At 42.3% G+C, this 529,379-nt stretch overlaps 2 protein-coding genes across 7 annotated transcripts; one reads left to right on the forward strand and one right to left on the reverse strand.

Moving 5' to 3' along the window:
• The first annotated feature begins 80,972 nt into the window (after positions 1-80,972).
• rbm47 (RNA binding motif protein 47) lies at positions 80,973-333,831 on the forward strand. 6 transcript variants are annotated; one of them, XM_060824626.1, is made up of 6 exons: positions 80,973-81,082; positions 163,586-163,748; positions 304,349-305,496; positions 321,142-321,348; positions 328,037-328,212; positions 329,480-333,831. In XM_060824626.1, exons 3-6 carry the CDS (start codon positions 304,380-304,382, stop codon positions 329,726-329,728), a joined length of 1,749 nt encoding a protein of 582 aa, XP_060680609.1. In that variant the 5' UTR covers positions 80,973-81,082; positions 163,586-163,748; positions 304,349-304,379; the 3' UTR covers positions 329,729-333,831. The 6 variants fall into 6 exon arrangements, with proteins under 6 accessions (XP_060680609.1, XP_060680600.1, XP_060680628.1 ...); XM_060824617.1 differs by lacking the exon at positions 80,973-81,082 and having other exon boundaries at positions 163,546-163,748; XM_060824645.1 differs by lacking the exons at positions 80,973-81,082; positions 163,586-163,748 and adding an exon at positions 163,759-163,859.
• A 52,728-nt stretch (positions 333,832-386,559) lies between these two features.
• On the reverse strand, positions 386,560-417,974 carry chrna9a (cholinergic receptor, nicotinic, alpha 9a). The gene is made up of 6 exons (XM_060825312.1): positions 417,887-417,974; positions 409,496-409,641; positions 394,558-394,712; positions 390,932-391,464; positions 386,934-387,203; positions 386,560-386,834 (listed from the first exon to the last, which is right to left on the reverse strand). The coding sequence occupies exons 1-6, from the start codon at positions 417,972-417,974 to the stop codon at positions 386,560-386,562; spliced, it is 1,467 nt and encodes a 488-aa protein (XP_060681295.1).
• Between the last annotated feature and the right edge of the window lie 111,405 nt (positions 417,975-529,379).

The raw sequence follows: 529,379 nt of genomic DNA on the forward strand, positions 1-529,379 counted from the left end.
GAGTCAAAGCCCTCCGCTTCTTCCTTTCCCGCCGTACCAACCAGTATCCTTCCACTGACACCCTCCTTCGACTGACTGAACTGGTCCTCACCCTGAACAACTTCTCTTTCCAATCCTCCCACTTCCTCCAAACCAAAGGAGTAGCCATGGGCACTTGCATGGGCCCCCAGCTATGCCTGCCTTTTCTTAGGATATGTGGAACAGTCCATCTTCCGCAACTACACTGGCACCACCCCCCACCTTTTCCTCCGCTACATCGATGACTGTATCGGCGCTGCCTCGTGCTCCCACGAGGAGGTTGAACAGTTCATCCACTTTACCAACACCTTCCACCCCGACCTCAAATTCACCTGGACCTTCTCAGACGCCTCCCTCCCCTTCCTAGACCTTTCCAATTCTATCTTGGGCGACGGAATCAACACAGACATTTACTATAAACCGACTGACTCCCACAGCTACCTAGACTACACCTCTTCCCACCCTGCCCCCTGTAAAATCGGCATCCCAGATTCCCAATTCCTTCGTCTCCGCCGCATCTGCTCCCAGGAGGACCAGTTCCAATACCGTACAACCCAGATGGCCTCCTTCTTCAAAGACAGCAATTTCCCCCCAGACGTGATCGACGATGCCCTCCACTGCATCTCCTCCACTTCCTGCACCTCCGCCCTTGAGCCCCGCCCCTCCAACCGCCACCAGGACAGAACCCCACTGGTTCTCACCTAACACCCCACCAACCTCCATATTCAGCATATCATCTGCCGTCATTTCCGCCACCTCCAAACAGACCCCACCACCAGGGATATATTTCCCTCCCCTCCCCTATCAGCCTTCCGAAAAGAGAACTATCTCCGTGACTCCCTCGTCAGGTCCACACCTCCCACCAACCCAACCTTCGCTCCTGGCACCTTCCCCTGCAACCGCAAGAAATGCAAAACCTGCGCCCACACCTCCTCCCTTACTTCTCTCCAAGGTCCCAAGGGATCCTTCCATATCCTCCACAAATTCACCTGCACCTCCACACACATCATCTATTGCATCCACTGCACCCGATGTGGCCTCCTCTATATTGGGGAGACAGGCCGCCTACTTGCGGAACATTTCAGAGAACATCTCTGGGACACCCGGACCAACCAACCCAACCACCCTGTGGGTCAACACTTCAACTCCCCCTTCCACTCCACCAAGGACATGCAGGTCCTTGGACTCCTTCATCGCCAGACTATAACAACACGATGGTTGGACGAAGAGCGCCTCATCTTCCGCTTAGGAACCCTCCAACCACAAGGGATGAACTCAGATTTCTCCAGTTTCCACATTTCCCCTCCCCCCACCTTGTCTCAGTCAAATCTCTTGAACTCAGCACCGCCTTCCTAACCTGCAATCTTCTTCCTGACCTCTCCGCCCCCACCCCACTCCAGCCTATCACCCTCACCTTCACTTCCTTCCACCTATCGCATCTCCAACACCCCTCCCCCAAGTCCCTCCTCCCTACCTTTTATCTTAGCCTACTGGACACACTTTCCTCATTCCTGAAGAAGGGCTTATGCCCGAAACATCGATTCTCCTGTTCCTTGGATGCTGCCTGACCTGCTGCGCTTTTCCAGCAATACATTTTCACCTCAATTTCTTTAGTCATCCAGTATTCCCTATACCTATCAGCCTTCCCTTTCACCCTGACAGGAATATACTTTCTCTGGATTCTTGTTATGTCATTTCTGAAGGCTTCCCATTTTCCAGCCATCCCTTTTACCTGCGAACATCTGCCTCCAATCAGCTTTCAAAAGTTCTTGTCTAATACCGTCAAAATTGGCCTTTCTCCAATTTAGAACTTCAACTTTTAGATCTGGTCTATCCTTTTCCATCACTATTTTAATATGAATAGAATTATGGTCGCTGGCCCCAAAGTGCTCCCCCACTGACACCTCAGTCACCTGCCCTGCCTTATTTCCCAAGAGTAGGTCAAGCTTTACACCTCCTCTAGTAGGTACATTCACATACTGAATCAGAAAACTGTCTTGTACGCACTTAAGAAATTCCTCTCCATCTAAACCTTTAACACTATGGTAGTCCCAGTCTATGTTTGGAAAGTTAAAATCCCCTACCATAACCACCCTTAATTCTTACAGATAGCTGAGATCTCCTTACAAGTTTGTTTCTCAATTTCCCTCTGACTATTAGGGGGTCTATAATACAATCCCAATAAGGTGATCATCCCTTTCTTATTTCTCAGTTCCACCCAAATAACCTCCCTGGATGTATTTCCAGGAATATCCTCCCTCAGCACAGCTGTAATGCTATCCCTTATCAAAAATGCCACAAAGTCTTTTCCCTGGGGTGGGGCAGCCCAGAACTAGAGGGCATTGGTTTAGGGTGAGAGGGGAAAGATATAAAAGAGACCTAAGGGGTAATTTTTTCACGCAGAGGGTGGTACGTGTATGGAATGTGCTGCCTGAGGAAGTGGTAGAGGCTGGCACAATTGCAACATTTAAAAGACATTTGGATGGTTATATAAACAGGAAAGTTTGGAGGGATATGGGCCGGGTGCTGGCAGGTGGGACTAGATTGGGTTGGGATATCTGGTCGGCGTGGACGGGTTGGACCGAAGGGTCTGTTTCCATGCTGTACATCTCTATGACTCTCTGACTCTTTATAAAAGCGACCTAAGGGGCAACATTTTCATACAGAGGGTGGTGCGTGTCTGGAATGAGCTGCCAGAGGAAGTGGTGGAGAATTACAGCATTTAAAAGCATCTGGATGGGTATATGAATAGGGAGGGCTTAGAGTGTGCAAGTGTTGGCAAATGGGAATAGATTAGGCATCAACGAATTGGATCAAAAGGTCTATTTCCATGCTGTACGTCTCAATGACTCTACATCACCAGCTCACAAAGATTGCCCTTTAAAACTAGTGAAAAGAACAAAATCATATGGTGACAAATATATCAATCAAACTGTACAGTCATATAACTTAATCACTGTAACCAAACTATATAGCAAACCGGCTGAATTAGATAACTGTGAGTTGCACTGACTCACTTGAGAGTAAACTGCACTGTGAGCTGAAATTATTCACTCTCTAGACAGATTTATTGTTGTAACAGAATTAATGACAGGCAGGAAAAGGCTTGGTTTCTGCCATATTAAATTTCTGGATAATTACCTGTTGAATATATGTAATATTACCTCAGCCAAAGCAGTGGGTCTATTAATAAACCAACTGACACATTTTCAACTTAGTTTCTCACTTGATAAATGGAAGTCAGGCAATTGAAAATAGATGGGTAGGGCCTGTGAAGGGAAGAACGATCAAGACTCATCTGCTCCATTTTTAATGCAGACCTGTACATTGACAAGCACACTCTGCCTGAAATGGACAGAAAATTCCTTAAGTATAGTCATTAAGTACACTGTTCAGCATACCCCATTTGTAATTCATTTGCTTTTCAGCTCCTTCTAGGTTAGTGTAAGGGTCAACTGCAATATCAGTTAATATATCATTCATAGACATATTGAACAATTGACTTAGTGTGCACAACACTTTTTTTTCTCTCTCCACTGAATTATAATAGCAGCTGACAAATTATACCATACTGCAGTCTTTCCCAAAATAGAGTTGGTAACTCATTGTATTAGGTCAGTGCTAATCACCTCCTCCATTTTTTGCCCAGCAGAAATGTATGGGGGGAGTTTAGGTCCGGCTGAGTAACAAGATCATGCTGTTGTCATCTTCTGACATCTTCACTAACTTTCAATTTTGTCAAGACTTTGCATGCAGCAAGTGAGAGCCTAACTCTAAAGGTCATGGCCCATCATTGGTACAACATTGTGATTTTCAAGATTAGTCAGCAATAAGTGTTAGAAGTCTGTGTGCCAAAGAAGTTAATCCAAGTGTTCCTCAACTGGAAACCGTAGGTGAATCACAAGATCCACTCCCTACTGAAGTCCAGGTCTGAACCATTCAAGTCGAGTCTCCTTGGCCGAAACAAGACTTTTAGGTATGATCTTTGCAAGGCCATCAGGGATGCCAAGAGACAATACTAGACAAAACTAGAATCCCAGACTAACCACACAAACACATGTCAACCGTGGGAAGGGGCTTCCACGATATAACGGGCTACAAAGCAAAGTTGGTTAGAACCACTGACAACAATGCATCCCGCCCCGATGAACTCAATGTGTTCTTTGCTCATTTTGAATAGAAGATCAGTTAAATGATGTCACCTGCCCTGAAAGCCTCAGGGGCACCTGTACCCACGGTCACCACCACAGATGTCAAATTGGCCCTCTTGAGGGTGATCCCAAGGAAAGCAACTGGCCCAGATGGAGTCCCCAGCTGTGCGCTCAGATTCTGCACAGACCAGCTGGCAGGAGTAATTAAGACATTTTTAACCTCTCCTTACGACGATGTAAGGTTCCTACCTGTTTCAAGAAACCTTTATCATCCCAGTATCAAAGAAAAATCAGGCAACGTGCCTTAATGATGACCACCAGGTGGCTCTGACATCCATCATTATGAAGTGCTTTGAAAGGTTAGTCACAGCACATGTCAAATCCAGCCTCAGAGATTACTTTGATCCATTACAATTTGCTGGCCATCACAAAAGGTCCATGGTAGTCATCATCTCCCTGGCCCTACACCCATCCCTAGAACATCTGACTAATAGGGTCACCTATGTCAGACTCCTACTTATTGACTTCAGCTCTGCCATCAACACCATAATGCCAACAAAATTCATCTCCAAATTCTGAGAGCTAAGACTCTGTTCCCACCTCTGCAATTGGATCTTCAACTTCCTGACCCACAGACCACAATCAATAATGACATAGAATCCAGAACAATACAGCACAGTACAGGCCCTTCGGCCCACGATGTTATGCCGAACATTTGTCCTAGCTTAAGCAGCTATCCATGTACCTATCCAATTGCCGCTTAAAGGTCACCAGTGATTCTGACTCTGCCACTCCCACAGGCAGCGCATTCCATGCCCACACCACTCTCTGGGTAATGAACCTACCCCTGACATCCGTCCTATACCTTCCACCCTTCACCTTAAATTTATGTCCCCTTGTAACACCCTGTTGTACCCAGGGAAAAAGTCTCTGACTGTCTATTCTATCTATTCCCCGAACATCTTATAAACCTCTATCAAGTCACCCCTCATCCTTCTCTCCAATGAGAAAAGGCCTAGCACTCTCAACCTATACTCGTACGACCTATTCTCCATTCCAGGCAACATCCTGGTAAATCTCCTCTGCATCCTCTCCAAAGCTTCCGCATCTTTCCTAAAATGAGGTGACCAGAACTGCACACAGTACTCCAAATGTGGCCTTACCAAGGTCCTATACAGCTGCAACATCACCTCACGACTCTTGAATTCAATCCCTCTGGTAATGAACGCTAATACACCATAGGCCTTCTTACAAGCTCTATCCACCTGAGTGGCAACTTTCAAAGATCTATGAACATAGACCCCATGATTCCTCTGCTTCTCACCTCACTAAGAACCCTACCGTTAACCCTGTATTCCGCATTCTTATTTGTCCTTCCAAAATGGACAACCTCACACTTGACAGGGTTGAACTCCATCTGCCACTCCTCAGCCCAGCTCTGCATCATATCTAAGTCCCTTTGCAGCCAACAACAGCCCTCCTCACTATCCACAACTCCTCCCTACATTCTTGGACATCCTGAAAATCAGCTAACCTACTTGCTGGACTACAAGTCCGGATCCCATCCCCCTGCCAAATTAGTTTAAACCCCCCCGAAGAGTGCTAGCAAACCTATCTCCCAGGGTATTGGTGCCCTTCTGGTTCAGGTGCAACCCATCCTGCTTGTACAGGTCCCACCTTCCCCAGAATGCAGTCTGATTGTCCAAATACCTGAAGCCCTCCCTTCTACACCATCCTTGCAACCACGTGTTCAACTGCACTCTCTCCTTATTCTTTGCCTCACTGTCACGTGGCACCGGCCACAACCCCGAGATGACAACTCTGTCCGTCCTAGCTTTTAGCTTCCAGCCTAACTCCCTGAGCTCCTGAATGACCACCCCACCCCTCTTCCTACCTATGCCATTGGTGCCAATGTGCACCACGACTTCTGGCTGCACACCTTTCCCCTTAAGAATTCTGAAGACACGGTCCGAGATGTCTCGGCCCTGGCACCCGGGAAGCAACAAACCATCCGAGAGTCTCGCCATGTCCACAGAACCGCCTGTCTGTCCCTCTAACTATAGAGACTCCTATAACTAGTGCTCTCCTCCTCTCTCCCTTTCCCTTCTGAGCCTCAGAGCCGGAACTCGTGCCAGAGACCCGGTCACTGCAGCTTACCCCTGCTAGGCCATCGCCCCCAACAGTATCCAAAGCAGTATACTTATTGTTGAGGAGAACGACCACAGGGGATCCCTGCACTACCTACTTCCTCCCCTTCCCACCTCTAACTGTTACCCAGCTATCTCTGTTCTCTGGCATAACTATGTCCCTGTGGCTTCTATCTGTCTCGCTCTCAGCCTCTCAAATAATCCTCGGTTCATCCAACTCCAGCTCCAGTTCCCTAACGCAGTCTGTGAGGAGCTGGAGCTGGCTGCACTTCCTGCAGGTGACAGGCAACAACACCTTCATCACAATAATCCTCAACACTGGTGTCCAGCAAGGCAATATACTCAGCCTCTTGCTATACTTCTTATGCACCATAACTGCGGCCAAATTCAGCAATCATAAATTTGCTGATTACACCACAGTAGTGAGGTGGATCTCAAATGATGAGACAAAGTACACGAAAGAAATGGTGAGCTTAGTGGTTTGGTCCCTGAATGTCAGCAGAGGAGAACATGTCACTGTCTGTATCAATGGTCCTGAAGTTGATGTGGTCAATAGCTTCAAGCTTCCAGGAGTAAATATCACCAACAATCTATCCTGCTCCACCCAAGTCGATGCCACAGTCATGAAAGAACACTAATGCCTCTCCTTCCTCAGAAGGTGAAAGAAATTTGACATGTCCGCAATGACTCTTACCAATATTTATAGATGCAGCACAGAAAACATCTTATCTGGATGTTTCACCACTTAGTATGGCAACTGCTCTGCCTAAGACCATAAAAAATTACAGAGTTGTGAACACAATCCAGTCCATCATGAAAACCAACTTTCCATCTATTGACTCTGTCTATGCTTCATGCTGCCTTGGGAAAGCAACCAACATAATCAAAGATCCCTCCCACCCCAGTTATAACTCTCTTCCACCCTCTTGCATCAGGCAGAAGATACAAAAGTTTGAAAACATGTGCCAACAGACACAAAATCAGCTTCTTCCCCACTGTTATCAGGCTTATGAACAGATCCCTATCAGATCTTTCCCTACACCTTCTCCGTGGCTGTAACACTATATTCTGCATTCTGTTCTATTACCTTGGTTTTCTGGTTAGCATGCAAAACAATACTTCGCACTGTATCTGGTACGTATGACAATAATAAATTAAATCAAATCAAATCAGGATTATTCAGGAGGAAGCTCAACCACTGTCAAAGCCACAACACAAATCTGGAAGTTCCAATAGGGTGACCAGAAATGTCCAAAGCAAGTAATATCCTAATAAGACAATGAACAACAGATCCCGCTGGAGATCTGAAACAAGGACAGAAATTGCTAGCGAAACTCAGCAACTGTGGGGAGAAAGCAGAGTTAATGTTTTGAATGATGAGTCACTGGACTCAAAATGTTAACTCTGTTTATTCCTCACAGATGCTGTTCAATCTGAGTTTCACCAGTTTATATAACACCATAGGTATTCAGAGAAACAGGATAAACTATCAGAGATTTTTTTGCTGTAGCCTCTCCTTTCCCTCCATTATATAAATATATGTTTGGGAATCAGCCTGCTTCCCATTTAACTATAGCGGAGCACATTCCCCACTGCAAGGTCCCACTGCAACTGCTGCTTCTTACTGCAATATACTTAGCAGTACTGGCCAAACTCAAATGGACTTCAGTGAAAATCTATTGAAATGACCTTGACCATTAAGATTGGCTGTATCACCACATCCCTGAATATGGCTCTTTAAATGCCACCCCTAAATTTAGGATACTAGGGGTGTGTTGAAGGTGCAAATACTAATTAATTGTATCAATAAAGAAAGAAATACTTGATGTTTTAATGTGTCTTGTTACATCAAGCATCACAACAAGCAATTTGTATTTACATTGAAACTTTGAAGTAATAATATTGTGTTTTGTGCCACTACCATCATGCTAAATAGAGCAGATTCAGAACAGAATTATCATAACAAATCTGAACATCCATGAGGTGCTGTAGGCTATCAGTCACAGCACAATTGTATCCCACCATCATCCATAACCTTAAGACCAGGCACATTCACCCCTCTACCATTACCAGCAAGCAAAAGGCCAACCCTAGTTTATTGAGTTATGCAGAAAAACATGCCAGGGGCAGCACAGAGTGTACCCAACGAGGTGCCAACACGGTGAAACCACGAAACTACATGCATATTGAACAGTGGAAATGGCCTTTTATAGACAGAGCTAAATGTTCCCAGAACCAAAAAAATTAGATCAAAGCTCTGTAGAACTGCCATATCCAATCATTAGTGGTGATCAATTAAAGCTTTACTGGAAGGAGGACATCTCATGAACAATACCCATCCTCAGTGTGGCAGAGTCTAGCCTGTAAGTGTAAATGAGAAGGCTGAAGTGGTGCCATCCAATTTCAGCCAGAAGGGCTGAGTATACAATCCATTTCACGTCTGACTGAGATTTTCGTGATTACAACAGCCAGACTTGAGCCAATATGAAATACTCCTTGTGATATAAAGGAAAAGCTGAGCAGTAGTGTTAAAAACATGTGCTCCAGACCCAGCTGTACCTTTACCTGTTCAAATGCGTCTGAAACACTGACATCTGCCCACAGAGTGGAAAATTGCTCAGGTATCTCCTGTTCACAATATGTGGACAAAACCAATCCGGTCAATTACTGTCACATCAATCTAGTGATCAGCAAAGCAATGGAAGGAGATGTCAACAGATCAATCAAGTAGCAACTACTGAGTAACAATCTCACTGATGCTCAGCTTGAGTTCCATTAAGGTCACTTTGTTCCTCATTACAGGCTATCTAACACAGAGAAAAGAGTTGAATTCATAAGTGAGAGTGACTGTCTGAAATCAGTGGGATTCGGGAGCAATTTCAGTGACTAGAGACATACCTAGCACAAAGGAAGATATTCATGTTAGTTTTCCAGCTATTCGGTTTGATTTATTGCAGTCACGTGTACCGAAATACAGTGAAAAGTTTTGTTTTGCGAGCAGTACTGGCAGATCATAATATATAAGGATGTTCAGGGTGTTTAGACAGAGCGAGGAATACAAGGATATGGCTGCACAGGAGATGCACAAAGGCAAGATCAACCATAGATTTGAAATTAGAGAGGTCCATTCAGCATTCTAATAACAGCAGGAAAGAAGAAATACTTCAACCTGTTGGTACATGTGTATAAGCTTCTATATTTACTGCCTGATAGAAGAAATTGGAAAAGACTATTACTGTGGGGGGGGGGTCTTTGATGATGTTGACAGCCATTCCATGACAACGAGAAGTGTAAATGGAATCCATTGATGGGAGGTTGGCTTTCATGATAGTCTGGGCCATGTACACAACTTTCTGTAATTTCTTAAGGTCCGGGACAGACTAGTTGTAGTGCACCAAGATAGAATGCTTTCTATGGTGCATCTGTAAAAGTTGGTGAGGGCCCTTATGAACATGCCAAATTTCCCAAGCAGTCTGAGGAAGAAGAGGCATTTTTGTGCCTTGACTGTCGCATCGAAATGGGATGTCCAGGACAGATTATTGATTATTTTCACTCCTTAGAACTTGATGCTGTCAACCTTCTCCACCTCAGCTCCATTGATGACGTCAATGATCAGTTCTTTAGTTTTTCTGGCATTGAGGGAGAGATTGTTATCATTGCACCATGACACCAAGCAGTCTATCTCCTTCCTGTAATCCGACTCATCATAGTTACTATCTTATAAATATGCAGTGCCATTTGTAAGGATTTGCGTAGGTAAACTCCATGTTCTCTTTGCTCATTTACACTTTTCAATAGCATACCATTCACTGTATATTGACCATTCATCTATTTATCTATTTGTCTTTTCCAATTCACCTTGTAGTGATTGATTCAACTCTTGTCTCTCCAAAACCTACCCACCATCATCAAGGCACAAGTCAGGAATATGATGGCATATTCTCCACTTTCTTGGATAAGTACAGCTCCAACAACATTCAAGAAGCTCAACACCATCCAGGGCAAAGCTTGATTGGCACCACCTCTACAAACACTCACTCCCTCTGCCACTGATGCTCGATAGTAGCAGTGCATTCTATCTACAAGATGCACAGTGGAAATTCACTAGGGTTCCTTAGACTGACCTTCAAAACCCATGACCATTACCATCTAGAAGGACAAGGGCAACAGACATTGGGAATATTGCCACTTGCAGGTTCCCCTCCAGGCCACTCATCATCCAGGCTTAGAAATGTATCGCTATTCCTTCAGCATCACTGAGTCAAAATCATGGATCTCCCTCCCTACTGGCACTGTGAATATACCAATACCAAATGGGTCACAGTGGTCAAGAAAGCAGATCACCACCAACTTTTCAAGGGTACCTAGGGATGGGCAATAAATAACTGTCCACCCAGTAATACCCACATCCCATGAATGAATTTTAAAAATTCTCCATTTTGAACCTTATCCAAGATGCTATTCATTTACCATCTGAAACTGAAGCATTCTATGATTTATCATTTTGGCCAGGACTTGTGTCAGCTGCAAGCTTTATAATGCTGCTTCTTATATCTGAGTCCAGATTGTTTATAAAAATGGCTGAGTATTGTACCCAAATCTAATGGTCAGGGTACACCATTGGAAAACAGTTCTAATCTGAGAAACATACCACTACCATATTTTGCATCTGAACCACACTTTTCCATTTCCATAGGCTTCACTGATGATTTTGCCTTCAACAAAAAATCAGAATTGGAGATATTTGCTGGTGATTACAATGTTAAATTCCATTCACAAATTCTCAATATGAAACAGCCCATACCTACAGACAGGAAGACTTGGACAATAGTCAGGCTCAGACTGATAAGTGGTAGTGAACATTTATGGTACTGATGTTCCAAGCAATGATGGTCTCCAACAAAAGAATTCTCACAACCTCTGCTTAACTTTCAATGATATTACCACCATCAAATTCCCCACCCATAACATCCTGGGGGATCATCATTGATCAGAAATATAACCATTCAAAACCTTAAAAAGCATTTACTATTTTCACCACCAATGTACTACAGTTACAATGTGTGAACTATACTGGAGCAACATACCAAGGGTTTTTTTGACAGCATCTTCCAATTCTGCAAGTACTTCCATCTTGAAGGGAGAGGTCATCGTGGGAATTCCGCGTGCTTCAATTAAACACCAAGCTGACTTGAAATATATTTCCATTGTTTTCATTGTGCTGTGTCAAAATTCTGGAACCCCTGTCTAACAGCACTATTGGAGTATCTTCAACAAACAGGTTGTAGCAGTCCAAAGAGGGATCTCACTACCACCATTTGAAAAGAACCCTAATGATGTACAATAAATGCTGATCTTACAAGAAATGCCCCAAATGCATGAAATAATTTTTTAAAAAGTCTAGATTAAATAAGTCAAAGATGAAAGTTTCGGTAGCTCAAACAGCCCACAAGATACATGATGAGAAATTGGGCTTGTTAGTGCTCTTTGACATCACATTGTCTATGTTGTGTAGAGAGCCATATCTGCCCAGAGTGTTTTCAGGAAAATTCTTCTACCTGGACTGAAGAACAACGTGTGAGATCACAGAAACACAGATGGCTTTGGTGCAGAAGTAGTCCATCATGTCTGCACTTGGTCTTCAAATGGAGTATCGTTATTTCTTACAATTTCCTGGTTTTTCCCCATATCCTTGCAAATTATTCTATCCAAATATAATCAGTAATATCCTCTTCAGTGTTTCAATTGAACTGTCTCTGCCACATTTCCAAGCATTCCATGATCTAACTGTTCACTGTGTGAAGTAAAAGAGTTCACATTTGCTCCTTTTTCAGGTCACTTTAAATCTATTCTCTTCTATTCTTGTACCTTTTGCAAACAGGAACAGGATCTCCCTATCCATTCCATCCAGCCTGTTCATGATTTTGAAAAGTTCTACCAGATCTCCTCTTAGCTTTTTTTCTTTCCAAACAGAATTGTTCCAAATTCTTCAAACTATCCTCATAACTTAAACTCCTTATCCCTGGAACCATTCTTGTTAATCACATATGCACTCTGTCCATTTCATTTACATCCTTCCTATAATTTGGCACCCAAACTGCACACACATTACTCCACCTGAAGTGCCTTATACAAGTCAAAGGTAACCCATTATTCAGTTGCAGTTTCTTGCCAATCTCTCATTCTAGTCTTTCCTATTCAGCTCTCTTCTTGCCCCATTGAAGTTGTCTCTCCATCTTGCTCTTAATTAATAATGTCATTCTCCACCACCATTCTGGACCTCATGAAGCAACAATCACTTTTCTTAGATGTTGCCCCATTGACACTTGGTCCACACAGGTGGAGGTGGGTGCTGCAGATGCTGGAAATTAGAGTCAAGCTTAGAGTGGTGCTGGAAAAGCACAGTAGGTCAGGCAGCATCCGAGGAGCAGAAAAATTGACATTTCAGGCAAAAGCTGCATTCCTGATGAAGGGTTTTTGCCCGAAACGTCGATTTTCCTGCTCTTCGGATGCTGACCTGCTGTGCTTTTCCAGCACCACTCTAATCTTGACTTGGTCCACACAGCCCACCTTATTTCCAAGATCCAGGTCCAACTGAACAGCTGAAAAGGCCAAATCCAACCATCCTTTCTTATTGGACTGAGCACATAGTGCTGTCAGAAAGGACATATTCACTGAAATCTGCCATCTGAAATTGCAACAGAACAAGGTCGAGATTGCCAATGAACATGAAGGTGACTGTGGCAATTAAGTTTTTCCATTTGGCTCCTTCCAGTCTGGATTTAGGGCTTTTGCACTATTTCAGTTTGCCATTCACTGTTGTACAGGGGAAATCATTGATATATCCTATTCATCGAGAACGAATTATACTTTATTGTGTCTTACAGAGACAAGCAGATAGAGCAAGAATGCAGCTTTGCTAAGTTTTCAGGCATCCCGTGGTATAGATTGCCATTGACTGCGTGCATACCACTTTGCAGACATTCTGTGTCAACCCTTCCATATGTTAGAATTGAAAAGGATACGACATCCTGTCAGTAATCATGTTTTCTTCTTTCTACAACAGTCCACTGTACATTTGCGTGAACACAGGAACTCAATGGTACTCACTGAGTGACAAAGACTATCCACTGTTGACATGGTGAGGATTCCAGTGTGTAACCCATACACATACATGTGCAAGGTGAATACTATGTTATCTCCAAAAATGAGACAGAGCAGAGCATTGGCATGATGCAACAGAATTTCTGTTGTATGGAGTGCTGTGGAGGAACAATGGTGCATTTGGTATGAAGAATAGGTATGAAGTTTCAAGGTGACCTGTTGCATGATGCACAAATTCATTATCATGTGGGGCTAACACTTCTTCCTGTCTTATGGTGAGTGACTCCAGAATAAAGGTAAAGAAAAAAGGAGGAGGCAACTTAGACAATTCCTTTCTGCTTGGATTATCCATGAATGGATAAATGAATAATTTATTGTCACATATACCTAGGGAAATACAGTAAAAAGTCTTCTGTCATCACAACCCAGTGCCATTTTGAGGAACAAAAGAATAAAAAGTAAGTACTTAAACAGAGTTCATCTTTGTAGGTAGAGTCCCAAACATGGCTCCAGAATTTCTGCAAGCTTACAGCTCCAGGCCTACCATAGACCCTGCTCAAGGCACTGACACCATTGCAGTTGTCAACCACTGCCTAAAGAGTCCACGGCCTCATTCCTGATGAAGGGCTTATGCCCGAAACGTCGAATTTCCTGTTCCTTGGATGCTGCCTAACCTGCTGTGCTTTAACCAGCAACACATTTTCAACCAGGTGTACTCAAGCCAAGATTCTCTGCTCTGCAATTGCTGCAGCCAATGTCCTACTGCCATTCCAGGAGTCCACACATTGGGCCTATGAACCAAAAGTCCCTGCTGCCAACCTGACTCTCCAGGGAAACATCCATGAAAAAAAGAAATAACACATCAACAACGTATTCAAGTACTACGCCAGGAACTTCAGGTGGAATTTTCCCTTCCTGAAGTGGTGTGAGTAATTGAAAGAAAGATGTAAGTAATTGAAGCATGATGCAAGTGAAAAAAATCAGATTCTTAAATTTCCCTTCAAGGCTTAAATGCTGACTTAAGAATCTTGCCATTGAATGGTAGCTACCATATTTCTATGCATTTGCATATTATTAAAATCTCTTTAAAATCCCAACTCACCTTATTTGCCACTTACATTTCTCCTCTCCTCCAAGAAGAAGCTAAATGGCACAAATTCCAACAAGTAACTCAAAGTGGCATTGTCCTGGCCATCATGCAACATCATCCAAGGTTTTTTGCACCAAACAGGGATGGTTTCCAAACATGGCTCACAAAACACTCAAGCAGAAGCAGAATGAAAGTATAACACTACTCACACTTCAACCAGGCCCATAGTGGAACAAGCCACAGGATTAGGTTTGATAGCAAGACTGCGCTGATTGGGTGACTGCAACATTATGGCATAACTGCAGCTGGCAAAAGAGAAATGTCCTGTGTGTAGATGAAGTGGAGAATGACAGATAGTCTAAGGATGATGATGATGATGATGATCAAAATAAAGAGACTGGCAGAACAATGCATCGCAGGGCCTGTGAGGCAAGAGATTACCTAATTGAAAGTCATTTCCAGGGGGAATAAGCAGCTTTAGATTTACTTTCATTGTTTACAATTCCATTGCGAATCTGGCAAGACACCTCTGCTTCGTGCAAGGACCTTATTTATGTGCTTCAAAACAAATACTTTGATAACCCTATTCTTGTACTTTAATAACTCCCATGATCCTACTTTAATCATCTTTCTACATCACTGGACATCCCTTTGCATCCAAGATGTAACAATTCATATCCAGGCTGGCTGTGCCCTGTGGTGTGCCCTTCTGAAGCAGTTCACTGCACCCCATGCACCAATACCTCCATTAGAGAGCTAGCTTGTGTTTCTTCTGGGCCATGTCTTCCAAGAAGAAGGACTTATGCCCGAAACATTGATTCTCCTGCTCCTTAGATGCTGCATGACCTGCTGCGCTTTTCCAGCAACACATTTTTCAGCTCTGATCTCCAGCATCTGCAGTCCTCACTGTCTCCTAGTTGATTTTAACCTACTGCGAATCCTCTTGCAAGGATGCCTTCCTTGAAGAAACTCTCTTCCTCCCTCTATAAGGATTTCAGTGATTCCCTCTCTCACTGCACCCCCCATGTCAAATTCCTGAAGAAGGGTTTATGCCCGAAATGTCAATTCTCCTGCTCCTTGGATGCTGCCTGACCTTATGCGCTTTTCCAGCAACACATTTTGCAGCTCTGATCTCCAACATCCGCAGTTCTCACTTTCTCCTTCCAAGGTAATGATTGAGCTCCAGTGTGAGGGACATTTTCTGGCTTGCAGTGTTTGAACTGAAATACAGCTGGGCTTTAAACACAGCACCATAATGTGAATACAGGAAAATCCTGGCAGTGGAAAGCACTTCCACCTTTCTAGTCACCTTTCTGATTCCCTGGGAAAGGCAACCAAGAGCCCAATTGCATAATTAAGAAGGTGAAGAATGGAATAGCATGACAAAAATTGCTCCAGACCAAATACTTTAAATGCAAATGGAAAAATTCTGTGTCCACTTTTCCCTCCATTCACCTACTTGCCTTATGTTGCCATTCATCATAATGTCTGATTGACTGTAATGGTCAAATGAAAGCCACCACAAACTAAACCAAATTCATGCATATTCCACATAAAATACAATTAATCATCCTATAAGTTAATTAAGTGCCTGACTTCTCTATGCCTTTGCCTGTCCCAGTGTTTCTAAACAAGTGCTACTCAGGTGGTGGATTATTGCTAATGGAGACTGCTGACTTTTATTCAAACGGACCACAGAGAAGGGCCTTGAGGAGTTCTGACCACACAAGTCTCAGTTATAAACTGCCACATTCAGCAAGGGCAGCAGTACTTGGCCAAACTGACTAACAGACAATGTTAGGGACAAAAAAGCTGCATATACCGGAATCCAAAGTAGACAAGCAGGAGGCTGCAAGCCAGGCAGCACCAGCAGGTGGAGAAGTCAACATTTCAGGACTGAGGGTGGATGTAAAGGGAGCTACAGATAAAGGAGGTGGGGGTGGGGAGGGGGGTTGGTGCTGATGGTGAGATGGGGTTAGGTGAAGACATATAGAGAGTATGACCTGGTTGGTCGATGGGAGGAATGAATCCAAATGGTAGCTGGAGGGAAGGGTCAATGAGAGGAATGGAAGGGAGGGGGTGGGATAGGGAAGTGAATCAGCTGCATGGTCCATGCCAACCAGATATCCCAACCCAATCTAGTCCCACTTGCCAGCACCCAGCCCATATCCCTCCAAACCCTTCCTATTCATATACCCATCCAAATGCCTTTTAAATGTTGCAATTGTACCAGCCTCCACCACTTCCTTTGGCAGCTCATTCCATACATGCACCACCCTCTGCGTGAAAAAGTTGTCCCTTAGTTCTCTTTTATATCTTTCCCCTCTCACCCTGAACCTTCGCCCTCTAGTTCTGGACTCCCCGACCCCAGGGAAAAGACTTTGTCTATTTATCCTATCCATGCCCCTCATCATTTTGTAAACCTCCATAAGGTCACCCCTCAGCCTCTGATGCTCCAGGGAAAACAGCCCCAGCCTGTTCAGCTTCTCCCTATAGCTCAAATTCTCTAACCTTGGCAACATCCTTGTAAATCCTTTCTGAATCCTTTCAAGTTTCACAACATCTTTCCGATAGGAAGGAGACCAGAATTGCACGCGATATTCCAACAGTGGTCTAACCAATATCCTGTACGGCCGAAACATGACCTCCCAACTCCCGTACTCAATACTCCCGATAAAGGAAAACATACTACATGCCTTCTTCATTATCTTATCTACCTGCGACTCCACTTTCAAGGAGCTATGAACCTGCACTCCAAGGTTTCTTTGTTCAGCAACACTCCCTAGAACCTTACCGTTAAGTGTATAAGTCCTGCTAAGATTTGATTTCCCAAAGTGCACATTTATCTGAATTAAACTCCATCTGCCACTTCTCAGCCCATTGGCCCATCTGATCAAGATCCTGTTGTAATCTGAGGTAACCTTCTGGATGACAGAGAGGGGACAAAGCACATTGTTCAAAATACATAGACATCTGGGATGCTTGGGACTGGAATGTCTCCTCATCCGAGGACATGCAGGTCCTGGGCCTCCTCCATCGCCACTCCCTTACCACCCGATACCTGAAGGAAGAATACCACATCTTCTGCCTCGGGACTCTCCAATCCCATGGCATCCATGTGGATTTCACCAGTTTACTCATTTCCCCTCCCTCCATCTTATCCCAGTTCCAACCTTTTAGCTCAGCACCGTCCTCATGACCTGTCCCACCTGTCAATCTTCCTTCCCACCTATCCACTCCACCCTCCCCTCTGACCTATCACCTTTACTCCCACCTCCATCCACATATCGCATTCTCAGCTACCTCCCCCCAGCCCTACCTCCTTCCCATTTATCTCTCCGCCACAGAGGCTCCCAGCCTCATTCCTGAAGGGCTTTTGACCGAAACATCAATTTTTCCTGATGCTTGGATGCTGCCTGACTGGCTGTGTTTTTCCAGCACCACACTCTCGACTCTAATCTCCAGCATCTGCAGTCCTCACTTTCTCCTTCAGAATGCCCACATATGCCTTCTGTAGCAAACCCAGTCTCATCCTCAGGCAAGTCGGTATCTACACTACCCTGACTGCAGTTTATTCATGCCAAGTGACCCATCACATGGAAACAATGTCTCTAACCTTTCCTCTATCAGATGGACAGTGTAAATGCCTAAATTGGTGGTTGCATGGTGAAATCTATTGCATCTTCTTGGTGCTTGTCCGGTGCTTCCTTCCAGGAAATTGGCTATACTATGAGCAGAGGAAAATGTTGCACTCTTGTAAATTGGAAGAGACTGGGAGTTGAGAGAAAAGTGGAATGTGAGAAGTTAGTCTTTGACAATGCATTTGGGATAGTCAGATGCTGTGCACCACTTTAATGATGGCTCCCTTGATGTACTGCTGAAGGCAGTGGGGAGCAGAAATTCACTAAAGCTCCTTAGACAACGTTTTCCAAATGTAAGAAGTAGGGTAAGGTAGGTGAACGCAATCATACTTATAGATTGCAATTCCATTGCTGGCCACAGATATAGCATTGGCCAGTAAAACAGAAGGACTAAACATGCTGGTGATCAGAGTTGAAAAGTGTGGCACTGGAAAAGCACAGCAGGTCAGAAAGCATCCGAGAACCAGGACTCTCCTGCTCCTTAGATGCTACCTGACCTGCTATGCTTTTCCAGCACCACACTCTCGACTCTAATCCCCAGCATCTGCAGTCCTCACTTTCTCCTTCACCAATGGCCACCCAAATAATGACCAACACTATTTCCCTATGGTTATTTCCTACTGCCTCTGGTTAAACCCCAAGGATTATTGGCCCAAATTACTCAATATCCCCTTGGAGAACAATCCCCTCATCCCAAGTACTGTTTTGATGAACATTCATTGCACTCCTTCAGGGCAAGCATGTCACTCAGTACTCCAGGTATGTCCTCACTAATGCTTTGCATAACTAAAGACTTCTTTATTCCTATATTCCAACTACTCAAAAATAAACCCGATGTTTGGAGATCATTTCCCCACCTTAACATCTCTCTTAGAGGTTAGAGAACATCATAGTTTCCTTTTCACTATCTTAAAATAAAAAGCAGAACAACCATTCCATGGCAATTTTATCCAGCAACACATCCAGCACCCCCTGCAATACTCAACTAATCCCTTGTTTGCTTTTACCTGAGTGCCTGTCTTGTGAGTGCCTTTATTTGGTGCTTACACCAGAACTGCACCAGTGGCTGGTAGAATGCTGCTCACTTTCACTGGGCAGGTTGCAGGAGGCATTAAGCAGCAAATTTAGAAACTATCCAATTTAGCTCCCATACACTCCCAAGAAGCTTTAAAACACATATTAATAACTTGCCAATGAAAAGCTTGCAAATAATTATAAACTATTTGACACATTTTCTTTTGCTGATTTGAATTAAGAACGATATATTTTACAATATGGAGCTCAGTGTTCTCATTTCTTTATCTAATATCTCAAATGTGGAATTTTGTTTACAACATGTTACTATGCTACAAAAGGATCACAAGAAGAATGACATACAGCACAAGCCACAACTATTTCATGGTTTAAATGGTCTCAAGCTATCAAACAGGTAAATTATTTCTCAGAGGTCAGCATGACCAGAATAATACTTGTTATACTTTTTTGAAGTTGCCCTCGGGAAACTGCTGTGAAAATTGGATATAGATTTTCTCACGACAGAATTGTTCACAATTTGGTAGTTTAATGATGACATGCAGTGTCTGCTATAGTACTGGACCATATAGACTGGGAAGAGCCAATTTCTCTTGGTGGGATAGGCAGAGTTATTTCTCTCAGTGAGGACAGCGGTGAAGTTGTGAAGGATAATGAAATGGTCACCTAATGTTAATAACAGGTGAAGGATGGGTTTAACTATTGGAGTCATCTGCACAAATCAATGCGGATAAAATGATGATAACATTTTATTCAACAAGCAAATGATTTTCAAATGATAATTTTGGTCAGTCCAAAGTAAACTAGAATTTCCTTTGTGGAAGGTTATAACCAAAATTGGAGCCATCATATGTGGTGCAAGATTTCTTGATGACAGAAGGTAGAGAACTGGCAGCAGGTTTGGTTCTTGCATAGAATTAGGATGGAATCCATGATATAGAAGTACAAAGGCCTCCAAGTATAAGTGACTACATGTAACCCCACAGCAGAAAAATGGGGACCTGATAAGAACAGAAAGATATATCGAAAACAGGGATGTGGAGGACACAATATGATGTGGGTGGAAAGCTGGATGGAGTTCAATGCATCTGTCTAGGGCATTTAGTCCAAAACCTCAGACAGTTTTACTGCCATGTTTTTCATTGACGTTCAGGAGAGGTCAAGATGGGGCCACTTATTTCCAGTATTTAAAGGACCAATTGAAAACTGCAATGGGAGGGTTGGAAAAAAGAAAGGAAGGAATTTGACAGTGGATTTGGAATGGGCAGATGCTGTGCACCATTTTAATGATGCCTTCCTTGATGTACTGCTGAAGGCATTCAGGAGTAGAAATTCACCAAAGTATCTTAAACAGCATCTTTCAAAATTACAACCATTTCCACCTAGAAGGTCAAAGGTAACATATATATGAATGCCACCATGATATGGTTCAAGCTCCTCACCATCTTGACGTGGAAGTACTGTACATAATCGTGTGTAGTTCAAGTTTTGAAGACTTATATAAAGCTGAAATTAGGAGTCAACTTATGCACAATGTATTGTTTTCAGGGGGATGAAATTCATGCTTGGCATGAGTCAAAAATATGGAGAAACAAGAGCCAGATCTCTATATAAAATAATGAACACCAATAGGAAGACGAATTATGGCCATTATTGAATATTTATCTACAAAATAACAGTGTCCATTCGGCTTGCTACAGTAGAAGGTACTGTTGTACCGTATTCCAGTTACCAGTACTGTAAAGTGCATATAGGTCTGCACATATGTCCAAAAGTTAATAGGCATACCAACAGGTACCAGCAGGCCATCTACCGGGCGTATTTGTGCAACCCACAATTCATGGTCAGGAAGAGACCCCTGAAAAACTAGGGTCGATTTATACATGAGGTATATGGAAAATACCATATTTGCTTGGACAAAAATAAGGGGTTAAGATCAACCTGTACATGAGTATATATGGGTTATCACCATTTCTTCATTAATGCTGAGTTAAAAATCCTGGAATTCCCTCCCTCACAGCCCTATGGGTCTACCAACAGCATGTGGGCTGCAGTGCTTCAAGAACGCAGCTCACAACCACCTTTTCAAGGGCAACTAGGGATGCCCACAATCATGAATGAATAAAAGCAAAATGGAAGAAAAATAACTGCCCAGACAAGGCATAATTGGACGTGACTACATAGCAGAGAAACGGGGACCACCAAGATATAGGGATGTGGAGGAGGTGTAGGGGGCAAAATAATATGGGTGGAAAGCTGGAAGGAAGTTCAATGCATCTGTAGTGGGCATTTTAGTGCAAACTCTCAATATAACTTTGCTGCCATGGTTTGCATTGATGCACTGTAGTGATCGTGATGGGGCCATACATGATAACCTCTCAATTCCTATATTTAAAGGACCAACTGAAAGATTTAATGCAGGAAAGTCACTCCATACAGGCGTTTACTTTGTAAGTGCATTCATCTTTCTCTTTCCTACTCCCACCCACCATTGCCACTCACCTTAATCCTGTCAAAATTCCATGCCTCTCCTTGATTGGCACTCTCATCCAGTGGGCAAACAGATGCTGCCACTCATAAGTCGACTCTTTCTCCTGTTGTAAGAGAGAACATAAATACAAGGGAGAGGTCTGGACATCAGCTTCCACAGAACTTACAACTGACTACTACAGAGGAAGAAGCTTTGGATCAGAGATATTTTAACATTCTTGGCCATCAGAAATGGTAAAAACAATGACTGCAGATGCTGGAAACCAGATTCTGGAAGAGTGGTGCTGGAAGAGCACAGCAGTTCAGGCAGCATCCGAGGAGCGGTAAAATCGATGTTTCAGGCAAAAGCTGTTCATCAGGAATAAAGGCAGAGAGACTGCAAGGTGGAGAGATAAGCTAGAGGAGGGTGGGGGTGGGGAGAAAGTAGCATAGGGTACAATAGGTGAGTGGGGGAGGGGATGAAGGTGATAGGTCGGGGCAGGGGGAGGGTGGAGTGGATAGGTGGCATGGTTGAAGAGCTTCAGGGCAGAGAAAATGACCTGGGAGTTGCAGTGGGAGAGGGACTCCCTGAGATTCTTGTAGAGAGAGGAGGAAAACTTCTTCAAGGCAGGTATCCTTGCAAGAGGATTCGCAGTAGGGTTAAAATCAACAAGGTAAAAACAATGACTGCAGATGCTGGAAACCAAATTCTGGAGTAGTGGTGCTGGAAGAGCACAGAGGTTCAGGCAGCATCCAAGGAGCAGTAAAATCGATGTTTCACGCAAAAGCCCTTCATCAGGACTAAAGGATGGTGACCTACTAGCTACCTGGTGATAAAATGAAATATGTTATTGTGGGAGAAGGGAAAACTATTTTGATTTCGGAAGCCATTTTCCCTAACTAAGAGGGGACATGCTCACAATATCAGTGTTGACTCAAGCTACACACAGGAATTGGCTAAAAACATGCCATTTCCTAATCGGAGGAAACACGTTAACTAAATGATCTGCTCATGAGATTCTCTCAGTGACAATGACACTTCACCTCTGCATCATTGGCAGGAGCCCTGAGGGCTTTCTCTCTGTATGGGGAACCCTGACTACAACAATGCTCCGCAGACAAGATGTTTCCAAACTACTTAATATTTGTGGCCACAGACCATGAGCCACGATGCACAGGATGCGACTGATAATTTTACTAATCAAGGTAGTCAGACCAGATGTATTAGGAGAAAGTGAGAACTGCAGATACTGGATATCAGAGTTGAGAGTGGGGTGCTGGAAAAGCACAGCAGGTCAGGCAGCATCCGAGGAGCAGGGGAATCACGTTTCGGGCAAGAGCCCCTCATCAGGAAGAGCTCTTGCCCGAAACGTCAATTCTCCTGCTCCTCGGATGCAGACCAGTTGTATTGTTAGTTCTTTTTAATATTGTTAAACTATCCATTGTAGCTGGACCTGTATTGATCTGTAATCAACTAACAACCAGTTGTAATCCTTTATGAACTGCATATGCCGGTAACTGAGCGGTGAGGTTATGACTCAACAATGGGGAGCAGCCGTTCTGTAGCTGAGTGGTCATTGGCCTCTCCCCACCATATCGTGAAATAAACAAGCGTGTCAATTTCACAAGGGCTGCGTGCCAGTTCTATTTGAAATTGGATAATTCTCTGATAGTCATACAACAATCACAGTGGCTCGACTTAAACAGTGAGTATAATGTGATTGTTTTTCTAATAAGTTACAATGTTATTATTATTATTACAATGTTATTATTTATTATATAAGGGAAATATACTGACTTCAGATGGTACAGCAAAAGTTCATTGGATTAGTCCTTAGCATCAGAGGACCATTCTATGTTGAGAAATTGAGTTAATTGGGCTTGTGTTTTTGCAGTTTTAGAATAATGAAAATTGATCTTATTTAAATTTCAAGGTTGCAAAGGATAGATACTGAGATGCTATTGGCTTCAGAATCCAGAAAATAGTGCACAATTTCAAGATATTGGTTGACCATTTAGTAATAATTTTTGAATGTTGAGCAACCCCCCCCCCCCCCACTTTGTCATTTAACCTGCCAACCCAATCCAACTCCCAGTGAAAATTTCCTGCATTAATATAGTTATGATGCAACACTTGCATGAGGATGAGTCAAGCCACTGAACAAGTATCACACTTAAAAATAGCTCAAACTGAAAGAATTGCAGAGAAAAGCCAGAGTATAATAGACTAATCTGAGAATTGGATATTTTTAAGGCAGAGCAAGCTCAAAGGGCTGAATAGCCTCTCTGGCTCCTAATTTGCATGTTTATAGGAAAACCTTTACGATAACTCTTTCTAATTATTTGATGGTGCCTTCGATGATGAAAAGGAAAACATGGATGAGTTATTCATTCTACAGCTTCAAGATGCCATCCACTTGGCATCCTATCTCTAATGTTGCCCCACTCCACCTTAGAATCTGCCTTATTCTGTGCTTCTTCTATCTTCCCTAACATCATTTCTAAATTAATTTAATCCACGAGACCTAACTCCTTCTCCTTTGGTCCAATTTCCATTAAATTTTCATCCTGGTTTTTACTTTAGTTTATATTGTTAATAGTTCTTCTTCCTCAGGTCCTGTCTCATCTCTCCTTCACATCTTTCAACCCCTCTGCTGTCTCTCAATTGTCAGATCGCTCAAGTGACATCCATTACCAGGGGAGCATTCAGTTGCTCCAACTAAATATTGGGGAGGCTGAAGTCACTGTGTTTGATTCCTACCAAAAACTATGTGCCTTAGTCATCCACACTACCCCTTTCTCTGGCAACCATCCAAGGCTGAATCAATAATTCGGTGTCATATTTGGCCTTGAAAAGAGCTTCTGCATACTGAGCATGCTATTCCTAAGACCAACACGTTGTAGCATCATTGTCCAACTTCACCTCTGCCTCAGCTCATAGAGTCATAGAGTCATAGAGATGTACAGCATGGAATCAGAATGTTCGGTCCAACCCGTCCATGCCGACCAGATATCCCAACCCAATCTAGTTACACCTGCCAGCACCCGGCCCATATCGCTCCAAACCCTTCCTATTCATATACCCATCCAAGTACCTCTTAAATGTTGCAATTGTACCAGCCTCTACCACATCCTCTGGCAGCTCATTCCATACACGTACCACCCTCTGCATGAAAAAGTTGCCCCTTAGGTCTCTTTTATATCTTTCCCCTCTCACCCTAAACCTATGCCCTCTAGTTCTGGACTCCCCGACCCCAGGGAAAAGACTTTGTCTATTTATCCTATCCATGCTTCTCATCATTTTGTAAACCTCTGTACGGTCACCCCTCAGCTTCCGACCCTCCAGGGAAAACAGCCCCAGCCTGTTCAGCCTCTCCCTGTAGCTCAGATCCTCCAACCCTGGCAACATCCTTGTAAATCTTTTCTGAACCCTTTCAAATTTCACAACATCTTTCCGATAGGAAGGAGACCAGAATTGCACGCAATATTCCAACAGTGGTCTAACCAATGTCCTGTACAGCTGCAAACATGACCCCCCAACTCCTGTACTCAATACTCTGACCAATAAATGAAAGCATACCAAACGCCTTCTTCACTATCCTATCTACCTGCGACTCCACTTTCAAGGAGATATGAACCTGCGCTCCAAGGTCTCTTTGTTCAGCAACACTCCCTAGGACCTTACCATTAAGGAGATTTGCTTTCCAAAAATGCAGCACCTCACATTTATCTGAATTAAACTTCATCTGCCACTTCTCAGCCCATTGGCCCATCTGGTCCAGATCATGTTGTAATCTGAGGTAACCCTCTTCGCTGTCCACTACACCTCCAATTTTGGTGTCATCTGCAAATTTACTAACTGTACCTCTTATGCTCGCATCCAAATCATTTATGTAAATGACAAAAAGTAGAGGACCCAGCACCGATCCTTGTGGCACTCCACTGGTCAAGGCCTCCAGTCTGAAAAACAACCCTCCACTACCACCCTCTGTCTTCTACCTTTGAGCCAGTTCTGTATCCAAATGGCTAGTTCTCCCTGTATTCCATGAGATCTAACCTTGCTAATCAGTTTCCCATGGGGAACCTTGTCGAACACCTTACTGAAGTCTATATAGATCACATCTACTGCTCTACCCTCATCAATCTTATTTGTTACTTCTTCAAAAAACTCAATCAAGTTTTTGAGGCATGATTTCCCACGCACAAAGCCATGTGGACTATCCTGAATCAGTCCTTGCTTTTCCAAATACATGTACATCCTGTCCCTCAGGATTCCCTCCAACAACTTGCCCACCACCGATGTCAGGCTCACCAGTCTATAGTTCCCTGGCTTGTCTTTACCGCCCTTCTTAAACAGTTTGAACTCTAATCCATACTGTTGCTACCTTTACATTTGACCAAATCAACGCTCTTCTAACCAATCTCCCATTCTTTATTGTCCCCTAAATTTGAGACCCCTTAAAACTCTATTGCCCAAGTACTTGCTACTGTTCTGCCATCAGTAAAGTACATGCTATTTTGCACTGGCAAATAGTAAAGCAATGCCTTTATGTTAAAATTTTCACCTTACTTTCAAATCCTTCCATGGCCTTTACTTTCTCTGTTTTTGTAATCTGCTCAAGCCATGCACCTATCCAAAGTATCCTCAACTTCTTATGTCTCGAACATCACCGCATTTACTCACTCCACCGTTAATGATCATTTCTTCAGTAGCAAAGGTTCCAAGCTCTGGAATTTCCTCCCTGAATATGTGCAGCTCTTGACCTCTTGGCTTTTCTCCCGGAGTATCGGAGGCTGAGGGGTTATCTTATATATGTTTATAAAGCCATGATGATGAATAGCCAAGGTCTTTTTTCTAGGGAGGGGCAGTCCAAAACGAGAGGGCGTAGGTTTAAGATGAGATGGGAATGATTTTAAAAAGACCCGAGGGGTGACTGTTTCACGCAGAGGTTGGTGCGTGGATGGATTGAGCTGCCAGAGAGAGTGGTGGAGGCTGGTACAATTACACTTCAAAGCATCTGGATGGGTATATGAATAAGAAGGGTTTAGAAGGAAATGGGACAAATGCTGGTAAACAGAACTAGGTCAGGTTGGGATGTCTGGTCAGCATGGATGAGTACATATGTCTGTTCAGCATGGATGAGTACATTTCCAGACTATATGACTGTATGACTAGAACATACACTGGATAACAAAGGAATGGGCCCTTCGGTCTACAATGTTGGGCTGAACATGACAACAAATTAAATTAATTCCTTCTGCCTGCCCTTGGTTAATTCCTTGCATATTCATATGCTTATCTAAAAGTCCCTTAAATGCCCCAATCATATCTGCCTCCACCACCCAGTCCCATGGCAGCACTATTGAGACTCCTCTCACAGTCTGTATAAAAAACCTGCCCCTCATATCTCCTTTGAACTTTCCCCCTCTCATCATTATGGCTCTAATTTTCTCCTTTAAAATTCCTCATGAAATTTTTCTCTTTGGACAAGTTTTAAATCATCTGCATCAATGTATTTTTATGTGGTTCAGTATCAAACGTTGTGTTATACACTCTTGTGAGTCATCTTGGGGCATTTTATTAGAGATGCTGAATAAGTACAAGTTCTTGTTATGACTCAAACAACTTGTATAGTTCTTCTGAAGGAAGCAGCAATAATGGATACATGCAGTTACTTAAAAATATTCATCCATGAAGTTGCTTAATTGTGTTTTACCATTCCTATGTTTTACTTAGCTTCAGTTACTAGAGTTGCTGAGGAATTATATAATGGGGAATGGCAGTAATTCTGTGATGTGTGAACTTTGGACCCCTATCAGAACGATAGCATTTGTACGCCCACGCCTACCATTCAACCAGTGCTGTTGTCTGTCAGAAAGCCAAGTAAAACATAGGAATGGAGCCCAAAAATTGTTCACAATCTGAAATTTCTTGAAATGGTGAAACTGAAAAGTTATGCCAATATTTACTGTGATTCTCACTAAAACTTGGTGTAAGACAAATGGAAGTCAATGTAAACAGTTTAAATAATTCAGGAATGTGAGGGAAAAAGTCAAAACTTTATGATCTGTTTACAAAATGGCAGAGCCATTCGCTTTAAGAAGAGAACTGCCTTTTTGGAAAAAGTAAATTGATAGCTATACTTTGTGATATTTTTCATTGCTTATGAAACAATCAGGGGGTTGTAAGTTCAGAAAACGGAAACGTATTATTTTTCAGAAATGTGACTTGCTTTATTCGTTCATAACTGGTATCGAATGACTTTTTATGCTCGGAAGGTATATTTCCATTCAGGATATTTTGCATGAATCATCCAAAGGCATAATCATCATTCAGTGAAATTTGAACAACCAATTACTGAATACATTGAGCACTCCAAATTCTGAATTCCTAGGGAAGAGAAGTTGTATGTTTAGTGAAATAAGAATTACTACATTATCACAGGAAAATTCCTGCTAAGTCACAATTGTCATACGATTACGATCAGCTAGTTGTAGCCAAACGTTATAGAGGAAATATGAAGTTACATTTTGGTGGTTTGGGACCCCACTGGTCTTCCACTGGAATTATAGAAAGCAGGTCCATTGTTTGCCATCCTGGCATAACTTCAATGTTCCATCAAGTTATGGGGACCTCTAGTGTTCTTCTCTTGAACATAACCGCGTGTTTCATCTATTCTGTAATTATCTATTTTCTTATCAATGTCTGTGTGTATTTGAAGGGGATGAGAGTGTATGGAGAGAAAATAGTGAGAGGTACTATATATTCTGGAACCTAATGTCTTAATGTTGCAGAGAAGGTCACTGAGATCATGAATCTATGTTTGTCAGCTTAGAATGATGCCATCGTGCTCAACAAGACGTGAAGGTCTCACTGCAGTGAAGCAATCTCTAGTAAGTTACTAGAGTTGCTGAGGAATTACATCATGGGGAATGGCAGTAATTCTGTGATGTGTGAACTTTTGGACCCCTATCAGAATGACAGCATTTGTATGCCCATGCCTACCATTCAACCAGTGCTGTTGTCTGTCAGAAAGCCAACCCAGACTGCTGCCTACACATGCTGAGGTGATGTAAAATCACATTGGGCCTTTAATATCTTTCAGATAGTCTGCTTCAGTTAATAGTTACCCAGGAAATGTTAGAAGATTAAAACTCTTATCTAACTTCTGAGTAGCTATGAAACTGACCATAAGCCATATTTCATCTTCCTTTAACCCCTTACATCCCTACTCTCTGATCTGACCGCTCCCTCTATCTCCCCCAGTACCTGATAGTCCTCTTCTGCTGGGACACAAACACTATTCTGTAATACAAGGGACCTGATAGATTCCAGTGATCAGAGAGCGGCACGGTGGCTCAGTGGTTACCACTGCTGCCTCACAGCATCAGGGACCTGGGTTTCATTCCCACCTTGGGGTGACTGTCTGTGTGGAGTTTGCACATTCACCCCGTGTCTGCGTAGGTTTCCTCTGGATGCTCCGGTTTCCTCCCGCAATCCAAAGATGTGCAGGTCAGGTGAATTGCCCATAGTGTTAGGTATATTAGTCAGGGGTAAATATAGGGTAGGGGAATTGGTCTGGGTGGGTTACTCTTCAGAGGATTGGTGTAAACTTGTTGGGCCGAATGGCCTGTTTCCATACTGTAGGGAATCGAAAGAATCTCATGTAGAAATGCAGAGCTCTTTCTTAACTTCAAAAAGTAAAAGTGGAATGGTAATTTGACTTTGATTGCCACTCATGGGAAAATCCAACCCAATGTTATTGCATAATGCAAGGACTAAGAGATCAAGAATGGCTTCTAGATTTAGTACAGAGTAGGGAATGAAACTGCAGTTCTCAAGCATTTTGTGGTCAGTTTAGCTTTGGCATAGAGGTGACTGAGATTAAAGAATTTTCCATCAAGGAGGCATTTAATACTGACCCCAGAGGGCAGTTGGTCCTAGATGAGGTGAATAGCTGCTATTGTAAGTAGTTTGGGGGCTGCCACACATCTTTTCCTTACCCCAGACCAGATGTCAAAGGTGACTTTCGGATCTCATACTCAAGACTGCTGCAGTTAAATCATCATGAAGCAATTGCAGAATTGTATTGAAGCGTCTTCGATATTCAAACCCCTGAAGCACAAACTCAGAGCCTTCTGATTTACTGAATTAAATGTGTTGGTTCCTTCAGTAAGTACAATGAAGAGTTTCTGGTCATGATCTCAACATTTACCTAGGATTTGCCTGGCAACAAAGACCGTATCAGAAGTTCTGGCTGGTTAAAGCCACATGAAGTAGATGATTCAGCAGAATAACCATTTGAATTTTCTCACCTATGGACAAGAGGGAAATACCTTGATAGTTTCCACAACGTGATGTATCTCCCTTTTTACAGTTAGTTGCTATTGTCACATTCATAAGTTGTTTGGGGTGGGGGGGATCTTTTTTTCCTCTAAGTCCATGACGTTCTGATGGATCAAAATATTGCCAGCTTTGAAGACATCAGCTGGAATACCATTGGGCTCATAGAATTTGTTGTTTTCTATCCATTTGACTGAATGTTGCAGCTCTCCCATCAATGGTGGTTCACCCACAAGATTCTGAGGGTAAGCTTGGAGACAATCAACAGCCACTTTGGGGAGTTACTGAAAATATTCTTTCCAGTGTTGTTGTACAGCATTGTAATCCTTAAGATGAATGTGAATGAAGGGTCTTTGTCCATTCATCCTTGATCTATAGATGCCTTTAAAAAAAAACCCATGTCATACGATTTCTTGGCCTTTCTGTTCTCTCTAAAAGTCTTTCATCTTCTGGATTTGTTTTTGAGGATCAGCCTTGCTACCTGTTTGATTTGTGATTTTAGATTGTGCTTCCAGGCAGTATCCCATCACCAAATCATGCTTTATTGTATGTAGAAAGACCTCGACACTGTTCCGTCAGAGGCAGCTCTCAGGGTGTCAGAATGTTTAGATTCTCTGCAGTGTGGAATCAGGCCCTTCAGCCCAACAAGTCCACACCGAACCTCCGAAGAGTAACCCACCCAGACCCATTTCCCTCTGACTAATGTACCTAACACTATGGGCAATTTAGCATGGCCAATTCACCTGACCAGCACATCTTTGGACTGTGGGAGGAAACCGGAGTCCCCGGAGGAAACCCACGCAGACACGGGGAGAACGTGCAAACTCCACACAGTCAGTCACCCGAGACTGGAATCGAACCTGGGATCCTGGTGCTGTGGGGCAGCATTGCTAACCACTGAGCCACCGTGCTGCCCACCTGTCTGACACTCTTGTTCTTTTTTTTCGGTTTTTTTTTGTTTTTGAGAAAACCAAAAAGGGAGTAAGACTCCTGTTTATTTTTTTTATTTTTTTATACACAGGTGGGACTTGAACCTAAGCCACTTGGTCCAGAGGTAGGGATACTACCACTGCACCACAAGGACACTCCTGTTCGTATGTGTTAGCCAGAGCTCCCTGATTAGACCAGGCTAACAGCCCGAAACAAGGAACTCATGTTTTGTGAGGTCCACCTAGCTGACCTCATTACAATCACTACATCTCTCCTCCTCTCAGTCAAGGGATAGAAGCTGGTCCTTTACCTTGCGAAACCTCCTGGGGCATTTTAGCACCACATCAGGTTCCTTCAACTCTGCATCGGATACAGGCAGCATGTGATGCACAGGAGTTCACCGCTTGTGTCAGGAGCACCTTGGGAGAAATTCATTCTTCTTACAGCAGCAAAGGTGTTGATGCACTGAGATCCACTGTGTCCATCTCAGATGCAGAGGTGTCTTCAACACTGAACAGAGAGGGAGAAACCACAGGTTCTGACAGCCTTTCTGACTGTTTTGCAGAGCAGGGTATAGTTTGTTCCCACACAATTTGCAAGTTTACAGCTTTTATATTCTCCATGTTCTTGTTCAGGACCGTTGCTCCTACCCAAACTTTGTATATCACTGGTCCTGACCTTGCATCAACCGTGCTCTTACCCATGCAGGGACAGTTCTGTGGGGCCTACAACAAATTTCGTCCCTTGTAGTAAACTGTCTCTCTTGCCTAGCAGAATTTGGCATCTGGCACTGACGTTCCTGATGCTGTTTTGTCTCCCTCCCCCAGGTATGATGGAACCTGGTATGCAGTCTACTCCTCATTAGCAACTCTGCTGGAGCTCTCCCTCTATCTGCAGGAGGGATAGTCCTATAATTAAGTAGGAACTGGGACAGTTAGGTATCTATCAAAACTGTAGGCTGTTTCTTTAAGCCTTCCTTCAAAGTTTGGATTGCTCTTTCCACACCATGATGGAATGTGGAACTGTCACAGAGACACCTGGACCAACCAACCCAACCACCCATAACTTCAGGCCTCATTCAGTGGTGGGTTCTAATCCCAAGTGCATATGATTACTATCTGGAAGGCCAAGTAGTGAATGTAGATGCATTCCCAACCCAACCCAACCACCCCATGGCTCAACACTTCAACTCCCCTCCCAGTCCAGACATGCAGGTCCTTGGACTCCTCCATCGCCAGACCATAGCAACATGACTGGAGGAAGAGCACCTCATCTTCTGCCTAGGAACCCTCCAATCACAAGGGATGAACTCAGATTTCTCCAGTTTCCTCATTTCCCCTCCCCCCACCTTGTCTCAGTCACAACCCTCGAACTCAGCACCACCTTCCTAACCTGCAATCTTCTTCCTGACCTCTCCGCCCTCACCTCCACTCCGGCCTATCACCCTCACCTTAACCTCCTTCCACCTATCGCATTTCCAACGCCCCTCCCCCAAGTCCTTCCTCCCTACCTTTTATCTTAGCCTGCTTGGCACACTCTCCTCATTCCTGAAGAAGGGCTCATGCCCGAAACGTCAATTCTCCTGTTCTTTGGATGCTGCCTGACCTGCTACGCTTTTCCAGCAACACATTTTCAGCTCTGATCTCCAGCATCTGCAGTCCTCACTTACTCTGGATACTGCCCAAGCCATACAGCTATGTCTGTCTCTATGCGTGGCGACCAGACATAACTTCATGCCAACATCATCTTCATCCTGGAGATTCCTGGAAGACTCTGGTGGAGTTCAGCCACATACTTCCAATGATGGTGTATCTGCCAGTGAGAGGCAGCTCAATGCATCTACATTCACTACTTGGCCTTCCAGATAGTAATCATATGCACTTGGGATTAGAACCCACCACTGAATGAGGCCTGAAGTTATGGGTGGTACTGACCTGTCTTCTTTAAGTAAACCTAGTAGGTTATGGATGTAAGTTTGCTCGCTGAACTGGAAAGTTTGTTTCATCACCATACTAGGTAACATCATCAGTGAGCCTCTGGTGAAACACTGGTGGTATAGCCTGCTTTTTATTTATTTAGGTTTCCTTGGGTTGGTGATGTCATGTCCTGTGATGATGTGATTCCCAGTTCTTTTTCTCATTGTGTGGTAAATGGGATCCAAGTCAATGTGCTTGTTGATAGAGTTCCGGTTGGAACACTAAACATATAAATAAAAAGCGGGCCATACCACCAGTGCTTCACCAGAGGCTCATTGATGATGTTACATAGTATGGTGACGCAACATCTGAAAATGAACCTTCCAGCTCAGCAAGCAAACTTATATCCAAAACCTCAATCTGAGCGACAAATCTTCTCAAAACTCACTAAGACCTAATAGGAACTTCAGGAACTCCAAATATGACTGCCAAACCTTCCTTCTCTATCTGGGCTTATTTGCAATCTACATTAGCCAAAGTCCAGGATACATACACAATTAGGTGTTCCTCATGATTGGGTCACCTATGAGTTAATATTACCCCAATGCCCAATATGGGGAGGCATTGCAGTTCAATACCAGATCTCGCTTAGGATCATAATGTGCCAACACTCAACCAAATAAACCTTTTGGACTATAATCTGGTGTTGTGCGATTTTTAACTTTGTCCACCCCAATACCTCCACATCTGAACACCTTAGAGGATAATAGGCACTTCTTGTTTTAGGAGTTGATGCAAAGGTGTTAGGATGGAAGCCAGGTTATGTACAAACTTTCTGTATTAATTCACCAAACCAAGGAAAGACCTAAACTCCAGTACAGAAATGAGAGTCAGGGCACCTTTGATTGCCCTCATTTTATCTTCAAATGGGTATAACCCAATCTTGTTGATGCTGTAGCCCATTTTTCCCCTCTTAGGCATATGCCACTTGGGAGCAACAGCTAAGGACTTTGTCCAAGTTCTCTAAGTGCTCCTTATTGATCTTCCCTGTTATTAGCCTATCATTTAGACAATTGGTGACCTGGGGTAGATGTTGCGAATTTTACTCTGTCATCCACTGAAAAATGGCACAGGCTGACAATATCAGAAACAGTAGGATTATATATTGGTACAAACCCTTATGGGTAATAATTGCAGCATAATTCTGATAATCCTCATCTTACTGCAATTACAAGTACACATGGCTCGCATCCGGCTTTGTGAAGGTCAGCCCCCTGCTAGCTTTGCATATAAATCCTCTGTGTGAGGGATTGGGTATTTATCCAGTTGGGAAAAGTGGTTTGCCATTTGGTTCAAATCCCTACAAGGAAGAACCGATCATTGGGCTACAACCAGTGCTGCAAACTGGGCTGGTTTGATGATTGTTTCGCTTTCCAGTCTTCTGATTTTTTTGCCTCGACTTTTGCCCATAAGACAACTGATACTGAGTGGGCCTTGCAGAATCGTGAAATTGATTCCTCGTCAACATGCAAGGTGACCTTGGTTCCTTTCATAGACCCTAGCCCTTCTTGAAAAACTGCTGGGCATTTAATTAGGACTTTACTCAGGCAACCATTTTCTAAACAAAAAATGGTGAGCCAATCTGGTCAAAAGTTCAAAAGGCACTGTTTTAGAGGTGTGATTCGCATTTGGGCACAAATAGGCATGAATGGCCTGCAGCCAGAAATGGGAGATAGGGTAACTCAGGAGCCAGCTCAACGGAGAACCTGGAAGGGCAGTATAGCGGACAATGCAGATAGATGTGCAGTCAGAAATGCTTGAGGTAAGCCTGGTTGAAAACCTGCACTCACTGCCACTGAACACACTGGAGTCTGGCATCAACTTTGCACATGATATCCAGTCAAGCATGAAGCCCATCCTTTCCAGTGCAGAAGTGGTTGCCAACTCAATTTGTGAGGATGTGGACTCAACCATGATGGCCATTCTGCTGTAGTATTGTTGCAGCACAAGCAGAAGCCCATCCAATGTCTGAGTGCAGGAGTGGAAGCTCAGGCTGAAGTCACACAGCACAGTTTCTTGCCAAGACTCCAGCTTCCTGCCACACAAGCTCAGGCTGCTGCCATTATAGAGAAAGGTTAATAAAAATACACGCAGAGTCTTGTCTCCAGCAGATTAGCAGGATAGCCATGGTATAACACTCTCTGCTTATGCCCATGGTGCTGGCTGTCAGAAAGCCTATTGCTGCTGCCCTGTCGAGATATGCTTTTCAAAGGCAGGTCTTGGAATTCTCCAGAGCTTCTTGCAAGACCATCTGCAGTCTCCTGCATTAAAAGTCAGCAGCCAATTAACTGTCATGCTGCTCTACCGGGACAAAGATACCCACAAGATAGGGGCTAGGAGAATGGGCAAGGGGAATCGATATTTGGAATTTTGAATGATTTCTTTGAGAAAGTTGCTTCAGAATGTTTGTTTTGTGGTGGCTTTACTTCAGTGTTGTGCAAAGAGATTGCTGTGATTCTCCAATGAGAGGATAAGGTTTGCAGATGTTGGTGAATGGGGAATTGATGTCATGTTCATTGGTATTTTTGTAAGATGCAACATTCTCAGACAACCAGAAGACGGAGATGTTGCATGCATCCTTCTCCATTCCCTCTGAGGCCTTCTCACCCACTTTCTCTTCAGCTTTTCACAATATATCTGTAAAAAAGAGCTTTATAAATTTTTTCTTCTATGAGTTGTTGGTGTCACAGACAAGATCAGGGGTTTTTGCCCATTCCTAATTGTCCCTTGAAGTGAATGGCTTGTATAACAATTGTAACAAGCTGTTACGAATCAACCACATTGTTTTCACAAGAGTCACAAGTAGGTCAGGGTCCGCAGATTACCTTCCCTAAATAAAGAAGCAAGTGTGGTTTTTATCACAATTAATAAGAGTTGTTATGATCACCATTACTGAACTGAGCTATCAGTTCCAGAATTGATTAATTAAATGTTAAATTCTGGGAGCTGCTATGATGAGACTTGAACCTGTGTCCTCTGGATAAGCACTATATCACCATCTTCCCCATGACATTGAAGCTGCATGGGCTCTCTAAAGATCCTGGATGGATAGGCCTCCTGCTGATCACCATCTTTCTCATCCCTTGTCAAGCAACATGTCCTCCTGTCACTCCTTCTTGTTTTCCCTGTCATATACTGATGGCTCAGGGAAAGAGTTTGGAGAACAGTTTACCATGTTCTGGAAAGTACCAGGGAGCTTACACAGAGTGGTCTTGCTAGCAGAAACATTGCTTATGCACTACAGTGCTGCCCAATGATTTTCCAAGTAGAATTGCTAGTGTCCATGTAAGTTGCACATTAGGACCAGAAGACATGTGGATGGATAGTTCTTATTGTCAGTATCCATTCTGTGGTTTCCTGTGATGACTCAAATGCTTATGTTACTGTGACTGGTGCAGAGTAAAGGACTATTACTAGGGATTGGCCTGTATGATTTGCTGAGCATAGTTACATACCAGCTGCTCAATGAGGGAAAAATCCTCTTTGCAGTTGAGGTGCAATTCAAAATTTAGATGCAGCACAATAGAAAACCTGCATTCCTGGCTAAGCACAGTTCTTCTGCAAAGGACAACAGATGGCAGTGCATTCCTACGTCCTCACTTACAGTTTGTGAGTCTTCGCCCTTTTACAACAGTGGACATGAACTAGGAAATGTTTGAGATGTTCATTGCTTCAGCCTGGAGGCAGTACCAACATGAACGAGCTTGCAGCCAGGGTCACCTTCACAGCCAGTGCCATCCACTATAGGCCTACTTAGAACATGTGACAAATATCAGTGAGCATCTCATCACTGAAACTAGCACATCAAATGCACTGTACATTGCTGAGGCTCAGGATAAAGAATCTCTCCCTCAAGTCCCCAGATGGGATATCTTCCTGCTAGGATCCATTCTCTCCTGCTCTCTACATCTTTGTTGAGCAGTTCAGTATGTTTAATATATGTAGATTCACAAGTAATGCAATTAAGAGCCTTAGCAAAACCTCACAGAACACTTCAGTGGTCAACGACATTCAGTCTTGGATCTTTGGGTGACCGTCCTCGAAGGTGGACTTCGGGATACACAACACAGAGTCGTTAAGCAGAGGTTGATAGTTATGTTTGGTATTCATGAGGATGGCATCAACTGGGATCTTGGGTTCATGTCACACTACAGGTTACCCCACTACACTATACACACACATATACACTATCACACTCACAAACTCATGCAGACCCTCTCTCATACACAGGCTCTCTCTCAGACTCAGACACACACACATGTTCATGTGCACACCCTCTCACAGGCATTTACTCTGTCACAATTGTGCACACACAGACACTCTCCCCACACACACACACACACACTCACCCTCACACGCATATAAGTCTATGGGGTGAATTTGGATTTGCAGATAAATTCTATTGTGTTCAACACAATCTATAGATTAGATTGCCCACAGTATAGAAATAGGCCCTTCAGCCCAACAGTTCCACGCCGACCCTCCAAAGAGTAACCCATCCCCTCTGAAAATGCACCTAACACTGGGCAATTTAACATGGCCAATTCACCTGACCTGCACATCTTTTGGATTTTGGGAGGAAACCCATACAGACACAGGGAGAATGTACAAACTCCACACAGACAGTCACCTGAGGTGGGACTCGAACCCAGGGGTTTGGCATTGTGAGGCAGTAGTGCTAATCACTGAACCATCGTGCCACCCCTGTCTGTAGGCAGTCAGTCCCTGTGACATTTTATAAGTTTCTATTTTGGAAATAGAACTGGTCTGACTCAAGAATGAAATACAGACAGATTCTAACCTCATGCCTTTAATGCATTACCTGAGCTGAGATGTCACCTTTATTTATAAAACCTTAAGTTATCTCGGGAATGTGACTTGAAAGAAGTTCTGGGATTTACATATTAATGAATCAAAACCTGCAACATTCTAAGTGATTAAAGACTTGACAGCATCCAGGTTTGTTCAATACATCGCAATAGTTGCATGACACTGTGATCTTTTACTATAAATTCTGTGTCCTTTGATCCTGCCCCACTAGCTACCTGATGAAAGAGCAGTGCTCTAAAAGCTTGTACTTCCAAATAAACCTGTTGGACTATAACATGGTGTTGTGTGATTTTTAATTTTGCCCACCCCAGTCAACAGCAGCACCTCCACAGCATATGCAAATACAGTGGCTACAACAGCAAATCAGAGGCGAGCAATACTAAAAGAGTAACTTACCACCTGGCAGTCTGTCAACCATTTACAAGGCAGATTGTAATCATTGATTCCCTCCCCCACAGCAGCAGTGTGTACAATCCAAAGGGTGTATTTCAGGCATTCACCAAAGATCCTACGACAGAACCTCCCAAACCCACAACCATTTCCACCTAGAAGGACAAGGGCAGCAGATACATGGGAACACCACCATCCTCAAGATTTCTCATGGTGGCTCAGTGGTTAGCACTGCTGCCTCACAGCACCAGGGTCTCAGGTTTGATTCCAGACTCGGGCAACTGTCTGTGTGGAGTTTGCACATTCTCTCCGTGTCTGCGTGGGTTTCCTCCAGGTGCTCCGGTTTCCTCCACAATCTAACAATGTGCAGGTCAGGTGAATTGGCCATGCTAAGTTGCCCATAGTATTAGGTGCATTAGTCAGAGGGAAATGGGTCTGGGTGGGTTACTCTTTGGAGGGCCAGTGTGGACTTGATGGGTTGAAGGGCCTGTTTCCACACTGTAGGTAATTTAATCTAAAAAAAAGTATAGATATAAATAAAACAAAGAGTCTAGACAAAGATATGTACCTCACATTGTACATGTACATCTGCACTGCACAGGATTGGAAATGTCAATTAGACATATTCTGATATGTAAAGGAAGGGAAAATATCTCTGGATTTGATCCAGATTTCAGTCACACCTCATAGAGATTCAAGTTTAGACTGGACTGTTGTGACTCATAGTTTGCAGAATAAAGGCAGCTCAAGTGAGATGGAGAATAGAGCTCCACAGAATGTGACCCTGCACTGTCCAATAAAGGGTAGTGGAGGGGTAAGGGAAGCATTGTAGGACAATTGCATGGATTCAATAATTAGAAGGACAGATAGCATCTACCGTATTCATGAACAAGAGTCTCAAATGATATATGAAAGACATCTTTAACTAGCTTGAAAGCTGAGGGAGAGGGAAGATCTGATCATTATGATATATGTTGGGTCTAATGGTTTAAGGAAGAATAGGGCAAGAAATTGCATTTGTAAGGTAACAGGAACTAGGAACTAAATTAAGTTATAGGGCCTGAAGAATTATAATCTCTGAATTATTTTCTGAGTCAAGTGATATTGTGGAAGCACATTAGAGAGGTGAACACATGGTTGAATGAAGGATGTGGGAAAGAACAGTTCCATTTGATAGGACACTGAAACTGTACCGAGACAAGAAGATACTACACTCTTCAGCTTGACCCAAATCACCATGCCTTCCTGCCATATGAACTGCACTTTGACCAGAATCCTAATGGAAAGAAATTAGGATGGCCACAAAAAATATCAGGTTATAAACAATTATGCTTCAAACTGTGTATTTACTTCATGGGTGAAATAGAGATAGAGACTCAAGGATGACTATTCAGCAGTTATATCTCAATATAAGGCCCATATGATTCAGGTTGTTATGGATATAGAACAAAAAATAAATTGCTGGAGAACCTCAGCAGGTCTGGCAGCATCTGTGGAGAGAAAGCAAAGTAAATGTTTCAAGTCTAGTTACCCTTCTTCCTGTGCTTACTTTGGCTATGGCCTTTGAGAGGGGAAGATATTCTTTAAAACTCATATACAGGAGAGGTCTGGCAGGATACATGAGACGGTGAGCAGCTACGGGCAGCAAAACCTTACAGTCTGACATGCAGAAATGGTCATTTAAACGTGACGCAATAATATATAATGTTGTGCTCATGTTGAAAGGTTGAATCAGTGAGATAAAACAAGGCAGGAAGATTTACCTAGCTTGTGTTAGAGGAAGAATTTCTGAAGAAAGTACTCGCTCTGAAAGACTGTTCTGAGTTTAACACTGAAAATGTGTTGCTGGAAAAGCGCAGCAGGTCAGGCAGCATCCAAGGAGCAGGAGAATCAACGTTTCGGGCATATGCCCTTCTTCATTCCTGAAGAAGGGCTTATGCCCGAAACGTCGATTCTCCTGCTCCTTGGATGCTGCCTGACCTGCTGCGCTTTTCCAGCAACACATTTTCAGCTCTGATCTGCAGACCTCACTTTCTCCTGAGTTTAACACTCCCAAGAATGAGAAAGGAAAAGGACAAGAATAAACCCTCTGGAGCTGAGAATCACCTTGGAGTGGTTCCAGGAGAACTAACAATCTCTTTTAAGAGTAGGCTAAAATATATCTGTTCAGCATGCTTTCAGTTGTGCTAATAGAAAAGGGAGAATGTTCTGTTCTGTGGTTAAAAGTATAGACTTCAAAGACAATGTTTAGTGAACAGAGCTTTTACTAATTTGTCACAGGCTAAGTTTTAAAATGTGAAATCTTATGTTACCCTTTCATCTATCAAAAGGAGTCTGAATTCAGTTTTTACAAGCTATCAGTTTCAACAGTGATGAAATCGTTATCACAGTTATGAAAGTGTGTACTGGCTTTCATAGCTTATGCACAGACTTCTCATGCTGTATCGAATCGGCTGGGGTTAATGAGGCTAAAATACGGTGACGGTTACAATTTCATTGAAACGAACAGCTTGGGAAGCCTTCACAAAAAGCAAAACCTAAGGACTTCGTCATTACAAGATGAGAAGCTACTATTTACAGCATTTCTACTGAAAGTGTGTTGCTACTGTTTGGCAAGTGATTTCCAATCTCTTTGAAGTTAGTTAACTGGTCTTCGATTTCACTGACCTTGATCTGTACTTCCCTGCTTGATCACTGCTGTATTCAGGCAGCCTACTCAGCTCTAACTCACACAAAGCTGGATGGCAGGGTGAACTGTGAGGAGGATGTTAGGAGAATACAGGGTGACCTGGACAGGTTAGGTGAGTGGACGGATGCATGGCAGATGCAGTTTAGTGTGGACAAATGTGTGGTTATCCACCTTGGTGGCAAGAACAGGAAGGCAGATTACTACCTAAATGGAGTCAAGTTAGGTAAAGGGGCAGTACAATGAGATCTAGGTGTTCTTGTACATCAGTCAATGAAACCAAGCATGCAGGTACAGCAGGCAGTGATGGAAGCTAATAGCATGCTGGCCTTCATAACAAGATGGATTGAGTATAGAAGCAAAGAGGTCCTTCCGCAACTGTACAGGGCCCTTGTGAGACTGCATCTGGAATATTGTGCGCAGTTTTGGTCTCCAAATTTGAGGGAAGACATTCTGACTATTGAGGGAGTGCAGCGTAGGTTCACGAGGTCAATTCCCAGAATAGTGGGACTATCTTACGCTGAATAATTGGAGTGACTGGGCTTGTATACGCTTGAGTTTAGAAAACTGAGAGGAGATCTGATTGAGACGTATAAGATTATGAAAGGATTGGACACTCTGGAGGCAGGAAGCATGTTTCCGCTGATGGGTGAGTCCTGAACCAGAGGACACAGTTTAAAAATAAGGGGTAGGCCACTTAGAACAGAGTTGAGGAAAAACGTCTTCAACCAGAGAGTGGTGGGTGTATGGAATGCTCTGTCCCAGAAGGCAGTGGAGGTCAAGTCTCTGGATACTTTCAAGAAAGAGTTGGATAGAGCTGTTAAGGATAGTGGAATCGAGGGTTGTGGGGATAAGGCAGGAACAGGATATTGTTTGAGGATGATCAGCCATGGTCATAATGAATGGTGGTGCTGGCTCGAAGGGCAGAATGGCCTACTCCTGCACCTATTGTCTATTGTTATAGTCTAACAGGTTTATTTGGAAGCACTAGCTTTCAGTGCGCTGCTTCTTTATCAGGTGTTGTGAAGGAGCAGCGCTCCGAAAGCTAGTGCTTCCAAATTAACCTGTTGGACTATAATCTGGTATTGTGTGATTTTTGACTTTGTACACCCCAGTCCAACACCGGCATTCCCAAATCATGACTACTCAGCTCTATTTGGACCTCTAATGAAAATATGAGGAGCAGCAACCCCAACCCTACCAACAGTAACAAAATCTGTCTTCTTCTCAGTCGGACCACAGAATACAGAGGATGGTCACAGAGCTCTGGCTTGAAGAAGGCAAGACCTAAAAGCAAACTTGAAAGGAAAAGTATCATTTCTCTCAATACATGTAAATTCCAGTATGCAAATTATTACTGATGCCTGCAATCTTCTGAGACAAAATATCATTTCCAATGCCAGAGGTGGACATTCATTATCACTGGTTTTCAGCTGACTATCACAAATCACTACACCACCCCCCATCCCTCTGGGATTCTGCATATACTAAGAGTTTTGACCCCTTTCCCTTGCAAGAAAAGGAAGCAGGGCATTTTTAAGTGTGAAGAGAAGTGTGTGGATTTTGTGAAGAGGAAGGGAAGACAATGATTGTGGAGATTAATTGTGAGTTATGAGTGTGAGATGGTGCAAAGATTAGGGTGAAAGTGTTGGTGTTCAGGTAGGAATGTGAGGAAAAGCCTATGAGAGAATGAAATGAGTCATACTGCAAAGTTGCATTCAACTAAAGAGTGTTGTACAGGAGAATGCTGAGAAAGCCAGGATGAGTGTCTAGGAGTAAAGAGAATTATTTAAGTATGATATATTAGGAAGCATAGATATACAAAAAGACCTGAGATCCTTGTACATTAGTTAATGAAAGTAGTCAGGCAGGTGCAAGAAACAATGGTAGAACTGGTTAAAATTGCAAAAAAAAAGGAAAATTGTTGAGTCATTTAGAACGAAAGTTCATAGAGTCCTGGAGTCATAAAAATGTACAGCATGGAAACAGACTCTTCAGTCCAACTCGGCCATGCCGACCAGCTATTCCAAATTAAGCCATTTTCCAGCATTTGGCTAAACCCCTCTAAAAGCTTCACATTCATATACCCATCCAGATGCCAGCTTCCACCACTTCCTTTAGCAGCTCATTCCATACACACATCACCCTCTGCATGAAAATGTTGCCATTTAGGACCTTGCAAATCTTTCCTCTCTCACCTTAAACCTATGCCCTCTAGTTTTGGAATCCCCTACCATGGGGAAAAGACCATGACTATTCACCCTATCCATGCCCCTCATGATTTATAAATTTTTATAAGGTCCTCCCTCAGTCTCTGATGCTCCAGAGAAAATAGCTCCAGCCTATTCAGCCTCTCCCTATAACCCTCCAACCCTGGCAACATCCTTGTACTGGAAATCTTTTTCTGAACTCTTTCAACTTCCACAACATCTTTCCTATAGCGGGAAGATCAGAAATGAATGCAGTATTCCAAAAGTGGTCTAACCAATGTCCTGTACAACCTCAACATGACTTCCCAACTTCCATAGTCAATGCACTGACCAATGAAGGCAAACGTACCAAATGCCTTCTTCACTACCCTGTTTACCTGTGACTCCGCTTTCAAGGAACTATGAACTTGCACTCCAAGTTCTCATTGTTCAGCAACACTCAGCAGGACCTTACTATTAAGTACATATGTCCTGTCCTGATTTGCCTTAACAAAATGCAGCACCTCACATTTATCTAAATTAAACTCCGTCTGCCACCCCTTAGCTCAATTGTCCATTTGATCAAAGTCTCATTATACAGTGAGGAAACCTTGGCTGTCCACCACATCTCCAATTTTGGTGTCATCTGCAAACTTACTAACCATACCTTCTATATTCACATCCAAGTATTAATTGTGAAAGCATTAAAAAAGGAATTATATAACTGGAATCTACTAAAAGTATTACTGGGCTGAGACCGAAGTTATATCAGGATTTAAGATGAGTTTGGATATATGGAGGAAAGAATAGGTGATAAATTGAGAACCAGGAGGGGGATTAATTTTTCACTTGGATAATAACCATTAAAAGGGGACAAATGACCTGTTTCTGATTGTAATCTCTACGTATTTCTTGATCGTACAATCCTTTCACTCTGGAACCCATCCCTCAGCCTTTTTCCAAAGGGCAAAAGATACAAAAATTTGAAAACACATACCAACAGATTGAAGAGCAGCTTCTCCTCCGCTGTGACCAGACCTACGAATGGATCTCTCAGAGTTGAATTTTCTCTGCACCTTCTCAGTAGCTGTGACACTATATTCTGCAATCTGTTGTATAACCCTGATATACCTGTGTAAGGTATGATTTGTCTGAGGGAATTCAAAGTAATACTTTTCACTATATCTCAGTACATGTGACAATAATAAATGAAATGAAATCAGATAAGACATGTGTGGAGTGGAATATTAGAATGCAGTAACTGGAAATTGGTTAAATTATGGTATCAGATCATTTACCGATGATTTTCATGTATCCTTCCAAATGAAAACTGCTGGAAGTGTCAGAAGCTGTTCGGGAGCTGGTGGAACAGTAACCCACCATACTTTCACATCTGATACATCTCCAAATTGGCAAGGAAAATGAGGAACCTGGACTCTTGGCAAGGGGGCCTTCCAGCCCGGTGTGGCAGACCCTCAGCCTGGTGTGGTGAACTCTCAGCCTGGCATGGTGGACCCTCAGCCTGGTATGGCAGACCCTTAACCTGGTGTGGTGAACTCTCAGCCGGGTGTGGTGGAACCTCAGCCTGCTGTGGCGGGCCCTCAGCCTGGTGCGGTGAACTCTCAGCCTGGCATGGCGGACCTTCACCTTGGTGTGGCAGACCCTCACCCTGGTGTGGTGGACCCTAACCCTGGCATGGCAGACCCTCACCCTGGTGTGGCAGACCCTAAACTTGGTGTTGCAGACCCTCAGCCTGGTGTGGCAGACCCTCACCCTCGTGTGGCGGAGCCTCAGCCTGATGTGGTGAACTCTCTGAGTAAAAAATGAGGTCTGCAGATGCTGGAGATCACAGCTGCAAATGTGTTGCTGGTCAAAGCACAGCAGGCCAGGCAGCATCTCAGGAATAGAGAATTCGACGTTTCGAGCATAAGCCCTTCATCAGGAATAAGAGAGAGAGAGAGCCAAGCAGGCTAAGATAAAGGGTAGGGAGGAGGGACTAGGGGGAGGGGCGATGGAGGTGGGATAGGTGGAAGGAGGTCAAGGTGAGGGTGATAGGCCGGAGTGGGGTGGGGGCGGAGAGGTCAGGAAGAGGATTGCAGGTTAGGAGGGCGGTGCTGAGTTGAGGGAACCGACTGAGACAAGGTGGGGGGAGGGGAAATGAGGAAACTGGAGAAATCTGAATTCATACCTTGTGGTTGGAGGGTTCCCAGGCGGAAGATGCCAAATTTTGTTGGTTGGAATGTAGTTCAGAGTCCGTGTGGGATCAGTCGGTTCCTTAGGCAGCTGCTGAGGAAGGAGATGTGGCTGTGGTAACGAGTCTGTTTGAGAACATGGTGTGGCAGACCCTCAGCCTGGTGTGGCAGACCCTAACCCTGGCATGGCTGACCCTCACCCTAGTGTGGCTGACCCTCACCCTGGTGTGGTGAATTCTCAGCCTGGTGCAGCAGACCCTCACCCTGGCGTGGCGGATCCTTACCCTGCTGTGGCAGACCCTCAGCCTGGTGTGGCGGACCCTCACCCTGGTGTGGCAGACCCTCAGCCTGGTGTGACGGACCCTCAGCCTGGTGTGACAGACCCTCAACCTGGTGTGGCAGACCCTCACCCTGGTGTGGCGGAGCCTCAGCCTGATGTGGTGAACTCTCAGCTGGTGTGGCAGACCCTCACCCTGGCATGGCAGACCCTCACCCTGGTGCGGCAGACCCTCACCCTGGCATGGCAGGCCCTCACCCTGGTGCGGCAGACCCTCACCCTGGCATGGCAGACCCTCACTCTGGTGCGGCAGACACTCACCCTGGCATGGCAGACCCTCACCCTGGTGTGGAGGAGCCTCAGCCTGATGTGGTGAACTCTTAGCTGGTGTGGCAGACCCTCACCCTGGCATGGCAGACCCTCACCCTGATGCAGCAGACCCTCACCCTGGCATGGCAGACCCTCACCCTGGAGTGGTGGACCCTCACCGTGGTGTGGCAGACCCTCACCCTGGTGTGGTGAGCTCTCAGCGTGGTGTGGCGGACCCTAACCCAGGCATGGCGGACCCTCACCCTGCTGTGGTGGACCCTCACCCTGGCATGGTGGACCCTCAGCCTGGTGTGGCAGACTCTAACCCTGGCATGGCGGGACCTCATCCTGGTGTGGCCGACCCTCCTCCTGGTGTGGCAGACACTAACCCTGGCATGGCAGACCCTCACCCTGGTGCCGCAGACCCTCACCCTGGCATGGCGGATCCTTACCCTGGTGCGGTGAACTCTCAGCCTGGTGTGGTGAACTCTCAGCTAGTGTGGCGGACCCTCACCCTGGTGTGGTGAACTCTCACCCTGGTATGGCGGACCCTCAGCCTGGTGTGGCGGGCCCTCTGCGTGGTGTGGCGGACCCTAACCCTGGCATGGCGGATCCTCACCCTGGCATGGCGGACCCTCAGCCTGGTATGGCAGACACTAACCCTGGCATGGCGGGAACTCATCCTGGTGTGGCCGACCCTCCTCCTGGTGTGGCAGACACTAACCCTGGCATGGCAGACCCTCACAGTGGTGCCGCAGACCCTCACCCTGGTGTGGCAGACTCACCCTGGTGTGGTGAAATCTCAGCCTGGTGTGGCAGACCCTCAGCCTGGCATGGCAGACCTTCACCCTGGTGTGGTGAACTCTCAGCTAGTGTGGCGGACCCTCAGCCTGGTGTGGTGAACTCTCAACCTGGTGTGGCGGACGCTCAGCCTGGTGTGGTGAACTCTCAGCCTGGCATGGCAGACCTTCACACTGGTGTGGCAGACCCACACGCTGGTGTGGCTTACCCTCACCCTGGTGTGGAGAACTCTCAGCCTGGTGTGGCTTACCCTCACCATGGAGTGGAGAACTCTCAGCCTGGTGTGGCTTACCCTCACCCTGGTGTGGAGAACTCTCAGCCTGGTGTGGCTTACCCTCACCCTGGTGTGGAGAACTCTCAGCCTGGTGTGGCTTAAACTCACCCTGGTGTGGAGAACTCTCAGCCTGGTGTGGCTTACCCTCACCATGGAGTGGAGAACTCTCAGCATGACATGGCGGACCCTCACCCTGGTGTGGCAGATCTTCAGCCTGGTGTGGCAGATCTTCAGCCTGGTGTGGCGGACACTCAGCCTGGTGTGGCGGACACTCAGCCTGCTGTGGCGGACCCTAATCCTGGCATGGCGGATCCTTACCCTGGTGTGGCAGACCCTCACCCTGGTGTGGCAGATCCTCACCGTGGTGTGGCAGACCCGCAGCCTGATGTGGCGGACCCTCACCCTGGCATGGCAGACTCGCACCCTGGTGTGGCAGACCCTCACCCTGGTGTGGTGGACCCTCAGTCTGGTGGGGCGAACGCTCAGCTGGTGTGGTGAACTCTCAGCCTGTTTTGGCGCACTCTCATCCTGGCATGGCGGACCTCACCCCGGTATGTATAACTCAGCTGGTGTGGCAGCCCCTCACCCAGGTGTGGTGAACTCTCAGCTGGTGTGGCAGCCCCTCACCCTGGTATTGAGAACTCTCAGCTGGTGTGGCAGACCCTCAGCCTGGCATGGCAGACCTTCACCCTGGTGTGGTGAACTCTCAGCTAGTGTGGCGGACCCTCAGCCTGGTGTGGTGAACTCTCAACCAGGTGTGGCGGACCCTCAGCCTGCTGTGATGAACTCTCAGCCTGGCATGGCAGACCTTCACACTGGTGTGGCAGACCCACACGCTGGTGTGGCTTACCCTCACCCTGGTGTGGAGAACTCTCAGCCTGGTGTGGCGGACCCTCACCCTGGTGTGGAGAACTCTCAGCCTAGTGTGGCGGACCCTCACCCTGGTGTGGAGAACTCTCAGCCGGGTGTGGCTTACCCTCACCATGGAGTGGAGAACTCTCAGCCTGGTGTGGCTTACCCTCACCATGGAGTGGAGAACTCTCAGCCTGGTGTGGCTTACCCTCACCATGGAGTGGAGAACTCTCAGCATGACATGGCAGACCCTCACCCTGGTGTGGCAGATCTTCGGCCTGGTGTGGCAGATCTTCAGCCTGGTGTGGCGGACACTCAGCCTGGTGTGGCGGACCCTAATCCTGGCATGGCGGATCCTTACCCTGGTGTGGCAGACCCTCACCCTGGTGTGGCAGATCCTCACCGTGGTGTGGCGGACCCGCAGCCTGATGTGGCGGACCCTCACCCTGGCATGGCAGACCCTCACCCTGGTGTGGCAGACCCTCACCCTGGTGTGGTGGACCCTCAGTCTGGTGGGGCGAACGCTCAGCTGGTGTGGTGAACTCTCAGCCTGTTTTGGCGCACTCTCATCCTGGCATGGCGGACCTCACCCCAGTATGTATAACTCAGCTGGTGTGGCAGCCCCTCACCCAGGTGTGGTGAACTCTCAGCTGGTGTGGCAGCCCCTCACCCTGGTATTGAGAACTCTCAGCTGGTGTGGCAGACCCTCACCCTGGTGCGGCAGACCCTCACCCTGGCGTGGCGGATCCTCAGCCTGGTGTGGCAGTCCTTCAGCCTGGTGTGGCAGACCCTCACCATGGTGTGGAGAACTCTCAGCCTGGTGTGGCTTACCCTCACCCTGGTGTGGAGAACTCTCAGCCTGGTGTGGCTTACCCTCACCATGGAGTGGAGAACTCTCAGCATGACATGGCGGACCCTCACCCTGGTGTAGCAGATCTTCAGCCTGGTGTGGCGGACACTCAGCCTGGTGTGGCGGACACTCAGCCTGGTGTGGCGGACCCTAATCCTGGCATGGCGGATCCTTACCCTGGTGTGGCAGACCCTCACCCTGGTGTGGCAGATCCTCACCGTGGTGTGGCGGACCCGCAGCCTGATGTGGCGGACCCTCACCCTGGCATGGCAGACCCTCACCCTGGTGTGGCAGACCCTCACCCTGGTGTGGTGGACCCTCAGTCTGGTGGGGCGAACGCTCAGCTGGTGTGGTGAACTCTCAGCCTGTTTTGGCGCACTCTCATCCTGGCATGGCGGACCTCACCCCAGTATGTATAACTCAGCTGGTGTGGCAGCCCCTCACCCAGGTGTGGTGAACTCTCAGCTGGTGTGGCAGCCCCTCACCCTGGTATTGAGAACTCTCAGCTGGTGTGGCAGACCCTCACCCTGGTGCGGCAGACCCTCACCCTGGCGTGGCGGATCCTCAGCCTGGTGTGGCAGTCCTTCAGCCTGGTGTGGCAGACCCTCACCATGGTGTGGCAGACCCTCACCCTGGTGTGGTGGACCCTCAGCCTGGTGTGGAGAACTCTCAGCCTTGCGTGGCAGTTCCTCACCCAGGTGTGGTAGACCCTCAGGCTGGTATGCAGACCCTTATCCTGGCATGGTGGACCCTCAGCCTGGCATGGCGGACCCTCACTCTGGTGTGGCGAACTTTCAGCCTGGCATGGCGGACCTTCAACCTGGTGTGGTAAACTCAGCCTGGTGTGGCGGACCCTAACCCGGGCATGGCGGTCCCACACCCAGGCATGGCGGACCCTCACCTGCTGTGGTGGACCCTCACCCTGGCATGGCGGACCCTCACCCTGGCGTGGCAGATCCTCACCCTGGTGTGGCGAACGCTCAGCTGGTGTGGTGAACTCTCAGCCTGTTGTGGCGCACCCTCATCCTGGCATGGCGAACCTCACCCCGGTATGTATAACTCAGCTGGTGTGGCAGCCCCTCACCCTGGTATTGAGAACTCTCAGCTGGTGTGGCAGACTCTCACCCTGGTGCGGCAGACCCTCACCCTGGCGTGGCGGATTCTCAGACTGGTGTGGCGGACCCTCTCCGTGGTGTGGCAGACCCTCACCCTGGTGTGGTGGACCGTCAGTCTGGTGTGGAGAACTCTCAGCCGGTGTGTCAGACCCTCACCTGGTGTGGCAGACCTTCAGCCTGGTGTGGCGGACCCTCAGCCTGGTGTGGCGGACCCTAATTCTGGCATGGCGGATCCTTACCCTGGTGTGGCAGACCCTCACCCTGGTGTGGCAGATCCTCACCGTGGTGTGGCAGACCCGCAGCCTGATGTGGCGGACCCTCACCCTGGCATGGCAGACCCTCACCCTGGTGTGGTGGACCCTCAGTCTGGTGGGGCGAACGCTCAGCTGGTGTGGTGAACTCTCAGCCTGTTTTGGCGCACTCTCATCCTGGCATGGCGGACCTCACCCCGGTATGTATAACTCAGCTGGTGTGGCAGCCCCTCACCCAGGTGTGGTGAACTCTCAGCTGGTGTGGCAGCCCCTCACCCTGGTGCGGCAGACCCTCACCCTGGTGTGGCAGACACTCAGCCTGGTGTGGCAGACCCTCACCCTGGTGTGGCAGACACTCAGCCTGGTGTGGCAGACCCTCAGCCTAGTGTGGCAGACCCTCAGCCTGCTGTGATGAACTCACAGCCTGGTGTGGCAGACCCTCAGCATTGTGTGGCAGACCCTCACCCTGGTGTGATGGACCCTCACCCTGGTGTGGCAGACCCTCACCGTGGTGTGGTGAACTCTCAGCCTGGTGTGGCAGACCCTCAGCCTGGTGTGGCAGACACTCACCCTGGTGTGGCAGACCCTCACCGTGGTGTGGTGAACTCTCAGCCTGGTGTGGCAGACCCTCAGCCTGCTGTGGCAGATCCTCACCCTGGTATGGAGAACTTTCAGCCGGTGTGTCAGACCCTCACCCTAGTGTGGCAGACCCTCACCCTGGCATAGCGGACCCTCAGCCTGGAGTGGCGGACCCTCACCCTGGTATGGAGAATTCTCAGCTGCATGGCTGACCCTCACCCTGCTGCGGTAGACCTTCACCCTGGCATGGCGGACCCTCAGCCTGGTGTGGCGGACCCTCAGCCTGGTGTGGCAGACCCTCAACCTGGAGTGGTGGACCCTCGGCCTGGTGTGGAAGACCCTTAGCCTGGTATGGTGAACTCTCTGCCTGGTGTGGCGAACCCTCAGCTGGTGTGGCAGACCCTCAGCCTGGTGTGGCAGACCCTCACCCTGCTGTGGCGGACGCTCACTCTGGCATGGCGGACCCTCTGCCTGGTGAGGTGGACCCTCAGCCTGGTATGACAGACCCTCAGCCTGGTGTGGAGAACTCTCACCCTGGCATAGTGGACCTTCACATTGGTGTGGCAGACCCTCACCCTGGTGTGGTGGACCCTCAGCCTGGTGTGGTGAACGCTCAGAGGTGTGGTGGACCCTCAGCCTGGTGTGGTGGACCCTTAGCCTGGTGTGGTGAACGCTCAGAGGAAAAAGTGAGGTCTGCAGATGCTGGAGATCAGAGCTGAAAATGTGTTGTTGGTTAAAGTGCAGCAGGTCAGGTAGCATCCAAGGAACAGGAAATTCGACGTTTCGGGCATAAGCCCTTCATCAGGAATGAGTAAAGTGTGTCCAGCAGACTAGGATAAAAGGTAGGAAGGAGGGACTTGGGGGAGGGACGATGGAGATGTGATAGGTGGAAGGTGAGGGTGATAGGCCGGAGTGGGGTGGGGGCGGAGTGGTCAGGAAGAAGATTGAACTCTCAGCCTGGCATTGCGTACCTTCATCCTGGTGTGGTGGACCCTCAGCCTGGTGTGGTGGACCCTCAGCCTGATGTGGCAGATCCTCACCCTGGAATGGAGAACTCTCAGCTGCTTGGCTGACCCTCACCCTGGTGTGGCGGATCCTTACCCTGGTGTGGCGGACCCTCAGCCTGGCTTGGTGGACCCTCAGCCTGGCTTGGTGGACCCTCAGCCTGGTGTGGCAGACACTCAGCCTGGGATGGCAGACCCTCACCCTGGTGTGGCGAACTCTCAGCCTGGTGTGGCATCCCTCACCCTGGTGTGGAGAACTCTCAGCCTGGTTTGGCAGACCCTCACCCTGGCGTGGCAGACCTTCAGCCTGGTGTGGTACACTCTCAGCGTGGTGTGGTGGACCCTCAGCCTGGTGTGGCACTCACTCAGCCTGGTGTGGTGGTCCCTCAGCCTGGTGTGGTGAACTCTCACCCTGGTATGGAGAACTCTCAGCTGGTGTGGCAGACCCTCACCCTGCTGTGGTGGACGCTCACTCTGGCATGGTGGACCCTCACCCTGGTGTGGTGAACTCTCAGCCTGGTGCGGTGGACCCTCAGGCTTGTGTGGCAGACCCTCACCCTGATCTGGTGAACTCTCAGCCTGGCATGGCAGACCCTCACCCTGCTGTGGCGGACCCTCAGCCTGGTATGGCAGACACTAACCCTGGCATGGCGGGAACTCATCCTGGTGTGGCCGACCCTCCTCCTGGCATGGCAGACCCTCACCCTGGTGCTGCAGACCCTCACCCTGGTGTGGCAGACTCACCCTGGTGTGGGGAACTCTCAGTCTGGCATGGTAGACCCTCAGCCTGGCATGGCAGACCTTCACCCTGGTGTGGTGAACTCTCAGCTAGTGTGGCGGACCCTCAGCCTGCTGTGATGAACTCTCAGCCTGGCATGGCAGACCTTCACACTGGTGTGGCAGACCCACACGCTGGTGTGGCTTACCCTCACCCTGGTGTGGAGAACTCTCAGCCTGGTGTGGCTTACCCTCACCATGGAGTGGAGAACTCTCAGCCTGGTGTGGCTTACCCTCACCATGGAGTGGAGAACTCTCAGCCTGGTTTGGCAGACCCTCACCCTGGTGTGGAGAACTCTCAGCCTGGTGTGGCTTACCCTCACCATGGAGTGGAGAACTCTCAGCCTGGTTTGGCTTACCCTCACCCTGGTGTGGAGAACTCTCAGCCTGGTGTGGCTTACCCTCACCATGGAGTGGAGAACTCTCAGCATGACATGGCGGACCCTCACCCTGGTGTGGCAGATCTTCAGCCTGGTGTGGCAGACCCTCAGCCTGGTGTGGCAGACCCTCAGCCTGGTGTGGCGGACACTCAGCCTGGTGTGGCGGACCCTAATCCTGGCATGGTGGATTCTTACCCTGGTGTGGCAGATCCTCGCCGTGGTGTGGCAGACCCGCAGCCTGGTGTGGCAGACCCGCAGCCTGGTGTGGCGGACCCTCAGTCTGGTGTGGCAGACCCTCACCCTGGCGTGGCAGATCCTCACCCTGGTGTGGCGAACGCTCAGCTGGTGTGGTGAACTCTCAGCCTGTTGTGGCGCACCCTCATCCTGGCATGGCGGACCTCACCCCGGTATGTATAACTCAGCTGGTGTGGCAGCCCCTCACCCTGGTATTGAGAACTCTCAGCTGGTGTGGCAGACTCTCACCCTGGTGCGGCAGACCCTCACCCTGGCGTGGCGGATCCTCAGACTGGTGTGGCGGACCCTCTCCGTGGTGTGGCAGACCCTCACCCTGGTGTGGTGGACCGTCAGTCTGGTGTGGAGAACTCTCAGCCGGAGTGTCAGACCCTCACCCAGGTGTGGCAGACCTTCAGCCTGGTGTGGCGGACCCTCAGCCTGGTGTGGCGGACCCTAATTCTGGCATGGCGGATCCTTACCCTGGTGTGGCAGACCCTCACCCTGGTGTGGCAGATCCTCACCGTGGTGTGGCAGACCCGCAGCCTGATGTGGCGGACCCTCACCCTGGCATGGCAGACCCTCACCCTGGTGTGGCAGACCCTCACCCTGGTGTGGTGGACCCTCAGTCTGGTGTGGCGAACGCTCAGCTGGTGTGGTGAACTCTCAGCCTGTTTTGGCGCACTCTCATCCTGGCATGGCGGACCTCACCCCGGTATGTATAACTCAGCTGGTGTGGCAGCCCCTCACCCAGGTGTGGTGAACTCTCAGCTGGTGTGGCAGCCCCTCACCCTGGTATTGAGAACTCTCAGCTGGTGTGGCAGACCCTCACACTGGTGCGGCAGACCCTCACCCTGGCGTGGCGGATCCTCAGCCTGGTGTGGCAGTCCTTCAGCCTGGTGTGGCAGACCCTTACCATGGTGTGGCAGACCCTCACCCTGGTGTGGTGGACCCTCAGCCTGGTGTGGAGAACTCTCAGCCTTGCGTGGCAGTTCCTCACCCAGGTGTGGCAGACCCTCAGGCTGGTATGCAGACCCTTATCCTGGCATGGTGGACCCTCAGCCTGGCATGGCGGACCCTCACTCTGGTGTGGCGAACTTTCAGCCTGGCATGGCGGACCTTCACCCTGGTGTGGTAAACTCAGCCTGGTGTGGCAGACCCTCACCCTGGTGTGGCAGACACTCAGCCTGGAGTGGCGGACCCTCACCCTGGTATGGAGAATTCTCAGCTGCATGGCTGACCCTCACCCTGCTGCGGTAGACCTTCACCCTGGCATGGCGGACCCTCAGCCTGGTGTGGCAGACCCTCAACCTGGAGTGGTGGACCCTCAGCCTGGTGTGGAAGACCCTTAGCCTGGTATGGTGAACTCTCTGCCTGGTGTGGCGAACCCTCAGCTGGTGTGGTGGACACTCACCCTGGTGTGGCAGACCCTCAGCCTGGTGTGGCAGACCCTCACCCTGCTGTGGCGGATGCTCACTCTGGCATGGCGGACCCTCTGCCTGGTGTGGTGGACCCTCAGCCTGGTGTGGTGAACTTTCACCCTGGCATGGTATGACAGACCCTCAGCCTGGTGTGGTGAACTCTCACCCTGGCATAGCGGACCTTCACATTGGTGTGGCAGACCCTCACCCTGGTGTGGTGGACCCTCAGCCTGGTGTGGTGAATGCTCAGAGGTGTGGTGGACCCTCAGCCTGGTGTGGTGAACGCTCAGAGGAAAAAGTGAGGTCTGCAGATGCTGGAGATCAGAGCTGAAAATGTGTTGTTGGTTAAAGTGCAGCAGGTCAGGCAGCATCCAAGGAACAGGAAATTCGACGTTTTGGGCATAAGCCCTTCATCAGGAATGAGGAAAGTGTGTCCAGCAGACTAAGATAAAAGGTAGGGAGGAGGGACTTGGGGGAGGGGCGATGGAGATGTGATAGGTGGAAGGAGGTTAAGGTGAGGGTGATAGGCCGGAGTGGGGTGGAGGCAGAGTGGTCAGGAAGAAGATTGAACTCTCAGCCTGGCATTGCGTACCTTCATCCTGGTGTGGTGGACACTCACCCTGGTGTGGTGGACCCTCAGCCTGGTGTGGTGGACCCTCAGCCTGATGTGGCAGATCCTCACCCTGGAATGGAGAACTCTCAGCTGCTTGGCTGACCCTCACCCTGATGTGGTAGACCCTCACCCTGGTGTGGCGGATCCTTACCCTGTGTGGTGGACCCTCAGCCTGGCTTGGTGGACCCTCAGCCTGGTGTGGCAGACACTCAGCCTGGTATGGCAGACCCTCACCCTGGTGTGGCGAACTCTCAGCCTGGTGTGGCATCCCTCACCCTGGTGTGGAGAACTCTCAGCCTGGTGTGGCAGACCCTCACCCTGGCGTGGCAGACCTTCAGCCTGGTGTGGTACACTCTCAGCGTGGTGTGGTGGACCCTCAGCCTGGTGTGGCACTCACTCAGGCTGGTGTGGTGGTCCCTCAGCCTGGTGTGGTGAACTCTCACCCTGGTATGGAGAACTCTCAGCTGGTGTGGCAGACCCTCACCCTGCTGTGGTGGACGCTCACTCTGGTGTGGTGAACTCTCAGCCTGGTGTGGTGGACCCTCAGCCTGGTGTGGTGGACCCTCAGGCTTGTGTGGCAGACCCTCACCCTGATCTGGTGAACTCTCAGCCTGGCATGGCAGACCCTCACCCTGCTGTGGTGGACCTTCAGCCTGGTGTGGTGGACCCTCAGCATTGCATGGCAGACCCTCAGCCTGGTGTGGTGGACACTCACTCTGGTGTGGCGGACCCTCACCCTGGTGTGGTGGGCACTCAGCCTGGTGTGGCGGACCCTCACCCTGGCATGGTGGTCCCTCAGCCTGGTGTCGTAGACACTCACCCTGGTGTGGTGGATCCTCACCCTGGTGTGGTGAACTCTCAGCTGGTGTGGTGCACCCTCACGCTGGCATGGCAGACCCTCAGCCAGGTGTGGTGAACTCTCTGTCTGGTGTGGTGCACCCTCACCCTGGCATGGCGGACCCTCAGCCAGGTGTGGTGAACTCTCTGTCTGGTGTGGCGCACCCTCACCCTGGCATGGCAGATCCTCAGCCTGGTGTGGTGAACTCTCTGCCTGGTGTGTCGGACCCTCAGCATTGCGTGGCAGACCCTCACCATGGTGTGGTGGACCCTCAGCTTGGTGTGGCGGAACCTCAGCCTGGTGTGGCAGACCCTCACCCTAGTGTGGTGGACTCTCAGCCTGGTGTGGCAGATCCTCAGCCTGGAGTGGCGGACCCTCACCCTGGTGTGGCAGACCCTCACCCTGGTATGTAGAACTCTCAGCTGGTGTGGTGCACCCTCATGCTGGCATGGCGGACCCTCACCCTGGTGTGGTGAACTCTCAGCCTGGTGTGGCAGACCCTCACCCTCGTGTGGGGAACCCTCAGCCTGGTGTGGTGGACCCTCAGCCTGGTGTGGCAGACCCTCACCCTGGTGTGGCCGGCCCTCAGCCTGGTATGGTGAACTCTCAGCCTGGCATGGCGGACTTTCACCCTTGTGAGGCAGGCCCTCACCCTGGTGTGGCGGACGCTCAGCCTGGTGTGGCGGACCCTCACCCTGACATGGCGGACCCTCAGCCTGGTGTGGCAAACCTTCAGCCTGGTATGGTGGACCCTCAGCCTGGCATGGCAGACCCTCACCCTGGTGTGGAGAACTCTCAGCTGGTGTGGCAGACCCTCACCCTGCTGTGGTGAACTCTTAACTGGCATGGCAGACCCTCACTGTGGTGCGACGGACCCTCGCCCTGGTGTGGCGGATCCTTTCCCTGGTGTGGCAGACCCTCATCCTGGGGTGGCGAACTTTCAACCTGGTGTTGTGGACCCTCAGCCTGGTGTGGCAGACCCTCAGCCTTGCATGGCAGACCCTCAGCCTGGTGTGGTGTACTCTCAGGCTGGTGTGGCGTACCCTCGGCCTGGTGTGGCAGACCCTCACCCTGGTGTGGTGAATTCTCAGCCTGGTGTGGTGGACCCTCAACCTGGTGTGGCAGACCCTCAGCCTGGTGTGGTGGACCCTCAGCCTGGTTTTAGGGGTTTAGATAGGGTTGACAATGAGAACCTTTTTCCACCTATGGAGTCAGCTATTACGAGGGGGCATAGCTTTAAATTAAGGGGTGGTAGGTATAGGACAGATGTTAGGGGTAGATTCTTTACTCAGTGAGTCGTGAGTTCATGGAATGCCCTGCCAGTAGCAGTGGTGGACTCTCCCTCTTTATGGGCATTTAAACGGGCATTGGATAGGCATGTGGAGGATAGTGGGCTAGTGTAGGTTAGGTGGGCTTGGATCGGCGCAACATCGAGGGCCAAAGGGCCTGTACTGCGCTGTATTTTTCTATGTTCTGTGATGTGGCAGACCCTCAGCCTGGTGTGGCGGACCCTCTGCCTGGTGTGGCAGACCCTCAGCCTGATGTGGCGGACCCTCAGCCTGGTGTGGTGGACCCTCAGCCTGGTGTGGTGAACTCTCAGCCTGGGTGTAGTGAACCCTCACCCTGGTGTGGAGAACTCTCACCCTGGTGTGGCGGACACTCACCCTGGTGTGGCAGACCCTCACCCTGGTGTGGTGGACCCTCAGCCTGGTGTGGTGGATCCTCAGCCAGCATGGCTTTAGCATGGACTTCTGGTTTCAAGGTGGTTCCTCGAAGTCCCCTCCCATTGTGGCTCAGCACTTGAGAAAGAATGTAATGTTTTAACTTTCGGCTTTATTTCTTTATTTTGTATTTAACACTATGAAGGTGTCACTGTTTTATGATTATTGCAACTTTTCACTTTTGGCTTTGTTCTTTCCTTCTACCTTGTTCTTAAGATTCTGTACCCCGGTACCTGTACCTACATTGGTACCTTGTGCAGCGATATTATACACTTTTCATTTTACTTCTGCACTATTGTACCTGAGGAGTCGTGACAATGAACTTAAAATCAAAACAAGTTTTGAACCTCTATGATTCCGATTCTCATAAATGCAATATTCACCATCTCTTCAGCTTCTGATGATTTAAATCATGTTAATCCTATTGTGAGTTATGGGTGTCTGCCCATAAAGGCACAGAGTCTTCCTGGAAACTAAATGTATCCCACATCAGATAGACCATCATTTTAATTCATTGTGCTTAACACTCACTATTGGGTGGGGTAAATTATGAAATCTCTATCCTGAAAGAATTTGAGTCATGATAAATCCTTAATGTTTGTACAAATAGTTTGGAAATAATTACTCACCTAATAGATTCCTATCTTTTTGGGAGTGTTGCTATGTTGTTCTTCTTCCTCCTCATCCTACATGCGTAAATATTTTTCTGCTGACTTCACCATTTAACTTTGAAAGCCACCAAACTAGGTTATTGCAGATGTTTAAACTAACTTTTGTTGCTGTTGCAGTCTTCAGCAACAAATTAGAATTATCCATCTTTTATAATTATTGCATCATTGAAATGGAAGAATATAACATTAGGGGGCAGTTACATACAGGATCGTACTGTAAACAAATTCAGAGATTGGGACTATTAGCATGTGCCAGCTTCTGTGCTGATACCTGGCAGCTGAGCAGCTTGGTTGGTCTTATTGAAGGGCAGCTAATTAATGATGGCATGCAGGACATGTACCCAGTTGGCCAGTGGGAGCATTCACAGCAATGTGCCTGTTGACATGCCACTGGGAGAGGTGGGCACTGCTGTCTGAGAAATTACAAATTTGATTTACATTGGTTTACATCTGAGACAATTACAAGGCACCTTGCAACAAGTGATACCGTCAGTAGAGCAAGCATTTACCACAACTGCCAAGCTTATGGTACCCCTCCACATCCACAAAAAGGCCTGTGGCCCCCAGTGACTAGTGTGGCTGCAGCTCCATGGGGAAAGTGGGGGAGGAGTGTGGGTGGTTAATTAGAGGAGGCTCATGCTCCTCATTTTCACCTGTTGTTGAGGCCACTTCCCAAGATTTGCCAGCCTCTGCCCGCAGTGTGGGGTGTGCCTGCTGTAAGATCTGAGAGGTGACCCCAGTATGGCCTCGCTTAGCTAGTTAATTTGCACCAATTGCTAGCTGACACCGCTAAACCTCCAGGCAATCTCTGACAAGATCAACCGTGGGTGGGAGCATGTCATGTGGTCAAACCAATGCACTACTCTCAAAGCTCCCTATAGCTTGCCACCAAAGCCACCTATGTACAAATAGGAAGATTTCATCTAATTTGTCAAACTAAAAAAAAGCTTACTGCGTGATTTGGTTAACCAGTAATGTGGTATTAAGACTATGTTGTGGGAAAATGCTGAAACATTCAGTTCAACACATATTTGTTACTAATTAAGTTCGGTTTCACCCTTCCCCCACCCGTACTCCTCCTCCACAGAATACTTCACACTGAACATTGTAATTATTATTCAAAGAAGGGGAGAAGGATAAATCTGCTGCAATTACAGGATTGTTAGTTTAATTTTATTGGTGGGGATACCTTTAGAAAAAACAACCTGGATTCTGAGGTAACAATGACAGTGAAGTTACCAATGTTTGCCTTCATTACTCAAATGAAACTGGCAGTAAATTCTGAGGTCAACACAATTGCATTTAAATGTGAAGGTCTAGGTATAGCTAACAGTGATTTCATGCATTTCCATAGAATGTTCCCACTCTGCATTCAGTTGGAAATCACTGATGAGAAATTGTCCTTTTATATTATCATTTTCACTGCAAAAATCCTTGAAAAAGTTACACTTTGTTAAATGAACTGTAATGGAGTTCTCAACAGCATATCATGTTTATAATTAATGCTGGACCTCTTCACTGGCCCTGAAAACCTAACTTTATATTTGTGGAATGCCAAATGTTACACTGTGATAGAAAGATCCTCAGTTTTACTGGAAACTATTTTTAAAAGGTAAGCCTGTTTACGATATTTCATTTTCTTATTTCAGTAATTTAATCACATCGTATGTCCTTATCTTTATTTAAATCTTTGTAAAATTTTATTAAAAAGTGAAGGATAATAGGTTTTTTTCAAGTTCCTGGATTGCTGCGTAATTGGCTGGTTACACTTTTCATGACATCATGAGTTGATGTGAAGTTTCATGGCATCAGATCAAACAGGGGCAAGGAAACCTCCAGCTGATTAACAAGGACTGCCTTTCCTTGGCGAATGAATCGTTATTCCTCCATGTTGAACAATACTTAGAAGAGGGACTGAGGATGGCAAGGACACAGAATGTACTCTGAGTGGGGGATATCAATGTTCACACCAGGAGTGGCTCAACAGCAGCACTGTTGGCCGAGCTGGTCAAGTCCTGAAGGCATTGACAAGATCTACAGGCAGGTGGTGAGGCAATCAACAAGAGGAAAAAACATATTTGTTCTAGTCACCATCAATCTGTCTGCCACAAATGCATCTGTACATGATGGTATGGTTGAGTCTTTGTGGAGGCAGAGTTCTGACTTCACAGTGATAATACCTTACGATATATTTTCTGGCACTATCACATGTTAAATGGCTTTGAACATATCTTACAATTTAAGACTGGACACCCATGAGGTACTTAGAATGTCATGTGCCACTTGTCAGCCTAAACCTAGATATTGTCCAGGATTTTCTGCATTTGGACATTGATAACATCAGTATAGGCAAAATCATGAATAGTGCTGAGCAATGTGTAATCGACTTCTGACCTTATGATGGAGAGATGATAACTGATGAAGAAGTTGAAGATGATTGGGTCGAGGTCACTACCCTGAGGAACTCCTGCAGCAATGTCCTGAAGTAGAGATGACTGATCTCCAATCCTTACAGTTAACTTCCTTCTAATGTTGCAAGACAACAGCACCATGGAGGTCATAAATAATCCCACCAAGGATTAGAACACCAACAAATACATTGACAAAAGGCTGGTATTCTCACATTTTAATTCCCCAAAATATTTTGTCAGTTCCTTCCCCTTTGCCTCCGTCTCATTGTAAACCAGATTCACAGTTAACATTTTCTAAAAATGATATTGTACTTTTTTGTACTGACATCTGCATGTGCGGCTAGTAAAACATTAATAAAAACAGAAAATGTTCAAAACCCTCAACAGGTCAGGCAGTGTCTGTGAAATGAAAAACAGGCTTAATGTTTCAGGTCAATGACTCTTCATCAGAATACCAACTCAGAAACCATCTGCCTTACAATTTGCGAAAAACTATAAACACAATCTTCAGAGTTGACAATTATTCAATGTATCTATTGTTTCCCAAGCTATGCAATCGGATCGCCTTTAACAAGAATTTCATCTTCATGGTTTACTATTTTAATAGCAGAAGACATGCTGCATCCACCTGTAATGATGACATCATTGCCTTTAGATTGAAATATGCAAAAGAGGATTCAAATGGAATGAGAATGTTTTCATGAGATGTCTTGATTCTGAACATCTATAGTTAATAAGGATTTAATATTTAAGCTCTTTTAATTAGTAAAAGATGATACCTCCAACCTACACATAGCTTCCCAAATGCATCTACTTTCATAATTTATGAAATGACTTTGAAATGTATGATTAAGAATGAATTTGATTAAATAAAAGTTTGATTGGAGTATGGTAACTAAATATTAGTGTGGCTTATTGATTGTCTCAAGGATACCTTATCCTGAATATTCCTCTAACCACAAGTTACATAACGTGAATACTTTGAAATGGTATCATTATATAAATTTCAAAATTGGAGCCTCATGTTGGAACCATGTTTCACTGCTGGGTGGGTACACAGACTATATGCTGTGTGAGTAAAACTTACAGCGTTGTCCTCATTGGGTTACTGACTATAACATGATTCTGCAGGTGGTAGTTATTTTGAAATGCATCAACTAACTGACCATTATGTAATTATGAGCCTTTACAAGAGTCCAAGCCAGATTAAATACTGATATCCATCCATACAGCTTCCACCAGAGGTCACTGTTTAGCAATAAGAAGCTGACCTGATTTAACTCTTTCTATACCCATGGCACTCACTCATCATCGGACAATCATGCCGCCACCACAAACCTGCGATCTCAAACTCAATGCATGCCAGAAGCCACCTGGTCTGCTTAATTTGAAGAATTTTCATCTTCACCGCATGATTTTAATGCAATGGAAAACGAATGGATTCTACAAAAGGCAGTCAATTTCCCATGCCTGATTGCCATTGAGAATTAAGATAATGTTGAGTTGTCTTCTTGAACAACTGCTGGTGTTAATACACTTGAGCTGTTCCAGAATTTTGATCTAGTGACAGTGAAATAATGGATAGTGTAACCTGAAGGGGAACTTGCAGCTTGTGATGTCTGCTGCTCTGAAGAAGAGTCACTGGACCTGAAACATTAACTCTGATTTCTCTCCCCAGATATTGCCAGATCTGCTGAGATTTTCCAGCAATTTCTGTTTTTGTTTCAGATTTCCAGCATCCAGAGCTCTATTTTCTTTGCCTGCTGTTCTTGTTGTCCTAAGGGGTATTGGTTGCAGTGGTGACAATCAGAGTCTCATGTCTCTATCTCAAGAGCATCAGAGAGTCTGTGTTTTATTTAATATCAAATTTAATATCAAACATATGTGTTTGATATTAAATTAAATTAAAATTCAATCATGTTTGTAAAATTGGAGGCTTGTCCAAGGCACTATATACAGATGTAGTGGGCACATGACTGATCCCAGACTCCCTGATGCTCTTGAGATAGAGACATGAGGAACACTTTGATTGTCACCACTGCAACCAATACCCCTTAGGCCAACAAGAAATAATTAAAAGTTGTGGTTGAATCAGAAACTTAGTGAGAAGAGAATAATACAGGGAAATTTGATGACTGGAGAAATAAGCAATCCCTGTACCTGAACTTTGTTCACAATTGCAACATAGGAATGAGTTGCATCAACAAGCAGTCAGTGTGTCTAAGCAATGTAAGATAAGTTTCTACTGGTTACAGAGTGGAACATTAATGACGCAAACAACATGAATCACCCTAATTTTCGAGCTAAAAACTACATGTTGAAGTGATTACTTAGATCACTGATTTTGTGCTATTTGAAATAGTGCTGAGACATACCAGCAAACACTTAGACATTGAGAAAAACAACTCAGTTGGTATCTCCATCTGATGAAGGACCAGCACTCTGAAAGCTTGTGATTTTAAAATCAAACTATTGGACCATGATCTGGTGTCGTATGACTTTTGATTTTGTCCACCCCAGTCCAACACCAGCATCTCCACATCACATCTTTTTACTCTTAGTGCTTTTTTTTCACATTGTCTTCCATTCTCTTCTGAAGATGCTGAATCCAGCTGGAGTACAGTTTCACGGGTGCAAAAAACATCTGCTGTTGCACCCACATGTCGTTTATAAGTCATGTCTGACTTTAAAGGTCTGATTTTTTTCAATGGATGCTCTTAATGATGATCACTAATGGAAACTCCTAAGAAGTGCCTATTTTAAAAAAGTAGGATCGTAACACTCAAACATTAATTCTTTCAGCTTGCAATAAAATTTAAGACAGTAGTGGTACTTTCTTTTCCATTCTTTGCTGACGAATACTAATTACAACATGAACACAACTCAGCACAGAGTGAAGAAACCTTCTAGTCCTGACATGTCTTTAATATACTGGAAATTCATTCACCCACTACTGTAGATCCCCCACTAATTTAGATCCTCCACTAATGTATGTGTTATCCATGAATATATATCATTGTTAAGTAATTATTTTTGGATCTGAATTGGCCACACTATTAAGGAAACTCGATTCAAACATATAAAGAAAGGTGTGAATAGATAAGTATTTTATTTTCAGATGTAATCCCCTCAAAGTGCATTGCAGTAGATTTCATATGTTTCAGTTGTTTATGTTGTTTCTTGCAATGGTTAATCAGAGGTGAACGCTAACAGCATTTGAACTGGCTTGATTTTTGCTCTTCCATAAATGGGTGTTAAACAACTCAACGTGGATCATTTTGAATTAAACAATGAAAAATGCTTTGTAAGTGCATTTCTGATCCTCTATTATGGCAATAACTTGTCACATATTAACTTTTGGCAGTCTAATTGTTCAACTGATTGTCCTGCAACGGAAAAAAATACTTAAGTTCGTATCAATGAATATTTGTTTAACAGCAAATGCTAGGAAACAATTTTTATCATAAAACTTTTGTCTGAAATAAAACTTACATTGCTTAATGAAGCTGATTAAGACCTCTATAAAGAATGGAAAAGATCTTTTGGAATTTAAAGTTCAGTTTTGATAGTAAAGGAAGTTATTGCATATTTAGAAATTCTGATTGGAAAATCAAATCTATTCTTTGTTCCCAGGAAAAATAGTTATTGCTCAATGTTTATTTCCTTCCCCTCCCTCTTTCTGTTTTAATTTCCCTGTTCCCCCTCACTCCTGAATAGCGGGAAGTCTTTCATTTATGCTGCACCTGTCATGAGCTCAGAGCATCCCAAGGTTCTTTAAGCCAACAAAGGACTTTTGCACCATAGTGACTGCTGTAATGTTGAAATGTAGTAGCCAGTTTACAAACAAATTGCCATAAAGAAACAATGTTAATGACCAGATAACCTGCTGTAGTGATGTTATTTGAGAGATAAATACTGGTCTTGACACCAATGGTAAACTCACCCATTTTTCTTTGAAATAGTTTCACACAAACATTTTATGTGCATCTGAGAGAGGAGTTGGGATCTCTCTTTATTGTCCCATCTGAAGGACAGCTCCTTTAAGAGTGGTGCAATCCATCAAACCTGCATTGGCATGTCAACCAAGACTTTTGTCCTTATGGGCTGAATTGTTTTACTCAGGGGTAAGTCGGGGAAGGCAGACCATGGGTATTGTACCATTGCCATGGTGCCCAATTTTATGCCTTCCTCCACTGCTAACACACACTGGTGAGAATGTAAAATTCCTACCCATGTTTCTGGAGTGGGACTTGAGTGGATCTTTGAATTCATAGCACTACCAGCTGAGCCATGGCTTATTGTACTTCTACCAAACCCTTGCACAGATGGCCACTTACGATATGGGAAAGTACCTCAAGGCTACAGGTTATTCACCTGCAGATGGCAGCACCTATATTCCAAGCCTTTTTGTCATTCAACATTTAGTTATGCAATGACACCAGCCACTGGTTCCCCAACTAATTCAGTACAGCTCAAGGAAGTAATCTGAGTAATTCCTCATCTGCATCATGTTGTGTATATTGTGCGTGACATTTACAACCGAAGTATCCAAGAAGCTTGTGTGTTTTTTTTTCTTTTTAAAGTAAGTCTCTCTGCCTTATATTTTGTTTTTTTTGTTCTGGCGATCCTACTGGTCAAGTAGACAAATTGCTCTATGAACTACTACCAATAATCTTTGAAAAGTGTTGGCCTTCTTGTTTATATTGTATTTACAGAACAGAGACCGGTATTTCTGAATAACAGGTCTGTGCCATGACTAAACTCTGTATGAGCCTCCTCACATCCTACTGACACATCCTTCTATTTTCTTTCCCCCTTCATGTGTTTATCTAGCTTCCTCTTAACTGTATCTATGATCACCTCAAATGCTACTTATATGTTCAGCAGTCTGAGATATTTTCTAAAATAAAATCTTCCTCATCTTGGTCTTAAATTGGTGACCTCTTAACCTGAGATTGTGCCTCTGGTCTTAGATTCTCCCACAAGGAAAAATAACCCCTCGGCATCCACCCTGTCAACCACATAAGAAACTTATTTGTTTCAATGAGGTCACCTCTCATTCTTCTAAACTTCAATGAGCACAAGCCCAATCTGCTCAACTCTTGTGATAAGAAAATCCCTCCATACTCAGAATCAACCTGGTGAACATTGTTTGGACTGTCTCCAACGCCAATATATCTTCCCACAGATAAAGAACCCAAATGGTTCACAATACTCCAGGTGTAATCTGACTAGTACCTGAATAGTTTTAGAAAGATTTCCCTATTTTTATAGGCCATTCCCTTTGAATTAAAGGCCAACATTCCATTTGCCTTCTCTAATATCTGATGAACTTGAATGCTAATGTTTTGTGATTCATGCGAGGGAACTCCCCAGACCCTTTGTTCTGCAGTTTTTGCAGTCTTTTTTTCATTTAAATAATCAACTCCTCTACAAATTCTGAAAAAGTGCAATGTAGTGATTGTAACCAGGTCAGCCAGGTGGACATCATAGAATATGAGTTCCCTGATTAGGGCTGTTAACCTGGTCCAATCAGGGAGCCATAGCTGACAGATACAAACAGTAGTGTCAGAGCTTCTGTTCACTCTGACAGCCGTCTCTGAGGAAACTGGATCAGTGTCAGGTGCTGTGCACGTGTAAATAAAGGGTAACTTGGTGATGGGATATCAGCCTCTGAGGAGTCATTTCAGTAGCGACTAAAGTGGGATTAATGATGTAACCATGCAAAGTGCCTACTAGCTGAAGCCCAATTGGACTTCAAACAGGCACTGCAATTGGCTTTATCATTAGAAAATATGGCAAGTGGAGCATATGAGTTACAGGGTAGGCCAATGGATGTGAACACCGTCAACAGTCCAACTGAGCTTGGGGGACGCCACTTGAGTGAAAGCAGTTGCATAGCCTCACTCACGATATATCCTGAACAGGGGGACTGTAGATCAGCCCATGGCAAAATCCCAAAAACAAAGCTAAGCTTTGACCAAATGGTTTACATTTTCTTCAGGATCTGGGCTGGCATGCCATTATAGTTACTGCCAGTATGTGAATTGAGACAGCAAAAGAATCCCATTGGGCTGAATCGAGAAACAGAACTCATAGGCTGGTATCCAAGAGAGTGCACACCTAGGAAAGTCCACCTACATCTGGTTTGGAGCAGTTAAATTGCTTAGCAATATCCAAACCAGAACCAATCAAAATAAACGTCTGGTTAAATGGTCACCCGGTTCTAACTGAGGTTGTTCCTGGCACAGCTGTATCAGTGATTGCAGAACCACTCTTGAACAAAATTCAGCCTGGACTCCAGCCCTTAGGTTCATGTAAGACCTTGGCTCGATTGAAAACGTATATCAGGGAATGTTTACAGATTAAGAGTACAACTTCAGTTCTGGTCTCATACAAGAAGCAGCTGATTCAGTTACCACTGATGGTAATTAAAGGCTTAGGCCCAAGCCTGATGGGGTGAAATTGGTTGAGAAAGATTCACCTTGTTTGGCTCCACATTTTCTTGATTAGAAAATGGCTGCCTTAGTGAAGTCCTAATTAAATACCCAGACATTTTTTTCAGAAAGGTCTAGGGGCTATCAAAAGAGCCAAGCCCACCTTACTTGTTGATCAGGAAGTAATTCCATGATTCTGCAAGGCCTGCCAAGTATTATTTGGCTTTCGGGCAAAAGTAGAGGCAGAATTCAGAGGCTGGAAAGCAAAGCAATCACCAAACCAGTCTAGTTTCGTACTGTGGTAGTTTGGTAATTTTCCACTTTGCTGGGGAAGTGCCTGTGTTGTAGCAGGACAGGAACAGCTTGGCTAAGAGTGTGGTAGTGGATGGGAATAATTATGAACCCTTTTCCTCCAGTGAATTGTTTAACCATCCAGCAACATTCACAGGTGGATGGGGCAGGGCTGACCAGCTGGAATCCATCCTCTCACATTTTATGTGCCCTCTGCTAATTGATACATGGCTCAGGTAACAATCAAAAAATGTGGGGTGGGAAAAATAGAGCAGGCCAGGCAGCATCCGAGGAGCAGGAGAATCGATGTTTCGGGCATAAGCCCTTCTTCAAGATTGAGACTGGTGTGCCAAGCGGGCTGAAATAAAAGGTAGGGGGGAGAGAATTTGGGGGAAGGGCACTGGGAATACGATAGGTGGAAGGAGGTGAGGGTGAGGGTGATAGGCCGGAGAGGGGGTGGGGTGGTGAGGTCAGAAAGAAGATTGCAGGTCAAGAGAGCATGTTGAATCCGAGGGTTGGGACTGAGATAAGGTGGGGGGAGGGAAATTGTGGAAGCTGGAGAAGTCTACATTCATCCCGTGTGGTTGGAGGGTTCCTAGGCAGAAGATGAGGCGCTCTTCCTCCAGGCAATGTGTGGTCAGGATCTGGTGATGGAGGAGGCCAAGGACCTACATATCCTTGGCAGAGTGGGAGGGGGAGTTAAAGTGTTCAGCCACGGGACAGTTGGGTTGGTTGGTGCGGGTGTCCCAGGGGTGTTCTCTGAAACGTTCCGCAAGTAGGCAGCCTGTCTCCCCAATGTAGAGGAGACCACATCGGGTGATGTGTGTGGAGGTGCAGGTTAATTTGCGATGCATATGGAAGGATCCATTGGGGCCTTGGAGGGAGGTGAGGGGGTAGGTGTGGGTGCAAGGTTTGCACTTCTTGCAGTTGCAAGGGAAGGTGCCAGGAGTGGAGGTTGGGTTGGTGGGGGGTTGTGGGACAAGGGAGTCACAGAGGGAGTGGTCTCTCCGGAACACTGATAGGGGTGGAGAGGGAAATATATCCCTGGTGGTGGGGTCTGTTTGGAGGTGGCGGAAATGATAGAGGATTGATATGATGTATCTGGAGGTTGGTGGGGTGGAAGGTAAGGACCATTGGGATTCTGTCCTGGTGGCGATTGGAGGGGTGGGGTTCAAGGGCAGAGGTGCGGGAAGTGGAGGAGATGCGGTGGAGAGCATCACCAACCTCGTCGAGGGGGAAATTGCGGTCCTTGAAGAAGGAGGCCATTTGGGCTGTTCGGTAGTGGAATTGTCCTCCTGGCAGCAGATGCGGCGAAGGAATTGGGAATATGGGATGGCGTTTTTACAGTGGCCAGGGTAGGAGGAGGTGTAATCTGGGTAGCTGTGGGAGTCAGTCCGTTTATAATATACGTCCGTGTTGAGTTGGTCATCTGAGATAAAAATGGAAAGGTCTAGGAAGGGGAGGGAGGAGTCTGAGACGGTCCAGGTACATTTGAGGTCGGGGTGGAAGGTGTTGGTAATGTGGATGAACTGTTCAACCTCCGCGTGGGAGCACGAGGCAGCGCCGATACAGTCATCGATGTAGCAGAGGAAAAGGTGGGGGGTGGTGCCAATGTAGCTGCGGAAGATGGACTGTTTCACATATCCGACGAAGAGGCAGGCATAGCTGGGGCCCATGCGGGTGCTCAGGGCTAATCCTTTGGTTTGGAGGAAGTGGGAGGATTGGAAGGAGAAGTTGTTAAGAGTGAGGACTAGTTCAGTCAGTCAAAGGAGGGTGTCAGTGGAAGGGTACTGGTTGGGTCGGCGGGAGAGGAAGAAGCGGAAGGCTTGGAGGCCTTCGTGATGGGGGATGGAAGTGTATAGGGACTGGATGTCCATCGTGAAGATAAGGCGTTGGGGGCCAGGGAAGCGAAAATCATGGAGGAGGTGGAGGGCGTGGGTGGTGTCCCGAACGTAGGTGGGGAGTTCTTGGACCAAGGGGGACAGGACCGTGTCGAGGTATGCAGAGATGAGGTCAGTGGGGCAGGAGCAGGCTGAGACAATGGGTCGGCCGGGGCAGTTAGGTTTGTGGATTTTGGGCAGGAGGTAGAAATGGGCAATGCGGGTTGTGGGACTATGAGCTTGGAGCCAGTGGATGGGAGATCCCCTGAGCTGATGAGGTAATGGATGGTCTGGGAGATGATGGTTTGGTGGTGGGAGGTGGGGTCATGGTCAAGGGGGCAGAAGGAGGAGTTGTCCGCAAGTTGGTGTCTAGCTTCAGTGGTGTAAAAATCGGTGCACCAAACTAACGCTGCGTCTCCCTTGTCTGCCGGTTTGATGGTGAGGGTGGGGTTGGAGCGTAGGGAGTGGAGGGATGTGCGTTGTGAGGGTGAGAGGTTGGAGTGGGTGAGAGGGGTGGAGAGGTTGAGGTGATCAATGTCGCGGCAGCAGTTGGATATGAAGGGATCGCGGGCGGGTAAGAGGCTAGCACGTGGTTTCCAGGTGGATGGGGTATGTTGGAGGTGGGAGAAGGGTCTTCAGAGGGTGGGCGAGAATCCTGGTTGAAGAAGTAGGCACGGAGGCGAAGGCAGCGGAAGAAATGCTCGATGTCTAGCTGCGTGTCGAATTCATTGATCCAGGAGCGTAGGGGGATGAAGGTGAGGCCTCTGCTGAGGTATCATCCTCTGTCATTTCCGCCACCTCCAAACAGACCCCACCACCAAGGGGATATATTTCCCTCCCCTCCCCTATCAGCGTTCTGGAGAGACCACTCCCTCCGCGACTCCTTCGTCAGCTCCACACCCCCCACCAACCCAACCTCCACTCCTGGCACCTTCCCCTGCAACCGCAAGAAATGCAAAACTTGCGCCTACATGTTCCCCCCTCACCTCCCTCCAAGGCCCCAATGGATCCTTCCATATCTGTCGCAAATGCACCTGCACCTCCACACACATCATTTACTGTATCCGCTGCACCCGATGTGGTCTCCTCTACATTGGGGAGACAGGCCGCCTACTTGTGGAACATTTAAGGGAGCACCTCTGAAACACAGCCATCAACCAACCCAATCACCCCATGGTTGAACACTTTAACTCCCCCTCTCATTCCACCAAGGACATGCAGGTTCTTGGCCTCCTCCATCGCCAGATCCTGACCACACGACACCTGGAGGAAGAGCGCCTCATCTTCCACCTAGGAACCCTCCAACCACACGGGATGAATGTAGACTTCTCCAGCTTCCTCATTTCCCCGCCCCCCCACCTTATCTCAGTCCCAACCCCCGGATTCATCACCGCCCTCTTGACCTGCAATCTTCTTCCCGACCTCTCCGCCCCCACCCCCTCTCCGGCCTATCACCCTCACCCTCACCTCCTTCCACTTATCGTATTCCCAGCGCCCCTCCCCCAAATTCCCCACCCCCCTTACCTTTTATCTCAGCCCGCTTAGCACACCAGCCTCATTCCTGAAGAAGGGCTTATGCCCGAAACGTCGATTCTCCTGCTCCTCATATGCTGCCTGGCCTGCTGTGTTTTTCCAGCACATTTTTCAACTCTGCTGTCCAGCATCTGCAGTCCTCACTTTCTCTCAGGTAACAGTCAGGAGGTTCTTATCCGAGAGATTTTGCTGTCCAACATAATGTCTATCCTTGCATGCTGTCTAAACAGAATGCCTATCCTAATGCTGCCTATGTCATTGGTGCTTACATGGACAATGGTAACTGGAGTCTCTCTGTCCAACCCTGAACAGATGCCCCAACCCCAGCACCAAGTAAGCAAGATAGCTTTCTGGACTCAAGCTCTTGGCTGCACAGAACGGTGTCTATGTCCCTCACTGTACTATCCCCTACTATCAGTCCATTCCTCTTGTTTTCCTTGCATGAATGGTTTCCTGTACCACATTGTAGTGGTCAATTTTTTTCATCCACCTTGCACCCTTCACTCTCATTCAAACAAGAAGGAGGAACCCAAAACTTCTACAAATTGTAAAGGCAGATGTTCCCATATTCTTGCCTTCCGAGTTCCCTTACTTGACTTGCTCTAAATTACTCCCTCCTTTCCCTGACTATTGACCAAACAAGAAAACCCCATCATAAGGGAAAAGATATATTACAAAACAGTTGGGCAGAAAGAGTGAAAAGGTCTGAGTATTGTTATAAAAAGTGAGGGAAAGACAGTAATTTGAATGCATGGTAACCAATCTGTTCAGGTGCATTCCTCAAGGTTAACTATCAATGAATTCACACTGACAGAATGTGAACAAGACACAGAAAGTGATGAGACACTGCACCCTGAATCTGTACTGTATACCCCACTCAAACCTTGAATTTATCCTGTCACCTTCATTGTAACCACTTCAACACATGCCTCTGGCTTTCCTGCTGAGCCACCTCCTTATTGGCAATGAGACCCCATATTCTCCTGCAGACCCACCCTTCCCACACTCTCCGAAGCAATCAACACATTGATTCCCAGGATTGTATTGACTTCAGATCCTGGCAGCGTTCAACCAACAGCCCTTAGACATGGCTGACCAGAGCTTTGACCACTATCTTTGCAGCTCCCCAGTCAGAGTTATGTGATTGCCCTAATAGCTTGTGATGCCCAACAGGACTAACCATCAACTACTCTCTGGACTGTGCTCAGATATATCCCCACACATGACCAGTGCAAAATACAAATGACCATAGCCAAGCCCCCGGACTGTGTGCAGACTGTGCCCTTGACTGATGGGACCAGGCCCCTGAGGGACAACAGTCCCCCTCCTTGGCTGTAGTGAGGACTAGCTCCCAATCACTTTCATTTTTTTTGAAGAAGTCGAATGTATTTGCCATGCAGGCAATTGGCATATGCTGCAGGTTTCTGATTGACATCTTGGTGTGCCTCCACATCACAACCCACAATGGACAGATGACTCCTGTCAAGTAGCCTGTCTGTGTGTCTACATGAAAAAGTATGTCAAGGTGGCAGTGCTAAAAACCTTTAGGGTCTGCCTGAAGTGGCAGTGTGCTACCAGGCACAGAAGCTACATGCATGCAGGTGATACTAAGTGAGTGAGCTTGATGAGAGCCATGAAACAGCCCTAAAATACAACCTGTGAGCTGGCTCCCTGCACTGCACATAATGTGTCCTTCAGCAGCCTTTCAGTGTTAAATGGCAGTGCATCTGTGACGCAGGTCTCTCGGTGTACACTTCCTATACCTACTGCAAGTGGAATTGGATAGGTGCCATAACTTGAGAAGTTGACAAGTATCGGGTGACAAAGTCCATAGGTGAGGTTTATGTGCAGTTAATAAGGTCATTAATAATCAGTAATCCCCCTTCATGATCAACTCACTGCTCTCTAGCTAGAATCTCATGTTTATGCTTGGAATTTAATTACAGATGGAGTGCGCAGCCCATGACATCAAGATAGGCCTCACTGGACTTACCTGCATGATTCTTTCACATTTCTCTTCAAAGACCAGGTCACTCCAGCACTTTTAAGATTCCAAACATAGAATTAGATAGCAGACAATATAAATCAGAAACAAAAACAGAATTTGCTGGGAAAGCTCAGCAGGCCTGCTGGCATCTGTGAAGAAAAATCTGAGTTAACATTTTGGGTCCAGTGACCCTTCCTCAGGGTGGCTTTTGACCAACTGTTGCACCTGAAAAGTGTAATTTACATCCTGGTAGATTGGCCTGAGAGCTCTTGTGGTGCTTGTCTTTTACCAGGAGCTGAGCGATGTCTGAAACATAGCCACTTCACCTTGGATCTTTCCACTGCCAGTAGTTGTGGTTATCCTTCAGCGATCTGCTGCTCAGGAATCCACACCTCCATCATCGTAGATTCAAGTGGCCAGTGGAGGAGAGGGTTGAGGCCCGGAGGTGACCAGAGCCAGGGAGGTGCTGGATGGGAGAGGCCTTGTCTGGATATTGCCACAGGAATTGGCAAGCTTAGGCAGCAGTGGGCATTCAGATCGTGGGTGATGCCATCTGTTACTAGCTCGGGACACTAGTACGAAGATGTTCAGGTATGCGGTGGGATCCTGTCTGTGCATATCCGTTCTCGGGTCTAAATTCCAATCTCCCTCAGGAGCCTGCACCCTGCAACCTGAGTTACCTCATGGAAATGCCCTTTGTGTTATTCCACCTGGCACCAAAATCCTTTTTGTGTGGGTTCCTGCTTCTACCTCTTTATCCGCTGCCTGGACTCATGGTTGGGGTTGCTAAGCTGAAGTTTTCCCATTTTCCACCAGGGTTCTGCGGTAGAGGGTATTGCACGTGGCAATCATAACCATAAATGGTTCACAGACTCCCAGCCGAACTGTTTATTTTGTGGATTCCATGGACCATGCATATATTGGTGTGAGTAATTGCACCCTCTTTTAGTTACTTTAAAAATCTTTTGCTGTGCTTCTGGTTGCACTTCCACCCCTCACTCCTGATCTTTGGGCATCCAAAGATGCAGACAGATGTAGGCAAGTTGGAAGATCTCCTTGTGGGTCTGCTCCTATTAACTGGTCCAGACAGTGGAATGTGGAGGGGGTCATCTCTACCAACCCTCTGCCCCTCTTCCACAGCTACGTTTGTGGTTGGGTATCCTTGGAGAGGGAGCACGTGGTGTTCACCAATGCTCTCGCTGCCATTAGAGAGGTGTGCACTGCAGGGAGTGTGTTATCTCTCCTTTCAACTACAGTTTGATTTAGCCAGTCATCTTTCCCTTCCCTAGCCTCATCTTTGACACTCTGAATTGCCCTTAGTGGGCTTCACATGCAAAATAATCAATTGGACAGCACGGGTGATTAATTGGTGGTGATTGAGAGGTGGCAAAATACTATGGGTGATTTTGGTGATGGGAGAAAAGAACATTCAGTTGTGAGTTAGAGCACTGCTGTATATCAAAAAAGGAAACAAAAGGAAGAAGAAGAAGGAAAAATAAAAATAAATACATTTGGGCAAAGGGCTCTTGTGGTGTAGTGGTAGTTCAAGCCTTATCTGCTGCAGACGTGTGTAATAGTATTTCTGAACGGCTTGATGAGGAAATATCTGGATTAAGTGAGGAGAAATTGCTCAGCAGGATTGGTAATGAGAGGACATAGATTTTAAAATGAATAGCAAAATAAGCATGGGAGGAGATAAGGCAATTATTTGTCAGACAAATAGCAATAATGTTGTTGGACTAGTAGTCTCAAAAGTGACCTGATTGTCTGGGGGACATGGGTTTAAATCCCACCACAACAACTGGTGGGATTTCACTTCCCCTTCTGTTTCTCTGCATAATTGGTCAGCATCATCTGACTGTTAATTGGTGGTTTGAAAACTGCGTTGTTTTCACCAAATCAGCATTCATTGTCACACACTTCCTGGCTGTCATTGACTCTTGACAAGAGATTACCCTCAATATAGTGCTGAATCTACTGGTGTCAAATGACTCACAAATAAGAACCGTAAGAAATAGCAACGTGAGTCAGCTGTTCAGCCCTTTGAACCTGCTCTGTCATTCAATAGGATCGTGACTAATCTGACATCCCTCAAGTTCACTTTCCTGCTTTTTCTCCATAAAACTTTATTCTCCCTACTGTTCAAGAACCCAGCTGTCTCAGCCTTAAGTATACACAAGGACTCTGTCCAGATAGCTCTCATTGACAAGGAGTTCCAAAGACTCACAACCCCCTGAGAGAAGAAATTCCTCCTCATCTCAGATGGCACCCCTTAATTCTGGTAATATGTCCTCTGTTCCTAAACTCTCGCATGTGGGCAAACATTTACCCTGTCAAGCCTTTTAAGAATCCTATATGTTTCAATAAGATCACCTCTAATTTGTCTAATCTCTCACGAGTGAAGTCCCAACCTGTTTAAACTTTGCTCAAAAGACAATCACTTCATACCTAGTGGACCTTCTTTGAATTGCCTCCAATGAAGTACTATCTTTCCTTAAAAAGGGGGACTGAAACTGCTCATTGTTCTCCAGATGTGGTCTCGCCAGCACCTTGGACAGTTGCAGTCAGCTTTCCCTACTCTTATACTCTAACCCTCTTGAAATAAGGGCTAATATTCCATTGGCTCTTCTGTCTACCTGCTTCACTTGTGGGCTAGCTTTTTGTGTTTCATGCACAAGCACCCCTGAGCCCCTTTGTGATATAGTACTTTGCAGTTTTTCTCCATTTAAATAATACTCTGTTCTTTTGTTCATCCTTGCCAAATGACAAATTTCACATTTTCTCACATTTGCCAAATGTTTGCCCACTTACTAACCTATCAATATCTGTCTTTCAACTGTTTGTATCCCTCTCACAATTTGCTTTCCACATATTTTTGTGTCTTCTGTAAATTTGGCGCACTCACTTCCTTTTTCCAAGTCATTAATATATATTGTAAACAGTTGTAGTCGCAGCACTAACTCCTGTGGAACACTGCTGGTCAAAGGTCGCCAATCTGAAAGGAATTCCATATCCCCATTCCAATTCTTTATCCATGCCAATATACCACCTTCAACACCAGAACTCTTATCTCATGCCTTGACCCTTTGTGAGGTATCTTGTTGAAAACCTTCTGGAATTCCAACTACAACACATTCTACCAGTTGCCCTCTGTCCATTCAAATTGAGCTTTCCGCAAAAAATGTTAGTCCAATACACTTTCCCTGTCATGAAGCCATGCTGGTTTTGTTTAATTAGATTCTGATATTCTAAATGTGCGGCTGTTACTTAATAATTGATTCAAACACTTTTCCAACTATGGATGTTAGATTAATCAGACTATAGTTACGCACGTTTGGCCTTCCTTTTTAAATAGAGGGGTCACAGGGGCAGTATTTCAGTCCTCCAGTATTTCTGCACAATCAAGAACTTTTGGAAAATTGCTATCAATCCATCCACTCTGTAGCTAGAATTCAAGCCATCAGGATGAGTGCACTTACCTGCCATTAAGCCCATTAGTTTGTTTAATGCTACTTCTCTAGGATAGTGATGGTACTAATTTCTTCCCCATATTCCTTAGTATTAATGAGAGGCTCAAACTATCTTCCAATGTAACCACTAATACAAAATATCTATCTAATTCCTCTGCCATTTCCTTGTTTCCCATAACCATCTCCCCAGATTCATTTTCTAAGGGACCTATGTTCACTTTGATCTCTCTTTTTCTTTATATTTATTTGAAGAAGTTCCTATTGTCAGATATTTTTGCTCTTTTCTCATATACCCTCGTAAATTATTTCATCTCTTTCTTATCTTTTTAATCCTCATTTCTGAATTTATCTCAGTCTTCGGGGCATTGACTGATTTTTGCCTCCTTATATGACTTTTCTTTCAACTTTATATTCTCATTAATTTCCTTGGTTAGCGATTGATCATTCTTAGAATCTTTCCTCATTGCTGGGACATATTGTTGCCGAGAGTTAGGCATTATCTCCTTAAATGTCTACCACTGCTTGTTTGTTGGATTTCCTACCAAAGTATCGGCCTAGTTCATGTAAGTTAACTCTATCCTCATTTCATTATAATTCCCTTTATTTAAATTAGATACAGATGTTCCCAACCAAACTCAAGGAGTAAATATCACCAAGGTGATAGCTGGCCTGGTCCATCCACATCCATGTTATGGTCAAGAAAGCACACACCAATGTCTCTACTTCCTCAGAAGGCTGAGGAAATTTGGCATATCCACAGTGACTCCTAGAATTTTATAAACTACTGCTACCAATATTCTTTTTCCCCTTCTCTTTTTTACCTCCACCCAAATGGCTGGCAATAAATTGTGTCTTTTACCAATTGATAAGATGTGGAATCCTGCAAGAGTCTGTTTTGGGTTTCAGCTTTTTCACAATTTATATCAGTGACTTACATGAGAGAAGCAATGGAATGGTAACAAAGTGTGCAAAGGACACAAAGGCATGGCGGAAAGTATACTGTGAAAAGGACTGAAAGGGGATGCTAGATTAGAGTGGTGCTGGAAAGAACAGCAGTTCAGGCAGCATCCGAGGAGCAGGAAAAATCGACGTTTCGGGCAAAAGCCCTTCATCAGGAATAGAGGCAGAGTGCCTGCAGGGTGGAGAGATAAATGAGAGGATGGTGGGATTGGGGAGAAAGTAGCATAGAGTACAATAGGTGAATGGGGGTGGAGATGGAGGTGATAGTTCAGGGAGGAGGGTGGGGGAAGGTGGCAAAGAGTACACTGGGTGAATGCGGGTGGGGATGAAGGTGATAGGTCAGAGAGGAGGGTGGAGTGGAGAGGTGGAAAGACCCCCAACACCTCATCTTCACCATGGATATCCAATCCCACTACACCTCCATCCGCCATGACCAGGGCCTCCAAGCCCTTCATTTCTTCCTCTCCCGATGTCCCCAATAGTACCCTTCCACCCACACTCTCATTCGTTTGGCTGAACTGGTCCTCACCCTTAACAATTTCTCCTTCGAATCCTCTCACTTCCTCCAAACCAAAGGGGTAGCCATGGGCACCCGTATGGGCCCCAGCTATGCCTGTCTCTTTGTTGGCTATGTAGAACAGTCCATCTTCTGCAGTTACACCAGCACCACTCCCCATCTCTTCCTCCGCTACATTAATGACTGCATTGGTGCCACCTTGTGCTCCCGCGCGGAGGTTGAGCAATTCATCAACTTCACCAACACATTCCAACGTGACCTTAAATTTACCTGGACCATCTCTGACACCTCCAGCCCCCTCCTGGACCTCTCCATCTCCATTAATGATGACCAACTTGACACCGACAGTTTTTACAAACCCACCGACTCCCACAGCTACCTGCATTACACCTCTTCCCACCCCAACTCCTGCAAAAATGCCATCCCATATTCCCAATTCCTCCGCCTCTGCCGTATCTGCTCCCAGGAGGACCAGTTCCATCACAGAACACACCAGATGGCCTCCTTCTTTAGAAACCACAATTTCACTTCCAACATGGTTAAAGATGCCCTCCAACACATCTCGTCCACATCACGCACCTCCGCCCGCAGACCCCACCCCTCCAACCGTAACAAGGACAGAATACCCCTGATGCTCACTTTCCACCCTACCAACCTTAACATAAACCAAATCATCCGCCGACATTTCCGTCACCTCCAAACGGAACGCACCACCAGGGATATATTTCCCTCCCCACCCATTTCTGCCTTCCGCAAAGACTGTTCCCTCTGTGACTACCTGGTCAGGTCCATGCCCCCCAAACAACCCAGCCTCCTGTCATTGCACCTTCCCTTGCCACCGCAGGAATTGCAAAACCTGCGCCCACACCTCCCCCCTCACCTCCATCCAAGGCCCTACAGGAGCCTTCCACATCCATCAAAGTTTTACCTGCACATCCACCAATGTCATTTATTGTATCTGTCGCTCCCGAAGCGGTCTCCTCTACATTGGGGAGACTGGGCGCCTCCTAGCAGAGCGCTTGAGGGAACATCTCCGGGACACCCGCACCAATCAACCACACCGCCCTGTGGCTCAACATTTCAACTCCCCCTCCCACTCAGCCAAGGATATGGTCACCACTGCTCCCTCACCACCCGATGCCTAGAGGAATACTTCTGCCTTGGAACACTTCAACCCCAGGGCATCAATGTGGATTTCATCAGTTTCCTCATTTCCCCTTCCCCCACCTCACCCCCGTTCCAAACTTCCAGCTCAGCACTGTGCCCATGACTTGTCCTACCTGCCTATCTTCCTTTTCATCTATCCACTCCACCCTCCTCGCTGACCTACACCTTCATCCCAACCCTCATTCACCCCAGTCTAGTCTTTGCTACCTTCCCCCACCCCCATTCACCTATTGTACTCTATACTTTCTCCCCACCCCCACCCTCCTCTCATTTATCTCTCCACCCTGCAGGCACTCTGTCTCTATTCCTGATGAAGGGCTTTTGCCCAAAATGTCGATTTTCCTGCTCCTTGGATGTTGCCTAAACTGCTGTGCTTTTCCAGCACCACTCTAATCTAAAATCTGGTTTCCAGTATCTGCAGTCATTGTTTTTACCTGAATGGGGATGCTGACAGAAATAGGTGAATGTATGGTCAAAATCTGACAGATGGTGAATGTGGGAAATTTTTAATATATTCACTTCAGTGGTAAGAACAAAAAGAAAGCAACATTTAATGGAGAATGCCTGCAGAATTCTAAGGTGCAGCATGACCTAGGTATTCCAGTGCCTAAATCACAAAATGTATGCAAGTAGTCAAAGTAATTAATGGATAATTAAAGCTAATGGAATGCTATCCTATATATTAGAAAAATTGAACAAAAAAGCAAGGATAATATGCCTTGATTAAACAGAGCATTGCTAAGTTCACATCTCAGTAAGGTATGATTAGTCTAGATAGCATGCAATTCAATACTTTTCACTTTACATGTGACAATAATAAATCAAATTACTTTTGATCTCCTTATTTAAGGAAGGCATTTGAAGGCAAGTCAGAGAATGTTTACTGAGGAGAAAAAGTTATTTCCACTGAAGTTTGGTAGATTTTTGGGATGACTTGATTGAAATATATAACATCCTGAATGGTTTTGTAGTACTGTTTGTGGGAGAGATGTTTCCTCTTGTAAATAGTCCAGAACTATGGGGAACTATTTAAAAATTAGGGATCATCATTTTAGGACATAATTGAAGGAGTTTTATTTTCTCTTAGGGAGTTCTGTGACTTTGAAACATTGTACTTCAGAAGGTGAAGTCATTTAATATTTTTACAGTGCAAGTTGCTAGATTGCTGTTAGGCGAGGGACTCAATGGTTATTTATGCAGATAGAAATGTGGAATGTAAAATACAAATAAATCAACCATGAGAATATTGAATGTGGAGCGGGCTTAAGAGGTCAAAGGGCCCACTTCTGCTCTAATTTGTATGCTTGCATGAGATAGCAGAAATATAAAGGGCAATATTAATACCAGGTTAATTCTGACTTTTTTTAAAAAAGAGCATTAAAATCTCATGGAGTAAGACAAGAGGATGCAGGTTGACATTTGATTGCAGCAGCACTTTCATTTCTGGGACTTGATTAATTTTCGAGAATCATAGACATGCAAAAGCATAAAGGAGGCCATTTGGCCCATCATGCCTGTGCTGGCACTCTGGAAAAGTAATTCACCTCGTGCTGCTCCCTTGTCTTTTCGCTACAACTAACAATATTTTAGATAATAATCTAATTCTCCTTTGAATGTCATTATTGAATCTGTTTCCTCCTTGGAGAAAGGTTGGGCAGTGGAATATTTACAATCGGCGTACAAGTTACTCTGCAGCACAGGGACTTTAATGTCAGCCTTCACTTTAACTACAGCAACTTGTCCTTCCAGTTTGTAACATGCCCACACAGAAACTGATAACCAGAAACAAAGGACTCACGGACTCCTGTGTGGGCGTGGCTGATGCGATATTTACAGGTTCACCATCGAAGATCCTGAGAATATGTGCGGGACTAAGTTCCTGTTAAGAGTTGACGCTGCCCCCAGTGCAGGGCGCGGCCAAACTGGTCTGGCAGGGGACTTGCTTTATCCAGGCGGTCAGTCATGGTTTCTCAGAGTGACCGGTCTCACCGCTGATGTTACCACATTTATATATAAACACAATCACCCAAATTGTGCCTTTTGTTTCTTGTTTCGATCTTCAAACGTCATTGCCAGATGGAAGTAGGTTATTGAAATTCAGAAAGCCATTTGTTTTGGGGAAGTGCATTGTATCATGCAGCACATATCTACGGCACGTAGCAACTTTGTTTTTTTTAAATCTTTACAGCATTGGGTTCTGATTTGAGTTCTTTCCCATGTTATGACGACTTAGTAACTCCAGTTCATTTCGTTGCTCGAACTGCCTTTTCCAGATGGTAAGGTGTTTTACATAACCACATTCAAAACTGAGCGAGACTTTTCTTATGGGACGGGGAGGGCTTCTCCGCCCATTACATTTTTACACGTAGGCAGTGGATCTAAAACAATGTTTGGCCATTTCAACGCCTTTATTTTATTTAATAATTAAGTAATTGTTTTGATTATTTTACAATTGGCGCTTCCCAATTCACTGAGATTGCGATGGACTTCCTCGTTTGCGGGACTGGTTTGATTCCAACGCCATCGTGCAACGTTACAGTTTGCATCTAACTTATTTTGGAAAGGTGTATGACCAATGTGTGGGACCCCTCTCCAACCGCTCACCCACGCTGCTTCCTGGGTGAGAGATAGCAGATACAGGTCTTACAGTTTCTGTGAACTGACTCGTGTTAGTGCTCGTACCAGCTTCAACTCCAGTATCCGGCAGGGTGACTGAGTTTGGAACTGTACATCCGCCACCTCCATAGATTATTCAAAAAAATGTTTTTGTTTCTTCTTTGATCCGGCCAGTGATTGACTATGCTGTCCTGTAAATACTAAAATGGTCTGTTAGTTGATCACAGTTTCCGAATCATGCAGGGCTCTTTAATAAAGTGTAGAGACTTATCATTTTTGATTTTAAGAATTTCGTTCTTAAATAACTGCCGTTATATTTAGCTTGTCGGTAAGTGACTATGGTCGTTAAAATACGTTAAAAAGCCAGGTATAATATTGCACTGTGTTTCCACTGTATTGTTTTGCCATTCAGATTAATGAGACGTTGAATGTTAGTAAATTGAAGGGTGCTGGTAGTGACACGTTGAAATCACCATGGCACAGATAATCGTTCATAAACAGCTTGCCCTGGTCTGAACAAGGTTCTTATAATGTTTCCTTCATTGTTTACTTCGATTGAGATCAAAAGCTCCAGAAGGGGCACGTGATTGGATGCGATCTATTCGTAACACTTTTCACACTCGTCCATTGACAATAATCTAGGCAAAAATTCTGAGGACAGTTGTGTGTGTATACATACGCTACCTGTTGTAGCAACGAAATGTAACTGATATGGCTTCGTGCCCACAGACATTGATTTTAAAAGCCCAAATAGGAATTAAATTAAATTCTGATTTTTTTTTGTATTGGTATGGCATTATTTTAAGTAATGAATAGAGTGAATGATCTAAGGAAACTAAACCAACAGAACTTCTCAACGCCATCAAATTTAGAGTTGATGATGGGCTAGACTCACCAATGTGCAATTAAAAATAGAGGATAGAAGCAATTGTATAGGCGTCAGTCCACAGTACACAGAACTCAACAATAATCTGAGGTTGAAATGTTGCAGCTTTGTTGCTATCACAGCCCAGGAGCATCGCTCCAAAAGCTAGTGTGCTTCCAATTAAACCTGTTGGACTATAACCTGGTGTTGTGTGATTTTTAACTATGTAATTCCTAGGTGTTGCTGGTGAGGTCTAGGGAGTGGTGTTATGTAAAGCTGGTCTAGCCTTCACCTTTGCATAATTCCAAGCCAATGTAATGTTACAATTCATGTGAGAAGGTGGAAAGATAATGTGGCTGTGACTTAACTAAGGACAAGTATCAGAAAGAGGAATGCAGCTGTGGTAGTTCAAAGAGCTTGGCCATCTGCTGTCGGATGATTGAGCAGCCTCCCTTCCATCTTACAGAAGATCTCGGCTCTGTGTCCTATACAAACTTCTGCAAACCCAGATTGAGTCCATACAATATTTCCCATCGTCTATTGTGTTGGAAAAGGGTTTAGGCAAATAGTGAGGATAACTTGAATATCTCATTTAATTAAGCTGTTGAGTAACACAGTTATTTGAAGCCAAGAATACTGTGGGCTGCTTACCAGAACTGGAGAATCGTTTGCAGTGGTCATTGAGGTGCAATGGGGTTTCAAAACGATGGGTTAGATTTTTGTATTGAGAAAACACTAACAAGCATGTATAGAGGAAAAGATCTGTTATATTCCATTATAAATGATGGCAATATGCATAAATAAGCACTGATATTTCACTTTACTCATTAAGTATTTGATTGAAAACAATTAGGCCATTTTACCAAGTGTAAAACACAGGCATGGGAGTGTGAATTGCTACTGTTTTGCTCTTGCTAAAAGTTTCATTTTCATTAGAAAAAATATTTCAACTTGATTCTGATTGGTAATCATACACTTGATATCAGAATTATTGTGCTGGGTGTTCTTTTGATCTGTTGTTTGGTGGGATTAGAAAAGTCCAAAATAATTATTACAGAGATCAAAAGGAAGTATTAATATCTCTCAATATAGACATAGTTACATAGAAAGTACATTTTAATGCATTCTTTTTGAAGCTCAGAGGATTTTATTGCCTGTACTATTTCCAAGTAAATGTGTAACTTATGACTTGCTGTGTGCATTTCTAACTAAAAGCCAGAAAAGTTCAGAAGGATGAGAAATATGTTGTGGATAGATCCAAGGTTCAAATGTGTACACTGTCATTAGCTTTGTTACATTGTTTTCAATGTTTCACAAAAGTCACAAGTTAGTTCATTATTTTCAGAATGCACTATTTTGTTAAAGAACAGTGCGTCTTGGACAGTAAGTAAAGATGTACTTATTGAATGGGTAACTATTTTTCCAAAAACATATGTACTTGACTTCAAGATAATGTGTAAATTTTAAAAAATCTACATGATAGAACCAATGGTGGAAAGTGCAACATAAGTTTGATTGAATATATACCTATATCTTTCTATTATATGTTAGTTGTGCTGCTGTGCATTGTTAACATTTTGCCCTTATTTTAAATACATTGATTTACTGAGTCAAAATGAATACAGAAATGGTTAACTTATTGAAAATCCATTATCATGTTCACTGTTACCTGCTGACACCAACATTGAACTAAAAGTTGTTTCAGAGAGGGATGACAACAGAGGCACATTTCTTTGCAGTTTTCTTTGCTGTTGGTGTGCACTGTTATCAAGGAGTCAATGTGCTCCTATTCGAGCTGTTAAATTTGGAAATCAAATGTATAATTCTTGGCTCTGAGTCAGAAAGTTATGGACTGAAGTCCAACTTCAAGCTTGAGCACAAAAATCTAGGCTAACACCCACGATTGTACAGTAGTGAAAGAATGCTGCACTGTTGACAATACCACCTGTTGGTTAAAATATTAAACCAAGACCCAATCAGCACTTTCGGGGTAGATATTAAAAGATCTATGACACTAGTTTAGGGCAGAACAGGAAGTTATCTCCAGATTTTTGGACAATGTTTATCCGTAAATCAACATCACAAGAAGAAATCATCTGATCATTATCACATAGCATGGGATTTTATTAGAGCCATTTATTAAATGTCAAATTATTATAGTTCTTTGAGAAAGTAACAAGCAAGATAGGTAAATTGGACTTGTAGATGTTAAGTATTTAGATTTATAAAAGGTACTTGATAAGATATCACATGAAAGCTAGACAAAATAAGTGCTCATGATGAAGGATGTAACATATTAGTATGAGTGGAGGATTGTTTAATTATTTTGAAGCAGAGAGTAGTGATCATTTTTGGTTCAGCAAACAATAACCCGTGGAATGCCACATGGCATCATTTACAACCTACAGCAATCACTTGGATGAAGGCAATGAATTTTTGCAGCTTTGTGGTAGCTACATCTGTTGATGATACAAGGATAGCTAGGAAAGTATCAAGAGAATACCCTATCTCTTTGTGTGAATGGGCATAGATTTAGTCAATGGAGTATAATGTCAGAAAATGCAAACTTTTCCACTTTGGCAGGAAGAATAGAAAGACAGCAATAAAGGAAGCAAAAGTAGTAGGAACAAAACTCTCTAAGTTATAGAGGCATCTGGTATCATGGTATAGGAAATGCAAAAAGTTAGTGTGCAGGCACAGCAAGTGATTAGAAAGGGAAATGGAATATTGATTTTTAATGCAAGCGGAGTCGAGTTTAAAATTAGGGAAGTGTTGTATAGCTGTATAGAACCTTGGTGAGATGGTATCCGACCACAGTGCATAAATTTGATCTCTGTACTTAAGAAACGATAAAATTGCATTTGGAACAGTTGAGAGAAGGCTTACTCAACTGATTCTAGGAATGTAGGACTAAACATATGAGGAAAGTTTGGGCCTATATCCATTTGAGTTCAGAAGCATGAGATGGGACTTTTCTTTTATCCATGCAGAGATGATAAGCATTCTGGATGGTACTTATTGCCCTTAGCTAAATGCCCTTGAGAAGGTGATGATGAGGTGCCTCCCTGAACTGCTGTAGTCCATTTGGTACAAACATATTCACAATATTGGGTAACACCAAGGTCTGCAAATGCAGGAAACCCGAGTCTAGATTAGAGAGGTGCTAGAAAAGCACAGCAGGTCAGGCAGCATCCGAGGAACAGGAAAATTGACGTTTCGGGCAAAAGCCCTTCGTCAGGAATCTAGACATTCACAATATTGTTAGGGAGGGAATTCCAGGATTTTGACCCAGCAATAGTGAAGGAAAAATGACATGTTTCCAAACCAGAATGGTGTGTGACCTAGAGGACAACATGTTAGAGTCAGTGTCATCAAGTATCTGCTTTTCTTAAATTTCAAAATATACTTAACTTTCAAACACAGTTCAGCTCTGTATAGTAGCATATCAAGGAAACAAACACGCATTGGAGTTTGACTTTATCCAACAAACCAAAGACATCTCTCACTTAACCCAGAATATATTTACATACATTTGAGGCACCAGCATAGTCGGATCACTGAACAAACCCCATTCTGCTGCTGTTACTTGTCTGCATGGTGGAAATCGCAAGTCTCAAAGGTGCTGTCATAAAAGACTTGGTGAATGTTGCAGTGCATCTTTTTGATAGTACATACTGCTGCCATTGTGCATCAGTGCTGTGGGAAGTGAATGTGATAGTGAAGCACCCTGCTCTGTCCTGAATGATGTTGAGCTTCTCAGATGTCATTGGAGCTTGGCTATCGAGGTACTAGCCATTCATGATATACATTGTCATATTCTTATCCAGCCAATTAGCAGAGCAGCTGATGCTGACTGAGCACTGCAATCATTGAAATGAGCAGGCAATATAGAAAAACGGAAAACAGGAGCAAGAACAGGTCATTCAGCCCTTCGAGCCTGTTCCGCCATTCACTTTGATGATGGCTGATCATACAAATTGTTGTAATGCTTCCTTTTCACTCAGTACATTTGGTTACCTAGATATCATGATTTCCAGTTTAGAGGTATATTGAATTCACACACAGATCCTGGATGCCATGTAGAAGGCACAATATTTTTTCTCAACTATAACAGTCAAGAATTTCACTGCAAAAGCACTAAAAACTCTACAAGCATTCATGTGCCAATATTCTCAAAATTCAGACCCTTGAGTTATCAATAGTAGTCCCAGGAGTATTCCACTTTCAAATAATCTACTATCTGTTTTCCTATCAATGAATCGATACCTTTAGTCCTGTCTATCTCTACAGCTTGTATTTTTGATGAATCATAGCTTTTGATAACTTTCCCATACTTTACAGAGGAAGGAAAACAGGAAGTTTGGTTAATTACTTAGTCTAAGAAACATTTGATTCAACACTTGCAGTTTTATGTCCCCAGTTAAGTTGAATGCTATGTTTGAACCATTTGTGGGATAGTTCCAATAACTCAAAGATTCAACCACCTGCCTGTATGGATGGTAATCTACTCTTCTTTTTAGTCCCTGTATCCTGAAAAATTAATACTGACCTTTCCATGATAACATGTACGGATCAATCAAAAATAGTCAACATGACTTTGTGATGTGGAGATCAAGTCTGACCAGCTTGTTCGAATTTTTTGAAGAGGTGATCACATGTGTAGATGAGGGCAATGACCTCTAATGCGGTCTACTTAGAATTCAGCAAAACCTTTGATAAGGTCCTCTATGGAAGACTGATAGCAAAAGTGAGAGCCGTGGTAACCAAGGAAGTCATGCTAATTGGATCCAGAATTAGCTGAGTAGCAGGAAGCAGAGTGCGATTGTTGAATAGGGTTTGTATGACTACTGGTTACACAGGGATCAATGTTTAGCCCTTCCTGTTTGAGGTTTATATGAACAATTTATACTTGAATGTGCGAGGGTTGATTAGTAAGTTTTTTAATACGTATGTAAATTGGTGAGGTGCTAAATGGTGAGGAGGATAGCTTTAGATTACAGAAGGATTTAGATGGGCTGGTCAGAATGGGTTGATTGGTGGTAAATGGAAATCAGTCCTGATAAATTTGAGGAGGTGCTCTTGGGAGGACAAGCAAGGCAAGGGAATACATGATAAATGGCAGGACCCTAGAAAGCACTAAGGATCAGAGGCACCTTGATGTCCATGTCCACTTGTCCTTTAAGGTAGAGGGACAGGTAGATAAAGTGATGAAGAAAGTATATGGGCTGCTTCCTTTATTAGCTGAGATATAGGGTTTAAGAACCAGCTGGCTATGTTGGAACTGTATAAAATGTTAGCTAAGCTCCAACTAGAGTGTTTTGTGTGGTTCTGCAGTATTTAATATAGGAGGGATGTGGTTGCACTGGAAATGTGCAAGGGAGATTTACCAGGATATTGTCTGGCTTGGAGTGAATTGCTTGTGAAAAGAGATTGAATAGACTGGGGTTGTTTTCCTGGGAGCTGAGGAGACAGTGGAGGTACATGATTGAGATGTACTGAAGTATGAGGGGCATAGACAAGGTAGACAGAAAGGAAATTTTTCACTTGATAGAGGGTTCAATATTCGGGGCCATGGATTTAAGGTAAGTGTTAGGAGGTGTAGAGGGGATAAGAGGGAAACTGTTTTCACCCAAACGGTTGTGGGGATCTCAAACTCACTGCGTGCAAAAGTAGTAGAGGCAGGAGCCTGCATAATATTTAAGAAGTATTTAGGTGTATACTTGTGATGCCAATGCATACAAGGCTATGGGGCACGTGCAAGAAAATGGGATTAGAATAGTTAGATGGTTGTTTTTGACCAATGTAGACTCGATGGGCTGAGGACCTGTATGACTATATGACTTTAGATCCAGGGCCACCTCTTTGTTTTTCTACCTCAGATTGTGTTTGTTTGCTCCTTGGTTCAGTTGTCGAGCTCTTCCTCCTGACTCAGAAAGTTGTGAGTTCAAGCCCCATCCAAAGATTTGAACATATAATCTGGGAGAGAAATACACTGCAAGAAGTGCCACTTTCTGAGTGAGGTTTTAAATGGAGACTAAGGACCAGATTTTCTAGCTTGAGCTGAGAGTTATGGATTGGGAAATTTCCTGACATTGCAGTTTGGCAGGGTTCACTTCACATATTATAGACAATAGACAATAGGAGCAGGAGTAGGCCATTCTGCCCTTCGAGCCAGCACCACTATTCATTATAATTGTGGCTGATCATCCTTAATCAGTATCCTGTTCCTGCTTTTTCCCCGTAACCCTTGATTCCACTATCCTTAAGAGCTATTCTATTTTTGTGGTGGAATGAAGGTGTGAAGGTTCCAAAGCCAGCAGGTTAGAAGGATGGTTCTGTTTGCTGAGATTTTGCCTCAGTCCTGTATAAAATATAAGGCACCCTAGAACACAGTCCTTAAACCATATTCATCCCACTTAACTCCTCACACCTCTCCATACCTGATCCAATCACTGGACTGTTTCATATTCTCTACAGTACATTTCTACCCTATATAATCCACATCCCCATGCATCCCAATCACTCATGTCTATTCACTTAATCTCTAGAAGAACATATATATCCTGTAATAGCTTTGTAAGTCTTTGAGATGTTCATCAGACTGTCAAAGAAAACAAACTGCCAATCAAAAAAGCACGTCAAAGATCATAGGTTTCTTGGAAGCTCAACTCTAGTGAATACAGGTGTAGGAGCAAGTGAGGACTGCGGATGCTGGAGATAAGAGTCGAGAGTCCGGTGCTGGAAAAGCACAGCAGGTCAGGCAGCACCTAAGGAGTAGGAGAATTGATGTTTCGGGCAATCCAGCTCATTCCTGATGAAGGGCTCATGCCTGAAATGTTGATTCTCCTGCTCCTCGGATGCTGTCTGACCTGCTGTGCTTTTCCAGCACCACACTCTTGACTCTGAATACAGGCCTAGTTGAACCAATCTCTCCTCATAATATAATGACATGCCTGAGAAGCCTCTTGTAGATTCACTGCTGCCTGTTCTTCTTATTAGCAATAATCTAAACTACTGATGCCAAGTAGGGAAGATGTTCACAACATTAGCAGAAAATGAGCTCAATTTAGATGAGCTTGTTTACTGCAGAGTGACATGAAGGAGGATTTCCCAAACCAGCAGTTGCAGGCTATATTACAGAATCACTTCTTCAAATGGTTTTATCAGGCAGAGGATTAAAAGGGAAGGAAAACCTAAGTAAAGCAAGTTATTAACATTTTAGTTCACCTTTTGATGATATTGCAATATCACAGAATTGCTATGATGTTACAGTGGATAATAAAATGCTTTGATAGCCTTATATATCTGAATTTATTTGAAAATAACATGGTTTAGAATGGAGATGGGTGTGAGGCTATCTTACTGTTAGAACAAGACAGTACAATTGCTCACATTCTCTTTGCTGGCAGTTTTCTCTGTCTTTTGCCTAAAAGAGCCCTGTGTGAAATGAGTGTGGACAGTCTGAGTTCAATCCTTACTGGCTATACTGCAGAAAACTGGACATTTGAATTGATAATTTCATCAAATTAGCACCTGACTGCAAACAGCTCCAGGAATGGAAAATGGAAATAAATAAAAGAGTGGCACCTTCTGAGGTTGTGGCTGAGGTATAGTGTTGGTGAATAATAATGTTAGCCTTTCTCTGTATGTTAAATTTAGTCACATAGTGCTTGTCCCTAACAATGGGAGCTCTTCTTTGCTGTTCCAACACACGAACAAAGTGCATTGGGCAGAGTTTAAAAATGGTAGTTAAGCCCCTATCCTAGGATTCCTGTCCCAGTGGCATTGGCAGTTTCCATTGGTGCAGGAAAGGGCTGGGTTGGGAGTCCTCATGCTGCTGTCTTATTGGTGTTAGAACCATTGTGGAAGAGATCTTCTGAAAACTTGTGCAATTTTAGGAAACCCAGGAGGAAAGTATCATAAATTATTGTGAATCACAGTTTGGATGTAGGAATAATATAATAAGTCATTCCAAACTGTTTTGGCTTTCTACTGTTGTCTAAGTTGCATCTGCAATGAGTGATGATGCTGTGATTTGAAAAAGTGACCTTTAAATAATCTAGGCTAGATTGGCCAGATGTCAAGGGAAGAACAACTGTGTAAAAGTGGAAATGTCTTTGGATACAATAGAGGAGATTATCCCTGAATGAAATGTGATTCTGGATATACAGGATAAAGGAGGGAGAACTTCAACTAGAAAAACTAGGGCCATCAAGGTTTAGAATGCAAATAACTGAAACTATGTGTTATGGCTGAGATAGGAGGTGTGTCTTTCTCTAGTTTTTAAAAAAATTATTTGTTCATAGGATGTGGGTCACTGGCTAGGCCAGCATTTCTTGCCCATCTCTATTTCTGGACAGAGTAGGTAATGCTGCAGGTCTCAAGTCAAATATAGGCCAAACCAGCCAAAACCTGCATATTTTCTTCCCTAAAGTGCATTAGTGAACCATGTTTTTTTTTACAATTGATAGTGGTTACATAGTCTGGATTAGTGGTGCTGGAAGAGCACAGCAGTTCAGGCAGCATCCAACAAGCAGCGAAATCGATGTTTCAGGAAAAAGTCCTTCATCAGGAATGAAGGCAGTGAGCCGGAAACAGTCACTATTGGACCAGCTGTTTTTTTTAATTGAATTCAAATTTCACTATCTGCCATGATGGGATTCAAACCTCTGGATTACTCATCCAGTGACATTACTGCCTACCCTGTACTAGAAGTTCTACTATTCCATGAGTACTGTTCCTGTACCTTCTGGTTTTATTCTGCAATGTACAATATTGAAAGGCTAACCATTCTGAAATGCAGAGCTGAGAGTGTGAATTGTCTTCATTGCTTTCGTTTATTGACTGAAATCCAGCTCAGTCGTCCTTTGGCCATTTCAAAACTTTGACAGATGTCTACATTTTCAGTAAAGCTTTAAAATTCAACTCTGCCAATTATTTGGCTGTTTCAAAGCATGAACCGATGTCTAAACTTCCTGCTGTCTTCAAAAACATGAATCGATTTTTTCGGCATACTTTGTTTGCACAGTTAGAGGAAGTGAGCTGCCTACTTAACCACTCAGGGATTTTGCTCAGTAGAGTTTGTTTATAAAGCTGTCCAGGGAAATGAACGGAAGTTTTATTAGCTTCTGTGTGGTGACGACACATGGGGAGTCAGAAGCTGGACTGCTCTGCCTGTGGGGTTATGGCTGTCAGGTCTGGGGCGAGGGCTGGTTGTTTTGGGGTAAACAGGAATGGCTAGGGGGAGACTGCATCTGGTGGTGGGGGTTTGGGGTGACTGTGGGTGGGGTGAAAGTAGGGGTTCAGTGTTGAGTTGGTGTGGTTGAGTTGGTTTAACAGTTCCTAGTTGTTGAGTCTAACAGTTGCCCAATTGTTAAACTTTTAATTCTTCTAGCTTATCCTGGCTTAAGATAAGTTGCTCAAAACCTTCAAAAATTCTGTGACTCTAACTCCAAGTTGGGGACTCCTTCGGAGGGTATCGCATGCTGCATGACTGAGTATTGGAAGTTTCAATTCCTGTCTCTGCTTCTACAGTGACTATCTTCCCTTGAAAAATCTGGGCCATTTTATTAATCACTAAAATATACCTTATAACAAATGTATTGGACACCTCATCATCTTCTGTATCAGTAGAATTGGTTGCAAGTACATTGTTAAGTTGGCATGCCCTGGGAGTCCCGACTCTGGGATCCATTAAGTTTCATGGTCTTATGTCAAATATCAGCATAGAGAACTATGCTGAACAACCTAGGTTGATGAACCACTACTTTTCAGTTTTCTCTATATTGAAAAACACTCAGAAGAGGCACTGAAGGCAGCAAAGGCACAGAACCCAGTCTAGGTGGGAGCTTCAGTCTCCATTAGCAATGGCACATCATATTTTAGTACCTGAACTAAAGTCCCCAAAAACTCTTCTGTTCCAGCAAAGAAAGCACCAGCCTATCCAATCCTTCTCCATTCTGGAACATCTTTGTTGATCTCCTCTTATGAGCTCTGATCAGATTACATCCTTCTTGCAATGCACTGACCATAACTGGACGCAGTGCTCTAGCCATTGTCAACTATTGTTTTATACAAAAAAAAACAAAGAACTGCATGTGCTGGAAATCAGAAACAAAATCAGAAATTGCTGGAAAAACTCAGCAGGTCTGGCAGCATCTGTGAAGAGAAAGCAGAGTTAACGTTTCAGGTCCAGTAACCCTTCTTCAGTCTCAACCTGCAGGGAAACGGTATTCTGTCCTGGAAATAAATTTGGCTTTGAGTAGATTCATACGTCATTTTTCTGATTTGTAAACACACATTAATGCCCAGTGCACTTTAAACACAGAAACACTTTGGCTTTCCATTGAAGTCATCATGTCTTTGAATTATATTTGAATAGCTGCCTGCACTTTGACAGAGTGGGTCCCGTCATCTCCTTCCAGTGGGTCTTCAGTGAGATCCAGTTGATGGAACTACTCTCACCTGATTTCATTCTTAGCTAATTGTAGTCAAAGGCTCACTTCCAGTGGCATCTCTTTGTTCTCCAGCACTATTACTGCTAGTGTTAGCCAAGGATCTGTTTTTGGCTCCTCCTGTTTCTCAGCTTCGTGTGCTCCTGAAAGCACAGTGTTAATTTTCACATGGACAATAATGATGTCCAGCTCTACTTACCCAACAAACCCCAATGCCACAACACCCTCCCACTCTCTTGACAATTACATTTTTTCTAAGTTATCAGACTGGTTGTTTTGACAACCAGAACTGGATCAGAAATGTCCTCCAGTTCATTACAGTGAAGGCTGAAGCTGTTGTTTTTAGAGCCTATTACCAGTCTATTCACAACCTCAGTATTACTTTTGATCATGAGGTGAGCTTCCAACCTCATTTCCATTTATATCATCTCTAAAACTGCATATTTCTATCTATGTAACACCACCCAGCCTCATTCTTGTCTCAGCTCATCTGCTGCTGAAACTATCACTCATGTCTTTGTTACTTCTGAACTCGACTCTCCTAATGCACTCCTTGCTTGTCTCCCACATTCTATTCTCCATAAACTTCAGGTTATTCAAAACACTACTCCCCATATCTTAATTCTCACTAAGTCCTGTTCCCCTGTCTCACTCCTGTGCTTATTGATCCACACTGGTTCCCAGTCAAGCAGTGTCAGAGTCATAGAGGTGTACAATGCAGAAACATATACCCATCCAAATGCCTTTTAAATGCTGTAGTTGTACCAGACTCCACTACTTCCTCTGGCAGCTTATTTCATACACGTACCACCCTCTGCATGAAAACATTGCTGTTAGGTCTCTTTTATATTTTTCCCCTCTCACCCTAAACCTATGCCCTCTAGTTCTGGACTCCCCCACCCAGGGAAAAGACTTTGCCTATTTATCCTATCCATGCCCCTCATGATTTTATAAACCTCTATAAGGTCACACCTCAGCCTCTGACACTCCACAAAAAACAGACCTAACCTATTCAACCTCTCCCTGTAGCTCAAATCCTCTAACCCTGGCAACATCCTTTTAAATCTTTTCTGAATCCTTTCAAGTTTCACAACATCCTTCCAATAGGAAGGAGACCAGAATTGCACGCAGTGTTCCAAAAGTAGCCTCACCAATGGATAAATTCCCAGGACTTGATCAGACCTTACAGATAACACCCCAGACACCACCATTACCATTCCTGGATATGCCCTGTTTCACTGGCAGCCAAACCCAACAGAGGTGGCAGCACAGTGGAATACAGGCAGGAGGGAGTTGCCCTGGGAGTCCTTGACATTGACTCTAGACCCCAAAAAGTCTCATGGCTTCAAGGTTAAGTGCAAGGAAACCTCTTACTGGTTGCCACGTACTGCTCTCCTTCGGCTGATGAATCACTACTCCTCCATGTTGAACAACACTTCAAGGAAGTACTGGGAGTGGCAAGGGCATAAAAATGCACTTTGCGTGGAGGATTTCAATGTCCACAACCCAGAGTGGCTCGGCAGCAGCATTACTGATTAAGCTGGTCGGTTCGTAAAGGATATAATTGCTAGACTGGGTCTGCGGCAGGTGGTGAAGGAGCCAACAAGAGGAAAATACATACTTCACCTCATTCTTACTAATCTGCTGGCTGCAGAAGCATCTGTCCATGACAGTACAGGTAAAAGTGACCATTGCACTGTCCTTGTGGAGATGAATTTCCGCCTTCACATTGAGAATACCCTCCATTGTGTTGATTGGCACTAAATGGGAGAGACTTCAAACTGATCTGGCAGCTGAAGCTGAAGCAGAACTGTACTCCAGCACAATCTGCGACCTCATGGCCCAGCATATCCCCCACTCCACCATTACCTTCAAGCCAGGAAATCAACCCGCCCTCAATGGAGATGCAGGAAGGCATGCCAGGAGCAGCATCAAGCATACCTGAAAATGAGGTATCAACCTGGTGAAGCTACCACAGGACTACTTATGTGCCAAACGCCATAAACAACAAGTGATAGTCAGAGCTAAGCAATCCCACTACTAATGGATCGGATCTAAGCTCTGCAGTTCTTCTACATCCAGTCGTGAATGATGGTGGTGGACAGTCAAAAAAAAATTGTGGAGGAAGAGGTTCTACAAATATCCTCATCCTGAATGATGGAGGAGCCCAGCACATCAGTGCAAAAGACAAGGCTGATGCATTCACAACAATCTTCAGTCAGAAATGCCAGTGAGAAGATTCATTTTGAGCTCCTCCAGTGGCCCCCAGCATCACAGATACCAGTCTCCAGCCAATTCTATTCACTCCACGTGATATCAAGAAACAGCTGGAGTCACTGGATACTGAAAAGGCAATGGGTCCTGATAACATTTCAGCAATAGTACTGAGGATGTGTGCACCCCTAGCCAAGCTCTTCCAGTAGTTACAACTCTGGCATCTACCCAACAATGTCGAAAAATGCCCAGGTATGTCCTGTACACAAAAAGCAGGACAAATTCAACCTGGCCAATTACAGTCCAATCAGTCTACTCTCCATTATCAGTAAAGAGATGGAAGGGGTCATCAACAGCTATCAAGAAACACCTGCTCAGCAGCAACATGCTCAGTGATGCCCAGTTTGGGTTTCACCAGGGTCACTCAGTTCCTGACCCTATTACAGCCTTGGTTCAAACATGGACAAAAGAGCTGAATTCCAGGGCTGGGGTGAGAGTGACAGCCTTTGACATCAAGGCCACATTTGATGGAGTATAGCATCAAGGAGCTCTGGCTAAACTGGAATCAATGGGCATCAGGGGCAAACACTTTGCTGGTTAGAGTCATACCTGGCACAAAGGAACATAGTTGTGGTTGGGGAGGGTCAGTATCTCACCTCCAGGACATCTCTGCAGGAGTCCCTCAGGGTAGTGTCCTAGGCTTAACAATCTTCAGCTGCTTCATCAATGACCTTCCCTCTGTCATAAGGTAAGAAGTGGGTATGTTCATGGATGATTGCAGAGTGTTCAGTACCATCTGTAACTCCTCAGATACTGAAGCAAGGTAAAAACAATGACTGCAGATGCTGGAAACCAGATTCTGGATCAGTGGTGCTGGAAGAGCACAGCAGTTCAGGCAGCATCCAACGAGCAGCGAAGTCGACGTTTCGGGCAAAAGCCTTTCATCATTCCTGATCCAGATACTGAAGCAGTCTATTCTCAAATGCAACAAGATCTGGACACTATCCAGGCTTGGGCTGACAACTGGTAAGTGACATTCGTACCACCCAAATGCCAGGCAATGACCATCACCAATAAGAGACACTCTAACCATCATCTCTTGATATTCAATGGTATTACCATCACTGAATCCCCCACTATCAACATCTTTGGGGTTACTATTGACCAGAAACTCAACTGGACTCACCACATAAACACAGTGGCTACAAGAGTAGGTCAGAGACTAGGGATACCGTGGTGAATAATTCACCTTCTGACACCCCAATGTCTGTCCACCATCTACAAGGCACAAGTCAGGAGTGTGATGGAATACTCCCCACTTGCCTGGATGGGCACAGCTGCAGTAACACTCAAGAAGTTTGATACTATCCAGGACAAAGCAACTCGCTTGACTGGCACCACATCTACAAACAATCAATCCCTCCGTCATCGGCACTCAGTAGCAGCAATGTGTACTATCTACAATATACACTGTAGAAATTCACCAATGATCCTTAGATAGGACCTTCCAAACCCACGACCACTTCCATCTAGAAGATCAAGGGCAGCAGGTACTTGGGAAATCCACAACCCGCAAGTTCCCCTCCAAGCCACTCACCACCTTTTCTTGGAAATATACTGCTGTTCCTTCACAGTCGTTGGGAAAATATCCTTGCGTTCCTTCCCTACCGGCATTGTGGGTCAACCCATAGCAAGTGAACTGCAGCAATTCAAGAAGGCAGCTCACCATCACCTTCTCAAGGGCAAATAGGAATGGGCCAGGCAGCGATGCCAAAGTCCCACAAATGAATTTAAAAAGAGGTGTATCCTAGAACACTGTGGGAAGCTAGGAAAGTGATTGCTGGGCCTCTTGCTGAGATACTTGTATCATCAATAGTCACAGGTGAGGTGCCGGAAGACTGGAGATGGCTAATGTGCCACTATTTAAGAAAAATGATAAGGAAAAGCCGGGGAATTATAGACCAGTGAGCCTGACATCGATGGTGGGCAAGTTGTTGGAGGGGATCCTGAGGAACGGGATTTACATGTATTTGGAAAGGCAAGGGCTGATTAGGGATAGTCAGCATGGCTTTGTGCGTGGGAAATCATGTCTCATGAACTTTATTGAGTTTTTTGAAGAAGTAACAAAGAGGATTGATGAGGGCAGAGTGGTGAATGTGATCTATATGGACTTCAGTAAGGCGTTCGACAAGGCTCCCCATGGGAGACTGGTTAGCAAGGTTAGATTAGATTACTTACAGTGTGGAAACAGGCCCTTCGCCCCAACAAGTCCACACCGACCCGCCAAAGCGCACCTAGACCCATTCCCCTACATTTACCCCTGCACCTAACACTATGGGCAATTTAGCATGGCCAATTCACCTAACCTGCACATTTTTGGACTGTGGGAGGAAACCGGAGCACCCGGAGGAAACCCATGCAGACACGGGGAGAATGTGCCAACTCCACACAGTCAGTCATCTGAGACAGGAATTGAACCCAGGTCTCTGGCGCTGTGAGGCAGCAGTGCTAACCACTGTGCCACCGTGCCGCCCCACGGAATATAGGGAGAACTCGCCATTTGGATACGGAACTGGCTCAAAGGTAGAAGACGGTGGGTGGTGGTGGAGGGTTACTTTTCAGATTGGAGGCCTGTGACCAACTGTGTACCATAAGAATTGGTGCTGGGTCCACTGCTTTTCGTCATTTGTATAAATGATTTGGATGCAAACATAAGAGATATAGGTAGTAAGTTTGCAGATGATACCAAAATTGGAGGAGTAGTGGACAGCAAAGAAGAGTACCTCAGATTACAATGGGATCTTTATCAGATGGGCCAATGGGTTGAGGAGTGGCAAATGGAGTTTAATTTAGATAAATGTGAGGTACTGCATTTTGGAAAAGCAAATCAGAGCAGGACTTATATATCTAATGGTAAGGGCCTATGAGTGTTGCTGAACAAAGAGACCTTGGAGTGCAGGTTCATATTTCCTTGAAGGTAGAGCCACAGGTAGATAGGATAGTGAAGAAGGCATTTGGTATGCTTTCCATTATTGGTCAGTGCATTGGGTATAGGAGTTGGGATTCCATGTTGCATGTCCTGATTGAAGAACACCCACTCTTGTTTTCAAATCTCTTCATGGCCTCACCGCTACTTATCTTTGTAATCTCCTCCAGCTCACAGCCCTTCAAGATACCTGCTCTGCTCTATTCCTGGCCTCTTGTGCATCCCAAATTTCAATTGTTACAGACTGGCAGCTCTACCTTTAGCTGCTGAGGCTGAAAGCTCTGGAATTCTCCCTCAGTGCCCCACTCATGTATTGAGAGTGTGAGCTTCCCTGTGTGAGACTGTGCCGCAATGGTCAGACTGATTCTGATCTAAAAAACGGATTTACATGGATTCATGAAGTTTTTGAGAAAAGTAACTTCAATACCTTCAATACATTATCTGGGCCAACATGACACCAATTGTTAAAGTTCACTTGAGAATGTAAATTTTGAAAAAGTTTTGCGATTTACATATGAAAGAACTGAAACCAACATGGAGGAACGGTTGGGCAAAGTTCACAGCACAGAATCAGAGAAGTTAATTGTTGTTTTCAGTCTATCCAATAGAAAGGCTGCAATAGTGGGTACAGTGGATTCTTTCTTGATTATATGTTTTTGGAGATAAGTCTCTTGATAAAACTTAAAATATAAGCCATAGCTATTCATTTAACCTGGGGCAGTGTTTGTAGAGGAATAAGACGGTATTATTTTCTGGGTCTGTAGACTGTGAAGGTGCAAAAATGGCCTTTGCAGTGATATGTATGTCTTGTCAGATGTGGGAGTTTAAAGAGAGTTTAAGGGTTACTGCGGATTATATCTGCCATAAATGCTGTTGGATGCAAATCTTATCAGATCGAGTAGATCAGTTGGAGAGACAGATAGAAGCGATGAGGAATTTGCAACAGCAACAGTATGTGATGGATGGCAGTTATAGGAAGGGGGGAAAGTCTCAGATACAGTCACATTGATGGGTTAACTCCAGGAAAGGTAAGAGAGGTAGGCAACTAGAGCAGAAGTCTTTTGTGGATATACCCATTTCAAACAGGTATGCTGTTTTGGAAAATGTAGGGGGTGATGGATTCTCAGGGGAACGTAGCACAAACAGCCAAGTTTCTGGTATTGAGACTGGCTCTAATGCAATGAGGGGTACGTCGGCTTCCAAGAGATCAATTGTATTAGGGGATTCTGTAGTCCGAGGTACAGACAGATATTTCTGTGGCCAGCAGCGAAAAAGCAGAATGATGTGTTGTTTCCCTGGTGCCAGGATCAAGAGAGGGTGCAGAATGTTCTCGCCGGGGAAGAGGGGCCAGCAGGAGGTCATTGTTCACATTGGAACCAATGACATTGGAAGGGAAAAGGTTGAGACTCTGAAGGGAGATTACAGAGAGTTAGGTAGAATTTTAAAAAGGAGGTCCTGAAGGGTAGTAATATCTGGATTACTCCCAGTGCTATGAGCTAATGAGGGCAGGAATAGGAGGATACAGCAGATGAATGCATGGCTGAGGAGTTGGTGTATGGGAGAAGGATTCACATTTTTGGATCATGGAATCTTTTTTGGGGTAGAAGTAACCTGTACAAGAAGGGCAGATTGCATCTAAATTGGAAGGGGACTAATATACTGGCAGGGAAATTTGCTAGAACTGCTTGGGAGGATTTAAACTATTAAGGTGAGGGGGTGGGACCCAGGGAGAACGTGAGGAAAGAGATCGATCTGAGACGGGTACAGCTGAGAACAGAAGTGAGTCAAACAGTCAGGGCAGGCAGGGACAAGGTAGGACTAATAAATTAAACTGCATTTATTTCAAAGAAAGGGGCCTTACAGGGAAGGCCTTACATGGGACTGGGATATCATAGCAATTATGGAAACATGGCTCAGGAATGGGCAGGAATGGCACCTGAATATTCCAGGATACAAATGCTACAGGAAGGATAGAAAGGGAGGCAAAAGAGGAGAGGCAGTGGCATTTTTGATAAGGGATCGCATTACAGCTGTGCTAAGGGAGGATATTCCCGGAAATACATCCAGGGAAGTTATTTGGGTGGAACTGAGAAATAAGAAAGGGATGATCACCTTATTGGGATTGTATTATATATAGGCCCCGCCCCCCCAATAGTCAGAGGGAAATTGAGAAACAAACTTGTAAGGAGATCTCAGCTATCTGTAAGAATAATACGGTAGTTATGGTAGGGGATTTTAACTTTCCAAACATTGACTGGGACTGCCATAGTGTTAAAGGTTTAGATGGAGAGGAATTTCTTAAGTGTGTACAAGACAATTTTCTGATTCAGAATGTGGATGTACCTACTGGAGAAGGTGCAAAACTTGACCTACTCTTGGGAAATAAGGCAGGGCAGGTGACTGAGGTGTCAGTGGGGGAGCACTTTGGGGCCAGTGACCATAATTCTATTTGTTTTAAAATAGTGATGGAAAAGGATAGACCGGACCTAAAAGTTGAAGTTCTAAATTGGAGAAAGGCCAATTTTGACGGTATTAGGCAAGAACTTTCAAAAGCTGATTGGAGGCAGATGTTCACAGGTAAAGGGATGGCTGGAAAATGGGAAGCCTTCAGGAATGAGATAACGAGAATCCAGAGAAAGTATATTCCTGTCAGGGTGAATGGGAAGGCTGGTAACTATAGGGAATGCTGGATGACTAAAGAAATTGAGGGTTTAGTTAAGAAAAAGAAGGAAGCATATGTCAGGTATAGACAGGATAGATTGAGTGAATCCTTAGAAGAGTATAAAGAAAGTAGGAGTATACTTAAGAGGGAAATCAGGAGGGCAAAACGGGGACATGAGATAGCTTTGGCAAATAGAATTAAGGAGAATCCAAAGGATTTTACAAATATATTAAGGACAAAAGGGTATCTAGGAAGAGAATAGGGTCCCTCAAAGATCAGCAAGGTGGCCTTTGTGTGGAGCCACAGAAAATGGGGGAGATACTAAATGAATATTTTGTATCCGTATTTACTGTGGAAAAGGATATGGAAGATATAGACTGTAGGGAAATACATGGTGATATCTTGTAAAATGTCCAGATTACAGAGGAGGAAGTGCTGGATGTCTTGAAATGGTTAAAGGTGGATAAATCCCCAGGACCTGATCAGGTGTACCCGAGAACTCTGTAGGAAGCTAGAGAAGTGATTGCTGGGCCTCTTGCTGAGATATTTGTATCATCAGCTGTCACAGGTGAGATGCTGGAAGACTGGAAGTTGGCAAACGTGGTGCCACTGTTTAAGAAGGGTGGTAAGGACAAGCCAGGGAACTATAGACCAGTGAGCCTGACCTCAGTGGTGGGCAAGTTGTTGGAGGGAATCCTGAGGGACAGGATGTACATGTATTTGGAAAGTTTGTGCGAAGATTTGTAGCTCGGGTGCTTGTTGTAGTGGTTCTGTTCGCCGAGCTGGAAGTTTTTGTTGCAAACGTTTCGTCCCCTGGCTAGGAGACATCATCAGTGCTCTGGAGCCTCCTGCGAAGCGCTTCTTTGATGTTTCTTCCGGCATTTATAGTGGTCTGTCCTTGCCGCTTCCGGGTGTCAGTTTCAGCTGTCCGCTGTAGTGATTGGTATATTGGGTCCAGGTCGATGTGTTTGTTGATGGAGTTTGTGGATGAATGCCATGCCTCTAGGAATTCCCTGGCTGTTCTCTGTCTAGCTTGCCCTATGATAGTAGTGTTTTCCCAGTCGAATTCATGTTGCTTGTTGTCTGAGTGTGTGGCTACTAGGGATAGCTGGTCGTGTCGTTTCGTGGCTAGTTGATGTTCATGTATGCGGATTGTTAGCTGTCTTCCTGTTTGTCCTATATAGTGTTTTGTGCAGTCCTTGCATGGTATTTTATAAACTACATTAGTTTTGCTCATGTCAGTTCTGAACTACAACACACTGCAGTATACCAGAACTGCGAAAAGAGGAAGAGGAACACCTATATAAGGTATTCGCCAAAAACGGATACCCGCGCAACTTTATCAACAGATGCCTAAGAGATAGACCACGGAACGAGGACATGCCACAACCAAAAGGACTAGCCACACTACCATACATCAGGAGCGTTTCAGAACTGACAGCCAGACTACTGCGACCCCTAGGACTCATAACGGCACACAAACCAACAGCCACGCTCAGACAACAACTTACTAGAACAAAGGAGCCAATACCCAACATGAGCAAAAACAGCTGAAACTGACACCCGGAAGCGGCAAGGACAGACCACTATAAATGCCGGAAGAAACATCAAAGAAGCGCTTGTCAGGAGGCTCCAGAGCACTGATGATGTCTCCTAGCCAGGGGACGAAACGTTTGCAACAAAAACTTCCAGCTCGGTGAACAGAACCACTACAATGTATTTGGAAAAGCAAGGACTGATTTGGGATAGCCAACATGGCTTTGTGCGTGGGATATCATGTCTCACAAACTTGATTGAGTTTTATGATGAAGTAACAAATAAGATTGATGAGAGCAGAGCAGTAGATGTGATCTATATGGATTTCAGTAAGACGTTTGACAAGGTTCCCCATGGGAGACTGATTAGCAAGGTTAGATCTCATGGAATACAGGGAGAACTAGCCATTTGCATACCGTGGCGGCACAGTGGTTAGCACTTCTGCCTCACAGCACCAGAGACCTGAGTTCAATTCCCGCCTCAGGTGACTGTCTTTGTGGAGTTTGCACATTCTCCCGTGTCTGCGTGGGTTTCCTCCGGGTGCTCCGGTTTCCTCCCATTGTCCAAAAATGTGCAGATTAGGTAAATTGGCCATGCTAAATTGCCCGTAGTGTTAGGAGAACGGGTAAATGTAGGGGAATGGGTCTGGGTGGGTTGCTCTTCGGAGGGTCGGTGTGGACTTGTTGGGCCGAAGGGCCTGTTTCCACAGTGTAAGTAATCTAATCAGAACTGGCTCAAAGATAGAAGACAGAGGGTGGTGGTGGAGGGTTGTTTTTCAAACTGGAGGCCTGTGATCAGTGGAGTGCCACAAGGATCGATGCTGGGTCCTCTACGTTTTGTCATTTACATAAATGATTTGGATGCAAGCATAAGAGGTACAGTTAGTAAGTTTGCAGATGACACCAAAATTGGAGATGTAGTGGATAGCAAAGAGGGTTACCTCAGATTACAACAGGATCTTGACCAGATGGGCCAATGGGCTGAGAAGTGGCAGATAGAGTTTAATTCAGATAAATGCGAGGTGTTGCATTTTGGGAAAGCAAATCTTAGCAGGACTTATACACTTAATGGTAAGGTCCTAGGGAGTGTTGCTGAACAAAGAGACCTTGGAGTGCAGGTTCATAGCTCCTTGAAAGTGGAGTCGCAGGTAGATAGGATAGTGAAGAAGGCGTTTGGTATGCTTTCCTTTATTGGTCAAAGTATTGAGTAAAGGAGTTGGGAGGTCATGTTGTGGCTGTACAGGACATTGGTTAGGCCACTGTTGGAATATTGCGTGCAATTCTAGTCTCCTTCCTATCGGAAAGATGTTGTGAAACTTGAAAGGGTTCAGAAAAGATTTACAAGGATGTTGCCAGGGTTGGAGGATTTGAGCTACAGGGAGAGGCTGAACAGGCTGGGGCTATTTTCCCTGGAGCATCGGAGGCTGAGGGGTGACCTTATAGAGGTTTACAAAATCATGAGGGGCATGGATAGGATAAATAGACAAAGTATTTTCCCTGTAGTCAGGGAGTCCAGAACTAGAGGGCATAGGTTTAGGGTGAGGGGAAAGATATAAAAGAGACCTAACGGGCAACTTTTTCACGCAGAGGGTGGTACGTGTATGGAATGAGCTGCCAGAGGAAATGGTGGAGGCTGGTACAATTGCAACATTTAAGAGGCATTTGGATGGGTATATGAATAGGAAGGATTTGGAGGGATATGGGCCGGGTGCTAGCAGGTGGGACTAGATTGGGTTGGGATATCTGGTCTGCATGGACGGGTTGGACCGAAGGGTCTGCTTCCATGCTTCCATGCTGTACATCTCTTCTGACACTATGACTCTATGTTAATTTTAAAAGATGAGAGACTTAACAAACAATCCAAGTCTTTTTCAATATATAATTTCAGTTACATCACATTGTAAAATTTTGCTATAAATTTTGCATTCCGAAAGCTAGTGTGCTTCCAATTAAACCTGTTGAACCATAACCTGGTGTTGTGTGATTTTTAACTTTGTACACCCCAGTCCAACACAGGCATCTCCAAATCATCTAACTTAAAATCTCCTACTGTGGCTGACTGTCATATTTTGTTTTTCAATGTTCCTGAAATACGTGTTGTATATTTGATATCTTGTATCTTTGCAAAGATGACACCAGTTCCTATGTAAGTAGTAGACTTTATTTACAGTGCTTTAAATTTGCTACTTCCGCTTTGCTATTTTTACAGTTTGGTTACTTGTCTCTGAATCCACATCCAGGCTTAGTCAGTTGCACAGTAAGCATCAATAGTAACAGACACAATTAAGCAAGCATGAAACAATTGAAAGTTACAGTACATTTTATAATGTCAAAAGTGCTAAATAAGTTGTTAAAGATCTTACATTTATTTAGTTTTACAGTTATTCTCAATCATTTTAAAATGTAATTGTTCATTTAACCTTCATGCTTTGTGGATCCTACAAATAGCATTCAATTTTGGTGCCCTTGGATGACAAATTATTAATTCCAAAAATAGTTTGAATAGTGGCCTGAGATCTCTTTCATACCCTGAAATAAGTAGCTGGAGCCTCATTTTAACACATCTCATCTAGATGATGGGACATCCAACAACATTCCTTCAGCATTAAACCAGTTTACATGTGCTGAAATTGTTTCTAAACCATATTGCTATAAAGAAATGCAACAAATGTTCTTTAATTGCCATGTGAAATTAAATGTTATCAAGAGTTCTTATGTAAAGTTATTCAGTCTGCTACTTGTTCATGTGTTTGAAAAGGAATGACAATTTCACAAAGCGTTGCACTTTTGTAATTTTTTTTTCACTTGATGCATTCTAACAGGCTAAAAATAGGAAGAGGCAGAACTTTATTATTAAGATAACTTCCTTCAAGCTGTCACGATAGTTGCGCTTCAATGTGGGCTGCTTCCAGGTGTTCAGGAAATGAAGTATCTTGGTTGACCCCAAATCTTTCATAATATTGTTGAGAATATGCTGAGTAACTGGAGATCAGCAATTTCTACACTTCACTGAAAATTGTCTGTAATGCCTTTAGTGGTTTCCAACACAGTATTGCTGCCTCTGGCTCTGTAATTATCCTTTCTGTGACACGCCCCTACAATAGTATAATCCTAAATGTCTCCTTTAAATAATAATACATAAGTCACCATATGCTTAGTACAGTGAAGTTGAACAAGTACAGAACTTACTTTTTTTGCATGAAAAGAACAGTTAATAATGTCCTTGGGTTGGTTTGGTTCTGGTTGTACTATTATTCAACAGCGGCATCAACTATGACACCACATAGCTGTAACCAATGTTTATCACCAAGGACCTCAAATTAGCAGAAAACCACAGTAGATTTTAGGTATCTGCTTTACCTCAAAGGCAGATTGAAAAATGTTAATCACACTGTTTATGTTTTATGTTTTACACCCATAACATCTTACCACAGGAGAGAACTTAAAAGATCTATCCTCAACCTTATGTCAACAACTTCGTTCCACAATAAAATCTTACTTGCAGTTTGTAGTGTTATTGAAGCGAACATGGAATTATATTGTAGATCCTTCACTGTTATTGGGTTAAAATAACCTAATGTTTTTTTGCTATTCGTCATGGGATCTGCATGTCTCCAGTTAGGCCAGCATTTATTGCCAATCCCCCAAGTCAACCACATTGCTGTGGGTCTGGAGTCACATGTAAGTCAGACCAGGTAAAGATAGCCTTAACAGCCCTGAATATCCCTACACCCAAGCTTCCTCAACCTCTCCAGGGCAATTAGCAGACTAGCCATTTGGATATAGAACTGGCTTGAAAATAGAAGACAGAGGGTGGAGGTGGAGAGTTGCTTTTCAGACTGGAGGCCTGAGACCTGTTGGGTGAAACAAGGATCGGTGCTGGGTCCATTGCTTTTCATCATTTATGTAACTGATTTAGATTTGAACATAGGAGGAATAGTTAGTAAATTTGTAAATGACACCAAAATTGAAGGTGCAGTAGACAGAGAAGAAGGTTACCTCAGAGTACAACAGGATCTTGATCAGATGGCCAATGGACTCAGGAGTGTGAGATGGAGTTTAATTTAGATAAATGTGAGTTGCTGCATTTTGGAAAGGGAAATCAAGGCAGGACTTATACACTTGATGGTAATGATTTGAGAAGTGTTGCTGAACAAAGAAACCTTGGAGTGCAAGTTCATAACTCCTTGAAAGTGGAGTCGTGGATAAATAGGATAGTGAAGAAGCCTTTTGATATGCTTGCCTTTATTGGTCAGTGCATTGAGTATAGGAGTTGAGACGTTATTTTGAGGCTGTACAGGACGTTAGTTAGGCCACTTTTGGAGTATTGTGTGCAGTTCCCTCCTATCAGAAAGATGTTATGAAACTTGAAGGGGCTCAGAAATGATTTACAAGAATGTGGCCAGGATTGGAGTATTTGAGTTATCAGGAGAGGCTGAATAGGCTGGGACTGTTTTCCCTGGAGCTTCGGAGGCTGAGGGGTATGGATAGGGTAAGTAGACAAGATCTGTTCCCTGGGATGGGAGGAGTCCAAAACTAGAGGGCATAGGTTTAAGGTGAGAGTAGAAAGATTTAGAAGGGACCTTGGGGGCAACCTTTTCACACAAAGGCTAGTGCATGTATGGAATGAGCTGCCAGAGGAAGTTGTTGAGGCTGGTACAATTACAACATTAAAAAGGCATCTGGATGGGTTTATAAATAGGAAGAGTTTAGAGGGATATGGGCCAAATGTTAGCAAATGGGACTAGATTAGGTTGGGATATCTGATTGGCATGGACGAATTGGACCGAAGGGTGCCTGTTTCTGTACTGCACTTCTCTGTGACTCTATGACTCTAATTGCTGGCTGAGCCAGCAAGGCCTACATCCCATGAACAAATAAAATTACAAATTGATGTCATTCAGTGGAATTATCCTTCTAAATCTGACTGCAACATTATGGTTTATTCCAAGCTCAGTTTAACGTACAAATCCTGTAGTTGTGGCTTGGCATTCACTATTCGACCAAAGGCTGCATTGTGAACACCACCCCCTTGCTCCCGAAGCCAGCAATTGATGAAGTGGATTGATTTGTTAAGAATGTTTCCCCTTTTCATCCTCCAATTGCTGTTAGAAACTCCATACAAAAGTGTAAGCTTGCTTGATAAGATATAACAAAGTTTTCAACACGGATCTGAATAAGCTGAACTATAGATTCAGCCCTGAAAATAAGATAACTTCATGTTTGTGGATTGTTTTTAACTGTCTCTGTTACGGTATTTTTCATGAAGTTTCAGCTAATCCTTAACTCCATATGTTTGTCCTAATCATCTCTTTGCTGTCTGTACAATTTCTAAAACTGATTGGATTATTAGTCGTGATTTGGAGATGCCGGTGTTGGACTGGGGTGCACAATGTTAAAAATCACACAATACCAGGTTATAGTCCAACAGGTTTACTTGGAAGCACACTAACTTTTGGAGCGACGCTCCTTCATCAGATGATTGTGGTGACAATCATCTGATGAAGGAGCGTTGCTCCAAAAGCTAGTGTGCTTCCAATTAAACCTGTTGGACTATGACCTGGTGTTGTATGATTTTTAACTTTGGATTATCAGTATTTTTCATTTTCTGGTTGATTGTGAGGAGCCTTTAATATGATTGGCTACTGTCTCAGCTTGATGGCACTCTGTAACTCAATGCTGAGAATCCACACTACAATTAACTGTATGTTGAGAGGGTTAATTTTCAGATCTCAGTGCAACCTTCTTCAAGGTGCTGGGCCGTAAGATCTCCAGCAGTACTTCAACATTAGTTCAGTAAACTCAGAGTGACTTCACATTACTTTTTACCTTTATCAAATATCCACTGAGAAACTGTGTGGCAGGGCTGGGGGCATTAATGATAAATGGTAGGTCCCCATGCCCACTAACACAATGTAAAAAGGTCTTTAACTTGTTGACCAACGCAATATTATCAGGTCTTGCTTCTGAACTCGATATCATGTAACCTAAGTTTTTGATAACATTAACAAAAAGTACTGGTAAAGCTGGAAGTCAAGATAATGTGTTAAAAAAAACCCAAAGCAAATGAAATCTACTTCTACAATTATTGGTCAAAGTAATCTCCATTTCTGACCCTAAATGCAAGAATATGCAAACCAACATCATTGTTGTTATGTTATATTACTAAATCTACATGGAGAAGTCTGATAGCCAGAATACAGGTCTTGCAGTGATCAAGAAGCAGGAAGAGAAAATGTAATGTTGAGTCATTGTGAAATATCTTGCAATGCCAAACAATCAGTGTTAGTAAAATGGCATGTGCAGAAATCTGGCTCCATCTCTAGGGAGTGGCATTCGTAGAAAGCCAAGAAGATTAGTGAAAGGAGGAAATAAATTAGGAATTTAAAAGTGTTCTTTTGGTGTATTTGGACTAGATTAAGGCAGGAGGCCATGGATTGTATTCCACAGGTTTGGCATTGAGACTATTTTTGTTTCACTCTTGTGCCCTATCCATCAACTTACCAAAGAGAATCTAATGTTGAATGTGTTTTGTTTTGCATTATGTAAAATTATTGTTGGAATTATAAATAATAGAACATAATGGGAAGTGAATGTATTTCCTGATGGTACCTAAAAGAGACGAAACCTGGTTCTGATGTATCACAGAATCCCTACAGTGTGTAAACAGGCCAATTGGCCCAACAGGTCCACACCAACCCACCCAGACCCATTCCCCTACCACTCTACATTTACCCCTGACTAATGCACCTAACCTACAGATCCCTGAACACTATGTGGAATTTAACATGGCCAATTCACCTGGCCTGCACATCTTGGACAATGGGAGGAAACCGGAGCACCCAGAGGAAACAGGGAGAATGTATAAACTCTACATAGACAGTTGCCCAAGGCTGGACTTGAACCTGGGTCCCTGGAGCTGTGAGGCTAACCACTGAGCCACCATGCTGCCTTGAAGAGTTAGTAGAGTTGACCGGGGTTTTCAGATGAGACACAATAAGTTCTGAAATGTAACAATACACATTAAGTGGATCTTTGTTCAAGCATTTTTTCACCATAATCACCAAAACTTCTAACAGCTTAAACTGCTCAATATTCAACTTTGCTCGGACAGTCTTCATCCTCGTCAGGAAGGTTTAGCAAATACATCATTGTGTTCTTTCCTCTTTGGCGCTGGGTTATGGAATCATTCTGGGAGTAGAAGAAATGATAGACTAGCACAGAACAAAAAATTATTGCTGGTACAGATGACGTTACTCTTTCACCCTTTTTCACATTTCAGCATGGACTCGAAGATACACAAAGAACCACCTGACCCCCACAAACAGGCAAAGGAATCCTTTAAGGATATCACTGGCGATGTGGATAGTGAGGATATCTCAGTAGCTAATACACTTCTCATCCCACAATCTCTTCAGACTGATAAGCTATAGGCAGAATACACACACTTTGTACTTTTTTGTTTCCCTTCACCACAACCATTGTTCCTTTCTCATGTCCAGAATTTCATTTCAAGAACTAGAGCCTTGTCAGTGGAAGAGAATAAAAGTACAGAAACGATGAAAACAGATGGTTCCTCAATCTTACAGCAGTGGCCACCAGTTCAAACACTACATATGTTTCAGAAACAGAATAGGGGAGGGTACTTCACACAGTTCCACACCAGGTTCAAATGTACCAGAAACTAGCTGTATACAAATCTAGGAGCAAATTACTGCAGATGCCGGAATCTGTACTGAAAACAACTAATGCTGGCGATCACAGCAGGTCAGGCAGCAGCCATGAAGAGAGAACAAGCTAATGTTTCAAGTCCAGCTGACTCTAATGAAGTGATGGGAGAATGAAGAGCTTATGCTCAAAATGTCGATTCTTCTGCTCCTCAGATGCTGCCTGACTGGCTATGCTTTTTCAGCATGACACTCTTTGACTCTAATGAAGTGATCCACAGCATTGGTTGTTTTCTGTATACAAATCTAACTTCCCTTCCTTTTTCAGTTCCAACACTTCCTGGTTAACTTCCTCATCTTCCACGTGCTCCGGCTCCTCAATATCCTGACTGATAGCTGGGAGGAAGGCCTACTCTTTCATTAAGAACATAGGTTAAATCTTATATTGTTTCAGTTAAGTCTGAGTTGTTTTGTGTTTTCTCAAGAATGTGTTGCTATGAGGTCTATCAGGTTTTCTCACCCTGTCTTATCAAAATCACTGAATCAATTGTTTATCTTGTTCCAAGGCACATTCATATCCAATACCCCATCACTCCATCTTACCATATAACATTCTGGAGACCAACTCATGACTTATCCTGGAAATAAGCCATATTCCTTGCTCCATCTTTTAAAGCCTATTGTACATCCGGACCAGCACTATTAGTCTGGAGATACCCCATGTGGTTACTGACATTTGTCCTGGACATGGCAAACAGGCAGTGTCCTGGAAGTCCTGCTGGACAGGGTGGTAGTGATGCAGGACTTCTTTCTCCCCTAGATCCAGCAGTGGAGGCCACAGCACCAGACCATGCCAGCCTGGTCTGAGGTTGCCATCCAGGTTAAAGTGGGAAGAAAGTTAGTGTCCTTCTCCACTCCACCAGTGTCAGTGCTGTCTGACTCCTCACACTCACTCTGTCTCTGCTATCGGCCAAGGCTCATGCTTCACCACTCTCATTATTGCTTGCAATAGCTTCACGCGCTCTCATCCTTTCCAACTCCTGACATCACTAACCCTGCATGCCCTGTATCCTGCTGGCTCATGACACATCCCCACCTTCACCAAAGACAAAAACTGTGCCACCAACTTTTGTCTTCCATAATACTAGCCTCTCTCTCATTCCTGGAGTAAAACAGTAGAACAGAAAGAGTCAAGACAGGTGGTGTGCTGCCAGTCATTAGGCTCCATATTCCTTATCTGATCACTCCAAGCAGGGATCCTATTGGATGCTGTCTTTGATTTCAGTGCCAGGATGCCTGAATGAAGGCTGGCCAACCTTAATTTGATTGAGTGCTCTTGCCAATCAGGTGAGCTTCCTGGCCTTGTCTCTGCACTAAAGACAGGGAGAAGATGCAAAAGAGCTTTGCCAGGATGTTGCCTGGATTGGAATGTATGAGCTGGTTGGACAAACTTAGTTTTAACAGAGTTAACGTTTCAGGCCCACATCTGAAGAAGTGTCAGTGGGCAGGAAATGTTGACTGTGTTGTTCTCTCGACAGATGTTGCCAGACCTGCTGAGTTTCACTGGCAAATTCCGTTTTTGTGTCTAATTTACCCTTCCTTGACTCTGGATTTTCCAATGGTCAGTTGGAAGATGTTGCACTGGAGAAAATAAAAATACAGAGTAAAAATACAAAAATGTTTTGGCTTCAAAAACCGAGGTTGAGTAATTGGGTTAAATGCAGGTATTCCTTGATTCAAAGGGAGCAATTTCCATTTAATTACAATTTTACTATTTGCATCGGCAAAGGAGCTGTTTCTGTGATAGACAGATTTATTGGGTAAAGAGCTGTAAGATGAAGTAAAACCAGTAAAATGAACTGAAGAATAAACCAATGTTACATATGAGTAATAAAGATAATTAATAATAAAGTAGTTTGATAAATGTACACAAAATGGAATTTTCTTGTTTTTGTCAGTGTTTTGTTGCGTGCAATTAGCAGTGCCCAGTCTGCCATGGTTTGAAGTGACCTTTTTTTTGAGTCAAGATTAGAGTGGTGCTGGAAAAGCACAGTAGGTCAGGCAGCATCCGAGGAGCAGGAGAATCGACATTTCGGGCTAAAGCCCTTCATCAGGAAAGTGCCTGACTTTTTTTTTTGACACTATCTTCTGCTCTTCACCCCATTAATTATGTGGCTGAGCTCTTGGGTGCCTTTCCTAGGGAATTGTGTAATTGTTTCCCACTTCCAGAACGTTCTGCTGTTCGTGTTGCTGCCACCATATTTAATATCCAGTTGTGCACCACTTCAGACGCTGCAGACCAGGAGCTGGCCCCCACACTGTGGTCCTCGACCAATATAACCAAATGCACGGTTCAGGGGAAAGGAAAGGAAAGCTCACTCCCAGCTTCCCAGACAGGGATTTGGAGGAGTTGAGGAAAGAGGTTGGGGAGAGGATGGCAGTCCTTTGCAGGAGTTAGTACCCTCATACATTGACATACTTAACCAATTTAGGCACAGATTGCAACCTGGGTAGGTGCTGTGTAGTAGGTGAAAAGGAATATCCAGTAGTGCAGAAGGAAGGTCAGTGATCTCTACTCTTTAAGACTGTCACTATCTCTCTCTGACATGATTGAAAAGGAGATCTTTTTCAATCTCTGTCTATTCCCACCTTTCTCTCCATTACTCATATCATGTCAGGGAGGGAACAATTCCACCCATTGTATTGCAGTATCACTGCAAACTGTGAACAATTATAAATGACTGGGCTTGTTAAGGGAGGGAACGGCAGTCACATTTGCCTCAGAATAATTTTCATTCTGGGTCATTAGATTAAAGTTATCTCAACAATGCTGAACAATGTTGAGTGCAGCAATCAATGTTTTAGGATGTATTAAAAAGTCAACAGTGAGCATAAAATAAACCCATGACATTTTGCCATCTTGAAGGACAAGGGAAGCAGGTGGATTGGAACACCACCAACTGCAGTTCCTCACCTTCCTGACTTGGAAATATACCAGCATTCCTGCAATGTTGCTGGGATAAAATCATGGAATACATTCCCTAAAAACACTGTGGATGTCTCTACACCATAAGGACTGCAACAGTTCAAGAAGACAGCTCATCACTTCTCAAGGGCAATTATGTTTGAGCAACAAATGCTGGACCATTCACTCCCATCAATGAATAACAACAAATGCATCTTGTTCATTAGTGTCAACAACTTCAGGGAAGATGGCAAACTGAAGACATCTGGTTTCACATTTTTGTTCTGTAAATTGAAGTCACCTCTGATGTTTCCGAAAATGATCGGAGAACTACCTTGGAGACATGTTGAAAGTAATGTTACCATGAGGGATCGGTGGTTTCAGGGTGTTAAGAGCAAAATCTCTGAACGTGCTGGTGATATTAAGTTAAGGAGAGTAGTGGACTCGGTAAGATGGCAGCGATTCAGTAGAACTGCCGTGGATGCCTCTGCCTAACAGCCATGGCATTCTGGTGTCGTTTAACTTCCCTGGCCAACTTATATGGAGAAATTGTTCATTTAAAAACTGAAGGGACACAAATTCATTGACAATTTGGAGTGGGAAGGATGCCAAAAAGAAAAGAAGCAAATAAACAGCAGGGAGGGAGGACACTCCCCTAGACACTCCAGAGGCTGCAGCAGTGGCCTCTTCCGAACCCCGGGGATCCGATGGACTCACAGGAATTGGCAGCGGTGATGGCGAGACTTACTGCGGAGGTTGAGACTGCGATCGAGGAGATGCGTACCCAGGTCCAACCCATCGCGTCCATGCTGCAGAAGCATGAATGGCAGCTCCAGGGCCTTGGGGAGCGGATGGAGGAGGTGAAGGGTCAAACCTCGGTAATGGTGATCAAGTTCTTGTCCGGACGGATCCAGGTATTAGAGCAGGAAGTGCGGACTTTACGAGATCAGGTCAACGACCTCGAGGTCAGAGGATGGATCTTCAGGTTATCAAGCTCCCGGAGGTAAAGAAGATGGGCAGCCAGTCAGCTTCTTTGAACACGGGCTACCGCAGTTCCTGGGCCTTCAAATCGAGTCCGGCTGGCTGCACATTGAAAGGGCCTATCGGGTGGCGATGCATAGGTCCATGCCGGTACAGCGCCCCCGCCCGGTCCTAGTGCACTTCCTCACATACAAGGGCAAACAAAATGTGATAGCAGCCACCCCATTACTGGGGAAAGATCCACTGGAAAGGATCTACAAGGGATCAAAAATCATGTTTTTCCAGGATTTCTCGGCTGCTGTAATTCAAAACAGGAAGTCCTTCGATTAAATTGAAAAGAGCTGAAGAACCTGGGCATCCAGTATTCCATGAGGTAGCCAACGGTGCTCCGTTTCAGCTGCAAGGATGCAATTTATGTATTTGACTCAGCAGATAAAGTCAAGAACTTTGTGGACACTTTAAAATAGATCGATAGATCTGAAGGATATGGTTAATGTTCATCCTCTTTTCCTTCTTTCCCTGTGTTTTCCCTTTTCCCTTTTTTTCTCTTTCCCTAACAATTTTTTTAAAAAAAACAAAAGTTTTGGAATAGGTTGTTCCTTTTTTATATAACTGGATTTGATCATGGGAAATTTTGTGGGTGCCCTTTGTTGTTTTCCCCTTTTTGTTCTTTTTCTCTTTTAGTCACAGGTAAGGGTGACATGGAGCCGGGGATGGGTGGAGTGCTCATCCAGACCTTATCTTCTTTTGTTGACTTAAGGATCATCTCCTTGTTTATTTACTTTATTTTTGCGTCAGGCTGAGGCATAGTCCGAGTCTGAAAGAGTTTTGCAGGAGGGGATGGGTAGTGTGAGTGCCCCCTATGGGCAGGGGGGGAGAGTCCCCTGTTCATGGTTTAAAAGCTGGATTTCTTTGTAGTTTTTTGGTAGCATTAGTTGTTTGTAATTATGATAGAGTAGTTGTTTTACACACAATTCTGCGACTCTATTTATTTGTGCTTGGCGCATTGCAAGTGGGGTTCTCCCCCCCATCGGGGTTCAAGGGTCTCTGAAAGGGGATATGACTAAGAATCTTGTTGAATGGTGCACCTGGAACCTCAAGGGAAGTCATTCACATGTTAAAAGGGAAAAAAGTGCTTTCTAGCCTTAAGAGGGAAAGGGTTGATATCGCCCAGTTGCAGGAAACCAATCTTGATGATGGGGAATACCTGAAGTTACAACAAAGGGGTTATGATTGGGTTTTTTTTCCGTCCTTTACTATTAAAAGTAGGGAAGTGGCTATAATTATCAGAAAAACCTTCCATTCACATTATTAGAGCAGGAGAAAGATGAGCAAGGGCAGTTTGTGATAATTAAGGTCCTGATACATGGGTAGGAACATGGCATTTTAAATGTCTATTGTCCTTCAGTGCATCCCCTTAAATGTTTGATTAGTGCTTTCTCTAAGCTGAGTGCCTTTGGAACACAGCACATTATTATAGGGGGAGATTTCAATTGTCTTTTGGATCTGACAGTGGACAGAATGTCTAGTGGGCCCCCAAATATCTCTTCACAGGCCAACCAGGTGACTGGCTTATGCGAGGAGATGGGGCTGGTGGACATTTGGAGATGTCTTCACCTGTTTTTCAAACACACATAAATTTCACACAAGGATTGATCTTTTTCTGGCTCCCTCAACCCTTCTGGATTTGATTATGGGTTGTAAAATTGGGAACATAGCTATCTCTGATCACGTGGTGGTATATTTGGAGGTTAAGGCTAAGAGTGAGGGGCTAGGTTCACTGCACTGGCATCTGGAACCTTTTCTCCTTAAAGATTCCAAATTTATGAAATACTTTTTGAGGTAGGTTCAGGACTTCTTGGCTATCAACTCAGGTTCAGCTGGTAGTCTGTTTATGCTATGGGAGACCACTAAGGCCTTTCCTAGGGGATTAGCTGTTTTCTATTTGGCTAGCCAGAAATGACAGAAGGGTGAACAGCAGCATCTACTGGAGACGCGGCTGGAAGCCGCTGAGGTGACACAATTTGCGCGGCCTTTGGTGACCAAGCTACAGAGGATCATACTGCCTTGAATTCAACACTTACACAAACCACAAAGAAAGAATTTGCTTTTGCTAGACAAAGGCTGTTCAAGTATGGGGATAGGCCAAGGAAATATTTTGCGTAACCGACTAGGAAAAAGCGTGCTCCCCAATCCATCACAGCAGTTAGAGACAGCACAGGGGTCCTTACATACGATGCCAAAAGGATTAATTAGGCTTTTCAGAGTTTTTACTCTGAATTGTATTGGTCTGGAGGTTGTGAGGATAGGAGGGCCAAGATGGAAGCTTTTTCTAAGAGCCTGGACCTCCCGGGGTAACCCTGGAACTGTTCAGAAAATACAGGAGGCAGGTAGGCAACCTCAGAGTTGGAAAGTGCCTGGCCCTGATGGTCTCCCGGGTGAGTTTTATAAGGAGTTTATAGGGATTCTGTCAGGACCGATGCTGGAAATGTACAATCACTCCAATATGCATGAATGTCTCCTACCATCCTCAAGTGAAGCTAATATTTTCCTCATTCTTGAGAAGGGGAAGGTTCCTGAGGATTATGCTTCACATAGGCCCATCTCTCTATTAAATTCAGATTTTAAGATTCTGTCAAAGATTTTGCTGCTGAGATTGGAGAAGATGTTGCCCCATATTGTCAAAGAGGACCTGACTGGTTTTATAAGGAGCCATAGGTTCTCTAATAATATTAGAAGGTTGCTGAATATGGTCCAAGCATGTCAACAATGATCAATTCAGGGGTTGGTTATTTCCTTAGATGCAGAGAAAGCATTTGACCGGGTGGAATGGCCGTATTTCTTTTATGGCTGAGAGCGGTTTGGGCTGGGTGGGGTCTTTGCTAGAAGGGTGGAGGCTTTATATCGCCACCCTCTGTCAGTGGTCATCACCAATGGGGTGAAGTCTGGGAACTTTAGGATTGGTAGGGGTAGTCGGCAAGGCTGCCCCCTCTCGCTGTTGTTGTTTACGTTGGTGATAGAGTCGCTGGCAGAGGCCATTCATTAGAACGTCCACATGACCACTCTGGAAGTGGGATCAAGAGCACACAAGATTACATTGAATGCAGATGATGTCCTTCTGTTATTAATTAGGACCTCTGTACCCCATCTGATACAATGTATTAACTCATTTGGGGCTATTTCAGGATATAAGATCAACTTAGCAAAGTAGGAGGCTATGCCTTTGAGGGGCTGTAAGGAAGTGCCAGAGGTTGAAGGTGGCCCTAAGTTCCCCTTTAAGTGGTCACAGGCAGGTTTCCGATCCCTAGGTATTTTATTTAGCGCCATGTTTGATCAGTTATTAGGACTAACTTTGTTCACCTGCTTGACAATATTAGGCAGGATTTCCGGAGATGGGAGGCTCTTCCAATTTTGTGGTTGGGCCGAATAGCACTTATTAAGACGAATGTCCTTCCTCGTTTGCTTTATCCCTTGCGTATGCTCCCTATAATGTTTCCCAGGTCAACGTTGTGGAAATTCAAGGATTGGTTTAGCTCCTTCCTCTGGCATCATGGGTGGACCCCTCATCAAACTTACTAAACTGCAGCTGCCTCAAGGATGGGGAGGCGTTGATTTCCCAAACATCAGAAGAAATCAATTGTGTTCCCTGCTGTCCTTTGTATGTGATTGGGGAGGTAACAATTCAGGCTCAATATGGCTGGATATCGAGGCCTGACCAGGCAAAGTGCCCTCTTATTAACCTATTGTTCATGGATAAGATGAGGACAGTTATGGACCACTGCCGGAACCCCATTGTCATTAGTACAGTCAAGGCATGGAGGGCAATGCATCAGAGTGAGGGTTGCTTATCCAAGACTTCGCCACTTACACCTATAGTTGGCATGCCAGGGTTCCGACCGGGGATGATGGATTCAGGGTTCAAATGATGGGCAGCGAGAGGAGTTTCTAATTTGGGAGACTTGTTTGAGGAGGAGGTTATGATGTCTTTCCAGCAAACATGGGCTGCCCAGTAGAGGTCTTTTCTGTTTTTTTCAGGCTAGGGATTTCATCCAGAAGAAAACTACGCTTCTCACTAAGCCCCATAAGCCCGATACAGAGAGGTTTTTCCTACATGCCACAAGCATCCTTTTGGTTAGTGCCCTCTATCACCTACTGGGTGGTAGGGCCTGGCAGGATATTAACCGGCTATGTGAAGTCTGAGAGTAAGGATCTTCTGAAACATGGGAGGACATATGGGAGAACGTGTAAAAGATCTCAATCTGTAATCGGACATATGCTATGCAGTTAAAAGTTCTGCACAGGGTTCATTTGGCACTGGACTGTCTGGCGAAGTTTCAAAAAGGGATATCTCCAATGTGCCCCAAATGTAAAACAAGTGTTGGTACTTGTACCCATTGCTTCTGGGCATGCCACAAGCTCTGTGTTTATTATACCACTGTGATGGGAGAGTATTGAGGACCAAAGTTAAAGTCGACCCAACATTCCTGCTTCTAGGCCTACTGAATTTAACATCTTTAGACGGGCATGGGAAGAAACTATTTAATATTCTTACTTACTGTGCACGGAAGAATATTCTGATGAATTGGGTGTTTAAGAACCCCCCTGGGCTAGCTGGGAGGATGGAAATTAATTATGGAGCACAGTTCCTTGGAATTTTCCACAAATATGGTGCACCACACAACTGTCCTTTTTGAGTTATTTGGTCACAGATTTGTCTGCTATCTTAACTAGGGCATTTGTTTAATCAGGATGGTTAGGTTTGCTGAACCCTGGGCCCTGGAAGGGGGACTCCTCAGTTAATACTGGTATATACACAACACTCCCAATTTTGTTTGGGACCTCTGTGCCGAGCATTATCATTTTGTGTTCTTATGTGTTCTTTTGTTGTCTTTTTTGTTTATTTGTCACTTATTTATTGGTGCTGTTTTGCATAGTGTTTTGTTTTGTATTATAGGGTAGGTTAGTAGTTAGTAGATATTAGTTGTATTGTAATTTGCATTTTTTTATTATACAGATATACATACTTACAAAAAAAGGAGAATAATGAATTAGCAAGATGATACTGAGCGATTTCGGAGGGACATTGACAAGTTGGTAAATGGGTAGACATGTGGGAGAAAAATTTCAGTGCAGATAAATGTGAAGTAATGCGTTTTGGTTGAAGAAACACAGAAAGATATTACTGGCTCAATGGTACAACACTGAGAGGAGTACAGGAGCAGAGGGACATCAGGGTTCATGTGCATGAGTTTCTGAAGATGGCCAGGCAAGTTGAAATAGTATTAAGAATACTTCTCAGATTATTGTGTTTATAAATAGAGGCAGAGAGTGTAAAAGCAAGCAAGTGATGCTACACCTCTACAGATCATTTGATCAGACCACATTTGGAGTGTTGTGTTCAGTTCTGGACACCTTATTTAAGGGAGAATGTTGAAGCCCTGGAGAATTACTGAAATTATACCGGGAATTTGGAGACAAGAGATTAGAAAGATTGAATTTACTCACCTTGGAGCAGAGAAAATTGAGAGCTGACCTTTTTGAGATGTTCAAAATTATGAACAGGTTTGACAGGGTAAAAAACAGTATTTTGTTTCCCCTGGTTGGTATGTCAGGAACCAGTTTGAAGATAGTCGGTAAGAGAGCTAGGAGTGGGATGAAGAGAAACTTTTTTACTCAGAGAGTTGTTCGGATTTGGAATGCATTGCCTCGTAGAGTGGTGGAGGAAGATTCCATAGTAGGTTTCAAAAGCGATTGGATATATCTTGGAAAGAGATGCAGTTAGAGGGTTACAGAGATAGGCTGAAGAATGGGATTTGCCGAGTAGCTCTTTTGGGAGGTGTACAGACATAATAGGTTGAATGGCTTCCTTTTGGACTGTAAGATTCTCTAATTCTATGATTCTAAAATGGTTCCTCTTATGATATACACAGCACTCAGCAGCAACAACTTGGTGGAAAAGGGGAATATTCCCACCTCAACATGAAGGTGAGGTAATGGCAGTAATTGTGCCCTCTTCCCACAGTTTTCTTACTGGCACACTGGCAGCACTCTGATTGACAAACTGATCTGAGTAAGAATGGATGGTTTGGTCCCAGGAACCTTAACTGTCTCCTCAGATAAAACTTGCCAGATGAACTGAATATTTTTGGCCAATTGTGGGTCCTCTTTCGACTGGAGGTTTTGGATAAAGCCTCAGCCAGTACTTCCAAAACAAAGCAATCCTATATAAGCTCATCTCTCAGTGTTCCTTACTGGCAATTATCAGTGAGGTGATAAATCATCGATGGTGCAATTTAACTGTTGGCAGCTAGCTATTAGCTTCATGTATGATGACAAGAAGGCTAAATTGACTAAGGGGCTAGGCAAGACTGGGGTGATCAAAGCCCCAATGATGACAGTGTCAAGGCGTCATTTGTTTAGTTTAGAGATACCTTCTGCTCAGGAGTTGACTAAACAAACAGTATGGTTGGTGGGTGCAAGCCCGGGGGAAGTGACCCCTGTAATCAAGGTGCTGAAGGTCAATGTGGGAGACGGGAAATCAGTGTCAGGTATAGGACACCGAGGGAGTCACGAGATCATAGCTGGGAGAGGCTGAACACTTTGTTCGAAGTCCAGGCTGAGCACTTGGGTTTCACCTGGCCCACAGGAATGTTATAAAAGGCAGATAGCACAGAGACACAGTCCCTCTTGCCTTGGACCTAGAAATGCCAGAGCTCAGGACTTGTTTTTCACTTTCTGTGGTCTCATCAGGTTGTGATATTGTTGGGTTTATCAGACTCCTATAATTCTGCAGGAACCTTGATTATGCAATGAATTCTGCATATTTAAGAACCAATATCAGGCTGATGACTTGAAGTGAAAATCAAGTTAATATTTCACAAAATTACATCTTGGGATAAGAGTACGAGCAATTTGAGTCACAACACATAGTAAGTATAACATGTTTAGAAGGAAGAAGGCCATTTTGAACCTGAGGTACTGAATATTTAGAGGTCAAACCAGAAGACCATAGGTAAGGGAGCAGATAGAGACCATTTGGCCTATCAGATCTGCTTCCCCTATTCAATAGGGGACCATGGCTGACCTGACAATCCTCAATTTCACTTTCCTGTTTTTTTTCTCCATAACCCTTGATTTCCTGACTGATTAAAAATTTGTCTGTCTCAACCTTGAACATGCTTAAAGACCCGGCCTCGATAGCCCACTGCAGGAAGTAATTCCACAAATTCACTCGCCTCTGAAAGAAGAAAGTCTTCATCTCTGTCGTAAATAGGCGACCCTTTATTCTGAGGTTATGCCCTCTGGTCCTAGACAATCCCAGGGGGGAGTCAACATTTCAGCAACTACTCTGTCATGTCTCCTAAGAATCTTAAATGTTTCAATAAGGTCATCTGTAATTCTTCTAAATTTCAATGTGTACAGGCCAACCTACTTAACCTTTTCTTGAGAGAAAATGCCTCTATACCTAGAATCAACCTTCTGGGACTGCCTCAAATGCCAGTTAGAATGCTTCTTTGATAAGGGGACCTAAACCATCCTAAGTATTCCGGCTGTGAACTGACTAGTGCCTTGTATAGTTTAGTGAGACCGCCTTACCACATTCTCTTTGAAATATGAAGCCAATATTCCATTTCCTTTCCCAATTATATGTTGAACTTGGATACTAGCTTCTTGTTATTCATACGCAAGGACCCCCCAAATCCGTCTGCGCTGCAGCTTTTATCATTTAAAAAATATTCAGTTCATCTATTTTTCCTGCCAAAGTTCATAACCTCTCAGCTTTCCATATTATGTTCCATCTGCCAACTTTTTACCCACTCATTCAACTTCTCTATATCCCTCTGCAGGCTTTTTGTGTCATTCTCACCACTTGCCTTTCCACATACTTATGCATCATACACAAACTAGGTGATAGTACGTTGACGTTCATCATCCAAATTGTTAATATATATTGTAAATAATTATAATCCCAGCTGTGATCCCTGTGACACTCCACTGGTTACTGGCTTCCATCCTGAAAATGCCCCCTTTATCCCACTGAGTCTTCTGTAGTTAGCCAATCCTCTAGTCACTCTAATGTCCTGCGACCACCACGATTGTGGACTCTTATCTTATTAATGAGCCTTATGTGTGATAACTTATCAAATGGCTTTTGAAAATGCCAATATATTACATCTACAGGCTCCTTTCATATATCCTGCTTGTTCCTCCTCAAACAGCAGGAATAAATTTGTCAGGCATTATTTGCCCTTCATGAATCCAGGTTGACACAACTTAATATTATTATGACTTGGAGGTGCCGCTGTTGGACTGGGGTGGACAAAGTTAAAAATCACACAACACCAGGTTATAGTCCATCAGGTTTATTTGGAAGCACACTAGCTTTCGGAGCACCAGAGCTTTTCTGACAATTGTTGTGAAGTCTGTCTGTGTCCCAATGTTGAGTCAGACTGACAAACCTCTGCATAATTTTATAGAATTTTACATGGCTTCATGCAGTTTTTGAGTAAAATAAAATGTAATTCTGCAAAGCTGTGCTATCTTGAGAATGTAATTTGAAAGAAGTTCTGGGGTATACATATCAGAGAACAGAAGCCAGCATAGCCCATACTAAAAGATGAAAGATTTGATTTAAGATTGTGTACTGTATCACATCTCCATGACACTGGACTCCTTTGGCTATAAATTCTGTAAGCATGACCTTAACCTCCACAACCACCTGACAAAGGAATGGCGCTCCAAATAAACCTGCTGGACTATAACCTGGTGTTGTGTGTTATCTCTGTTATCAACAAAATCTTGCCATGACTATTCTAAATCAAACACAGAGAATACTGGAAAAACTCAACAGGTGTGGTAGCACCTGTGGAGAGAGAAACAGTGTTAACATGTTGAGTCCGATATAACCCTTTCTCAGAACCTTTCTATACAGAATATTCAATGCTGTTCTGGAGCCCATCTCCGTTACACTTTGCAATATTGTATTCACCCAAAACTTGTTTGTGCTTGTACAAAACAGAGGAGTGACCACATTTTTCTCATGAGACAAACAGTTAAGCAAATTCTTAAGAGAGGGAAGCATTTATTCTGAAGGAAGCAGTTCTGATGCATGGTATTTATGCTACGAGTGTATTCTCACTTCCTCCATGCTTACTCCATCAAGTGCTAAATGTCACACGTTGAGGAACTAAAAGTGCATTAGAAGCTGAAATAAGTCATTCAGAATTGAAACAGCACCAGGAGACCTTTGTTATCTTTGTACAGAAAAGGGAACGCTTCATGCCCACTTTGAGTTCATGCATTCAAGGTATGTGTGATTCCATTGTAAAGTAAATCAATATCACTGCATGTGAACATGACAGGATCTGCTGAGTTGAAAAGTGTTTGATAGAACAATTGCTGGAGTGTCTCTGTATGCTTCTCTTTGTTGCTGTGTCCACCCATAGCTGCAGGGGGTAGTCGAGATATCTCATTTGCACTGAATGCACTAATAAGCACTGTTTTGAAATGCAAACACGTGACAATTGATTCATTAAATGAGATAAATGGAATAGTTTTACATAGATTAACATTCTAACAGCAAGTATCTAAAGGGATCCATAAATACAGAGTAAGTCTAACTTTTCAAGTACATCATAGTGAATGATTCATAGTGAACTCTTGAAAGATTAATGGTTCATAGTTGGCTTTTGTTCCTTTTCTAGTGTTAAATTTATTGCATAAAACTGGTACTGGGATGATGTGGTTCTGAGTAGTAAGTTTATCTGAAAGAATGCTGATGCTGCTTCTGCTAATAATTGGTTGTTGAAGATCTCCAGGACATGCGCACTAAACAACTCCACTGCCCTGTGACCAACCACTTTAACTGACCCTCCCACTCCGCCAAGGACATGCAAGTCCTGGGCCTCCTCCATCGCCAAATTCTAGCCACCCGACAACTGGAGGAAGAACACCTCATCTTCCACCTTGGGACCCTCCAACACAGAATCCATATTGACTTCACCAGTTTCTTCATCTCCCTTCCCCCAACCTTAACTCAGATCCAACCCTCCAACTCAGCACCACCCTCTTAAATTGTCCTATGTGTCGATCTTCCTTCCCACCTATCCTCTCCACCCTCCAATCCGGCCTATCATCATCACCCTCCACCTTCATCTACCCATCACATTCACAGCTACTTCCCCCCACCCCACCCACTTCCCATTTATCGCTCAGCCCCCTTGCCCCCTCCAACATTCCTGAAGAAGAACTTATGATCAAAACGTCGACTCTCCTGCTCCTTAGATGCTGCCTGACTGGCTGTGCTTCTCGAGCACCGTACCTTTTAACGGTGGTGGTTATCCTGCCAGGAAATCTGCAATCATGGAATAAGCGAAGGACATAAATAACTTGAATTTGTACAACATCTTTTATGACTTCAGGACGTTCCAAGAATTTCACAGCAAACGAAGAGCAAATGACTACAGATGCTGGAATCTTTACTGAACATAAAAATATGCTGGAGATCACAGCGGGTCAGGCAGCATCCATGGAGAGAAAGGAAGCTAACGTTTCAAACCTTGCTGGAGCTCTGATGAAGCGTGATCTAGACTTGAAACATTAAAGCTCTGAAGAAGAGTCATCCAGATTCAAAACGTGAGCTTGCTTTCTCACCATGAATGCTGCCTGACCCATTATGTTCTTCACAGCAAATAAAGTACTTAAAAGATAGTCACTGTTGCATATTTGGGTGTTTTACACCAACCAATAGTGCACAGAGAGGCAAAATTGACAGAAGAGCACAAGTGAAGAAGGTTATCTAAGATTACAAAGAGATCTAAGATCTGGTGGCTCGGTGGAGGTGTGGAACAGTGGCTCAGTAGTTAGCACTACTGCCTCACAGCGCCAAGATCCTGAGTTTGGATCCCGAGTTTGATTCCCGCCTCAGGCACTTGTCTGTGTGGAGTTTGCATGTTCTCCCTGTGTCTGTGTGGGTTTCCTCGGGTGCTCCGGTTTCCTCCCACAGTCCAAAAGATGTGCAGGTTAGGTGAATTTGCCGTGCTAAATTGCCAAGTCAGGCATAAATTTGGGTTGGCAATGGGTCTGGATGGGTTACTCTTCAGAGGGTAGGTGTGGACTTGTTGGGCCGAAGAGCCTGTTTCCATACCGAAGGGTTTCTAAGCTAATCTAATCTTGATCAGTTTGGTCAATGGGCTGAGGAGTGACAGATGGAGTTTAATTTGGATAGATGCAAGGTATTGCATTTTGGTAAAACAAACAAGAGCAGGTTTATGTAATTAAAATTAGGGCCTTGTGCAGTGTTGTGGAACAGAGAGACCTAGAGGTTCAGGTACATAATTCTTTGAAGTTAGAGCCACAGGTAGACAGGGTGTTAAGAAAATATGGCATGTTTCAACAAGGCATGCATGACTTGAAAGTTTGGCCAAATGTGGAAGCAGATGGGTCTGAGTCTACTAAGACAGCAGGCAGAAGTAGCAGCAATGTATCTGAAGATCAAATGAGCCGTCTAGCAAAGGTAGGATTATTACACTCCTTCTTAAAAGTGCTGGTGTGACTTTCATAGGTAAAGAAGTAAACAATTATTAAAATAATTCTTATGTAACTGAGGAGCTGAAAGGCTTTTTTATTTTATGTGATGCTTTCTCTTACGCACCTAAATTCATTGGAAAGTCACTCTACAGGGTTAAAAGCATATTGCAACCTTTGCTTGGCTGTTTGAAAATCACTCAGTTTCCTGTTTTATTAACATTTTAGTCCTAATTGAAATAGACAACAACTGTGCTTATATCAATTATGAATGTCTGAAGCATTCCCATAAACTTTCATTAATGTTGGACCTCTGGATTTCACGCGTCTGAACTTTCAAATGTGTGACTGTGTGGTTCGCCCTGCTGCCTCACGGCACCAGAGACCCAGGTTTGATTCCAGCCTTGGGTGACAGTGGAGCTTGCACGTTCTCCCCGGGTCTGCATGGGTTTCTCTGGTTTTGCTCCCTTAGTCCAGAGATTGCAGGTCAGATAGATTAGACATGGCAAATGTGGGGTTACGGAGATAGGGTGGCTCTGGGTTGAATGCTCTTCGGAGTATCCTTGTGGACTTGCAATGGGTCGGATGGCATCTTTCTGCCCTGTAGGGAATCTATGATTCTAAGATGGAGAGCAATCAATAATGATTGTTAGTCAAATCTTCAAATTTACAGATGCCGAAATAATCTGTACATAGTGCCAAAGCAAGAGCTGGTGAAAATATGTTGCGCTTCATGGAAGAAAAACTGGAAAGCTAGTAAAACTGAATTAAGACTAGCAATAGTATTAAGAGAATATTTGGCTTTCATTTTATCCAAAAAAAATTAAAGCATTTTGAACAACAGCAGGTACAGTTAGAGAGAGAAAACGTAATTTGCAATTTCTTTAAGATAGTTGATGTTTTGACTCATGCTGAGGTCTGATCAGGTGCCACTTTTGCTTGTTGGATATTGAAATAGAACATAGTTTTGCAGGTGATAAACCAACAATGGTTCAGGACACTGTGTAGTTAAGAGATTCTGGCACATACCGACCTGCAGTTCTATGTACTGATTAGTTAATTTGTTGGAAGGGAAGGATCCTCTTATTGGGATTAGGTGTTCTAGCGTGAGATTTTCCAGAAGTAGCCTGAGCTCTATTATAGTTTTTATCTGTGGAAAAATGGCTGATATTTCCAGCATCTTGACCTGTATTTGCCCTCCACATACCCCCATGAACTCAATCCACATTATCTCTCTCTTTAGTTTATGTGCTTCTCTTGCAGTGGCTCTGCTCTTTATTACTTCCTATCCAAGCTAACATCCTTCAAAACTGTTTGGTTTATCATTTTCATTCCTTGTCATCTTGGCTTGGCATTTTTTTTTTGTCTTTTCATCTGGCTTATATTTTCCCTGCTCTTTGCCCCTTCCCCTTCACCCTCAGAAAGAGATTTGGGGTGTTTGATACACTCATTTTAAAATCACAGAACAAAATGCTTTTAAATTGGTTAGGCCACCGTTGGAATATTGCGTGCAGTTCTAGTCTCCTTCTTATCGGAAAGATGCTGTGAAACTTGAAAGGGGTTCAGAAAAGATTTACAAGGATGTTGCCAGCGTTGGAAGATTTGAGCTATAGGGAGAGGTTGAATAGGCTGGGGCTGTTTTCCCTGGAGCTGATGGCTGACCTTGTAGAGGTTTATAAAATCATGAGAGGCATGGATAAGGTAAATAAACAAAGTCTTTTCCCTGGCGTGGGGGAGTCCAGAACTAGAGGGCATAAGTTTAGGGTGAGAGGAGAAAGATATAAAAGAGACCTAAGAGGCAACTTTTTCACGCAGAGGGTGGTATGTCTATGGAATAAGCTGCGAGAGGAAGCGGTGGAGGTTGGTACAATTGCAACATTTAAGAGTCATTTGGATGGGTATATGAATAGGAAGGGTTTAGAGGGAAATGGGCCAGGTGCTGGCAGTTTGGGGCTGGATTTGGTTGGGATATCTGATCAGCATGGACGAGTTGGACTGAAGGGTCTGTTTCCGTGCTGTACATCTCTATGACTCTATGACTCTACAAGGCGTTTAGCATGCTCGCCTCCATCACTTAGACCTTTGTGTATAGGAGTTGGGATGCCATGTTGAGGTTGTGCAGGACATTTGTGAGACCTCTTCTGGACTATTGTGTCCAGTTCTGGTCTGTCATAGGAAGCATATAATTAAGCTCGAAAGAGTTCAGAAAAGATTTACCAGGATGTTGCCAGGAATGGATAGTTTGAGTTATACGGAGAGGCTAGATAGGCTGGGGTTTTATTCACTTGAGTGTGGGAGGTTGAATGGTGACCTTATAGGGATTAATAAAATCATGACAGATATACATAAGGTCAATGGCCTAAGATGGGGGATTTCAAAACCAGGGGCATATTTTTAAGATGAGAGGAGAAAGACTTAAAAAAGACATGGGGGCAACATTTTTACACAGAGAATAGTTCGAATGTGTAATGAACTCTAGAGGAAGTGATACAGTTACAACATTGAAAAGGCCTTTAGATAAGTACAAGAATAAGAAAGGTTTGGAGGCAGATGGAACTAGTTTAGTTTGGGATTATGGTCGACATTGACTGATTGGACTGAAGGGTCTTTTTCCATGCTGTATGACTCCATGACTCCATTCAGGAATGGAAGTAGGCCATTTGGCCCATTAGATTAGATTACATTACTTATAGTGTGGAAACAGGCCCTTCGGGCCAACAAGTCCACACCGAAACGCAACTCACCCAGACCCATTCCCCTACATTTACCCCTTCACCTAACACTGCGGGCAATTTAGCATGGCCAATTCACCTAACCTGCATGCTTTTGGATTGTGGGAGGAAACCGGAGCACCCGGAGGAAACCCATGCAGACACAGGGAGAATGTGCAAACTCCACACAGTCAGTCATCTGAGGTGGGAATTGAACCCAGGTCTCTGGCGCTGTGAGGCAACAGTGCTAACCACTGTGCCACTGTGCCGCCCACCATTAGATCTGTTCCGCCATGCAATTAGATCATGGCTGAACTGATGATTCTTAACTCCATTTTCCTATCTTCTCCCATAATCCTTGTTTCACTTAATAATTAAAATTCTGCCAATGTCAGTTTAAATAAGCTGAGCACCCCAGCCTTGACAGTGGTCTACGCTAAAAGAATTACACAGATTCACCAACCTCAGAGAAAATATTCCTCTTCATCGCTGTCTTAAACGGATGATTCCTTATTCTGAGATTATGCCTTCTGAGCCTAGATTTGGCCTCAAGGGGAAACAACCGCTCTGCATCTATCCTGGCAAGACATCTGAGAATCCTATTTGTTTCAAAATGTTCACCTTTACTTTATCACCACTTCAATGAGTACAACCCAACCTACATATCCGCCCTCCATACCTCGCGAACCTCCTCTGGACTGCATCCAATTTTACCAAATCTTTCCTTCGATGAGAGAACTGATCCTGTTCACAGTTTCCAGATGCAGTCTGAATGCTTTGTGTAGTTTTTAGCAAGACCTCCAAATTTTTCTACTCTATTTGCTTTGAAATCAAGGCCTTCCTGATTACACTTGAACTCGGACACTAACTTTTTGTGATTTATGAACTAGGACCCCCAAATCCCTTTGTACCATAGTTCTGTGGTCTTTTCTCAGTTAAATAATATCCACCGCATCTATCTTCTGGCCAAAGTATGTAATCTTATATTTTCCCACATTATATTTCATCTGACAAGTTTATCCCCCTTTTCTTAACCTGAGGAATTAAAGAGAGCACACAAACCTCCAAACATCTCATCTGTCCAACCCTTCAAACAGCACCAGGTCCACATGTGGCACAGTATCAGGAAGATGGAATAGATTTATCAGCCATCTCAGAACCCAATCAGCCATGATGGAAGCAAACTATCCTCAATTCTGAGGTGCTGTTGAACAGTAGTATATAGTAAATACCCTACAAACAGCAATTAAATAAATACACTTTTTTGTGGTGATGGTAAATGGAGCAGAATGGAAAACTCTTTGCTCTTCTTTAGTTAGTTTCAAGAGAATGTGGCCATCCATGACTGGCAGGACTCCATGTTTTATCTGAAAGGCACATCCAACTGTACATCACCCTTTCAGTACTGTACTGCCATGGCAGCCTAGTTCAATGCTTCCCAAGCCTTACTCTAGTGTGACCCCATTTTCATGCCTCATGGCTCCTCGGTTTGGCGGGGGAGACATGCAAGAATTGTTGAGCAAGTGCATAGGGAACATTCAATTGCTGAGCAGGGAGGTGGGAATACTTCAGGTGTAGAAATAGGGAAGACATAGAAACATAGACATAGTGACATAAAAGGAGCAGGAGTAGGCCAAGACTGTTTCACTATTCATTATGATCGTGGCAGATAATCGAGCTTAATACTGTAACCACACTCTCTCCCCATATCCCTTGATCCCTTTAGCACAAGAGCTACCTCTACCTCTGTCTTGGAACAGATCAGGTTTTGGCCTGAAACACTTTCTGTGGTAGTGAATTCCATGGACTCATCATTCTCCAAGTGAAGAAATGTCTCCTTATTTCAGACCTAAAAGGCTTTCCTCTTATCTTTAAACTATGACCCTTTGTTCTGGATTAAACTACAAAAAAGAACTGCAAATACTCTAAATCAGAAACAAAAACACAAATAGCTGGGAAAGTGGAGCAGGTCCAGCAGTATCTGTGGACAGGAAGCCATGTTCTGAAGAAGGGTCATTGGACCGGAAACGTTAACTCACCTTTCTCTACATAGATGCTGCTGGACCTGCTGAGTTTTCAGCAATTTCTGGTTTTTATCCCTGCTTCTGGACTGTCCTACCATTGGAAACATTCTTCCTGCATCAAATCCGTCTAGTGCTGTTAAAATGCTATCGGTTTCTATGCGATTCTCCCTCATTCTTCTAACCTCCGATAAGTATAATCCTAACTGATTCCACCTCTCCTTATTTGTCACTTCTGCCAACCCAGAAATAAATTTAGTGAATGTTCACTGCACTTTCTCGATAACATGAGCATCCTTCTTCAGATAAGGAAACCAAAACTGCGCACAATATTCCAGGTATGGCCTCACCTAGGCCCTGTATAATTGCAACAAATAACTTTGTGCTTGTGTTTGAATCCAACATACAGTCTGCCTTCCCTACTGCCTGCTATACCTGCATGCTTAGCTTCAGCCACTGGTGCACGAGGACACCCAGGTCACATTGAATGCTCCCCTCTCTGAGAAACAAAAGCAGAAATAGCTGTAAAAACTCAGCAGGCGTGGCAGCATCTGTGCAGCGTGAACAGAGTTAACATTATGAATCCAGTGACTATTCTTCAGTCTTATTTGCAATTTTGTAGATGGGTCACTGGACCTGAAACATTAACTTTGCTTTCTCTGCTATGTTTTTTCCAACAATTTCTGCTTTTGATTTCCAGAATCTGCAGTTCTTTGGATTTTTTTTCCCCTGTCACAATTTACAGCCATTCAAATGATAATGTGCCTTTCTAATTTAGCTACCAGAATGGATAACCTCACATTTATCTATTTGATATTGCATGTGCCATGAATTTACCTGCTCTCTCAGCCTCCCTCACAAATTACAATACAACATCTCTGCATCCTCCTCACAGCTTACCCTTCCACTCACTTTTGTGTAATCTGCAACAAATGTTTGAGATATTAAATTTTGTTCCCTTATTAAAATCATGAACATAAGCTGTGAATGGCTGCAGTCCTTATACCGATTCCTGTGATTCCCCACTAATTACTGACAGCCGTTTAGAAAAAGACTCATTTATTCTTACCCTTTGTTTCTTGTCTGCTAACCAATTTTCTATCCATCTCAAAACACTACCTCTAATCTCATGTGTTTTGATTTTACACATTAATCTCTTATGTGGGACTTTGTTGAAAGCCTTCTAAAATTCTAAATAAACCACATATAGTTACATCTTCGAAGAATTCCAATAAATATGTCAAGTGTGATTTCCCTTTCATTAAATCTATACTGACTGTGTCTGATTCAGTTTTCTACGAACAATGCTACAAAATCCTTGATCATGGAGTCTAGCACCTTGCCCACTATTGGCATCAGATATATAAGTAGGTGAAAATGGATGGGCTGTGCTAAAAGCAGCCCATATCAGGGCCTCGGGTGTGGGAATGGGGAAAGGACATGAAAGAAGGTATTCAGGCCCTAACATTATTGAACTCGATGTTGAGCCCTGAAGGCGACAGGGTCCCCAAACGGAAAATGAGATGCTGTCCTTCCAGCTTGCTGAGCTTCCCTGGAGTACTGCAGCAAGTGTGAGACAGAGGTGTTGGCTTGGGGAATACAGTGGGGTGTTGAAGTAGCAGACGAGTGGAAGCTCAGGGTCAATTCTGTGGACAAAATGTAGGTGTTCTGCAAAGCGGTCGCCCAGACTGCGTTCGTCTCCTCGATGCAGAGGAGACCACATTGTGAACAGCAAATACAGTAGACTAGATTGAGCACAGTGCTGGTAAATTGCTGCATGGCTTGGGAGGTTTGTCTGGGGCCTCAGAAGTAGACCTCAGTGGGCTGTCAATTAGGTTTTGCCTTACAGTAGAGAAATTGCAAGCTTTTTAAAAGGGACACACAGCTATGAGAGACCACTCTGAGCTCCATATCAGCCATCACTGCTTTGGAGCACATGACCCCAAAAATCCCATCCTGCAGCCCCCAGTGGGGTCAGGACCCTTAGTCTGAGAAGCCCTGGCCCAGTTTATGTGTCCAATTTACTGGAGTAGGGCTCAAAAACACATCCTTCTGAGTCAGAGTCATGAATGAGCCACATGACTTCCCCAATCTGTCCTCATCTGATTGCTGTTGTGAAACTGAATGATGAATACAATAACATAGGTGCTTTCATTTTAGATAAAACATTGAACCATGCCACTGTTTCAGCAGATCTGTTTCAGCAGATCTCTTGAAATAACTCAATTATTTGCACCTGATTTCACTTATTTTAACACTGAAGACAATAATACCAAGATCTTTGTGCTGAGATTTTGAAGTAGGGCACTAAAACTCGGCATTTTGAGCATTTGACCAAATTTTGAACTGGTTGAATCAGTTAAGCAGCTGCAAGGCATGGTGTGATTCTTCCAGTTCAATACCAGTCCCATATTATGATGATTATATCTTGTTTCGTCAGAGACAAAGATAAGGCACAAACTCTTGGATACGGGGAAAGAGATGGCTCCTTGTTATTTACGGTTTTTAAACTGAACTATACATTTCCGAAGGTCAGTCCCATGGGATTTTAAATGATCAAATATAATTGCAAATGATAATAAGATCTCATCTAAGCTTACAATTTACGTATTAACTATGATGAGCCAGACCATGGAGATTAAACAGAAGTTGAGTTAAAAAAGGATTGAAAGTAAAAAGCAGAACAGTTGCCGTTAGGAGACTCTGAACTGTTATATTGTCTTTTTGAATTTTTCCCAATGTAAGCACTTCCCCTGGCTGCTTATTGGTGATGCTTCCAAACAGGCAAGTACTTTTATGGTCATTGATTTCCAATGCTTTGTCCTGGGATGACCTTGATAGTGACTTTAGTCATTTGACCTCAGGGAACAGTACAGACAAGTCTTATTCTCCCTTTATTCATTGTCCTCATGTACTTCCAGTCGGGGGGTCACTGCATACTGATCAAGAACAGCAACAAAAACTTTTATTTCTATAATATAATTGTAAAATGCCCTCATGCACTTCTAATGAAGTAAAATTTGGTATCAAAACATATGAGAAAATACTGGAACAAAACAAGAAATTTTGCTAAAGAAGAAATTTTAAGGGACAACTTAAAGGAGGAAAGTGAGATGCAGGGAATTCCAGAATTTAGGATTCTGGTTAATAATGAAGCCACTGAAATCAGGGATAAAGGCAGATTAGGAAACTTAAGGTGAAGTAACCTCCAGGGGTAGTGACCATAATATGTCAGAATTCACCCTGTAGTTTGAGAGGGGGCAAGATATAATGGTATTACAATTGAGTAAAGGTAACTACAATGACATGAGGGAGGAACTGACCAAAGTTGATTGGAAGGGAAGCCTGGCAAAGAAGACAGTGGAGTAGCAATGGCAGGTGTTTCTGGGGGTAATTCGGGAGGCACAGCATAAATTGATCCCAAGAAAGAAGAAACATATTAAGGGGAGGACGAGGCAACCATGGCTGACAGGGGGAAATCAGGGACAACATGAAAACAAAAGAAAAGCATACCATGTGGTGAAGATTAGTGGGAAACCAGAGGATTGGAAAGCCTTTAAAAACCATCAAAAGATAACTTAAAAAGCACTCAAAGGGGAGAAGATGAAGTATGAGAGTAAGCCAGCTAGTATTATAAAAGAAGATTGCAAGAGTTTTTTAAATGTATAAAATATAAGAAAGAGACAACAGTGGACATTGGAAAATGAGGCTGGAGAAGTAGAAATGGGGAAGGTAGGAAATGGAGGAGGTGTTGAATAGGCATTTTGCATCAGTCTTCGCAGTGGAAGACACCAGCACTATACTCGAACTTCAAGAGAGTCGGGGGGGCAGAGGTGAGTATTGTGGCCATCACTAAGGAGAACTTGGAAGTTCAAAGGTAAATAAATCACCTGGAACAGATGGACTACACCCCAGAGATCTGAAGAAGGTAGCTAAGGAGATTGTAGAGGCATTGGTGGTGATTTTTCAGAAATCACTAAAATCAGGGAGCGTCCCAGAGGACTAGAAAATAGCTTATGTAGCACTCCTGTTTCAGAAGGGAGGGAGGCAGAAGACAGGAAACCAGAGGTCGGTTAATCTGATCTCGGTCATTGGTAAGTTTTAAAAGTCCATTATTAAGGATGAGACTGTGGAGTACTTGGAAGTGCATGGTAAAATAGGGTGCAATCAGTATGGCTTCATCAAGGGTTGATTATGCCTGACAAATCTGTGAGGAGGTAATGTGGAAGTTAGAAAAAGGAGAGCCAGTGGACAGGATCTATTTCGATTTCCAGAAGACCTTTGAAACGTGCCGCATTGGAGGCACCTAAATAAGATAAGAGCCGATGGTGCCAGGAGCAAGGTGCTGTCATGGATAGAGAATTGGCTGACTGGCAGAAGGAAGAGAGTAGGGATGAAGGGGCCTTTTTCAGGATGGCAGCTGGTGACTAGTCAGTTCCGCAAGAGTCCGTGTTACGATCTCAGTGATTCACATTATACATTAGTGATCTGGATGAAGGAACTGAAGGCATTGTTGCTGAGTTTGCAGATGAATCAAAGTTAGATGGGGGGACACATTGTGCTGAAGCATGGAGGCTGCAGAAGAACTTGGACAGGCTAGGACAGTGGGCAAAGAAGTGGCAGATGGAATACATCCGTGGGAAGGTGTGAGGTTATGCACTTTGATGGGAAAAATGGAGGCATAGACCAACTTCTAAATGCTGGATAAGCACAGCAGGTCAGGCAGCTTCCGAGGAGCAGGAAGTTCGACGTTTCGGGTATTAGCCCATCATCATGCTGATCTCCAGCATCTGCAGTCCTAACTTCTAAATGCAGAAAGGCTTCAGAAATCTGAAACATAAAGAGATTTGGGACTCCTCATTCAGGATTCGCTTAAAGTTAACATGCAGTTTTGGTTACCAATTAGGAAGGCAAAAGCAATGTTGGCATTCATTTTAAGAGTAAAAAGTGAGGTCTGCAGATGCTGGAGATCACAGCTGAAAATGTGTTGCTGGTTAAAGCACAGCAGGTCAGGCAGCATCCAAGGAACAGGAAATTCGACGTTTCGGGCATAAGCCCTTCACCAGGAATGAGGAAAGTGTGTCCAGCAGGCTAAGATAAAAGGTAGGGAGGAGGGACTTGGGGGAGGGGCGATGGAGATGTGATAGGTGGAAGGAGGTCAAGGTGAGGGAGATAGGCCGGAGTGGGGTGGGGGCGGAGAGGTCAGGAAGAAAATTGCAGGTTAGGAGGGCGGTGCTGAGTTTGAGGGAATCGACTGAGACAAGGTGGGGGGAGGGGAAATGAGGAAACTGGAGAAATCTGAGTTCATCACTTGTGGTTGGAGGGTTCCCAGGCGGAAGATGAGGCGCTCTTCCTCCAACCGTCGTGTTGTTATGTTCTGGCGATGGAGGAGTCCAAGGACCTGCATGTCCTTGGTGGAGTGGGAGGGAGAGTTAAAGTGTTGAGCCATGGGGTGGTTGGGTTGATTGGTCCAGGCATCCCAGAGGTGTTCCCTGAAGCGTTCCGCAAGTAGGCGGCCTGTCTCCCCAATATAGAGGAGGCCACATTGGGTGCAGCAGATGCAACAGATGATGTGTGTGGAGGTGCAGGTGAATTTGTGGTGGACATGGAAGGATCCCTTGGGGCCTTGGAGAGAGGTAAGGGAAGAGGTGTGGGTGCCAGGGAAGGTGCCGGGAGTGGAGGTTGGGTTGGTGGGGGGTGTGGACCTGACGAGGGAGTCACGAAGGGAGTGGTCTTTGCGGAATGCTGATAGGGGAGGGGAGGGAAATATATCTCTGGTGGTGGGGTCCGTTTGGAGGTGGCGGAAATGACGGCGGATGATATGCTGTATACGGAGGTTGGTGGGGTGGTAGGTGAGAACCAGTGGGGTTCTGTCCTGGTGGCGGTTGGAGGATTCATTTTAAGAGGGCTAGAATATAAGAACAGGGATGTACTGCTGAGGCTGTGTAAAGCCCTGGTCAGACTGCATTTGGAATATTGTGAGCAGTTTTTGGCTCCATATCTAAGGAAGGATGTGCTGGTTTCGGAGGGGAGTCCAGAGGAAGTTTATAAGAATGATTCTGGAGATGAAGGGCTTGTCATTTTTGAGAAGCAGTTGAGGATTCTGGGTCAGTACTCGATGGAGTTTAGAAGGTTGAGAGGATCTGAATGAAACTTATAGAATACTAAGTGGTCCGGATAGAGTGGAGGTGGAGAAGATGTTTCCACTAGTAGGAAAGACTACTAACTGAGGGCACAGCCTCAGAGTAACTCAGCCTCAGACAACTCTTTAGAACTGAGATGAGGAAGAATTTCTTCAGCTAGAACCTGTGGAACTCAGTGCCACAGAAGGCTGTAGTGACCAAGTCATTGAGTATGGTATATTTAAGACAGAGCTAGGTAGATTCTTGATTGATAAGGGAATCAAGAGTTATGACAGAAGGCAAGAAATGGTATTGAGGAACCATTCAAATGGTGGAGCAGATTCGATTGGTCAAATCGCCTAAGTCTGCTCCGATATCTTATGGTCTTTGTCAAGAACATGAATTCTACCTTAATATTCCATCGGTAAACCAATTATAGCAAATACATCACCAACCCTTGCTGATATTCGATGAACACATGGTTTACCTATCCATCGGCATACCCATCTAAACCACATTATATCTTTTTGGGATTCAATCTTCTATTTTAAAAGAGTCCAACATCCCAGGATCATCCCAGAAAGCAAACATGATCTCCAACCTGTTTTCTTCACTGCAATTCCACTCCTTAACTCCATCTCCTCTGCCTGCTTCACCTCTAATGAGTGGGACCAGCACATGGGCTTCCTTATTGTGGAATCTTGTGGCGTAGCTGCCCAATTATCTGTTGCTGCTCTTTAAAAGAGCTAGTTAATTAACTTCACTCCTTTGCTGTTTCCTAATAACACTGAAAAATGGTTTCTTTCCAAAAAAGGTTTCTTTCCAAAAAAGTTATCAATTCCATTTTGAAAGTTATGATTAAATCTGTCTCCATTACCCTTTCAAATAGCTCACTCCAGAAAGCTGTACAAAAGAACATTTTCTTCACCTTCCCTTTGTTCTTTCTTCAGTCGTCTTAAATATATGCTGCCAAGTTACCAACGTTTCTGCCAGTAGAAGTAATTTGCCTTCTATCCAAAAGTTCTCATGAATTTCAACATCACTATTAAGTCTACCTTGAACCTTCCTCTCTCTGAAAACAGGAATCTGAACTAATGTGTTCTTTCTATGGAACTGAAGACATTCTCTTTTTTCAGTAGAACTGAGACCATTGGTGCGCTGCTCCCCCATCCTTTGCCCAGGAAGTCAAATCTCTTTGTTCATGCTGTCCTAATCCTGAGCTTGCCTCTTTCTCCAGACTCCTCCCCACCCCACCAAATCTCTTCATGCTAAATTTGTGAAGTCCACTTTATGTTCCCTTTACTCCAGTTCCACTAAACTGCCAATTAGTTCATTTTTATTCTTGCCCCCAATATCTCTTCACGTTCTGAATTGTTCCTTCTCTTTACATAATGTCCAATTTACTTTCAAACCTATCATCAATTTCTCCAAACCCACATTTGTAAGTTACTCTCCCAGCTCCGACCTCCCTTTCCTCTCTGAAGTACTTGACTCATTATTGCCTTTCAAATTTAGATTCTTTTTCTCAGCAACTCCAAGTCTGGATCTCTCTGTTCAAGTTTCCATTTCTATATAGGACTGAAATATCCCTGTCCAAAGGCACAACTGATATTATCGTTCTATATCCCTCTCAATCTTTCTGAAGTTTTTGAAATGGTCAGACTCACAATCTTCCTCTGTTGTTCAACCTATTCCAGACTTAATTTCACTGTTCTAATATTCTGAGATTGTCTACATTGATTCTCCTTAAAATCCTTCACTATTTAAAGAAGTTATTCTCATTGCTGTATAAAGAAGTTAGTAGCTGCAAGGGTTGACTGACATCAAGAGATAAGCTCTGCTCATCAGGATGTAAAGGTCTCTTCCTAGGGAATGAGCTAACCTGGATGTTGCAGTGTTTCAGTTTTTGTTCAATGTCTCTAAGTTTCTAATCTGAATGTTTCAGTAGCAATAATGCACACTTATTCTTACGTACAGCCTGAGGTCTTACAAAGGATTTTCCTGTATTACTATGTAATAAACCTATTCTCAGTTTCAGTTTATTGAGATTGGGCATAACATTGCTGAAGACTTCTTTGAGCATCCTTCCCAACTTGTTATTTAGTAACAGAGGCTATTATCAGTAAGAAGGATTTGTGCCAGTGAATTTACCCAATGGTTTTGGTGCATTAAATCATAACATATTGCAGACTGTCAGTACTGGCATTTGAAAATACAGCATGCTGATAGTTCTCAAACCTCCGCTCGTTCTTTCCCATTATTTTAAATCTCTGTCCCCTTATTACCAGCCCTCTTGTTTATTGTTTATTTCATCAGAACCATTTTTCTTTGGTCTCCTATGTTAATATGCCAATGAAAAATGGGGTGAAGCTCCATGGACTGGGTCAAGTGGCTTTCTGTACTATTTATCTGTACCCAATGTATAAGATTAAAAGCCAACATATGGCATCTCTCTGCTTCCACCATGAAGCCTGAACATAGACCTTAGCTATGACTTTTACTTTTTTCACAGCAGCAGATGCTTATAATTTGGGAGGATCTGTCAACGTCCATTTTAAAGGGGATTAGATTGGAAACTTTTTATCAGAACCAAGAACTAGTGGAAATCTGAGCTGATCAATCTGGGTAATGGAATTTTGTTTGAATTTGCTGGGTTTTTTTGTTATATGCCATTTCTGCAATGTTTTTTCTTTATCTTTAATTTCCTATATTCTCCCACTTCTGTTAGGAGTTTTCTACAGGCCTCCTAATAGTCCGAGAGAAGTAGAGGAAAGTATTGCGAGGATGATTCAGGAGAAGAGTGAAAGTAGCAGGGTGGTTGTTATGGGGGACATTAACTTCCCAGATATTGACTGGGAAAGCTATAGCTCGAGTTCATTAGATGGGTCGGTGTTTGTCCAATGTGTGCAGGAGGGTTTCCTGACACAATATGTAGACAGGCCAACAAGAGGTGAGGCTATACTGGATTTGGTTCTAGGTAATGAACCAGGCCAGGTGTTAGACTTGAAGGTAGGTGAGCACTTCGGAGACAGTGACCACAACTCGGTGACTTTTACTCTAGTGATGGAGAGGGATAAGTGTGCACTGCAGGGCAAGAGTTATAGCTGGGGGCAGGGAAATTATGATGCAGTGAGGCATGACTTAGGATGCGTGGATTGGAAAAATAGGCTTCAAAGGAAGAACACAAATGATATGTGGAGATTGTTCAAGGAACAGCTATTGGGTGTCCTTGATAAGTATGTACCAGTCAGGCAGGAAGTAAAGGGTCTTGTGAGGGAGCTGTGGTTTAATAAGGAATTGGAATCCCTTGTGAAAGGGAAGAGGGCGGCCTATGTAAAGATGAGGCGTGATGGTTCAGTTGGGGCGATTGAGAGTTATAAGGTAGCCAGGAAGGATCTAAAGAGAGAGCTAAGAGCAGCGAGAAGGGGACATGAAAAGTCCTTAGTTGGTAGGATTAGGGAAAACCCAAAGGCTTTCTATAGGTATGTCAGGAATAAAAGGATGACTAGGGTAGGTATTGGTCCAGTCAAGGATAGTAGTGGGAAGTTGTGCGTGGGGGCGGAGGAGATTGGAGAGACACTAAATCAATACTTTTCATCAGTATTCACTCAGGAACAGGACACTGTTGCTGATGTGAATATTGAGTCACAAGTGATTAGAATGGATGACCTTGAGGTATGTAGGGAAGAGGTCTGGGGAATACTGGAAAGGATGAAAATAGATAAGTCCCCTGGGCCTGATGGCATTTATCCTAGGATCCTCTGGGAAGCTAGGGAGGAGATAGCAGAGCCATTGGCCTTGATTTTTATGTCGTCATTGTCGACGGGAATAGTGCCAGAAGACTGGAGGATAGCGAATGTGGTCCCCTTGTTCAAGAAGGGGAGTAGGGATAGCCCGAGTAACTATAGGCCAGTGAGTCTCACTTCTGTTGTGGGCAAAGTCTTGGAGAGAATTGTAAGGGATAGGATTTATGAACATCTGGATAGGAATAATGTGATCAAGGATAGTCAGTATGGTTTTGTGAAGGGCAGGTTGTGCCTCACAAACCTTATTGAGTTCTTTGAGAAGGTGACCAAGGAAGTGGACGAGGGTAAAGCAGTAGATGTGGTGTATATGGATTTTAGCAAGGCGTTCGATAAGGTACCCCATGGTAGGCTAATGCAAAAACTACGGAGGTATGGCATTGAGGGTGCATTAGAGGTTTGGATTAGGAATTGGCTGGCTGGAAGGAGACAGAGGGTAGTAGTTGATGGTATAGGTTCATCTTGGAGTGCAGTTACTAGCGGTGTTCCACAAGGATCTGTTTTGGGACCATTGTTGTTTGTCATTTTTATAAATGACCTAGAGGAGGGGCTTGAAAGCTGGGTGAGCAAGTTTGCGGATGACACAAAAATCGGTGGAGTTGTGGACAGCGAAGAAGGATGTGGCAGGTTACAGCGGGATATAGATAAGTTGCAGAGCTGGGCAGAAAGGTGGCAAATGGAGTTCAATGTAGCTAAGTGAGAAGTGATTCACTTTGGTAGGAGTAACAAGAAGATGGATTACTGGGCTAATGGTAGGCTACTTGGTAGTGTGGATGAGCAGAGGGATCTTGGTGTCCATGTACACAGATCTCTGAAAGTTGCCACCCAGATAAATAGTGCTGTGAAGAAGGCATATGGTGTACTGGGCTTTATTGGTAGAGGAATTGAGTTCCGGAGTCCTGAGGTTATGTTGCAGTTGTATAAGACTCTGGTGCGGCCTCATCTGGAGTATTGTGTGCAGTTTTGGTCGCCATACTATAGGAAGGACGTGGAGGCATTGGAACGAGTGCAAAGGAGGTTTACCAGGATGTTGCCTGGCATGGTAGGAAGATCGTATGAGGAAAGGCTGAGGCACTTGGGGCTGTTCTCATTGGAGAAAAGAAGGTTTAGGAGAGATTTGATAGAGGTGTACAAGATGATTAGGGGTTTAGATAGGGTTGACAGTGAGAACCTTTTTCCGCTAATGGAGTCAGCTGTTATTAGGGGACACAGCTTTAAATTAAGGGGTGGTAGGTATAGGACAGATGTTAGAGGTAGATTCTTTACTCAGCGGGTTGTGAGTTCATGGAATGCCCTGCCAGTAGCAGTGGTGGCCTCTCCCTCTTTATGGTCATTTAAGCGGGCATTGGATAAGCATATGGAGGTTATTGGGCTAGTGTAGGTTAGGTAAGCTTTGGTCGGCGCAACATTGAGGGCCGAAGGGCCTGTACTGCACTGTATTTTTCTATGTTCTATTTCTATGTTCTATGTTCTATGTTCTGTACATACTATCCTTTGACATCAAGATCATTTTTGAATTTCATTTCATTTCTATTTTATTTCTGACTATTTTGACTGATTATGTAGAAGTAAATAGAAATTGCAGTGCAAATAGGACATTTAGCGTAACACAGTTTGTGTTGGTGTTCTTTTAATGAATCCAATTATTACCCATAAAGTCATTAACAATGCATTTTACCCAGTGTTTATCTGGGTCAGTTGGTTCTCTCTTTCTTTTGTTTCCCCAGCCATTATAGAAATAGTTGTTAATCACCTTCTTCAGTTTTGTTGAGGGGTAGCAGACAAAACCAATCTTTTCTCATACAGGTCATACTGACTAGCCGCTGCCTCTTAAAACAATACCTGTTTTATTTCAGCCTTCCAGCATTTCTGGTTTTTCCTTTATTTCCTGCCTGTCCACATACTTGAACATCAATAACCAGCAGCAATTTAACAAGAAACCATCTTGTTGATGGGACAGTGACATCCTGCATTACAAATTGAATGTCAATGCAACATACTGAAGTCATACTGAGAAAGTCTGAAAGCATTCTTTTCCTACTTGCCTACTTGTGAGTTCTGGAATACCACTGTTACCTGTGATAGGCTGAAGTAGTGTCCCATAAATCACACTGATTCTGGATGGGGCCTATTCACTGCTCACAGGTTTTGGTCTCTCCTGATCCATAATTAAGACAGCTTTCTTACGCACAAAAGGGCACATTTTCTCTTTTCCTTTTTGCTCTACTGTACTTATTTGCCACACTTTTGCCCGATACTTTGAAAGTCTGAAAATTATAGGGCTTGAGAGCTCCTGTTCACAGTGGTAGTGAACAGTCCCTGGAATTGTTTAGTTTGGTGTGTGAATCTCCAAGGTCCATGCATAACGGCAACTTCCGAAAGCTGAAGTCAACACATCAATGAGCATGGATCCTTAGAGGGATCTCAGAGTAGCTGCACAGCCATGTGTCTGTACTGCTTAGAGGGTGGTCTCGCTACTTCATAACAGAAGGCTTGGGTTCAAGTCTCACCCGCTCTAAAGATATGTCATAACCTGAGCAGGTTGATTCAAAACATTAGCACTGTCCTCTTAGCAACCATCAAAAAAATGGTGATTGATATGAGGCTCTATCAATTTAACATTTAAGCTCTGATGTAGCAGTACTATGCTTTTGGGCCAGTGCTGCGTGCTGTAGAGGTGTTTAAACAGGTTTTGTAAAAAGATCCATAGGTCTTTGTGGTCATATTACATGGTTGATCTGTTGTGTTGTGGATGAAACATTAAACCAATTTGCCTGTTCAAGTGAACAAATGAATTCTAAGGCATCTTTTTTGAGATTGATATCTGGTTAACAAATCATTCTGAACAATGATTCTGATTCTGAACAATTCAGTTGCTTTTCTAAGACCCTTGCAAAGTACAACATGATTACTGAAATAGCCTATATAATAATTCCTGAAATAGCCTGTATAATAATTCCTGAAGTAGCCTGTATAATAATTCCTGAAATAGCCTGTATAATAATTCCTGAAGTAGCCTATATAATAATTCCTGAAATAGCCTGTATATTAATTGTGGAAATTTAAAGTAATTTGTTAATGGAAATATTGAAACAGGATGATAAAGTAAAAACTGCAAAACCTGTGGATGCTGGATATTAGAAAGTAAAACAGAAATTGCTGGAAAAGTTCAGTAGTTCAGAGGAAGGGTCACTGGACCCGAAACATTAACTCTGATGTCTCTCCACAGATGTTGACAGACCTGCCGAGCTTTTCCAGCAATTTCTGTTTTTGCAGCATGATACACTGTTGCGTATCAATGCAAGTTATCTGTTTTCTTCTAATGACTATACGATTATTTTTATAACTATGGGTACTTTGTTTCTGGTACACAAATATCTTGGATGGACTTTTCACTTTTTGAGACGAGGTGTGGAGGGACTTCTGCTCAGGGATGGGGCAGCTTTTCCTATTGATTATGTTCTTTCCAGATCATCAGATATGCATGTGTGGCAAAAATCCACATTTTATGGGCAGGAAGTTCCAAAGCTCGCCAGGACTTTCGGGAATCCAGCATCAGGGCACTGTATTTAAAAGACATTCAGACAGCTTTCTGAAGCCCAGGACCATCACTCAGTTTCAAGTTGCATACTCAGTACTTCATGCTCCTACAATTGAGAGTTCAGACTGTAGGGTTGCCTCTGTAGAGAACTGCCACTGAAGGTAAGATCAACTAGGAGAAAGTGAGGACTGCAGATGCTGGAGGTCAGAGTTGTGAGTGTGGTGCAGGAAAAGCACAGCAGGTCAGGCAGCATCTGAGGAGCAGGAGAATCGATGTTTTGGGCAAAAGCCCTTCATCAGGAATGGGGAGGGGCCCATGCCTGAAATGTTGATTCTCTTGCTCCCCGGGTGCTGCCTGACCTGCTGTGTTTCTCTAGCACCACACTCACGAATGGAGGTAAGATGCCAGCCAACTCCCTCAGGTGCCCCATGTGTAATCGATGTCTGTCACTTTATTTCAGCTACTAATTTATCACCGCAATGGTATTACTTCACATATGTCTACCAAGGTTCACACTTAAAATGTAAAGGGAGCTACAACACTCTGTAACTGAAACACCATTAGTGTCATGATCTTTCATTTACGAGTAGGAGTACATACTCATCAGATTGCTTTTCCAAATGTTTGCTTGGAATAAGGACATGACCACCAAAGATAGCTTTTTGTAATAACCCCCCCCATTTTGTGTTCAGCCCCACTTACTTGCCACAGCAGGTTTGCTCACATTACACAGTGAGGCAAGCAGGAGGCTGGAAGAACACAGCAAGCCAGGCAGCATCAGGAGGTGCAGAAGTCAATGTTTCAGGACTGGAAGTGGATATAAGGGGAGCTGCAGATAAAGGAGGGGAGATGGGGGGTGAGAATGGTGAGGTGAAGGATACAAGAACACAGGTAGAGGGTACAACCTGGTTGGTTGATGGGAGGAATGAATCCGGTTGGTAGCTGGAAGGAAGGGTCAATGAGAGTATAAAATCATGACAGGTATGGATATGACAAATAGACAAAGTCTTTTCCCTGGGGTGGGGAAGTACAGAACTAGAAGGCATAGGTTTAGAGTGAGAGGGGAAAGATGTGAAAGGGACCTAAGGGGTAACTTTTTCACACAGAGTGTGGTGCATATATGGAATGAGCTCCACCAGGATGTGGTGGAGGCTGGTACAATTTCAGCATTTAAAAGGCATCTGGCTGGGTATATGAATAGGAAGGATTTGGCAGGATATGGGCCTAGTGCTGGCAAATGGAACTAGATTAGGTTAGGATGTCTGGTCAGCATGGACAAGTTGGACCAAAGGGTCTGTTTCCATGTTGTACGTCTCTATGACTCTATAAGAGGAATGGAAGGGCAGAAAAGGGATTCGGGGTTGGGAAGGGAGGTTACTTGAAATTGGAGAACTCAATATTGAGTCCTCTGGGCTGTAGGCTGCCCAGGCAGAAGATGAGGTGTTGTTCCTCCAATTTGTGGTTTGATTTGTCGTGGCAAAGGAGGAGGCCAAGGATGATCATGACGGAAAGGGAGTGGGAAGGGGAATTAAAATAGATGGTGACTGGGAAGTCAGGATGGCCCCTGAGTGCTCGACTGAAATGCTTGGCGAAATGTTCCCTTAGTATAAGTTCGGTCCCCCCGATATAGAGAAGACCATATCGGAAGCACCAGATACAGTAAACCAGATGGAGGAGAGGCAGATGAACCTCTGTCTCACTGGAAGGACTATTTGAGGCCCTGAACAGAAGTGAGGGGGCTGGGGTGCAAGTAGGTTTTGCGTTTTTTCTGGTTGCAGGGGAAGGTACCTGGGGGTTCGAGGGGGATTGGTGGGGAGAGTAGCGTGAACCAAGGATTGGTGAAGGATACGGTCCTTGCGTAAAGCAGAGAGGGGTGGTGTTCTTGGTACCTAGTGTGGCTGCCTCACTTGGGTACATGTTGCCTTGGTCAGGTTTCACCCCTAACATTATACATCCTAAGCCAGATGGTATATGACTGGGAGAAAAACCGAATGTCCTAGAGAAACTCAACAAATCTGGCACTATCTATGAAGAGAAAGCAGAGTTAACTTCTCGGGTCCACTGACCCCTCTCCAGAAAGGAACACTAACTCTGTTTCTCTCCACACAGAAGTTGCCAGACCTGCTGAGTTTTTCCAGTAATTTCTGTTTTTGAAATGATAAATGCAGTGTCTCTGAGAGGCTGCCAAAAACACAATGGGCCATGTAGGAGCAAATTACTGCAAATGTTGAAATCTGTATTGAAAGCGACAATTTGCTTGAAATATCAGCTCTGAAGAAGAGTCAGCATGACTTGAAATGTTAGTTTGCTTTCTCTCCATGGATGCTGTCTGACCTGCTGTGATCTCCAGCATATGTCGTTTTCAGCCTTTTTTCCATGCTGTTTCATTCTGTGGTTCTATGATTATTTCAGAAAATCAGACCCTGGTGTCTCATGTTAAAAACTTTCTTTAACAAGTCTTCAAAGCAAATGACCAACCTAGTACAAGAGTCTTAGTCATAGAGTCATAGAGATGTAGAACTTGGAAACAGACCCCTTTTGTCCAACTTGTCCATGCCAACCAGATATCCCAACCCAATCTAGTCCCACCTGCCAGCACCTGACCCATATCCCTCCAAACCTTCCTATTCATATACCTGTCCAGATGCCTTTTAAATGCTGTAATTGCACCAGCCTCCACCACTTCCTCTGGCAGCTCATTCCACACACCACTCTCTGCATGAAAACGTTGCCCCTTAGGTCTCTTTTACATCTTTCCCCTCTCACCCTAAACCAATGCCCTCTAGTTTTGGACTCCCCCACTCCAGGGAAAAGACCATGTCTATCTACTCTATCCATGCTCCTCGTGATTTTATAAACCTGTATAAGGTCACCCTCAGCCTCCGACACTCCAGGGGAAACAGCCCTAGCTTATTCAACCTCTCCCTGCAACTCAAATCCTCCAACCCTGGCAAGATCCTTGTAAATCTTTTCTGAATCCTTTCAAGTTTCACAACATCCTTCCGATAAGCCATACAGTTGTACAGCATGAAAACAAACGCTTCGGTCCAACTTGTCCATACCGATTAGATATTAAATGTTGTGATTGTACCCGCCTTCACTGCTTCCTCTAGCAGTTCGTTCCATACATGCACCACTCTCTGCATGAAAAAGTTGGCCCTTCGATCCCTTTTAAAATACAGTGATCTTGTAGAATAAACATCCCCCAAAACAGACCCCTACAGGATACATATCTTCATGTTAAAGTCTGTATTGCTAACAAATAGCATTAGGGCTGAAAAGTATGCTGCATTTTTGATGGCCTAACTACAATTTTAATATTGAGATGTAATGATATATATTTGAGATGCCAGCAAAGTTCCATTAAGTCTTTGTTTTGTGTGTTTAATGAAGTAATTCTTTAGACCAGGTTAAAAAGTTGTGTTACAATGTTTCTAAGCTACTTTTAAACTTACTGTTATTATAGTTCAATATGTTCATACTGGTGAAAAGATAATGATGCACAAAATTTTGCATCATAACACAGACTTGTACTTTGAAATATAGGGATCACTGAAAGGCCAATAATTTTTGGGCTACTCTTAATCCCCTGGAGAGGATGATGGTGAGCTGCCTTCTTGAGCTGCTGCAGTCCATTTGGTGTAGATATATTCAGTGTTTCAAGGTGGAGATGCCAGGATTTTCATCCAGTGACAGTGAAGGAACAGTAATATAATTCATATTAGGATGGCGTGTGACTTGAAGGAGGTCATGATCTGCTAATGCCTCCATTGCCCTTGTCCCTCAAGGTGGTAGAAGTCAGGAGTTTGTACCTGCTGGAATGTCTATGAAAGGGAAGATAGCCAGTATAGGCAATTGGATGGCAAGTTTACTGTTAACCTTAATGTGCATACTGCAGCTAGGAGATGTGCACTTGTGATTGGATAATATAATCACAGGTATTGGTTTGAATATGATTGGATAATATAGTCATATGCATTAGTTTGAATGTGTTTAGACGATACAATCAGGTTATATGTACTAACTTGGAATGTGAGCCAGGCAAATATAATTGGGTTGAGATCAGGGGCATCAAAGTGTGTAACTGTTTATTTTGATTATTCGTTTGTGGGATGTGGGCATTGCTGGCTGGCCAGCATTTATTGCCCATCCCTGGGTGCCCTTGAGAAGGTCGTGGTGAGCTGCCTTCTTGAACCGCTGCAGTCCGCCTGCTATGGGTCAACCCACAATGCCTTTAGGGAGAGAATGCCAGGATTTTGACTCATTGACAGTGAAGGAACCATGTCGGGATGGGGAGTGGTTTAGAGGGGAGCCTGAAGATGGTGGTGTTCCCATGCTGCCCTTGACTTTCTAGGTGAAAGTGATTGTGGGTTCGGAAGGTGCTATATGAGGGTCTTTAGTGAATTTTTGCCGTGCGTCTTATGGATAGTACACACTGCTGCTACTGAGCATTGGTAGTGGATGGCATAGATGGTTGTAGATGTAACGCCAATCAAGTGGACTGCTTTGTTCTGGATGGTGCCAAGCTTCTTGAGTGTGGTTGGAGTTGTACACATCATGGCAGGTGGGAAGTATTCCATTACACTCCTAATTTGTGCCTTGTAGATGTTAGAAAGGTTTTGGAGAGTCAGCAAATGAATTACTCACCACACTATTCCGAGCTCCTGACCTGCTCCTGTAGCAGCTATATTTATGTGGCGAATCCACTTGAGTTTCTGGTCAATGATAATCTCCAGGTTGTTGATAGTGGGGGATTCAGTGATGGTAACATGATTGAATGTCATGGGGCGGGCATTAGATTGGTGATGGAGTTGGCCTTGCATTTATATGGTGCTAGCATTACTTGCCACTTGTCAGCCTAAGGAATTGTGTATAGGAATAGTTGACTGGAAGCTTATTGTCTGTAAATATAGATTAAAACCTTTGTTCTTGAAAGACAGATTTGAGCTGTAGGAGAAAGTGAGGACTGCAGATGCTGGAGATCAGAGCTGAAAATGTGTTGCTGGAAAAGCGCAGCAGGTCAGGCAGCATCCAAGGAGCAGGAGAGTTGATGTTTCGGTTATGAGCCCTTCTTCAGGAATGAGGAAAGTGTGTCCAGCAGGCTAAGATAAAAGGTAGGGAGGAGGGACTTGGGGGAGGGGCATAGGAAATGCGATAGGTGGAAGGAGGTCAAGGTGAGGGTGATAGGCCAGAGTGGGGGTGGACACGGAGAGGTCAGGAAGAAGATTGCAGGTTAGGAAGGCGGTGCTGAGTTCGAGGGATTTGACTGAGACAAGGTGAGGAGAGATTTGAGCTGTATGTCATTTTTGGATATGTGCATCTCTTATGCACAAATAAATGTTTAAACAAAGAACTCTAAGTCTTGTGTGGTCTAAGGAAATAAAGGATTAAATGTAAATTTGGAACAGTCTTTATAGACAACTCAATTTTCTTCCCAATTCCTGTGTAAGCAAATGAATCATTCTAGGTGATATTCATAGTTATTCTTTTAAAAAAAATCCTCAATGCTGGCAATGTTAATTTTTCTTTCTTCTGATTTAAAGTATCTGGAGGATCTAGCTGCAAATACCTCTAGAGAACAGAACAGTTCGAGCACTCTGTAGAAAACAGTTCATTAAAGTGATTTGTTCAAAAAGAGTCTCTATTTTCTCCTATTGCTCATTCTTGTACATGAAGCCAGAGGCACCTGTAATGAGAAACAGAGTTATCCCTCAGGTTGAGTTGACCTTTCATCATAAAGGGTCATCTTGATTGAAAAATTAACTCTCTTTCCTGCCACAGTTGCTGCCTGACCAGCTGAGCATTTCCAGCATGTCTAGTTTCCATTTTGGAATTCCACTGTCTGCAGTACTTTGTCTTTGGCCATTGAGCTGCTGTTTCTACATATTTGACTCCTAAGGTTTTTCAGTCACTCCCATTTCTTCTGTTTTACATTTATCAGAAGTTCTGTATTTCTGGTAGGGGATTGAGATCAGGGCCGTTTCATTGAGGTCTCTTACAACGCAGGACAGTCAAGGGAAGGCAAACCACTCTCTCCTTTGTCACAGCAATCAGTTGCTGTATTCTGCGATTTAAATTACATCCATTTTGATAGCTCATGTGAAAAGTGGCATGGTGGCTCAGTGGTTAGCACTGCTGCCTCACAGCACCGGAGTCCCAGGTTCGATTCCAGCCTCAGGCAACTATCTGTGTGGAGTTTTAGCTTCTCGGCCTTTTGGCTAAGATCAAATGTCTGTCCTTATCAGGACGGGAGTCGAGTTGTGAGTCATCAGAGCTAGTGGAGATCATTGCTGGATTGTGATCGGACGTTGGAGGATCGTTTCGTTGTGCTGACCTGCTATCGGTGGATCTTCATGTTGGCTTCGGCCTAACGCCAATTCAGGGACCAGCCAACCTCAGAGCTATGGCCTCAACAGCTGCCTGCACCCCAGGCCAGGGCGTTCGCAACACAGTCAGGGTGACTGTCAAGAAGATGGAGGAGTGTACACTGGTCGATCGGACGGTGTTCGTCAAGAAGATTTTGCTCGAGTGCTGTGGGTTTGCTGCAGCGGACGTGTACTGCCTGCAGGATTTCCTTGGGGCAGGCTACTTTGACGTCACCTTCAGGAGTGTGAAGCAATGTGAGCAGCTCCTGAAGGTCTTCAAGGAAAAGGAAGGGGAGCCGCTGTTTCCATCTTGTCAGCGGTCCCGTTGTGTGTGCTTCCTGCGCAGAGGAGTCGGGTTGTTACGATCCACATGTACAACCCCTATGTTGCAGCAACCGATGTCCTGACATTCCTGAGAAGATATGTGCAGGTTGAGGGACAAAGCACCGACGTGGTTGACCCTTTCGGGATGTGGTCAAGGTAACCCTGAGGGTTGATGCCAATGGGAACATCCTCCACCCACCTTCCAGCTTTGCTATCGGAGGGAGCAGAGGGTACCTGACTTATGCAGGGCAGCCGAAAGTGTGTCGAACCTGCGGGAAGTCAGGCCACATGGTGTGGACTGCAAGGTCACGATCTGTCAGAACTGCAAGAAGGAGGGCCACCTGACCAAGGAATGCAAGGAGGCCAAGAACTGCAATCTGTGCGGGGAGACGGGCCACATGTACAAGGCCTGCCCAAAATGAGGGGCCGCCACCTACGCGCAGATGGCTGGGGGTGGGCTGCAAAAGGTACCACTAACCAGCAAGGGAACAGGTTCTGGGGGCATGCAAAAGGAACGACAGGCTGGAGTAGAGCAGGTGTCAGCTACCAGAGAGGTACAGCTGCTGAGCGAAGCTCTGACAGGACAGATGGAGGAGGAGGAGAAGGGAAAGAAGGAGGCAGAGGAATGGATCCCGTTACAAAACAAGAGGAAGAAACCCTCCAGGCCGCCAAAACCTCCCAGAAAAGGGGGAGAAGGCAGCTGCACGGGGAAGATACCGACAGCTCTTTGGAGGGTGAGGACGGGCGCAAGGAGGGTCATCACCAAAGGAAGAGGCAGAGCGCTGCAGGGAGAAAGGAGGGCAGCACCTGCCAAACAAGGGACGAATCTCCTGAGGCAATGGGAAACAACCACCCTCCACCAGGTGAAAGCCAGGAGGGCCCCACCGCCACACAGCTCCAGGTCACTGGGTGCAGCAACTCTCTGACAGCCCCGCTGTCAGATATAGAAGCGTGGACCCTGGTCCCGGCCCGATGACACCGGACCGGGCGAATGGACCCAATGAGGAGCTGGACAGCTACCTCAGCCCTGCGAGGGTCCAGCAGTTCATGTTCACCATGGGGATGCAGACAGCTACCCCAGAGGGGTAGGACTAGCGGCAAATGGACACGGGTAACCTCACAACTTGTTAAAAATGGGAATAAGAATTGCAAGTATTAATGTGCGCAGCATAAAATCTGCTGTGCGATGTGTTTCAACGCTGGCCTTCCTGGCCAACGTCAAAGCCGATGTCCTGTTTCTGCAGGAGTGTGGGATACCGCACCTCAGCAGTTACAGGAGGTGGTCGAGCTTGTGGACCCATGGGCCGTCAGTTTGAACGGGGGCAACGATAACTGCTCCTCAGGCCTGGGTATCCTGTTGCGAGGAGGCAACTTCACCATCTCCGAGGTTAAGGAAGTGGTGGATGGGCACCTCCTCGTCATGGATGTTACATACAGAAACGCTCCCGTGAGACTAATCAACGTGTACGCTCCAGTGGGTAAGAGTGAACGGTTGGCCGTCCTGCAACAGCTTCCCCTGTTGCTGGCTACATCCAGGCCGGTCATTCTGGCCGGAGACTTCAACTATATCATTGATGCAGATGGACGATCTGGCAGGAGGGATAGTAAACTGGACGCTACATCCAGAGCCCTGATGGAAACGGTCAAAGATGCCAAGCTGCACGACGTCTTCAGCACCCCTGCAGACGGAGCGCAACGTAGATACACCTGGCCACGGGCAGACGGGTCTATCTGCTCAAGGATCGATTACCTGTTTGTGTCCCGAACGTTCTCGGTCAGAACTACCAACGTCAAGCTGGTGTTCTTCTCTGACCACTGCCTCCTGCTGGCTGACCCTCACTTATAGGATGAGCTGTGGGCTAGTAAGGCTGCGTGGAAACTGAACACTAAGCTGTTGACCCCAGGAAACATCGAGGAGCTCAAGAGGGATTACACAGGTTGGAGAACCGCAAAGCCCCTCTTTGAGTCTCCAGCGGACGGGTGGGAAACAGTAAAAGGGAATATCAAGAGGTTCTTCATCCTCAAAGGTGTTTAGGAGGCGAGAGAGAGGCGGGGAAAACTGTTCCAGCTCCAGGAAAGTATGCAGAACCTGCTCCTGCTGCAGACGTTGGGGGTATCGATGTCACGGAGGACCTCCAGGAGGTGAAGGGCCAGCAAGCCTCGCTCTTTGCCTCGGAGGCCTCCATGATAATCCTCCGGTCCAGGGTCCGCTCCGTGGAGCAGGACAAGACGTGCTCACGTTTCTTCTTCCAGAAGTTGCACAAAGAGAGCTCCAGGTTCAGCAGCCTGAAGGAAGAAGATGGCTTGGTAACGTCATCTCAGGCTGATATCATGAGGATCAGCAAATCCTTCTATGCCAGTCTGTATGACGCGAAGCCAACTGACAGCGTTGCCTCCCAGTTGTTCCTGTCCTCTATCACGGAGGTCCTAGACAACAGAACACGAGAGAGGCTGGACCAGCCGCTATCTCTGGACGAGCTGATCAAGGCCCTCAAGTCCTTCGAAAAGAATAAAACTCACGGAAGCGACAGCTTACCGGTCAAGATCTATTCTGCTCTTTGGGACTTGATTGGCCAGGACCTGCTGGAGGTGTATGTCAGTATGCTTCTGGCAGGTACCATGTGTGAATCAATGAGGAAAGGCATCATCACCCTCATCTACAAGCAGAAGGGGGAGAGGGAGGAAATCAGAAATTGGAGACCAATCTCACTGTTAAACACAGATTACAAAATCTTTTCAAAGGTCATTGCCAACCGGGTCAGGTTTGCCCTGGGAATGGTGCTGTACTGGGCAGGAAGATCGCTGAGAGTCTCGTACTCCTCAGAGATATGATTACCTACGTGCAGAACAGAGGGTTGGACACCTGCCTCATCAGCCTGGACCAGGAGGAAGCCTTTGACAGGATATCACATATGTATATGAGGGAGGTTCTCTCCAAAATGGGCTTTGGGGAGGGAATCGGTAATTGGATCAGACTGCTCTACACCAACATTGTCAGTCAGTCTCAATCAATGGGTGGGAATCAGATAGCTTCCCAGTCAGATCTGGAGTCAGGCAGAGCTGCCCTCTCTCTCCTGCCTTGTTTGTGTGTTGCATAGAGCCATTTGCCAAATCCATCAGGAAGGATGCGAGCCTGAGAGGGGTGACTATTCCGGGCAGCGGGGGCCTGCAGGTTAAGGCCTCCCTGTACATGGATGACATCGCCGTTTTCTGCTCGGATCCGCTGTCCGTGCACAGACTCATGTGCATCTGTGACCAGTTCGAACGGGCCTCGGGGGCCAAGGTAAACCGAGGCAAGAGCGAGGCCATGCTTCGGGAACTGGGCCGACCAATCCTCGATCCCCTTCGCCATCAGGACCGACCACCTGAAGGTGCTGGGTATTTGGTTCGGGGGGTGCTGGGGAGTATGCCAACACCTGGGAGAAGCGGATCAGGAAGATGAGACAGAAACTAGGCAGATGGGAGCAACGGTCGCTCTCCATTGCCGGGAAGAACCTGGTCATCAGGTGTGAGGTACTCTCAGTATTGTTATATGTGGCACAGGTCTGGCCTATTCCCAGAACCTGTGCCGCCGCAGTCACCCGGGCCATCTTCCACTTCATGTGGAGATCAAAGATGGATCGGGTCCGAAGAGACACAATGCACAAAGACCTGTGCAATGGGGGAAAAAACACGCCCAATGCCACCCTCACCCTGATGGCCACCTTTGTGTGTGGCTGCATCAAGCTGTGCATGGAGTACGCAAATACCAAGGGTCACTACGTACTGAGGTTCTACCTGTCCCCGGTGTTGCGAAGGATGGGCCTGGCCTCGCTGCCTTGGAACGCTCCGAGTAGTTGGACTGTTCTATACCACCAGTCGTTCGTGGAGAAATTTATAAAGAAAAAAACCTTTGACCACATTTCCATCAGGAAGTGGTCAGCACGTAGTGTCCTTGAGACCCTTCGGGAAAAGGGGAGGGCAGATTCTGTCGAGCAGTTCCCTGAGCAAACTGTCAAAGCCATTTGGCAGAATGCCTCATCGCCAGAACTTTCCAACAAGCACCAAGACATGGCTTGGCTGGTGGTGAGAAGGGCTCTGCCTGTGAGATCCTTTATGCATGCGCGGACTCTCTGCCGCACCGCCGCTGCCCTCGAAGCGGCTGCAGTGGGGACGAGACTGTCACACACCTCCTTCTGGAATGTGCCTACGCAGAGGAAGTCTGGAGAGGAATGCAGTGGTGTTTGTTGAGGTTCGGCCCGAGCAGTGCCGTAACGCGGGACTCCGTGCTCTACGGCCTGTTCCCCGGAACGGTCACTGAGACCAACATCAACTGCGCCTGGAGGATCATCAATGCGGTGAAGGACACTCTCTGGGTGGTCATTCAAGCTGAAGGAGTTGACCCCGACTGAGTGTCGCAGACTGGCACATTCCAAGGTCCAGGACTACGTGTTGAGGGACACGCTGAAGCTTGGGGCAGCTGCCTCCAAGGCGCGGTGGGGAAAGACCACCGTGTAACATCTGCCTGCCTAAGAAGAACAGGGGGCCCACCCAGTCATTTGGGCTCTGCTGACGCCTCAGCTAAAAATATAATCGTACAGACCTGTAAATAAGAATGATTACTCTGTTTCAGTATGGGAAGAAATGGAATGTTTACATATGTATGGCATGTCCAGTTGTATAGATCATCAAAGTATTTTATGAATAAAGGATATTTTTGAAATTAAAAAAATCTGTGTGGAGTTTGCACATTCTCCCTGTGTCTCCTCTGGGTTCTCTGGTTTCCTCCCACAGTTCAAAGATGTGCAGGTCAAATGAATTGGCCATGTTGAATTGCCCATAGTGTTAGGTGCATTAGTCAGAGGGAAATGGGACTGGGTGGGTTACTCTAGGGTCAGTGTGGACGTGTTGGGCTGAAGAGCCTGTTTCCACACTGTAGGGAATCTAAAAATATTGAAAGGTAACTGTATAGTTCAGATGCCAGGACGGTAGGTGTCAAGATGGTAGATAGGTGAGGTGTAGAGTGCCAGGTAAATAGGGTGCCAGTGGTATAGGGCATGTTGAGCTTCAGAGATTGCAGGGGGTAGAGATGGGGGTCTACTCCGGTAGCAAGGGGAGTAGGTGTTGGTCGTTGGGGATGGCAGTGTCGACTCCATGGGGAGGGTTGTTGGGGGTTTGGAGAGAGGAGGAGGGGGAGTGGGGAAGGTGAGGGGAATTGTCAGGTCCCCGGTGTAAAGGGGCAGGTGTTGGATCCTGGGCAGAGAGTCGCAGAATAGATGGTGGTGTCAGGCCAGTAGCAGGAGGTTTTGGATCTCAGGGATAGAGGCAGTGTCGGTTCCTGGCAGAGAGGGGGTATCAGATCAGGATCTGGGGGAAATAAGAGGTCAGAGCAAGGTGTAGCTAGGGCTCTGTACATTAAAACAGAGTTTAATAGTTACTGAGGAATTAAACAGGGTATTTAATAATCTCACTTTTCCTGAGTAACTATCTATTTAACTGTGATGGAACCTTTTGAATTCTCCAATCTAAATGGATATTTTCAGAGGGTTTCAGATGTAGAGGAATTGTCCAGTGGAATCTTCAATTTCTTGAGCAATTTCCTGGAGTGTACTGCTTCAAAGGATCCACTGGAAACCTGTGGGAGACCTCTTCATCTTTAACCCAAAGATGGATCTTGGCAGTTGTCAACACACTTTATGCCAGATCTTCAATTCCTCACAATGAAGCCAGTGATGTAGCCTTGGTAGCATAGCTGGTTTTCCAAAGGAGTGGGCTCTATATACTCTACATACACTGCACAGAGAAGGCCATGTCATAATACAGGTGACTTCATCAACAGAAAAGGTTGCATTCCATCATTGGACAAACCAGTAGTGATCATCAGTACCATATCTTAGTGTCAGACATCCTGGAAACTGCCATGTTGCATATTTACTCGACACGCTCAGGTTCCTGCTTCATTTCAAGGGTGCACGATTTGTTAGGATGATTATTGACAGAATAGGGCTACTCTCTGTGACCACATCTGATCCATTATGCAACCTCCTGACTGAGACCAAGTGTAATCCAATAGAACCCATTCCTCCACCAGGACCATAATTCAGCAGGCCTCCATAAGATGAGGTTCTGATGCTGGGATCAGTCTGGTATGGCACCCAGGACTGGAATCTGTGTAGTTTAGTTCCTGTAGCTGCAGCTGCAATGACTCTCAGTCAGACAGGTGACGATGTAAAGAAGCGGCACATCTCTGAGTGTGAACTACTTCCAATGAAGTATAACCCACATCAAGTATGTGTCCACGGAAGCTTTTTTTCTTCATTTCCCTCCCACTACGTGGACTGTGAAAGGCTATCGCTGGCTGCCAGTGGTGATACCTGGTGCAGAGCTGAGCTTTAGGTATGGGGGAAATCCTGGACGGATCTGATAGTGGTGAGTATTTCCACTGCAAGTCAGCATTTTAGGGCAATGGTGCATACATAATAAAGAGGTGAGCAGCAGAGAGTTGTGTGAGCTGACTTGCTCAAGCTCATAGAGTGAATCCCTCCAGGAAATTCCCTGAAGTTGGCACTCAGCTGAAGTTTGGTAGAAATCATCCTCTCATCTTGACTGTCTTAGTGCCCTGTCAGAGAAGTGCAGAGTGTATTTTCTAAACACTGCTGTAACAACACGAATAAACTAAGTAAATGACGACAAAAGTAAATTGTGCATTGTTGGTATTTGAGTTTAATTAGATTTATTGCAAAGAAGAAACAACTATTTTTGTATCAATATGAGTCAAGTGTTTCCTAAGTCCATTCCCTAAGTGTGAGACAAATTACAGCAAAGCCAGTTAAAACCCATTGGTTTCATCGGTGCAGCCAGGGGGACCCAATTGAAATTGGGAGCTGCACATTGGGTTAGCATTGGCTGCTGGAGCCTTCTCTTCAGAGGCAAGGAGGTCACCAAACTTCCAGAAAGAATAAGGGATTTGAGAGTCAACAGCAGTGAAGGGTAACTGTGGTCCTTGGGTGAAATGAGGTTCTGCCTCTGGGCTGGACAGACCTACCAATTTCAGGGTACTGCAAAAAACAGTTTTACCTCACTTGTATATATTAATTTATGTAATTAATTTTATTTTCATTCTCTTCTCTGTTTATACTCTAGTAGTTTGACCTTAAGCAGATCTTATGGATTCGAGGCTTCTCTAATTGTGAATAGTGTTAGTGTGTGGGAGTGGGGTAATTTTATATGAGCCCAACTCCATTCCCACTCAGGGTCCGGATGTGGATGTGCCGGTGTTGGATTGGGGTGGACAAGGTCAGAAGGCACGTGACACCAGGTTACAGTCCAACAGGTTTATTTGAAATCACAGGCTTTTGAAGCATTGCTTGTTTGTCAAGTGGAGTGTTGATGAAGGAACAGCACTCCAAATAAACCTATTGGACTATAACCTGTGTCATGTGACTTTTGACCTTGTCCACTCAAGCTCCACAAAGAAACAATTTGTTTCAATGACTACTGTCAAGTGATTTCTCCGTGATGCGCATTCTTAACAGCAGAATCAAGATTGAGAGACATTTCTGCTCTTGTGTTGGGAGTCAACTCCCACATGATACAAGCTAAAATTTAGTGTGCCAATACCAAGGAGACATATACAATCACATGGCAGACGAAGCTTTTCAGTGGTGAAACCCACCGTCAGCTGATAATGCAGCAGGTGACGCTAGCTTTTAGAGACATACAGGGAGCCTCCGCATCACTGCAAGCTTCTCCACAACTTCATTGTCACTAACTTAAGTGTGGCAGGTCTCTCAGTGATTAGCGCTACTGCCTCACAGCACCAGGAACCTAGTTTCAATTTCGGCCTCGGGTGACTGTCTGTGTGGAGTTTGTATGTTTTTTCCATGTCTGTATGGGATTCCTCCGGGTGTCCTGGTTTCTTCCCGCAGTCCAAAGATGTACAGATTAGGTGGACTGGCCATGGTAAATTACCCATAGTGTGCAGGGATGTGCAGGCTAGGTGGAGTAACCATGGGAAATGGAGGAATGCTCTTCAGACGGTTGGTGCAGACTTCATGGGCTAAATGGCTTCTCTCTGCACTGTAGGGATTCTAAGAACTTAAGATCTGCAAATGGAAAGGCCCTGCCCTTTTTATACCCAATTACAAACCACGTCCCCCTCCCTTACCAGTCCTGAGCCTCCATGCAAGTTGCCTTTTACCTTCACCTCTCCTTGTGCCACAGAGTTCAACAAGAAAACCTCTGACCTCAGACACAAAGCCAGTTAGCAACACACCTCGGGTAGATTAGCATCAAACTGCTTACCCAGCAATGGAACAATACCGATCTTAAAAAGCACTGTTATTCATTAGATAAATACATTTTTTCTTGTAATGACTTGAAAAGTCTTGACACTTGTTAAAATTTTTTTTAGATTAGATTACTTACAGTGTGGAAACAGGCCCTTCGGCCCAACAAGTCCACACTGACCCACAACCCACCCATTCCACTACATTTACCCCTTACCTAACACTATGGGCAATTTAGCATGGCCAATTCACCTGACCCGCACATCTTTGGACTGTGGGAGGAAACCAGAGCACCCGGAGGAAACCCACGCAGACACGGGGAGAACGTGCAAACTCCACACAGTCAGTCGCCTGAGTCGGGAATTGAACCTGGGTCTCAGGCGCTGTGAGGCAGCAGTGCTAATCACTGTGCCACCGTGCCGCCCACAAATTTGTGACACTTCTGGACAAGTTAGGTATTTCCAAGGGGATTATCTGCCTTTTATACACAATTGTCACCACAATTAATCTGAAAATGATGTCTCCTCTCCAAATGATACCATGAGCTCCCCCCCCCCAAAGGTGCCTCCAAGGTGCCCTGGGACTGTACCTTTCGTGGTACCTCAGCTTTCCCGGGGGAGCTTTGGCTATCCAAAACAAATGCACTAAAATCATGTATCCTCTTACCCAGGGAAATCCCACACTCTGGAGTTTGGACACTCGAGACTCCAAAACCAGATTTGAACACAGGCAGCAAATAAACTAAATGGCTGGCTGCCTCCAGGAATTGCACATGTGCAAACTACACCCCTCCTTCCAATCACAGCCCTGTACAAATGAAAGATGCCAGTTTTGGATGGAGTTTGGGTGAGTGGGCTGCATTTGCACATGAGCAGTGTCTTTTCTGTTGTGACAAAAATCAGGAGCTGTACCTCTTCAAAGAGACAATGAACTCCCTTTGTAAATTGCTGTCCAACGATATTAGTTTGAATTCTTTTGTTGTCACACAATGCACTATGTTTCTCTCAAGATGACCATGGCCTTGAACCTTTATGCACTGGGGTCACTCATGGCACCAATCTAGACAACATTGTGGCAGATTTCAAGTTCAGCACAGCATTTCATAAAAGTCATGACGGATGCAATGCTTAGGCACCAAGGAATACCATTCATTTAGCCAGGCCGAGAGATCCAGAGAATGCATGGATTGCTGGAGTCCGCAAAATTCAAGATTTGATTGCCCTGCACAAGGCATGAAATCTCTATTGGTTCAGAAAGGAATGTTTGTCAGTTATGAAGATTTTCACTCTATCAATATCCAACTTATGTGTGACAATCATCAGAGGATCATGCAGGCATGTCCCTGCTATCCTGGGAGAAGACATGGCTCTTAGGTGTGCTTTGTCCACCAGATCCATTTGAGGATTTGGTTTCTTGGAGAGAAGGGATAACGAATGATCCCAGCAAAACACGTGAGGACAGAGCTCTCCAATGAGAACCGTCCAACCATGGCAATATCCTTGTAAATGTTATTTGAACCATTTCCAAGTTTCACATCTTTCCTATAGCAGGGAGACCAGAATTGAATGCAATATTTCAAAAGTAGCTTAACCAATATTTTGTACAGCTACAACATGACCACCCAATTCCTATGCTTCGTGCCAATAAAGGCAGGCATTAAGGAAGAAATAGTGAGACAGCTGGATAGAAATTGTTCCATCAGGTAGCTGCATCATGGATTCATGAAAGGCAGGTATTGTTAAAGCAATTTAATGGAATTATTTAAGGACATTACTAGCATACCTGGATTTCCAGAAGGTATTCAACAAGGTGCTGCACAAAATGCTGCTTCATAAGACAAAGCTGCATGGCATTATAGGTAATGTATTTGCATGGATAGAGGATTGGTTAACTAACAGGAAGCAAAGAGTGAGGATAAATGGTTGTTTTTCTGGTTGGTAATCAGTGACTAGTAGTGTGCCTCAGGGCTCAGTATTGGGACTGCAATGGCTTACAATTTATGGAGATGATTTAAAGATGGGGACCAAGTGTAGTGTATCAAAGTTCACAGATGACATTAACATGAGTGATAGAGCAAAGTGTGCAGAGGACAGTAAACATCTGCAGAGGGATATGGATAGGTTAAGTGAATGGGTAAGTGTCAGGAAGATGAAGTTGAATGTTGGTAAATGTGAGGTCATCCATTTTGGTCAGAATAACAGCAAAATTGACTATTATTTAAAGAGTGACAAAATTGCAACACGCTGCTGTGCAGAGGGACCTCGGTGTCCTTGTATTTGAATCACAAAAAGTGGTTTGCAGATGCAGCAGGTAATTAAGAAGGAAAATGGAATATTGTCATTCATCGTTTGAGAGATGGAATTTATAAACAGGAAGGTTACTGTAGCTTTATAGGGTGCTGGTGAGGCCGTGCTGGAGTACTATTTACAGTTGTGGTCTCCTTACTTGAGAAAGGATATACTGGCACAGGGAGGTTCACTAGGTTGATCCTGAAATTGAGAGGGTTTTCTTATGAGGATAGATTGTGTAGACTGGGACTGTACTCATTGGAATTTAGAACAATGAAGGGAATCTTATAGAAATATATAAAGTTATGAAGGGAATACATGCGTTAGTAGCAGAGAGGATGTTTCCATAACACATGGAACATGTGTTTGTAACACATCAAAATATTCCAAAATTCATTGGATTCCAAAAGGGTTCCAGCTGATTCAAAAACCATTACTGTGTTGCCCTGTTCAAGAAGGGAGGGAGACAGTAAGCAGAAAACAACAGACCTTTGGTCACATTGGTCTTTGTGATCTTTGTGAAAATGCTGGAGTCCATCATGAAGGGCGCAATAGCAGGACGTTTGAAAAAGATTTAAGTAATCAAACAGAGTTAGCACATTTCTGTGAAAACAAAATCTCTTTTGACAAATTTGCTGAGTTCTTTAAGGATATAACCTTACATTTCTTGGCTGTGTCAATATTGTCACTTTTCACAGAGGGCTTCACTCCATGCGGTCTAGCAAGATTTCTTCCTGCATCTTAACAGACTCCCCTTCCTGAAGAAGGGCTCATGCCCGAAACGTCGATTCTCCTACTCCTTGGATGCTGCCTGACCTGCTGCGCTTTTCCAGCAACACATTTTCAGCTCCCCTCATTAACTACCTATTCTGCTCCACAGGCAGCTCTGTCACCTGATTCTGTCCAATATGCAAAAAGGCACGGCAGCCCAAGGCTGCTGTGAGAATCCATGATTTGGAGATGCCAGCGTTGGACTAGGGTGTACAAAGTTAAAAATCACACAACACCAGGTTATAGTCCAACAGGTTCAACTGGAAGCACTGGTTTTCAGACTGATGAAGGAGCAGCGCTCCGAAAGCTAGTGCTTCCAATTAAACCGGTTGGACTATAACCTGGTGTTGGATGATTTTTAACTGTGAGAATCCAGGTAGGCTCAAACTAAGTGGGTGCTCAGACAGCAAGCTGCCAGCCTGGTTCAGACCATGAACTGTATGCATGTCGCTGAGCACACTGTACTTGCTGCAGCTTTACAATGATCGTTACCAGTGAATGCCTAAGGAACTGTATTGAGGTGCAATAGTGCACTGTAATTGAACTGAGGATGTGTCATGATAGTCCTAGAAGCTGTCACATGTCAGATGCCAATGTATTCCTGATGAAGGGCTTTTGCCCGAAACATCAGTTTTCCTGCTCCTCGGATGCTGCCTGAACTGCTGTGCTTTTTCAGCACCACTCTAATCTAGAATCTAGTTTCCAGCATCTGCAGTCCTTGTTTTTACCTTGTTGTAGGATTGGCTGGAGCAAGTGGAGCTTGCCCTGAGACATTACTGCATGGTGATTCTTCGTTAAAAGCAGTAGCACTGGTCACTGGATTCCTGGTCTGTATTCTGTGTTGAATATTGTTGACAATTAGTTTTGGTGCATGAAGTTTGATGTTGGAAAGTGTGAGATCATGCATTTTTGTCAAAAGAATCAAAAGGAAGACTATTATTTAAATAGAGAGAAACTCCAAAAAAAGTGCTGGGTGTTCTTGTGTATGAAGCATAAAATTTTAGCATACAGGTGCTGCAAATAATTAAGAAAGCAAATGGAATTTAGACATTTATTGAGAAGGGGTTGGAGCTTAAAAATAGGGAAGTCTTGTTATAACTATCCAGGCTGTTGGTGTGGCCGCACCTGGGCTAATGTGTACAATTTTGATTGCTGTATGTAAATAAGTTTGTAGCAACATTGGAGGCAATTCAAAAGAGATTCATGAAGCCGATTATTGAAATGAAGAGGTTGATCATCAAGAACAGTCGTGTAGATTTGTCCTTTGTTCATTAGAATTTGAAAGAATGAGGGTGAACATATTGAAACATACAACATTATGATGTCCAGACTCTCTACCTGAGAGAGTTGTGACAGTGAGATTCCTGGATATATTTAAAGAGAAGATAGATTGATTTTGAGAAATTGAGGTCTATGAAAAGCTGGCACAATGGAAGAGGTAGGGTCTGGGGCAGGCCAGGTAAAAACAAGGGCAGCAGATGCTGGAAACCTGATTCTAGATTAGAGTGATGCTGGAAAAGCACAGCAGTTCAGGCAGCATCTGAGGACCAGGAGAATCGACGTTGCGGGCAAAAGCCCTGGGGCAGGCCAGCCATGATCTTGTTGAATGAGGTTTAAGGGATTGAATAGCCTATTGCTGCTCCAATTATGTTTATTTTCTTATGAGGGGGGTGACAGTGTCATCTGTGAAGCGTCTATGACACAGGCCATATATCCAATGAAAACATTCTAGCTGTAGTACTATTTCTTTCCTGTCCTATTTGCTTCACTCACAAAAGTGCTTGAAACCTAAACCAGCCTGTGTATCGCAATGCAAATATGGTTTTAAAAGGCATCTTTCACTTCTGGTATTATCAAATTTCTGTTTCAAATTGTTTAGTCACAAGCAATAAACCTGATCCTGATTGGCCAATACAAGTTTACTATAAACTTTACTTCAGTTTGATTAGAGTTTAACTCTTTTCCAAACAGGTTTTGCAAAATGTAGGGGGTAGGGACAATCTTTCTCTGTGCTTTAATTTCCTTGTATGGGAGGGTGTCAAACTCAGGAAAGGAATCGTTTTCTCTTATGCTCATTCATTTCTTTTCTCTTCAGTGATTCCTGAACATTTCACAGAAAACAGGGGAGAAAAACGTTTCTGCCACCTGTTCCTGAATGAGTCACAGGCTGTACGATGCTCTGAACACATCAGAAAGGTCATGGGTTTCTCCTAGCGACGTAACTTGCCAGCTTTAATTCAAATCTTGTTTTGCCCCAGGTAAGTGAGATCAGCCTTTCTCTTGTGAAAATTCTTGTCTGTCAAGCTACAGGAACACGTCACCCTATCCTTTTGAAAATTCAGCTAACGCGGGTTCTGAAAGTAGTCAAGGTAGGATGTATTTAAGATGTATATATATCTACGTTTTCTTAAGGTCACAAAACTGCATGACTTGCTTCAAGTCTTTTCTGTACTATGGTGCTGCCGGGGCATTTTGTTTTTTGTGTTTGTGGTTTCGTCAGTCTCTCTATTATTCCATGGAACATTGTTATAATCAGCTTCTCTCATAGTGACAGGTTGTCTTTACCATTCTAGGCCAGCATGATTAGCAAATTTCATAATGCTCACAGTTTCTAGTTCAATCCACCCTTTTTAATCATTGTGCACTAGAGAAAAGGTAGGTATCTGTGCTCCTACCTCAACTGGAATGTTAAACTGGCCTTAAGCCAATGAGGGCTCAGTGAACAGGATAAAATTACAATTAGATTTACGGGAAGTTGCCAGTGTTGCACGAAAATTCTGGTTTGGTGGCTTCAGGGGCAGGGCATTACAAGACAAAAACTTAACTTGTTCGAGAAGGAAGGGAATCAGAAAAACTAAAGAGAGACTAAACAAATAGTGAATTAAACCTCGTAATCTTAGTTTGGGCTACAATAACGTGGCAGCTTTCTGCTGCATAGCTACAAGTGGCCTGAAAACAAGCTTTACGAGAATAATGCCTCACACTCTAAGACTAGCAAGGAATTTTTCTTCGGAGAGCTGCAGCTTCTGAGCTGCTATTTAGCCCCCATGGAATGTGCAGCTTAGGTCACAGCGAGTCAGGTATTTTAGATTAAGTAGGTCTAATTGCAAGGTTCGCGAAATTCATTACACTTTTAGTATTCTCAAAGTGTTGTTTTCAGTGCACACAAAGAAGACAGATTTTTCTGCAGTAAATAGCATTACAGGGAGTTTCTGGGCACTCCTTGTGAGGTTAACCTTGATAAAACAAGAAGATGTGTGTTGTATGCTGCTAAACCCTTTGCACTTCTCACTAAGAGGCGATAAACAGGCTGACAATTGGCATCTGAGGTCCTGAATCTTAAAAAGAGGTAGGTCAAGATTCTTGGTTATTGTTGTTTCTCTTTAATTGCTCCCTTATAGACCAAGAAATGGTATCATGTTTTAGCAGTAAATTGTTAGAAGAGTTCACTGTTCAACATTTATTGATGCAGGCATGGCAGTTGTAAGTTTAGAATTCCACATAAGAAGCTATTTGCAAAATTGATCCATTGCTTTGAAACTAATTTTCTATTTATTTTTACTTGTTAAACAATATAAGGATTAGGAAGCAATACAAGGATTAGTGAGCAACTGCTGTATTCCACAGAGGTTTTTAATGTCACTGAACTGACAAAATATTATTCTGTTACATTAAAGCAGGTGCTGAGTAAAGCAGGGGAAAGGTTAGGCAGTGTGCAGAGGCTGGATGGGAGAGAAAAGTAAAAATCAAGTCAAACACTTGACAAGTTTAATATGTTTAGCATATTAATCATGATCCTTTATTTAATAAAAAGATAACATTGAATAGTCTAGAAATGGAATGCACAGGTACAACCAATCTGACATGAGGAAGTGAGCAAGTTAATGTACAAGATTACCATAGATGTTGGCATATAAGTCAAACTTTAAAACCCCAGAAAAATCCTCCAAAAACAGAGGTCGACTTATATATTAAGTGAACTATTTTCATGGCTGGTGATAATTTTATTCATTCACTGCATGGAATATGCTCTGTGCAGGTATATCTTAAACTCCCATGCATTTTCACAACTTGGTTATAAGGTACTGGTAAGTGAAACATCAGTATAACGAGTGAAACATTAAGGCTGACTACTAATGGGAGTACAGACAGTCATATCTGATATAATGTGAAGGTGCTGGTGTTGGACTGGGGTGGACAAAATTTAAGATCACACAACACCAGGTTATAGTCCAACAGGTTTATTTGGAATCACTAGCTTTCAGAGCACTGCTCTTTCATCAGCTACCTGAAATAGTAATGCTATTTCCAAGGAAACCTGTTGGACTATAACCTGTTGTGTGATTTTTAACTATATCTGATGTAAATGGCAAGTAATGCAAAACCGCGTCTTCTGTGACTGAAAAATGATATTGTCTTATATGCCAGATTAACATATATGCTGCAATATATGGTGCTCACAAAAGCACTGACGGACAGTGTTGGTATACGGGTTGCTACAAGAACTTCATTTCAAAACTGTTTGACTCAGCAAAACATAGAATTACATTTAAAGTATTTCTTTTCTACAGAAATAAAATAATGTATTTAGTTCTCTTTTGAGGAGCAAATGTCGCCTCTTGTGTTGAGTATTAGTTTGATTCTAACTAACCAATATAATTGCATGTAAAGTAGCAAAAAAACATACAGTTAAAAATATGAAACAGCAAATGGTCCAAATCAGACCCCATTAAAACATGAAAGTGAAAATTTTAGTAGTAAAGAGATCTCATCTGACAAATTAACGTTTCAGTTGAGACCTTTCTCAGAAATATTAACTAAAGTTTGAGCAGGCTATGAATTCTGTTCATTTTCTGCCTTCTCACCTTTAGGTATTTTGTTACTCAATTTGACTGCAATTCAAAAGTTTCTTGACTTTGAGAAACTTATGCAGTATTATGAAAATGAATTTTACATCTTCCAATTGCATTTAATATATTAATGAAGTATTCTGCCTCGGCACAGCAAGATACTCAGACTTTTGTTATAAAAAAGAGATCAGGCATATGTGCAGCATATTACTAATCCATTCATTCTATTTAATTCCGTAAACACTTGAACTCACAGCCCTCAACTGCCCATCTCACTGGGGGTTAGAGATTGCTGTGAGGTATGATTTGTACAAATATGAATGCTTGTTTAATTTACACAAGGAATCAACGACCAATCATTTTGTTAAGGATATTAGAGAAAATCAAACTTCATTATTCAAGCTGTTGTAGAAAATGCCTGAATTGTGGCATGGAGAATTCTAATTTCTGTTAGAAAATACTCTGGGATTATTTTCTAAGAGATTAATATCTATGCCCAACAACTGTGTAGAAAAATTCAGTATGAGTGCTGTTAACCAATCATGATGATTGGAGAAACCACATTAACAAAGGGTCAGAGCTCCATGTGTCAGTGTTCACTTACCTCCTGAAGAATTCTTTCAAATACAACAACAGATAAACATGTTAGTTTTTGATAGAGATGGCAATTTCTATGTAGCAGTCTGATCAAATTATCTTGATACACTGCATTACATTTCCACCCAACCAAAAAAACTGCAATTTGAACATAATATACTTTTTATAATCTTAAACTATGTCAACTTCGGAGCTAAAAGAAAAATTGTTTTCAAAATCCATAAAGATGGAGACTGTATTCCTGGAAAAATGCTCCTTTGTAGTTAATCTATTTGGTGAGTGGGTGTCCTTTGCTGTTATTAATCGGATTGGCTCAACTTGAATTCTAAAACGTGGTGGTCAGAATTCAAAGGAGAAGTTACGTAGGTAGACCAAAAGCTTGGTGAAAGAAATTCTTCAGAATGAGTGAGCAGTGGAGAGATTTAAGTGATCTGAATTGTCAATATAAAGTTGTCAAGGAATTATAAGGTGAAGAAAGATTTAAAAAGAGAGCAGTATGTTCATTGCTAGATTCAAGTGAGCAGGAATATTGTTTGGATAGTACACTACAAGATTGTCACTTTGTAAATATTGCATAGCATTTATGGCCCAGAAATTATGGCTCTTCAGTCTGCTGATATATACCACAGTTTATATTGCACACAGGCAAAGAAGAATTGACCATGCAGCCGACAATGCTGTAATGCAGCACCAAGACATTTGACAGGGTCATTTGTTTTTGGCTCAGGAACCTGACCCCCAATTTGTCGCCCTACAAACTGATACAGATTTCATGTAAATAATGTCTGGTTGCTGCTTAGAAGATCTGTTAATGCAGAACAAAGATTAAAAATAAGTTATGATTGTTTTCAAATGTCATTGTGAGTGGAAGCTTTCTCATTGACTATGAATGAATGGTTTTATGTTTGTAGTTAGATAAGTTAATAACACTGCCCAACATAAATTATTATTGATAAGTGATCACTTTATCAACATTTTCCTGTTGAATGAGATGACGCCTTGGGGCACAAAAATCAATATTAAAAATTGTGTATATCAGGTTTGGGTATGACCTCCGACAGAGTTTGTTGATGTGACATTTGTCCATTTGCTGATAAGATTATGCCACTGCAAATTATGGAATGCTACACCAGTCTTGAAGAGCTGAGCTCTGTACATTTCCATTTTGATGTTATGCTAGTCGCTTGATTGTGCACAGTGACTGGATTCTCATCATCACCATCATTTGTACTCTGCCCAGAGGCAGGTCCTTGACTGCTTGTCTGCTGGTACTTTGCCCTGAGCTGCTTTCTTGGCAATTTAACTGAAAGATGCGCAAGAATAATGAGAAAGCAGTGAACTGCTTGCACAAATACTGTGTTAACTCCTGTTTGCTCCTCTAAATCTGGCCTCTTGTGCATCCCCAGTTTTAATTGCTCCATTATTGGTGACAATGCCTTCAGCTTCCTCAACCTTAAAGCAAGGAATTTATTGCCTATATCAAACCATCGCTTTACTTCACTTTCGTCCTGTTTACTTTTGGTCAGCTGACCTTGTTCCACCTTATGGTGGCTCAGTGTCATACTTTGTTTGATAATGCTTCTGTGAAGCACCCTCGGGACAGTTAAAGTTGTTACTTACGTAATTGGTTTTATGCTGTAGCTGCAGTGAAACAAAGTCTTTTTAATCAGCCTGTTCCGTTACTATCACATATCTCTGGAGCAGATGGGACTTGAACCCAAGCCTCCCAGTGCAAGACACTACCTCTTGTCTTGAATTGGTACTTAGACCTCTTTTTAGATTGGAGCCCTAGGAGAATGGCCCACATGCTTGCCTTCCTGCATTTGTTTGCATTCACTGCATGTGTGAATTTTACTATTTGCAAGCACAGGTAGCAGTGATAATTGGCCATTGTTCATGCACAATTGGCATTGTAGTGTCAATGGAATGTGATGATAAGTTGCCACAACCAGGAATCACTGTTAATGTCATTGTTTATTGATCAGGTAATCTTGCCATATACAATTCGCTGTATGGGAGACCAGTAATATTAGAATATTGCCACTATGTCAGACACAAGGACATATTAGCAGAAAAATTATTGACAAATAACAAATTGCTGCAAATCCTTGGTTGACATGCTCTTGACAGAATGATTGTTCTACGATTAATTGTTGGTGTGAGATTGCAATTAAACCCTAACGCACATTAAAGTATACCTGCTTTACATGCCCTGGTAAAAGTAGGACACTACAAATTTCCAGTCATCTCACAGTCCAGTATCTTGTGTGAATTATGAACATGGATGCAAGAAAGAATAGAGATCATGAATAACTAGCTGATCCAAATCCTTTCCGAGCCAGAACTAGTGTCCCACTCTGAATTTCAAAGCTTACCTTTGAATGAGATAGGAAAACATTATAAAATACGGTTGACATGTCTGGTGCCTGTAATGACACTGAAATGTGGCTCTCTGCACACTTGTTAACTCTATCCCATTTGTGAATGTGCAGTATTTAATGAGAGTTCACAACCAATTCTGAGTGAGAGGAGGAGCAGGGTTAACAAGGAAATAAAATTATAACTGCCTTCTCATGTTTCTGTGCCAATGTAAAAAAAATTCACAACAAAAACCAATCTTGGTACACCTAGACCCTGCCAAGATCAGGCGCATCTTCTCTGTGGGCCTCTGAAGACAATGTGGCCTTTGTAAGTCTGAGAGATGGGAGGATTTGGTAACACAAGGAACTTGATGGTACGCAACCTTTTACTAATAACTGCTAACACAACAGCCTAAACTTTCAACTTTTTATCTACTAAAAAACAGTATTGATCTCTTTGTTTTTCTGTTGATGACCTCAATACTTTAGATTATTTCACAACAGGAATGTGGGTTTTGGTTTCATACTTGAACTTTGTCAGGGAAAAACTAACAGTAATTGTAATTATAGACTTTGTATCTGCTTAAAACATTGGACAAAATGCTTCAATTTATTTAAATCTCTTGATACCTTAAACAGTTGGTTATTTTTCACATAATGAAACCAGTGACTGCTGGCAGTTACTGGACCAAATAAACACAATTTTACTTTCACCTGATATTTTCATGTACGGGCACATTCTGTCACAAGTCAGAAGGTGGTCATCAGGAACATGAACCTTAACTGTTCATTTCCTCTACCCACTCGTGAGCGTTGTAAAGACAATGAGGCGCTATGACATGGATGAGGAGGACTTTCTTCTCTCAGAGGGTCAAGAATCTTTGGAATTCTCTAACCCAGAAAACTGTGAAGACTGAGTCATTGGTGTTATGCAACACTGTAATTGATGGACTTTTAAACTATAGGGGAGTCAAGCTTCACATGGAACAGGTAGGAAGGTGGAGCCGAGGTCAGTGCATTGAGACAGGTTGTTCTGCTATAGTGCGCATTACATTAATGTGAATTCATTGCAACTCAATTGACAAATTGGAGACACTTTTTCTGAAGCGCAAACATTTAAAATGTGTGTTGGCTGTAATGCGATTACATTGCCAATACTTTAAGCATTGTTTCTAAAGCATGATTTTTGTATAACACGGGGTTGCACAAGAATGCAACCATTGTGTTGCAGAAGAACTGACCTTTTGGAGTTGGGAGGTCAAGTTGCAGCTGTACAGGACATTTCTGAGACCACTTTTGGAATATTGTATCCAAGTCTGGTCTCCCTCCTATAGGAAGGATGTTGTGAAACTTGAAAGGGCTGGAAAAGATTTACAAAAATGTTACCTATAGGGAGAGGCTGAATAGACCGGGGCTATTTTTCTTGGACTGTCAGAGGCTGAGGGGTGACCTTATACAGGTTTATAAAATCATGAGGGGGATGGATATGGTAATAGACAAGTTCTTTTCCCCAAGGTGGGGCAGTCCAAAACTAGAGGGTATAGGTTTAAGATGAGAGGGGAAAGTTTTAAAAGGAATCTAAGGGGCAACTTTTTCACGCAGAGGGTGGTATGTGTATGGAATGAACTGCCAGAGGAAGTGGTGGAGGCTGGTACAATTGCAACATTTAAAAGGCATTTGGATGAGGATATGAAAAGGAAGGGTTTGGAGGGATATGGGCCAGGTGCTGGCAGGCAGGACTAGATTGGGTTGGGATATCTGGTCGGCATGGACGTGTTGGACCGAAGGGTCTGTTTCCATGTTGGACATCTCTATGACTCTATGACTCAATGGCTAATTATACTAATGAATGGTGAAACAGGTTTTTGCTATACTGCACGTCCTAGGATGTGTAGGTATAAAGGACTCCAACCAAAGTGACACATCCAGCTTAATATAAACTTCCTACCGTTAAACATTGGGAAGTTAGAAGCCATTGTTTTCAGTCCCATGTTTCAAACTCCATTGCTAAATTATCAACTCAAGTCAGGAGTCAACTTTGAGTTAAACAATTTCAGAACACAAATATCATTGTCCATGTTTGTGATCTAACCCCACCCACCAGGTCCTGTTTTGTTTGGGTCACTGTCAGCTCAACCAAACAGGTTTCACCCACTTACACTTCTCATTAGTACTGCACCCAGCACTTATCACCCTCTCAGCTTAATATCAGCAATCCCTTTCTTTATCTTTTTTTTCTCTCTCACTCTCTCTCTCTCTCTCTCTCTCTCTTTCTCTCTCTTTCTCTTGTCTCAATCTTCGGGCACCATCTCCATGTACTCTGTCAGCCTCCCTCCCCCACCCTGTTGTCCGCATAAATGCCACACTTTCCCAGCTATTTTCACCTCTGACAAAGTGTTGCTGGACTCAGAACATTAGCTTTGTATTTCTCTTGATAGATACTACGAGACCTGCTGCGTTTCTCCACCACTCTCTGTCTTTGACTCAATTCCTTTCCTTGGCAACAATTTGAGATTATGTCAGTCTGTTTACAACTTGGGTGTCACATTTGATCCCGAGATGAATTTCGAATCTCATATTGACACCATCACTAAAGCAGGTCAGGCAGCATCGGAGGAGCTGCAGAATAGACATTTCGGACAGAAGCCTTTCATCAGGAATGAGGCTTGTGGGCCTGTGGAGCTGAGAGATAAATGGGAGGGGGTTGGGCTGGGGGAAAGGTAGTGCGAATGTGATAGGTAGATGAAGGTGGGGGTTGGGTGAAAATCATACATCGGAGAGGAGGGTGGAGGGGATAGGTGGGAAGGAAGATGGAGAGGTCAAGAGGGCGGTGCCGAGTTCGAGGCTTGTGACTGGGATAAGGTAGGGGGTGGGGGGTTGGAATCAGGAATAGATGTGTACAGGGACTGGATGTCCATGGTAAAGTTAGGGCATTGGGGGGGGGCCAGGGAAATGAAAGTCACAAAGGACGTGAAGGGCATGGGTGGTGTCCCGAACATAGGTGGGGAGTTCCTGGACTAAGGTATGCAAGGTATGTGTCAAGGTATGCAGAGATGAGTTCGGTGGGGCAGGGGCTGGCTGAGACAATGGGCCGATTGGGACAGTCAGGATTGTGAACCTTGGGTAGGAGGTGGAATTGGGCGGTGCAAGGCTCCCAGGCTCTGAGGTTGGAGGCTGTGAGTGGGAAATCCCCAGGAGTGATGAGATTGTGGATGGTCTGGGAGGTTTGGTGATGGGAGGTCAGGTTGTGGTCGAGGGGGCATGTAGGAGGATGTGTCTGCGAGTTGGCAGCTGGCTTCAACGGTGTAGAGGTCAGTGCAGCAAACTACCACTGTGTCTCCACCCCTTCTCCCTCCCCACCCCCCCCCCCACCTGCTGGTTTGATGGTGAGGTTGGGGTTGGAGCGGAGGCGGACAGTACATAAGGGTGGGGGTGGGCAGGGGGAGGCGCAGTGGTGGTTTGGCGCACCGTCCTCTACACTGCTACACCAGCAGTATTCTCCACCTTTTCCTCCACTACATTAATGACTGTATCGGTGTCACCTCATGCTCCCATAAGGAGGTTGAACAATTTATGAACTTCACCAACACCTTCCAACCTCACCTTCTACCCCACGAATCTCTGGATACAGTGCATTATCCTCTGCCATTTCCACCACCTTCAGTCAGACCCCACCACCAAAAATATATTTCCCTCCCCACCCCTATCTGCGTTCCACAGAGAGCATTCCCTCTACGGGTCCTTTGTTAGTTCCACGCCCCGCACCAACTCACCCTCTACACCTGGTACCTTTCCTTGCCACCGCAAGAGTTAAAACATGTGCCCACACCTCCCTCCTCTCCCCTGACCAAGACCCTAAAGGATCATTTCAAATCCAGCAAAGACTTTCCTGCACATCCTCCCTCCTCATCTACTGCATCTGTTGCTCTCGATGTGGTCTCCTCCACATCAGGGAGACAGGATGCCAACTCGCAGAGCGTTTCAGGGAACATCTCTGGGACTCACATATCAAACAATTGCACCTCCCTGTGGCTAACCACTTCAACTCCCCCTCCCACTCCCCCAAGGACATGCAAATCATGGCCATCCTCCACTGCCAAATCAAAGCCACCCACCAACTGGAAGAAGAACACCTTGGGACCCTACAACCACACGGCATTAACATTGACTTCACCAGTTTCCAAATCTTCCCTCCCGCCACCTCATCCCAGATCCAACCGTCCAACTTGACACCGCTCTCTTGACCTGTCCTACCTGTCCAACTTCCTTCCCACCTATCCGCATCCCCTTCCCCACTGACCTATTACAACAAACTCCCACCTGTATCCAACCTATCTTCCCCCCAACCCCACCCCCACCCCACTATTTATCCCTCAGCCCCCTTCCCCCTCATTCCTCCTGATGAAGGGCTTATGCCCAAAACATCGACTCCCCATGCTCCAATGCTGCCTGACCTGCTGTGCTTCTCCAGCACCACACATTTTGGCTCTGACTCTCCAGCATCTGCAATCATCACTTTCTCCTAACACCTCGAATAGACAGGTGTTTTGAAGGAAGGTTGGGTAGGTGACTTGCATACATTGGACTTTAGAAGATTATAACAAGATTAGACAGGGTAGATGCAAGGAGGATGTTCCCAATTGTGGGTGTGCCCAGAACCAGGGGTCATAATCTGAGGATTTGGGGTAGACCATTTAAACAGACATGAGGAGATATTTATTCACCCAAAGAGTGGTTATCCTGTGGAATTCAGTACCACAGGAAGTAGTTGATGCCAAAACATTAAATTTATTCAAGAGATGGCCAGATATAGCATTTGGGATGTATGGGATCAAAAGTCATGGAGAGAAAGCCAGATTAGACTATTGAGTTGGACAATCGACCATGATCGTGATGAATGGCCAAGCAGGATCAATGGACCAAATGTCCTCATCCTGCTCCTATCTTCTATGTTTCTATATTCCTAACTTAATTGATCCATATATGATTCTGAGAGATCTTAACAGAGTAGATATAGAGAGGATACTTCCTTTTTTCGGAAAATTGGTGTGCCACAAGGATCAGTGCGGGGTCTACTACTTTTCGTCATTTATATAAATGATTTGGATGTGAACCCAGGAGGTGTAGTTAGTAAGATTGCAGATGACACCAAAATTGGAGGTGTAGTGGATAGCAAAGAAGGTTACCTCAGAGAACAATGGGATTTTGAACAGATGGGCCAATGGGCTGAGAAGTGGCAGATAGAGTTAAATTTAGATAAATGCGAGTTGCTGCATTTTGGAAAAGCAAATCACGTAATAAAGAACAAAGACCAAAGAAAATTTACAGCCCAGGAACAGACCCTTTGGCCCTCCAAGCCTGAGCCAATCCAAATGTACTGTCTAAAATGTCGGTCAACTCCTAAGCATCTGCATCCCTCTGCACCCCACCTACTCATACATCTGCCCAGCTGTATCTTAAATGAATCTACCATGCCTGCCTCTACCACCTCTGCTGGCAATGCATTCCAAACTCCCACCACCCTCTGTGTGAAGTACTTACTGCATGTATCCCCCTTAAACTTTCCACCTCTCACTTTGAAAGCATGAACTCATCACCCTGGGAAAAAGTTTGTCTCTATTCACCCTGTCTATACCCTTCATGATTTTGTAAATCTCAATCAGGTCCCCCCTCAATCTCCTTTTTTCTAATGAAAACAAACCTAACCTACACAACCTCTCTTCATCACTAGCACCTTCCATACCAGGCAACATCCTAATAAAGCGTCCACATCCTTTTGGTAATGTGGCCACCAGAACTGTACACAGTATTCTAAATGTGGCCGAACCAATGTCTTGCACAATTTTAACATATCCTGGGGTCCTGGGGATTGTTGCTGAACAAAGAGACCTTGGAGTGCAAGTTCATAGTTTGTTGGAAGTAGAGTTGCAGGTAGATAGGATAGTGAAGAAGGCATTTAGTATGCTTTCTTTTATTGGTCAGAGCTGGGAGGTCATGTTGCAGCTGTACTGGATATTGGTTAGGCTACTTTTGGAATACTGCATGCAATTCTGGTCTCTTTTCTATCAGAAGGAAACTTAAAAGGGTTCAAAAAGTATTTACAAGGATGTTGCCAGGGTTGGATGATTTGAGCTACAGGGAGGGGCTGATTGGGTTGGGGCATCAGACGCTGAGGGTGACCTTATAGAGGCTTATAAAATCATGGATAGGATAAATAGACAAGATCTTTTCCCTAGGTTGGGGGGAGTCCAAAACTAGAGGGCATAGGTTTAGGGTGAGAAGGCAAAGATTTAAAAGAGACCTAAGTGGCAACCTTTTCATGCAGAGGTTGGTGCGTGTATGGAATGAGCTGCCAGAGGAAGTGGTGGAGGCTGGTATAATTACATTTAAAAGGCATCTGGATGGGTACATGAATAGGAAGTGTGTAAAGCGATATGGACCAAGTGCTGGCAAATGGGAGTAGATTAGGTTAGAATATCTAGCCGGCATGGACGAGTTGGACCGAAGGGTCTGCTTCTGTGCTGTAGAGCTCTATGGCTCTATAGTGGATCGCAGTTTCATAATAAGGAGTGGTCCATTTAAGACAAAAGACAGAAGATGGAGTGATTTCTTTTCCTTACAAGAGTGGTGGGATTCTTTGAAATTCTCTTCATGAAGATGTGGTAAAAGCAGAGTCATTGAACATTTGTGAGGCATTAGTGAAAAGATTCTAGTCAAATGAAAATAAATAAAGCAGTTGATTGGCTCAGAAAAAGTTTTAAGGAGGAATTTAAATGATGAAAGGAAGAGAGTAGTGAGGTTTAGAGAAGGAGTTTAGAGGACAGGCAAGGCTGTCAATGGAAGGGTGTAGGTGAGAGTTGAATAATGGATTAAAATTGGAGGGTTCGAGTATTTTCTGTGGGGGTTTAATTGTTAAGGTTAAGATATTTGTTGCCACCATAACAATATTATCAATTGATAAATGGAACGGCCACATGTTTCTGGATTGTTCTTAAGAGGCAGATTATAAATGGGGAAAAGGAAATAAATAAGGACAGTTCCTTTTGAGACTGCAGAGGTAAAATTATGGTGGGGAGAATAGGTTTTGTTAGAGAAGAGATGGCTTGTTTTTATTGAGGAGACATTGGGATTGGTCTTACGTGTGGAAACCAAGTCAATACTGCACTGGGTATCAGACAGAGGCTTAGAAATCTCCCTCCTCCAAGGCAGCTGAGCACTGGATTTGTGATAGAGGTGCCCCCAGGTCTGTACCCTTCTTCAATTCAGGTTTTCTCCAGCTGGTCATGTAAACAGTACAAAGACCTTTATTTATTTATGAGCTTCCATTTAAGAATGGAAGCAAAGTGGCCAACAGAGTTTTGTAAACATGCCTTCAGCACACAAATTTCCAATGGAATAAATTTCTTTCGGTAACTGCTTTCATTTTTTTTTCTCCCTTGTTCTCTTGGTTGAATTCACCTTTATGTTTCCAGTACTCCTTCTGTAATAGATCCAAATGACTATTCTTTAATTGTATGTGAACAGTTTTTTTATGACAGTGAGAGGTAACAGAATCAAGATTGCCCACCCAATAGAAGTCATTGAATCGGATGGTCAATAAATTCAGTTTTCAAACCTTAATCACATTCTGAGGACAACTATTTAATAAAAGACAGTCAGAGTTACTGGGTGTTGTTTTTTCCCCCTTGTTTAGAGAATGTGGTGCTATTAATTCCAGCCCTACTAAGATTGAGAACTTTTAATCACAGAAAAGTCCTGTCAATACACAGCTCACATGTAAGCTGCCACAAAGGTTTAAGAGCAATATTAAATTACATGAGACAGTCAGGAAAATCCCAAATACTTAGCTTTCAACTCACGCTTGATAGACATAAGTTTGACTTTTGCTAATTGTTTACTGTGGTGGTCAGTTCTGAACATATTCATAAGAGGCTGCCAATGTATTTTAATAAAATAACGTAAAGGTTAATGATGCACAAAAAGAAAAAAAAACACTGTACAAGAATTGCTAGAAATGACCTTACTATAAATATCAAAAATAAATATTCAGCCCTTTTATCTCAATAACAACCTAACAGACACTCTGACCTCGGTTTCATGCCTACAAATTTCTGCATTCACTTAATACTATTTTCTTCAGTTAATGTTCTCTTCCTGGTACCTCAGCTCACTTGTTATTTAATATGTTTTTAAACTAATTGTTTCAATAGCCTTCTGTTTCTGGAGCTTTTCTCTTACTGACTTTAAAGATTTTCGAGACTTATTTTCAGCCCAAACTAATCTGGACTCTCTAAACTAATAGCAGCTGTGATCTCTGACTGAATCTACAAACTTCCTGATTGTCTGGATGGTTCATCTTCCTGTGTTACTGGGCTAAATTTACTAAGTATAGCATTTATTTTTTTCTCTCCCTCTTTAGTTAATGCACTGAACGTTTCATTCCAGGGAATTTAAACACCTGATTTGAATGTATGTAAACAGTTATCCACATGTCCAACAATCTCTCAAAAAACACAAAATATGTTGCGGCTATCTTAATACATGATATAGAAATACAATGCCAACACAAATCTTAAAGCTTTAAATTGTTCTTTCACTTTGAAATCAAAGTTTCCAAATAATATGTCATTTTCACTCTGTACACTTTACTACATAAAAATTTGGAAAGGTATCTTTAAGAGACATTTATATTCTTCTATTAGTTTTCTCTGATCAAGATATCTATTCTTCTTATACTAATTTTGCTTTGACAGTAACAATATATTTTCATTAAATTAGAAAAAGGACATTCCATAACAATTACATTCTGCACAAATCCACTATGATCATGACAAAAAACTGAAAGAACTGCAGTTGCTGGAAACCTAAAACAAAAACAAATATTGCTGTAAATTCCCTGGAGGTCTGGTAGCATATGTGAAGAGAAATCAAAGTTAACATTTCGGGTCATACAGTGTGGAAACAGACCCTTTGATCCAACCATCCACCATTTCCTCGGGAAATTAATTTCACACACAAACCACACTTTATGTTAAAAGGTAGCCCCTCATTTTTTAAGTCTTTCTCCCCAGTGACTCTTCCTCAGAACACGTGATCATGACTTTTATTATCCTTCATATTTGCTCTTGATAAACTTTCCACTTTGCCTCTTCTAGCTATGTAAAATATTTTAAAATTTGAAGGTTATAGCATTAAATGCCTGTGGAAGAACCTCAAATTATTGCTATAAAGTCTTGATAGAAAGGTCAAAGGGATATGATCCACAAAAAAAAGTGTCTGCAGATTTGTCAAATATGTAGTCTTCAATATTTTATATTCCCCATGCCAAACTCAAAGTCTCCTTATATACTGTTGAATATTCCTGTTGCATACAGTCAATATGCTTTAGAAGTAACAGACTGACCATTACATCCTATCACCTCCATCTGTAATAACACTGCACCAACACCCATGTCCCTGGCATCAGTGAGTTTTAATAGCTTACCATAACTCACTGCTGCTAACTCCAGTGCAGCAGTCAGATTTCAAATATGAAAGGCATTCTGAAATTCTTCTGTCCATTCAAATTTCTTGGTTTTCTTAGAAATTTGAATGAACTTGTATAAAATATACGAATGTTGGGGTATTTCTGACATTTCTAATTTTGTCTTAGACAGCAGAAAATCAAAGGCAAGCTGTCCTTATTTTTACATCTTTAGTTGCTACCTGGCCATGCCCCACAGTATAGGCCAAATTTGTCATCTTTGCTTTGGAAAATGATTTGTGGCCAACTTTATGACTAAGTTGTCTTTTGGAACTAATCAAACGTTGTTAATGTCGCTCTCACAATCCTCGACATATGCACACAGTTGTATAATCCTAGAATAATCTTTTTGGTTAGTCATTGAAAGATTGCTGGTGCATGTTTATGTGAAAGGCATGCCTTTACACTAATAAAGGCTGCTACTTCTTTAACTGTATTAGTTCCCATGCCCCACCACTTAGGAGGGTTCAAACTTAGGGAGGTGGGAACCGGAGGAATAGGTCAGCATTTTCAGTGCATGAAGAAATGGTAGAGGTTAAATCAAATAAATCTAATAGACAGAGCTAGGTTAATGAATATGGCAAGACTAGCGGTCTGAAGTGTATTTATTTCACAGCTGTCCTAAGAGAGGACTTCTTAGAGGACTCATTCAGGGAGGCATTATGGGTAAAATTTGTGAATAAGAAAGGTGCAATTACTATGATGGGAATTTACTATACATATGCAATAGCTGGTGGGAGATAGAGGAAAAGATATATATGTAGATCTTGGAAAGATATAATAACTACAGGGTTGACATGCTGGGTGATTTTAACTTCCCCAATATTTACTGGAACTCTTTTCATGCCAGGGGCTTGGATGGGACAGAATTTGTTCAGTGCATCCAGGAAGGTTTTTTAAACCAATATGTAGCTAGTCCAACTAGGGAAAGGGCCAAACTAGACCTTGTATTGGGGATGAGCCTGACCAGGTGATCGGAGTTTCAGTCAGATATTATTTTTGGAATAGTGATCATAATTCCATAAGCTTTAAGATGATTATGGATAAGAATAAGACTGGTCTTCAAGCAAAAGTGCTAACTTGAGGGAAGGCTAATCACAACAGTATTAGTCAGGAACTGAAGAAACTAAATTGGGAGTGGCTTTTGGAGAGAAAATCCACACCTGACATGTGGGAGTCGTTTAAAGGCCAGTTGATCAGAGTTAGGACCAGTATGTTCCTGTGGGGATGAAACACAAGGGTGGCAATATGTTGGAACCCTAGACGACAACAGATATTTTTAAAATGAATCAAAAAGGAAAAGGAAGCATATGTAATGGTTTGCAATAACCGATGTTGTTCCTTTGTATGAGAAGGCAATAGGGATAATCCAGGAAATTATAAGCTGATGAACCTGACATCATTGGTTGGGAAATTATTGGAGAAAAATCTTACTAGCAGGATTTACTCTCATTTGGAGAAGAATGGACTTATTAGGAATAGTCAGCATTACTTTGCTCAGGGAAGATCTTGTCTCATAAATTTGATTGAGTTTTGAGCAAGTGACAAAGATGATTGAGGAGTATAGGGCAGTGGATGTTGTGTACATGGGCTTTACAAAAGCATTTGACAAAGTCCCTCATGATAGGCTGGTCCAGATGATTAGTCAGATGGGATCCATGGTGAGTTGGTAAGTTGACCGTAAAATTGGGTTTATCAAGAAAGGCAGAGTGTAGTTGTGGAGGGACGACTATTGTTATGGACCAGGCCAGACCCCATCAAAACATTTCAAGAAAATAGCCTGTTCCCTAACTTTGCGAGTTATTTGAAGCAGGTGTCAGGTGGATATTCCATGAGTAATGCAGCTGGCCCAACCAGTTAGTTTTAAACAAAACAGAATTGTTTTGCAAGATTACTGAATGAAACAGAAACAAAAGAGAACAGAATACAGATTAACTTAACCGATCCAAAGTCCCAGCATATTATCCCAACTTAATGATGCTGTTCCAAATTCCTGTAACAATCTCAATAAACACCCTGAGGCAAAAAAGATAAAATCAAACACAGGATCTTACAAGAGTGAGAGAGATAGTAGAGAGATTCAGCATGGAACTTTCTTCCATTACAGCTATTTCTTTGGATTCAACAGCCTGAAATGAACAGAAGCTCTGAACAGCCAGACTGCTGAAACCAAATCAGAGAAAAGCTGTGCTGGGAGAACTAACCACTCCCCTTTCATTGTACAGTTTTTACAAAAATCTTGAAAGCCTTTTGCCTGGGGCAGTATTGTTCGCTATAATCAAATTGGCCCGAAAACCCATCCAAACCAGACAAATCAGAATCTTATGCATTTACGATCCCTCTAAAAAAACCCAAGGCCAGAATAACCGTGTCAAAGGAGCAGCATCATCACACTATCTAACAGGAGGTCTGTTCCACAAGGACTAGTGCTTGGACCTCTGTTGTTTGTAATTTATATGAATGATTTGGATGGAAATGTAGGTGGCCTTAGTAAGTTTGCAGATAGCATGAAATTTGGTAGAGTTGTGGATAGTGGGGAAGTTTGTCAAAGGATACAGCAAGATATAGATCAACTGGAACATTGGATGGGGAAATGGCAGATGGAATTTAATCCAGATATGTGTGAGATAATGTGGGAGGTCAAAAAGGAAAGTATACAGTAAATTACAGGACCCTTAGAAGCATTGAAATACAGAGGGATCTTGAAGGACTTAGCTCCCTGATAATGCAATGAAGGTATATAGCATGCTTGCTTTCATTGATTGGGGTAATGAGTATAAACGTTGGCAAGTCATATTGCAGCTGTGTAACATTTTAGTTCGGCTACATTGGAGTTTTATGTGCACTTCTGGTCGCCACACTATAGGAAGGATGTGGGGGCTTTGGAGAGGGTGCAAAAGAGGGTTACTTGGATATTGCCCAGATTGAAGTGTATTAGCTATGAGGAGAGGTTGGACAAAGTTGAATTTTTTCATTAAAGCATCAGAGGCTATGTGGTGACCTGTTAGAAGTATATAAAATCATGAGAAGTATAGATAGGGTCAATAGTCAGAGTCTTTTTCTCAGCATGGAAGTGTCAATTATTAGGGGGCACAAGTTTAAAGTAAGAGGTGGAAAGTTTAAAGAAGAAGTGTGAGGCAAAATGTTTTAAACAGAGGGTGGTGCATTCTGGAATATGCTGCCTGGACATGATAGAAGAAGATATAGTAGCAACATTTAAAATGTATTTAGACAGACAGGCAGGAAATACAGGGATACGGACCATGTCCTGGCAGATGGAATTAGTTTAAAATAGCAGACATGATGGGCTGAAGGGCCTGTTCCTATGCTGTACTGTTCTATGTAATGGAATTTGCCAATATCACTTTAATAATTTTGCAAATGAACTGTACTTATTCAATCCTCTCAATACAGTCCTCCAATCATGGATTTGGAAATAAATCCATTTTTGTTATGCCGTTGACATTGCAATTATTTAATCACAACTATGGTTATCCATCTAGTATAGACACCATCACAAATCAGCACCTGGGACCTGGGTTCGATTTTAGCCTCGGGTGACTTTGTTTGTGGAGTTTGCACATTCTCCCCGTGTCTGGGTGGGTTTCCTCCGGGTGCTCTGGTTTCCTCCCCCAATCTAAAGATATGCAGGTTAGGTGAATTGGCCATGCTAAATTTCCCATAGTGTTCAGAGATATGTAGGTTAGGTGCATTATTTAGGGGTAAACGTAATGTAATAGGTTAGGGGAAAAGGTCTGGATGGGTTACTCTTCTGTGGGTCAGTGTCATGATTACCAAATGGCCTGTTTCCACACTGTAGAGATTCTATGATTCTATGAAGAGGCAAGCCCCAGCTACTGGACCTTTGTTCAATCCTATTCCTGATGAAGTGCTTATGCTCCAAATATCGATTCACATGCTCCTCGGATGCTGCCTCCATAGCCGTCCTTTTCTACTACCACACTGTTCAACTCTGATCAGTCTTCATTTTCTACTTCTCAATCCTATCATTGTCCATCGTGGAGTTGATCTGGTCTCTCACTTGGACTAATTTCTATGGGTTGAGTCTGTAAGGATGTTGTTTTATGTATAACACATCTTCTACATTATTATGATGTATCATCAAATACATTTTCCTGGTCAATTTTCACAAAAATATATGAGTTTATAATGGCTTCTCAAAAACATTTTTCTGAGATTTAACTTTATAAGCTCCTTCATATTACTTAGTTTATTGGGGGTTGACTTCAAAATTGTAAATTTTTTATTAAATCTCAGATCACTTTGATATGTCTATTCCACACTACTTTTTAACACTTCTGTCCTGACTATTTGTCCTGTTATAGTATCACTTTAATATATTATCATGACACACATGCTGATGTTTTTCTTGAATCTGGTGTACTCACTGTATAATTCACATCATTGAATTTCTTTCTGATTTGGTAAGGTCCATTGAACATTGCTTTTAGTGGTTCCCCAGAGACAAGTGACACCTTGTTTCAAGAAATAAAATTTGGAGGTATGGCCTTTTTACTTGCTCCAGTCTTTATTGTTTATTGAGCAGTTTTAAACACTTTTTTGGCCAAGTCACATGCTTTGTTAGTTTTTCTCTGAAACCTGACTCACAGATCAGAAGCGTGGTTGATGAAATTTGGCATAGTCACGACGCTTGACCCCGCCCCCACACCGAACAACGTCACCACGTCTAACCCCGCCCCACGTTGATCTCTGTCCCCGCCCCTAACCCCGCCCCCACCCCACTCCAGTCCCACACCAGGTCCTAGCTCCCAGCCTTGCCGGATCTTCACCATCCCTCCAGTCCTCCCCCTCTCTGAGGATGAAAGATCAGTCCTCAGCAGGGGCCTCACCTTCATTCCCCTACGCCCTCGGATCAATGAGTTCAACACGCGGCAAGATATTGAACAATTCTTCGGCCGCCTTCGCCTCCGTGCCTACTTTCACAACCAAGACTCCCGCCCACCCTCTGACGACCCCTTCTCCCGCCTCCAACGCACCCCATCCACCTGGACACCCCGTGCTGGCCTCTTACCCGCCCTCGATCTATTTATAGCCAACTGCTGCCGCGATATTAACCGACTCAACCTGTCCACCCCTCTCACCCACTCCAACCTCTCATCCTCAGAACGTGCAGCCCTCCACTCCCTCCGCTCCAATCCCAACCACATCATCAAACCGGCAGACAAGGGAGGTGCGGTAGTAGTTTGGCGCACCGACCTTTATACCGCTGAGGCCAAACGCCAGCTCGCGGACGCCTCCTCTTATCGCCCCCTTGACCACGACCCCACCTCCCACCACCAAACCATCATCTCCCAGACCATCCATAACCTCATCACCTCAGGGGATCTCCCATCCACCGCCTCCAACCTCATAGTCCCACAACCCCGCACCGCCCGTTTCTACCTCCTGCCCAAAATCCACAAACCTGACTGCCCCAGCCGACCCATTGTCTCAGCCTGCTCCTGCCCCACCGAACTCATCTCTGCATACCTCGACACGGTTCTGTCCCCTTTAGTCCAAGAACTCCCCACCTACATTCGGGACACCACCCATGCCCTCCACCTCCTCCAGGATTTTCGCTTCCCCGGTCCCCAACGCCTTATTTTCACGATGGACATCCAGTCCCTGTACACCTCCATCCCCCATCACGAAGGACTCAAAGCCCTCCGCTTCTTCCTTTCCCGCCGCACCAACCAGTACCCTTCCACTGACACCCTCCTTCGACAGACTGAACTGGTCCTCACCCTGAATAACTTCTCTTTTCAATCCTCCCACTTCCTCCAAACTAAAGGAGTTGCCATGGGCACCCGCATAGGCCCCAGCTATGCCTGTCTCTTCGTAGGATATGTGGAACAGTCCATCTTCCGCAACTACACTGGCACCACCCCCCACCTTTTCCTCCGCTACATCGATGACTGTATCGGCGCTGCCTCGTGCTCCCACGGGAAGGTTGAACATTTCATCAACTTTACTAACACCTTCCATCCTGACCTCAAATTCACCTGGACTGTCTCAGACTCCTCCCTCCCCTTCCTAGACCTTTCCATTTCTCTCTCGGGCGACCGACTCAACACAGACATCTACTATAAACTGACTGACTCCCACAGCTACCTGGACTACACCTCCTCCCACCCTGCCCCCTGTAAAAACTCCATCCCATATTCCCAATTCCTTCGTCTCCACCGCATCTGCTCCTAGGAGGACCAGTTCCAATACCATACAGCCCAGATGGCTTCCTTCTTCAAGGACCGCAGATTCCCCCCAGACGTGATCGACGATGCCCTCCGCCGCATCTCCTCCACTTCCCGCTCCTCCGCCCTTGAGCCCCGCTCCTCCAACCGCCACCAAGACAGAACCCCACTGGTTCTCACCTACCACCCCACCAACCTCCGTATACAACGTATCATCCGCCGTCATTTCTGCCACCTCCAAACGGACCCCACCACCAGGGATATATTTCCCTCCCCTCCCCTATCAGCGTTCCGCAAAGACCATTCCCTTCATGACTCCCTCGTCAGGTCCACACCCCACACCAACCCAACCTTCACTCCCGGCACCTTCCCCTGCAACCGCAGGAAATGTAAAACTTGCGCCCACACCACCTCCCTCACTTCCCTCCAAGGCCCCAAGGGATCCTTCCATATCCGCCACAAGTTCACCTGCACCTCCACATGCATCATCTACTGCATCCACTGCACCCGATGTGGCCTCCTCTATATTGGGGCGACGGGCCGCTTACTTGCGGAACGCTTCAGAGAACACCTCTGGGACACCCGGACCAACCAACCCAACCACCCTGTGGCTCAACACTTTAACTCTCCCTCCCACTCCACCGAGGACATGCAGGTCCTTGGACTCCTCCACCGGCAGAACATAACAACACGACGGCTGGAGGAGGAGCGCCTCATCTTCCGCCTGGGAACCCTCCAACCACAAGGAATGAACTCAGATTTCTCCAGTTTCCTCATTTCCCCTCCCCCCACCTTGTCTCAGTCGGTTCCCTCAACTCAGCACCGCCCTCCTAACCTGCAATCCTCTTCCTGACCTCTCCGTCCCCACCTCACTCCAGCCTATCACCCTCACCTTGACCTCCTTCCACCTATCACATCTCCATCGCACCTGCCCCAAGTCCCTCCTCCCTACCTTTTATCTTAGTTTGCTTGGTGCACTCTCTCTCATTCCTGATGAAGGGCTTATGCCCGAAACGTCGAATTTCCTGTTCCTGAGATGCTGCCTAACCTGCTGTGCTTTAACCAGCAACACATTTTCAGCTGTGATCTCCAGCATCTGCAGACCTCATTTTTTACCCATATATTTTCTTGAGCAATGCTAATGAAAGACTAACAACTAAGACCAGTAGTGCTGACAATCGTTTGTCGTATTCATCAGAACATTTGACAAGAATACAAATCAAGGGCCAAATGTGTGTGTGTGTGTGTGTGTGTGTGTGTGTGTGTTAGTCTAACTCACTTCCAGTCTCACAATATACACACACATACTCTCTCTCATTGACTCCCAAACAACACTCCCTCACCCTCACATTCACACAGATACTCTCCCTCCTTTTTCTTTCTTGCATTGATTTCCTCATTCACTCTCACTCACTCATGCACTCTCATGCAATATCATTGAGAGGGAGGAGTTCAGGAATGGCCTTCTGACAGTAGACGTGAGGCACTAGTCACTTTACCTCACTTTCAGTCGTCTCCAGTGTGGATTGAAGTAAGGAAAACATCAGCAGAACATCAGCAGATGGCCCAGTGGCTCAGTAGTTAGCACTGTTTTCTCACAGTGCCAGAGATCTGGGTTTTATTCCACCCTCAGAGGACCATCTGTGTGGAGTCTGTACATTCTCTCTGTGTCTATTTGGGCTTCTACTGTGTACTCTGGTTTCCTTCCACAGTCCAAAAATGTTTAGGTTTGTTCAAATGCATGTTAGTGATGGGAGATGTAGAGCTGTAAAATAGAGTGGAATGTTCTTCAGAGGGTTGGTATGAACTTTTTGGGCTGAATAGCCTGTATCCATGCTGTGGGGATTCTATGAGAACAGTCCTCAAATGAGTCCTGACACAAGGAAAACAACAAAACTGGGACTCAAGTGAAAACTATTCTGTTGGAACCTTCTTCGCCTCAGATCTGATCTTAAAGATCATCAAACCCAGACTGCAATATTTTTCTTCCAGCAACATGTCTGTGACCCTTGTGCCGACTCTATTAAATCTTCTCTAAGTGTTACCTTTTCCTACAGCTCCAACCTCTCTGAACCTCTCTTCTTTCCCTTAGCAGTATGGTCCATGTTTCCTTCACCAGCTCAAAATCAAACTCTACATCTTCATTGTCACTGGACATAAAACAGGAGTTGCCAGTAAAATCAAGAGCCAATTTCTTCATGAGACAACTGACATGTAGTTAGAACCAAACTAGCAACTTGTCATGATGTACATTGTTGACATGATGTACATTCTTGGCAGTAAGATGCCAGTATTAGACTGACAGTGTATTTGTATTTTCTCTCAGCAGCTTTTAAAACAAAATGGAGCAGGTGAAAACTTGTATTTGTTTTTGTTTCTCACCATGAGATAAAATGGGAGGAAATGCTGCAGGTCAACAACATGCTATGTCCTCTTTGGCAGTCCCTCAGGATCCAGGATGATTTGCTTCCACTCCAGGGAGTGGGGTGGGGGTGCTCCTGCGGTGGCTGAATATTTAAATGCTGGTTGAAAATGTGTTGCTAGTTAAAGCACAGCAGGTTAGGCAGCATCCAAGGAATAGGAAATTCGACGTTTCGGGCATAAGCCCTTCATCAGGAATTCCTGATGAAGGGCTTATGCCCGAAACGTCGAATTTCCTATTCCTTGGATGTTGCCTAACCTGTTGTGCTTTAACCAGCAACACATTTTCAACTGTGATCTCCAGCATCTGCAGACCTCATTTTTTACCCGTTTATTTAAATGCTGGAGCTACAGGAGGGACAACTGGTGTTTGTCAGGTTGGGAAGGTGGAATGCTTTGGATTCTGGTCACTCTTTCTGCTGCTGTGCTCGACCTCTATGTGCTCCACTCAGTGATGCTCAAAGTGGTTGGCACTTCCCCCTGACATTTCTTCTCCAGTTTGTGCATTCTGCAGTGAGCGATTCTCATGGGTTGGCGGGAATGTTGCATTTGTTTAAGGATGTCTTTATTGTGTTTCCTCTGCCCTCCTGGTTGTCACTTACCATTGCAGAATGTGGAAGTGGAATATCTGTTCAGGGAATGTAGTGTTGGGCATGCAGACAATATGATCCGGCCATTTACAACTGGTCATGCATGACTAATATCTCAGTGCTGGGTTTACTAGTCTGGAAGAGGAAGCTTATGTTGATCCACCTATCCTGCCAGTGGATTTGTAGGATTTTCCGAAGGCAGTATTAGTGTTAATTCTCCAAGGATATGAGGTGTCTGCTGTACATGGTCTATGTTTCTGATGCCTACAGGAGGGTGGGAGCCATGGTTGCTCAGTTCCTCAGGCAGCTGAAGGCAGCACTGGCATATTGGAGTCAGGTTTGGATTTCATTGTCATTGCTGTTGAGCAGAAAGATTAATGTAACTACACGTCAAAAGAATGGGTGCAAAATTGTAATTTGCAAATTCAAATCATTTCAAAGGCATTCCTATTTATTTTGTGACAACCTTTAGTAGCCAAGGGATTGATTGTTCAGTCGTGTTATGATGTGAGGCCACTGTGAACACATTCATATTTGTAAGTTGGAAACAATGTTTTAAGATTTGAATCCATTCAAGAAACAGAAGTCTACATTTCTCTCGGTGAATAATTAAAGCTGCATAAAATTCAGCCTATTTGTTGAAATTAGAAAAAGCATCCTTTAACAATGTTGTGAAAACATTATTTAATGTTGAACCTTTAGTCTTTCTGAGTTGGTGAACATGTGGGCATACTCCTGTAGGTGTTTTCTTTCTCTTGGGAGTGTGGCTGAACTTTGCTGACTCCAGGAAGTTGCTTCGTGATGATATAACCTACATCCTGTTCAGCAGGATGTGCAATATGCACCTTATAGTGAATGTGATATCAGAATGAAAAGACCTGTATCACTTATTACCATCAATTTCTGGCATATGCTGGAGCCATGTTTACATAGCAACATCTTGAACTCAAGGCAGGTGCTATTGTTTAAATGCAAATTTACTAAACGAAGGAATAGCTACTATTCCTTAGCTACTATAATGATTCTACTCAAAGAGGGCCATTGGCAATAATCTTAATGTCTTAATTTGAAATATACTGCGATATGTATGTAATGCTTTTCCAAATGGGCCAGGGAGATCCAAAGTTCAATCTTCGGTCTTTGCGAATCCCAGTTGGACCACCATTGAAGATTTTACAATTGTGTAGAGCATCTTTAGGGTAACAAAGAAAATTGAGTTGAGGCTCGTGTTGAGAGTGTCAGCTTTGCACAGTGGTAGCAGAGTCAGAAGGTTGAGTGTTGAAGTCCTACTTTTCTTGCATCTTCACATAAATCAGCACTTTCAGATGGGGGTAAAATGAGAGGGTGAAAGAAAGCTGATATCACCATCAAAAAATGCTGTTTGGCAAATGATTTTTAAAATTTTTTGTAGACATACGTGACAAGATTTTGACAGCAATGATGCAAAATAGGTGGTAGTGAGTCACCAATTCTTTTTACATCTCTACTGTTTTTCATTTCTATTAAACCCAATAAAAATCAAAATCAAATGTGCATTTTTGCACCAAGCAATTTACAGGTGCCATTTTTAGAAGGGTAGACATTTCTACCAAATTTGGCATGAACTGCAGGATCCAGAATGATCACACTGTTGGTTTTACAACCATTTCAGGCGTCCCTGTATACAGGGAATTATCAACTACACACATCACCATCAGGGCACATTTTCAGGAACCTGTGGCTATCCTTCACGTGAAAGCATCAATTTAATAAATGTTTGGGTCTTCACAGGCCGTATTCTGAAAACTATACCTCTGTGCATACACCCTCTGAGGAAGTGGCATGATGCTGCCAGATTGCAATAGGCTCTAGTGCCTGTACTTGCAAGTGTGCGAATGGCTCATTGGCAACAGAGGCTGAGGCCCAGTCACATAATACCACTCCTGCATCTGTAGTCATCTACTGAACAGCATGACATGGAAGTATCTGAGCTACCTAGAGCACTTCGTGCTCCAAAGCACAGTCTGCCAAGTGTGTCACGTGTAGTAGTGGAATTCTGTATAACTTTGCTGCTGAACATGAAAGATCTTGGACACTGAGCAGTGGCCATTGATATTCTTGGAATGAAAACCTGAGTTTATTATTTTCCTTAAATCCCTTTGGCCATTTTGGGTGATTTTGAAATTGCTAAAATTTCCTTTCACTTCACAGTTTTCACCAGCACACAGGTATTAATCCCCCAAATTCTCCCCCACCCCCTCCACACCTCCCCTTCCACTACTACCACCCTGGCATTGGTACAAGCGATATTCATGCCAACCATTGTGCCTGTGGAATTTTGCAAGCCCTGGCAAGCACCAGCACTTAGAAGATAGGGCTGCTACTGTGGGAAGCATTGGCCTATTTACAATTAGTCTTTGAAGAACCCTGCTCTTATATTAACATTCACTGAACATTGTGGCAGATGTTGGACCGCAACAAAACCATATTTAATTGAGTAAACATATGATTTGAGAGTTTATGTTAGAATTTGTAAGGGCCATGAAAGACAACATACTAAATTGTTTATTACTTATAATTTTAACAGGATTATTGCATGATCCATTTTAAATTCAGCAGCAAATACATTTATCAGTGAGGGTATTAAATTTTCATACATTACTGAAAAAAAACTGAACTAGCCAATGCTCTCCCACTCAAAACATATTGTAAAGCTGGAATTAAGTGAAATTATCTCTAATCTTTTGATCCTTGTCACACCACAAAAGTATGCGGTAATACAGCGTGGAATTTTCTTCAGACTGAGAAGTGGAGTCTCTGCTTAAAGGGTGAGCCATAGTTATGTAAAACTCCCTGACGGACTGGCCTGAGTAATGTCAGCAAAAGAAGCCCATTGCTGCACAGCCACCTGCTATTCACCCATCTGCGGATCTGAACAATGTGTTTAGCTGAGTTTTGAGTTCTTTGATGTTTATGCAGAGTCAGTTTCTTGTAATGATAGATTCCAAAAACTGTCAAGTAAGTAACTTGTCGTGCCTTGTAAAGGTGCCGTAAAGGTGCCTTGGTGAGATTATGCTATTTATGATGAAACATCATTGCGACATCTTGCCTATAATTTGTTAAAAATTATACAGCTTTTTTTTTGAAATACCAATGAAGAAAAACTGGAACAGCAACAAAATATTCAATTTTCCACATGATTGGACAGAACTGGGATTAAAATTGAGATTAAAGTCAGGCGCAATTAGATTTAACTATTTGCTGTTGAAAGTAAAGATGTGGTTCATCCTTACATTACATAGAAATATTCATGCCCCTCTTTAGTAATCAGTGACGCATAAAGACCAGGGAGTTCAAGATTACAGATCACATCAAACTTCACAATAGAACTGACCTCTGATCAGGGCTAGAGAATGTGAACAGCCTTCCCACAATCTCTGTATAGGATCACAAAGAAGTGACCAAAAGGCGAATAATGCACATGAGATTGTACTTTAGAAATCTCTCTGGGATGGACATAGGGGAGGAATTCAGAAAGAAACAAAATTAATATATATATAATAAAAGTTAGAGTACTGTGAATGCTGGAGATGTGAAATAAGAAACAGAAAGTGCTGGAGAGACTCAGCAGGCCTGACAGCATCTCTGGAGAGAAAAACAGAGTTAACATTTCAAATCCAGTGTGACTCCACTTCAGAATTTGGAAGAAGATTGGACTAAAAAGTATTAATAGCTGAATTTTACTTATTTTGGCTAAGTGTGAGTTGTGCGAATATTTTGGAGAGATTCTGGTCAGCAGATGCAATGAGGTTTCTCTCTGTACTTTACTAAATGCACCAGATGAACTACTAACTCCACTCCTATGGCATCTATCCTGTCTGATTCCAACTCCAGTAAAAAATGAGGTCTGCAGATGCTGGAGATCACAGCTGCAAATGTGTTGCTGGTCAAAGCACAGCAGGTTAGGCAGCATCTCAGGAATAGAGAATTCGACGTTTCGAGCATAAGCCCTTCATCAGGAATAAGAGAGAGAGAGCCAAGCAGGCTGAGATAAAAGGTAGGGAGGAGGGACTAGGGGGAGGGGCGATGGAGGTGGGATAGGTGGAAGGAGGTCAAGGTGAGGGTGATAGGCCGGAGTGGGGTGGGGGCGGAGAGGTCAGGAAGAGGATTGCAGGTTAGGAGGGCGGTGCTGAGTTGAGGGAACCGACTGAGACAAGGTGGGGGGAGGGGAAATGAGGAAGCTGGAGAAATCTGAATTCATACCTTGTGGTTGGAGGGTTCCCAGGCGGAAGATGAGGCGCTCCTCCTCCAGCCGTCGTGTAGTTGTGTTCTGCCGGTGGAGGAGTCCAAGGACCTGCATGTCCTCGGTGGAGTGGGAGGGGGAGTTAAAGTGTTGAGCCACTCCTTTATATTGGTGACCCGATGTGGCCTCCTCTATATTGGTGACCCGATGTGGCCTCCTCTATATTGGTGACACCTACGTTCGGGACACCACCCACGCTCTCCACCTCCTCCAGGATTTTCGCTTCCCCGGTCCCCAACGCCTTTTTTTCACTATGGACATCCAGTCCCTGTACACCTCCATCCCCCATCACGAAGGACTCAAAGCCCTCCGCTTCTTCCTTTCCCGCCGCACCAACCAGTACCCTTCCACTGACACCCTCCTTCGACAGACTGAACTGGTCCTCACCCTGAATAACTTCTCTTTTCAATCCTCCCACTTCCTCCAAACTAAAGGAGTTGCCATGGGCACCCGCATGGGCCCCAGCTATGCCTGCCTCTTCGTAGGATATGTGGAACAGTCCATCTTCCGCAACTACACTGGCACCACCCCCCACCTTTTCCTCCGCTACATCGATGACTGTATCGGCGCTGCCTCGTGCTCCCACGAGGAGGTTGAACAGTTCATCAACTTTACTAACACCTTCCATCCCGACCTGAAATTCACCTGGACTGTCTCGGACTCCTCCCTCCCCTTCCTAGACCTTTCCATTTCTATCTCGGGCGACCGACTCAACACAGACATCTATTATAAACCGACTGACTCCCACAGCTACCTGGACTACACCTCCTCCCACCCTGCCCCCTGTAAAAACGCCATCCCCTATTCCCAATTCCTTCGTCTCCGCCGCATCTGCTCCCAGGAGGACCAATTCCAACACCGCACAGCCCAGATGGCCTCCTTCTTCAAGGACCGCAGATTCCCCCCAGACGTGATCGACGATGCCCTCCACCGCATCTCCTCCACTTCCCGCTCCTCCGCCCTTGAGCCCCGCTCCTCCAACCGCCACCAAGACAGAACCCCACTGGTTCTCACCTACCACCCCACCAACCTGCGCATACAACGTATTATCCGCCGCCATTTCCGCCACCTCCAAACGGACCCCACCACCAAGGATATATTTCCCTCCCCTCCCCTATCAGCGTTCCGCAAGGACCACTCCCTTCGTGACTCCCTTGTCAGATCCACACCTCCCACCAACCCAACCTCCACCCCCGGCACCTTCCCCTGCAACCGCAGGAAATGTAAAACTTGCGCCCACACCTCCACACTCACTTCCCTCCAAGGCCCCAAGGGATCCTTCCATATCCGCCACAAGTTCACCTGTACCTCCACACACATCATCTATTGCATCCGCTGCACCCGATGTGGCCTCCTCTATATTGGTGAGATAGGCCGCTTACTTGCGGAACGCTTCAGAGAACACCTCTGGGCCGCCCGAACCAACCAACCCAATCACCCCGTGGCTCAACACTTTAACTCCCCCTCCCACTCCACCGAGGACATGCAGGTCCTTGGACTCCTCCACCGGCAGAACACAACTACACGACGGCTGGAGGAGGAGCGCCTCATCTTCCGCCTGGGAACCCTCCAACCACAAGGTATGAATTCAGATTTCTCCAGCTTCCTCATTTCCCCTCCCCCCACCTTGTCTCAGTCGGTTCCCTCAACTCAGCACCGCCCTCCTAACCTGCAATCCTCTTCCTGACCTCTCCGCCCCCACCCCACTCCGGCCTATCACCCTCACCTTGACCTCCTTCCACCTATCCCACCTCCATCGCCCCTCCCCCTAGTCCCTCCTCCCTACCTTTTATCTCAGCCTGCTTGGCTCTCTCTCTTATTCCTGATGAAGGGCTTATGCTCGAAACGTCGAATTCTCTATTCCTGAGATGCTGCCTAACCTGCTGTGCTTTGACCAGCAACACATTTGCAGCTGATTCCAACTCCATCTGACTATGTACTGTTCCCAGAACTAACTGCTACTCCGTGAATATCCAATGAAAAACCAGTGTCCCTGGTGTTCAGGCCATCATTAAAAGGCCGCTTTGCACCTAGACAAGCATTGGCAATCCAACATTGCCCCTCACCAGTAAAGTACTGGCACAGTAGCCACAAAATCACCCTGCCCTTGACGCATAGCTGACATGGCTGACTCTCCCCCACCCATCCACAAGCGTTTCCTCCAGTTCAGTGACCTCATCTTTCTCCTCGGACAACTGGTCCCACTCTCCTAATTCCTAATATATCCCCTGCTGCAATGTGCAATGCACAGGACACCAGGATGATTTAGCTCATTCTAACTAGCTTATACTCCCAGCCTGGTCCAGCAATGGAACCACATCTTAGCAGTCCTTTCACCAGCTGCACCGTGATCCTGGTCGTAGTTCACGGACTGACTCGGTGAAGGTGCTGTGCCAACCGAGTGACCAATTACATTTCATCCAAAAAAGGAAGCCTGATATGCTCTGACTCCCATTGCATCCCAGACACACTTCAACCATTCCACCAATCAATGAATTCATCATCATACTTCCATGAGATAAGATGCAATAACATTCACTTATTGCATGACATCCTTGGACCTTCCACAAAGGACGGAGCACCTTAAATACAGGCACTTGCATCCTTTTATGTTATTATCATAGTCAGGTGTAGCACTGAGATGGGAATGTTATTTTCGTTAGCACCAATGGCATGGTGCAATCAGTCATTGAATGACATTTGACACTTGAGCACGTTCTCTCTATATGTGTTAAGTGTGTGTGAAATAAATGTTTGCAATCACATGTTTCATGTATTTGCCTTTTAATGTCTTAAAGTCCAGGAAACTATCAAAGAGGAAGGCAGTCACCTGGTGGTTTTATCGCTGGACTGTTAATCCAGACTCCCAGGAAATGTTCTAAGGACCTGAGTTCGAATCCCATCACAGCAGATGGTGGAATTTGAATTCAATGAAAATTTTGGAAGTAAGAGTCTGCTGATGACTGTGAAACCATTGTTGATTGTCAGGAAAGCCCATCTCATTTATCAATGCCCTTTAGAGAAGGAAACTGCCATCTTTACCTAGTCTGACCTACATGTGACTCCAGACCCAAGGCAATAAACGTTGGCCTAGCCAGTGAGGCCCTCAACCCATGAATGAATAAAAAAATGTGACATAGACCTAGCCTTCCCTGAACATTGTCTCAGTCACTTTTTTCCAGCAGCATTTTGCATCTAGAGAATGGCAGATAGTGGCAGGGATCACAGATTGGAGTGGACACCATCAGTAGTAGCCTCCACCAGGTACTAGTCACCAGGAACACCCATTCCCCACCCCCACCCCCACCCCCCACTCCCACAGTGCCTTCCTGGCACCTTGCACCTCACACCTCTACTCATCCACCCCAAATTGAACCTCACCTCCAACTGTCCTCTCTGGCCCCTTAACCCCAACATTCTCTTCACACAGCGGGTTGTGAGTTCATGGAATGCCCTGCCCGTATCAGTGGTGAACTCTCCTTCTTTATGTTCATTTAAGCGGGCATTGGATAGGCATTTGGAAGTTATTGGGCTAGTATAGGTTAGGTAGGACTCGGTCGGCACAACATCGAGGGCCGAAGGGCCTGTACTGCGCTGTATCCTTCTATGTTCTATGTTCTATATTACACTTTTAATGATGCCCACTCTGCTCCTGTACACTCCCCCTGTGGAGGTTGTGATGGCGTTATCTGCCAACAACCTCACTCCGGTAGTTTTTCACATCCTCTGATGCTCTTCCACATACCCCCGTTAACTATGAGTTACTTCACCAACCTGGTTCCCACCTTCCACTAATACCTTTGCCTATCTGTTGCCCAGCTGGAAACTCACCTTGCTACTGGGCGAAAGCACCAAAGATGAAGCAAGATGCTCCTGACGTTGAGAAATGCCTCATTGGGTTTCTCATTCGATTCTTCCACAAACCTCACCATAGCCAACATCTCTCACACCCCTATAGGATTCTGCCCAGTGAGTTTGTTCTGGCATGAATATATCTGTCAAGTGAACAGTAGTGTATTTTGATTCGAATGTATACATGATTTATTATGGACACTGTTCTTTGAATTTAGGGCATTAACAACTTACTTTAAACACAGTTAAATGTAATAGATTTTGAAAAAATATAAACTTCATAATCACCACAAATAAGGATTTAAATAATAAAATTCCGTAATGATTCAAGCAAATTGGATTAATCTTTCAGGTTTGTAATCACTAAACCAAGAATATCTCACAGGTACAGGGGTTACCTGATTTATAACCATCTAACTTACAGGCGTGTGTACTTACAAATGTGATCCCATACTCGCTTGTAATTTTAAAGACCTGACACACAACCACTTCCTGTACTTATGAGTTACCACTTTCCATTGTGTTCTGACTTGCGTACAATTTGAACAACTCCAGAAAGGAACCCATTGGAAATCTGGGGACTGCGTATGTATATAAACTAGGTGCCATTTAGCCCTTCAAGCATGCATCTGGTTAGCTGAAGCCACTTGTTAGTCACCCTGATTACAATGTCAAGATTTCTCAATATTTAGCTTGTTTGCTGTGCTTGGTAAGATCGAAAGCTGAACATTGATGAGTTGAATTAGCCATTAACAAGGTGTTTAACAAGCAATAATCCCCTTAATTAGCAATGTGTTGCTGTCTCATGAAAAACTCACTATATCATGGATATTTTCAGTGAAATATTCATAGAGCTGGTTGATTAAAATATCTTGTGTCTGGAAATTCAGTTGAAACTTCAGTTGAATCATACATATTGGCAGCTACGGAAGCATTGCAGGACAAATGCTGAAACACCAACCTTTTCCTATCTTTCCCCACTGTTCTTGTCCTTTGGCAAATTGATAACTAAGGTAGTTCACTCCGGCAATAGCATGGCTTGAAGTTCATTCCTTTTCCTCTTCAGGTCTATGAGAATGGTAGCTGCTAACATGGGTGACATGGTGGCTAAGTGGTTAGCACTGCTGCCTCACAGTGCCAGGGACCTGGGTTCGATTGATGCCTTGGGCAACTGTCTGTGTGGAGTTTGCACATACTTCCTGTGTCTGCGTGGGTTTCCTCTCACAGTCCAAGCAAGTGCAGGTTAGGTGAATTAGCCATGCTAAATTGCCCATAGTGTTAAGTGCATTAGTCAGGTGTAAATGTAGGGGAATGGGGGGGTTATTCTTCGGAGGGTCGGTGTTTACTTGTTGGGTCTGTTTCCATACTGTAGGGAATCTAATCAAACATGTTAAAAAAATTCTGACTTATATGCTTCCCAGTGCACCACTGAAAGGTATCAAATTGGGAAGATCTGTCTTCCAGAAGGGGAATTTCTTTTGCAGGTCTCTGGAAAAGAACATTAGATTAGGGTTTATTGGATGGCTCCTACCAAAGAGCAGGCACAGAAATGGTGGAATTGAATGGCCGCTCTCTGTTCTGTTCCATCCCCTGATTCTGTGACACCTCATGCCCTGTTGAATGGGCATGATATTAATGCCCTAATGATCTGAAGCATGCTGTGATACATCCCGTGTAACTACCTCATACAGTTTTTCGTTGTCTTGGAGCTTTCCCAAAAATGAAGGAAAGGGATGGTCAAGTACTGACTACAGAACCTAGCCTGCGTCTTCATTCATAAACTTAGCACAAGGTTAATCATTATACACTTGAATCAGCAGCATACACATGGAAACAGGTTACTTTGTACAAGAGTTTGAAATAGTTAGTGTTTTCTATTTTGGTACCATGAAGTAAGTCACATCCTTCTATTTATCACTTGTGTGTTAAACAGCTCATGAGTAAATCACATTGTGAATTTTACAACATTTAATATAAGGATCACAAGTGCACTTTAATTTCCTGTACATTCTAATTTAGTGTCTCATTCTTAAAACTACACCATTCACCAACCCCTAAAGCCTGAAGGTACAACAACTGAGATATGCATATGCTAATACATCAAACTAAATGTCAACAATGACATTTTCAAAGTCACCTCATATTGTGTATGATTAGTGTAATTAGTGATCTCCTCCACTGTAATACACAACATTCAGTAGTGCCACAAGGATTGGTGCTGGGCCCTCTACTTTTTCTCATTTATCTAAATGATTTGGATGCGAGTATAAGAGGTACAGTTAGTAAGTTTGCAGATGATATCAAAATTGGAGGTGTAGTGGATAGCGAAGAGGGTTACCTCAGATTACAGCAGGATCTGGACCAGATTGGCTGAGAAGTGGCAGATGGAGTTTAATTCAGATAAATGCGAGGTGCTGCATTTTGGGAAAGCAAATCTTAGCAGGACTTATACACTTAATGGTAAGGTCCTAGGGAGTGTTGCTGAACAAAGAGACCTTGGAGTGCAGTTTCATAGCTCCTTGAAAGTGGAGTCACAGGTAGATGGGATAGTGAAGAAGGCATTTGGTATGTTTTCCTTTATTGGTCAGAGTATTGAGTACAGGAATTGGGAGGTCATGTTGCAGCTGTACAGGACCTTGGTTAGGCCACTGTTGGAATATTGTGTGCAATTCTGGTCTCCTTCCTATTGGAAAGATGTTGTGAAACTTGAAAGGGTTCAGAAAAGATTTACAAGGATGTTGCCAGGGTTGGAGGATCTGAGCTACAGGGAGAGGCTGAACAGGCTGGGGCTGTTTTCCCTGGAGCGTCAGAGGTTATGGGGTGACCTTATAGAGGTTTACAAATGATGAGGGGCATGGATAAAATAAACAGACAAAGTCTTTTCCCTGGAGTCGGGGAGTCCAGAACTAGAGAGCATAGGTTAAGGGTGAGAGGGGAAAGATATAAAAGAGACCTAAGGGGCAATTTTTTCACGCAGAGGGTGGTATGTGTATGGAATGAGCTGCCAGATGAAGTGGTGGAGGCTGGTACAATTGCAATATTTAAAAGGCATTTGGATGGGTATATGAATAGAAAGGGTTTGGAGGGAATAGGGCTGGGTGCTGACAGGTGGGACTAGATTGGGTTGGGATATCTGGTCGTCATGGACATGTTGGACTAAAGGGTCTGTTTCCATGCTGTACATCTCTAGGACTCTATAACTGCCAAACTATAGCAATGGAGCATTGCAACATAGCGCCTGACCATCTTCTCTCACTACAAACCTCTGTACTAATAACACTGTTGCTAACTTCAGCTCAATGGCTGTTTTTAATTCTATAACCAAGTCATGTGTGCCATATGATCAAGAGACATAGTTTATGGGATAAAATCAGAAAGTGCTGAAGAAACTTAGTATTTCTCGCAATATCCGTGGAGAGAAAGAAACATGGGACAAAGTATTGCCAGTCACAGAGCACCATAACCTATGACAAGATGAGGGTAAAGTCAGAAATCACACAACATCAAGTTATAGTCCGACAGGTTTATTTGAAATCACAACTTCTGGCGAATCGCCCCTTTGTCTGGTGAAGTGAGACAGAAGTACACAGGCACAGAATTTATGGGCGGAGAGATCAAGAGCAGAGAGATCAAAAGATCATGCACGAGTTACATTTCGAAGAATAAGTCTGCGTAGGTGACCAAGGGTGTTAGACGGTGGGAGTAAAGTATCAACAACATTTTAACAGAGTAGCAACCGAAAGGATGACCTGTAATCCAATCAAAAGAGGCAGAGGGATAATTACAAACAATTAAAAATAAAGTGGCACTGGAAACAAACCAAATGACTGGAATAACATGAAACAAAAACTGGAAAAGCCCAGCAGGTCCGGCAGCATCTGTGAAGAAAGATCAGAGCAAGGGGTGACTGGACCCAAAACATTAACTCGTGTTATTCCAGTCAAATAAAAACTGAAAGAACTGCAGATGCTATAAATCAGGAGCAAGAACAGGGGATTGTTGGAGGGGCTCAGCAGATGTGGCAGCATCTGTGAAGGAAAATCTGTGAAGAGTTAACATTTCAGATCTGGTGGACTTTTCCAGCACCTTCTGTTTTCGTTCCATGATATTCCAGTCATTTGGTTTGTCTCTAGCACCAATTTATTTTTTAATTTTTGTAATTATCTCTCTGCTTTATTTAATAAGATTTTAGGACATCCCTTTGGTTGTTATTTAAGTGTTGACACTTTATTCACACCGTCTGACACCCATGATCACCTATGGAGACTTATTATTCAACACTTCACTCCCACTATTTGTATGATCTTTTGATCTCTCTGCCCTTCATCTCTCTGCCTGTAAATTCTGTTAAAAATCACACAACACCAGGTTATAGTCCAACAGGTTTATTTGGAAGCACTGGCTCTCGGAGCACAGCTCCTTCATCAGGCAGCTACCTCATATAAATTGTGTGTCTGTGTGCTTCCCTCTCACTTCACCAGGTGATGAAGGGCTATGCTCCAAAAGCTTGTGATTTCAAATAAACCTCTTGGACTATAACCTGGTGTCATATGACTTCTGACTTTGTCCAGCCCCATCCAACGCTGGCACTGCCACATCAAGATGAGGGTAGAATCAGCTAAGATTCTTGCTGAGGTCCTTCTCAACATTGAGATCATCTCACTGCATGTTACAGACTTTTCCCAAACAGCATGGTGAGATTCTCTCCAGGCAGCAGGGTGTTTCCAATCAGCACTCATCGTTGCTACTTAAGATCTGCTATTTAAGACCACAGGTTGTGATCTTGCCATCCAAACTCAACATGGGCGGCACGGTGGCACAGTGGTTAGCACTGCTGTCTCACAGCGCCTGAGACCCGGGTTCAATTCCCGACTCAGGCGACTGTGTGGAGTTTGCACACAGATGTGCGGGTCAGATGAATTGGCCATGCTGAATTGCCCATAGTGTTAGATAACTATCTCATGAACTGGCACAACCTGCCCCATTGCCCCTGTGTCTCCATTGTCAGCAACTGTGCAACAGGGGCTTGGACAGGGAGAGATGAGGAGAGGGGGGGACAGGTAGGTAGTTGTAGTTGCATGTGCACGCCTTGGTGGACAACATGGGGAAATATGAAGTCTGTGGGACTGATGGAATGGGCATCTAGGAAGGAGAGGCTGATGTTGGGGGTGTAATGAGAGTGAGTGAGGGAAGCTGTTGCAGTGGAAGGGGTATCAGAGGTTAACCATTGTTGCGAGGTGGGTGCAATGACAGGTGTGAGGTAGCAGAGAGCAAAGTATTGCAAGGGATTTGCGTCTTAGGGCTGACCTCCCCTGAGTGGCGTGCTGCTCCAGAAACATTGTGTGGCAAAACCAGATCCAATTATCGCCACAAGGGTTGAAACACCAATTAATGTAGCAAGTGTGATAAGATCCAGCAAGGAAACCTCCTCAGTTTCACAGATCGAATCACTTCGCCAAACTCACAGTTTGCTAAAAGCTGTAAGATTCAGCCCAGAGTCAACATTTTGAGTCCAATCCAATACTTTTTCAGAACAGCTAACGCAAAAGTTGGACTCAAAATATTAACTGTCTTTCTGTACAGATGCTGCCAGTCCCATTGTGTTTTGCCAGCACTTTCTGTTTTATTTCAGATCTCCAGCATTTGCTGTACTTGGCTTTTACAGGCTATATGGGGAGAATTGTAGTGAAGTTCACTGAAGCTCCAACAGGTTATTGTACATGTTGGTGGGTTTGGATCTCCAGATTTCCATGTAATGCTTCCTGTCAAAGTGAGGACAGGAATTTCCCTGAAAAGAGAATGGAGTTCCACCACCTCCTATTGCCCCTCCCATTTCAGCAGTTTCATGTTTGATGAGCAGGGTGCTGGCAAAATGATAGGAAGGAGAATTATAGCTAGGACAAACCTGAAGAATATTTTATGGAAGTAAGTACTGAACCATGTGCTGAAGATAAAACATATACTATAGCTGAGACTGGGACAACACATCTATCCTGGGACAGGCTAAGCAAAGACATGCCAGAGAATTCCTAGAGGCCTGGCACTCCAACCACAACGCCATAAACAAACACATAGATCTAGATACCATCTATCAACCCCTCAGAAAACAAACAGGAAATGACATCACCACAAACCCCAGGAACCCCACCCAGGACAAACATATAAATAGAAAGCAGGAGACAACAGCTTCGCTTCACTTGGAGGTCGCCACTGATGACGTTACCTAGCCAGGTAATGAAGCATCTGGATATCAAACCTATAGCTCAGCGAGCAAACCTACACCCCATATACTAAAACTGTTAAAAAAAGAACATGGGCAGCATGGTGGCACAGTGCTGTCTCACAGCGCCTGAGACCCGGGTTCAATTCCCGACTCAGACGACTGACTGTGTGGAGTTTGCACGTTCTCCCCGTGTCTGCATGGGTTTCCTCCGGGTGCTCCGGTTTCCTCCCACAGTCCAAAGATGTGCGGGTCAGGTGAATTGGCCATGCTAAATTGCCTGTAGTGTTAGGTAAGGGGTAAATGTAGGGGTATGGGTGGGTTGCGCTTCGGCGGGTTGGTGTGGACTTGTTGGGCCGAGGGGCCTGTTTCCACACTGTAAGTAATCTAATCTAAAAAAAAACATGCAGGAGAAACTCAGCATCTCTGTGGAGAAGGATTTAGAGGAGCTGGTGTTGGATTGGGGTGGACAAAGTTAAAAATCACACAACACCAGGTTATAATCCGACTGGTTTATTTGGAAGCACTAGCTTTTGGAGCGCTGCTCCTTCATCAGGTATTGTGTGATTTTTAACTTTGTAGAGAAGGAAACAGAGTAGAGATTAACATTTCAAGGTCAATTTCCAATTCTAAAGAAGAGTCATATCAAACACGAAATGTAACTCTGTTTCTCCCTACACAGATGTTGCCAGACCTGCTAACAGCACTATTTGTTTTTATTTAAAATGTCCAGCATCCACAGTATTTTGCTTTTATTTATTTAATATAGCTAAAATCGCTGAGAGGAAGGGGAATGCTTGTAGCCAATAAATAAATTATAAACTTCACATGGCTCTCACCTGTTCTATTAATTCAAAAATCTTGGAAAAGTACCTGTTTTATTGACCTTGAAGTCTGGAGCCCTCTTCACATGTTAATGTGTCTAGAATGCCTCACTAAAGCCAGTTAGTGACTTGGATATCTTATATAGAGTTCCGTCAAGGCATCTCAATAATATCCTTAATCATCTATACATATATATATATTTCCTGATCTTGGAAATGGAAATCATTGTTGAAAGCTAAACATGAGCTAAGCCTGCATCACTCAGTCATGTTTTAGAATAATCCCTTCAGCAAAATGTTAACGTGGCAATCAACATGGTTGACAGAAAAACTTTGTAACCAGTAATTCCTGTCCAGCCTGTTTGCTGACTTGACAAGACGGGGAGCTGTATTTTGTCAGAACTGTATCAAGCACTCATACATTTTATGGTGTTGTGTACACACTTCTGCAATAGCAACCCCATTGTATATATAAGCTACTCAGTTCATTAAAGATGCTTGAAACTATATCTTGGTGTTTTGCTGTGGTCTTCAGCAGCCTTGTTTCCACATGGATACAATATCTATTATATGGCACAGGATAGTTAATTGAATCTGGCATGGATACTTACTTAAGGAAAACAACGACATTGTAATGTGAGACCATGTCTGTGGATTAACCATAAATCACGCACATGGCAAACTGTAGCAATACATTTTAGGATGTGGAAACCAGTTTCGTAGTTGTGTAATTCTACAGATGAAATCCAAAATGAAACTGCTTTTATTGCGCTTTCAGATTTACTGGTGCTCTAGTGCATTTTGTTTTGGATTTGTTCCAAAAATATATTGAGACCAAATATTCCCATCAACTCTGCTGTTTATAATATATAGGAGAAAGTCAGGATTGCAGATGCTGGAGATCAGAGTCAAAAAATGTGGCATTGGAAAAGCACAGCAGGTCAGACAGCATCCAAGGAGCAGGAAAGTCGGTGTTTCGGGCATAAGCCCTTGTGTTTGTGTCAGACAATTTTTGAAGAAGTCTCAAGTTGTGTCCATCAAAGAGGTTTCTTTCCCCATCCCACCAGAATTTTACTTTTTGGTCTCTTTAGGTGTTGGGTATTTTACAAAAGTGATCAGTTATCATCCCAGATGGTGAATTCTATCAGGCTATTTGGCTGAGGGGGTCATCACACTCCAGTTTGACTCCGTTCTCTTTGGGCATGTACATCTTTGCACTTGTAAACAGCAAGTCACTGATGTGATGAGGACTGGAAATGTTGCCGATGCTTATTGTTGCTCTAAACCCAGAATACTAAATCCAAATGTAATGATGACCATCCCTGCATTCCCCCTCCTCCCCCTAGCCTGACTAAATCACTGAAGCTAGCAAATTTGACAAATCATCATTGAAACCTTAGTCCATCTTGGTGAATATGAAACAATATCATTGATCCCACCAGAATATTGTACCTTTTATTTATTTCTAATTGAACTCCTACTTCAGGGTGGCCCCTCATAAGATCCTGTCCTATTTGAGAAATTACTTATCATCCACAGTGAATTTATTTCTGCCTCAAATTAGTTCTTTTTAAAATTTGTGTTTAAATGAAATAGCAAGATAGACAAGTTAAGAACATGATTCAGTGCCAATAAAAATTAACAAAAATACTTTGGATACTTCTAATAAAGAATTAGCTTTTTCACTTTTTTTGTTAATTGGCAATTATCTTCTGACATTAATTTGGGAATGTATTTAATATTGATAAAAGAAATTTCTTTGCTCCAGCAAAACAAGGCCTCACTGTTTAGTTCCAGAGACAAAAAGTGGTTTTGAGGTTCACAGTACATCACAGATATTATTTTTGTTTAGACCCGGCAAATAGAATCTTCAAATGATAGATGGAGTGATGATAATTCACTGTCGCTGACTTTAAATTCCAAAAAATATATAATGTCCTGATTTGCAATTATTGATACTTGCAGTTTGAATAACCACAAGATACACAATATGTTATGTATTTTTTGAATCTAAGACATGTACTTTTTTTTCGACAACAGTATATAAAGAAGGATGAACAGCGAAAAATACTAGATACTGATAGATTGATGAGTAAGTGTATGGCTCTCAATTTACAGTGCTATATCTCTCCATTTTTGATAACTAATAGTTTATTTTTAAGGCACAATTACAGAACAGAGAATTAAAACAATGAATACTCTATATATAATTCAGAACTGTGAAAGAACTGTGGACTGGACCCAAAACGTTAACTTTGATTTCTCTCCGCAGATGCTGCCAGACCTGCTGAACACTTCCAACATTGCTGTTTTTGGTTCTGATAAATATAATTTACTTCACATAGTTTTCACTTTTGTAAGATTCTTGCAACATCCATATTTTATGCAAGTCCTTTGTCAGTGCTAACATTACAAAGTAGATTTCGATGAACTAATGTGTACACTTTTGCACTAAACTCTGCTGTTGCATCTTTCAAGATGTTTCTGATATTTTAAAAGGGCATCATCTACATGAAAAACTGTTTGGCAAACTATTTTTTGTTTATTGGCCAACACACAATGTGATGACATAAATATGCTGAAATGTCTCATCATGTGACTTATGAAATCACCGTTGGAAATGCTTTTCTCTTCCCCAAACTTAAAATGTCTCAAACATTTTTTATGAAGGTGATAACAATGTTATGACTTGAACCTTAAAGCCTGATCTTATTTTCTAAAATTAAACAATTATCTCTCCTAGACCCCACCCAAAGAATTAATTATAAAAATCTCGGTGACCTTTGTGAATGCTAAATAATACATATTGTCTGTAAAATTGTAGCTTAAAAAATCCTCTCCCTCCCGGTTATGATTATTATGACTCAAATTGTGTAATATGTTCCTGCTCATTCATTCAATTCATGAAACATTTTTATTCTGCGTACACTTGACTTGTTTAAATTCTCAATTAAACCCCCCAGTTTTCTTCTTACAAACATAAAAAGTTTTGAATTTCCTGTTAGTTATGGAGTCATTGTACTGCAACAGTTAAACCATTCACCAGTAGAGGGAGATGCATGCAAGTTTCCTGAGGGAAGGTGATTTAAATATTCTTGGTGTGTCTCTAGGCAACACAATGTAAATTCTTATACTCCTCTGACCCAGGTCAGCAGCCAACAGGGATTTGCTGCTATTCCTTGACTGATATCATGATGGTATCTAGCAGTCCGGATTGGCATCATCATGTCTAACAAAACAGCAGTGATGTCCACCATTAACCTGAGCTTTACACAACGGTCCTGCCTGGTCAGAACAGGATTTTTTCTGAGACCAGCTAAATACAGTAGAGTACTGAGAGACTCAGCAGTTGTTCCTCACTGCAGACATTCTAATTTCTCAATTTAAATCCTTCATTTAAGAATATCAAATTATCTGAAGCAGTGAATATTAATAGCCACTCCAGACCATAGATCACCTTCGTTTGTTAAAGTCCAGAGATTTTTTTTACCTTCAAGGCTAAGTGATTTCCAATGAAGGATCTTCTTAGAGTGCAGCTTCTTAGTGATACAATCTCTTCAGCTTTTGTTTTAACAGAATAGCAGTAAATCAAAGCTCATCTTCCTTTAGGCAAAAGAGTTTGGGTTCTACGTTCCACTCAGGATTTAAAAACTAAAATATTGAGGTTAACACTTCAGTGCAGCATTGAGGATGTGCTGTATTATCACGTTGTCATCTTTCAGATTGGAGGCCTGGTCTGCAAGACATAAGAGTCCCTTGGCATTGCTGGAAATTATAGGAAACTCTTCTATCCAATTTTCTTTTTCTCACCTTGCATTACAACAGACAGATTTTCTGGTTATTCATTTGTTTGCTTTGCTATGTGCAGGTTAGTTACCATATTTGTGTCAAAATCGACAGCATTTCATTTCAAAAATACTGGAAAATTAGTTTGAAATGATCTACTGAAAGTTTGTTCCTTATGTCCCTTTCTGATGCCTCAAGGTGAGGCAGAGCTTCAGCTGTAGTGCATGATCCTTGGAAGAGTTGATGATTTATTCTTCAGTATCAGATTGTCTGGTCAAGTGAGATGTTTGATATCTCTTTCTTGAAGGAGGCATGAGGAAAGTGTATCTCTCATCTGCATTTACTTTCTCAAAATAACACAGAAATAAGCCAAACGTCTTTTCACCCAGCAGGCAAAATTTTTAAAAACTCAGTAAGAGACACCAGCCAGATGTTTGTTTTTACTGCTTCAACTTTAGACATTGCCAAGGTATAGTGTAGAAACAAAACCTTTACAGAAATCAGCAGGAACAAAGCTTGATGGGCATTTATTCCTGTCATTTTACTGGAACACACATCAGGCAGGATTTGATATTGGTTTTCATATTGTGCTCTGTGCCTGCTTTTCCTTTTTATGATCTGCCCAAAGGATTCTTAACATGCCGGTATTAAAAACAAAAATCGACTCTATCATATAAAAGAGAAAATATGTCTCATTTTTGGATAATGGACCTACTAAAACTCATTTACTTAGTCAGTGCTTCTGAAAGGCAGGTAACTAGAGGCCAGTTAGCTTAACATCTGTAGTCGGGAAAATGCTGGAAGCTATCATAAAAGAAGAAATAGTGAGACATCTGGATGGAAAGGGTTTTCATCAGGCAGATGCAGCATGGATTCAGGAAGGGAAGGTCATGTTTGACAAACTTACTAGAGTTCTTTGAGGATGTAACAAGCGTGGTGGATGGAGGGGAACAGGTGGGTGTTGTATACTTGGTTTTCCAGAAGGCGCTCGATAAGGTGCCACATAAAAGACTCATCCATAAGATAAGAATGCATGAAATTGCAGGGAATGTACTAGCATGGATAGAGCTGAAAATGTGTTGCTGGAAAAGTGCAGCAGGTCAGGCAGCATCCAAGGAGCAGGAGAATCGACATTTCGGGAATGAGCCCTTCTTCAGGAATGCTCCTTGGATGTTGCCTGACCTGCTGCACTTTTCCAGCAACACATTTTCAGCTCTGATCTCCAGCATCTGTAGTGCTCACTTTCTCCTAGCATAGATAGAGGACTGATTAACCAATAGAAAGCAGAGAGTTGGCATAAATGGGTGTTTCTCTGGTTGGAGATCAATGGTGAGTGGGGTGCCACAGGGGTCAGTGTGGCATCCACAGTTGTTCAGGATATATATGAATGATTTGGAAGAGGAGACTGAGTGTAACAAATCCAAGTTCGCTGATGACACTAAATTGAATGGAAAGGCAAACTGTGCAGAGGATGTGGAGGGTCTGCGGAGAGATTTAGATAGGTTAAGTGAGTGGGCAAGGGTCTGGCAGATGGAATACAGTGTTGTTAAATGTGATGTTATCAACTTTGGAAGTAAAAATGATAGGTCAGTATATCATTCAAATGATATACTGCTGTTGTGCAGAGGGAGTTAGGAGTGCTTCTGCATGATTGCAGGTGCAACAGGTAACTAGGAAGGCAAACGGAATATTGGCTTTCATTGCTAGAGGGATTGAACTTAAGAGCAGGGATGTACAAGTGTTGGTGAGGCCGCACCTGGAGCAGTGTGTGCAGTTCTGGTCTCCTTACTTGAGGAAGGATATATTAGCTTTGGAGGCAGTGCAGAGGAGGTTCACCAGATTGATTCCAGAGATGAGGAGGTTACTCTATGAGGAGAGGTTGAACCACCTGGGACTATACTCACTAGAATTTAGAAGAATGAGAGGGGATCTTATCAAAACATATATAATTATGAAAGGGACAGATAAGATAGAGTAAGGCAAGTTGATTCCACTGGTGGTTGAGACAAAGACAAGGGAACATGTCATCAAGATTAGGGGGAGTAGATTTAGGACAGAGATGAGGAGGAACCAGAGAGTTGTGAATCTATGGAATTCTCTGCCCAAGGAAGCAGTAGAGGCAGCTTCATTAAATATATTCAAGACAAAGGTGGGTGGGTTTTTGCGTGGTAGGGGAATTAAGGGTTATGGGGATAATGCAGGTAGGAGGAGCTGAGATGATGGATAAATCAGCAATGATCTTAATGAATGGCAGAACAGGCTGGGTGGGCCAAATGGCCTACTCCTGCTTCTATTGCTATGCAGCTATGAAACTTAATTGTTTATTCATCATTAGGGTAATCTACTAATTACAAACAAAAGAATTTTATAAAGTTGAACCATATTCCATGTAGTAATGGCCATATTGAGGCCACCACATGTTTCCGTTTATACCTCTAATGAAGCATTTACTAATATTTGACTCACATAAAAGTTGTTTCCCTTAAGCTATCCAAGCGTAAAGTAATATAAAAATATAACATATATTTACTGCAGAACTAAAAGCTGTCAATTTGAAATGAATCAAGGCTGGCCTCAAGGAGTATTATCACATGTTCCCCAATACATGTTTTCAGTTCTAAAGTTAAATAGAGCAAGTGAAAGGCATCTAATTTGTCCCTGTATAATGTTGTACATTCCTAAAATGTAACTACTGATACAACAAAACCAAATACAACAAAACATATTGTATAAATTTGGAACAGTTAGAGGATATAAGCTCATGAATAAATGTCAATTTTTAAACATGTTGCAAAACTTAGTGCTCAAACTTTGCGCCTTCTATGCATATAATTGGCAAATTGATGGGAGTGCCTCCTTAACCACTTTCGGTAAACTATTACAACAGTCAATTTCAAGATTTTATTACCCTGGAACCTTGAACACTGTGGTGGTGGCCAAAGGGGTAAAGATTAAACTGGATCGTATTTACTCCACTAATGCTCCACATTCAATGTAAAGATAAACCCAGTCAGTTTAGTCCTCATGGTCAAGAAGCTTGGAGAAACAATAGATCAGGACAAAATTAAGAGTCATTTGAGTAAATGCGGGTTAATTAAGGAAAGCCAGCATGGATTTATTAATGGCATTTCATGTTGGACTGACTTACTAGAGTTTTCTGATGAGGTATCAGAGCAGGTTGATGACAGTAATACTGTTGATGAGTAATACATTAACTTTCATACAGTTAATGATAAAGTGCTACATAACAATCCTGTGAGGAAATTTATACCTCATGGGATTTATACCAAAATGGATTCAAAATTGGCTGGGTAACAAGCAAGAGAGAGTAATGATTAATGAATTTTCATCAAATGGAGGAAAGATTTGTGGTTGATTTCCATATGGGTTGGTTTTGGGATCCATGCTATTCCTGATATGTTAGTTGGCTAGACCTGGGTGTACAGGGCACAATTTCAAAATTTGCCATTTTACAAAACTTGAAAGCATTCTGAATTGTAGAACTTCAAAAGGATTTAGAAAAGTTGATGGATTGGGCAAACATTTGACAGATGAAATTTAATGTATATATAAACTGATGCATTTTGGTATGAAGTTCTACCACGTTCTAGGAAAAATGCAAAAGTATTAAGAGGTTGCAGAGAAGATTCACAAAAAATGATTCCATAAATAAGAAACTTCAACTAGGTAGGTTGAAGAAGTTAACACTGTTTTCCTTGCAGAATAGAAGGTTGACAGGAAATCAAACAGAAGCTTTCAAATCATGAGGGGTCTGAAGAAAACAGATAGGGAGAAACTTCATACTCATGTAAAGATCAAGAGGTTGCAAATATAAGTCAATTGGCAAAAGAAATGGAATGGCAACATGAGGAAAAACTTCTTCATGTAGTGATTGACAAGGATTTAGGATGAGCTGAAAATGTGTTGCTGGTTAAAGCACAGCAGGTCAGGCAGCATCCAAGGAACAGGAAATTCGACGTTTTGGGCCACAGCCCTTCATCAGGATTTAGGATGCACTGCCTGACAGTGTGCTGAGGCATTTAAGAGGGAATTCGGTTATTATCCGAAAAAGAAAAAAATGGAAGGCTGAACAAAGAAGGTTAAGTCTAATGAAATGAGGTAACTATCTCCTTCCCATTGCTAATGCAGACACAATGAGCCAAATGATCTCCTTCTATGCATGAAGGCGTTCTTTTTTCTGTTGACGCTTTTTATATCTGCAGGACTATCATTTACAACATTCTAATTATAGCACTGAATTCCACAGGCTTTGTATGTTCTTGCAAGATCAGTTGTTTTAGTTGCAATATGATAAAATTTTATTTGGCAATTTAAAAAAACAATCTATGTTCAACTTACTAAGGACGAATTCCTTCCAAAAGATTATGTGCAAAATCAGGAATAATATTTTATATCAGTGTTTGCTTTGTATTAAGCAATGAATCAGGAAGTTATTGCTAGAAGGGATCAATGCTCCTCCTTGTAAGGTTCTCCCAGGCCAGTCACCATCCTGACTTGGAAATAAATCACTGCTCCTTCAGAGTTGCTGAGTCAATATCCTAGAATTCCCTCCCTAACGACATTGTGGGCCTACCTACAAAATATGGACTGCAAAGGTTCAAGAAGGCAGCTCACCATCATATTTTCAAAGCCAGCTAGGGATGGGCTATAAATGCTGGCCAGCCAATGAATCCCATGTCCCACACATAAATAAAAAAAGGGCACCACGGTGGCTTCTGCCTCACAGCCTGAGGGACTGGGTTCAACTTCAGCTTTGGGTGACTGTCTTTGTGGAGTTTGCACATTTTCCCTGTGTCTGTGTCATTTTCCTCCAGATGCTCCAGCTTTTTCCCACAGTCCAAAGATGTGCAGGTTCAATGGATTGGCCATGCTACATTACCCATAGCGTCCAGGGATGTGCAGGCTTAAGCGGATTAGCCATGGGAAATGTAAGGTTACAGGGATGGGTTAGGGGTTGGGGTGGAATGGTCTTCACAGCGGCAGTGTGGACTGATTAGGCCAAATGGTCTGTTTCCACATTGCCGGAATTCTATAAATAGCAGACGCAGGAACTTCATGCAAACATTTTGAATACATGCCCACTATCAATAGCAATAATGATTTGGTCCTTTAACTTTCTGTCTGGTTAGCCATAAAGGGAAGTCCTGATAAAACAATATTGGTGCATTCACTATTCTCAAATGAGTCCATTTTATGCTGATTTTTAAGTGTATCCATAAAAATCCAACAGAACTATCAGTTTTGAATATAAAATGATTGGACAAGAGAAGAATTTTCAATGATTTAAATAGAAAATACCTGGGAAACTCAGCAGATCCTCCAGAATCTGTGGAGAGAGAAACAGAGTTAATGTTTCAGGCCTGATATGGCTCTTCTATGGAGACTTTTCATATCATTGCTGTCCTGTTTTCCAGTGCAAGCATAACTGCAGTGAGACAAGAAAATAATGATCATCGAGTTTTCTGTTACAGGCTTAAATTTGAGAATCCTTTCTTTAAGTGGCCCACGCTTCCACTATAAACAGTTATGTCTTTGACAGATTGGGCTCCTATGACACGTTTAAGGACCTGAGGCAATGTCAGACTCCATGCCACAGAAAGGCTGTTCAGAGAATACAGAATGTGAATGCTCTACATTTATCATTACATCCTCAACCATACAATTTGTGTTTTCCACATTGCACCCTCCCCCACCCCACCCATGCCTTTGCCTGACACCACTGAAGTAAGGGCAAGAGTGATGACTATACATGCTGGAGATTAGAGTTGAGAATGTAGTGCTGGAAAAGCACAGCAGGTCAGGCAGCATCCGAGGAGCAGGAGAATCGACGTTTAGGGCAAATGCCCTTCATCAGGAATGGTGAAGGGCTTTTGGCCGAAATGTCAACTCTCCTGCTCCTCAGATGCTGCCTGACCTACTGTGCTGTTCCAGCACCACACTCTTGACCACTGAAGTAAGTCACACGCCAGCTCACCGCTATAGAGAAATTACCAGAGTCCTATAGTTCCCCAGTTCTACTCACCCTCCCAAATGATCACTCTTCTGCAAACTGACTTCCTCCCTGAGCCAGCAGGCTGTCTCAGTGCTTCTTTTTAAATTGGTGGTACACAGACTTTATTTAAATTAAGTCTGATACTAAAATTAATCAGGCTTCCTGTTTCATTGGTAGTCTCAAACAGCTTGTGTGATTATTCCACCCATAGCCTGTCCCCCTGCCACCAAATTGAAATGAAGTGCAGCTCCTCTCCCCGTGGATTTCTGTGTAACTTGTTTCAGAGACTATTAGAAATTATGGTGGTTTTCCATAATTCCACACAGAGTGACCAAAAAACAAGATTTTCTGTTGTCTCATCTTGTGGGAATTCTGTTCTGTTCCTGTCAAAAGCACTGTTAAAGTGAGAGAATTTGAAATTCTAATTCAACAAGTTTAACTAAAAGGAGACTTGAGCATAACCTCTTTGGTTTTCATTGATGCAGTTTCTCAGATGCTGTCATTTAAGTAGCAGGGATACTGTGCATAGTGTGGGGCAAAATATACAGCTTGTTTTAATTCTTTCATAGATGTAAGCATCACTGGCAAGGCAAATATTTCTAACCCACCCATAAGACCAGAATTAAAAATCACACAACACCAGGTTATAGTCCAACAGGTTTAATTGAAAGCACTAGCTTTCGGAGCACTGCTCCTTCATCAGGTGGTTGTGATTTTTAACTTTGTACACCCCAGTCCAACACTGGCATCTCAAAAGTAAGACTAGAAGACATAGGAGCAGAATTAGGCCATTCGCCCCATCGAGTCAGTGACACCATTCGATTGTAGCTGATAAGTTTCCCAACCCATTCTCCTGCTTTGTCCAGGTAACCCTCAACCTCCTTACTAATCAAGACCCTATCTATTTCCATCTTTAACACAGAGAAAGACGGCCTCCACAGCCCTCTGTAGCAATGAATTCCACAGAATAACCACACTTGGCTCAAGAAATTCCTCCTCATCTCAGTTCTAATGGTCGTCCCTTCTTTCCGAGGCTGTGCCCTCAGGTCCTGATCTCTCTTAGTAGTGGAAACATTTTCTCCACGTCAATTCTATCCGGGCCTCACGGTATCCTTTTTGTTTCAATCAGGTCACCCTCCCTCCTTATCGTTCTTAACTCCATCGTGTACAGACCCAGAGTCCTCAACCACTCCTCATATGACAAGCCTTTCACCCTCAGGATCATTCTTGTAACCTCTTCTGCATTGCCCCCAATACCAGCACATCCTTCCTTACAAGATACAAGGACCAAAACTAGCCACAATATTCTGAGCAGAGCCTTATACAGCCTCAACAGCACATCTTTGCTCTTGTATTCTAGCCCTCTTGAAATAAATGCTAACACTGCACATGCCTTCCTAACTGCCAACTGAACCTGCATGTTAACCTTAAGAGAATCCTGAACAAGGATTACTTTGTCCCATTGTGCTTCAGATTTCCAAAGCCTGTCCCTATTTAGAAAATAGTCTATCCCTTGATTCTTCCTGTGAAAATGCATAACCTCACACTTTCCCACATTGTATTCTATGTGCCACTTCTTTGCCTACTCTCCTAACCAGTGCAAGTCCTTCTGCAGCCTCCCCACCTCCTCAATGCTACCTGTCCCTGCACCTGCCTTGTGTCATCTGCAACAATGCCGTCAGTTCCTTTATCCAAACTGTTAATGCCGGTGGCTCAGTGGTAAGCATTGTTGCTTCACAGCACCAGGGACCTGGGTTCAATTCCTACCTTGGGTGACTGTGTGGAGTTTGCACATTCTCCCCATGTCTGTGAGGGTTTGTTCTGGTTTCCTCCCACAATCCAAAGATGTACAGGTCTTGTGAATTGGCCATGCTAAATTGCCCAAAGTGTTAGGTGCATTAGTCAGAGGAAAACGTGTCTGGGTGGGTTGCTTTTCGGAGGGTCGGTGTGGACTTGTTGGGCCAAAGGGCCTGTTTCCACACTGTAGGGAATCTAATCTAATGTATAGTATGAGTAGTTGAGGTACCAACATAGACCCCAGCAGAACTCCACTATTCAGTGGCTGCTAGCCTGAAAAAGATCTTTTTACCTCTACACTCTACCTTCTGCCAATCAGCCAATCCCCTATCCCTTGCCCTTAGCACTATTGGTTTTATTTAGCAGCATCCTATGCTACAACATGTCACAGGCCTTCTGAAAAATTAAATAGGTCATGTCACTGGCCTTCCTTTGTCTAACTTGCTTATTTCCTCCTCAATGGAATTCTAACAGATTTGTCAGGCATGACCTCCCCCTGAAGAGGTCGTGCTGACTCAGCCCTATTTTACCATGCACTTCCGAGTACTTCACAATCTCACCTTTAATAATAGACGTTAAAATCTTACCAACAGCCAAAGGTCAGGCCAAATGGCCCATAATTTCCTGTCTTCTGCTTCCCTTCCTTACTAAACATTAAACTATTCCTTTTTTCAGACACAAAGACCAAAATTATAAACAGTACTCCAAACATGGCCTTATGAAGGCCCTGTACAGCTGGAGCAAAACTTCCCTTGTCTTAATTCCAACTTCCCTTACAATAAATGCAAAAATTCTATTTGCCTTTCTAATCGCATATTGTACCCGCCAATTAGCTTTTTGAGATGCATTCACTAGGATACCCAGATCTGTTTACTCTAATGAATGCTGTAATTCTTTCTCCATTTAAACACTATACTGCATTTCTATTTTTCTGTCAAATGGACAAGTTTACATTTTCCCACACCATTCTCCATCTGCCGGTATTTTCACCACTCACTGAACCTCTTTAGCTTGTTACACAAAATCCACTTCTTTTCAACAATTTATTTTCTTACCTATCTTTGGGCAAGTTTATTGCCATACATTCAGTCCCACACCCAAGTCATTAGTATAGATTAGAAATAGCTGAAGCCTTAGTATGAATCCCCATTCCAGTAGATACAGCTTACAGGTACAAGAAAAGCCATTTAACCTTACTGCTTCCTGTCAGATAATCAATCCTTTATCCAGACTTACTTCATAGGCTCTGACTTTATGTTGTGAACTTTAATGTGGTACTCTAATAACTGCTTTTTGGAAATCCAAATACACCACATTTACAGATTCCTCATCATCCATCTTGCTTATCACTTCCTCGAAAAACTCGAATGGTTTGGTTAAAAGAGATTCAGGATCAGTTCCTGTGAATTGGAGGGTGGCTAATGTTGTCCCACTTTTCAAGAAGGAGGTGTGAGAGAATTACAGACTGGTTAGCCTGATGTCAGGGTGGGAAAGATGCTGGAGTCAATTATAAAAGATAAAATTATGACTCATTTGGACAGTAGTAACAGAATAGGTCAGAGTCAGCACGGATTTACAAAGGGGAAATCATGCTTGACTAATCTTCTGGAATCTTTTGAGGATGTAACTATGAAGATAGACAAGGGAGAGCTCGTGTATATAGTGTACCTGGACTTTCAGAAAGCCTTTGGTAAGGTCCCACATAGGAGATTAATGAGCAAAGTTAGGGCACGTGGTACTGGGGGTAAGGTACTGATTGGATTGAAAATTGACTGACTGACAGGAAGCAAAGAGTAGCAATAAACGGGTCCCTTTCGGAATGGCAGGTGGTGACCAGTGGGGTACCACAAGATTCAGTGCTGAGACCGCAGCTGTTTACAATATACATCAATGATATAGATGAAGGCATTAAAAGTAATATTAGCAAATTTACTGATGACATAAAGGTGGGTGGCAGGGTGAAATGTGAGGAGGATGCTATGAGAATACAGCGTGACTTGGACAGGTTAGATAAGTGGACAAATGCAATTTAATGTGGATAAATGTGTGGTTATCCACTTTGGTGGCAAGAACATGCAGATTATTATCTAAATGGAGCCAAGTTAGGTAAAGGGCAAGTACAATGAGATCTAGGTGTTCTTGTGCATCAGTCAATGAAAGTAAGCATGCAGGTACAGCAGGCAGTGAAGAAAGCTAATAGCGTGCTGGCCTTCATAACAAGAGGGATTGAGTAAAAGAGCAAAGAGGTCCTTCTACAGCTGTACAGGGCTCTGGTGAGACCGCACTTGGAGTATTGTGTGCAGTTTTGGTCTCCAAGTTTGAGGAAAGACATTCTGGCTATTGAGGGAGAGCAGCATAGGTTCACGAGGTCCTCCTTCCATTGCAAGTACTGCTCTAGCCCTGAGCAGATGTCCCATACCAGGCAAGCAATACAGCTTGCTGGACTCCTGCTTTGGCAGCAGAGAGCTATGTCTATCCTCCTGACTACCTACCTTTCGCTACCATTACATTCCATCAACTCACTGACATGAATGACTTCCTATACCATGATGGCATAGTCAGTTTAATCAAATGATTGGGTAACTAAACATTAAAGTTTTCCACTTATGTGAATATTATTGTTCCAGCACCAAAACCGTAATTTTGAAAGATGCTTATTTTTTCTGGTTGGCTATGTGATATCACTTTCTGCCCAGAAGGTTCTAGGGCCTGGGTTCTAGGATCTCACTACCAAGGTATATGTACATAATATTAGAGGTGCCAGGTAAGGCGTGGAGCCTAGACCGTATCCTGCATACCTAGATAAACGCTAAGACGCCATTCCATTGTTCAGACAGAATCAGCGGCTTCTCACAGCATTCTTCCTTCAGTCAACACCATCATAAACAAATTATCTCATTATTTAATTCATTTAATATTCTTGAGACCTCTGTGTACTCGTATTAGTTGCCATGTTGCCCAACACAACAACAATTGTTCTTTAGAAATAATTATTGGATGTGAAGTGCCATTGGTGATCCTGTGTCAAGTAATTTACCTTTCTTTGCCAGTCTGCTCAGGGAACTGTTCAACAGGATCTGCTTCTCCTTTTCCCGTAGGGTCTCAAGGACACTTTGTGTTGACCAGTTCCTGATGGACTTGTGGTCAAAGGTTTTTTTTTCACTAATTTCTCCATGAAGGACAGGTGATATGGAATGGTCCAACTACTTGGAGCATTCTGGGGAAGCAAGGCCAGGCCCATCTTTTGCAACACCAGGGACAGGTAGAACCTCACTATGTAGTGACACTTGGTGTTTGTGTAGCGGGGATCGACGCACAGCTTGATGCAGCCACATAAAAAGGTGGCCATCAGGGTGAGATAGCGTTGAGTGTGTTCTTTCCCCCTTTGTCCAGATTTTTGTACGTGGTGCCCCTTTGGACGCAGTCCATCTTCGATCTCCACATGAAGTAAAATAAGGCCCGGGTGACTGTGGCGGTGCAGGTTCGGGGGAATAGGCCAGACCTGTGCCACGTATAGCCAGGTCTGAGAGTACCTCACACCTGATGACCAGGTTTTTACTCACCATGGAGAGTGACCGGTGCTCCCGTATGCCCAATTTCTGCCTCACCTCAGTGACATACTCCTCCCAAGACCTGGCGCATTCTCAAGCCCCTCTGAAACAAATACTGAACACCTGTGAAGGGGACAAAGGATTGGTCAGCCCAGTTTCCAAAGAGCATGGCCTCACTCTTGCCTTGATTTGCCTTGGTGGCAAGAACAGGAAGGCAGATAACTACCTGTCCAAGTTAGGTAAAGGGGCAGTACAAAGAGATCTGGGTGTTCTTGTACACCAGTCAATGAAGGTAAGCATGCAGGTACAGCAGGTAGTGAAGAAGGTTAATAGCATGCTGGCCTTCATAACAAGAGGGATTGAGTATAGAAGCAAAGAGGTGTTTCTGCAGCTGTACAGGGCCCTGGTGAGACCACATCTGGAGTATTGTGTGCAGTTCTGGTCTCCAAATTTGAAGAAAGACATTCTGACTATTGAGGGAGTGCAACGTAGGTTCACGAGGTCAATTCCTGGAATGGCGGGACTATCTTATGTAAAAAGATTGGAGCGACTGGGCTTGTATACCCTTGAGTTTAGAAGACTGAGAGGGGATCTGATTGAGACGTATAAGATTATTAAAGGATTGGACACTCTGGAGGCAGGAAACATGTTTCCACTGATGAGTGAGTCCCAAACCAGAGGACACAGCTTAAAAATAAAGGATAGGCCATTTAGGACAGAGATGAGGAGAAACTTCTTCACCCAGAGAGTGGTGGCTGTGTGGAATGCTCTGCCCCAGAAGGGAGTGGAGGCCCAGTCTCTGGATTTGTTTAAGAAAGAGTTGGATAGAGCTCTCAAGGATTGTGGAATCAAGGGTTATGGAGATAAGGCAGGAACAGGATACTGATTGAGGATGATCAGCCATGATCATAATGAATGGTGGTGCAGGCTCGAAGGGCAGAATGGCCTACTCCTGCACCTGTTGTCTATTGAGTATTTCCATTGGCCCCTGAGGCCCGTTCAAACTGGTCACTGATGCACATTAGTCTGTGCACTGACAGCGGATCCGAGCAGACAACAGCGACGTCATCCATGTGCAGGAAGACCTTAACCTGTCAGGCCCCACTGCCAGGAATAGACACCCCTCTCAGGCTCATTACCTTCCTGATGGACTCAGCAAATGGCTCTATACAGCACACAAACAAGGCAGGAGATAGAGGCAACGCTGTCTGACTCTACACCTGATTGGAAAGCTTCCTGACTCCCACCCATTGGTTGAAGCTACACTATTTGACCCATTGGAAATGAAGGAATGAAGATTCCAACTCAAGATGATGTATGGCTTGGAGAGTAAGTAGCAAGTTGTGATATCACTGTCAGGGATGATCAGCTATCTTGGAGCCTTTGGGGCAGTCAGGTATTTGAGACCTGTGTCTCAATGTCCCCGCTATGATCTGGCTGGGACACTCCGGTGATTTTGTTTTTGTTTATTATGCATGTATTGCATATCCGTATGTATGCACCCTGTATCCAGCAACCCATTCTGACAGCATTCCCCCACACTTCTGGTCAGAGGTCTCAGAAATCTGGCAACACTGCCCCTCCCTGATCAGATGCCAAAGCGTTCTTTTATTTATTACCTGGCCCGAGGGTTCCCATGATTCTGCTGAATTTGCCCTTGTTGTGAGTTTGGAATGGGCTGTCTCTGGAGCTTTGGTGAGATGCTTCAGAGCATCTTGCAAATGGAATGCACAGCTGCCACTGTGCATTGGTGGTGGAGAGAGAGGGAATAATTAATATAGTGGACAGAGAGCTACTCAAGTAGAGTGTTTCCTCCTGGATGGTGTTGGGTTTCTTGAACATTGTTGGACTCATCCAGCCAACTGGCCAGGACTTCAAGAATACTATATTATTCCACATTTTGTACCTCAAACTAGGCAGTCCAATTCTGAGCTGACTGTCTCCAGGACATTTTTAAACTTATTACTCGAGCATTTTTTTGGCAATCGTTGTATACAGAATCATTAAATGATCAGATATTTCACTGCATGCTCCATTCTCACGGAGGAACTGATTATCTGAAGACAAAATATCACTTGTGATGTTGACTTAAAATCAACCATCAGAGAATGGTGTCTCTTATATGGTGGACAGGCTTTGGAGTGTCAGCAAGTGAATTACTCAGTACAGATTACCCATCTTATGATCTGTTATAGCCAGAGTATTTACATGACTTGTCAGTTTAATATCTGGTCAATAGTAACCCCAGGATGATGATGGTAGAGGGTTCAGTCCCGATAATGCCTTTGAATAACAAATGTAGATGGTTAGATTCTTTCTCATTAAAGTTCAAAAAGGTTTTTCATTCAGATGATTTTGAACAAAATTATGAACATGATGTATTGTATTGATTTCCCTCATTTGAAGCTATATGCCACACTTAAACAATATCTTTCCAAGTTTTGAAAAATTAATATAGTGTTTATTTGAAGAATGCTTTTCATAACAGCAGATCACTCACAGCACTTTCCACTGGACAATGCTATTATGGGGCAGTCAATGAATTACATAAAAAAGTAAGATTCAGACCCTGTGCTTTTTAAAATCATGTGTAATGTGTATTTTACTCAATAGTGGTATCCTAAAAAAGTATTGGCACCCTTGCATAATTTCCAAATGTGTAAAAATTATTTACTATAATACTCTGAATAGAGATTTATTGCATTATTGCAGAGACCCTAGATCAGACCAACTGTGTTTCTGTAAGACATTTAGATGGCATTATAACAAATGACATTTCAGTATTAAGGAAGCCTCTTCACTATTAGTAAAAGTCATAATAACAAATATTGTATCTTTGCTCTGCTTGCAAATATTGTATCTTTGCTCTGCTTGCAAATATTGTATCTTTGCTCTGTGCACAGAGGCTAGACTGTGGTGCAAGTCTGAGATTGTATACCAGTATAAATTATCAGTCTTATTATTAAAGTTCAAGACATCAGTCTCAATAATAATTCAGTATTTTTGGTAAATGTTACGAGGACTAACATATAGGGAATACTCAGACCATATATATCGGCAATGGTGGTTTACCCAGAAACCACATTAAAATAATTATAACTAACTGAATTGGTCAATCAGAATTATAATCAGGGGGTAGGGAACACTGAATTCTATATCTGTGCACAAATTGTAATTTAGAGTAATCATTTTTATCACAGCAAGAAAATATAGAAATTATCTTGTTGATTTTAAGCCAACATCACAAGTGATATTTTGTCTTCAGATAGTTGGGTTCCTTTGTAAGAATGGAGCATGCAATGAAATAGCTGATCATTTAATGATCCTGTACCAACAATTGCCAAAAGAAAAGCTCTAGTAATAAGTTAAAAAATGTCCTGGAGTCTGCCCAGAATTGGACTGCATGGTTTGAGGTACAAAACATGCAACAAAGTCCAAGCCAGCTTTTCTCGTGGACTTAGTTGAGAGGAAAATCAGATGCAGGTAAGAGGAGAAGGAACGCTTCTTAAAGAGACACTTAAGTTTATTCTTTCTGAAATTTTTTTCAGACTTATTACTAGATATGCATCCTCTATTTTAATATAAAATCTGAAGCATTGCTTTTTAACATGTGAGACTTTGGATAGTTTAAAAAGAGAACATTCAGCCGTTCTTTTCATTAGGTTTTTCTTATCATGAGGTATTTTGTTCTTGTACTCCACAGAAAAGTATTTTTCACACTGACTATTTTGCTCACATTCATGCCCTAGAGGAAAGCATGCCCAATGCTGCAGTGCCATTGACGAGAAATGAGCATTGAATTGGTCCGATGTTGTCAGGAAATGCTGGTTGATACATGTGAGATTGGATGGCATGCCTGAGTTTTTTACTTTTACGAACTGAGTGCCTGACCAGGTGTACTGAGAGTACAGTTTGTGCTGGAGATCTCTAGTTCACAATGACATTTTCATATTTTTGCTCTTCTAACACCATGATTCAACTGCATTTGGAATGATTGCCTCAACCATTTTAATTCATATTCTTTCCAGTTTGGGAGACAAGGAAAGAGAGAAATCCCTTCATTAATTTTCAACCTTTTAACATCCCTTTTTCGATGAAAATTTAACAAAATGTCTTTTCATTGTTCACATTTAAAGAAAAGCCTCTTAGTGGATTTTGTAATTATTAAGTTCTGGCAACTCAAATATGGAATCTTCTAATTTCCTCAGTGGTTATATTGTGGGAAGAGACAACAAGCTGTATGTGGAAAGTTTTAGATTCAAACCATCCTAGGGGCAGGAACAAATATTCTCTCGACCATATGGTAATTCACACATTTCAAGGTGTATAATATTAACTTCCAACTTTGGTGCATTCAGTGCTCTTTGATGTGACAATGGAAAAAGCAATAATTTTGTAGCATAACACCAGTCTTTACTAAATATCAACAAAGTACAGTGAGAAGCAACTTACAGATTTAATGGTCTGAAAACACATTTCTATATGTCTATGGGAGTCTGCTAGAGCAGTCACTATCTCAGAGGGAAATGAATAGGATGGATCCTAATCTCTCCTTTGAGATTTTCAGACAATCTTGGAGGGCTGTAGCTTCCACAATTAACAACAAGAAAACTTACATTTACATAGCACTTATAATGTAATACACCCTCCTGTAGACAAAACATTATCAAACAATACTTGACACAGCCACGGAAAAAGGTATTAGGACAGGTGATCAAAAGCTCAGTCAGAGACATGTTTTAAGAACATCTTAAAAGAAGTGAAAAACAGGTAAAGGTTTGGGGAGAGAATTCCAGAACTTAGGATAAAGTAGTGAATTAATAAAAGAAAGCAAAAATTTGACCATTCAAAATCCAGGAAAATGACTGGTTCTTAACGTTCCCACCCTTTCAGTCACGGAAGCGGAATATGATATAATTCAATGTGTAATGAAACCTCCTCCTCTAACAAAGAAGTTAATAAAAGAGATAGAATCTCTAAATTACAGTCAGGGCCCAGCATATTTCCATTGCAGCAGTACCTGATCTCACAGACAAATATGGGCAATACAGCTAGAGTTGTGTTCACCTTGGAAATCTTAATCAGTGTAAGGGCCTGAAATCTCTGATGACTGAGGAAGAGATTCATCACTTTAAGAAGGGCCATAGGGTCAGCTGAATCCTCTCTGTGCTGGCAGAGACAGTCCTGGGCACTGCCCCATCCAATTGCATCTCAATAGAGAGATGCTGTAGATGTGCACCCTCTGTATTGTCTTATCGTTTTTCTTAGTAAATGTAAATCAGCTGGGCTAGGACATCGACAGAAAAATATCAACATTTATTAGTGGTATGTAAAAAGGAAGGATGGTTGATGATGGGAAAGGATTGAAGTTAATCAGTAGAGTGCAATGAGGTTAATAAATCAGTGTATTGATCTTAGATAAACTTTTAATGGAGAAATGTTAAATGGCACAATTTGAAAAGAAGAATGAGAATAGATCAAAAACAATAAGTGATAAAATATTAACAAATGTAGAGTTGCAGAGACCTGCCACATGGACAACTGTAGAAGACTGTCAGCAAGATAGGATGTGAGGAATGACCTTTATGTGGTAAAATTCTACGGGGTAGAAGTACCTAGCTGAGAAGATCACCTGCGTAATTGTTAACCTTTCATTTTCATCAAGTATATGAAATTTAGGTCAATTCCATTTAGGGCCATATTCCATTCCACCTGATTATTGCTGTGGTGGTGAAAGGAAACCATCTGGAATGATGGTTTTGTGAATGTGGACTTTGCCATTGGAACTTATGGCCATAGTTCTTGCCCCCCAATAGATTGAACAAATAATGCAACTGTTGTCCCTTGACTGATTTGTACAATGTTTCCCTAATCAACCTGGAAAAGCAATCAGCAGTTACATAGCCACAAACCATGTCCTTAAGTTAATTCTGCCAAAAGCTGCCTGCAATATAACAGCATAATCTCTACTGGATTTATTTGTTAATATTGTGGAATTGTTTCCTGAGTTGGTCGGATAGCAGAACAGATCAACAGACATGTCCACAGAGACAAATGTCAATTATGGGTTGATAGACAGGGAATCAGAACTGGTGGGAGACTGTCTGAGGCTGAGTAAGGCAAGAAGCAGCTCAGTAAGAAAGTTAACCGACAATAAAGCTGGTCTGAAATCTTGCATTTACTGCAATTGTTTGGTTTACCAACTACTCATACTGACATCTTGTTTCCTCACTGGAGGGATCGAGCATGATGACTTGAAAGTGATTTTGTTTTTGTTTTACACCTGATTTGCAAAAGAATGCAATCTATTGGTTATGTTTACTACAGGATCAAAAGAATAATACTATAAATTCACAGGCCAAAAGCCTGACTGCTCCTAAACTGTGCAAGGATGTAAAATGAAAATAAATGAACAGTCGAGACAAGAAGAAATGAGGAAAGATGATATTCCCAATGTCAATCACTTGATGTGAAGCTAAAATAAGATCCTGCTGTATTGACATTTCTGTCAAAATTATCAAGAGGATTAAGTTCCTTCACAAAGGGTCAAAATTATGCACACAGAGTTATTTGAATTATGTGTAGATGTGTTTTGTGGATTGACCATAATGGATGGTCATGTGGGAAAGGGAGTGGGAAGGGGAATTGAAATGGGCGGTGACTGGGAGGTCGGGTTGGCATCAAAAGTGGGTCCAAATTTGGGAAGTTTAAAATGTGCCTGTAGGCCTTGAGGGATGAATTGGTTACGAAGATAGCAGCTGAGGAATGTCACGTGGCTGTAGTAGCGAGTTTGTTTTATCACATGGTCAAAGAGCTGGAGGGCTGAAGAGACCACAGCATTGTGGCAATGAGAAAGACACTCACTGAGCGCACATCTGAGGAAGGCAGAGAATGTCTTCAAAGTGGATATCCTTAAAAGAAACTTCTCAGTAGAACAAACTTGGTTAGAGACAAAAAAACTGCAGATGCTAAAATCCAAAGTAGACAGTTTCCACATGGACGTGTACTACAAATCCACAGACCCCCACAAGTACCTGGTGTTTAGACCAGGAGACATTCTACTCCCAAGCATCCCAGATGTCCACCTGTTTTGAACAACGTGCTTTTCCTCCCTCTGTCATCCAGACAGCTTTCCACCACACCACTTCCATTCCCCGTTTCACTGCTCTAAACCACCCCAAAACACAATAAAGACAGAGACCCCTTGTCCTCACCTACCATCCCACCAGTCTCCACATCCAACACATCATCCTCAAACACTTCCACCAACTCTAATTAGACTCCACCATCAAGAACAGCTTCCCCACCCCACCCCTCTCTGCCGTTCCCTTTGACAGTCCTTGGTTAGCTCCACTCTCCCCACCAACTACCTTGAACCCCCAGGTACCTTCCCCTGCAATCAAAAAAGATGCAAAACCTGCCAGTATACCACGCCCCTCACCTCCATTCAGGGCTCCAAACAGTCCTTCCAAGTGAGACAGAGATTCAGCTGCCTCTCTTCCAACCTAGTTTACTGCATCGGGTGCTCCTGATGTGGTCTTCTCAAAGACCAAACATAAACTGAGGGAACGGCTCAACAAGCATTGCAACTTCGTCCACAGGGGCTGACTGGACCTCCCAATCACCACCCTTTTTAATTCCCCTTCCCACTCCCTTTCCAACATGACCATCCATTATGGTGGCACGGTGGCTCAGTGGTTAGCACTGCTGCCTCACAGCAACAGGTTCCTGGGTTCGACTCCAGCCTTGGGCAGCTGTCTGTGTGGAGTTTGCACATTCTCCCCGTGTCTGCGTGGGTTTCCTCCAGGTGCTCCGGTTTCCTCCCAAGGTCCAAAGATGTGCAGGTCTGGTGAATTGGCCATGCTGAATTGCCGATAGTGCTAGATGCATTAGTCAGAGAAAAATGGGTCTGAGTGGGTTACTCTTCGGAGGGTCAGCATGGACTGGTTGGGCCGAAAGGCCTGTTTCCACACTGTAGGGAATCGAATCTAATCTAATCATTGGCCTCCTCCATTGCCGCAATGAATCCAACCGCAGATTAGAGGAACAACATCTCATCTTCCGCCTGGGCAACCTTCAGCCTGGAGGACTCAATATTGACTTCTCCAGTTTTAAGTAATCTCCCTTCCCATCCCCGCATTCCCTTCCCAGCCCCTCCCCCTCCCTTCTACCCTTCCCAGCCACCTACTGGATTCCTTCCTTTCATTGACCAACCAGGTTGTACTCTCTACTTATCTTCACCTATCCCACTTCACCACCCTGTCCCCCCAACCCCCTTTATCTGAAGAAGGGTTATACTCAAAACTTTGACTTCTCTACCTCCTGATGCTGCCTGGCTTGCTGTGCTCTTCCAGCCTCTTGCCTGTCTAGTCTGGAGTGCTGGAGCAACACAAGATTTAAGACACTCAGTACATAGATGATTGAGACTTCCCTCTGAAAGAAAGGAATTTCAAACACCAGAGGTTTTCTTTTTCCCCTAACAAATTGTCTTTCAGCATTTTTTCTCTTCCCACTTGCCCTGACCTGGAGATGTTTAATTCCTTGACGGGATACTATTTGGCAGATGGCAGTCACTTCTGGTATGCCTCTTAATTGCCACCAGTTTAGAAATTGGGCCTCATTGTATCCATTTCACAGACATAAAACAAACTCCTGAAGGCTTACATCACAGACACCTGCAAGAGTTCCAGATTAAAATTTGGGTTGGATAAATTTTCAAAGGTCAATGATAATAGACTAAAATGGCACTGAGATCCTTAGATATGGAAATGAGCTGCATACCAGACCCCAGAATCGGATTGTTTGGACAGAAGCCAATATTATTGTTATTTAATTTGTTCTTCTTTGCCTACAATGCTCGTGAGATACTGCATTCCACAAATCCTCATACATGACCCGTTAAAGCATTAAGAGACTGTTGAGTATCAAACCAGTACCTTAAGATTGTAAACTGTTGTCATTGTTCTTGGTTTCAATGTGATCATTTTGTGAATGAATGATTAACAGAAAAAATGACATCTTTAGATCCTTAACATGTGAATAATAGAATCACTCACCTTAGTAAGATTATGCTTAAAAATAATTTCCTCATTTTTTTGGAGATATTGCCAAACCACACCCAGCCACCTTTATTTTCCAGATGATTTAAACACAACACTGTGACCTTTTTACCTTACAACTGATCATTTGATTGAAACAAAATCAAAATATGGCAGATGCTGCAAATCCTGAAACAATGACAGAAGATGTTAGAAACGATCAGTCAGGAAATTAGCACTGATGAAGGGAAAAGATAACATTAAAATTGCACAGTAGTTACTGGACAGGAGCTGGTTATTCAGCCTATTGTACCTCTGCCTGCTGTTTGAAATCTTCTGTTAGTCTTCTCTGTTCTAAGAAACACAACCAAACCTTCTCCAATCTCTCTACCAACTGAGGGCTTGTACCTGTGGTCAATGGCAGTGACAGTGGGAATCATATTTATCCACATTTTCCAGTTATAGCAGAGGTGGATGATCTGATTGTCAGACTTCTGCTTTAGCCAGTTTGCAATGTTGTTTTGGTGCTTCTTTGGGTACTTACTCTTTGGGTACTGTTGGGTACTTACTCTTCCTCCACTAATCCCTGCAGTGGTGATTAAACACTTCAACCCCCACCACCACTCCCCCCCCACCCCAGTTATCTTTCCATCCTGGAGGCTTCCTGCCTCTATTCCTGATGAAGGGCTTTCGCACGAAACATCAATTTTCCTGCTCCTCGGATGCTGCCTGACCTGCTGTGCTTTTCCAGCACTACTCTGATCTAAACTCTGGTTTACAGCATCTGCAGTCCTCACTTTTGCCATTCTGCACAGATATCATATCCAAATAATCTATTTGCGTGAAATTCCAGTAAATCTCCTTTGCAAGCTCTCCAAGCTTTGGCATTCTTCCTAAGGCTGGGAGCCCTGTATTGGCCTCAAGTTTCAAGCTCGTGTTTGTCAGTGTTCTATAAAGGTTGAGAATCATTGCTTTTTTTAAAATTATAAATTAATCTGTTCAGGGCTGTGATCAGACACCTCTGGAATAGGTGAGACTTGAACCTGTGCCTCCTGGTCCATAGGTAGAGACACTATCACTGTACCACAACAGCCCTTTCCCTTCTTGAATATTGTATACTTCCAAGTGCAAGGACTCTATATGGTTGTTTAACAGACTTCAAAATTTGAACTGCCACCTTCAAAATATGTGAGCATACACATCTCCGGATTTCCCCAAACTTGTACCCCTTTATAATTGTACCATTTCCTTTATAAAGTCTCCCCTGATTCTCCCTATCATAATGAATATATATTTCCCATATCACCTGTTTGTCCATTTCACCGGTCTGTCTAAATCCAGCTTAGGTCAATTACTCTACTCCTCATTGTCTATTGCATTTCTAAGTTTCATGTCAGTTGAAAACTTGGAAATTATACATCCCAAAGTCCAAGCGATTAATATCCGAAAAACAACTTTGTTCCAAATAACGACTTATGATCAAACTTGTTGAATAAAGACAATGCCCCATATCCTTTTAACAGAGTAAATCTTTTATAAGCAATAGTACCGACTTTAGTGGCAAAACCTTAAAGCAAACCAGGTAGTATTAAGATTACTTGACAAGAGGATAAACCAAGATATCATAAATAGCATGTGGATCATTGAATATTAAATTGTTGGTTGAGGAAAAAATGTTAGCTAGTACACCAGACATCCTTACTCTGTCTTTGTCTGTTGTAGCTCAGTGAGTAGCCCTCTCGGTTCTGCATCAGAATTCAAGCCTCCCTCCAAGACTTAAGCACAAACATCAAGGTCAATTTTCCAATGTTGTTTTGTATCATTGAATATGCTGTCTTTCAAATGACATTAAACCAGGATCCTGTCTGCCAAGGCACAAATTAACTTATATTTAAGGGGTCTCCTTGGGATTCTTCAGGCTTTGATTTCTTTGAGGTTTACATTCCAATTGTCTGGGGCTCCTTTTCATTCTCACCAACTCGTTTACCACATGATGCTGTCACATAACAACAAAATCTTACATATATGTATTTGGACAGAAGCAAAATTAGAAGACTTCATGAATATCCTCAATAATTATCAGTACTGCCCTCCCACCCACTCATTAAAATTAAAGCCACAACAAACAAGGAAAGTATTAGTTTCTTATACACTGCAGTATTTAAATTGGCACAAGACAACAAGTACAAGTTAGCAACAAAAGGTTTTTCAAAATAATGACACACACTTCCACACACTGATGAGGTCACAGCATATGCACAAGCTTGGAAGATTTTGCCCGCTTTAATGCGTCTCAGTTTTCAATCTTAGACTTAAATTTAACAAATAACACCATATTTATTCTAAAGGCATCTGTTACACTTCATAGATTCATACATAAATGTGAGGTGCTACATTTTGGGAAAGCAAATCTTAGCAGGACGTATACACTTAATGATAAGATCCTAGGGAGTGTTGCTGTACAAAGAGACCTTGGAGTGCAGGTTCATAGCTCCTTGAAAGTGGAGTCGTAGGTAGATAGGATAGTGAAGAAGGCGTTTGGTATGCTTTCCTTTATTGGTCAGAGTATTTAGTGCAGGAGTTGGGAGGTCATGTTGCGGCTGTACAGGACATTGGTTAGGCCACTGTTAGAATATTGCATGCTATTCTGCTCTCCTTCCTATCGGAAAGATGTTGTGAAACTTGAAAGGGTTCAGAAAAGATTTACAAGGATGTTGCCAGGGTTGGAGGATTTGAGCTACAGGGAGAGGCTGAGCAGGCTGGGGCTGTCTTCCCTGGAGCTGAGGCTGAGGGATGACCTTATAGAGGTTTACAAAATTATGAGGGGCATGGATAGGATAAATAGACAAAGTCGGGGAGTCCAGAACGAGAGGGCATAGGTTTAGGGTGAGAGGGGAAAGATATAAAAGAGACCTAAGGGGCAACTTTTTCACTCAGAGGGTGGTGCATATATGGAATGAGCTGCCAGAGGATGTGATGGAGGCTGGTACAATTGCAACATTTAAAAGGCATTTGGATGGGTATATGAATGGGAAGGGTTTGGAGGGATATGGGCCGGGTGCAGGCAGGTGGGACTAGATTGGGTTGGGATATCTGGTTGGTATGGACAGGTTAGACCGAAGGGTCTGTTTCCATGCTGTACATCTCCATGACTCTCTGACTCTATTAGCTCCTGAACATATGCAACCTTAGGCGAGAGGATCCACCTCTGTTTGCAAGAAATTACTCCAGTAATTTCAACTTTTCATTGTTTCTGGTTAGCTGCTCAATAGTCTTTTCTTGATAGGCTATAAAACTATTCTCTTTCCTTTGCAACCTCCATCTCCACTGACCCTCGCAGCCTCATCCTGTTGGAGCTTTTTTCCCTCAATACTACCTTACAGGTTTTTGCTCCCCACATCTTTCCTTGCAACCTCTTTCTACCTTCTCTACTCTTGTAGCCTTTCTCACCCTGGCAGGCAGAACTCTCAACAAATCTCCCATGCCTCAGCTCCCTGGGAACAGCATTCCAACCTCTGCACTACTGCCCACCGATCCTGGCCTCAGCACACTCCGGACAGAGAAGATTTTGTAGAATGTATTCAGAACAGTTTCCTAGAATGCTACGATGTGGATTGCACCAGGGATCAGACTAATTTTGGATCTGGTAATGTGTAATGAAGCAGGTTTAATAAATGATCTCAGAATAAAAGATCCCTTGATGAACAGTGTCCACAACATGGAAGAATTTAGCATTTACTTGAGACTGAGAAACTTGGGTCAGAAACCATTGTGCTAAATTGTAATGAGGGTATTTACACATGGATGAAGGAAGTTTGGTGGAGGGGACTTGGACAGGAGTTCAGAAGCAACAATGTCAGATATTTAAGAAAATAGGTCATGGCTCACAGCAATGATATATCCCAGTAAGAAAGAAGGATTCTAGAAAGATAATAAATGAGCTTCTTTAACCTGGGAAGTTAAGAATAGCATCCAGTCCTATCAACTTTGACATCCATGCCTGTCCTCCAGGTCCTAGTAGTAAGTCTATCAGAAGCAAACGTGAGAGACAACCATCCTGTGCTTGGACAGGTGGCTCTCACCAATTCTGTCTGTCCTACTTATGTGGCCAACTTTTCTCTGATTGGTTGCCTCATGATTAAATTTTAGGAGTTTTGGAGGTGAATTTCCTCACCATTCCTGTGTATTTTGAGCACGCTTTCTGCCTTCTTAGATGCATGTTAATGATCCCATGGCATTGCTTCTAGGAAGAGCAGTGGAGTTATACCTAGTGTCCTGGCCAATGTGTATTTTTCAATCAACGTCAAAAACAGATTACCTGGCCATTATGATATTGCTATTAATAGAGTCTTACCATGCAGCCTAACAGTACAGTTTTGTGTTCTTTGTATTATAACTGTGTTTCGGTGGCTGTAATATTCTTCAGGATGTTGTGCAGTTGTAAAAGCACTATATAAATGCAGTACCTTTCTGAAAAAATGCTGCATTCAGTCACCTAAGCAGGGCATCATGTGAACCTAATTGCACAAATGTAAGTTCAGTTGAACCACCAATCTCTGACTCTGGCTGAGAGATAAGAGTGGTGCCTCTCAGTAAAGCTGATATTCTCGTGCTGATAAGGGGATTAACCCTTTCTCCCAATTTCTCCTCATAGACATGCTGACAACTTCCCATTTCTGCTTTACATCTTCCCAAATACATTTTTGTTTGCCCCAGCTATGGGGTTCCTTCTTCTGTAGCTAATAGAAGCCTGCCTCATCAAAGCACTTTCTCACCAGGGAAGTCTATCTTTTTGTGAAATTTTAGGCTCTCGACATAAATGTCACAGTTCTGAGCAGGGATAATTGGGATTTTTTAAACCAGTTCATCCAGTGTAAGTGGCAGGTGGGAGATGACTGTTTCCACTCTGTCATTTTAACTCTCAACAAATCAGACATGGGAGGGTCACCCACTCATGTCTCAGAGCAGCTGATATGAAATCTAAGTCAAACTACTTCGTAACAAAGAGGTGGAAATTCCCAACACTGAAATAAATAGTTTCTTTGTATTAAGGTTCAGCAACTAGTTTTACTTTCATAGAAACTTGCCTTGTTTAGGGCTTTTTAGACATAAAATGACAATATTACAAATATCTTAGAATTCCCTATAGTGCATATAGAGACTATTCAGCCCATTGAGCTTGCACCTACCCTCCGAAGAGCATCCTACCCAGTGCTACCCCCTCCCTACAATCCCACATTAACCATGGCTAATACACCTAACCTGTACATCTTTGGAATGTGGGAGGAAATTGGAGCAAAACTGCACAGACACAGGGAGAACGTGCAAACCCCACATACACAGTCACCCGAGGTGGAATCAAACCCGGCGCTGGCACTGTGAGGCAGCAGTGCTAACCGCTGACCCATCGTGTTGCCCTTGTTCAAAAAAAAATCTTGTTTAATAAAATTTCGAACATGATTCTACAGAAATTCTGCAGTAATTCTGTGGATTCTACAGAAATTCCTGAAAATTTCTCCCAAGAACCTACCATGACATTGACAGAGAATTTCCACAAACTGGGTTAAATAGGTGAATTCGCAAGGGTTTCTGTCCAAGTTATCATGGAAGATTGCAAATGCTTCATGTATGTTCTATCCAAACATTTGTTGTTAAAGTCTTTGCAGTACACAGTGAGAAGTGACATCATTTTTTAAAATCCATTTTTATCCTCACCCCTTCCTTCTCTTCCCCTCTCCAAGACATTTAACTACTGCAGGAGCATTACTTTCTTTCCAAGTTTAAAACATTGAATTAGATATTCAACCATATTGTGAGGGAGTATTGTGACTACAGTCCATCGGTTTCTAAAACTGTGATTCTGCTGTTTCTGGTCACCCTTTTATGAGAAGGTTACTTTAGGGACCACAGGCAAACCAATAAGTCACCTGGACCTGATAACCTGCATCTGGAAGAGTAAAGAAAGTGACATTAAAGAGATAGTGATGGCATTGGTCTGAATATTCCAGACCTTACTGGATTCTGGGATGTTCCAGCAGATTGGAAAACTGTCAACATGACATCACTGTCAAAGAGGTGGGAGGAGACAAAAAGCAGAAACTATTGACCAGTTAGCCTAACTTCTGTATTTGGGAAAATGCTAGAGTCCATTATTTAGAAAGAAGTATATTTAAAAATATTCACGACATCAATAGAATCAACACAGTTTTGTGAAAAGGAGATCATGTTTGACAAACTTGGTAGGGTTCCTGGGAAAACTGAGTTGATAAAAGAGAATTGGTCAATGTAGTGTCAAATGTACAAAAGCATTTGATAAGGTGGCACATAAAGGTGATTGGTCAAGGTAGAAGCTCATGGTATTGGGGAGAAATGGTTTAGGTGGATTCATTAACACATAGAAGATAGAGAGTCAATGAGTCTTTCCTAGGACCCAAATAATTCATCCATATTAGTGACTTGAAGGAGGAGGCAGAGAGTAATTTATCCAAATTTGCTGATGATACAAAAATAGGTGGGAGGGCATGTGGTGATGAGGACGTATGGAATTTGGAAGGGAATATAGATAGGTTGAATACATGAGCAAAAACTTGTCAGGTGGGATTTAATGAAGGAAAATGTGAGGCCAAGCACTTTGGTAGGAAAAAATCCAAAGGCAGGCTATTATTTAAATGAAGAGAGCCTCCAAATGCTGTGGCACAAGAGAGGTCTGGGTGTTCTTGTGTGTGAAATACAAAATCATAGCATGCAGGTGCAACAAGTAATTACAAAGGCAAATGGAATTTTTGCCTTTATTGCTAGGGGTTGGAATTTTTTAAAAAAGTCTTTTTACAACATTACAGGTGTTGGTGAGTACTGTGCACTATTTGCGCCCTGTATTCATCCCCATGGAAAGATTTTACTGACAATGGAGCTTGTTCAACAGAGGTCCACTTTGTTGATTCCAGAGATAAAAGGGTTGCCTAATGGAGAACAGCTGAACGTGTTTATTCATTAGTTTAGAAGAATAAGGGATGATGTTATTAAAGCTTACAAGATTCTGAGTGGGCATGACAGGGTGGATTCTAAGAAGATGCTTCCACTAGATGGGAGGATGGGATCTTGAATTGGAGCACATAGTTACAGATGTAAAGTATCTTCTTCTTCCTTTCAATAGTGTCTGGAAATCTCTGCCTGAGAGAGTTGTGGAGACAAGATCACTATAAAGAGGAAGTAAATAGATTTTTGAAATATCAAGGAGCTGAGGATTGAAAGGAGCTGACTTGAAAAAGGAATTGAGACATGATGGAAATTATTCATGATCTGAAGCTTCAGAAACTGAATGGCCAACTCCTACTCTTTATTTCTTACGTTCTAACCTTCTTCAACACTACAACCCTTCAAGAACTCTGAATCACTCCAACTCCAGCATCCTGTACATTGCTTGCTTCCTCACTCCACCATTTGCAGCGGAACATTCAGTCATCCCATCTGCTTCACTTGTGTTCTTTAAGACACTTCTTTAAAGTAATTCTTTGATGGAACCTTTGTCATGCCTATCCCAGTGTTTTCTTCTATGGCTCAATGCCAACATTTGCACAAAATACATCCAGTGAAGGACTTCAGAACATTCAAAGACACATTACAAATGAGAGTTTTTGTGATGGAATGAAGAAAAATATTTTGCTGTGTCCTATCAGGTGTTAATTCTTTCTGGTTGTTTAATCTGAGGGAGAGCAGTAAAGTGCCACATGTGGTCAAAACATTTGCTCCTCTGTAAAACATTACTGCCATCCCCACTAGTCAGAACAAGGTGTTCCAGCAATAACAAAGAGAATGAGGCTCAGCGCCACAAATCTTATCTTCTCATTTCTCAAGTGGGAACTATTTGATCATGCAGCTGTATACATGAAGAAGTTAGCCAACTTGCCTCTCTACATTTACCCTTCGGTAGGGGTGGAAGTTTAAATCTCGTCCTTGTTTTTATCATGCAATACACACAATGAGGTGCTATTTGGGATGATTTGACTGGTGGTATACCTGTTATTTTAGATTTCATATGTCACATAAGTCACTGTTGATGAAGGATCGATAACTATTAGGTGATTTTCCAGGTCACATCCCAATCTTACATGTTTCCTGAGACTTGTCAACTAATCACTACCAATCAGCTATTATCATCTACTTCAATAGCATCTGAACATAAGTCAAAACAGATCATTTTCAGTTTGTGTGAAGTAATCAAGAAAGCTTTACTATAAATAATAAATATTTTGAGAAATTTATTTTCAAATAGCATTGATGAGTTGGAAACTGTCAGAAGACCAAGACACTATTCTGGAAATTGAAACTTTAATTGGGCTCTTACAGGGATTTGAGTGACTTGGGTTATGGTGAAATGTGATGCAGAATCAAGTGACAAATGTGCCCAACTGAGGTCTATCTTGATGTCAGAAGCAAATTCTACCATCTATAATGCTTTTCACAAGTGGCATGAGTAGATTCTTAGGAGGCAGTGGCGAGATGCCAGTTGATGGGGATGAACACTTGTTAAATACCTTTAATAATATTCAACCTCTCACCCAGGCACCAACACCTAATATATCTCATATAATCGATGAGCATAAACATTTCCCCTCGAAGGGGTTAATTGCCTCAGGGAATGGGACTTAAAGTAAGAGCAGAAGGCTTAGAGGGATTTTAAGGATACATGTTTGACATAGACAATGGTGGGATCCAGAACTCAAAGGGTGGTAGAGATAGAAACCCTCATAACATTTAAGAAATGTTCAGTATATACTTAAAACACCATAGCATACAAGGCTGTGCCCGAGTGCTGGGAAATGGGATTAGAATAGATAGATGCTGGATGATCAGCATGAACATGATGGGCTGAAGGGCTTCATTCTACGCTGTAAAACTGTGTAATTCTATTACTTGAGCACTGGCCACAATCCATGAACATTGGCATCTGACATGTGTCAGCCTCTGAGTAACCTCCCGGCTCAAATCCGATCCACATTCAGTGCTGCACTGACAAATATTAGGGCAATACTGCAGCAAGGAAGCTGCCCGCTCATGAACATATGGCCTGCATCTTTGGGCTCTTCACTTGCTCTTAGAGTGCTCTCACTCTGCGCCTACCCAGAAGCGTAAAGCATTATCTTACTTTTTCTGCTGTTTGCCCCCTCAGCCAGATATTTTTGACAGATCATTTCTGTCTTGATACTAGTCTAGGGGCTTGGACGTAGTCAGTCAGTTGCTTGGGCCCTCTCCTCATCAGGGATGAGAAACTGAATGATAGGCAACCCGCCATCCATTTGCCTTTTTCTGGTCTAGAGTGGGCTATGTTTCACATGCAATGAGAGAAAGAGGGGAGTGAATATTACAGAAATTGAAAATGGCTTAACGATTACTGTTGGTCTAGATTGGGAGGTTTCCCAAGCGAGTAAGTAGGCAGCATAGCAAGAATGCAGGGTTAGTAGTCTTGTGATTGGGATAGTTGACAGTGAGTGGGGAAGAGGCAGATAATAGTGAGACTGATAAGGTTTGAGCCTTAGTGGGAGGTAGATGTAGTAGCAGAGGTAGAGTCAGTGTGAGATATTGGAGAGAAGCTGGCTATACTTAAGCTGGTGGAGTGGAGTAGGTCATTGGCCTTTCCTTACTGGGCTGGGCATTCTTCTGGTCAGCTGAGATAGTACTGATCCAGGTGGCATCTCAGATCAGGCTGGCATGTTTGGTATCAATGGCTCCATCATTAATCCAAGGGGAGAAGGAAATCCCATATCGGCACCACTCCATCCAGCAGGAACTCCAGGATTCTGCCTGCAAAACAGGGTGCAGACTGTCCCCTGTCTGCCTTGTTCTGGGCAAATGGCAACAACCATGTGAGGCATCTCTGGGGGCGCAATGAGCTGTTAAAGATGGTGCAGACACAAGGATACCTGTCAATTCTAGGTCAGTTATATGTCAGCAGAGTAAACAGCAGTGGACTGAGCACACATCCCTGGGCAGAGGGCGGGGGCGGGATGGTGGTGGTACTTGCTTGTTGCTCAGTGTGATGGTGTTGGAGATGCTGTTCCCAATCCAGACTGACTGAGATCTCCCAGTCAGGAAGTCCAGGGATCCAGTTACAGAGGGAGGTATTCAGGCCCAGCAATCTCAGTTTTCCAATCAGGTGCTAAAAAATGATAGTGTTGAATGCAGAACTGAAACCTATGAACAATAATCTGACGTAGGTGTCCATCTTGTCCAGGTGGGTGAGGGCCAGATGGAGCATGGAGGAAAGGCAGCATATGTTGAGAAGTTGGGACGATACGCGAACTGCAGTGTGTTAGTAAGGGGGGCAACAGGGTCTCAATATGCCTCATGATGAGCCTTTTGAAACACTTTGTGATGATGGTCCCTCCTATAGGAAGGGTGTTGTGAAATTTGAAAGGGTTGAGAAAAGATTGACAAAGATGTTGCCAGAGTTAGAGGACTTGAGCTAGAGGGAGAGGCTGGGGCTGTTTTCCCTGGAGCGTTGAAGGCTGAGGGGTGACCTTATAGAGGTTTATAAACTCATGAGAGGCATGTATAGCGTAAATAGTCAAGGTCTTTTTCCTGGGGTGAAGAAGTCCAGAACTAAAGGTCATAGGTTTAAGGTGAGGGGGAAAGATTTAAAAGGTACCTAGGGGGCAACTTTTTCAAACACAGGGTGGTGCATGTATGGAATGAGCTGCCAGAGGAAGCGGTGGAGGCTGGTACAATTACAACATTTAAAAGGCAGCTGAATGGGTATTTGAATAGGAAGGGTTTAGAGGGATATGGGCCAAGTGTTGCAAATGGGACTAGATTAGGTTAAGATATCTGGTCGGCATGGGTGAGTTGGATCAAAGGTTCTGTTTCTGTGCTGTACATCTCTATGACTCTATGACATCACATGAGAAAAGATCAGTCTTGTCTCTGATGCCAGTTCAATAGTTGGCCGACACTATCCATGTTTACATCTAGACATGACCGAGACTGACCAATGGCCTTAAAACTATAATGCAGTATAGAATCAAACCCTTCATTACAGAGGAAAGAGGAAAGAGATTTTAACTGATAATTTGTGATTGGATGAGAATTTTGACTTTTTTTTCCCTCCTGAAATTTGACCCGTTGCAAATTATCTGCTTTAGGAGATCAAATAGAATTGAGTATGGAGAAGAATCTGATCTAACATATGTTTGTGTCAAGTTTTTTTAATAACAGTTGGTTCTTCTATGATGTGTGGTTCTTCAACACGAATTGGCTTTAATGTGATTGAAGAATTTAGATTTTTTTAGAACGTGAACGTTCCTTACCTGTATTGGCTATAACACAATTCCAGCCCCACTAGTTTAAACGGCGCTGCTATTGTGCGATTTTCTTATAACGCAAGAACTATTGCATTATATTCAGAACCGACTGTATTCTTTTTTCAAACAATCATGGAAACACCACTGCTGTCATAATACAGAAATACTGAAATAAAAACAAGAAAATACTGTAAATGTTTGATGGCGGTGACCTCTCATCTGAATCAAACAGTATCAACCTGAACCATTGGGTGGGATTTAAGGTTAGCAAAGAGGGGCTCAGATCTTGCTGTAAAACCAGTGGAATATTCTGGGAGGTTTATTAATATTAGAAGGTATTCAGACACTTACCTGGGTGGTAACAACCCACCCTTCAAATAAAGCCCCGAACAGAGCAGTAATCTCATCCATGAGAGCTCACAGGTCTCAACAGAACCTTTAGGAAATGTTGACCACTCCAGACAAGTGTTGCAATAAGGTCTTCAGAAGGGACTGCCAATGCATATGTGTAGCGTGGTGGATGGGGTAAACTGGGGGTACCATGGTCAGAGAAAGGTCACCAGCAGAGAGTGAATCAGTTAATCGAGAGCAAGGATGGCTTTCCACATCCTACCTTACCCCCAACCTCCCACCACCCCCACCAGTACCTCATCCTTCAATCAAGCAGTCTGAGAACAAGGGCTCCTCCTAGTAAGGTGTAATAAATCTTCTCAGGGTTTCCCATGCATCACTAACTGAAGGTCAGTGAGAGAAGACCTTCAGGTGGCCTTTATGTGGATGCTCAACTGGCCACTAAGCAGGAAAGCCACCTTCCATTCTGCCCATTCATATCACAATGGGAGCACCATCCCAGAGATTCACTGAGAAAACATTGCAATACTAACTGCGAAAGACCGGATTTTAGTGTAGTTGGGAAGTGCAGGACGTCTTCACTATGCACCCAGTTACATGTCAGTCTGCAAATATTTGGCAAATCCTTCCCATGAGGTCTTCATCTGAATGTCAGCCGCAACATTTGTCCAATCGAATTAAGCCAAAAACATAAACATGACCAAATTAAGTATAAGCTTATATTTGTCATCAGAGCAAACAGGTAACCCTGGTAGTGCTTTTAACCAAGTTTGAAATCCCATTATTCCCTGTTGTAGCTGCAGGCTGTGGGCTATAATTGGTAACTGCAGCAAATTGCCTGTCAGAAACTGGCTAGAAGATGTGAGCTTAGTTATGAACATTTATGTAGCTTGTGGGCCTGATGTAGTCTAGAATGATCATGCACAGCACTGGTTTGAAGCCCTTGTCATTTTAGCTTCTGGGCATCATTACCATATTGTAAAGAATGAACTTGATTCTAGTGACTGACTGCCACATTAAGCAGGCAACTGGACCGAGAATGATAGTGATTGGCTATAAATAGTTTTTAGCATGAAGTCCTTTTAAAAATTATTTCAGGTTTATAAAATTAAACAAACTCTGGCATATCTTCTCAGTACCATTCACATTTTAATGATTGAAAAGAAATGACAATGTCACCAACAAGAAGTAAACTACTATAAAAAGCTGGAGATATTTTACATGCAAGGATGCATCTGTGGAGATAACTAGCCAGTTACTGGTTTGGGTACATGTGAATACTGCAGTCAAGACATCCTTTTGCCGGAGGGTGACACAAATGTGATAGGGCCAGTAGCAGCCCGGAAACACTGATTTTCTGGCTCTGTAGAGGTAGCAGATACCCATAAATGAAAGCTCAAAAATTGCTAGAAACTGGGCCTCTGGCCCTATTTACATGTTCAGAGCAAGCTTCAGATGACCCATTAACAAAGTCTTTCTGTGATGTAATCTAATCATGACTTACCTTATTGATTTTCATTGGATGTGGGATGTTAAAGCATTTGAGTTAGTGTGTAAATTGGATTGGTTTGAAGAATACGACAGTAAGTCGACATGATATAACACAAAGCGTTATGCCTGTTATCACAAATAGAAAATGACACACCTCATATCAGTAATTTTACAAGACAAACTGGAGTGGACAAAATACCACGCCTTCTGCGTGACTTGAAACATGTAGACACACAGTGTGTCATCATAAGGCTGCTCAGCTGGTGGTGATGTAACCTGAGGGCCACTGTACCTCAGCTGATGGGTGAGGTTGAAAAGGAGAGTGCTTCATGGTGACCTCAGTCAATGATAAAAATTGAACCTACACTCTTGGCTCATACTGCTTCATAACCCAACTATCCAGCCAACTGAGTTAAACAGACCTCCAATATAGACCTAACCCCGAACTCAATAGTTATATTTCAGGCAATTTATGGAAACATAAGAATTAGGTGCAATGAGATTTGATCTAAAGAAGTTCATCCATCAGACACCTCCAATCGTAATTCTCTTGTTGAAGGCCAGCAATGGCCTGGTTAGTAATACTCCTGGAATCCTTCATGGTGTGGAAATTGGTGTTGGTGTTACTCTGCATTGCAAACCAGCTGTCCAGCCAACTGAGCCAACCGACACCCCCATCAGAGGATATAGATTTAAAGTGATTGGCAAAAGAATCAAAGTCAAAATGCAAAAAAATGTTTAACACATTGAGCAGTTATGATCTGAAATATACTGCCTTAAAAGACCAATCAGTCAGATTCAATTGTGACTTTCAAAGGGAAATGGATAACACATTGAAGAGAAAAAAAAATTGCAGGTCTATGGAGAGAGGCCTGGGTATGGGGTAACTAAAGTGCTCACGCAGAACATGGACTGGCCAGGTAATGGCCTCTTGCTGTGCCATGAAGATTCTATGTATCTTTCTTTGTTTGATTCCAGTCCTAAAGCATGTAACCAGTGCTTGCTGATCCACTTGTGACAATTTGCAAAGGTCCATATATTTCCTCCTCAACCTTCTTGACAATATGGCCATTCCTTTACCATTCCTTCTTCCATCTTAAAACCGAAGAACTGCAAATGCTGGAAATCAGAAACAAAAGAAGAAATTACCTAAAAATCTCAACTGGTCTGGCAGCATCTGTGGATGGAAAACATTTTGAGTCCAATGACCCTTCTTCAGAACCCACAACCAGAGGCATATTATATTCTAAGTTTACCTTATTTATAAATTCACAACCTCATATAGTTAAATGATGCTTTGTCCTCAGTAAACTATCTATCATTTAGATTGTATTGCATTTAAACTTTAATCTCTCCTGGTAGCTCATCCTCAGTGTGTGACTTGGTGCTCGTTTAGACAACTTAGATAGACTTAGGGGCCTGATCTCACAACTCTAATCATTTACGTAGATGCGAGTACAAACCAGGAGTGGATTTGTGATTTCATTTATTACTTCTACCTCTTTCTTTCCCTGGGCTGTTTTACTTAACCAGCCTTTTGGATCCGAATACCAATCTCATGTTTCCCTTAGTAAAAACATGGTAGCAGAAAAAAAGTAATTCAAATTTTACATGACTTGAAGTTTTTTTGTTGTTTCTTTTAGTTAAGTAATAAGCCTCTAATTGTGGCCCTTTTCATATTTCAGTAATCAATTATCTTTACATGGTAATAATCAGTGATTGACAACCAAAGGCTAAATATATAAGTGCCTCCCCTTTTTTACATTAGATAAATATACTAGCACCAGAGTACCTTAGTTCCTAGTGCTGCTGATAAAGGTTTTAGTGTATAGACTTGAGGAGAGTGAAGCAGCTTGCACAGATTTCTCAGTGCCTAACAGTCCAGCCTTCACAGGTATGTGCTTTCCATTTACTGTATTTTTAAATAATAATTTTATTGTTGTCACTGTTGAATGTCCCTAATTCAAGCATTCTGTTTCACACTTGTAATATGGTCCTTTCAGGATGTTGCACCATGCTGCAGGATATTTGAAGAAAGGCATTCTGAATTCATTAAATGAGAATTAATATATTAAATGTTACAGTCCAATGTGCGTGTCAACAATTAGGATCATTGTATGAATTGTATTGAAGAAAGAGATCCCATGCACTATGACTAGAATAAATCCATATCTCCCAGTGAAATATCACTTTTCAATCCTTATTGGAATCATTTTCTGCATTAGAATTTAGTCCTGTTTTCAAGAGGTACAAACATTCAACTCATCAACAACCATCTGGTCAACAAACCATTTAGGTTACTGTAAAGTAACACCAAGTCACATCACTGTAATTTTTCTCCATTTTCACTCAAGTGTCTCATCGGGACCTACTGTAGTTTTGCTTGCTCCCTGACAAAGTTCTTGCCTATGTTGTGGGTGTATATATATATATATATATATATATATATAATGTGTGTATGTGTTATACACTGACAGGAATCATTTACTCTGGTTAATGTGCAAACAGCAATTACTTTTGCCAAGTAAAAATTTAATGGGAAGAATGTTTTACTGTCTTCACTGTCTCTCTTTCTTCCAGTGCTTACGTAGGAAATAGGAAATTGATAAGACCTCATGCAAAAATAGTAAATATTTAGTTTATGTCGGATTTGGTACATTTTACACTATCAGCACTGAGAATTACCTGTGTAAGCTAAATTGTGGCACCATATGTTGACTGATTGTATAAATTAGTTCTTCCATTTTGCTTTTTTTTAACGTTTGTGTGGCAGACCAGGATCCATGAGAAAGTTTAATCGACTCGAATATTCATTAATATGTTCACAGTGATATTTTTCGATTGGTTTCTGGATTTAATTTTCACTGTTCTTTCTGAAATGGCGCTTTGGCACACAGTGCTCTGTCAGCAGACACTGTGCCCATTTTATTTTCTCTTTTTTCCCCCCCTCTTGTCTCTCTCTTTTGTGCACCTTGTACTCGGCGGAGCTATTTGCTCTGAGGGTGGGACAGGAGAGTTGTTTTGTGTCTGGTGAAACATTAACTAAAAGCAATCAGCCATGAGTTTGAAGGGCATTCCATTGCCGTGCAGAGCTGTGAAAGGAGAATACACCTTGCTGAAGGTAGAGATTTTACTGCCAATGTCTACTTCCATTTTATATCCCTGTTCGAAAATTTGCGAACTAGATTCAGTAAAAATTAAAGCAGCAATATAAAAACAAAGGAGGTCGCTGAAAATAACTGTGTAGAATTAAATTCACCGTATTCTTCAATATTGTAAGTACAAATGATTAGAATGACATTTCTCCCAACGTAAGTATTCACGTTACTCGCTGGATGCCGGGCTGATAAGTTTGATAAATTCTCTTGTAAGTATTGTTCTTGGGCTACTAAATAGTTTGCTCCTGGTTGATACGTTTGGTGAGTGTTGTATTTCTAAGACTGCTGCTGTGAAATGGTTAGTGTGTGAGGACTTCAGGCTCTTACGAACTTAATTCAGTTCTTTCAATTTTCTCATTCTCTTGCTTCCTTCCTTTCCTTGAAGGTGTAAATTTTCCACAGACCCCCAACAGTACCTTCGTACCTCACCCAAATCGCACTTCTCAATCTTTGAACTTCAAAGTGGCTCAGCTGGTAATGTTACCGCGAGGCATTATGGACAAACCTAATCCATTCTCATCCAGCTGCCTACATTGCTTCCTGTCACTGTGCTTTTTCCCAACAAGGATTAACTGCACAACAGTCTTTTGCTGTTTGGTCGTTGTGTCCCCAAGACGAAATGTAGTACCCTGACTACTATAAGCTAATTTTTAACATTGAGCAGAACATTTTGATGTGTTTGGCTTCATATTACACTAGCTAATGCCTTTCGTCGTTTGTGTCTTGGGAGAACTGGTTACACTGTTGTTAAATAAATTGTGACGACTAGAAATAAGAGATAATATAGTGGTGGTTATTGTAAAGCAGGAAGAGGAGACCAGACAGTGAACAGGCCCCTCATTGTGGATCAGACTGAGTAAATCCACAATAAATACCACATTTATTGAGCATGCAAATGGTAATAAAGTGCTAATTATAAATTAACTATTTTAGCCCGGGTTCACAAAATTGCAAACTTTGTGGCCGTTGTAATCATCTGAAATTTTTGGTGAGATTAAATAATCAAACTCACTTTTTATTTTTCCATTGTTTTCGAATTGTGACTTTGATCACTCTGCCAGTCAATTCTAACAGCTTTGCAAATTTGAGGGGTTGGTTTACTCGATTGTGGCAAAATTGTCTTTTCTCACAGCCGAGATGGAGGTTATTTCAAGCAAAGTTCACACCAACCCCCTTGTCAGGAAAGCTGCTACCTTTTTTTGTATGGTTTAGGACCTGATTGGCTGCATTGCCCTTTAGGAAGCTGGCAATATCTCACAGGCAAAGACCGGCCACTTAAGTAAGGTTCACAGTTGTGGTGCCCAAGACACTTTCTAAAACCTAAATTTAATGTATATTTTTCCAGTTTTTTCGCTGCTTTTGACGATCAAGGGCACTACATCTGCTGTAAACTCCAGCACCTCATATCCTCATTTTGGCACTGAGAAAATAAAACTTTTCAAAACATGGGCCAACTGTTTGCTGTGTTAGCATTTGCTGTACTGTACTGTACATTTGCTGTACTGTACTGTACATTTGCTGTACTGTAGTCAGTTTCTTAATAATACAAAAAGTTTAATGTTTTAAAAGCTTTGACAAGATGCCTATTAGCTGAAATAATACTTAATTTTTAAAGCCTTCATTTGGAGACCTGCCAATCAGTGCACACAGCAGAAACGCATGTTAGTGATCAATTCAATTTGTGGGTTGAGCCATTTTCCACTGGTGTTTTTTTAAAAAAATAGAACAAATCATAATGAACACTATTTACCTGTGACATTTTTATGCTTAAATTTCATTGAGCTACTGTTTTGGCCAGTTTTATGGGGAAAACCAATGCAACCAAGTGGAAATGCCAGGCCATTGAATTTCAGCAGAGTAGAGATGATAAGTCTTTTTCTGTCCACCTTTGTAACCAAACTCTGTACTTTTTTAATGGTGTGCAAAAGAAGCACCCGACTGTTAAATCTAACCTCACATAGGATTCATATTTTCATGGACTATATCCAATTTATTTTATTTTTTGAGAAAGGTTTTGCAACGTTCTTCCTAGCCCACCAACATATCACCAGTTGGTATATTTAGCAAGTTACCCACAAATCTATATGATCTTACATGCTAAACTTTATCCTTGAACAGTTCTTTTCTTCCCTCATTTCTGAAGTCACAGGAACCAACATGTTCCACATAACACTATCTGATACTCATTTTTTGAAAATTTGTAAAATGGTATGAATTGTGCAACTGCTTTATATGCGAGTCACCCCTGCTATAATGTATTCAACATATGGTTGGCAATCAAACAGAAAAGATTGGGAATAGGAACTAATTATTTTACTGGCAAACAAGAGATGCTTGAGTCAATAATGCCTTTACACCAAGGGTAGTGACTTAGTCTCACCTGTTCATTGTTAAGCTCTTGGGTTAACAAACTTTCAGTTACACAGACAGGGGATAAATACAACTGAGGTATATTCGGAGCTTCACTAGACTGAGGTCAGTTGTTGAACCAACATTTCTACAATTAATAGTTCTGCAGAGCCATTGTCCTGTTACAGTTTTAATGAGGAGTCAGGAAGATAATTTACAAATAAAAGGGTTTAATTTACTTTGTTGAGATATTTGTAAACTTCCAATGACGGATGAGAAAAGGTTCATGTTTTCATGCATTTTCTGAAGTAGAGTTTGCTCTTTAAAAAATAATAATCCAAAAATCCAAGATGTCTATTGGCCTAAAAAAAACTTTTTTAAAGTCTTCATCTGGAGACTTGCAAATCAATGCAATTAGCAGAACTTCTCAATGGTGATCAATTCAGTCATAGGGCATTGCCAGTTTTGTATGAAGAGCCATTTTCCAATAGTGTTTTGTTTTAAATAATACAAATCATCATGAAAACTATTTACCAGGGATATGAGTATGCTTAAATTTCATTGAGCATGTACTGGAAAATAAGTAATGTTGGACATGAGACTTTCCATTGCCATCAAGTACAAAGGGTAATGAAGATAGCTATATGGAACATCAACTGTGTACAGTTCAACTTAATTACTACCATAAAATCAAAATTGCATAATGTTTACTACACGTTTCTGAAGGGATCTAACATATATTAAATTCAGGCATTGAAAAGGGAATTTGGTTACTTGAATGGGAAGAATGTGCAGGGTTGCAGAGAGAAGTCAGGAGAGTGGCACTTACTGAGTTATTCATTTGGAGAGTTAGCACAGGCACAAAGGTACAAATAGACTCCCTCTGCACTATAACAATTCTGTGATTCTCCGAAATGCAAAATTATATGCCTAGTAGTAGCTTTTATACTTAACGGTCCTGAATTTCTGCTAGAGTTCTTTTGGTATCTTCTCATATTTAGCAAAGAGTCCTTCAATGAAAATATTTTAAACCTAACTTAAAATCACTTTTTAGCACTTATCATTTTACTGGGACTTCTATGAAAATGACAGGCGACTGGGAGAGCCTTTGTGAAAATTCAGTACAAGCTGTTTGGTTTCAGATTCTGGATTACTGCTGTATTGACTTCTCAAATGTATATTACTAACTTTCTAGTGCAGTTACAGACCTGGAAATTAATGTGTAATGTTGATTTTAGGAGCCTATCACGAGATTGGGAAACTGAATTCAGCAGGATAAATATCAGGTTGATAGACAGTCCAAAAACCAGAAGAAAAGAAACCTTACAATGAAACCACTTCAAAACCTCCACGTATATTGTATCGTTCCCTCTTGTGGATAATGTCATAAATGTATGGTAGGAATATGATGTTTTGCACTTTCTTAGTTAAGTTAGTTTCTTGGGTATTTTCTGGCTTTACCCCCAGTAGCTCTCCATTTAGTAGATCTGACACATAAATATTACTGAACTCTTCATCAGTTTAAGCTGTTTTGCTATGTCTGTCGTATCAGTTACAAAGTGATGATGTGGAGTTGCTGGTGTTGAACTGGGATGGACAAAGTTAAAAATCACACAACATAAGGTTTATAATTCAACAGGTTTATTTAGAAGTACTAGCTTTCGGAGTGCTGCTCCTTCATCTGGTAGTTATAAAGTGAGCATGGCAGAATTTGAAAGATTTCTGATTTCCAAAAACAATATAACTAAGATTTAGAGTTAAGGTTAGTGTTCCTCATTTTCAAGCCATTTGGCCAGATCACCTTTTTATTTCACCCATCTCAAATGTTTTTGCCCGCACTTTAATTGCTACCTGAACCTTTCTGCTCTGCTCCTCATCTGCAGTCCGAGGAGCAAGAGAGTCAACGTTTCAGACATAAGGCCTTCATCAGGACTGTTCTGATGAAGGGCCCTTGCCCAACACATCGAATCTCCTGCTCCTCAGATGCTACCTGACCTGCTGGGCTTTTCCAGCCACACATGTTTTGACTCTAAACCTCCAGCATCTGCAGTCCTCACTTTCTCTCATCTGCAGTTATCCCAGACTCGAGTATAAGCTCCTCCTCTATGTCCACACATACTGTTTATGTTACTTTCAAAGTTCTAAGTCCATGAAGCCACTTCTTTTGGAGTAGTAGCCCCCACTGACAATTTCATATTTTAACATGTACACTGAATTCACCAGCTTTCTGTTCTTCCTAAACTTCTTCCACCATAGCTTCCTCCACTCATAGCTATCCTTTTAAGTTGCCATCCCTTGTGACCTTGTGACCTTCCAAATTCCAGACTCCTGACTATTTTCCTTATGTTCATTACCACAAATATCATCTTATGATTAGTCCCAATTTTCTGCTCTAGAGGGAAACTTTCTTCCCCCACGTCAGTTGCAAGTACACTTGCAAAGATTAGATTAGATTACTTACAGTGTGGAAACAGGCCTTTTGGCCCAACAAGTCCACACCGACCCGCCGAAGCGCAACCCACCCATACCCCTACATTTACCCCTTACCTAACACTACGGGCAATTTAGCATGGCCAATTCACCTGACCTGCACATCTTTGGATTGTGGGAGGAAACCAGAGCACCCGGAGGAAACCCACGCAGACATGGGGAGAACGTGCAAACTCCACACAGTCGCCTGAGGTGGGAATTGAACCCGGGTCTCTGGCGCTGTGAGGCAGCAGTGCTAACCACTGTGCCACCGTGCTGCACACACACTTTCACTGTTGTCCCTCATTCAACACAATATCAATTTAGTCATTTGTATTGACCCTTCCCTCAACCATTAACACCTTCTCCCAAGAAAAGCATACATTGTTTTCCATCAGGCTGTTACCAGGATACGAAAGGTTGAACAGGCTAGGTTTGTGTCTGCGGGTGTTTAGAAGGGTAAGAAGCCATCGAAGAGAGTAAAACATATTATCCTGAGGGGTCTTGACAAAGCAAATGTGAAGAGGACATTTCTGTTCCTGAGAGAATCTAGAACAAGGTGTAACCAATTAAAAATCAGAGTTGCCCATGTAAAACAGAGATTAAATGAATTATTTTTCTCTTAGATAGTTGAGTCTCTGGAAGTCTTTTTCTGAAAAGATGGCAGAATTGGTGTTTTAAGACAGATAAGTAAGATTTTCTATTAAGCAAGGGGTTAAAAGGTTGTCAGAGTAGGTGGGAATGTAGATTTGGGATTATACCCATTTCGGACGTGATCGTATAAAAAGGCAAAGCAGGCTCAAGGGACTGAAAGTCATTCCCGTGTTCTGTGTTTGTATGTCTACTTGGGGAGAGCTCCATGAACTTTGCACTACGCATGCAGCCATGTGTTTTATTGCTGCCTAGTAATGTTTAAATTATAATCAGACTTTTGAACAATGTAGATGTGTAAGTCTCACTGTTCCCCATTATTGGGCAAGAGAGAATTAGGCCACCTAATGGAAGAGCAAGGGGGCGACTGGGGGAGGGGTGCAGCCAGTGTTCAAAGACTGCCCTCCAAAATTAATGTTCCCTTTCCATTTCATCATTTCAAAAATGTTTTATAAACAGATTGCCTACTTTGTTGTTGTTTTATTATGCTGTACTATATAATTTTCCATTCTCAGTTTCACATAATTATCAAATCTCAAGCATCCATTGGTGTTTCACTCATGTGTTCAGATTCCCCCTCCTATTGACAGGTACCATGGTGCTCAACGTAAAGTAAGTTCCTTTCTAAAGCAAACATAAGCAAGATTGTCCAACAATACTTCATGAAGGTGGTATCCTTTTGACTGAACAATAGATCTTTCGAAAGTTACATTTTCTGTGAATTGACAGAAATGAATTCAGAATTCCAAATAGGAGCTAGCACTGGGAGAGCTGTTTTAGGTCAATAGAGAGTTATAGCACCATAATCCTGCCTACATCCTAACTCAGCTGAAAAATGTGTTGCTGGAAAAGCACAGCAGGTCAGGCAGCATCAAAGGAGCAGGAGAATCAACGTATCTGGCATAAGCCCTTCTTCAGGAATGAAGAATCCTGATCTCCAGGATCTGCAGTCCTCACTTTCTCCTTTATCCTAACTCAGACAATTTCCTATCACTTATCATAAACAAAAAACTGCAAATGCTGGAAATCTGAAACAAAAACACAGAAATTTCTGGAGAAACCTAACCAGTCTGGCAGCTTCCGTGGAGTGGAAAACAGAATCAATGAACTGGACCCGAAACATTAACTCTGTTTTCTCACCACAGAGACTGCCAGACCAATTGAGTTTCTTCAGCAATTCCTGTGTTTATTCCCCATCACTTGTGTCTGCTGATTCCATTGGATCCAACGCTGCAATGTCTTGATTTTAGAATTCTCATGCTTGCTGTCAAGTCCAACCTACATTCTAAATTCCATTGTGTCACCATTTATGGTCATGCTTTGACTGTCTAGGCACAATGCTCTGCAGGTCCCTCCCTATGGACTGGATGTTTTGCTTGTCCACTGCTTGTGCTTTCATGATGTGGAGGTGCCGGAGTTAGACTGGGGTGAACAAAGTTAAAAATCACACAACACCAGATTATAGTCCAACAGGTTTGTTTGGAAGTACTAGTCTTCAGAGCACTGCTCCCTCATGAGGTAACTAATGGGGCAGTATCATAAGACACAGAATTTATAGCAAAAGATCAGTGTCATGCAATTAAAATGATATAGATTGCTTTTAAGTCTTTCATCTTTTGGAATGAGTTGCAGGTTTCAGTCTATTAATATAGAAATCCCAGAACGTCTTTTAAGTCACATTCTTGAGATAACTTAATATTTCATTTAAAAAAAAGTGACATCTCAGCTCAGACAATGTATTAAAGGTGTGAGGTGAGAGTCTGTCTGCCTTCCAATCTTGAGTCAGACTAGTTCTGTTTCCAAAATAGGAATTTATAAAATGTTTTATTGATTGACTACTGCATTGACTGCCTGCAGATTGTGTGCTTTTTGAGCAGTGTGTTTTCAGCGATCAGTGTATGGAAAATAAATTGGGCATTCAGACCACCACCACCTTACCCAGACTACATCCCACCCCCATATTATGGGCAGATACAAAATCCATCCACCACATGTCAATAAATAATTGGACGTGCAGGTATGAGTAAGCAGCCTGGTTTTAAAGATGTTTTAAAAGTGATGATGTGGAACAAGGGCATTAACATTGGAAGGAGGGTACTTATCCCCCAGAAGTTAGTAAAGTCTTTCCTCCTTCCCTGAAGTGGCATAACTCTCCCACCCAGAAGGACACCCATCATTCCAGAAAAACACCTTAGGAAGGTGCTATAGAAATGCATGTGTTGTAGTAAACTAATAGATTAGATTCCCTACAATGTGGAAACAGGCCCTTCAGTCCAACAAGTCAACAACATCCCTCCGAAGAGTAACCCACTCAGACCCATTTCCCTCTGACTAATGCATCCAACACTATGGGAAATGTAGCATGGCCAACTCACCTGACCTGCGCATCTTTGGACTGTGCGAGGAAACCGGAGCACCCAGAGGAAACCCACACAGACTCGGAGAATGTGCAAACTCCTCACAGACAGTCGCCCGAGGCTGGAATTGAACCTGGGACCCTGCTGCTGTGAGGCTGCAGTGCTAAGCACTGAGCCAGGTTCTATAAATGTATTTCTGATTTCATTGCACTTTACACGCAGAGGAGCTCTGGCCATGGTATTTTATGTCAATACACTTTGAAATGGTTTGTGAAATCACTCCCATAATCACAAGCTATTCACTGATAACTCATCTTTATCTTCACTGCTGTTACTTATTACCTTTCTGATTACTGAGGGGGTCACTTGCTTCTGTACAAGCTAAATGATAAAAATAATACTGTTGAAGTTTCTGTAACCTGTCGTACTGAGACAGTCTTTGTTACAAATTGAAGATGTATAACATAACAAAAATCATCAAACTAAATGAATACATGATGTGGAGGAGCTGTTGTTGGACTGGGATGGACAAAACACTAGCTTTCGGAGCACTGCTCTTTCATCAAGTAGCTGTGGAACAGGACCTGGTGAAGGAGTAGCGCTCCAAAAGCTAGTGTTTCCAAATAAACCTGTTGGACTATAACCTGGGGTTGTGTAATTTTTTTAACTAAATGAATACAGGCAGGTGAGGTCCAAATAGCTATTCCACTAAAAACTGTGAAATTATTTTTACATTTTCCTTTCTTGATTAATTTTGAATTTTTTTTTACATCTCCATTTTTCATTTTTCTATTTTAATTCCAGCCTGTCACTTTTTTCAATTTCTGTATTACAGTTCTGTTTCTGTTTTGCTTTTTGTCATTGGATAGTGAATTTCCTATGGCTCAATATACTCTCCTATTATTTCCTTCTCTTCATTTATTTCAGTAAAGTGTTTGATAAGGTTCCCCACAGTAGGCTATTGCAGAAAATACGGAGGCATGGGATTGAGGGTGATTTAGCGGTTGGGATCAGAAATTGGTTAGCTGTAAGAAGACAGAGGGTGGTGGTTGATGGGAAATGTCCATTCTGGAGTTTATTTACTAGTGGTGTACAGCAAGGATCTGTGGACAGTGGACAGCGCACATGGACAGTGCGGAAGGATGTTACAGGTTACACAGGAATATAGATAAGCTGCAGAGCTGAGGTGAGAGGTGGCAAATGGAGTTTAATATGGAACAGTGTGAGGTGATTCACTTTGGAAGGAGTAACAGGAATACAGAGTACTGTGCTAATGGTAACATTATTGGTAGTGTGGATGAGCAGAGAGATCTCGGTGTCCATTTGCGCAGATTAGATTCCCTACAGTGTGGAAACAGGCCCTTCAGTCCAACCCTCCGAAGAGTAACCCACTCAGATCCATTTCCCTCTGACTAATGCACCTAACACTATAGGCAATTTAGCATGGCCAATTCACCTGGCCTGCACATCTTTGGATTGTGGGAGGAAACCGGAACACCTGGAGGAAACCCACGCAGACACGGAGAGAATGTGCAAACTCCACACAGACAGTTGCCCGATATTGGAATCAAACCTGGGACCCTGATGCTGTGAGATGGCAGTGCTAACCACTTAACAACCATTCCACCCCTAGATCCTTGAAAGTTGCCACCCAGGTTGATAGTTAAAGCACAGCAGGTCAGGCAGCATCCAAGGAACAGGAAATTCGACGTTTCCGAAACATCGAATTTCCTGTTCCTTGGATGCTGCCTGACCTGCTGTGCTTTAACCAGCAACACATTTTCAGCTCTGATCTCCAGCATCTGCAGACTTCACTTTTTACCCAGGTTGATAGGGTTGTTAAGAAGGCATATGGAGATTTATCAGGATGTTGCCTAGTGTGGAGAGAAGGTCTTATGAGGAAAGGCTGAGGGACTTGAGGCTGTTTTTAGTTTAGAGAGAATAAGGTGAAGAGGTGACTTAATAGAGGCATTCAAGATGATCAGAGGTTTAGACAGAGTGGACAATGAGAGCCTTTTTCCTCCGATGATGATGGCTAGCATGAGGGGATGTAGCTTTAAATTTAAGGATGGTTGATATAGGACAGATGTTCAGAGATAGGTTCTTTAGTCAGAGAGTAGTAAGGACATGGAATCACCAACATTAGGACATTTAAATGGTCATTGGATAATCGTATGTATCTTAATGGAATAGCGTAGGTTAGTTAGGCTTTAGATTGGATTCACAGGTTGGCACAGCATCGAGGGCCGTATGGCCTGTACTGTGCTATAATGTTCTATGCTCATTGTTTGTGGGGCCAGCAAAGATAAAGCTCAGTTTAAAAACATTTGTCCTATCATTTTTACCATGCTTTTTCATTGGCTGAAAGTCCTGAGATAGTTTTTGTAGCCAGTACAGTGTGTTATCTTGCACTCTCCAATAAGAACTATTTGCACATTTTAGAAAAAGTCAGAGTGTGGCAGCAGTCAACATGATGCATGATAAATTTTCAGTGCAAAGGGAGGAAAGATGTTTTATCACTTTCAGTGAATGCTATTATGGGACATTCTTGTAATGCTCGAGTGTGTACTAGTTACTATGCTGAGTTCCAGTTTTGAATTAGGTTCATGGTGAGTTGGTTTTGAGAAGGAAGCTGAATAGTCCAGGTCAAAGCAGAAAATAAATTGAGATACCCTCAAGAGCTTGGTGAGTTTATTAAGCAGTCAAGTGCGTCTCAGCATTCTCTGTCATTTCCTCCAATGGAAATTATTTTATTCCTTCATGAAATATGGTCATCACTGGCAAGTAGTCTGTGTAACTGAGGGTAATTGGTGCCTGTGAGACTGCACATCAGCAAGAAGTGAATGTTTCAAGGAAGGGCAAGTGGGAAATGAATCTGAGGAGGAAATATAATTCTTTAATCATGTGATGCAGAAGGTCTTCTTTGTTGTGCAGCAGTTTCATAATACTCTTAGTTTTTGAAGTTTTACATGCACAAAGTTTAGATAAGTCATTCTCTTAAATTCAATAAAACTCCACACTTTCTGAAATTTTTGATGGAAACTGTTTACCTGTATGGGTTACAGCATAAAAACTGGAAGTCCTTAGCCCTATCAGTATTCTCCATCTCTCACTCCAGTGACAGCATTCTGGAAGAGTTAGAGATTAGACTCAAACCCAAGTTCCAGTCTAATTTCAATATTTCTCTCGGGACAAAGTTTCCTTCAGCCTGTCCAAGTTTAGGGCATCTGACAGGAGGATGGGGCTGTCTAGTTATGAAACTTGTTTTGGAATGTAACCAAACCTGCCAGATGCATGTTTAACATTCTGTGCAAGTTCACTTTACATTGAGGTTTATATCCAAGGATCATATGTTTCCCTGTGAAAACATAGGCATTGATGAATATATACGTAGTAACGAATAAGAAGTTTTAGTAAAAATGCTCAAAACACTCAACAGATGGAGCGAGAAATAGAATTAACCTTTCCGATCATGACCACTTTGCTTTCATTTTAGATATGCAGCTTCCACAGTATTTTGCTTTTGAAAATGTTGTAATTATTACTTAATTATAATGGTTCCAAAAAGGTTAATGTTCTTACATTGTCTCCATCCATTCTGATGATGTCAAACACAATCCGTAGAAGCTGTACTCTAGCATTCAAAGTGAGCAACCTGTACCACCTCCCTACATTCCTAGTAATTATGCTTGACTAAAGGGCATTGCACTTAGGTAACAGATATTTTATTGCATGATATCCTAAGAGCAATATTTCAAATGTAAATGGTCTATAATGGTTTATTTTCTACCTCTAATGACTAGAGAAGCTCATGACCAAGTGGGGACAAAGGAGGATTGATGGCAGCAAACTAGCTCAAAGACCCCTCACCCAGTTCCATGTACCGCTAGAGGTAGCAAATATGCCACAAGGAACCAGGAGTGGTCATCTGGGAAAACACTGCAGTCCATCTCATTCATCCAAATTACTGCATCACCAAATTTTATTTAGTTCAATCTCAGGGTATTGACTTTATTGACAAGGCCAGCATTAAACTCTCAGTCCTATTTCCTTAATAAAAAGATATGGGTGGTCCATGCTGAAATTCCTTCCCTGTTAAATGTTTGGGAATATTCAAGCATCTCCACCTCAAACTAGTTAAGGTTCATTTGTTGCCAGATTCGTGAAGAAGGGCTTATGCCTGAAGCGTCGATTCTCCTGCTCCTTGGATGCTGCCTGACCTGTTGCACTTTTCCAGCCACACATTTTTCAACTCTGATCTCCAGCATCTACAGTCCTCACTTTCTCCAAGGTTCATTTGTAGGCCATTTATTAGAAATTCAATGTGAAGAAAGCGCACCTTTATTCCACAGTGAGGAGATAACAATCAAGCTCAATCTTGACCTCAACCAGGATATATACTCATTTTTTTTCCCTTTATTCATTCACGGGATAAAGGCATCACTGGCCAGGCAACATTTATTGCCCATCCCTAATCAGCCAGAGGGCAATTAAGAGTCAACCATATTGCTGTAGGCCAGACCAGGTAAGGATGACAGTTTCCTTCCCTAAAGGACATTAATGAGCCTGATGGGTTTTTTTCTGACAATCGATTCATGGTCTTCATTAGACTCTTAATTCTAAATAGTTATTGAATTCAAATTCCACCATCTGCCATGGCAGGATTTGAACTTGGGTCCCCAGATTGGTGTCTGCGTTAACAGTCCAGCGATAATACCAATGGGCCATTGCCCCCCTTCCCAGTGTACATTAGACAGCACTGGACTGCATCACAAATGGAAACCATGACTGTGTTCTCTACTTCTGCAGTTCAGGAACACCAAGGCAAAATGTTAGCAAGTAACCTCTCTGAAATCACACAGATCAGTACTGACCAGAAACGTAACCAGAGATCACCTCACTTATATATTCTGGCCTTTTTATCAGCTGGATGCTTTTTAAAGCCTGAGCAGCATTAAAAGATAAATGAACTATTGTAGACTGTGGAGTTCCCCTCTTCATAGCATAACTTCTCCTTTAGGGAAGTTTACTGATGTCTGTGGCAACAGTCTGAATTAATTAAAGCATAGTAATTGCTTCCAAAGCCTGGTTGAACATCACTGTTAACTGTAATTGACAGCAAATGGATGGTTAAGAATCCATCTGCCCAAATGGCAGTTAATAGTACACACCACTGTACATTAATATTTGATTTACCTTCTGACATCTAGTTAGTTAAAAAATGCAGTAATAACTTATTTAAATTGTACAACGTTGTTGTCATTTCAGTTTAGTTTCGAGAGTCCAGATTTCTCATGTATTCTGACTGACTTGCAGCAGGAGCAGTAACTCCCAAATCACAGAATTTTTACAGCAATGGAAGGAGGCTGTGTGGGCCATGTTTGCACATGCTGTTTCAATGAATATTTCACTTAGTGCCATTCTCCTGCATTTTGCTCGTAACCCTACAGACCTTGTTTTCAGACAACAAATCCCTTTTGATGGTATCCATTGAAACTGCCTGTATGCATTCTCAGACAGTGTGCTCCAAACCCTAACTACTCTACACGTAAGAAAACCTCTTCTTATTTGTATTTCTTTTTCCAATCACTGTAAATCTATATATTCACGTTCTAGATTCTTTCTGGTAGTGCGTTTCAGCTGTTAACCCCATGCTGTAAGAAAACCTTTTCCTCATGTTACCATTCCTTTATTGCCAATTGCCTTAAATCTTCCCACTCTCATTCTAGATCATTGCAGAACAGTGTCTCCCTAACTACCCTGTCCAGACCTCCTCTCAGCCTTCCCTTCAAGAATTTTTAAAAATACAACCTTATTGTCTTAAATCCATCCTCAGGACTGAAGGTCCTCCTTTCGGAACCATTCTCAAACTCTGTTCTGCACCTTCTCCTTCACATCATTTATAATATATTGGTGAATATTCCAGCTGAGGCTGAATTAAGTTATAGGAGTAGGAGAAGGCCATTAGGCTTTGCTCTGCTATTCAGTGAGATCATGGCTGATCTGTGGCCTAACCTCATGTGTCTGCCTTGGGCCCATATCCCTTGATACCTTTGCTTAATAAAAAAATAACAATTGAATAAGCATTAACAGGCTAAGGAAAAGGGGTCCAAACCTCCAATACTCTTTGTGTGCAGAAGTAAGTTCTACATCTCTCCTGAATAACCTGGCACTAATTCTTTAGACTATGCCCGTGGTTCTAGAATCTGGGTTCTAGTGTTGGTTGAAGAGGAAATGTGCTAAACATTTCCTGGCAGTCCTGGAGGAAAATATCTGTGTCTCCTCATTCCACAATCAATGTTTTTTTTTAAATTTCAAAGTTAATTCTTTGAACCTCTTCTGGATCTGGCTCCCCTTTGCAAGACTTTGAGCTGGAGGGAAAACCCACAGCAATCCCTCCATTCAGGCTCATGGTTAAAATAGCACCTAGGTCCCAAATGAACAAACTGGAGCTCAATCTATTCAGAGATAGAGAGCAGGTTAAAAGAAAAATCAGTGGGATATGTGCTCTGGACACTTTTAACTTACTACTTCTCCTAATTCCGGTTAAGATAATCCCATACGTTTCAATAAAAAGATGCCAGGCATCTTCCTGCTTAGAAAATTCCAGAATTTGAATTGACACCAATTAGTCAATTAATTTAATTGTCGACATAATGGTGAGGATTTATCTTCGTACACACTGACTGGGGTGATATGTGCCAACTATTAGGTGGGACTATCAACAAATATCAACACAGGAATTTCAATTGGATCAACCTTTGATTACCTGTAACCTGATATACACAAAATTTAATATTTTATTCTGACTGAAATAAACAAGGAGCTTTTCTAAACAGCTTCTTTCTTCTAAGGTGTGATTCACCTATTTTACGGCTACACACCCTCTGAGACTTTACACTGATGGTAGACAGACAGCCATTTTAGAAGTGTTACAGACTTCACTCTCATGGTTTATCATCTCGATTTGACTGTTGAATTGTGTTTTGAAAAAATTCTTTCACGGGATATGGGCATCACCAGCAAGGCCAGCAATTGTTGGCCTAATGCCGAATCACCCTTAAACGGAAAGGCTTACTAGTCTGTTTCAGAGGGCAGTTGAGAGTCAACCACACTGCTATGGGTCTGGAGTCATATGTACACCAGACCAGGTCAGGACGACAGATTTCCTTTCCTGAAGGACGTTATTGAACCAGATGGGTTTTTAATGACAGTTGCTTACAGTCACCACCACTGAAACTAATTTTAATTCCAGATTTCTTAACCAAATTTTAAATCCACAGCTGCCACAGTGGAATTTGTACCAATGTCCCCAGAATATTAGCTAGGGCCTCTTGGATTAACAGTGCAGTAACATTACCTTTACCCTCATTGCCATTCTGTAACACATTTGATAGATAACATGCATGCAGTTCCGATGGAGCGCTACGCCTGAACAATTTCTGGTTTATTTAAGTTTTCCAGCAGGCTTTCACATATTCTGTACCTCTGAATTAAAATCAGGGGACCATGAACAGGAGACCACTCAAAAAGCGACCCAGGAATTTTCAGTATTTTGTTTTAGGGGATCAAGAAAATTAAGAATCATCTGAAACAGAACCATTAAACAGGCTGCTTTGGGTCTTCTCCTGATCCTCAGTCATTCTCAGCTTACATTTTGCTGACCCACAGCCCACATGCTGCAGTCAGTAAACCTATTCCAGCCAACCCAAAACTCAACGTGGTTTAAATTTCATGTCAGCATGAACAGTCAGATGGCCCTTTTTGATTTAGGAACATAAGAAATAGGAGCAGGAGTACACTATCTAGCCTGTTAAGCATGCTCTGCCTTTCAATAAGATCAGGGTGATCTTTTTGTGGATTCAGCTCCACTTACCTGTCCGCTCACCATAATCCTTCATTTCTTTACAGTTTAGAAATTGATCAATCTTTGCCTTAAAAACATTCAACATGGTAGCCTCAACTGTTTCATGGGGACTGGAATTCCACGGGTTCACCTTTTAGGTGAAGAAGTTCCTCCTAAATCTGCACCCCCCCCCCCCCCCCCCCCCCCCCTTATTTTGAGGCTATGCTCCCTAGTTCTCGTTTCATCCGCCAGTGGAAACAACCTTCTATCTTATCTATTCCTTTCATAATTTCATATGTTTCTTTAAGATCCCTCCTCATCCAGTGAGTATAGTCCCAGTCTACTCAACGTCTCCTCATAAGCCTATTCTCTCAATGCTAGAATCAATCCAGTGAACCTTTTTCTATCTGTTCTCGGCAGAAAATTTGTTAAGAACATAAGTACTTGGAGCAGCAGGAGGCAATTCAGCCCTGGTGTCCACTCCACCATTTGACACAATCATTGCTGATCTTATCTCCGCTTCAACTTCACTTTCCTGCCTGCTGTCCACAACCCTTCAACCCATTGCTAATTATAAATCTATCTATCTCCTCCTTAATTACTTGATGTTCATCAGTCACTTTAAGGTAATAACTTCACTATTCAACACGATCATGGCTGATCAAACACTTTAATGCCTTTTACCCACCCCATCCCCATAACCCTGTTCATCACTGGTAATCAGAAATCTCTCAATCTCTACCTTAAACATAGTCAAAGACTGAGCTACCACAACCCTCTGAGTATTCCTTCTCTTCTGAGACCTAGTGGCATGCCCTTTACTTTTAAATAATGTCCCTTTGGTTCTTGAGTCCCAAGCTGGGAGAAACATTTTTATCTGCATCAATCAAGGCTGTCCCTTTCAGTATTTTATAAGTTTCAATAAGACCACCTCTCATTTTTCAAAATTCCAGAGAATACAGGCTCCATTTTCCCAATCTCTCTTCCGAGGACAGTCTGCCAGCCTGGGATCAAGTCTGGAATCCTTGTTGCATTCCCTCTGTGGCAAAATATGTTTCCTGAGATAAGGAGTCAAAACCTGTTTACAATACAACAACTAGAATAACTTGTTAGTGACTTTTGAGAAGATTTGTAGCTCAGGTTGATAAGTATGTAAGTTAGCTCGCTGAGCTTGTTTCGCAATGATGATGTTACCTAGTAATGGTGACGAAACATCTGAAAACAAGCCTTCAAGCTCAGTGAGCTAACTTACATACTGAGAATAACTTTTATTTACATTGTGATGTTTCAAAGCATTTTATTATAAAGCGATAAGGGTGTACATAAAAGATAAATGGCAAATAATTTAGGTTAGAGAACTAAAGCCATGGGAGGAATTTGCCAAGTGGGCAATAGTGAGAAGGTTGGGAGAATACGATGTGAATTCAAAAATGAGATTGTTGGCATTGAGAAAATAATGTCTATGTTTTCTCTTAACATTTAAGAGCTACATGAGATTCTTGCTGGGAAGCAACAAGGGCCCTATTTGAATACGTTAACATTTCATTATTACCTAGTATCACCTTGTGTGTATGTAAGCAGATTCTGGGGATAAACCAGTAGCACCAATCCCTGATATGAAGGTCAGGGCAGAGCTGGTGATGGAGACTTGTTGGCATCTTCTCTCGGTTTCTACATTGGCTGGCATTCCCTGCCATCTCCGCGCACACTCCATGGCTAGTAGCCACCGTCACCATCCACCCATGAATGTCAACATTGATAAAACACCAACCTCCTTCATTCCCTCTGGTTTCTCCAGCCACAGTGCAGCCCAACAAGGTCTGTGTGTGGTAGCGGCGAGAGGAAACCAGAAGTCAATGCATTGATATGGTATTGGACTACCGATCAATATTCACAGACCCTCAGAGCAACATGGCTTTGTCATAGGGTTTAAATATGTCACCTACAGCGTGAACACAGTAAGATCCCAGAACAAGCAAGTTCTTCTGCTGCTGCTCAAGATCGCACACTTAATGAGGTGAGCAGTGAAGAATTGCGTGAGAAAGGTCACCAGACTCCAAAGGAAATCCTCCGTAGTGCTGTCTGAAGTTGACATCATCAACATTTGGGAAAATCAGCCTCATGAGTATGGTAAGCAGGTTCTTTTTAAAAAAGAAATCTGCCCAGATACCTTGGGTGTAAATAGTTCATTAGGGTTCTTTTCCAAAGTTAGAGGTTTAGAAGTTGAGTAAGATCATACCATTGGTGGAGAGGATGGAGTGAGGCTGGGTATTGCAGGATTAGACACAGTCATGTAGGAGAACAGATTGGGGGCTAGTGATAATGGCATTGTTGGACTTGGTGCACCATACCTGTGAACTGACTCACTTTGCTTTTAAAAGGTTGTGGTGGGTTGAGATGGTCATGTCCAATAGGTCAGCAGTTATGTTTGGGAGATTCTAGCATTTATAATAGGATCATACATATCATTCAAGCTCTCATCTGTAGAACATGGTATGTCACACAATCTATCCTTCATGCTTGCTTCTTTATATCTTGACGTCTGCACTGTTGGCACATTAGAGTCCTATTATGGTTTCGATCATAAAAAGTCTGTTGTCAGGAATTTTTGCCACGTTAGTCATTATCTCCCTTTACAAGAGAAAATGTGGGGGTGTTGCTGACGACAACATAAATGCAGTTGGTTCGTTCGGATGTGTGTGAGGTCATCTATATGATCACATTAGATGTTGTTAAAAATTAAAATGAAAAGCAGTTAGATTGTAAACAACTCTAAATTTATACTACAAATTCTGAGACAGGAGAATTGAAATTGTTGCTTTTTGACAAAAAAGATGATTAGTTCCTGCTTTAAGCAGTTGCCTTCAATTTCAGTTCACTGAGTGTTGCAATCTTACACTGATTATTGATTTGCTCATCCAATGCATTGTAGCTAGCCACCCCCCTGAAAAATCAATAGTTTCAAAATAACACCCTCTCCAAAGAAATTAATTCCATGTATATAGCTACTCCTTTGTTTTGTATGTCTATTTATTCGTTATTTAACAAATGTTGAATTATTAACAACTTAAGATCATGTTGACACAAAGCTGAATCTACTGTGTCTGATCAGCCCTGTAGCCATGGTACCTGTTAAATGTGTCAGTCTATTTATTTATGATCTTAAGCTATTAAGCTTTTCTGTACAATTATCAAAGTCAAGGCTAAAACTCTCAGCACATAGGTTCAAACCCCACCATGGCAACTGGTGGAATTTAAATTCACTTAATTAATCTTAAATTAAAAGCAAGTCTCAGCAATGGTGACCAAGGCAATTATATTCACTTTTTGTAAAAACCCATCTGAGTCACTGATACCCTTTCAGGAAAGAAATCTGCCTTCCCTCTCAGTCTGACCTACGTGCTACTCCACACATTTAGCAAAATGGCTGACTCTTAACTGTCCTCTGAAATGGCCTAGTAGGCCAATCAGTTTAAGGGAAATTAGGGATGGACAACAAATTACAGTGATTATTAATATCCTACGAAAGAATTTTAAAAATGAATATCCTAAACACATTTCATGCTGATGTTCTTCATTCTCCAGATGCAGAAAGGCAAGTTTTCTTCTATTCTCTCCATCCATACAACATCCCCACACGGAGTCATTTTTTTAAGTGAGACTAACAAGACACTAGAAATCCTACCTATTGTAGAGTCAACTGGCATATAGCATATATTAGCCATCAGTGGGTTCCTCAATGACTCCGTTAAGTGGTAATCAATATATGAGATCATTGCCATTGTGATATCAGCAAACTTCAATGAAAACTGTGAATACAGGGGTTAAAGTCTGAGGCTCCTAGTAACTCTGACAAAGGGCAAGGTGTCACTCAGAAATTCCAGTGGTTCCCCAATGATGAAACAGTTAATGAAACAGATATACACTGATACACAAATGATCCTGTCAGAAGTCACATGACACCAGGGTTACAGTTTATTTTTATTTCATAAAAATCACAAAGTTTGTTAGAAATCACAAGCTTTTAGAGTGCTGCTCCTTCATCAGGGGAAGTGGACAGAAGTGTACAGGCACAAAATTTGCATACAGAGAGATGATGGGAGATGTAAGTACAAATAGTATGAGTGCACGCCAATTCTTTGCAGGTGATTGAAAGTATCAGACGGTGTGAGTAAAATGTCAACAGCTGAATAGTAAGTGAAGGGATGATCTATGATCCAATTAATTAAGGCAGAGAGATCATTACAAAATAAAATGGTGCTAGAGACAAACCAAATGGCTGGAATAACATGAAAGGTATAAGAGTTGCATAACAAGGGTCTAACCAAAGTAACAAGTAATCCAAAAACTGTATAAACTAAGGTAGACAAATAATAACAAATTGTAAAGGTGATTGTGTCAGAACAGAACAGTAAGGAAGATTTTGCACAGAACAGTATCGCGGGGTTACATGTAGCGTGATGTGAGTCCAAGATCACAGTTGAGGCCATCCTCATGGGTACAGAAGTTGACAAATGATCTTGCTTTTGTAATTTGCAGCCGCAGCTAGGCAAAGCGGGAAGCTTGGCTTTTTGAGTTGGCATCTTTGTAAATTGTGTTTTCAAATAAATATTCAGGCTGTAAATCTGCATTCTTTTTGACACAACACTGACAGAGATGCAACAGAAGAGTCATGAATTAGGCTAGAATCCAATTTCTAAAGCCTAGACTTTGTTCCACTACTGTTTAGATTTCTAGTGATGAAACCTCCCTACCCATCTAGGACCAAGGAACTCCCAATTCCTGCTTAATTTCAAAGTGCACATAAAACATTAGAATATTCATATTCGATGCGGAGCTGACCTTGGGATGTTCTGCGAGATGTGTAACAAGGCCGGTTTCCTATTCTATGGTACCATACCAAAAGTCAACATTGTAATATCCTTGAAAGAAGATGGAGCTACATTTCAGTGTATTGTTCAATGTAGCCATCACTGGTTGTGCCCGGTTGAAAGCTGCAGAAGACCTTGCAGCAGATGAAATGGGTCTGCATTTGAATCACAAATGATATGGCAGTAAGAAGGTTGTGGCCATTGCCTGATCAGTGCACCATGGCTGTAGAAATGACTAGTGGTACCTTTCTGACAAGATCAACATGGGCAAACTTCTGATTACCTGACATCTCTTCTTTCATGTGTAAGTTTGTTGATTGTGTCTTCAGTCAGATGGATCCACACTCCGAGATATCCTCTGAAAAGTTCTCTACTTTTCCACTTCCTCTCCTTTCAGACTGTCCATAAGACCCATCTCTTCATCCTCCCTAATTTCTCCTTTATCCTGACATCCATTTTTCTGCACTATGGCTCTCCAATTTGCTTTGGAAGTTATTCTATGATCTGGAGGAATTTTATAAATGGAAAATGTTTTGATTTAAATGGATTGCTTCCAAGAAAACTTCCAACATTTATGATTTGTCAGACAGACACAGATCTGCTGAGTTTCCTGTGAGAAAGGAAGTTTCCACAAGCAATAACCAATCTCTGATCACTTCTGTTTGCAGATGAGATGTGTGGCCACCAGGAGGTGAATTCAGAGCAAGTCTTGTATAACCTTTAGCCTCATGAATCTTCTGTGAATCCTACTGCTCTTCTAAATATCTTAGATGGCATTATTCCCATCAGAAAACTCATTGCTGTTGGTCATAATACTCAGGAAAAGATAATTCACTGAAACTAGTAACAAGAGTCTTAAGTACTTAACTGTCAAAAGAAAAAAAGTTAAAATAGCCGAAATAGTCTCATCGTAATGTTGTGACCTTCCATGACCTCTGTATTTACTGCTGGCTGGAAACTGCATGTGTAGTGCCACATTAGTATGGTTGATATTTGATGTTCAGGCTGGTGGAAATTGCTTGCAGATCTGACTGGCTCTTGAGCTAACACACAAATGAAGTGTTTTCCTGTATGGTTGCTCTACCTTTAGTCCTGCCTGTCAGAAATTGCAACAGCATAGAGTGGGCAAAGATTTGGTGTTCCAAATTTTCACCCATTTCTTTCCTGGCTTTGCAATTATCATTCTAAAATTAAATGGACAGAAGTTGAAAGTTTGGGCTGATGTTTTCAACACGAGGGATATACAGTCACCCAGTAAGTACAGCTGTAAACCTTGACATTCTAAGTTCATTGATTTAGCTATTATATGGATCTGAATTGAGAAAAACATTGCATTTTGCAAGAAACAGAAACCTGGTACATTGCAATTGAACCAAGGGACAGCTGAGCATAGTTTCCCATTAGTAAGAGATTTTCTTGCCATCTCCAATCAGCATGTGCCAGGTTCCTTCCAATGCCAATCTGCAACACTTCATATTTTTACTTTTCTTTTATGATATTTTACTGACTGTTAAGGCCAAATTTTGTCATCACAGAACAGAATTGTAGAGATATTAGAAGATTGTGTGCCTTTTTCCATCCTGAAATTCAGGATTAGAAATGAAGCGGGTAAGCTGTTTAATTCTTGAGCATCCTAGCATTAAATCTACCTATTTGGGAAGATTTTTAAGTTAAGTCAGTTGTCCAGTTATTATAAGCAGAAGGAGATTATATTGCCTGTGGTTTAGCCTGGATGGTAATTAAAGGCATAAACTACAAAGGACCACAGATACCTCTCTCCATTAGACAGAAACAGTTGCTTGCATGCCTTGAGGGACATCATGCTACATTAAAAATGAACCAAGGCAAACAGCGGGTATCTATGACCTACCACAGAGGGTATGGAGATTGATCCTGTGGTATTGGTATCATTCTCCAGCACATCTAGCCATCCAGACAACTGAATTAACCAAGCCCCACTACAGAATGGAGAATATGATTTGCTTTATCAATATTTTTAAAGTTATAAATCTGAGAGGGTGAAACCTGTTCGGCAGTGCCCATTTGTGGTCACTGAGTAACCTTAGGGTTCCAAAATGCTATTTGAAGAATGTGAACACAATTTTCATTATAGAGCAGGCAAGGATATCATCTTTATAAGTGGGTTGAGGTATATGCAATAAATAGCTGTGACAAATTATGGCAGAGTAGACAGATCAACACATTGATAGTAGATTTTGGATCTCCACTTGACGCCCTCACTTAACCGTACGTGCAGTAAGCAATATTAAAAGGAACCGTTAAAGGAACCATCAACTACTTACAGATTAAATGCCAGTTGATTTCTTCAGGCTGTTACTGCAATTCTGCACATCTCTTGTGGAAAATAAAAGCTGATGGTGTAGGGTGGCATGTTGGCATGGACAGAAGTTTGGCTGGCTAACAAGAAGCAGACAGAAGGCATAATGTTTTCTATGACTTGGCAACATGTAATGAACTTTAAGTCACAGAGATTGGTGCTGGGACTTAAACTTATGAAAATTTACATATATGACTTAGATGAAGTGATGGAAGGTATGGATGCTAAATTTGTGGACACTATCAAGATATTTAGGAAAGTAAATTGTAAAGATGTCATAAAAAGGCAATGAAAAATACAGACAGTTGTAGTGATTGTAATGGGGTCTGCCAGGTGGACTTCATAGGAGATGAGTTCCCTGATTGGGGCTGTTAACTGGCCCAGTCAGGAAGCCCTGGCTGACAGATGTAAACAAGAGTCTCAGAGGTTCTGTTAATTCGAAGAGCTGGCTCTGAGGGAGCTGGATCATTGTCAATGATTCTCCACGTGTAAATAAAGGACAAATTGGTGATGGGATACTCGGTGCAGTTATTTCAGGTTCAGTGAATGGACAAGTGTGGCCAATGGCGTGTAATGAGGAAAATTGAAATTATCCATTTTGGCAGGAGGAATTAAAAAGAAGCATGTGATATAAACAGTGAGAGGTTGAAAAGCTCTGAGGTACAGAGGGATCTAGGTGACCTTGTGCACGATTTACAAACGTTTAATACAGAGGAATCTCAATTATCCAATCGAGATGGGTGGGCACTTATTTGATCGGATTATTCAGTTAATTGATTCAATGCCTCTCTGGGGCTCAGAGTTTTCTGAAGTTTCCTTTTTCCTTGCTTTGTCTGCCTTGCTCACTCTCTGTCTTAGGGTTTGTTTCTGAGCAGACACACACTGTGTTTAAGGCACTTGCAACATTGCTGAAGCCTCCCCACATTAAGTTCCTCACTTTCTATAAGCGTTTGATTCCCCAGTTTTTCTGCAATGTTTTTTGTCTCCTACCATGAAGACAATTCCTCACTCTACAGATATTTGTTTAATGTTGCTGTCATTTCCTTATTCTCCATAACAATTTCACCTATCACTGCTTCGAATGGGCCTTCATTTACTTTTAATACTCTCTTCCTATTTGCAAGTATATATTTAGAAATGTTTGCAATCTGTATTTATGGTTCTTGCTAGCAACTCAAACTCTTTCTGAATTCCAAAGTCCACCTAATCCTAGCTTTAGGCTTACCACTTTTTTGACAACAAAAGCTTCTCCTTTTAACCTTTACTGTTTTAACTTGAGCCTTAAATTAGTGCATTAATTCTTTCAATGCCAGCCACTGCTTGTCTACCATCCTATCTTTTAGTGTAGTTTCCCTCTGCCAACTCAGCCTCATGTTTAGACTTAAGGCACCAGCTTTGGACTAAACTAAATTACTTCAAATACAACATAAACTTTTACCACAGTATGGTGATTGTTCCCAAGAGGCCCCTTACCTGCAATATTTTTAATTAAGACTCCATTCAAACACAACACTCAAACATTTGATGGAACATGCTTGTGCTGGAATAGAAGCTGAATCATATGACTCTGTCAGATTATCTACAGCATTGTTGATAAATTGGCAACCAGTCCCATACTGGAAAGACTGGGCTCCAAAGTAAGCAAAAACCTGTTCCAATTTGGTGCTGATATTAAACTCAGGCATCTGGAGGCACCAAGTATTTTGGTAGCTACAATCTTCTCCAGCCCAGTTGGTCAAAGTTATCATGTGAGTCCCCTACAAAAGAACTGGTGTATGGCCTCCCCTCGTTGAACTGATCCTTATGTGATTCTTACCCCTGCCCTGGCAATGGCACTTCTGAGCTTCACCACATTCTGACATGAATATACTAGGTGTGTGTGCGTGTGCCTGAATCTGAATTGGCTGCTGTGAGTATCGAATGAACTGATACTATGACTCAACAACATTATCTTGCCTCCACTGCATGACCAGATTAAAGTTTTGGTTATCTAAAAGAAAAAAGGGGTTTTTGCAGGGGGAGATGAGAAAGTACAAGTGCATTTATACATTGTCTGTCTGCAGTTTCTAAAATGAAAGAAAATATGTAATGAGGGGATGTGTAGGTTGGCTGAATTAACCATGGAAAATGCAGGGTTACAGGGATAGGGTAGGGTGGTGGATCTGTATGGGATATTCTTTGGAGGGTCATGTAGACTTGATGGGATGATTGGCCGACTTCTACCCTGACAGGATTCTATGATAAGTAGAGTGTGAAAAGGGAGATTAAGTACGAGGACAGCATCACCTTCACCACATTCAGTCCTGTCACTGTTCACAATCTCAACAATGGCCCTTGCAATAATAGCTGTTTTTCTCCTTCATGGACGTAAGGACATTCAAACATGCCATGTCACCCTGTAGTTAAGATAGATTACTTACACTGTGGAAACAGGCCCTTCGGCCCAACAAGTCCACACCGACCCGCCGAAGCATAACCCACCTAACACAACGGGCAATTTAGCATGGCCAATTCACTTAACCTGAACAGTTTTGGACTCTGGGAGAAAACCGGAGCACCCGGAGGAAACTCACGCAGACACGGGGAGAATGTGCAGACTCCCCACACAGTCACCTGAGGTGGGAATTGAACCCCAGTCTCTGGCGCTGTGAGGCAGCAGTGCTAACCACCGTGCCGCCCAAATCCTGCTGCCTCTAGTTATGCATTAGCTTCTCCTGCTGAAGAGGGGGAAAGGGGCCAGCAAATGACATATAATCTGGGTAAATTGCCTGCAGTCTTTGAATATCTGGCAGAATATATGGGCTGTCAGATGTGGGTGTGAAGTTTGTGACAATACTAAGTGTTTGACAGTGCATTAAATTATGTGAATGTTAGGTATAAGTCCTAACTGATATTGTGGAAGTTTTTGAGGGATGATAGTGTGGTGAATTTAAGGTCACTTTCAAAAGCTATTCCTACCAACTGTATCACCAGCTGAAGCATTTCAAATACTTAAGCTGGTGATACAGTTGATAGGAATGGCATTTGAAAGTGACCTTGACCACTTATGAAGTAATAAAATTGCATTCAGGTGCATAAGACTGCATTCCTGACAATGACCTTAGCTTTTTGTTTTGCCTGTCATCATGTATCTGGATCACCTCCTGTCTCTGATTTGGAGACTGTCGAATTGTTTCCCTTTGTTTTCTCTTTTAGGTGGCATAAAAGATTCATATTTAGTTTGGGAGTTATTTCAGTCACCTACTTTACAACAAACATAAAAAGTCTTTCAGTCTTTCCAATGACTATCTTGTTGCCTGTACTCTCTCCAGCTCATTATTACTTTCTGTCTAAATTAAAGGAGTGCATTTCTGCTTCATGGCATCTTCTCCAGGAGTTTTATCACTACAAGTCAAAATGGTTAATGGGAGAAAAAAAATGAAAGTCTTTAAAAAAAACTGTTCAACTGTCTTCTAATGAAAGCTGTGTCATTATTGGAGTGCCAAAATGTGGCACTAACAGCGGAATATGAGCACATGAAACAATTGGCCATTTTGGAGTAATCCCAACTCCGTTTGCCTATCTTTAAAATGAGCAAGGTTTTTCAGACTCTTCCCTCTTTACAGGAACCAGATCAATCCATGTTGGTTGCTCATTTCTTGACGGACTAGTGCAATCCAGATTGAGCATATCTCAGTACCCATTGCTGGAAATGAGAATTCTAACAGTCCTTTTTATTATACTTTGATATAAAAACCGAGGAAAATTAGTTTTCTGAGGCTAGTTATGTGTAATTCTTGTGCAATAGAGCCCACTACCTATACATAAACTTCAGTTTTTCTTCAGTTCGATCAAGAGGATTATCAGTAGGATATGTTCCTAGGTTGAAGTGTGGGCATAGCGGAATCAAAACCTGGCTGTCTGGGATCTGCTCATATTTCTCACCAAAATTTATGCAGAAATATTGCTTGTAATTCAATCATCAACATGTTAACAAGGAAGGCATTTAACATTTCCCTTGAAAAACCACAGGAGAAGATATCTCCAAATCATGTTTCCCAAGGGGATCTGAGTGTACAAAGGCTTGTTTCTTAAAAAAAAAGTTTGAAGCTGATTCATTTGGATTATAGGCAGAACAATACATTCTAAAACAGATCCTGTCTGAATTCAATGTCACTGTCCCCTTCCCCCACCCCAATACATGGCTGCCATTTTGAATTTGTTCTCCTGATTGAGGTCACAGCAGCCAGCATTGTTCTCTGAACAATGTTCAGTATAAGACAAACCATGCCACCTGATCCAAAACAAGGGTGGAGAAAAGCAACATTAGCCAAATCTTACATTCTTTACTCTTTATTAACTCTTTCCATTGTGTTGCCACGAACTGATTATGCTTATAAAAATCCCCTTTTCCTGTTACATTTTTGTTAAATCATTGTTGCTATTCTTCCTTCATAATTTCACCGTCCATTCTAAAAAGAATTCTGCCTTGTACATATTCAAAATTCAAGTATATTTTTAAAAAATACATTTGAAGCCATTCCCACTCATGAAAGGATAAAAAATGTGAGTAATTGGTGAAAGAAGCAGAAGTGACTGGAAGAAACCTTCTTCACACGTCAGGTGATTAATGTCTGGAATGCACGGTCAGAGAGTGTGGGAGAGGCAGGTTCAATTGAAGAATGCAAGAGAGAATTAAACTATCATCTGAAAAGAATGAATGTGCAGGGTTATGGAGAAATGATGAGAGAATAGCACTGAACAAATTGCTTGTTTGGAGAGTTGATGCAGATACAATTGGCCAAATGGCCTCATTCTGTGAAATTTAGCCGGTGCTGTTTGAGGTCTTTTAAAATCTCTAAAGCCCAGTCTGCACATAAAAAATAGTCCACATTCTTACATTTATCAGATAAGGTCCAGACTGTACAGGGTTCAACCAGTCAGCAAGACTGACAGCAGGGTGCCATCAGTACTTAATCTCACCAGATCAGAAACGCACTAAACAACAATGATTCCGTACCAACCTGAACTTTACATAGCAAATTTTAATGTTTCATTGGTGGGTGTGATGACTTCTTTTAAACTAAATATTTCTGAGCAAACACTATTCTTCAGAATTGTCATGATGGCATTTAGAGTTTTATGTAAAGATAAAGTTATTTAAAATGTCTTCTTTAAATAAGGATAGCGCAAACAGGGCCCACACCACACAGTTTACCTCACACTGCTTTTAATTGTTAGCAGCACCCACCAAGTGAGGTATAATCCTCTGCCTCTTATACCTGTGTAATATACCCTAACTAATGCTAAACAATAATACATATTTTTTTATACCCTAAATCATTGGAACAAGTGTGACTTAAATGGTGGTTGAGGATAGAGCTGAAGGAAAAGTATATCATGTAATTTATACAATTCAACAAATTAAAACAAATTATGCCAAGAAAATTCCCACAGCAATTTCTGCTTATTGGTTTAAAAAAAAGCTTTTTTTTGTTTGAAAAAAAAGGGGCAGAATATATCTTTTCTAATCTCTTTAATCTGATTCTCCATTTTGACAACTGTAATTACTACCTACAGTGAGATGTTTTGAACACAAAAAGAGCAGCAAGTGTATGAAAATAAGATTTTTTAAAAAAGTTCATGTAAAGGTGGAAATTAAATTGAAAGTTCCAGCGAGTTCCATTGTCTGCTGGTGCGTTAACGCAAATAGACTGAAAGTGATTGCACATTTGCTCTTTGCTTGAAAGGCCAATCCAGTATGTTTTTTGGCATGGCCTTTCCACTGGAGACCCTACTCTGTATCCTGTGGAACGGTTGAGTACATTAGTTAATCACCCATCATTTCCTTGCATCTGATCCTCTGAGGAATGATTACTGCCTCCAAAATATGGTCTCCAATCAAAGCTACAATTTATATTGTGCATTTTTTGTTCCAACCACTGCTTCTTGATTTCGTAGGTCGCTATGGGACACATCATACTCCACAGCTGCCAAAGCTGTCCCTTAGGTCACAACAATTATAATTAGGACTGTCAATACTCTTTTTAGTTTTTTGCTAGCTATGCTGTTGTTAGTGTTTTGGGAAAAAGAGAGTCAGCTATTCAATGTCCTCCCAGCTCCTTCCCACTACATTTCCTTATTGACTGTAGTGGTTCCTTCCATAGTTTCTTGAGGCTGAATCTTACTTTTTTAGGTCAGCATGAGTTACATCCAGTTTTGTTGAATATTTCACCGTGAGACCGTATCTTGCCAAACCAGTTTCATTAACTATCTACATCACCCCAGGAAAATCCCTTTGTCTGGTTCTAGCCCCAACTTACCACTACTGAGCAACCCTGGAACAGACTGGCATCCTTGGTGCAGGCGCCATATTTTAAAAGCCATTGTACACCCACACAAACACACTCAGTCTGGGACTGAGTACCTGACATTTGACTCTGGCAATCTAAGTGAAATTGGCACCCCTCTCTGCAGGCAGGGATCTGGAAATCCTGCTGGACAGGGTGGTATACAGGTGGGATGTATACCAGGGCCAGCAGAGAAGACCCAACACCAGGCCATGTCAGTCTGGACCAAAGTTGCGCCCCCTGTACACTTCCCCCACCCCTGGATCAGTGCAATCTCAGCTGTCTGGAGGAATGCCCAGCAATGTAGAGAGAAGGTCCTTCCTCACTCGCTGTCACCCCAACCTGCAACATCATTAACCTACACTGCCTATTTCCCTGTTCAGGTACCTCCCATCTGCACCAAACATACAACGGTGCATTTTCATCTCCCAGAGTACCTGCCTCACTCCAAGAGGAACACTGCCCCCCAGTAGGGCAGGAAGAGTCATGACAGGTGGTGGACTGCCCAACATTGATCCCCTCACCTTTATTTGAGGAGTATCCTGACTTGTGACCACCCTGATTGGCTGACTGGTGTGAGAGGGTGACTTAGTATGCAGTTAATGCCAATTGAAGTGCTCGCACTATATTTACCAAGCAGTATGCTGGTAACTCACTTTGGAGAGCCTAAAAACGTAACCTTGATGTATTTGCTTGCAATCTTCCAGGGAAGATGTCCCTCAGTGACCAGGCCCATTGCCTAATTGAGGGACACAGCAGACAGCAAGGAATAACTTGCTGAGAACCATCTCCTTACCCTCTATATCTGTGCATCAGTGCCCCAAGGCCTCTGTGCTGCATTGGAAAAACTGGCTCTCTCACTTGCAACCAACACAAAGTGCTAAAGAGATTCAGCTAGTCGGCCAGCATCTGTGAAGTGAGGAACAGAATTAACATTTCTAATCTGATGTGATACTTCTTCAGAGTTGAAAGGGTTTGGAAGGGTTTTTTACTTCTCTTTTGGCAGAGGAAGAGCCAGGAGAACAGATGGCGTAGAGGCCCATTGCAAAATATTGTAAATTGGTGTGAAAGAGAAATAGAGATATAAATGTGGTGCCTTGCATGTTGTTGAAACTGCACTTGTCAAGGCAAAGAGGGAGTATCTTACCACATTGCTGACTGTGCCTTGTAGATGGTAGACAGGCTTTGGGGAGTCAGGAGGTAAGTGACTCACTACAGGATTCCTAGCCTCTGACCTCAATGAACTATGATCACTATAATTAGCAGGTAGCAGGATGTTTGCATACTGTCTATATTATTTTGAATGGGAGCAGGTTTACTACACATTGAGTTTCCCATCTCTGATTGTGGAGTCTATCCAATAATCTAGTGCATTACGAGTGAGCAAATTGGAGAAAGGTTTACAACATCAATGTGTGGATACTTCACATGGCTGAAGTTACAGTGAGCCTTTTTCTATCATTTGTATCTGCAGAGCTGTGAACTCTGTGTTATTACATGTAATAACACATTAGTTGTGGGTCTGGGCCTATTATAAGGGGTGCCTTAAAGGATATGAAAAGTATGTTTGGGAAGAAGTGCCAAATAGTGAGAGAGCAAATTAACTTTGCACCCATCTGAGTTGTAACTTTACATCTGTCATTCGTTGCAGCACTGTAATATTTCCTGCCAAGCCATTGGAAGCTGATAGAAATCCAGCACAGCTAGCAGCAGGATCCAGGTCCACACAATCTTCCAAGGGCAATATTGCAGCACTCAGGGCTTTGCATTCTTCAGGTTAGGTTACATTGAGGTTGTTTGGTGTCTGTGCTAACTATTTCTACACTGATGTCTTCCAGCATTGGAGTACGGTGTAAGGGGCTCTTCTAACTCTGTTCTGGCTTGAAAGTAATAGTTTAATGGATATATCTGAAATTAATTTAAGTCCTGTTGTGTTCAGTAACCATACAGGATGTTAGTGCACAATACAAAAAGCAGCAGAGATTGATTGTGGCTCTTCCCTCATAATTTCCCCAACGTCTTGCATTTCCAAATGGAGGAGGTCTCCCAGGCAAAGTAATACACAGAACAGAAGCACTGCTTCTGAAGGGAGGGTAGAGGAATCGGAGGGTCGACCAACACCACTTTGGCGAACACAATTAGCCAGCTGCACAGAAATACTAGAGGCTTGGGAACAGAGTCATTTTGTTCAGAGAACGGAATGTGCTTCCAGCAGGATCTAAAGATGAGAGAAAGTAGCTTACAAAATAGAAAAGGGAGGAAAAACTGCAGTTACCTGAAGAAACTGTGTTCAACTACCTAAAATTATCTTTGTTTGATGGAAAGGGAAAGTGGGATATATTCTGTATTCTATATGTTAGGAATCATGAAGTGAGCCATTCCTTTTGCTAATTTAAAGTATGATGGCAAAGCGTTGAGAGCACCTTAAATGCCTCCTTTTACTCTGATGGTTCCTGTTGACAAATAATTCATTGGTGTTCCCTGCAATGGCCGAAGAAATACTTATAAATGTAATTAATCGGAAGGTTATTATTACAGATGGAATTAGAATACTTTCAGAAAAGAAAAAGAAATTCAAATATAATGAAATTTTTAAAAACTTTTGTTTCAAAAGTTCATGCTGTTTTATAATTAAGGGTAACTGGCTAGAGGAGTCTGAGCTGTATGTAAATGTTTTTTTGGGGGGGAGGGGAGAAACAGATATGCATTATGTTCATCATCACGATGTCATCATGATGATGTCCTGTGTATGTAACGTAATAATCCATTTGAAGGGTATTTATGTCATTATGCTCAGAAATAAATGAAAAAGTGTCATCCAGGGCTCATTTCTGAAGATGGTGCCCTTTAAATACACAGTGAAAGTAAGACATGAAAGGGTCATATCTGATGAACTTTGTTTTTCATTCTGCTTCCTCGATCAACAATGTGTCAAGGTTAATACTTTGCTATGCACCAAGTGTTTGGCTGATGTCATCAGCTTTCAATGTCTAAATTAAATCTTCGAAGGAATGCACAGGTATGGCAAAACAAGAATATTACAATTAATCAACTCCATTTAGATATCTCATTCTTAAAGCAAGCCGACAGGTAAGCTCCATATGTGAATGTGTATTGACCCTGGTCTTTATGAAAGCACAAAGTAAGTTGCTTTTTACTATATGTATATTGTTCTCCCAGGCCTTAAAAGGAAAGGTCTACCCAGGGTATGCTTCAGTGATTAAGAGAAATGGACCTATCAATTAGATTGTACACTCTTACTTGTCAGGGGCCTCTCCTGTGCAAATATTTCACTGATTGCTGTATTGCTGAACTCCTCTGGAGGCATCCAGTACTGGAGTTACAATCATGCATGATGCTCATTACAATTAATGGACCTGTACCTGTCTGTTTGCCTTGCAAATGTTCGCTCATTTGTGACCTGGCTGGAGGTAGAGGAGCTGCATAAAAAGAAACAGCAGTGAGCAGGGGGAAGTAGCAGAAGAGGGAGGGGGGAGGGGACTGTGCAGAATGCCTTATTTATACTCGGTCTTCACATAACAATATTCATACCTCAGAGAGACTTCTGAGTTACATGCAAGTTGCCCATGCTTTCCAAGCCAATGTTGTGGTCCTTGAGCTCCTTACCAGTTATGCCACAGGGTCATTCCAGGATGCAATAAACAAAGTCAGTAGCTTGGTGCAGCTTCTGTTCAGTATTGCTCTAAGAGGTCATCAACACTCTCCACTCTAGGAGAAATGTTCATATCTCCTTCACTATGGACCAAGTGAAGCAGAAGAGGAGAACAATAGTCTTTGCATGTAGCATAGTCTTTTCAAGGGTATAATAAAACCCCTATTTTACAGTGCAGGCTGTGTCAGCATGCTGATATAATGGTTCCGCTGGCTGGAGTTTATTGGAAGGGTATAGTAATATATTCATGGCAGTGTCTCCAAATTTGTTTATGGTGCATTGAGCACTACATAATGTTGCTATTCAAAGTGACTTTACTTCCAGTACTTGGAAAGGGAGAAGTGAATGAAGAGAAAGATGAAAGAGCAGAATTGAGGTTGATCAGTAGTACCCCAGCTGTCATCACTTTCAGTGAACAACTGACATCAAAACAATTTCTCCCCTCTCTGATGGATTAGCTGTCTCATCCATTCTCACAACCACTGTCTTCCGAACCACCATCTAATTGATTTCCTGAAGTCCAATCCCATATGTTTGACTAAATAAGTAACATTGTACCAAATCAAGAACTGAACTTCATTCAAACGAATTAATTCCTATTAGTAAAACAGTTAAATACATGAGGTTCATTGAGGTGTTAATAAATCAGTAAGGGAAGTTTAGATCCATTCAAAAGTCTGATCAGTCTCTTGTGTTAGAGCTGATCATTCTCTGCTATAACACTACGTTCTGTAGTCAGTTCTATTATCCTGATGTACTTATGTAGGATGAATGCAATTCCAGTGGTTACAAATTAGGAGATGAAGAGTTGCTGATCTTCCATTGAGGACATTGTTATAGCTGAGTTTCAGCAGCTTCTGGACCTTGAAAGTTGTTTACAGTAATAGCACAGGCTGGAGTGAGGGAGTTCTTTTTAAGACAATCCGTGTCACTTCCATCTGATTGCATCTCACCACCCCTCTGGCTATGTGGAAGAATAAACTGCAGAAGCTGTGTCAACACTGAACCTTAGAGATATGGCACCAGTCTAAGCTTTCTTCACAACAATAGGAATTGGTATTGAAACTGGAAGAGATATCACCTGAGATTCCATGAGTATGAGTCCAAACGCTGTGGTCATGAAGAATGACCAGTCACTCCATTCTTGAAAGAATGCTGTCCATGCTCTATGTGCAGTTACAACACAATCTGAAGTTGGACTCCTCCCCTTGTACAAACTCATTGGCAGGCTTGCCAGTGCATTAAGTATGTTGGAAGGTAGATCCATTCTTTAGATTATTTACATTGATAAATGTTCAGTATTAAGACTACCATTTCAGCAATTCATACGTAGTTTACCTGCTGCCCATATAAATACTAGTGGAATACAGTTGGTGTTGTCTGTGATGCTACCACAACTAAAGCAGGAGCAGTGGTTGAGTAGACTGGGCATTTAACTCATTGTTTGACCCTCTTCAGCAAGCCTAGGAAAAAAATCTCACTTGGTGAATGGCATGTGTGTATTTCTGCCCTTACACATATGTGCCCAGTGATACATCATTTCAGGACCTCTCTAATTATTTTAATTTCATTCAGGCTTAAAATACCTATATTTTTAGGAAGTGACAAATGGAAATTCCATGGTCCCCAACTGTGCCTCCCCAAAGTGGCCCTCCCATGACCTATGAAAACAGTGAGCTGAATGATATTCTTCTCTATAAGAATACCACATCATGTGATACCACAATATGATGCACAACGTATCATAACCTTTGTACGGTTTCAGTGATTTTTATTGTGGATTTGTCCCATTGTACAATAATTTAGCAGCAACTGTGTTGTATCTGTCAGTCAACCAGCAGCCACAGTTGATTAGCTGTTTCCTGTATAAACTCCTGTCTCCAACTGTCACAGCCCAGCAGCTTTAGCTTCTTCAGAAAAGTGAAATGCTTTGGCTGCTGGGAATACACAACAGATCAATCTGCTTCTGTACAGAGAAATAAAAGCATGTTTCTGGTTGATATTCTGACTAAATTTCAAGCCCTAAACCTACTCAATTGAAATTGCTGTAAACCAGGCTGGGACCCAGGTGTATGCCTGGTGTAGTCTAATTTTTTTGGAATGAGTTGTGGGGAAAGAAGTTCTGCTTTGCCAGGCTCTTGCTGTAAGAGAGCGAGGAGTCGATAAATCAGTAGGAAAGTTTTTAGACTGATCAGACTTCTGAACAGATCGCTCCTATATTAGAGTTGATCTTTCTCTGCACGTTCTCTGCTTTAACACTATATTCTGCGGTCTGTTCTATTATCCTGATGTACTTATGTATGTTATGATTAGTCTGGTTATCATGCAAAATAATACTTTTCACTGTACCTCAGTGCACATGACAATAATACATCAATTATCAGCGTGCAGCTACAGCAAACAATTAAGGCAAACTCAATGTTGACCATTATTCTTAGAGGGATAGATTATAAAGATGAGAAGTCTTGCTACAACTAACTGTACAGGACATTGATGAGACCACATCTAGTGTACTCTGTGCAATTTTAGTCATCTTACTTACGGAAAGATCTACTTGCATTTGCAGTTCAGAGATAATTCACTAGACTGATTCCTGGGTTGACGAGCATGTCTTATGAAGAAATGTTGGGTAGCTTGTACCTACAGCCATTGGAGAATAAAAGATTATCTTACTGAGACATATTCTGAGAATTTGATAGAGTAAGTAGTGATGTTTCCCCTCATGGGGAGTCTAGAACAAAGGGACATAGTTTCAAAATATTTAAGCGGTAGGAGAGGTATTTAAGAAACGAGGGAGAAACTTCTGAGTCACGAGTGTTTGGAATTCTCTGTCCAGATCTCATGGCCAGTCACCATTTTGCGTTCTAATCATATGTCAGATACTCATAATACATATTATCTGTTTTAATTATGTTGATTGATGGCCAGGGCACTAGAATAACCACCTTACACTACTTTGGTTGAGATAGAAGATGGGGCTTCAGTTTCATTCAAAAGACTTGCTCAGTGCTGCACTGAAATGTCTTCTTAGATTATATGCTGAAATCCTGCAATGGAACTTGAATTCATGACCTCCTGACTCAGCAGTGAGGGTTCAGCTCCTGCGTCCAGGCTAACTTTTGTATCCCTTGAGTGCTGCTTGGTCTACAAAAGGTATTAAATGTGGAAATAATGTTGAAAAGTAAAAAGTGAACCTGATTACATTGAAACAAAGAAAGAAGCAACTGAGAGAGTACTTCCTCGCTCCTCTCCCAAATTCAAGCACGTTTGTTTCAACAAATGCAACATCGATCTGACCTTCAGGGACACGAGAAATTAACTCCCAAAGACAAATAGCTAGTACATACTAGGAATAATCAGTCAACTGACAGCATCATTTTCCTCCAATATTAGATCTTAGTGATCCAATGACTGAAGGAATAGTTTTGTTCACTACTGGTGGCTCACTTGCACTTGGTGTTGAATGGAGTGGTTTCATAAGCGCTAGTGTATTGAATGTCTCTCCAGAACTATATAGAGGCCACCTCCACCCCAGAAGTGGAGGGAGTAGGAAGTTGAGCATAAAATTGGTGCCATGGTGGTGGCACCTTGTTTGTCACATACCGCACCACTTCTGGGGTTTTACCGACAGTGAGTGAAGCATCAGAGCTCCCTCACTAAAGGGACAATTTGATATCCTCAAATGGCCAGTTAACGACAACAAAGACTTTGATACAATATTACTCACAAGCAGCAAGTACCAGGCTACTGGGTAAATCTGACTGCCTTGTTGCTGGTGGGAGAGTGGGTGGGGTGAGGTAACCTTCAGTGTGTTTGTATTTTTCCTCCTCTTGCCCTGATGTACTCAGATACTCACATCCTTTAGTCAGGCCTGCCAGCCTGACACTGAAAACTGTAGACTTAACTTGATAGCAGGGTCCATGCTAAAACTTCTTTGGGGAATTGCCTGTAATTCCAGCAGTAGTAAAATCGACGTTTCAGGCAAAAGTCCTTCATCAGGAATTTCTGATGAGCTTTTGCCCGAAACGTCGATTTTACTGCTCCTCGGATGCTGCCTGAACTGCTGTGCTTTTCCAGCACCTCTAATCCAGAATCTGGTTTCCAGCATCTGCAGTCATTGTTTTTACCTTGTAATTCTAGCAGTGACCACTGTTCCTGATTGCTGTTACATTAACACAGCGTAACACAGCCACAAAGAGGCAGGCTTACTCTTGACTTTCCAGGGACCACTGTATTATTGATGACAGGCTATTTAGAAGAGTTACAAGATCAAAGGGACATCACCTTATGAAAAAACATTTAGTGGTTCCTTCTGTATAACAAGACAGAAAACTGTATTTTTGCCTTGACAGTATCTTGTGCACGCAACTTTATTTGAATGTCAATGCATGTTCTTTGTTTTTGAACAGAGAAAGGGGTTAGCAAATATCCTTGATAAGGGCAAAGACACATTTCATGGTCCTGCTGGCCGAGAAGAGGGTATTAGTAGTTGAAAGTTTGCAGAGTCTAATGCACTGTATCATTCGAATTCCAAATCCATCTAAACCATTTCAAGCTGAGGTGGAAAATGTGAGAGGCGTGGGCTCAGGCTACACGTGAGTATCAGGGTCCCAAAGACCCTGATATTTATGTACAAATGGGTGGTATGTGGTTATACCAGATGCAGAGCTGGTAGCCTGTGTTTTTTTTTTGGGAAATAGCACAGATAACTTTTCCAAATTATTTTTGTAAAGCAAGGAGGAGTATGAATGAATCTTTATTGTCCACTCACAACCCATCTTTGAACCTTCGCTTTTAGATATACTTTGAGGGGAGTACTGATTCAACACTCTCATAACTCAGGCCTGATCATTAGGGATATGGGTAGGTGGCTAAACACTGGTATACTTTTGTATATAGCAGGTTCACTACATATATCCTATATAGTGTGTAGCTTATAACCGTGGTTAGAATTCATTTATTATGGTAAGACAAAGCTCTAGGCCAAGGGCTGGAAAATGCGCTTATAATAGTTAGGTGGTGGTTTTTGACCAGTGCAAGCACAATAGGCCAAAGAGCCCTTTTCTGTACTGTAGATCTCTATGATTCTATAACAAACTTGTATAAATGTTAATCACATAGGACAGAAGGTGGCCATTTTTCCCATTGTGCTGTGTTGAATTGTTGAATGAGCTAATCTAATTACTTGCACTCACACACCCACTCTTCAGTGTTATAAGCTGATATTGCGACTGTCAGAGGGTTTGTCTAATTTACAATTTGGAAGAGATCAGAAGTCACACAACACCGGGTTATAGTCCAACAGGTTTACTGGAACTCACAAGCTTTCACATAAAGCTGTTAGACTGTAACCTGGTGTCATGTGACTTCTGACCTTTTCCCACCCCAATTCAACACAGACATCTCCTCATCACAGTTTGGTAGGATAGGAATAAAGGAGAATTAAGTAGCTTGGCTTTGTCTGTAAAGGATGAGATCAGAGTGTAGTGAGAAATGATCTTGGTTCAGAAGACCAGAATGTAGCATCTGTTTGGGTGGAGATAAGAAATAGCAAGAAAACCTATCTGCTTTCCACTTAGCATAATCAATTAACAAAGTATTTTAGAATTTGGTATTTTGTAAGGAGAAGGATAATAAAGGATACTGTAGGGTCGGGTGATTTTAACACAGTGGGATTTCACATGTTTAGTTTGATAGTGAGAAACTGCATTTGAGATTAGTGTCCTAAACTTAAAGAAAACAAGTTATGAAGAAAGAGTTGGCTAAAATTATCTATAAAAATAGGTTGAAAGACAAAATGGCACATAAGAACTAATAGACATTTAAGGACATATTTCCTCTTAAGTACTCTTAAGAAAGATATATTCCATTGAAAACAAAAGAGAAGGCTACACCATCCATGGATTACTGAGGAAATTAAAGATTATATCAGATTGAAAGAGAAGATCAACAATATTGTGAAGGATAGTGTTACCTTGTTTGGCACAATTGGTAGGATAGGAAGCTAAATATCACTGAGGTCAGTTGTGGTGTTAATAAGGCATTTAACAAGCTCTAATGCACCTTCATTAGCAAGTCGTTGCTGCTTAGCAAGAAACTTACTTCACTGCTTAGCAAAAGCATACAAAATGCAGCATGATGCTTCCGATGTCGAGATACACCTTGTCAGACTTCTCATCTGATTCTGCCCCACATCATGCCATAACACATATTGATTAGATTCTTATAAGATTCTACTCAGTGTTTGCAAAATAACAAAGGTTAAAAAAGAGAATGAGCACCAATTTGACAAATGTTTTAAAATGTGAGGTTGCCCACTTTGGTGGGAAGAATAGAAAAGTACAATATTATTTAAATGAAGAGAACCTTTTGAATTTTGATATACAAAGTAATCTAGATGTCTTTGTACATAAAACACAAAATGTTGTATTAGCTAATACAACAAGTAATTAGGAAGAAAAATGTTTGCCTTCATTGTAGGCATAATGAATATAAAAATAAGAAAATCTTGCTATAACTATACAGGCATTGGTAATAGAGCGCTTAGAGTGCTGCATGCAGTTTGTGTTCCTAAGGAGGATACACTTAATGTTGGATACAGCTCTGGGGAATTTTAGTAGGCTGAATACTGGTATTATCTTAAGAAAATTAGTTGAACAGGTTTAGGCCTATTCTGAGGAAGGATCACTCAACCCAAAACATTCACAGATGCTGCCAGACCTGCTGAGTTTTTCCAGTAATTTCTGTTTTTGTTAGGCCTGTACTTATTGAAGTTTAAAAGAATACGAGGTGACATTATTGAAAGCTGATAAAAATTCTCAAGGGCTTAACAAGGTAGATGGTGAGACAATGTTTGTCCTTGTTGGGAAATCTAGAACTAGGGTGCACAGTTTCAGAGTAAGAATGCCCTGAGGGTTGTTGATCTTTGGTATTTCTCTTTGGCCTTGAAAGTAGGGAAGTTTTGCTGAAACTACAAGGCGCTAGTCAGACAACAGCTGGAATACTATGAACAGTTTTGGATCCCTTATCTAAGGAAAGATATACCGGTATTGGAGGCAGTGCAGAGGAGATGATCCCAGGCTGTTTCATGAGGAGAGGTTTGAGCCTGTACTTATTGAAGCATGAGGGGGCCTTATTGAAACCTGCAAGGTTTGTAGGGAGGCATGGAAATGTTGGGAGACTTTAGGATCACAGGGCACTCTCTCAGATTAAGGGTTCACACATTTAAGACAGATGAGGAGGAATTCTTTTGTTTCAGAAGGTTCTATAAAATTCTTTACCATAGATAGCTGTTGAAGCTGAGTCAATAGTATATTCAATGCGGAGAGATTTTTAATCACTGAGGGAATCAAGGGTTGGGGGAATAGGCAAGAGAGTGGAATTGAGGTGTACATGATTGAGAAGCTGGATAGAAAGCAGCTGCTCCCCTTAGTTGAAGGGTCAAGAACAAGGGAGCACACTTTTAAAGTGAAAGGCAAGAGGTTTTGAGGAAAAATGTTTTCACCCAGAGGGTGGTGGAGTTCTGGAATCCACTGATTGGGTGGATAGTTGTGGTGGTAACCACACAGTCATCACGAAGTACTTGGAAGAATGCTTGAACAGTCACATGGGGGGTCTGGGCTGGGAAAGTGGGACGAATGTAGGTAATAGAGTATTTTTGGCAGTACAGACTTGATGTGCTGAAGGGTCTGTTCTGTAGTGTACAATTCTGTCAGATCAATGATAATCTCATTGAAAGACAGAGCAGGCTCAATGGACTGATTGTTCTACTTCTGTTCCTATGTCTTATGTTGTTGTGGCCGGATCATTAAATATTCAAGATTTTTGATCTGTAAGAAAGTCAAGAGGTCATGGAGAATAAGAGGAAAGTAACCAATGGTATTGAAAGCTGGAGCAGATTCAAGGGGATGAATGGCTAACTCCCTGCTCGTATATGTTATGTTCATATGTTCTAATGTATTTGTTTCAAATTAAATTGAGTGAAACCTGAGTACTGTATCATAGCTAATTTATATTTCTTAAAAAGTGCAATCAGAGCTCTCCTAAAGTGGATTAAGTAACAACCTAGTTTATATGCACCATTTTTGTTTTGAGAGAATATGGTTTTCTAGCTTTTTTTTTGTAGCTGGTTGAACTATGGGAACATTGTTACTTGTATCCCAAGCAGAGTATGTCGGTATATCTTGGACCTGCTTCTTTGGCTCTTGGCTGCCTAAAAAGGTGTGCTGTTTGCTTTGCCCAAGTATTCCCACATACTGCTTTACCGTCACTATGTACAAACTGTTTTTACCAACATGAATCATTCTTTTGCCATCCCTACCCTCTATTGAATTCAGTTTATAAATGAGTACAGTTCGTTTTTAACTAATTCTTATTAGTGAAATGAAAAAAAACACAGATAAGCCCATTGATTTACCACAAGAATGTTTCATTGTAGCATTTTAATTTATCAAGTTGAAGCTACACAGGAGTTGTGCTCAGTTCCACAACAGAACACACTGGCACAAAATAGAGATATGAAAGAAAATTGTAATGAATGCAGAATGTAAGCAAAAAGTGGTTTAAAGAATCATACATATCTATCTTTTAAAGTTCCTTATTGGATTCTTTCCAATGTATGTTTGCACTGTGTATAAGGGTGAGGCTGTTTACATATGAATAATTTCCCTGTTGATGCCTTCACAAAATGTTTTTTTTAAATGCTACCTTTTGTAAAAATGTTGAATCTTCATCCCCCTTTTTCATTCCTCAAGGGTTTGACTTGATGTTTTTGAAGTCCATTAGTCACACACTTGGGTTACTATCAATTTTCAGACTGATTATCTATTTACAGCAACAGGTAGTTTAAATCCAACCCCACCCACCAACCTTTTTTTCCCAATGGCCCTCAGCAAATTACTTCACAGGAATTTAAACAACTGGGGATTGTTGACCAATGCAGAGGCATAAGTACAGTATAATAGAGTTGCACAATTCTTGCGATCTGGAGGAAAGGTTGCTCTTTGGCTGAGAGATCTGTGCTAACCCCAGTTGTCAAAACCCAGCTTTCTTTTCGCAACTTCAGAATATAACATTATAAGACAAATGAGGTAGGAAGCCATGGTGTTAATTTTCTTATAGTAAGCATTTGTCTTCAATGTCATTTTGTTCTGAGTATAATAGTAAATGAAATAATGAGTTTACTTTCTATGAAGAACTTTCTTATTAACCTCTATATCAATAATAATAATTTCAAGTATACAGTTTCTATCTATCCACGATGAAAATAGCTGGAAGGTTGGTCCTCTGATTTGTTATTTGTTCAGTTTGCCACAGTTAAGAATTCATAAAAAATTTAAAAGGGGCTGTTTTTCATAATATAAATATAGCAGATTAATGAGTGAAGTCAGTTTGGTATATTGCTTCAGGATAAACAGCAGGTGAGAATGAAGATGCAGGTTGCTGGTTATGCAAGCATTGAATAAACAAGGGTTATAATGTGATACTACAGTGTCAATGTTGAATAAGTAAAGATCTAACTGGCAAATCAGTACAGTTTGATTCAAATTTATGTAATGATTTAATCATATTTTCAAATCTGAGTTTGAGAACATGCAGTCTTACAGCTAAATAGAATTATTTGAGTTGTGTTTACTGTGGATGTTATACCTTTTTTCTGTTTTTATAATATTCTGGAGTAATATCATCTAGAATCATTGAATGCACATTTATTCAATGTAATTGCAAAATAAACTTAATTCTTGATACATATCTTATGGAAAGTTGCTGCTCTTTTATGGGAATGAACGGGGGTTAATATTATATTTGCTTCTAAAGTCAGATCCTTAATACTGTTTGGTTCATTTTTTTTCTTTAAATTATTAACTCCACAACGACGTCAAAGTGCAGTTGTACCCAGCAGTAAACTCGATTGACTAATTCCTCATCTGCTTCTGAAGTTCCAAAAGGTTAGGCCTGTTCCAAAGATCAGGAGTCAGGCCCAAGTTGTTTCATCATACAGTTTTATAATGCAGATATAATAGAATTTTTAGATATCACATTTGTGTGATTTTCTGCAGATTGGCAAATTCAGGCAATAGAAGGCTGTGATTAGTACAAGTCAGTCAGTGGTACCACTAGTTAATCAGTAACCCGAGGTTGCTTCAGGTTTCCTTGGTGCAGAGTACTCATTTGAGTAAGGTCAACTGTCAACTGACAATAGTTACTAGCATTTATAGGTGTGTGACAACTAACTGAAAAGCTTAATAATTCATTAATGTTGTCACAATGTAATTGTAAATTTATCACACAAACATTTTTTGAAGTTTGTAGTATGCAAAAGTAAATTTATGTATGTTTAAGGAGAAAGTGTAGTCCCTATTAAGTTTGGTTAGCAACATTTGGAGATCTCAGCAGGAAAACAAATTTTGCTAATGTCTGGAAAAACATGTTACTTGAAACACTTTTTCATTTTTTAAAGAGACAATATTTAATTTTCTTGCAATTAGTGTTTTAATTTCTCCAACCTGTTGACTAATTTCCTACATTCCAAATTATGTAGATAATGACAACTGAAAGTAATCCAAGAATAAAAGTGAAATAAAATCCAAAGATGTAATTTTCAGGTGCAGCACAGTTAGATATTATCAACATTAATCACAGCATACAGATATAATCCTCTACCCACTTTAAATAAAATCAAAGAATCGCAGGGTGCAGGAAGAGGCTATTTGACCCATTGTGATCACGTTGACTCTTTGAATAAGCTGTTCAACTAGTCCCATATCTTTACTCCTTTCCTTACAGGCTGCATTTTTATTTATCACTTATTTATTCAATTTCACATTACAAGTTTCAAATCTGTATACTTCCTCCATCCTTTCAGGTATTGTAGTGCATTCCAGATTAAAACAACCTACTGTGTAAACAAAGTTTCTGCTCTCCCAATGGTTCTTTTTCCAATTAAATTAAGGGTGTTTCTTTTAGGTCTCATAGACTTTCCTGATTTTGAACACCTCTTAGACATTTTGCATTCGCAACCAGCTCCTCTAGTCTCGCTACATAAATTAAGCCCTTCAGACACCGTACCAGCATCCTCTGTGCCCTCCTTATAGCCTGAACATCTTTCCAAAGGTGTGCTTTCAAGAATTGGATGGAATATATCATTAGAGTTGTAAAGCAACTGTGCATTGGACATACCTCTACAATTCTTCGAGGATCTATCATTGGATCCATCGTTGACATCATACATGACATCATGGGGCCAGATTTTCCTCTTTGATGTGAGAATCGGGACTCCGGAAATTTCCTGCCCATTGTATTCTCACCCCTCCGCGCTGGGTCAGGTTGGAGTGGGGTAGCCACCTCCCAAAGCAAATGGAAACAAGAATGTAAAACGGTGAATGACAAGGCCACTAGGCTAGAAGGCCAGCTCCATTCATGGGACAATGGCCCACCTTAGGAGCTATGTTTGAGATCCCTTACTCATCCCTCAAAACACAAATCTCTCACCTCTCACTCCCATCTCTCAGTGCCCCATTTCCTCTCATTCTGACTGCCTCTATTGTCATTCACACCATGCTCCCTTGTCCCCATGCATTTCCATATACTCCTTACCCCTACACTACCTCTATATCCTCCCAATACCATTAATATGCCTTCCATATCCAACCATATTCCCCACAGCCCTTCACCAGGTGCCTGAGTACCCATTACTCATAGCACTCTTCAGCCCTATGATAACATTCAGACAGCGTTGAGATGCTCATTAAATTGTCAAGATAAACACCAATTCAAAAACTATGTTAAAAAAATACAATCCTCTTAATGGCCATAAAACTGTCAAGATAAATCAACTCAAAGACCGTCTGACCATTGTGTGAATAACCCCTGCTGAGCTGATTTGGTACTTGGCAGGTTTGGATACGGGTCAGGGATCTCGTAAAACCCAATGTGACTGGGAGGACTGCAACTAGCAATGGACAGTCCCAATATCATTCCCAGAAAACTCAGCCCAAAAAGTATCAAGTTCACAGTGTTGGCTGACTTTTCTAGTTCTGCCTGTCTACCGTCTACTGCCTCTGTATTGCCAGCCTGCAAGGCTTACATTCATTCCTGAGTATGTTGCAAGTTCCATCTGTTAATTATTTGAAAAAATTGAACCTTTGGTCGGTATCTGATTCCAAAACTTTCCCTGGTTGCTGCTTTAGACTGGACCAAACGACTTGGAATGGTTGGCTGCCTATTTGGCCCTGATCTGGGCTTAAGATCAAATGTTCCTTTCATCAAAAAGACCTACTTCCATGATACTGATCATCTTCACCTCTGTATCAACCCGTCAGCTCATCCATGCGTTTTTGCATTTCTAGATTTGTGTATTCTAATGTTGTTCAGTCTGACTTCCCATTCTTCAGCCAAACATTGCTGACCATATCCGAATGTGCACTAAGATCTTTACATCCATCATGCCTGTGCTTGCTTTCCTGTGTTTTTCCACAAATAAGAATTATTCCTGGGATCAACCGCTCTGTGTTGGCAAAACAAAAGAACTGATCATTGACTTCAGAAAGAAAGGAGGAGGGCACACCCCCATCTATATCCATGGAGTGGAGATTGAGAGGGTTGACAGCGACAACTTCCTAGCAGTGACAATAACCAACTTCCCACGTAGATACAACCGTCAAGAAGGCACAACAATGCCCTTTCTTTGTCAGGTTGCTTAGGAAATTTGACATGTCCATAAGGACCTTCACCAACTTCTATAGATGCACCATAGAATGGATACTATCCAGGTGTAAAATAGCCTGGTACGGCAACTGCTCTGCCCAGGACTGCATGAAACTACAGAAGGTTGCATGCGCAGCTCAGACCATCATGGAAGCCAACCTTCCATCCATGGACTCCAATCACACTTCTCACTGCCTCGGGAAGGCTGCCAACATAATCAAAGATCCCTTCCACCCCGGTAATGCTCTCATACAAACTCTTCTATCATGCAGAAGATACAGAAGCTTGAACACACGCACCAACATGTTCAAGAACAGCTTCTTCCCTGCCATTATTAGACTAATGAATGGATGTCTCAAATGATGCTGATCTTGCTTTGCACACCTCCTCCTGTACAATTGTAACCTTATGTCTCACTCTGTCTCAGCATCCAATATCTGTACGTCCTTGTTTGCTATGATCTGCCTGTACTGTTTGCTAACAAAGCTTTTCATCTACTTAGGTACACGTGACTACAATAAGAACAAAGAGAACAAAGAAAATGTACACCCAGGAACAGGCCCTCGGCCCTCCAAGCCTGAGCTGATCGAAATCTACTGTCTAAACCTGTCGGTCAATTCCTAAGCATCTGTATCCCTCTGCTCCCCACCTACTCATGCATCTGTCCAGACGCATCTTAAATGAATCTACCCTGCCTGCCTCTACTACCTCTGCTGGCAACACGTTCCAAACGCCCACCACCCTCTGTGTGAAGTACTTACCGCATGTATCCTCCTTAAACTTTCCACCTCTCATTTTGAAAGCATGACCTCTTGTTATTGAATCCTTCATCCTGGGAAAAAGCTTGTCTCTATCCACCCTGTCTATACCTTTCATGATTTTGTAAGCCTCAATCAGGCCCCCCCACCTCGCAATCTCCTTTTTTCTAGTGAAAATAAACCTAACCTACTCAACTCTCTTCGTCGCTAACATTGTCCATACCAGGCAACATCCTAGTAAACCTTCTCTGCACCCGCTCCAAAGCATCCACATACTTTTGGTAATGTGGTGCCCAGAACTGTACACTGTATTCTAAATGCGGCCGAACTAATGTCTTGTACAATTTTAACATGACTTGCCAGCTCTTATACGCTGTCCAATGAAGGCAAGCATACTATATGCCTTCGTGACCACTCTATCCACCTGCGCAGCAACCTTCAGGGTACAATGGACCTGCACTCCCAGATCTCTCTGCCATTAACTTTTCCCAAGGCTCTTCCATTCATTGTATAGTTCACTTTAGAATTAGACTTGCCTAAATGCATCACCTCATATTTATCTGGATTGAAAGCCATCTGCCACTTTTCCGCCCAACTGTCCAGTCTCTGTATATCCTCCTGTAGTCTCTGACAGTCCCTTATGCTAACTTGGATCTTACCTTCCACATCTTTATAACATCCTCCAGGGATACCATGAGAACTTTACATTCCTCAAAAACAGGTTTCTTGCATGTCCTCCACCCTTTCACCTCCCCCACCAGTGACTGCTATATATTCAGGATTGAATCTTCCTTTTTATCACCATCTAATTCTCTAATACACTGATTAAAATCTACCCATTTTCCCAAGGTTTAATTACATTTCTTAATCTCTCCTTTGGCTCTGTCACTTTTTGTCCAATTATATTTTTGAGATGAACCTTTCCCATACTAAAGACCTTTAGCACCAACTGCACTCTATTTTACACAAATACAACACATATACTTTAATGTTTATGAAGTAATTGGCAAAAGATGCAAAAAAGTGATCTGAGTAAAAGCTGCTTCATGCAGTGAGCAGTTTGGATCCGGAATGAGAATACGGTGGAGGCAGGTTCAATTGAGGCTTCCAACAGAGAGTTAATCTGACCTTTGAAAAAGAGCAATGTTCAGGGTTGCAGGGAGAAGGTGGGATCTCATTTGGGTAACCCAGCACAAGTACGATGGTCTGAAATGCCTCCTGTGCTTTTTAACTTGGTGATATTGCCATTGTATGAGGGAGTCAGGAGTACAATACATTTCTTGGCTTCCTCTGGAAAGTGAGTTTGATGACTGTCATGTTGGCCTTGTGAAACTGTGATGAAATTGCATCATTGCATCTTGATCATTTTTCACTTTTGACAAATATCACGGTAGCTTATTTCACATTGCATATAGAATAGTTTCTAATGGACTGTATGTCAGTATCAAAACCTTTGCTCTCACTGCCCAATTCCAGAGAACGCTGCAGTTCTAAAGTCAGACCAAATTACTGCTTTGGTGTAATTTTAACTCGTGCTGAAATTATTGATGTTGAGATATTGGGGCATTTAACTTTCTCTCTTACCGACACACTTTTGCACCACTGAGCGAAGAGGTTGTAGTAATGGAATCCATCAGACCTCATTTTTACCTTTTTCTCATGAAGCTGTTCAGAGATGTTATTACATACCTCCAGAGCAGGGTGGGACTTGAGCTCTGGTTTTCTGCCCCAGAGGTAGGGACATTACCACAGTACTGCAAGTGCCTCACTCATTATTATCTAACTTTTATGAGTCAGATTATCAACAGGTGCCAATCAATCACAACAGCAGAGAATCATAAAGCAGGGAAATAGACCCTATGATCCAACTCATCCATAACAACCAGGTATCCCAAACTAAACTAGTCCTATTTCCCTGTGTTTGACCCATGTCGTTCTAAACCTTTCCTATTCCTGTACCTGTCCAAATGTCTTTTAAATATTGTAACTGTACCTGCATCTATTACTTCCTCTGGCAGTTCATGCCACTTACAAAACACCCTCTCTATGAAAATGTTAGCCCTGAGGTCCCTTTTTAAATCTTTCCCCTCTCATCTTAAACCTATGCCCTTTAGTTTTGATGTCCACTATCTTGGGGGAAAGACTTTTACAATTCGCCTTATCTACTCCCTTATGATTTTACAAACATATTCAATTGGTCACTTTGGTGTTTTCCTGGTAGTGGAGAAATAAAATATGCACTGAATCCCACTGGGAGCTCTTGTGGTGCAGTTATAGCACCCCTACCTCTAAACTAGGTGATCTGGGTTTAAGTCCCATTTAATCCAGAGGTATGTCATAGCTTCTCTTTGAAAATGTTTACTTGCTCCCTCTGGTCAAAGCCCTATTTACAAACATTTAGAATAAAAACTCTCAGTGCATGTATTTGAGTATTCCAATGTTGTTAACGCAAGAATTTTGTAAAATGAAATTTGTAAAGTACAAGAATTTGTTCATGTTTTGTTCAATATGTTTGCTTTCTGACTGATTTGTACCCTTGCAAGACAAATGCTGGTACTTATGCAATTGGTAATGGTAACTTTTAGAATATGAAGCATTGAGAATGGTTAATGACTAATTCTTTGACAATCTTAAACATAAGCTAGGAATTAAGTATATTTTTGAGTTTACTAAGGTGGCAAATATATTTAGTAAGTAATCCATCACCATCTCAGTGTTTCTGTCGGAATTGACATGTGCTGCATTTTCTGTGGTGCTGTGACATTAAGGAGACCTCATAACGTCAGTGTAGAGATTATACACTGGAACTCATTTGAATATATAGTATATTTGACATTCATATAAACTTTGATCTTGAATCTTAATGCAAACATTATTTCCTCAAATTGAGAGAAGTCTACTTCAATGGTGAGAAAGTAGGAGCTACTCATCACAAAACTTTCATGACCTGAGTACTTATGTACAGCAGTTGCCCTTTGGGCACTTTTAAATGATTACTGAATTCCTGCACTACCTACTTGCATTACAAATATATTAACATAGGGGGAAAAGCTTTCTAATTTTGTAACTTTTCTCCAAATATCTTAAAGCTATTTTTTTTTGCTTGGGGCCTTGACGATCTTAATAATTATTCACAAGTGAACTTTGATGAAAGTCAGGTAGCCTGACTCTGTTTTCATCTGGTGTCAATACATATATTTCCAGGATGTGGTTCTATAGAGCAACGAGGAGTAAGAACTACAGGGGATTTTTCTAAACCAGGCACCAAACTGAATTGTATCTCTTAATTAAGCTCAAATTAGTACCAGCTGACAGCACAGATAAGAATCACATTTGGGATTTTCTTATCCTAGATGCCTTGGTTATTCATTTGATAAACCTGATGAACAAACAAGGGTGCTTACAAAGCATAATGCATAGTTCTTGGGAGATCCATACCAGCAGATTTCTACCAATATCTTCCAATATTTATCTTTGAACAATGTTTCCTCTTGAGAGAAAGATGAGAATTAGGAACACTGTTGAAAGGTAAGGGTTCTCCCATGTAACGTGGAGAAAATTTATTTCTCTCCAGTGGTCATTAGGTAATGTAGTTCTCTTAACCAAAGGACGTTAGAGGCTGCAATATTGAATATTTTTAAGAACTGAGTTGGTTAAATGCTTGACTGACAAGGGAGACAAAGGGTATTCAGGATAGACATGAAAGTTGAGGTCACAATCAAATCAGCCATGATCTTTTCAGAGTTGAAGGGCTGAATGGTCTATGCCATGTGCATGTTTGCATATTTTGTATTGAGGAAATGTGTAGAAATTGTGGAGTACATCCAAAATCGTGGCATGCTGTACTATAGATGGCAGCCACTATGGAAAATCAACTACATGTTGGTCTCTGAAATCTTGCCAACTTTTTGACAGTTTCTGGAAACCTGTGAGTAAGAGTCAGAGTTATAGTTATGCAGCATGGAAACAGACACTTCAGTTCATCTCATCTGCAACAGCCACACATCCCAATCTGACCTAGTCCCATTTTCCAGCATTTGCCTATATCATCTAAACCCTTTCTATTCATATACTTGTCCAGCTACCTCTTAAATGTTTAATTGTACCCACCTCCACCACTCTATCTGGCAACTCATTCCATACACACACTACCCTCTGTGTGAAAATGTTACCCCTCATGTCCTTTTTAAATCTTTCTCTCTCACTATAAATCTATGCCCTGTAGTTTTGGACTCCCCCACCCTAGAAAAAAAACCTTGGCTATTCATCCTTTCCATGCCCTTCATGGCTTTACTGACCTCTAATGTCACCCCAATCTTAGCCTAGAAAGCTACGTTAACATTCTCCTAGATTCTTCGCATTGAGTTTATGACTCCCTATTTTTTAAAGGACTAAGTTATAGGTTTTTTGCAATGTTTTGAAATATTACAGTTTTTTTGTGACTTTTTGATGTACCATCTGCTCTAAAGTGTTGATATGCTTTGTGGAATCTGTATGTTTCAGTTGTAAGATGCAATCACTTTTTTGATGTCTCTCTAAATGATAGCTGAAAATAAATTCTGGCCCTTTTCCTGAAGCCCTCCTATGTCCAAACCAGCATTGAATGTTCTTGCAAACAGAAGAGCTAGTAAGAAAGTTGCTAATGGATCAATGCTTTGGATAGAGCTTTACATGTCTCCAAATCATATGTGCTCAGGGCCTCCTTAGCTTGAGTTTTTAAAATGTTTTTATTAGCTTACCATGACTGTTACAACCAGGCCACCATAGCTGTCCTGAGTTGCTACAGAGCAGTGATGTTTTAATCTTGAGGATTCATTAGAACCCGCACAGAAGATAGAAACCCTTTTTGTAAGGCAGACCCAGATAAAGAAGGAACTTTCTTTGTTTTGCTAAGTTTGCCCATTGCCAGCTGTAGTGAAGATTCCCACCCGAAACATTAAAGGATTTATCTCTTTCACACGCTGATCTGTTTTGGCCTTGTATTAGGTTAGTTCAGTTCACGAGATTACTCATAAGTCAACCACTCTTCCAAACAACCTACAGAAATGGTAGATAATAATAATTACTACTTGTCAGCAAAAGATTACAACTAAGTGAATCTCATATCACTGTACAAAAAGTTCTAATTCAGCATCTCTGAAATTAAATCTGTGCTTGGCTAGCATTTATCTATGTCAATCCTCCTCCACAACTACTTCCTCTTACACATGCAAAGGAGAACCAATCAATAAGATGTTGTTGTTATAAATGAGTTGCACTTTTTAAAAAAAAACTTAGCTCACTTTTCTCCATCTTTGGAAGAATTTGAAAAAGGTTCTGGTTTGGTCACTGGAAGTGAGAATAGTGTTTTCATTATAGCAGTGATTATTATCCTGATGAGTTGATTAATTTCAATGTAATAATGTTAATTCACTGCATTGTGCAGGAAACAAAGAATGCATTTACCAAAACACTTCTGTAAAGGCAATGCCCCCTTTAATGAGTTCACACGTGTTTTCTTTAATTTTTCTGCAATTTAGATCTGAATATTAGCAGTTCTATCACAATTTAAAGTAGCAATAATATTTACTACATTTCAGAAATAAACTAATAGATACAAGGAGTTGTTGACTCTCTTTTTGTTTTAACGTGATGCTGACCTGTTTGCTGTTCCAAAGGTGAGCTTTTGTAAGAATTTTTATGTTCCCAAGCATGTACATAAAACAGTGACACTGAAATACCTGAGGGTTTAGACTGACCATCTGTTGTAACTTAAATTTGAGTTCAGTAGATTACCAGAGATACTGCAACCCTCCAGGACCTCCATCAATCTCCTGCCAAACCCTCCATCAATAGGAGCTAGGGACAATTTTGATCAAACTTCAGGACATTTGTTTGATAATTTAAATGAATTCTCTTGCAAAAGTTCAAGAATTACATGTGGCTAATGTGACAGAAACTTTTGATTGCTAGTTGATAGCCATAGTGTGCTCACAGGTATTCTGGGATTGACAACATCTTTGTGATAGTTAACTATTAACCTGGCCTGCCACTTTCAGCTTATTGACAGGTATAATTATATTAGCCAACCTATTGAGACATACTGTGAGGGACTCTTGTGGCTCCACTCATTTGAATGCGAAGATATAGAGTCATAGAGGTGTACAGCACAGAAGCCGACCCTTCAGTCCAATTTGTCCATGCTGACCAGATATCCTAAGTTAATCCAGTCCCATTTGCCAGAATTTGGCCCATAGCCCCCTCAACCCTTCCTAATCACATACCTATCCAGATGCTTTTTAAATGTTGTAATTGTACCAGCATCCAGCACTTCCTCTGGCAACTCATTCCATACACGCACCACCCTCTGTTTGAAAAAGTTTCCTTTAAGTCCCTTTTAAATCTTTCCACTTTCACCTTAAACCTATGCCGTCTGGTTTTGGACACCCCCACTCTGGGAAAAGGACTTTGTCTATTCACCCTATCCATGCCCTTCATGATTTTATAAACCCCTATAAAGTCACCCCTGAGCCTTTGCTGCAGGGACAGTGTCTTTTTGTGACTAACACCCATTTCCTGTTGTAAATCATATGTTCATACTGATAAAAATCACACCACCCAGGTTATAGTCCAACAGGTTTATTTGGAAGCATTAACTTTCAGACCACTGCTCCTTCATCAGCTAGTGCTTGCAAATAAACCTGTTGGACAACAACCTGGTGTTGTCCGATTTTTAACTTCTGTCCACCTGGTCCAACGCCAGCTCCTCCACAGCATGTTCATACTGAATCAACTCCTCTTGATTCAATGAGCAAATAGCTCAACAACAGTTGCTAATGAGAAAAGAAAGTTCTCGAAATACTCAGCAAGTCAGGCAGCATCCATGGAAAGAGAAACCCAGTTGATTCCGCATTTGAGTAAAAGCAAAAAATGCTAATACTTCAGCATTTGTTTTTAGCATCTGCAGTAACTCAAAAGTTAGCATTTTGAATTCAGTGTGACTCTGCTTTGGATACATTCTTTGGAGTTTCTTCAGCACTTTTTCATTTTATTCTCAGTTTGTTGTTTTTCATGTAAACGTCTAGTTAGTGATCAACAGATGGGGGGGGTGAAAATTAATGTGATACATGTTTTACATTATTGTGGCAATTTAATGAATTTCCAAAGTGAGCCTCTTGCTTTTTGCTTTTTCATGCTGAGAATGTTGAAAATTATTGATGCCTTTTTCTGTTGTTTCTGATATTGTAGCAGACAGCAGGAGAACCATTACAGCATTTGTCTCCATAGGTCCCAGATATTAAGGAGCAAGTAGGAAAGACACCAGATATAAATTAGTGTGGTTCTCCTTTTAAATATGTGAAAATGGTGCTGATGACAAATTAGTATATTACTGTTATTTTAGCCACAATCCTTACCCCCCCTTCCCTGAACTTCCACTATACCAGCACGCCGAGGGCAACACAGCCTGACACTGAAAAGAAATGTTTTAAATTTTGCTGCTCTAGAACTTGTATTGACCTTTGATCAGTTGAACTGTGGTGCAGTTAACAAACTTTATTGAATTTACCTGCTAAAAGTTGGGTTGCCTATAATAAAGTATCACATTACTTTTGTGTGAGAAGGTCCAATAGCCAGAAAGCCACCTGTGAACAAGTCAATCAACTGCACAGTGCAAATCAGAGCACTAACTCGGGCGTATAAAGTGTGAACATGATTCTACACCTATATTGTTCTGCTTGGACAAGAATGACCCTCATAACTACCAAGCTGGGATTTCCAAACTTTCCAAGCTAGTGTTGAAGTATTCATCTCCAGGAATGTTCAGGTTTCACAGAAAGCTCTGTCGTTGCCTGCAAGGTTCTTATTAAGAGGTTTCTCCTTTGCTGAAAATCAGTCTGAGAGGCTTAGCTCCCTGTCAGGGAAACAGTTAAAAATCTCACAACACCAGGTTATAGTCCAAGATGTTTATTTGGAAGCACTACCTTCCAAATTGTTGGACTATAAACTGGTGTTGTGTAATTTTTAATTTTGTCCACACCAGTCCAAAACCAGCACCTCCAAATCATGACTCATCTCAGGGAACGTATACTGCACAATAAGCTGCAGGATAGAAGATTTCCACCTTCTGTCATGAGGATTGCAAGGTAGGGAGTGGATACAGTGTAGTTTTTAAGGGGTTGAGGCTTTATTTGAGGAGGGTTGAGGGAGTTGGTGATTAGCGAGGGGTGTTCAGTATCCATGGAAACAGGGTGCAGTCAGGGAGAAGGAAATATTCAGTTTGGTTTGGGGAATGTGATGATGGCTGTTCCTCTTCCTAACAAAAGGTACACTGGGCAAAGCCCATTACAGGTAGCAATCCTCATCCAATTGAGCTGCTAGAGCTGAAGCTGGGAGAGTGGGAGAAAATATCTCCTGGGGCAAGTAGTCTCATCAACTCTAAGTGAACCACTTGCGTCCTGAGACATCTGAAAGTGACTAGTTCAAAGTAAGATAGCTTTGGTTTAGCAATGTAAAAACAATTTACATCACTCTGACTCAAACCCTTTAGTGGTTGCCATTCCTTAACTTCATTCTTGGAGGTTACTATACAGTATCTAAACACTTCTAACTCTATTAATTTCCTTGTTGAAACTCCTGTTTAGTGCTGGTGTGAAATATAAATAAGCTGTGTAATTTTTTTGAACTTTTCAAGTGGAATGAGGTAATGGAGTCAAGGCCAAACCTGTTTGGTATATCCCCCTGCTCATTTTAAAAAAAAAAGAAATGAGCAACACAGTAATCATTTTGTTTTTGCCAGTTATGATTGGAAGCATTCCTCGAGGTTGGTACATAATGTCAGATCACATGACATCTGCAAATGTAACTGCATTGACTTCAGAGTTTGGACCATTTCTTGGAGCCAGTTACTATTGTGAAAATCAGGAAATCACTTGCGAGCATTTAATAAGTACAACTGAGCACAGGGGAGAACTGGAGTACAAGGAACTTTGAATCCACCAATAACGATATAGAAATTCTACCAAAATCATTAGATTACTTGGAGACCCTTCATAACTAACAGTACTAAAATAACTCACTAATATGCAACTTGTATGATACTTCAACATTCTGCCTACAACTGGTAGGCATGGAAGGGCTGTGGAGGATGAGGCTTTGAACATGTTTGAGGTAAATATCTGATTACCAGCAGTGTACAGGATAATAGGAATGGAGCAAGCAAAAAGCATTGAGGTGTTTGATCAACTATGATGACATTAAATGGTGGGAAGGGCTCGACCCACTGAATAGTTATAATTCCTTAATCAGAGGCCCTCCTCACTGCACAATTCCCTGTTGGCTTCCTCTTTTGATGCTACTTTTATTAAAATAATACCAGAAATATTATCATGATTCTTTCACATGAGACAATGTGATACTTGCACAACTTCCAAAGAAAAATCAGCAAAATGCCTCAAATCTTTCAAATTTTAAAAATAATTTATCTTGGAGCATTAGGAACTTTCACTTACATGATTATATTATTAACTAATTACTGTACGACTTAAAAAGTCATTATTATAATTTTCATAATGTCTCTCTTGTCACGCAAAATCAGTGGTGGTGCTGATTGAATGAAATATCTCTGCAGAATCTTACGTCATATTCAGTTTGCAGATTCACTGAATTGATTTCTTTTCTAATTCTCACCCAAAAGAAAATTTGCTAGTTTTTATTGTGTAGACACTAGATTGCTTCTGTAATTCAACCAAGTGCCTGTTAATTCATAAGTGTTTAATGAGCTATTTTGGACAGAGGGGATGTTCCAAAGTTTTACATGCACTGAACAACAACATTAACATATCAAAGCATACCAAAACACATTGCTAGAGTAATATAAAGTATAACTTGACAATCAAGTACATAGGAAGACTTTAAGGCTGGTGATCAAAAGCTTCATCAAAGAGGCAACTTCTAAATGAAAATGGAAAAGAGATCTATGGTGTTGGGGAAGTTTAGGGATGGAATTTCCGAGCTTTTGCCTTGGCTGCTGAGACAGGGTTGAAAAGTGTGGCACTGGAAAAACGCAGCAGGTCAGGCTGAGTCGCTGTTTCAGGCATAAGCCCTTCAGGAGGAATGTGGGGTTGGGAAAGGGGCTGAGAGATAAATAGGAGGGTGGAGATGGGGCTGGGGGGTGGGTGGGTGGGAAGGTAGCTGGGAAGGCAGTAGCTGGATGGAGGTAGGGGGTGATGGTGATAGGTCAGAGGGGAGGGTGGAGTGGATGGGAGGGAAGGAAGATGGACAGGTAGGACAGGTCAAGAGGGCAGTGCTGAGTTGGAGGGTTGCATCTGGGCTGAGGTGGGAGGAGGAGAGCTAAGGAAATTGGTGAGACAGGGTCACCAATGGTGGGACAATTAAAATTAGGAGAACTCAAGAAATCAGAGTTAGATAAGATATTTAGGAGGGTCCAATTTAAAAAAAAAATTGGCCCATCACGTACATGTCAAATAAGAATCAAAAGTTTTAATTTAAAAAAAATTGTTGCCAAGTTTATCCAGGAGCAAATGCTAATGAGAGGGATTTGAGATGATGAGTGACTCTGGTTTGGTGCAAGTTAGGACAGGGGTAGCAGATTTTTCGATGACCTCAAATTTATGGAAAGTAGACTTGAACAACTGGTCAAAATGGTGGTGGAATAGTCCATATTGAGGCAACAAAGATCTCATCTGGTGTACTTTAGGCAAATGACTAATACATGCACAATTATTCTGCACAAAAACTAATAAAACTGCTCTTATCTCTAATTTTCACCATGATCTATTGTTTGTACGAAAGTACACAGTGTTACTGCATGCAGGACTCTGCATGAGAACACCCAGTTTTGCCTTTTTGAGTTTCAGTCTGGTGATAGGAGCTCTATATTAAGTATCACTGTGCACAGGTACTGGTCTTAAAAATTGAATACACGAGTTACTGTTTATGAAGAGTTTAATTTGTTTGTACTTTTAGGCTTGCATTAACTTTTAGCCTGTTGATTCTTTGCTATTCATTAGAAAACGTTAAAGCAAATGATTAACATATATCATAATATTATAATAATAATAATTAGTATTCTGAGTTTCAAACTAGACTCAATGTATAGAAAATGTTCCGTTTGCCTGTGTATGACTTGTGTTGTTGAAACATTACGGACTGTGTGGCTTTCAACTACAGGCATAAGTGACTCCTAAAGATAGACACCTTGAAAATGACAATACATAAAACCAATTAAAGATAATATTGTATTGTATACATGTAGACCTTGAAATGTTGTCTTTGAGTTTTGTTATGATTTGAAGGATTGAAAATCAGCAAGTTAAAATCCTAATAGTGTAATAGTTATCCATGCTGAATTAACATATAGTATTTCAAAATTTTTACTTGAGAAAATGGTTTCTTCCAAAATGCAACAAGAATGTTTTTACACAATGGCTCACCTTTCTGCTTGACCTTCTGATTTTTGCCTTTTATTTCCAAATTCAGATCATATAAAAGACACAAAGTTTAAAACAATCAAACATTTCATGTTAAGAAACATGAAGGGGAAGATCTGCTTTTCCTATTGCTATGATGGCATAATAAAAGAAAATTGTTTTGATTGAAGTGAAGTACTCATCAGAACTTAGTAATAACTATTGAGATAAACAGTGGGGCAATTGTTCACTTATTACCAGCCAGAAACTGGCCTATAACAGACTGTCTACCCAGTTTATGCACAGTGAAGTTACTTAAAGTGAAAATCAGGCTGTATAAAATTGTTTGCTGATCTTGCCTCCAATTAAATGTGGAATATCATCCCACACGATCTGATTATGACAAGTATCTTCTTTGTCTAAGTTTAATCACTCATATCTCATGTAACGTTATGTTCCAAAAATGCATATCACTGCATTTGTTCCTTAACATAGCACATCAAACAACATGTGTCACATTCTCTTTTTATATTTTGGACAGTTTTAGGATTATAAAAATAACATGTTGACACAAAATACAGCAAATGTTAGAAATCAGAAATGAAAGTAAAGAATGTTGGAAATACTCAGCAGGTCATCTACCATCCGAAGAGAAAGAAACAAGAGTTAATGTAACATGTAGGTTTGCTCGCTGAGCTGGAAAGTTCATTTTCAGATGTTTTGTCACCATACGAAGTAAAATCAGTGAGCCTCTGGATGAAGCACTGGTCATATGACTTGCTTTCTATTTGTGTTTAGGTTTCCTTGGGTTGGTGATATCGTTTCCTGTGGTGATGCCATTTCCTGTTCTTTTCTCAGGGGTGGTAAATGGGATCCAAGTCAATGTGCTTGTTGGTAGAGTTCCAGTTTGAATGCCATGTTTCTTGGAATTCTTGCTCGTGTCTATGTTTGGCTTGTCCTAGGATGGATGTGTTTTCCCAGTTGAAGTGGTGCATGTAAGGATACTAGTGAGAGTGGATCATGTCTTTTTGTGACTAGTTGATGTTCATGTATCATGCTGACTAGTTTTCTGCCTGTTTGTCCAATGTAGTGTTTGTTACAGTTCTTGCACGATATTTTATAAATGACATTAGTTTTGCTTGTTGACTGTATAGGGTCTTTCAAGTTCATTAGCTACTGTTTTAGTGTGTTGGTGGGTTTGTGGGCTACCATGATGCTGCAGTCTGGCAGTCATTTCCAAGATGTCTTTGATGAAGGGGAGAGTGGCTAAGGTTACTGGATGGGTTTTGTCTGCTTGTTTGGGGTTTTGCAGAGAAATTGGCAGACTGTGTTCATTGGGTACCCATTCTTTTTGAATACACTATATAGGTAATTTTCCTCTACTCTTCGTAGTTCCTCTGTGCTGCAGTATGTGGTGCTCATTAGAAATAATGTTCTAATACAGCTTCATTTGTGAATGTTGGGATCCACATACAGATCTGTATCTTTACATATAGATCTGTATCTTTACATATAGATGAGGAAGGACACCACTTCGACTGGGAAGACACTTCCACCCTAGGACAAGCCAAACAGACATGCATGAGAATTCCTAGAAGCTTGGCATTCCAACCGGAACTCTATCAACAAACACATTGACTTGAATCCCATTTATCACCCCCTGAGAAAAAGAACAGGAAATGACATCACCAACCCAAGGAAATGTAAACACATAAATAGAAAGCAGGCCATAAAACCAGTGCTTCATTCAGAGGCTCACTGATGATGTTACCTAGTATGGTGACGAAACGTCTGAAAACTAACCTTCCAGTTCAGCAAGCAAACCTACATCCAGAACCTCAACCTGAGCTGCAAATCTTCTCAAAACTCGCTAGTTTATGTTACAAGCTAGTAACCTTTTTATAAGGTTTTTTTTGTTTTATATAATACCTTTCACAACCTCAAGTGATCACGAAACACTTAACAATGATGTGTGCTTTTTTTGAAGTTGTGCCATTGCTGTGTTGTAGTTATCCATTTGCTAAAAACTAGTACTCTAATGGTAATGTTAGGCCACTTCAGTGTTTATGTAAAAGAACCATGCAAAAAATGTTGGCAGCAAGTGTTCCACCTTTTTCACCAAACACATTTTGTCACAGACGTCTAACCAGTTCTGTCAGTGGTAACACTTCCGAAAGCCAGTAAAATTGACATTTCGGGCAAAAGACCTTAATCAGGTATTCCTGATGAAGGGCTTTTGCCCGAAATGTCGATTTTTACTGGTCCTTGGATGCTGCCTGAACTGCTGTGCTCTTCCAGCACCACTCTCATCCAGAATCTGGTTTCTAGCATCTGCAGTCATTGTTTTTACCTACTTCCAAAAGCCACCGTCATGACAATTGTAGCTAAAAAGAATAAGCAAGTAACCTCTATAATCAAAAGAGCCATTTGGCCTGAGACAACTTGGAGCCAGACATTCTTTCAAATAGCTGATCATTCTAACTACATTGCATGTCCTTGCTTTTCAATTTATCATCGGACATTATTACATATAAACTGCATCTATAGAAAAAACTCAAACTTTCAGAAAATGACGTTGAAAGACCAAATGCAAAAAAATTGAATAAATTCTTCCTGTAGTTCCTTATGTTTTAAGATATCAAATGAGGGAAGTTCTCAATGTTCCTTGGCATTTTCAAATTGCGACATTTCTGATTGTTTATGCAATTCAATGGTTTATCTTGTCATTTATCAAATCACTGTCTTTTGGAACCTTGTTTGTGAATTGTCTGTTGAGTTTCTCTACAATATAGCACTGATCACATTTCAATAATACTTTATTGGCTGTGATCTTTCATTCTAATGTTCATTTGTTTGATCATTCAACTGAGACTTCCCTCTTTTGCCTTCAGGTCTGAGCACAATTTGGATGGTTTTGACAGAATGACAGCTGAAGACTCCAGTACCATGATGAGTACAGATTCTTGCAATATATCTTCAACTAAGGTCCACGAAGGTGTTGCTGGTGCTCCTAATGAAGCTACCTTGCTTGCACTTTTGGAACGTACAGGCTACACAATGGTTCAAGAAAATGGCCAACGTAAATATGGCGGCCCTCCCCCTGGATGGGAGGGCCATCCTCCGCCCCGTGGTTGTGAGGTCTTTATTGGCAAAATTCCACGCGATGTTTATGAAGATGAGCTTGTCCCTGTTTTTGAGTCGGTGGGGCGGATGTATGAGATGCGCCTGATGATGGACTTTGATGGTAAAAACCGAGGTTATGCCTTTGTCATGTTTACAGCTAAACATGAAGCCAAACGAGCTGTTAGAGAGCTTAATAACTATGAGATTCGCCCCGGCAGGTTGCTGGGTGTTTGCAGCAGTGTGGACAACTGCAGACTTTTCATTGGAGGCATTCCAAAAATGAAGAAAAGAGAGGAGATTTTAGAAGAGATTTCAAAAGTAACAGAAGGTGTGTTAGATGTGATTGTCTATGCCAGTGCTGCTGACAAGATGAAAAACCGAGGATTTGCTTTTGTAGAATATGAAAGTCACCGGGCAGCAGCCATGGCACGAAGAAAGCTGATGCCTGGAAGAATCCAGCTGTGGGGTCATCAAATTGCGGTCGACTGGGCTGAACCAGAGATAGATGTTGATGAAGATGTGATGGAAACTGTTAAAATTCTTTACGTGAGAAATCTGATGATTGAAACCATGGAGGACACGATTAAAAAAATCTTCAGTCAGTTTAATCCCGGCTGTGTAGAGCGAGTAAAGAAAATTCGCGATTATGCTTTTGTTCATTTCACTACCAGGGAAGATGCAGTTCTCGCCATGGAGAAATTAAATGGCATTGACCTTGAAGGTTCCTATATTGAGGTGACCCTTGCCAAGCCTGTGGACAAAGAGCAGTATAGTCGTTACCAGAAAGCAGCAAAAGGGGGACCAACAGAAACACCTCAAGCAAATATTGTTTACTCATGTGATCCCTACACACTAACCTATTATGGGTATCCCTACAACACACTAATTGGTCCGAACAGAGAATATTTTGCCAAAGGTTAGTAAAATATTATGACCTTAAACAAATTGATCAGTATTTTGCAATAGAGTGAAATGTTTTTTGTTTGACTGTGTCATAATTTTAAATTGATTTATCACAAGTTACATGCCTGTTTTTATATTTCACCATTTTTATTTCCATTGTATCATGGCTATCATATTGTACCTACATTTACAATATAGGAATATATTTAAATTCCTTTTGGTTTATATCTGCACATCTGTCGTCGGCGAGGATAGGAAAAAATCATTTTCTGATGGGGAAGATCTGAATCTTTGGACTGTTAGCGATGTTTTATTTCCGTTTTGGCAAGATCAAAGTTATGGCCTAAATGTCCATGCAAACTTTTGTATTCATTGTTGCTTTGTTCAGTATTTTACTGATATGAAGGTGGTAAGGACAAGCCAGGGAACTATAGACCAGTAAGCCTGATGTCGATGGTGGGCAAGTTGTTGGAGGGAATCCTGAGGGACAAGATGTACATGTATTTGGAAAGGCAAGGACTGATTATGGATAGTCAACATGACTTTGTGCATGGGAGATCATGTCTCACAAACTTGATTGTGTTTTTTGAAGAAGTAACAAAGAGGATTGATGAGGGCAGAGCAGTAGATGTGATCTATATGGACTTCAGTAAGGCATTCGACAAGGTTCCCCATGTGAGACTGGTTAGCAACGTTAGATCTCACAGAATACACGGAGAATGAGCCATTTGGATACAGAACTGGCTCAAAGGTAAAAGACAGAGGGTTGTTTTTCAGACTGGAGGCCTGTGACCAGTGGAGTACCACAAGGATTGGTGTTGGGCCCTCTACCTTTTGTCATTTACGTAAATGATTTGGATGCAAGCATAAGAGATACAGTTAGTAAGTTTGCAGATGACACCAAAATTGGAGGTATAGTGGACAGCGAAGAGGGTTACCTTAGATTACAACAGGATCTGGACCAGATGGGCCAATGGGCTGAGAAGTGGCAGATGAAGTTTAATTTAGATAAATGCGAGGCACTGCATTTTGGGAAAGCAAATCTTAGCAGGACTTATACACTTAATGGTAATGTTCTAGGGAGTGTTGCTGAACAAAGAGACCTTGGAGTGCAGGTTCATAACTCCTTGAACGTGGAGTTGCAGGTATATAGGATAGTGAAAAAGGCGTTTGGTATGCTTTCTTTTATTGGTCAGAGTATTGGGTACAGGGGTTGGGAGGTCATGTTGCAGTTGTACAGGACATTGGTTAGGCCACTGTTGGAATATTGCGTGCAAATCTGGTTTCCAGATGTTGTGAAACTTGAAAGGGTTCAGAAAAGATTTACAAGGATGTTGCCAGGGTTGGAGGATTTGAGCTATAGGGAGAGGCTGAACAGGCTGGGGCTGTTTTTCCCTGGAGCGTCGGACCTTAATTTTGTAAATTATGAGGCATGGATAGGATAAATAGACAAAGTCTTTTCCCTCGGGCTGGGAAGTCCAGAACTAGAGGGCATAGATTTAGGGTGAGAGGGGAACGATATAAAAGAGACCTAAGGGGGCATTTTTTTTCATGCTGAGGGTGGTACATGTATGGAATGAGCTGCCAGAGGAACTGGTGGAGCCTGATACAATTGCAACATTTAAAAGGCATTTGGATGGGTATATGAATAGGAAGGGTTTGGAGGGATACCAGCCAGGTGCTGACAGGTGGGACTAGATTGGGTTGGGATATCTGGTCATGGATGGGTTAGACAGAAGGGTCTGTTTCAATGCTGTACATCTCTCTGACTGTATATAATGGTTAAAAATCTCAGATATCTGGACAAACTAAAAGTCCAGTGCTGTACAGATATTTGTTTATTCTTTAGCTTACCTAAAGCAATACTGAAATAATTAGATATTTTATACTTTTAATTTTTATATTATTGTTGGTACAATTATGGGATGAAATTAGCTATTAATTTTATGAAAATTGTATTGGAAATTCCCACACTTGCTACTGATGAGAACATGAATGTGTAGTCCTTAAATTACTGGCATTAATAGCCTAGAGGTTGCAGGTTCATATGCTGGTCATGATGTGAAATTGAGATCAATGGAATCAGCCCGCGTTCTTTTGAATTTAGTAGGGTGTGAAGTGATCTCATTGAAATGACACAAACCTGAACAAAATTGTGAGGAGTATACCAGTAGGCTTTAAGGTGATTTGGACAAGTTAACTGAGTGGGCAAATAAATGGCAGATTCAGTACCATGTGGCTAGATGTGAATTATACACTTCAGTGTGAAAAACAGAGGAAGAGTATTATTTTAAAAAGGGATTTATTGGTAAGTGTGGTGATACAAGAGGATGTTTATTACTCACTTATTTTGTTGCTTCTGCTATGTTTCTTTTTTCTGTGTTTAAGAACTCTTATTCAGGTAACTGTCCCCACCTTGCCCACATAACTTGACAATATCTTTGATGCACTTTTTGATCTGTCACACATTTGTCGCTGTTGTTCTGTGCATTGTTATACCATGTTCATATTTTTCATCACACTTTGTTTTAAACAGGCTTTTTATTACTTCATCCTAAAACCTTTCAATACCTGGAGTATTACATTATCTTTTATCAATTATCACTTTGTTCTCTGCTCTCATCCCCTGTGTGTTATTTGTAAGTTACTATCACACTTGCCTTAAATTCTATCTGAACATTCAATTATCTTCATTAGTTCAAAGTCCTTTCTATTGCTCTATTTATTCTTTTCAGACCTTTGCCTAGCCTGGTCTGGGTGAAGCCCATTTCCTATCCCAGCACAGTGTCAGTTTCCTGTTAAATAAAACCTCTTCTTTTGTTCATATGTTTACTTTCCTGACATATTTGTCTCTATGCCAATTAATATGGACTAGGTAATAATCCCAATATTACCACCCTCAAAGTAATTTGTTAAAAATCTAGCTCCTTCCTTGTGTGACTTGTTTATCAGGACCTCCTCCCTATTCTTTTGTCTCATACTGCGGCTTTAAGAGGTGTGTTTTGTTCAGGTTTTTTTTAGAGAGAGACTGGGGGAACAGATAAACAACTTGTGAGGCCTTGGGTGTTTTTTTAAAGAGTTAGAACAATAGAAGCAGCCTAAATGGATGTGGTCAAGCTCCTAACCACTGAATCAGGATTTTTTTTTAGTTTTTCTTATCAGTGGCAGAAGGTTGTGAAACAGCTGTCACAATTCTTTTTGCTACAGTTGAAAGCTGGAGTTCTCGTTCTCTCTCAGAATTGTGTTTTAATATTCATTCCTCCTAGACTGGAGAACTGCATGTGAAACAATCCGTTTTCTGAATTTGCCTTTTGCCAAGGATGTGTTTATGGAATGTTACTATATTAGAACAGTTACAATTTAGTAATAAAACAATCTTTTATTCTGTTAAGTTTTCCAATAGAGTTAAGTTGTTCCAAGTTCCTCTCTCTCTTTTGTTGTATTTTAACTATTGTGTTTGAATTTACTTTGTTTTGCTTAATTGGGTGTAGCTTGACCAATCAAATTTTATATGGACGCAGCACCTCACATTTACCTTTAAAATATGAAAACGTTGGGGTCTAGACTATCTTAACATATTTTGAGGGATGTCTGGTCTGGTCCATAACACTTTCATATCATTGGTTCTAATGTGAGTGTATGAAAATTGATTGTTCTTTGACCCATTCTATGTTTGTTTCCAGCAGCTTCTGGAAAATATTCTCCTTTCTCCCACTGTTTTTCCTTCCTTCTTCCCTTTATTTCCCATTTGCCTTTTCTCTCTATTTCCCTTTCCCTCCTAGCAGGGCTCCTACCCCTGTCATGCTATTGGAAGTGGCCTATATTGAGAGAAGAAATTTCCATTATCACAAATGCAGAAGTCTAGGATAGCTATAAACATGGACACTCAAACCACATCCTGAAAATGCTAGCTGTCAACACCAAACTCATTGAGTTACATAAAGAATCTTTTTGCTCTTCTCCTCAATATGGGCCATGATATAGCAGCCCAAGCAAAATCATTCCCTTGGTACCAGATTGGAATGATAGCTCTTCTCTATGAACACGTTCTGCTCAATTGATGTTATCTTGACTTTAGAAGAAATTATATCTGAGTCTCTGCAGGCATGTTGCATGGGTCACAAAACATCAGACTTGGAAGGAAGACTGCAGCTACCTAGGTTGCCCTATAGGACTGTCCGATGGGAAGGGTTAAGCTTTTAAGCTTTAAGAAAACAGAAATTATTCATACAACTGGGGTAAGATTGATTAGTGATTCCATTGTCAAGATCAGGGAGCATTCAACATTAAAACTATTCACACAGTGAAATTAAAGATTGAAATTAAAAATTGATTTCCATTATTATCAGATGAGTGTCCAGCAACACACATCTTAAAAAGCCAACCTTTTATTCAGACTAAAGTAAGACAAAGATGTGGATGCTGGAGAGCTGCAAGTTTCTCCAGCAGTTTCTATCTTTTCAGACTGTTGATCACAAATGACCTGCACAACTATAGATTACTTGACCTTAAAGATACAATCCAGGATGACAACTAAATATTACAACAGTGGTTCAGTCTATCCATTAGCACATTTCCAGGAAATAAACTGATAAAAATTCAGCTGAAGTAGACATTGGCACATTTTCCATGCTGTGTTACATGTAAAATCACATTTAAAACAGGTCCAGCAGTAAAGGCAAGTTGAGCAGCAGTTTTAAAATGTCAAAATCCAGCAAAGCCAACAATAAAGCAAAACAAAGTCAAGAGTGTTGGCAGTCCTGACAGAGATTTCACTGAGCCCACTAAACTATTAGGGGGCCCCGACAAATCTCATTGGTACCTGATTGGAAGTCCATCCCCAAGGACAGAATATAACTAATAACTTGGGTTGTATCAAAATGTGTTTCTGTCACAGCACATCCACAACATTTTGTCTTTACAAATGAATTGCATTTTCCTAACTGCTACCTTTAACAATGTCACATTCCTATCATTTTCAAGGACATACTGTGCATCTTATTGAAGAAACTGTAATATTTGTTACAGTGAGTACAGAAACCAGTTGCAGTATTTCAGGGATTTGTTTTATAGTTTACTGTTGAAATCCTGCATGTTCATCAGCAATTTTATTGCACTGAATGTCCATTCCATCCAAATTATTTTTCATTCCCTCAACATTTCTAAATATTATGTTATAAGAGGAAGGCAACGAAATTCCGCTCTGCCGTACCAATTGTCTGGATTCTGCAGGTACTGTTCCAAAATGATGGCCATGACAAGAAAACACACACACATTTCCAGGACTCCAATATAATTCTAGCCCATCGGCCAATTATCTCCCTGGTTTTGAGACATCCATCTCTTTTGGGGTGATGGCCCCATCTCCAAGAGCTGCTAGTCAATTGGAGGACAGGCAGCGTTTCTGTCCCAGTAGCGTTTACCACTAACAGTGGCCACTTCCAGTACTGTGGCTGACTGACACCAACAATCATGGATGGGACCTGGAAATACAGGTAATTGGATTGAGCTTGAAGAGTAGGGGATGAGTGCCAATTTTGACCTAGCTGCTCCAGCCAGCACCCTCACTTAACCTCATGCAGCTGTACATACATTCAGCAGCAGGAAAGCACTTTCTCCTTAGCATTTCTTCACAGATGAAGATTTGAAGAAGGCTGTATTCATCAGTTGCAGGTCTGTTGATTGCTAGTTAGGCCTTTTTGTGACCAGCAAATTCTCCTACAATGTGGGCAAGTGAAAGCATCATTACTGCAAGTGACATTTGGATCTATCCTTCTCCTTGTTTTCTTTTCATGCTGTGTCTTCACTCAGTCTCATTGGTGTCTGTACCGTTGCTGATGTAGCAGGTCCAGGTATCATGATCTCACCACTGGGAGAGCTGATGTGGCACACATGCTTAGTGAGTCCTTGAAACATTTTGTAAGGGACTCCTCTGCTGCTGCATTTACCAGTGGTGGACTCTCCATACAAAGTAAGCTTGGACAGATGACAGCTGTTCATTCAGACAACATGATCCATCCTAAGCAGGAGGATAGCTTTGATGCTTGTGAAGATAGCGGTTTCCCGGGCTCCACATGTTTGTAATGGGGTCATTCCCGTGGATCTTGAGGCCACTGCAGAGGTAATGGTGAATGAATTGCTATATATGGTGTATGTAACGGTGGTAGAGAAGCCTTGATTTGGTGCCATACAGAGGGATAGTTAAGAATACAGCTTTCTACACTTTGATTTCCATCTATGCTCTGAGACTCCAGTTGCCTCACAGCTGTTTATACGGTTGGCTGAATGCATTGTTTACTTTTGAAAGCCTGTTGTCAACCTGCTTGCCTACAGTGGCATCAAACAAAATGACACTTCCCAAACAGAGAAATTGCTTCCAGCTTGATTCCCTCAGGGACAGTGTTTGGTGATCTGTATTCTTCTTGGGGTGCATGCTACTGTAGGACTTCAGTTTTGCTTTAAACTGGTTTTTTGTCTAAAGAGATGTGCCAGCATAGAAAACATGATAGCAGAAGTGGGTACTGCAGATGCTGGAGATTAGAGTGGTGCTAGGAAAGCACAGCAGGTCAGGCAGCATCCGAGGGGCAGGAAAATCGACGTCTCAGGCAAAGGCACTTCATCAGGAATCACTCTAATCTTGACGAGAAAACATGATGTCATACATGGCAGATTTAACTGACTGTAGAAGCACAATTAACAGTGAAAAGAAGTTCATGGATGAGTTTGTTTCTGTGAGGAAACCTGAGATTGAAAAGACTTGTATCAGTTCAGAACCATACGTCAATTCCCTCCTCAAGGTCTTCCACTGCCTGCTGCAGCATGATGCTGAAGAAGATGGTGAATAGGACTGGGGCCATCACAGATGCCCACTTCACACCACTGGAGATTCAGAAGGGACATGAGAGGTTGATATTGTGTTCAACTGTTCCATATCAGCATTCATGATATCGCATCAGTATGGCCAAGAACTTGGATGGGCATCCATGTCTTACAAAAATTTTCCAAAAGTCCATCTCTGCTCACGGTTGTGAATGCCTCGGTGAGGTCTACAGCCATAATGCTAGACTTTTATTTTGCTCAAGTGTTCATGGAGTTTACAGAGTTCATAGAGTTGTTCAGAGTTGAAGTTGGAGTTGTGTTGCTCATAGAGATGACTTTGTTTTTGACTTCAAGACCTCTGATCAGATCGCTTTCTCCTAGACAAGGGTTTCCATTCCTTTTTGGTCTGCAGAATGAGAAACAGATGGACCACAGGCAATACTGAAATAGACAAGCTGTTCACAGAGCAAGGAAGAGGAGTGAAGGGCTCTCTGCGGGATGTATCTATCTATTCACTTTCAGGACAACATAGGACTTCTTTTATAGGTTGTCTATTTAAATATATTAGAAGATATATTGAAAATGTAAAACATGAAAAGAATAGACGACCTGGCCTCTCGAGCCTTTCTGACTATTCAATGCAATCATGGCCTAGCTGCTGCCTCCACTTTACTTTCCCATTTGTTCCCCATATCCCTTTAATTCTCATATCCATATTCCTTAAAAAGATATCAATCCAGCCTTGGATATATTCAATGATGGAGAATGCAGAACCCTCGGGGACACAGAATTCCAAAGATTCATTCAGAAAGAAACTTCTCTTAGTCTCAGAGTGAGGGGTTGAGATAGAGTCCCCATCTTCTAGATTCCCAAGCCAAGGGAAACAACTTCTCGTGTCAATGCTGTAGAGCCCTAATGAATCTTGTATTTTCAATGAGATTTTTTTTTCAATCATCCAAACTCCAGAGAATACAGGAGAAAAATACTTTGCTATGAGGGACATTCTCTAACCTCAACCCTTCACTTTCCAACTCATCAGGAAAGCAGATAGTCTCTACAACAACTCTAATTGAAACCTTTTCAGTGATTTACATAGAATAGGGATTGCCTCTATTCCATATTTATAATATCAAGGAATTCATTAAATGGATTAGGGAATATTCTCTGTGGTCATCCTGGGTGACTTCAACTCCACCATTGGCCACAGGAGGTTCAGTTCTGGCTATTCCTTTGAAGGCCATCACAGTTTCCTTCACATGCTTGGAGGCCCACTAGTTACAAAAGCCTTTGGCAATATGCCACCTGCAAAAGAGAGAGAGAGAGTGTCAGTGAGTGTGGTGCAATGTATTTGAATGATGTATCTGCTTGAGTTGAATAGCTGGCAAACTGTGCAAATTGTGAGATATAGGTATGAGACTTGCAATGTGTGAGGTTGAGGTGAGACAATGGATGTTGGATATGAGTTGACCTGCAACATATTATCAACACATCACCAAGACTTTCCGCACACCTCCACTACTTGCCTTTTAAACAACCGCCAAACCTCAAACAGATCGTTGTTCGTAGCAAGCTGCCCAGCTCTCAAGGCAACTCCATACAACCCTGTCACAGTAGGCGCTGCAAGATGTGTCAGAGTATGGACATAGATACCACCATTACACGTGGGGACACCTCCCACCTTGTCCATGGCAGGTACTCATGTGACTCAGCCAACGTTGTCTATCTTATACATTGCAAGCAAGGATGCCCTGAGGCATGGTACATTGGGGAAACCGAGCAAAGGCTACGACAATGGATGAATAGGCACCGCAGAACAATCAACAGACAGGAGTGTTCCCTCCCAGTTGGGGAACACTTCAGTGGTCCAGGACATTCAGCCTCGGACCTTCGGGTGACCATCCTCCAAGGCGGAATTTGGGACAGGCAGCAGTGAAAAGTAGCCAAGCAGAGGCTGATAGCTAAGTTTGGTACCCATAGGGAGGGCCTCAACCGGGACCTTGGGTTCACGTCACCTTACAGGTGATCACCATTGCACTACACATGCACGCGCACACACCCACATGCACACATATATTTTGTGGGGTGAATTTGTACTTGTAGGGTTACATTGTACTTTGCTTAAAAACTGCATACATTCATGTAGAACTCTGAGCTCAAAAACTGCATGAATTCATTAGAATCAATCTAAACAGCATGGCATAGACAAGAGAACACAGGGGGCCAACACCTTCAACATGTTGTCTAGCTATCACCATTGTTAACAGCTAACCCGAGAATGCAACTTTTTAAAAAGAGGTTTTGTGATTTACACATGAAATAAGTATCATGGTATTCTAACAGATGAAAGGCTTAATAGACAATCAATTTTTCAATGTATAATTTCAGTTACATCACTGTAAATGTTTGCTATAAACTGTGTTAGGATTGAGCCCTTCACTACCACCTGATGAAGGAGCGACACTCCAGAAGTTAGTGTGCTTCCACTTAAACCTGTTGGACTATAACTTGGTGTTGTGTGATTTTTAACTTTGTACACCCCAGTCCAATACCGGCATCTCCAAATCAGGATATGAATTATGCTTGATAGTGAATGTTAGGTGAATGAATTGGGCAGTGTGTGAGCCTAGTGATTAATCGGAGGGAGTATGATATTCGAAGCTGCTTCCACTAACCTTGATCTTCATGTGAATTCATTAAACTTTTTCCCACTACATTCAAAGTCTCCGGGCTAGATTCCTTTCATTAACAGTGATATCTGTCTGTTCCCACTGTCTTCTCAATATCTGTTTAGAGGCCCTTTTGTGGATGTAAGAACTCTCTGCTAGTATCCATCTCCAACATAAAGAGGTTCAGTGTTGTATCAAAGAACCTTGGGACACATGCTATGCTCTACTGTACCATTTACGCAGTTCTGCTCAGAGTGTCTCTTCCAGCACCTGCAGTAGCCAGAATCCACATCCTTTTGAAAAGATGCCATTGAGCTTTAAGTAGTGCAGGCTTATTTTAAGTTATTACAATTGCGACAGTTATAATATTATGTTTTGAGACAGTGTCTCTATAATTTAGGGTAAAAACAGGGGGTCATGGACCAGTTCTGAAGTCTGCCAGAGAGGTAAGCTTGGATAGTTTAGTTATTGGAGATCAAAGAAAGGCTTGTGTTGTTTTAATGTAATGAAAGTACAAGGCATTTATGCTTGGGAACATTAGCAGCATCTCTGTGTTAACAATGTGGACTGAGTCTTCAAAATCCCAAAATCAGTGTTGAGAACATTGAGGTTGAAAACAGTTGTCTTGTAAGTTGTTAAATTGTTTCCAAGATTGAATATAGTTGAGGTCACAAGGATAATTAGTAAGCATTTCTCCCTAGATACAAAACCCCTGCGATTCACATTGACACAAAATGATGCAGAGGCAGCCAGCATAAAGATCAGGTCACAAGCTTTTTTAGAATATCACTGAATATCACAGGATGTTTTATTCTTTTTTTATCAGGAGATAGAGTGCAAGTAAAGAGACCAAAAATGTTCTCTAATTTTGTGCACATGAATGTGGGTGAGACCTTAAGTCTGGATTGAAAAAACTAACTTGGTGAGGAATTTAAATGAGACTGGAAGGGTCAAATTGCTTGGACCTGAAGGAGAGCCTCTGAACATTGAAAGACAATTCCTTGTGAAAGACAATTCTAAAATTACAAATTACTAGGCTGAGAAAAGAATTGAAAAGGAGGAAACCCTAGGAAAACATTGAATGTCTATATAAAGTGTAAATTATAGTTGTGAAGTGGGTTTTTTGTTTTAAGGAGCAGGTTATATTCCATTGTATAGTTTATTCATAAAATAGAATAGAATCTCTACATTCTGGAAACAGGCCCTTCGGCCCAACAAGTCCACACTTACCCTCCGAAAAGTAACCCACCTTGACCCATTCCCCTACCCTATTATCCCTATATTTACCCCTAACTAATGCACCTAACCTACACATCCCTGAACACTGAGCAATTTAGCATGGCCAATTCACCTAACCTGCACATCTTTGGATTGTGGGAGAAAATCGGACCACCTGGAGGAAACCAACGCATGTACTGGGAACACGTGCAAACTCCACACAGACAGTCACCCAAGAATGGAATTGAATCTGCATCTCCAGTACTAGGAGGCAGTAGGGCTAACCACTGAGCCAGCATGTTGCCTATAAAGATAATATTTAGTTACTACTGCTTTTAATCAGTCATTACGATAAATATCTTAAACAATGAAATATTGTTGTTTCAGTCTTTCAGTTATTAAATGAATCAATGAAAATTTGAACTTCATCGGTCTCTGCAGAATTGATAACAAAGTAACATTAGCTTTGCACATACCTAGTCATCTGCTGAGGCATGTAGTCTCCCAGCAATGCATTTAGCACTGATTTGTACCCTGCTGTCAACATGATGAGCTGTCGACAAAGTGTCAGCACTGCTGGCGTTGCCATTACCAGGTCATGCATTATGATATGCACATTTTTTCAGACCGTATTCAATACTTTTCCACTAAACATCTTATTTGAAACTAATTTGAATATTTTAATACTTGCACAATATTAATTCCTGCTTGTTCATTCTTCAGTTTAAATACTCCCATCACTCCTTTGAGAGACCAATAGCCATTGTGTTTAGCTCTAAATGCTATCCTCAGAAACCTATCAAACATGACTAGCTGTTTGGAGTTTTACGTGAGATAGAGTCATAGAGATGTACAGCATGGAAACAGACCCTTCAGTCCAACACGTCCAGGCCGACCAGATATCCCAACCCAATCTAGTCGCACCTGCCAGCACCTGGCCCATATCCCTCCAAACCCTTCATATTCATATACCCATTCAAATGCCTCTTCAATGTTGCAATTGTACCAGCCTCCACACTTCCTCTGGCAGCTCATTCCATACACGAACCAACCTCTGTGTGAAAAGGTTGCCCCTTAGTTCTCTTTTTATATCTTTCCCCTCTCACCCTAAACCTATGCTCATTAGTTCTGCACTCCCCCACCCCAGGGAAAAGACTTTGTCTATTTATCCTATCCATGCCCCTCATAGTTTTGTAAACCTCTATAAGGTCACCTCTCAGCCTCCGACGGTCCAGGGAAAACAGCCCCAGACTGTTCAGCCTCTCCCTGTAGTTCAAATCCTTTAACCCTGGCAACATCCTTGTAAATCTTTTCTGAACCCTTTCAAGTGACACAACATCTTTCCACTGGTCACAGGCCTCCAGTCTGAAAAACAGCCCTCCACCACCACCGTCTGTCTTCTACCTTTGAGCGATTTCTGTATCCAAATGGCTAGTTCTCCCTGTATTCCATGAGATCTAACCTTGCTAATCAGTCTCCCATGGGGAACCTTGTCCATCGCCTGACTGAAGTTCGTATAGATCACATCTACCGCTCTACCCTCATCAATCCTCTTTGTTACTTCAAAAAACTCAATCAAGTTTGTGAGACATGATTTCCCACGCACAAAACCATGTTGATTATCCCTAATCAGTCCTTTCCAAATACATGTACATCCTGTCCCTCAAGATTCCCTCCAACAACTTGCCCACTACCGACATCAGGCCCACTGGTCTCTAGTTCCCTGGCTTGTCCTTACCACCTTTTTTCAACAGTGGCACCACGTTAGCCAACCTCCAGTCTTCCGGCACCTCACCTGTGACAATCAATGATACAAATATCTCAGCAAGAGGCCCAGCAATCACTTCCCTAGCTTCCCACAGAGTTCACTGGTACACCTGATCAGGTCCTGGGGATTTATTCACCTTTGTGTTTCAAGACATCCAGCACTTTCTCCTCTGTAATATGGACAATTTTCAAGATGTCAACATCTATTTGCCTACAATCTATATCTTCCATCTCCTTTTCCACAGTAAATACTGATGCAAAATACTCATTTACTCCCCCATTTTCTGTGGCTCCACACAAAGGCCGCCTTGCTGATCTTTGAGGGCCCCTATTCTCTCCCTAGTTACCCTTTTGTCCTTGATGTATTTGTAAAAACCCATTGGATTCTCCTTAATTCTATTTGCCAAAGCTATCTCATGTCCTCTTTTTGCCCTCCAGATTTCCCTCTTAAGTGTACTCCTACTTCCTTTATATTCTTCCGAGTATTCACTCGATCTATCCTGTCTATACCTGATATATGCTTCCTCCTTTTTCTTAACCAAACTCTCAATTTCTTTAATCCTCCAGCATTCCCTATACCTACCAGTCATCCCTTTCACCCTGACAGGAATATACTTTCTCTGGATTCTCGTTATCTAATTTCTGAAGGCTTCCTATTTTCCAGCCGTCTCTTTACCTGGTAACATCTGCCCCCAATCAGCTTTTAAAAGTTGTTGCCTAATACGTCAAAATTGGCCTTTCTCCAATTTAGAACTTTAGCTTTTAGATCTGGTCTATCCTTTTCCATCACTATTTTAAATCTAATAGAATTATGGTCGCTGTCCCCAAAGTGCTCCCCCACTGACACCTCAGTCACCTGTCCTGTCTTATTTCCCAAGAGTAGGTCAAGTTTTGCACCTTCTCTGGTAGGTACATCCACATACTGAATCAGAAAATTTTCTTGTACACACTTAACAAATTCCCCTCCGTCTAAACCCTTAACACTATGGCAGTCCAGTCTGTTTGGAAAGTTAAAATCCCCTACCATAATCATCCTATTATTCTTACAGATAGCTGAGATCTCCTTACTAGTTTGTTTCTCAATTATCCTCTGACTATTAGGGGGTGTATAATACAATCCCGGTAAGGTGATTATCACTTTCTTATTTCTCAGTTCCACCCAAATAATTTCCCTAGATGTGTTTCCGGGAATACCCTCCCTCAACACAGCTGTAATGCTATCCCTTATCAAAAACACCACTCCCCCTCCTCTCTTGCCTCCCTTTCTATCCTTCCTGTAGCATTTGTATCCTGGAACATTAAGCTGCCAGTCCTGCCCATCCCTGAGCCATGTTTCTGTAATTGCTATGATATCCCAGTCCCATGTTCCTAACCATGCCCCGAGTTCATCTGCCTTCCCTATTGGGCCCCTTGCAGTGAAATAAATGCAGTTTAATTTATTGGTCCTACCTTGTCCCTGCCTGCCCTGACTGTTTGACTCACTTGTATCAGTCTCAGGTTGATCTCTTTCCTCACTATCTCTCCTGGTCCCAAGCAGCTCTAGCAAAGCTCCCTGCCAGTATATTAGTCCCCTTCCAATTTAGGTGCAATCTGTCCTTCTTGTACAGGTCACTTCTACACCAAATGAGATTCCAATGATCAAAAATGTGAGTCCTTCTCCCATACACTAGCTCCCCAGCCATGCATTCATCTGCTCTATCCTCCTATTCCTGCCCTCACTAGCTCGTAGCACCGGGAATATTTCCGATATTACTACACTCGAGGACCTCCTTTTTAAATTACTTTTTAAATCTCTGTAATCTCCCTTCAGAATCTCAAACTTTTCCCTTTCTATGTTGTTGATTCCAATGTGGGCAATGACCTCTTGCTGGCCCCTCTCTCCCTTGAGAACATTCTGCACCCTCCCCGAGACATCCTTGATCCTGGTACTAGAGAAGCAACACACCATTCTGATTTTTGACTGCTGGCCACAGAAACATCTGTCTGTACCTCAGACTAGAGAGTCCCCTAACACAATCAATCTCTTGGAACCCGACGTACCCCTCATTGCATCAGAGCCAGTCTCAATACCAGAGACTTGGCTGTTCGTGCTACGTTCCCCTGAGAATCTATCACCGCCCAACATTTTCCAAAACCGCATACTTGTTTGAAATGGAGATAGCACAAAAGACTCCTGCACTACCTGCCTCCACTCTTACTTTCCTGGAGTTAACCCATCTATGTGACTGTATCTGAGAGATTGCCCCCTTCCTATAACTGCCATCCATCACATACTGTTGCTGTTGCAAATTCCTCATTGCCTCTATCTCTCCAACCAATCCATTTGATCTGATAGGATTCACAACCAACAGCATTTATTGCAGATATAATCTGTAGTAACCTGTAAGCTCTCTTTAAACTCCCACATCTGACCAAGTCGCAACTTTATTTGAAGACAACAAAGATTAAGAATTAAATTTTACACTTTTAACAATACGGATTGCTAATTATCTGATTCTTTAGAAAGTTAAAATACTCCCCAGATACTCCTAACTTTGCTGGGCTGATGAACTTCGCTGGGCTGATGAATCTCCCACTCCACCAAGGACATATAGGTCCTGGGCCTCCTTCACCACCACCCTAACCACCCGATGCCTGGAGGAACAATGCCTTCTCCTCCGCCTCGGGATTCTTCAATCCCACGACATCATTTCCTCATTTCCCTTCCTCCCACCTTATCCTGGTTCTAACCTTCCAGCTCGGCACCGCCCTCAGAACTGTCCATCTTCCTTCCCACCTATCCACTCCACCTACCTCTCTGACCATTGCCCCCACCTTCATCCACCTATCACACTCTCTATCACACTCTCAGCCACCTTACCCCCAGCCCCACCCCCTCCCATTTATCCTCCACCCCCTTGGCTCACAAGCCTCATTCCCAATGAAGGATTAATGCCCGAAACATCGATTTTCCTGGTCCACGGATGCTGCCTGACCTACTGTGCTTTTCCAGCACCACACTCTCGACTCTGATCTGCAGTCCTCACTTTCTCCCTGATGAATTGTTCAGTCTGTTCCTCCCACACACTCTCAATCTGACATGGTTCTGAGTAGGACTATAAATGCTCATTTCTATTCCTTTCAAAAGTCTGGTGGCTTTTTAAATGCATTATTTACCCTATTTTTAAAATTGGATTTTCTTTTTAAAGCAGGCACTGTTCGTGGCCGAGGTAGAGGGGCAGCTGGCAACAGAGCAGCAGGACCTCGAGGATCGTACCTGGGTGGATATTCAGCAGGCAGAGGTATTTACAGCAGATATCATGAAGGGAAGGCCAAGCAACAGGACAAAGCGTATGAACTGATACCCAGCTTAGATCTGGCTACAGTCAGTCCAGTCGCTATGAAACCTGGTGCAGGTTAGTAAAGGAAATGTTTTGCTAAACATTTGCCTTAACAGCTAGGGAAAAACATAGAAGAAAATAGAAATGCAAAGGTGATGTTGTAGAGTTCTTCCTGAAACCCCTACAGGATTTTGAAATATTCCTGTAGGATGTAAAATAATTCCAATAAACACAATGAAAAATCTGGAATTTTGAGTTGCTGCTAAAGTCAGGAGGGAGTTTGTAATTAAAACCAGATCTAGTCAGCTTTGAATAAAGCTTCATTACATATTGTAATGAACAAGCCAATAGATTTATAATGAACTTCAGCAACAAATGAAGAATACAAATTGATAACATGATTGCAATTTTAATGTTGGTGCAATTTGGAGTTGGACTGGTGAATTCCAAAAACTTGGATCACCCTCATTAGAGAAGCATGGTACCAAGTCTTGATGTTTGGATGAATTGGTCCAGTCTTGTTAGTACTGTTTTTAATTCCTGCTGAAATCCAGCAGGAAGCACTGGCTGGTCAGAAAGAGTTTTGACATCAGAGTGCTGTTGCCATGAGCCTTAAAGAATGGTTCATGGCAGTCAATTGGCTAGGAATGGGGTTGGCTGGAGTGGGGCCGGAAGGGCAAGGAGTGCCTGTTCCTCTTGGATCACAGGTACACAGAATAAAATGAAATTAATGTAACTATTTACTCCTCATTTGACCATGGCTTCACTGACCAGCAGATGTACTGAGCAAGGAATTTCATATTAAATTTGCAATACAACCTGATGATTCTGTCAGATATTGGTCTGTATATATAAAGAAGACTCACGTTGCATTGGGAGAGTGTCCATATGGCCTACTCCCATGAACAGGTTAAAATTATAAACTGCAGGAAAGCAATGGTATTGGCAAGTTTAAGTCACAGAGTAGCCATTCTAATCACGTACTTTACCCCCAAACCCTGGTTGCACAGGCTGTATATAACTATTGCGACTTAACTTGACTCTTTCCTCTAAGTCATGACTCTTTCATGTTTAACTGCTTCCTTTCCTTTTCAATCCTACATTAGCCTGTATTATACTATGGCAGACAGGACCTTATTTACTTGCCCCATTTCATTTCACTTGGTTGGCCTTGACTAAAATCACTTCTCTTCAGGTTAAAACAGTATGTAACTGCAAGCAACTTAAACTATCAAAAAGTTCCCATGTAATCCCTTGAGAAACTGTACAGATTTTAATGATGGTGACAATCTACAAAGGTGGGGTGAAAATTCGATGGTTATGAATCATGATGTCAATAGAAAGGGAGTATAATTGGTGGCTGATCCAGTTCAATCCCCACCTGAACTGAATTTTACCTCCCAAAATGTTTGTAATGTTTTTACTGGCTTACCAGCCTGTTAAAGGTTTTGTAGCATTCTTTTAAAGTAATATATGTATGTTTAAGAAACAGAAAGGTCTGGAGGAAATCATAACTGGGTTTAAGATGTTAACTGAGTGCAGGGATCTTACCAGGCTGTGAACAATGTGAGCTATTATGTGGTGAGTGGCAGAATCAGGTGAGATCTTCAGCGATGCCTGTCTTGATGTTGAGATCATCTCACTGCATCTTATTCACTTTTTTCTCAAATAGCTTGTTCACAGACCAACCTGTAATAAGTTGCAATCTAACCAAACTCTCAATATAAACAAGCCATCCAGCAAACTCAGCTTGGAAACAAGAGCAGGTTCTTGGTGATATCAACTCGCCACTTGTTTCAAAAGAACTCTATCTTTCTCCCTGGGCAAAGTGCAAAGCAGGGTAGGATCTATTAGCATCAATCAACACATACATACCTGTCCACATGGACAATGGACATGGACTCCATTTTCAGGAAGTCGCCATCATCATCCTGGTACACCCTATTGCACTTGCACTGCATCCTACAAGAGCAGGCAGGTCTAGCACACCAGCAACCAGCAGTGTCTGACTGCATTGTATACAGGTGCCACAGAGACAGGAATCCATCGCACCTAATGATCACCCTGTTTACCAAGACTAGCACGTGTACGCCTTGCCTTGCCTGCCAAGCCTTGCAGTGGCAATTGGTGCAGTCACACAACCAGGTGGGTGGCTGTGCTGTGAAGCAGTCTTCAGTCAATGCCGTGTACCATGCCTTATGTCACCTAGCACCAAGTGGTCTCAGTGTTTGCACCAAACACACAGCTCTGTGGTAAGCAATGGGACTTGTCTGAAAGTCTGAGGGGAATAGTCCATAGGGAGCTCCATGGGAGCACTGGTCAATCAGGGTTTCCAACATGTTAATCAAGGACTCCCATACCAGTCCCAGACTTCAGGCATGAGCACATATCCAATCATGGTGGCATTGCTGAGGACTCTGTGCCTCGGAGTGGGCCACAGTCAGTCCTTCATCCGCATAGGCACCTGTCCTCGGGGTAGGAGAGGACTGTTTGCGCACCAGCCAGTGGTGAAGGATCATGCTGGCAGCTCCGGTCACTCTGCCGACAAAAATTAATGGGGTGTGTGAAGGTATCCTGGGAAGGGTGGGGGTGATAAGTAGATGGGTGTAGATGTATGTGCATAGTTTGGGTAGTGAATGAGGGAAATATAAATTCTGCTGAAATCAGTAGATGTCCCAAAGGCGCATAGAAAATGCAGGGGGTTACTTAAAATACAAAATGAAGAGGGCAATGTGTGGACTTAAAAAATCATAAGCGAGTAACATATAAGTATATTTTGGGAATGAGGATAATCAGAGAAACAGTAGGCTCATTAGGTACCAAAGTGGCAAACTGATTGGAGCTGGAAGACATAGCTGAGGTTTTAAATGAGTGCATTTCATCTATATTCATGATAGAGATGGACATTGTAGATATAGAAATCAGAGCCAGGTGTTGTGATATAATTGAACAAATTAGCAGTGCGAGGGAATAGGGATTAGCAGCTGTTTCAGTCAGCTTGAAAGTCAATAAATCTCCAGGCCCAGGTGAGACGGGGAAACAAGGGGAAAGATATCAAGGGCTTGGCCATTATCTTTCAAGTCTTCTCTGGTCACAGGACAGGTGCTAGAGGAATGGAGGACAGCTAATTATTCAAAAAGGGTAGTGCAGAAAAACTCGGAAACTACAGGTCAGTGAGTCTCACATCAGTGGTAGAGAAACCATAGGGAAAAGTTCTGAGGTACAGACTAAATCTCCACCTGGAGAAGCAAGGATTAATCAAGTTTGGTTAGCATGGCTTTATAAGGGGGAGATTGTGTCTAACAAATTTGATTGAATTTTTCAAGGAGTTGACTAGGTGTGTAGATGAAGGTAGTGCAGTTGATGTAGTCTACATGGATGTAGGTAAGGCTTTTGACAAGATCTGACATGGCAGACTGTTTAAGAAGCCAAAAGACCAAGGCAAATTCGATCCAAAAGTGACTTAGTGACAGGAATTAAAGGATAATGGTTAAAGAGTGTTTTTGTGACTGAGAGCTGTGTGTGTGGGGGAGGGGGCAATAGTGTGGGTGGTGGGAGTGCTGTATCACTGGGTTTGATGTTGGGTCTCTTGCTGTTTACAATGTACATTGAGGAACTAGACATGAATGTAGGAGGTATGATCTGTAAGTATCTGCAGGATTAAGAGCTATATGGGATACTTGCCTTTATTGGTCAAGGCATTGAACATGAGAGCAAGGAGTTAATGATGAAGATGTGTGCAATGATGTTAGCTGGGTTACCTCTAGGTTACTGTGTGCAGTTCCAATCACCAAACTATATGAAGGACATGATTGCACTACAGAGAGTGCAAAGGAGACTCACAAGGATGTTACCTGGACTGGAGTGATTCAGCTATGAAGGGAGGTTAGTTAGGCTGCCGTTGTTTTCCGTAGAACAGAAAAAGTCCTGAGAGGGGACCTGATTGAGGTGTATAAAGTTCTGAAGGTCATAGACAGGGCAGATAGGGAGAAACTTTTTTCTCCTCAGCAGAGGAATCATCTAGTTTGAAGGTAATGTGCAGAGGGTTTAGAGAGAATTTGAGGAAAACAAATTCACTCAGAAGATTGGGTATATCTAGAATTCATTCCCTATGATGGTGGTAGAGACAGAAACTCTCAACACTTCAGTGCTCTTTAGACGAGCACTTGAAACATCATGGCATACAAGGCTATGGGGCATCTGCTGAAAAATGTGATTTCCATACTATAAGAGCACCATAATTCTGTTTATTTCCAGTAGCCCCTGATAGTGCAGCCTCCAGCCTGTCCATTGAGGCAGGTAGACAGTCGCAGGACTAGCTGCGCTGCTGCAGCAGCAATGCAGTGACACACAATGCATTGATGCGGCTTTACTGCATTGAAGGCCAGTGCCTTCTGCTACTTGCTTTTGCTGCTGCATCTCCTCCCAGTCGATACAATGTCCATCATTGTCAAGACTACGGGGTCTCCCGGGGGCTAAGCAGGTGCTTGGTCTCCACAGTTCTCTGACTGCCAATGGCCCAGGGCATTTCTCCTCCCACCACTCCCTTCTGTAGAACTGTATGGCACTAACCCTGACAGGGCAGAGAAGATCATTGACCTCGTTCCCATGCTGTTGTTCCGTCCTCCTCACCCTGGAGAGGGCTCTGACCTGGCTGTCAATGTCCAACCAGAGGAGGTTAGTGCTAGATACCTTAAAACATATCAAGGTGAATAAATCCCGAGGACCTGATCAGGTGTACCTTAGAACTCTGTGAGAAGCTATGCAAGTGATTGCTGGACCCTTTGCTGAGATATTTGGTAGCCACAAGTGAGGTGCCGGAAGATGGAAGTTGGCTAACATGGTGCCACTGTTTAAGAAAGGTAGTACGGAAAAGCCAGGGAACTATAGACCAGTGAGCCTGACATTGGTGGTGGGCATGTTGTTGGAGGGAATCCTGAGGGACAGATTTACATGTATATGAAAAAGCAATAACTGATTAGTGATAAGTCAACATGGCTTTGTGCATGGGAAACAATGTCTCACTAATTTGAAGTTTTTTTGAAATAGCAAGGAGGATTGCGGGCAGAGGGGTGGATGTGATCTATTTCGATTTCAGTAAAGCAAACAACAAGCTTCCTTACGGTAGACTGGTTAGCAAGGTTAGATCTCAGAATAGAGGGAGAACTAGCCATTTGGATACAGAACTGGCTCGAAGGTAGAAGACGCAGGGTGTTAGTGGAGGGTTGCTTTTCAGACTGGAGGCCTGTGACCAGCAGTGTGCCACAAGGATCGGAGCTGTGCCCACTGCTTTTCATCATTTATATACATGATTTGGATGTGAACATAGGAAGTATGGTTAGTAAGTTTGCAGATGACGTCAAAGTTGGTGGTATAGTGGACAATGAAGAAGGTTACCTCAGAGTACAATGGGATCTTGATCAGATGGGTCAATTGGCTGAGGAGTGGCAGCTGGAGTTTAATTTAAATAAACGTGAGGTGCAGAAGTTTGGAAAGGTAAATCAGCACAGGATTTATACACTTAGTGGAAATATCCTGGAAGGTTTGCTGAACAAAGAGACCTTGGAATGCAGGTTCATAGTTCCTTGAAAGTGGAGTCGCTGGTAGATAGGATAGTGAAGAAGACATTTGGCATTCTTGCCTTTATTGGGAAGTGCTTTGAGTACAGGAGTTGGGAGGCCATGTTTCAGCTGTACAGGACATTAGTTAGGCCACAATTAGAATACTGTGTGCAATCCTAGTCACTCTGCTAAAAGAAGGATGTTGTGAAAATTGCAAAGGTTGAGAAAAGATTTACAATGATATTGCCAGGGTCGAAGAGTTGAGCTATGGGGAGAGGCTGAATAGACTGGGACTGTTTTTCCTGAAGCGATGGAGGCTGAGGGGGTGACCTTTTATAGAGGTTTGTAAAATCACGATGGGCATGGATAGGCTAAATAGACAAGGTCTTTTCCCCAAGGTGGGTGAGTCCAAAACTAGAGAATATAGGTTTAAGATGAGATGGGAATGATTTAAAAGGGACCTAAGGGGCAATGTTTTTACACAGAACGTGTTGTGAGCATGGAATGAGCTGCCAGAGAAAGTGGTGGAGGCTGGTACAATAACAAAATTTAAAAAGCATTTGAATGGGTATAGGAATAGGAAGGGTTTAGAGGGATATGGGCCAAATGCTGGCAAATGGGACTAGATTTATTTAGGATAACTGTTCGGCATGGACGTGTTGGACTGAAGGATCAGTTTACATGCTGCATATTTCTATGACTCTATGACCATACTGGCATGCTATGGTGACATGGGCTCCTCTGCCAGTCGTCCAGGAGGAGGACTCCTCTCCAACTCTCCATCCACAAGGACCTCCAGGTCCCTCTCTGAGAAGCGTGGTGCCAGCTCTTCACTCCTTCCACAGCTGAGCAACGCAGCTTCCACATTGCAGTTCTCCTACAGGTCCCAGGGGGTTTTGGGAGATAGTGCAGCTGCAAGAAATGCTTGTCACAACCCATCACTCAACGGAGATCCTCCTTAAGACCATTGTCAGGTTTCTACTTTGTTTTCTTCTTTAATAAACTCTCTAAAGCACATCTCTTTGTTCAAGCTGTTGATTATTTGGTAGATTATCTGCTTTATATTTCAAGGCCATATTTTGTTTTATAATGTGACTGAGAGGCAACTCAAACTGTTTTATAATGTGGTATAGACATAATATAATTCAAATTTATAAACTTGTGATTAAAACTTATTAATTAGTACTTTTATCTGATTGCAGTAGCCATCCCTTCCATTGGAACTCAGTACCAGGTGTTTCAGGCGGCTCCAGGCACTAAACTAATGGAAGATAGCAAAATGCATCCTATGGAGCATGTTCTAAATCCTATTGCTGTGCAAACTGATCCAAATGGAACAGCGATCATACCATCAGTTTCCACTCCTCCACCTTTCCAGGTTAAAAACTTGTATTTTCCTAAAGCACAATATATTCATTATTTTTCTCTACAGCTTTCTGTGATTAACCTTCCTTCCTTGTTTAGTTTAAGCCCAGCTTAAAATTGAGCCAGCCAAGCAAGGAAAATGTTTCATTTGAGGAATGATAGGAATGATTGTCACCTTGTGCTGAAGATGGGAAATTCTCATGTCAGAGTCCTTCCTTCGTACTCCTATCCATTGACTCCTAGAGCAGAATACAAATACAAGAAGATAGTAATCTGGTCGAAATATCACTGACTCTGAACCAGAAACCTACCAAATCTCTCCACAGCAACTGGTGGAATTTTAAATTCTACCAATAAACTCTTGACTTGAAAGCTAGACTCTGTAGCCTGGGCTCCTTTGCTCCTGGGGCATTGGAGGCTGAGGGGTGACCTTATAGAGAATTAGAAAATCTTGAGGGGCATGGATAGCCAAGGTCTTACTCCTAGGATGGGGGAGTAGAGATCACAGCTTTAAGGTGAGAGGGGTAAGAGTTAAAAAGTACCTGAGGGATAACTTATATGGAATGAGCTGCCAGAAGGAATGGTGGAGGTGTGTACAATTACAACATTTAAAAGGTACCTGGATGGGTACGTGAATAGGAAGAGTTTAGAGGGATATGACCCAAATTGGACCAGGTCAGATGGGTCGGTGTGGATGAGTTGGACCAAAGGGTCTGTTTATGTGCTCCTGATGAAGGGCTTATGCTCGAAACGTCGAATTCTCTATTCCTGAGATGCTGCCTAACCTGCTGTGCTTTGACCAGCAACACATTTGCAGCTGTGATCTCCAGCATCTGCAGACCTCATTTTTTACTGTATGACTCTGTGACTCTTATGACTCTATAATAGTGACTGTGAAACCTAACTGGCTTATTATTGCCCTTTATGAAAGAAAATCTTCTGCCCTTACCTAGTTGAACCTTCATGTCACCCTTGACCCATAGGTATGTGGTTGACCCTTAACTGGCCCCTGAAATGGCCTCCTTCAGCTTAAGGCCAAATAAGGATAGGCAATGCACTCTGGCCTTAACAATGGCACCCACGTGAAAGAATGATTTTAAAATTGTAGTATACTTGTTCTGTGAGTGAAGCAATGAGCTTGCTTGGAATCCACAGATGCAGGAATATAGGTGGCCTGACCATTTTATCAATTCCTGATTTCAGTATTTCATTTTTAAATTGCTGTTTATAATGTTTTTTTAAAAAATTGCAATGCTGTAACATGTTTTGTTTCTTTGTAGACTCGGCCAATAACTCCAGTATATGCAATGGCCTCCAATATACAACGAATTCCCACAGCTGGATTCTATGGGGCAAGTTATGTTCCAATTGCAGCTCCTGCTTCTGCTGCCACTGTGGCAACACTGCAGAAGAATGCAGCCACCGCTGCTGCTGTGGCAGCCTATGGAGGATATGCCGGCTACATACCACAGGCATTTCCAGCAGCAACTTTTCAAGTCCCTCTACATGATTTCTACCAAACTTATTAGGATATTCTAACAAAGACTTTATCATAGTGAAGGAATACACTGGTATTTATGAAGAAAACAAAACATAGTTTGACGTGAAAGAATTTTTTTTAGGACTTCAGCAATCTTCACACCAAAAGCTATGTGAAGGAGAGGCAAATGTTTTAGAAATTGCTATTTTGTTAGTATATTTTGAAATGCATATTTTAAGAGTTTTAAGGGTTAATAACCTTTATAGTAGAAACAATTCCATGCATTTTTGTTGTGGAAACATTTTTTCTAAATGCCTTACTTTTAACAGATGCTAAAAATCTTTGTCCATAAGGTTTGAACATTTTGAATGTGGACGTCTAGAAACTAGAAAAATGAGTAGATTTTGACATGTTAATACTATGAAGGGTTCATGTGACTTATTCACTCCAGTTACCTAGCCTATTGGTGCCTTCAAGAAAGAAAATCAGCCTTAACTGGATTACAATAAATGTAAATAATACTACTCAGCATTTAACCCATTACTGTATAACCAAACCTAGGCCTGTAGTTTGTTAACCAGTTACCAAGATTTGTATATGATACTGGAAAGACATGCCCATACAAATTGTTTCTCTGTCGGGGAATAGTCCAGAACTGCAATGCAAAAGAATTGTACTGTCGACTACAAGACTTGAACTTGACTTCTAGTTTATTAATTTACCTAATTTGGCTACTTATTGAGGCTGAATATCATCATCTTCAAACCAGCTGATTGTAGTATTGACCTTGATTGGACTGTTTTAACTATTCATGGTTGGCACCACAGACTGAGGAAGAAAGTATACGTGGGTTTATCTCTTGGGTTAGGATACTGATATAGTTGAAAAAGGAAGGAAAAGCAAGGGAAAGAATGAACCATGGCAGCATTATACAGTCTCTTGAGGGTAAGTTATTATCACTTAAAAAACACAAGGGGACTGAAATATAAAGGACATTAAGTATGACATTAAATAGAAGATTAACCTTCAGTGGCACGTTAAACATGTAGAGTAAGTTGCCTTTGCAATGCTCTTTATTTTCTCTGTTCTGCTTTAAGTTCAGCCATATGCTGGATTTTTGAACAAGGACCAAAGCAGGCCTTGTTGGCATGAAGTGCTATATTAATAACTTTTATCATGTTAAAGAAAATTCCTAGATGATTTGAGGTGGTAATGTAGTTTGGGTAGTAGTGATGTTATATTTTGGTTCTATGTAACAGATTAGTTTGTGTGTGTATATATATTATGTTTTAATATAAGTTTTATGAGCACATGGCTTCTATGGTGCAGCAGCATAAAAGTGGTTTACCACAGAATTTTATCAATTTCTTTAAATGCTGTTGAAGAAAAAGAAGAATCTTTTATTATAGTAGGAAGTAAATATATTGCAGCAGTGTTTCAATGGCCTGTTTAAAGGCTTTTGAAAGAAAAGTCAATTCTAAGTAGTGTCGTGATACTCAGTAAAACCTGCATAATGTGACCCCATTGCTTTGGACTGACTAAAAGCAACTGCTGAAGACAGCCTGATATCCAGTTGAGCTCCATTCATTATTTAACCTGGATAAAATGATTGAAATTGCTGTGGATTAATATGGGGTTTTAATTAACAGCTCTGGCCATTTTACTCTTAACACTTGCTACTGTTTTTAGAATAGAAATTCCCACATTGTACTACTTGCATGTAAATGATAAAATACCACAAACACTAATGATAACTGGCTAAGGCACCATTTTGTACACCAACTAAAAATTGATGGATTTTTAACATTTTGCTTTTGTGTTTGATGGGATGCTAGAATATCCCATTTACAGTATGATAACATTAGAAAGGCAGCTGCTCCCTATGTCAGTATTGCCTTTATTACTCAGCTCTGGTAACCCAGAGAACTAATGCAACAAACTAGTTTGCTTCTTGATTAAAATCTAATGAGGCACATTCAATTTTTATGCACATTCTAAATATCCAGGCAGCATACTTTTTTCCTGTTCATCTTTTTGCGAGTCTCACTGTTTTGTTTTTTGTTGTCATACTCAGAATCTCACCAGAATATCCAGTTATCACTGATTCTTTTAAACTGTGCAATGTATCACAACACTGAGTAGAACTTCCAGACCTGGCCGAGGTCAGGACAAGACATAGAGGGCACAAAGATACAGAGCTCTGGTCAAATGCTGGTTTCCCAGCACAAATTTACCTTTTGGGAGGTGGGTTTGGGGCATGCCATGATATGGGAAACCAGTTACGCTCATTAAAGTGTTAGGGATGTATTGGAGACCAACTGGAAAGTTGCAATTCCTGGATTGGTGGGGACAGTTCAGCTGTTTGGTGGTGGGGCCCAGCAGCAGACCACAGTCTGTTCCCTCCAAACAGATCACCAGGCCCTTTCTACCTGCCTGGGTAAGGGTGCAGACAAAGATCACTCTGCAGAAGGATTCCATCTCCACTCTAATGGCTGCTTTACACAAAATATTTAAAGTAATTGATACTGTGAGGTCACCAATATTGAAGCACCCTTTCAGTTATTTGCTCTTAATTACAGACACTGCTTCTCTGAAGCTGAGGGCCTCTGATTGACCTTCCAAACCTTAATTGGATGGGAAATGTGTCTCCATTCTAATTGAGAGGATACCCCGATCAAAATCCCAAAGTACGGTGGATTCCCTTGGGACTTCGGGTTTCTGTCCCAAAAGTGAAAATGCAGCCCGATTTCCTCCACTTGACTTTTTTTTTTAAAAGATGTATACAATTCATTAGAAATGACCCAAATACAGGAGTTCTGATTGTCAGAAACATGCTTCCTATACCTACTGGAGTATTAGAGCTGGGAAGCACCAACAAAGAATGGTGCATGGACTTTACTTCCAGCTGCACTAATAGGAGGACAGTAAACTCGCTTCAAATGCAACAAAAACTGTAGTTATTGAAACTAGACTTGGATCACAAAATCCAGTCATAGTTTGTCTTAGATATGCAGGAAACAGCAACACTCCCACTGTAAAGAAAGCACTCCCTTTACCCAGTGATTTCATTCAATAATGCTTTTGAACACCTGCAGATACCAATGGATACCTGAGCAAATTGTTCCTTTTAGTGGATTTGTGTGCCTACAATTCAGAAAAATAAATCTTTTAAAATTATTAAGGCATTACTCAGTATTGGTTTTTAAAAAATAATTTTATTGGCTAACCTTTCTTTCTGTTCCCAGACTTTCCATTTTGGATTCAATTTCCAACCTTCGAGAAAATTCCATGCATTTCACTTTGCACACTTTTAAAAAAAATAATGATTTATTTGGTTTTCAACAAAATGGATACGCTGCTAGAAAATGCTAAAGTAACCCTTTCTTGAATTAAAACAACTTAGTTCCTTTATACAAATAGGGTATCAACTGTACTTTTTGCTTATATATATATATACCTTTTATTAACATACAAAGTATCCAGGGTAACACCACTAGTTCGAGCAAGAAAGAGTTTTCCTAAAGTATATTTTTAGATATTTTATTATCTTATGAAGAGAGTGGGGAATGGTGAGATTTTGAGATGTCTTTTATTCCAAAATACTTTTATTTGGCTACTGAGTTTGGCTTCTCTGTATAGGCTTTCGTAGCCCAGTTAAGTAAAAAAGAATGTAGATCTATTTAAATAAAATATTATTTAACTTGCAAGACACATTCTAGGACAGTTAGAAGTGGGGAAGTTCTTTGGGAAAAAAAAGGGTTTCGAGTCACTTTGTGTCACATAGTGCAAAGGTCTAATGTATTTTTATTTGCTTCTTTTTGTATGAAGAAGGCCAAAGTATGATTGATTGTCTGATATTGAGAGAGGCCTGTAAAAGCATGTCAGTTAAGATCCAAACTTGTGCTATTCTATAGCAGACAGCATTGTTTTGTATTTTAACTCAATGTTGGTATAGGGCATATAAAAGAACAAGATGTGCATGGACAGACTTTTTAAACTAGTGTGCCTTATTAACAACAAATGCATTACCATCAGGTGTTTGAACTCCTCAGCCAAATATTTTCTATTTTTCTTGTGTTTTAAAAGCTTGAGTTTATTCTTTTGTTGCTTTTATATTCTAAAGCAGTAGTCAATAAAGCATTATGAAACCCATTTGTCTGGTTGTGTTGTATTCGAAATGTTCGCAATTAAATATTTCTCAATTTGTGTTCAGTATTTTCAGGCAATGAACAGCATTTGATAGTTGTATGGTGCTCTTAAGGGAATGGAGAGATAATACACTATAGTAATAAGTGAGATTAAAATTCCTGAGGTATTACCAAAGTAACAACATAGCCTCCATACAATCAAAACTATGATAGCAGTTTGTTCTAATTATATGAACTATGAAATTAACCGTATAATCCAAATTTCCATTGTTCAAAAAAAAGCAATTATCTGGGGATTTAACTGAAGTGCCAGTGTGATACTTATCATAGTTTTCATAATAATTCAAATTTGTATCACATTCAGTGGTGCTAAAAATGCAGCAGTTACACTGGGATCACCCTCAGCTGACACCCCTGCCACTGATGTTGTGGGAATTATAAATGGCAATTCGCTGGTGCCTGCATGACATGAGAGCTGTCAATCATTGTGTTTAGAGCACAGACAGAAGAGGCTCATCCTCCCAGAAGTAATTCATTGAGTTTTAATATATTCATTTCCTACCAATCCTTGAGGAATCAGCCAGCATCTTGGCCTGGACTCTCAAAGTAAATCCCACACTATTATTCCTGAGGTTGGTAGACCATCTGTCACTGCCCATGTCAACTAAAAGAACTCCGTGAAGCTTCTCAGAAGCTGGGAATGTGGGATATTGTTAAATGTGACTAAGGGAAATTATAAAAGCATGAGCTATAAGTTGGCTGAATTAGATGGGAGAAATACATTAAATGACATGATGATATAGGCAATGGACCAAACTGTTATATGGCACAACAGCTCTAAAAAGGTCAGTCAACCATGGCTGCCAAAGGAAGTTAAGGATTGTATAACCTTAAAAATAAACACTTATGAAGTGGTCAGAAATAGTATTAAATCTAAGGATTGGCAAGTTTTTAAGAATACAGCAAGAAATTGATAAGGATAAGAAGAATAGAATATGAATGCAATCTCTCAAAAAAAATCATAAAAGTGGACTGTAAAGTTTTCTACAAGTATTTGAAGAGGAAATGTTTTTCTAAGACAAATGTGGGCCCATTAAAAGCAGAATCAGAAGCATTTATAATAGAGAATAGAGAAATTGTAGAGAGGCTAAGTGATTACTTTGTGTGTTTTTACTGAGGCAGATACCAGAAATCTCCCAAAATTCAAAAATGAAGTGAGTAGGCAGAACGAGGAGTAGAAGGAAATCAGAGTTAGTCAGAAAGTTGTACTGGAAAAATTAATAGGTCTGAAAGTTGAGAAGTCTCTGCAACCTGATAGTCTGCATCCCAGTGTTTTAAAGGAGGTAGTTCTACAGATATTGATACATTGGTAATTATCTTGCAAAATTTCATAGATTCTTGAATGATTCCTGCAGATTCGAAGCTCAGAGATGTTACCCCAGTATTTAAGAAAGGAGCAAAGGAAAACAGCAGGGACCTAAAGTCCTGTCAGCCTTACCTCAAATAAGGAAAATTATATATTTATTATAAAGGACATGATAAACGGTCATTTGGATAATAATGATCTAATTAAGCATAGTCAACGTGGATTTGTGAATGGAAAATCATGTTTGACAAACTTGTTGGAATTTTTGAAGCTGTTATCAACAGAATTGAGAAAGATATTGGATTTTCAGTTAGCTTTTGATAAAGTAATGGCATGGATTAAACATTAGCTAACAGACAGAAGGGACTTTAAGTAAATGGGTCATTTGCAGGGCTGTGACCTGTCAGATAATGTAAGGATCAGTATTTGGGCTTCAGCTTTTTGCAATATATTTCAATGATTTGGAAATGGAGAACCAAATATAATATTTCTAAATTTGCAAAAGATACAAAATTAGGCAGGAATGTATGTTCTGAGAAAGATATTTAGCTTTATCAGGAGAATTTGGACGGGCTTGGTGAATGGACAAGAACAAAGCAGATGTGATATAATGTGTAAAAATGTAAGGTTATCAATCTTAGCAGTAGCAACAGATGTGCAAAGTAATTTTTAAATGGCAAGAGATGTGCAAAAGGATCTGGCTATCCTTGTCAACACTCACTGCAAGTGAACTAAGTGCTAGTACAGCAAGCTATTAGGAAGACTAATGGAATATTAGCCTTTATTGCAAGACTGTTTGAGTATGTGAGTTGTGAAGTCTTGCATCAGCCTTATAACAGCTTGGTTCAGAATGACCTGGAGTACTGAAAAAATATTGTTGCTATACAGGGAGTGCAATGAAGGGCCACCAGACTTGCTCCAGGATAGTGCACTGTCCTATGAAGTGATAATGAGTATTGAAATATTTGATCAGCCACGATTATATTAAATTGCCAAGCAGGCTCAACAAGCTAAATAGCATATTTCTGTTCCTATGTGTTGCTCAAGATTAGGAGTCCCTGTTCCACCTTTACATAGGATACACTGAGGTACTATTCCAATGGCTAAAGGAAGGTCTTTTGCTAGTTGTGTGCTGAACGAGATGGACAGGAGTATTGTGTTCAGATAATTGATCATTCAGATAACTAATCTGATCATAAACGAGCAGTAATTTATGAGTGCCGGTTATCCAAACATGCTTCGGTTATCCGGCAATACATGCCATAATGCCATTTAACTGATAACTGGCTTGATTGTAAACAGTTGGTAATGTGAGTACCGGTTATCCAAACATGCCTTGGTTATCCAGCAATGCATATCATAATGCCATTTAACTGATAACTGAATGTTGAGTTGCCTAATGACATTTTTAAGGGATCTTGAGGTCTTGTTCAGAAAATCCGAAATTTGGATAATTGATGTTTGGATAATTGAGGTTATACTGTAGTACCTTTCCCCAATGTCCATTAGAACCAATGAAGTACTCAGGGAGCATATTCACAATTGGAATATAGAGAGGACTCCCCTTTGACCACAGTGTAACTATACTGCCATTACTGTTTCTTCTCATGTTTAGTAATTCATACTTTTTTTTGGATAATTTAAGAAAACCTGGTTGTATGGACTGTTTTTTAAACATAAACTTACTTGGGTCCAGGAAGAAAGGTATTTACACAGGAAGGGTTCCTTTTGAAATTTGACATTAATCTTGCTGCAAACTATCAAGGGGCAGGTGATTTACCCAGGAGAGCCAATTCATCCCTCCACATCCCTACAGCTGAAATGCTAACATGGTAAAGGGCACGAGGAGAGTGTGCAACAAATTTAAATCCCCATGGTACTGAGCTGCCCACCCCAACACTGTTAAAAATCACACAACACCAGATTATAGCCCAACAGGTTTATTTGGAAGCACGAGCATTCGGAGCGCTGCTCCTTTATCAGGTGGTTGTGGAGTATAAGACCGTTAAGACACAGAATCTATAGCAAAAGTTTACAGTGTGATGTAACTGAAATTATATATCGAAAAATACCTGGACTGTTTCTTTGTTAAGTCTCTCATCTTTTAGAATGAACATGTTGGTTTCAGTTCTTTCATATGTAAATCGCAAAACTTTTTTAAAACTTACATTCTCAAGTGAACTTTAACAATTGGTGTCATGTTGGCCCAGATAATGCATTGAAGGTGTGAGGTGCCCTGTGTGAGGCTGTCTATGCCACAATGGTCAGACTGATGCTGATCTTAAAAAACGGATTTACAGAATCTTTCACGGATTCATGCAGCTTTTGAGCAAAGTAAAATGTAATCCTGCAAGTACAAATCCACCTCACAAATTTTTATGTATGTGTGCATATGGGTGTGTGTGTGGAGGGGGGGTGGGGGGCAGGGGCTATGAGTGTCTGTGAGAGTGTGTGTGTGAGTATAAAGGGGTATAAGTCCCAGAACGGAACAAGCTGTCAAAGGCAATAGTCACAATCCCAAAACTTGAAATCTTCAAAACCCGTCTTCAGATCATTTTTCTTTAAATGTTTGCATCATCAAGGATTACAATACAGCAGGTTTTACTTGGTTTAAGTAGCAATGCCCATAGAAAGATTGTTGGAATATGGGCATTAGCTTATGATGCCATCACAAATAAAATGAAGCAGAAGTATACTCTTACTACTCACCATCGCTACGACTTCCAGCCATACCTGTTTACTTGCAAATACTGGCCTCCTTCCCATCCACCACAAATAGCACGTTTCTGTGTACCTCAATGCCAGCAGTAACACCTCAGTAAATATCTCCAAGACCCACAGTCAGAGGGCAACATTCCTACTGCATCACAAATGAGCACATCAATGTGTTTTGGCACCTGGAAACTTAATGAATTAGAATTGCCAGGGTCTCTTTAAACAGAAATCCTTTGACAGTCAGATATGAGTCATCACTCTGACCACACTGTTTAACTGGGAGATTCAGAAATGGGATGCTACGGCCATGGGTGGGTCAAAAGGCACGGGCAAAATCTGGTCTTAAATGTTTTGTTTCCTGATCTGCAGACACCTGCTGCTGCTGCAAGCAAGTCTTTCAATGTTAACATTTAGGATAATATTTCAGTTGAGGCTTAAGTAGTGATTTATAAAACATAATTTTCTTTCTTTTTTACCCTCTCTCTCAAAAGTCAAGACTCCTATGTGCTTTTTAACAGCCTTCCCAACTTGTCCTGCCTCCTGCAAAGAAGTATATAAATACATTCCAGCTCTCTCTGTTACTTCTTCCATTTAGAATTGAATACATTATACAATCTCTCCGCATTCTCCCTATACTGTATTCATTTTATTCTTCCATCTGTCTGCCTATTTTGCCAAATTGGTTAGAGACAAAAAAAAAACTGCAGATGCTGGAATCCAAGGTAAAGTCAACTTCTCCACCTTCTGATGCTGCCTGGCTTGCTGTGTTCTCCCAGCCTCCTGCTTGTCTATTTTACCAATTTCTCCTGCAATAAAGCTCCCCTCCTTCCTAGGTTACTAAAAACAAAGGGGGGAAACTATAAATGTATATTGGGAGAAATGTTTAGAGAGGACAGAAGTGCAGTAAATTGCCAAAAGTGCGTCAAAGTGGAGAGTGTGATCGTAGAGGATGCAGTGTTCCTCAAGGAGGCAACATGTCATAGTTTGAGGTTCATTACACTAACAGGAAATTAACTGAGGCTGTCTACATTATCAGGAGCAGATTCCATACAAAGTTTTTCATTTTTTCCATGGCCATTCTGCATCATGCTTAATAGGTAAAAGATTCTACTCCTTGAACAGTCTGCTTGCTTTCAGCTACTGGCAGCAGATCATGCAAATCCATGTATACAAATCATTAAAATGTAATGCTATGATAAGGGCTCAATCAGAAAGGCTAATGGAATGTTGGATTTAAATCTGGAGGAACAGAATACAAGAAATAGAAGTTATGCTTCAGATATAAAAAGCCATGGTCAAACCATACCCAGATACTGAAAGCAGTTCTTAACAGCACATATTCGGAAAAATATATTAACCTTAGAGGAATGCAGCATACATTTACAAAAGTGAAATTTGGACTCCAAGGGTTAACTTAGGAGGGAAAAAAAATCACAAACTAGGATTGTATTCCCTGGAATTTGGTAAGTTAAAGGAGGATCTGTTTGAAGTTTAAGAAATCAAGGGGAAGAGATAAGGTGGACTGAGAGAAACAATTTCCAATAACTGGCCTATTTAAGACAAGAGGGAATAGTCTAAATATTAAAGTCAGACATGTCAGGAGTGAAATTATGAAAAACATTTTCATACAAAGGATTATGAAAGCTTGATCTCTCCTGCAAATAGATGTTGATGTGGGGTTCATTTTAAATTTTAAAATTAAGATTGATGGATGCTTGTCAGTCAAAGATCTTAAGGGACAATGATGAGGATATGAAGTTTGAACAGCCACAATCTCCGTGAATGGCGTCACAGTTTTCATGATCTAAATAAAAGTGTCATTTTCCTAAGACATGCTGCAAGGAGACAAGGAGAAGTAGCATCAACTACAATTGCACTGGCTGTTGGACCCTACACACTGCTGCTAACTGACAAACACTTCATGTGAACATCCCTCCCATTCCCTACAAAAACCTGTTCCACAATCATTACCGATTTCAAACCACAACTATACACATTACACATTAACAATCTGGATGAAGGAACTGAGGGCATTGTTATTAAGTTGGTAGTCGACAAAAAGATAAGTGGAAGGACAGGTCATGTTGAGGAAGCAGGCAGGTTGCAGAAGAACTTGGATAGATTAGGATAGTAGCAAAGAAGTGGCAGATGGAATGCAATGTGTGAAATTGTGACATTATGCACTTTGGTAGGAAGAATAAGGTGAAGACTATTTTATAAACAAGGAGAACTTTTGAAAATTTGAAACACAAAGGGGCTTGGGAGTCCTAGTTCAGGATTCTCTTAAATTGGCAGTTCGGAAGGCAAGATTCACGTTCATTTGAAGAGGCCTAGAATACAAAAGTAGAGACCTACTGCTGAGGTTGTATAATGTTCTGGTCAGATCACATTGGGAATATTTTGGGCAGTTTTAGGGCCCATATCTAAGGAAGGTTGTGCTAGCATTGGAGAGGGCCAGAGGAGGTTTGCAAGAATGATCCCAGGGATGAAGGCATTGTCATATGAGGAGACTTTGAGGGGGCTGGGACTGTACTCAATGGAGTCTTGAAGGATGAGGAGAGATCTGATTAAAACTTACAGAATACTGAAAGGTCTGGATAGAGTGGACATGGAGAAAATGTTTTCTCTAGTAGAAGAGACTAGAATCTGAGGGTACAGTTTGAGAGTGAAAGGATGACTCTTTAGAACTGAGATGAGGAAGAATTCCTTCAGCCAGAGGGTGGTTAATCTGTGGAACCCTTTGCCACAGAGAGCTGTGGAGGCCGAACCATTTAGTTTATTTAAGTCAGAGATAGTCAGAGTCTTGGTGATAAAGGAATCAAGGATTATGAGGAAAATGCAAGAGAATGGAGTTGAAAAGATATCAGCCGCGATACAAAGGCAGAGCAGACTTGGTGGGCTGAATGGCCTAATTCTGCCTGATATATCTTATGGTCTTATTGTCTACTCCTGTTTTTAAACACTATTGAATTTCGAAGCCAATGTTTTACTTCTCTAGTGTAAACTGGAGGAACACAGCTTCAAGATTTTACATATTCAATAATTTCTTTTCAATCTCAAGTGAGATTGGTAAATATTGGTATGTAGTAAAAGAGCTGAGTGTGGCCTTGTTCTTTGCCCACACAGTTTATATAGCAATCAAGTCCATCCACATCATCATGTACTCATCCCATTGTAAATGTCAAAGTGCCTGTTGTAAAGTTATTGGTTGCTACTTTTTTTTGTCCTTAGGTGCTCAGTTACGGCAGATAAAATGCCAGTTCCTGACAGCCAAACATTCAAACACTGATAATATTTCTTTGAAGTTAATAGAGCTGGGCTAAAAAAAAACACAAGTAAATAGTCAAACATTTTTATCATACTAATAGAGGCAATAAAGTCCATGAACTTTCAAAATCACAGAGAGCCAGAATTTTCGATACCAAGACAGAAATTTCCTGACTCATCAGATTTACCTCGCTTTAAAGGGCCCTCTTAGACTCAACTTTCTCTTTGGGGAGATGGGAGCAGCAGTCAGCTTTTCCAATCCCAGCAGCAGATTGTAGACAGCCATGGAAGGGGAGAAGTGCCAGGGCAAGTTGATTAGAAAGTCCACTTCAGTTCTCTAGGACTTTGTTTCATTTGACTTTGAAGTTGATAGGCAATCAAGTCCCTGTCAATTACATCCCCTCACCTTCACCTACTTCCATGCATCCTCATGCATCACATGGATCCTCCATGTCAGCTCAGAGTCTTCTTATACCTGCCGCAATCCTTCATACCACAATACTATCCCCAAGGGTGCTCAACTGGTATCTGCCAAGGGGTGGACCTCAGGGGGCCATATAGAAATGAAAAGAAAAATTAAACCATAAGATCTAGCTCTCAATCGTACACAGCTGATAGTGGGGAATAAATCTTCTCAATCATGGAACTCATTCAGAGAATCTGAAGATGTGCAGATTAGGTGGATTGGCTAAATTACCCACAGTGTCCAGGGATGTGCAGGCTAGGTGGATTAGCCATAAGAAATGCAGGGCTTCAGGGCAAGGGTGGGGGGCGCACTGGGTTGCGATAGGATGATATTCGGGTGATAGTGTGGACTCAATGGGCAACATGGACTGCTTCCACACTGTAAGGATTCTATGATTCAGTGATTCTCAGCCCAAGTCTGTATGTTATTCCTGATGGAGGCTCTTTCAGTTGCAGAGGACTTTTAAATTGATCAATGAGGAACTGCATTCTTGACAGTATGAAGGAAACAAGGTCAGAATATAGCATTTGAAAATTGATAAAACGCTATAAGATGTAAGAGCAAAGGTAGGCCATTCAGCCCTTCACATCTGCTCGGCCATTCACCGAGATCATGGATGAAAGTTAGTTCACAATGTCAGTTTTCTGCCTAGTCTCTATAAACCTTGATGCTCTTACTGACTGAAAATCTGCTTGTCTCAGCCTTGAATATGCTTAAAAACCAGCATTAACAGCCCTATAAGTATAAAATTCCATAGAAATTCCTCCTCATTGCTGCCTTAAAAGTGTGACCCCACTTTGGGTGGCACAGTGGTTCAGAGGTTAGCACTGCTGCCTCACAGTGCCAAGGACCTGGGTTCAACTCCAGCCTCAGGCGACCATCTGTGTGGAGCTTCCACATTCCCCCTGTGCCTGAATGGGTTTCCCCTGGGTGCTCTGGTTTCCTCCCATAATCCAAAGACATGCAGGTTAAGTGGATTGTCCATTCTGAAAATTGCCCTGTAGTGTGCAGGTTTGGTGGTTCGTCATGGCAAAATTTCTACCATTTGGGGCAGCATTGTGGCTCAGTGGTTAGTGCTGCTGCCTCACAGCACCAGGGACCTGGGTTCAATTCCCACCTCGGGCAACTGACTGTGTGGAGTTTGCACATTCTCCCCATGTCTGTGTGGGTTTCCTCCGGGTGTTCTGGTTTCTTCCTACAGTGCAGGTTAGGTGAATTGTCCATGCTAAATTGCCCATAGTGTTAGGTGCAATAGTCGGGTAAATATAGGGTAGGGGAATGGGTCTGTGTGGGTTACTCTTCAGAGGGTCAGTGTAGACTTGTTGGGCCAAATGGCCTGTTTCCATACTGTAGGGGATCTAATCTTATTCTGAGAATATGCCCTCTGCTTCTAGAGTCTCCCAAGATGGGAGACAGATTTTCTATATCCACCCTGTTAAGTCCACCATGAATCTTTTGTATTTCTACAAGGTGGCTTCTCATACCTCTAAAGTCCAATAAGTACCAACCCAACTTACCCATACTCTCCTGATAAGATAATTCCTCCATACTTGGGCTTAACCTAGTGAATCTCCTCAAATACCACTCTATTTTTCCTTAGATTAGGGACCCAAAACTGTTCACAGTATTCTAGCTGTGGTCTGACTAGTTAGTGTCATGTACAGTTATTGATTTGATTTGACTTATGATTGTCACATGTACTGAAATACAGTGAAAAGCATTGTTTTACGTGCTGACTAGACCAATCATATTTTACCTAAACACAGGGAGATAGTAGAATAAAACGCTGAATACAGTGTAACAGATACAGACACGGTGCAGAGAAAGATCAATTCTCATATGAGATTTCCGTTCATAGGTCTTATAACTTTGGGGAAGAAGCTATTCTTAAACTGTTGGTGTTTTCAAACTTTTGTATTTTCTGCCTAATGGAAGGGGGTGGAAGAGAGTACAACCGGGGTGGGAGAGGTCTTTAATTGTGTTGGCTGCTTTCCTGAGGCAGTGGGAAGTATAGACAGAGTCAATGGAAGGAAGACTTTCATAATTGGCTGAGTCGCATTCACAACTCGGTAATTTCTTGCGGCCTTGGGGAGAGCAGTTGCCAAACCAAACAGTGATGGTAAGAGTCATTGTGGACATGCCAACTTTCCTTAGCCTTCTGAGGAAGTAGAGGCATTGTGTGTGCTTTCTTGACTGTAGCGTCGATGTGGATCGACCAGGACAGATTGGTGGTGATACTTATTGCTAGGAACTTGAAAATTTCTACTTTGGCACTTTTGATACAGACATGGGCATGTTCTCCACTCTACTTCCTGAAGTCCATGACCAGCTCCTTCATTTTGTTGACCTTGACGGAGTTTGTTGTCTTCTCACCATGCCACTAAACACTCAGTCTCTTTCCTGTACTCTGCCTCATTGTTGGTTGAGATCTGACTCACTATAGTGGTGTCTTCAACAAATTGGCAAATTGGCAAATGTGGTTAGAGCTGAATTTGGTCATACAGTCGTATGTGTACAAGGAGCATGGTAAGGTGCTGGGTTGGCAGCCTTGAGGGCACAGGAGTTGAGTATTATCGTGGAGGGCATGTTGTCACTGTCTTTTATGATTGGCAACTGTAGGTCAGCAAGTCAAGGATCTAGTTGTGGGAGTGGAGCAGAGTCCTGGGTCTCAGAGTTTGGAGATAAGTTTTGTTGGAATTACGGTGTTGAATGCAGAGCTCAAGACAATAAATAGAAGTTTGACATACGCGTCCTTGTTATTTAGATTTTCCAGGAATGACTGTAAGGCCAGGGAGATGGTGTTTACTATGGACCTATTGTGACGTTAGATGAATTGTAGTGGATTAACGCAATCTGGGAAGCTGGAGTTGATGTGTTCCATTACTAAGCTTTCAAAGCACTTCATAATAATGGATGTCAGAGCCACTGGGTGGTTATCATTAAGGCACACTGCCTGATTTTCTTTGGCACTGGGATGATAGTAGTCTTCATGAAGCAGATGGGAACTTTACATCAGAGTAAGGAGAGGTTAAGTATGTCTGCAAATACTCCTGCCAACTGGTTCATAGAGGATCTGAGTGCACAGTCAAAGACTCCATCCGGGCCAGTTACTTTCCGTGGGTTCACCCTCAAGAAGGCCAATCTGACATCTGTGGTCATGACTATGGTTACAGGTGTACCCAAGGCTGTTGGTGCAGGTGACATCATTTCACTGACCTTCTGTTCAAAATGAGTTTAGAACACATTGAGTTCATCGGGGAGGGATGCATTGTTGTCAGTGATTCTACGGGTAAAAAATGAGGTCTGCAGATGCTGGAGATCACAGTTGAAAATGTGTTGCTGGTTAAAGCACAGCAGGTCAGGCAGCATCCAAGGAACAGGAAATTCGACGTTTCGGGCATAAGCCCTTCATCAGGATTCCTGATGAAGGGCTTATGCCCAAAACGTCGAATTTCCTATTCCTTGGATGCTGCCTGACCTGCTGTGCTTTAACCAGCAACACATTTTCAACTGTCAGTGATTCTATATGACTTTGCTTTGTAGCCCATTATATCATGTAAGGATTACCACAGTCAATGTGTGTTTGTGTAGCTAGTCTGAGACACTTTAATCAGGTATTGTTTCTTGCATTCCTGATGGCTTTGCAAAGATTGTACCTAGATTTCCCATATAAGTCAGGTTCATGCAACTTGAACGCCGCAGACCTAGACTTCAGCAGGGAGTAGATCTTCAGGTTCATCCATAGCTTCCGGTTGGGGAACATTTGATTAACTTCTTTGGCACACAGTCCTCTACACACTTACTGATGAAGTCTTTGATGGCGGTGGCATATTCATTTAGGATGACGGCTGAGTTCTTGAATATGGACCAATCAACCAACTCCAAGCTCATCATTACCTCAGACTGGCACTGTTTGACTGCTGCAGTAGATCCTCATGCTTCAGTTTCTGCTTGTAAGCTGAGAGTAAGAGAACAGCGTTATGGTCTGATTTATCAAAATGTGGGCAAAGAATGGAGTAGTAAGCATCTTTGATGATTGTGTCCAGGTAGCTTGGGCCTCTGGCAGGACAGGAGATATGTTAGTGGTATCTTGGTAGCACAGTCTTGAGGTTGGCCTTAAGTCCTGGCTTAAGACCTTGGGTATTCCATCTCAAGGCTATTTGTAATAGTGTATAATTCAAGTTGGTCTTCCCTTCTGGATGGGATGGGATGTAATATATGGTCAGAATAGTTAGTGCTGCAATTGTTATTTCTACGTCTGCCTTTTTAACTGTCTCAAGCAATGCTACCTCCAGTTTACCCACTAAGTCAATCAAACTGGTCTTTGAAAGTTTCGTTCAGACTGCCAGGAACAACTTTGTCATTTGAGATAATGAATTCCTTGTAAATGAATGTCGAATCTCTACCTGAAGGCTTTGTAACTTCAGGAACTACTGTATTGAGAAAAAAAAGTAGTGGAACTTATTGTGGGAACACTGTCAATTGACAATTTGAAATTTGAGATTGATATCTGAGATGCAGTAATAGGATCATGACAGCCAGCTAAAAATTATCCATGTTTGTACAAATGCAATAGAAATGCATTGCCCACGACCTCACCAGTTTGTGAAAGCTGTGTTTAACACGTGCCTCCTGCTTGTAGAATTGTATGTCAGTTACTCTAATGAAAAACTTTCACAAATTGATGTCTGTTGTCTTGCATAAATTTATATGCTGTAGTATCTTTAACTTTGTGTGTTGAGGCTTTAAATTTATTGTTGAGTTGACCATTTCAGACGACCTTGATTAAATATTTTAATTCTGCTTTTTTGTGAATCCAAATAACCTCTACATAAACATGAGTGCAGAAGGTGTTGTTACTATGTGAAGATATTACCTAACAAATGAGTTAATGAGAATGAAAAATTAGGGTTGGGTTAGGTTTTCTCACGTTCTCCAGATATTTGGTCATGTTTTCTCATCATCTCAAAAACCAAACAAACATAATCCCCAAAAACAAAAGGTAGCCCTTGAGAAAATCTCAACAGAAACCCTCAAAGAAACATTATTTTAATTTTTGGACCATAATATTTAAATCCCTATCTGCTACTTTCCTCAAAGCTCCCACAAAGACCAGCTCATGTGCAGGCTCTTAATTTTGTCCTTTTACTCCACACGTCCCTGTCAGAATCTGCGTCTTATTATTATACAGTCATTGTTCCTCTCTTCTTGATGTTCATCAAATTTCTACTCTATACAACAAGTTAGGTTTCACAACTGTCCTGTGGATTCTTCTTTTCAGTTTCAATGTATCTTTCAACCACATAACACTCTCTCACCACCTTTCTTCCACTTACTCCAATCAGAGCTAGTCCTTTACTTATTTTTGATTTCCATGCTTCCATCCTCTGCCATCATTGACCTCAGGCATTTGAGACTACTCACATTTCCTAAATTTTCATCTATCATTTTTACACCATCCCCTTGTGCAGTTCACAAACTGGGCCTTGATCTGCTGATTTTTCATACACTGGTCATCCTGCTCTTTTCTCCTGTTCTCCAGATAAGCATCATGTTCTCATCATCTCCACCGCACAGTTCAAAGTAATCTGAAAACGTAATTGAGCATGGTACTTTCTGACTCACTTACTTGGCTAGAATGTCCAAGACAATCAGGAAGAGGACAGCTATCACTGTATCAGATAGATCATATCATTAGGTTCCCATCAGAAAAAGTGGGCGATACATGTGAAAGCTTGAGCAAAACTGACAATTGGTAGTTTGGGAGCTGGAATGATACATTAAGTTCAGCCCAAAGGTTTAGCAGGATTACTGCCCAATAAACAAGGACAGTAATTACCATCTAGAATGTCCTGCAAGTTAAATTCAGTGTCAGAAATGAGAAAGCGTGCTGTCTCTCGAGACAATTGCCGAGGGCAGAAAAAAACAAACTCAACACAAGTACTGTTTTCAAAAAAAGTAAAGAACTGCAGATGCTGGAAACCTGAAACAAATATTGTTGAACCCTGCTAGATATCTACTCGAACATTTTTACATTGAATCACATAACTTAGTGGTGTTAGCTTAAGAAAATGATGCAAACATTTTATCTTGTTAAAAGAAAAATTCACTGAACTATAGCAGTGAAGGCAATGTTGTGAATTTATTTTCCCAATTTTCCACTCCCTCTACCCCAATTGTTTGTCCAGTTCTTCCATTGCAATAGACCGGTAAATAGGCCCTCATATTTTTAGAATTTTCAAAATAATGCTGAGGCTAATGATTTGATTTGATTTGATTTATTGTTGTCACATAGAAGTACAGTGAAAAGTTTTGTTTTGTGTGCAGTACAAGCAGATCATAATATACAAGGACATACAGATCATAGAGTGATTGAACAGAGTGAAGCATACAAGGTTACGGCTGCACAGGAGGTGTACAAAAACAAGATCAACATTAGATTTGAAATTTGAGAGGTCCATTCAACAGTCTAATAACAGCAGGGATGTAACTGTTCTTAAAATTGTGGTATGTGTATTTAAGCTTTCTAGTCTTCTGCCTGATGGGAAGAGATTATAACTGGGGTGGGAAGGGGCCTTGATGATGTTGGCTGCTTTTCTGCAGTGTAGATGTAGTCAATGGATGGAAAATTGGCTTGTGTAATGGTTTGTGCTGTGTTCACAAATGTCTGTAGTTTCTTAGTGTCCTTGGCAGAGCAGTTGCCGTACCAAGCCAGGATGCACCTGGATAGAATGCCTTCTATGGTGTATTTGTAAACGTTGGTGAGCATCTTTATGGACATGCTGAATTTCCTTACCCTCCTGAGGCATTGTTGTGCCTTCATGACTGTCACATCTACGTGGATGGTTCAGGACAGATTGCTGGTGATTGTCACTTCCAGGAACTTGAAGCTCTCAACCATCTCCACCTCTGCTCCATTGATGTAGATCAGGGTGTGCCCTCCTCCTTGCTTCCTGAAGACGATGATCAGCTCTTTAGTTTTGCTGACTTTGAGGTAGAGAATCTTATCTTTACATCAAGCATTCTATCCTCTTCCTGTATTCTAACTAGTCATTGTTTGATATCGGGGAGTGCATTAGGGGGCTGAGTACGCATCCTTGTGGGCTGCCGGTGTTTAGGATTATTGTGGAGGAGGTGCTGTTGAATATCTTCACTGATTGTGATCTGTGAGTCAGGGAGCTGAGGATCCAGTTGCAGAGGGTAAAGCTGAGATCTAGGTCTGAGAGTTTGGAGATGAGTTTGGTTCGGATTATAATGTTGAAGGTGGAGCTGTAGTCGATAAGTAAAAGCCTGACGTAGGTATCTTTGTTATTCAGATGTTCCAGGGATGAGTGTATAGCCAGGGAAATGGCATTGGCCATGGTGCTGTTGCGGTGGTAGGCAAATTGCTGGGGATCCAGGCCAGCTGGGAGGCTGCAGTTGATATGGGCCATGACCAGCCTCTTGAAACACTTCATGATTATGGAGATCATAGCCACCTGGCAGTAGTCTTTGATACATGTGTTTTCTATGATACCTTGATGATGCTGGTCATCGTGAAGCAGATGGAGGCTTTGGATTGTAGCAAGGAGAGGTTGAAAATGTTTGTAAATACCTATGTCAGCTGGTTTGCACAGGATCTGATTGCACAGCTGGGGACTCCAACTGGGCCAATCGCTTTCTTTGGGTTTACTGTCAAGAAGGCCAATCTGACGTCTGCAGAGGTGATTGAGGGAACAGGTGCATCCGGGTCTGACAGGGCAGGTCACACTGTTTCACTGGCATTCTGCTCAAACAGAACATAAAACACATTGAGTGCATCAGGAAGGGATGTGTTTTTGGTGTTATTCTTTTCTACTTCTATCCCATTATTTCATGTAGGCCTTGTCACAAGCAGCAGATGTCCGTGTGATCAGTTTGGGTCTCTAACTTGCGCCGGTATTGCCTCTTGACATCTTTAATGGCCTTGTGGAGGTCATGTCTGGATTTCCTATAAAGATCTGAATTGTCTGACTTGAACACCACATGCTTGGTCTTCAGTAGTTAATGGACTTCCTGGTTCATCCATGGTTTCCGGTTGGGGAACATACAGATTGGCTTCTTTGGCACACAGTCCTCTATGCACTTGCTAATGAAGTCTGTGATGGTGGTAGTGTACTCATCTAGATTGGCCGCTGAATTCTTGAATATGGACCATTCCACCAATTCCAAGCAGTCCAGCAGAAACTCTTCTGCAGCCTCAGATCAACACTGCACCAATTTTTGTGCTGGATCCTCACGTTTCAACTTCTGCTTTTAAGCCGGGGGAGGAAACAGCATTGCGATCTGATTTTCCAAAGTGCGGATATGGTATGGAGCAGATGATTGTGTAGCAATGGTCAGGGATGTTCGGCCCCCTGGTGGGACAGGAGACATGTTGATGGTATTTCTGTATCTCCCTCTTGGCCTGTTTGAAGTAGCTGGCCACAATAAATAAGTGCATTTGTAATGGTCTAAATTTCATCCAGAGCATTCTTCAGTTCCACCTGGAGTGATATATAGACCATTGTCAGGCAGGCAGAGGTGAACTTGCGTGGCATTTCACTGTTAGACAGTCTAGGTCCGAGGAACAGTTACTCACCAGCGTCTTAGCACCAGAAGATCTTGATTAGGTGGCAAACTCCACCACCCCAAGTCTTACCCAAGGACACGGAATGGTCCATGTAATGTATGGAGAAACGTTCAGGTTGCAAGGTACAGTCAGGTGTAGCAGGAGTGTACAATGTCTCTGTAAAAAAGAGAACACATCATTCACTCAGTTTTCTCTTGAAGATAAGTCTAGTCTTAAGTTCATCCTTTTTGTTTTCAATAGCTTGGATTTTTGTCAGGACTTTCTAGAGAGGCGGGATTTGAAACCATGTTGTTTCAGTCTCACTTGCAGGTGAGTGCATCTTCCACGTTTCCTGGTAGGTTTCCTGCTTCTGGACGATCCCAGGCTTCAGTGGTACAAATCTGCTGCTAACTGTTATATGGTGTTCACTATTATATAAGTGCAAATGCCACATCAATTCATTACTTCTACAAGCATGGCATCTAGCTGAATGAATCAATTAATTCAAATGAATTGAGTGGCTGGAAATTCTTGTGTTTGTGCAAAAAATACAAAGCAATTGAGCAAAAGCAGGAAAGTCTTATCTGTTCTATTAACAATATAATGTGTTGAATTTAATTTATTGTCACGTACACCGAGGCACACTGAAAAGCTTTGTCTTGTGAGAAATATAGGCAGATCACATACTTAAGTAACATAGTTAGTAAATAATAGGTAAACAAAGGCAAAGACAGAAACACAGAGACCGGCGAATGTTAAGTGTTTGAGTCCATTCAGTATTCTAGCAACAGTAAAGTAGAAACTGCTCCAGAACTGGCTGGTGTGTGTGTTCAGGTTTCTGTATTTTCTCCCCGATGGTAGAGATTGTAGAAAAACATTGACAGAGCGGGATGGATCTTTAAGAATGCTGGCGGCCTTTCCTTGACCGCGGGCCTGGTAGATGTATTAATTACTTTCTGTCAACCTCTCTGGACCTGACACTTAACTATTACAGGTATCAGGTCTCACTCCCTCAGATTTTAATTACTATTGGAGGTGGTGTTTACAATTTTTAAATTAACTTTGTCTTAGCATTGTTTGTTTTTCCTCTCTCTTAATTTATCTTTCATTCCTCACGCTTATTTTTCATTTTGTGAATGATTTGGCTTAAATTTATCCACTCTAGCATGCTGTTGTTCAGAAGGTATACTTTCTTGCCCAGTTACACTGTAGAGGATACAACACATCCGGCAACTTCCAGGGAAAAATATTGTTGGCCCACCTACTGTGCAATGGTGAGATTGGACACTTGTTGGCAACAGTGCTTTAAGGTAAACAGACCATTCGAGAATGAAAATCTGAAAAAAACTTCATAATGGCCATGAACCAAATGTGGAAATTGTTCCGTATCAAGGAAGTACTTGAGAAAACAAGATTATTTTGGCATGAAGCTTTGTAGTCATAACAACTTCTGACTTCAGCTATTTCTTAACCAATCCAGATTCAGCAAGGTCATCTAAAGAACAATTTTGATTCAATTGCGCTATTCATGCTAACAGTTACAGAATGACTAAGGCATATTTTAAACCTCATGACGGGTTAATCATTAATAAGGCCACTTATAACCTACAACCCAAGAATTACATGAAAAACAAGTTATGTGCACCTAAAGGTTATATTTTTAAGTAAGAAAAATGCGCTACTTTTCATTTTAGTTTGATAATACTACATAAAGGTAACACATTGCATCATTTTTAATCTCAGACTTTAATTTAAGTGATGATTGTTTCCATTCTGGCGTCAACAAAATTGGAATACCAGTATGCACTGTAGCATGCAGTGATACCTGTGGTACCCTCCATGATAGGCTGAAGGAATGCAATATTCTGCCTTGGAAAGCCTACTTCTCCTTTTGTAATTTCTCTCAGTCTCATCTAACAACAGCAGAAACTGTTGTTCTCACAACAGCAACTACGGTGATATGTGTGAAAAGAAGACTAATACATAAAGGATCAATACAATCACCCAATCACCATGCCTCCAGTATTAATGCTACACAGGTGTTATCTAGTAAGATTATCTTGTATGCATAAATTGTTGGAATTGCAGGCTTATCTGAAGCAACCAGAAGGGCAGTTTTTTTGCACTTCAACAGTTTGTGAGGAAGGCTGATAAATGCCTCTCATGTGCTGGGTGCTTTCCTGTTGTAGAGGTGGGAGGCACAGCAGCCATCAAGCAAAGTTTCTGAGGGGGGACAGGGCAGAAATGATCAAATTCACAGAATTGTTATGATAAAGAAGAAGGCCATTCGGTCCATCATCTCTGCATTGGCTCTCTTTACTCTATAACTTCAAGCCAATCTCCTGTAGTTCTTTTTCTTTCCATTGAAATAATAATCTAATACCCTCATCAATGTCTCAGTTGAGGCATTCACCACATGTCCAGATGATGCATTTCAGATCCTAAGCACTCACTATGTAAAAAACTTTTTTTTCTCATCTTGCATTTGTTTTTTTCTCAAAAGCTTTAAAACTGTGGCCTTGAACCTAATAATATTGAAAGCTTCTATTAAATCTCCCCTCAGCCTTTTTCTATCCAAGAAAAATAGTCTCAACTCCTCCAATTCTTCCTCATAACTGAAGTGTCTCATCCCTGGAATAATTCTTGTAAATCTTTTCTGCACTCTCACCAATGCCCCCGCTACTCTACACAAAATGTTAGTGGAGTCTAAGCGGTGCTTTATATAATTGCCTCATAACGTCCCTCTTCTTGTACTCTGCCACTACTGCCAACAAAACATAAAATTTGCATTTTTTTTGTAAATATATTTATTAGCAAATTTTTTAAAACTTTAGAAACATATAAAATTATTGAAAAATTCAATCAATAACAAATATCACTATAATAAAATGAAAAAAATACACAAGTTAATACAACTACTGTCTACTAACTACTAATCTACCCTATAATACAAAACAAAGCCTAACACTGTGCAAAGCAATACCAAAAAAACAGAAAAACAAAAAAAACCCAAAAAAAATCCACAAAATACAGAACAGCTATGCTCTGGGCAAAGCTCCCAAACAAAGGAACGGGAGCATTGTATACATACCCATATTAACTCAGAAGACCCCTCCAGGGCCCAGGGCTTGACAAATCTAATCATCCTGGTTAAACAAATGCCCTAGTTAAGATAACTGACAAACCTATATCCAAATAACTCAAGTAGGGCTGCCATGTCTTATAAAAATGGTCTGTTGTGTGGTGCACCATATTTGTAAAAAAGTCCAAGGGAATGTGCTCCATAATTAATTTCTGCCATCCCAGCAAACCCGGCAGGTTCTCAGACACCCAGTTCATCAGAATATTCTTCCGTGCACAGTATGCAAGAACATTAAATAGTTTCTTTCCATGCCGGTATAAAGATGGTAAATTTGGTAGAGCTAAGTGGAAAGATATTGGGTCTACTTTGACTTCAGTCCTCAATACCCTCCCTATCTCTCCCGCCACAGCGCTCCAATAAACACGGAGCCTTGTGGCATGTCCAGAAGCAATGGGTAAGAGTACCTACACTTACTTTACATTTGGGACATACTGAAGATGCCCCTTTTTTAAACTTCACCAGACGGTCTGCTGCCAGATGAGACCTGTGCAGAACTTTTAACTGCGTAGCACATGTCCTGTTACAGATTGAGATCTTTTGAGTATTCTCCCATGTGTTCTCCCATGTTTCAGGAGAGATCTCCTCTCCTAGCTCTTGCTCCCAGACCTCACATAACCGGTTAATATCCTGCCAGGCCCTGCCACCCAGCAAGCGATAGAGGGCAGTAACCGGAAGGGTGCTTGTGGAACGTAGCAACATCCTCTCTGTATCGGGCTTATGGGGCTTAGTGAGAAGCGTAGTCTTCTTCTGGATGAAATCCCTAGCCTGAAAAAAACAGAAAAGGTCTCTGCTGGGCAACCCATATTTGCGGCTCAGTTGCTCAAAAGACATCATAACCCCCCCCTCAAAAAAGTTTCCAAACTACAAACTCCTCTCGCTGCCCATAGTTTGAACCCTGAGTCCATCATCCCCGGTCGGAACCCTGGCATGCCAACTATCGGTGTAAGTGGCGAAGTCTTGGATAAACAACTCTCACTCTGACGCATTGCCCTCCATGCCTTGACTGTACTAATGACAATGGGGTTCCGGCAGTGGTCCATAACTGTCCTCATCTTATCCATGAACAATAGGTTAGTAAGAGGGCACTTTGCCTGGGAGACCTCAATATCCAGCCATATTGAGTTTGGATTGTTACCTACCCAATCTCAGACAAAGGACAGCAGGGAACTCAATTAATACCTCCTGATGTCTGGGAAATCAACTCCTCACCCTCCTTGAGGCAACTGCAATTTAGTATGTTTGATGAGGGGCTGCCCACAATGTCAGACAAAGGAACAAACCACCCCATAAACTTCCGCAGCATTGACCTGGGAAACATTATAGAGATCATATGCATGGGATAAAGCAAACGAGGAAGAACATTCATCTTCATGAAATTGGAAGAGCCTCCCATCTCTGGACATCTCGCCTAATATTGTCGAGCAAGTGAGCAAGGTTAGTGCGAAATAACAGGTCAAACTTGGGGGTAATAAAAATGCCTAAATATCGGAACCCTACCTGTGACGACTTAAAAGGGAACTTAGAGCCACCTTCAACTTCTGGCACATCCTTAAGGTTCCCCAAAGGCATAGCTTCTGATTTTGCAAAGTTAATCTTATATCCTGAGATAGCCCCAAATGAATTGATTAATTGTATCAAATGGGATACAGAGGTCTTCGGGTTCGTTAAAAACTGAAGGACATCATCCGCATACAATGTAATCTTATGTACTCTCAATCCCACTTCCGGAACGGTTATGTGGACGTTCTCTGAACGAGCCACTGGCAGAGGCCAATATTAGAAGGTTGCTGAATATGGTCCAAGTTTATCAGCAATGATCGATTCAGGGGTTGGTAATTTCCTTAGATGCAGAGCAAGCATTTGACTGGGTGGAATGGCTGTATCCCGGGTGGAATGGCCGTATCTCTTTTATGTCTTAGAACAGTTTGGGTTGGGTGGAGTCTTTGCTTGGTGGGTGGAGGTTTTATATCGCCACCCTCTGGCCGCGGTCATCACCAATGGGGTAAAGTCTGAACGGAAGATTTTTCTGGATAAGTACCACCACTCCCCTACTTTTAGTAGTAAAGGATGAAAAGAATACCTGGTCATAACCCCCCTGTTGTAATTTCAGGTGTTCCCTATCATCAAGATGGATTTCCTGTAACAAAGTGATATCAACCTTTTCCCTCCTAAAGCTAGAAAGCACTTTTTTCCTTTTAACAGGTGAATGACTTCCCTTAATGTTCCAGGTGCACCATTTAATAAGACACTTAGCCATATCCCCTTTCAGAGACCCTTGAACCCCTTAGAGGGAGAACCTTGCTTACAAAGCGCTGAGCATAAGTAAATAAAGACACAAAGATTCAAAGAACTATACAAAAACTACTCTAGCATAACTATAAACAACTATTACTACCAAAAGACTACAAAGAAAACCAACAATAAAACCTTGAATGGAAGACTCTTCCCCCTGCCCATAGGGGGCACTCACCCTACCCATCCTTTCCTTCACAGCTCCTTCAAACCTGGACTGTGCCCCAGCCTTAGGCCAGAAAAAAAACAAGGAGATGATCCTTAAATCAACAGACAAAAGACAAAGTCCAGATGAGCACTCCACCCATCCCTGGCTTCATGTCACCCCGACTTGTGACTAAAAGAGAAGCAGAACAAAAAAAAAGGTTAAGACAACAAAGAACATTCACAAAATTTCCCATCAGAAAATCCAGTTATTAAAAAAAAGGAACAACTTATTCCAAGGTCTTCTCCTCCTTTCAAAAAGGAAATTATTAGGGAGAAAGAAAGGAATAAAAAAAAGGGAAAACATGGGGAAAAATAGAAAAGAGAAAAAACATTAACCGTTTTCTTCAGGCCAGTCCATCTATTTTAAAGTATCTACAAAGTTTTTAGCTTTATCCACTGAGTCAAATGTATAAACTGAGTCCTCGTGGCTGAAATGGTGTGCTGCGGGGTATCTCATGGAGTACTGGATACTCAGCTTCCTCAGCCTCTTTTTAACTTCATCGAAGGGCTTCCTCTTTCGAATTACAGCTGCAGAGAAATCCTGGAAAAACATGATTTTTGACCCCTTGTACAGCAGTGCCTGCGGATCTTTTCCCAGGGATCTGGAAGCTTCCATAACTTTTTGCTTGCCCTTATATGAGTGCAGGTGCACTAGGACCGAGCGGGGGCGCTGCACTGAACCTGACCTGTGCACTGTAACCCGATACACCCTTTCAATCTGCAGCCTGCTGGACTCAATGTGAAGGCCCAAAAACTTCAGCAGCCAACGTTTAAAGAAGTTGACTGGCTGCTCACCTTCCTCACTTTCAGGGAACCCGGCATTTCAGAGATTTATTCTCTGACCTCGATTTTCAAGGTCATCGATATGGTCTCGCAAGGCCTGCATCTCTTATTCCAGCACCTGGATCTTACTGGATGAGGACTCCATCGCAGCTTCCGAGGCCTTAGTTCGACCCTCCACCTCCTCCAGCTTCTGCCCGAGGCCCTGGATCTCCAGCTCATGCTTCTGCAGCATGGATGCAATAGGTTGGACATGGGCACGAAATTCCCCACGGATCTCCTCAATCGCAGTCCCAACTTTCAAGGTAAGTCTCTCCATTGCTACAGCCAATTCCTGTGAGTGGTAGGTGCTGCATGGGAGTGTCCTCCTTCCTGCTGTTTGGTCAATCTTTTTCCCTCTGGCATCCTTCCCACTCCCAAATATTTACAAATATGTGTTCTGTAAGGTTTTAAACTAATAATTCCACCACATAAGTTGGCCAGGGATGGCAAAAAAACACCAGTATGCCTTGGTGTTAGACAGAGCTGTCCACAGCAGTTCTACAGAATCGCCACCATCTTGCCGAGTCCAAAATTTACATTCTTAACAGTTCCTTCTTCCTGTCCTTCCACCTCTAATGACGTATGTTTATACCTAGATATCTGTGCTCATGCACACTCTTTAAAATAGTACCCTTTATTTTATGTTGCATGTCTGTCTTTGTACCGAAGTACCTCACACTTCACATTGATGTTCAGCTGCCAATTCTCATTCACTCCATCAATTTGCCAAGGTCCTTTTTAAGTTATGTCATGTCCTCCTCACAGCTTACAATTCTCCCAAGTTTTATTTCTTCTCCAAACTTAGAAATTTGGTTAAAAACCGGAATTACTTACATATATAATCAGGAAAAGCAAGTATCTCAATACTGATCTCACTACAAACCTTCCTCTAGCCCAAAAAAATCCCTAACAACTAATCGTCTCTGTTTCCTATCTCTCAGACAATTTTGTATCCATGTTACTACCATCCTTTTTATTCCATAACTCTAGATGTTCCTCAAGTCTGTTGGTTGACATTGTATTGACCACCTTTTGGAAGTCCATGTACACCACATCTGCAGTCTTGCTTTCATCAACTCTCTCTGTTATATCTTCAAAATAAACTCCAATATATTAGTTTGTTATGGACCAGGTCAGAATCCCTCAAAACATTTCAAGAAAGTAGCCCAGACCCTAACTTTGCAGGTGTCAGGTGGATATTCCAGAAGTGATACAGCTGACCCAACCACATAGTTTTAAATAATATAGAATGTATTTGCAAGATTACCAAATGAAACACAAACAAAAGAGAACAGAATATAAAAGAAATTATCCTATCCGAAAACCCAACAGATTATTCCAATTTAATGATGCTGTTCCAACTACTTGCAACAATCCCCATAAAACACCCCTTTGCAAAAAAAATAAAAAAGTCCAACACAAGTTCTTACAGGAAAGATGTCAGAGAAAGGGAGGGTCAGCATGGACATGCTTCTTGGGTCCAGCAGTATCACCCACTGGTTGCCTGCTAAAACATAACCAAATCCAAACAAGAGCAAAGCTGAGCTGGGAGAACTGGCCACTTTCTTTTCATTGTACAAGAGTTTTTTAAAAACTTGTAAGCTTCTTCAAGTAGATCGACCCCAGACATTTCAGAATCTGTGTACTTACAACCTCCTGAAAAAGAACCAAGCATAGAATAACTTTGTTCGAGGAGCAGCATCATCACATCTGTCTCCTTAAAAAAAACCATCAATTTCCAAAGATGACTTCATTTTAAAACCCCTTAATCTTAAATTGTTAGTACACTACAACACCCATATACGTTACATTGACTACAAACGTGCAAACAAGCACTACTACATTCTGTTTCAGTCTGTTTTACTCCTGCCACTGAACGCCTCCATTTCTCATTCAAGTCTCGACAATGCTAAAAATCACATTTTCTCACCCTGCCACATGCACAATTTTCAAACTGAATGGTTATAACAACAAGCTTCATCTAAACAGTCTGGAATTTTTGTCCTTCAAATTATCCACAAACTTGAATGGGTTCAGATCAGTGTATCTGATTGTCTCACATATATTACTGGTAGCAAAAAAATTGAAATGTTGTAACTCCAATACCAAGCTCCAAGTCTCCTTCTTAACCATCAAATATTTCTGCTGATGAATGTTCAATTTCCTAGAGAAATACCTGATAAGTCTTTCTAACTTCTCATTGTCTTCCTGTACGAGCACAGCACTGACACCCACATCACTTGCATCGATAGCCACCTTGAATGGCTTTGCATAATTAGGTGTGGCTAACACTGGGGCAGTGGTTAACACAGCTTTCAGACTGTCAAATGCCTTCTGACAGTCTGCTATGCACTGAAACTTCTTGCATTTCTTTAGCAATTCAGTGAGTGGAGCAGCCATATTGCAAAAATTTAATTCAAATTTTCAATAAAATCCACTCAATGTCAGGAATTGCCGAACTGCTCTTTTTGTCAATGGTTTAGGAAACTCCTCAATTGCCTTTGTTTTTGCATCCATGGCGCCATTTGTTCATGTCCAATAACATGACCTAGGAAGGTCACTTGGGCTTTGGCAAATCAACTTTTACCCAGGTTTATCACCAAACCTGCCTTCAAAAGCAGATCGAACAACTCTGATAAATGTTGCAAATGTTCCTTCCATGTGCAGCTAAAAATCACCAGCTCATCAATACATATATGGCACAGTTGGGTAATCTGGAAATGAATTTGCTGGTTAGTCTCTGAAATGTGGCGAGTGCATTTTTTATACGAAACGGCATGACTTTAAACTGATACAATCCATTCCGTGTTACGAAAGCTGAAATTGTCTTCGTTCTTTCAGACAAAGGTACCTGCCAGTATACTATAAGCAAGCCCAAATTAGTAACATAAGTTGCATGTCCCACTTTTTTGACAGAGTCTTCCAAATGTGGAATTGGATATGCATCAGTCTTTGTAACGGCATTGCCTTTGCGATAGTCCACACATAACTGTTGAGTACCATCTGGTTTTGGTACCATTACAATGGGTGTGCTCCAGTCACTGTAACTCACTTAGATTATGTTGTGTTGGAGCATGCATTCCATCTTCTTCTGAAACTGTACCAACTTTACAGGGTTAAACCTATAAGGATATTGCTTAATTGGAACAGCATCTCCTATATCTACATCATGCATAATTAGGTTAGTACCTCCCAGCATATTTCCACGTATCTCCACGTGATAGGAATAACTCTTCAAAGTTTGTGAGAAGATTTGTAGCTCGGGTGCTCTTTGTTGTGGTTCTGTTCGCTGGGAATTTGTGTTGCAGACATTTTCGGCCCCTGTCTAGGTGACATCCTCAGTGCTTGTTAGCCTCCTGTGAAGTGCTTCTGTGATGTTTCCTCCGGCATTTATAGTGGTTTGTCTCTGCCGCTTCCGGTTGTCAGTTCCAGCTGTCTGTTGCAGTGGTCGGTATATTGGGTCCAAGTCAATGTGCTTATTGATTGAATCTGTGGATGAGTGCATGTCTCTAGGAATTCCCTGGCTGTTCTCTGTTTGGCTTGTTCTATAATAGTAGCGTTGTCCCAGTCGAATTCATGTTGCTTCTCATCTGCATATGTGGCTACTAAGGATAGTTGGTCGTGTCGTTTCGTGGCTAGTTGGTGGTCATGGACGTAGATCATTAGCTGTCTTCCTGTTTGTCTTATGTAGTGTTTTGTGCAGTCCTTGTATGGGATTTTGTAAACTTCATTGGTTTTGCTCATGCTGGGTATCGGGTCCTTCGTTCTGGTGAGTTGTTGTCTGAGACTGGCTGTTGGTTTGTGTGCTGTTATGAGTCCTAGTGGTCGCAGTGGTCTGGCTGTCAGTTCGGAAATGATCTTGATGTAAGGTAGTGTGGCTAGTCCTTTGGGTTGCGGCATGTCCTCATTCCGTCGTCTTTCCCTTAGGCATCTGTTAATGAAATTGCAGGGGTATCCGTTTTTGGTGAATACATTGTATAGGTATTCTTCCTCTTTTTGCAGTTCTGGTGTGTTGTAGCCCTTTTGAACAGTGTCTTGATGGAACTTCTTTTGTGACAGCCAGACTACTGCGACCACTAGGACTCATAACAGCACACAAACCAACAGCCACTCTCAGACAACAATTCACCAGAACGAAGGACCCGATACCCAGCATGAGCAAAATCAATGTAGTGTACAAAATCCCATGCAAGGACTGCACAAAACACTACATAGGACAAACAGGAAGACAGCTAACGGTCGCATCCATGAACACCAACTAGCCACGAAACAACACGAACAGCTATCCACAGATTCAATCAATAAGCACATCGACCTGGACCCAATATACCGACCACTGCAACGGACAGCTGGAACTGACAACTGGAAGCGGCAGAGACAAACCACTATAAATGCCGGAGGAAACATCACAGAAGCACTTCACAGGAGGCTACCAAGCACTGAGGATGTCACCTAGACAAGGGACGAAACGTCTGCAACACAAATTCCCAGCTCGGCGAACAGAACCACAATAACAGGAATAACTCTTTCAGGTCATTTTGATTTTTCTCTGGAAGATAACTCAATAGTTGATCTCAATTTTTGGCAACCTCCTCATTGTCCAATTTAATTTGAGGAATGTCCAATTCAGAATCTTCTGAACTTGGGCCTTTCCTCTGTGTTATAAATTTATAAAAATTGATAAATCTCCTGGCCCTGATGGGCTACATCCTAAAGTTCTGAGGGAGATGGCTGAGGAAATAACGGAGGCATTGATTGTGATCTTTCAAAAGTCACTGGAGTCAGGGAAAGTCCCAGGTGATTGGAAAACCGCTGTTGTAACCCCCTTGTTCAAGTAAGGATCAAGACAAAATATGGAAAATTATAGGCCAATTAGCCTAACCTCGGATGTTGGTAAAATTCTAGAATCCATCATTAAGGATGAGATTTCTAAATTCTTGAAAGTGCAGTGTTAGATTAGAACAAGTCAGCATGGATTTAGTAAGGGGAGGTCATGCTTGACAAACCTATTGGAATTCTTTGAAGAGCTAACAAGCAGGTTAGACCAGGGAAGCCCAGTGGATGCTATTTATCTAGACTTTCAAAAGGCCTTTGATAAGATGCCTTGGGGAGGTTGCTGAGTAAGGTGAGGGGTCCATTGTGTTCAATGTGAACTACTGGCATGGATTGAGAATTGGCCCTCTGACAAAAGGCAGAGAGTTGGGATAAAAGGTTCTTTTTTGGAATGGCAACCGGTGACAAGCAGTGTCCCGCAGGGTTCAGTGTTGGGCTGCAGCTGTTCACTTTATATATTAATGATCTGGATGAAGGGACTGGGGGCATTCTGGCAAAGTTTACCTATATTACAAAGTTAGATGAACAGGCATGTAGTACTGAAGAGCTGGGAAGGCTGCAGAAAGATTTAGACAGTTTGGGAGAGTGGTCCAGGAAATAGCTGATGAAATTCAAGGTCTTGCACTTTGGAAAAAAGATTACAGGCATGGACTATTTTCTAAACAGTGAGAAAATTTATAAAGCCAAAGGGATCTAGGAGTGTTAATCCAGGATTCTCTCAAGGCTCACTTGCAGGTTGAATCCATGATTAAGAAAGTGAATGTAATGTTGTCATTTATCTCAAGAGGGTTGGAATATAAAAGCAGCGATGTGCTTCTGAGGCTTTATAAAGTTCTAGTTAGGCCCCATTTGGAATACTGTGTCCAATTTTGGGCCCCACGCCCCAGGAAGGACATACTGGCACTGGAACATGTCCAGCAGGGATTCACACGGATGATCCCTGGAATGGTAGGCCTAAATACGATGAATGGCTGAGGATCCTGGGATTGTATTCATTAGAATTTAGAAGATTGAGGGGAGATCTAATAGAAACTTACAAGATAATGCATGGCTTAGAAAGGGTGGACACTGGGAATTTGTTTCCATTAGACGGGGAGTCTAGGACCCATGAGCACAGCCTTAGAATTAGAGGGAGTCAATTTAGAATCGAAATGAGGAAAAATTCCTTCAGGCAGAGAGCGGTGGGCCTGTGGAATTCATTGCCACGGTGCGCAGTAGAGGCCGGGACGTTAAATGTATTCAAGGCAGAGAATGATAAATTCTCAATCTTGCAAGGAATTAAGGGCTATGGGGAGAGTGTAGGTAAGTGGATTTGAAATGCCCATCAGCCATGATTAAATGGCAGAATGGACTCGATGGGCCAAATGGCCTTACTTCCACTCCTGTGTCTTATCGTCTATGGTCTTAAACAATTTTGGCTGTCATTCCCTGTCGAAATATCTTTTGAGCACATTCACATGACACACTCTGTGAGAGTTCTTTCTGTCCAGAGTCCTTAGCAAATAGTTCATCCTACTCAATTTCCTTTCAACTTGATCAGGTTCACTAAATCTTGCTTTAAAAGTATCAACGATCTCTGGAAGTAATACTAACATCTTATCTACCATAGCAAAATTGTGAGTTTTTGATTTCTTGTCTGCTTCCTGTTTCATTGTATGCTGTGATACTTTTAAATGTTGTCTAGCCAACTCTCCAGCTCTTTTTAAATATTCCAGAAATTTGACACATAGTCCAAATATGTGGTCTCTGAATTGACACTTACCAATATCTCCGTGGTCAGTTTTAGTGGTCTTCTCACTTCATGCCCAAAGACAAATTCAAATGGACTGAATTTGGTCAATTCATTTGGTGCATCTCTGACTGCAAAAAGTACAAATGGAATTCCCTTAGCCCAATGATATGGATAGTCTTGACTATAAGCCCTCAACATAACCTTTAATGTTTGATGCCATCTTTCCAGTGCTCTGTAATTCTGTATGGTACACAGTAGATTTGAATTGTTCTATTCCTAAGCTGGCCATAACCTCCTTGAATAATTTTGATGCGAAGTTTGACCTTTGATCTGATTGTGTTTCTGTGAGTAGTGTCGAGAGTGTGGTGCTGGAAAAGCACAGTAGGTCAGGCAGCATCCGAGGAGCAGGTGAATCGGCATTTTATTAAAGGGCTCTTGACCAGAAAGACTACTCAGCGATGGGCAGGACTGGCAGCATAATGTTCCAGGATTCAAATGTTATAGGAAGGATAGAAAGGAGGGGGGGGGGGGGAGAGGAGGGGGAGTGGTATTTTTGATAAAGGATAGCATTATTGCTGTACTTAGGGAGGATATTCCTAGGAATACATCCAGGGAAGTTATTTCGGTGGAACTGAGAAATAAGAAAGGGATGATCACCTTATTGGGATTATATTATAGACCCTATTAGTCAGCGGGAAAATGAGAAACAAGTTTGTAAGGAGATTTCAGTTATCTGTAAGAATAATAGGGGATGTATGGTAGGGGATTTTAACTTTCCAAACATAGTCTGGGACTGCCATTGTGTGAAGGATTTAGATGAACAGAAATTTATTAAGTGTGCAAAAGAAAGTTTTCTGATTCAGTATGTGGATTTGCTGACCAGAGAAGGTGCATAACTTAACTTACTCTTGGGAAATAAGGCAAGGCAGGTGACAGAGGTGTCTGTGAGGGAGCACTTTGAGGCCAGCAAATACCTCACCAGTTAACCCACAAGTTTTGTTTGGATCAACAAAACCTACATGGACACTTACTTCTGCATTTGTTCAGCCACCTTTTCAAATGAGATAAAAAGGCTTCCACATCCATCAAATTTAGATAATGCATGAATATATTTAAATATATAAATATACAGTTTCCTCACTAAGCTTACCTTCAGCCTTCATCTCCATCCTTTTAAGCTGACTTTCCTGTGTAAGTGCCATTTTTTGAAGTTCAAACTCCCTCTTTCTTTCTTTCCACTCTCTCCTCTTCCCTCTCTTCTCACTCCCTCTTTTTCTTTTTGTTCTGCTAAAGTGATTCATTCTTTTTTCTTTCCTCTATTTTTAATCATAATTCAAACTCTTTCACTTTTTTTTTAGACTTACAGTGTGGAAACAGGCCCTTCGGCCCAACAAGTCCACACCGACCCGCCGAAGCGAAACCCACCCATACCCCTACATTTACCCCTTACCTAACACTACGGGCAATTTAGCATGGCCAATTCACCTGACCCGCACATCTTTGGACTGTGGGAGGAAACCGGAGCACCCGGAGGAAACCCACGCAGACACGGGGAGAACGTGCAAACTCCACACAGTCAGTCACCTGAGTCGGGAATTGAACCCGGGTCTCAGGTGCTGTGAGGCAGCAGTGCTAACCACTGTGCCACCGTGCCGCCCACTTCCATTGCCCTTTCCTTGTCTTTTGCCTGTAACTCAAACTACTTTCATTTTCAATTGAATTTTTGCCATCTCCAGAGATTCTAATGCTGAGCTATTGCTGTAATTATTAGATTAGATTAGATTACTTACAGTGTGGAAACAGGCCCTTCGGCCCAACAAGTCCACACCGACTCGCTGAAGCGCAACCCACCCATTCCCCTACATTTACCCCTGCACCTAACACTACGGGCAATTTAGCATGGCCAATTCACCTGACCTGCACATCTTTGGACTGTGGGAGGAAACCGGAGCACCCGGAGGAAACCCACGCAGACACGGGGAGAATGTGCAAACTCCACACAGTCAGTCGCCTGAGTCGGGAATTGAACCCAGGTCTCTCCTTTCATTACGGAAGGAGGCAACTCCAACTCCAGCTTATCTCCTAATTCCCGCAGTGTGGCTTTAATCACCTTTAGCAACCCCCCCCCTTCCAAGTCACTCCTTCCACCCCCAGAAAACATTTAGTGATTGAAAGAGCCATTGCTATACTAAACACTGTTTAAACCAACTAAATTCAACGCCCAGAACAAAAGACACTAACATTTGCAATTCGCAGCCTTTGAGTCCAGCAACTCTAATCCCAAATTGGAACTGTAGAACAAATCCCGGGTGAGCCCCCAGGAGCGATGCAGTTGGCCCAACCACTTAGTTTTAAACAAAATAGAATTTATTTACAAGATTACCAAATGAAACACAAAAGAGAAAAAAGAATAACTTAACCTTTTCGAAAACCCAACAGATTATCCCAACTACTTGCAGCAAGCCCCATAAAATACCCCTTTGCAAAGAAAAGGAAAAAGGCAACACAGGTTCTTATAGGGGAGATATCAGAGAGAGGGAGGGACAGCATGGACCTGCTTCTTTGGGTCCAGCAGTTTTCACCCACTGACTGCCTGCTGAAACATAACCAAATCCAAACCAGGGAAAAGCTGAGCTGGGAGAACTGGCCACTCACCTTTCAAAAAACTTGACTGAGTTTTTTGAAGAAGTGACAAAGAAGATTGATGAAGGCAGAGCGATGGACAGTATCTATATGGACTTAAGCAAGGCATTCAGCAAGGTCCCACAGGGTAGACTGATTAGCAAGGTTAGATCACATGGAATATGGAGAGAGCTAACCATTTAGATACAAATTGGCCCAAAAGGTAATGTTGGAAGGTTGCTTTTCAGACTGGAGCCCAGTGACTAGCGGTGTGTCACAAGGATCAGTGTTGGGTCCACTGCTTTTGTCATTCATATAAATGATCTGAATGTGAATACAGGAGGTATGGTTAGTATTTTTGGAGATACAGTCATAGACTCATAGAGGTGTAGAACACAGAAACAGACCCTTTGGTCCAACTTGTCCATCCCAACCATATATCCTAAATAAATCTAGTCCCATTTGCCGGCATTTGATTATATCCCTCTAAACCCTTTCTATTCATATTCTCATCCAGATGCCTTTCAAATGTTGCAACTGTACCCACCTCCAGTACTTCCTCTGGCAGCTCATTCCATACACACACTGTGTGAAAAAGTTGCCCTTTAGGACTCTTAAATCTTTCTCCTTTCACCCTAAACCTATGCCCTCTGGTACTGGACTCCCCCAACCTGGGGAAAAGGCCTGGTCTATTTACCCTATCCATGATTTTATAAAGCTCCATAAGGTTACCCCTCAGCCTCTGACGTCCAGAGAAAATAGTCTATTCAGCTTCTCAATATAGCTCAAACCCTCCAATTCTGGCAATATCCTTTTAAATGTTTCTGAACCCTTTCAAGTTTAACAACATCTCTCCTGTAGCAGAAAGACCAGAAATGAATGAAGCATCCATTTCCTGTGAATGAGAAAACATTTAATAAGGGATGGTGGCTTAAAGTTCAGTTCTAAGTTTCACTACACTTTCATTGAGCCATTAAATAAAAGTATATCTACCCATAGTTTTTATTCTGTTTTAAGGGTGGATTACAAGTACGAGTTTCATGTTTAATTAAAAGCACACTTTGGAATTTGGACTTTAAAACTGACAGCATTAAATTATTCTATGTTTTGTAAATATTAAGGTTCACAAAAGTGAGGTAAAGTTTATGCAAATGACTATCTCCATTGAAAAAGCTACAGCGTTCCTAACTCTTAGTAGACCAGATAACTGCTGATAGTTTCTGAAGCAATCTTTATTGTCTAAACATGACTGGCAAAGTATTTGGATGGCAGGAGAACTGAAGAGGATGAAATAATTTACACAGTATTATTGCTCCTTCTTGAAAGAAAAACATGTAGGCCTTTGGGGAAAGGGAGGGAGAGTGGTGCCAGTTGAGGTGCTTTTGAGGAGAATTGACATAGCTATTACAAACTGAATGGCATCCTTCTGTGCTATTCCCATTTCAGATTCAAAAGGTAGCACTCTGACCATGTAGCACTCCCTCAGAAGTGGAATGAAGTGTCAATCTAGAAAATGCATTCAAGTTTCTAGAGTGGGGTTAGAATTCATTAGCTTCTGATACAAGAGGTCAGTGTGCCATCACTGAGCTAAAACAGATATAACTTAAACATTGAATTTAACATCCCCAACCCCCTTCTTCATTCATTATTCACCTCTCCTTCCAGTAGTTGGCGTCTTTCTTTTACCTTCACCTCCAAAATCTGAAACTGATTCAGAACATGTGGGAGCACTGTGTTCCTGATTGTTTCATAATTGCTTTAACTCTGAACTCAGATAGAATGATTAATGATAGTGAGGAAAAGGTTTTGGAACATCCACAGCTGTTACCATCTCTTAGCAGCAAATAGCTGTCATCACTAGCAATGTAGCTTCTGGGTAAAAGCACCACTGCCAATAAGATATGGTCTGAGTGTTGCTGATATATTAGCCCTTGTAACATATACAACAGAAAACTGACTTCTTGTTCAAACAGGTGTCTTGAAATGTTTTTCATATCACCAATTATTAACACTGCTAAATGATCTCAGACTTATCCAAAGCCTTGGTCCTGTTGTTTACTGACTACACTGAGCAAAGGTAACTATAAGCGAGATACTACTGTCATTACATGGTCAGAGCCCTGAAATCTTGTGGATGTTTTAAAATTCGTAATTTCAAATTATCTTAAAAGAGGGCTAATATAGCAAAAAACAAATTAAGCGACTGTTGGGGGTGGGGTTGGGAGGTGTTTGCAATAAATGCCCACATTCAGAGAATAATAAAAAAATTTCAATGATCAATGTCAAAAGCTCCCAGCAATCTCCACTGCAGTGACAGCAATGATCAACTATTGTTCTTTGTGAACAATTCCACACTGATTCACATTGTTTTCTTAAACTTACATTGTTCTGATTAACTCTTATTTATAATCAGTGTGAAAATGCATGGCTTTACTAATTCTCCTTGCATTTAATAATTAATAAGTTCACTGTTTATTAACTCAAGGCAGCATGGTTAATTTGGCTCATTTTATTGACACTAGAGAAAGATATCTGCATGGGAAGGATCCATTTTTAAATTAATTTTGATATGACTGACCAAAGGGGAGGATGAATAAAGAAAGGGGGGAGAGGTGCAGTTCATCCTTGCTCAGCCAAGAGCCTAACTCTTCAGGGTATCCTGTCCAGGACCAGAACAAATTGGGGAACTTTGCTCTGGGACCTGGTCATAACAATATTGTTAATGCTACAACAATTGGCTGCTACTTTTATTCTGAAACATCACATGTTATGACATCATCTAAACATCCTATAAGTACACTGCCTGCCAGGATGGGACCTATACAATTTTTCTGTATTTTTTTAATAAATATTTTTATTGAAAAGAAAAAAAATGTTTTTAGTTATTTTACAAAATTGTAAAACGAATACAAAATAGAGTAATCACTTTACAGTATAATGAAAATATCAATATAAGAAAAGCTAACTACTAATCTATTCTACAACTACCAAAACACAAAATAAGATATAAAGAAGAAAAACTCTATATATTAACAAAAAAAAACTACAGTATAGTACACAACTAACAACAAAGAGAGAAAAAGAAAGGAAAAAGTACATAAATAAATAAGCATTCAAAGTAAAATTATGTCAAGTCATAACAAAAATCTGTATTTTTAAGGGATTCTTCCTCCCAGGGATCCCTGAACTGACAGACATAGTCCTCATGGCTAAACAAAGACCCTAGACAGTATGGCCGATACACCTGCATCGATGTAGCTCAGGAAGGGCCACCATGTTCTACAGAACAATTTTGTTAGTTTGGTGCACCATATTTGTAAGGAAGTCTAGAGGGATATATTCCATAATTATCCTATGCCAGTTTGAAAGTCCAGGGGGACTTCCGGATACCTGACTTGCTAATATGTTTTTCCTTGCACAAAACGAGAGGATAGAAAATAATTTCTTCCCAGAAAGGGAAGATTTGAAGAGCCCACAAGGAGACACACCAGGTCTAACCCAATCTCCTTTCCCCAAATCCTTGCCAAAGCATTCGCTACACTATCCCATTATCTACAAATCCACAAACAATGAATAAGAGTACCAACTCCTATTTTACATTTAAGTCACATTGGAGATGCTTCTGTCTTAAAGTTTGCAAGTCGCTCTGTGGCTATATGGGCTCTATGAAGCATCTTCAGTTGAAGAGCTTGAGTTGTATTACAGATATAGATCTTCCTGGCATTTTCCCAGATGTCCTCCCACATCTCTAAGGGGATTTCCATCGCTAATTCTTGAGTCCAGGTTCTATATAGCCGTCCAACGTCTTTCGATACATTATTACCTAGCGAGTGATAGAGAGTACTGACTGAGAGTATGCCCATCGGCCAAAGCACTCTCCTTTCCATATCCGATTTGTAAGGATTAGTCATCAATGTGGTCTTTTTTTGTACAAAGTCTTCTACTTGAAAATGTTGAAAGATCCTTGCTAGGCAACCCGAACTTGTGACTTAACTGTTCAAAGGACATCATGACCTCCCCATCAAATAAATCTCCCAAGCAGGAGATTCCCCTGGACTCCCAGATTTTAAATCCATCGTCTATCAAGCCTGTGTGAAATCCCAGTGTTCCTACTATGGGGGTAAAGGGGAAGGATTTTTTGTAGATTACCCTCACCCTGTCACATCATCCTCCAAACTTTGATTGTGTTTAGGACAATCAGGCTTTTACAACGATCCATGACAGTTCTCACTTTATCCATAAACAATAGATTGATGAGTTGGCATTTTGATTGGGAAGCCTCATTATCTATCCAATTGATTGTGAATCACAAGAGAACCAGTCAGCCACATAAGATAGCAGAGAGCTCAGTTGGTATTTTCTAAAATGTGGAAAATCTAGACCTCCCCATACTCGTGGGAGCTGTAATTTATCTAATTTAATAAGGGGCTGTCTATGATTCCAAATAAAGGAACCAAGCCAACCATAGAGCTTGCAACTGTCTTGGCAACATCAAGGGAAGCATTCTCATGGGGTATAATAAGCATGGGAGGATATTCATCTTAACCAAAGCAATTCTTCCTAACCAAGATATCGGGAGATCTTTCCAATGCTGGAGGTCACGTCTTATTTTCTCTAATAAATACACATAATTAGCTTTATATAGCTGACCAAATACCGCGGTAATAAAAATACCTAAATTGAGAAAACCTCCCAGTGACCACTGAAAGGGGAAGCAGGATCCATCCGCAAAGTTGGATATGCTGGTAAGACTTCCAATCGGCATGGCCTCTGATTTCGTGAAATTAATTTTGTACCCTGAAAACACACCAAATAAATTAACCACTTGAATTAAGCAGGGCACAGATGTCAATGGATCATTTAAGAAAAGAAGAACGTCATCCACATAAAGAGTAATTTTATGCTTGCCTAATCCTACCTCCGGGGGCCGTTATACTGGTGTCAGTTCAGATGGCTTCCACCAGCAGTTCGATCACTAGAGAAAACAATAGTGCCGGGGGGGGCCCATCCTTGACGACAATCTCTGCCGACACTAAAACTATCCGATCTTATGCCATTGGTAATCACTGCTGCTTTCAATGATATAAAACTGTGACCCATTTAGTAAAAACCTCTCCGATGCCAAACCGCTCCATAGTATAAAAAAAGGTATGGCCATTCTAACCGATCGAATGCTTTCTCTGCATTGAAGGAGACAACTAATCCTGCTTTTTGCTGGCAGATTTGTACCATATTTAACACTCTTCTGATATGATTAGTAGATCTGCGACGCTTAATAAACCGCGCCTGATCATCTTTTATAATAAATGGCAAAAACCTTCTCCAGTCTTATTGCCAGCACTTTCAAGAGGATTTTAAAGACCACATTTAATAAGGATATAGGCCTGTACGAGGTACAGTCATCTAGGACTTTCCCTTTCTTGAGGATAAGAGAGATATTTGCTTTTGTCAGGGAGGGCGGGAGACAACCCTGACTAAATAAGTAGCTGTACAAGTGGTCCGGCCAACTCGTCTATAAACTCTTTTTAAAACTCAACCTGGAATCCATCTGGCCCAGGTGCTTTGCCACTCTGGAGCTGCCTCACCTCCTCCTGAGTTGTCAGGGGGGCATTCCAAGAGGACACCTGCTTCGATGTTATGCCCGAAAGGTCCATTCTTAAAAAAAGACTCCATCCTCCTTGCTCTATCCTAATAGACTGGTACAGCTCAAAATAAAACTTTCTTAAAGCTGAGTTGATCTTTTTTAGGATCACAAGTCAAAGTACCAGCACCATCTCTAATAGATGTAATGGATTGGGGAGCCTTCTTCTTTCTGACAAGGTAAGCTTATCCCCATACTTGAATAGTCTCTGCTTCACCAATAGTATATCCCTCTTTGCTGTTTGAGCAAGTGTGGATTCAAGTGTAGCATATAGTACTGAGGGCTATAGTCCACTGTAATTTAGTTATAGATGGCCTATCAACATATGCTGACTCAGCTGCCTTCAGGCAAGCGTCGAGCAGGCGCTGTTGTTCTCCCCTCTGTTGTTTCCAGGTCGCAGAATATGAAATAATTAAGCCATACACATATGCCTAAGCAGTCTCCCACATCACCGATGGTTACTGGCTGTACCTAAGTTAATGTCCCAGAAAGCTTTAAATTCCTGCAAGAAGTATTCTATGAACTTGCTGTCCTTCAGTAGGAAAGGGTCCATACGCCAGTGTCGGGAGTCTATCTTATCACCACTAATCTTGACCTCCATACAGATTGCTGCATGGTCAGAAATAGCTATATTTCCTATTTTACAGGACAGTATCAAATTCAGAAAGGTCGAGGGGACAAGGAACATATCAATTCTGGTGTGGCACTTGTGTGAGTTAGAGTAAAAAGTGAAATCTCTACCCTCAGGCTGAAGACACCTCCACACCTCTACCAGTCCCAGCTCCCTAATCAGACTAACCAGCTGCCTAGCTCGCAGAGATATTTCCGCAGAGTTCCTAGGTATCCTGTCCACCTCAGGATCAATAATACAATTAAAATTTCCTTCTATAGTTATGTGACGTACCCCAATGGCCATCAGCCTGGAGAACGCATCTGTTACGAATTTAAAAGGATATGCCAGGGGACAATATACATTCAAAATCCCAGACTCCTCTGCATATATTAGAGCTTTAATTATTATAAACTGTCTGGACCCATCTTTTATCTGGCTTAACATTTGGAATGGAAGATTTTTCCATATAAGAATGGCCACTCCCTTACTTTTCGAGTTGAAGGATGAAAAGAACACCTGACCAAATCCTCCCTGCTGCAGCTCCAGGTGCTCCTTATCAGTTAGGAGTGTCTCCTGTAAAAGGGCTACGTCAACACTCTCTTTTTTCAAGGCTTGATAATAGCTTTTTCCTTTTTATTGGCAAGTGGCTCCCTTTAACATTCCAGGTGCACCATTTAAATGAATGGCTAGCCATGATCGCCCAAGAAAATCCAAGAACCCCCAGGAGGAAAAACCCCACACAGCAAGCATTGAGTAAAAACTGTAAACAATTCACAGAAGTTTAAAAAAAACAACCTTTACAAAACTACTAAAAATTACTCCTAAAAAAAATAATAAAATATTCAGATTACAGAGGAGGAAGTGCTGGATGTCTTGAAACACATAAAAGTAGATAAATCTCCCGGACCTGATCAGGTGTACCCTAGAACTCTGTGGGAAGCTAGGGAAGTGATTGCTGGGCCTCTTGTTAAGATACTTGTATCATCGAAAGTCACAGGTGAGGTGCCGGAAGACTGGAGGTTGGCAAACGTGGTGCCACTGTTTAAGAAGGGTGGTAAAGACAAGCCAGATCAGTGAGCCCGACGTCGGAGGTGGGCAAGTTGTTGGAGGGAATCTTGAGGAACAGAATGTACATGTATTTGGAAAGGCAAGGACTGATTAGGGATAGTCAACATGGTTTTGTGCGTGGGAAATCATGTCTCACAAACTTGATTGAGTTTTTTGAGGAAGTAACAAAGAGGATTGATGAGGGCAGAGCGGTAGATGTTGATCTATATGGCCTTCAGTAAGGCGTTCAACAAGGTTCCCCATGGGAGGCTGATTAGCAAGGTTAGATCTCATGGAATACAGGGAGAACTAGCCATTTGGATACAGAACTGGCTCAAAGGTAGGAGACAGATGGTGGTGGTGGAGGGTTGTTTTTCAGACTGGAGGCCTGTGACCAGTGGAGTGCTGGGTCCTCTACCTTTTGTCATTTACATAAATGATTTGGATGCGAGCATAAGAGGTACAGTTAGTACGTTTGCGGATGACACCAAAATTGGAGGTGTAGTGGACAGCGAAGAGGGTTATCTCAGATTACAACAGGATCTGGACCAGAGAGCTAATGGGCTGAGAAGTGGCAGATGGAGTTTAATTCAGATAAACACGAGGTGCTGCATTTTGGGAAAGCAAATCCTAGCAGGTCTTAAACACTTAATGATAAGGTCGTAGGGAGTGTTGCTGAACAAAGAGACCTTGGAGTGCAGGTTCATAGGTCCCTGAAAGTGGAGTCGCAGGTAGATAGGATAGTGAAGGCGGCGTTTAGTATGCTTTCCTTTATTGGTCAGAGTATTGAGTAAAGGAGTTGGGAGGTCATTTTACAGCTGTACAGGACATTGGTTAGGCCACTGTTGGAATATTGCATGCAATTCTGGTCTCCTTCCTATCAGAAAGATGTTGTGAAACTTGAAAGCGTTCAGAAAAGATTTACAAGGATGTTGCCAGGTTTGGAATAATTTGAGCTATAGGGAGAGGCTGAACAGGCTGGGGCTGTTTTCCCTGGAGCGTCAGAGACTGAGGGGTAACCTTAGAGGTTTACAAAATTATGAGGGGCATGGATAAGGGAAATAGGCAAAGTCTTTTCCAGAACTAGAAGGCATAGGTTTAGGGTGAGAGAGGAAAGATATTAAAGTGACCTATGGGGCAACCCTTTCACACAGAGGATGGTACATGTACGGAATGAGCTGCCAGAGGAAGTGGTGGAGGCTGGTAAAGTTACAACATTTAAGAGGCATTTGGATGGGTATATGAATAGGAAGGGTTTGGAGGGATATGGGCCGGGTGGTGGCAGGTGGGACTAGATTGGGTTGGGATATCTGGTCGACATGGACGGATTGGACCAAAGGGTCTGTTTCCATGCTGTACATCTCTGTGACTCTATAATAGCATAAAATATAGCTAAAACAGGACTTTCCCCCTTGCCCACAGGGGGTACTCCTACTATCCAATAATCCCACCATGACACCTTCCAGCTGGAGCTGTACCCCAACCCCAGACATCGCAAAATAAAATGAACAAATACCAATGTCTTATAACAAGGAAATTAAGAATGGGCATCCAACCCATCCCCTCCATATTATTACCCTAGGCATTATTAACAAAGCAGCATCATGAAAAAATATATAAAATTACAATCCCAGAAAATATTCAAGGAATACTAAAAAAAACTGGAAAACACCCCCCAACAACCAGATAAACCAAGCAAATTATAGATAAAATATAAAAAACAACCCGCCACCCCCCCACTCCCCCCAGAAAAGATAGGGGGAAGGAGGAGAGAAAAGGCAGGATGTAAAGGAAAAAAAATTGTCCAAATAATTCAGGTCTTTCAGTCTATTTAAGAGCATCCAAAAATTATTTTACTTATTCTGGCTCACCGAAGTTATACACAGACCCCTCGTGACTGAAGCGCAGCGTTGCCGGGTATCTCATGGAGTACTGAATATTTAAATCGATTATGCATCAGCAGCATGACTGAGATTGACTCCCACCTGGACTAGTCTCCTCCATTGAAGCATTGATCTTCTCTTGGAGCTTGATAGATTCTGAGATCAGGCTCGCCTCTGCAGGTACGTCCCCCAGGGAGGCCGCGGACATATCTGTTGCTGGGGTGGGGGTGGGGGTGAGGGGTGGGGTCTCTGCCTGTTGCGAACTTCATGATCCTTTTTCTTTGGTCATTTTGAAATGTACCAAACTACAAAAGTTTGGTGCAAAATGGCTGTAGGAACTGGGAAAAAAAATATTTTTAGTGGTTTGAGAGGAGGGTGGGTACCCCAAATTGTCTAGGCTCTGGGCAGAGGTCAGCAAACATGGACCTACTGGGTCGCCGCCATCTTGAATCCTGCTGGACCGATACAATTTAACACCAATGGCCATGGAATGTTCATGCTATTATAGTGTGTGTCCTTTTCTCTCACACATCCATTTTGCCCAATGAAAGGTTCTGCTCTTCCCCTCTCCCAAAACCACAAAGTAGGTTTAGATAAAGAAAGCTTTTTGGTCCATGTGATGTTGCTATCACAAATACTATACCTACCACTGTTGATGACAATAACCAACAGTTTTTAAATGACTCCATTATCCTAGAGCCATGCCTTCTTGTCAACTCTTTTGGAAAAAGTACATATGTCACAACTGACTTAACCTTACGTTTGGGTTTGAATTTAGAACCCTGAAGACAACAAATGTGCTGCCAATCTGATCCATCACGTCTTATCATTAGCCTAGTCTAATCATAATGACTTTTAGATCAATTTCCAGTAGACATATTTGCTTACTCCAGACTTGTGACATTCTTACTCTTGTCATAAACTCTTTGGTTATTATTAATCCAATCTTCACATCAACATCCCAGTACTTTAACCTGATTTCAAGGTTCGGCGAGCAGGCTGGAATAAGCGCAATATCCTAACTCTTCAATTTCTGGCCTTAACGAAGTTTCCATCCACATCAATGAATCAATTGTCTTCATTAAATGAAGTTCTTAAATTTGAATCCAGGCTCAGTGGTAAATTCAAACATATTAACCAATTGCAGACGTAGTATTTTCAAGTCTTTACTATTATGTCTGACTCAAAATGGTAATGTTATCTGCTGCTCACTACCTAAGCAGAATCCTCTAATCATCGAACGATATGCATGTACATTTGGCATCCTGGTGAATAAAATGCTGTGAAATCCATTATGCACATAACCATGCGGGTGCAGCAACGCTCACATGCTCATTTTTTGATAACAAATGGATCCTGATCATCTTCAGCCATATTAACAGTCACTAGACACTTGAATTGTCCTCATCTTTCTACCAGCCCCCTCCCAACTAGGACACTAAATTACCAAATACCATTGATTTTGTACAGAGCGCCCACATGGTGCCAGAGGCTCAGCCCAATAATGTTGTCAGGATCTGTTGCTGTTCTTTATGATTTCCATTACATCATTAGGGTCTAGTTAGAGACATCAACAAAGAACAGCATTAGTTTCCATTGTTTGTAAGTTTGAACAATTCCACTAGAGGGAGCCATGTAGCTATAATTACACTGCTACGTAAGGAATAGCGTGAAACTTAGCTTCAGAAAATAATGCTTCACAAACTTTTGCTTAGTTAAATAATCAAGTCAAGTTTTTGAGTACCAAGTATTTTGCTGCATTTGAGTTGAACTACTTACATATCAATTTCACCCCTCCCCATTTGTGCATATCCGTTCAAAGCCTACACAGTTCATTTCCTGCTGACTTTTGGCAGTTAACTGATGCATGGTTAAACAGCACTCAGCTGGCAAGTGGGATGTTCCAAAAATATTGCAGGGAATGGGAGAGAAATAGCAAATTACGCAAAATCTTTAGGTCCAAAGATCTACAGTGCATTTTTTTTCTCTGTTAATACTCAAACAACTTCTTTCAACCTAAGTATGTCAGCAACAGCAATGTTGGGTGAGGGTTGGGACACTTCTATTGGTGTCTTAATTAAATGCAGAAGAAACCTGGAGAAGATACAGGATGGTTCAGCCTCTGATTGTGAAAGTCACCATACTAGGGCACAAGAGAATTGCATCTCGGATGCTGCCTGACCTGCTGTGCTTTTCTACACCACTCTAATCAGCACAACCACCTGAAGGAGCTGCACTCTGAAAGCTAGTGCTTCCAATTAAACCTGTTGGACTATAACCTGGTGTTGTGTGACTTGTACACTCTAATCTAGACTCTGATCTCCAGCATCTGCCGTCCTCAGTTTCGCTACGAGAAAATTGATCTGTCAAATAAACCAGTCCTCCGTCTGTTCCTGCATAAACCCGATAACCGGTGGTGTCAGTGAAAATTATATTCTCAAAATTTCAAAGGATAGGAGATGCTAACCGAAGAGGTCATCGAAATGTTAATACCTGAAAAGGGAATGTTTGCAGGGTGATGTGGAAAGTGAAGAGGAGCGGGTTTGATTGAATAACTCTTTCAAAAGAGTCAGTCAGTTCTGTTAAAACGCTGTAGTTCCATTCTGTTGCAATCTCATGTTATAAGAAAATAGTGTAATAGCAGCACCATTTAAAGTAATGGGGCAGGAATCGCGTTTTAACCAATGCACGCATTAAAACATTACGCTTTAGAAACAGCGTCCCAATTCGCTAATCGTGTTATGGGGAACTCATGTTCACAAAACGTGCCATAGCAGAACAGCCTGTAGAAGCACAGTGGGCTGACTGGCCTCCTTCTGTGTTGTATGAATCCACGACATGTTCCCATCACAACAGTGACTACAATTCAGAAATACTTGGGATGTTCCAAAGTTGTGAGAAACATAATATAAATGTCAGAATTTATTCGTTTCCAGGATATCGTCTGGAACATGGAAGCCATTGGGTCCTTGGCTCATACAGCAATACCGAATGTATCCACCGATAGGAACACTACTTCATAACTGAGGTGTGCAAGTGACTTTCTTTTCAGGAGTAATTAAGTTACAAGTGGGATGGTGCAAAGCAAAAAGAGATGCTCTGTGCCCTATAAGGAAACAAGAGATGGTCCTTAAAAAGAGGTAAACAGGTATAACAGTATCATTATCAGCAGCTGCTGTTTGAAACAAAAAGAGAAGATTGGGTAGAATATCACTGAAACATTCAATTCACTGTTAAGTCTGGAAGATTGCAAAATGCCTAATCGAAAGATCATGAGGCAAAATGCTTAATGGAAAGATAAGCCAAGATACTCAATCCATTGAGGTGATATTATGAATGAATCCACGATCCAGTGCCCCCTAGTGTGAGTAACTAGCCACAGAGAGAGTCTATGAAACAATGGTCATGGGACATCATAATTTATTGGACCTTTCTTTGTATAGCAAATTCCATGCAAAAACTGCTTCTTAGTACACAGTTATATGCACCTTCTATGCTGACGAGGATTGTCACAATAAAATTTAGCATTGCCTGAGAACTCTAGCACTCTCCAGTTAGTGCTTCTCAACAGTATCTTTACTCATATGTTAAGCTTTTCATTTCTGGGACCATTCTCATGAACCTCCTCTGAACATGCTCCAGGACCAGTACATCCTTCCTGAGATATGACCAGAGCCTGATAGAGCCTCAGAAGTACATCCTTATTTTTATTTTCAAGTCATCTCAAAATAAATGCCATCACTGCATTTGCCTTCCTAACTACTGACTCAACCTGCAAATTTATTTTGCGAGAATCCTGGACTAGAACCTTCAAGTATCTTTGCACTTCAGAGTCCTGAATTTTCTCACTATTTAGAAAATAATCCATGCCTCTATTCTTCATTCACCAAAGTCCATGACCTCACACTTTCCCACGTTGTACTCCATCTGCCACTTCTTTGCTCACTTTCCTAATCTGTCCAAATCCTTCTGCAGCCTCTCCACCTCCTCAATGCTATCTGTTCCTCTGTCTATCTTTGTATTGTCTGCAAACTTACCCAGAATGCCGTCAGTTTCTACATCAAGATCATCAAATGTATGAGGTGAAAAGTTGTTGTTCCAACACTGTGCTTTGAGGAACACCACTTGTCACTGGCTGCCATCCTGAGAAGGACCCTTTTATTCCCACTCTCTGTTTTCTGCAAGACAGCCAAGCTTCTATCCATGCTAGCACCTTGCCTCTTAAACCATGGGCCTTTACCTTATGCAGTAGCCTCCTGTGTGGCACCTTAAAGTCCAGGCAGATAACATCTCTGGTCTAACCTGCTCGTTACTTCCTCAAAGAATTCTAGCAGGTTTGTCAGACATGACCTAACCAGACTTGATGAAACCATGCTGACTTTGCCTATTTTACCATACACTTTCAAGTATTCAGAAATCTCATCCTTCACAATGGATTCCAGGATCTTACCCACAATCTGCTCTTAACACATAGCCCTGCAATTTTCCCCTCTAAAATATTAAACTAATTCACTTTTGAAACTATTAAAGCTGCATTCAGAACCTATTCAGAAAGTGAATTCCAGGTCATGACAACTCACTGCACATTCTATTTTCCTCCCCTCTGATCTTTTTGAAAATTATCTTAACTCTGCCATCATTGGTCATTCTGCCAGTTTCTCCCTTTATATCCATGTTAGAATTTATCTCCATCTTTCCCTTTCCACAAGGTAGAAGATGGATGAGCTTTGACAAAGGGTCAGTTAGACTCGAAACGTCAGCTCTTTTCTCTCCTTACAGATGCTGCCAGACCTGCTGAGATTTTCCAGCATTTTCTCTTTTGGTTTCAGATTCCAGCATCCGCAGTAAGTTGCTTTTATCCAATGTTTAACCCACTGCCACCTCTTTTCCAGGAATGCCTACCCTGAAGAAGTACTGCTCTTCTCTCTGACAGGATTTTCGTTTGCCTCTCTCCCCCTGTCCACCTTCACTGCTTTCCTTTTCTCTCTCAGTGTTAGACAAGGTATTTACTAAGACTCGCTTCCACAACTTTGACAAAGGGTCAGTTAGACTCGAAATGTCAGCTCTTTTCTCTCCTTACAGATGCTGCCAGATCTGCTGAGATTTTCCAGCATTTTCTCTTTTGGATGAAGAAATATCATTACCCTCCTCAGGTCCTTCCTGAAGGAATTTAGTGTTCAGGCAGGTATCTTGCTGATTAGTTACAGGGCTGGATCTGAGTAATCACCCAGGTCCTCAGTGAGTCTGAGCATACAGTTTAGGATTAAAAGAGATGGAGGGCACAATCCAGAGAGGCAAATGCTGGCCACACAAAAATTATTAAGCAAACTCACCTGGACTGTTTCTGAATTGACAGCTGAACCCTGACTAGGGAGTAGAAATTTAAGAGGAAATCTTCCCAACCATCGACCAATGTGGTCACTGGCAAGAAAATGGACAATCACGCAAGAGGGCCAGTGATTAAGTCTCAATTGTGAGTAGTAAGAGGCCTAGTTTTATATATTAACATTCTCATTATGTCACCTTGCCTTATTGTTTTACAGTTTCACATTCTCTTCCTCATCAAATAGAAACCAGATGGAAGTTCCAATGATGTCCAGGGCACAAATCACAGTGGTGTTACAGATCAACAGGCTCTGAATAAGTCCTATTTGGAGGATGGGCTTAATCTTCTGCCATTGACTAAAGAACTTTCAAAGTGACAGTATTGTGCTAATCATGGGACTGTATCAAAGTAATAATATTGTCCTGAAGAAATTTCCCAGTACAAAATCCATAACTCTGCAAGACATTTTTTTAAAAATATAACTTTTTCATGGGAAGTTCCACTCCGGAAAAAAGAGGAGTTTGGAGTTGCACTTACATCAGGAAAGTCAGTGGAAGGCAACTGACTTCACTCAGTTCAGTTACAGTTAACCAGTCAGAGAGATGATATGTAGAACAGCAATTCCTGAAGTGCCTATGATAAAGTTCCTTACTTATAAAAGACATTCTAACAACAAAACATTTATTTATGTTAGGTCTTTCTTACCACAAAACAGTCCAAGATACTTAAGAAGAGGAACAAAAGAGATTGCCACAAAAGATTAGCATGTCCATGCTCAAAGAAACAGTTAATCTTTCAGGTCAACGGCCTTCAATCAGAACTGAAGAAATGTTGAAGAACTGACCTGGAAGTAAAGGTGAAGTAACAGAATTTGTGACCAGAAGTTGAAGGAGGAAGAAAAGTTTTTTTTAATTTTGCAATTTGTAGAATTTTGAAAATTTATACCCCTATCGATGTGTAGTCTGCAAAATTCAGATGGTAATCTGGATATATCTAATGGCCAAAAAATGATCTGAACCACTTGAACATACTTGCAATATGTACAATTTTGTAAAATTATCATTGACACCTACCACAACATATCTTCCTTCATTATTGAACCACGATATTCATTGGCTAAAAACAATTTGTAGCTTTCACCTGCAGATCAATAAAAGATAGAAATTGTACGAATTATATATTGCAAATAGACTTAAATTGCTAATATGTCAACTTCTTCATGTGCATCAGCCCCAGCTTTAATAATTAACTAATGATAAAGTAGCAAGATGTTTGCCTTCAGCTGACATGTGAATTCATTGTAAAGGACAGGACACAATCACCTAAACTTAAAAATCACACAACACCAGGTTAAAGTCCAACAGATTTATTTGGAAGTACAAGCTTTCAGAGCACTGTTCCTTTGTCAGGTAGCTAGTGGGACAGGGTCATAGGACACAGAATTTATAGTAAAAGATCAAAATGTCATACAACTGTTGCGATGTATTGAACAAACCTAGATTGCTGTCAAGTCTTTAATCACTTAGAATCGGTTGCAAGTTTTGATTCATTAATATGAAAATCCCAGAACTTCTTTCAAGTCATATTCCTAAGATAACTTAAGGTTTAATAGATAAAAAAAAGTGACATCTCAGCTCAGACAATGTATTAAAAGTATGAGGTTAGAGTCTGTCTGTATTCTAACCTTGAGTCAGACCGGTTCTATTTCCAAAGTAGGAATTTATAAAATGTCACATGGACTGACTGCCTACAGATTGTGTGCTTTTTGAACAAAATAGAATATAACTGTAAATACAAATCTGCAAATTCACCCCAACGACTTATGCAGGTCTGCATGCATGTGAAGAGGAGATGGGGAGGCTACTCAGCTCCTCAATCCTTCTCTGCCATCCAACAGGATCATATCTGATCAGACACCCTCCTGTCCATTTTCCTGCCCTTTTCCCATAACCCTCAATTCCCCAATTGATCAAAAACCTATCTATCTCAGCCTTAAATATACACAAAAACTCTGCATCCCAGCACTTTGTGGCAAAGAGTTCCATAGATGCTCAACCCTCAAAAAAGAAATTCCTCCTTATCATTCTTAAATGGGTACCCCTTAATTCTAAGACTGTGCCCTCAGTCCTACACTCACCCATTCTCTAAGCTTTACCCTGTCAAGCCCCTTAATGTTTCAATGAGAGCATCTCTCATTCTAAATTCCAATGACTACAGTCCCATCCTGTTTAACTTTTGCTCCTAAGACAACCCCTCTATGCTGGGAATCATCCTAGTGAACATTCTCTGGACTGCACCCAATGAAAAAATATTTTTTCCAAAACTGCTCACAGTATACCAGATGTGGTCTCACCAGCACTTTGTACAGTTGCAGTAGGACTTCTGTACTCATTCTCCAAAGCCTTTGATATAAGGACCAACATTCCATTAGCCTTCTTGATCATCTGTTGTAACTCCATATCTCCTTTCCGTATTTTGTGTACATGTACCCCAAAGTCCCTTTGTCTTGCAGCTTTCTGCAGTTTTCCCTTGATTTAAAGTAAACTGTGCTCTTTTGTTCTCCTTTCCAAAATGAACAGCTTCACATTTTCCCACTATATTCCATTTGCCAACCCTTTGCCCACTTATATAACTTCTCATCAGCTCCATAAACTGTTTGTATCCTTCTCACATCCTGCCTTTCCATCAATTTTTGTTTCATCTGCAAATTTGGTTACAGTACATTCACTTCCTTCCTCCAAGTCATTAATATATATTGTAAACAGTGGTGACCCAGTATTGATCTTGTACAACTCCATTTATCACAGGTCACCAACCTGAAAGAAAACCCTACTCCACATTCTTGCCCATGATCCAATTCTCCATCCACTATCTCCAACACCATGGGCCCTTCCCATATGACAACCTTTTGCAAGGTACCTTGTCAATATCCTTCTGGAATACAACACATACTATTTGCCCTCCTTGTGAAGGCAAAGCTCTAATAAATTAAATCAGACATGATTTCCATTTCATGAAGCCATACTGATTCTGTTTGATTAGATTATGATTTCCAAATGTTCTGCTAATCCTTCCTTAATAATGGATTCCAACATTTTTCCAACAATAAATGGGAGGCTAAGCAACATATAGCTATCTGCTTTATGCCTCCCTTTTTGACCAAGGATGTCAGATTAGCAATTTTCCAATCATCTGGTACTTCCCCAAAATCCAAGGACTTTTGGAAAATTGCAACACTATCGCTTTTAGGATCCTAGGATGCAAGCCAGCATGGTCAGGCGACTTTTTTGCCTTTAGCTTGTTTAATACTATTTTTCTCCAGCAATGGGACTTAATTCCTCCCCAGTATTATTTAGAATTAATGGAATGTTTAAAGTATCTTGTCCCCATAACCATCTCCCAAGCTTCATTTTCTAAGAGGCCTCGGTTCACTATGACCACTCTGTTCCTTTTTATATCTTTAAAGATGCTCTTGTCAATTTTCATATTCATCACTAGTTTTCTCCCATAGTTTATTTTCTCACCATTATCATTTTGGTCTTCCTTTGCTGAATTCTGAGTTTATCTGAGTCTTTGAGGCTACCACTGATCTTTGACTCCTTATAATGTCTTTTCTTTCAACTTTATACTCTCCTTAACTTTCTTGGTACACCATGGTTCAGAGAATCATACAGTACATAAGAGTCCCTTCGGCCCATTAAGTTTGTACTGCCAAAAATATACGACTACCTACACTAATCCCACTTTCCCGCACCAGGCCCATAGCCTTGAATGTTATGACACTTCAGATGCTCTTCCAAGTACTTTTTAAAATGTTGTGAAGTATCCAGGATCAGCTACCCCCTATGCAGTGCATTCCAAACTTACACCACTCTCTGAAGTGAAAAAGATTTTCCTAAAATCTTCTCTAAACCTCTTGCCTTTTACTTTTAAACTAAGCTCCCTTGTTATTGACTCTTAAACTAATGGGAACAGCTGTTTTCTATTCACTCTGTCACTACCCCTCAATCTTGTATAACTCTATCAGGTCCCTTCTCTACCCAAAAGAAAACAACACAAGCTGATCCAGCATCTCTTCATAGCTAAAAAATGCTCCATCCCAAGCAACATTCTGGTGAATGGTTGGTTTACCCTCTCAAAATCTTTTCTCCTGAATGAGATGCATTTTTGAAGTGTCATGAATTAAATGTCTGCTACTGCCTGCTTTCTGTAATTCATGTTAATTTAGCCACCCAGGATCAATTCAAGGCCCAGCCTTGGAGAACCTGGAAATCTTTTGCTGATCTCGAAAAGGTTACCAATCTGCATGTATACTTCCATTACATGTAACGGAACCTAACGGCAACTCCCAAACAGCACCATGTTTCTCTGCATTCACCAAATCATGTCAACACTGGCATGGGCTCCAAACTGGATTTTTTTTAGAATCAGCACATTGAGTTAAGGCCACACATTAGACAGCACCCAGAGAAACCAACGCAAACATGAGGAGAATATGCAAATTCCACACTGACAGACACTAGAGGCTGGAATCAAACCTGGGTCCCTGCTGCTGTGAAGTGGCAGTACTAACCACTGAGCCACTGTGCTGCCCAAACAGCAGCCCAGTTTGTAGATTTTGGGAAGAAGGTAGAAGTAGACTGTCTAGGGTTGGGAAACTCTGTACTAGGAGGCTGTCGTGGGGAGATCCCCAGATGAGATAAGGTTGCTGACAATCATGGACACAATGGCCCAGAGAGAGATATGAAGAAATATCTGAGAGTTGGTGCTCAGCCTTCATAGGGTATGTATCTCTAAAAAGGTGCATATTGAAAATGTTAAGCTCCTAATACAAACTAGACTGAACATAGAGAACTGAGTGGACAAGTGAAAAGATAAAAATAAAAGGAAGACGTGCAATGAATAAGAACAGGGTAAACTGATTGTCTGGGAGTTCAGATCATTTTGTAAAGTTGTTATCAACCTGTTCAGAGATGTTATTGCACACCTCTGCAGCACGTGAAACTTGAATCCAGACTTCTTACCTCAAAGTTCAGGACACTAATATTGTACCAAAAAAAAAGCAATGTAGAGTTCAACATGCCAGACAACAACAGCACTGCCCTTGTCAACAGGCTTGATGATAAGTCAGGATTGGACATGACAGCATGGAGTGCAGTCAGTTCAGCTGGAGACAGGTTCTAATTGGTGAGAAGTGCAGAGAAATTAAGGTGATTGATGTCACATCAACAGTTCTCAATGAACAAGTTGGGTGCAGTTTAAAGGCCAGATGGAGGGGTTGAGGTGGAGGAAGTGTGTTGGAGGTGGGTGACCAGAGAAGATGGTTGACACTTAAGTTTTTAAAGAGAGGCTGGCAAGTACATTTGTTCTCAACAAAATCCAAAAGGGTCACAATGTTAGTAAGAAAGACAAAAAATGATGGATCTCTTGAAGATGATGAGAATTTTCATGGTTGATGAGTGTAGGATGGAAGCTGAGGGATTAGAAGGCTGGATATCAAGGGGCAGCAGAAGACAATGTAGATGCAACTAAACAATGGGCTCAATTTGGATAAAGACCCAGGAGTTTATCTTTGAGATAGAATGAATGTGAAGTAGTGAAGGAAATGATGAATGGTGATGAAGAGAACTTTGGTTGTACTTATCTTCAAGGTGGATTTTGGAATAAGAAGGTCTGATCATAGGAAAGAAGATCGTTGTTACTTGGACTGGTCAACTATTACTTCACTTAATAGACCCAAGTGACAAATCCAAATGCATTTATAGAAGTAATTATGCAGCAATACCTGCACAAGGTACACAGTAGTGAACAGACCTGCAAAAAAAACTTAGTTTAGCAAACGTAACGGCTTCAGCAGATGTTTCCTGGAATCGCAGGTTTGAGAATTCACAAAGAAAACTGCTATTTTCTACACCTCCTACAAAGTTTCAACTAACTAAATAATTTAGTCCTGAATTATGAAAACAAGATTTAACATCTAAAGGACCAAAAGACCTATTGAATTAAATCGCTTGTAGAGAGCAGATGGATTCTACATTCAGGTTCACAAAACTAAAGTAAAACTTGACTAAACAAGTTGAGAATTAAAATGGTATCCACTACTAAACTTTGCTACTACCAAGGTATAAAAGATGCCAGACTAGTAATTATGATTAAACAATTAAAATTATACAAGATGTGAAAATAAAGTTACGTTGCCTTTCCTACAATTAAAATACTCATAAAAAACACCATGACAAAGAAAATCCACATAAAAAAGCGATCCATTACTTTTGCCACTTTCTTCCACTCAGCAGATTTAGCATTGGTTGCTTTTTGCTCTCTAAAACAATTGGCTATAAATTCAATATTTTTTGCCACCCGACCACGATGTAACTGACGGAAACAAGAGGGCATGTTTAGACCTTCTTCACTCACACAACCACCACTGATACTTTTATCAAAATGTCCATTCGGTATTTTCTGGTTGCATACAGGGCACCGATGCATTGGTATCATAGACAGAGTAGCTTCATCCTTCAGCATGGTGTTGGGGCATATTTTAGAAAGGTGTGCATTTAGTGTTAAATCATCATCGTTTCCAAATTCTCCGTTTGTTTTGGAATTATCCATCTGTAGTGGATAGTGATTCTTTCCATTTCTCTTTTGCACCATTGTGCAGGTTTCACCAATGTCATACACAAAAAAGATCTTTGACATGTACTGTAATATAATCACTTTTGCCCAATTTGGAACAGGTTTGGCTTCTGGCCCACAGTGATGAATATTCATAATGAAAATCGTTAGTGCAGTGGAGGCTGTGATCATTGTCATTGTTGCTATGTAGTATTTACCTGAGGAATAAACAGAAATAAATATTGGAATGGTTTAATGATTTCATACCAGAACTAAAATTGAATGAATTATTTTAAGAATATGCAGAGTTAAGAAAAGATGACTTTATTCATGGCCACTTCCTCTGCAAGCAGTATGCATAAAGTATTGTTTTCATGCATTCTATTGAATCCAAATGATCTGCTTATGTGCAAATCTACCAAAACAAAACATTCAAATGACTCCCATAATCAGAGAAAATATTTCTTTCCTCCATTCCTTCAATAGAAAATAAATCTTGAGGAATATGTATATTTTACTTGCGAGTTATAGAGTCATAGAGATGTACAGCACAGAAACAGACACATTGGTCTAACTTGTCCATGCCGACCAGATATCCCAATCCAATCTAGTCTCACCTGCCAGCACCTGGCCCATATCCTTCCAAACCATTCATATACCCATCCACATTGTCATCGCCTACTTCTGCCTTTTCTTTCATGAAGACATGAATTCCTTTCAGGGTTTCTGCTTAAAGGCACTTTTCAGTTTCTTGCCATGTGTTGACTATGGTGAAATTTGGTTTCAAGCAAAGCTATCTCAAGATAGACAAATTCTATCAAGCTTTCCTGATGAAGGTCTTTTGCCCGAAACGTTGATTTTCCTGCTTCTCGGACTAGCTGTGCTTTTCTAGCATTATTCTATTCTTGAAACAATCAAGCTGGTGGGTCTAAGATGCAGAAAGAGAATGCCAAGTTGATAATACAAACCAGGCTGAACATGGAGAGTTCATGGGGAAGTGAAAAGGTACAAGTAAAGGAAGGTGTGCAACAAATATTAGCATAAAGACAGGGTAAGCAGACTGGCTGGGTGTTCAGATCACTTTAAAACATTTGTTGAATCAATCTGTCCAGAGGTGTTATTACTCACTTCTGCAGCATGTGGAACTTGAACCCAGACTTCCTGGCTCAAAGGTAGGAATGCTAGCACTGTCCCACAAGAGGGCCGATTTTACAGCATTGTTAGTTAAATTGGAACCAGATAGATACAACACTTGCTAATTAAAGCAATACTTGTTAATTGCAATGTTACTGCTGAATTGACTGGAACATTTACACTGAAATAGAACAGTTAATTGCAGAAAATTGATCAGAGTGGGATAAGAAATCCTTATGTTTTTTATTGCCAGCTTTCATTGGTTTAGCAAAACATTAACCAGCTAACAACCAACGATGCATCCAGTGAACCAATCCAGAAGAAAATAATACATGATCCCTTTCAAAACCTGTATTTTGTACGTAAACATTTGAAAGCATCTCACACAGGAATGCTCAAGAAGACAAACGTTGCACATTGGAAAAGTCCAATTTAAGCAAGCAGGAAAACTTAGTCAAATATTACATTCAACTCACATTTACCATTTAAAGGTATCTGTTACCCGACAGATACTGTTTGGTTTAATTTAAACCATTTTATTTAAAATTCCCACTAAAGGTGTTGTGTTTAGTGTGAGATTGTGTAAATCATAATCCTTGGTCACTGAACTGACAGTTCTGGCAAGTCAGGCATGAGTCTGAGTAACTGACATAATAGTTGAATCCAATCAGAGTATCAATTCAATGACTAGATACATTACAAAAAAGTAAAGGATTTAGGTTTAAGAAGATAACTGGAGGTTAGTTTCAGGTGGAAAAGGTGGAAGAGAGAGCACAAAAGAAAAGTGGAAGATGCAAAAGCTGTATTTGGAGTGTTGTTAACTCAATTATAGAAATTAAGGCAACAGCTGAGTACATTATAGAGGTCTCGGTTTATTGAATTTGGGGAATATAGTGCCAAATGGATCTCTAGTATGGTGGTTGCAGGTCCCACCACATGTTCCAAACCCAAATCAAAACCAGCTCGGACCAATACCCCCGGTGAAAAAGCAATATCTTACAATAGATATACAAGGAAATGAATATTAAATAGTGATGACAATTTTATATCAAAATTCAATTGATAGAATTAGTATGAGAAGTTGGGGACGAATCATACTATATTACCTGTTGGCATAGGACAGGAAGTTGTTCATTAATGCAATCATTAAGTAATTGCTTTCAGTTTTTGAAGATGAATAGTTTCCATCTTCATTGTCTTATACATGCATTTTGTGTCTTTTGGTAGAACAAAGTCATCAACTCAGAGTTTCTGGATTATGTTAATTCCATAACCATGCATCCATTGCTAAGCCATTGCCCACTTCCATAACCCTGCCAGGTATTTGACAGAAAGCTTGTTTAGACACAAACTGTATCGAAGAACCAAGAGTCTAGTGAAAAGGGCAAATTGAAGGAAATCAGTATTATTAAGAAAATATAGTGACAAGGAAATTAATGGGGTTAAAGCTGCTTAGAGAATGACAAGTGTAACCCCACTACTTAAAAAGGGAGGGAGAGAAAATAAAGAGAATTTCAGACCAGCAAACCTAACATTAGCAATGGAGAAAATGCTAGAGTGTCTTATAAAATACATAATTACAGAAGACTTGGAAAACATTAACTGAAGCTAGCATGGGTTTATGAAAGGCAAATCATGCTTAACAAATCTGGAGTGTTTTTGAGAATGCAACTAGTAAGAATAGATAAATGTGAACTAGTAAATGTGATGTTTCTGGATTTTCAGAAGTCTCCTGATAAAGTCTCACAAAAGAGGTTTGTGGGCAAAATTAAAGCATGTGAAATAGGGGATAATGTTGGCATGGATTGAGAATTTGTTGACAGTCAGGAAACAAAAGTGGGTATAAATGGACCTTTATTGAGATGGCAGGCTGTGACTAGTTGAATAACACAAGGATCAGTGCTTCAGTATATGACATAGGAATGACCTGAACAAGGGAACCAAATGCAACATTTCCAACTTTGCCGATGACACAAAACTGAATGGGGTAGAGATTTTTTAGAAGGCTTTTAGGTGTTTTAGACAAGTCGAGTGAGTGCACAAACACATGGCAGATGTAGTAGAAAGTGGCTAAACATGAAATAACAGTTATTTAAATAGTAATGTATTGGGAAATACAGATATACAAAAGGATCTCGGTGTCATTGTATACCAGCCAAGTAGACATATAAGTGTAGTAAGCAATTAGGAAGGCCTATAGTATATTGGAGTACTGCATGCACACCTGGAGTACTGCATGCAGTTTTGGTCTCCCTACCCGAGGAGGAATATACTTGCCATAAGGGAGTGCAGTGGAAGTTCACTAGGGTGGTACTGGGGATGGTAGGACTGTTTTATTAGGAAAGAATGTTCAACTGTGCTTCTATTTGCTAGAGATTAGAAGAATAAAAGGGATTCTGACTGAAAAATATAAAATCCTAATGGCTGCTGGACATATTAAATGTTGGGAGAATGTTTTTTTCCTGGCTGGGTAGTCTAGAACCAGGGGTCAAAGTCTCAGGATGCGGGGTAGACCATTTAAGATTGAGAGAAAAAAAAATATTCTTTATTCAAACAGCAATGGATCTGTGGAATCCTCTACCACAAAAGGCTATGCAGGTCAAGTCACTCAATATATTCAAGAAAGAGACATATAAATGTTGAAATTGTAAAGACATCAAGGGGTGCAGGAAGAAAACAGGAATATGGCACTAAGATAGAAAATCCACTATGATACTCTACTATTGAATGGTAGACATGCTCCAAGAGGCTTCAGTGGCCTAACCATGCTCCTGAATTCTATGATTACCATTGCTCAAGGCTGTTCACTTACCAATCAGTGGAACACTTTCAGATGGAGGCATGCTTTCTGCAACCATCAGCTGAAACACAGTCAGTGCCAGAAGCACAGTCACACCAAGAGACACCTTCTCTCCAGAATCAGCTGGTAGATAAAATCCTAATGGTGCTAGGAATGAGATCATTACACATGGGATCAATAAGTTAAAAATGTAAAATGAAGACCTTCTTTTGAGGATTACTGTGTAGGTGATATCTGGGTAAGGATCTGAACAACACCCATATGTTATTATATTTTTTGTTGCTGGCATTCCATGGACTTCCCATTCCACATTCTCCACAAAATCAGTTAGATCTCCACTGTCAAGTCCATTAATGATGTCAACCTGATTTCCATTGTAGGTCCAAGAGCCAAATGTAAGGTTGCACCTTTGATCATCGAATGGAAAGTAGGCCACGTCCACTACACAGGAACTCTTTGTAATCGCTGGAGAATCCCACGTAATCTGCCCATCATATCTTAACACCACGTTAGTCTCCATGGATCCTGTAGACTCATCATCAGCTCTAAAATAACAAGTTACCAAAGCACCCACAGCAGTCAGTTACACACAGGTCTATTTAGTAAGATAAAGATAGCTAAAGAAAAAGGTATTGAATAATTTCACCAATACAAATTATTACAGCCATCTAGAAATTAACTATTTTAACTTTATTCTTTGTTTTTTTTGTACCCTCCCTCATTCTCTACTGAAGGCTTTTCTTCTTTGCAAAACTATTATTTCTCAAGCAGTCTTCCATGAAAACCTGACCCATGATCCCATAATCTAATTTCTTCACATCCAAGTCAACTATTCAAGTATGAAAAATGCGTGTCAAGCCTAATCTTTTTGCCTTCCCAGAGGCAATGTATCTTTAGTTTCTATATCTATTTGAGGGTGCTGAGGTCAGTGCTTGTGTCAATTATCAGAGTTCTGGCTATCACTGATTGTGGACAGAACAGGGATCAAACCAGCACTATCCTGGTCTCCATTGTTAAACTACTCAATGCCTGATTCAACTACGAAATTAGTTTTTCATTTGCTTCTTTTAAACAAATAGCAGAACTTTTCATCTTCACTGCTAAACAGTCGGTCGAGTGTTTCAACTGATCTTTACTGAATCAACTTTATTGTATGTGCTTCGCCATCAGTTCCTTAAGGTAGCAGGACAGGTAGATAAAGTGGTTAAGAGGGCATATTAAATACTTGCCTTTATTAGCCAATGCATAGAGTTTAAGAGCAGGGAGGTTAAGCTAGAACTGTGTGCAAAGTTATTTAGACCGTAGTTAGAGTTTTTTGTGCAGTTCTGGAATCAACATTATGGGAGCAATGTTGTCACACTGGAAAGGGCACTTAAGGTTATTACTACAATGTTGCCTGGCCTCAACAGTTTTAGTTATGAATATGAGATTAGATGCCCTACAGTATGGAAACAGGCCCTTCGACCCAACCAGTCCACATCGACCCTCCAAAGAGTAACTCACTCATTTAGGTTTAGGGGCAGGAAGCTTAGAGGGGATATGAGGAAGCATTTTTATACCCAGAGGGTAGTGAGAGTCTAGAACTCACTGCCTGTAAGGGTGACAGAGGCCATAGCACTTAAAAAGATATTTAGATGGACACTTATGATACCAACGCATACAAGGCTATGGCTAAGGGCTGGAAAATAGAATTAGAACAGTTAGGTGGTTGTTTTCAACTAGCATAGACTCGATGGGTTTAATAGCCTTTTTATGTGCGGTAGACCTCTATGACTCTATGAATAGAAGAACAGGTTCAAGGGTCTGAATGGCCCACTACTGGTGCTAATTGTATTGTAGATAACAGAATGGAGACTTTAACATTCATACCTTAAAACATACAACCTTAACATAACTACATTTTTAGTCTGATGGTATTTAAAAATAGTTATCAGATTGGAATTTATTTACTGAAGTTTCAATATGAATAAGATCAAGTAGTAATCAATATATTACATTTTTTTCAAGAAAATCGATTAACATTCAAATGGACAAATATATTTGTGTGGGCATTAAAAATGGAAACTGCTCTCAGTTTGTTGATGGTGTAGATATATGAAGCAGTTAAAATAAACAAAGATTGAAGAGTTTTTTAATTCACTTGTGGGATGTGTTACGTGGGCATTGCTGACTGGCTAGCATTTATTGTCTGTTGCTAGTTATCTTTGTGAAGGTAGTAGTGAGCTGCTTTCACGAATCACTGCAGTCCATGCACTGTAGCTAGATTTACAATGCTATTACGGAGGAAATTGCAGGATTTTGACCCAATGATGCTGAAGGAATGAAGATATATTTCCAAGTCAGACAGTGAGTCATTGGAGGGGAACTATATGGTAGTGTTCCCATATAATTGCTGTCCTTGTCCTTCCAGGTAGAAGTGGTTGTGGGTTGAATGGTGCCAAACAAGGTTCTTTAGCAAATTTCTGCAGTGCATCTTGTAGATCGGACACACTTTGGTGCTAAGCAAGTAGGCTGTTTGTCTTGAATGGTATCATGCTTTAAATGTTATTGGAGCAGCATTTATCCAGGCAAATGGAGAGTATATCATCACACTCCTGATCTGCACCTTGTAGATGGTGACACACTTTGGAGAGTTAGGAAGTGAGTTACTCACTGCAAGATTGCTAGTCTCTGCTCAGCTTTTATAGCCACAATATCTATATGACCACATCAGTTCAGTTTCTGGCCAATTATATTCCCCAGATATAAATAGTTGGAATTTCAGTGATGGCAATACCATTGAATATCGAGGGACAGTAGTTAGATTCTCTTTTATTGGAGATGGTAATTTCCTGGCACTTGTGGCATGAATGTTACTTGCTATTTGTTAGCTCAAACCTGGATATTATCCAGTTGGATTTGACTGCTTCAGTGTTTGAGGAGTCACAAATAGTACTGAGCATTCTGCAGTTGTTAGTGAACATCCTCACTTTTAATCTTGCAATGGAAGGAAGCTAATTAATGGAGCAGCTGAAGATGGATGGGCCTTGGACACTCCCCTGGTTAACTCCTGCAGAAATATCCTGGAGGTGAAACAACTGATCTCCAACAACTACAACCATTTTCCTTTGTGCTAGGTAAGACTCCAATCAGCAGAGAGCTTTTCCCATGGTTCCCATTGACTAGTTTTGCTAGGTTTCCTTGACACCTTGATTAAATGCAGTCTTGATGTGAAGGGCAGTCATTCCCACCTCACCTCACGTCTGGAATTAAGATCTTTTGTCCATGCTGTAATATTTTGAAAGCAAAATATCACAGATATGCCAGAATGTAATGAAATCAGAATCTGAGTATTATATTATGACTGATATTTACAATTTTTTTTCTTATTTGCTTGTGGACATGTATATTGTTGGCTGTGCCAGCATTATTGAACTGCTGCAATCCACATGTTGTAGGTAGACCCACAATGCAATTAGGGAGGGAACTCCAGGATTTTGTTCCAACGACTGACTAAATGTTAACATTTTTAAATTGTAAATCAATATTTTCACATATCACAATTTTCAAAAACATCCAATTATAGAAATTAAGCTCTTTGGAAATGAGACACAGTTGAAATGTTTTAATTGTTGACAAAGCAATGGATTTCAACTCACTTGTTATATAGAACAATATCAGGTCTCCACACAAAGCTACTGGGTATTCGGATAGCATCAAGCCCATCATATTTGTCGCGGTCCCATTTGAGGAAAGCATCAAACCAGATTTGTCGGATCCAAAGGTAAGCTGTCAAGATTTGGTTCCTTTCATCCTACAAGTAAATAGAAGTAAATTACAGTGAAGGAAAGCACTGCTGACCCTACAGTCTTACTTTTTTATACGCTGAATCAGATAGGATTCCTCTCCCAGCTATAGGACGCAACAATCAACAAATAAATTTGGGAGTGCTACTGTTTACCCAAGTACTTTTAAGAGTTTTCCAAGTATTCACAGCTGTTTACAAGTAGGCTTAACAGCTTGAAATAGGAGCAAATTACTGCAGATGCTGGAATCTGTGCTGAAAACTACAAATGCTGGAGATCACAGTGAGCCAGACAGCATTCATGGAGAGAGAGCAAGCTAACGTTTTGAGTCTAGATGGCACTTTGTCTGAGCTGGACTAGAGAGAGCTTGGTCTCTCTCTCCATGGATACTGTCTGACCTGCAGTGATCTCCAGTATTTGTTGTTTTCACTGAAGGGCTTTAAAGTGATTTCAATGTTTCCCTTATCCAACTTCTAATTCTACTGGGCCAATTTCACTCCCAACTCCCAACCTCCATGGCATCCTTAGTCCTGTTTTCACACCTACATGAACTCTCCCAGACCTACTCATACCATTTGTGCTTCCCGCAGTATGCCTGGTTTTGTCAGGATAAATAATAACATAACCAAACAAACAGATAAAGTTTGCGCATTGCAATTCATTGCTAGGACTTGTCAATGTCCAGGTTCAAGGAAAAACTGAACTCCCCATAAGTTGCCATTGTGATCCTCAATAACAAAGAGCATCTCAGCCATACTAGAACTATCAGGTCAACCAATGATATTTACTTTTATTAAAGAAATTTAAGCAGTTAAGTTACCTAGCAAGTTGACTGCCTTCAATTGTATCTGGAAACATAGCTAGAAAAAAAAGTGCATGAGCAAACCACTTAAAAAGAAGTAATTGCATAAAACATGAAACAGCCACATCGCTCATGAATTTTTCTTCGAACCAGCTATCTCCCATCAACAAGAGTTTGGCTACATTTAACATTAAGCTCCTTGTCGATCACAATTTCTTGTAGTATGGGTTCTCATACCTGATGAAGTCACCAATAGACACCCCTCCTTCTCAACCTCACTCCTCAGAGGTTAAAACACACTGTAGTCATTTGTCTCTCTCATGAGGGAACAGCCTATGGTTCTCTGGGACTATAGTGGCTTTCACTTCTATGGGGAGAAATCTTGGCCAACCCATGCCCAGCTTCACTCCATACCCCTGCACGTTTATTTTCCTCAGCTGCCAACCCAATTTCCTTTTGAAATCATTGATTGCACCAACCTCAAAAGCTGCACGCTCCAAGTCATTACAACTTGCTGTGCAAAACTGTTCTTCTTCACACTCACCTTTATCTCTTACCTTTAAGTAATCTGTTAGTCCTTGTAATCAGGAGGACAGATTTTCTTTGTCTAATTTATCCAAAAGATTCAAAGCTTTTGGATGCAATTAAATCTCCTCTCAATCTTCATTGCTTCAAGGGAACAGCCTTAATTTTTCAAATCAAATCTTGTAGTTAAAACCTCCCATTCCTGGAAAAATTCTGGTAAATATTTTCTGCACCCTCTCAAAGACACTCACATTCTTCCTAAAGTGTGATGACCAGAACCATATGCAATAGTTTAGTGAGGGTCGAATCAGAGCTTCATTGAGATTCATCATAACTTTCCTGCTTCTGCACTTAATGCTTCTACTTATGAAGTCCAAGATCCTAAATGCATTACTAATCACTGTCTCAATATGTTCTGCAACATCCAAACATTGATGTGTGTGCACCCCCAGGTGATTCTGTCACTGCATATTCTTTTACCATTGTGCTATTAAGTCTATTTTGTCTCTTCCCATCCCTCCTACCAAAATACACCACTACAGACCTATCTGTCATATATTCCAGCTGTCTGCCCATTCTACTAGCATGTGCCATGTTACAGATGATTTACTTCATCCTCATTAATGCCACACTTGAAGCAGTGGCAAATAATCAGAAAATATTGGAATTTTACCCTGCATTCCAAAATCAAAATTACTTAGGGATTTTAAAAAAAGACAACAAACAATTGCACTCATACAGACCTTTGGTGAAATATCACTTTCTACAAAGTCCTTATAATATGTGATTGGTCTACAGCTTATTTAGGGATCAAATAACAAGCAACAGGTTTGAAGATAGACAATTGGGTATGTTTCAACTGAAGAGAGGAGTGGACCAAGAGTCTCAACTGTTGGCAAAATTATTCAATCAACAGAACAAACATTCAGAGAGTCAAAGGTTCTTTCGGCTTGAAAGCAAGAACAAACTGGTGATACGCTGATGACACGATGCTATTTGCAGAATCAGGAGCGGCCTCAAAATATCACAGATAAAGTAAGATTTAAAAGTACGTGAGTTGAAAATGAACACCAAAAAAAGGCAGAATCAATGGTAATCAGAAGGAATACAATGGGAAAACTAGAGTCACAATCGAAGTTGACGGTGTCACACAGTAACAAAATGGATATGTTTGTCTACTTAGGACAAATGATAATAGAAGACAAAAGATATCAAAGTCATAAAAAGACAGGTGACCAGAAGTAATTTTCTGAAGAAAAACAATGCATTAACAACAAACTCAATGTTGAAAAAAGGGAAAAGACTCAAATGATGGTACATTCTATCCATTTTAATGCATGCCTGAGAGAGCTGGGAAACAAACATCTGTGGAAGAAAATAGAGGCTCTAGAAATATAGATGCTAAGAAAGTTATTTACTTTTATTGTAGAATTTTAGTATAGATGTGCTTGATGTTGCAAGGACAAAATCTCTATCATCATCATCCAGAATGTCAGCATTTCAGCCACATCATCAGAGATGAAAAGCCACAGAGATTGTCTTCTGAATGTAGGTTTGCTCGCTGAACTGGAAGGTTCATTTTCAGACGATTCATCACTATAGTAGGTAACATCTTCAGTGAACCTCCGGACGAAGCACTGCTGATGTTTCCTGCTTTCTATTTATATGTTTGGGTTTCTTTGGGTTGGTGATGTCATTTCCTATGGTAATGTCATTTCCTGTTCTTTGTGTCAAGGGGTGGTAAATGGGGTCCAAGTCAATGTGTTTGTTGATAGAGTTCCAGTTGGAATGCCATGCCTCTAGGAATTCTCATGCATGTCTTCGTCTGGCTTGTTTAGGATGGATGTGCTGTCCCAGTCGAAGTGGTGTCCTTCCTTATTTGTATGTAAGGATACTAGTGAGAGAGGGTCATATTGTTTTGTGGCTAGTTGACATTCATGTATCCTGGTGGCTAGTTTTCTGCCTGTTTGTCCAATGTAGCATTTGCTACAGTTCTTGCATAGTATTTTGTAGATGACATTTGTTTTGCTTGTTGTTTGTGTAGGGTCTTTCAATTTCATTAGCTGCTGTATTAGTGTGCTGGTGGGTTTGTGGGCTATCATGACGCCAAGGGGTCTGAGTAGTCTAGTAGTCATTTCCAAGATGTCTTTGATGTAAGGGAGAGTGGCTAATGTTTCTGAATGTGTTTTGTCTGCTTGTTTGGGTTTGTTGCTGAGGAATCCGTGGACTGTGTTCATTGGGTACCCATTCTCTTTGAATACGCTGTATTGGTGATTTTTCCTCTGCTCTGGGTAGTTCCACTGTGCTGCAGTGTGTGATGGTTCATTGAAATAATGTTCTGATGCAGCTTAGTTTGTGGATGTTGGGATGATTGCTTCTGTAGTTCAATATTTGGAATCCCCGGAAATGACATCACCAATCCTAAGAAACTGAAACATATAAACAGAAAGCAGGAAACATCAGCAGTGCTTCTTCTGGAGGCTCACTGAAGATGTTACCTAGTATGGTGACAAAGCATCTGAAAATGAACCTTCCAGTGCAGCGAGCAAACCTACATCCAGAAACTCTGAGCTACACACTTCTCAATTCTGAGGATAAAGTGGAGGACAGCAGAAAGATGCACCAACACAAGTAGAGACACATGACAGGTGTCACGGTGCAATTGAAGTCCGAGATGTGCATGGATGGCACAGATAGACAAACATGCATGAAAGCAGAACTCCTAGTAGTAAGTAGTAGCTACAAGAGGGCTAGAGGAGAACTGTTTATCAAATCTTACTAATTACTGATGTTAAACTAACTGGCATCCAGTATTGATTAGGCCGCTGTTGGAATATTGCATGCAATTCTGGTCTCCTTCTTATCGGAAAGATGTTGTGAAACTTGAAAAGGTTCGGAAAAGATTTACAAGGATGTTGCCAGGGTTGGAGGATTTGAGTTATACGAGGGCTGAACAGGCTGGGGCTGTTTTCCCTGAAGTGTCAGAGTGAGCATGTAGAGGTTTACAAAATTATGAGGGGCATGGATAGGGTAAATAGGCAAAGTCTTTTCCCTGGGTTGGGGGTGTCCAGGGAGGCATAGGGTGAGAGGGGAAAGATATAAAAGAGACCTAAGGGGCAACTTTTTCACAGAGGGTGGTACGTGTATGGAATGAGCTGCCAGAGGAGGTGGTGGAGGCTGGTACAATTGCAACGTTTAAGTGGCACTTGGATGGGCATATGAATACGAAGGGTTTGGAGGGATATGGGCCGGGTGCTGGCCGGTGGGACTAGATTGGGTTGGGATATCTGGTCGGCATGAACGAGTTGAACCAAAGGGTCTGTTTTCCATGCTGTACATCTATATGACTCTACGACACCAATGGCAATGGTTCAATTTCAACATCAGCTGAGGTCACCATAAAAGCCCCACCTTCTCAACCTTGCCTGAGACTTGGAGACCCTCAGGTTAAAATTCACCACCATAATCTCCTTCTAATGAAAGAACAGTCTATGGGACTATGGAAACTTCCTGTCTTCAGATATTATTTTGGCATTTGTTTGCAAGAGGATCTAAACATTGAGGAAAGATGTCTTACTGCAATTATACAGAGTGACATCACATTTGGAATAATGTCACAGTTTGCCTACAGAAAGGTATATTTACCATAGAGAGAGAGCAATGAAGGTCAAACAAACTCATTCCTTGGATGGAGCGATTGTTCTATGTGGAAAGATTACAGATAGGGCCTTTAATCTCCAGAGTTTAGGAGAATGAGAAGTAATTACATTCAAAAATGCAAAATTCTTATGGGATTGACAGGATAGGTGGAGTATAAGATTAGCAGGGAAATTAACATTTCATAATGAATTTATTTTAGTCATAATCACACAAAGTATGTTAATCGATTAATCTGATGTTACATTATTCTACTTAACCAATCAATGTAACTCTGCTTAGACTCACTTGACAAAGAAATGCTCCATGCAATTGCAAACTGATTGGAAACAACACACAAATGTTTTAGTGGTACTGGATAAAGCCAAGAGGCCCTGTTTCACTCATTCCCATTTCATGATTGCAAGAAAACGCAAATATAAAGGTCAGAAGTCAAGTTAACCCCTTCCTAGCTCATTAATTTCTTATCAGTAACCAAAGTGGCAGAAAGGAGTTATAACAAAAAAAGTAATAGCTGTGCAGAAGGTGAAACCAAGTCAAAATAATGGGGCCCGATGACATCCAGAATAACTATTAGCATTAAGGATGGTGGGTTTACATTCCTTCTTTACTACCAGAAAACCCTCATTCTGCTATCAGCCATGATGAGCAAATTGTTGATGATTTAATCTTGGACCTTTTACTTTCCAGCTCATCCAGTTTCCCTCATGTCTATGATAAACTGCCTTTCTGTTTTCAGACTCCCAAGAATTGATTGATTGATTAATTTATTTAAATAAATAACCACACCTACAAATCGGGTGCCTAGCCCTTTAAATCACACTTGTGCTGAGCCTGTTGCTTGCAGAGTGATAAGCAAATACGTTACCTGGACCTACATAATCTATACTTCGTATGCTAGTATTACATCAACTGATTGGGCTGTTTGTCCTGATAATACTCCTTCATAGGCTCCCAACATACTCTGCACACTCGCACTCGCCTTTTGAAAAATACAGTGTATCATAGCAAAATGATGCAGACCTTTCTAATGTGATGATGCCAAAGAGAGCAGGAAGCATACAAAGTTCAAGGATCTTACCTTGAACTCCGTGAGAACTCGCATGACTCAATTACATAACGTTTAAACATTGAACCGCAAAGTAAGTACATCTATATTGTGGAAACGGCTGCAATCTATTTTGTGAAAGTATTAAAAGTATTAACCAAAATATTGAGCTTCCTTCTTGTCAGCATGTTTATTTCTTTCTCTTCTGTTGATTGTTCTGCTCTGTAAAATTATGAGAGTAAATTCTAGGGATTGGAGTAGGATTTAACTTTGTACCTTGCACTTGTACATGATTGTTGCACCATGATGCGGAATGTGATGCACACATTGGAAAGTTTTTCTACATCCATTCTTGGGATAAAGGTATCACTGACTAGGCCAGTATTTATTGCCATCCCTAATTTCCCAGGGAGCAGTTAAGAGTGAACCACATTGCTGTGGGTAAGGAGTCACATGTAGGCCAGGATGGGAGTCTCCTTCCCTAAAGGACAGCAGTGAAGCAGTTGGGCTTTCCCTGACCACCGACGATAGATTCACGGTCATCATTAAACTCTTGATTCCAGATTTTTTTTATTGAATGCAAATTCCACAATCTACTGTAGCAGGATTTGAACCCAGATCATCACCTGGATCTCTGGATGAACAGTCCAGCAACAATACCAGTAGGTCATTGCCTTTGTTAGTGGATCCCTTCAGGTCACCGGACTCAAAATCTTAACTCTTCTTTCTGCACTAATGCTATCAAACCTGCTGAGTTTCTCTAGCAATTTCTGTTTTGCTTCAGATTTCCAGCATCTGCAGTCCTTTGATTTGCTTTGGGATTATCCAGGTATCAGTGTTCGGGCCTTTGGTGTTTGTGGTACACATAAATGATTACGACTTGAATGTAGGAGGGGTAATCAGCACATTCGATATGAAACATGTGGTAAATTGTGAGCCGATTAGCCTTAGAGGAGAATAGGAATGAGCTGGTCAGGTGGACTAATCAGTAGCAAATGGAATTTATTCTGGATTAGTCTGAGATGATGCACTTGGGCAGGACAATCAAGGCCACGGAATAAACGATGAATGTCAGGACCCTAAAAAACACCAAGGATCAGAGGGACCTTGGTGAGCACGTCCTCTGCTCCCTTAAGGCAACAGAACAAGTAGATAAAGTGGTTAAAGCAGCACTTGGAGTACCTGTCTTTATAAGCTGAGGCAGAGAGTCTAAGAGCAAGGGCGTTATGCTGAAAACTGTTTAAAATGTTGGTTAGGCTGCAGCTACGGCATTGCAGGCATTTCTGGAATCCATATTGTAGGAGGGAATGACTGCACTGGAAAGGGTGCAGAGGAGATTTACCAGGACGTTGCCTGGGCTGGAGAGTTTTAATTATGAAGAGAGATTGAATTAGACTGGGGTTGTTTTCCATGAGATGATTGAGAAGGGGCATGATTAAGTTATAAAACAATTATAAGGGGCATAGAGATTGATGGAAAGAAACTTTTCCCCTTGGTGGAGGGATCAATGACAAGGGCATTGATATAAGGTAAGGGGCTGGAGGTTTAGAAGAATGCATGGAATTTTTATTTCCCACCCTAGAGAGTGGTGGGAATCTGGAACTCATTGTCAGTATAGATGGTGGAGGCAGAAACATTCATAACATTACATGTTACACCTATATTTATATTTAGGAGGAGAAAGTGAGGACTGCAGATGCTGGAGATCAGAGCTGAAAATGTGTTGCTGGAAAAGCACAGCAGATCAGGCAGCATCCAAAGAGCAGGAGCATTCAGGAGCATTCCTGAAGAAGGGCTCATGCCCGAAACATCAGTTCTCCTGCTCTTTGGATGCAACACATTTTCAGCTATATTTATATGTGACACTAAAACATATAAGGATATGGGACAAGTGCTGGAAAGTGACATTGAAAGAGAGTTAGGTGGATTATAGAGAGTCATAGAGATGTATAGATTGCAAACAGACCCTTTAGTCCAAATTGTCCATGTCAATCAGCTATCCTAACTTAATCTAGTCCCATTTATCTGCACTTGGCTCATATCCCACTAAACCCTTCCTATTCATATACCCACCCAGATGCCTTTTAAATGTTGTAATTGTACCAGCTTCTTCCACTTCCTCTTGCAGCTCATTCCATACATGTACCACCCTGTGTGTGAAAAATTTGCCCCTTAGGTCCTTTTTAAATCTTTCCTCTCTCACTTTAAACCTATGCAGAATTCTGGACTCCCTCAACCCAGGGTAAAGACATGTCTATTTACTCTTGATTTTATAAAAACCTTTAGAAAGTTACCCCTCAGCCGATGCTCCAGAGAAAACAGCCCCAACCTATTCAGCCTCTCCCTATAGCTCAAACCCTCCAACCCTGCCAACATCCTTGTAAATCTTTTCTGAACTCTATCAAGTTTCCTATAGGAGGGATACCAGAATTGCACACAATATTCCAAATGTAGCCTAACCAATATCCTGTACAGCTGCAACTTGACCTCCTAACTCTTGCACTCAATGCTCCAAAAAAAAAGGAAAGCATACTGAACATCTTCACTATCCTGTCTACCTGCGACACCACTTTCAAGGCACTATGAACCTGCACTCCAAGGTGTCTTTTTACAGTAACACTCCCCAGGACCTTACCATTTAGTGTATAAGCCTTGCTAAGATTTGCTTTTCCAAAATGCAACACCTCACATTTATCTAAATTAAACTCCATCTGTCAGTCCTTGGACCATTGGCCCACCCGAACAAGATCCCATTGTAATCTAAGGTAACCTTCTTCGCTGTCCACTACATCTGCAAACTTACTAACTATATCTCCAATGTTCACATCAAATCATTCATATTCAATGACAAAAAGCAGTGGATCCAGCACCGATCCTTGTGGCACTCCACTGGTTACAGGCCTCCAGTCTGAAAAGCAACCCTCCACCACCATCCACTGTCTTCTACCTTCAAGCCAGTTCTGTATCCAAATGGGTGGTTCTCCTTGTACTCCACTGGATCTCACTTTGCCAACCAGTCTACCATGAGGAACCTTGTCAAATGCCTTAATGAAGTCCATGTAGGTCACGTCCACCACTCTGCCCTCAATTTTCTTTGTTACTTTTTTAAAGAAAACCTCAAGTTTGTGAGACATTATTTCCCATGCACAAAGCCATGTTGACTTTCCCTAGTCAGTCCTTGCCTTTCCAAATACATGTAAATCCTGTCCCTCAGAACTCCTTCCAACAACTTGCCCAGCAACGATATCAGGCTCACTGGTCTATAGTTTCCTGGCTTTTCCTTATCACCTTTCTTAAATAGTGGCACCACGTTAGCCAACCTTCAGTCTTCTGGCACCTCACCTGTGACTATCAATGATATACTTATCTCAGCAAGGGGCCCAGAAATCACTTCCCTAGCTTCTTGGGTAAATCTGATCAGGTCCTGGGGATTTATCCACCGTTATGAGTTTTAAGACATCCAGCACCTCCTATTCTGTATTATGGACATTTTTCAAAATTTACCAGCTATTTCTCCATATTCTATATCTTCCAAGTTCTTCTCCACAGTAAATACTGATGCAAAATACTTGTTTAGTATCTCCCCAATCTCCTGCGTCTCCAAAGTTTGGCTGCCTTGCTGATCTTTGAGGGGCTCCATTCTCTCCCTAGTTACCCTTTTGTCCTTGATGCTTTTCTAAAAATCCCTTTGGATTCTCCTTAACCCAATTTGCCAAAGCTATCTCACGTCCCCTTTTTGCCCTCTTGATTTCCATCTTAAATATATGCCACCTGCCTTTATACTCTATGGATTCACTCGATCCCTGCTGTGGATATTTAACATATGCTTCCTTCTTTTTCCTTGATCAAACCCTCAATTTCTCTAGTCATCCAGCATTCCCTATACATACCAGCCTTCCCTTTCACCCTAACAGGAATATACTGTCTCTGGACTCTCGTTATCTCATTTCTGAAGGCTTCCCATTTTCCAGTCGTCCTTTTACCTGCGAACATCTGTCCCCAATCAACTTTTGAAAGTTCCTGCCTAACACCGTCAAAATTGGTCTTCCTCCAATTTAGAACTGCAACTTTTAAATCCGATCTCTCCTTTTTCATCACTATTTTAAAACTATTAGAATTATGGTTTCCGGGAGGAGGTCAGGTTTTGCACCTTCTCTACTGGTATATCCACAGACAGAATCAGAAAATTTCCTTGTACACACAAATTCCTCTCCATCTAAATCTTTAACTCTACGGTAATCCCAGTCTATGTTTGAAAAGTTAAAATCCCCTACCATGACCAACAGATTATTCCTACAGATAACGAAGATCTCCTTACAAATTTGTTTCTCAATTTCCCTCTGACTATTGGGAGTGTATAATACAATCCCAATAAGGTGATCTTCCCTTTCTTATTTCTCAGTCCCACCCAAATAATGGATGTATTTGCAGGAATATCCTCCCTAATTACAGCCTTAATGTTATCCCTGATCAAAAATACCACTCCCCTCCTCGCTTGCCATCCTTTCTATCTTTCCTACAGCATTTGTATCTTGGATTTGTAACCATGCCTTAAGTTCATCTGCCTTCACTGTTAGGCCTCTTGCATTGAAATTAATGTGTTTACTTTATCAGGGCTATCTTGTTTGCTGCTTTGCTCCTGTCTGCCCTGATTGTTTGTCTTGCCCCTTTTCCCAACTGTACCAGTCCCAGACTGATCTCTTTCTACACTGTGTCACTGGGTCCCACCACCCCACCTTACTCATTTAAATGACCCCGAGCAGCTCTAGCAAATTTCCCTACCACTATATTTGTCCCCTTCCAATTCAGGTGCAGTCCATTCTTCTTACACAGATCATTTCTACCCCAGAAGAGATTCCAATGATCAGAATTCTTCTACCCTGAACCAGCTCCTCAGTTACGCATTCATCTGCTCAATCTTTCTATTCCTACCCTCATTAGCTCATAGCACTGGGTGTAGTCCAGATATTACTACCTGAGGACCTCCTTTTTAAATTCCTGTCTAACTTCCTATATTCTTCCTTCAGAATATCATCCTTTTCCATTCCTATGTCATTTGTTCTATTGTGTACAAAGACCTACTGCTGGTCCCTCTCCCTTTTGAGAATATTCTGCACGTTCTCAGAGATATCCTTGATCCTGGCACCAGGCAGGCAACACACCATTCTGAATTCTTGTCGTCGGCTCCAGAAACATCTGTCTGTGCTTCTGACGAGACAGTGCCCTATCACAATCGATTGCTTGGAACCTAACATAGTGAGGACAGGAATAAGAGTATAGAGCAGATGAACGCATGGCTGAGTAGCTGGTCTATGGGAGAAGGATTCACATTTTTGGACCATTGAAAGCTCTTTTGGGGTAGAAGTGACCTGCACCTAAATTAGAAGGCAACAAATATTCTGGCAGGGAGGTTTGCTACAGCTGCTCAGGAGGATTTAAACTAGTAAGGTGGGGGGGGGGGGGGGGGTGGAAGAGAGAGCCAGGGAGATAATGAGGAAAGAGATCATTCTGAGACCGGTGTAGTTGAGAACAAAGGTGAGTCAAACAGTCAGAGCAGGCAGGGACAAAGCAGAGAACAAGGCAGGACTGATAAATTAAACTGCATTTATTTTAATGCAAAGGGCCTAACAGGGCAGGGCATGGTTAGGAACATGGGACTGGGATATCATAGCAATTACAGAAACATGGCTCAGGGATGGACAGGACTGGCAGCCTAATGTTCCAGGATACAAATGCTACAGGAAGGACTGAACGGGAGGCAAGAGAGGAGAGGGAGTGGGGTTTTAGATAAGGGATAGCAGTATAGCTGTACTGAGGGAGGATATTCCCGGAAATATATCCAGGAAGGTTATTTGGGTGGAACTGAGAAAAAAGAAAAGGATGATCATCTTAGTGCGATTGTATTATAAACCCCCCAATAGTCAGAGGGAAATTGAGGAATACATTTGTAAGGAGATCTCAGTTATCTGTAAGAATAATATGGTGGTTATGGTAGGGGATTTTAACTTTCCAAACATAGACTGGGACTGCCATACTGATGAGGGTTTAGATGGAGAGGAATTAGTTAAGTCTGTACAAAGCAATTTTCTGATTCCGGATGTGGATGTACCTACTAGAGAAGATGCAAATCTTGACCTTCTCTTGGGAAATAAGGCTGAGCAAGTGACTGAGGTGTCAGTGGGGGAGCACTTTGGGGCCAGCGACCATAATTCTATTAGATTTAAAATAGTGATGCAAAAGGATAGATCAGATCTACAAGTTGAAGTTCTAAATTGGAGAAAGGCCAATTTTGACAACATTGGGCAAGAACTTTCAAAAGCTGATTGGGGGCAGATGTTCGCAGGTAAAGGGATGGCTGGAAAATGGAAAACCTTTAGAAATGAGATAACGAGAGTCCAGAAAAAATATATTCCAGTTAGGGTGAAAGGAAATGCTGGTATGTATAGGGAATGCTGGATTCCCTGGAGTGTCAGAGGCTGATGGGTGACCTATTAGAGGTTTATAAAGTCATGAGGGGCATGGATAGGATAAGTAGACAGTCTTTTCCCTGGGGTGGGGAGTCCAGAACTAGAGGGCATAGGTTCAGGGTGAGAGGAAAAAAGATATAAAAGAGACCTAAAGAGCAACTTTTCCACGCAGAAGATGGTACATGTATGGAATGAGCTGCCAGAGGAAGTGGTGGAGGCTAGTACAATTGCAACATTTAAAAGGTATCTGGATGGGTATATGAATAGGAAGGGTTCAGATAGATATGGGCCAGGTGCTGGCAGGTGGGAATAGATTGGGTTGGGATATCTGGTCGGCATGGACAAGTTGGACAGAAGGGTCTGTTTCCTTGCTGTATATCTCTATGACTCTAACCCCAGTTACATTATTCAGTCTCAGTACCAGAAACCTGGCTGTCTGTGCTACATCCCCATGAGAATCTATAACCCCTACATTTTCTAAAACAGCTTAATTGTTTGAGATGGGGATAGGCGCAGGAGGCTTCTGCACTATCTGCTTCCCTCTCCTACCTTTCCTAAAGTTCATCCATCTACCTTACTGCATCTGCATTTTTTCTCTTCCTATAACTGCCATCCATCAGACCTCCTAACTCCTGTAAACTCCTCATTACCTCTAACTGCCACTCCAATCAATCCATGCGATCTGATAGGATTTGCAACCAAAAACCCTAACTGCAGACATAATCATCAGTAATATGGAAACTCTCCCTAATCTCCCATATCTTACAGGAACAGCACATCACTCACTAAAGTCCATCTTTGCACCTTAACAATCTGCAGATCCAGAAAATAGCACAGTCTTACTGCTCTAAAAATCACTGCTTCAGGCTAATTTAGTACCTATGTTTTATATTTTTAAAATTTAAACAAGAGACTGATGTCAATAAATTATACAATCAAAAAAGAATGCACTCTACTCACCATTGCAGATTTACAAAGAAAAAGAACAGAGGGGTTACACTTAAAAAAATATGCGTTTAGCTGCTGCTGTGCTGTGAGCTCTTCCATACAGGTTCCTCCAAGATCAGCTATGAAATGCCTGTTTGTTAATTTTTCTTAGACACACTCTAATGTCAAGAGCTACTTGAACTCAAACAGCAAAGTCAGTTGCTGTGCAGATTCACTGTTGTTTTCTTTCTTGTTTGATTCACTGGCCAGATGGTCCCTGCCTTTCTCTCTCTTTCACCTTTTTAAAGTGCTGTTGTATTGATCTTTTTATCCCCAAAGCTCCAAAACAATATAACAGCTTATAGAACAGTAATTACTGCTCCTGTAATTTGAGGAAATCAGCTTCAACACCTAATATATCCCAAAGAAAGAGCAATACTTATAGCCACAATTTTTCCCCATCCTCCATCTTGAGTAACCCAGAATCCTATAATATTTTTGACCAGCACAGACTCAATGGGTCAAAGGGCCTTTTTTCTGTACTGTGGAGCTCTATGACTCTATTAATAGAAGAACGGCTCAAAGGGCTAATGGCCCAATTCAGGTTCTAATGGTATTGTGTAAACAGCCTTGAGAATTTCAAAGTTACATCTTAAACATTCAACATTACAAGACTTAATTTTTGACCTTTGTAAACTATCAGGTTAGAATATGAATAAGATCAAATAGCAATGTATTGCAATTCTCTCAAGATAAATGATGCACAGTCAAATATTTGAATGAACTTCCCCGATAGCTCAATGAATTTGTCCAATGAGCAGCTTAGCAATACAATGGAAGAACACACCAGGTTGAATCTCTGGCCTATGTTAGCTATTCTCAGCTAGGACAGCAATAACAGTAAAACCAAACTGCCTCAGTACTGCTAGGTTAGAGACGCAGAATTTTTGTTTCTAATTCCTATCCAGATCTACTTATGAAAGTTCACAAATTAACAAATTAAATTGTGTGCATAATTAACAGATGAGGAAGGCAGAATTGGCTGTGTGCACTTGAACAGCTTATTAATAGTCACCATTAAGGTTCACAAGTGAAGAGTGATCATTTGGACAAGATAATAGAGCATGGGTGAGGCTCTCTTGTGGTGCACTGGTAGAGTACCTACCTCTGGTCCAGAAGGCCTGGGTTCAAGACTCATCTGCAAGTTTGTAATAACATTTTCTGAACAGGTTAAATAGACAATAACTAAAGCATGAGTGACCTCACAGAAATGGACAAAAACATGTTGCTAACATCATAAAGGAGGAAAAAAAAGGATGAAAGGAGAGAATTGATGAGGAAAAGGCTGTATCAAGCAAATCTTACCATATCTTTAATTTGAGAAAGGGTGATTTTCAGAGTGACGTTCAGGGCTAGATCTGTATCTTCCACAGGCCTGAGAGCATCAGTATAATCTTCAAATAAACTCTTAAACAGCATTTGAGCATATCTTCCATCTGCTGACTCAGAGCCTATCCAAATAAAAAGCAAATTCTTATTTGAACACAAATGTAGTACAATGTGGTGAAAATTAAGATTAATTTTGTACAACCACTATCAGTTTATTTCCATTTAACTTACTTGGAAATTGATACAAAACAGAGCAACAATCTCCTTAGGAATTGCAAAAAAAAATCAGGGTCCATATAAAATCTTAACTTTATTTAAAAAAAAGAGTGGGACTTGAGAAAAAGTGATACAAGAGATTGTAATTATACAAGATGACATTTTGTGCACAAACAGTTGTGTTGATAGGTTAAAATGCTGATTTTTTTAAAAAAAAAACAAGAACCCTGGTAATGCTGTAATGCAGGGTAGGTGGATTAAGACCCACATCTTCTAGTCTGAAGCTGTCAACCAGATCAGTGAGGTATCCACCACCTGGAGGACTGCCCTGCAATGCAGGAAAAAGGTTATTATCTTCTTCGCTCTGCAAGAGTAAATGCCAGCATTTTCTCACTTGCTATCTCAAATATTGCACAACCAAGGTTATGATATCACACTGCAACCACTTCAGTTTCACCCAGCGTACCCCACCCCCACTAAAGCTGCATATCCTCTGTAACTGCTATTCACTCACTTGGGTCACCTCACTGCATTTTAGCCACATACACCAGCAGCTGTGCCAGCCACTTTCATTTCATTTTGTCTCATTGCAAACATAAATCTACCACAATAGGGCAGAGGAAGACAAGACAGGTTACATTAATATATGTAAGTCAGCCTCTCACCACTCAGTGACGAGATTCTCATCTCGCTGTTCAAAACTCAGGTGGAAAATTTAACCATTTTTCTAAGTCCATAATCTCATTTATACAATCTGAGCATACTTTATCAATTGATTCATCATTGTCTATATCATTCTGGGTCTAGGAAGACTTTACCCAAAATGCCATGAATGGTGGAACTCTTAAGTAACAGGAAAAACTGCTGGAAATAGCCAGCAGGTCCTGCAGCATGTGTTGTGACTGAAACAGAGTTACTGCATTCACAAAGGTAGCACAGCAAGTAGAACACTTGTAATTCAACTCATGGATGTGGACATCACGGACTGGGCCAGCATTTACCTCATGTCTCTTGATGCCATTGAGAATGTGGTGCTCAGCTGTCTTTCTGAACCATTGCAGTCCATTTGGCGTAGGTTAGGGAGAGAATTCCTGAGTTTTTACTCAGCAACACTGAAGGAATGGTGATATATCTCCAAGTCAGAATGGTGAATGGCTTGGAAGGGAACTTGCAGGTGGTGGTGTTCTGAGACTGAGTATCAATGATGGAGGGAGCAAATGTTGGAATGTGGTGCCAATCACGTGGGTTGCTTTCTCTTGCATGGTGTCAAGCTTCTTGAGTGTTGTTGGAACTGCAATCATCCAGCCAAGTAGGAAGTATTTCATTACACTGATTTGTGCCTTGTAGATGGTGGACAGGGTTTGGCAAGTCAGGAGATAGGGATTCTTCACTGTAGGATTCTTAACCTCTGGCCTGCTCTTGTAGCCACATGATTTAAACTGCTAGCCCAGTTCAGTTTCTGGTCAATGGTAACCACTAGGATGTTGAAAATAAAGGATTCAACAAGGCAGTGACAATGAATGTGTGAGGCAATGGTTGGACTCTCTTTTATTGAAAACTGGCACCTGTGTAGTGCAAAGATACCTTTCACTGTCAGCCCAAGCCTGGATATTGTCTAGGTCTTCCTGCTTTGGACATGGACTAATTATCTGTATCTGTGGAATCATGAATGGTCCTGAACATTGTGCAATCATCAGTGAGCATCCCTACTTCTGACTTATGTTGGAGGGAAGGTCATTGATGAAGCAACTGAAGATGGTTGGGCCGAGAACATGATCCTGTTGAATTCCTGCAGAAGTGTCTTGGAGGACAGATGACTGACCTCCAACCACCACACCAACTTCATTTGTGTCAGGTATGTCTCCAATCAGTGGAGAGAGAGTGTCCTCCCCACTCCACATCAGCTAACTCCCATTGACTCAAGTATTGCTTGGTCTCCTTGATACTACACTCAAATGTGGCCTTGATGTCAAGGACGGTCACTCTCACCTCATACTTGAAATTCAGGTCATTTTCTGCTTTTGAACCAAGGTTGGAATGAGGTCAGGAGTGAGTGATCCTGGTCGAATCAAAATGGACTGCACGCCTTGTCATGTGTTGTCCAGGTCTATAGCCTTCAGCCGTTTCTTAATGTCAAATGGATTGAAACAAATCGGGTGAAAATTGGCATCTGTGATGTTGAGAACATTTGGAGAAGATGGATTCAAATGGTTAGGAAGAGTGTCCCACAGTCAGCATCACATTGAAGCAATCTGGATAACATTTCAAAAGCGGGTGAAGAGCAAGAAAAAGCAACTGATTGAAAAAGTAAGATTGGCTGAGTAATTTATACTATTTTTATTGCTTATAATTTTGTAAGCATTTTAACCTACCAAAACAACTGCTTGTGCACAAAGTGCAGTCTTGTATAATTACAACTTCTGTGAAATGAGAGTATCTTATATCACTTTTTCTCAAGTTCCACTCTTTTTAAATAAAGTTAAGGCCTTAATACATGTCTTTTTAACATTCTTAGTCCTGTTCACATTATTTTGCATTGTGACCCTGTTTGATTCTCTTCTTTGAAGTCTCAGGCTATCACTTTTCTTCTTATTTCCCATTTTATCATTTATTTTTTCCTTTGTTTCCCTTTCTTCTGTCTGCCTGTCTAGGTTCCCATCCCCTTGCCATTTTAGTTTAAACATCCCAACTACATGAGCAAATATTGTCTCAAGACATGAGCTCCAGTCCTGCCCAGGTGCAACAGGTCCAGCTTGTACTAGGCCCATCTCCTCCAGAACCGGTCCCAATATCCTTGAAATCTGATTGCTTCTGTAGTTCAATATTTGGTCCGTATGTGTTGTTTTCCTGTAGATGCTGGTTTGAAGTTCACCGTTGGCCGTTTGCTCGACCGAACATCAAGGAATGGCAGTTTGTTGTTTTCCTCCTCTTTAGTGACTTTTATGCCAGTCTGGGTATTAATGGTTTTGAAGGTTTCCTTTAATTGGTTTTATTTAGTGATGACAAAGGGATCATCCACATAGCGGACCCAAAGTTTGGGTTGGATGGTTGGCAGAGCTGTTTGTTCAAGTCTCTGCATTATTGCCTCTGCTAAGAACCCTGATATCAGAGATCCCATAGGTGTTCCGTTGGTTTGTCTGGAGGTTGTGTTGTTGAAGGTGAAGTGTGTGGTAAGGCATAGGTCCACTAGCTTGATGATACTTGTTAATGAAGCTAGTGGTGTTTGGTGTTGTGTCTTTGGGTCTTCTAATAATGTAGCTGAAAATGTGTTGCTGGTTAAAGCACAGCAGGTCAGGCAGCATCCAAGGAACAGGAAATTCGACGTTTCGGGCAAAAGCCCTTCATCAGGAATGAGGAAAATGTGTCCAGCAGGCTAAGATAAAAGGTAGGGAGGAGGGACTTGGGGGAGGGGCGATGGAGATGTGATAGGTGGAAGGAGGTCAAGGTGAGGGTGATAGGCCGGAGTGGGGTGAGGGCGGAGAGGTCAGGAAGAAAATTGCAGGTTAGGAGGGCGGTGCTGAGTTTGAAGGAATCGACTGAGACAAGGTGGGGGGAGGGGAAATGAGGAAACTGGAGAAATCTGAGTTCATCCCTTGTGGTTGGAGGGTTCCCAGGCAGAAGATGAGGTGCACTTCGTCCTACTGTCGTGTTGTTATGTTCTGGCGATGGAGGAGTCCAAGGACCTGCATGTCCTTGGCAAAGTAGGAGAGAGAGTTAAAGTGTTGAGCCACAGGGTTTGGGTTGGTTGGTCCAGGCGTCCGAGAGGTGTTCCCTGAAGCGTTCTGCAAGTAGGCGGCCCATCTCCCCAATGTAGAGGTGGCCACATCGGGTGCCGCGGATGCATTAGATGATGTGTGTGGAGGTGCAGGTGAATTTGTGGTGGATATGGAAGGATCCCTTGGGGCCTTGGAGAGAGGTAAGGGAGGAGGTGTGGGCGTAAGTTTTGCATTTCCTGCGGTTGCAGGGGAAGGTGCCGGGAGTGGAGGTTGGGTTGGTGGGTGGTGTGGACCTGACGAGGGAGTCACGAAGGGAGTGGTCTTTGCGGAACGCTGATAGGGGAGGGGAGGGAAATATATCCCTGGTGGTGGGGTCAGTTTGGAGGTGGCGGAAATGACAGGGGATGATACGCTGTATACGGAGGTTGGTGGAGTGGTAGGTGAGAACCAGTGGGGTTCTGTCCTGGTGGCAGTTGGGGGGGCGGGGCTCAAGGGCGAAGGAGCAGGAAGTGGAGGAGATGCGGTCGAGGGCTTCGTCGATCACGTCTGTGGGGAATCTGCGGTCTTTGAAGAAGGAGGCCATCTGGGTTGTTCAGTATTGGAACTGGTCCTCCTGGGAGCAGATGCGGCGGAGACAAAGGAATTGGGAATATGGGATGGCGTTTTTACAGGGGGCAGGGTGGGAGGAGGTGTAGTCCAGGTAACTGTGGGAGTCAGTCGGTTTATAGTAGATGTCTGTGTTGATTCGGTCGCCCGAGATAGAAATGGAAAGGTCTAGGAAGGGGAGGGAGGAGTCTGAGACAGTCCAGGTGAATTTGAGGTCGGGATGGAAGGTGTTGGTAAAGTTGATGAACTGTTCAACCTCCTCGTGGGAGCATGAGGCAGCGCCGATACAGTCATCGATGTAGCGGAGGAAAAGGTGGGGGGTGGTGCCAGTGTAGTTGCGGAAGATGGACTGTTCCACATATCCTACGAAGAGACAGGCGTAGCTGGGGCCCATGCGGGTGCCCAGGGCAACTCCTTTAGTTTGGAGGAAGTGGGAAGATTGGAAAGAGAAGTTATTCAGGGTGAGGACCAGTTCAGTCAGTCGAAGGAGGGTGTCAGTGGAAGGGTACTGGTTGGTGCGGTGGGAAAGGAAGAAGCGGAGGGCTTTGAGTCCTTCGTGATGGGGGATGGAGGTGTACTGGGACTGGATGTCCATCGTGAAGATAAGGCGTTGGGGTCCGGGGAAGCGAAAATCACAGAGGAGGTGGAGGGCGTGGGTGGTGTCCCGAACGTAGGTGGGGAGTTCTTGGACTAAGGGGGACAGAACCGTGTCAAGGTACGCGGAGATGAGTTCGGTGGGGCAGGAGCAGGCTGAGACAATGGGTCGGCCAGGGCAGTCAGGTTTGTGGATTTTGGGCAGGAGGTAGAAACGGGCGGTGCGGGGTTGTGGGACTATGAGGTTGGAGGCGGTGGATGGGAGATCCCCTGAGGTGATGAGGTTATGGATGGTCTCGGAGATGATGATTTGGTGGTGGGAGGTGGGGTCATGGTCAAGGGGGCAATAGGAGGAGGCGTCCGCGAGCTGGCGTTTGGCCTCAGCGGTCTCAAGGTCGGTGCGCCAAACTACTACAGCGCCTCCCTTGTCTGCCGATTTGATGGTGAGGTTGGGATTGGAGCGGAGGGAGTGGAGTGCTGCACGTTCTGAGGGTGAGAGTTGGAGTGGGTAAGAGGGGTGGACAGATTGAGTCGGTTAATGTTGCGGCGGCAGTTGGCTATAAATAGATCGAGGGCGGGTAAGAGGCCAGCACAGAGTGTCCAGGTGGATGGGGTGTGTTGGAGGCGGGAGAAGGGGTCATCAGAGGGTGGGCGGGAGTCTTGGTTGTAAAAGTAGGCACGGAGGCAAAGGCGGCGGAAGAATTGTTCAATATCTCGCCGCGTGTTGAACTCGTTAATCCGAGGGCGTAGGGGAATGAAGGTGAGGCCTCTGCTGAGGACTGATCTTTCATCCTCAGAGAGGGGGAGGTCTGGAGGGATGGTGAAGATCCGGCAAGGCTGGGAGCTAGGACCTGTTGTGGGACTGGAGCTGGGAGTGGGGGCGAGGTTAGGGGCAGGGGCGGGGACGGAGATCGACGTAGGGGCGGGGTTAGACGTGGTGACGAAGCTCGGTGTGGGGGCGGGGTCACGCGTGGTGACGGAAGTCGGCGTGAAGGCGGAGACACCTGAGGCGTTATGGTCGTGCAGGTTAGTCATGTCACTGGGGGCGGAAGTGGCTATGGCGACGGCAACCGAAGGGGCGGAAATGGTTGTGGCGACGAAAGAACTGTTGTCATTCCCGATAGCCGTGGGGGTCGCGAATCCGTCAGCAATCTTCCTGGCGATCATGGAAGCGGTTGTCTGGGCGGCGATCGCGGAGGCTGCGAGTTCGGTGGGGGTGGAAGTGACGTCACGGTCGTCGTCGGCCGTTGGTGCCACGGGCGCTGTAGCGGCCGTGTGTGTAATGGCGTCCAACAGATTGCAGAGGCTGATGGAAGATTCTGGAACAGTTGAGGAACCACGAGTGTGGGGTAAGTACATGAAAGTTTTCGGTACTTACTGTCTTTAATTTCTGATATGGCTAGGAAGAACTGTTTGTTTAGTGTATGGATTCTTCTGTAGATGAAGAACAGTAGAGCTTCTAATAATGTAGGCCGTGTATTCTTGGCCAGGTTAATGTTGATTGATGTAAACAGGGCTGTTATATCAAAGGAGAACATTACTTCATCCCCTTCTATCTTAGTGTCTTTGATGGTCTTCAGGAATTCTCAGGTGGAGTGGATGGCATGGTGTGAGTCTTCTACTCAGTGTTTTAGTCTTTGGTGTAGTTCCTTGGCCAACCTGTAAGTTGGTGTTCCAGGTAGCAAGACTATGGGTCTGAGGGGGGCTCCAGGTTTGTGTATTTAGGGTAATCCGTAGAACCATGATGTTTTAGATGTATTTGGTTTCATTTTTTTGGAAGTCAGTCTTATTTATTTCTCCAGATTTCTGAAGTTTCTTGAGGTAGGTCTGTGATTCGGTTCTCTAGTTGTGGGGTCAGGTCTGTCACCACTTACAGATAAGTAGTGCATTTGCTTTTTCAATGTAGTCTCTTCGATTTAGAATGGCTGTCAAGCAACCTTTGTCTGCTGGTAGGATAACAATGTTTTTTTTAAGTCTTTCCAGTGCTTTCCTTTCTTGTATAGTGAGTGTGTTTCCTTTCTTTTTTCTGCTTAATGTTGGTGCGACTACCTGTCTGATGGTTTGCTGGGCTTCTTCTGTGAGTTGGTTGTCCTTTAGTGTTGCTTCTAATGCTGCTAAGAAATCTTTCTTGTCCGTATCCAGGCAGTTGTAATTTAATCCGCTTACTAAGGTGGCCTTTTCAGTGTCTGTTAACGGTCGGTCAGATAATCTTTTTATCCATGCTTCTGTGTTGTTACTTTGTGTAAGTTTATCTAGTTTTTTTCTGCAGGTCGAGTTTTTTCATTTTCTGTGTTTGTCACTGTCTAATATCTATGGCTTGTTGTACTGTGTCTGTCCGTTCATGGTTGATTGCACGACTGAGTAAAGATTTCTGGTGCAAAATTTCCCAGTTATATTTATGGACTCTGTTGTGGGCATCATTAATCATTTCTCTAACCTTTCTGCGGCCGTTTTGCTCTGCTATTCGTTTGGTTAGTGGGGTGATATGGGGAGGTTTGTATTCAAGGCATTTAGGAAGTACTTGTTTTCTTAGGCATTCATGCAGGAAGAACAGCTGTTCACAGCTGGCACTGTTGGATGGCATTTGTTTCCCATTTTCGGGCCATTTTTCGCATATTGTGCCCATAGGTCTTGAGAAGATTTGTAGCTCAGGTTGAGGTTCAGGATGTAGGTTTGCTCACTGAGCTGGAAGGTTCATTTCCAGATGTTTCGTCACCCTACTAGGTAACATCTTCAGTGGGCCTCAGGTGAAGCACTGCTGATAATTCCTGCTTTCTATGTTTGGGTTTCTTTGGGGTGGTGATGTCATTTCCTGTGATGATGTAATTTCCTAGAAGCATAGCATTGCAACCGAAACTCTATCAACAAACATATAGACCCCATCTACCACTCCGAGATAAAGAACAGTAAGTGACTTCACCACAGGAAACGACATCACTATTGGAAATGATATCACCAACCCAAACAGAGATAGTAACAGGAATTATCAGCAGTGCTGTGCCTGAGGCCCACTGAAGATGTTACCTAGTAGGGTGATGAAACGTCTGGAAACGAACCTTCAAGCTCAGTGAGCAAACCTACATCCAGGATTTACGGATGGTGCTGGTGTCATCTGGTAGAATTTAATCTTACATGGAATATGAGTGAAAACTATATCAGGCTGTTGCTTGACTAGTCTGAGAAAGCTCTCTCAATTTTGGCGCTAGTCCCCAGACGTTAGCAAGACGGGCTTTACAGGGTGGCCGGGGCAAGTTTGCCATTGTCATTTCTAGTGCCTTTGTTGATGCTGGGTGATCGATCTGGTTCCATTCTTTTGAGGCCATTTTAGTAGTAAGCATATGTGAGTGGATTGTTAGGCCATTTCAGGGGCATTTAAAAGTGACCACATTGCTGTGTGTCTGGAATCATGTGTTGGCCAGACCAGTTAAGGATGGCAGTTTACCTTCCCTAAAGAACATTAGTGAACCAATGTTACATGACTTTTAATACCAAATTTTAAAATTTGTTTTAAATTCCACCATTGCCATAGTGGGATTCGAACCTAGGTCCCTAAGACATTTAATGGTCCAGGTACAGTGGGTAAAAAGGTATATTTGATACTTTTCTGCATTGGCTAACCACTGCCTAGGTTATAAATGCAGGAAGCTCATGCTAGAACAGAATAAAATGCTTGTTAAGGGTAGTTAGAATGCTACATCTGATTACCACATCATAGCAAGCATGTGATCACACAAGACGGCATACAGATGAGAGTTGACGTTGCTGCCAAAAATGGAGAATTTTACATCTGAGTAATAGGTGGATTGTCTGAAACAGAAGAGTTTGACAAAAGATTTAACTGGGATGCAGGAGTGGCTTACACAGAGTGAACACAAAGAGCATATTTCCTTTTACAGAAAGAATGAACTAATTAGGAAAGATAGATTTAATTAACTGATGAAAACATTTTTGGATAATGTAGAAGCAAAATTTTAATCTTAGAACATGGTGGGATACTAAGAATTAATATCTAGGGTGGAGATTGATATAGAAACGTTCAGCACATTAAAAGCTGCATGCATTTGAAGTATCGTAACCCACAAAGCTATAAACAAAGAGTTGGAAGGTGCAATTAGACTACATAGTTCTCTTCCAGCTGGCTAGATTGAAACTAGATAAATCTAGGGTTTCCAACAATTCAGTGTTTCTGAAACTCATTGCAAGCGTGCTGATAAAACTGAGAGCCAGAACAATAACAGGCCTTACCCAGAATGAAAATTGCAGTCCAGAGGAGCATCAGTTCGTACGATAGGAGGCAGACGTACAGTTTCATTCTGCGACCTTCTCCCTCAAATCCAGTAAGGGGACGTGCTTCTATAAAAATAAAATTGACCGTTACTTTTGATAGCGATAAAAGAACGCATATGAACTTCACAGACACATCCACCAAACGTGCTGTGATGTTACCGTGTATGTTGGAAAGAGTAGCGTCTATAACTCGCCAGGTTGCTCCAGCTGCTCCGAGTCAGAGCTGCGCGTGCCCAGGTGAGTGGCCGCGTGCCCAGGTGAGTGGCCGCGTGCCGAGCACCAGGTGGCTGCAGCGTGGTCATTGCATGCTGCAGGTAGCAAACTCTTCAGAAATACTTCTCGAACATTCTCCTGAGACCAGACTTCGCGGATGGTGAAACTAATCCTTTAGGTGCTACTCGCAGTAGGTTATTTTAATTGTAATCCGCTAACGGTAGGCATTTATTTCGGCGCAATAGCCTTGTAACTCGAGAGCGAAATGTAACTGGCCAAGGTTAATGATTTAGGGGCGGGTAAGAGAGAGAGAGAAGGGTGGCCAGGGATGCAAAGAATTATATTACTGAGTGAGCAGAGCCAATGAATTATGCATCGTGGTGCAGACACTTCGAAAAGAGCTCGCTAGCCTGCAGCTTGTTTAGGATCATGGGCACTCTTGTGTCAAACTGACAAGGCTTCATTGACGCCATTGAATTGGAAATGCATTTTTATGGCAGGATTCACAACAACGTATAATTACTGGGCAGAATCAAAAAACGTGCAAGGAAGAAAACAGTTAATTTTTAAAAATAGTCTCTTTGTGAGCTACAGTGAACATTACCAGCGTGAAACTACAGCAATACAGCCCCCCCCCCCCCCAGTTTGACTTTTTCAGGAATGCAGTTAATTGGTGGAGGTCGAAGTAAGGCCAGCTCTGGCCACTTCCAACACTGAGAGCTCCAAGCTTGATTGGTGGGGTCAAGGGCAATTACAAAATTCATTTATTGTGGTGCCCAGAAATAGTATTGTCATTAGATCCAGCTATCCACCTTTTGCAGCATTAAGACAGATACTGTTCTACTCTTTGTGTGTCATGCATTCCACACTCCCTGTGTAATTCCAATGTCGACCAGGTTTCTTAGGCCAGGCGCTGAATATAGTCTGTGAAATCTCATCGACACTGAAGGAAGGGTGGAATCAGACAGCGGCTCAAATTTAGGAAACAGATTTCTAGACCATCTTGAGAATGTAGCACTTACTAGGACATCATTTTATTCATTATGGGATGTGGGCCTGGCTGGGTGGGTTTGCCTGAAACGTCGATTTTACTACTCCTTGGATGCTGCCTGAACTGCTGTGCTTTTCCAACACCACTCTAATCTAAATGCTGGTTTCCAGCATCTGCAGTCATTGTTTTTACCTAGCATTTATTTGTCCTAGTTGCTCTATAGAAGGTGGTGGTCAGTTGCCTCCTTCAACTACTGCTGTCCAATTGGTGTAGGGGTGCACTCAATGCGGTCAAGGAAGCAATTCTGAAGTTTTGGCCCAGCGACCGTGAAGCAATGTTTCCAAAGAAAAACAAAGAATGATACAGCACAGGAACAGGCACCTTCACCCACCAAAACTGCACTGACAAATTATACCTTTGTAAACTTAAGCCTTTTGCCTCTCCACAGTCTGTATCTATTCCCTACCTATTCATACACCTATTAAGATGCATCTTAAATGTTGCTGTTGTATCTGATTCTATCACTTCCTCCGGCTGTGCATTTCAGACAATTGCCACCTTCTGTGCTTAAAAATAAACGCTTCTCACGTCTCCTTTAAACTTTTCCCTTTTTACCTTAAACCTATGTCCCTTAGTAATTGGCATCTATACCCTAGGAAAAAGCCTCCAACTACCCATTTTATCCAAGCCTGCCATAATTTTGTAAACTTATATCAGTTCAATCCCTCAGCCACAGAAGTTCAAGTGAAAACAAACCAAGTTTGTCCAATCTCTTCTCATAGCTAATACCCTCTAAACCAGACAGCAACCTAATGAACCTTTTCTGGACCTCCCCCAGAGTCTCCTCGTCCTTCTAGTAGTGTGGTGATCAGAACTGTACACAATATTCCAAATGGGTCCAAACTAAAGTGCAACATGACTTGTCAATTTTTATATTCTATGTACCCTGGTCAATGAAGGCAATCATGCCATACACCTCCTTGACTACTTTATCTACTTGTGTTGCCACTTTCAGAGAACTGTGGATCCGTACACCTAGATCCCTCTGTATGTTAATGCTTCTACGGTTCTGCCATTTACTGTATACTTCCCTCCTGTATTGGACCTTCCAAAATGCATCCCCTCACATTTGTACAGATTAAGTTCCATTTCTCCATCAAGTCTCCAGCTTTTCTATGCCCTGCTGATTCCTCTTATGATCCTTCTCTCTATCTGCAAATCCCCTAATCTTTGGGTCATATGCAAATTTTCAATCAGCCTATCTGTGTTCTCCTCCAAATCATTTACATATTTTGCAAACAGCAAGGGTTCCAGCGCTGATCCTTGTGGAACACCACTGATAGCAAATCTCCAGTCAGAGATTTTGTACAAGTCCCCAGTAACTTCCTCACTTGTCTCCCTCAGCATTCTGGGATAGATCCTATCAGATCCTGAGACCTTGTTTACTTAATGCTTTTTAAAACACCAACACAACCTTTTTTTATGTTGACAGACTCCAGTCCCTTCTTAATGATTATCGATGTTGGCCTTTCCCCAATTTACTGTTACCTGAAGACTACTCTTATCCTTATCCATAAGTAATTTAAAAAGTATGTAATTATGATCACTATTCCCGTAATACTGAAACTTTGATCACCTGGCCAGGCTCATTTCCCAATATCATGTTTAGTAGTTTCTTGGTTAGATTGTTTACATATTGCTTCAAAACTTACTCTCTTCCCTGTCATATGCCTTGCATTAAAACAAATACACATTGGACTGCCAGTCCTACAGTGTTCAGTACCCTTTCCCTGTCTCTTCTTCCTCTGAGCCTTATTGGCCTTAGTCTCTAACCCCTCCTTCATACTTTTACTTGCTGACCACTGCTCAGGTTCCCGCACTCCCACCACACTAGTTTAAACCCTCCTGAATGACAGTAGTAAATCTCCCTGGCAGGATGTTGGTGCCCCTTCAGTTTAGGTGCAACTCATCCTTCTTATACAGGTCCTATCTGGCCTGGACAACATCCCAATGATGCACATATTTGAAGCCCATGCTCTTTAGCCACATGCTTAACTGTACTATTTTCCTATTTCTAGTCTCACTGGCACATGGCACAGAGAGTGATCCTAAAATTACAATCCAAGAGGTCCTGCTTTTCAATTTACTTTTCAACTGACATTCAGGCCCCTTTTGCAGAATGTCATTACACTTCCTCTCATGTTCTTAGTACCAATGTGTACCACAACCTTTGGCTGCTCGCCCACCCTGTTTTGAGAATGTCCTGTGGCCACTTAGAGACATCCTTGACCCTGTCACTGGGGAAGCAACACTCCATCTCTTTTGCAGCCATGAAAATGCCCGTCTATGCCCCTAACTAAAGAATCCCTTTTACTATTGTTCTACCACAGTTTGACTCACCCTGCTGTACACGGAGGCAGCTGCGATGCCACCGTTCTGGCTGCTGCTGTCGTCACCACCCGATAAGCTACTCCCTCCAACTGTATCCAAAAAGGTATGCTTGTTAGAGAGTGGGATAGCCACAGGGGACTTCTGCACTGTCTGCTTCTTCTAGCGCTCACCCATCTATTTTCCTGAACCTTGGACGTGACCATGTCTCAAAAACTCCTGATGCTTTCCGCCCTCTGTATGCTCCTAAGTGTGTCCAACTGCCATTCCAACCAATCATGTCAGGATGGTGAATGGTTTAGAGGAAAGCTTGCAGGTGCTGGTGTTTGCCTGAATCAGCTGCCTTTCCTCTACATATTCATAGTCATGGGTTTGGAAGGTGCTGACGAGAGAGCTTTCGTGAATTTCTGCAGTGCATCCATAGATTGTACACATTGCTGCTGCTACTGAGCATCGGTGCTGGAGAGAGTGAGTATTTCTCATATAGTGCCAATCAAGCAGGTTGCTTTGTCTTGGATGGTGTCTAACTTGGAATATTGCTAGAGCTATATTCAGCTCTATCAAGTGAAGAGTGTTTCATCACACTGCGGATTTGTTCCTTGAATATTTGAAGTATATGATATCCTGACATTTAAGGGTAAATTTTATAATTACAGATTTTTCCACTATAATGCCATTGTTGCATCCAGCAAACTCTTGTTTAATAGAAGATCACTTAATAGAAATAATGGGGCCCATGGGAAAAGTGGGGTTAGGGTGGTATTGGAGGGCAGGTGGGGAGCGGTTTTGGACGGGGTTGGGGGGCGGGCGGGGAGCGGTGTTGGAGGCGAGCGGGGGGCAGTTTTGGACAAAGTTGGAAGCTGGGTTGGAGGTGGGTGGGGTGCGTGTTGGACGTGATTTGGAGGCGGGGGGCGGTGTTAGACGAGGCTGGGGGCGGGCGGGGAGTGGTGTTGGACGAGGTTTGGGGCGGGTGGGGGGCGGTGTTTGACGGGGTTTGGGGGCGGGGCAGTGTTGGACAAGGTTGGGGGCGGGTGGGGACAGTGTTGGACGGTGTTGGGGGCGGGCGGGGGGTCGGTGTTGGACGGGGTTGCAGGCGGGGGGCGGTTATGGACGGGGTTGGGGGTGGGCAGGGTCCATGTTGGATAGGGTGGGGGGAGCGGTGTTGGACGGGGTTTGGGGGCGGGGGCGCGGTATTGGACGGGGATTAGAGGGCGGTGTTGGACAGGGTTGGGGGCGAGCGGGGGTAGTGTTGGATGGGGTTGGAGCGGGTGAGGGGCGGTGTTGGATGGGGTTTGGGGGCGGGGCAGTGTTGGACAGGGTTGGGGGCAGGCGGGGGCAGTTATGGACGGGGTTGGGGGCAGTGTTGGACGGGGTTTGGGGGTGGGCAGGGAGGCGGTGTTGGACGGGGTTGGGGGCGGGCGGGGAGGCGGTGTTGGACGGGGTTGGGGGCGGGCGGGGGCGTGGTTTTGGACGGGATTGGGGGCGGGCGGGGGCAGTGTTGGATGGGGTTGGGGGCGGGGGCTGTGTTGGACAGGGTTGGGGGCAGGTGGGGTCCGTGTTGGATGAGGTTGGGAGGCAGGTGGGGGGGGTGGTGTTGGACGGGGTTTGGGGACGGTGTTGGACGGGGTTGGGGGCGAGCAGGGAGGCGGTGTTGGACGGGGTTGGGGGCGGGCGGGGGGGCGGTTTTGGACGGGATTGGGGGCGGGCGGGGGCAGTGTTGGATGGGGTTGGGGGCGGGGGCTGTGTTGGACAGGGTTGGGGGCAGGTGGGGTCCGTGTTGGATGAGGTTGGGAGGCAGGTGGGGGGGGGGCGGTGTTGGACGGGGTTTGGGGACGGTGTTGGATGGGGTTGGGGGCGGGCAGGGGGGTGGTGTTGGATGGGGGATGCGGTGTTGGATGGGGTTTGGGGAGGGTGGTGGGGCGGTGTTGGACGGAGTTTGGGGGCGGGCGGGGGCGGGTTTGAACGGGGTTTGGGGCGGGCGGGGGGTGCGGTGTTAGACAGGGTTTGGGGTAGTGCGGGGGCGGCGTTGAACAGGGTTTGGGGGCGGGCAGGTGCGGTGTTGGAAGGGGTTTGGGGGAGGGCGGGGCGGTGTTGAATGGGATTTGGGGTTGGGAGCAACCGGGGGGGGGGGGGCGATGTTGGACGGGGTTGGGGGAGGGCCGTGTTGGACGGGGTTGGGGTGGGCGGGTGGGCGGTGTTGGATGGGATTTGGGGGTGGACGGGGTCAGTGTTGGACGGGATTTGCGGGCGGGTTGGGGGGCGGTGTTGGACGGGTTTTGGGGGCGGGCGGGGGGTGGCGATGTTGGACGCGGTTGGGGGAGGGTGGTGTTGGACGGGGTTGGGGGAGGGCAGAGGGGCGATGTTGGACGGGTTGGGGGAGGGCGGGGGGGGGGGTAGTGTTGGACGGGATTTGGGAGTGAACGGGGTCCGTGTTGGACGGGGTTGGGGGCAGGTGTGGGAGCGGTGTTAGGCAGGGTTGGATCAGGCGGGGGCGGTGTTGGACGATGGTGGTGGGCAGGTGCTGTGTGCTGCTGCCTTGCCTCCTGAATAGGGAGCAGACTTTTAAAACTCTGAGCTCCTGAGGAAAGGCATTTAGTCGATTAACCGAATAATCGATTATCCGGAGGAAAGAGTGCCAGTCCATCTCGTTCGGATTATCGAGGTTCATCTGTAGTTGAATTTGCTTCTACCATTCTACATTCAGTGAGTAAATTCCAGACCACACAATCTCAAAGTTTATTTTTAAAATTCCCACAAGTTATTGTGCCAATTTATTTTCGTTGTGTATACTTTTGCACTTATTTTGAAGGCAATTTCTGAAATAATTCCACAGAGGCTACTATCTTGTTATCAAGTCACCCTTCATTTACACATGCATAGTACTTGACACTGGTCTAGTTTCCTTAGGGCCAACTATCAGAGTAAACAGAATCTCTGGCACTCCTGTTTGTTTTTTTTTCCTCTTTCCCCCACGCGACTGCCTAACTGCAGTAGTGCTTAAATTTTCCCCAGCACCCATGTTGTGTGTGTGTGTGGGTGTGAGACACAGTGAAAGACACAAGGTGTACAAATCTTTATTTAATTTCCACCACCAGGAAGAAAGGGAACACCCAAGTGGCCAGTGACAAGCAGTGCCCTTCTCAGAGGGCAATGCTGTGTGATCAAACAGTGAAGGGAAGGGTAAGGGTAACACTCATGTTTTTGTTCTTTTTCTTTTTTTTGCTATTTGTCATTCCTCAACCTCAAGGGATCTCACAAGCAATGAAACAATGGCGACGGAAAGCCCACCATCACCAGTGAAATAACTCCATAGAGGCCGGTATCCCGTCGCCAAGTCACTCTTCATTTAACGCGGAGAGTCCTTGACACTGATCCAACTCCTTCAGAGCCAGCTCTCAAAGTGAACAGAAACTTGGACACTCCTGTTTATTTTTTTATTTTAGGTGTGAGACACAATGAAAGACACAAGATGTACAAATCATTATTCAGTTTCTACCACCAGGAAGAAAGAAAACACCCCAAGTGGCCAGTGACCAGCAGTGCCCTTCTTAGAGGGCAATTCTGCGTATTCAAACAGTGAAGGGGAGGGTAGAGATAACGCTCCTATTTGTTTTTTTTTCCTTGTTCATTTTTTTCTTTCTTTTTTCTTCTTCATTTTTCATTACCCCCACACTATCGCCTAACCGCGGTAGTGCTTATATTTTCCCCAGTACCCATATTGTGTGTGTGTGTGTGTGTGTGTGTGTGTGTGTGTGTGTGTGTGTGCAGGTGTGAGACACAGTGAAAGACACAAGGTGCACAAGTCTTTATTCTATTTCCACCACCAGGAAGAAAAGAAACACCCAAGTGGCCAGTGACAAGCAGTGCCCTTATTAGAGGGCAATGCTGTGTGATCAAACAGTGGAGGGGAGGGGAGGGATAACACTCCTGGTTGTTTTTTTTACTGATCCAACTCCCTCAGAGCCAGTTCTCAGAGTGAGCAGAACCTCTGACACTCCTGTTTATTTTTTTTTCCATTCTTGTTTTTTTTTAATTTTTATTTTTTCCTTTTTCTTTCTTTTTCCCCCACACTTCCACCTAACTGCGGTAGTGCTTATTAATTCCCCTGCACCCATGTTGTATGTGTAGGTGTGAGACACAGTGAAAGATACAAGGTGCACAAGTCTTTATTCAGTTTCCACCTCCAGGAAGAAAAGAAACACCCATGTGGCCAGTGACAAGCAATGCCCTTATTAGAGGGCAATGCTGTGTGATCAAACAGTGGAGGGGAGGGGAGGGATAACACTCCTGGTTGTATCTATCAGACAGGGCTCCCTGATTGGACTAGGTTAACAGCTTCAATCAGCGAACTCATATTCCATGAGGTCCACCTGGCTGACCTCATTACAATCACTGCTTCCCTCCTCCTCTACGTCCAGGAACGTAGGCCTGTTATTTATCTCATCGCCTCTCCTGAGGCATTTTTGCACTGGTTCCTATTCCCCCAACTCAGACTTGGATATGGGTGACATGTACCAAACTGTAGCCCACCTCTTGTGCCCAGAACATCTCAGAATAAATTCATCTTTTTCTTCTGGCAGTAAAACTGTCAAGGCAGCGACATCACCTAGTCCATCTCAGACCATGAGGTTTCTTCAGTGCTCAACAGAGAGGTGAACCCATGGGTTCTCACAGCCTTTCCAGCTGTTCTGAGGGGCGAGGTAAGGTTTGCTCCTGCCCCATTTGTGAGTTTGCAGCTTTCATGTGGTTCACATACTTGTTCAGGACCACCTCACCTACTCGAATGTTGTACATCATGGGTCCTGACTTTGTGTTGACCATGCCTCTTACCGGTGCAATGCCATTTCCCTGGTTTTGGCACCCAACTTCATCTCCTGAAATAAACTGCCTGTCTCGCTTAGAGGAGTCTTGTGTATGGTGTTGGTGTTCCTGATGCCGTTTCACCCTGCCCTACCTCAGCCTTCCCGTAACTCCTGAGGTAAAAACAATGACTGCAAATGCTGGAAACCAGATTCTGGATTAGTGGTGCTGGAAGAGCACAGCAGTTCAGGCAGCATCCAAGGAGCAGCGAAATCGACGTTTCGGGTAAAAGCCATTCATCAGGAGTAAAGCTCGAGGAGGGTGGGGGTGGGGAGAAAGTAGCATAGAGTACAATAGGTGAGTGGGGGAGGGGATGAAGGTGATAAGTCAGGGAGGAGCGGATAAGTGGAAAAGGAGATAGGCAGGTAGGACAAGTCCAGACAAGTCATGGGGACAGTTCTGAGCTGGAAGTTTGGAACTAGGGTGAGGTGGGGGAAGGGCAAATGATGAAACTGTTGAAGTCCACATTGATGCCCTGGGGTTGAAGTGTTCCGAGGCGGAAGATGAGGCGTTCTTCCTCCAGGCATCTGGTGGTGAGGGAGCGGCGGTGAAGGAGGCCCTGGACCTCCATGTCCTTGGCAGAGTGGGAGGGAGAGTTGAAATGTTGGGCCATGGGGTGGCGTGGTTGATTGGTGCGGGTGTCCCGGAGATGACTGAACTCATCTCTACCTACCTCGACACTGTCCTATCCCCCCTAGTCCAGGAACTCCCCACATACATTCAAGACACCACCCACGCCCTCCACCTCCACCAAGACTTCCATTTCCCTGGCGTAAAAAGTGAAGTCTGCAGATGCTGGAGATCAGAGCTGAAAATGTGTTGCTGGTTAAAGCACAGCAGGTCAGGCAGCATCCAAGGAACAGGAAATTCGACGTTTCGGGCCAGAGCCTGATGAAGGGCTCTGGCCCGAAACATCGAATTTCCTGTTCCATTTCCCTGGCCCCCAACGCCTCATCTTCATCAGAGATATCCAATCCCTCTACACCTCCATCTGCCATGACCAGGGCCTCCAAGCCCTCTGTTTTTTCCTCTCCAGACGTCCCCAACAGTACCCTTCCACCGACACTCTCATTCGCTTGGCCGAACTGGTCCTCACCCGTAACAATTTCTCCTTCGAATCTTCCCACTTCCTCCAGACCAAAGGGGAAACCATGAGCACACGTATGGGCCCCAGCTATGCCTGTCTCTTTGTTGGCTACGTAGAACAGTTGATCTTCCGTAATTACACTGGCGCCACTCCCCACCTCTTCCTTCGCTACATTGATGACTGCATTGGCGCCACCTCGTGCTCCCGCGAGGAGATTGAGCAATTCATCAACTTCACCAACACATTCCACCCTGACCTTAAATTTACCTAGACCATCTCTGACACCTCCCTCCCCTTCCTGGACATCTCCATCTCCATTAATGACGACCGACTTGACACTGACATTTTTTACAAATCCACCGACTCCCACAGCTATCTGGATTACACCTCTTCCCACCCTGCGTCTTGCAGAAATGCCATCCCGTATTCCCAATTCCTCCGCTTTTGCCGTATCTGCTCCCAGGAGGACCAGTTCCACCACAGAACACACCAGATGGCCTCCTTCTTTAGAGACTGCAATTTCCCTTCCCACGTGGTTAAAGATGCCCTCCAACGCATCTCGTCCACATCCCGCACCTCCGCCCTCAAACCCACCCTCCAACCGTAACAACGACAGAACGCCCCTGGTGCTCAGCTTCCACCCTACAAACCTTCGCATAAACCAAATCATCCGACGACATTTCCGCCACCTCCAAAAAGACCCCACCACCAGGGATATATTTCCCTCCCCATCCCTTTCCGCCTTCCGCAAAGACCATTCCCTCTGTGACTACCTGGTCAGGTCCACGACCCCTACAACCCACCCTCCCATCCTGGAACCTTCCCCTGCCACTGCAGGAACTGTAAAACCTGCGCCTACACCTCCTCCCTCACCTCTATCCCAGGACCCTAAAGGAGCCTTCCACATCCATCAAAGTTTTACCTGCACATCCACTAATATCATTTATTGTATCCGTTGCTCCCGATGCGGTCTCCTCTACATTGGAGAGATTGGGTGCCTCCTAGCAGAGTACTTTAGGGAACATCTCCAGGACACCTGCACCAATCAACCACATCACCCCGTGGCCCAACATTTCAACTCCCCCCTCCCACATTGCCGAGGGCATGGAGGTCCTGGGCCTCCTTCACCACCAGATGCCTGCAGGAAGGACGCCTCATCTTCCGCCTTGGAACACTTCAACCCCAGGGCCTTCATCCCCTCCCCCACTCGCCTATTGTACTCTATGCTACTTTCTCCCCACCCCCACCCTCCTCTAGCTTATCTCTCCAAGCTTCAGGCTCTCTGCCTTTATACCTGATGAAGGGCTTTTGGGGTTTAATTCAGATAAATGTGATGTGCTGCATTTTGGGAATGCAAATCTTAGCAGGACTTTTACACTAATGGTAAGGTCCTAGGGCGTGTTGTTGAACAAAGAGACCTTGGAGTGCAGGGTCATGGCTCCTTGAGAGTGGACTTGCAGTTAGATAGGATAGTGAAGGTGTTTGGTATGCTTTCCTTTATCGGTCAGAGTATCGAGTACAGGAGTTGGGAAGTCATGTTATGGCTGTACAGAGCTGGTTAGGCCACTGGAATATTGTGTACAATTCTGGTCTCCTTCCTATTGGAAAGATGTTGTGAAACTTGAAAGGGTACAGAAAAGATTTACAAGGATATTGCCAGGGTTGGCGGATTTGAGCTATAAGGAGTGGCTGAACAGGCTGGGGCTGCTTTCCCTGGAGCATCAGAGGCTGAGGGGTGACCTTATAGGGGTTTACAAAATCATGAGGGACATGGATAGGGTAAATAGACAATCTTTTCCCTGGGATGGGGGAGTCCAGAACTGGAGGGCATAGGTTTAGGGTGAGAGGGGAAAGATATAAAAGAGACCTAAGGGGCAACATTTTCACACAGGGTGTATGGAATGAGCTGCCAGAAGAAGTGGTGGAGGCTGGTACAATTGCAACATTTAAGAGGAATTTGGATGGGTATATGAATTGGAGGGATATGTGGCAGGTGGTGGCAGGTGGGACTAAATTGGGTTGGGATATCTGGTTGGCATGGATAGGTTGGACCGAAGGTCTCTTTCCGTGCTGTACATCTCTATGACTCTATGACTAAGAGTGATGCTGTAGACTGTTTCTTTAAGTCTGCCTTTAAAGTTTGGACTGCTTTATCCCCCAGATCATTGGGACAATGGATGATATAGATGAGCTCTCCCAAGCACTGAGGATGTCACCTAGAAAGGGGACGAAACGTTTGCAACAAAAACTCCCAGCTCGGCGAACAGAACCACAACAATGAGCACCCGAGCTACAAATCTTCTCCCAAACTTTGAGCTCTTAACTGCTGAATGCCATTCAACTTTGGAAAAAACGCATTCCCTGCAGGTAAATAATGGCCTGTTGTCTGTGACCAACACTTCAAGAGCCCATTTATTGTGAAAGATGTTCACAGCTTTTCTGTTGTTGTCCCTATGTTGGATAAATGAGCTCTATGCATGACCAACAACTTTGAGTAGGCATCCACATTGACTAAGAACCTTGAGTCTATGAAAGGGCTGACATTGTCAATGTGTAATTGAGTCCAGAGTTACTCAGCCATTCCCATGAATGTGTGGGACCTGCTGCCAATTACTTTTGTCCTTGTCGGCACTCCGGGAATGGCCCCACCAACTTGGCTATGTGTACATCCAATCCTAACCACCAGACAAAGCGTCTTGGCAATATCTTCATTTTAGACACACCTGGATGACGCTGATGAAGTTCAACTGATAGCTGCTGGTGCCCTTTGCTCAAGACAAACACTCTTACACCCCATAATAAAATGCTGATCTCTACAGTGATCTGGTCTCACCGGGTTCAGAAAATCTTCATTCCATCACCACCAGCTGTTTTGGTTTTGCCAATATCGGATCTTTTTGTGTCCACAATCTAATATTGTCAGCGGTGACTGGAAGGGTGTCCAGATAGTTTAAAACCAGAATGTAGTCTTCCAGTGACAGCACGATCAGTGGCGCATCTGCCAGTGAGAGGAGGCTCAAGGCATCCATATTTGCTACTTGCCCTCCTGTATGGTGTTGCAACTAGTAATCCTACATACTTAGGATGACAGCTCACTGCTGAATTCAACCTGAAGTTATGGTGGCACAGCCTTGTCTATTTGAATAGCCCTAGCAGGGGTTGTGGTCTGTTACTATTAAAAATTTATGTCTGTAAAGGTGTGAGTGGAACTTTCTCACACCAAAAATGATTGCCAAACCTTCTTTCCTTCTCTGTCTGGACATATTTGCATTCTACCTCAGCCAAAGACTGGGAAGCATACACTATTCTCCAAGGTGGGCATATGCTTTAGAAGGGAAAAATGTGCATTACAGGGCTACAGACCGGGTTACACCCATTGGAAGGTAAAGTGAGGATGATCAAAGGTACCCCAGCTCCCACATCTATACCGGAGCTTCAGTTTTCCCTTGGATTGGTGAATTAATATGGCAAGTTAATACATAACCTGGCCTCTATCCCAGCACCCTCACATCTGCTATTGGAAAAGGGTCAGCCTTAGAAATGACCCCATAACCAAGATGTAGCCTTAGGCTTTTCTCTCCATTTAGTCATCTGTAAGCCAACACTACTCTGATACCATATGGAAGGCATTGCATGTCAGCACCAGATCTCATTTTGTGCCGACACCTTAAACAATGATAGCTGCTTCTTCATTTACCTTCAGGCTACATCTTGGTTATGGAGTCATTTCTAAGGCTGCCCCTTTTCCAATAGCAGATGTGAGGGTGCTGGGATAGAGGCCAGGTTATGTATTAACTTGCCATATTAATTCACCAATCCAAGGGAAAACTGAAGCTCCAGTATAGATGTGGGAGCTGGGGTACCTTTGATCATCCTCACTTTACCTTCCAATGGGTGTAACCCAGTCTGTAGCCCTGTAATGCACATTTTTCCCTTCTAAAGCATATGCCCACCTTGGAGAAATGGCTAGGGACTATATCCAAGTTCTCTAAATGCATATTATTTCACTACCCTGTTATTAGCATGTCATCCAGATAAATAGCAATCTTGGGTAAACTTTGTAAAATGTTCTCTATCGTCCGCTGAAAAATGGCACAAGCTAATGATTCCTGAAATGTCAGTCTCGTGTATTGGTACAAACCCTTACAGATATTAATTGAAGCATGTTTCTGGGAATCCTCATGTAACTGCAATTGTAGGTATGCATGGCTCATGTTCAGCTACATGCAAGGTGGCCTTGGCTCCTTTCCTGAAAAACTTCCAGTTATTTAATTAGGATTTTACTCAGGCAGCCATTTTCTAATCAAAGAATGTTGATCCAATCCAGCTAAATCTTTCTCAACCAATTTCACCCATCAGGTTTGGGCCAAAGTCTTTTACTCCAATCAGTGGTAACTGAACCAGCTAATTCACATATGAGACCGGAACTAAGTTGTACCCTTAATCTGTAAAATTTTCCAGATACAGGTTCTCAGTCTAGCCGAGGTCTTATGTAGACTTAAGGGTTAGAGTCCAGAGCAAGTTAAAGACTATTTCTATAATCACTGATACAGCTGTGCCAGTATTGTCCTCCATGAGAACTGGATGACTATTTAACCAGCTGTTTATTTTGGTTGGTTCTGTTTTGGATATTGCTAATCAATTTAACTGTTCTAAACCAGATGTAGGTGGGCTTTCCAGGTGTGCATTCTCCTGGATATCGACGTTTGAGTTCTCTTACTCAATTCAGTCCAATGGGACTCTTAATGTCTCACTTCACATACCAGCAGCAACTACAATGGTTTGCCAGTCCAGATCCTAAAGAAAATATTAACAATTTGGCCAAGGCTTGGGATTGTTTTGGAATTTTGCTGTGGGCTGATTTAGTGTCCCTCTGTTCAGGGTATATCCTGAGTGAGACTAAGCAATTATCTTCACGCGAGTGATATCCCCCAAGACCAGTTGGACTAGTGAGGATATCCACTTCCATCGGCCTACCCCTTAACTCACATACTCCACTTGCCATATTTTATAATGACAAAGCCAGTTTTAGTGCCTGTTTGAAGTCCAGTTGAGTTTCAGTTAGTAGGGCTCTTTTGCAAAGTTATATGATTAATCTAATATACCAAATGATCTCTCAGTATCTCATTAAGGGTTAAACCAAAGTCACATGTTTCTGCCAAGTTATCTTAATTTCTTCAAAGATCTGCACATAGAGTCTCCTGGTACTCCAACCGCTGAGTAAAACCGATAGCATCTCAGAATTACATTTCTGTCCAATGTCATTTGCCTGTTAAAAAAAAAGCATTCTTTCCACTTACTGGGCCTAGGATCGATGGCAGGATTGAACAAGTCAAGCATACCAAATAATGATATGATGCCGGAAATGCTTACTGCAACTCAAAAACAACTGTAGGGTGTGAATTTCTTCAGGTTTTTTTTGTTGCCACTAAAATAACTCCACAGACGCGGTATTCCATCACAAAGTCATCCTTTATTTACACATGCATAGTACTTGACTCTGATCTGGATTCCTGAGGGCCAACTCTCAAGTGAACAGAACCTCTGACACTCCTGTTTATGTAAGTCAGCTAGGATTCCCTGACTGGACTAAATTAGCAGCCCCAGCCAGCGAACTCATATTCCATGAGGTCCACCTGGCTGACTTTGTTATAATCACTACAGTTATGTTTTTCTAATTAGTTTTTCACCTCCTGTATTTTGAATTGGAAAGTTCATTGTCTTCCATTGTACCCTCCACTTATTAGGGTAGTTGCCCTTCCACCAAAATACAACAGTTATTTGGTTGTCATGCTTTTAAAATAAAATTCCTCATTGAGCAGTCCACATACTGCCCTAATTTAACAGAAGTGCCCAAATGCTCACACCAGACCTAATCTCAACTGAAAATGGTTAGCAAAGTTAAAAATCACACAACACTCCAAATCATGAAAATGGTTAGGGTAGGCTTTGCATTCTTGGAGCACTTTTATAAAGGAAGGTGTAGATTAACTTATGTGTTGTTATAGTTTCTGTCTAAGAACAGTTTCAGCATTCCAGAATAAAACAAAATCTCTTATTTTAAGAAACATATTGTAAAGAATGATTCAAAGCTTGGCAGAAATTCAGATCTAAAAAAAAGCCGCAGAGTTGTTTAAGTATGTAACAATGGCATCAAACTAAATAATTTTGTATTGAAAAGCTTGATGCCATCTGAACAATTATTTTTCAAGGGAACTGCAGATTCTGTTCTGTACTTCAGCATGATACTCATTAGTGGATCAGTTTAAATAGCTGTAACACAAGCTTTTGGGATCAATCTTAGCTCTGATGTATTAAGAAGTTTTAAATTCCCTAATCTCAGTTACTTGCTCTAATTAATAATGAGTGGACGCCACTGTCAAGTTTAATCTCTCCAATTACTTAAATCGTAGAATTCAAATGGCATCTCATGTTACAGCTTGCCCAGGGCATTGCGGTTAAGATACCTAAGTGACAAGGTAATAGATATTGTTTGATTTACAGATTGAATCATTTATTTAAAAAGTGCATAATTTCTGTTCCTTGGATATCCACAGTTTATTGTATCACCAAATATATCAAGCATACCTATTACCTCTCAGTGCATGTTCATCTTAAATTCTTGATGTACCTTTTGAAGCCATAAAATACAGAATTTTGTTATGTCTGTGTATGTGCTCATCACTCATTGTACTGACAATTGAAACTAAGGTGAGTTACCTTGATTTCACATTTGTTATTCAACTAGTTTAATTATGTTTGTTAGGAAAATGCATACAGATCAGAAGGGTCAACATCCTTTTCAGGAACTATGTGTTCGTGGTTGGAGTTTCACAGTAGAGACCACCAGTCATTTTAGACTGCAGAGTTTGATGGTAGCAACACTTTGTTCACTTAGCTATGTGGCTGACCCAAATTGATGCAGAGTAGTTGCTAACTAAGGTTAGCTGTACACTACAATGCTCTATGCCTCTTGACCAAACAATTTCTCTCCTCTATTTCGAAAGGTATGGCTAGAAGCAAGAGCCGCACTGATAAAGTATCAGTACATAGTCATCCACCCACAGGATGTGGGCAAAAACGAGCATAACCAAAGAAAAAGAAGCAGGTGAAGTGACTTTTAACCAGAGTGAACGAGGCCAGGGATCAAAATCTCTCAGGATGTAATTTTAAAAGAGGATGCCTTCTGAGTATGAGAAGTTGATAAAATCGTTGGGGGATGTGCTGAACAGCTTTTGACACCTGTGGAGGATGTGGCAACCCACACGAGTAAGGTAATTATGCAAGACATTTAGAACATACAGCTAGCCTAGGGGTGAATGATAGCTTCTGGGATCAACAGCAAAGCTACCCATCATAGAAATGCATATTGTGCAGTCACTCCTGAGTAATCAGACTGGTGCTGTACTCATTTAATTTGAAATGCCATGTAATTCATTAACTAGCATAATAAAAGGTGGCAATTGGTACAGACGTCAACAATGTGGGCCCATATTTTACTAGCCTTCAGGAGGTATGAGGACTTATAATTGCAGGGAGCTGGATTAGTTCGGATCAGTTTACATGTGCCATTCTGCAATCATAACATTTTATCAATGGCAGGAACAGATGTTGAAAGGCACACCATCAATTAACATAGTTAAAGGCTGAAAAACAGGCCAATTTATTTTGACATCAGATCTTTACTATGGTGGGGCAAGGAGGATTCTAGCTAAAGAGGCAAGGTTGCTATTGGTGAGCTTTTGTGGAACAAAGAGGAGACCATTCAGCCAAGCATCTCAACATTGGGATCTACTCATAGATCAGTGACTACAGTGATACAAACAATACTAGAAGGAGAGATTCACCAGTTGTGAAGAAAAATCTGGAACATAACATTTATCAAGACAAGTAGGAGAAGAAAACTGAAAGTTGAAAGGTGGTGTAAAGTCATGTGTTCTTAGAACTGTGTGGTATTTATTATTTTGAAGGATAGCAACAACTTGCATTAGGGGACTGTTTTGCTGCGGAGGTTGCGTTTGAATTCTGCCAGAGGATTGTTTAAGCTAAGCCCTAATTTCTGTGGCATTCAAGGTAGAGGGCTTCTTTTACCTTCCTCATCGGTCTTTTTTGGTCTCAACTGCCTGCCATATCTCTGCCAGCTCAATTGCTCCTCCTAAGCCTTAAGATTTTGAGGTATAGAAGACCATATGGCCTGTTAAGTTTGCACTGCCATTCAGTATAAATATGGCTGAGCTTTGGTTTGAACTCTGCTTTCCTGGTGATCTCCCTAAAACCTTGATTCCCTAAAAACCATATATCTTAGGCATAAATATACGTATTAATGGAGCATTTGCAACTTTCAGGGGTAGAGAATTCCAAAAGTTCGCAATCTTATGAGTGTTCTTCACCACTCCTTTAAATGATCAGCCCCCATCCTGAGACTTTGCTCCATTAATGTTGATTTCCCAGACAGTGAAATGGTCGCTGTGTCTACTCTGTCAAGCCCCTTCAGAATCTTGTACATTCTGATGAGCTCACCTCAAATTCCCTGGAGTTTACTTCCTCTCATTATAGGGCAACCGTCTCACCCAAGTGATCAATCTAGTGAATCTTCAAGATTCTGCCTTTAATGTAAGTATATCCTTAAATACAGAGACCAAAACTGCATAGAGATTTCCAGGTGTAGACTGACTAAAGCCATGTATAATTGTAAGTAGACTTGCTTAATTCTGTCCTTCAATCCCCTTGCAATGAAGCCACATGCCATTCGCCTTCCTAATTGCTTGTTATAACTGCAAGGCAACATTGTGTTCCTTATATGAGTACATCCAAGTGTCTGTAACTTCGACATTTATAAGTTTCACATCTTTGAAAAAATATTCTCCTTTTTTATTCAAAGTAGATAATCTCATAATTCACTACGTTATGCTTGTCCTTGCACCTTACTTTTCCACCTAAACTTGTCTGGTGAACATTACTTTCTGTTCCTCATCTGCAATATTGACATTGATTGTAAATAACTGAGGCCCTGCACTGATCCCTGCAGGACTCCACAAGTCACATCCTGCCAATTGAAAAGGCCTCATTTATCCCTACTGAATGCATCCTGTCCAATAATCAATTCTTTATCCATACCATTATATTGCTCAAAACACCATGAGCCTTTATTTTGCGTATTTACTTTTTGTGTGGGATTGTTTTTGAAATTCTTTTTGGAAATCCAGATACTCTATGTCTATGCATTCCCTTTTATCTACTCAATTAGTTATATCCTCAAACTTGTAAGTCTGTATTCTGTGATAAAAATCTGATTATCTGATAAAATGTACAAAATTATGAGAGGCATGGATGGAATGAAGAATTAAGGCTTTTTTTTTCCTGGCATAGGGATGTCAATTGTTAGGGGACAGAGGTTTAAAATAAAGCGAGATATGTTTGAAGGAGTTTTAAAAGGCAAACGTTTTCACACAGAGGGTGGTAAGTCCTGCCAGAGGAGATGGTGGAGGCAGATACAATAGTAACATTTAAGAGGTGTCTTGACAGATGTATGAATAAGCAGGCATTGGAAGGATATGAACCATGCAGAGGCCAGGATTATTTAGATTAGCAAGATGTGTGTCAGCGTAGGTTTTGTGGGCCAAAGGGCCTTTTCCTGTATTTTGTTTTCTGTGATCCTGGAAATGATATAGCAGATGCACCTGAACAGTCCAATGACTGTTAGTGAAGTTCAACAACACTGTACTTATTCCAATCATGTTCCCTGGAAAAGGCATCATCTCAGATGACAGATAAATTAATGAAATATTTTGTTTGTCTTCATGGTAGTAGACACAAATAGTACAAGTGCAAAAAGCACACCAAAAATAGTGGGGAGTGAGTGGGAATTTAAAGTAATTTTAAACAGTAGAAGGAAGATACCAGAGAAAGTTGTTGTGCTGCCATAGTCTTACCAGACCATAGAGGCTGCTGTCTCATTAAAGAGAGAAGCAACTGATGATGATTTAACCTGAGGGCCACCACCCTAATATGATCAGGAAGAATCAAATAGTTTTATAAAAGCAAAATTTATCTGACTTGGAATCTGATGGTTAAGCATTGTTGAAAAAAGTTATTTTGTCAAAGCATCAGGACATTTAACAAGAATACAATTCAAAAGGAGAAATTAAATTATACAGAATGAAAGGACAGTACTGTTGACTTTAATTGGTAGAAGTGTTGCCATGGAGAAAACACCCATTAGTGTTGATTTGACAGCAAATGGTTGGTCTTTGATTGATCTGGGCATTGCCTTGAAAAATGAACCAGTAAATAGCTTTTTTTTTTAAGTTTATTTTTGTGGGATGTTGGTGTCATTGGCTGGCCAGCATTTATTGCCTGTCCCTAGTTGCCCTTGAGAAGGTTGTGGTGAGCTGCCTTCTTGAACTACTACAGTCCACCTTTTGTGAGTTGATCCATAATGCTGTTAGGAAGGGAATTCCAGGATTTTGACCCAGTGACAGTGAAGATACAGTGATATATTTCCAAGTTAGAATGGTGATTGGCTTAGAGAACTTGAAGGTGATGGTGTTGCCATCTAAATGTTGCCCTTGACCTTCTCTATGGAAGTGATCATGGGTTTGGAAGGTGCTGTCTGAGGATCTTTGGTGAATTTCTGCAGAGCACCCTATAGATACTACATATTTCTGCAATTGAGTGTTGGTGGTGGAGCTCGGGGATACTTGTCGATGTAGTGCCAGTCAAGTGTTCTGTTTTGTCCTGAATGGTGTCAAGCTTCTTGAGTGTTGTTGGAGCTGCACTGATCAGGGCAACTGAGGATTATTCCATCACACTCCTGCTTTGTGCCTCACAGATAGTGGACAGGCTTTGGCCGTTCAGATGGTGAATTACTGGCTGCAGTATTCCTAGCCTCTCACATGCTTTTATATCCACTATGTTTATGCAGCAAGTCCAGTTGAGGTTCTGATCAATGATAATTCCCCCCGATGTTGATCATGGGGGATTTCAGTAATGGTAACATCATTGAATGTCAAGGGGCGGTGGTTAGGTTGTCTCTTATTGATGATGGTCATTGCCTGCATTTGTGTGGCATAAATGTTACTTGCCATTTGTCAGCCCAAGGTTGGATATTGTTGAATTGAAAACAAGGGCAGTGTATATGCATATTCGCAAAGAACAAGGCCCTGTGTATCAATACATGTAGTCTCCGGTACTTGCAAGTGTTCCACACTAAATGGTGATCCTAAATTTGTTATCAGTGTAATTTCTTACAAATTCAGAATTATCCAGCAAATATTATCCAATTGCAGAATGTTACAAATTTTGCAAGAGCAGGCTGGTTGGATAAAGTCAATAGACTGCATTTGTGAACAGCCAAAATGGCATACTGTTTGGTAGGATCTGCCAGCATTTGGAATGTATGGCCTACATACTTACACCTAATGGTCATTGAACTTCATTGCTGTAGACCTAGAGTCACAAATAAGGGCAGCAGAAGAGTGCGGTACTGGAAAAGCACAACCAGTCAGGTAGCATCCAAGGAGCAGGAGAATCGACATTTTAGGCATAAGCCCTTCACCAGGAAATCATTGACAGTTTTATGGTTACCATTAGAATCAGTTCTGGATTTTTATTTATTGATTTATTTAAAGTTCCAGTAGATGCCAAGGTGGGATTTGAACTTATTTCACAGAGCATTCATCCAAGTCTTTGGTTTACTAACCTTGTAAAATTGTCACAATGCCACCATCTCCCCTCAACTAACAGGGTGAATAACAGTAGATAGTAGATATGGAATATATGAATTGATTCCTGGAATTAGCAGTTTGCCCTAAAATGAGTGGTGGTTTAAATAGTAGTCTCTAGGAGGTGATCTCAATAAAGCTAATGTTTTCAGCAGCACTTAACAAGGTAGAAACTGAAAGATGTTTCTTATTGTTGAAGGATCTAGAACCAGAAGGATGAGTGGCTGACCATTTAAAAGGAGGAATTTCTTTTCTCTACGGGATATAATTTTTTGGAGTTCTCCATTGTAGAAAGACACTAGATGACTATCAATGATGGCGACGGCAGAGTAGGCAGCATCCTGGATCCCATGCCTGGGCTTGTCCTCTGCATCTGCATTTTTCTTCTTTTTCTCTTTTCCTTCTATCCCTTCTTTTGTTCCTCAAACTTACTTGATAAAGAGAGCTCTTCAGCAAGAGGTGGCTTCGATGGGCTCGAGCGGCAGTGGTGTTTTCAGAGGCAGCATAGCTGCAGAGACGGTTGGTTGACCTGTGAAGCCTGGAGTGGGTTTCTCCCTTTGGAATGGAGTAGGCCCCATGGCATGGTCTGGGAGCTGGACACTCTCAGCAGCATGGCTTGAGCTGGGAAGCCTGGAGTAGGAATCTGGCAGTGGTATGTTGGAGGAGCAAAAAAAGCAAAGTTGGACTTTCTTTAAGTTATCTTTCTTTTTATATTATTCTAAGTTAATGTGAATGGTGCTTATGTGCAAGCAACAATGCATACTTTTCACTATTTTATATTGAATGTATGTGACGGTAAAGCATATCTGATTTGGTTGTCAAGTAATCAAGACAGGTTTATTTTATGGACAATCAAAGAATATGGGGATCAGGCAGAGAAGTGGAATTGATGGCAAAAATCTGTCATGCTCATAGTGAATGAGCAAGTTCAAGGGGCCTTAAACCTCTTCTGCTTTTTAGCTTCCTATTTCTAAAACTTTATTTGAAACAGTACAAGGAATGATCATGGGACTAGCAGTTGGTGTTTACAATGTCCTTTATGACCCTAGATCCATGCGAATGACTACTCTTTACAGAAATGTATCATCAAACAGAGAAAAGAAACATTCATTTTCGATGTTTTGACACTACCTTTACATTCAATGAAGTGGAGTTTTAGCTCCCCCTTTTATATAATTTAAATTGTGCTAAAGCCTGATGAGGGAGCTGAATTTATTAGTTCTCTTCCTGGAAACAAAAGACTTCTTTCATATGAGTGTCTGTTATTTTTGGGGGACTAACTTTTATTTCTGAGTTAATGTCTGGTATTTTTTACCATTCTCTGTTTAAATATTAACTATTTTCACCCTCAGTCTTCCCCTTCCTTCCTTTCTTTCTTACTACTTTCCAACATTTTGTTTCCTCAATACTTTCTCTATTTTTCAGCCATCTTACTTTCACCCCCACACATCTGCATTGCCCTTATTACTTCCACTGCCTCCTGTTCTCTTCCCCATTCACCATTGATCTTTCCCCAAGCATTCTTTAAATTTTCTGCAACCAATCGTACCTTTCACTTTTGCTGTCTTCTGCCCCCGGTGTCACAGCCCTTCCTCAGTCCTCATCCTATTTCGTTTTCCTCAGCCCTGCTAACCTTAAAGTGTCCATTCTTTTGTTGCTAACACGAGATCTAGCAAAAAGGAAATGTTACTGTGCACAAAGTTATCTCTTCTAATACAATTACACATCATCCCTATACTTCAGCCTTGACATTCACTCACCGAGTCTGAACTATTTTGCTCATTTCATTGTAAAGTAATATGTTTGTGCTGAGCAAATTAAATGAGCTGACAAAAGCTCTAAGATCTGATTTTCTTAGGCCCTGCCCTTGATCCAGAATCTCACAATTGGTTGTGTAGGTCAGCAAATTGTGGTCATAATCTCGTACACACCCAAGTCCCCTCAAGCAAGTCATTTGGGATAAAAGAGGCAACGTTACAGTAAAAATATTTCTTATTTAAATATTAAAATAATTTGAATAATCATACAGTTAATCTTCTGACTTGAGATCATGCAAATCATCCGTATTGACTAGATAAATTATATTCGGCTTGCTCCCTGGAGATAACACTGTTGATTTTTGTTGCATTTTGTTTTCAAGTTTGAGCTTTGTGTGTGGAAGATTTTAAAATATGTTGCTTTGTTGATATGAAATCATTGTAAACATCGTCAAAAGTTAACCATGTGTGACATCAATGAGACCCCTTGTAAAACCGAAGTCATTCAGAATCAGTGACAACCCATGGGATATTTTGGAGTCACCCATGCACAAAGGATGATTGTGCATGGAAGCCAATTGTCTCATTCCCAGAATATTGCTGCAGCAATTCTTTTAGAAGCTTCAGCTTCTTCATCAATGACCTGCAAGCACTGCTCCCCCATCACCACACACACACACACACACACACATACATACACACACTTCAGTCAGAAGTAGGCAGTTTTACTGGTGATTTGGTGTTGCATAAAATTCAACTGCATATTCAAGATAATAAAAGCTTGTCCACATGCAGCAAGACCTGGAGAACATTCAGACTTGGACTGCTTTGTCAGATGTGTCCAGGAAGAGTAAGGCTGATCAGGGATATTGGAGGGAACTTGTGCCTGGAGTTGGAGAAGGTAGGGGAGGTCCTAAATGAATACTTTGCTTCAGTATTCACTAGTGAGAGGGACCTTGTCATCTGTGAGAACAACGTGAAACAGGCTGATGTGTTCAAACAGTTTGATGTTAAGAAGGAGGATGTGCTGGAAATTTTGAAAAACATGAGGATAGATAAGTCCCCTGGGCCAGATAGGATATATTAAGGTTATTCCAGGAAGCGAGGGAAGATATTCTGCACCTTTGCCAATGATCTTTGCATCCTCAGTATCCACTGGAGTTGTACCAGATAATTGGATGGTGACAAATGTTATTCTCTTGTTCAAGAAAGGAAAGGAAGGATAACCTGGGAATTACATACCAGTCAGTCTTACATCGGTGGTGGGCAAATTATTAGAGAGGATTCTGAGAGACAGTATTTATATTTGTTTGGAAAGCAGAGTTTGATGAGAGATTGTTAACATGGCTTTGTGAGGGGCAAATCATGCCTCACAATGCCTCACATTGAATTCTTTGAGGATGTGACAAAACACATTGATGAAGTAGAGCAGTGGCTGTGGTGTGTATGGATTTTAGCAAGGCATTTGATAAGGTTCCCCACGATAGGCTCATTCAGAAAGTAAGGAAGCATGGGATACAGGGAGTAATTTTTATAATTTTGTAATTTTTATAAATGACTTGAATGAAGCAGTGGAAGGGTGAGTTAGTAAGTTTGTCAATCACACGAAGGTTGGTGGAGTTGTTGAGGGTTGTTGTATGTTGCAACGGGACGTTAACAGAATGTAGAGCTGGACTGGGAAGTGGCAGATGGAATTCAACTTGGAAAAGTGTGAAGTGATTCATTTTGGAAAGTTGAATTTGAATGCAGGGTTAAAAGCAGGACTAATGGCATTGTGGAGAAACAGAGGGATCTTTGGGTCCATGTCCATAGATCCCTCAAAGTTGCCACCCACGTTGATAGGGTTGTTAAGAAGTCGCATGGTGTGTTGTTTTTCATTAGCAGGGGCATTGAGTTTAAGAGCCACAAGGTTATGCTGCGGCTCAATAAAGCCCTGGTTAGCCCACACTTGGAATATTGTGTTCAATGCTGGTCACCTCATTATTGGAAGGATGTGGAAGCTTTAGAGAGGGTGCAGAGGAGATGTACCAGGATAGCGCTTGGACTAGAGGGCATGTTATATGAAGAAAGGTTCAGGGAGCTAGGACTTTTCTCATTGGAGTGAAGAAGGATGGGAGGTGACTTGATAGTGGTGTACAAGATGATGAGAGGCATAGATAAGAGTTGTTAGCCAGAAACTTTTTCTCAGCGCGGAAATGGTTATTACAAGAGGGCATAATTTTAGTGTGATTCGAGGAAGGTTTAGGGGAGATGTCAAGTGTAGATCCTTTATACAGAGAGTGGTGGGTGCGTGGAATGCATTGCCAGCTGTGGTAGTAGAGTCAGATACATTAAAGACATTTAAGCGACTCTTGGACAGGCACATGATTGATAGTAAAATGAAGGCTATGTAGGTGAGTTTGATCTTAGTGTAGGATAAGAAGTTAGCACAACATTGGGGCAATGGGCCTGTAATGTGCTATACTGTTCTGTGTTCTGTGGCAAGCAATGCTTAACTGCTAGCCAGCTCTAAAGTGAGACAATCTGACCATCTCCCCTTGAATTACAGGTACCCTATTCCCCAACATCAATCAACACTCACTGCACAAGAGAAAGACTAGACAAAGTGTTCAGTTCTTTTTCCAGATGCCTTGGAATGTTTTGAATAGGTCGCTGGTCCAAGTGGCATAGATATATTTAATTAACCTGTTTGGTCATATTGTAACACACTTCCAGGACATGTGGTACTTGGACCTGAGCCTTCTGGCTCAGAGATAGGGACATTATTGCTGCATTGCAAAAGCCCAAAACAATAATAATACACCTAGACCAATAAACCATTTGCACTTATGTGGCATATGCTATTGTCTTTTACACCTGCAAGACAACTTCCTGCAACAGAGGTCACATTTTGAAGAAGGAAATTGCCAGTTCACTTCACAACTGTGGCTCCCACTCAACCTGTCAAACTGGAAAAATCAGCAGGTGCACAATCCAGAGCACTTAATTATTTTGTTTATCTCATGAAAATGATGGTAGTGGTTCAGACGCTATTCCACAAATCGCACTTGATGCCACTTTGAGTATTAATTTTAAATCTGTGTTTCACTGATTTTTTTTTGTTAACCATAGTTATTATGAGATAAAGGGTGTGATGTGAGGCCCCTTTCGGTCATGGCTGACCATGGGTTGCATCCTCATTGTTCTAGCTTTCTGCTTCCCTGAAGCAATGTCGCTTGTGAGTGAAGAGACCAATGATGCAGTGACAGTCCCGGTCTCAGGGGTCACATCTGTATTTGGTCGTTGATCTGCTAGAACTGATGCACTCCTTCCTTCATGCCTACTCGTATGCTCATCAGTTTCTTTTCCCCTGTTTTAACATGTTGGTTCAGGGTGCTTCTCCATCTTGCATGGTCAGCTGCAAGCCTTTTCCAGAATTTGGGCGGCATGGTGGCACAGTGGTTAGCACTGTTGCCTCACAGTACCAGAGACCTGGCTTCAATTCCCACCTCAGGCGACTGACTGTGTCGAAGTTGCACATTCTCCCCGTGTCTGCGTGGGTTTCCTCCGGGTGCTCCGGTTTCCTCCCACAATCCAAAAATGTGCAGGTTAGGTGAATTGGCTATGCTAAATTGCCCGTATTGTTAGGTGAATGGGTAAATGTAGGGGAGGGTGGGTTACGCTTCGACGGGTCAGTGTGGACTTGTTGGGCCGAAGGGCCTGTTTCCACACTGTAAGAAATCTAATCTAGTCTAATCTAACCTAATTCCATAACAATATCCAGCGCCTTCATGTCCTTCATGCAGATGGCCTTGTAGCACAGCTGAATATGCACAGTGGGTCTCTTCCCAGATGCAAGCTCTCCATGGAGAGTATTCTTTTGGAATGCAACTGTCCTCCATGTGGTGGACGTGACCCAGCCTGCGCAGTTGCTGCTACCTCAGCAGAGTGTACATGCTGGGAAGGCCAAAGCGAGATAGGACCGCTGCATTGAAAACTCTGTCTTGCCAGGGTATGTCCAGGATACGATGTATACTCCTCAAGTGGAAAGTATTCTATCTTCTCTCCTGATTGGCATATGTAGTCCATGTTTCACTGCCATACAGCAGTGTGCTTATGACGCAGGCATTGTAGACTGACATTTTTGTCTTCACTATCAGCTTGAGAAAGGGGGAAAGAGGGGAATTTTTCATCTTCTTAAAACTATTTTCAGATAGGCTATTTTCTTTTTATTTTAATTTATCCCCAGGGCCATTGAGGTTAGGAAATGTCTGGTATTGCTTCAGGCATCAGAATGTGGAACAGGCTTGATGATTCAGTTTATCTCTTCTTGCTCATTATATTGATTTTTGTATATTTAGGAATGTTTGAATGTTGTTCTGAAAAAAAAGTGTATTTATTGTAAAAATGTTACTGATAGAAAGTGAATATAAAAGTAAATTCACACGTATGAGTGACTCACAATACAACTTCGTTTGTGCAGTTTAACAAAAGGTCTTTCTAGATTTGGAAAAGAAAAACCAATGCACTTCCTGGAAAAAGGTTTGCATTGATATGGCATTTTCATAACTTGCTCATGACAAACTTCCATAAACAGCAATGAAATATTGACTGGCTATTCTGATTTTTGTGTTCGTGATTGAGCGATAAATATAAGGTAGGACATTGGGCTGATTCCCGTGCTGATCTTTGAAATACTGCCAAAGATCTTCTGTATTCATTCCAGCCAGTAATAGGGGTTTTGCTTTGTCTCATTCACAGGACAGTACTTCCCAGTGTGTTAGACTTGATTTTTTTTTTGTGTACTCGAATCTGAAGTGGACTTGAAGCCAGAACTGTGTGATTCAAGTGACAGTGCCACAACCTGATCCTTTTTCAATGCAACAAGGTGTTTGACAAGATTTAGTAAGATTAGGATGGAACAGAATTGACCTCTAAGCCACCTGTTTTCTCCCCCTCTCTATTAAAGGAATTTTAAATCCTGATTACAAGATATTCCTTCCCGTAAAGAGGTTGAAGGCAAGTCAAAGGTTTCTAAACTTTAAAGCTTTGAAGATTCTTACATAACTTTATTATTCAATATGCCCCTTGTTTGAAAAAAGGGGGACATGTCTAGCCTCTGATATGAACTAATTTATTTTTCCAAATAGGAGGGTTTGAAGATTAGGCTTTAAAGAAGAGGTGGAGGTGAAGAAGCTAAAGAGAATATTTCTGTTTTTTTTAAGAAATGAAGCTAATTTTAGGCAACATGCGTTGAATATATTAAATTCTGGTCTGTATCTAGTAGTACCGTATTTATATAAAAGGAGTTTTGGTGAAGTAAAGGAGATTATTAGTAAGTGTTTAGGGGATGTCCTCCAAGCTTCCAGTTAAGTACAGTGCTGGCCAGTCATTACTGGAGAATATAGGCGGAGGTGGGTACTGCAGATGCTGGAGATTAGTCAAGATTAGAGTGGTTCTGGCAAAGCACAGCAGGTCAGGCAGCATCGGAGGAGCTGAAAAATTGATGTTTCGGGCATTCCTGATGAAGGGCTTTTGCCCAAAACGTTGATTTTCCTGCTGTTCGGATGCTGCCTGACCTGCTGCTCATTGCTGGAGAATATGTTTAGTTATTCCGCCTGGCAGTCAAACATGTCTTTTAAGTGTAAGATATTGTGGTATGGTAATCACACTCCAAATTAATACTTCAAGAAGAAGGTGCAGTTCAATTAGATACTACATTTAATGCAAAATTTAAACTGTGTTTCATCTAACTTTGCAAACAAGTTCTATACTGTTGTCATTTAAAAGCAGTTTGTTTCAGCTACAGAATTTAACATAGAAAATACAAACATACATCTTAGGAAGTGGAATAGATAATTAAGGCCCCTCAAGCTTTCTTCATTTGACAGCAAGATGTTGGTGTGCATGTTCATATGCTAATCAGACTATAGCTTCAACACCACTTTGCTACCTGCCATTGACCCCCCTGTTAGTCAAGTATCCATTTACAGCAGCTTTAAAGTATTCAATGACCCTGTCTCTGAGGAAAAGGGTTCCAAAGATCATGAAAGAAAATTGATGCTCTTCTTAAATTGGAAACCCTTATTTTTAAAACAGAGGTGAACGGAGTGACCTAGCTCTGCTCTAGAATAAAACACAGTACCCAAATGTAGTCTGAATAATGCCTTCTACAACTGCAGTAGAACATCCTCACTTTTAGAATCCATTATTCTTGTAATATTTGAAAACATTCCATTATTCATTCTAATTATTTGTTGTACGTGCATACTTGTGATTGATATATCAGGACATCCACTGCCTGTGTACTGCAGAGTTTTTCAATGTCTCCCCACAACACCCAAAAATTAGAAGCAGAAGTAGGCCATTCAGTCCATCAAGGCTGCCCCACCATTAAATGAGATCATGGTTGGTCTGATACTCCTCAACTCCACTTGCCTGCCTTTTCCTCATAACCTACAATTTTCTTGCTGGGTAAAAATGTGTCAATCTTGATCTTGCACATGTTTAACAAGCCTGCCTCTACAGCCCTCCACACTCTGTCTAGCCTCTAAGAATTTTATATGTTACAATAAAGTCTCCTCTCATTCTTTGAAACTCCAGTGAGTACAATCCCAATGTATACAACCTCTCCTTGATAAGAAAGCCCTTTTGTATTTGGGATCAACCCAGTGAATCTTCTCTGGCCTGCCTCCAGTGACCGTATATCTTTCCCTGGACAAGGGACCAGTATTCTAATTGTGGTCTAATTAATGCTTAGTAAAGTTTTAGCAAGTTTTACTTGTTACATGGCCATTCCATTTGAAATAAAGGCCAATGCTCCATTTGCAATTTCTATTACCAGCTGAATGTGTGTGCTAAATGTTTGTGATTTATGCATGAGGACTACCAAGTCCCTCTCTGTTCCAGTTTTCTGCAGTCTATTTCCATTTAAATAATATGCAGAACTTATTTCTGCTGAAGTGTACTCAAGTTTTCCCGCATTATATTCTATCTGCCAAGCTTTTGCTCACTCACTTAAGAACTAGAAGTGGGAACAATCAATTCAGCATCTCAAGCCTGCTCTGTCATTCAGTACAATCATGACATATCTCATTTGGACTTCAACTCCACTTTCTGCCCCTTCCCATTACCCTTTACCCAATTATTGATTAAAAGCCTGTCAAACTCCTTTGATTTATTCAGTTTCCCAGTATCTCTCACTCTGGCAGTGAATCCCATAGATTCATGACCCTTTGAAAGAAGTAATTCCTGCTCATCATTGTTTTAGATCTGCCACTCCTTAGCGTACTAGATTGCTGCAAGTGGAAACATCTGTTCTGTGATTACTTTGTCAATCCCCTTTGATATCTTATATACCTCAATAGCATCTCCTCTCATTCTTCAAACTCTAACAAGTACAGGCCTGGACTATGTCTCCCCTCAAGACAAGTGATTCTTCTCCAGAACTAATCGAGTAAACCTTCTCTGAACTGTCACCAAAGCAATTTATCTTTCCTCAAGGAAGGGGGCCAAAACTCTACATAGCACTCCAAATGCAGTCTCACCAATGCTTTGCACAATTAGAGCAACACTGGCCTACTTTTATACACCATTCCTTTAACAATAAATCTCAAAATTTCATTTGCCTTCCTTATTAGCTACTGTTCCTGCATACTAGATTTCTGTAACTTATGCACACGGACACCCAGACTTCTTAGCACTAAAGCTATTTGAAATTTCTTTCCATTTAATAAGTTGTCTTTTTTTCCTTCCAACCAAAATGGATAACGACATGCTTCTCGGCTTTAATCTGCAAAATTAAGGCCCAGTCACCTAAATAATCCATAGCTTTTTGTAAGTTCCCTTTTTCTTCTTTGCAGTTTATTTTCATACCTATTTTGTGTCATTTGCAAACTTGGTGATAGTACATCCACAATTCCCAACACTGATGCTCGTGGAATTTTACTGGTTACAGGTTACCAACCTTAAAATGTCTCCATTATCGGAAATCCTTTGTCCATTAGTTACCATTCCTCTGTACACTATGCATCCACCTCTCCCAACCACCTCACATACATTCTTAATAGGCTTAAGAGCATTAACTTATTGAATGCCATTTGGATGTCCAAATATTAAGTTTTATATTATAGATATATTATCTCTATTGCATCCCCTTTATCTATCTTCATTGTTACCTCCTTAAAGAACTGTAATACATTTGTCAGATATGATTTCTGCTTCATGGAGCTATGCCGACTCTGGTTTGATTATATTATGCAGTTCTAAGTGCTCTGCTATTATATCCTTTGTAGCAGAAAATGTGTTGCTGGTCAAAGCACAGCAGATCAGGCAGCATCCAAAGAACAGGAAATTCGACGTTTCGGGCCAGAGCCCTTCATCAGGAATGAGGAAAATGTGTCCAGCAGGCTAAGATAAAAGGTAGGGAGGAGGGACTTGGGGGAGGGGCGATGGAGATGTGATAGGTGGAAGGAGGTCAAGGTGAGGGTGATAGGCTGGAGTGGGGTGGGGGCGGAGAGGTCAGGAAGAAGATGCAGGTTAGGAGGGCGGTGCTGAGTTCAAGGGAACCGACTGAGACAAGATGGGGGGAGGGGAAATGAGGAAAGTGGAGACTCCTCCCTCCCCTTCCTAGACCTTTCCATTTCTATCTTGGGTGACCGACTCAACACAGACATCTACTATAAACCGACTGACTCCCACAGCTACCTGGACTACCCCTCCTCCCACCCTGCCCCCTGTAAAAGTACCCTTCCACTGACACCCTCCTTCGACTGACTGAACTGGTCCTCACCCTGAATAACTTCTCTTTCCAATCCTCCCACTTCCTCCAAACTAAAGGAGTTGCCATGGGCACCCGCATGGGCCCCAGCTATGCCTGTCTCTTCGTAGGATATGTGGAACAGTCCATCTTCCGCAACTACACTGGCACCAACCCCACCTTTTCCTCCGCTACATCGATGACTGTATTGGCGCTGCCTCGTGCTCCCATGAGGAGGTTGAACAGTTCATCAACTTTACCAACATCTTCCATCCCGACCTCAAATTCACCTGGACCTCCCCTTCCTAGACCTTTCATTTCTATCTCGGGTAACCGACTCAACACAGACATCTACTACAAACCGACTGACTCCCACAGCTACCTGGACTACCCCTCCTCCCACCCTGCCCCCTGTAAAAACGCCATCCCATATTCCCAATTCCTTCGTCTCCACCGCATCTGCTCCCAGGAGGACCAGTTCCAATACCGTACAGCCCAGATGGCCTCCTTCTTCAAGGACCGCAGATTCCCCCCAGACATGATCGACGATGCCCTCCACCGCATTTCCTCCACTTCCCGCTCCTCCGCCCTTGAGCCCCGCCCCTCCAACTGCCACCAAGACAGAACCCCACTGGTTCTCACCTACCACCCCACCAACCTCCATATACAGCGTATCATCCACCATCATTTCCGCCACCTCCAAACGGACCCCACCACCAGGGATATATTTCCCTCCCCTCCCCTATCAGCGTTCCGCAAAGACCACTCCCTTCGTGACTCCCTCGTCAGGTCCACACCCCCCACCAACCCAACCTCCACTCCCGGCACCTTCCCCTGCAACCGCAAGAAATGTAAAACTTGCGCCCACACCTCCTCCCTTATTTCTCTCCAAGGCCCCAATGGATCCTTCCATATCCGCCACAAATTCACCTGCACCTCCACACACATCATCTATTGCATCCGCTGCACCCGATGTGGCCTCCTGTATATTGGGGAGACGAGCCGCCTACTTGCGGAACGCTTCAGGGAACACCTCTCGGACGCCCGAGCCAACCAACCCAACCACCCCGTGGCTCAACACTTTAACTCTCCTTCCCACTCCACCAAGGACAAGCAGGTCCTTGGACTCCTCCATCGGCAGAACATAACAACACGACGGCTGGAGGAGGAGCGCCTCATCTTCCGCCTGGGAACCCTCCAACCACAAGGGATGAACTCAGATTTCTCCAGTTTCCTCATTTCCCCTCCCCCCACCTTGTCTCAGTCGATTCCTTCGAACTCAGCACCGCCCTCCTAACCTGCAATTTTCTTCCTGACCTCTCAGCCCCCACCCCACTCTGGTCTATCACCCTCACCTTGACCTCCTTCCACCTATCACATCTCCATTGCCCCTCCCCCAAGTCCCTCCTCCCTACCTTTTATCTTAGCCTGCTGGACACATTTTCCTCATTCCTGATGAAGGGCTCTGGCCCGAAACGTCGAATTTCCTGTTCCTTGGATGCTGCCTGACCTGCTGTGCTTTGACCAGCAACACATTTTCAGCTCTGATCTCCAGCATCTGCAGACCTCACTTTTTATCCTTTGGAGCAGACAATAACAATTTCCTAATGATAAATATTAATATAACTGGCCTGTTAATTACCTCCCTTTTTGAGTGTTTCATAGATGGTTTTGCAATTCTTTGGTACTTTAGTAAAATCTATGCATTCTTGGAAAGTTACTATCAAGGCATCCCTGCCTCTGTGGCCACTTCCTTCAGTGTCCTAGCATGTAATCCACCTGATCCAGGAGACTTCTCCACTTTCAGCCCCATTAGTTTGTCTAGTACATTTTCTGTAATGATAGTTATATTTATTTCCTACTCCCTCACACCAACCTTTTGATTCTTGATTATTTAGAATTTTTAGTATGCTATTATTGTTTCTAGTTGAAGCCTGATACAAAGTAATTATTCAACTCTTAAACAATTTCCTGGTGATCCATTATTATTTTCCTCACCTCATTCTCTAAGAGATCTATGTTTACTTTGGCCTCTCAATTCCATATATATATAGTTTCTAGTTTGCCCTCAAAGATTATTTTCTGTCTCATTTATTTTCTTTGGTCATTTTTTTATTGTTTTTTAAAACTTTCAAAAACCTCTGACTTACCTATGATCTTTGCCACATTTTTTAAAAAAATTGAAACTACCATTAATTTCCTTACTACCCGCTGTTCATTTTTCCTCTGTATAGAATCCTTCTTCCTCATTGGGATATATATTTGTTTTGAGTCATGAATTTGTTCCTTAAATATCTGCCAGGTTCATCAACCATCCTTTCTGATAATTTCCTTTCCTGGTTCATTCCAGCAAACCCTTCCCTCATTCATTTGCAATTACCCTTCTTTCAGTTTAGCACAGTTATTTCCAACCCAAGTTCCTCACTCTCAAACTAGAACATGTCAAATTCTACAATATTATGTTCACTGTTTCCTAAGTGATCTTTTATTCTGACATCATTTATTAAATATGTTTTGGTACAAGTTACTAGATCCAAAATCCCTGATTGGATTCACACTATATTGTTCTAGAAAACTAAAATGAATACTCTCTTCTCAATTCTTCCTTGTAACTACCTCTGCCAATTAGATTTCCCAAATTGTATGAAGATTAAAATCATCTATTTAATTACAAGTACATGCCCTCATTACCTTTTTACTTCTTTTATTGTGGGGGTCTGTGAACTCCCGCTAGTGTAATCTTTTCTTTGTTGTTTCTTACCTCTACCCATACCATTCTATGTCATACAATCCAAGATCACTTCTAGCTATCATACTCGTAAAACAAAGCCATCCTACCACTCTTTGCTTCTTGCCTATCCTTTGAAAAAATTACTTACTCCTGAATATTTCATTTTCATTTGATCTCCTTGTAACAATGTCTGCCCAGTAGCTATAAGATCACACCCATTATCCTTTATTTGAGCCATTTAGTCATTTATTTTGTTCCAACTACCACATGCCTTAAGTAAAAAGTTGTTTATTTTATCTTCCCATTTTTCCTCTTGTAATCCTAGTTATTTTCTTTATTGTGTTGTGTACTCTGCCCCTTCCTATACCACTCCTATCTATCAATACTAAAATAACTGCTCTGCCAAACTGCCATCTCTCTTTGTTTTGTAAGCCTACATATCCCTTCTCTATAATCCTTCTCTCACCTCCAATTTAACATCACTTAAAATCCTCTTTGGAGTCCTAGTTATTCAGTTTACCAAGATGCTTGTCCCAGCTTGGTTCAAGTGATGCCTATCCCACTCAGAATTTCTCCCTTCTACTCTCAGGACCTGAAACCATTTATCTCCATTTACTGTATGCCAGTTTGCCCTTGGCTCAGGTAGCAATTCTGGGATTTTTAATTTGGAGGTTATGCCTTTTAATTTAGCTCCAAACTGTTCAGATTATTCCAGCATAACCATCTTTCTAGTCCTATCAATGTTTTGATCAAACAAGGATGGCAACAACTGGATCCCTCCCCTCTCACTCAAAGTTTCCTCTCCAGCGCCCAAGGAAATTTCCTTAACTCTGGCACCAGGCAGTCAACACAGTCTTTGGGACACATGCTCACAGCTGTAGAGAAAACTACTTCTCCCTGTTCTTATACTGACCCCTACCACTGTTGCTTACCTATTTACTCCTCCCATATAGTGGCTCCCTATACATGGTGCAGTGGTCAGTTTTTTTGCCCACTCCACGGTTCCACTTTTGTCCACACTAATTGCAAAATTCTTGTAACTGCTGGACAACTGCAGGGGCTGAAGCTCTATTTAAATAATATACTATTTTCTTTACCAAAGTGAAAAATGTCTCATCTTCCCACTTGATATTCATCTGGCAAATGTTTGCTGATTATTCAATGCTCATTAACTCTTTTCTGTTATAATTTATGCCTGCAGCTGGCACCTAGTTTTGCTGAGATCTTCTATGGATAAATTAATTGCCATAAACTGTCAATACTAGTCTACTGGTATTAGTAATATTAGGTGATGAAGGATTAACCGCTAATAAATCTTTGGCTGCAGAGGTGCATACGTTAGTAACAAGAAGTAGTTTATAATGTAATAGGCTAATGTAAATTATTGTACTAAGAATTATTAGCTATACTAACATTTGGTTCTTATTTTCTGGAAACATGGCTTAGAATGCCATTGTGAGAAATGGTGAAACCTGGATTTAAAAACTTGCTTAAAAGCCACTGTGTAGCCACTGTCAATCATTGTAAAAATCTGGCCTACATGTGACTCCAGGCCCACAGCAAAGCGTTGAGTCTTAACTGCTGTCTGAAATGGCCTGGCAAGCCACTCAGTTCCTGGGCAATTGGGCATGGACAATAATGCTGGTGATGCAGCCAATCAATGGCAACTTTCTTGTCTCATTAGTGCCACTGAAAGCAGTGGTCGCTACTGGGATTGACCTAATGTGTAACTATGATTATCAGTGGAGCTGGATGTGGAGATAAATATTGGGGAGTAGGTATATCGCTGGAACAAGTTAAGCAGGATTTGGTGAGGGACGTAAGGGCTGGGGTTAACCAATAGGGGATGTGGTGATGGGAATAGCTTAGGACCCCTATCTCCTTACTGGATGCTAGCCAGAGTAGTGAAAGCTCTCGGGCTGCACATTGGCATGGGCCTTCATGACTGTGGATTTAAATCCCAGTAGTAGTGGGAGCCAGCTAATAAGTGACCATGAACTGCCTTGCTAGGAGGAAAAGCCACACCTTGATTAGCAGCAGTGACTTGTATAAAACAAAAGTTCAAGGATTTAGACGGGGTGATATGGATTTGGAAAACAGACTGAATATCAACGAAACAACAGCCTAGTTACCAAAGAACTTGGTGTTCAGCATCTGCTTGTGGGAGTACAGGTAGCCATACAGATCAACACACAGGGCATCGACCAGCCAGAGGGCCAAGCTATTTTGTTCTGGCCACAATCTAAGTTATTTCTTCTCAGTGTCAGCTCTGTCTCACTCATTTCTCCCACTGGCCCCACACCCTGAAAAAAACAGCGGGCCTGCTATTCTAGTGTCTCACAAAAAGTAGAATACTGCTGGAAAAACCTGCAAAGCTTTCTTTGAAGAAAAATACAGCTTTAAAAAACTTGGTAAATTGTTTTCTGCTGTACAAAGGTTGATCTCTGTTAGGATCTACTCCATGGCATGGATGCAGGCATTAAAATGTAACACTCTCAAGACAGTGCACCATCAAAGATACATTCTTTCAGATGAGATGTGAAAACAGAGCCCTGCCTACCTGTTCAAGTGGATGTAGATGATCCCATGGCACTATTTCAAAGAAGTGGAATAGTTATACCTAGTGTCCTGACCAATCTTTATCCCTCTGTCAATACCACGAATATCTTTATGTGGCTGTGTATTGCATGACTCCTTAGCTGTTCAGAACTTTCTATTTCATCATGTCGATGTTCTGCTGTATCACATATTATGTGTTAGCATTGTTTTCATTGTATACATGCTGCTCAGATGTGCATGCCTGCCAATTTTAGTCGTTAGTCTTGTGTTCAACAGATACATTGCTTAGTACCCACGTTTTGCTTTGTTGTTAGGGCTGAAATAGAGTGGGCACAGTACTACCACAGTTCTTTGCCTTCTCTGTTACAAGTCTGTTTCATGGACTTCTGCCCACTGCTCCCACCGCCTCCTCAGACACAAATCCACCACCTACACTGCTTCTAGAGAATAAGGTCAAGGGGTGGCGTATGAGGATTATATTCTACCTAAAGTGTAAACACATCATTTCCCAAACTATGAAAGTACCTGAAAGTATCTCAGTTTGTAACTGACCATATTTTGGTCTTAATGATCTTCTCACAGTTAAGAAAATAGTGGTGAACCACAGTGGCATTAACATTTCTGATTTTCTTTCCGTAGGTGTTAGTGACTCATTTGTGGGGTTTTGTTTTTTTTTCACAGGGGGTAGCACTTTTCCATTTTTAAAACTCTAAAGGAAATGATGAGTTGTGTTCAATGTCCATTTCCTCCATTACCTTTTCCAACCATTACACCTACACAATTGTGTAAAGTCCATTTATTCTGTTCAAAATAAAACAAAATATCTTGAAGTTCTGTGCATGTTAGAATTTTCTTTTAAATGCTTCATTTGTTTTACTAAATGTAAATGGGTAAAATCTTCAGCTTTGGTAAGTATGTATAACTTATCCAAATTGATTGTTTCATTCATTGTTTTGTTACGTCTATTCTAACACACCCCTGGCTAGCTTCCCATATTTTACTTTCAGTAAACTTGGAGGTCATCCAAAACTCTGCTGATGGTGTCTGACCTCACACCCAGGCATGTCCAATACCTTCTCTGATTTCACTGACCTACATTGACTTCTAGTGCAGCATTTTCTCATCTTTTACAGTTCTCATCCTTTTAGACAGATTTCTCCTGGGCCTCTGGAGTGATTAGAGCTGAAAATGTGTTGCTGGTTAAAGCACAGCAGGTTAGGCAAAATTTTCCTGATGAAGGGCTCTGGCCCGAAACGTCGAATTTCCTGTTCCTTGGATGCTGCCTAACCTGCTGTGCTTTAACCAGCAACACATTTTCAGCTCTGATCTCCAGCATCTGCAGACCTCACTTTTTACTCTGGAGCGATTAGAACAGGGTCAGCCACGTGGACCTCATAGAATATGAGTTCCCCGATTATGGCTGTTAACTAGGTCCAATCAGGAAGTCCTGGCTGACAGGTCAGAACAGGAGTGTCAGACAACCCTTTCACTCTGACAGCAGGCTGTGAGGAAGCTGAATCAGTGTCACGTACTATACACATGTAAATGCAGGGTGACTTGGTGACGAGATACCAACCTTTGTGGAGTTATATCAGTGGCAACAAGAGAAGAACACCCCTGAAGAAATTCGCTTGCACCAGTCATCTTTGAGTTGGGATAAGCATTTCTGCCATCATACTGCTATTTGGGAAACTTTTCCTGAGGCACAAGACACTAAAACCTTTCAAGAGTTGATGGATTTAGCTAAGGAATATTATGATCCCAAGCCTCCTCTAATTATGAAATGCTATCAGTTTTACGTGGCAGATTCAGAATGAGGTTTTGGGATTTTTGACGAGGTTAAGATGACTGGCAAAGTCATGTGATTTTGAGTTGAGTGAGGTGCTGAGAGACCGTTTGGTATGTTTGACTAATGATGTGACCATGCAAAGCATCTACTAGCTGAAGCTTAACTGGACTTCAAGAAAGCACTACAAATGGCTTTGCCATTACAAAATGTGGCACTTGGAGCTTATGAGTTACAGAATGTTCTGACATGGACACTCTCGCCAGGCCAAATGAGCTTGAGGAACACCACTTGAATGAAGGCAGTTGCATAGCCTCACTCAGGACATATCCTGAACAGGTGAACTCCAGATCAGCCCACAACAAAACACCAAACCAAAGCCAGGCCTTAGACAAACAGTTAAGATTTTCTTGAGGATCTGGGCCAGCAGGCCATTGTGGTTGCTGCCATTACGTGGACTCGAGACAGCAAAAGAGATCCACTAGGCCTGAATTGAATAAGAGAAAGCACAGGCCTGTATTCAGGAGAATGTACACCCTGGAAAGTCCACCTACATCTAGTTTGGAACAGTTAAATTGCTTAGCAACATCCAAATCAGAACCAATCAAAATAAACACTGGATAAATGGTCACTGGGTTCTAATGGGGGTTGATATTGATGTGGCTGTATCAGTAATGGCGGAACCAGACTTTACCAAAATTCACTCTGCATTCCAACTGTAAATTTTGCATAAGACTTTGGCTGGACTGAGAAACTATAACAGGGAACCTCCTACAGATTAAGGGTACAACTTCGATTCTGGTCTGTTTTGAGGAGCAGTTGGTTCAGTTGCCACTGATTGCAGTAAAAATCTCAGGCCCAAGTTTAATGGGGGCAAAATTGGTTAAGAATGATTCAACTTCATTGGCTCAACATTTTCAATTAGAAAATGGCTGCCTGAGTGAAGTCCTAATTAAATACGCAGAGGGTTTTTTGGGGAAGGGACTATCAAAGTTGCCAAGGCCATCTTACATGCTGACCTGGGATGCAATTCCATGATTCTGCAAGGCCAATCAAATGTCATTTGCCTTACGTGCAAAATTAGAGGCAGAAATCAGGAGGCTAGAAAGCGAAGGAATTTTCAAACCAGTACAGTTTGCGGAATTAGCAGCACCGATTATGCCAATTATGAAGCCTGAAGGATCAGTTCGCCTTTGTGGGGATTTTAAACAAATGGTAAACTGCTCCTTACAGCTGGATAAATATCTAATCCCTTGTATTGAGGACTTATGCAAAACTGGTGGGGAGGCTGTCCTTCACAGAGCTGGACATGAGCATCTGCAATTGCAATTTGTTGAGGATTCCCAGAAACATGCTACAATTAATACCCATAAGGGTTTGTGCCAGTATATAAGACTGCCTTTTAGGATATTGTCAGCCTGTGCCATTTTCCAGCAGATGATAGAGAACCAGCATTATTGCCCATTCCTCAATTGCCCTGGAACAGAGTGGCTTGCCAGGCCATTTCAGAGGACAGTTAAGAGTCAATGCTTTGCTGTAGGCTTGCAGTCATACGTAGGCCAGATTTTTACAATTGACAGTGATTACACAGTCAGTATTTAATTCCAGATTTCACCATCTCTCACAATGGGAATCTAAGCCATGTTTCCAGAAAATAAGAATCAAATGTTAACATACCTAATCAATGTTAGTAAGATATTGTTACATTAGCCTATTACATAATAAACTACATCTTGTTACTCATTTACCGTTAGCAACTCCTCCACATTCATGGGAATGGCTGGGTAAACCCTGGTTTCGGTTATGTGTTGACTGTGCTGGTCCTTTCATATGCTCTTTGTGGACACCCCTTCAAGGCGGTTGGACATACATTGAATTCATTCATCAAACACAGGGATGACATTTGAAAAGTGTGAGCGTCTTTTGCAAGACACGGACTCCCATATGGAGTCAATCAGGGAATCCTGGCTGACAGGTATAAACAGGAGTACCAGGGCTTTTGTTCATGCTAGGAGCTAGCTGGATCAGTGTCCTATACAATGCATGTGTAAATAATGGAGGCTTGATGACAGAATACTGGCCTTTGTGAAGTTATTTCAGCCTTATTTGTCTATATTTTTGTAAACTGCCCCCAGAGCCACAGACTTCCAAGGTATGAATTGATCTAGTTCTGGAACCTTGCCAGCCCCATATATTCATTGCTCCCATGATGGTCGTGCCTTCTGTTGCCTAATTATTTTTGGTAACTAACGCTGTACTTTCAGAAAATCTCACTAAAGGCTACATTTGAGTGATAACAGGGGCCAAGGATCCTTGGGAGGTTCCAAAGGTAATGGTGTGAGAACAGGAAGGGAAACCATTGCTAGTAATACCAAATGATTGGGCAGATTGGAATGAAGAATGACCTCACTCGAGTAGATGGCAGTGAATTTGCATTGAGTCATAGAATCATAGAGATCTACAGTAGGAAAACAGACCCTTTGGTCCAACTTGTCTATGCCAACCAGATATCCTAAACTAATTAGTCCCATTTGCCAGCACTTGGTCTGTATCGCTCAAAACCTTTCCTATTAATTTACCCATCCAGATGCCTTTTAAGTATTATCATTAGGAGATGCCGGTGTTGGACTGGGGTGTACAAAGTTAAAATTACACAACACCAGGTTATAGTCCAACAAGTTTAGTTGGAAGCACACTAGCTTTCGGAGCACCGCTCCTTCATCAGGTGATATCACCTGATGAAGGAACAGTGTTCCGAAAGCTAGTGTGCTTCCAATTAAACCTGTTGGACTATAACCTGGGGTTGTGCGATTTTTAACCTTTTAAATGTTGTAATTGTATCAGCATCCACCACTTCCTGAGACAGCTCATTCCGTACACACACCACCCTCTGCATGAAAATGTTGCCCCTTAGGTGCCTTTTAAATCTTTCCCCTCTCACCCTAAACCTAAGCCCTCTAGTTCTGGACTCCCACTCCAGGGAAAAGACCTTGTTTATTTATCTTATCCATGCCCCTCACGATTTTATAAACCTCTAAAGATCACTGCTCAGCCTCCAGCGCTCCAGGGAAAACAATCCCAGCTGATTCAACCTCTCCCTATGACCAAATCCTCCAACCCTGGCAACATCCTTGTAAATCTTTTCTGAACCCTTTAAAGTTTCACAACATCCTTCCTATAGGAAAGAGACCAGAATTGCCAAAGTATTCTAAAAGTGGCCATAGCAATATCCTGTACAACTGCAACATGACCATCCCAACTCCTGTACTCAATGCTCTGACCAATAAAACGCAAGCATACCAAACACCGCCTTCACTATCCTATCTACCTGCAACTCCACCTTCGTGGAACTATGAACCTGCACACCGACGTCTCTTTGTTCAGCAACACTCCCCTGGACCTTACCATTAAGTGTATAATCCTGCCCTGATTTGCCTTTCCAAAATGCAGCACCTCACATTTATCTAAATTAAACTCCATCTGGCACTGCTGAGCCCATTGGCCCATCTGATCAAGATCCTGTTATATTTTGTGGTACCTTCTTTGCTATCCACTACACCTCCAATTTTGGTGTCATCTGCAAACTTACGAACTATACCTCCTATGTAAACGTCCACATCACTTATATAAATGACTAAAAGCGTGGCTCCTTGCGGCACCCCACTGGTTACAGACGTCCAGTCTGAAAAGAGATCCTCCACCACCACCCTCTGTCTTCTACCTTTGAGTCAGTTTTGTATACAAATGGCTAGTTCTCCCTATATTCCATGTTATCAAATCTTGCTAACCAGTCTACCTTGAGGAACCTTGCCTGACTGAAGTCCATATAGATCATGTCCACTGCTCTTCCTTCATCAATGCTCTTTGTTACTGCTTCAAAAAATTCAATAAAGTTAGTGAGACTTGATTTCCCTTGAACAAAGCCATGTTGACTATCCTTAATCAGTCCTTTCCTCTCCAAATATTGTATATGTAAATCCTGTCCCTCGGGATTGCCACCAAAATCATGCCTACCGTCAATATCATGCTCACCGATCTATAGTTCCCTAGCTTTTCCTTATCATCTTTTTTAAATAGTGGCACCATGTTAACCAACCTCCAGTCATCCGGCACTTCACCCGTGACAATCGATGATACAAATATGATTAAGACAGTTCACAGTATTGGTGACCAAAAGGGTATGTCAGATAGTCAGCAAATTATGACACTTAAATACAATCTATAGCTGCACAAACTCAAAAGAAGCTTATTAAATCGATGAAGGTTAACATTATTTAGCATCTGTTTCCCATTCCTCGTTTCCCTTGAGATGATTGGCTCTTTGAACCATTTTAGAGGGCACTTAAGAGCCTCCCATTTTGCTTAAGATCTGGAGTCACATGTAGTCCAGTCCAGGTAAGGACAGCAGATTTCCTTTCCTAAATGGTATTAGTGAACCAGATTGGTTTATGTGACAACCAACAATGGTTACCTAGCATTTTAAATTATAGATATTTTTACATTTAATTCAAATTTCACCATCACTCACGATGGCATTCAGAACAATGCGTTGAGCTTGTGGTTTACTGGTCCAGTGTCATTACCATCATGCTGCCACCACATTCCCTTTTCCTATTTCATGGGAGTTGCAGACTTTGAAGCTTTGGAGTGAAACACATCCTTGCTAAAGATAATTTCAGGGAGATGTTCTAATATGATATATGTATCTCTCTTTGAGTTTCAAAGATAAGACCTGAATTTCCTACAGTGCTTGTAGTTGTGTCAGCTGTGACTGAACACTAATACTTTTAACTCTGGGTCAGGAGAATGTGTGTTCACTTTGCAATCTGAGACTTGAGCAGTGAAATCTACACTGATCCTCCAGTGCTTGACTGAAGGAGTGCTACAATATTGCAGGTACTGTCTTTTGAGACATGAAAGCCCTGTCACCCTTTCAGGTAGATGTATAAGGTTGCATGTCACGAATTGAAGAAGTGCAGGGGATATTAAATTCAGTGACCTGAACAATGTTAACCCTCAAATAAAATCACTCGTTAAAAAGTCATTGAAATAAAAAATTCTCTCTGCTTCTCTCTACAGAGAGTCTGTTTGGCCTGCTACGTATTTCTGAATTTTCTCTTCATTTTACATACCAGCATCTGTAATATTTTGCTTTTGTTTCAGTGACAAACAGTTTATCTGCAACAATGTTTGATCCAAATTGACTGTCGTGTTTCCAATATTACAATGGCTACACTTCCAAAAGAACGCGGGATGTCTGAGTTTTACAATCAAAGGCTATGGGTAACACTGCATAAAATACAAATTCTAGCTTTCTTTCTCATAATGTTTCTATGCGGACACCTCCTCTCAGCTTCTGTACCAAATCTCCTCAATTTTATGTGGTTCATATACCAATCCAAGGTACCTGAAAATGGGTGGGTTGTCTTCTGAGGCAAGATTGTTCGGGCTCAGCTTGTATTTGCTGGAGTTTACAAGAGCAAGAAGCAACTTAATCGAAGCATATAATATCCTAAGGGTTCCTGACAGGATAGTTTATGGAAGAATCTGGAACTGTCTAAAAATGAGGGTCATCCATTTAAAAGAGACCTCATCGGGTCACAATCTTTGGAACTTCCTTTCTGAAAGAATGGTTGAAACAAGCTCTTTGAATATTTATAAGACAGAAATGGGTAGTTACTTGGTAAGAAAGAGGTGAAATATTGTCAAAGTTCAGCAGGAATGTGGATTTCTGGTTGCAATCAAATCAGCCATAATCTGATTAAATGGTAGATCAATAGTAGAGGTGTTGAAGTGCCTATTTGTGGTCCTTGATCAAACATTCACATACACTTTAAAAAGAACAATTCGCATTGGAAAACCCTAATTGCCACCTAACATTACAGTCATGTAACATTTCTCAAATACCAAACAGTCTCCAAGCTAAAGCACCCTCTAAAAACTTGCCAGAAAATCAGTCCAAAACAGGGTTAGAAGTTGGTTTCTAACAGCACAACAAAACAGCAAACGGTTTTTGGTAGTATGAACTTAAATGTTGCCAACAGGAGACAAGAAGTTGAAGCTTCATGTCTTGCACTCATCAGAATTAGGACACAAGATAAAGATTTGAAAAAAGGGACACTATTTTATATGAGAAGAAGATTGGTTGGATCATCATTGAGGTGCATCAAGAACAGTGAACTGTCACGGTTAATTCTCAGACTCAACAGGTCGACTCTGATTGGTCAGGGGGTTGCCATCGAGATACAGCAATAATTGGCTATCTCCATGACTCCATTTTTCTAAGAAAAGAACAACATATTTGTAATTTCCTACCCCTTGCCTGTATTTAGATATTACATTTGCAATATTTTTAGATTAGGTTAGATTAGATTACTTACAGTGTGGAAACAGGCCCTTCGGCCCAACAAGTCCACACCGACCCGCCAAAGCGCAACCCACCCATACCCCTACATTTACCCCTTACCTAACACTACGGGCAATTTAGCATGGCCAATTCACCTGACCCGCACATCTTTGGACTGTGGGAAGAAACCGGAGCACCCGGAGGAAATCCACGCAGACAGGGGGGGGAAACGTGCAAACTCCACACAGTCAGTCGCCTGAGTCGGGAATTGAACCCGGGTCTCAGGCGCTGTGAGACAGCAGTGCTAACCACTGTGAAATCTGCAGCTACAAAGAATTTATTTACACAGCTTAATAAACTCAATTTTTGCTGAAATTTATCATTGAAATGGAGCAACCAAATAAGCATCCAGCTCTCAATGTACTAGCTGAGAAATCTGCCAGTTGATTGTTAACTATTATCTCCTGAAAGCCTCTGTTCTCTGGTCAGTACACACCCTAAGATTTAAACAGCTCCACACTCTACAAAGTAAATCTTATTGGCAATCTCCTGACCAAGGCCCTAACAATCTGTAAAGTTGATGCTGTGATAGGGCATCTCAAAACCAAGAGTTGATAAAGTGTGGTGCTGGAAAAGGCACAGCAGGTGACGCAACATTTGAGGAGTGAGAGAGTCGATGTTTCGGGCATAACTCTTCATCAGGAATGGGGAAGGGGGCTGAGAAATAAATGGGGGTGGGGGGTTGGGGCTAGGGGAAAGGTAGGTGGGATGGCAATAGGCAGGCGAAGGTAAGAGGTGATTGTGATAGGTCGGTTGGAAGTATGGAGAGACTCATTGAGATGTTTGTGGTGGGAGGAGGAAAACTTTCTCAAGGTGGGCATCCTTAGAAGAGGCTTTGCAGTATGGTTTGTGGCAAATAGGAGATAGTACCTGCAGGCTTCACTATCTGCAGTCCTCACTAGCTCCTATATGCCAACCAACCAGAGTGATATTTGGCAATTTGCAGTGGGCATTATATCTGCAGCACATCATGCAGATGACACAAAGATAGGTGGAGGGACATGTAATATTGAGGATGTGGGAGGCTGAGAAAGACTTGGTCAGAGTAGGAGAATGGGCAAAGAAGTAGCAGACATAATACAATGTGGGAAAGTATGAGGTTATGCATGTTGGTAGGAAGAATAGAGGCACAGACTATTTTCTAAATAGGAAAATGCTTTGGAAATCTGAAGCACAGAGATTTGGGAGTCCTAGTTCAGGATATTCTTAAAGTTAACATGCAGTTTCATTTGACAGGAAGGTAAATGCAATGATAGTATTCATTTTAAGAGGGGTCAAGTACAAGAGCAGACATGGGTTGCTGATGCTGTTTAAGGCTCTGGTCAGAAAACATTTCAAATATTGTGAACAGTTTTGAGCCCCATATCTAAAGAAGGATGTGCTGTCATTCAAGGTGGCCTAGAGGAGGTTAACAGAAAGATCCTGAGGATGAAGGTTTGTTATATGAGGAGCGGTTGAGAAATCGATAGGTTGAGGACTTGACTGGGTCTGTACCCAAAATTTAGAAGGTTAATGGGAAATACTGAGAGGCCTAGATAGAGTAGAAATGGAGATTTTTCTACTAAAAGGAGAGACTACAACCCAAATGTAGAACCTTAATGAATGGACAACCCTTTAGAACTGAGATGAGGAGGAATTTCTTCAGCTAGAGATTGCTGAATCTGTGGAACACATTGCTGCAGAGAGGTGTGGAGACCAAGTCATCAAGTATATTTTGGACAGAGATAGATAGATTCTTTAGTTAGTGAGGGGATCAGTGGTTGCAGAGAGAAGGCAGGAGAATGGGATTGAGAAACATCAGCCATAATAAAATAGTGGAGAAGTATCGATGGGCTGAATGGCCTAGTTCTGCTCTGACATCTTATGGTCCATTGTGTTCAAACAGCCTGTGACTTAGAATCATGTGTTTGAGTTAATACAAAGCATTCTTGAAGCAGGAACATACAGGAACATGAACTAAAGTAACCACTCACACTAAACCTGATAACCATCCCTTTACTTGCAAGCAGCTCTCGAAGATGGCAGTTCCTCCAACTGAGGCACAGTAGTCTGATCTTTACTTCCTTAGTGTGCCCAATATGAATTGTCCACATGAGGTGACCTTTAATGTTGTTTGGTTCGGGACTAACATTTCTTCCAAGAGTAGCAGTATGTTTCTGACCCCATTCCTATAAAATTCAAAGAAAAGTTAAGCAAATGCATGCTAGCTTGTGCTGTGAAGAGCTAACTGGTTCTGCATCAGGAAGTAATTAAAAGCGCTATCCCATATTTAAACCTCTATATGGATCTCCAGGATCATCCTATTTAATACAATAAGATTTAATGTGAGAAGACAAAAGCTAACTTGCATTTGAGGCCAATGTAGGTTGTAGCATCTGAGTAAGAAATTATAGCTCCAGGAATACTAATCCTGCCAGAAAAGCTGCTACATAAATATACGTGCCTGAGCTGTACCTTTAAAGGAATCCTGCTGTTCATGTGGCACTAGGGGTCATAGCATTTTCTACAACACTGCCTTCTGCACTCCTTCGACAAATGTCGAAGCATGTGCTGCTTGTCTTGCTTTCTCTACATCTTCAGGAAAATAAATTGGTCAGGTCATAGTTGTTCAAGGGTGGATAGACAATCAGGAGCAATGCATTTCTGACAGATGATTAAAGCATGCTAAGTATCTCTCCAGGAATGAGAACTCTACTATCTAAAACCTAACTAGTTATGTCTTGCGGACTGCACCAATAGACCAGTGTCAGGCTTCTGTTCCACTCCTATAGAGACGCCCAAAGAAGGCTTACATTGACATATATATGATGATTAGTGGTTGATTGTGTGTTAGGTTAAATAATTAAACACAAAAGAAAGGTGTGGAATGACCATAGTAATTCTAGCTCGTAGCTTCCACTCCACTCTTGATCCTTTCAATAATATCAAACAAGAGCTCCACAAAGTGATAGAAGAATTGACATTTCTGGGTTCAAGTGCAATTCAAACCTATTAGATTCAGTTGTGGCCACATTGTCTGGACCTAATGAAGTAGTTTTACAATGTTGTCACTTATGAGGCACACATATATCAATAAATTAACATATATTACGCAGTTAGATTGTGTAGAAAATATTTGTTAAGTCCCTTGTAAAATGTCAGTATAACATAAATTGCAGCTTGAAGTTGTGCTGTATTGAAATATGGCCATAAATATTGAACAGTGAAAGGTGTAAGACCATATAAATGGTTTTCATAGGACAACAATTGAGGAAACACGTGCTGTTATGTATAATTAAGGGAAATCACTTAGCTTTAAAAGCTGCCCTGTCTTGCTTTATTCAGCATTTCTATTATTCAGTTGTAATCTTTAGCATATTGAATTCATACTCTCAGCTAGTGACTGATGAGTTTTCTGCCATAGTAATATTTTGGAGCAGCCTTTAACTTCACTGTCAACAACATGAGCTTCAGCTAAACATCAATAATTCTAACTCTGTGTAGCTATTTGCAGGAATTTTAGCCCAAAACCCTGTTCTCACGTAACAGTTAAGGTTATAGCAATTTGAATAGTTCCAGGAATGTTTAAATATGTTTCACATAAAAAGTAAAGTAGGTAGTCTGATGGGCGTTCACACTATAAACAGAATGTGTTATTAGGAGATATCAAATGCAAACATGTTCACAGGAAATATTCACAAACCATTAATAATCCTGTGTAAGAGGAATTCCTGTAACTAGAAAACTATCTCAAAATGAACAGTTGAGGCACTTTTGATGTTAATCCAATGTCCAATGTCTATTGACACAAACTGCACCTTCCAAATTTCAATCTTTGTTTAACTGATGTCAAACTCCAGCTTTGTTTCACCTGAAAAGTTTCTAATTTCTATAATTTTCTATCAATTTTTGCACAATATTTTATTATGGTATGTTGAATTTCCAAAATACATTTGTCAGTTTTATCTCTGTGCTGAACACTGTGGCAGATGTTTCCTGTACAAGACAAGCATCTCCTTTTGTGGTCGGCCAGCTTGTTACAAGTACTTCAACAATAATGTTAAATCTCACTATTCACGCAGTTTAGTTTCTTTAAATATTAAGACCCAGATGTACTTAAATGGCATTCGATTTGAATGAACCCAGTTTGATTTTCTGTCCAGTCAGCAATTTGAAATTGATGCAAGTGAACTTCCAACTATTGGATCTCCAGTAGAATCTAAAGGAGCTTTCATTTAATTTCCAGCTGTAGATTACTGATCCAAAATTACAAATTCCATTCCTGATTCACAAGAGTAAAAATTAGAGAATAAAGTGATTTTTGGCAGAGATAATTTCAGGTAGAAAGGGATGGAGTTGATGATGCAGGGTATGGAGTGCGTTACAATCAAAACAGGGAAATGGAATGACTACAAGAGGGGCTTTTGTGGTGCAGTGGTAGTGATCCAGCTCTGAGCTAGAAAATCCATGATCAAATCCCACCTCTTCTAGCATGTCTGAACTGGTTCATTAGAAAATATCTATAAAGTCCACAGGATATTGTAATTTATGAGATAGGGATTGTGAGTATATGGGAGAAATTTAAAGACGATAGGGAGCAAACTTAATGCAGAGAGAACCAGGTGCATTAAGTTAGAGGTTAAAATCAAAGGGTGAAGAGACATACAGAAGAACAAAGATGTACCAACATGTTTTCCCCAATGTCAATTCAGAACTCTGCGCCCTTCATCTGAACTGACAGCAAAGTCCTATTTCTCTGTCACCCATATTCACCAATCTGTGTCAGCTCTTGATGAAGCAATGTCTTGATTTCAAAATTTTAGATTTTGTATTTACAAATCTCTTCATTACCTTGCCCATCCCTAGTTTTTGTAATCTTTTTCAGCCCCATGACTTTCAGATGTAACTGACCTATAATTCTGGCCCTTTGTTACATTTCCAAGCATATCTGTTCCACCATTGGTGACTGTGCTAAAGTTGTCTTGACCCCCAGACATTCCCTCTGTTCACTTCTACACCATCTTTTCATTTTCCTCCTTTAAGGCAGGTTAAAACTTAACTCTTTGGTCAAAGTATTCATCATCTGACCGAATATTCCTCTGTGGCTGAGCATCATACTTTGTTTAATACTGTTATTGTGAAGCACTTCAGGAAGTTCCAATACAATGAAGTGGTATGTAACTAAGTTGTTGCCAATATCACATTACCAAAATATGGCAATCGCAACATATTAAATTGTACCTTAAAGTTAAATTGCCTTAATCAAGGGTGGCCAGAACTGCTCACGAACTGCAGTGAGATGAATGGTGTGTTAGTGTAAGAGGAAAATTGTCTGGGGCACTAGGAATTTTCCTGCTTCTTAAATACTACAATCAGATTTTTAATCGCCAGATGTAAAAATCAAGTAAAGCTGCTCAGCCTAAACATTAAAGCAGGTTCACAACACTGAACTGTAATTCCAGTCAATATCATGAGATCCAATTCTGGAAAGTGGCTCAATTTCAGATTACTGGCTCAGACATGGCAGTGCTGCTACATGTGCAAAGATAAGAATTAACAAATTTTACGATCTTTGTTCTCTATATCTTGTATTTTTCCTTCCTTTCAACTGAACTGTCCATCTGTATGTAGAACTGTCCCTGGAGAGGGCAAATCAGGATGGCCAATGTGGGTCTCATAGTTTGGGGGTGCATGGCATTGTGATCATGGGCACCTGGGAGGAGCTGGAAGAGTGGGCATGACCTTGGAATAGGTGTGAGTGGTGCTTATGGCCTTCCATTTAATTTCTGGTTTAGTTTGAAGGAGACAAGACATCATTAATGTAATGATGGGGCTTCATGGACTTATAGCTTCCCCTTTCTCTCATGATAGAATTTGTACAAGGGAAGGGGGGGTCTTCTCTAGTGTGACTTTCCCAAGGCCCTGCAGCCCACAACCCTATCTTCAGTTTTGAAAGGCTGCTATTATTCTTAAGCAAAATTGTGACTACTACGATTGCTTTGGGAAAATAATTAATTTGGCCGATCAAACTTGGTTTTTTAAATTAACATCTGTGCATTACCATTGAAAAGGGAGGCAATGGCTTTGTGGTATTATCACTTGGCTGTTAATCCAAATAACATCTGGGACTTGGGTTCAAATCCTGCCATGGCAGACGGTGGAATTTGAGTTCAATTAAAAAAAAACTGGAATGATGCCATGAAACCATTACCAATTGTCAGAAAAGCCCATCTGGTTCATTAGTTTTCTTAAGGGATGGAAACTGTCTCCTTACCTGGTTGACCTGCACATGGAACTCCAAACCTACAGTGATGCGGTTGACTTTTAATTTCCCCCTGGACAATTAGAGATGAACAATAAATGCTGGCCTAGCCAATGATGCCCTCATCCCATGAATGAATTTTTAAAAAACCTACATTTCCATTAAAACCACATCAGTTTTTAAAGACTTTCATCTGAAATCTATTAACTAAACAAAGTGTTGGCATTCAAAACTTTGTCCTCAAAAGATGTTACCTAGTAGGGTAATGAAATGTCTGGAAATGCACCTTGCGGCTCAGCAAACAAACCTACATCCAAAACCTCAACCTGAGCTACAAATCTTTTCAAAACTTGTTTTGTCCTCAAAAATTAATCAATATTATAGGTTTCAGAAGATTAAATCTTGCTGAAATGCATTTTCTTTCTGACTTTGAGTTTTTATTAAAGTGATGCATTGATGTTGAATCTCACTTGAGTTACACTTATCCTATCATTCAGTGTAGTGTGGTTCACAAACCTCATTACCTATATATAATGCAGCCTCTGAAAGCATAGATGTATCACACATAGACTCCACAAGTATATCTTCATTGGAGAGATTCTCTGTTGTAAAAATGAGGATCCAAAAGGTCAGGTCAAGGGAACAATTCAAGGAAATTAATTTGAAAACGTATAACCTTGAGAAAGTTGAATATTTTTAATATACTACTTAACAACTGGCTCTTGTCATCTGCAACATGGAAATTACAGAGCTGGCTGAAATAAGGTGGTGTGAATTTGAAGGGAATTATACACAAATGTACTAAACAGAGCTAACAGTCACCAAATAATTTGAATGCATCCAGTGGTTGATTGGGGGAGATGATAAGAACTGCCAGTTACTAATAAGAATAACAACAGATGCATGGAAATCCCTTACACCCACCAACCTTCATTATCGAAACAAATAACTCAGTTCTTATAAGTGAAATTTCAACTAAAGTCACACTAATTGAATCATTTCTGGAAAAAGTAAAATTCTTTGTGATTGCAACATTTTCATGTTAAATTATGATCTATCATTTACATTAGGTAATAGGACAAGCTTTGGCAAATTGTGGAGTCAGCAAGTAATAAATTACTTCAATTTCACAAAGGGCCTTGTGAAAATGTCCTCTATTTGTAATAATCTTCAATTCACTTTCAGAAAAAGTCATTTCTAAGGTATACACAACACCAGCAGTCAACCGAATAAACTTTAACAATTATTTAGTTACAGAATCGCAGATGAGAAAGATGTCTCTGAATCTCATGAAAGATTGCAGGAAGCTGCTTTTCATTTTGTACAGTTAGCATTTAATTTGTTATTTCACTTAAAACTAAACTTGAGAATATGCAGAAAAGATTTGCAAGAATGTTGCTGGGACTAGAGGGTTTGACCTACAAGGAGAAGCTGAATAGGCTAGGGCTATTTTTCCTTGGAGTATCAGAGACTGAGGTTGTACAGGCAAATAAAATGATAAGGGCCATGGAGAGGGTGAATAACCAAGGTCTTTTTCTTTGGGTGTTGAGTCCAGAACTAGATGACATAGGTTTAGGTGAGAAGGGAATGACTTAAAATGGACCTGAGGGGTAACTTTTTCACAGAGGATGGTGTGTGTATGAAATGAACTATCGGAGGAAGTAATGGAGGTGGGTACAATTACAGCATTTAAAAAGGCATCCAGATGGGTATATGAATAGGAAAAGTTTAGAGGGATATAGGCCAAATGCTGGCAAATGGGACTAGGTAAAATTGGGATGTTTGATTGGCCGGGATGTGTTAGACCAAAGGGGCTGTTTCCATGCTATATGACTCTGTGACTCGAAATTCATGGTTCTAACTATAAAATTTACTTAATACAAAAATATTGCTATTATAATAATCTCAGTGGACTTTTTTCCATGCAAGAGGGCTTTGTACTAATAATTACAGCGAGGAGCTAATTTGGGGTGAAAATTGCATTTTGTATTACTTTATTGTTCACATTAAATGGCAGCTAGCATAAAGTAGTCACAAATATTCAATTTTAAATGGAAAAAAATGGAAACTTCCTGCTCTTGGTTTTCTTAGGTGCTATGCCATCTCTCTTGTAATCTTAAAATTATGAATAATATTTACTAATTGCATAAAATTAAAAGAAACAACACCACAGAAATGCAAACATTCAGTCTATATTATCTAAACCATTTGCATAGAATTTTAAATTCTGTCTCATTTTGCAGAATTCAAGGAAAGCAATTGATACAGAAATATTTCTACTTAGTAACTCCTAAACAGAAAATTGACATCTAAAAATGAGAACAAATTTTTATTCTGTTATCATTTATATACGTGTATTTAAATATAGACAATAGGTGCAGGAGTAGGCCATTCTGCCCTTTGAGCCTGCACCACCATTCAATATGATCATGGCTGATCATCCTTAATCAGTATCCTATTCTTGCCTTATCTCCACAACCCTTGATTCCACTATCCTTGAGAGCTCTATCCAACTTTTTCTTAAATGAATCCAGAGACTGGGCCTCCACTGCCCTCTGGGGCAGAGCATTCCACATAGCCACCACTCTCTGGGTGAAGAAGTTTCTCCTCATCTCTGTCCTAAAAAGTCTACCTCGTATTTTTAAGCTGTGTCCTCTGGTTCGGCAGTCACCCATCAGTGGAAACATGTTTCCTGCCTCCAGAGTGTCCAATCCTTTAATAATCTTATATGTCTCAATCAGATCCCCTCTCAGTCTTCTAAACTCAAGGGTATACAAGCCCAGTCATTCCAGTCTTTCAGCGTAAGGTAGTTCCGCCATTCCAGGAATTGACCTCGTGAACCTACGCTGCACTCCCTCAATAGCCAGAATGTCTTTCCTCAAACTTGGAGAACAGAACTGCACACAATACCCCAGGTGTGGTCTCACCAGGGCCCTGTACAGCTGCAGAAGAACCACTTCGCTTCTATACTCAATCCCTCTTGTTATGAAGGCCAGCATGCTATTAGCTTTCTTCACTACCTGCTGTACCCGGATGCTTACTTTCATTGACTGGTGCACAAGAACACCTTGATATCTTTGTACTGCTCCTTTACCTAAATTGATTCCATTTAGGTAGTAATCTGCCTTCCTTTTCTTGCCACCAAAGTGGATAACCATACATCTATCCACATTAAACTGCATCTGCCATGAATCTGACCACTCACCTAACCTGTTCACGTCATCCTGTAATCTCCTAACATCCTCCTCACATTTCACCCTGCCACCCGGCTTAGTATCATCAGCAAATTTGCTAGTGTTATTACTATTACCATCTTCTATATCATTAACATATATTGTAAAAAGCTGCGGTCCCAGCACTGATCCCTGCGGTACCCCACTGGTCACTGCCTGCCATTCCAAAATGGAGCTGTTTATCACTACTCTTTGTTTCCTATCAGCCAACCAACTTTCAATCCAAGTTAGTACTTTGCCCCCAATACCATGCACCCTAATTTTGCTCAATTACCTCCTATGTGGGACTTTATCAAAAGCTTTCTGAGAGTCTAGGTACACTACATCTACTGGATCTCCCTCGTCCATCTTCAGAGTTACAGCCTCAAAAAATTCCAGAAGATTAGTCAAGCATGATTTCCCCTTCATAAATCCATGCTGACTCTGACCTATCCTGTTACTACTATCCAGATGTATAGTAATTTCATCCTTTATAATAGACTCCAGCATCTTTCCCACCACTGAGGTCAGACTAACTGGTCTGTAATTTCCTGCTTTCTCTCTCCCACCTTTCTTAAAAAGTGGTACAACATTAACCACCCTCCAATCCGCAGGAACTGATCCCGAATCTATCGAACTCTGGAAAATAATCACCAACACATCCACGATTTCTCAAGCCACCTCCTTCAGTACCCTGGGATGTAGACCATCAGGCCCCGGGGACTTGTCAACCTTCAGACCTAACAGTCTCTCCAACACCAATTCTTGGCAAATATAAATTCCCTTAAGTGCAGGTTCTTCAGCCACTGTTACCTCAGGGAGATTGCTTGTGTCTTTCCCAGTGAACACAGATCTGTAATAACAATTCAATTCTTCTGCCATTTCTTTGTTCCCCGTAATATATTCCCCTGTTTCTGTCTTCAAGGGCCCAATTTTAGTCTTAACCATTTGTTTGCCTTTCACATACCTAAAAAAGCTTTTACTATCCTCCTTTACATTTTTGGCCAGTTTACCTTCGTACCTCATTTTTTCTCTGTGTATTTCCTTCTTAGTAATCCTCTGTTGTTCTTTAAAAGCTTTCCAGTCCTCCATTTTCCCACATATCTTTGCTATATTATACTTTTTCTTTTTTAACTTTATATTTTTCTTAACTTCCCTCATCAGCCACGGCATCCCATGCCTCGTCCCAGGATCTTTCTTCCTTTTTGGAATGAACTGATCCTGCATCTTGTGCATTATACACAGAAATATCTGCCATTGTTCCTCCACTGTCATCCCTGCTAAGGTATTGCACCATTGAACTTTGGCCAGCTCCTCCCTCATAGCTCCATAGTTCCCTTTATTCAACAGAAATACTGTCACTTCCGATTGTATCCTCTCCCTCTCAAATTGCAGATTGAAGCTTATTGTATTATGGTTACTACTTCCCAATGGCTCCTTCACTTCAAGGTCCCTGATCAATTCTGGTTTGTTGCACAATACCAGATCCAGAATTCCCTTCTCCCTGGTAGGCTCCAGCACCAGCTGTTCTAAGAATACCATCCTGATTCTCCCAGTCTACCTGCATGTTGAAACCCCCCATAACAACTGTAGTAACATCTTTGCGACAGGCCAATTTCAGCTCCTGATTCAACTTACATCCAACATGCAGAATACTGTTTGGGGGCCATTAGATAACTCCCAAGAGGGTCTTTTTACCCTTAGAATTTCTCAGCTCTATCCACACTGACTCTACATCCCCTGATTCTAGGTCCCCCCGCGCAAGGGACTGAATATCATCTCTTACCAACATGGCCACCCACCCCTCTGCCCGTCAGTCTGTCCTTACAAAAGCAAGTGTAGCCTTGAATATTCATTTCCCAGGCCCTGTCCACTTGAAGCCACGTCTCATTATCCCCACAATATCGTATCTGCCAATTTCCAAAAGAACCTCAACTCATCCATTTTATTTATTGTATTTTAAATCATATTCAACTATCATTATATTAATCTTAATGCTATAGAAATTTTAGTTAGATAAAATGTAATTAAATAAAATCTATTAATTACATTTATCTGTAAAACTTCAGTGTAAAAAGTTCAAATTGTCAATTCACATATTTGTCAATAAAACACTCAATCATTGAGAATCAAATATAATTTTTCCAATGTATAAATGTACTGTTTTTGTGAATATTCCAAGTATCTGAACAGCATTCAAAAATGTTGTATCTGCAGCATATTTAATTATCTAATATAGTTAAAATTCACAAATTTAGAAACTTGTTCTAAGTTTTTTTCCCAAGATAATATTTTCCTAACATAAAATGTACAAATCAAGGCAGTGTACACATGTCAGCTGTGGTATCCCAGGTCATTTGCTAATCATTAAATTATATTGCACATAAAGAGACCATTCTTTCCATCTGCCCTGTGCTGGTTCTGTGAAAAAACTATCCATTCCCACACTTTCCTCACAGCCTTGTGCAGTTTTCAGTTTGAAGTATATTTGCAATTCCATTATGCAAGTTACCATTGAATCTGTTTCCTTTGCTCTTTCAAGTACACATTTCAGATCATAACAAATTCACAGTGACAAGCAATCTCATCTCCTTCTCGGTTCTTTTGCTAGGTAAAGCAAGTAATCTGTAGTTTTCAGGGTTGATGAAATATTCTAATTATTTATGTTATGAATAGATCTTCACATTCTCCATGTTTTACCTACGGTAACTAAATTCAATCTTGCCCAGCGTTTTCCATCAATGATTACTTAGTGACTGTATTATTGACAGATCTTAACTATTTATAACATGATATATAAAAAAGTGAGTAATAAATGGAGAAAAATTTAAGCATGTGACTAACATTTATGTTGTCCTTTGTTATATGCATCCTGCAAAAATACAATCAGACTTTGTTTCTTCAAGCAACATTCATGCTGTTTAACATACAAATAAGTTTATTAAAACACAAATTTGTTTAGAAATGTAGTAATGTTAGCATAGTGGAGAAACAAATGTGAATACCTCACAAAAGCGAATTCAGTCAGGACTTTTACTTATTACAAATTATCACCAGTTAAAATGTTCAACCTTTTTATGTTTTAAAATGAATCAATTATAGGATCATTTTAGTTTTCTGGAGTACATCATCACTGAAATTAATTACATCTTATAATTTTTGACAGATGTTTAATGAAATATCCTTAACATAATTATAAGATACAAGGACTTAATTATGCAGGCAATAAAAAACTGAATATAAACATAAATGGAATTTTTCCTGAAAGCAGTCTTTCTTTTCCACTCAATCATTGCTTTGACTCAGCATTATGTTGATTTTTCAATCAACTTAATGGTATAATTTAAAATTATGTTTGTTGAGCATGTTGGAAAATGTACCAGTTAGATACATCAAATGCCAAAGCTGTTATTCTAATTTCTTAATTTCTTTGAAAAGAGCAAGTAAACGATTTGTTATGTGAAAAAAGTAATTATTTTATCAAGAAAGATTTGTTGTATTTGTATACAATGAATTCAGTCCACCTACAACAAAATGGAATCAAGTGTTTTTATCTTTCACTGTACTGAAATTAAGCTGTACTGAACAAAGCATTGAGCTGAAATGCAGCCTATTTATATGAAGGAAACAAAGAGTGAAATCAAAAAAGCAGCAAGACACCATGGTCAATTCTAATTTTATACAATGACTGCATTACAATGTGAGATCAGCAAACTCAACAAGAAAGTATTACAAGAGGAAGACTGCACACAACCTAGTACTTACAAGGCAAAGGCTTCATCAAGACAATGTACAGTCCAGAAAGGTATTGCAATGATACAGTTATCTTTCCAAATTATGAAACCCTCAAGAATTTAAGATTGATATTGAAATGCGTTTTATATATCCAGCTGAGATCTGTTCTAAATAAAAAGGGATACTTCAGAAAAAAAAGACAGGACCGCATTCTGTAGAATACATTTATCTTGGTAAAAGGAAATTGCAAAAACTTGAGGGTGGGCAAATGGTGGTAAATTGATGTTATGTATTGTGGTTTTCAAGGCCTATCGCACTGAAGCAGGTACTCTTAAAGGTTTTTCTCAATAATTGCACTGCGCAAAATAACTTAATCATTGTGACAATTTATTTTTGAATGTTATCAGAGTTTATAGAAAATGTAATGCAAACATATCCAATGATTTTTTTTATCTTTATCTAATTATCAGATTTTTGAAATCCAACAAATCTTGCAAATTGGGGGATAATAGACATTCTGGTCAGTTTTTAGATACTTGAACAGCTGAAAGAACATCAAAATAATTTTACAGATACATTGTCTGTACAACTCTAACCAAAGTGGACTCAGGTTTTTACTATTCTCCTTGTGGCGAATTTTACCGAAGTCTGTGGATAGCACTGCAGATGCACAACACAGAAGAACAAGTTTATAAACTTGCCAGAAATTCCTGATATGCATTTCTAGTAGGTGAGGCTCCATGCTCGATGTTGGATTTTGTAAGGTCAGCCCTTTCCTGAAGAAATCCTGCATTCAAGCAAAAGCAGACACATTATAGTGACTGCAACTGATCTCATACCACTTGTCTTTAGCAAATCTAGGAGCTCAGATTACTGACCTGACATATCTGGATAAGTCTTGAATAGCAGTCTGCTGGATCCGATACATTACAATCCCTCAGAAGTTGAATATCTTTGAACTCTGTCTTGTTTTTAAAACTAAATGTTCTGGCTAGTGACTCCAGAACTCATTTTGTTCTAAAGAAAATCTTGCCTGCAAAATTAGTTTGCTTTACATGTTCGTTCTATACGCAAATGTTCAGCACAAGGTTCCATTTATGAACCTGTTCCTTCTGAGCTAACACTGTCAATTTTCAGTTGTACTCAATAAGTTATGAAATAAGTCAGACTAGAGTGGGTAGTGACAGAAGGGTTAAAACATGAGTGATGTGGGCCAATATACAACATCATAAGTATTCTTGAAAATGCGAACGTAAGCTACAGACATAATTTAAAGAGAACTATATAAGACTTAGTCTTAAGAATAGTGTCTTGTTAATATGAATTATCTACATGTTACTGATCAGATCTTTAATTTGAAAATGATATGGTAGTACTTACATTGTTACTTTTGTACCTCTCTTCTGGGAGCTATGGTCCTCCATAGAAACATTTGTTAAATCAACATTGATTTTAACCGTTCTACAACATTTGTCAGTTATCTAGCACAATCAACATCTCAGTATGGAACAATAGTCTGGCAGGAATCAGAGATAATCAAAAATGAGGTAAAAAAGATTTGTTTTAAAAAGACTTTTAAAAGTGGAGAGAGTGATATCAAGTTGGAGGGATAACAGGAGAACCCTCCCAAAGGCAGAATGCTGATTTAAGAGGTGGTGGAGCAAGATGTAGAGGATATTAATGCATGCAATAATTTTAATTTCAAAAAGGATAGATTTTAACTAGGTGGCAATGGGCTATTGAAATTGAACTACCACATTTACTGGTCTATCCATCCATGATTTTACTTGCAAGGTTTTCACAGGAAATTGCCTGATTCAGGTGGAAGCCATGATTAAGCATGTGTCCAATATCATACATAGTATCCTGATCGTATTATCAAGATAAAAGTGGACAAATTGTGCTCAAGTAGTGCTCATACTCTCCTCCCACCTTTAACTAGGTGGTGACCAGGCTAAATAGCAGGGCTTAAAAGGGACTTGCCATTGCCTATCACAAATTATCCATAAAAATCAAAAGAAACTGCAGATGCTGAAATTCAGAAACAAAAACAGAAATTGCTGGAGAAGCTCTGAGATCCAGTTTTGAGGAAGGATCACTGGGCCTGAAACGTTAATTCTGATCTCTCTCCACGGGTGCTGCAGATCTGCTAAGCCTTTCCAGCAATTTCTGTTTTTGTGACAAAATTATCCGTTTTCTGTTTTGATGCTTCTAGATGAAGCAAGAGTGGTCTTCCTGGTCCCATGATAAAAGGGCTACTGTCGGCCCCTCTGAAGGGTGGCCAGGCATGCCCTCCCTGGAAAATGCAGTTGAGCATTTAATTAGCGCCTCCAACTAATCCACAAAACTGAATTCAGGTCAAGGCTAAACGGCTTACACCAGCTTGCCGGTAAGACTAAGCAAATGGAAATTGTGTTCTTTCTGCCATTTACTAGTTCTTCGCTGATAGGTGAAAGCAAGCATAATATGGGAACTGGAGACAAATGGAGTTGGGAAAGACAAAACTGTATGAGCGTAAGATTTGTTGCAGGGAGGATCAACTTGCAAGGATCCAAACAAGTTGCCTAGGACCATAAAAAAGGTGATGTCAGAATTTGGATAGGTCAAAACTAATTGTGATGATGACCTTGATGAGATTTTCAACTGTCGTGGGATAAGCCTTTTACACAGTTGAAGGTACACAAGGTATGGGATTTAAAGCTGACCTAAAGCTCATTCAAATACACTGAAGTAACGTAACAATTGAATAATGAAGAAGTAGGGAAATGATGGTAGAAGAAGCTAGACTGTGGAGGTTGTAATAGGAATTGTATGTCTCATTCATGTCATGAATGAGACACTCAATCGAACAGCTCTTTGGAGTAAAGGGCAGTAGCAGAGTGGTCAAGCTGAATGTCTTGAATATTTATAGAAATTGACTCCATAAATGAAATAGGTATTGATGTCCTCCAGAGATGACCATATCTGGATGGATGGGGAAACCACTACAGAAGATATGCTAGCCATTTTGGGACAGAAGGTCAATGAGAAGATCAAAGTGAGGGTATTGCCATTGTTGGTCGAGAAAGATGCAGTGGTCAAACAGATAATAGGAAGAACAAGTTGAAGCAGAAAAGCAGAGATATGTGATGGTCACCATGTGGTGATCCTCAGTAAAATGGAAGAGACTAAAAAAAGTTTACCATGTGTAAAAAGACAGGTTTTTAGTTTCTTGAGCTCAGGATGTGGAGTGACTTGAGCCAGTGGTGATTGGCCTCTCCCTGACCTGCAGCAGAAAATGGTATTGCACTGTTACTGCACCTGGTCTGTTTAATCAAGAATACGCGAGCATGTTTGAGAAAATTCACTAGCAATGTCTCCACTATTCCCTCAGTTTCAGTAGGTGAACTGTTGAACAGACAGTTCAGGGCCTTCTTGAAGCCAGCTCCACAAGCATGTAGACAAACCTCCTGCAAAATTATTTACAGTGGGCTGGACATTTTGGCAAGATGGCCAGAAAGCATCTTCTTCACCAGGTCAACTCTCAAAGCACCAGCATTCCTGGGAGAGTAAAATAAATGCTATGAAACTGCTCTTGAAACACTGCAATATTGACATTAACGTTCAATAGGAGCTTGCTTTCACTCATTCAAGATGGCAACAATCTGCCTGGCTGCGTCATGCTTTGAATCCAAGTGCTTTGATGGTGATGTAGAGCAACAGTACAGAAGGAATGAAAAGAAAGCACATTGTGTAGTCCAGATTCCATGTGGGACATGCTGCCCCATGTACTCATAGATGGTCTTTTCTCTGGAATGGGGGAGTCCAGAAGTAGAGGGCATAGGTTTAGAGTGAGAGGGGAAAAATTTAAAAGGGACCTAAGGGCAACTTTTTCACACAGAGAGTGGTGTGTGTATGGAATGAGCTGCCAGACAAGTGGTGGAGGCTGGTACAATTACAACATTTAAAAGGCATCTGAATGGGTATATGAATAGGAAGGGTTTTGAGAGATATGGGCCAAGTGCTGGCAAATGGGACAATATTAGGTTAGGATATCTGGTCGGCATGGATGAGTTGGACCAAAGGGTCTGTTTCCATGCTGTACATCTCTATGAATCTGCGTGAGAGTTAGTCATGTGGAGACCTGCGGCAGAAATTCAGTAGATGTCATCGTGAAATTCAGGGACAGTGGACAACTATGACCAGATGAGTCATTGGGGTGGCTCTGTGGTTAGCTCTATGGTTAGCACTGCTACCTCACAGCACCAGGGACCCAAGTTCAATTCCTGCCTTGGGTGACTGTGTGGAATTTGCACACAGTCTGAATGGGTTCCCTCTGGTGCTGTGGTTTCCTCCCACATTCTAAAGATGTGCAGGTTAGGTGGATTGGTCAGGCTAAATTGCCCACAGTGGCCAGGAATGTGCAGGATGGGTGGATTAGCTGTGGTAAATGAGGGGTTACAGGGATAAGATAGGTGGGTAGGATGCTCCTCGGAGGGTCAGTTTTGAATGGCCTGCTTCCACACAGTAAGGATTCTATGAAAGACACAATAGGTCACAGGATCACAAATTTAGAAATTATAGGCGAGCATTCTGGTTTTTCCTTTCACTCATGCAGATGTACGTTTTGAGCTATAAGCAATTTTTCAACCCACACTTACTGCAAATGCTAGGTCATGGAACCTCAGAAAGTCTGTTCTATGTTCAGATGAACCTTCACTTTTCTGATTGATCACATACTTTACTGAATACCTTTTGAAAATCAAGAAAAATACCCCTGTGGAATTATCTTCATCCTTAACATAGCTGTCTCTGTAATAGCACTCTATTCAATACTCCAATGTTTATCTCATTTGTGATCTGCACAGCCATCCATTCCCATTCTCGGGTTGTGATGTAGGAGATGGTGAGGACGCAGATGCTGGAGAGTCAGAGCCAAAATGTATGGTGCTTGAAAAGTACAGCAGGTCAGGCAGCATCCAAGGAGCAGGAGAGTTAACGTTTTGGGCATCAGCCCTTCATCAGGAATGTGGAGGGGAAAGGGTTCTGAGAGATAACTGGGGTGGGATGGGGTAGAGGGTGGGGCTGGGGGAAAGGTATGTGGGAGGATGATGGGTGGGAGGTAATTGGGATAGCTTGGTGGGGAAAGTAGAGTGGATAGGTGGGAAGGAAGATTGACAGGTAGGACAGGTCAAGAGGGTGGTGCTGAGTTGAAGGGTTAGATCTGGGATGAGATGGTGGGGGGAGGGGAGATTTGGAAACAGGTGAAGTTGACATTGATACCGTGTGGTTGGAAGGCCCTAGGCAAAAGAAGAGGCATTGTTCTTCCAGTTTGTGGGAGGGTTTGATTTGGCGGTGGAGGAGGCCCAGGACTTGCATGTCCTTGGGGGTGTGGGAGGGGGAGTTGAAGTGGTTGACCATAGGGCAGTGGGTTTGGTTGGTGCGTGAGTCCCAGAGACGTTCCCTGAACCGGTCCAGTTGGCATCCTGTCTCCCTGATGTAGAGGAGACCACATCGAGAGCAACAGACGGTAGATGAGGTGGGTGGATGTGCAGGAAAATCTGCTGGATTTGAACTGATCCTTTAGGGCCTTGGACAGAGTTGAGGGGGGCACGCATGGGCACAGGTTTTATAACTCTTGTGGCAGCAAGGGAAGGTGCCAGGTGTGGGGGGTGGGTTGGTGGAAGGCATGGACCTAATGAAGGAGTCATGGAGGGAATGGCCTCTGGGGAACGCAGATAGTGATGCGAAGGGAAATATATCGTTGGTAGTGGGATCTGACTGAAGGTTGTGGAAATGGCAGAGGATAATGCACTGTATCTGGAGATTTGTGGGGTGGAAGCTGAGATTCAGGGGTTCTAGACTTGTTGGGGTTGGAGGGGTGGGATTCGAAGGCAGAGGTACAGGAAGTGGAGGAGATGTGCTGGAGGTTGTTATTGATCACATGGGAGGGGAAATGCGGTCCTTGAAATGGGAAATCTTGGAGTGGAATTGCTCCTCCTAGGAGCAGGTACAGCGGAGACAACGGAATTGGGAATAAGGGATCATGTTTTTGCAGGACGTGGGAGTGTAGTCAAAGTAGCTGTGGGAATCAGTGGATTTGAAATAGATGTCCATATTGAGTCCAAGTGTTCAAATCCTCTGTGGCCTCACTTCTTCCTATATCTGAGACCCCTGCATGCCCCAAAACCCACTGAGTTCTCCATTTTCTGGCCTTTCATACATTACTGACTTACTTGTCGTTTGGCGACTTCAGCTTTGGAAGTATCTCCCTAAAACTTTCCTCATAATCCTCTTCAAACTGTTCAGTTAAAACACTCCTTGGAAGTTACTTTTTTAAGGAGACTTTTGATTATCTGATCTATTTTTTCTATTTCATCTTGGTATAAAATATAAGATTAAACTCCTATTAAGTCACATGGAAAATTTTATTGTGTTAAAAAAGATACATAAAGGTAAGCTGTTTCTGATGTTTATTATGTGATCCAATATATTGGTGGAGATATTTGGCATTTCATTGTAAGCTGCTCAAATAAATGCAAATACTGAAATGCTAGAAATCTGAAACAAACAAAATGCTGGAGAAACCCAGCATGACTGGCAGCAGATCCTCTCAGAAGAGTCATACCAGACTCAAAACATTAACTGTTTCTCTCCACAGGTGCTGCCAGACTTGCTAAGTTTCTCCAGCACACTCTATCAGTGTAAGCTGGTGGTCATGCTGAAACTTATGGCTTCATTGTTGTAACTATAACTTTCAATGTATATTGCCACAGCACAAGCAATTGCTTATAGAAGATATTGATGTTGAAGAACCAATTTAAAAGTTATTGGGTACATACATGAGTGTATCACACATTGCATGGTACAAAGTCTTTAAAAAAATTCAGTACACTCATGATCTAGTACTTCTTATTTTTACTCAGGAAGGCTCCATTTCTCTGTTTTTGTGCTGTATGACTCAATGACTATTTATATATGCAGATTGTTAAACATCTTTTTTCAGATCAATGTTTTATTCCGCTACTCTGATAGCGCCTATTCCACCTGTCTTTCGGTCATAAGAGGCCAAATGTATGATCAAAGATGCACAACATGACCCCATGGATAGCCTGATAGGCAGACCTACATGGGATTTGCCAAGAATATTCCAATTTCTGATGAACAGTTCCCCATCACATGATCTACCACTTGATTCACTTACCCACCTGCCTTTTTTATTCATTTGCCATTGGCTAAGCCAACATTCGTGGGCCATTCCTAATTGCCCAGAAGACAGTTAAGAGTTAATCACATTGCTATAAGTCTGGAGTCAGATATAGGTCTAACCAAATAAGGATGGAAGATTTCCTTCCCTGCAACAGATGGGTTCATCAACCAATCGACGATGGTTACATGGTCACTGTTAGGCTGGTTCACTGTTGCAGATTTTATTGAATCCTAATTTCAAATTCCACCAAATCTCACTACGGTGGGATTCACTTCCATTTACTTAGAACATTGGTCTGGGTTTCTAGGTTGCTAGTCCACTGACTTTACTGCTGTATGACCACTTCCCCCATTTCCTGATTCACACATCCACTGACCAACATACAAATCAGAACTGCAAGCTTATGATATGTTAGTTTGTGCTCTTAAAAAAAGGGAGGGGTCTTTGCAGGTCACTTCAGTGACTCAGCTGACTGATGCTAAAGATGCACCTGTGATAGTAAAGTGGAGGATGAGAATCATTTTACACAGGGAGGCCCTCCCCAAGCCAATTCCCCATCTAAAACAATTGTGGACAGCACAGTATCATAAGGCTAATTTGATGGACAATAATTTGTAATCTCGCTGATGGTGGAAAATATTTTCAACTCTTCTGCCATACAAGTTTTAGAATTTAGGGTGTTTTTCTTGAGCTTTCTACTCAAAGACTAGCCGGCGGCACAGTGGCACAGTGGTTAGCACTGCTGCCTCACAGCACCAGAGACCTGGGTTCAATTCCCGCCTCAGGCGACTGACTGTGTGGAGTTTGCACATTCTCCCCGTGTCTGCGTGGGTTTCCTCCGGGTGCTCCGGTTTCCTCCCACAGTCCAAAGATGTGCGGGTCAGGTGAATTGGCCATGCTAAATTGCCCGTAGTGTAAGGTAAGGGGTATGTGTAGGGGTATGGGTGGGTTGCGCTTCGGCGGGTCGGTGTGGACTTGTTGGGCCGAAGGGCCTGTTTCCACACTGTAAGTAATCTAATCTGGATTGTTTGTTAAGTCTCTCATCTCTTAGAATGACCATGTTGATTTCAGTTCTTTCATATATAAATCGCAAATTTTTTTTAGAAAGTTACATTCTCAAGTGAACTTTAATAATTGGTGTCATGTCGGCCCAGATAATGTGTGGAAGGTGTAAGTTTCCCTGTGAGGCTGTCTGTGCCACTATGGTCAGACTGATTCTAATGTAAAAAACAGATTTACAAAATCTTGAAAGAACTGAAATCAACATGGTAATTCTAAAAGATGAGAGACTTAACAAACAATCTAGGTCTTTTGCAATATATAATTTCAGCTACATCACACTGTAAACTTTTGCTATAAGTTCTGTGTCTTACAATCTTATTCTTCACAATCACCTGATGAAGGAACAGCACTCCGAAGGCTAGTGCTTCCAAATAAACCTATTGGACTATAACCTGGTGTTGTGTGATTTTTAACTTTGTACATCACAGTCCAACACCAGCATCTCCAAATCGTGACTAACATCGACACCACTAATTGCCAGCTTAAAGTGGTGAGGATCTCCAAGAAGATCGCACATATCGACACAGACATCATGTTTCTACAGAAACGCAGACAAGCAGGAAAGATCCCAAAAGGATTATGGATCACGAACCCACTCAAGTCAACTACAACATAGACTACGTGGAGAGACTTTACCACCGCACCTCTCGCAAACTCCTCAATCACCTCGTGCACCAACTCTACAGCAAGCGCCACAACCTTGAAATTTAGATGGAGTCCACACTGTCAGCCTGCACTCAGGATACAGCAGTACGGTGACGGGACATTGCCAAACAGGCAAGGTGACAAAATTACACCATGTACATGCACACCAAGGACAAGAAACCGGAGAAAATTGGCGTCACCACCAGCAGTAGCCAAGCCCACCCTGGCACCACAGTGGAAAATGTTATCACCGCGGGGAAGTTGATCATCAACTTATCGGACCACACCCTTCAATCAGAAGAGATTGCAGTTCTTAGCAGGATCTCAATTTCTGCCCCACCATCAAAATGGACCCCGTGGTTCTTGCAGCAGACACGGAGGAATTCATCAGGCGAATGAGACTCCAGGAATTCTTTCAAGATGCCAGCAGTGATCTCAATGAGCCCACCGACAAACCTGAACAGTCATCACAGGGATCTGTAGAGGAGCAATCAAAGAAGGAATCAACTGGACCCCACCGGAGGGCAGCTGACCTGGGCTTGACATGTATGCTCAAACCATCAGGAGATATATAAATGCCAGGTTCATCAGCTGTAACCACAAGATAGAGCAGAACATCACCCGATCACAACACAATGCCATCCATCCTCTTAAAACCAATCACATTGTCATCAAACTAGCAGATAGAGGAGGAGCCATTGCCATTCAGAATAGAACAGATTACTGCAAGGAAGTGTACTGACAACTGAACAACCAGGAACACTACAAGCAACTACTGGATCCAACCAAAGACCACACCCGTAAACTAAACACATTAATCAGGACTTTGGATCCAGTTCTTCAAAGTTCCCTACATGCACTCATCCCACATACTTCTCGCGTAGGCGACTTCTATTGCCTTCTGAAGATACACAAAGCCAACACACCAGGATGACTCATCTTATCAGACAATGGGACTCTATGTGAGAACCTCTCTGACTATGTCGAAGGCATCTTGAAACCCATTATACAGGGGACCCCCAGATTCTGTCGTGACACTACAGATTTCTCACAGAAACTCAGCACCCACGGACGAGTTGAACCGGGAACATTCCTCGTCACAATGGACATTTCAGAACCCTATACCAGCATCCCCCACAATGACTGCATTGCAGCAACAGCCTCAGAACTCAACACCAACAACTGCCAATATCCAAACACCGTCCTACAACTTATTCACTTTATTCTCGATCACAACGTTTGACAACCAGTTCTTCATCCAGACACATGGAACAGCCATGGGGACCACATTTGCACCCCAATATGCCAACACTTTCATGCACAGGTTCAAACAAGACTTCTTCTCGATGCAGGACCTCCGACCAACACTATACACCAGGTCCATTGGCGACATTTTCTTCCTCTGGACCCATGGAGAGGAGTCACTGAAAAAACTACACAATGATTTCAACAAGTTTCATCCCACCATCCAACTCACCATGGACTACTCTCTACTATCTGTCTCATCCTTGGACACGTGCATCTCCATCAAGGATGGGCACCTCAGCACCTCACTCTACTGTAAACCCCCAGATAACACTTCTCCAGCTTCCACCCGAAACATAGTAAAACAGCCATCCCCTCTGGACAGGCCCTACGCATACACAGGATCTGTTCAGATGAGGAGGAATGTGACTGGCACTTGGAAATACTCAGGGATGCCCTCACAAGGACAGGGTACAATGCTCAACTCATCGAAGGAACTGTAATGGCCTTCTCTGGAGACAGACACGAGCTGCAACCGACAGGATACTCTTCATTGTCCAGTACTTCCCAGGAGCCGAAAAACTATGTGTTGCATAGTTCTTCGCGACCTGCAACACATTATCAATGAGGATGAGCACCTCGCCAAGACTTTCCCCATGCCTTCACTTCTCGCCTTTAAACAACCACCAAACCTCAAACAGGTAATTGTTCATAGCAAACTATCCGGTTTTCAGGACGATACCATACAACCTTGTCACGGTAGGTGCTGCAAGACGTGTCAGAGTGTCGACATGAATACCACCATTATGCACGGGGGCACATCCCACCATGTACGTGGCAGGTACTCATGCGACTCAGCCAACATTGTCTATTTCATACACTGCAGGCAAGGATGCCCTGACGCATGCTACACTGGCAAGACCGAGCAGAGGCTACGGCAGCAGATAAATGGACACCACACAGCATTCAACAGACAGGAGTGTCCCCTCCCAGTTTGAAAACACTTCAGCGGTCCGGTAAATTCGACCTCGGAACTTCGGGTGACTGTCCTCCAAGATGGACTTCGGGTCAGGCAAGAACAAAAAGTGGCCAAGCAGAAGCTGATAGCCAATTTCGGTACCCATGAGGATGGCCTCAACTGGGACCTTGGGTTCAGGTCATGCCACAGGTGATCCCATTGCACTATACACACACACAGACATACAGACACACAGACACACAGATACACACACACACGCGCGCGCGCACACACACACACACACACACACACACTCTCTCTCATACGCTCACACATACACTCCCACACACACCCACTCACAGACTTATATCCCTTTACGCTCACATACACACATTCTATCACAGACACTCATAACCCTTCCCCCCCCCCACCCCTCACACACACACACCCACACCCACAAACACACATACACATATAAGTTTATGGGATGAATCTGTACTTGCAGAATTACATTTATACGTTGCTCAAAAACTGCATGAATCCATGTAAGATTCTGTAAATCCATTTTTTAGGTTAGAATCAGTCTGACCATTGTGGCACAGACAGCCTCACAAGGAAGCTCACACCTTCAATGCATTATCTGGGCCAACATGATACCAATTCTGTAAGATTGCAATCTTATTCTCCTCAACCACCTGATGAACGAGCAACGCTCCGAAAGCTAATGCTTCCAAATAAACCCATTGGACTATAACCTGGTGTTGTGTGATTTTTAACTTTGTACACCCCAGTCCAACACCGGCATCTCCAAATCGTAGAGAACAAGACTGTAAGACACAGAATTTATTGCAAAGTTTTACAGTGTTATGTAACTGAAATTACATTTGAAAAAGACCTGGATTGTTTGTTAAGTCTTTCATCTTTTAGAATGATCATGTTGGTTTCAGTTCTTTCATATGTAAATTGCAAAACTTTTTTTTAAAGTTACATTCTCGAGTACGCTTTAACAATTCATGTCATATTGGCCAGATAACGTTTTGAAGGTGTCAGCTTTCCTGTGTGAGGCTGTCTATGCCACAGTGGTCAGACTGATTTGAATCTTTAAAAAACAGATTTACAGAAGCTTACATGGAATGTGTAAAGTAAAGTAAAGTTGAGCAAAGTAAAATGTGATTCTGCAAGTACAAATTCACCCTACAAACTTATATGTGTATATGTGCATGTGGGTGTGTGTGGTGGGTGGTTGGGGGGGTATGAGTATCTGTGAGATAGTGCGTGTATGTGTGTGAGTGTGAGTGTAAAGGGTTATAAGTCTTTGAAAGAGTGTATGTGTGAACATATGAGAGAGGGTCTGCGTGAGCATGTGTGTCTGTATGTGCCTGGGAGGACGGTCACCCGAAGGTCCGAGGTCAAATGTCCCGAACCACTGAAGTGTTCTCCAACTGGGAAGGAACACTCCTGTCTGTTGATTGTTGTGCAGTGTCCATTCATCCATTGCCTTAGCCTCTGCTTGGTCTCGCCAATGTACCATGCCTTAGGGCATGGCTGAGCAGAGGCTGATAGCCAAGTTCGGTACCCATGGGGATGGCCTCAACCGGGAACCTTGGGTTCATGTCACACAGACAGACACAGATACTCCTACACACACACACACACACACACACGCAGACACACACGCTCACGTAGACCGTCTCTCATATGCTCACACACACTCCCACACACACCCTCTCACAGACTTATACCCCTTTACACTCACACACATACACATACTGTCTCACAGACACTCATAACCACCATCCACACACACACAGATGTACACGTACACCTATAAGTTTGTGGGATGGATTTATACTTGCAGAATTACATTTTACTTTGCTCAAAAACTGCATGAATCTATACAAGATTCTGTAAATCCATTTTTTTTTACATTAGAATCAGTCTGACCATTGTGGCATAGACGTCCTCACACAGGAAGCTTACAGCTTCCATACGTTATCTAGGCCGACATGACACCAATTGTTAAAGTTCACTTGAGAATGTAACTTCTAAAAAAAGCTTTGCGATTTACATATGGAACCAACATAGTCATTCTAAAAAATGAGAGACTTAACAAACAATCCAGGTATTTTTCAATATGTAATTTCAGTTATATCACACTGTAAACTTTTGCTATCAATTCTGTGTCTTACAATCTTATTCTCCACAGCCACCTGATGAAGAAGCGCTGCTCCGAAAGTTAGTGCTTCCAAATAAATCTGTTGGACTATAACCTGGTGTTGTGTGACTTGAAACTTTGTACACCCCCATCCAATACCGGCATTTCCAAATTATATATCTTTAAATGCATATTGTAGCTCAAAACTGTGGATAATGATGGGAGAGGCTGCAATTGTTGGATAGTATTCTTTTCAAAAGTTCAGGTGATTTTTAACTTAATTTTAGTTAATGTTAAGTAATGTTTATGGCTGTAGAGCAATAATGTTTATGGCTGTAATAAAGCACAATAGAATTGGTGAGGTCAGTGGTAGCACAGGGACTCAGAAACTCACCCATGTATTCATTAAACCCTATCTCTATACAAAATTATTTTCATTACATGGCTGACCAGGAATCTCTTCTGCTCTTATTTCCTGGCAATGGCATTTGTTGGAAGGATTTACTAGTTAATACTCAACTTGTTTACCTTCCTTGGTCATCAAGACCTGAAGCAGGACTTGTACCTGGACCTTCTGGCTCAGAAGTTAACCACTGCACCACACGACCTCTCAATTTAATATATAGTTGTAGTTAAAGAAAGAAAGGGAAATATTTGCGGTTGTAACAGTCGTTTTCATAGCTCATAACTTTCAAAAGTAATTAAACACAGGGCGGAATGTTCTCATTTGCATTTTCTTTTGACAAGCAAGATACATGGCATCCGGTCTTTTATGGCTCAGCACTACTTTCCTTACGTAATCTTCCACTCTTCACCTCATAAATTATGCAAATTGGCTCCTAGCTGCCTTTCTTGGCAAAATCGTCTGGCAGGTGAGGCAGAGGCGCTCACCACTCCTGCTGTTCAGGCTACTGGCACCATATTTAAAATCCAACTCCTCTCCAATTCAGATGCTGCAAGCCGGGAACGATGCCTTACTCTGTTGTGACTGAGTCTCTGCATTTAAAACAAGGAAAGGGAAGATTGCTCTCCACTTTGCAGATAGTGACCTAAAGGTTTTGGTGCTGAGGTAAGAAAAGGAGGGTAGTCCTTTTTACCAACTGACTATCACCATACCATGCTACCACACCTAGCCAATCTTGACACAAATTGCAGACAAGGTCAGTGCTGCCTCCCATGTAGTGGGTATGTAGATCAATAATCTTCTGTGCTCCAAAAGGGCAAGTTCCACCATCACCACCAAAAAGTTCCACCATCATCTCTCTGCTACCTCACTGTCATTTGGGCACCACTTACTGTAGTTCTGCCACTGTGCACATATCTCACCAATTCTCATGGACTGCTACTTTAGTATTATATTTGTGATGTCCTCCCCACAGCACTCAGCCACCTCAATGTCCTACCTACACTTCAATAATTGGGGACACATCACTACGTCTTCTGCTGGTTAATTACAACTATTTGTCCTTCCACCATTTCCATTATACTCAGCTCCATTTTATCTCATTACAGGAAAAGATGGCCCATCCCCAGATGGATATCTGCATAGCAACTGTAATACTCCTAGGCTGGTTGCATTTTACCTGCAGGTCTGACATTGGTCCTATCCCTGGAAGGCAAGGATATGAATCCTTAGACTCTGGTGGGAACAAGTACCTAAATGATTGTAGCCAACCCCTGATAGACCGAATTTCCCTTTGACCCCAATAAAGACTGCTCCCCTTTGACTTTCACCCATGGTCATTTGTTGAAGTATATGCAGTGTGTTTGTCACGAAGACTGCTGCAGGTGTGAGATCAGTGTAGCACAGGACCTTACAGTAATATATCCACCGATTTTATTGTTTAGTGCTGTCCAATGACAAGCTGTTTTTCTGTGCTATAAGGCAATGTAAGGCACAAAGGCTGGCATCCTGTAACTGAGCACTGAAGATTCTATGTACTAAGAAAGTAACGTGAGCCATACAGAGGTTGACAGCCCGTAAGTCAGTGCTGAAGTCAGTAAGTGGATGCTAAGAAAGCAATGTGAAGTAGATGTGTTGGTAGCCTCTAAGTAATCACTATGTATGTGAGCACTAAGAGAACAAGCTCAGGACAGTAAGATGTATCCTGGTTAAGTGCCTGAGATTCATTTGTGACAAAGTGGCCGGTCAGAAGCTGAAATTCGTATGTTTCTCTGAACTCCAAAGTAAAATGTTGAAGGGCTGAAGTGATGTGTGAGTTGGTCTAAGAGCAGGCATGATAATGAAGTGAAAATGGTGGATTGCATGGACAAAGGGTCAAGGAAGATGTCTCCCAGGGAATATGCAGGATTGTTGTTGTGAAGAACCATTTGGATGGTGGCTTGGACAAGCATTCAGTGGGATGCAGCCACTAGGTAGCCATTCTCATTTCATTGTCATGAATTTGCACCATCTAGTTTCTGGGAAAGGAGATTAGAAAGTAGCATATAGGTAAAGCAAGTTGGGGCTTTAATGAGATGCAAATGAAATAAAGATAGTCACTGCTCAATAGTGAAATTCTGAAGTTGCTATTTAAGGCTTAAACATAGAAACATTGAAAATAGGAGCAAAAGTAAGACATTCAGCCCTTCGGGTCATTCCTGCTTTCTCCCCCTACCCTTTGATCCATTTAGCCCTAAAAACTACATCTACCTACTTCATGGATATAATCAATATTTTGGTCTCAACTGCATTCTGTGGATGAAAATTCTACAGACTCACCACTCCCTGAATGGAGAAATTTCTCCTGGTCTTTGTTCAAAATGGCCTACTCCTTATCCTTTGTGGGCGGCATGCTGGCACAGTGGTTAGCACTGCTGCCTCACAGTGCCAGAGACCCAGGTTCAGTTCCCACCTCAGGCAACTGTCTGTGAAGTTTGCACAATCTCCCTGTGTCTGCGTGGATTTCCTCCGGGTGTTCTGGTTTTCTCCCACAGTCCAAAGAAAAATGTGCAGGTTAGGTGAATTGGCCATGCTAAATTGCCTGTAGAGTTAGGTGAAGGGGTAAATGTAGGGGAATGGGTCTGGGTGGATTGCTCTTCAGAGGGTCGGTGTGGACTTGTTGGGTCGAAGGGCCTGTTTCACACTGAAAGTAATCTAACCTAATCCTTAGGCTGTGTTCCCTGCTTCTGATTCCCTGGTCTTCAGAAACCTCTTCCTACGTCTACACTATCTCGCTGTGTTAGAATTTCAGAGGTTTTACAGAGATCCCTCCCCTGACTTTTCTAAAGTTGGCTGAATGTAGTCCTAACTCAATCAGTCTGTCTTCATACTTCTGTCCTGCCTTTCCAGGAGTTAGTCTGGCAAACCTATTGCCCTCCCTCCATAACCAGAGCATCCCTTCTTAAATAAGAGTTCAAAGGTGCACACAATACTCCAGATGTGATCTCACCAAGATTTTGCACAACTGAGTTAAGACTTGAAGGGGAAAACAATCACAGAAGGTTTTTCTTCAATTTGACATTTTGATAATTCATAGTCCACCTATTTTCCCACCTTTCTTGCCATTGCTGATGCCATACTTGGAAGGGCAGAATTCCACTATTGATCACCATTGTAATGAAGCGAACACTGCAGACACTTGTGTACAGCAAAGTCTTATAAACAGTGATGTGATGATAATGAGAACTTAGTTTTATTGTGATTTAATTGCTCCTCAAAATAGTGTCATTTAACTATGATGGGTCAGACATTACATTTAATGTGAAAGACTGTGGTAAAGGTTTAATACCAAAGACAGGTTCAGAGACCAAGGGGAGCCACATAGTCAGGTAGGAATGTGTGTGCTGGAGATCCTATCATTTAAGCTTAAGGCACGAAAGCTTAAGAATGTCCTTCCCATCTGGAGAGCTTTGATCACCACATCTCACCATGGATTGCATTTAGCCAGTGAAGCCACATTATATGGTGTACCACCAGGAATACTCTGATGGGTGGCCTGAAACCTGGTAGTGAAGGTGAATTTTTGTTTCTCATGCCCAACATGAGCACGCCACCACAAGAATCACAGGGTCCTCAAGTACTGTAATGATGTTTTCTTTAAATGTCCAAATCGACCCATTGAATGAATATTTCAAAATTCACAGAGAAAATATATTTCAACTGGAAGAAAAATCCCAAGGGTCAGACCCACTCTCCTTGGTTAAGTGAAATGGTTAAGGATTAGTATCAATTTGGAAGAAAAAGTGCAAAACTGTGTAAAGACAAGTGGCATTGAAAGCTTATAAGATTATGAAAGGATTGGACACTCTGGCAGCAGGAAACATGTTTCCGCTGATGGGTGAGTGCCGAACCAGAGGACACAGCTTAAAAATACGGGGTAGACCATTTAGGACAGAGATGAGGAGAAACTTCTTCACCCAGAGAGTGGTGGCTGCGTGGAATGCTCTGCCCCAGTCTCTGGATTCATTTAAGAAAGAGTTGGATAGAGCTCTCAGAGATAGTGGAATCAAGGGTTATGGAGATAAGGCAGGAAGAGGATACTAATTAGGAATGATCAGCCATGATCATATTGAATGGCGATGCGGGCTCGAAGGGCTGAATGGCCTACTCCTGCACCTATTGTCTATTGTCTATTGCATGTTAGAAAATTGGACTGAATATTAAAAAAAACAAAAAAGACAAGTTAATGGGGGAAAGTTAGAGTAAGAGATAAACCTAATCAGAAATATTATAAAGACAATAATCGGATGCCCACAAAACATTCAAAATGAGATGAGTCGTCAAAATGAATATTGACCCTAAAGAATTGAAGTCTGGAGAATTGACAATGGAAAGTAAAGAAATGGCAGATGAATTGAGCAGGTATTTTGCATCAATCTTCATTATAGGGGGTAGAAATAAAATCCCAGAAGCAGCGATAATTCAGGAAATGAAAGGGAGACTGTTTCTGGAAACTGAGAACCAGAGAAGTGGTACTGAGCAATTGTTGGATTTGCAGACTGATAGATACCTGAGTCCATTCCCTAGCTGGATTTCATCCTATTGTCTTAAAATAAGTAGATTATGAAATAGTTGAGCACTAGTTCTAATGTTTTTCAAAACTTCCTAGATTCAGGCAATGTTTCAATAGATTGGAATTTAGCGAATTTAACTTCCTTGTTCAAAAAGGGGATGAGACAGAAAACAGCAAGCTACAAATTATATAGCTTAACTTCCATTGTTGAGAAAATGCTAGAAACTATTAGTAATGAAGTTGTAACCGAGCGATTAGGTAAGTACAATGTAATCCAGCAGAGATAACATGGTTTTGTGAAAAAGAAAACATGTTTAAATAATCTCATTGAATCATGCAGTGTACAAACAGGCCATTTGGTCCAAAAGTCCCCATCGACCCTCCAAAGAGTGACCGCCCCAGGCCCATTCCCCTATCCTATTTCTCTACAGTTAACCCTGACTAATGCACCTTAACCTACACAGCCCTGAACACTATGAGCAATAGCCAATTCACCTAACCTGCTGACCTTTGGACTGTGGTAGGAAAGTGAAGCGCCCAAAGGAAACACACGCACTCATGGGGAGAATGCGTGGAGTTTGTACAGTTCCCCAAGACTGGAATTGAACCCAGATTCATGGTGCTGTGAGGCAGCACTGCAAACCACTGAGCCACTGTGCTGTCCTCAATCTATTGGAATTCTTTGAGGCAGAAACATGTGTTAGTGCCTAAGGGGGAAACTGGTAAATGTACTGCAGTCAGATTTCCAGAAGACATTTAATGACATGCTGCATTGATGGTTATTGCAGAAATTAAAAACTCGTGTAAGAGCATGGATAGAAAATTAGCTGGCTAACCAGAAATAGAGTAGGCATAAATGGATTTTTTTTCAGGTTGGAAAGATGTAACAAGTTGTGTACCACAGAGATCAGTCCTACGAGTGGAAACATCTCCACATCCATTCTATCCAGGCTTCTTAGATTTCTGTAAGTTTCAGTCAGATACCCCCATCTCCCTCCCCCCCCCCCCACCCCCCCGACCTGCCCTTCTAAACTCCTTTGAGTACTGACCCAGAGTTCTCAAATACTCCTCATAATGACAAGCCCTTCACCCCCAGGATCATTCTTCATTGGGTACAGGGCCCGAAACTGTTCACAATATCTGAATTGCAGTCTGACCATAGCTTTATACAGCCTCAGTAGGACATTTCTGATCTGGTATTCTAGCCCTCTTGAAACGAATGCTAATATTGTGTTTTCCTTTCTAAGTGCCAACTGAACGTATGAGAATCCCTAGTTGCTTTCTGCATTAGATAGTCAAAGCCTTTCCCTGTTTACAAAATAGTCTACTCTTCCTTCGAAAGTACATAACCTCACAAAATATAAATATTCTAACATAAAGTTTTACAGATAACACAGATATTGGAAATGAGGCTAACTTATGTAAATGATTTCAGGATGACACAGTTGAGGTAATAACTTCACCAACAGGGAGTAATTAGACTTAAGGAGAAAAACCTAATATTCCTGATTCGAATCTCAGTCTACACTTGGAGAACTGTTGGGAAATTTGTATTGTTTCTGTCAGAGAAGGCCTGACTGAATTAAAGAGTCTCTCAAGTACTTACATGGACAGTTTTGGGCCTTCATCGTGATTTAAGCAACCAAAATGTTAAAGGCTGGCAGTTCTCCATTGCTTGCAATGTGGCCAGGCATGTTGAATGTTACCATGATCTCACCAGGGATCATTGTTGGAACCCTGGACCCAGGTGAATGAGTAGGTTTGCGTTTGTGAGGGTTGGGCAGGTGAGTTGGAGGCAAGGACAAAGGCAAGGTTCATTGTGCAGAAAGCTGAGGAAAGCTAGGCGACTCCCATTTAGTCCTGAGCAACAACTAAATTCCAATATGTTCAGGAATAATAAGTGTGAATTGAATCTATTGACATCCTGCTGCAATTGGACAAATGTGCAGAATAGACACCTTCTTAAAGGGCTCTCTTTTGGTGAAGTGGTTGTATCTCTATCTCTGGAGCAGGAAGCCAGGGCTCACATCCCACCTCCTCCAGAGTTGAGTTATAAAATCTTTGGAACTGATTGATTAGAAAAATAAATTAAATAAAAATAGGCACCTTCTTACTTCCTGCTGAAGACTGCTGTTCACCTATTTCTGTGATTAGAGCCCAGCTGCTATGTTTGTCGTCATGATGGACAGAATTAAATTCTATCCAAAGATTCAAATACACATATCTTGTATACCTTCTTTGTGCACATTGTATTAAGTCTATAAACAACACTGCAGAAGTTCACTAAGACTTATTCAGTAGGAGCTCTCAAACCCATGGCCACGACCACTCAGAACAAGGGTGGCCATATATGGAAACACCACCATTCCTCTTCATGTCACTTATCATCCTCACTTGGATCTATATCACGGTTTCTTCACTGATGCTGGGTCAAAATCTAGAAACTTCCTCCCTAATAACATTGTGGGAGAACCTTCATCATATGGACTGCAGCAGTTCAAGAAGCAACCCACCGCTGATTTTCTCAAGGAAAGTCGAGATGAAAAACAAATGCTGTTCGTTACTACAACATTCACATTCCATGAGCTAAGGTATTAAAAAAAGGAAAGATTTTGAAGTCATTTAGAGGCTGAAGAACAGATTCAACAAGATACTACTGGTGGGTGGCATGGTGGCACAGTGGTTAGCACTGCTGCCTCACAGCGCCAGAGACCCGGGTTCAATTCCCGCCTCAGGCGACTGACTGTGTGGAGTTTGCACGTTCTCCCTGTGTCTGTGTGGGTTTCCTCCCACAGTCCAAAGATGTGCGGGTCAGGTGAATTGGCCTTGCTAAATTGCCCGTGGTGTTAGGTAAGGGGTAAATGTAGGGGTAGGGGTATAGGTGGGTTCACTTCGGCAGGTCGGTGTGGACTTGTTGGGCCGAAGGGCCTGTTTCCACACTGTAGGTAATCTAATCTTATTGAATGGCAGAGCAGGCTTAAAGGGCCAAATGGCCTATTCTTTTTCCTTGTTCTTATTTTTGTAAGAGGCTTTAAGGGAGATTAAAAAAACTTAAGTTGATTTTATAGCAAGTTAAAATTATATCAATACAGGCATTCATTATTATGGGGCTAAGTACAAAGTAAGAAAGAACAAATCATTTCGACTTGCTGCTGAAATAGCTATTAGTAGGAGATGGGTATTGCTGTATCCTGCAGCATTTGGATTGATACTGGGTCCACTTTTGTTTGTCATTTACATAAATGATTTGGATGAGAACATAGGAAGGATGGTTAGTAAATTTGACACCAACATTGGTGATATAGTGGATAGTGAAGAAGGTTATCTAAGATTACAAGGAGATCTTGATCAATTGGATCAATGGACTGAGAAATGACAGCAGGAGTTTAATTTGGGCAGATGTGAGGTTTTGCATTTGATAATACGATGGACAGGACTTATACAATCAATGGTAGAGCCCTTGGTAGTGTTGTAGAACAAAGAGACCTAGGGGTTCAGATGCATAATTCTTTGAAATTTGTATCACAGGTAAACAAGGTGTTAAGAAGGCATTTAGCACTCTTGCCTTCATTGCTCAGACCTTTGAGTATAGGAGTTGGGATGTCATGTTGAGGTTGTACAAGGAGTTGGAGAAGCTTCTTCTGGAGTACTGTGTGCAGTTCTGGTTGCTCTGTCATAGAAAGGATATTATTAAATTGAAGAGGGTTCAGAAAATATTTACCAGGATGTTGCCAGGAATAGAGGATTTGAGATATAAAAATAGACTGGAAAGGCTGGAACTTTTTTCACTGCAGCTGAAGGGTGACCTTATTGAGGTTATAAAATCCTGAGGGACATAGCTAAGGTGAATGACAAGGGCCTTTTCCCTAGGATATGGGAGTTCAAAACTAGGGGGCATATATTTAAGGAGAATTGAGACAGATTAGAAAAGGGCATGAGGGGCAAATTCTTCATGCAGAGAGTGGTTTGTGTGTGGAATAACATGCAGTTGCAGTTATGATATTTAAAAGACATTTGGATAAGTTCATGAGTAGGAAAGGTTTGGAGGGATATGAGCCAAGAGCAAGGAGGGGAGACTAGTTTAGTTTGGGAACATGGTCAGTTTGGCCTAGTTGGACCAAAGGGTCTGTATGATTCTGCGACTACATCAGTAGGTCGCACAGTCAAGTTTCGTAGTCGGGCCTTTTCAACAATCAGCAAATCAGCAAGCTGCCAGCATTAATTGTTTGTAAACAGCTTACTATTTGTGATTGAGATAAATGGGCCTAACAACAGATAAAAAGAGCCCGCAAACCTTAAAGGGAAGGATCTCTCAAGGTATGTACACAAAATTGTATTACTGAGACTGCTCATTAGCTAATAGAGCAATTGGATTTGGCAGGGCATCTTGTGGAGGCCCTCTTGAACTATGACAAATCCTTCAAATTGCCAATGGTGCTCAGATGATATGACAACATAATGGTTATCTTCCAGAAAAGTAATCAGTAATTGGAATTGGACTAATAGTGTGAAGCTGCCAATAGTTCAGAGTTCACCGTAGTAGTTGGGGAGTTTAAATTCAGGAATTAAATAAATCTGAAATTAAAAGCATTTTCGTAAGCGTGATGGTAATAGTGAATACTGGATTGTCAAAAGAACAAACATGGTTCACTAATGTTCACTAGAGAAGGAAACCTGCTTTCTTTATCCATTCCGGCCTGTATATAACACCAGACCCACAGAAATGTGGTGAATTAAGCTCTTATCTGACTTCCGAAATGGCCGAGCACGCTACTCATTCGCAACAAAACTGCTGCGAAAATCTATAACTCACACTTGCAACAGCAGTTCAAAAAGGTGGCTCACTTCCTCAAGGTCAACAAGAGATGGATATGGTGGTTTTGACACAGGCAGCCATATCCTGTGCATGCACTAAACAAGAAATACTCCCCAGCTGTGGCAGAATGTGTCTGGGGACGTGAAAATCAGCAGCATAGTGTTAAGAAAAAATTACGGAGTAAGAGGCCACTTGCCAATTGTGCTTGTATGCCAACCTAAAAAGCACGAATCCCGTTCTCTAACATTTGGTTTGTAATCCAGTAAATTACAAAATTTTAGACTGGGTTTTCAAATCCTGAAAATGGAAAAAGAAGACGCGGCCCTGGATATTATTAGCACAGCCATAGTGCAGGTTTCGTGATGCCATTCCAAGACTTGGCCATTTTGGCGCAGGCAATGTCAAGCCAAGCAGCATAGTGAGGTTCATTAGAATCTTTATGGCTTAAGCATTATGGCTTTGTGGAGCTGTGTTGACTCAATATATTGATGAGGGTACTGCAGTTGATGTGGTTTACATATGCTTCAATAAGGCTGTTCAAGTAGGAGCCCATGGGATCCAAGGCAAAATTGGCTTATAAACAGGAGGCAAAGTGTGATGGTGGATGGTTAATTTTGTGGTTGGAAGCCGATGACCAGTGGTGTACCATAAGGATCAGTGCTGGGATCCTTGCTATTTGTTGCATAAAATTTAAAAAGGAGGTCCTCGAGAGTAACATCTGGATTACTCCCGGTGCTATGAGCTAGTGAGGGCAGGAATAGGAGGATAGAGCAGGTGAGTGCATGGGCTGAGGAGCTGATGTATGGGAGGAGGATTCACATGTTTGGATCATTGGAATCTCTTTTGGGGTAGAAGTGACCTGTACAAGAAGGACAGATTGCACCTAAATTGGAATGGGACTAAGATACTGGCAGGGAAATTTGCCAGAGCTACTCGGGAGGATTTAAACTAGTAAGGTGGGGGTTACCCAGGGAGGTGGTGAGGAAAGAGATCAATCTGAGACTGGTACAGTTGAGAACAGAAGCAAGTCAAATAGTCAGGACAGGCAGGGACAAGGTAGAACTAATAAATTAAACTGCATTTATTTCAATGCAAGGGGCCTAACAGGGAAGGCAGATGAACTCAGGGCATGGTTAGGCACATGCGACTGGGATAACATAGCAGTTAGAGAAACATGGCCCAGGTTTGGGCAGGACTGGCAGCTTAATGTTCCAGGATACAAATGCTACAGGAAGGATAGAAAGGGGCGCAAGAGAGGAGGGGGGCGCGATAGCATTTTTGATAGCATTACAGCTGTGCTGAGGGAGGATATTCCTGGAAATAAACCAAGGGAAGTTATTTGGGTGGAACTGAGAAATAAGAAAGGGATGATCACCTTATTGGGATTGTATTTTAGACCCCCTAATAGTCAGAGGGAAATTGAGAAACAAACTTGTAAGGAAATCTCAGCTATCTGTAAGAATAATAGGGTAGTTATGGTAGGGATTTTAACTTTCCATACATAGACTGGACTGCTATAGTGTTCAGGGTTTAGATGGAGAGGAATTTGTTAAGTGTGTACAAGACAATTTTCTGATTCAATTTGTGGATGTACCTACTACAGAAGGTGGAAATGAGGACTGCAGATGCTGGAGATAAGAGCTGAAAAATGTGTTGCTGGAAAATCGATGTTTCGGGCATAAGCCCTTCTTCAGGATTCTCCTGCTCCTTGGATGCTGCCTGACCTGCTGCGTTTTTCCAGCAACACATTTTTCAGCTACTACAGACGGTGCAAAACTTGACCTACTCTTGGGAAATAAGGCAAGGCAGGTGTCTGAGGTGTCACTGGGAGAGCACTTTGGGGCCAGTGACCATAATTCTATTAGATTTAAAATAATGATGGAAAAGGATAGACCAGATCTAAAAGTTGAAGTTCTAAATTGGAGAAAGGCCAATTTTGACAGTATTAGGCAAGAACGTTTGAAAGCTGATTGGGGGCAGATGTTCGCAGGTAAAGGGACGGCTGGAAAATGGGAAGCCTTCAGAAATGAGATAACGAGAATCCAGAGAAAGTATATTCCTGTTAGGGTGAAAGGAAAGACTGCTAGGTATAGGGAATGCTGGATAACTAAAGAAATTGAGGGTTTGGTTAAGAAAAAGAAGAAAGCATATGTCAGGTATAGACAGGATAGATCGAGTGGATCCTTAGAAGAGTGCAAAGAAAGTAGGAGTATACTTAAGAGGGAAATCAGGAGGGCAAAACAGGGACATGAGATAGCTTTAGCAAATAAAATTAAGGAGAATCCAAAGAGGTTTTACAAATACATTAAGGATAAAAGGGTAACTAGGAAGAGAGTAGGGCCCTCAAAGATCAGCAAAGTGGCCTTTGTATGGAGCCGCAGAAAATTGGGGAAATACTAAATGAGTATTTTGCATCAGTGTTTACTGTGGAAAGGATATGGAAGATATAGACTGTAGGGAAATAGATGGTGACATCTTGAAAAATGTCCATATTACAGAGGAGCAAGTGCTGGATGTCTTGAAATGGGTAAAGGTGGATAAATCCCCAGGACCTAATCAGGTGTACCCGAGAAATCTATGGAAAGCTAGAGAAGTGATTGCTGGGCCTCTTGCTGAGATATTTGTATCATCGATAGTCACAGGTGAGGTGCTAGTAGACTGGAGGTTGGCAAACGCGGTGCCACTGTTTAAGAGGGGTGATAAGAACAAGCCAGGGAACTAAAGACCAGTGAGCCTGATGTCGGTGGTGGGCAAGTTGTTGGAGGGAATCCTGAGGGACAGAATGTACATGTGTTTGGAAATGCAAGGACTGATTAGGGACAGTCAACATGGCTTTGTGCGTGGGAAATCATGTCTGACAAACTTGATTGAGTTTTTTGAGGAAGTAGCAAAGAGGATTGTTGAGGGCAGAGCGGTAGATATGATCCATATGGACTTTAGTAAGGCGTTCGACAAGATTCCCCATGGGAGACTGATTAGCAGGATTAAATCTCATGGAATAAAGGGAGAACTAGCCATTTGGATACAGAACTGCCTCAACGACAGAGGGTGGTGGTGGAGGGTTTTTTTCAGACTGGAGGCCTGTGACCAGTGGAGTGCCACAAGGATCATGCTGGGTCCACTACTTTTTGTCATTTATATAAATGATTTGGATGTGAGCATAAGAGATACAGTTAGTAAGTTTGCAGATGACAGCAAAATTGGAGGTGTAGTGGACAGCGAAGAGGGTTACCTCGAAATACAACAGGATTTTGACCAGATGGGCCAATGGGCTGCGAAGTGGCAGATGGAGCTTAATTCAGATAAATGCGAGGTGCTGCATTTTGGGAAAGAAATCTTAGCAAGACTTATACACTTAATGGTAAGGTCCTCGGGAGTGTTGCTGAACAAAGAGATCTTGGAGTGTAGGTTCATAACTCCTTGAAAGTAGTGTCGTAGGATAGGATAGTGAAGAAGGCGTTTGATATGCTTTCCTTTATCAGTCAGAGTATTGAGTACATGAGTTGGGAGGTCATGTTACGGCTGTACAGGACGTTGGTTAGGCCACTGTTGGAATATTGCATGCAATTCTGGTCTCCTTCCTATTGGAAAGATGTGAAACTTGAAAGGGTTCAGAAAAGATTTACAAAGATGTTGTCAGGGTTGAAATATTTGAGCTATAGGGAGAGGCTGAACAGGCTGGGGCTGTTTTCCTTGGAGCGTCGGAGGCTGAGGGGTGACCTTATAGAGGTTTACAAAATGATGATGGGCATGGATAGGGTAAATAGGCAAAGTCTTTTCCCTGGGGTCAGGGAGTTCAGAACTAGAGGACATAGGTTTAGGGCGAGAGGGGAAAGATATAAAAGGAATCTAAGGGGCAACTTTTTCACACAGAGTGTGGTACATGTGTGGAATGATCTGCCAGAGGAAGTGCTGGAGGCTGGTACAATTGCAACATTTAAGAGGCATTTAGATGAGTATATGAATAGGAGGGGATTGGAGGGATATGGGCCAGGTGCAGGCAGGTGGGACTAGATTGGGTTGGGACATCTGGTCGGCCGGACAGGTTGGACCGAAGGGTCTGTTTCCATGCTGTACATCTCTATAACTCTATTAACAACTTGGATGTGAATGTAGAAGGTGTATTTAGTTTGTTCACAGATGACATGAGAATTTCACTTCCATGAAAATTAGTGATGTTGTTAATAGTGAAGATGATGGTCTCAGGCTACAGTCTGATATTTATCATTTGGCAAATTGGGCAGAGTAATAGCAGATGGAATTTGATCCTGATACATGTGAGGTAATGCATTTTAGGAGGTCTAATAAGGGACAGATTTGCGCAATGAATGGTAGGTCACTAGGGAGAACTGAAGAATGCAAGGACCTTGGTGTACAAGTCCTTGGATCATAGAAGTTGTCAGCACAGGAAAAAAGGTGATGAAGAAGGCAGTTGGGATGTTTCTCTTCTTTAGCTGGGCATAGAATAAACTGAAATCTTGTTGCAATTTATAGAGCATTGATTAGCCACAGTGGAATACCGTGTGCAGTTCTGACTTAGATTACATTAGATTCCCTACAGCATGGAAACAGGCCCTTCGCTCAGCAGGTCCATGCTGACCATCTGAAGAGTAACCCACCCAGACCTATTCTCCTACCCTATATTTACCCCTGACTAACTCACCTAACACTCTGGGCAATTTAGCATAGCCAATTCACCTTGCCAGCACATCTTTGAATTGTGGGAGGAAACCAGAGCACCTGGAGGAAACCGACACAGAGACAGTGAGAATGTACAAATTCCATTCATACAGTCACCCAGTGCAGGAATTGAACCAGGGTTCCTGGTATTGTGAGGCAGCAGGGCTAACCACTGAGCCTCCATGCCGTCCTGTGGCCACCATTTGTCAGTTTCTGGTTGCCATATTATCAAAATGACATTATGGCACTGGAGAGGGTGCAGAGGAAGTTCACCAGAATGTTGCCTGAAATGGAAAGTCTTAGTTATGAGGAGCGACTGGATAGGCTGGCTGTGTCTTCCCTGGAGCAGAAGAGGCTCAGGGGTGATCTAATTAAGGCGTACAAAATTATGAGAGGCATAGATAGGTTAGATCATGAGAATCTTTTCCCCATGGCATTGAGTATAGGAATTGGGATATCATGTTAAAGTTGTACAGAATGTTGGACATTGGTGACACCTCTTCTGAAATATTGTGTGCAATTCTGGTCGCTCTGTTGTAGGAAGGCTGTTATTAAGCCCGAGATGGTTCAGAAGGGATTTACCAGGATGTTGCCAGGTATAGAAGGTTTGAGTTATAAAGAAAGGTTGGATAGGCTGGGACTTTTTCCACTGTCGCATAGGAGGTTGAGAGGAGATCTTTGGAGGTTTATAAAATCATGGGGATATAGATGGTAGGTGTCTCTTTCCCTAATATGGGGAATTTCAAGACAAGGGGACATTTTTTAAGGTGAGAGGAGAAAGTTTTAAAAAAGATAGAGGGGCATTTTTTTTTCACACAAAGTGGTTCGCATTTGGAATGAACCTCCTGAGGAATTAGTGGTTGCAGGCACAGTTACAATATTTAAAAGACACTTAGAGAAGTACATTAATAAGAAATGTTTGAAGAGCTATGGACCAAGAGCAGGCAGTCAGACTAGTTTAGTTTGGAATTAGGTTGGTTAGACTGAAGGGTCTGTTCGAATGTTGTATGATACTCTATTACTCTATTGAAGATAACTCTTCTTTAAAAGGCAATCTACCAGCTTTTCCTACAAAGAGAGTAGGAATGCTCCCTGTTGAAGAGGTGCAAAGATCTGTGGGTTAACTTAGCATAGTGTGCAAGGAAAAATTCAGAACCAAGTGTGGAATTAGGGCAATGCAGTTATGAAAATAGAGGAAATAATCAGAGGCCAGGGAAGCAGGGAATGGAAGTATTGCTAGTTTTGAATTGAATTGAATTGAATTTATTGTCACATATACCGAGGCACAGTGAAAAGCTTTGTCTTGCGAGCAATACAGGCAGATCACAGAGTTAAGTAGCATAGATAAGTAAATAATAGGCAAACAAAAACAAAGATACAGGCAAATGTTAAGAGTTTGTGAATTCATTCAGTATTCTAACAACCAACTGTTTTGAAACCGACTGATGCATGTGTTCAGGCTTCTGTACCTTTTCCCTGATGGTAAAGATTGTAGAAAAACATTGCTGGTGCTGGATTATGTATGAAATAAAGAAAATATACAGGAGTACGTTTGTGGTTACCTTTGATTTAGAAGCAGTGCATCAAGGAAAATTTGTATCTTTGAAAGGTTATAGAGTCATAGAGAAGTACAGCATGGAAACAGACCCTTTGGTCCATCCCGTCCATGCCGACCAGATATCCCAATCCAATCTAGTCCCACCTGCCAGCACCCAGCCCATATCCCTCCAAACCCTTCCTATTCATATACCCATCCAAATGCCTTTTAAATGTTGCAATTGTACCAGCCTCCACCACTTCCTCTGGCAGTTCATTCCATACACGTACCACCCCCTGTGTGAAAAAGTTGCCTCTTTTATATCTTTCCCCCTCTCACCCTAAACCTGTGCCCTCTAGTTCTGGACTCCCTCACCCCAGGGAAAAGACTTTGTCTATTTATCCTAACCATGCCCATCATCAGTTTGTAAACCTCTATAAGGTCACCCCTCAGCCTCCGACACTCCAGGGAAAACAGCCCTAGCCTGTTCAGCCTCTCCCTATAGCACAAATCCTCCAACCCTGGCAGCATCCAGTGGGCGGCACGGTGGCACAGTGGTTAGCACTGCTGCCTCACAGCGCCTGTAGACCCGGGTTCAATTCCCGACTCAGGCAACTGACTGTGTGGAGTTTGCACGTTCTCCCCGTGTCTGCGTGGGTTTCCTCCGGGTGCTCCGGTTTCCTCCCACAGTCCAAAGATGTGCGGGTCAGGTGAATTGGCCAAGCTAAATTGCCCGTAGTGTTAGGTGGGGGGTAAATGTGGGGGTATGGGTGGGTTGCGCTTCGGCGGGTCGGTGTGGACTTGTTGGGCCGAAGGGCCTGTTTCCACACTGTAAGTCTAATCTAAATCTTTTCTGAACCCTTTCAAGTTTCACAACATCTTTCCGATAGGAAGGAGAGTAAAATTGCACACAATATTCCAACAGTGGCCTAACCAATGCCCTGTACAGCCGCAACATGACCTCCCAACTCCTGTACTCAATACTCTGACCTTCTTCATTATCCTATCTACCTACGACTCTACTTTCAAGGAGCTATGAACCTGCTCTCCAAGGTCTCTTTGTTCAGCAACACTCCCTAGGACTTTACCATTTCTATGGAATTAAATAGTTTATAATAATGTTTGAAAAGAATTTTAAGAGTTTTCATCAATTATACATTTCTTGGATAATCAGCAAGGTTGCTGTGCACCTAGACACGTGTTGGCAATCCAGTGTTGCCCTCGTCAGCAATGTCATGGTGCATCAGCCATAAATCTATGTTATCCCAGAACATAGCTGTGATGGCTGACACTCCCTTACACACCATACATCTCACCATATTCACTGTTTAACCACTATGATATACACAGTACTCACGTTCACCATTATGTCTGGCATCTCATTGCTAACACGCTCTGTGGGAAACAATTGCCCCTCTGGACCCTTTGCATCTCTCCCCTCTCACCTTAAACCCATGGCCTGTATTTTTAGACTCCCTCACTGTACAGTAAAGCTGTTGGCTGTCTATCTTATCTATGGCTCTCATGAATTTATAGACCTCTATAAGGTCACCTGTCAGTTTTCTATACTTCAGGGAAAAAATGTTCCGGTGTATCCAGCCTCTCTTTATATCACAAACCTTCCAGTCCAGGTAGCATCCTAATAAATCATTTCTACACTGTTTCTAGTGTAATAATATCCTTTCTATAGTAGGGCATCTAGAACAGCATGCAGTACTCCAATGTCTTTTACAGCTGCAAGAGGATGTCCTGACTCCTATATTCAGTGCTCTGACCAATGTAAGTAAGCATGCCAAAAATCATCTTCACCACCTGCTATGCAAGTTTCTGCTTCCTGAACAGCCTGGAGTGCATCGGAGTGGTGCCATGATGGTCGCAATAGGTTGGCAGATGCCAGGTGGTGATGTTCGTAGATGAAGGCCATGTGTGGCTCATACCCATAGCCTAAGATGTTGTTCAGTGTCTAACATAGAGTTTGCTTGGAGCAAGCAGTGAGCTGAGTTCACCAAGTACACGCTGTGGTTTCCTTGTCACATTTTGCCAATAGCTGACTTGTTTGTAACATGTTTGATACTTACTATTTTGGAAGGTTATCTCTGAATATTAATGAAGCAAGTTGTCACATATACAAGATGATTAATAAGCATTAATGCCAGTCAATTTGCATCTTGCCACTGCCTGTCAAGAACCTTGACATGCCACTTATGAAAAACATAAATGATGCAGCAAAATGACTTCAGTGCCATGTTGGTCCTTACCAGACATCTTGTCCAATCCAGTCACACATCTCACCATCGCTCACATCACTCAGGTCCTATAAGATACTATCCAAATAATTCATTTCAGAAAAATTAGCAAATCATTCTCAGTAAAGCAATTTTTTTAATTTGCTGAAATAGACCTGCAGGAAATTCTATGCAAGTGTCTAAAACAATGCAAGACCTGGAGAGCTATGTGACTGGCTCAGAAATACTAAAGAGCGATATTCATATTCCTTGAAACAATGAAAAATTTCAAGTTGCTGTTACCATCTACTTTGAATCAGTGAAATAAACACGGAAGGACTTTTTTTTTCAAACTTTGTAAAATGCAGAGATCGGATTCTTTTATACATTTTATGTACAGTCATCACACACATACACTAGCACTTCCCAAAGCAACATTGAAGAAGTTATTCTCTGCCTCATTGTTTAGCTGAGTATGTTGGAAAGCTCAGGAGATGAATCCTTATGTTCCAGTATGAAAGGTGGCTAGAGAATTGTGCAGTATGTCGTCAAAGGAGGGCTAGATGAGGTCATGGAAGCAAACTCACTCTTGTCAGCAGGCTACACTGTCATGTAAATTCTAATTTTCCATTATTTGAAAGATGTAGACCTAAATTTATTTCATCACTGTAGACAGGCCAATATACATGGTGCACAAAATGAGCTGACTTAAAGGATTCTCAAAGAAGAGTTCATTCACTAAATGGTTGCATAAAACACCAGATGCCCTGAACATTGTGGAAGTCAGCAGAACAGTGCAAACGGCATAACAATATATGATGAACCACTTGAATACATATTCAATCAGTGTGGTTATCTCTGTACAAAAGAATATTGATAGTATCTTTATAATTCATGATGCAGGTGTACAAGTCTGAGGAGGCAGAAAAGGATGTGTTTAGAGTTTACAGCTGAACATAACTAGGACAGTAATGAATTTTTTTTTGTCTCACGAGTGTTTCCATATTTCACAGCAAATAAATATAAATGCAACAATTGAGGGAATTTTAACATAGGATCTAAAAATAAAATCCAGCAAAAATGGTAGTTCGGTTCAAGTCTGCTGACATCCATATTTTGCTCCCATTCGAATGCATGCATATAGTTTCAGGAAAGAGTTCACTGTCAATTTCAGTGAAAGTAAAGTGACAAGATGCAGCATTTGGAATAAAATTAATGAGTTAGCAGTAAAACCGGGGACAAATGGGTATGATATGGTGGCAGTTACTGAGAATTAGTTTCAGGGAGACCAGGAGTGAGAGTTGACTGTCCAAGGATACTTACTATTTTGGAAGGATAGACAGAAAGGAAAAGAAGGTGGCATTGTTTTGTTGGTAAAGTGAGAGATTATTTTGACACCCAAAGACAAGAAGGCAAGGAAGAAATAAGTACAAATCATTCTGCTATAATGCACATTTCATTAACGCGATTGACAAATTGGGGACACTGTTTCTGAAGTGTATGAACTTTTAAAACGTGTGTTGGCTGTAACACAATTACATCACCAATACTTTAAGCACTGTTTCTCAGGCACGAGTTTTCTAAACGTGGGATTGCACAAGAATGGGACTATTGCATTATAGAAGAACTACCTGTAATAGAAAGGAAAGAAGAATATAATCTATAGGTCTCTGCATGGCATAAATCAGAAAATTCTGGGGGCTTGCAAGCAAGGTGTGACAATCAACATGGGTGCTTTTAATAGGTGTACAGTCTGGATTAATCAAATTGGCAAGGATACACTTGAGGGAGAGCTCACAGTGTATTAGAGATTTTTCTTTTGGAGCAATGTGTTGAGGAACAACCATGCAGTCAGTTATTTTGGATTTGTATTGTGTAATGAGATGGGATTCATTAATGCTCTCTTAGTAAAGTATCCTGTAGGGAAGAGTAAACACAGCATGCTGGAATTTCAAATTCAGTTTGGGATAAGAAATTTGAGTCCCATACTAGCGTTCTGGTGTTAAACAGTAACTGCAAAGGCATGAGGACGGATTTGACCCTAGTGGACTGAACAGAGAGACTAAAGTTGTGACAATTGATGAACAGTGGCAGACATTTCAGCAGATATTCAATTCCTCCTAACTAAGATATATTCCAGAGAGGATGAAAGATTGTCAGAGGCAGAAGACATAACCATGGCTAAGCAAAGAGGGTACAGACACTATAAATGTAAAAACCGAGGTATACCATATTACAAAGGTCAGTGGCAGGCTGGAGGATTGGGAAACTTTTAGAGACCGACAAAGAGTTCCTAAAAAAAATCATAAAAAGAGCAAAGATTAATTGTGAATGGAGACTAGTACAAAATATGAAAATTATTGCAAAAGCTTTTGTATGTATATAAAAAGAATGAGAGTAGCCGAAGCAAATCTTGGTCTCTTCAAGGACAAGACGGGGAGTTAATAATGGGGAATATTATTAATGGGAGAAGTGTCAGAGACATTAAATAAATATTTTGGCTCTGTTTTCACAGTGGAGGACACTGAAACCATTCCAATAGTAACAATTAAAGCAAAGATTATAAAAAAGGATAAACTTAAAAACATCACGATCACTAGGAAAAACTTTCTAAGCAAACTATTGGGATTAAAAGCAGGCAAGTGCCCAGGGCCCGAAAGCCTATATCATTGCATTTTAAAGGAAGAGGCAGCAGAGATAAAGGATACCCATTCATACAATATTCCAAAATTACATCAATTCTGTAAAGGTTCCAGTGGATTAGAAAAATGAAAGGAGAGAAGCAAAAATTAGAAAACTTAATTTAACGATAGTCATTGGGAAATCATTAGAATCCATTATTAAGGAAGCAGCAATGGGACATTTGGAAAATCAAAACTTAATCCACCAGAAACAACATGGTTTTATGAAGGGTAAATCCTGTTTGACTAATTCACTAGAGTTACTCAAAGATGTCACAAGCAAAGTGGATAGTGGGGGTCCTGTAGATGTAGAATATCTGGACTTGTAGAAAGCATTTGCTAAAGTTTTGCATAAAAAAGATTAATACACAAGGTAAGATCACATGAGTTAGGGTTAATTTTTAACTCAGATAGAGGACTGGCTATTCAAAGGAAGCAGAGAGTCAGGATAAATGGGTATTTACTGGTTGGCAGGATGTAACTAATGGGGAACCACAGTGTTCACTTCTCATACGCCAACTATTTACAGTATATTAATGACTTGGATATAGGGATAGAATACAGCATGCTATAGCCAAATTTGTAAGTTACACTAAAATAGTGAAAAAACAAATTGCAAAGAAGAAATAAGAAATTTACATAAAGATGTAAATAGAATATGTGAATAGGTAAAAATAGGCAGGTGAAGTTTAATGTGGAAAAGTGTGAGGTTATCTGATTTGGTCAGAAGAATAAAAAGGCAACTTCTTATCTAAATGGAGAGAAAACTCAAAATGTTCGGTGCAGATGGATCTGGGTGTCCTTGTGCATGAGTTGAAGAAAACCAGTGGAGCTTTGGCATTTGTTACTAAAGGAATGGAGTATAACAGCAGGGACATATTGTTGTGGTTGTTCAAGGCATTGGTGAGACTGATCTGGAGAACTACATGTAGTTTTGGCTCCGTTACTTGAGGAAGGATGCAATTGCATTGGAGACCATTCAGAGATGCTTCACGAGATTAATTCCAAAGATGAAAGGTTTGTCTTGTGAGCAGTTTAGGCCGATATTTGCTATGGTTTAGAAGGATGAGAGGAGACCTAATTGAAGTATTTAAGATACTAAGGTGAAGCGATAAAGTAGATACTGAGTGGATTTTGCATCTTGTGAAGCGATCTAGAATGAGAAGTCATATTTTTAGTCATAGGGTGACAGATTTAAGATAGAGGTGAGGATCAATGGGCCACAAATCTGGAATTCACTACCTCAGACTGCATTGGATGCCAGACTGAGTTCATTTAAGGAGGAATTAGATTTTTAATTAGAGATGGGTTAAAGGGTTCTGGGGAGCAGAAAGAAAGTGGGGTTGAGGCCGAGATAAGATATTTATTTTAAATGGTGGAGCAGGCTGAAGGGGCTAATTGTCTACTGCTACTATTTTATACATTCTAAGATGGTGACCTTTAAACACAACTTCACAGTGTTACCAACTTGCTTCTTGCTCTCAAAACAAAGCAACGATCTCTCTGTTTCTCTGGATCATTCTCACAATCCCTCATCAGCATATCCATGAAGGCATCACTAAAACAGAACAGAAATTTTGACCATTGGATTCTATTTTGGCACATCTTTCTCTTTGGCTCATAATTGATTCAACTTGGTTTGAGAATTCAGAAATCATATACTCTAGGTGGCGAGGTTGACAGGCCACTGACAGAAGTGCTGCACCCATTTTATCTTTCCCACATGCTTCTGAATACCATAATCCGAGTGCAGCACAAAATTAAAATCCAGACTGCTGAGTTTGTGATGTAACTATATGATCAAATGTTTTATTTTTATAAATGGAAACCAAATGCATAATGTTGGAAAGGTCATGGATGTATTAACATTAACTGCATATTTGGAATAACATCAATATTTAGAATTAAGATTTAGTGGCATTAATATTTAACAGCATAGAACATAGAACAGTACAGCACAGTACAGGCCCTTCAACCCTCGATGTTGTGCCAGCCTTTTATCCTACTCTAAGATCAGACTAACGTACGTAACCCTTCATTGTACTATCTTCCATGTATCTATCCAAGAGTCGCTTAAATGTCTCTATTGTATCTGACTCTACTACCACTGTTGGCAGTGCATTCCATGCAGGCACTACTCTCTGTGTAAAGAACCTACCTCTGACATCTCCCCTAAACCTTCCTCCAGTCACCTTAAAATTGTGCCCGCTCTTGATAGATATTTCTGCCATGGGAAAAAGTCCCTGGCTATCCACTCTATCTATGCCTCTCAACATCTTGTACACCTCTATCAAGCCACCTCTCATCCTTCTTCGCCCCAATGAGAAAAGCCCTGGCTCCCTCAACCTTTCTTCTTAAGACATGCCCTCCAGTCCAGGCAGCATCCTAGTAAATTTTCTCTGTACCCTCTCTAAAGCTTCCACATCTTACTGAGGCAACCAGAACTGAACACAATATTCCAAGTATGGTCTAACCAGGGCTTTATTGAGCTGCAGCATAACTTCGCAGCTCTTAAACTCAGTCTCCCAGCTAATGAAAGCCAATACACCATACGCCTTCTTAACAACCCTATCAACTTGGGTGACAACTTTGAGTAATTGATGGACATGGACCCAAGACCCCTCTGTTTCTCCGCACTGTTAAGGATCTTGCCTTTAACCCTGTATTCTGCATTCAAATTCAACCTTCCAATGTGAATGACTTCACATTTTCCAAGGTTAAACTCCATTTGCAACTTATCAGCCCAATTTCGCATCCTGTTAATGTCTCAGTGCAACCAACAATGGCCCTCCACATTATCCACAACTCCACCAAAGTTTGTGTCTTCAGCAAACTTAGTAACCCACCCTTCCACTTCCTCATCCAAGTTACATATAACAATCACAAAGAGCAGAGGTCCCAGAGTCGATCCTGGCAGAACACCACTGGTCACTGAGCTTCAGGCTGAATACATTCCATCTACCGCTACCTTTTGTCTTCTAAGGACAAGCCAATTCTGTATCCAGACAGATTTCCCTGTATCCCATGCCTCCTTACTTTCTGAATGAGCCTACCATGGGGAACTTTATCAAAAACCTTGCTAAAATCCTTGTACACCACATCCACTTCTCTACCTTCATGAACATGTTTTGTCACATCTTCAAAAAATTCAATAATGTTTATGAGGCATGACCTGTCCTTCACAAAGCTATGCTTACTATCTCTAATCAAACTAAGGTTTTCCAAGTAATCATAAATCCCGTCTCTCAGAATTCTCACCTATACATTGCCCACTACTGATTTAAGACTGACTGGTCTATAATTCCCAGGATTATCCCTAATCTCCTTCTTGAACAAAAAGAATAACATTTGCCACCCTCCAGTCATCTGGCACGACTCCATTGGACAGTGAGGATGCAAAGATCATCATCAAAGACACAGCCATCTCTTCCCTCGCTCCCTGTAGTAGCATAGGGTATATCCTGTCTGGCCCAGAGGACTTATCTTATTTTTAGCACATCCTCCTTCCTAACATCAACCTATTTTAGCATGTAAGTCTGTTTCATGCTGTCCTCAGAAATATAGATTAGATTAGATTAGACTTACAGTGTGGAAACAGGCCCTTCGGCCCAACAAGTCCACACCGACCCGCCGAAGTGCAACCCACCCATACCCCTACATCTACCCCCCACCTAACACTACGGGCAATCTAGCATGGCCAATTCACCTGACCCGCACATCTTTGGACTGTGGGAGGAAACCGGAGCACCCGGAGGAAACCCACGCAGACACGGGGAGAACGTGCAAACTCCACACAGTCAGTCGCCGGAGTCGGGAATTGAACCCGGGTCTACAGGCGCTGTGAGGCAGCAGTGCTAACCACTGTGCCACCGTGCCGCCCTAAGGTCCTTCTCAGTAAATGTCAAGGTCCTTCTCAGTAGTGAATACTGAAGGAAAGTATTCATTAAGGACCTCCCCTACCTCCTCCAACTCCAGGCGCAAGTTCCCTCCACCATCTCTGATCGGCCCTACCTTCACTCTGGTCATCTTTTTGTTCCTCACATAAGTGTAGAATGCCTTAGGATTTTCCTTAGTCATACCTGCTAAAGATTTTTCATGCCCCCTTCTAGCTCTCTTAAGCCCATTCTTCAGTTCCTTCCTGGCTACCTTGTAACTCCCTAAAGCCTTGCTTATTCTTGCTTCCTCAACCTTAAATAAGCCTCCTTCTTCATCTTGACTAGATGTTCCACAGCCCTTGTTACCCAAGGATCTTTCAACCTACCATTCATTCCTTGCCACAGTGGGACAATCCTGTCCAGCACAATCAGCAAGTGTTTCCTAAACAACCTCCACATTTCTGTTGTGCATTTTCCTTGGAATATATGCTCCCAATTTAGGTGCCCCTGTTCCTGCCTAATTGCATTGTAATTCCCCCTCCCCCAATTAAATACTTGGCAATACTGTCTGCTCCTATCTCTCTCCATGAGTATAGTAAAGGTCGTGGAGTTGTAATCACCTATCATCGAAATGTTCTCCCACTGAGTGATCTGACACCAGACCTGGTTTATTGCCAAGCACCAAGTCCAATTTGGCCTCCCCTTTAGTCAGCCTATCTACACATTGTGTCAGGAACCCTTCCTGCACACACCTGGTAAAACTGCTCCATCCAAACTATTTGGACTAAGTAGGTTTCAATCAATATTAAAGAAGTTAAAGTCACCCATGACAACAACCCTGTTACTTCTACACATTTCCAAAATCTGCCTCCAATCTGCTCCTCTGTGTCTCTGTTGCTATTGGGGAGCGTGTAGAAAACTCCCAATAAAGTGACTGTTCCTTTCCCGTTTCTGACTTCCACCCATACTAACTCTGTAGACAAACCCTCCTCGGCGATCTCCCTTTCTGCAGCTGTGATTCTATCCCTGATAAGCAATATCACTCTTCTACCTCTTTTACCTCCTCCCCCCCCTCCCCCCCCCCGCCCTCCTCCATTCCTTTTGAAACATCTAAACCCTGGTACACCCAACAGCCATTCCTGCCCCTGGATCCAACCAGACAGTTATGCCATACTAGAACTGATATTGTGCAATGAGAAAGGATTAATTACTGATGTCATAATGAAGGAGTCCCTAAATTGCAGCAACTATACAAGGATTGAAGAAAAGAGGAGTGGATCTAATATTGTTATTGTAAATTTAAATAAGGGTAATTATGAGGGCGTGAATTCAGAGCTAGCTAAAGTGAATTGACAAATTAAGCTAAAGGGTAATTCATTTAATGGTTTATTTCATAACGTATAGAATAGATACATTTCAAAGAATTAAAAAAGCCAAGCAACAGACCCACCAACTTTGGCTAACTAGAAATGTAAATGAGAGTATAAAATTTAAAGAATAAGCATATAATTATGCCTCGGTGGTTTGTTAGAAGGCTGGGCAAAATATAAAGAGCAACAAAGAATGACGAAAAAATTAATCATGTGGAGGTGCTGTTGTTGGACAGGAGTGGACAAAGTTAAAATTCACACAACACTAGGTTATAGTCCAACAGATTTATTTGGAAGTACTAGCTTTCAGAGTGCTGTTCCTTTGTCAGGTAACAAGTGAAGCAGGATCATTAGACACAGAATTTATAACAAAAGATCACAGTATCATGCAATTCTAACGATATATTGAGTAACCTAGATTGCTGTAAAGTCTTTCATCTTTTAGAATGAGTTTGGGATTTCAGTTCATTTATGTGTAAATCCCAGAAATTATTTTACATCACATTCTTAAGGTAACTTAAGGTTTTATAAAAAAAAGTGACATCTCAGCTCAGATTAATGAAAAAAAAATTAAGAGGGAAACATTAAGACTCAAGAGAAAGCTAGCCTAGAAGTATAAAAGCAGATGGATAAGAGTTTCTGTAAATACTAATGAAAAGCTAACAAAGTAAGCATTAATCCTATAGGAAGTGAGACGGGAGGATTAACAATGAAAAATAAGGAAATAGAAGATGAGTCAACAAATATTTTGTATCAGTCTTCATAATAGAGGATATAAGTGGCATCCCAGAAATAGCAATAAATCAGAACATGGATGGAGGGAGGAGCTCAGGGAAAATCACTATCACCAGAGAAGTGGTTCTGAGTAAATTGTTGGAGCTGCAGGCTGACAAATGTCTCAGTCCAGGCAAAAGTGAGGACTGCAGATGCTGGAAACCAGAATTTAGATCAGAGTGGTGCTGGAAAAGCACAGCAGGCCAGGCAGCATCCGAGGAGCAGGAAAATTGATGCTTCAGGCAAAAGCCCTTCATCAGGAATAGAGGCAGGAAGCCTCTAGGGTGGAGAGATAAATGGGAGGGATGGGGCTGGGGAGAAGGTAGCAAAGAGTACAGTAGGTGGATGGGACTGGGGATGGAGGTGATAGGTCAAAGAGGAGGGTGAGGGAAGGTTGCAAAGAGTACAATAGGTGAATAGGGGTGGGGATGGAGGTGATAGGTCAGAGGGGAGTGTGGAGTGGATAGGTGGGAAGGGAGATTGGCAGGTAGGACAGGTCATGAGGACAGTGCTGAGCTGGAAGGATGGAACTGAGGTAAGGTGGGGGAAAGGGAAATGAGGAAACTGGTGAAGTCCACATTGATGCCCTGGGGTTGAAGTGTTCCAAGGCAGAAGATGAGGCGTTCGAAGTGTCTCAGTCTTTGTCTAGTGCAATAGTTAATGCTTCAGTTTTAATTTTCCAAATCTCTCTTGATTTGATGGGTGATCACATTAAGTTGGAAGCTAATAAATGTAACTCCTTTATTTAAAAAGGAAGGGAAATAAAAAGTAGCAAATTACAGACCAGTTAGTGTAACATCTGTCATAGAAGAAAAGTGAAAAGCTGTTATTAAAGGAGTTATATCAGGGCACTTAAGCAAGTTCAAGGTAATCAGGCAGAGTCAATGCAGGTTTGTAAAAGGGAAAACATGTTTAATCAATCTATTGGAGTTCTATTGGCGAAGGTTATATGTGTTGTGGAAAAAGAACCAGTGGATTTACTGTGCTTAGCTTTCGAAAAGGCACTTGATAAAGTGCCACATTAAAGAAAGTAAAAGCTCCTGGTGTATGGGGCAGCATGTTGACATGGATAGATGTTTGGCTGGCTCATAGGGAGCAGATAGTTGATATAAATAGGACAATTGCAGGTAGACAAATATAATGACTGGTGTGCTACAGGAATCTGTGATGGGTCCTTAACTATTTACAATTTATATAAATGATTTGGATGAAGTAATGGAAGGTATGATTACCAAATTTGCTTTGACACAAAGGTAGGTCTGAAAGCAAGTTCTGAAGAGAACTTAAGAAGGCTCCAAGCAAATTTAATAGGTTAATTGTGGCGCAACGATGTGGAAAATAGTGTACAATGTATGAAAATCTTAAATTGTGCATTTTGGCATGAAGAATGAAAAAGCAGAATTTATCTAAAAAGTGAGAAATTGCAGAGATCTGAATTTTAGAGTGATCAAGCTGTCCTCATGCATGAATCACAAATGAATAATTTGCAGGTACGGCAACTAATTAGAAAATCTTATAGGATGTTGTAATTCATTGCAAGAAGTAGTAAACATGGAAGTAAAGAGGTTGTGCTTCAGTTATACAGGACATTGGTGAAATCCCATCTGGACTGTTGTGTACAGTAGTGGTCTCATTATTTAAGGAAAGATATAAATGCATTGTAAGCATTTCAGAGAAAGTTTACCAGACTAAAACTTGGAATAATTTGTTTGTTTTATATGGAAAGGTTGTACATAAGATTATGAAGGGTCTTCACAAGATACACATGGAAAGAAGTTTCATCTTATGTGAGAATCTGGAACTAGGTGTTACTGTTTAAAGATCAGGGCTTACCCGTTTAAAGCAGAGATTAGACGAAACTTCTCTCTCAAGTGGTTGTAAGCCTTTGAAAGTTTCTTCCTGAAAGCAAAATCCATGAAGATTTTTAAGGCAGAGGTAAATAGATCTTTGTTAAGAAAGGTGTTGAAAATTTAGGATGGGAAGGAATCCAAATTTGCGGTTACAGTCAGATCAGCCATGATCTTATTAAATTGAGGAGCAGACTTGAGGGCCCAATAGCTTACTTCTGCTCTTTGTTTGTATTTTCGTATGTACGGTAAGCTATATAAATTATATGAAAACAAACAATCAGACAGAACGCCCTGAATAGTGTACCAGGCAAGCTTAAGATTCAAACCCTTATGTGTTTCAAATGACTGATCTTAAATTTGTATGAATGTCATGATTCGCCTCAGTTGGGATGGAGAAAAGGAAATCACATCCAGCGAAATGCCTGAATGCCCAAAATGTTCTCCCAATAGATGTAGCACAGTGCAGGACACATTGAAGAGGAAAATACATCTTTGAACACAGAAAGCAACTATACACATTAACAAAAGATACACAGGTGTAAACATAATGGATGGATTTTTAATGATCAATAAGGTTTGCTTCTATCCATCAATTATTTGTGTTCTAATATGGGTCTTTTCTTTAAATCAGTGAGCACAGTATTAACTTTGAGTAAATGGCACAGTACTTTCACAGAGACAATAAGGTGAACTATAGTATGTAACTGATTAAAGTGACTAAAACGCATTTTCTCAGGTTGTATGAAATGCCCCAAGCTTAGGAAGTTGAAGACTCAACAATAGAGCATAGAACAGTACAGCACAGGAAGGGCTCCTCAGCCCACAATGCTGTGCCGACCATGATGCCAATTTAAACTAATTCCTCTGCCTGTCCTTGGTCCATATCCCTCTATTTCGTGCATATTCATATGCTTTTCTAAAATTCCCTTAAACACCCCTTGTGTATCTGCCTCTACTACTACCTAGGCAGTGTATTCCATACTCCTATCACTTCCTGTGTAAAAAATGTGTTCTTCATATCTCCTTTGAACTTTACCCTTCTCACCTTAAATGCATGCCCCCTGCTATTAGGCATTTCACCTCTGGGAAAAAGATTCTGACCATCAACCCTGCCTATGCATCTCATCATTTTATAGAGATCTATCAAATTTCCTCCCCAGCCTCCGCCGCTCCATAGAAAACAACCAGAGTTTTTCTAACCTAAATTTATAGCTCATAACCTGCTAATCCAGGCAACATCCTGGTAAACCTCTTCTCCACCCTTTCCACAGCCTCCACATCTTTCTGTTATGTGGTGACCAGAATTGAAAGCAGTACTTAAGTATGGCCTATCTAAAGTCTTAAAAAGCTGCAACATGGCAACCTTACTCTTGTACTCAATTCCCTAATCAACAAATTCAAGCATACCATACACCTTTACCACTCTATCTACTTGTGTGGCTACTTTCAGGGAGCTGTGGACTTAACCACAAGATCCTTTTGCACTGCCATAACTGTTCCTTAATTTTTTCTTAACATTTGATCTCCCAAAATGCAGTACCTAACACTTGCCTAGGTTTAACTCCATCTGCCATTTCTCCACCCATAGCTGCTACTGATCTTTTCCTGATGAAGGGCTTGTGCCCGAAACGTCGAATTTCCTGTTCCTTGCATGCTGCCTGATCTGCTGCGCTTTAACCAGCAACACATTTTCAGCACTGATCTTTATCCCCCTGTATCCATTGATAACCTTCTACATTATCCACAATTCTACCAATTTTTGTATCATCTGCAAACTTACTAACGCACCCATCTACATTTTCATCTAAGTCATTTATATATCACAAACAGGACAGGTCCCAATATGGATCCCTGTGGAACACTGCGAGTCAGGGACCTCCAGCCAGAAAAACACTTTTCCACCTCACATTTTGCCTTCGATGGGCAAGCCAATTCTGAATCCAACTGGCCAAGTCATATGGATCCCATGTACCTTAATCTTCTGGATGTGCCAACTATGAGGGACCTTGTCAAAACCTTCCTAAAATCCATATAGACAACATCCACTGCTCAACCCTCATAGATCACTTTCATCACCTCTTTGAAAATTTAAATCAAGTAAGACATGACCTGTCCTGCACAAGCAATACTAACTGTTCCTTATTAGGCGATGCTTTTCCAAATGCACATAAATCCTGTCCCTAAGAATTCTCTCCAATAGCTTCCCAACCATTGATTTGAGACCCACCAGTCTATGGTTTCCTAGATTATCCCTATTTCCTTCTTCAACAGAGGAACAATATTAGCTACTTGCCAGTCCTCCGACACCTCTCCAATGTCCAAGCAAGGATACAAAGATTGTAGTCAAGGTCCCAGCAATCTCCTCTCTTGCCTCTCCAAATAACCTGGAGTAGATACTGTAAGGCCCTGCTTCTTAATGATCAAATGATTCTTAATGGTAACAGATCATGCATCTTAATGCTAACAGTGACCATGAAAAAATGCCAATGAAGATAACTCAGCTGTGTTGACTATCTTTTTTTTCAGTTAAAAATTGCCAGCAATAACCACTTACCAAATAAAGAAAGAAAGATCAGGCTGCCAACACCTACAGAACTGCCCCATTATGAGACCTGCCTTTAAGAAAAAAAGATATAACAAATGAAAACCACAAGGGACAATAGTATTTAGGCAATAGAATACAGGAAAGCAATTAAAACTTTTTTTTCTCTGTTCGTGAAATTTCTAAGGCATGATGCTCTCAAAACATAAACACAACCCTTTCTAAACAACTGGCAGAGATGGGTTAAATTGATTGTTAAGCAAAATGTGTCCTTGTGGTTTCTCGAAGCTGCTGAGCACAAGCGCCAGCGCTGTAGTCATTGGTACAATTGGAGCAAACGTCAGAAGCGACTAATTAACCAATTTCCTGCCCAGAACAGCACAAAAAAAATTGAAACCTGTACTGAAACCAGGTGGAAATGTGGTGAGGACGATACCACTTCACAACAGGTGAGAACCTTGTGACAATGGAACAAAAGATTTTGCACAATTTAATGATTGTGTCTGGCTCAACATCCAAAATGAAAACTGAAGATAGATAACAAGACCAGTAGGAGTTTCTGCAAGCTTTCAGAAACGCAATAGAAACTAAAGCATAACTTAAATGACATGGAAAGCCACTAAAGGGGAAAGAAAGAAAGGCTTGCATTTATATCATGCAGCACAGTCACTGGATTGGAAACAAGGCAGTCAATTTACACATAGCAAGCTCATACAACAGCAAGTCAATACTGACTAGACAATCTGCTTACTCTTTGCCAAGACACCAATGCAAATTGCCTTGCTGTTTTTTAAAATAGTGCTATGGGATCTAAATCTGTATCAGAACTAAAGGACAGAATATTCCCAGCCCCAGAATGGTGTGGGCCAAGTCAATTTGGAAAATATAGTGAAACTGGCGAAATTAGATTCTCAACATTGAGATCTAAAAATCCGATTCTCAAACTAAGAGTAAAATCTTAGAGGAGTCTGAGTAACATCAGCTGTGGTGGAATTTGTGGCAGGTTCAGATGAGGAGTCAGATGAAGCTCATCTCACTCCATCTTTTTGACAAGCAGGAACATTTCTCACTAGGTAATGGAGACGCCAATTAAGGGGAATTGTTGCTTGTTAAATGCCTAGTAAATGGACCAGTTCTCTGAATTAATGTTTAGCTTTCTAGATTACCAAATGTGCCGTACAACTTTAGCAAATAGAATTAAGGAGAATCCAAGGAGTTTTTACAAATACATTAAGGACAAAAGGGTAACTAGGGAGAGAATAGGGCCCCTCAAAGATCAGCAAGGCGGCCTTTGTGGGGAGCTGCAGAAAATGGGGGAGACACTAAATGAATATTTTGCATCAGTATTTACTGTGGAAAAGGATATGGAAGATATAGACTGTAGAGAAATAGATGATGACATCTTGCAAAATGTCCATATTATAGAGGAGGAAGTACTGGATGTCTTGAAACGGATAGAGGTGGATAAATCCCGAGGACCTGATCAGATGTGGGAAGCTAGAGAAGTGATTGCTGGTCCTCTTGCTGAGATATTTGTATCATCGATAGTCACAGGTGAGGTGCTGGAAGATTGGAAGTTGGTTAATGTGGTGCCACTGTTTAAGAAGGGTGGTAAGGACAAGCCAGGGAACTATAGACAGTGAGTCTGATATCTGTGGTGGGCAAGTTATTGGAGGAAATTCTGATGGACAGAATGTACATGTGTTTGGAAGAACAAGGACTGGTTAGGGATAGTCAATATGGATTTGTGCGTGGGAAACCATGTCATACAAACTTGATTGATTTTTTTAAGGAAGTAACAAAGAGGATTGATGAGGGCAGAGTGGTAGATGAGATCTATATGGACTTTAGTAAGGCGTTCGACAAGGTTCCCCATGGGAGATTGATTAGCAAGGTTAGATATCAGGGAATACAGGGAGAACTAGCCATTTGGATATAAAACTGGCTCAAAGGTAGAAGACAGAGGATGGTGGTGGAGGGTTTTTTTCAGACTGGAGGCCTGTCACCAGTGGAGTGCCACAAGGATTGGCGCTGGGTCCTCTACTTTTTGTCATTTACATAAATGATTTGGATGTGAGCATAAGAGGTACAGTTAGTAAGTTTGCAGATGACACCAAAATTGGAGGTGTAGTGGACTGCGAAGGGGGTTACCTCAGATTATAACAGGATCTTGACCAATGGGCCAGTGGGCTGCGAAGTGGCAGATGGAGTTTAATTCAGATAAATGCAAGGTGCTGCATTTTGGGAAAGCAAATCTTAGCAGGACTTATACGCTTAATGGTAAGATCCTAGGGAGTGTATCTGAACAAAGAGACCTTGGAGTGCAGGTTCATAGCTCCTTGAAAGAGTGTCACAGGGAGATAGGATAGTGAAGGAGGCATTTGGTTTGCTTTCCTTTATTGATCAGAGTATTGAGTACAGGGGTTGGGAGGTCATGCTGTGACTGTACAGAACATTGGTAAGGCTACTGTTGGAATATTGCGTGCAATTCTGGTCTCCTTCCTATCAGAAAGATGTTGTGAAACTTGAAAAGGGTTCAGAAAAGACTTACAGGATGTTGCCAGGGTTGGAGGATTTGAGCTATGGGGGAGGTTGAACAGGCTGGAGCTGTTTTCCCTGGATTGTTAGAGGCTGAGGGGTGACCTTATAGCGGTTTACAAAATTATGAGGGGCATGGATAGGATAAATAGGCAAAGTCCTTTCCCTGAGGTCAGGGAGTGCAGAACTAGAGGGCATAGGTTTGGGGTGCAAGGGGAAAGATATAAAAGAGACCTAAGGGGCAACGTTTTCATACAGTGGGTGGTATGTGTATGGAATGAGCTGCCAGAGGAAGTGGTGGAGGCTGGTACAATTGAAACATTTAAGGGGCATTTGGATGGGTATATGAATAGGAAGGGTTTGGAGGAATATGGGCTGGGTGCTGGCAGGTGGGACTTGCTTGAGACCATGCTGTACATCTCTATGATTCTATGACTCTATAACTTAAACACTGAAAAAATTCAACATGGAAACCAGTACTTGTCAGAGTCAGCTCACCACTTGTTCCAAAGGATCTCCATGTCACCTATGATCAAACTATATCTTAGGACACGTCCACAGGCACCAAATACAGTACACCCCTCTTCCGCAGACTTTGGCACCCATCATTTCACAACCGCTCATAGCACCCCAAACCACTTTCAGGCCACTTAGGAAGCACTGTCTCACGTTGCAGGGCATACCAACAATCAGCATTAGATCACTGGAGGAGGGACACTTTGTACGTGCAGAAAGGAACTTTGTTCAGATACTGGGCCAGGCTGTATCTCAGGGCTCCCAATTCCTCTGCCTCCACTGTATCTGCTCCCAGGAGGACCAGTTCTACCACAGAACACACCAGATGGCCTTCTTCTTTAGAGATCGCAATTTCCCTTCTCACGTGGTTGAAGATGCCCTCCAACGCATCTCATCCACACCCCGTACCTCCACCCTCAAACCCCACCCCTCCAACCGTAACAAGGACAGAACCCCTCTGGTCCTCACTTTCCACCCTACCAACCTTTGCATTAACCATATCATCCTCCGACATTTCCACCACCTCCAAACGGACCACACCACCAGGGATATATTTCTGTCCCCACCCCTTTCCGCCTTCCACAAAGACCGTTCCCTCCATGACTATCTGGTCAGGTCCACATCCCCCAACAAACCACCCTCCCATCCTGGCACCCTCCCCTGCCACCACAGGAGTTGCAAAACCTGCACACACCTCCTTCCTCACCACCATCCAAGGCTTCAAAGGAGCCTTCCACATCCATCAAAGTTTTACCTGCACTTCCGCACGTCATTTATTGTATCCATTGCTCCCGATGCGGTCTCCTCTACACTGGGGAGACTGGACGCCTCCTTTCAGAGCGCTTCAGGGAACATCTCCGGGACACCCGCACCAATCAACCCCACCACCCTGTGGACCATTTCAACTCCCTCTCCCACTCTGCCAAGGACATGCAGGTCCTGGGCCTCCACCACTGCCGCTCCCTCACCACCTGACGCCTGGAGGAAGAACGCCTCATCTTCCGCCTTGGAACACCTCAACCCCAGGGCATCAATGTGGACTTCACCAGTTTCCCCATTTCCCCTTCCCCCACCTTACCTCTGTTCCAACCTTCCAGCTCAGCACTGTCCTCATGACCTGTCCTACCTGCCAATCTCCCTTCCCAACTATCCGCTCCAACCTCCCCGTGACCTATCACCTCCATTCTCACCCCCATTCACCTATTGTACTCTTTGCAAGGGCACAGTCCGCATCCAGAGTACAGGTGCTTGTCACAGTCAGACTCGTGCTATTCATAATCAAGGGATCTGTCTGACTGCAGTCCTAGTGTGGGCAACAATCAATCCTGTAACACCATCACATGGAGTCACAGTATCACTAATTGTCAGTAAGAAAGCTGCAAGTACAGCAATCTGGCATTTGGTCAGCCACATCTTGGGTCTGCGTGTCAAAGTCAGTCAGAAAAATGGGGTGTATACTGTACGTCAATTATTCAGGTGGGTCAAAGGGAAGACCTGCTTTTATTTCAATGACCCTGGTGGGCAGAGTTTGTTATTTGATTAGTTGGAGGTATTTGATAACTTGATGGCAGGTCTTTCCAAAACAAAGAGTGTGGTGTTTGGGCCAGGCAGCCTTAATTAAAGTCTCATCTGCTCCAGAGGTGTGTCAAAATATCTCTGAACAAATCAATTAACAAAGAGAGCTGAATGTTTGAGAAACTCATATTTGTGCTAAACTACAGATTTACAATAAAATCCTTATAAATCAATGAAACCGTTTTACTAACTAATTCAAAATACATATGTCGGTCTGTTAAACACCAAGGGCTTGCTCGCATAGTATTACAATAATTTGCTTAGTACGGTTTCCCTAATGATTATAATTTCCTTTAGTGCCTCTTTCCTATACATTTCCTGATTTACCGCTGTTTGTGGAATATTACTTTTACATTCTACAGTGAAGACTGATGCAAAATGCATGTTAACTTCATCTTTCAACTCCTTATTTTCCATTGTTACTTCCCCAAACCCACTCCTTAGAGGACCAACATTCATTTTGTTAACTTTACACATCTTTGCACAATTGTATGTTTTCTCTTCAAGTCTGATAGTATCTTTAATTTTCTTAGTAAACAATGGTCGATAGGTCCTTCTCTTGGAATTTTACTTTCTTGTTGGCATGTATTATTCTGTGTATGACTAAAATGTTGTGGGGTCGTGGGTTGTAAACCTACCATGGATGGTGAAATTCGAGGTTAATTTAAAAATTCTGGAGTTAAATATTGTCCAACGGCAACCATAAAACCACTGTAAATTGCCATAACAACCATTCTGGTTCAGTAATGTTCTTGAAGGAAGAGAATCTGCCTTCCTTGTCTGGCCGACAAGAGACTATAGGTGCAGAACAATATGGTTCACTCTTAACTACCCTTCATGAAATTAAGGATGGGCAATAAATGACACCCCATCCCATGAACAAATATAGAAAAAATTACCAGGACTAATATAGATTGCTGTCTGATCAACCTCAGAACATACTTTCCTAACAAATTATACTGAAACATTCTATGAAATCTGAAGAGACATTTGCCCATCTAATATTTGCAGGCCATAGGTTAAAATCCTGTAGGATTATCATTATAACTTTCTGATAGTCAATGGTAGGCCCCTGGGGAACGTTGCCGAACAAAGGGACCTTTGGGTGCAGGTTCATGATTTCTTGAAAGTGGAGTTGCAGGTAAATAGAGTAGTGGTGAAGAAGGCATTTGGTATGCTTGCCTTTATTAAGCTGTGTATTGAGTATAGGAGTTGGGAGGTCATGTTGTGCCTGTACAGGACATTGTTTAGGCCACCTTTGGAATACTGCTTTCAGTTCTGGTGTAGGAACGATGTTGTTAAACTTGAAAGGGTGCAGAAAATATTTCCAAGGATAGTACCAGGAATTGGAGGTTTGAGCTATAAGGAGAGGTTGAATAGGCGGAGGCTTTTTTTTCCTGGAGCAGGGTGACCTTATAGGGACTTATAAAATCATAAGGGGCATGGATAGGGTGAACAGCCAAGGTCTTTTTTCCAGGGTAGGGGAATCCAAACTAGAGGGCATAGGTTTAAGGTGAGAAGGGTAAGATTTTTTAAAACCCAAGGGGCAACTTTTTCACATAGAGGGTGATGCATGTATGTAATGAGCTGCCAGAGGAAGTGATGGAGGTGGACATGATTACAACATTTAAAAGGCATGTGGATGGATCCATGAATAGGAAGGGTTTAGAGGGATATGGGTCTAATGTTGGCAAATGGGACTAGGTCACTTTAGGATATCTAGTTGGGGTGGACAAGTTGAACTGAAGGGTTTGTTTCCATGCTGTACATCTCAATGATACTATTACTATGACATTATTTATCCTTTCACACTCAATCTTTCTGCATGGTTACTGTTAGGGGGGGGCCTGTTCACCACTCCAATAAATGACTTATTTTGCTTATCATTTGTCATTTTGAACCTAATTATGTCCACTTTCCTTAACTTCATTTATACCTTTATTATCCATCAATAATACCATTGTAATCTTACAATCATCCCTCCACCTATTCATAATGCTATAAGATTACATGAAATAGGAACAGGAGTAGACCGTATGACTCCTCAAGTCTGCTCCTCCATTGAATAGGATCATGGCTGATCCAAAATTTCTTATGTCCACTTTCCTGCATTTTCCCCTTAACCCTCTGTTCCCAACATGATCAAAAATCTATCTCAGTGTTAAATATACACAAATACTCTGTCACCATAATTCTCTGTGGCCAGGAGTTCCACAAACTCTCAACTCTCTGAGAAAAGAAATTCTTTCTCATTTCAAACTTAAATTGGAGTCTTTTTATTCTGAGATTATACCCTCTGGTCCTAGACTCACCCACAAGAGGAAACATTCTCACAACATTTATTTTGCCAAGCCTTTTATGAATCACATATGTTTCAATGAGATCACCTCTCATTCTTCAAAAATCCAGTAAGTAGAGACCTAACTTGTTTAGCCTTTGGTCATAAGACAATGCCTCCATACAAGAGATCATCCTCATGAAACTTTCCTGAACTACCTTCACTAAAATAATATTTTTATTTAAATAAAGGAACTAAAATTGCTGACAGTATTCCAGTTATGGTCTCACCAGCACCTTGTATAGTTGCGGTAAAACTTTCCTACTCCTACACTCTAACCCCATTGAAAGAAGGGCCAACATTGCATTAGCTTTCCTGATTACCTGCTGCACCTGTGCACTAGCTTTTTGTGTTTCATGCCTCCAGTACACACTGGTCCCTTTGTGTTGCAACTTTCTCAGTTTCTCTTTATTTAAAAATAGTCTATTATTTTGTTCTCCCTTCCAAAATGAACAAATTCACATTTGCCCTAGTGTACTCCTACTATGT

Source organism: Hemiscyllium ocellatum, chromosome 1 (genome assembly GCF_020745735.1).
Source record: "Hemiscyllium ocellatum isolate sHemOce1 chromosome 1, sHemOce1.pat.X.cur, whole genome shotgun sequence".
In the NCBI taxonomy this organism is placed as follows: domain Eukaryota; kingdom Metazoa; phylum Chordata; class Chondrichthyes; order Orectolobiformes; family Hemiscylliidae; genus Hemiscyllium; species Hemiscyllium ocellatum.

Excerpts from the sequence above, each read along its gene's own strand:
- chrna9a (XM_060825312.1), bottom strand. The coding sequence starts at position 417,974 with ATGGCCTCAAAAGAATGGAACCAGATCGATCACCCAGCATCAACAAAG. Across the intron at positions 394,713-409,495 it reads TTTCTCAAATTAAAGATATG|GATGAAAGGAACCAAATCTT; the intron begins GTAAGATTTGCT and ends ATTTACTTGTAG. Across the intron at positions 387,204-390,931 it reads TGAAAGTGTTCCACTGATTG|GTAAATACTACATAGCAACA; the intron begins GTAAGTGAACAG and ends TTTATTCCTCAG.
- rbm47 (XM_060824626.1), top strand. The coding sequence starts at position 304,380 with ATGACAGCTGAAGACTCCAGTACCATGATGAGTACAGATTCTTGCAAT. Across the intron at positions 305,497-321,141 it reads CAGAGAATATTTTGCCAAAG|CAGGCACTGTTCGTGGCCGA; the intron begins GTTAGTAAAATA and ends TTCTTTTTAAAG. Across the intron at positions 321,349-328,036 it reads CGCTATGAAACCTGGTGCAG|TAGCCATCCCTTCCATTGGA; the intron begins GTTAGTAAAGGA and ends ATCTGATTGCAG.